This window comes from Halichoerus grypus, chromosome 14, assembly GCF_964656455.1.
Source record: "Halichoerus grypus chromosome 14, mHalGry1.hap1.1, whole genome shotgun sequence".
In the NCBI taxonomy this organism is placed as follows: Eukaryota; Metazoa; Chordata; class Mammalia; order Carnivora; family Phocidae; genus Halichoerus; species Halichoerus grypus.
Window position 1 is genome coordinate 7731416 of NC_135725.1, and position 576716 is coordinate 8308131.

The window sequence follows — 576716 nt, forward strand, 5'->3', positions numbered from 1 at the left end:
CAGGGGGAGTGGGAGAGGGAGAAGCAGGCTCCCCGCGGAGCAGGGAGCCCGATGCAGGGCCCGATCCCAGGACCCCGGGATCATGAGCTGAGCCGAAGGCAGACGCTTAACGACTGAGCTACCCAGGCACCCCTAGGGTAATCTTTTTAAAACTGAAGTTAAATCATATCACTGTTCTGCTTAAAATTCTACTCAATAAATAAAGCAAAATTTGCTCTTTACTGTGCTTACAAGGCCCCTTGTGATCTGTCTGATCCATTATAATTCTTTCCTATGGCCCTGTCTTCTTTATCATTTCATTTCAGACACACTCAGTGACTGCCTATTCCTCAAACCTAGGGATCTCTTTCCTCGGGGTCCTTTTTATGGGCTTTTCCCCTTGCCCAGAAAGTTCTCCATCTCCTCCGCATTTCACATCATTCGCTCCTTTTCTTGCTTCAAAATTCAGTTTTTAAATCTACCTCACAGGCATTCCCTGGTCGCTCCATCCAAATATATTTCTGCCAACCCCAACACCCACCCTGTTCCTCATGGTAGGCAGAGATTTTCTCTTCTGGTGGTCACAAAAGCTGAGTGAGTTGTCAGCAGCCACTCAAATATATTTTTCTCCTAAGGGAATACTCAGAAAAATACTGGGTTCATCACTAAGAGAATTAATCTCCCCTCCCCTCCTTACTTTGGTTTTGGAACCCAAAGGTTATAACATAATTCCAAATTAATTTCCTAAAGAAAAATCCTATCACTGAGAACTTCTCACTTCTTTTGAAATTTCATACAAGTGCCAGGAATACTTTAGAATTGTTAGCCATGTAGGAATTAATATATATATACAAGAACACTGATGTGAAGAAAAGGGGGAAGGGAGAAATTATATTTTTGATCAAGGTATCAACTACTTTAAAAATTAAAAAGAGTCCCTCCAAATGGCCTGCTGAGAAATATTATTTGGCAAGATATTTCTCAATCTGGCTTATGTTGCCTGCTGTAATTTTATTAAGCCCAGTACTTGAACATTTTTTTGAACATATTCCCAAGGATCTTTAATGATAGATACATCTTTAAAAAAGAAACCAATCACTAAAGTAAACATATAGCAGAAGCTGGCCACTGAAGGCAAGCTAGAAATTGGGTGAAGAAAATCAACACTGTGGGAAACAATGAAGAAATAAACCCTTGTGTCTTCACTAAGGAGGTGTGACAATTCCTTTGAAAAAGACTTCTTTTACCAATTTTAACATGAAGGTATTACCAAATGCAGTGATTACAATTGTCTCTCCCCACCATTTAAACTTTTTGAAAATAGAGCCCACCTGGATATCAGAATTTGAAAGAGAACTGTCAAGACCCAAATTAAGTAAGTGAATGTAAGATTCACTCAGGAGTCGTTCAGGAGTCCTGTTCGTGGACGTGCTTTATTAGTACATATAGCCCCTGCTGGCTTCTACCAACTAAATGTTAACGGGTTAAGGTTTTATGGGTGTGAGTCGTCAGGACTTTGATTGTGGCGTCCTTTTATTGTCCCCTCAGATCAGGCAATACTTTCCCTTTCAAAATGATGAAATTAGGTTCTCTGTGAACTTGAAAGGAGGAAAGAGCCATCCTGCAGCAGATGCTCTCTGGCTAACGCAGAATCATTCATGGGAATTGTCAATTTGTTCTTCCAAAAATATCAAGATGAGAAGAAAGCAAATGTTTTTGCTATCAAGGCATAGACATTTGGTCAGAGCAATAAAATAGCCTCACATGCCAAAAAAATAATAAAGAAAACGTGGAATGAGTAACTTCCAAAGTTATGGAAATAATCTGACTGTGTCTTACTACATGATAAAAATTGACACGATTCCTAAGTACCCACAGATGGAAGTTCTACTCGAACAGCACCTTCGAGCAGAGTCACGATTGCCGGCCTTATTATAATCATGGTGTCGCCAGGAATTCTGTCCGTTTCAAAACAATTATGTACGTATATAAAATGTGTATACATGTGCGCTCCACTCTCTAGTGGTGGTGATTAATTTCCTTTAAGCCAATACAAATTCTCTTATAGCAAATGTTCCATATTTAAAAGATACTTAAATGAATAGAGCCTCAAGTGGAATCCAGACGTATAACCGTTTCTAATCTGTTCATGGTTAACTGGCCTATCGGTAAAGGGATAAAACCCACATTTTAAACTCAAGTAATATTACCTATCAAATAGACATTCACAGTCTGCTTCTGCCACCAAATTAACCCTTATTTTCTTTGGCTCAGAATGGAAATTAGTAATGTTAAAAAAGATATGGATAGAAACCCCACAGAAGAGAGATTTAATTTTCCTTTATATGCAACTGAATCAATTTGAAAAGCATTATGATAAACTGGTTTGGATAGGACTGGAAATGCAAGGAAGGAAAAAAGGGGAAAAAATTCTGTAGCCTAATGCAATGTGATGGGAAGGTGGGGACTCCAGTCTGATAGACCTGGGTTTGAATCACAGCTCCTGAATTATGAGCTATGGACACGGAGCAAGTTCCTTAATCACTGGGGGTTTCCTGCTTTGTGAAGTTAGGATAATGAAACATCACAGGGATCTGATGAGCGTTTAGGGACATAATGAATACAGAATGCTAGTGCAGTAGACATTTGGTAAATGAGAGGGATTCTTATTTATTGAGTGCCTTCTACCTGCAAAGTGCCTTTTATATGTTGTCTCATTTAAACCTTGAAATCTGGCTCCTCAGCTTTGCTGTCAATTGGAATCATGTGGAGAGACTTAGAAATGACTGATGTCTAGCTACCACCCCCAAAATTCTGAGGCGTGATCTGCCATTTGGGAGATTAAAAATCTCACCTGGTGATTCCAATATGCAGCAGTTTAGGCACCACTGCCTTATGATAATGCAGTGAACTAAGTATTAGCATGCCCATTTCAGAGGGAAGAAATTAGAATTGGGGGATGGATTTCCTCTAGATTACATGGTTAATGTTTAACCGTGTGGTTATGGGGAAAATAGGCTTGATGTCTTATTTTGCAATAATACTAGGTCACCAAAATAAAGAGTTAAAAAATAGTATGTAGACTTCAATGTTAATTTCTTTTTACTAAAAAAAGTTAATCGGATAGTGGGTCCTGGGTGTCTCAATCGGTTGAGCATCTGACTCTTGATTTTGGCTCAGGTCATGATCTCAGGGTCGTGGGATTGAACCCCGCCTCAGGATCCGCACTCAGTGTGGAGTCTGCTTAGGATTCTCTTTCTCCCTCTGCCCCTCTCCTGGTTCTCCTTCTCTTTAAAAAAAAAAAAAAAAAAAAATCATATATATAAAAAGACTAGAAATATATTTGTCAAATATATTTGTCAAAAATATTTTGGGGGCAGGATGAAGACTAAGTTCTGTTTTGTTTTGCTTTAAAGATGTATTTATTTGTTCGAGAGAGAGGGAGCTGGGGAGGGGGAGAAGAAGAGGAAGAGAGTCCTTAAGCAGACTCCCTGCTGAGCATGGAGCCCAATGTAGGGCTTGATCCCGGGACCCTGAGATCATGACCTGAGCCAAAATCAAGAGCCTGATGCTTAACCAACTGAGCCACCCGGGTGCCCCTTGTTTTGGTTTTTTGCACTGCGATGATTTTCTTAAATGTTCAACAAAGAATATATTTTACTTGTTTAATAAGGGGGAAAAAAGCACATATGTTATTTCTTTAAGAATCAGAAAACTGGAGAATAAGTAGGTTTTAAGTTCAACAAAGACCATCTTTAACTTGAGGGGTCTGGAGAACTTTTCAATGACAATATATCCAAGAGGCAGAAGGATGCATGATTTGAACACCTGGACTCAAGGTGTGCACTGGATATCTAGCCCTCTTCTTGGAAACATCCTCAGAGAGGTCCACACTTCCTGTGAGTCTTCCATCATTGTAAGGTACTAACAACTTTCTTACTAGTCTGACAACAGGATTTGTATCCTCTTCTTTTTTTTTTTTTTTCTTTTCTTTTTCAGAAGGGAGGGGAGGGACAGAGGGAGAGGGAGAGAAAGAATCTTAAACAGACTCCACATCCAGCATGAGCCCAATGTGGGGCTCGATCTCACAACCCTGAGATCATGACCTGAGCCGAAATCAAGAGTCAGATGCTTAACCAACTGCGCCACTCAGGCATCCCCTATATCCTTTTCTTTTAATTTCCTCTGCCACCATCTTAGCTTACCCTGAGCAACTCATGGCTTGAAGATTTCTATAGCCTTTTAACTGGTCTCTTTCATTCCAATCTATCTGTATTTTAATATAATCTGTGTACCTCTGCAATAGTACTTATAAAGCTCCAGTGAGCCTTCTTCTTAAATTCATGATATCTTTCCATTGTCTAGTGAATGAAAATCAAATTTTTTAGGCAAGCATTTAAGACTCTCCATAATACGACCCCTTGCTGTTATTTATTTTCCATTCTGCTCTCCTGTCAAACCCGATTCTTTGCTCAAATACACCACTTCTTTGTACACTTCAGGCCCTTTATGTATGCCTCTTCCTCTGCTCCAAATGTCCTCGTATATCTGCACCTTTTCAAATTCTGCCCATTCTTTGAAACTCAGCTGCAATGCTATGTCCTTCATAAGAGCTTCCTCCTTTAGTCCGGTTGGAAATGATTACAACTCTATGCAAATTTCACACTGATAGGTAGCAGTCACATGACATTATCCCCCACCTGGAAGGAGGTTTACTATTTACAAATCACTTCACAATAGATACTCATTCAGTTCTTTTTAAAAAATTCTTTATTTAAATCCAATTTAGTTAACAGATACTGTAGTTCTAGTTTCAGGGGGTAGAATTTAATGATTCATCAGTTGCATATAACACCCAGTGCTCATTACATCACGTGCCCTCCTTAATATCCATCACCCAGTGACCCCACCCCCTTACCTACCTCCCCTCCAGCAACCCTCAGCTTGTTTCCTAAGTTAAGAGTCTCCTATGGTTTGTCTCCCTCTCAGTTTTCATCGTATTTTATTTTTCCTGCCCTGTGCATCAGTTTTGTTCCTTAAATTCTACATACGAGGGAAATCATACAATATTTGTTTTTCTCTGACTGACTTATTTTGCTTAGCATAATACCCTCTAGTTCCATCCCCATCATTGCAAATGGCAAGATTTCATTGTTTTTGATGGCTGAGTAGTAGATACCGATTTAATTCTCACAAACAATCCATGAATGTAGGTACTAGACTTTTTTAAATTGAGAGAATGTGTGGTCTGGTACCATACAACCAGTAAGCGGCAGAGTCGAGATGCAAATCCATTGCTTTTCAAGACGGAGATATAAATCTTGAGAGGATCTTTTGCATTTTTGAAAGTTGTGGTAAAGTACACATAACACAAAATTTAACATCTGTAACCATTTTTAGGTATAAAGTTCAGTGGCATTAGATACATTGATATTTTTGTGCAACTCTCACCACCATTCTTTTGTAGAGCTTTTTTCATCTTGCAAAACTGAAACTCTGTATCCATTAAACAATAAATCCATTCCCTCCCTTCCCCAGCCCCTGGCAACCATCACTCTACTTTCTGTTTCTACGAATTTGACCACTCTGCCCACTTCACATAAGTGGAATCATACAGTATTTGTGGGGATTTTTTGTGACTGCCTTATTTCACTCAGCGTAATGTCTTCAAGGTTCATCCATGTCATAGCATGTGCCAGAATTTCCTTCCTTTGGAAGGCTGAATAATAGTCCCTTGTATGTACACTGTGTTTATCCATTCATCTGTCAGTGGACACTTGGGTTGCTCCCACTTTTGGCTACTGTGAATGAGCTGTTAGGGATATGATTGTACAAATATCTGCTGGAGTCTTGTTGCAATTCTTCTGGGCATCTACCCAGATGTGAGGAACCACCATAATGTTTTCCAGAGTGGCCGCACCATGTCACGTTCCCGACGGCAGTGCCGAAGTGTTCCCTTTCCCGCGCATCCTCGCCAAGACCTGTTATTTACTTTTTTGGTTTGGTTTTTGACAGTAGCCATCCTCATGGGTGCAGAGTAGATCTTTTGCATCTTGAGGATTTAAAACAGGAGCTAGGAACTCAGACATCCACAGGGACCAAAGGGATCCCAAAACCCAAGTGAGGCAGGCCCATGAAGATGCTGAGTAGCGCCACGCCGCCTCAGGGTCCCAGAAGCAGGGATAGGATGGCGGCGTTCAGAGAGCCTACGGCTTCTTCATGGCAGCCGTCGTGACTCGGTGCAGCATGTTAGAGGTCTGGCAGATCTTCATGAAATCTTCTGATTTTTCAGCATTGAAAATGGATTTGAATTTAAAACCCTCTGCAAGCCAATTTTCTGAAGGAACTAGGTTTGGATGAATATAGGATCTCTGGTGTGAATAGAAGCCTTCCCACTTTTGAGGTGAGAATCACACTAGAAGGCAAGAGAGCAGAAATTCTGGGTCTGTGCTGGAGGGTGTGCACAGAAACCCAATGCCTAGAAGGTGGCCGATCTGGCGACAGAGGGCTGATGGCTAAGAGCTCCAAGACTTTGGGCTCCTGCTTCTCAGGGTCTAAAGGGGTCATGCGGGGGGTTTTCCGTCCCCCCAAACCTTGAAAAGCATGCCTTCACCTCATTTCCGTGCTTGAGACACTACCATTGGTCAGGGTTGCTATTCCCGTTCTTGCTGCACTAGGAGACAGTGCCGAGACAGATGGAAATTCTCTCTTAAGATATAACGAAACATATGTGACCCTTGGAAACACATCAGAGAGGAGGTTGGATAATGGGTGTGTACATGGGGACCATGAGAATGCTCTCTCGTATTTGCCTTTGGAGAAGGGCTGTATCCTGTTAGTAACATCCAGAACTGTGTAGAGCAGGGGTCAGCAAACTCTTTCCGGAAAGGGCCAGATGGTAAATATCTTAGGCTCCGTGGGCCACTTATAGACTATCACATAGTCTTCTTTGTTTTTGTTTTGTTTTGCTTTTTACAATCCCTTAAAAATATAAATAACCTTTCTTAGCTCGCAGGCTGTGAACCAGATTTGGCCCACGGGCTGTAGTTTGGGAACTCCTGGTGGTAGAGGAACACTCCCGTTACCTTGTGTGTACCTTGCCTTTCTAAGAGATTGTTAAGGGTCCTTCGGGGAAGAAAGGATTCTTTGTATTCACCACAGCTTCTGGCATGGTGCCTGGTAAACAGGCTCAACAAATATTGGTAAGTCAATGAACTGATGCGTAAGGGGGGAGTTTTCAAATATTTTAAGCAAGACGGTGCTCTCATCAATCAGTTCTCAGATCTAACCTTCTTAAAGTTTTCTCTAAATACGTAGTGTTAGTAATTCATCAGAAAGAGATAGTAGGACTCACCATTTATGGCCTGACAGGATGGGGAAGGAGTAGAAAGCCTGCCTCTCTGGATGACAGCCAAAAGGGGCACGCTGTGTTTTCTTCTCTATGTAAGAGGTGATGATAACAGCACCTTTATTTCATGGAAAGAACAAAGATGATAAGCATAAAAACCTGCGTGAACACCACAGGTTTGAGATGTTTTAACATCCCAAATTTAGGGCAGACACAACCATTGCACAGGGCTGATTTTTGTAAGAATAAACACAGTATGTTCCCAGTGCGCACATTACTGATATACTCCCTTTGTGAAATGTCTGTTTTAAAGGTTTCCAACATAAAATGTGTAACTCCAGTAAGGGTTTGAGGGCAGAATTTTATCTCGAGGTCAGTAAAATTACTTCCACCTAATAAATTTTCTTATTTGGCTTGTGCTGGTGATGCCCCGTGCCACCCCTTGGCGCTATGTAAAATGGGGATAAATTAACATTCTCAGGTCTCTAGGATACCGGTGTTTATACTGATCAGGGGATAGTATGTGTTGGCAGAGTAGACAGATCAGAGTATGATATGAGGGGCCCCCAAAGAGTGTCTAACCTCAAAATATTTCATTATTAGCACTCAAGAGTGACATCAGAACTGTAAAAAAAAAATATTCCTTTGGGATAAAGTGCAAAATCTACCAGAGTATCCTGTTAAAATGGAACACCTTGGAAGAAGTAATGACACACTAATTAGCTCATTATCACTAATGACGAACCCAAGAGGGATCCATTTTTCAGGCCACTAACCCTTTACTGGTCAGCAAAGGGGAAGGATCTGATAGTAAAAGAATTATGGTGGCCCATGACCTGCAATGGAAGTAGGTCTGGGTAGAGACTGAAGTGAGGACCCTAGGAAGTGAAAGGAGATTGTGAGTGGGGAAGAACGGAAAAGAAAAGCCTGCTGAGTGAAACAAGGGCATAAGAAATATACATGAACTTCTTTCATAAAGTTAACCTGACTCACTAAAGGGACGAGAAATTTCAGAAATGCAAACAAGCTAGTTTTTTAATAGAGCCTTAAGAACCTATTAGCAATATTGCAGTATTCTAGGGGTTATTAGAGATCGGGGGGGAGGGAGAAGAAACCAACATGTTGCGAGAATATACTAGGTGCTCGCTCATTATTTAATTGTTTCATTCCATCCTTACGACCACTCTGTGAAAGAGGCAGCAATTCCCTCATTTTACAGGTGAAACATTGAAGGTCAGATGCCCCATATGACTGGTACAAAGTGTAAAGTTTAAAGCTTAATAATACTTGCTTTTGTTTCCGTTGGTTTCCATGATGACATTTGTCCCACTCGACCATGAGGTACCAGATCGGCACCTCCCATTGAAGTAAGTCTGTGAGCTGTCCTTCCTTAGTGCTGGCTTCATTTGTCTTCACCCAGTCTGGTTCCTGTCTGTGATGGTGTGCAGCAACTGGTTCTATCATGGGGCACATCTGATGGGCACATACCACCACAGCCTCCAGACATGAGGGGTCTTTAAAGGTGCCGTCCTTGCATTCCCTTATCCCTGCTGGTAGCTTTCCCTAAAGGTTCTGCATGAGGTCCCCTTTCCCTGCTGGAAACTTTTTGGATGAGGGTGTGTAGGAGTGATAGGCACCAGTGAGCTGGTCCTTGGGTAGACTCTTTATGTGACCTCCTTAAAGCAAATGGAGATTCAAAAATCCTTGCCAAGCCAACACCAGCTCCAGTGGAAACTTGGGCATGATCTCCAGATTGGCTATGCAATCTGCCACTCCTAATTGGTTGGAGGAGGAGGGGAAAAGCTTCATATCAGATGCTGTGTCTCTCCGAAAAGGCATGAAACATACCTGTATGAGTTAAAAACTTAGGCCTATACAGAATCCTGCACACCAATGTTTATAGCAGCTTTATTAATAACTGCCCCAACCTAGAAGCAAACAAGATGTCCTTCAGTAGGTGAATGGATTGCAAACTGTGGTCCACCCATACAATGAAATATTACTTAGGGATAAAAAAAAAAAAGAGCTATCAAGCCATGAAAAGACAGGAGGATCTTAAGTACAAATTGCTAAGTAAAAGAAGCCAGTCTGAAAAGGCTATATAGTGTCAGATTCCAACAATATGACATTCTAGAAAAGGCAAAATATGGACACAGTAAAAAGATGAGTGGTTTCTAGGGCCTCAAGGGAAGGGAGGGATGAAGGTAGAATATAGGATCTTAAGGGCAGTGAAGCTATTCTGTATGGTGTGGTAACTCTGGATGCAAGTCATTAAACATTTGTCAAAACCTATAGAAAGTACAGCACAGTGAGTGAACCCTAATGTCCATGATGGACTTTAGTTAATATGTGCCAGTCCTGGCTCATCAATTGTAAAGAACATACCACAACAATGAAAGATATAAACAATAGGGAAAACTGTAGGGAAGGGTAAGAAGATATGAGTACTGTGCTTTCTACTCCATTTTTCTATAAACCTAAAACTGCTTTAAAAATCTATTAATGTTTATTTTAAAAAGTCATGGAACAAACCTCCATTGGGGCCCCCTTCAGTGTATTTTTTAAATCCATACCACCCTTTCCCAGGTTTCAGGCTTGAAGGCAAGAAAAGACTATGTCTGATCTCCTTTTCCAGCCCCCTCTCCAGAAACCTGAAGGGCTGTCTCTTACTTACCCCTACTGGCTGTCAGAAACTTACCCTATGCCACATTCTCCTCCTTCCTGGGGAGATATTTGCTCCCCTTTCCCCTCCTATGGGAGACAAGGGTGCAAGGCAACATTGAAAGGAACCATCCTAGAGTAAGGAAGCTATAGAGGGAAGTGTATTGAAAATCTTATTCCTAAATACACAAGTAGAACAAAATATTTGTGACATAGGGCAGATGCAAATAGTATACCTCCAAACACAACCATAAACTTTGATTTTCTAACATTGTGAAACATAAGACACATACAAAAAGTATATAAGGTGTATATGTACAGCTTGGTGAATAATTACAAAGCAAACAACTATGTAGCCACTAACTGGATAAATAAATAGAATACTTCCCCCCTAATCAAAGTCCCCACCCCTACCTCATATGCCTCTCCCTGATCAGAGCTATCTTCCTGCCCCTGGAGGAAAACAATATTCTGAGTGTTTTTTATTATCTCTTCCTTGGTTTTTTAATAATTATGAAATTTTAGAGCTAGGAATGACTTATCCATAAGCTTGTCCCACATATATTCCAGATTGGGACTTTAATGCCAAGAGACGTAATATATTTCCAAAAGTCACACAAACTGGTGGTAGAGGACCAGAAACCAATTCTTTTGACGTCCAGTGCTTTTTGGTGTATGTTATTCATATTTTAGGAACGTGCAGCAGAGGAGGGGAGGGGGGCGATGTGTGTTAGGGTTCCTAGTAGTAATGTTAATAGCTATACTTTGCTGTGTGCTCACTATGTGCCTTACAACAACCCTAGGTAGGCTATGCTAGATACTATCATCATTATTACTTTTGTTATTGATAGAAAATCGGTAAGGAAATTGAGACTCGGAAATAGTTAGTTGTCAAAAGCCAGACAATTAGTATGGGGAAAATCTGGATTCTAACTTAGCCCTCCCTGATCCAGAACTTGGGCTCTTGTGCACTTGATTTTTATTTAAAACCACTGTTATTTTATTATTGTTAAAAGTAATGCCTTATTACGGTTTAAAAAAAAATCTAAGTGTTGTGAGTCAGGAATGTGTTTGTCTTCAATAGCAGGAGAACCCCACAAATGGTGTGGAGAGAAGTTGATCTGACTCACACAGAGGACTGGGGGGTGGGGAGGAGGAGGGAGGCAGAACAAGGCCATTCATGGCCACTCAGTGGTAACATTAGGGGCCCAAGCGTTTTTCATTTTCCCACACCACCATCCTTAGCACATAGGTCTTTGTCCTCAGGGTTGTCATGTCAAGGTGGCAGAAGGCTACTGTACGTCCAGGTATGGTATCAACCTTCCTGGTGGAGAGAAGAAGGAGAAAGCAGGAAGGAGTTCCTTACAAAAAACCCGTAACTTCTGTCTCACTGTCCACAACTATGCCACCCTTAAGAGCAAGGGAGCCTGGAGAAGTATTCTTAGAAAAGCACCTGTGACCCTGACCAAAATTAGAATCCTGCTATTAAGGGTGAAGGGGGAATGGATTTGCGGAAGTCAACTAGCGTTGTCCTCCACAAACATCATAAAAGGTTTCCAGGTGAAACATAAAGGTCTTTCTACTACTTCTATCATCTTCCTCCCATGTAGTAACTACAGCTGCTGTTTGAGTCAAATTCAGAGGACAGAGTGGACATGGATGGAAGGAAAGAACGGAGTGACTTTAGTGATGCAAAAAAACCACCACCACCAACAAAAACCCCAAAAAACACATATGGGGGGGAGGGAGAGAGAGAGAGAGAGAATGAATCTGAGCCAGTAAATTGTGGGGTGTAAAATGTGAATTGACAAAGGGCCTTAAAGGTTAGGCAGGGGAGTTGAGCTGCTATATAAAAAGACTAAGTAAGCCACAGTAGATTTTGAACAGAAGAGTGAAATGTTTCTATAACAAGAAAATACATATTAGTTGTCATACTGAGATTCTTAATCTCTTTCCAAGTTGAGTCAATATAGTTATCAACACTTTCCTGCTTACCACCTCCAGAGCAGCCTGCCAGAGAATATGAATAGATCACTGGAGCATGATTCACCATTAATTAACAGTATTATTCTTGTTAGTGATTTATAAAAGACAAAGGAACAATTACTGTTTAACTATAAATCTGTGTTGATAGGAGTGTCCCTGGATTTCTAAGTTGGTTCTGCTTCTGGGGTCTTTTAGAAAGCCATATGGATATAATTTAAGCTTTAAAATGATGGGCTAATTCCATTCAGGTGCGCTGTAAAATTCATTGGAAAATACTTCCTTTCTTACCACTTAAATGCTTCAGAGAATATCAATTTTATATTTTTTAATTGCTTGAACTGTAAATGTCAGAAGTCGTAAAAAGGGAACTTTCTTCAGCTGTTCTAACAAAGAGTTTACGCTACTTTAAATGAAACATGTTGAGATGGTGCTTAGTGCTGTTGGGGGATTTTGGTACCCAAAGTCCAAAAATTCTTCAGAGAGGCAGGAACTTGTTCTTTCTAATCAGTAAGCAAGCTGATCTTTTAAAGGAATCTCCTGTTGTGATATTTAAGGAAGTAACTTTTCTGTGATTCTGCCTACACGTCTCTTCTCCTGTAACAACATGGGTTTGATACACTGTATTTTGGGACCACCTTAACATATGAAACGCTTAATTTGAAGACAGATTTTTTTCTGTAGTTTTTCATTTGTTTGTTTTTGGCTTTTTTGCTGTGGAAAGTCAAGATGAAAATTTATTTGTGGAAGTGTGTTCTCTCCTGGCTTTCTTTATGCTTCCATAATAATTTTGAGTGTGAAAGTTGATTCTCATTTACACATTTCACTTATTTTTACCAATTAACTTTCATATTGTTTACCGTAAAAAGATTCGTTTCTCAAATGTACTTGTCTATCTCCCTGATTTTTATTGCTAACTTTTGATAGCAGTAAGGGCAGTTTGTATCTCATCAATGTGGATTACATGGCAATTTGACCAACATTGATTTTAACTTTGAACTATGTACATAAAATTGTAAATATTTCAATGGAAATGAAATCCACTTAAGAAACCACATTTTTTTACCACTGTAAAATTACTATAATAGTAGCCATTTATATTTTAAAATATGCGTAGGGGCATACCTGATAAGATCTTGGTGAAAAAAAAAACAATATTTCTTAATAAAAATAAAACTTAAAGGAAACAACCACCCCCCCCAAACAAAACCCACATAAAATAAAAGCTAGAGTGTCCAGAGTTGGAACTCAGTGGGAAATCTCCTTTGGAACAGAGAACTGGACTACATGGTCCTGCCTTGTCCTTCAGATTTGTCTTTTCACTGATGTCTATCACTAATAAAGGCTGCTACCCCCAAAAATCTGTTCTCAGACATGAGCTGCTCCTCCTTAATCGTCTGGCCCACAGTTGACCTGTGGTCTTTCCTTTAATATCAGGAAACAGAGAGCCAGGATGGAGACATGCAAAAAACTTTTTATTAAAGATTGAAGGAGGGGTGCCTGAGTGGCTCAGTCGGTTAAGAGGCCGACTCTTGATTTCAGCACAGGTCAAGATCTCAGGTTCCTGGGATCGAGCCCCGAGCCCCATGTCAGGCTCTGCGTTCAGCGTAGAGTCTGCTTGAGCTTCTCTTTCTCTCCCTCTGCCCCTCCAGACCCCGCTCTCGCTTGCCTGCACGCTCTGTCCTTCTCTCTCTAAAATGAATAAATAAATCTTTTAAAAAGATTGAAGGAAAACAAAATGAAGACTAAATGATCTAAGAAAGCTTTTCCTCTAGGTTTGCAGGCCCATTGCAATTCTGGGGAAGCCTAGTTAGGTAAGGTAAAGCTAGTTGCTACATCAGATAAACTGTAACATCTCAGGAGTTTGACACAATCAATGACTATTTCTTGCTCACCCAGAGCTCTTTCCATTTGTACCTCAGCCATCTTGCACACATCTTCCGAGGTCTCAGCATCTGGCTATATCATGACAGATGAGGAAAAGATTTGGAGACTTATCCATGTGTGCCGGGGGGGTTCCGGGGGAAGTGATGGGCCATGGCGCAGCTGCCCTGCTGGAAAGCCCTGGAGACAAAGGCAGGGGCTCCAAGGCTGCCCTCCACTCTTGAAGGTGAAAGAGGTCTGTGATTGGAGGTGGGACCTACTCCACTCCACCTTCTCTTCACACCTCGAAACCTAGCAAGGTGTCTTAGTGAGATCTGTGGCCTTGACTGGACACCTGGTAATGTCTTTCTCTCCCTTCTTCTAATAGGAGTGCTATAATTAGCTCACAAAGGGTTAAGCCATTTCTTTGCTTCATTTTTGCACTGTGAAGTTGTTTGGGTGAATATTCATAGTTTGTCAGTCTGTACTCCCTGTTCTTCATATTTAAAAAGGAAAAAAAAAAAAAGAAAATACTGACTGATCTGGGCAGGATTAAATCTAGAAACAAATGAGATTAAATGTGTTCATGCTCCTTCTGACCATTTTGTGAGCACAGTAAAATCACTTTGCTGCCCCTCGAGGTGTGAGTGAAAGAACAGGAAGGGCGTGGAAGAGAGTATAGGCTGCTTTCTTGCACATAGATATGCTTCTCACTTCATTCCTCTGGGGCTAGGGGCACCTGTCTGAACAAGACTAATGGCTAATTTCCTCAAGCCTGGTTGGAACTGGACAATGTATATCCTTCCCAGTAGTGTGTTTTGAGGTTACCCCCTCTTCCAATTTTCCTTCCCTTAGAAGCCTGAGAGGTACTTATTGGTGGGCTGAAATAAAATCCTAGAACTTATAATTTGAAACAATTGGTTGAAAACATCTTTGATCAAACCATGGTTATTCTGAGTCTCATATAGTCACTCAGAATTAAAGTCAAGCGTCAACCATTCTCTTAGATTCCACTGAAACCCCAAAACACAAAAGTTAGATAAAGGATAAGACATCATAGTTCATGAAGGTCAAGCTGGATACAAAATAAGAATGAGTTGGGAAAGACATTTTACTTAAATATACTATATATGAGCAATTACCTTGAAAACTGTAGTATGATGATGATTACCTGAAACAAACAGATAGTTAATTTCGTAAAGTATAAAAGACAAAGAAAAATGATATTTTATCCATATCTAATACTGTCTAAGTGAGAGGACATTCTCATTCTAGCTGACTGACCCCAGATTTTATTAAAGAAATATCCTCAAAGGACAAAAAAATAACATAACAGTCTAGATTTAGTTGACATGAATTTTTTTTTGGTTCAATACCCAATGTCCTTAATTAAGCTCCCTAGTGACTTGATGGACAGTAATGATTAATTAATTAAACTAATGCTTATTGAAATTCTACTTTTGTCATAGGTATTTGACCCTTGATTTTTAGGAGCTTTTCAACCACTGGGAGAGACAGATAAATAAAAGATTATATTAGAGAGGAATGGGACCATGAGAGTGTAAACACACATGCATATGGAGAGGCTTCTCAAAGAAGTCTGGGGAATTGGTAAAGGCCAATGGTGGTTGAGAAGCCGAAACTCTAGAGTCAGACTGTCTGGGTTTAATTCCCTACTCTATAATGTCATTGTTGCATGACCTTGTGCATGTTGAGTTATCTCTCCAAATGTCAGTTCCTTAATCTGAAAAATTAAGAAAATAGAAGCACCTTTGCTAAGGAGGTTTAAGGGAGATTATATAATCAAATTTCTATTCTAAGATCATTCGAGGGGCACCTGAGTGGCTTGGTCAGTTAAGCCTCTGCCTTCGGCTCAGGTCATGATCTCGGGGTCCTGGAATCTAGTTCTGCATGGCGGCTCCATGCTCAGTGGGGAGTCTGCTTGTCCCTCTGCCCCTCTCCGGGCTCGTGCTCTCTCTCTCTCTCTCAGATTAACATAACATAAAAAAAAAAAAAAAAGACCATTCTAGTAGCAGTTTCTATATCAGATAAAAGTAAAACCATTGGGAGTGTCAGCTCAGGTAATCCCAGGGAGATGGACTGTTCTAAGACAGTGGCAGCGGGGAAGAAGGAACAACAGTGAGTGTAAAGAGATGAAGGAGGAAAGATAGAATGTCCTGGACTTGGTGACTCGCTGGCTACAGGAGGTAAGTAATAGAGAGGAGTCTAGGATGACTACTGGGTTTCTAGCTCAGACAACTGGAAGGATGGTGATGCCATTCATCAAGAAAAGGAATACAGGATAAACAAATTAAATTTTAGGATAAAAATAATAAGGTCAAATGTTGGATACTTTGAGTTGAAGGCATTTATGGGACTCTAAATAGAGATGCCCATCAGCAGAGAAGTCTGGGCTTCTTGAATATTCAGATTTTTAAATGAACATATGGAAAGGGATGTGCTTTATGAAGATGATGATTCTTGTTTTCAGATGAGGTATATACTACTAGAAACAAGTAATTTTTCTGTTCTAAAAATTAATGTCTGGTGGTTTGAGATGCATGATGGAATCCTAGAGCACCTGATTATCATTAGATTAATGATTGAACCAGACCAAAATTTCAGCAATCATATTCTTTACCTTTTGCTATATTAATAGGCATATCTTTTAAAGCATTTTTGAGAAGTCTGGATTCATCATTAATTCAGGCGGGCTTCCTCATTTATTGGGGAAAAATATGATTTGTGTTTAGTCAACTTGTATGATCATCAGTATCCTGGAGGGGCAGCATGGTGAATAGTAGGTCCTTAACTGGGTGTGTGTATCCTGACTCCGAAACATTGGAAAAATTATGACCTAGGAAAAATTACTGAAGCTCTCTGGGTCTCATTTTCTCAGTATTCAAAAATGGGAATTATAATAATACCTATCTGTTAGGGTTGTTGTGCGGAGGGGTGAATACACAGCTCAGTGACTGACACAAGGAGAATTCTCGGTAAATGTTAGCTATCATTATTGTCCAAGATAATACAGCAAAATTCCATTGGAAAGCATCTGCTCTCATGACTGCATCATTTTAGTTTCACCTAAGGTAAAATCATGTTCTTTTTTTTTTTTTTTTAAGATTTTATTTATTTATTTGAGAGAGAGAATGAGAGAGAGAGAGAGAGAGAGAGAGAGCATGAGAGGGGGAGGGTCAGAGGGAGAAGCAGACTCCCTGCCGAGCAGGGAGCCCGATGCGGGACTCGATCCCGGGACTCCAGGATCATGACCTGAGCCGAAGGCAGTCGCTTAACCAACTGAGCCACCCAGGCGCCCCTAAAATCATGTTCTTTGTGAACACAGGCATAAAACACTGCAAACGTATATGCTGCATTAATTTTTTTAAAATTATTTTTTAACTAATAATGAAGGATGGGTGGATATATATATACACACATATATCTCTCACATTAATAACAGTGTACATGTTGAGAGATATAAACATAAGAGAAACATAGATATAAGTGTGGTTAAAGTGAACATATGATAAGAATATTTAAACAGTACTTCGGATTTATATAGCACAGAGTCCAAAGTATTTTGTAAGTCTAAATTTTTTTTTCTAAACATTTGAAAAATTTCAGTGATATTTCAAAACCTTTCCCATAGCCTTTAGGAGGTAGTTTGTCACATCTAACTTTACAGAAAAAAAATATGGACCATCCAAACACATCTTGCCATGGTGAAAGACTATTACATTAATTAGATCAATAAAAGCCTATTGGTATGGAGAAAATTTGCTTCAATGAATAATTGTTTCATCAAAATTTTACTGTGTTAAAATTTTTATACAAGGTTAGAGTTAACAAAAATTCAAATTTTAGTATTTCAATTGCAGTATTCCTGTACTGAGTTTTACCGATAGGAAGTAGAACATAGGGGCTCCTGGGTGGCTCAGTCAGTTAAGTGTCTGACTTGGCTCAGGTCATGATCTCACGATCTTTAAAAAAAACATTTTATTGATTTGGGAGAGAGAGGGAATGAGAGCGCACAAGCAGGAGGAGTGGCAGGCAGACTCCCCGCTGAGCAGGGAGCCTGATGTGGGACTCATTCCCGGGACCCTGGGATCATGACCTGAGCCAAAGGCAGACGCTTAACTGACTAAGCCACACAGATTCCTCAATAAATAAAATTTTGAAAAAAAAAAAAAAGTAGAACGTAGCATTTTAAGCATGTTAAAATTATAAAAATTCAAAAACTAAACTGCACTCAAGTATGATTATATCTATTCAGCTTAAACACTATGATATTATTTCAGGTTATTTCACCAATAACCAAGTAACCTATCTTAAATCATAAATGTGAAACCACTGCATTGTTTACATTTCTGAGAGCAATCAACTTGAAAGTAGAGTATTCCTTGAAATTTAAAAATTGCTAATCCTTTTATAGATCATTATAGATCAAACACTGAAGCCCAGAGAGATGAAGTGATGTCCTCAAAAGAACACTGTAATAAAGCTAGTTCTAAAACCCAAATTCCATGTAAGTTGGGTAAACTCTTGTGATGCTATTCCCAAGAGAAAGTTGTCCAGATAATATGCAACTTTCTTTTTTTTTAAGTTTTTTTTTTTTTTTTAATATTTTATCCATTTATTTGACAGAGAGAGGCACAGTGAGAGAGGGAACACAAGCAGGGGGAGTGGGAGAGAGAGAAGCAGGCTTCCCGCTGATCAGGGAGCCCGATGCGGGGCTCCATCCCAGGACTCCGGGATCAGGACCTGAGCCGAAGGCAGACACTTAACCGATTGAGCCACTCAGGCGTCCCAATATGCAACTTTCTTAATAGGAAGTGCAACAGATTTTCAATCATTTTGGAGGCCACTGGGAGAAAGTTAAGTTTAGGATGGTCTAACACTAGTATCCCAGTAATGTGAGAAGGAAGGTGTGTTTGGATGAAGAGGAGACTGACTCTTCTTCCTTTAAAAGCACCATCTGCAGGCTTCAGAACTGGAAAAAGGAGGAAAAAAAAAGCCTAATTATATAGCCTCCAAGTTCATTTAAAAACCCACTTAGAATTCACAAAATTCCAAGCCTGTGAAGGAGAAACACTACAGCACAAATGGAAATTAGAAATCAAGAACATTTTTATATACTCTATGGAAGAAATTTATGAAACCAATAAATCAATTTGTGGGGAATTATAAAATTAAAAGGATTCCAAACTGTGAACATTAAGGAACAACATTTCCGAGGAGCAAAGGATAGAGTTTTGTGGCTTTTCAATAAAAATTATAGTTCTAGATTTTTGTTTTGTATTTTATTTTCTATAACCTTCCTAGTTTTTGACACAAACTCACTATTGCTAATATATTTGTCAAAGTGGTACTTAACTGTATTCTCCCTTTTTTCATACACATAAAAGTATATGAAGTGAGGTTTAAAGATTTTTTTTTTTTTTTAAGATTTTATTTATTTATTCATGAGAGACAGAGTGAGAGAGAGGCAGAGGGAGAAGCAGGCTCCCAAGGAGCAGGGAACCCGATGTGGGACTCGATCCCAGGACCCTGGGATCATGACCTGAGCCGAAGGCAGACGCTTAACCATCTGAGCCACCCAGGCGCCCTAAAGATTTTTTTTAAGGAAACAGTTTTCCAATATTTTTTTGTGTCTTAAAACTCCAGATTTGAATCTAGCAAAAAACCCCCCCAAAACACCAAAAAACAAAAAACAGTGGCATATTAATTACATTAGCAAGCATAAAAACATCTTAACAACTAAATTCAAATTCATTTTTATCAACCTTAAGCCCAAGACACCCAATGATATTTATTGTACATTGGCTGTCTGTGGATTAGCTGAAGTTTAGGGCTGAGAGTGAGGAGAGCTACTCTTCCTTCTTCTGTTCATAAATTCATCACTATCCAATAACCACAGGAAAGAAGGATTCAGAGACTAAGATGAACTGAAAAGTATAGAAAATATTGAAACCACACTCATCAATAATCTTTGAAAATAATGACTACATAAATAAAAATGAAGGAGGTTTTCTTGACTTTGCAAAGGATTTTATACCATAATCTCTTTTGTCCAAGACCCCTAGCCCTCCATGTCTTCTTTGCCCTCTCTCTTACATGACTGTTTTCTTCTACTTAATTCACATTGTCATTGAGGTGACTTTTACAATGTATCAGGATATAAGATCAATATAAACAGTTACATTCTCTACACTAGCAATGAACAAAAGGAATCTAAAAACATATCATTTACAATAGCATCAGAATTATGATATACTTAGGGATAAATCTGACAAAGATATGAAAGACCTGTATATAAAAAAAAAATTACTGAGAGAAATTAAAGAATATCTAAGTAAAAGGAGAGATATATCTTTTCCATGAGTCAGAAGACTCTATACTATTAAGATGTCGATTCTCACTGGATTGATTTATAGATTCAACACAATACTAACCCAAATCCCAGCAAATCTATTTGTAGAAACTGATAAGTTGATTCTAAAATTCATATGAACATGCAAAGGACCTAGAATATCCAAAACAACTTTGAAAAAGAACAGAAGAGAACAGGTTAATAGCGCCAAGTTTCAAATTTTATTATAAAATGACAGTAATCAAAATAATGTGGTATGGGGGTAGAGAGACAAACATACCAATGGAATAGAACAGCCCCAGATAGACCCACACATGTATGGACAACCGATTCTGACAAAGGTAGGAAGGCAATTCAGTGGAGAAAGACAGTCTTTTAAACAAATGGTACTGGAATAGTTGGATATCTGTACGAAAAGTTGTGAATGTCGGGGCACCTGGGTGGTGCGGTCAGTTAAGCATGTGATTCTTGGTTTGGGCTCAGGTCATGATCTCAGGGTCAAGATCAAGCCCTGCATCCAGCTCCATGCTCAGCACGGAGTCTGCTTTGGAATCTCTCTCCCTCTGCCCCTCCTGATTATGTGCTCCCTCTCTCGCTCTCTAAAATAAATAAATAAATCTTAAAAAAAAAAAAGAAAAGCTGTGAATCTCAACCCTTACCTTACATCCTACACAAAGACTAATTTGAAATGTCTCGTAGACCTAACCTTAAGAGCTAGAATAATAAAGTTTTGTTAAGAAAATAGGAGAAAAATCAAATGACTTTGGGTTAGGCAAAAATTCTTAGATAAAGCAAAGGCACAAACCATAAAAGACAATATTGATAGATGAGACTTTATCAAAATTAAACTCTTTTGCTCTTTGAAAGATAACTTTAAGGAAATGAAAAGGTAAGCCATCTCCTGGGAGAAATCCTTGCAAAATCTATATCTGACAAAGGACTTACATCCAAACTGTGTTAAGAACTCTTGTAACTCAGTAAGAAAAGAAGCAACTCAAAAGTAGACAAAACATTGTCTTTTTACAAAGAGGATATACAAATGGACAGTAAGCACATGAAAAGAAGCTCAATGTGAGTAGTTACTAGGGAAATACAAATTAAAACCACAATGAGATTATTACACATCCGTTAGATTAACTGAAATTGAAAAGATATTTTAATTCTTGCCAAAAGGGTTGGTAAGGATGTGGAGAACTAGAACCCTCACACATTTCTGCTGGGCATACAAATGATAAAAGCATTCTGGAAAGCATTCCAGCAATTTCTTATAAAGTAAAAACATACACTTGCCATGACACAGAAATTTCACTTCTAGGTGTCTACTGGAGTGAAATGAAAACATCTGTCCTCAAGAACACTTCTACACAAACGCTCATAGCAATGTTATTAATAATAACAAAAATCAGAAAACAAATTGGAATATATCCATACATTGGAACACTACTCAGCAGTAAAAATAAATGAATTACTGATACACGCAATATATGGATGAATCTCAGAAATATCCTGACAAGTAAAAGAAGCCAGACCAAAAAGAAAAAAAAAAAAAAAAAGAAACCCCCCCCCCCAAACTTTAAATATTGTATGTTTCTATTTATATGATATTCTAGTAAAGGGAAAAGATAGTAACAGCAGATCAAAGTTTTCCTGGGGTGAGGTATAGGGGGTGAGAGAAGATTGATTGCAAAGATCCACAAGGGAACTTTTGATGGTGATAGAAATGTTCAATAGCTTGATTATGACCGTGGTCAAATGACTGCAGGTGTTGCCAAAATGTATCTAATTGTACACTTAATACGGTTTAATTTTACTCTATGTGAATTATACTCCCATAAAGCTGTTTTAAAAAAGGAACATGCATTTATTTCCACCCTGAGATGGCATAATACTGAGTATGAATGTACTTTATAAATGTCTCTGTTACCTGGAAAAATTGGTTAGAAGGAATAGAAATTAAAAACCACAGTAGGTGCAGGGATGGATTCATTTCTAAATCCCATCCTAATAAAGCCATTCTTGAGGATCAGTACTATGGATAGCCTGAAAGCAAATTGTGTGAGAGACATCATAGGTCCTCTGCCTTCTGTGTTCTGCCTTCAGAACTTCTTACTGCAAGTGGATAAATGGTTCTCTTATTTATTGCATTATTTCTTTATGGAATTATAGTGTGTTAATATCCTCTGAGTAGATCCAATGGCCTTTCTGAAGCCTTTTATGTGGCCAGATGGGAAGGGAATAGAATAATCTCCACTGGTCCAGTTTTTTCCTCTTTCCAAACATTAAAAAAAATCAGGATGCCCTTAAAATCCTTTTTTCTCCAGTTTCTCTAAGAGCGGGGTTAACAAAGCCCAGTAACACTCTTAAAGCTCTCCTGCTGCTAAAGGGAGTGCAACAGAGACTGTCACCATAAGGATTGACTCCTGACTGAGAGCTGAGTCTTTCTCAAGAGGAATCTGACAATTAAGTGCAGAAGTTGCCCCTGGATCGCACCAAAGATTATCCCAGCTGGGGCCCTGAGAAGGGCTCCTGCAGAATATGGCCAAGGGGAAGCTCCTTTGTGGCACAGATCTGAAACACCTTCTTGCCCTATGGGGCTGATCACAGCCAGATAACTACAGAGCAAATGCATCTTAGATTTCTAGAGCTTCACAAGAGGCTCCAAAGTCAAGTTTTTAAAAATTAAGTTTAGAAAGAGACACGTTGTGGGTCAACAAAGCGGTGGCAAATTCTAGGAGAAAATAAGCAGCGAAAATAAGATTATAGGTGTGTACAGAAGTTTGCCAAAGTTGTGCATTTCATTTGCTTTCCCTCCTTTGATAGAACATATAGCACTGTTGCAAAATCAAATAGGATTCTCTTCTTTAGGCTGTAGCTTTCACAAATGACCATATTCCCCATCAACAGGATTATTGGGTGTAAGATCAGTCTAGAGAAAGGGGGCTCAATAGAGTGACCAGATTCTTAGTGTGGTTTAAGTCCTAAACTCTACAGGTATGTTATTTAGGGAAAATAACTTTAATCTCTGTTTCCTTATGGAGGATAATAATAGTATGTACATAAAGAATTGTTAACAGGATTAATTAAAATAATATATGTAAAAAACTGAGAAGGGTACCTAGCACCTAGAAAATGCTTGTACTGATTAGGATTCATTTTAACTGGGAGACCAAAAACAAGATGGCTATGATTTTTTTTTTTTTTTCTCCTGTAAACATAGATAATACAGGGCAGTCTAGGGGTCTCATAATCGGTAGGGACTTAGTCTCCGATTCTGTTATGGTCCGGTGCCTGGCTTGGTCCAAGTTTGTAGTACTCTAGCTCTGAGCAGCAGGGTGGAGAAGGAGATGAAAGGATTAAGGGGCAAAGCAAGCAAGGTGAAGATTTCTTTGAAGGGGGCCCATGAACAGTTCTGATTACGTCCCACTGATCAGAACTTAGTTACGAGTCCTCACCTAGCTTCAAGTAAGACTGGAAAAGGAGGTGCGAAAGGTCATTTTGTGGAAAGGGTCCAGTAAAAACAAGAGAAATTCTGTTATGATAGAGGAAAGGGAAAAGAGAACTAGCAGTCTGGTGCTTCCTAAATGTTAGCTAGGATTGTTACTTTGTTACCTAGAAGGCTCCTGGCTCAGTCTCCAGACTGGACGGTTCTTCCTAGCTCCTGTGGTTTCTGTATGGGTGTCTCCACTTCAATGTGTCACTGAGATTTGCAATTATACACCTGTGCTCATTTCCCTCCCCCCTGTCCCCCTTTTCAATGTTCTGCTCAGAGTAAGTTTTCTTATATTTATACTATACTCATAATCTTGAGATTATTTTCTTATTCCATATCTTTCTTTTTCAACAAGTCTGTTATGTAGTGAATTGTCTTCCCCCACCTTGCAGTTCATACATTGAACCCCTGACTCCCAGAGCCTCAGAATGCTACTGTATTTGGGGCTCTTTTGTTAAAATGAGTTCATTAGGGTGAGCCCTAATCCAATACCACTGGTATCCATATAAAGACAGGATTAGGACATAAACACACACGGAGGAAAGACCCCGTGAAGACACAGGGAGAAGGTGGCCATCTACAAGCCACGGAGTGGCTTCAGAAGAAACCAACCCCTCGGACACCTTGATCTTGAACTTCTAACCTCCAGAATTTTGAGAAAGTAAGTTTCTGTTAAAGCCAGTCAGTATGTGGTGCCTTGTTATGGCAGCTCTAGTGGAGGAATACATAGCCTGTGATCTTTTTTTTTTTTTTAAAGACTTTATTTGTTTATTTGAGGGAGAGAGACAGAGAGAGAGAGAACAAAGCGGGGAGGGGCAGAGGGAGAAGCAGGCTCCCCGCTGAACAGGGAGCCCAATCCCAGGACTCCAGGATCATGCATGACCTGAGCCAAAGGCAGATGCTTAACTGACTGGGCCACACAGGTGTCCCCATAGTCTGTGATCTTATTTGGTGGCATCAAAGTCCCAAGAAGAAACAGATCACACACGAGAAAGAAGGCAACTTTGAGGAGATTTAAAGTGCAGAGGGCCTAGTGGGTATAGGGGAGCCAACTGGATGATGCATCAACCTAGGGAACCATGGGCTGTTACCGCCCCTAAACCCAAAGGTACGAGGGGGAAGGAGCCTTTATCAGAATCTTCAGTCAAGGGATACAACTATTCTGAAGCAACAATGTAGGGAGGGAAACAGGGTAGCAATACCCAGACCTCACTCTCCTTCCTCCCTGACTCCAATCTCCTGTCAGTGCTGCCTGCTCGTGGAGACCAGAAAGCACGGGAATCCAATGAGGTGGTTCATGAAGGTCAGCCTTCTAGAAAGGAGAGCAAAGACAAGTAGAGAATGAGAGAATCTGGAAGAATAAAAGATACGTAGCACAGGGAGGAACTTTGACTTTTAGTTCTTTTGTATCTTGCTTTCTTCTTTGCTCTCTACCTGCTCTGTTCCCCCCCTCCAGCCCCCCAAAGTGCCTTTGGTAAACCCTGTAGCATATATAGGACATCCTCAATAAATATCTGGGAACTGGGTGTTTTTTATGCTCAGTAACGATCACATATTATTTCCTTTCTACCAGTTTTCAGAATGTGTCTCACTATTCCTAATTAGAGCGTTAATCCAAGTCTTAGCTACATTTGCCTTTACAACTATTACTTCCTTCATGGTTTCTTCTCCACAAATGAAAAAAGATGAGCAGAGCAAATCAACTCACAACCCACAACACTAAAAAACAAAACAAAACAACCCCCCCAAATCCAAAACACCTCAGTTGATTATATTTTCTGGTTACATTTTTTCCTTCTCTCACCTTTATATCAATTCATTATCGTTGGCATCAGATGAAGAGTGTTTGTGGGTTATTTAAGTTCGTGTTGACTTCCCTTCCGAAGGTGTTACAGCTCCCAGCCTATCTTACCTGTTTCTGACGGGTAAGCATTATATCTTTTGAAGTCTACAATAAACTTTTAGGATATTTCTTTCTCAAAGATGATTGCCCAATATAGTAGTGTGTTTGTTTTTTTCAAGAAATGCTAAGTTTTAATGTTTTGATTACACAACTAAATTAACTTAAAAACTTTCTTATAAGAATTATAAGAATTATTTATATTGGATACTTCTGTAGTTTACCAAGAAAGTACGCCTCAGCACTGTGAATGCCTACTCAGATAAAGCTGCATGCTAGATCTTCTTATTTCTTCATCATTCAGTTCTGCCTTCTCTATAGCTGCTTCCGTAGAAGCTAATGTATTTTCTGGCTTTTCCAGAAACACAGTGCTTTGTATTACATTGTTGGGTCACTGAATCAGTAGTGACTTGAAAGAAAATGACATGGTTATTTTATGTGATTTTTACTTTTTATCTTTTTGATTTGATTTGATTTCAGGGAGAATTTAATCTTAAAAAATTATTCACTTTCAAAAATAGGCATGTTTAACCCTATGAAAAATCCCTTGTCAGACTTTTATATATCGTTTTAAATTATTCACATTCATATTTCTTGTCTTTCATCGATCTTCAACCAAATTAGTGTTCTTTCTTTAAGGGTTACTTCTTGTGGGTGAAGGATGATATCACATTTAACAAGAAGTCTGTAATTATTGTGTCACACATTTGAAGCTACAAATAGGCTGTCCTGACAATGTAAATCCAATTGTCTTGATTTTTATGTGTAATTTTATAATGAAGTAAAGATTGTAGGGGCAAATTAGTGTACTGAGTTCAAATACACTTAAGTCATCTTAGAAAATAATTTTTCTATTTCTTGATTACATTAGTTTTTTCCCCCTCATCTTTATGAAACCAGTATTTGAAGCTTACTATAATTTTATCTCAGTGAATTCCCGTATCTTTTGGTTAATTAACACTCCCTCAACCCCCCCATTGGAAGAATGAAAAATAAATTAAGAGATAAATTATTTTAAATTCCATTGTCCTGCTGAATTTGGATTTCAGGGCCATTTTATTCATGAAGCTCTATATTCAGGAATTACACATTTTTCAAGCTTCTCTGAAAATGTTGATCTTAAAAAAAAGTTGACTTGAAAATATGCAAAGAAAGCTGCAGATCAAGATGAACAAATACTTGATTAGATGCCTACAAACTTACCATTATGTCATTTGTAACTCAGTTCTTAGTTACGTATATTTTATGTGTTATATGACTACATTTTACTATGTTTGATATGATGTGGGGCTGGAGATCTCCAAAACCAAATTCTAGTAAGTACATTGACACATTAAGCCAGATCTAGGAGTCTTAAAAATGACTTTAATCTCTTTTATGGAAGAAAATACTAGCTAAAATTTCAAACAGTGCTTGGAAGCAAGTGTTTTAAACATTCCACTGTACAATGTGTATTTTTGTGTTCCCTGTCCCTCAAAATGAAAATGTTTATAAGCAAAACAAAACAAAATTTTTGGAAAAAATATTCCATGCACGTAAATTCTCTTTTTAAAACAAAACAAACGGCATCCAAGAGACAAATTCATGTAATTTGAATTAAGTGATCTATTTTTTACTTATTAGTGGCTGAGGTAAGTTGGTAAAAAAAAATATAAGGGTGAAAAAAATTCAGTCACATGCTTTAACTGTTGACATAAGTATTAAAAAACTATTTAAATGTAGGCTTTATAATGTATTGTGATGTTGGTAGGGGGACGGTGAAATATTTGACATGTTCCAGTGGGAAGACACTTCTAGTATATTTAAATAGGAATAATGGCCCTACAGGAACTTGGGAGATGTTTTTTTCCAGACTGTACATTACATTAAAGGGGGGGGGGGGGGATAAAGGGAGAGAGAGAACCAATTTAAAAAGCATTTCTTTGCCAGTTAAAGACTGGATCAAATAAAATCACATTTTTTTTAAAGATTTTTTATTTTTTTATTTGACAGAGAGAGAGTGCAAGGGTGGGGGGGGCGTGGCAGGCAGAGGGAGAGGGAGAAGCGAGCCCAATGTGGGGCTTGATCCAGGACCCTGGGATCATGACCTGAGCCGAAGGCAGATGCTTAACCGTCTGAGCCACCCAGGCGCCCCATAAAATCACATTTTTGATAAAGAACCTTTGATAATAATTGAGTAAAAATGAAATACTTTTAGGCATACATTGCTGATTAAGTTATGAGAATTAATCCCTAAGTTATAAGAATTAATCTCTAACAGCTCAAACTCATTATCTTGTAAAAATATACCTGTGGTTCATAAAGTTAAGAAATATTGGTGGAAGTATCAACTAAATTTATAGGAAGTATTTCCTCCACCAAAAAAAATTTCCTAATTTCACAGAAGTATTACAAGAACATATATGTTTAGAATTTTGAACCAATTTACCTGGTGTGCCACGTGTGAAAATCCATGAAAATTAGAATTTTAGAATTGAGATCATTCACTATTTAATCCTTGATTTACCAGTCTTTTCTTGCACCTCCAAAAGCGTCGAGGCTTAACTGATACCTAGAGAGTTTACATGACTTTCTCAACCTGGTCAGAGTTAGCATCAACATCTCTCAAATACTCCTAATGTTACCTCAGAATAAGATTACAAGATATTTCCATTCCAACAGGGAAATAGGAAAAACAATCTCTTTAATTATCTAGCATTCACTTAAGCCCTCAAAAGCAATTCCTTTGGTTTCTAGATGTATTCAGGATCCAAACGTGGCAGAACTCACTTCTTTGGGCGGCAAATCAACATTATCTACCGTATGGTCACATTTAACACATTTTTGAAGATTTGCCAAGGATAATTTTACTATCTATTAATTATCCTTTTCTCTGCAGTGTTGAATGAAATATTAAGGAAAAAGCGGGTTCAGCTGGGTAGGTGATACCATAATAAATACGTCTATTAGTGATTTCTGAGGTTTGGGGGCAGGTATTATTGACATATAATGCATATATAATGTGCACTGTATACAGTTTTGACAATTGTAACCACACATGTAAATACTACCTAAAACAAAATCTAGAACAGCACTCTAACAGAAATTCTGCAATAGTAATGTTCTGTAACTGTAGTCTGATTTGGTAGCCACTAGGCAACTGTGTCTACAGAGCACTTAAAATGTTGCCAGTGTGAGGGACACCTGGGTGGCTCAGTCTGTTAAGCGTCTGACTCTTGATCTCGGCTCAGGTCATGATCTCAGGGTTGTGAGATGGAGCCCTGTGTTGGGTTCTGCACTGGGCGTGGAGCCTGCTTAAGATTCTCTCTCTCTCTCTGCCCACTATCCCCCCAAAATAAATTAAAAATGTCACCAGTGTGATTGCAGAACTTTTTAAAATTTTACTTAATTTTAATTTACAATTAGATTTTAATAGCCATATAGGCTAGTCACTACCAAGGTGGGCAGTGCAGAATACTCTATGTCATTTTAGATAATTCTCCTATGTGCTGTCCCAGTAAATCCCATCTAGAAATACTAAATACAGATTAGTTTTCCCTGTTCTTGGCCTTTTTGTAAATGGATTCATACAGTATGTACTCTTTGTGCCTGGCTTCTTTTGCTGAACATAATGTTTTTGAGATTCATCCACCCATGTTTCTTTATGTATCATTAGCCAGTTCCTTTTCATTGCTCAATAGTATTCCATTGTATGAATGTATCACAATTTGTTTTTCCATCCTCCTACTGATAGATGCTTAGGCTGTTTCCAATTATTTTATTTACTTAAAAAAAAATATTTTATTTATTTATTTATTTATTTATTTATTTTACTTATTTATTTATTGAGCATGCAAATGGGGAGAGGTGCAGAGGGAGAGAATCTCAAGCAGACTCCGTGCTGAGCATCGATCTTCATGCTGGGCTCGATCTCATAACCCTGAGATCATGACCTGAGCCAAAATCAAGAGCTGGATACTTAACTGACTGAGCCACCCAGGCACCCCTCCATTTATTTGATTTTAATGTTACAAATATTGTATTTGACATTCTGCATTAATTGAAGGGAAAAAGCTGCATGTGTGTATTCTGGTCTTGAGAAAATTTAGTCAACATAGGATTCTATTATTATCTTTCTGTGCTGGGGTAAAAATTCAATTCCTGGTTATATATATGGATGTAGGGATATAAGATATACCTCAGTACCGCTGAGTAAACACCTGGTTTGTATTACTTAAAACACAATTAGAAAGACCAATCCACCAGAAGAAAAAATATTGCAGTGTTTTTGTTTTTATTTATTTATTGCTATGTTTTTAAAACCAAAATATATTTTGGGTGAGGATGGGTAGATTTGGGGTTTCTCCAGAGAACAGTGGCAAATTATGTTTCTACGGCCTTTACCCGTCTCTATTTTTTTTTTTTTTTTTTTTTAAAGATTTTATTTATTTATCTGAGAGAGAGAATGGGAGACAGAGAGCATGAGAGGGGAAGGGTCAGAGGGAGAAGCAGACCCCCCGCTGAGCAGGGAGCCCGATGCGGGACTCGATCCTGGGACTCCAGAATCATGACCTGAGCTGAAGGCAGTTGCTTAACCAACTGAGCCACCCAGGTGCCCCCGTCTCTATTTTTTAAAAAAGATTTTATTTATTTGAGAGCTAGAGAGCGAGCACATGAGGGGGAGGGGCAGAAGAAGAGGGAGAAGCAGACTCTCCGCTGAGCAGGGAGCCAGATGTGGGACTCAATCCCAGGACCCCAGGATCATGACCTGAGCTGAAGGCAGATGCTTAACCAACTGAGCCACCCAGGCATCCCTCTATTATTATTGATAATTCATACATCCTCAGAACTTCAGATCTAGGAAAGGCAGTTAGTAATCTAGTTGTCTAATTCCCCAGTGCTCTGCATATCATAAGTACTCAATAAATACTGGTTGAAATGACACTATTCATTTCACATATGAGAATTAAAACTCTAGGTGTCCCTTAACTGAAGAAAATCAGATATTATAATCAAATGAAAAGTCTGAAACAGGAGCAGTTTCTGCTTCATACAAGGATTCACCACAAATTCAGTGGTAAGCTGTGACAGACCAATACGTTAATTTTCAAAACTCTCATACAAACAGTTTTTCAGAAGTAAACCTATCCTCATCAGTATTTTAGCTTTTCATAAGCAGCTTTTCCTTTTATGAGCATTAATGTTAATTTATTAGTTCTTGAATATGCAGCAGATATCAGTAAGAGGAAAAAACCTAATGACAATATTGAAAAGGAAATTTACCCTTAAGAGTGATTTATAAAGTATTCATCCATACATAATCCGGGCTTCGTAGTTTTCAAGTGGTGCAGATACAAACGCGTTAAACAATGTCTCTGCCAATCAGTCCAAGCTGAGAGCAGAAACAATCCAAGTTCAAAGGACACAGCATTTTAAATTCACAGATACTGACTTTGGGCATTTTACAGACAAGAACTATGGCCCATTTTTGGTACTCAACAAATAATTATTGCATTGGCAGTTTACTGCATTTGTCAAGGAATATAAAATATTTTTTGGTTAGGTGCCTTTTCTTATTGAGGCTAGTGTGTATTGTCTGTAACAGGTGGTAAATGCTAGACACTGCTGGGTCTTTTCTGTGACTTACGTAATTTATTCCTGAAATATATGTACAATATATGTGAAATTGCAATTATGCTTAAAAATGACTAAAAAGGAGATCCTATCAGAAGTGACTAGAAGTAAGGGGATTTCTGGGTCCTTTCATAACTAGTTATAGCACAAAACAATACATACATATATAACCCAGCATGTTTCTGAATCTAGAGCTTGAATTGGTAGCTTGGTTATCTGATTCAGTGTGGTGGTAACATTGAAAATTTCATATTGTAGTGACCTCACTATGGTGTTAGAAGTCCTACCATCAACTATCTTAAAACAGGGAAAACCAGTCTAAATCCTAACTTTTTAAGAACTCACTTAAAGAAATTTATCTATTCCTAACTCAGGAAAAGGCCAAATCAAGAAATAGGTTTAAAAAAAAAACACCCCAAAACCCCCAACCCCCCCCCCAAAACCAAACAGTCTCAAAGCAGCTTAAAGCTGGTGTTACAATGTCGTCACATAAAGGTCACACACTTTTTCTAAGAGTTCCTCAAAGTACCTATTTATACTCTTGGGACACAGTTGCGCACAAGCTTCATTAAGCGGTTTTCCTGCCCGCAGACTGAAAGCAGTCAATGACCTGCGCTCACGGACCGCGGTAAGAAGGGCCACAGCGAGGGAAGGGCAGGCAAACCGTAACAAGCAGCGCAACTGAAAGAGCAGAGCTCTTCAGTGCTGTGGGGTGTGCGCAAACCGCCCTGCACACCGTCGCAAGGACAGGGGGCTTTACATCTGTAAATGTGGCGAAATGAATGTTCAGCATGATTACCAGTTCTCAGCGGGGACGCATACCTTACTTTCCGCGCGTATGTCGGAACTATTACTCTAAATCTGGAGAGTTTAACAACTGTTGGTCACCGCATTGTCACCTGCCTCGGACTAAAAGGGTCTGGTACCCGTGAGTCCTGAAACCTTTCAGCTTTAGCGCTGGGCTCGCGGCGTTCACCCTTCCATTACAACACCCCAGTTGTAATGTCGTTAGACTACCTACGGCAACATCACTTTCCTCAATCTATTGTTTCAGTAGTTGCTTCCTAAAATACCCTTATCTAATACTCCATGTCACGGAGCAGTGAAACAAAACCACTGACTATTTAAAGACTCTGTGCCTGTTTTCCCTAAAATGAGAGTAGTTCGTACCTAACAGTGGGCGCTGCGAGGATTAAATGAGATAATGTATGTAAAACACTAAGCACAATGTCCGGGGCAGCGTAAGCGCTCAGTAATGGTCGCTGTTATTATTTTAGCACTGGGAATCTATGTCGGCCCAAATCCCTTATTTTGCAGGTGCAAAAATTAAGCCTCCCGAGAACTGACTTCCTTAGGCTCTACTTCTAGTGTTATTGTCTCGGATAAGCAGCTTAGCTGCCTGTGCTGGAGGTTCGGGGCACTGGCAGGGCCCGGGGATGTGCCTGCAGGACTCCTGCGTGCACAGCCCTGGACCAGTATGCGGGAACCCGGAGCTACGAGCGGCCGGGCTCCCGAGAGCCGGCTGTGTGCGAACAGCATCCATCACTGAGGAAGCCATTCGTCTACACAGCCGGAAGCACAAGACCCTCAGATACCGCAGGTTGTCAATGGGGCGAGGCAGGGAACAGGACAGCGGGCTGAGCTCAGATCCCCCGGTTCGGCCAACTTTCAAGAGGGGAGAGAGAGCAGCTTACTTCGGGGTGGGGGGCAGAAACGAACGGGGCGCTATCTCAGGCAGGTGTGAGTTACCCCACCCCTCAGCGCCTTCCGCCGAGGGGGACAGCCAGGCATTCTCTCGCCCTCCGGCGAGGACAGCCGCCCGCCCCGCAGGCAGGGAGGGAGCACCTCGCCTCTCGCTCCGCAGCCGGGGCCGGACGAGCTCGGCCCCCGCCGTCCGCGCGCCACGCCGCGGCGGGACAGCGGGACGCGGCGCGCGGCCCCCACACGCCCCCGGGCTCGCTTGCTCTAAGATGGCGGCGGAGGCAGCTCGCTCACACCCCGCCGCCCGCGCTCCTCCGAGTCCCGGCCGCAGAGGCGGGAGCCGGCCGGAGCGCCGCGAGCAGGAGGGCGCAGGCGGCTCGGACCCTCCAGTCCGGCGCGAGCTCCGGAGCTCTGAAGCGCCCAGGCATGCTAGAAGCCAGGAGGCGGAGGCAACTGCGAACACCGCGGGCGCCTCAGAAACGACGAAGAAAAAAAAAAAAAAAGGGAAAAAGGAAAAAAAAAAAAAGAAAAAAAAGCGAGCGAGCAGCGGCACATCCGGGACCCTCCGCCCGCCCCGCCCCGGAAATGATGTTTCAGGCCAGGAGCGGGGGAGGAGACCGCTCTTCAAAGTGATTCTTTCCCCGCCGTAGCTGGTCTCCCCACAAAGTGTCTGGAATCGCCCTCAACACCCCCTCTCCCGGGCTACTCGTTACCCTCTCGCGGCTCTGGGGTTTCTTTGCACAAAGCTGGCTGCCGGGACTGGCAGCTGTCGCCTCGCAGAGAGTCCCCCTCGCACCACGCCCCTGCACTCCCCCGGCTGCCTCGTTAGCGCGGGTAGTAAGCGTACCTCCGAGAGGACTCTTGGGTGACCTCAGCCCCCGCCAAACCTAAGCGCAGCTCCTCGGAGCCCTTCCTCGGAACCCCGCCTCGCACTCCCCGCGCCCCCGCCCCCCTCCGCCCCGGCCCGGGTTCGGGGCTGTCCGTCACGGTGCCGAGCCCGCCCCTTCCGGCGGCTCGCCGGGCCCGCCTCCTCCCCTCTTCCCTCCCCACCCCTCCCCGTGCGAGTGTCTCCCTCTCCCTCTCGCTCCCTCTCTCTCTCCCTCTCTCTCTCTTTTGTGAGTTATAGCAACCGTTGCCTTGTGAATCAAGCGCCATAGTCACCGTAGTCCTGGCGACTGTTACCCATCAACAACAACTACTCCTCTCCTCCTCCTCCTCCTCTTCCTCCTCCTCCTCCCCACCACCACCATCTCCATCACCCACCAACAACACCACAATAATCCACAGCCAAGGTGAATATTCTTCGGTCTCTACATGTGTGTGGGAGCGTGTGGCTGCGTGTGAACGCGTGTGTCCGTGCGTGTGTGTGTCCGTGTGCGCGAGCCGAGTGTGGCTGTGCGGGGGTCTCACTCCTGACACCGGGGGCTGCCGCTGCGGCGCCGCCGCCGAGGGGCTCCGTGCCCCGGCTTGTTTACAATGGACCGAGCGCGCCGCGGCTGGCTCGGGGGTGTGGGCGCCGCGCCGCCCCGGCCCTCGGCGGCCGCGCTTCAGGGATGGAGCGGGAGCGCTGGGGGCTGCGAGCCGAGCGGGAGAGGGAGCCACAGTTCCCCGACGCGGATGGTGGAGCTCTCCCCTAGGTCTGGCTCAGAGGAGGAGGGTCAGGTGAAGAGATAAGGCTTGCTTGCTTTCTTCCTTTAATTTTCTTCTTTTCCAAAGCTGCTGGTTTGCTGCTTCTCCCCAAACCGAAATAGACAGCAGCGTGCCGGGGGGACCCAAGAGGTGGTGTCTTGTTGTTGTTGTGCACTTGTGGGGCCTTGTTATGGGTTTTGTTATTTTTATCCTCGTACAACGGTGAACTTTTCCCACCGCCTATTCCCTTCATTTTTGCCCCTCTTTGCCTTGTGCTAAATGGGCTGCTCTGCTTTTGCCATCATCAGCTGCACGGTTTCTTTTTTCTTTTAAAACTGTGTTTTCTTTGTGCTGCAAACAGTCTTAATATCCATTCAGCACTCTCCCTCCCCCCCCTTCTTTTCCCCCCACACCCCTTGCACACACATTGAAACCAGGGGCCTCTTCGCTGAACTCTTTGCTGCAAAGGAAAAGAGATTTTTAAAACAAGTCTCTCTCCTCTCTCTTTCTTTTTTGGGGGGTGTGTGTGTGTGTGTTTGTGTGTGCGCGCGCGCGTGTGTGTGCTTGTGATTTAAACCAGATGCAGGGCATCTGTGATACTTGGGTTAGTAGTTATTGACAGTGCTTTATCCTTCATGTGGAGATGGGAGGGGTGGTAGTGAGGTTCCATTTCACTTTGATGAACCTCCTTCCCCACAGTGGAGTGTTCACAGTTTTCATTGTGGTTAGGAGACTTTGTGTGTGATAAATAGGGAAAGGGCATAGGGAAGCTTTGTGAGAACTCAGTTTACAATGTTATTTGTGACAGTTGTAGTACTTTAAAGAGTTTTTTTTTCTTCATCTTCTCTGTTCCTTTTCCTTTGAGAGTTGAAATTGAAGTCAAGTTGTTCATAAAGAATGTATGAAGCTTCTCAACTTGAAACGTGTGTATATTTCACTTTCTTTGTGGTTGTTAAGATCTGGGCATGTGTGTACTTAACATATTCCTTTTTGTTTACTTTCTGGTTTTCTTTGGACAGTGACTTAAACGTGCTGACGAGAGAGAACTTTTTTCTTCTTAAGTCTGTCTTTTAAAAATCTATTTTTCTCTGTAGATTTGAATACTTATCAGTCCTCAAGTAGTAGGGCTCTTGGCTAGAGGTAACCCAATTTTACAGATCCTGTAAATTTGTTCATTTTTCAGCCTAACGTTTAATTACTAGCTTATTGGTAAAGAGTTTGATAATGAACGTGTGCTAAAACAGATAATAGTGTGCTATTTTATTTGTACATATTGAAGTTTCCAATTTGGGATTTTAAAATACGTATTTAAACAGTCTTCTTTCTCACAGCAAACACATATTGATTTACCTAACAGAGAAGCCTGTGAATAATGTGACAGTATTAATTATTCTTGAGATTGTCAATGAGCAGGTTGGGTAATTGTAACACCATTAAGGCTAGTATTTTGTAAAATAAGAGTTGGGGTTTTCAAAAAACTTTTCCTCTTTCAATTCATTGCCTTGTGATTGCTGTTTTAACTGAGGATGAAAGAAGTCTTTCTCAGAGCACTCAAATTTCTTTATATTTATTCCCCAACCTGGGTTCCATGCAAATCTCTAATACTAACTTGTATTTTTTTTTTCTGTTCAGATGAGTGTCAAATGCCTGAACACTTTTGGATGGTGAAGCTCCTGGGTCCTATAAACTGTCTCTGAAGTTAATAGGAGTTTTGCTGTCTTGAGACAGTTTCAGACCTTATGCCATTTACATAATAGGTTTTCAGCTGAGTAGATTATATGCTTTAATGTTATGGTTTAATATTTTTATTTGCAGTGTCCAAGAACTTTTTTGAGGCATTTCACTCATTACAGTTATCCATAATTTAGATAATTTAGATTTTTCAGTCACAAGTTGATCTGAGAGCAGAACTTAAATTGAATTCTCTTACCCATTTTTAAAAGCACATAGGTGGTATAAAAGTTGCTGTATAAAAGAGGTGCTTTGGGCTCAAGTAAGTCAGTGTTATTCATATGGATTGAGGAAATAGTCACTAGAAATACTGACGTAATGATAAATTTTAAAATTTAACACGAGGGTGAATACTTAGCATTTAGTTTCTTCTTTCTGTGATATTTTTCCTAGGAAGAACTATATTATGTATTGGCATTCTCCTGTGTTCTCAGTTTTCAGACTAATTAAAATCTGTGAAAGTGACCATGCTTTAAAACAAAAAGTATTAAGTAGGAGTTACTTAAAACTTGTTTTGAATAGCTAAATATCTGTGATTCATTGTATGTCATAATGCCTATCTCAAGCTTTTGAGATTGTTTTGCCTATGAATTTCATTAAATGGTGTAGGCATATTTATGTAGTACATTTGTATGCATAAGATGGTACACTAAAATGCATTCCTAAAGTGCATCATTCCACAATGTTTTTATTATATGTGGTAGTTATGCCTAATTTTAAAAATAACAGTATTTCTCTAGTATTCAGATAATCCTGTATTCAGGTACTCAAAAGGTTTATAGTTTATAAATTTAACACCCTTTAACTCTAAACAAATATTGTGTACCCTAAACAAATTCAATGTGGTTAACTTTTTACCATTAAAAAATTAGCGGTTAAAAAATGAATAAATCATTAGTCAAGATAGATTCAATGTATTATGTAAATGATGATATGTTACTTTTTGGTAACATTGTTTATTCTTGAGAAAGCTGATGTGAGTGCTTTTCTCTAAACTTCCAACTGAAGAAATTAGTAGATGGAGTATGATTTTGCTGTTCAAATTTTTAAAGTGTAAGAGAGAGAGAGAGTGTGTGTGTGTGTGTGTGTGTGTGTGTTTAAAAGGGTGAATGTAGCATCATGTGTATGAGAAGAGTTAAAAAAAAAAAAAAAATCTTCCCTGCGCAGGCTAATGGGAGTGTTACTTTGTTCTTGGCATATGTAGTGCAACTGTGTTACAAGAAATGAGAATACCAAAGAAGTAAGCTTTTAAATTGTGAAGAGTCTTCAAGGAAGTAAACCTTTAAATTAAAATGAGTCGACTAGTTGTTTGTTTGTTTTGATGCTGAACATTAGACAAAAATGCTCTACTTCTAGTTACTTAAAAGAAAAAAACAAAACAACTTAGTTTCCCTAATGGAATCATTTGCCTTTAACTGTTGGGTGTAGATTCCCAGTGGCCATGGCAAAACAGATGTTACGTTCCTCTCTGTTCACAGGTGCATAGTGTTCCCATATTTTGGAAATCCAAGATTAAGTGGATTTGACTAAATCTAGCTTGTTAGGGACAGATGGTTGCTTTAAACAGGTGTCACTTTCATTTCTAGGGCTTTGTGTTGGGACTTCCAGTGGTTCACAAAAGGGCTGTCTGAAGCAGTTCTTTGCTTTTGTCCTTAGTAAAATATACTTTTGGAGTTAATTATTTTCCTAGGAAGTTTCTTTCTTTAAGTAGAAGTTTTGAACTATTCAAATTAAGATTCATAATTTGATTAACATACTTTTATTTCTGATTATCATTCTATTTTCAAGCTGTATAAGTTGTATAAGCACTTTACACAATCAAATCAAAATTATCTGAAGCAAAAAGCCAAGGAAGATTTAAATAAAGTGAAATTTGGTTAACATGACAACCTAACTTTTGCCATGCTATCCTTAAAGAATTTTTTTTGACAGCATTATTTTAATTTGAATAAGTATTGGAAACCAATATTGTTTTTGTTTATTATTTTAAATATTTTCAAACTAAAGCATTTTCCTGACCTTCAATTGTTACTAACATTTCTAGTGGTCTTTTTAAGTGAAAATTGTTTTTAAGCATTAATGTTTAAATATATGTACTGGAGTAAATAAAAGAGTATCAACCGATTGATTTCTAAGGTTCATTTTTACTTTGATTCTGTCCTTTTTTGTGGGCATTTTATACCATCTTAGAACAGATGCAGCAGAGGGTGCTGTGCTGTTTGCAACATGAGATTATCATCACTAGAAATGTGAACTGATTAGAACTTTTATTTAAAGAAAAAATGTTAATTATATATGCATTCAAGCATATAATAGCCTTATTTCTATTGAGTTTAAATTTAATACACTGTCTTAATTGGCAGTTTTGTACCAAAGCCTGTCTCTGTACTGGTATAATATATATTGGCACAACATAAAATAATATCAAGATTGATACTTTGGCATAGTTTGAATATCAGCATTAGTCCTTTAGGTATATACATTGATCATGTTCCTATGCAAGTATGTCGATCTCTGTTTCAAAAATTTAGGTTAACCTGAGAATCATACTATTTTGGCAGTATTGGTTCTGTACTCCATAGATTGGGTATTGTTGGCATATATGGATATATTGTAAATTCTTAAAACTTTTTTATATGGTATAATTGATGATAGGCTTTTACAGTATGATTTTTAAAAACTACCTCAAAAGTATAAGTGGTAATAATAGTTGTCAAGCTAATTAAATCAACAACAATAATAATATTAAAAATTTGTCTGGAGAATTCAGTCCCCACTTGAAGCTGTTGAAGTAGTCTTGTTTGACTATTTAATTTGGCTTTATTATCTGAAAAGTTTTAGATTCTTTGCCTTGCTCTGTGCCATATACTTCTAAACTACAGATGGTTGGATATTGTTTTCTGAATCTGAATATTTGTTTAGTGTGATTTTTTTTTTAGGAGAACCATTGAATTCAGTCTCTTGGGCTCTTCTTGCATCACTGACTTTCCTCCTTCAGCAGTATATACTCTAAAAGACAAATACTGAAACAGTGGTAGTCAGTGTCTTTTGCAAGGAAAATTAGAAAGATACAGTTATATAAGTTTTTTTCCTCCGGATAACAGATTTTTGGATTGATCTATACTATTATCCCACATTTAACTATAATCAGCAAAATGTGGTATTTTTTAAAAGTCCCTTTATAGGACATAGTACTTCATGTGTTGGAATGTCACAAAGAGTTAGAAACATCAGTAGAGAATAACTGTTTTTAAACACTAGTTTTGTTACATTAGGCATTTTTCTTTTACATTGTGGTCTTGCAGTTTACCAGTTAGTTTCTGCCATTAAGATTTTTAAAGTGTATGAGATTGTTTTAAAACCTTTGTATTTGAAGTTTTATATTTCATATCAAGGTACAGGATGTACTTAATGAAAACAAATCAGTTAAAAATGGAAATATATTTAGAGTACCAAATAGGTATATGTTTTGTCCTTTAAATGGAGTTATGGGTTAAGGATATTGGCTAAGAACACAGCCTTAGGGTCAGGTTTCAGATGATCTTATTAGCTGTGGGACTTTGGACAAGTTATTGAGCTTAACTTAGCCTCAGTTTTCTCATCTGAAAAATAGGATCTACGTTACCTGCCTTCCAGGGTTTTGTGAAGGTTGACAATAATTCACGTAATGTGCTTTGCTCAGTATTTGATAACAGAGTACATGCTTAATACATGTTGATCCTTACTATGAGAGACTACTGAGAAGATACTTTTTAAAATCTTTATGCCATCTAAGAGTTCTTTTAAAATGTTCCTGATCATCACCTCAGTGGGCCCTAAGTTTTGAAAGATTTTGCCCAGTAGTGTATACTCCTTAAGTAACTATTATCTCCTCCCCAAGACATGAATCAATTTGGATTACTGCTTGATAACCAGTCTTGTTATTACACTGGATTAATAGCATGTTAGCCCAAAGTTATGTTTTAGTTTTACTCTGCATCCTGATTATAATGGCATTCTTTTACTACATTTGGATAAATCTCCTGGTCCAGGGATCTCAGCCTGAGAACTCATAATGCAACATTTCATAAACTCTAACAATTCCCATTGTCCATTTCGTCATCCAATTTATATTTTCCTTTTCACATCTGTTATACATGAATTCATTTGAAAACACTTTGTGCCCTTTTTAATGGACTTTATATAAAATGTAGTCATTGATATGTAACGACAATAAATAGCTGTATAAAGATGAGTTCATTGAGGACTTATTCTACAATTTTAGAATGCACTGCTGAGAATCATCTTACTAAGGGTGGAAAAATGTGTGAGGTCACCACTTGTATACCTGTAGCCATAAGGAAATTTGGAATAATTTGCCAACCCCAATCTTGAGGTATAAAGTAACCTTGGAATGTTATGCAGTAAAACATAATGTGAAATTAGAGAGGAAAAATGTCATCTCTGGTGCTCTTTCCTTGGCTCTCAAGGATGTTTAAAGAAACAGTTGGCTGCTCAACTGTCTCTAACATTGCTATCTAGTAATTTGCTATATATCTTTTTTTCTAAGCATTTTGACTGAGAATGATTTTTTTTTTTCCATTTTAGAGTGATCTAAATTAGCTAGTCCTGATCTTTCTCAAACTGGAAATGTGATTTATACGACCCAGTTGAAAGTTGACGACTCAAAACCGCGTGTCATCTTTCTTGCTGAAGCCTTGTATAACGCACGGCTTTCCTGCCTGCCTCGCTCATCTTACCTGTTCTCGTTCTCCCCAGTCCTGCTAAGTGTTTAATTATATGACTCCTTTTACATTGTTTTTATAGACAGTTAGTCCCAATATATGAAGTAGCAGGCTCTCAGCTCAGCCATCTCCTCTGCTTTTTTTCCAGTGAATTTCACACCCATTTTTAAAAGGAACTTTTGGGAAAAAGCCAGGGAACGTGACTTAGATGGCCAGGTTATACCGTCGTTATTTTCTTACAGGTTCTATCTGTCTGACTGTCCTCTTGAACAAATACGTATCCTTGTTCCACTAATGATGTAACCTGAGCATGATTTTGCTCCAGGAGGCTCCCGTCCTAGTCCTGGCTAGCTAGGTACTGGCCTCTGGCTAAGCACTTTCGTTTAAATCTTCGTCTAGCCCCCAAACACTATGTTTGCACATCACATATGTCTGCCCATTGCTGACTCTTAATCCCTAGATACTTCTTTCTCACTACTTTTATTAGAGGCTGTAATACCCAGTCAGTACTGCTTGCCTTTGCTTTGCTCAGTCAGGACGACCAGAGGTTCTTGATCCTGTTGAGGCAAAAATGGGGAAGGGCTGGTAGGAGCTGAGCCCAGGAAAACGAAGAGTGAGGTGGCTCGTCTGAAAATGAAAGTGCCTTAGCTGGTGAGAGGAGACAGATCCATGGAGAAGGGGTGTGGACGGAGAGAGGAGAGAGGGGGATGACACTGAGAAGCAAAGGTCTTCAAAAGTGCCGGCCAAAGGACGGGACAGAAGAGAGAACCCAGGTCTATTGGGGGACTTGGTGTAACACTAACTGTAAAACCTTGGGCTGCTCACTTCAACCCTCCAGGTCTCAGTTTCTCTGTCTGTAAAATGAAACAGTAGGGCTGTGTGATCTCTCAAGCCCTCTAGTCTAGGATTCCATGGCAAGATTGGCACTGGGAAAAGGAAAACACGACAATAACAGGGAGCCAGGAATTGGTGTTTCCTTGTCCGATGGGCCGAGAGGCTGGCGTTTTGCTCGCCTGTTCTTTCTTCTGCTAAGAACGACAGAGAAGGAAAACCCAGAGCCTGGGTCAAGCATCATGGCCATACCTACGGCAAGTCTCAGAAGGTCCCACCATTTCAGTGGCCCCCACAGGGAGCTGTGGCCAAGTGCCCTGGTTTGCTCACCCACATAGGAATTAGCTGAGCCTCACAGCTTGAGCTCCTGCCGAGCCAGCTCCTCTATGTCTGTGTGCCAGACAAGTGGCTGGCATTTGGGGCTCCTGCCTGTTGCTCACCAATGAGATATTTAAAACGGGACATAATTTCCCAAGTCTGTGGATAAGCAGTTTGATGGAGGGAGAGAGAGGGAAGGAGGGAGGAGAGGGCATAGCGTGAGCTCTCTCATCAGAAGCAATAAAAATTTAGGTTTCTCTTTGTCTCATTTTTACCATTTCTCCCCCAGTTATTATAGCCTTGACTTTTTCTTCTCTTCATGCTATTCAGCTGCTTTTGAAAAGAGCTAAAGTCCTGTCAAGGAGTCTGGGCAAGTGCCTTTGGATTACTTTGGGGCTCTGCTCTGGGAAGCATTCCCCTCATCTACGCTCGTATTCTTTTCTATTTTTCCATCGGTGATCCTTACTGCTTTCTTCCCCTGAATATTGTTTATACTTAAATAATCGTTCTTCTTATTCAGGTTTGGTGGCAGAAAAAATATTGCGTCTTTTGGTCAAGAAGTATGCCTCTTCATAAAATTTTACTTTAATGTCCATTTGGCAACTAGACGTCAAGATTTTAGGGCATTGCAGACTGCGGAAAGAAGCATATTTTGCATTAGTTCAAGATAAGTCTTATGTTCTGCTGTATCTCACCTCTTTTACAAATCTAATAAGTGTATGGAAGAGTAATAGATTGTAATTATCTTTTACAACTTTTAAAACTATTTTGAACGATTGTTTTTTTATTGATTAATATAAACATATTCAAGTGTCTGAACTGTGTCCAGATTCCGACACTTTATAGCTTTTTGTAATTTCAAATGTAATAACTATCTCTCTTAAAAATGGATCTGGCCTTCTTTAGTCTCAGTCAACATAATTTACTTTAATATGCAAAACCATTTTAGAAAGTCCTTGCTTATCACTTGTTTCTTTCTTTCATGCTTTAGTTGCGGGTCGGTAGGTGAGGGAGGTTACTGGAGAGAGCCAGGAAGAAGAGATACATTTAGAAATCATATCCTGTTTTCATTGTTAAATACCAGTGCACTGCATGCTTACCCAGTCCTTTTCTTCTGTACTGGAAAGTTTTGGTGGGAGTGGGGTTTGATGTGGGAACTCTGGACATGGGGAGGGGGAGACAGAAGTGACTCAGGTCATCCAGTGTTTCTTCCACTTCTCTTTGCTTTTCAGCTGTAGTGTTGTACAGTACATGTACTTTTGTGAGAATAGGGTCTTACTACTTCCTATTTATCAGTGATCCTTTTCTCCTTAGAGACTGCCTCTATCTGGATATATCTACTTCCTAGTGCATTAGTAGATGTGCAGTAATATTCTTCTAAGGAGCCTATATTGTGATTTGGTCATGCACAAGTTTTTTAGAAAGGTAGGGATAAAAGAAAGGAGTATTGCGAAAATCTAGTTTGTGTGCCAGATAATGGAAATGGCGTTTCAGATCCACCTCTCTACATTTGCTTGGGTAGATTGTTTTGTGAATGTATTTTTTTGCAATAGAACCTAGGTTTTTCCCCCTGCTCCTATTTAGGCTGACATTTTAAAGAACCAAAGAGTATAATCTCTCATATCAGGCTTTCGCTGATTGGCATCTGATTATGTCTGATGACAGTCTCGGAGATGAGTTTTAATGAAGTGTCAGTGTAAAGGTCATTAATAAAAAAACACATGAAAAGATACTATTCTAGTGGTCTTAAAATCACCTTTACCATTTTAAATGTACAGAATGTGTTTTGATGTGGCATAATGAAAACCCACCAGGAAAAAACTAATACACAGTCACCAGATAAAGTTAGAATTCTTTGCTTTATAACAAGGTCATATTGCATGCTTCTAAATGACATTTTAAAACATTTTGTTTAAAAAGTCATTTAAAATTTTTAGGGTGTACATATATTAAGAAAAATAGAATGCAGCTTATATATTGTGTTTTGTGTATATGTGTGTTTGTGTGTGTGTAGGTCTTTAGAAAGTCATTTTAATGTATGTTTTGCTTGGTGTTTCAGAACTTTGGTCAGACATTTGCTCACTAGTTTTTGCATTATACATATCTTGTAACAGTATTAGGAACCACTCTAGTTCTGTTTTCTTGAGGCACAGAAAATTGAGGGAAATGTTTGACTTAAGTTCTTTGAATGACCTTTGCGATTTGGGGAACAACTTTTAATAGTGCTTCACATTTTATGATGATTTTTAGAGGCTACCTTTAGTTAACAAAGGCCATAAATGCTGAAGTTGAATTCATTGTAGTTAAAGACAAAAATTGTAATTCATTCCAATTATAGTAGATTAAGATATTATACTGCTGGATCAACATTTGATCTGTTCCTTTATTTTTAGAAGTCTGCCGAGTTTTGAAATTTAAAACCTTTTAAATAATGTTGAATGAGTAGTGCTCTATATTAGATGTGGATTTATATTTCAGTAAAGGTTTGAGAGCCATATGGCTTGGAAGTGAGGTGGGATTTTGTTTCTGAAATTGGAAGGTGATGCATTTTAATATTTTGATTGGGCTAGACTTGCTTGAGCATTTATTAGTTTTGATAGAAATGCAAGTGACCGTGCACTGGAGATGTAGATCAGAGTATTGCTGAGGAGGTCATTGTAGCCGTCCTGAAACTTCATTCACCTCCAGTTCTGGTGCCCTTGATAAATTTTGAAATAAAAGCTTCTTTCTTGGATAATATAAGTTTCTTCTGTTGTGTTCTTGTTAATTTTCATTGCTGTCTGGGCTTTGGAAGTTCCAGTTTACCTTTTGGTTTATAAACCTTAGAAAGAATGCCACGAGATGACACCCCATGCCCAGAACAACACCTTGATCTGAGGGAATGGGGTAAGAATGAGGGTGAATCAGGTAAATCTAAAATTTGATTCAAAAGCGTGCTAACAGAGGCCTCAGGTAATTGGGTAAATTTGTCTGTAAACTTGTAGTTCTATGTTATTGCCCTTTAGCTTTATTTTTGGATGAGGAATTAAAGGATTTATATCAAGTTGTATTTAGTGCCTATAATATTTTGGTTAATTTAGGAATCCTGAAGACTCAGGGTTTCATTGTTGGGGCTGCATGATGGGAATATTGTATTATTCTCTCCACTTTTGTGTGAGCTGAAAATTTCCACAATAAAAATTTTTTTCAAACTAAAAAAATAAAGAAAAGGGAGAAATAAGGTATTAGACCAAAATTACATATTCCCAGCTGTGTGAACATATTTCTTAAGGTTTCAAATTGTAGAGGGCTACAAAAATGACAGAGATGATATTTGGGAACCAAAAAGGACAAAAAGGGTAGAAGGAGATATTGAAAATGTAGTTAGTGAAATTAGTGGAGAATTCTGAAGTAGTGATAAAAATAAAGTGGATAAATCAGAGTTTGATTGGCGAGATAATTTGTTGGATGAACAGTTGTTGTTTTTGCCTTATTGTGATTTTGACTAATAGGGGGTGCTTGTACTTTGTTGAAAATATTTATAATATTTTGTTGAAAATATTTATAGTAAGGCTGTGGGACCTTTGTTATTGCTTGGGGTCTAACTTTTACTTAATGTTGTATATAGGAAAGCATTAAGTTGAGATGTTGCATCGGAGTTTCCTTGTAATTATTTTATTATTACAAAGTTATATAATAGTAGTATATGAAATATACAAAATTGATATATTCAACGGGGATCTTATTAGCTTATCTGGTATCTAAAGCAGTTTACAGTTGGGAGGCCAGTATATAGTGGAAAACTGTATACTAGGGGTGCCTGGGTGGCTCAGTCGGTTAAGCATCTGCCTTCAGCTCAAATCATGATTCCAGGGTCCTGGGATCGAGCTCTGCGTTGGGCTCCCTGCTCAGTGGAGAGCTTGCTTCTTCTCCCTCTGCCCCTCCCCCTGCTTGTGCGCACTCTCTCTCTCTCTCTCTCACTTGCTCTATCTCAAATAAATAAATAAAATCTTAAAAAAAAGAAAACTGTATACCATAAATGTATATATTCTTAAAATTTCCTTATTTTGGAATTTTTTAAAACTCACATTGAAGTAGAGAGAACAGGATAATGAACCCCCCCGCCCCGTGCCCAACACACGTATTTAACAATACCTTCTCTTGTTCTTATAGCTATATAATTTGAAATATTTGTTTATTGAAATAAACTTGAATCCCTCTTTATTCTGTGTTTCTCTGAAAAAAAATTAAATTTAACATTAAGAAAGACTCAGTGGAGGCTTGAAACAATGCTTACATTCTGTTTAAGACAGAATAGTTGAGAGTGATTGATCTTCATCAATCCTCATGTTGTTTCTTCTCAGAATAACATTTCTAAATCAGGAAGTTTGTTCTCAGTTATTTGTCAAGTGTTTTGCTTCATAATTCCAGGCTCTCCTACTTGAAATCTGACCTATCATTATAAAAGGGAGGAAGGGCAAGGACAGCAGCTTATGTTTGCAGGACAGAGGAAGACCGCTGTGTGAGATGCACCTCTCGGGGGTGAAATGGTGTTAATCTTTTGTATATCATTCTTGTAACCTGTGTGTAGGTAAATTTGGATGAGCTGTTACAGCCATTTTGTAAGTTGATCAGGGAAGAGAACCAACTACTAAGATACTCGGTTCAGAGTTAGCAGCTCTGTTATGGGACATAATGGAACATAAAGGAAGAGACATCCATTGGTGAGAGCTGATATACTGATAACTTAGGCCACCATTCAAAGCAGTTTAATATCTTCTGATTCACTGCCTCAGGGAATGAGGAGGGTTCCTTAGTTTTTTTATCTGACTGAGGTCAGGTATGAAAGAAGCTTATTTTCTAATGCTAGAGTCTATAGCAAAGAAAAAAAAATCCATTATTCATGTTGGAAATTATTCTGTAATGAGCAGACTAATATGTATAACAAACAATGATTAATGGCATTTTAATAAACAACACAAGATGTAGACCTAAATCTCTTTATTCGAAAGCTGATGTTTTCTTGTTGTTTAAATTTAATTAAATGAATAAGGCATGAAGAAGTAAAATCATTACATTAAATAAGGCCTGCATTTTTTGGTTATGTAACTTTAATTGCTAAACTTCTCTCTGATCCAAAAGGTGCCATAGAGGGGCACCTGGGTGGCTCAGTTGGTTAAGCATCCAACTCTTGATTTCAGCTCAGGTCACGGTGTCAGGGTCGTGAGATCGAGCCTGAGCCCCGAGTTGGGCTCTGCGCTGGGTGTGGAGTCTGCTTAAGGTTCTTTCCCTCGTCCCCTGCACAACCCCCCACCTTTTCTTCCCTCTCTTAAAAAAAAAAAAAGACAAACAGTTCCATAGAAATATGTATGACTTAATAAAATATATTTTCAGTCTTTTAAAATATTTCTGCTACAGGTGACTACGACCCAGACAGAATGGTAAAGTGACATAAAATATCCAAAGTCATGTGCTAATTAGATGATCTTATCCCATAACTAAACTACCATTTCTTTTCTCAAAGGGTTATAGTTAATTCTTTCTGCCATTAAGAAACATCTGAGTTATAGATTCTAATAACATTTAAATTATTAGATTCTCATATATCTAAGCTTTCCAAAAGTAGATAGAAGATGTGATGTATACAAGAGAATGCCAGTATAAAGCTTAATCAGCCGGTGTTTGAACAAAACATAAATGTAACCTTGCAAAACAAATGATGGAGTGCACGTTAATTTCACTCATACTTACACAGATTTTATTATGAATTTAATGCAACGTCAGCGTAAACATTTTTGTAATAACATTTTCTGTGCTTTTTAGATACCTCAGCATCAAAGTATAATTTTCTTTGGCATTTTATTATTTTACATTCAGTATAGTGTCAGTAAAAGCACTGGTAATTTTATTCTAGCGTTTAGAAGTTTTTTAAAAATGTGACTACTCCATTTATGTCCTAGAACGTAATTTAAAAACAAGCCCTTTCCAGTGTGAAAAATGTAATATTGGTCCACTTATTCTATACTGGAGTAACTTCCCAAGAGCAAACAACTTAATATTCTAATTTGGAAGAACACCGTGTACAGAAAAGCTTTATCCAAGAATTGTTATTTCAGAACTTGACCCTGTGTGCAGAGCAGTTAACCTTTTGGGTCTGGAGCTGGAACCTCAGACCCCCTGTGATAAGTGTCTTCCTCCCTCGGGCTCAACTTCAGCCTCTCTCCCTGTTTCTGCTTAACTGTTGTACCACCTTCTTCCATCGCCCCTTTAGTTTGTCTGGCTCTGCACAGCTGACCAAAGGGGGCATCCAGGGTGCTAGAATAGAGATTAAAGAGGTGAAACAATTTGTCACTAGAGCTACACACATGCTTCTAAATGGCACAAATATGTGGGATTCCAGTAGGCATAATTAGGATGTTTTATTTTAGAATCAGGATTTTTAAGTTAGAACAGACATTAGAGATTATATGGGCCAACCCCTCCCCCTCCCCACGCTTATTTTTTTTTTTTTTTTGGTAGAAAAAGTAAATTAAAGTTTTATAATCCTGTAAGGTTTGAATACATATCTTAATTTTTTATTATTTCCAACCGTAAGGTTTGGCATGCAGTTCATTCTTTAATTGCTTTGTTTTAGAATGACATAGAAATCACATTTTAAAATATTTTTCCAAATCATAAATAGGCTGTGTATTAAGGGGAAATATCATATTTGCTGGCTTTTCAAAAAACGGAATGTTACATATGTTTGGATTTCTCCTTGCTGGGTATTAGTGATGTATGTCGTAATCAACGTATTCGTGTAAATAATTCTCACACTGGGCTTGCACCTCTGCTTTCTTGATGAGGGTAACGGTGGTACTAATCATCCTAAAGAGCATTGTAAAAAACCAGGCAAATTACTAATTTTAAAAAACGGAAACATTTGTTCCTGTAGGTCACTCAGACAGAACAGAAGTAAAATGTTGGCAGCTGATGTCGGTGGTACAAGCTGAGACTTGCCCGCTGGGCTTTACAGGTGTCGCGGTGCTCAGTAGGGGAACCAACAGAATGAGAACGTGCAGGGACTGCCCTTTCTTCCACAGCAACCAGAAGCAGAACAGCAGTCATGCTATTGTATGACTTATTTCCTTAATCTGAATTTTTGGAAGGATACGTTGTTTACTGATTAATAGTAGGGGACTGGCAGGAATAAGTAATTACCAAGATTTTGTCTTATTTTATCGTGTGTGTGTGTGTGTGTGTGTGTGTGTGTGTGTGTGTTATGTAAGTAAATCTGTGAGGTCACACTTGAACTTTGTTTTGGTATCCTATTTTGTGCTAAAGATGCACAATCTGAGTGCTAGCCCTGTTGATTATTTGAAACCATCCGTCCAAGAGAGACCAAGAAAATGACAAATAACTGAACTTTCTAGCAGCAACCTGATGCTCTTACCAGCCTCATTTGTGGTACCAAATCTGAAAGGATACATTTATATAAAACAGGAGTCGGTTTCCTATAGGGGAAAACCATTTGTCATTTGCTCTTAACAAGGTAAGTCCCCATGGACAAACCTTTCTTGTAAAACTGTTCCCTTTGGATTTATCTTCACCTTCAACAAAAAGACATATGATAAACAAAGGTATGATGAAATATTAGTTAGCTCTTGCATTTTTGCCTAGAAGTTCCTCATTCTTAGTCTTTATGGTTTCTTTTTTTTTAATTTAATGCTGCGGTTTCATCTGAATTGAGAGACTCAGAATACAATGCATTAATTTGAATTTGCTTTCTATTAAATGAAGAAAAGTTTTTTTTTGGGGGGGGGTGGAGATCTAAATCATTTACTTTAGAGTGAACTGTATTCCTGATCTGCCAACGTACCTATTGGTTGGAAGGAAAAATACAAATATTAAGAGTGTAATTCAGATGAAAAGAGAGCGCTAGATTCTTGGAAGTCTTAAACTGAGATTTGAATATAGAAATTCAGTAACTGTAGTACCTAAATACTAGGCTGCTATATTTGTTGGATATAAAGGGGAAGAATCTAAAACATGGAATATATTCTTAATATTTTATGAATTTATAATCTGGATAAAATTTTACTGAAAGTGTCTCTAAATATGGATTAATGGAATCCTTTAAAACGAAGGTACTTGGGATGTTCTCAAGTAGCTCGGAGTTTTATGTTTCTTCGGGTCAGTGTATTTTAGAATTTCCACGTTGCCTACTCTGCAGAATCATTTAAGAAATATTCACCGAGTGCCTTAAAACCATGAGAGTGCTGTTAGGAAGCATACAGTCTCGTGTACATTTTCAAACTCACACTCACCACTCTGCTCTCTAGCTTCTCTTTCCTGGCCCGGGCTGGTGTGTGGGTGTTGCGGAATTGGTTAAGAGCATCAACTTCAGAGTGCACAGCCCTGGGTTTGAATTTCAGCTCTGCTACTGATTAGTAGTTTCACCTTAGGCAGATTACTCAAACTCTGTGAAATTTAGGCCTAATAAGATCTCCCTTCAAAAGATTGTTTTAAAGATTCCATCAGAGGACATCGGCAAACCACACTGTCTGACACATCAGGGCTCAGTACAATTCTGCCTGGTCATTTCTCTATAACTTAGCTCTCCTCCTTTATTCTGCTTAGAATATGTTTCCCACCCGAGTTAAATTCATCTTTCCTAAATTAGAGTGGTTCCTAACTTGAAGAGTTCACTTCTAATGAATGTCTTACCCTGCTACTGATTGGGAATTGTGATTTATATTGTTGTATATAAATATTTGATCTTTCCAAATTGTCTTTGAGCTTCCTGAAGGCAGAGGACTACATGATAGTTTAACTCAGCACAAAGCCCAGTGTCCTTTCCTGGTAGAAGTAATCAGTAATTATTAAACCTCAGATTATCTTCATTTCTGATCAAATTATAGAAAACAGCGTTAACCATTTAATGATTTTGTGTAGCCCTGATTTTATGATGACCAGAGCAATGCTTTTTTTTTTTCTCCAAATGGATTTGTTTCCTATTTTTTTAGAAATGGATTTAATGGCATAAATTCATGAATTTTGGATATTTCTTCACATACAGCATCATCTTATAGTAGATTTTGGCTGACCTTAAGTCTCTTTTTCTTTTACCTTTTCAGATGATATTTTGTTAACTAACTCTGTAGGTATATATGAATTTCATACTTGTACGTGTGTGTGTGTGTGTGTGTCTATGAAATTTTAGACTTGCCTGGGATTTCCTTAGTGTCTTAAAATTAATTTCTTAGTTTCAGAAGTTGGTGAGTGGCTTTTAGGATCCAGTACCTTCTTCCTTTTTTCTGGTTGTGGCAGGGTACAGGAATTCCTTTTTTTTTTTTTTTTATTATGTTATGTTAATCACCATACATTACATCATTAGTTTTTGATGTAGTGTTCCATGATTCATTGTTTGCGTATAACACCCAGTGCTCCATGCAGAACGTGCTCTCCTTAATACCCATCACCAGGCTAACCCATCCCCCCACCCCTCTCCCCTCTAGAACCCTCAGTTTGTTTCTCAGAGTCCATCGTCTCTCATGGTTCATCTCCCCTTCCGATTTCCCCCCCTTCATTCTTCCCCTCCTGCTATCTTCTTCTTCTTCTTCTTCTTTTTTTTTTTTTTAACATATAATGTATTATTTGTTTCAGAGGTACAGGTCTGTGATTCAACAGTCTGTAATTACACACTTCACAGCGCTCACCATAGCACATACCCTCCTCAATGTCTATCACCCAGGCACACCAACCATCCCACCCCCCACCACTCTAGCAACCCTCAGTTTGTTTCCTGAGATTAAGAATTCCTCATATCAGTGAGGTCATATGATACATGTCTTTCTCTGATTGACTTATTTCACTCAGCATAATACCCTCCAGTTCTATCCACGTCGTTGCAAATGGCACGATCTCATTCCTTTTGATGGCTGCATAATATTCCATTGTATATATATACCACATCTTCTTTATCCATTCATCTGTCAATAGACATCTTGGCTCTTTCCACAGTTTGGCTATTGTGGACATTGCTGCTATAAACATTGGGGTGCACGTACCCCTTCAGATCCCTACATTTGTATCTTTGGGGTAAATACCCAGTAGTGCAATTCCTGGATCATAGGGTAGCTCTATTTTCAACTTCTTGAGGAACCTCCATACTGTTTTCCAGAGTGGCTGCACCAGCTTGCATTCCCACCAACAGTGTAGGAGGGTTCCCCTTTCTCCGCATCCCCGCCAACATCTGTCGTTTCCTGACTTGTTAATTTTAGCCATTCTGACTGGTGTGGGTGATATCTCATTGAGGTTTTGATTTGGATTTCCCTGAGGCCGAGCGACGCTGAGCACTTTTTCATGTGTCTGTTGGCCATTTGGATGTCTTCTCTGGAAAAATGTCTGTTCATGTCTTCTGCCCATTTCTTGATTGGATCATTTGTTCTTTGGGTGTTGAGTTTAAGAAGTTCTTTATAGATTTTGGATACTAGTCCTTTATCTGATATGTCATTTGCAAATATCTTCTCCCATTCTGTCGGTTGTCTTTTGGTTTTGTTGACTGTTTCTTTCGCTGTGCTTTTTATCTTGATGAAGTCCCAATAGTTCATTTCTGCCCTTGCTTCCCTTGCCTTTGGCGATGTTTCTAGGAAGAAGTTGCTGTGGCCGACGTCGAAGAGGTTGCTGCCTGTGTTCTCCTTTAGGATTTTGATGGACTCCTGTCTCACATTTAGGTCTTTCAACCATTTTGAGTCTGTTTTTGTGTGTGGTATAAGGAAATGGTCCAGTTTCATTCTTCTGCACGTGGCTGCCCAATTTTCCCAACACCATTTGTTGAAGAGACTGTCTTTTTTCCATTGGACATTCTTTCCTGCTTTGTCGAAGATTAGTTGACCATAGAGTTGAGGGTCCATTTCTGGGCTCTCTATTCTGTTCCATTGATCTATGTGTCTGTTTTTGTGCCAGTACCATACTGTCTTGATGATTACAGCTTAGGGTACAGGAATTCCTGATACTGCTTATTATGGGAGAAACATGGTGGGGGCATTATGAGAACTTTGTTTTTTGGGGGGCTACTTGGAATACCCCAAACCTCTTGAGTTTCACCGTTTGCTGCCTAACTTCACTGTTTCTGTTGGAATGTCAAAAGTGCAGAATCAGGATTTGAGTTCCAAGCTCACCCCAAGGCAGCTGGTGGTGTCAGAATGGAATTATTACAGTAGTTAGATCTGTGGTTGCATTTGTGATATTCCACTAAGGGTTGTAGTATTGTAAGGTAGGGTTCTTTGCGTTAGTGTCTACTACAGAGACTTTCCCCTGGAAAATCTTTGTTTTTAAATATGAACTGTCATTGATAGATCTATCCAGTCCCTTTTTAATCTGTGTATTTTAATTCACTACTATCTCGAGTTGATGAGTTTGGTGAACTTACTACCAGTTGTGAAGTCATATCACCCTCTCTTCAGACTCAAGGGGTTCCCTTCAATTTCTAGAATCAGTTTAGGGGTACAAGCTCATTTTCACTTTTTGTATTCATCCATTTATTTATTGAGCAAATATTGGCAGATACAGTGTGGGCCAAGCAGTGAACCGCGGTGGAGGGTATAGCAGTGAACAAAACAGATCAGGTCTCTGCCCTTGAGGGGCTTGTATTCACATTACTGGTGATGAGGGAGAGGGGACATAAATGAGTATCATAGTAGGTGGTTGTAAATGCTATGGAGAAAAAGAAGGAAAGGAAGAGGGGTAGTAGGGTAGTTGATGAGGGCGTTGCAATTTCAAATAGGAAGCTTGGGAAGACCTTACAGAGAACAAAATCTGACAGAAGCAGATTTTGTGTATTTCTTCAAATATGGCTTTTATACATTTATAATATTGACGCCTGATGCTTGCCTTCCTTCTGTACTAAAGAGTCCTAATTGCTTATATTTGTCTTTGTATAGGACTTTTCCTTCTGTGTTTCTCTTTTTTTTTTGCCTTTTATCATTTTTATATGCCTTTCCCTGAACACATAGCCTTTTCACTTCTGCATTCTTTTGAGATATATTGACTAAAACTGTGGCTTTCTAGAAGGAAACAAGCAGATTAATAGACTTTCAAAAACTACATTTAGTTTGGTTTAGTTTTTTACTTGAGGGGTAGGGGATGTTAACCTGCTTCCAAGTTGGAGTCTTCGGAAGCACCTGTAACTTTCACCAAAGTATGTTCCTAAAGAACTGGAAAGAATTGATATGTGAACTATTAAAAGTAAAAAAATCGCAATTAATAGGCAACTAGAAATCAGAATTAGCTAGGTGGCTGGTTTTGTTGGTTATGCCCCCAGTTTGCCCGGATGGCTCATTGGGACCAGAGAAAGAAGCTGCATATGATGCTTCTGTGCTCAGACGCTCTTCCGTGTCTCCGAGCACGTGAAACTCGCATGTCACTGTTTGTATGGCATAGCCATCTATCATTATCTAGTCATCTTTAATCATGGATTTATGAATTGAATTTATTTGTAAAACTTTGTATATGCAAAAAGACATAAATGAGAGGTTATTTAGATAAATAAAAGTTACTAATGGAAGCAAGTTGTCTAGAATTCTGTTATTTTGACAAATAGATTGTCATGCTGATATTTTTAGAATGAGATTTTCAGTGTACTAATGTCAAAATCATATTTTCCATTTCAGTTCAGTGTCACATATTCAGCATTATGTGCCTGTCATCCATTATGAAATGTACAGTTTGACAGTATTTGAGGCGATTATACTGTATTGGAATACTTCAAAAATGGTACAAAATATATAAAATAATGTAATATAGGGGTGTTTTTTAACATATTTAGTTAAGGAAGTAGAAATTGCTGTGGAACCTTAAACAAAAACTACTTTTCTCTGTTTGAACTTACATAATTATGGATATAATATTTATTTTGAATCCTAGTTTCCGTCCTTAAAGGCTGGTTAAAAGATTATACTTGCAGATACACCCAGGCATTCGGGTCTGAAGTGAGCCAGATGTGCCCACATTTTAGCAACCCGTAGGCCAGAGTTGAACTTGTGTGCCTAGTATTTCTACCATTAAAAACACAAATACATAAAAAATTAAAGAAGCTAAATTTAGTATCACCCCTTGTCTGTACTGCCACCATGTCTATGAAAAAAATGTGTGAGCTATAAAAGATTTTGAAGAGCAAGTCTACTATCTATACCCCCCACTTTTTTATTAAGGAAAAATGTCAGTAGACAAACATAGAACAGTTTGATGAAATCACGAAATGAATTCACATGTGTCCATCACTCTGCTTTGATAGTTAACGAATCATGGTTAATCTCACCTTAGCTATACCTCATTACTCCCCAGCTACCCTGTTAGTATTTCCCTCACTTTTTACCTGTGGAGAGAGATGCAGAGCGGAAGGAGACTGAGGCGTCGCGCACCGATTGTCAGTCCCCTGCCCTGCTTTGCCACATCCTGTCATCCTGCCCTGGGGACGGAGGGATGGATGAAAAGAAGAAAGGTTACTTTCCAGACAAGTATCATTTAAAATTCTGAATTGTGACCTTTTATATTTCTGGTCTCAGATTTTGGGTTGGAATTAAATCTAAATCTTCCAAGTTTAGCATAGACCCCACGAAGACAATTTGCTAGGACTCTATGAGAGAGTAACATTTATCTCTTTAGTAAGATGATTTAGTTTCATTTTAGGTTTTCTAACGATTTTCTGTGTATTTGCTCCCCCCCCCCGCCCCGGCCCAAACTGTGAAACATGTGTCTTTGAAGTTTTTGGCATTTATAATGTGATACAACTGAAACTGTCCTTCGGATTTATGGAGTATACCTCAAGATAACCTTGTTTTCAGTATCCTCAGTTACGCATTTCAGAAATCACCCGATCCAGGACTGTGCCTTTTTTTCAGTTGGTCCAATATCTCTTTTCAAATTTCTAAATGTATAAAAGTGCGTAGTAGTAGGTAAAAACTGAAAGTGGTTTTTAAGAAGTTTTAAAATACGTTTTTAACTGATATCACTCTTCTAATCAGGTGTTTGTGTCACATTCCTTTTAGACATTTTAATATTAAAAAACTTCCTTTTGACCTTGGCTAAAGAAATTACAGAAATAATATGAAAAAATGCATTTTGGGAAATAGTCTGTCAGCAGGAAGGAGCAATAATATTATATTTATGGCTGTCATGATTTCTTTTTATAATTGGTAAGATATATGGACTGAAAAGAATAACCTATAATTCATTGGTTATCTACCCTAATTATGTGATTTATCAAAGAACCTACAATTCTTGACAAAAAGTTTATGAAATTTAAAATTCAGAATTCAATAAATATTCAACATTTATGGAGGATCTTTATTTTATTTTTTAAGGAAGGTGGTGGGTATGGGGAAATGAATCAAATATGATAGGGTGTTACAAATTGTAGAAAACTGGTATGTGCAAAAAAGAGGCTTAATTCTATGGATGCATACGTTGTTCTCTATAGTTACATACTCCTATGGTTTCTTTCAAGTATGCCACGCTTTCTAATTATTGCAGCTTTGTGATTTTAAAGACATAAAATACCAATAAATACCAGAAGGCTCTTTCCAATAACGCTTCCCCGATGGGACATCCATTCTCATCTTTTAAATTTTTATCCTTTATTTTGCCCCACTGCCTTTTAGTTAATAGTGCCTGACAGGACCCTGAGTATTAAGGTAGCCAGTTTAGAACTTTGATTCTTTCAGAGCAGATTCTTCCAGGATGATTTAAGTACCTTTGACTAGCAGCTGACCAAGTAGTAAACCGCTGCTTTAAAAATGTGCACATTTGCCCAACACAGACCCTGTGACCGATATAACTCCTAAGTAGGATGCGGCTGTAATAACTTCATTAACTGCTGTGTGTGTGTTTGTACGTGTGGTGTGTGTGTTTTCATGTTTTGTTCTTGTTTGGGAAAATCCATTTTTATTACTTTTAATAAGGTTTTCATATGTTAGGTCCTGCAGCTTTAGAATTAAGTTAAAATTTTCATATCCTAAATGAGAATTGGAAAGTATTCAAACGATTTCATTGTAAAACTGAGTCTTCAAGTTAACTGATCAGTTGGTTTTTACATCATAAATGTTACTGATATCACTGCATTTAAGAACGTTTTCTGAATTGTTGCATGCGCGCCTTTTTACGAAACAAGGATGGATCCAGGAAAAACACATTATTGGATATAAAATTCTCATGTTTGGTTTTTCTTTTTTTCCACATGTGTGAAATGAGTCCCTGTTTCTTTATGCAAATTTTCTTTCAGTTATCTCTTTCTAACACATTCTTGTCTCTGTCCTCCTTTCTGTCCCTTTCCTCCCATTTGCTCTGTTCTGCTCTGCTTGGCTTTACTTAGAGGCTGTTTCAATGCTCAACCTCGTTAGCCAACCCTTTCTCTTCCTGCTCCAGTCTGTTCCTCCGTCAGATGCTGCCTTTCCACCTCTTGGTCTGCGTCCGCTCTCCTTTATTATTGGAATTCTTTTCTTTCTTTTTTGGATAGTTGTTCTGCATTCCTCTGTTTGTTGTTTCTTGGTACTTTAGAAAAAAATAGTTAAATTCCTTTGCTCTGCTTCCTATGGTGTGTAACGAGAAGAAATAGAAACAACTATTGAAGGACAGGTGGCTCTTTAAAAAAGAATCTGGTAGTGCAGTTGACAGATTATTTTAAAAAGTGCTCCCAGTTCAGAGTAGTTAGATAGAGGGGCTAAATATTGTGACGGACATAGAGAAGATGTTGCCTGGCTTTTTAAAAAAATTTATTTTTAACTTGCAAAAGTTGCAGGCAGTGTTAGTATAGCCAAAATATCCTTCGACAGTTCTGGATAAATTTTCATAGTTAAGGTAATTATTGTAAAATCATATGTTATTCTTATTTATCTTTATGGTCTTCGGTATTTTATGGTAAACCAGCTTCATCTATTTTTGTCTTCAAATATTTTATGGGAAAGACCTATCTAATATCTAATATAAGTAAATAAAAGTCAACACAGTATTTTCTTTTGAAGTAGAGAGAAGCCCTCTCTTATCCTCTGCCCACTTTTCAACACTTTTTCACATAATTTGGTAGCGGTATGTTATTGATAGACTCTATCTTTTTTCTTCTCATTTACATTCAAGTAATGCCATCTAATTGTAGTGAATTTCTGTGAATAACTTCTTGTTAATCTTTAAAGTTCTAGAATATGCATATGATAGGGTAGAATAGATTTGGAATTAAAATCATTACTGACCAAAGGGGGTGAAAAGAAAAACAAAAAAAATTATCTGTTTTTATAATAAAATGAAATTTGGAATTTCTTCAGTTTCTCAATGGTTTTTTCTGTTGTTGTTTTTGTTTTTGTGTGTGTGTGTGTGTGTGTGTGTGTGTGGCCCAGGGATGTGGGGAGAATGCTATTTAGTTTTGCTGACTTCAGTACTTCTGGATTGCTAGTTTTAATTTATTTTTCTATTACTAGAGTTTTTATAAGTCCGATACACACACACACACACACACACACACACACACACACACACATATATTTTAATCAAAGTTGAAGGTACTTAGTACTGCTTTTTTTTTTTTTCCCTCCCATGAAACTTTCTCCATTCATTTATATCCATTATAACTTTTTAGGGGACTATATAGAAATAAAAACTTGGGGATGGTAGGTGGTATAATTGAAATGTAGATCATAATCTGTTCTTTGTTTGTTTTACCAAATTAGTTAGGGATTCTGAGGATACATTTTGAATATTTGTGTATGTTTAGCATTTTGTTCCTTTGTTAGAAATCTCTCAGTGTGACTTGTTTTTAATAGGATGTGTCTTGATTTGTGGGCCAATCACTCTTGAAAAGTATTAAGCCCTTTAAGCACACTGGTCAGACTCCTAGAGGGAAGCCTACAGGTTTATTAGCACTCCTTAGCCTGAAAGCACAGCATACCCTTCTATGTTGCTCAGCAACAGACTCCTAGCAACCATAATAGATTGAATTTCTAAGAGTGACCGGGCCGGATGTAATAATAAAGCAAGAGGTACAAACAGTTGTCATGGTTTTCTTTTCACAGTTAGCTAGTTTGATTTGGGGAAGCTTACCCTTTCAAAAATGGGCAAACTTCATATAAAACTACTACTGTTTGTGCAGAGGACTTCTGATATTAAAATAGCAATAATAGTACCAAATTGAAAACGATACTGGTTACAAAAAATAGTAGGCTCAAAAAAAAAAAAAAAGTAAAAAGATTATCATGTAAAGAAGTTTTCAGGGAATTCTTTTTTTTAGAGACTTTTAAATCATAAACTTAAAATTGAGCTCTGGTAAAATAGTTACAATGAATGTGCTTCTTAAAAATAAAAAACCATGTTTGTGTTTTCTCTCTGATTTGCTCCTTTAATTTTGCAGCAACTCCTTGGAGTTTTATGTTTGCAACTTACGTGCATGTGCATATAAAACTGATACTCGTGATAATTTACAATTTATTTTAAAAAAACACACTATTTGAACTATATGTAAACAATGTTTTTTGAAATTGGGAGCTAATAACTGATGGAGCAGAGGATTTATTGAAGAAGAATAAAGTAGTAAAATGTACAGTCCTCCACAGTGACAGTAAATGTGTCTGTGATATTCCTGAAGGTGTCATATTGTGCTATAACTTTGTCAACAATTCTCCCGGGTATTCTTTACTATGTGTTTGCTTATGTAGCCATGAAAAAGAGATTAATTCAGACGCATTCATAACCTGAAACAGGATGCCTCCATCAAAAGGAACGGATCCTCATGTAGCTGCTGGAGTTGGGAGTGGAGCTACAGCCTTTGACAGCAATGAGCTGTAAATACACACACATGCTAATACCCTTGATTTGTTCATCTTTTGTGTCAGCATTTGGAAAAGATTGTTAAAGTGGCAGTTATAGTAAAGACTGGCAATTACAGTAAAGAGCAGAAATTAGGTATTTGTGACCTATTATATTTCATTAAAAGACTTCCTTATTAAAATGGCACCGCTTACTCTGATTACTTGACAGCCGCCCTAAACATTAGAAAATACACAGCTTCAGCAAAAGGTAGAATCAACCTCTTAAGCAAGCACATGGCATAGAACAAGTAAATGGTATACAAACTTTTTTTTTTTTTTTTTTAACAATAAATCTGCTTTAGGTAGAGATGTTTATCAGTGATTGAGTGGTGTGCTCTTTTGCATTTCTGTGATAATAGTTTACCAGTGGTGGCATTTTCCCATTAAGATATTTTAATACCCCCACCTAATATTATACTAGCGTCCTACTAGAGGATCTGATCATGAAGCATCAGAGATCCAGGGATCAGCTTGGCATCCCCAGAGCGGCTCGTTTCTGCTAACCGATGAATTGTTATTCCGATCCAATGCAGATACTACCTTTACCAGGCAGAACTCAAACTTTTTGGAAGTTTTATCAACTAGATCATTACTTTCCGAAATATTTTTAATATTTTTTATCCCTTAATAAGCCAATAGAACACTTGAATTTAGGCATCCCTTTCACAAGATTGAATTGCTTGCTTTTCTAGAGAAAAAAATTGTGTTTGTGGTCGTTGTTACCTTCAATCATATTTCTGGAGTTGTACTGCTGCTTGACTTTGTTCCATCTGTATTTTGCAGAGCGATGGTAGCACTTTGTGGAACCATCCTATCAATGATTCTGAATTATAGTTGAGCAGTTAAGTAGCCTGACCTGCTACACGTTCTAGCCATTCATGACTTTGTCCCTGTCTTCTACCTTGTGAAGCCTGGACATGCACTGTGGTTCAGTCTGTGAGTGTGAGATCACAGCTCACTATTAAACACACAACATAGGTTCGGTACAAAGCAGATTTGTGGGAAGATTACCTCCCTCAGCTAATCTTGAATATAGATGTTTGTCAGGACTGTCACAATATTAGTAGAAGGCTGTTGTAGTACTTGCATGGAGAGTACTGATGGAACTTTGAAAGCACTTTGCATGGAACTATAAAATTTCCACAGAGACCCAAACTATACCATGGGAGACAATCATCTGCTTAGTCCACATACACAAATTTCCACGACTACTTAGGTCTTTACCTTAAAAAATATAAATACCTGAAGCATGTTGCATGTGGACTGTCAGCTTGCAACACTGTCAGGAAAAGGTGTGCGTCCTGGTCTTTTGAGTAGGAGAGACCTGAGTTCCAGTTCCGGTTTTGTCATTTGATAGCTAATTATCCTTGAACTTATTCCTTAACTACTTCGATCTCTGATTTTTTTATGTAAATATGGGGATAGTATCTGTTCAATTGGGTTATAATGAAAAAGTGAAAGCTAAAACGAGATAAGCATGTCTAGAGAAGTTGGCATGACAGTCTAGAATTAGCTCTCAGACTGTGGTAGCTGGTCTTGTCATCAGCTTAGCTCACTCTTGGGGGTAGTGTGTGAGGAAGGTTTTGCAGAAGAAGGTGGCTGCTGAAAATAGTAACATGGAACTGGATATAATTAGAAACAAAATTGTTTTCAAAGAGAGAGATTATACGCGATATATTTTGTTGAGTCATTGTCAGCATTGATCAGTGGGTAGGAATGTTTTAAGCTTTTATTCAGTGACCCCTCTTCACAGAATCGAATCTTGGGGCGGGATCTTTAAAGGTTGTAAGAGCAATAAATGATAGGAACAGTACACCCTGACAGATGAAAGAACTTACTCCCTGCACAAAGGGTAGAATTTAAAGACTAGAGCAAATTTATTTATTTTAGTGAGGGTGTACAGTAAGCCTTACATCATTTAAACATTTAGCCTCTCTTCAAATTCTTCTTCCATGTAAAAGAATTTTAAGAGCAGAAGTGAGTAAAGGGCCCAATCTTGTGTTAACACTACATTGTTGATATAGGAGAACTGAAAATGAGTTATCAGTAGCTTCTGCCAAGACATAAGGCAACAGTAGAGTCACATAAAAACCTGATTACCTTTGCTACCTTGTGGCCTACCCCTAAAAAATGTTCAACATGCTCACCATTGATTGATGAAACAGGGTTTACATTTTAATGTATTCTGTTGTTGCTAAAGAGACCATAAGGCACTTAATTTAATGAGAAGATAATATTTTCAAAAGAATAGAAGTGGTTTGAAATATGATGGTTTGAAGTCGCTAGTGGAATTAAACCGGTTTAGGCAATGGCTCTCCTATTTCAATTCTTTGAAGAAGGTAATTTCAGCTAAGCTTAAGGAGAGGAGGCGGTGCAGAACGTGCTTAATGCTTAGTGTTGCCTTGATATTTTAAGAGGGAGAATACCAGGCTACAGTGATACTTAGAGCCAGGGAAAAATAGCACTTAATGTCATGCAGATACAGTCTTTCAGATAAAACCACTAGCTGTTACCAGTAGTTCCGCTACTTTTAAATCAATGAATTTTCCCCCCCCGAGTATGATTTATGTGCTTATGTTGTTAAGCTGTTAAATGATACCAGTTTTGAAGAATTAAATATTGCCGAAAACATTAAGTTGAGAAGTTTTAAATTTCAGAATCAAGTGAAATAGGATTCTCTCCTGATAGAAGCCATTGTTTGACATCAGTGAATATGTAACTCTGACTTACCATCTGGTACATAAGGTACAATTGTCCACTTGTAAAAATGTAGAACATAATTGTACCTTTTATGTTTAATTGAATATTATGTCCAGCTCAGTGAAGATTCATGCATTAGCTTCATAAATATTCTCTCTGCATAGAATTTTTTTCTCCTACAAATGAAGAAGTTTTCAGTTGGTCTTTTTCACCTTATCTTTTTCTTCCTTGATATTCTTACCACTTTGAGTTGTTGAATTGAGGAGCTATGGTTTGTGTACATATATATACATGTATATATATGTGTCTGCAAATATATACACACATGCATATGAAATAGCATAAACTTGCTTTTCAGTGCAGTCTAAAGTTAGAATTATTCATATTGGGGTAATTGCTAGGTGAGAAAAACTAAATAAACTCACACTATTAGTAAGGTCTTTTCACACTGAAGTGTTTTATGCAAACTGGAGACTGTACATGAATGCTGCTCAAAGTGTGAATGGAGCATACTAGGGTCACCAGCCCTAAGAGGTCCTAAATGTCTACATGAGACTGCATTTTCTTAATATATTCAACCAAAACAGCAGCTTGACTGCGGAAGTCAATGGGAGAAGCCCGTTGTCTTCTATTAATACAAGACATTCAAAGAAGTTTGTGAAAATGTAAAACAATGCCACTCTTCTCATTAAATCTTTTGGAAAATTTAGATATACTTCATAAAAATAAGCTTATGTTAAGATGTAATGGTTTCATTGTAATTTTTAAATTAATAAGTAGTTATTACCTTTCCCCATTTTACTTTCTAATATGATGACTGGGGACACATACCTAGTGACAGACGGAAGCTGGTTAGTACCAGCTCGAGCGAGTCAGTGTTGCTCATCTCCTCCTAACACCACATTCCGATGTCACATTGCTAGCTTGAGACTAGCCATGTTGGGTATATTTACACTATGGAAATGAGCAGAAACTACAAATCTGGCTTTTGTAAGGGGATGGCAGGAGAGCTGACAAATACTTACCAGTGCCCAACTAGACGTAATACACAGAAACCAAAGTTCTTTGGGGTTCTCAAAAAATTTAAGGTCTAAGTGGGCTCCAGGACCAAAAATTCTGCTTATCATAAAGGAGCTGCTGCTAATTACTTTACTATGCAAACTTAACACCAAAGCCCATGCTAATAGAGGATCAAAGCAGATTTTCAGCCAGGCGCTCTGTTTTTAGAGGCACTTTACCAGTCTCTTCCATGCTGCCTTACGACAATATTAACTCCATGAAGGGATTTGAAGTCAAACTCTATATCCTATCCTTTGTGGCTCCCCCCCATGCTGAGCACACAGTTTAGTTACTTATTGATTGGTAGAGACCATCAGCACTTTGGGGGTTCACCAAATGGGGATTCACAGAAACTGGTCTGGAGTAGTTTTAGAGAAGTCTTCAGGAAGGAGGGAAGACGTGAGATGGATCTTGAAGGTGTATTGGAAGTTAAGTGTGTGCTGGAGGAAGAGGCAGGTATGATTGTGGTGTGAAGCGTTTATTCACACCACACATGTATATACATGTATATCTATGTACACAAACCATAGCTCCATTATTTCTTGGGAAATAATGAAGCAGATGGAGTGGAAAGGAAAATCAGGCTAAGGATTTGGAACTTAACTGGACAGAGCATAACCGACCAGTATTTATCTTTAAAGTGGATCAATGTGAAGGTAAAAATGGTGCTTTAGGGAAATGAATCCGGCAGATCTGTGTAGATGAGCAGGGAGTGGGTCTGAAGCCAGGTAAACTGCTCATAATCATCTGAAAGGAAGTATAAGGTGAAGAACCTGGGCTTTTAATTCAGAAAGACCTTGGTTCGAAATCTTCTGCCATCCTTTTACTTTCAGTTCATGGATAAGATGTAGATAACTAGCTGGGGCGGGTGGGAGTGGGGTTGTAAGTAACACAAAGGGTGTGAAAGAGTTTGGTATAGATTAGATGCCCTTGCTATGCTAGGATCTTCAGTGAGAGATATTGTTAATGATCCTTTTACTACTACTACTTCTGCACTACTGTTATAATAATCATCATTTGATAGGTCATAATGAAGATTGGAGCTGGGGAACTTTCAGTGGAAATAGGATGTGGAAACCTGTCCCATTCCTAACATTTATGGGCATAAGAATGCAAATAGAAGCTCACTCATTATATTTCCACGTACTTAAATGCTGCAGATCAGCTAACCATTAAATAAAATATGCTCTTACCTCCCAATTTGACCAATACAGCTTTATAAGGAGATGGATGACCATTTAGAATTCTCAGATTTTTTAGGAGTTCTGTTCTAGAATATAGCGGCAAAGAGAGAACTGGCTTTCTGTCACTTTGTCCCTGTCCTGCAGTCTGCCTCCTTTCCCCCATCTCCTAGGCTCTGCCAGAGCATGTCCACATGCCCTACTCCTTGCAAGCTATCTCTTGACCACCTTTTGGGCCTGGAGGTGGGAATGCCTGCATCTCCATCTGCCCTGGGGATGATCATCCAGGGCTCTGCAAGGGAATTCAAGTCCTGGGAATTTACTGAGGTAGAGTCCAGAGGAGTCAGAGAGCATGGCCCTGGGCCGAGCAGATTTCTCATTTTATGTGGAAGTATCTGGCCAGAGGTAAAAGTGCAAAGCCCAGGGCAATGGCCCTTTTCCCCTGGATCTCAGGGTAGTGCTGGGCTGGATTAGCTGACCTGAATGACAGATCAGCAGGACGTGTTTACTAATTAGTTGTGGGGTGTGAGAAAATGAGAGTGAGACAGGTCAAAGATCACTGGGTTGCAGGAGAGGGAATAAAGCCACTGAGAAAGTTCGGACAGTCTGTGGGAGCAGATGAGATGGGGCCTGAGTGCAAAGTAACTGGTTCACCATTGTGTCTAGCATGTCAGCAGGCGCACGGTAGCGACTCAATAGATGTTGAAGGACAAGATGAAGATATTTGAATAGCTGTGCCAGAGATGTGAGAAGAAAGATGTTATAGAATGTAGAAAGAACTAAGGAAAATAAGTTCTTGTGGGGTCAGTGTTAGAGCTTTGAGGGAGGAAGCATCTTGCTGTGATTGGCATGGTAGTGTGTTGGGACTATGTGCATTTAATATTTGTGTGGGTGGGACCTAGAATAGTTGCAATTCTTTCTCAAATGAATAATTGAACCATATTATATGAGAACAGTCTTTAAGAAACAAATTGGATTTTAAGTTTAAAATAATCAGTGGAGGGCACCTGGGTAGCTCAGTTGGTTAAGCATCTGCCTTCAGCTCAGGTCATGACCCCAGGGTCCTGGGATTGAGCCCCACATTGTCAGTGGGCTCCCTGCTCACAGGGGAGTCTGCTTCTCCCTCCCCCTCTGCTCCTTCCCCTGCTCGTGCTCGTTCTCTCTCTCTCAAGTAAATAAATAAAATCTTAAAAAAAATAAAACTATCAGTGGCAAACACAAATTTGCATCATCAGTGAACTGTGACAGGTGCCTGAGGAACTCATGAAAGGAAGAATCCTGAGCACTTTTGTCCAATCAGATGAGGGGGTAAAAGGTGTTCAGAGAGGACATTCTGCTTGTCACCTGTTTGCAGAGGAGTAGAGGACAGAGATGACTGTAGATGAGCTTGAATTTTCTAACCCGGTATTCACTTAACAAGTTACATATCAGGGAGGGTCGTTGGAAAAAATAAATAAATAAAAGAGCCAGTAGAGATCTTAGAAACATCTAATTATAGGTACATAAAACTCAGTCCTTGTGTTCAAAGTTGTTACGAAATATCGTTTGGTCACTTAGTTTATAGTAACTGTGTGTAATACATCATGTCAGAAAATATCCTGTTTCATAATGACAATAAAGTAACAGGAAAATCTGATAATAGGGTTAAAATTGCCAAGTTCTTTTTGAGAACTCTGGTGTGTTAATTAGTGTAGATTATTGCACTTTTGCTGTATCTGACTTGTAATCGACTAAATACACAGCAAACACCTGTGATTATTTTCGTGATCCTTGTCTTATTCAAGTAACCCCAAATATGTGTATTTAGACTGTTGCTTGTTCATATATACTCAGCTGTGCCTGTTTTCTGTGTTATTTTTCTAAGTTTAATTGACCAACATAAAAATTTATGGCAACTGTCACTTAATGTCATCTTTACCCTTAAAGAAAAAAAGAAAACAAACAAAACTACCTCATGCCAGGGAGCTATGATGCTGTTTATGGTTGACTAAGTGATCAGATATACTCTTTACTAAATTGAAATCTGATACCATGGGTCAAATTTAGGGCAAAAAGGTATGAACATATATAATAAGCAAATACACTTAAGTACATGTTTGTATTTCAGTGTTACCCTAAAGTTACTTTATTAGCAAATAAAAATCATTAGTTTAAAAGTAATCTTGCCTGTTCTCCCCTGAGCCAGAGATTTCTTTTTAAAATTTTCATGAAACTGAATAATCATGTATTTCTTATTAATTTCTTCATCTATGTGACCTTTTTATGCATTGTTTTTGCTTGTTTTTTTTTAAAGAAACAAATCTTAGTTAATTATTTTTCAGGAATGAGCAGAGGTATGTCAGCTGTTAATCCGTTCTTGCTTTTGCTTCATTCCGTATAATAAGTTAGCAAGCTGATTCTCAAACTGTTTGGTCTTTTGTCTTCACAATTTAGAAGTACAGATTCTTTCAAAGAATCCTTCTCTCCATTATTTCCCCTCACTTATATTTTTCCTGATTATTAATGTGTTTATTCTTTAAAAAATAAAAATTCTCTCTCCTTCCCCATCCTGTCAAAACAATTTCTTTTTTGGCTAAATAGGAAACTTAAACATGTAGATAACAGTCATGCAAAGAAATATTTAAAAAATAATTCAGTTATATGGCAGTTAACATTTATCCACAGATTCAGTAATTTGAAGTAATTACATAACTTGTAGATAGCAAAGAATTCATTTTTATTGTTAACCTAATTCTCTTTGCTTTTAATATTTTAGGCTACTTGGTCATTCTGGCATTTTATGGTAGAGAATACATTGAGTTTGGCTCATGGAAAGAATATGAGGTAATTGATCACATGTTCTCTATAAATTATGAATTATAGGTACACAAAGCACAGTATTTTAATGTGTCTAATATGGGGTCTCATGTCCAAATCTTTTCAAGAGCGGTTTTTATATATAAGATTTTGGGATAGGTTTTCGTCTCTTGATGATTGGCAATGGTTCATATGGTGAGGAACTTTATTTTCTTTCTCTGCTTATATATGTTTAAGACAAAACAGTATTAAACTGTTCTTCACATTGTTATGGGTTACTTTTTATTTTATTTATTTATTTTTTTAGTGAGCTCTACGCCCAACGTGGGGAACTCATGACCCTACGATCAAGAGTCGCACGCCCTATTGACTGGGTCAGCCAGGTGCCCTTGGTTACAGTTATTTGTAAACACTTTGGATAGCTTAGCTTTATGTGGGGCTATGGAAAGTGCAAGAGAAGCGCTCCCACCCAACTACCTCTCCAGCCTGCCCCAAGTAGGATTAAAGGCATGCTGCGTTGAAAATGATGCACTAACCCACACAGTTTATAGGGAAATAGTAAGACAGGACATTGAAGCTCCGGCAATGTGAAATTCTAGGTGCTTTGCTCAGGGTGGTTTACTGACAGCATAAATATGAGACTGTTAAGTTAGTCTTTTCCCACCCCTTTGTTACCCATGTGGCACCCTGCATGGTGTCTGGGTTTGGCATTCTAACATGGCAGTCAACAAAAGTGCAACTAAATGCCATGTGCATTTCCGTAGTTGTTTCATAGATTACCAAACATCTAGCCTGTATGAGAGTAAATTCACATTAAAGGTAGTAAAAGATAACAGCTATTCTTATGAAATCCAGCCCGGGACATGGTAGCATGTGGATCAGTGGATGTGGGCTAACGTGCTGCTGATGTCATAATTCTCCTACTCAATAATGGGTGGGTTATGTAGGAAGGCGCAGCCGTTTGGTGTGCGAACTTCCGCTTCCACTACAACAGTACTTTAAAGAGAGGCCTTCCACTGGCATTCAGAAAGGTGAAAAGAGCAGGGGTAGGGGTCAGGTGAGTGGTGGGGGCGGGCATCAGATGGGTAGCATAGAGTCTAACTACTTGTAAGCTTTTCTTCATCATTGGTCTTTGAGATTATGTTTGCACCCACGTTATTTCCTTAGATTTCCACATAGTTGAAATGCAATTGTCAGCCCATTCAATATGATAAAACATTGCTATTTTAATATTTCTTCAGTCTTCAGCTTCTGTGGGAAGATAATCACACAATCTGCTGGGTAGAGACTTAACCAAGATTCAAGAGAAGTAAGCTGGAGCTGTATCCTTCGTCTCAGTCCTGTGGTTTGATAAAAGTTTTCCACAGGGTGCACCCAGAAATTCTCCTATACATTTTCCAGTATTTTGTTATGGATATAAGGTTACAAGAAAGATACGTTGAATCGTTTTGTGTCTGAAGGCCTTCGTAACATGATTTATAATAAAAAAATTGTGCGTTTATGTATAGGAGTTATAATTCAAGGGCTATTGTAAGCTTTACCACAGATAGTGTATTTATTTATTTATTTATTATTAAAGATTTTATTTATTTATTTGACAGAGACACAGCGAGAGAGGGAACACAAGCAAGGGGAGTGGGAGAGGGAGAAGCAGACCTCCTGCTGAGCGGGGAGCCCGATGCGGGGCTCGATCCCAGGACCCTGGGACCATGACCTGAGCCGAAGGCAGACGCCCAATGACTGAACCACCCAGGCGCCCCCAGATAGTGTATTTAAAGAGAGTACCTACTCTCCCAAATAGTATCTCTAGGGAAGACTTACAACTCTATCATAAATCTCAAGCTGTTTGGGTTGTCTGTATTAAACAAGTGAATGTGATATTCTTTTTCCTTATTACTCAATTTTCATGGTTGAGGGCATCTGATGTGGACATTGATATCATACCTAATAATTGTGACAGTTAGTATGGGCCTGGAGAAAAGAGGTTTTTTTTTTTTGTATACTTCTACTAAAAGTGCTTACAAATAAGGTTTATTAAAAATATCTCAGAGGACATTTAAAATAACCAGTAGATGTGTCTGTGGAGTCCTTCCCTTGGAAAGTAGTGGGAGATGAACTTACCTTGAATTATGTTGAGAAGCAGTGGAGAACAATTCTGTATGTGTCTGTTCTTCCCATTCTTTTCCTTTTAATCCAATTTTTGGGCCTTCTTGCACTTTGGTAACACTGGATGTCTTTGTTGTATGTGAAATAAGGACGTTGCCTTGGAAGGGGGAGTGGTAGTGGTAGGGAAGAAAAGTGTTTGTTTTTACACATATAAGACAGTGATTATAATATACTTCCCATTTACATAGTAGATCACACCTTACGAGCTTGTTTTGTGTGTTTAGCATCTTGGTTAGCTTTTCTCAGCTGGTCAGTCGTATGGGACAGGGGTTGTCTCCATGTTATGGGTAGGGAACCTAGAACTGAGAGAGGTTACGAAACACCTTTGAAGCTCAGAGCTAGTAGATGGACGATCTAGGGTGTGAACCCAGGCCTTGGGAGTCTCCCTCTAGGATTCTTATCCACTGTATTGGTAATTTTCAAATTCTATTTTCCAATCAGAAAAGTTTTTCAGGAGCCACCCTTGGGGATGTTGGTGGCCTGAAGAGCATGTCCATTTGAAGATAGGATGCCCTTTGGGCATGGACTGTGCATCAGACTAGCAAACTCTACCTCTTATTTTGTTCTTACTTTCTGCTACAAGCTGGGATCATATGTCTTCCTTCTGGCGCTGTGAGTATAGAAACACGAATTAGGCTCTTGGCATTTTCCTTAACTTCTGTTCCTCTTCCACCAATATTTACTGAATTAACACAGTATACCCGATACACCTTTTTTTTTTTTTTTTTTTTTTTTTAAAGATTTTATTTATTTATTTGAGAGAGAGAGAATGAGAGAGACAGCACATGAGAGGGGGGAGGGCCAGAGGGAGAAGCAGACTCCCTGCCGAGCAGGGAGCCCGATGCGGGACTCGATCCGGGGACTCCAGGATCATGACCTGAGCCGAAGGCAGTCGCTTAACCAACTGAGCCACCCAGGCGCCCCCGGATACACCTTTTACCAGGGCCAATGATGATTGGTTTTAAAATAGTATAGTTTTAAAAATACATAAATTTATAAAAGCTAAAACATGAACTGTCCATTGTCCGTGAAATATATCCTGTGTTGGCCATAAAGTGACAGTAATAAGCATTATCATTTTTTATACAATTAAAAATATTGAATGTATTTATGATCCCAAGTCTGGTAGTTAAGCACATTGGTTCTTAAAAGTGATTTCCGTAAGCTCTTTGTGTGTTTAGAGCCTTGAAAATTCTAGGGTGGAGTAGCATTTATAGTGGTAGTAATGTTAAGCGTGGTTCCTTCATCATACAGAATTCTAGAGTCTTCGATAATAATAGATTCCAAAGTGTGTTTTCACCTTACTCAAGTATGTATTTAAGCCTTATTAGTATTGTAACAATCTATGAGATTACTTACCTACAAATTGAAGATAAATCCCCTCAGTGGTCCAACCGAAACATCATGAAATTTAATAATGGTTAAAAGTTAATCACACAAATTCAAGATGAGAATAATTGTCTGGACTGAAATCATAGCATTCTACAAATTGAATATGTGTCAACAGTTTTGTACTTTTAAAAATGAGCATGACTCTGGAGTACTCTTTTTCTTAAACTTAGGTCATTGAGCTCTTAGTTTAGAGTGCTAAACTAAACACTTTAAACTAATAATGTTCAATTATTTTCTCCATAGCTCGTTATGGACACAGAACAGTTGGAGAGGCACTGGGCAGCAAAATGGGCATTGACAGGAGTGAGGAACGACTCAAGTCATGGAAGTTATGTGTTTAGGGAAGGAAGGGGGAGAAAGACTTTGAAATCTATTTTCAAATTTATTTGTATTTGTCTTTATTTTTTGTTACAAACTTTCAGCTAAAAATAATAAAGCAGCAAAATGACAGGTACATTAGAGAGAGCCTTAAGTTATCTCCTTGAAAGTCAGACCTAAGTAGAATGAGCTTAACTTATAGAAGGGGAAATTTTATTTTTTTTTTATGAACTGACATCTTTTTTATTATTATGTTATGTTAATCACCATACATTACATCATTAGTTTTTGATGTAGTGTTCCATGATTCATTGTTTGCGTATAACAGCCAGTGCTCCATGTAGAATGTGCCCTCCTTAATACCCATCACCAGGCTAACCCATTCCCCCACCAGGCTAACCCTCTCCCCTCTAGAACCCTCAGTTTGTTTCTCAGAGTCCATAGTCTCTCATGGTTCTTCTCCCGCTCTGATTTCCCCCCCTTCATTTTTCTCTTCCTGCTATCTTCTTCTTCTTCTTCTTTTTTTTAACATATAATGTATTATTTGTTTCAGCGGTACGGGTCTGTGACTCAACAGTCTCACACAATTCACAGCGCTCACCATAGCACATACCCTCCCCAATGTCTATCACCCAGCCACCCCATCCCTCCCACCTCCCACCACTCCAGCAATGGGCAATTTTAATTTGTCATAAAGAAGACACTCTGAAGTGGCAATAGAGGGACATTTGGGAAGTCACACCCCATAAAAATCTTTATGACCAGAATGGTTAGTTATTCAACTAAATATATATTTTAGCCTTAAAATCTCTACCAACCTGAAGGTTCTTTGAGTATAATTGTGCTGCTTACTGGAAACACAATGCAATATATATATATATAAATATGCTCTTAAACTGAAGATGATGCATGTAATTTATGGAGATCCCCTTATTTTTTCAGAGACAAATTAAGATAAAATTATAAGTACATTTTCAGTTTGGGATCATAGAAACAACTAAAATGCCCTTACTCTCAGAGAGACTATAAATCCCGTATTATTATGTGCACTTAAAAAATATTCGAGAAAAAAATACAAAGGAAGACACCAGTCGAGAATGTGAGAAAAACGCCATATCCTCTGGCGAGGTGGTCTAGTGCAAATAGCCCGTGAGTTTTTGAATTAGTCAAACCTGAATCATGGTTCACCCACTTAGCAATTCAATATTCTTATTAATATGAGGAGAATAACTGTTGCCTTGTAGATTGTGAAAATAAATTAGGGATACATGGGAAGTACACAACCCAGTACCTGGCACTGAGTAGTGCTTAGCAAGTGATGGTTCTCTTCATTCTTCCTGTTAAATCTTAACAGTTTCTCTGGAGTTTGGGTCAGGAAAACCAATACAACAGAGAGAGCATAAAAGGGCAAATTGAACTTCGGTCATTTGGGAGATACGGTTCATTGAACATACTTTTTCCATTTACTATTGAACTTCTTAAATTTTGCTGTGATCCTGCCCTGCTCAACAAGAACTTCACTGCTTTTTTTACATTAAGAAGAAACCAGTTTTGGTCCTACCTGGAGCAAAATCTTCAATATCAGACCCACTTTCAGGAAGAAAACTGTTTAGAGTTCCAAGTAGGAAACCACATGTGAAGCAGAAGTTATTAAGTATCTTCAGATCTTAACTCCTGGAGAAACTCCCTGTTATTGAAAGGAAGTAAATGTTTACTTAAGAGTTCAGTGTGACACATGCATTATTTTCTTGCAATTTATGGGCAGTAAACTGTCATTTTGTTTTACTTTAATTAGCGTAATTGTCTTAGGTTCCCTTCTGACCTGTGCTTACCCCTATCCCACCTCCTCCCACCCCCAGCTAACACAAGTCAGCTGAATCCCTTAGCTAGCTTGCGGGATCTTGTGTCTCACTGAGTAACTGGTTAACATTTTGGAACAGTGACCAGCATTAAGTGCTACCTCCGTGTCAGGCACTGGGTTAAGTACCTTCTATGTAGAAGAACTTCGTTGTCACACCATCTCTCCAAGGGAAGTCGGTACTACAGATCCATGATCTCTTACATACGCTTCTGAATTTCAAAAGGCTTTGAAAATCACTAGTTTCCCGAAGTTTGGAGCAAAGCTAATGTAGCTGCAGGACCTGAACGGGATGAGATAAGGCTACTTAAGGGTCTTTATTTATTGCACAAATTGAACATTCATCCATTTAGCTGCAGAAATGTCAACGTGTATGATTGTATGATTAAGTGTTGCTGCCCTAGGTACACCTGGGGTGTTACATATATATGGTATTACTTTCCAAAATTAAGAAAAAATTCTGAGACATGTGACATATCAGGCCCAGGGGCTTAACATAGGGGGTTGTGAACCTGTTTCATTATGCCATTTTGTAGAAGAGAATTTAGAAGATATTGAGTAAATTGCCAAGGTTTGAATGGTATGTTATGATGTTAAATAAATTACTCAGGTAATGCACGGTAGAGCCAAATTTAAATGCAGCAGTCTTACTCTTAAGCCACATGCTGTTTTGCTACTCACTTGCTGAGGCAAGACTGAGCTTAGTTGGCAGCAGTCTTGAGTTGACACAATTGCTCATCTTTGCTAACAGAGGAAGACCTATATCTGGGTATCTATGATGGAAGATAATCCTCTTATAATTTGTATTTGGGTGTGGACTATTAGGCTTTTCTACATATTTTGGGTATAGATGTGTCTCATAGAATTTCCCTAAGTATAATGGAACCCAGCCACAAAGGTCTGTCTCAGGTCAAGGTATAAAACTGTCTGGTTCCTCCCTTGTCACTCTTCATTATTTTATATTATTTGTATCTCAGTGTGGGCAACTGCTTGTTTTGACTGCACTCAACACATAATTATTTAATGCCCGCTGTGTAGTAGGCTAGAAATATAACATTGAACAAGAAAAGCATGGTCCCTCACCAGGGACACTATTGTCCGTGTAGATGGGGTCGTTCTTGGTGGGGTACCCAGACACTTTAGTGTCTGTGGACCTAAATGACATTATAACCTCTCCCCCTCCCCAATCCTTGTGACGACCAAAATGGCCCCAAAGATTTCCGAAGTTCACAGGTGGAGGACAGGGAAGTGGTATATCTGGATGACATTCACACTCTCAGCCCTGAGGATAACAGCTGCCCACTTACCCATCCACTATCCAAGCTGAATAATTGATTTTAAGCATTTGTTTTTTCTAGACTCCTGGCTTCATGCAAAGTAAACAGAACTGAGAGATCTGCAAAGCAAATCACTAAACTGCTTACACTTTGGCACAATGGCCAAACTGAAAAGCAAGATTAGTTGTGGATAATCTTACCCATGGCTAATTGAGAATTCTCATTATACTGTGTAAATAATGAGGATAAGTTAATAAGCAACCAAGTTAACATACCACGTGATGCTGGATTTCTTTGAACTGTAGAATCAAATCAAGCCAGGACTTTACATATGCAAGTTATTTCTCAGACATATAGCACACTTATGTCAGGTGTATTCTCTAGCACTTAAACATTCCTGCTTCACTTTCTTTTTTAAGTGACATTTTAAACGAAATTACAATAATTTGTGAGTGAAGATAATCCTGTGAAGGGTTTCTGATTTTTAATTTGGCATTGGAAAGAGGAATAAATGTAAATTTTCATTCAGTATCCATATCAAGTGCTTTTTAATCAGTATTTTATAGTAAAAGTAATAATGTTTGAAAGTCAACAGAACCTCATGCTTATGATAGTTGAGATTATTTTAAATGAAAATTATTGTGTTATGATTATAAAAATTATACATGCTTAATGTAAAACATTCAGAAATTATAGAAAGGTACAGAGAGGAAAGTAAAAAAAAAAAAAATCATTCTGTTCAAAGATGACATCACATCTGCTCACAAGATCACTGTCCTATCTTAGGATTCGCCTCCTGATGGGTTCTCACTCTGGCATTCTTGGGTGTACTTCTGCTCACATACGTGCACGCCCTCTCTCCCTTCAAATACAAAAATATGTGCACTTCCTCTTAAAAACTGGGTCATACAATTTTTTTTAACTTTGACACTCACTGGCATTTTTTTCATAGTAGATAACATTTTAGTGCCATTGTATGAATATTTATTTAAACAGTTCTCTAGCTAGCATTTAGGTAGTATCCTAGAGTTTGGTGTTACAATTAATTATTGTGTATACTTTCTTGTTCAACATTCAGTTTCCTTTATATATGAGTTGTTAGGAATAGAATTACTGGGTAGAAGGCTGAGTATAGCTTGCATGTTTTTTTGAACTACCAGATTGCTGTCTAGAAAGCTCATGCCATTCTATACTCTCAAGAATAGTGTTTTTTTTAAGAATAGGGATTTATTTATTTATTTGTTTGTTTGAGAGTGCGTGTGCACACACATGTGTGAGTGTGAGGGCATGAGCAGGGAAGGGGAGGGGCAGAGGGAGAGGGAGGAAGAGAATCCTAAGCCAATTCCACACTGAGCATGGGGCCTGACCAGGGAGCCTGAACAGGGGGCGGGGGGCTCGATCTCTGACTGTGATAATGACCAGAACCAAAATCAAGAGTGAGATGCTTAATGGACTGAGCCATCCAGGTGCCCCAAGAATAGTGTTTTAATGTTTTGTTTCTTTGCATGCTCTCTGACACTGGGTGTGATTAATCTTTATAATTTTTTTTGTATTTTTGCCAGTTCTGTAGTTTAAAAAAATGTCTCACTTGAATTTGTGTTCCTTTGATTATTAATGACAAATTTTTTTCAAGTATATTTACTAGTCATTTGCATTTTTTCTGTTGATTGTCCATTTGTATTGTTAACCCATTTTCCTGTTGGTCATTGTCTTTTCTTCCTTTTTTTAAATTTCGAGATCTCTTCATAATATAAGGATATAGATTTTTACTTGTCATTCATACTGTCCATATTGTGCCATTTAAAAACTTTTGCTATTTTGAGGAGTTTGTTTTAGGGACATTTTGGTGTGTAAGTATATCACTTTTTTTTTTTTTTTTGGTACTCTCACATTAGAATATGACCATTATAACCCATAACGTCTCAGTAGATGGATTAAGGATTAGATGTTTAAGAAAAGGAAGGTACTTTTCAGATGGGAAACCATTTTGCAGGTGAGGAAGGTGATGGATTGCTCATGTTAATTAGATATGTTTGCTGTGATTACAGTTTCAGTAGCTGTGTATAAAAATAGAGATTGTGTGAGAGAGATACTTTGATATAGTTGAAAGACTCACTTTAAAGCCAGATAGCCCTGACTTTGTTTTTAATTTGACAACAAGTATTTGTCACATGCCTGTTATACTTTAAACATTCATAATAGATTTTCCACTTACTAGTTGTGTGACCATGAGCAAGTTACTTAAAGTATTGAATTTCTTGACTCATTTTATTTATTTGTAAAAGAGGGATGATACCTACCTTGTTGAATTATTATAGGGGTTAGTTATGGTTTACCTAGCAACACCTGACATATAATTAGGCAACAATAAACCATAGTTATTATTAGTGACGTTATTTTTCATAGTAAAACAATGCAATGTAATATCAGCCCATTATGGAAATATTATCATTGCTGTGGTAGTAATTTAGCATATGGGATAATTAACTATGATTATTATAATTTTATTAATAGGATGGAGCCTAGCTAGGTTGACTATACTTAGGATCCTGTCAGATAAATAATATATTTATATAGCATTTTAGTTTTCAAAGTTCCTTCTCATTTCTTGTCTTACTTGTCCTGTATGGTCTTACTATAGGATAGGCAGGGCCCATATAATTTTTCATTTTATAATTGAGGAGCTGAGGTTTTGAGAGAATGATTGAGTTGTCCCAGGTCATGTGGCTTGTAAGTGATTAATTAGGTTTATATTTTCCTTCTACCCATAATTAAGATTCTCCATGAACCCAGATTGACCCTCAGTGTGGGAAGGAACAGAGAATGGAATCTGACTGTAACTGCCCTGTTTTCCTTTAGCTTAGCCATTTTGTAGTTTCTTGTTGCTTCTCTTCCAGTCATCTGGACATTGGCCTTGACGTTTTAGGTGTCTGTTGCTTTGATGGCAGTTACAGTGAGCCACACCTCTGGACATTCACATGCTTGCAAAGTCCCTTCCTTTCAGTCTGGACGGAACCTGTAGCTTACTTTAAACCAAGAGAATGTGACAGAATTAAAGTTTTTCCAGGTCTGGATGCAAGCCTTAAGAAGGCCATGTAGCTTTTGCGTTTGGGTTTTTGGGACACCTGACCCATCATGGGATCTGTCTGGTTACCATCCTAGACAGACTGTGGGAAAGAGGCCAAGTGGAGAGAGAGAGAGGCCCAGAGATGACACAGAGAGAGAAGCCCAGTCCTGCCAGTATTCTAGCTGAGCCCAGTTCCTGCTTGCCAGCTGGAAGCCGTCCTGTGAGTGATCACCAGCAAGATGAGTAGAAGAACTGCCTCGCTGAGCCCAACCCAAATTGCAGAGTTATGAGCAAATAAAGTGGCTGTTTTTTTGAGCAGTAGGTTTTGGGGTGGTTTGTTAAACAGCAATAAAAAAAAACAAAAGAAAGGGTGCCTGGCTGGCTCAGTTGGTAGGGCAGGTGACTCTTTGACCTTGGGGTTGCAGGTTTGAGCCCCACGTTGGGTGTAGAGATTACTTAAATATGAAATCTGAAAGAAAAGCAAAAGAAATATAAAAATATTCTTGAAAATAAAAGTTTTTGCTAAAGTTTGTTTACTTTTTTTGACCGATTGTGATGGTTTTGGACTTTCCCTGGCTTGCCAATAGCAGTGCTAGAGATAATAGTGATGAGTAACTACTTCCTTTCAAGAAGCTCCTCTTACTCTATCTTTTTTTTTTTTTTAAGATTTTATTTATTCATTTGAGAGATAATGAGATAGAGAGAGAGCATGAGAGGGGGGAGGGTCAGAGGGAGAAGCAGACTCCCTGCCGAGCAGGGAGCCCGATGCGGGACTCGATCCCGGGACTCCAGGATCATGACCTGAGCTGAAGGCAGTCACTTAACCAACTGAGCCACCCAGGCGCCCCCTCTTACTCTATCTTAATGACGTGGGTCTGGCTGATACTCGATGATTCTCAGGTGAACCTGATTTCTGTGTGCTGAGTTCCTCCAGAGAAATCTCAGGAGATAAGGTTGCTTCCTGTGCTCAGGTCTCTGAGTCCTCTGAGTCCTCTTTGCTGTTGCATGTCCTACTCCCACTCTCTGGCACTTTTGATCCTTGTCGGAACCGAAATGGATTTGGCCTAGGTCAGTGGAGCAAGACAGGATGGAATAGCCTTTCTTCCTCCCTTGAACTTGTTCCTGTTCTTCAGAAAAGACTCAGGAGGCCTTTTGGGGCCAAGAGGGGCTAAGACCAGTAGCCACCTTTAGTTTCGATCCTGCACCTACTACTCAACCAGAGAAACATCCTACAGTGAGGTGCTGCTCATGCAGTTTATGTATCCCTCTCACACATCAGTTTCTCTCCTATTTATTGCAATATACATTTTTCCCCCAGAAGTTTCCACTAGATACAAGAATCAGTGACCTAAAACTGTATCATTTTTTAAACACATTTCTTTTTGGTTAAAATGCTTTTTTGTGTCTTACATAAAAATAGGTTTAAAATAATGCAGAGCTTGATTGGCTTCCAAATTGGTTGGAGTAAGGGCCTCTGCCCTTGCTCTCCCCCTACAACAGCAAAAACATGGGCAAAACACCTAAAATCAGCTATTTCAGAATTCTGGCAATTAACTAAAGCCAGCGAATGAACTGAAAATCATCTGCCCGAGAGAAAAAAATACGGAAACCTGGAAGACAGTGAGTGGGGCCTGAGACATTTTAGCTCGTGCTTGCTTCCATCTTTCCTCCTCCCCCAGCTTGGCAGTATAGCAAAAGCTGGTAGCCTTGCCCACCACGGAGAGGGATCCGACCACTTCTGGAGACCCATTGAAAGCACCATCCCCAGAGCACAGTTAATATTTGGTCCAAACTTGTGGCTCCCTGGGAGAACTCTATTCTCAGAGAGTGGTTGGCTATTTGATTTGACTCAGCGCTCCGCTCAGTTGGGGGAAGGAAAAGCCCCCAGGGCTTTGCTGAAACAACAGCGAATGTTGGCAGCATCTGCACTCCTTGAGGCTTTTGTTTCAATTGAGGCAAACCAGAGCCTGGCCAGGAATTCAAAAGGAAATCCTGGAGAATTAGCCAACCATAGGGAACTCTGAAAAAACCCCATCATATTCCTGGATCTCTAAAAGGCTGCGCTATGTGCAATGCTATGCACATTTCTAGGAGAGACCTGGGAGAGCAGGGGGTCCCCTCTGATTTTGAGGCTCTGAGGAAGCAGGAAGTGGAAGCGAGGGCTGTCTTATCTGCTCCCTGGAGTCTGAAGGTGTGACTTCTCACAAGGATGCCTTTGGTAAAGGGTTGAAGACGTTCAGGCAGGGCATTTAAGGAAATCTTCTGACTAACCGGTGGCCGACCATTAAATTATACAGATATAAGTGTGACTCCTAGGAAGACAGGCGTAAAAAATAAAAACAAGAACTTAAAAAAAAAAAGTCTAGCAGAAAACTCCATGGCCACGTGCTTTAGGGAATATAGAATCTGCAGAATTAGTTCATTAAAGTGCTCAACTAGCAGCACCCAAAAGAAGAAGAACAACAAAACCAGTGATAAAAAAAAAATCTTGGCAGGGGACGCCAGATTAACCTCAGTCGGTTAAGCGTCTGCCTTTGGCTCAGGTCATGATCCCGGGGTCCTGGATCGAGTCCCACATTGGGCTCCCTGCTCAGTGGGGAGCCTGCTTCTCCCTCTGTCCCTCCTCCCTCCTTGTGCTCTCTTTCTCTTTCTGTCAAGTAAAGAAATAAAATCTTAAAAAAAAAAAAAATCTTGGCAGGGCAATGTGGAGGATTCTGGTACCAGAGTTGTTAAAATATCTAAAATGTCCAGTTTTTAATAAATTATGAGACATGTAAGAAATGGGAAAGTGTGGCGTATATGCAGGGAAAAAAAAAAAAAGCAAAAACCAGCCATTAGAAAAATGTCCCTGTGGGAGCCCAGATATGGACTTCATAGACACCTACTTTCAGCTATTATAAATATGTTGAAAGAACTAAATGAAACCACGTCTGAAGAATTAGAGGAATGTATGAGAATGGTATCTTACCAAAAAGACTATCAGTAAACCTAAAAATTACTTAAAAAGAACCATATAGAAATTCTGGAGTTTAAAAGTATGATAACTGGAATGAGAAATTCACTGAAGGAGCTCAAGAGCAGATATGAGTTGGCAGAAGAATTAGTCACCTTAAAGGTGGCTCAATAAAGATTATCTCGTATGAGGAATAGAATGACAATAAAAATGAACAGAGCTTCAGGAGACCTGTGGGTCACCATCCAGGGTACCAATGTATGCATCATGGGAGGACCAGAAGGAGAAGAACAAAAGAAAGAGGCAGGAAGAATATATAAAGAAATAATGGGAGAAAACTTTCCAAGCTTGGTGAAAAATATTAATCTGCACATTGAAGAAATTCCATGTACTCCAAACCCAAAGTGATCCACACTTAGATACATTGTAGTCCCATTTACAAAAGTGAAAGAGAAATCTTGAAAGCAGCAAGAGAAAAGTAAAACTTGTCATAAAAGGGATCCTCAATAAGATGAGTAGCTGACTTCTTATCAGAAACCATGGAGGCTAGAAGACATTTTCAAAGTGTTGAAAGTAAGACTCAATAATTAGGAATTCTGTATCTAGTTAGTCTCCTTTAAAGATGGCAGGAGAAATGAAGACATTAAACCAACCACCACCACCAATAACAAAAACAACAAACCAAATCAAACAAAACAAAAACCTGGAGAATTTCTTGTCCTGGCAGACCTGTCCTACAAGAAATATTAAGGGGAGTTCCCCTTCAGGTTGAAATGGAAGAACAGACAGTAAACTAGAAACAACTAGACAGTAAACTATAGTCCACGTGAAGAAGTAAAGAGCATTGATAAAGGTAACTACATAGTTTTTATGAAAGACATATATAGGAAAATACACATAAATGCATTTGTCTTTATAATTTTTTCTCCTCTTTTAAAAGATAACTACACATGGCAATAATAATAAAACTGTATTGAGGGGCTTATAACATATAAAGAGGTGGTTTGCTTGGCAATAATAGTAAAAAGGAAGGGAAGAAAATGGAAGGATATCAGAGGAAAGTTTTTAATTATTCTTGAAATGAAGTTAGTGTTAATCCAGATTAGAATGTTTCAAGTTAAAATGATCCATGTATTTTCCAGGGCAACCACTAAGAAAATAACTCAAAAAGGATAGTGAAAGAAAGAACAAGGGGATGCAAAAGGCACACTAGAAAATATTTAACACCAAAGGAGGCAGGAATTGAGAGAGAGATTTACTGAGCTTCAATATACCCCTGTAGATTAGAGGTTATAGTGTAACTTCCATGTTAAATAATGTATTCACGTAATCTTTAAGGAAATGTTACCAACAGAGCATATCAGTTCATGGATCCTTTTATGGGGCTTGATTTTGTGATACCACCAGACATTTATCAATAGATTTTTAAAATATGGTGTAAGGAAAATGCACCAAAGTGAAGTCAGTGTGAAGTGATTCCATTAACCCTTGGTTCTCAAGTTGTAGCTTTGTTTCCCTGGAGATGAAACAGCAGTATATGGAAATGAGAGATACCCTTTATTTTGTTACTGAAAGCTTGGGTATGGAAAATTGTGTCCTCTTCCTTCCTCTAAATGTGGAAAAGAAAAGATGAGCAAAGGGCTCTGGAGAGCAGAGTAGATGCTGGGAAAAATGCATCTGGAGATAAATGCACATAGGAAAGCACTGTTGAATGGAGAAATGTTCTGAGCAGAATATTTCAGAAGCCTTGAGAGGTATTTCTATCTCCGTTTTCTGTATATTGTTGATTCTGTTCTCCATGGGTGCCCAGCTCTGTGGAGATCTGACCTCATCACAAGCATTGTTCATTGCAGTGTAGAGCTGCCACAATTCTATTACACATGCCTTCAGAAAATAAAACCGATGTTTAGCTTTATGGTATGAAGACAGTTTAATTATATCAAATAATACATGTAATTTCCTTATTATAGGAAAAGTGATGAAATTGAATTTTCTTACTGCTGGTTTAAACAATCATTTAAAAATGAAATTCTCAATCTGTTTTCAGTCCCAGCATAGTTGAAGAATATAGCACAGTGGCATCTGTAATAATGGCTCACTCAACTGGGAACATCTCCCTGGGTGAGAATAAGTAATATTTTTAAAGACCTCCCAGTAATTCCCATGTGGCATACCTCCTTTCCATTACAAATAACACATTTAAGTCATAGATTCCTTGAATCTTATAGAAATCAGTGTTACTAAGAGATTACAAGGATTAAAATCGAATCTACTCTTGTGAGACTCTTTTGTTTTTCTTAAGCAAGTTATATTGAACATTTCTAATACTTTTTTCTAGTACCGTTTTCGAGACATTTTTATTCTTAGTTTTTAAAAATCATATTAGCTGTTTTTAAGTGTGCAGTTCAGTAGTCTTAGCTGTATGCCCATTGTTGTACACCTGACCTCTAGAATTTTTCATCTTGTAAAACTGAAACTCTATACCCACTGAAGATTAACTCCCCCTTTTTTTTCTTCCCCTCAGCCTCTGATACCACTATTCTACTTTGTTTCTTTGAGTTTGACAATTTTAGATATCTCATATAAGTGGAATCATTCAGTATTTGTTTTTTTGTGACTGTCTTGTTTCACTTAGCATAATGTCCTCAGGGTTTATCCATGTTGTAGCATTTGACAGGATTTCTTTCTTTTTTAAGAGTGAATAATGTTTCATTGTATATGTATACCATGTTTTCTTTATCCATTCATCCATTGATGGGCACTTAGGTTGCTTCCACCTTTTGGCTATTGTGAATAAGGTTGCAATGAACATGGGGGAGCAACTATCTCTTTGAGATTCTGTTTTCAGCTTTCTTGGATCTATATCCAGAAGTGGGATTGCTTGATTGTATATATGCTAAGTCTGTTTTTAATTTTTTGAGGAACTTCCATACTGTTTTTCATAATGGCTACACTATTTTACATTCCTACAAACAGTTTACAAGCATTTCAATTTCTCTATATCCTAGCCAACACTTGTTACTTTCTGTTTTTGTATTTTTTGTTTTTCTCTCTCTTCTCTTCTCTTCTCTTCTCTTTTCTTTCTTTTCTTTTCTTTTTTCCTTCCTTCCTTCCTAACAATGGCCATTCTAATCATTCCTAGGTTCTTACTGCAAGTCCTCTTTACTTCTGGAATTCATATGATGAACCACATGAACATATTGCCACCTTATAAGACAGAGTTAAGCTGCCCCCCCCTTTTTTTTGTCTTTACCTCTAGTTTCTAAAATTATAAACTTGCTTTAAAGACATGTTTAGGGATTACTGTCACTGGATGGCTTTGGTCTTATTTCCAAGAAGTCCATAAATGTTACATCTGTAGATGCATTACTTTGATGTGTAACTAATGTGCTTCTTTGACTCTGAACATTGGTTGTCTCAATATCACTTGCCCTGCTGCATCTGCTTGTGAATCTTTCTGTCATCCATTCTCCACAGATTTCTTGCCTAAGTGGAGTTGTATTGCCAAAAGCTTTGCTTCAGTGCTGGTAGACCAGCTACCTTCCAGTGCCCTATATTTGATGATCCTGTCTAGACCTTTAATAGTAAGTACAGATTATAGATGATATCTATGATTATGTTCAAGGCAACAGATGTAATGCTTATAATCTTATCTAGTCCTTAGAGCTGTATCAGTGTGAGCATTTTATGTTTTACAGATGTTTAGATTGATTAGGACTCCAGTGTTGTTTCTAACCTGCCTTTGATTCTTCCAAAGATTATACTGTGTTGTTGTAAGATTGGGGGCGGGGGGGAGGGAAACACATTGAATTTGGGGGCAGATCTGTATTCAAGTCTTGACACTGCTGCTTGGCTGAATTACACCTTTGGATATGTTTCTTTTCCTCTCTCAGAAATCTCCTCTGTAAATTGGATTGTGATACTTAACCTTTTATTTTAAAGGTGTTAACCTTAAAAATAACACCACCAGTTATTTTACCAGCAAAAATGGGTTTATTTGGGACTAGCAGCGAATTGCAACCTGGAAGGTACAAGCTGTGGCAGAACCATTGGCAAGTCTGGAGAACAAAGGAGAGGTACGTTCTTTTATAGAGGAAAGGGGCAGTTGGGAGGGCTGTTACAAACAGAACGCCCACTGCAGTAAACTGGGACTTCCAGGTAACCTGGTTCCTCATTGGCTGGTCGTGGCTTCTCATTGGCTGGGTTGTGCATGTCCCTCATTGGCTCCACTCTTGCCAGGGCAGGAAGAAGCTTTCCTCCCACTAGAATAGTAGTTTGTCTGTAGGGTCTGGTCTCTTCCTGCTGGATTTGCAATTGAAGAGGAGTGGTAGGGCCTGATAGCTACCCCTGCTGACCTCCCAACTCCATTCTAAATGAGGTGTCCTTTAATTAATTTTCACAAAGGATTCATCGATACTGTGAGCTTGTGTTTTTAGGAAGTCTTAACCAAGGAGGCTATCATGTTAGGATTTCCCTCTTACAGCGAAGGTGAAAGCAATTTCATACTCCTGTGGCACTTAAATGGCCCATATCCGAATCAGACCCTAAGGGAGTGGTGCTCAGGCATCTGTTTTCATAAGGCCTCCACTCTGAAGTTTGAGAACCACCATTCTATATTTTAGAATTCCCCTATTTTTCTATTTCTTTTACCTATTTTAACAGCAATGTTTGTAGTGACTTGCCTTTAAGTTTTTCCTAAGCTTTTGATTTAGTTTTTGAGGATAGACTCCTGTTTATTTTTACTCTCATGGCTGATCTAATATTTAATTAGATTAGCTAATTACACTAACAATAAAACTCCCCTAATGAGGTTTTGGAACAAATACTACTGGTGTTGGGAGTACATACAACTCAACTCTTGGGAGCAGAACTATGAGGGACACTCCAGAGAGTAGTCTGTTTTCAGCATGCCCTGGGTATCTTTCATTGTGGCTGGCAAGGAAATGGAGAGCATGGTTTCATACAGCAAGTTGGGTCAATGAAGGTGGGTCAAGAGAGCTTCTCGTATATATTTTTCTATATAGGCTCATAGATTTCTCTGATCTATTTATCTTTATAGCCCTTAACGCAGTGTGCATGTTTTTGACTTTTGTTGGCTTGTAAGTAGTTCTTTTTGCTAGACATTGGAACTTGAAATTTGTTTTTAAAAACCTCCCACATGTTTTAGGTCAATATTATGGAGAAAATAGAGATCCCACTCAGCGGTTCATAGGGAAGATGTGCGCCTATTATGGTTTACACCAAATAGGGAACTGCGTAGCAGCTGATACTTGAGTTGAAAACAGATGGATATGTTCTTTCCTAGCCTGATACATATAGCTTTTGGTCCAGCTTAGAGTGCCTACTTTGATTATGGGGAAATAGTCATATGTGGGAATAAGTCAATTCAACACATCATGATGGCCATTTGTACTAAAGTGCAAGGGAAATATTTGCCCACCATGGAGATACTTTAGGGGTTACATAAATTGATCTGGAATCTGACCTGCTGAATTGAAAACATTGGTCTTTGGCAACATTCCTGATGGAAGTTTGATTGAGCTGCTTTTTTAAATATATGTTTAAATTATTTGTTCATCTCAGAAAGGGACAAGGCCTAAATAGCCTGTCTAAATCAACTCTGGATCATCTTGTTACTGCGATTTGTAGGGTCATAGTACGGCTATGAGACATTAATAGAGACTACCTAATCCAAAGAAAATAACTATTGTGTAACAGTATCAGGATACTCTAACAGGTGTCCAGTTCCACTGAATATGTTTATATATGGATTTGATATTGGTTAGCATTCATTTTTCAGTGACACAGCAGTCCAGTCGTTCCACCAAGAAAGTAGTAGCTGCTATAAACTTGATTTTAAAAAGTAATGAATATTGCTTAAATGCTTAAGATAGAGTGAAGTCTTTGTTAGGATTAGGATCTCAGTCCACATATCTGATACGCAGAGCATAAATTATGAGTCTGTCTTTAAATTCCACTTTGCTGTCTAGAGAAGCCTTTATAAAAGTAATGAAAATTATAATTTCATACAAAACCGAAGAAAAATGAGATAAAAAAATTACACAGAATAATAATTATTAAATAAGTTTTGAATGGTAACTACAAGCTAGGAATATATATGTAACATCATGTTACCATTTATATAACATTCCTTGATAGTGTTACTATCTAGATTTTATAGATGGGAAAAATGGATTAAGAAAGCTGATGACTTGCCCAAGGTCATTTGACTGGTGGGTGGTGGAGCTGGGATTTGAACTGTGGTCTGTTTAACGCCAAGGCCCAGGCTTTTAAATACTACTTTACACCTTAATATCCGGTGCTTTAATATTCCTGGCCTGCTTTCAAAAACTTCTCTCTTCCTGTCAATTCCAGAGATAACATTCAATAACCTGACAACAGTGACCTTTCTAAACAAATAAAGAGTGCTACAGAACCAGATGGCCCAAGATTATATTTTATTTTTCTGGCTCAAAATAAATTGCTTGCTCTAAGACTGATAAAGTCCAAAAAAGACCCTCTGTGTCCCAGGACTTCATCAGGCCACATGGCCAGCCAGTGCCCTTTATCATGAGCCAGTCACAAGTGCAGAGCTTATGTCTTCCTACTCTAATTTAGATTAGGGCCTAATGAAAGGGCAAGAAGCTGCTTTGCTAAATGAGATCATTCTGGCCTTCAGTATCGGCAGTGCGTTTTGGTAGAGAGATTCCGAGGACTTAAAGACAGAGGCATACCACTGTCTGTCCTATTAAGTGGATGTCCACCAAGAGAAGGCTGATTTCTAATTTAGCAAGCTCCCAAATTAGGCATCTTTTCTTCAAGTAGAATTTTTCTAATAATTAGAAGTCTTAATCTTGAACATTCAAAATCTGAGTGGGGATCTTTTTGACCATCTAAGACAAATATGTTAGAAAATAAAAATTCTGTACTGGAAACATAAGTTACTGTATCACACATAAACAGTGCCTTCACGAGCTCAATTATACTCTGTGAAGTTCAGGTTTAGAGAGACCAGAGTACACAGGGTGGTCATAGAAAGGCTTCAGGGATACATTTCAAAGAGCCAACAGTAACAGAAGAAACAGTGGACTCGGAGTCAGGAGGCCTGTGTTTTAGACTTGGCTTTTCCGTACTTTGTAAGGATCCTTGACCAAGTCATTTAAGTTCTCTGGGTCTCAGTTTTCTCCTTTGTAAAATGAGGCCAGAATTGTATTACCTGCCTTATTTCATTACAGGGTTGTTCTGAGAACCAAATGAGGGAGCATGTGACAAAGTCACGGTGATGTACAAGTGAATGCCGTGGTCATCTTGTACATGATGGTAGCTGTCCTGACTTGTGAGCAGGACACATCTGCACTTGGCATTGCTCTGTGATGGAGTAGTTTGCTGATTTGGGAATTATAATTTGAACAGATTTCAGAAAATTAGAAAAGATATAGCCAGAGGCTTCGTATCTGTTCCCAAATATCTTAGCAAGATAAATAACCCAAAGAATATTAGAATGTTAGTGCTAACAGGACCCTTGAAGATCATCTTACCCTCCTTATTTTAAGACAGAGGGCATCCTCCTAATCATATTTTTGTCATTTCTGCCATATTTATGTGCATACAGACTAGCACTGTCACCAGCATCATTAATTGTAAAGGATGTCAACCGTGTCTCAATCTTGATAGACACAGATTTCTAAAAATGTAAAGCGAGAGAAGAATTCTGCTTGGAGATAGTATCATGTAGTGAAAAGAGCCTGGGCTTTGGTGTCAAAAGTTGGGATGCAGTCTTGATTCTGTCCCTCACTAGTTTTGGGACAGTGGGAAGTGTACTTAGTGTTCGGTACGGTGTACCTACTTAACTGTACTTCTTTACCTGCCACGCAGGCCATGTCTATATCTACACCTTAACCGTTTTCACAGGTGGTTCTTGGGATCTGAGATGAGTTGGCTTTTTATATTTTTTATACTAACAGTTCTTAACCTTTTCTCCCCATCTCCAGCAAATAGTGATTCCTTAAGATTGCAGGGAGGAGTTGTGGCAAATCAGAATCTTGGAGTTGCGAGTCAGGTGTAGTTAGAAAAGGCTTCCCTTTGATGCTGGTTTAGGAACTTACATATGGAGTTGTTATTTTTAAAACTATAATTGTGTTGGGCCATTTGTCAAATTTTTGTCTCACATTACTGAGTTTCCATTTATCTGTGTTGGTTTTGCTTCTATTGGGATTACATGTGTTTAGAATGCATTAGAAAGCTAAATGGGCAGTTTTTTAAATATGAAATCATGAAATACTATTAAGTATACTCCTGTGAGAAGGTCTCTTCTAAAGAAAAGAGCAGAAAATAATGTTTTATCACGGAAAACTCAGTAAGAGCAAACGTGGAGGATATTTACATTCCTAATCAAGAATAATGACTGTTGTGTACTTTTCAGAGCACAATGTTAGATTATTCCATAGTTTATATATTGATGATAATAGATTTGTTTTTCTTTGACTTACTAAGAATATTCTTTGAGTTCTTATTTGGTATCCTAGAAATATACAAGTTCATCCTTAAATCTGAAAAGGGAAAATTCAAAACCAACTAGTTACTACTTCTAGATTCTAATGGGACTGGATCAGAGAAAGAAAGCTCAATAAATAAAGAGAATAATCTACAAACCAGAAGCCCATGATTCAGTGTGAATTTTCTGTCACTTATCAGCATTTCAACTGTGGACTGTGTTTCTCTCTCTCTCTTTCTCTCTCTCGTTAATTAAATAAACGGACAAAATTTCTCCCTTGATCCTCTGTGACATAATTTCATTGTAACCAGTAGTATGTGGGCTTTCATGAAGTAGAATTTTCTTCATATGAATTTGTGTGGAGAGGCTTTACATCTGTCTAAATTTGGACTATACTAATTAGAGAATGGGTATTACAAAAAACTGGCAGTCAGTTTTTTGAAATATTAATTTGGTTGTGAAAAGGCATGCCAGTGTGTGGCTTTACATTTTTTCCACTTGTTTTTACATTGTCCTTCAGAACGTTTAGTATTTTGTAATGAAATTATGTTTTTGTGCAAAAAGAAAACAGTCGGGCAAAAACATGAGAAATGTTTTCAGTTGTCCAAGGCTAATGTTTGATTTAAATAGGTCTGGGTCTTCATGGTTGACAGCTACAGATAATTAGCTTTTTCTTCCTTAACAAAGAAAGCAAATGGAGCTGCAAGACATTCATTGCCTCTTCTGTCATCATCATAATACTGTATGTATTTAACTTGTGCAGTTCCTTAAATTGATTTAGTGCTAAGCTGCCTACATTACATGTAATAGGAGTGACAGGTGAAAGCGGCAGCACATATTTGCGTGGCAAACGCGAACAATGATTGACAGCAAAGTTCCCCTCTACAAGAAATAGCAGTGTTTGGAGCTCAAAAAGGGCCAGATGCATATTTCTTAAAATTGTAGAGCAGGTTCACCAAATGAATTCTAAAAAAGTGGTTGCCACTTGGTGTATTTGAGTGTTTATGTTCTTGGCTTTGGGTCAGGGACACCAACGGACAGAATTTCACCTGACTGTCAGAGGAGGGGATTCCTTTTAAGCATATTAATATTTGTAATTTAAGACTGAGACTTTCAAATTGTAGATCAGATTACAACTTTGCACCCAGTAGCTGAAAATCTCCTTCAGCTGTAACCAAGTCACCTTATTTGAAGAAGCCAAATGATACATCTATTCGAAGGAGGATTTAAAGACTATAAATTGAGGTATGCTTAAGTGAAAATACCATTTTCACATCTCTGAAGTTTCATCTCTGGAAAGGTAGTCCTATAGGGCTTGATGGTTTCTTTTGGTCAGAGTGGCTAAGTGTGATCCTCTTTCAAAAGTGCTCAAAATACTCTGCATTTTCTTTGTTCCTCTGACACATGCCCAGAAACTGTGGTTGAAAAGACTCTTGGTGACTGCTCTATGATGAGCTCCAAATGCTGGTCTTCATCTTATATCAGGCAAATGCTTTTTTGTTTGGGTGACACCTCCTGCCGTGTCTGTGGGGGTCGAGGGGGAGCCCTACGTGTTCTTGTACATGGGCAGCCTCTACTGGCCATTGCAAAGAGTAGCACTGACCTCTGTGTTTTTCACTCAAGCCTGGATATGATTTTATTTGGGCTCACCTCTCCCTTCCTTGGTCCTAACCCTCTTTGTTATCCCCTTTTAGAGACTACTTTATCTGTTGGATATTGATTTATAGCTATTGAAGAGCTACTAGTCCAATGTCCTTGCCAATTAACTAATATCATAGATGAATTTGTTAGAATCTTGGGAGAAGTTAAAAAAGGAACCTTGCCCTGAGAAATAATTTCCATGTAAGTGGTAAGATGGATTTCATCTTTTAATAGATTTTAAAACACTTTCTTAGTTGCATACCTTTGGGCATTTACTTGTGATTGGCAAATAATCTCGATCCCCCGAAAGAAAGCCTTGATTCAATGATAGATTTAATTAAAGAGATATTTATTAAATCTTTAGATTTAGGTGTACCAACTATCTTAGAGGTTTCTAGAAAGTGGGTGGGTATAAACTCTTATTGGGCTTTATGAATATGGATACCTTTGGGGGTTGGTGGAGGGTCTAGATTTTTTTTAAGTATACACAATTAAAAATATCTGTAAATAAAATATCCAGGCAGTAAACCTTGGGTTATTTTGGTTTAAGGAGTTGAGACTCATATAGTATTTGACCTAATATCTTTGTTTGGGCATCATTTGACCACAGTAGTTAATTTCCACTACAAAATAGATCCACTTGTTGACATTTCAATTTTATCAATCACTCTACTGGCCTCCTAGTTATCATTGAGTCTGTTGGCATTTTCAAACAAGAAATGTAGTTGAATCTTTTTGTACAGTCCCATGAATTATGACTTTCATTCCTTTTGTTTCCACTGCCCCTGGATTATTATAGGACAGTACTGGTACATCTCCTTGTTTCCATGTTCTTTGCCTCCTAATTCAACCCGTATAGCATGACCGTGTGTATTTTGACTAAAACATTGCTTTTATCAAACCACATTTTTATTTATTTTATTTTTTTAAGTGGGCTCTATGCCCAGTGTGGGGCTCAAACTCACAACCCTGAGATTGAGAGTCGCATGCTCTACTGACTGAGCCAGCCAGGTGCCCCTCACATCACACTATTTAAAAAAAAAAAAAAAAAAGATTTATTGTTTTCTTGAGTAGAAGAGCTGAGTGGTATAGAGGATAGACAAAGAAAAGAACAGTGGGCTTTTTTGCCCTGGCTCTGCTTCTGGCTGTATGACCTTAAGCATAAAAATAGACCTTCCTAGGCCTCTGTTTCTCCATTCTATAAAATCATTTGTTGTGAAGATTGGTTGAGATAATGAATGTGAAGTTACCATTACTTTTACTACTACAGGGTAAAAAGACCAAATTCCTAAATCTAGAATTTCTTTCCAAACAGCTCCATTTCTATACTATGCCTGGTGTATAATAGGTGTTCTTAGATAATTGAATCCTATCTTTCCCAGCCTTATCTTGTACTTCTCTCTAATCTTCCAATTCAGGTAAGTAGTCTGTACTTTCTCCACTGAAAATGTTGTTCACATAGCCCAATCTCTTTCAGTCTCACACTCGTTCGTTTTTTTCAAGCTCTTTGTTCAGGAATGGTCAAGTCTCTTATATCTCATTCTCTCCACTTTGCTTTCTTTTCAACCATGGCAATCTTGCAGTCTTTACCCACTTATCACTCAACTTTGGTATATATAATATCTTGATTATTAATAAAAGTGTCCATTGGGTATGGCTTTTCTTCCATGGTGTATTGTTTTTTTTTTTTTAGTGAGAATAATTTATTTTTTTTAATGTTTTTTTTAAAAGTATTTTTTATTGTTATGTTAATCACCATACATTACATCATTAGTTTTAGATATAGTGTTCCATGATTCATTGTTTGTGCATAACACCCAGTGCTCCATGCAGAACGTGCCCTCTTTAATACCCATCACCAGGCTAACCCATCCTCCCACCTCCCTCCCCTCTAGAACACTCAGTTTGTTTTTCAGAGTCCATCGTCTCTCATGGTTCGTCTTCCCTGGTGTATTGTAAGCTCCTGGAATACGGGAACAATAGCTTTGATTTTGTAGTTACTCTTCGAGGATATATATTTTTTTAAGATATTTATTTATTTATTTATTTATTTATTTATTTATTTATTTGAGAGAGAGAGAGCATGAGCAGGGGGGAGGAGCAGAGGGAGAGGGATAAGCAGGGAGCCCGATGCTGGACTCAATCCCAGGACCCTGGGATCATGACCTGAGCCGAAGGCAGATGCTTAAGCGACTGAGCCACTCAGGCGCCGCCCCTCTTTAAGGATGTTTTAATGTGACTTGTAATATATCCAAGTTGACATATTGATAAGTAATGGTTTATATTGTATTTGCCAGGAGATAAAAGTTTAGAACAAGGATTGGCAGGTTGTTAGACATGAGATATTACGATTCTGACAGACCACTAATATTTTCTGATTTATAGGGTAAAGTCTCCAGACGATCAGGACTTTGGGGGATCTCCCTCTGGAAAAGAATGACCTACATGTTATTATCAGTTAAAGAGTCTTCTATTTTAATAAAGCATTCTTTAAAATATAGATACCTTCTTTAGTAAGCAGGTCTTCATATTGTAATATAGTTGCCTTGTGAGTATAAATGAAATTTAAAAAAAGGCATAGAAATTGTAACGTTGCGAGAGAGAGACTGGTTTTTTGGGGGTTTTTTTGTTTTGTTTTGTTTTTTGTTTTAGCACTGGCATTTTTATATATTCAAATCAAACAAAGTGCCGTTCTTTCTTGGATAGGTAAGGTATCAGAAATTTCCACCAATGTGTATCTTCCGTGTGTTTGATTGCTGTATTTTTTATTTGGCTGTATTGATGTGCAGTTTGCATACAATGTAATTCCCCAATATAAAGTGTACAGTTTGATGAGTTTTGACAATTGGGTTTAGTCCTATACCACTGTCACAATCAAGGAACAGAACATTTTCATCACTGCAAGAAATTTGTTCCTGTCCTTTTGTAGTTGATCCTCAACTCCATCCCCTGGCCTCTGGCGACCACAGATCTGCATTGTGTCCATTGTTGTCTTGTCTTTTCTAGAATTTCCTATACAAGGGATCACACAGTGTACAGCTTCTGTATCTGGCTTCATTTAGATTGTACCTAAATTCAGATTGTACATGAATCATACAGATTTGTACCTTCTCATTGCTGAGTAGTGGTTCCCTGTATGGCTCTACCACACTTTGTTGATTCTGTTTACCAATTGATGGGTATTTGGATTGTTTCTAGTTTTTGGCTATTCTGGAGAAAGCTGTTAAGTACGTTTAGGACAAGTGTTTGGGCATATGTTTTATTACACTCGGGTAAGTGAATAGGAGGCTGTGGAGTCCTATGATAAGGGTATGTTTAATTTTATAAGTAGTTGCCAATCTGTTTTCCAAAGTAGCTGTGCCATTTTGCATCCCCGTTGGTAGGGTATAAGGGTTCTAGCTGTCCGTGTCCTTGCAGGTACATGGGATTGACAGTGCTTTTAATTGCAGCTATTGTTCCAGTGACTATGTAGTGATAACTCATTGTAGTTTTAATTTGTATTTCTCTAAAATGACTAATGATGTTGAGCTTCTTTTCTTATGCTTATTGGCCATTTACATATTGTTTTTGTTAATGTCCAAACCATTTACCTATTTTTTAAAATCATGTTTGTTTGTTTTTTTTCTCCTTATTTAGTTCCTTTTAGATATATGCATATTCTGGGCATAAATCTCTTATCAGAAATAACGTTTTGCAAACTTTTTCCCCACGTCTGTGGGCTTGCACTTTCATTTTCTTAAATTTGTCCTTTCAGAGAACAAAAGTCTCACTATGATGAAGTTTGTTTATCAGTTTTTTTCTTGGGTTTCTTTTGTGGAAGATGAAAAATTTTTGTCTAACGTAATGTCACTTAAATTGTTTCATGTTATCTTCTAGGAGTTTGTAATCTTAGTTTTAGGTCTATAATACATTTTGAGTTAATTTTTATGTATGGTATGAGATAAGTTTCATGTCTTCCCATACGAGTATCCAGTTTTTCCAGCACCATTTGTTGAAAAGACTAATTTTTCCACTGAGTTAACTTGACATCTTTTATTGAAATGACCATATATGTATGGGTGTATTTCTGTTCCAGTTTTTTTTTTTTTTAAGATTTATTTATGTATTAGAGAGAGAGAGTGCACACGAGCAAGTACGGGGGGTGGCAGAGGGAGAGGGAGAGAATCCCAAGTAGACTCCGTGCTGAGTACAAAACCCAACATGGGGCTTGATCTCAAGACCCTGAGAGTTGGACGCTTAACTGACTGTGACACCCAGGCACCCTCCAGTTTTTTTAATTACTATCTTTATGCTAGTACCCTACTGTCCAGATTACTGTAGCCTTATAGTCTTAAAATGAAGTAATATATAATTTCTACCACTTTGTCTTGTGTTTCAAAGTTGTGGTTATTTTAGATCCTTTGCATTTGCATATAAACTTTAGAATTAGCTTGTCAAAATCCACAAAAGAACTTCCTGGAATTTTGATTGCAATTGTGTTGACTCTATAGATCCAAATTTCACAAAAATTAATATTTAGTTATATTGGGTATGACAATTCATAAACATGATATATCTCTTTATTAAGTCATTGTTAATTTCTCTTATGATTTCTAGTGTTCCAGTTCCCTTCATACAGTTTTTGTTAAGTTTATCACCAAGTATATCATATATTTGATACTATTGTAAATAATTTATGCTGTAAATTTCAGTAGTATTGAAATATGATATGGCTGGTATGAAAATATATTTGACTTTTTATATATTGACCTTATAACCTTGTAATGTTACTAAATGCACTTATTATTCCTAATAGCTTTTTAAAAAATGCCTTAGGATTTTTTGCAGAGACAATCAAGTTGTCTGCAAATAAAGATGGTTTTCCTTCTTCTTTTCTGATTTGTTTGCTCTTTATTCATCTTTCTTGCCTTATTGCATGGATTAGGACCTACAGTATTGGATAGAAATGGTAAGAGGATATCCTTGTCCTCTCCCTGATCTTAGAAATACAACATTCCGTCTTTCACCATTAAGTTTACTTTTAGCTGTAGGTTCTTTGTAGATGCCCTTGATCAAGTTGAGGAAATTCCTTTCTATCGCCAGTTTGCTGGTAGTTTTTATTTATGAGTAAATGTTAAATCCAGATGATCCTATGCTTTTTTTCTTTTAGTCTCTTAACCTGGTAAATTACCACGATTGATAATGATGCTTTAATGATAAAGCAACTTTGAATTCTGGGATAAATCCCATTTTGTCATGATTCATGACATATATTTAAATGTCACTAGGTTTGATTTGTTAGCATTTTGTTACAGATATTTTTGTGTCTGTTTTTCTGAGGAATATTGGTAGTAGTTAAATTTTCTTGTTTTTGTCATTTTAAAAAATCAGGGTAATCTTGGCCTCATAAAATGAGTTAGGGGATGTTTCCCCATCTTTTATTTTTGGGAAGAGTAAACACCAACTACCTTATGATTTGGGAAATACCGACATTCACTTTTGTGACTCTAACAACCTAATTCTTGCTACTGAAATAACAAATATTTAATATAGGATAAAGGGCCTGTTCTTCCTTTCAGATACTCTCCAACTGGTTGTTTGCAACTAAACCAAAATAAAGCATAAACTAAAATAGCAGGTATGCTCATACAGGTGTTTATAAAACTTGATATGCCATTAAAAATGTAATAACTTTGGATGTGAGCTTAATATCAATAAACCAGATATATGATATATGATAGTATATTTCATAGAGATGTTAATACTTGATAGAGATGTTAATACTTGCATTTGTTTTTGTTCATAAAACATTTTGTAAAGTCCCTTCTACATTCTCAGTAAGTCATGCTTTGTTTATACTTCTGCTTCCTAACAGATTTGTCAGTGGTAATTGTTATGTTACAGTGAATTGTTAAAAAACTTTGATCTAGCAGAATATTGTTCTAATTGTACTTCTTCCTAGCAAGAACCTATTCTTTGAAAGTGCAATAGTTCTTCCGTCATACCTTTTTAGATGAGAAGACTGGTAGATGTATTCCAGTTGCTTAGTCATCACTTTTACTGACTTTACTGAATGACTTTTTACATGCTGGTGTCAAAAACTATTCTGTCTTCACCCAATGCATGTTCTTTGAACTTTAGGATCAGGATGACAAATGCTTTTACTGACTAACACAGTATCTGTTAAAATTGTTTCAGAGGATTGGGAAATTGGATTAGATGAATAAAAATGAACTATAACATTTAATAAAGAAACACAAAACTCAATTTATGTTTTCATGCCATGAAAATAGTTATTCTCTAATATACTTTCAAGAATATCAAAATATAAACTTTGCTATAAGATTTAAAAACATTTGCTACATATGTCTTGCAATCCAACTCAGACTGTAACTGCCCCCCAGCCTCCAACTCAGGAGAAACTCTATGCCCTGTAAATCACCTAGCATATATATTTTTTTCCTTTAAAGATTTTATTTATTTATTTGACACAGAGAGAGCAACAGAGAGAGAGACAGAGAGACAGAGAGCAAGCACAAGCAGGGGGAAAAGTAGGCAGGGGAGAAGCAGGCTCCCCGCTGAGCAAGGAGCCTATGTGGGGCTCGATCCCAGGACCCTGGGATCATGACCTGAGCTGAAGGCAGACGCTTAACCCAATGAGCCACCCAGGCGCCCCTCACCTAGCATATTCTGGATTTTGTAACTATTTTACAACCTTTCATAGAATAATGGGATTTCAAAAAACTACCAGAAAATTTTAAATTATATGAAATAGAATTTCATAAGTTGCTTAAATAGATCCTTTTTTTCTTTTTCCTCTCCTAACAATCATGAACTTGAAATTTCTCTCCTGTGTAAATTTGCTAAATGCTTACCTGGCAGTAAATAACCACCAACATAATGACATAAGATATAAGAATCAGCAGCTATAAACTGAATCATTAAGCATATTGTTGATACTTTGCATGATTCTATTTTATGCAGTATTTCACCCCATGAGTTGTATTTACATTTATTTACTATATGGAGTGACATAAAAAGCCGAGTTACAAATGACTTTGTTAAAGGCAGCAGCGGGACTGTTGTTGTAACATGTATTTTAAGTGAATATTAGTGAAAGCAAGAAAACAAGAAAAAAAATAGTAAATCTCAGGGATGGGTGTCAGAACTCACTGGGAGATGTCCGATTTTGTAGATTACAATGACCTGTCATTATACAAGAGAAATCATTCTGTGGGAACGTTAGCTACATCAGAGTGAGAATGCAGTAGAAGCATTAGAAGGCATTTGTAGTTTCGTTCTCTCTTGCACATACCGTAAAAATATATTGCTAGTTAGGAAATTGGTTAAGTGATACCTAAGTATCATCCTTTCTCACTGTAGAAACAGAAGTGTGTATATTTGGAAATGACAACAAAATAGTGAGCAATGTCTTAGAGCTTTTTTGGGTAGTGGACTAGCTACTATTATATAGTAATGTAATTAGTGATACACTGTTTGAAGACTTTATTTTTTAAGCCCCTAATAATCCTCTTAAACTTGGGAGGGTGAGAGGTAAGGCACTAGCCCTGTGAAATCCTGCTTCAGTTAAGATGTACAGAGAAGGAGATGAATAAGTAACATGAATAAACAACAGCTTTGGTTTATTAGTTTCAAGCTTAATGCTAAGAAGAGTAAAATTGAACATTAAAAGTTGTAATGTTATGTTTTCAAAAGTTTTAAGTGTTTATCATCCTTGATGAATGCATAAGCTAGAGGAAAAATGGCTGGATGTAAGAGTGATAACTGTTTCATTGAACAAGGACTTTTTTTTCTAAAAGTATTACATTTATGATATGATACTATTAGATTATTTTGTTTCATGCATGTGTCTATTGAGGTATAAGAGTATTTGTGTTTATTTGAAACCACTTAGTCTTTAGTATAAATTGCTGAGATGCTGATTTCATGTGTCTCGTTGTAAGATAATTTGGCATTTTAGAATAATACAATTTCATTTTTAGAGCCCAGACTAGATTCAGTGTCTTTTCTGAGTACCTGATTGGTAACTTTGAGATTTGCTCAGCCCCTGCCTTCCACGGTCCTGTTTGTCATAGATCCTGTGACAGAACTCGTTTGTGCATTCGTATCTAAGTTGGGTTGTAAGCCAGAATAATGACAGAAGGCCAGAGGGATGTCCCGGACCAAGGTCCTTAGATACATAATCATCTTTTAAAAATGAGAACTTCTTATAATAAGGTCTCCTCCCTATTATGTCACTACATAGTTTAAAATCTTGATTATAAAAGCAAAAGATATTTTATAGAGAGGAAAGGAACTAATACCCGTATCTCACCACCCATGGAGAACATAGATTACCTTCTTTAGGTAATAATACTTAAAATATAAAATTGTTTTAGGGTCATTATTGGAAGATGCTCTCTTTTAAAGATGCTCTTCTATCAAAACGTACCTTATCTGAGTAGAATGGGTAAGAAGGTGGAAGGATGAGATGGTGAATAATTATCTGACCAGGGGCTGAAATGATACTTTAGGAGAAGATTCAGAGGGAAAAGAATCCTTGTTGCATTACTGAAGCAAAGACTGAGAAGGAAGACAAATGCCTGACCCTCATGAGCCCGTCTATGGAAACATAAGGTGCTATAAATAGTGTTCTTGACCATGTCACATATCATTTGAACATATCACTTATAATTTGAAAAATATATTTTGATTCTGGTTGCATTTTGGTTAGCTTTTTGCACCCAAATGAAAAACAGTGTCTTCAGAATAGAGGAAGATCCAGTAAGGACGCCAGTTTTGTGGCTTTAAGTTCTTTATTCTCCAAATTTAATCAGCAGGCTCTGGTCCTGGAACTTCCCAGGTGCGTTTTTCACTTTTCACAGATGTGATTGGGTTAGAAATCATTCCCGTTTATCTGAGTGAGAACCCTTTGGTAACATGCCTTTTGATTCTAAAATAAGTGGATGAAATGTGTTGCATAAATCATGTCACAGCAAACAATTGTCACCTGGCACTAGAACTTGATGAAATTTAAAAATGTTGGCGTATTGCCTGTAGTGTTCAGTTATAGTTCTATAGAAAGTCTGTCCTTACAGATGAAGCAGTAGTTGGTAATGCAAGATTCATCTCTCAAGTGATAGGGCTTGTATGACTTTATTACAGGGATCCCTGCTCTGAGCTCCCAAGACATACTCAGCGAGGCTTTGTTTTAATTTCTCATTGCTCTCCCTTTGGCGCATTCAGAAGAAAATGGAGCAGACCTTCAGCTTGCAAAACCCTTAGTCTTTATTTAGTCTACCATCTACTGCAGTGCAGGAATGTTTTCAAAAATATTCCTAGAAGATAGTAGCCCAAATTTGGGCCTTAAGATACTGCTTGTATTTTGCGGTGATTGATTCCTTGCCAGACCTTGTCTTCACTTTGACCTGTTACCGAAAGTTCTGCATCCATCCTTGCTTATTGTCAGTTTACTGATACCCAGCCTTTTCTTTCAGAGTGATAAAGTTCTGATCAGCATGTGCACAAAAGAGGCAATGAATCTATGCTCTTTGAATCTAGAAGAAATATAGCTACAGGGCTTTTCCTTCACACTGGGCTAAATTTTCTTTCTAAAAACCACCCACATTCGATTTTGCCATCCCCAGACTTGAAAACTTCTGTCACTTATAGGAAAACTATAAGTTTTTGATGTCTTTGGACTTCAGATGCATACACGCTTAAAAAAAAAAATCCTTTGCAGGGAGCTTGCATGGCTCAGTTGGTTAAGCGTCTGCCTTCGGCTCAGGTCATGATCCCAGAGTCCTGGGATCGAGTCCCTCATTGGGCTCCCTGCTCAGCGGGGAGTCGGCTTCTCCCTCTCCCACTCCCCCTGCTTGTGTTCCCTCTCTCCTCGCTGTCTCTCTCTCTGTCAAATAAATAAATAAAATCTTAAAAAAAAAAATCCTTTGCTTCCCATCTCCCATCCCCATTATGTTCCCTCTCCATAGATAACGATTTTCATATTTTTGATCTTTGTGTATGTCTTGTTAACCATGTAGATTTATTGTGTGTGCACACAAACACTGGATGCACATGCATTTTAATTTTGCTTTGCTGGTGTTATACTCTAGACATTATTTAGTTTGTCTTCAGCACTGTTTTAAAGATCTGCCATGTCATTGGGTAGATATCTTGATTTCTTCTAACTGCTGCCTAGGATTCTGTAGAAAGTATTTCCTTCATTTTATTTATCTTATGTGTTGGACACCTGGATTACAGGGCCTTTTTATAATTGACTCCGTATTTTTGGGCTATCTCTTGTACTCCATACAACTTAAATTCCAGCTACATTAATCAGTCTTGTATGAGGACAGAGTACTTTTTATATTTCCATGGTTTTGTGCATATTTCCAGGCTTTTAATGACTACTTCCTTACTCTGCAAGACTCGACTCCTATCCTCTCCTTGGTGAAGACTCAGCAGCTCCTTCACACTTGAGCTAGTTGCTGCGTACTCTGCTCATACAGTACTTCCTCTCATCTTGGTAATCTAGAAACCGATATTTCTGCCTAAAAGTCGATTTCTGCTCTGGATTTTTTGAAGGCAGGGACCAAATCTTAGGTATCTTTGTGTCCTTTGCTTTAGTGTGGTGAATTGCATCCATTTGGCAAGCAGTAAAACACTAATTGAATAAATGAAATGTGTGTAGGTTCTCTAAAGTGAAATACTTCCCATATGAGCACAGATGATTCTCATTACGTAAGGAGAGGTTGGAACACAAACACTAAAGCAGTATTAAAGGCAGTAGTGTTCAGGAGGCTGAATCTCGAAATGAGTTTGAGGCTTGGGAAGATGCTAAGGACCACAACATGTTACGTTCAGACCATGAAGTAAAAGCAAGAAAAAGCATAAACTGCTGCTCGGGACAGATAGTATAATACTGGATGATGGAACAAAGGCAGATTTGTGGAACTCCTGGGTTGGTTTCAACTTCTCTATCGAAAAAAAATGATATTCAAATTCAGTAAAGGGGACTGATAATGGTAGCAAGGGGATTAAAGTCCAAGGAAGGTGGGGCAGTGGGGAGAAAAGCACGTTGATGCTCCCCACCAGTTAATGCCTTGGGATTAAATGACCAGAAATGAATGGTTTGGTCATCTTTCAACAATTATGATCAGAACCAGAGGTGCCAAAAGACTAGCATGCAGATAACTTTTTATTTTCAGAAAAGGGGGGTAAAAGTAGATTTCTGCAACACTAAGATTATGGGTTTCCTACTTATCCTTGGGACAATTCTTTAATAGATTATTAGACAGACACTTTGTGAACACTCACTTAGAATAATAATCCTCTGGAGACCACGTGGGTTCACTTGAAATGTGTTACGTCAAGCTTGTGTAACCTTTTTACTGTCTGGGTGGAGTTAGCTGATTTTGCAGGGCTTCAGACAGTGTCTCATGATCGTGTTTAGGAGATAGATGGTCAAATTAGGGGCTGTTTTATGAGGACAGGCAGATTCATAGACGGTTGAAAAAATTGGATGAATGGATTGATGTCAGCTAGGAGAGAGGTACGGTATGGCTGTTGCTTTCACTTCGTCCTATTAATCATTTTTATCACCAATTTAGATGAAACAGTCCCATCATATTTGCATATCACATGAAGCTGAGAACGATAGCTAATAGTTTGGGTGAGGGAATCAGGACTGAAAAAAAGCTTAGCCATCTGAAATGACTGGCCGAAACTAAAGTGGTCTATAGTAGTGATTATGTAAAATTCTGCATGTAGGTTTGTCAAATTATCACACTGGTCAAGAATCGAGTAGACGTGTTTTAAAAGCATTTCATATGAAGAAAACCTGAGAATTTGTGATATAACTGTTACTTCCATGTCTCACATACAGACTGTTTTCATAAAAGTGCAGTCTCTGGAATGAAGAAGCTACAGTCTCCATTGGTGAGAAAATACCATTATATTCATTTATCGCTTCCAGGTTTTAGGAAGTATCTGGGCACTTTGTCATAAAAGGAATATTTCAAAGAATCAGCGTGGTTTCCTTATTAAAACATAACTTTTGTGTCTGTGTGTGTGGAGTGAGGAATCATCAGAATAGTAAGATAGTAGGTATTTTCAAATATTTAAGGACTGAAAGAGGAATTTGCCTCGTTCCTTGTTGGTTTGGCTTTTAAAAGAAAGTAATCAGGGACCTGCTGTGGGGCTGGAAATTGGGCCAGGCATCGGGGGTAATAGTAGTGACTAAGAACACGAAGGGACCTCATCTTTACCCTTCGTGTCACTAACATTCTGGGGGGAAAGTCAGACAGTGAGCGCACAATGACATGAGTAAATGTCAATTGCAGCTAGGTATGATGACAGCGATGAAGTCAAGGTACTGTCACCCTGAGAGAGCACAGCTGGGACACTTGATTTGGCCGGTGAGCTTGCTGCTCACTTGAGGAAGTGAGGCTGGAGAGGAGAAAGTGTGTACATGAGTTAGGTAAAAGGAGAAGAGGGATCCAGGACTAAGGAGCCTGTCCAGTGCGTACCCCAAACCTGAGAAGGAGGAAAGGTTCAGGACACTCAGCCTTTGAAGGCTTGGTAAGAAGTTTATTCTGTGTCTAGGAGCAGGGAAAAGCATTTGTTGGTCTTATCTAGAAGACCGATTTAAATTTGGGATGGTGTCTATGGCTCCAGTGTCGGGAGCTGACGGGCTTGTGGCCAGAGAAGGTGTGATAAACCACCTGAGGCAGGACTGCAGACCACAGATGTGCAGTCGTGTGTAGGAATCGGGACCTGTCCTGGAAGGGGAGTTCAGCGGTGGGATGCGGGGAGAGAGCGCTCTATTTGGGGATAGAAGACGTGGGTCCCGGTTTTGCCACTTACTAGTTTGGTGGCCTTCTGTCCCTAAAGTAACTGCACAACACTTTGCACACAGGTTTTGTCGGGATTAGATGATTCTTGTGAATGACTTACAACTGTGAAGTATTGCATAAAATGGAAGAATTGAGAAAAAAAAATCATCAATAATTGCCATTATTGGACAGGGTGATTTAGTAATGGAATGGAGTTTCTTTAAGTGGTTCCTAGTCTAATTATTTGGAAGTACTTAAGATTTTTATCATTGTTGGGGCACCTGGGTGGCGCAGTTATGTGCCCAACTCTTGATTTCCGCTCAGGTCATGATCTCAGCGTCATGCTCAGGGCTCTGTGCTCAGTAGGGAGTCTGTTGGAGATTCTCTCTCCCTCTTTCCCTCCACCCTCCCTGCTCATTCTTTCACTCCCTCTCTCAAATAAATCTTTATTTTTTTTTTTTTTAAAGATTTTTTATTTATTTATTTGAGAGAGAGAGAATGAGAGAGAGCAAGCACATGAGAGGGGGGAGGGTCAGAGGGAGAAGCAGACTCCCCGCCGAGCAGGGAGCCCGATGCGGGACTCGATCCAGGGACTCCAGGATCATGACCTGAGCCGAAGGCAGTCGCCTAACCAACTGAGCCACCCAGGCGCCCCCTCTCTCAAATAAATCTTTAAAAAAATATTTTTATCATTGTAGCTTCAGATCCCCATTCCTCTTCCCAGTTGTCTTGGAGTAATCCTTAACCTGTTAAGTCTGAAAATTTATAATGACTCCGTACTTTTCGACTTTTTAGTAGTAGCAGTCCAGTTGCTCGATGTGATTTTAAATCTGATCTACATGAGCTCTTTTCGTCATGTGTTACCTCAAAAGTAAGAAGCGGCTTTAGTGAATCTTATAGCAGAACCCTAAAACAAAAACTTAGAAAGTATAAAAAATTTTCAAAGATACCTTTTGGTAAGGTAGTACTTCCGTATCTTAAATTATATTCAAATACGTAGAGATACAGATATATTTCTGTGCTAGAGTGTTGCCTGTGTATACATATGTATGTGTGTGTTTCCATGCAGATACACAGATCTTGTGAGTGGAAATATACCATTAGTTTTTGAAGTGCTTCAATTTAAAACCCACGATAAAACAAATGAGGGTAAAATAGGTAGCTCTGTTTTGGAGACAGCTAGGAAGGGAATAATATTTCTAATAACTCACTGAAGGGAGTATGCATTGGTAACATGTTATTTATTCACATATTTATGCACACAAAGTCCACTCGACAAATATTCAGTGAGTACCTAAGATGTTTATATGCCTTGCTTTAACCTGCATTTTTATTAAGGTTATTTACATTTGTTACCACTAATCTCAAACATCTGTGTCTTGGTAAAATATGACATGCCCTTTTGCAGGAAACTAAGGCTAAAGGCCAGGATGCGAATATAACTTAAAATTTTAAACGTATGCAATCTTCTGGCATAATCCCAAAGACAACTTCAACTGTAGCATTCTGCACATTTAATCACGTGTTAAGTGTTATTGTCCTTGAGTATTTTGTTGCTTTGATGGTTATAAGAACTTCTCAGGGGCGCCTGGGTGGCTCCGTCGTTAAGCGTCTGCCTTCGGCTCAGGTCATGATCCCAGGGTCCTGGGATCAAGTCCCACATCAGGCTCCCTGCTCTGCGGGAAGCCTGCTTCTCCCTCTCCCACTCCCCCTGCTTGTGTTCCTGCTCTCGCTATGTCTCTCTCTGTCAAAAAAATAAATAAAATCTTTAAAAAAAAAAAAAAAAAAGAACTACTCAGTTCTACATATGTTACCCACAGTGTATGACTCCTGCTATTATTTGAGAAGTTTGTATGCAGGCAGGGAAATGCTGCTGTTGATTCTAGTTACCTAACACCTTTGCTTTAGGGAACTAGGAATAATAATAGCTGAAAACCAATTGCATTTTGGGGGGTGTTGAGCCTTGGAAGTTGCTTCTGGATCCATAGCTGAGTAGAAGACACATCTGAGTGAGAAATCAGATCTTCCCACAGACTTCCATTTATACTTATAATGACAGTAATAGATGGACCAGGCATTGTGCTAAGGATTTTACATGTACTTCTACTTAATCTTTCCAGCACCCCTGTGAAGTGTGGGTATTGTTATTCGAGTGTTACAGATGAAGACGCTGGGCTTTGGTGAGGTTCAGTCACGGGGCCAGGGCTCCATCCCAAGTCACTTCTGATTCCAAGACCGCTATGCTATTTTGAAACAGCTGATTTGTTACAAAAGAAGTTGATTGAAATCATTTTAGACTCATCTTCTGGAGCCACGCTTCTTGCCTTTGCTCTGGTACTGTATTCAAAGGAGATAACACACAGGTAGCAGATACAAAGGTAGAAATAAGAAAACGATAGCAATCCCTGAGTCATAGATTTCTTGTTGTTGCTTTTGACTTAAGTTTTTAAATAGCTAATGCATACACAGTGTAAAAAAATAACTCAGGTAGCCCAAGAGTGTATACAGTGCAAATCATGTCTCCCTCCCACTCCAGCCTCCTGTTCTCCTACAAAGAGGCAACCACTGTGTCTAATTTCTAGTTATTCTTCCAGAGATAGAGTTAGCATGAATTGATTTTTGGAAAAAAAAAATAGCATTTGAGCATCGTGTCTAAAGCAAACAAACAAGCTGGAAGCTGGCAGGACTGGCCCCAAGTGGGGCCGGGCTGGAGAACGCAGAGCTGGACCCAGATGAGGCAGTCTGTAATGGGAATGCGGCCAGGCCATCACGTTAGCCCCCTCCCCATAGGAGTCACACAGCCCTGCAAGCAGGTTGGTCCCATTTTATAGATGAAGAAATTGGTTATTTCCGTCCCAGGAAGAGTTGCATGGAGAGTAGTACTCAAATGCAGGGCTGTGCCTCTCATCCTTCCATTCCACTGCAGTGCAAACGACCTCTGGATTTGAGAGTCTTATGAACAGTTGTACAATTGCAGCGGTCTAAAATTGACTAGAGTTTCTACAAGTAAGCTAGGTGGCAAACTTCAGAAAGCCAAAGCAATGGCAGATTTTTCTTAACGTTTGAAATACATTTTTTATTTTAGAATAGATTCATATTTACAGAAAGCTTGCAAAGATAGTACAGAGAGTTCCCGTATACCTTGCACCCAGTTTCCCATATTATCAACAGCTTGCACCACTATGAGGCTGCTCTTTATTCCCCCTTTCCAGACTGTACTCTTTGGGTACTCTTTGGAAGGAAACCACTGGGCACAGCCCACATGTGTAAGGAGTGGGGAGTCATGTCCCGCTCCCTTGAGGGTGGAGTATCTTCATAAATTATTTGTAATTCTTCTGCATGCGATTTGTTTTTACTCCTCTGTTTGTTTGTTTATTTAGTCAGTCATTTTTTATGTAAGTATGGATTTGTGGATATTTATTTTATACTTTGGGTTATAAAGCAATACCATTTTACTTTATTGTTTAAATTGTTCCAGCTTTGGTCATTGGGAGCTTTTTAATTGGCCCCTCTATCCCTTTGACATATCCTCATCATTGTGGAGTTTTGTTTTTGTTTTTGTTTTGAGTACTTCCTTAGTGTCTGGTACTCTAGGATGCATTAGACTCACCCTAGTATTTTCTGCTCCACTCTTAGAAACATTTCTCTAAATAACCCTGGTTCCTTTTATTGGAAAATAGTATTAGAAACCAAGATCTGGTGCCAGTTGTGGTAGCTCTTTTAAAACCAAATATTTAGTAGAAAAGAAAGTTTTAGCTATTGTTTCAGGGAGTGCTGAATTAGGTTATTGCAATAAGTTATATGTTAATATTGCTGGAATATAAAATTTCCCTGAGTTGAATAGAATGATTGCGAGAATTTTTAAGTGAAATTGGAGGAAATAATTATTTTATTACTCTTTACTGTTACTTTAAAAAAGCCACCTGTCCTTGATGGCACTTTATCCCTGACCAGAACCTGAGGCAAAACTTCAAAACATGGTAATTTGAAGCAGGTTAGGATTAATTTGAGGATAGTGGAAAGACTTTATACTCCATTAGGAAAATTAACAAGCATGGAGTCTATGGAAAGACATGTAATTCATATTTATGTAAAGAATAATACTTTCTTTTGCATCACTAAGCATTTTAAATTTGTGTATCCAACAGAAGATTGGGAGAGAATATTAAGGGAAAGCAAAAAAAAAAAAAAAAAAAGAGCAAAAAATGTTGAGTATGATGAAAATATCTGGACAGTGGCGCTGATTTATGTCATTTCAGAGGAATATTCCTTATTAGATATCTGGCCCTTCTAACTCTAGAATTGAGATTTTCTTAATCTGAGATATTTGCCGATAAATCAGACAACTGTTTTGGGGGGCTTGAAAGGGATTTGTATGTATATATTTGCCATCGTAGTAGTACTGATAAACATGTCTTGAATGCTTATTTCTTAGTTTTATGTTTGGTGCTGTCTTGCTCTGCAAGCATTCCCTTTTACTCTTTAGCATCTACCATTTCAGTAAGAAGGTTGAATTGTTACAGCTCATCAAGCAACCAGGTCAGAAGAATCAGAGGATCTGATAGGCGCATGCATAAAATATATGTTGATTGAAATAAACAAACTCCTTTTCTAAGAATTAACCATATGTTTTTTTCTGGGCTAGAGTTATCCCTATTTGTCCTCATCGATTATATTTTAATTTTCTCTTAGTTTCACTGTGAAGAATAGTCTTCTAACTCAGTGTAAATGGAAAGGTGTCGAATTAAACAGGAGAGCATGCAATTGCAATTAGTAAGAAGCACAGCACTAATGAGGAAGAGAACCAGGCAGGTGAACGCCCAAGCAAAGGTAAAGGAAGCAGTCTCTGATGAATAAGCAATCGTCACGCAGGGCACAGGAAAACTGAGTGAGTTGGATGATGCCCAGGGAGCCCTAAAATGAAAATAGCTGGAAAGCCCCGAGAGGGATGGAGCGGAGTGTAGAGATGGGGAAATCACAAAAGAAAGGTTGTAGGTAAGGGTTGCTGGTGCGTCCTGAGGCTGGCTGAGATTGTCAGGGAGCACGTGAGAAGCAGAGTATCTTCTTCAGGGTTCGGTGGAAGTGACAGAGCCTGTGCCCGGAGAGCCTGGAAACACTAACGAGGACTTGATGGAGGGAAACTAAGGTGGATTAGGTGTATACCTGAGGGCTCGGTGTCCTAGGTCATTTAATTTTTAGATCAGCTCTTTCCTGTATCATATCATTGAATTCTCACATCAACTCTTTGAGGGAGAGTATTATTAGTTACAGTATTACAGATGAAGGAAATGAGGCACAGATGGGGTTGAGAGTAGGCTGCAAACCACACAGCAACTAATTGGAGGTAAACTCAGACCAGGGTTTAAACATTGGGATTTTTATTTTATTTTAATTTTTTTTAAGATTTTATGTTATTATTTGAGAGAGAGCGAGCATAAGCAGAGGGAGGGAGGGGCAGAGAGAGAGGGAAAACAGGTTCCCTGCTGAACAGGGAGCCTGATGTGGGGATGCGGGGCTCGATCCCAGGACCCTGAGATCATGACTTGAGCCAAAGGCAGATGCTTAACTGACTGAGCCACCAAGGTGCCCCCGAAATTGGAATTTTTAATTTCAAAGCAGTTTACGGGGGGTTGGGGATCAAGATAGACTAAAACCAATTCAGTGTAGCATAGGTGCAGACTTCCTAGGATCTGGGGCAACTAGCAATACTTTTTTGGAGTTTCTGGGTGGAATTGGTTAAGAGAAAGGCGTTTGAAATTGTGGCTATTAGGTTTAGATAGTTTAGAGCTGCTAAAAAGTGAGTGTTTATGGCAGGCTGCTATATAGGGAGAGCCTTAGAATGGACTGAAAAGTCATGGATACAGCTGATTTTGCAAGTCAGCTTGGGGATGGGGCTAAAGGTGGGGATGCGTTCTTTTAATTATCATTTCATATTCCCTTTGAACTTGTCAGGATTCCTGTTGTCTAGAGAGTGATTTCTGACTCTTCTTTTTTGGGGAGAATAAATTTTAGGGAGGCTATTCTTAGATTCTGGCAAACCAGTTGTTAGTACATTAGTCCATTTGTGAATGGGAAAGGAAAATAACAAAAACCACTGTGACTTGTAAGGATGTAATATTTTAAAAATGGTGTGTTTATGTTTACAGAATAAATCTCAAGAGCAAATTAATTATATGTCTGTAGTTCTTGAAGTTAAGTAGGCTAAGTGGGGAAAAAGCATGATTTAATCTTGCTTTATTGCTGGCCAAATCTCTAGGCTGGCCATTTTTTTCCTTTTAATAAAAATGCTTGCGGTTCCTTGTCTTCCCATTAGCTCATAGTTGAGAGCTCTTTAAGTTGTCTTTGAGACAGCATGCATTCGGCTTCCTGATTAAAATTGTTCATGAGAGATCAAGCAGACAAGGGACTTTTAACATAATTAAAAAAGCACTGCTAGCCTTTAAAGATGAGATTTCAGAGATTTTTGAATTTATATCCACCTGTAGGGAAGTGTGTTTATGTAATTAGATTCCGGTTCTCTCATGAACCCTTCTTAATTCACACATGGTGTCCTTTCCTTTTATAGAATATCATCTTCTCCTGCAGGAGACAAGAAAAGTTGAGAGGAGCCAGAACTTGAATGAACTGAGACATTTCCCTTGAAAGATCACAATGTGATAAGTGACACAATCAGTTGCTTCCTTATGTTAAGCTGTTTATTTATGAAAGGAAAGGCAGGAGCAAAGTTGAAGATAGTAAAAATCCAAACATATTGTGTATCCTGTGTTGTCAGGCTAATCCGAGAAAAATTCCACCAACTTTTGGAATATAGTCTCCCCTGTTTGGCGAATGGACATCTTAGTCCAAAGTTGTTTTTTCAAAACTTTTGTCTTTTCATATTGCAGTCCCAGACTTTCCAGTGCTGGGCTCTGAAATTGTTCAGTTCTTATTCTCATTTTACTATCATGTTTCAGAGATGAAAAACAAAAAGATGATTATACTTAATGTGGCTTAAAATGGCTTCTTCTTTTGTCCTTTTAAACCGAAGTCCACCACTGTGGACCGTTTAGTACTTTATAGAGCGCTTCAGTTTTTTTTTTTTTTTTTTTAATGTGTGTCTAAAATACATTTTGGTTCTTTGGGAAGGAACCCTTTCTAGCATAAACCAAAATGTTATTGCTATAATGAGGCAGCATTTTAGAAGAAAATTACCAAGGTGTGAACTGTTTTTTAAATCTACATGTATAAGGCATTAATTTCACAGACTAAGGGCTTCTGAACATGTGAACATTTTCTTAGGGAGAGCATTTTCCTCAACGAAGTAATGCTTTGTTTTCACCCAGAAGATTGCTTTAGAACATTTCTCATGTAATTAAAATAATTTTTCCATTAGCAGAAAGGAGTTCTCAAACCTTCTTGACTTTTCTTTTTAGTTCTATCTTATTTTGCATTTTTTTAAAAAAAGAATTCATTCTAGCCCGATTTTAAAATTAAACAGCAGTGTGCAGAAGGAACCCAAATTATTTTCATGTCAGCTCTGGGCAAGAGAATAAGATGATAAAAGGACCCCGCCAAACCAGAAGGTACCATAAATTATCCCAGTTATATTTTAAGACTAATTTCTAGGAACTTAATGAAACATACATTGGCCAGGCATAAAAATGCTTTAATTTAAAATCATAAAGAATCGAGGAAGAAAGGAGCCTGAAATTTTAAATGGTGGAATTTTTTTTTTTTTTTTTTTGATGTCTCCTGTTATCTGCAAGGAGGAGAGCACTAAACAAGGTTACATCTTGAAATGGTAAAATCTGTGAATAGTTTTGTTTGTAGGAGGAGGTCACAAAAAGGTTATTCCTCTGGCTTTCTTCTTCTTGACAAGTAATCAGAGTAGTTCACAGATTTCCTCGTTTCCAACCATTTTATAGTCTTGAGAATTAATTTTTTGCATCAAATTATATATTACCTTTACTTTTGATTAAATAAACTGTTTTAACAGGACCCCACAATCAAGTAAGCTAGCTAACAGTTGCTTTAATTAAGATATAATTTAGGTTGAAATCATAAAGAATTAACAAGGGGCAGTATATGTGATAATTGTAGCAACGATTATGTCTCTTTCATGGGCATTATGATTTCTTTTATATACCAAAAAAAAGGAAAACCTTAAGTTTTCATTATTCTTGTTTAATTTCAGACACTGGTTTTTATATCCATTTAATTGCTTATTCATCCACCTGTCCATCATCCATCCATTTATTCAGTAAACATGTATTGAACCTTTCCTGTTGCGCTTGGGTACCAGTGATACAGAGATGAATAACTCTTTGAGGAGATGTGGTTTTTTTTTTTTTTGCATGAAACAAATCCACAAGTAATTATCCATATGAATAGAGTGATGTGTGTGTAAAAGGAGGTATGTCTAATTGCTGATGGAATGTCAGAGAAAACTTCAGCAGGGGAGACAATATTTAAACTGAGTCTGGAGGGACAAAAGTTCCTTCACCAGGCTGAAAATCAGAGGAAGGGTGCACAGAAAAGTGAGAAGAGCAAGTACAAATGCATTGCAATTTTAGAAGGCTTGTAGAATATTTTGGTATATCTGGAATATACGGGAGAAACAGAGATGATGCTGGGCAAGTAGGCAGGTACGTCTCCCGTCACCATCTTGATGAGTCCAGACTTGTAAGGCACTGAAGGAAATGAAGCTGGGTAACATGAGAAAGTTTGTATTTTAGAAAAATAAATTGGGCAGGACTATGGAAAATATTTAGAGAGGGAAGAAAGAAACTGCGTGCAGCGTTAGTCAGATGGCCCCTATGTCTTCAGTGAACTAGGAGGCAATCTTCTATCCTTGGGTTTTGGGGTCAGACAGACTTAATTTCAGATCCTGAAACTGAAGATCCCCTTAACTTTGTCAACCTAAGATTTTTTATCCGTAAAATGGGAATAATAGCTATCTTGCAGTATGGGAAAGTCTATGTGTTCAAAATGCTTAGCCTGGGGTGCCAGGGTGGTTCAATAGGTTAAACGTCTGCCTTTGGCTTGGGTCATGATCCCAGGGTCCTGGGATTGAGTTCCGCATCAGGTTCCCTGCTCAGCGGGGAGTCTGCTTCTCCCTCTGCCTCCCCTCCCTACCACTTGTGCGTTCTCTCTCACTCACTCTCTCTCTCTCTCAAATAAATAAAATCTTCAAAAAAAATTGCTTAGCTTGAATTTCTAGGCCTATAATATATATTCAATAAAGAGTAGCTATTAATTGTTATTGACCTCCAAGTGCTTAGAATTGCAAAGCAAACATTATAGGGCGCTCCTTTCTCTCAAGAAATTTATAATAGTTTTACTAATGCAAGAAGAGGACAAATACACATTTTAGAAACTATGTTTAACTTTGACACTTTCTTTACTGCTTTCTCTATGTGAAAGCCCCTTTGAAGATTCACATTTGTGTTCATTAACCTTGCTCCTGAGCTCCTAAATACTTTATACCATTCAAAATATTTGGTGTTGATGGCTTTATGGTCCGATGAATGTGATTAAATAAATTTCTCCCCACATGGAAGCTATGGTTTTTTTTCCCTATCTAGTGCATTTACAGATCAAGAAATACTGTCTTGTGTCTCCAATGGGAATTTCTCCTCGTACTTCACTTAACAGGTGATGGGTTGAGTTTCTGCTTGAACTCTTTTTGTGACTGTTGAGAGTACTTTCCCTTACAAAGCAGTCCATTCCATGTTTGCATAGCTCCGGTTGTCAGAATATTCTTCATGTGTAGCTAATGCAGCTGCTTTTTATTTTCTACTCTGTGGGCTCTAGTTCCCTCCTGAAGCCACATACACCAAATCTAATCCATCTTTCATTGGCTGTACTATCAGCTATTTGCCAAAAGCCATTATTCCGTTTTTCAGGCTTCTCATTTCCAGGCTTAGTGTATTCTCATATTTTCTAGGTTTTATGGTGGTTGATTAAAAAACAAACAAACAAAAACCCGGTTTTTCTAAGTATATCTGACATGCAATAAACTGCACATATTTAAAGTATACAATTCGATATTTGTATATGTCTGCGAAACCGTCACTGCAGTCAAAATGGTGAATATGTTGTCACTCCAAGAGTTTCTTTGTGTGTCTTTATATTCTCTTGTTTCCACTTCTTCCTACCCCTTCAACTCAGATCCCACCCCCCCATCCCTGCAATTACTTACGTGCTTTCAGTCACTCTAAATTAGTTTACATTTCCTAGACATTTATATAAATGAAATCATTCAGTATGCTTTTTTTGTCTAGCTTTTCCCACTCAGCATGCTTATTTTCACATTCATCCATCCGTTCCATATAATAGTTCATTTCTTTGTATTGATGAGTAGTGTCCCATCCATCAGATGGGTATACCACAGTTAGTTTATCCATTCACCTCTCAATGGATAAATGGGTTATGTCCAGTTATTGAGTATTAGGATTAAGGCAGCTGTGACCATTGTTGTACAAGACTTTATATGGACATACGCTTTCTTTGTTGGGGTGTGGGTGGTAAGTACTTAGCAGTAGAATGGCTGGGTCATATGGTAGGTACATGTTTAAATTTTTAAGAAACTTCCAAGCTGTTTTTCAAACTAGTTGCACCACTTGACATTCCCCACGAGCATTGTATGAGAGTTCCAGTTCCTCTGCCTCCTTACCAACACTTGATATGGTCAGTCTTTGACATTTTAATCATTCTAATGGGTGTGTAATAGTTTCTCTTTGTGGCATTAATTTGCATCTTCCCAGGGTTATTGATTTTGAGCATCTTTTCATATATTTATTCACCATCTTTTTGACTTTTCTGGTATCTGTTCAACTCTTTTGCTCAATTTTAATTATTATTATTATTATTATTATTATTATTATTGAGTTTTGAGAGTTCTTTATGGATACAGGTCCTCTATTTTCTCCTAGTCAGCTGGTCTTTTTATTTCAGTTAGAGTGTCTTGAGGAGCAGAATTTTTTAATTTTGAGGAAGTCCTATTTACTAATTTTATCTTTTATGGATTGTGTTATTGGCATCATATGTAAAAAAACTTTGCCTAACTCAAGGTCCAAAAGATTTTCTCATTTATTTTTTCAAGGAGCTTTATGGTTTTTTACATTTAAATCTGTAATCCATTTTTGCAATAAACTTTTTATTTTGGAATAATTTTAGGCTTGCGGGAAAGTTGCAAAGGTAGTACAGAGAGTTCCTGTGTACCCCTCACCTACTTTCTCCTGTTACTAACATCTTACATAACCATGGTAGATTTGTCAAAACTAAGCAACCAGCTTGGTACCTTACTATTGACTACATTTCAGACTTCATTTCGATTTTATTGGTTTTTCGACTAATATCCGTTTTCTGTTCCAGAATTGAATCCAGGATTCCACATTGTGTGTCAACCACGTGTCTCCTTAGTCTTCTCTGATCCTTGATAGTTTCTTAGTCTCTCTTTCTTTTCTCCTGACCTTGACAGTTTTGGGCACTACTGGTCAGACATTTTGTAGAAGGTCCTGACATTTGGGTTTGTCTGATTTTTCTTTTCTTTTGGATGGTGCTGAGATAAAACTTATACAAAGTGCAGGAGATCAAGGAATGAGTTAAGCCCACAATAAGGAAACAATCAAATCCAGCAGGTGGCTTGTTCTACAAGACAACTGGCCTGGTTTCTTCAGTGTGTCAATGTCATAAAAAAAAACTAAGGGAGGAAAGGTGACAAGACTGTTTTAGAGCAAAAATAACTGAAGAAAACCGAACAACCAAATCCAATGAGGGAACCTTGACTAGATCCTAGTTTGAAAAAAAAGCCAGCTGCAAAAGACATTTTGGGGACAGTTGGGAAAAACTGAGTGTGAACTAGATATTAGATGATATTAGGGAATTACTATTTGAGTTTTGGTATAATATTGTTATTGTGGTTTTGTGGGAGGTCACCATTTTTAGGAATTTCATTCTGAAGTATTTAGGAGTATGTCCAATGTTTTTCTCTCAATTAGACTGAGGTGACTTTTTGGGAGAAGTACCCTTCTTATCACATCATATCAGGGACAGGTGAATACATGCTATCAAAATGTTTTATCACTGGTGTTGCTTAACCTTGATTACCTGACCAAGGTAATGTTTGCCAGGTTTCTCCACTCTAAAGTTAATCTTTTTTCACCTTTCCTGCACTCTGTTCTTGGAGAGCAAGTCACTAAGTACAGTCCATGCTCAAGGAAGGTGGGAGGAAAAATTATACCCTAAATCCTAGAGATGGATATCCACATAAATTATTTGGAATTTTTCTGTAAAATGATTATGTAAATCGTATTTAATTTTTGTCTTTTCTCCCCTATTTATTTCTTTAATCATTTATTATATCAATATGGATTCATGTATTTATTTTATACTTTAGGTTATAATCTAGTGCCTCATTACTTATTTTGTTACTCACCTTATTCTAGCATTGGCCATTGGGAGCTCTTTTAAGTTGGTTCCTGTGTCCCTTTGACTTGACTACCCCCGCTCATTTCTCCCAGACTTCCTTGTTTTCTGACACTACAAGATGCCTAAGGCTCATCTTATATTTTCAATGCCTAATCCCTAACATCAGCCATTTCTCAAAGGAGCCCAGGTTCCTTTTGTGGTGGTATATTATTTAGAAACAAAATCTGGGCACTGGGTTTGCTTGTTGCTGCTGCTGGGGTGTCACTATGTATAGATTCTCTCAGCAGGCAGAGCAAAGAAATATATTTATGCTAATCCTTGGATATACATATCTATACTTAAACATCTCACCATTTGTATATCTGTATTAAGCTAACTGTGAGTTCATACTGATATCTCTGATGCTTGTCCAGCACCATGTGGTTCATTCCTTATTCATGATGTCCCTCTCCCGAAACTGTGAGAAACATGGCTTCCACCATCTATTTACTTATTTGTTCACCCCCAGTATATACATAAAGCAGTTTCAAAGTTGTTAACCTGTGCCCTGCAGTCCCTTTTGAATGAATTTTTGTGTACGGTGTGAGATATGGATCAAAGTTCATTTTCTAAAAATATGAATATCCAATTCTTTTAGCAATATCTGTTTAAAAGGTTATCCTTTCTTCACGATTGTCTTTGCATCTTTGTTGTCCATTTATGTGTGGGACAGTTTTGGAACTCTCTATAACATTCTAGTGGTGTTTTTGTCTTTCCAACAAAAACATATTGTCTTGATTATTGTAGATTAATGAATGCAAATCTCAAAATCAGACAGTGTTGTTAGCCCTCCTCTAAAGTTATTTTAGCTGTTCTATGTCCTTTGCATTTCATGTGAATTTTAGAATCAGCTTGTCATATTAGGATATGGATTTAGATTGCATTGAATCTTTAGAACAATTTGGAAAGAATTGACATCTAAACAATATTGAGTCATGTAATCCATGAACAAGTAAAACCTCTCTATTTATTTATGTCTTTAATTTCTCTCAGAAGTGTCTTGTAGTTTTCAATGTCCAGGTCTTATATTACTTTTGTGAGGTTTATCCCTAAATATTCCCTATGTACTGATGCTATTGTAAATGGTATTGCTTTCTAATTGCAACTTCCAATGTTTAGTTGTTAGTAAATAGACATATGGCTGCTTTTTGAATATTGATTTTGTACCATGCACCCTTATTTTTTTTACTAGTTCTTATAGCTATTTTATAGATTCTCTTTGATTTTCTACGTAGAAGATCATGTTTGTGAATAAAGGAAATTTTACTTTTTCCTTTAAAATCTGGATACAGGGATACCTGGGTGGCTCAGTCAGTTAAGCATCCAACTCTCTCTCCCTCTGCCTCCCCCCACCCCATTTTTCTGTTTTCTGTGTTGCTGAATTCTGCTATGATCAGAGAGTGGTTACTTGTAGGGGAGGAAGGGCGTTGTGATTGGGGTGTGATACAAGGACAGAGTTCTGAGGGGGATGGAAAATTTCCATTTCTTGACCCGGCTGGTAGTTATAAGGATGTTTGCCTAATAATAATGCATTGAGGTATGCATCTGTTCTGTGTGGCTTTTCTGTACCTGTGTTTTACTTTATAATAAACAGTTAAAAATTAAAAAAAATATTCAACAATTCTATACATTACTAAGTGCTTATCACAATAAGTGTATTCGTAATCCTCTTTATCAGTTTCACCCATTTACCCACCCACCTCCCCTCTGTCAACCACCAGTTTGTTCGCTGTATTTAAGAGTATTTTTTTGTTTGTTTGTCTCTTTTTTCTTTGTTCATTTTTGTTTCTTAAATTCCACATATGAGTGAAATCATACAGTATTTGTCTTTGTCTGACTTATCTTACTTAACATTATACCCTCTAGATCCTTCCATGTTATTGCAAATGGCAGTATCTCATTCTTTTTTTATGTATGAGTAGTATTCCATTGTCTATATATACCACATCTTTTTTTAAAAATTTCTATTAACATACAATGTATTATTTGTTTCAGGGGTACAGGTCTGTGATTCATCAGTCTTACACAATTCACAGCACTCACCATAGTACCTACCCTCCCTAATGTCCATCACCTAGCGACCCCATCCCTCCCACCCCCCTCCATTCCAGCAACCCTCAGTTTGTTTCCTGAAATTAAGTCTCTTATGGTTTGTCTCCCTCTCCGGTTTCATCTTGTTTCAGTTTTCCCTCCCTTCCCCTATGATCCTCTGTCTTGTTTATCAAATTCCTCATATTAGTGAGATCATATTGTCTTTGTCTCATTGACTTATTTCACTGAGCATAGTACCCTCTAGTTCCATCCACGTTGTTGCAAATGGCAAGAGTTCATTTTTTGATGGCTGCATAATATTCCATTGTATATATACACCACATCTTCTTTATCCATTCATCTGTTGATGGACATCTAGGCTCTTTCCATAGGCTATTGTGGACATTGCTGCTATAAACATTGGGGTGCACGTGCCCCTTCGGATCACTACATTTGTATCTTTGGGGTAAATACCCAGTAGTGCAATTTCTGGGTTGTAGGGTAGCTCTATTTTCAACTTTTTGAGGGACCACCACACTGTTTTCCAGAGTGATTCCACCGGCTTGCATTCCCACCAACAGTGTAGGAGGGTTCCCCTTTCTCTGCATCCTCGCCAACATCTGTCATTTCCAGACTTGTTAATTTTAGCCATTCTGACTGGTGTGAGGTGGTATCTCATTGAAGTTTTGATTTGTATTTCCCTGATGCCAAGTGATGTGGAGCACTTTTTCATGTGTCTGTTGGCCATTTGGATGTCTTCTTTGCAGAAATGTCTGTTCGTGTCTTCTGCCCATTTCTTGATTGGATTATTTGTTCTTTGGGTGTTGAATTTGACAAGTTCTTTATAGATTTTGGATGCTAGCCCTTTATCTGATATGTCATTTGCAAATATCTTCTCCCATTCTGTCAGTTGTCTTTTGGTTTTGTTGACTGTTTCCTTTGCTGTGCAAAAGCTTTTTATCTTGATGAAGTCCCAATAGTTCATTTTTGCCCTTGCTTCCCTTGCCTTTGGCGATGTTTCTAGGAAGAAGTTGCTGCAGCCGAGGTCAAAGAGGTTGCTGCCTGTGTTCTCCTCTAGGGTTTTGATGGATTCCTGTCTCACACTTAGGTCTTTCATCCATTTTGAGTCTATTTTTGTGTGTGGTGTAAAGAAATGGTCCAGTTTCATTCTTCTGCATGTGGCTGTCCAATTTTCCCAACACCATTTGTTGAGGACACTGTCTTTTTTCCACTGGACGTTCTTTCCTGCTTTGGCGAAGGTAAGTTGACCATAGAGTTGAGGGTCCATTTCTGGGCTCTCTATTCTGTTCCATTGATCTATGTGTCTGTTTTTGTGCCAGTACCATACTGTCTTGATGATCACAGCTTTGTAATAGAGCTTGAAGTCAGGAATTGTGACGCCACCAGCTTTGCTTTTCTTTTTGAACATTCCTCTGGCTATTCGGGGTCTTTTCTGGTTCCATACAAATTTTAGGATTATTTGTTCCATTTCTTTGAAAAAAAGTTGATGGTATTTTGATATTTGATTGCATTAAATGTGTAGATTGCTCTAGGTAGCATAAACATTTTCACAATATTTGTTCTTCCAATCCATGAGCATGGAACATTTTTCCATTTCTTTGTGTCCTCCTCAATTTCTTTCATGAGGATTCTATAGTTTTCTGAGTACAGATTCTTTACCTCTTTGTTTAGATTTATTCCTAGGTATCTTATGATTTTGGGTGCAATTGTAAATGGGATCGATTCCTTCATTTTTATTTCTTCTGTCTGGTTGTTGGTGTATAGGAATGCCACTGATTTCTGTGCATTGATTTTATATCCTGCCACTTTACTGAATTCCTGTATGAGTTCTAGCAATTGTGGGGTGGAGTCTTTTGGGTTTTCCACATAAAGTATCATATCATCTGCAAAGAGTGAGAGTTTGACTTCTTCTTTGCCTATTCAGATGCCTTTGATTTCTTTTTGTTGTCTGATTGCTTTGGCTAGGACTTCCAGTACTATGTTGAATAGCAGTGGTGATAGTGGACATCCCTGCCGTGTTCCTGACCTTAGGGGGAAAGCTCTCAGTTTTTCCCCATTGAGTATGATATTCGCTGTGGGTTTTTCATAGATGGTTTTTATGATATTGAGGTATGTACCCTCTATCCCTATATTCTGAAGAGTTTTAATCAAGAAAGGATGCTGTACTTTGTCAGATGCTTTTTCTGCATCTATTGAGAGGATCTTATGGTTCTTTTTCTTTCTTTTATTAATGTAGTGTGTCACATTGATTGATTTGTGGGTGTTGAAGTAACCTTGCAGCCCAGGAATAAATCCCTCTTGGTCGTGGTGAATCATCTTTTTAATGTAGTGTTGGATCCTATTGGCTAGTATTTTGGTGAGAATTTTTGCATCCATGTTCATCAGGGATATTGGTATTTAGTTCTCCTTTTTGATGGGGTCTTTGTCTGGTTTTGGGATCAAAGTAATGCTGGCCTCATAAAATGAGTTTGGAAGTTTTCCTTCCATTTCTATTCTTTGAAACATCTTTAGAAGAATAGTTATTAATTTTTCTTTAAATATTTGGTAGATTTTCCCTGGGAAGCCATCTGGCCCTGGGCTCTTGTTTGTTGGGAGATTTTTGATTACTGCTTCAATTTCCTTCCTGGTATGGGTCTGTTCAGGTTTTCTATTTCTTCCTGGTTCAGTTTTGGTAGTTTATATGCCTCTAGGAATGCATCCATTTCTTCCAGATTATCTAATTTGCTGGTATCTAGTTGCTCATAATATGTCCTTATAATTGTTTGTATTTCTTTGATGTTCTCCTCTTTCATTCATGATTTTATTTATTTGTATCCTTTCTCTTTTCTTTTTGATAAGTCTTTCCAGGGGTTTATCAATCTTATTAATTCTTCTGAAGAACCAGCTCCTAGTTTCATTGATCTGTTCTACTGTTCTTTTGGTTTCTATTTCATTGATTTCTGCTCTGATCTTTATTATTTCTCTTCTCCTGCTGGGCTTAGGCTTTATTTGCTGTTCTTTCTCCAGCTCCTTTAGGTGTAGGTTTAGGTTGTGTATTTGAGACCTTTCTTCTTTCTTGAGAAAGGCTAGTATTGCTATATACTTTCCTCTTAGGACCACCTTTTCTGCATCCCAAAGATTTTGAACAGTTATGTTGTTATTTTCTTTTGTTTCCATGAATTTTTTAAATTCTTCTTTAATTTCCTGGTTGACCCATTCATTCTTTAGTAGGATGCTCTTTAGCCTCTCTGTATTTGAGTTCTTTCTGACTTTTCTCTTGTGATTGAGTTCTAATTTCAAAGCATTGTGGTCTGAAAATATGCAGGGAATGAGCCCAATGTTTTGGTAGTGGTTGAGACCTGATTTGTGACCCAGGATGTATATATACCACATCTTCTTTAACCATTCATCTATCAGTGGACACTTGGGTTGCTTCCATATCTTGGCTATTGTAAATAATGTTGGGATAAACATAGAGGCTCATATATCTTTTCAAATTAGTGTTTTCATGTTCTCTGGGTAAATATCCAGTAGTGGAACTACTTTATCATATGGTAATTCTATTTTTAATTTTTTGAGGAACCTCCTTACTGTTTAGTGTGGCTGCACTAATTTGCTTTCCCACCACTAGTGCATGAGGATTCCATTTTCTCCACATCCTTGCCAACACTTGTTATTTCTTGTATTTTTCATTCTAGACATTCTGAAAGGTGTAAAGTGACCTCTTATTATGATTTTGATTTACATTTCCCTGTTGATTAGTGATGTTGAGCATCTTGTCATGTGTCTGTTGGCCATCTATTTGTCTTCCTTGGAAAATTATCTATTCAGGTCCTCTGCCCAGTTTTAATCAGATTATTTGGGGGGTTTTTGTGTTGAGTGTATAAGTTCTTCATATATTTTGGATATTAAGTTCTTATCTGATATGTCATTTGCAAATATCTTCTATTTATTGGGTTGATTTATTTTGTTGAGTTTCCTTTGCTGTGCAAAAGCTTTTTATTTTGGTGTAGTCCTAATAGTTTATTTTTGCTTTCGTTTCCCTTGCCTGAGGAGACGTATCTAGAAAAATGTTAAGGCCCATGTCCAAGAAATTACTGCCTATGTTTTCTTTAAGGAGTTTTATGATTTCAGGTCTCACATTTAGGTCTTTAATCCATTTTGATTTTATTTTTATATGGTGTAAGAAAATGGTTCAGTTCCTTTTGAATGTAGCTGTCCAGTTTTTGTAGCCCAATTATTGAAGACACTGTCTTTTCCTCATTATGTATTCTTGCCTCCTTTGTCATAGATCAGTTAATTATATAAGCATGGGTATATTTCTTGGCGCTCTATTCTGTTCTACTGATATGTGCTATGTTTGTGCCAGTACCATACTTTCTTGATTACTATAGCTTTGTGTAGTGTACCTTGAAATCTGAGATTGTGATCCCTCCAGCTTTGTTCTTTCTCAAGATCGCTTTGGCTCTTTGGGGTCTTCTGTGAGTCCATATAAATTTTAGGATATTTGTTCTAGTTCCCTGGAAAATGCTATTGGTATTTTGATAAAGATTGATAAAAATTCCCTTAAATCTTGGGTAGTATGGACTTTTTAACAGTGTTGGTTCTTCCAGTCCATGAGCATGGAATATCTTTCCATTTGTGTCATCTTCAATTTCGTTCATGAATGTTTTATTGTCTTTGGAGTACAGGTCCTTCATCTCCTTGGTTAAGTTTATTCCTAGATATTTTATTATTTTTGGTGCAATTATAAATGGGATCATTTTCTTAATTTCTTTTCTGGTACTTCACTGTTAGGATATAGAGATGCAACAGATTTCTGTATGTTAATTTTGTACCTTGTGACATTACTGAAATCATTTATCAGTTTTGGTACTTTTTTGGTGGAGTCTTTAGGATTTTCTATATATAGTTTCATGTCATGTTTAAATAGTGAAAGATCAGGAATAATACAAGGATGTCTACTTTCATCACTTTTATGCAACACAGTGCTGAGGTCCTAGCTGCAACAGTGAGACAAGAAAAAGAAATAAAAGTCAACCAAATTGATAAGAAGTTGTAAAGCTTTCACTATTTGAATTCTGTTATGATCTTTATAATTTCCTCCCTTGTACCTTGGGCTTAATTTACTAATTTTTCCCCCTGGTTTTATAAGGTAAAAGCAGAGACCATTAGGTTGAAACATGTCTTCTGTTCTACAGATGTTTCTTAATTTCTCTCTACGTACTGCTTTAGTGGCATCCTACAAATTTTGATGTGGTATGCTTTCATTTTCATTCAGTTTAAAAACCTTTTTAACCCCACTTTTGGTTTCTTCTTTGATGCTTTGGTTATTTAGAAGTGTCTTATTTTGTTCTAAAACATTCAGGCCTTTCCAGAGATATTTGTTATTATTTTCTAATTTATATCAGTTGTGAGCGGAGAACATAGAACAAATCTTGATTCCTTTTACATTTGAGACCTGTTTTATGGCCAGGATATTGTGTACCTTGGTTTCTATCAATTTTTGCTACATGTATTTGGAAGCTCAATTATTAGGTACATATATTTAAGATTATTACATTCTCTTAATGAATTAATCACTTTATCATTATGAAATTATCCTCTGTGTCCCTGGTAATAGTTCTATTCTGAAATCAATTTCTTTCTAATATTAGCATAACCACTCTAGATTTTTTTCACTAGTTAGTATGGTACGTCTTTTTTATCCTTTTGTTTTAACCTATTTATGTCTATATTTGAATTACATTTCTTAAAGACAGCATATCATTGGATCTTGCTTTATTAGGAGTCTGATAATATCTGCCTTTTAATTGGAGTGTTTAGATCATTTACATTTATTATATGATCGTTGATCTGGTTTAAGTCTGTCATCTTGCTATTTGTTCTCTTTGTCTCATCTGTTCTTTGTTTCCCCCCTTTTTTTTTAAGATTTATTTATTTATGAGAGAGAGAGAGTGGGGGGGAGTGCAGATGGAGAGGGAGAGAGAGAATCTCCAGCAGACTCCCTGCTGAGTGTGGAGCCCTACTCAGGGCTTGACCCCAGGACTCCCAGATCATGACCTGAGCCGAAATCAAGAGTTTGATGCTTAACCACCTGAGTCACCCAGGCACCCCTCTTGGTTTCCTTTTTATCTTTTTTTTTTTTTTAAATCTTCTTTTGTTTGTTTATTTGTATACTGTTTCTCTCATGGTTTCTAGACTCTTTAAGTGTTCTGGTTGTCGTCTGGGTTAGCTTTAATTTATTTAAAAGTAAATATAGACTTACTATGTCAACCTCTCAAAGCCTGAATTTCTAATGTCTTCTAAGAGTCTTTGACTAGAGATTTATAAGGGTTATTTTGCTATCCTAAAAAATTGCTTGCTAATTTTACATGTGCCATAGTCCTTAAATATTAATATAGTTAAATATCGTAGTTGGTGTTAAATGACCTTTTTTGGGATCAGCCTTTGGCTTCTCATTCCTTGATGAAGGACTCTTGTGTGAGAGGGTGACACACTCCCAATAAGTCTTATAAGGACCATATGGAGAGCATCTAGGAGAAGGCAGCTTGCATTCCTAGGTTTACCAGTCTTTATCTGTCTGGATTCAGGGTGTTTTCTCCCATTTTATTTAGGGAGAAAGGCAAAAGAAGAGAGCTAAATCATTAATTATTTTTCTGTCTCCATCTCTCTTCTACCCATTCTTTACCAAATAAACAGATAGGTAGATTATGTTTTTCAAAAAGTTGAGAAACATTTTCCTATTTAGGTTTTTTTTTCATTTTGTTTTTCTCCCCCCACCCCCAACTCCATTCAGTTTTAAAGAAATGCTTCCAGTATACCATCCACATGGAGAGAGGGCATTCCAGGTTTTGTAATTCCTGTAGAGAAGGGAATGGCATGAAGAAGGGAGAAAGGGGAGATGTGGTTAGGCTGGAGTAATGCTATGGTTATTTTATCACATTTGGAAATGGGCAAATCAGTACTCCTCTATCTTGAATCCTAGGAAGTAGTGAGATATGAGCTCTATGTGTGGGCTCCCTAGAGGCCTTTACTTGAAATAGCTCCATTCACCCTGGCCTAGCCCTGAGGAAAAAGAATTCCAAATTCCTCCTTTCCCGAAGTTGCCTTGTTCCTAGAGGATTTCCTGGAAGCAGCTTTGTCACTAGAGGATTTTTGTCAAAGTAGCTCTAATTTCTAGAAGATATGTAAATCAGGGTATTCTTGTTCATTCTTTATTCTAAGTCTGGCTCTTAAAATTTCAAAGAAGCAGAATGTGGTACATCCCTATTAAATGCAGGTGCTTTCTGCCCTGTTTACTTCAGACAGTTGAGTGTCTATAGTGGTTTGGACTGATGGTTTGTAAGCTGATGAACGGATGCCAAAAACTAAATGTCTCTTGAATACAGTGGAGCCTATAGTCTAGTCTCCGTGAATATTAGGGCAGTGTGCCAACTTGAGCTGGCTTAATTCTGTAAGCAGGAGCCCTTTGCAGAAGGATTCATGGTAATTAACCAATTCAAAGTGCAATATTTTCCTTTCATTAATTTGGCAGAAAACAACTAAATATCTACAGCAAGAATGTTTTTGACATTTTCATTTGCCTGCTTGGAAAATAATGGATACTTTGGATTGTGCTATAAAAGAAAACTGTTAGGATTTTGTCATTTCCATTTTAACTTCTTAACAGAAATGTGGATTGCTCAATTAGAAATTATTTTTTAAAAAATTAAGTAAGGGGTGGGGGCATGGGTTAAATAGGTGATGGGGTTTAAGGAGTGCACTTACTGTGATAAGCACCGGGTGATGTATGGAAGTGTTAAATCACTATATCGTATGCCTGAAACTACTATTATACACTTTGTTAACTAACTGAGTAAAAAAAAAAAAAATTAAAAATGAAGTAGGAGGAGTGGGCTGCAGGGGTAACCAGAATTGATTCATATTTTGAGGTGATTGCTTGCAGGAGGTTCTTGGGGGTTTATTGGCTCAAACCCACTGCTTTTTACATCTTCTTCCCTGAGTGTTCCAGCTGGGTGTGATGATTTCCTATCCTTCCTCCCTGCTCAAGTTATTTTTCTAGTCCAACTATTACTTGGAATTTCTCTCTCTCCTTTTTCTTTTGGGTTAAAGAAATATTTGTTATCACAATCAGCTCATTCCAATAATTGTTAATTTTTTACTTTTAGAAGTGTATTAGGACCAGCCACCTAGAATGAAGTATTTTGAGAAATTTTGGAGCTAAAGGCTCAGTGATGGCAAATATTTCCCTGAAAGAATTATAGAATTATTTATTTTTTAAGGATATATTAGTCTTCATATTTAATACTGTTATCTGTTGATAGCATTTATCCTTTCACTAAAAATAGGTTTAGTAGTACTCATACCTTTGATTACTAGGCTCTGGTTATAAAACACTTGATTCCTCAATTTAATGTTTTCCTCTTGTGCCATCTTGACACATGTTTTGTGTATATTTTTGTTTTTATACAGTCTTTATAAACTGGATACATTTAGTTAGAAAGATACTATTTTATTTTTAATATTCTTTTCGTTTTAAGTATCGGAAATCCATTTTAATCCATCTAAAAACAGAATTGTGGAAGGTTATTGGGAGAACTCCTGCAATCCCAAAGAACAGCTTGGCCTCGTGAGCAACTGGAATGTGCCATTGGTAAAGCCATTAGGAACCTAGGTAGTCCGCTCCCTGTCTTTTATATTGCTTCTATCTGCATGTCTATCCCTTCTTCACACTCTATAAATTTAATTTCAGATGCACATGACCTAATACAGTCGCCCACCACCACCCTTTAGTTAATCTGAGTGACCAGCCTAGATGGAGGAGACCCTGGTTCCAAAAATCCCAGGAGAGAGAATGTGGACCAGCTTGGATCAGGTGCCTGGCTTTGATCTAATCACCTATTGCTGAGAGGGCAGCATCATAAAGTACAGAACTGCCTTCTCTGGCCCCACTCAAATGAAAGGCAGCTTTTTTACTCTAAGAGATAGCTGCATTCTAAAAATTGGACAACAAAAGAAAATCTCTGTGAACGTAAATAATCATCTGTCCTTTTTTTTTTTTTTTAAGATTTTATTTATTTATTTGACAGAATGAGAAAGCACACGTAGGGGGAACAGTAGAGAGAGAGGGAGAAGCAGGCTTCCCGCTGAGCAGGGAGCCCAATGCGGGGCTCAAACCCAGGACCCTGGGATCATGACCTGAGCCGAAGGCAGACGCTTAACCATCTGAGCCACCCAGGCGCCCCTGTCCTTTCAATCTATAAATATTTTTGTGCCCATTTGGATCAGAAACTGTGCTAATTAGCAGGGATTCAGTAGTTAATGAAATAAATGTAGATCTTGACCATGAGGAACTTACATTCTAATAGGGGAAATAGAATTTTTAAACGTCAGCAGACAAGTAATGATTATAAAATGTGGTAAGTGCTTTGAAGAAGATACACGGGACTGAGCTAGAGAACCAGATTTGGAGCCAGTGGAGAGTGGGGAAGTGGCAGGGAGAGTAAGGACATTGCCTCTTTGCCCTGTTTCCCAAAGGGATGACTTGTATGTTTAGACTTGATGGGTTAGGGGAGGATGTTTCTATCAGGGAAAGTCATATGAACAAAGGTGTTGAATTATAAGGAATGTTGAATCCTTAAGAGAAGAAAAGGTAACCATGTGGATGAAATCTAGGAGAGTTTGAAATGTATTTGTCAATAACAACTAGCTGTTGTACCATCTACATGGACCAAGACTGTGGCTTAGTGATTTAGTTCAGTGACATTTATTAGAAAATGTTAAAGAGACTGTTAGATTTGATAAGCTTAAAAGCTCGGATGAACGTAATGAAGATTGGATGACACACAGCAATGATATGAGGCAGAGAGTGACATTCTGTTAGAAGTTTATTCTTTGTTTATTCATGTGTTCCTTAAACTTTTGCTTTATTATGTGTCAGGTACTGTTCTAGGTACTGAGGCTTTACACAATAAAGAATTAGATAGATCCCTTCTTCTCATGGAGCTTATCAGAATGTTGCTATTCAAAAATATGATCCTTTGACTAGTATCATCATCAGTGGACTAGGAGAACATTAGAAATGCAAAATCTCAGACGCCGCACAGACCTACTGCATCAGAATCTGCATTAAGGTCCCATGTGAGTAGTATGTGTAGTAAAGATTGAGAAGCATGGTTCTCGAGTGGGGATTGGCAAACTATGGCCTTCAGGCCAAATCCAGCCAGTAGCCTGTTTTTGTAAACAATGTTTTGTTTTGTTTAATTTTTTAAAAAGATTTTATTTATTTATTTGACAGAGAGAGAGAGCACAAGCAGGGGGAGCAGCAGAGGGAGAAGGAGAAGCAGGCTCCCTGTTGAGCAGGAAGCCTGATGTGTGACTTGATCCCAGGACCCTGGGATCATGACCTGAGCCGAAGGCAGACGCTTAACTGACTGAGCCACCCAGGCATCCCTGTAAACAATGTTTTATTGGGACAGCAATGTCTGTGTGTTTATGTATTGTCTGTGGCTGCTTTCATACTGGAGGGACATGTTTGAGTAGTTGTGACAGAAACTCGATGGGTCTACAAAGCTTCAGCTACTCTTTGGCCCTTTAGAGACTAAATATGTTGCCCTTTTCTCTAGAATATAAAATTGCTTGGAATGCACAACGGAGATTGTTAAATTTTACTTGTTTGTGAAAAGCTTATGGAGTAGGTAGTATTTGAATTCTTCTGAAAAAGTGGTTTGACACATTTTAAGCCTGTAATCTGTAATTCAAATAGCATACATTGAAGTCTGATACGTAAAGAATATTTAAAAATTCAAAAGACTGATCAGACTTTGTGATTGATACCATTGTGAAAAATGGAGAACAGGCCTCGGAGATTGAAGAATGTTGGTGTCATGGTGACATAATAAAAATAATATAAGTTTGGGGCGCCTGGGTGGCTCAGTCAGTGAAGCATTTGCCTTTGGCTCAGGTCATGATCCCAGGGTCCTGGGATTGAGCCCCGCATCCGGCTCCCTGCTCCACGGGAAGCCTGTGTCTCCCTCTCCCACTCCCCCTGCTTGTGTTCCCTCTCTCACTGTCTCTCTCTCTGTCAAATAAATAAAAAATCTTAAAATAATAATAATAATATAAGTTTACTTAGTTTTTTTAAAAAATAAGTTTCCTTAGTTTAAAAAAAATTTAACAAGTGCTTTTGAAGCACAATTGTTTATATGATGCTAATGGTATTTCAGAGATTGCCAAGACATATGTTCAGATGTCTACCTGATTTATAAGAAAACTGAGACTACTAAAAAAGTCAAGCATTTAGCCAATGAGTACACCAGTACTGGAGCTGGAGCCTAGGATCTAGGTCTTCTGATGAACTGACCGAACTTCACTGAAGCAAAGGGGCCTAAGGAGATTCCATGTTTTAGCTCCTTGGACACTATCCATCTTTCATGCCAAGCTTCAGTACATAGCACTCTGCTTTTATGTATCCTAAGTGTTACATTACTTGTAGGATTTCCTTTGAATATTGTTGAAAACATCATTTTATGCTCTTAAATACCATTTTCTCTCACTGAAAATTATGTTGGTCACTCTGGACAGATAGATTATTTCTATTGTTATAAGATAGCCATGACTTGAATACAAAAGATCACTTACTTGGACAGCTCTGAGTGAGAAATGAAGAGAACCTGGAAGAGTGAGTGAAACTGGTGACCTAAGTCAGCTAAGGTGTGGGACTTCGAGGCTCCTCAGTGTGATTGTTATCTTAGCTTTGCAAATGGGCTGTGGGTTGACAGCACTGCTGAGACAGGAATTTGTGACTTCATGGGCTGCTCCAAAGAGATCAAGGGCTTTGAAATAGGGAGAGACAGGAAGTCCACTTCTCTGTTGTAGAAAGCAGATGTAAAGCAGCCATGAAGATACATGGTAGCTTAAAGGAGACCATGGGGGTATCTAGTGACCCAGAGTACTAGCCAGCCCCCAAATTATCCCATTATTTTGCAAGTGAATTCAGCTCAGGCAAACTAAAAAGATCTGAGGCTAATGGTTTAAGGATGAGATTAGCACCTCTAGGAACTTAAAGGGAAGAATGCCTGGAGGCCTCATATTCTAAGATCAGATGAGTCAGGTTCTGTGGAGAGATTGAGGTTCACAGCAGATCTGAAAACAATTGCCAATTTATGTCTGTCTCCACACACAGACACACACCCACACAATTATAACTACATTTTATGACTGTGTGGGTTTAAAGACAAACATATTAAGAAATGTTAAGCATTTTCTTTGTTCTAAATTTTCAGTTGTTCTGATTTTAAAAGAAATTAAAACTTTTTGTGGGCCCCCCAAAGTATTATGGGCCCCAGGCACTGTGCCTGATGAATAAGTCAGCCCTGTTTATCTTCAAGCATTTGTTTGAATTAGCATGTCAAGTGTCTAAATCAATCGAGAAACTCATGCTTGGGAAAAAATACGGTTCTTTTGTGGGACTAACCATTTCCTATAAATGGTTTAAAATTTTTAAAAACTTTATTGTGTTTATTTGCTTTCTCATTTAACTCTCTCATTTGGGGGAACAGGTAGGTGTTTCCACGGTCTTTAAATATAGCTAGGAAGACCATTATAATTGTTAAGGTTGAGATGGAAACAACTTGAGAAATTAGGAAATGAAGATAATTCTGATAACTTGAGGTTTTTCTTCTTCTGTTCTTTTTATTTTGACTTACAAAGAAATAAGGAAATGTACTTCAAAGGAAGGAATAGGAAAGGCAGTAGGGTAGCAGGGTTTTGTTGATGTTTTGCTTGTGCTATTTATATTCATGAAAAAAATAAGTATGGGAGGAAAGACTTTCCAAATTAAAACATTTTTGCTTAAACTTTAGAAACTCTGCAAAACTTATGGTAATATGAAGATTTTCAAAGTGTTCCATCATCATTATAAGGTCTTCCTAAGATATCTTTCTAAGATATCAAAATTATTTAAGAGTATATGTGCATTTAACCAGGACCATAAATTACAGAAATTGAGGGTGGGGAGAGAAGGAGACAAATACAGATTAAGAGAATGAGAGAGAACAACAATCATGAAAAATAATGTGGGCAAGAGCTCCTGCTACTGACCTTGATAGAGTAACTTCTACTGATCTAACCCTTCTTCCATAAACAGTGATAAAGCTGAAGAAAACATATGAGACAACTGTTCTCAGGCATTAGACAGCAGGACTGTGATTATTGAAAAAAGGCAAATTCATAAGAAGAGCTCCATGTTTGCCTTGGCTTTCTGCTGAGAGAGTTTCCTGACTGTGTCACAAGGATATGGAGTCTAAGCAGGAACAGTGGTGCCTTGAGCTAGGAAGGCAGAGATCAGAGTTTTGGGCTTTTGAGGCAGCTGGGATCTGGAGAAGGGCACCACAAAAGAGAAAGCTGTACAGAAGTGGGGGTCCAGAATTCTAAAGATGGGCTCCTCGTGAATCCTCAGCTGAAAGATGGACTACATATGGGCTGAAGAGCCCGTGAGCTTACAAAGGACCAAAGAGTGCAAAGACATATTAAAGATTACTGGTAGACATTAGCGCTCTGTCCTAGGCAAATAGAAAGATGTTACTAACAGCCTAGGCATCCACCTGTGAACCAAAAAGTCCACTCTAGAAAGACTCTTAGGGGGCATCTGATCTGCCATGCGATCTACTGCCCTCTCCAGGATGCCCGCCAGGAAGAGCTCAGTGTAAGAACGCAGTAACGACTTTCTCAGAAGGTTCACATGCCATTGTATATGGGACACAGTGACTATTCAACAAGTGAGATTTGATTTTTAGTTTGAACTTTAATCAGAGTAATTACTGTCTTCTATCTATTGAGGGCAAAATCTGTGTATTTCTAACTTCCACCCAGTAGGAGTCTATTTCTTCACCTTAGAAGGTAGCACTTCATACGTATGAGGGCATTTGTGTGTCCCTCTTTCATCTCTTGTCACCAGACTAAACATTCAGTCAATTCTCACAGGTGACAGCATTTCTAGATAGACTCACCATAAAACTTCCCTTCCTCCTCAATGTCTTTGATTTTCAGCTTTCTTTCAAATGTTTGTAGAAGTAGACACCACACCCTTAATGTGATCTGAACAGTGCAATTAGTATAGTGGGAATATTTACTTCACTCTTCGGAATATGTTACTTCCCAAATTTTGTTCTTGTTGTGTCTTAATCACCTCAACTGAAGTACATGTATTATATATAATACATACGTGAAAATATAGCATTTCACAGCATTCGGTTGAGTTTTAAAAATGTATATCCATTTAACCACCACCATAATTAAGATTAGAACATTTTCATACCCTGCGAAGCTTCCTTGAGCCCCTACTCGATGTCATGCCCACCTCTGATCCACAGCGCCAGGCAAACACTGATCTGCTTTCTAGAATTCCCCATAAATAGAATCATACGGTATGCACTCTTTTGTGCCTTTTTTTTTTTTTTTTTTTTTGCTTAACATAGTGTTACTGCAATTTGTCTCCATGCTGTTGTGTGTATGAATAGTTATTTTCTTTTTATGGCTGATTAGTCTTTCATTTTATGAATTTACCACAATTGACGGACATTTGGTTTTCAGTTTTTGCCTATTATGAACAAAGCTGCTATGGACATATGTGTTCAAGCCTTTATTCAGGCAAAAAAAAATTTTTTTTTATAAATACCTATGAATGGAAATGCTGGGTCATGTGGTTAGTGTATATTTAACTTTAGAAGAAGTTTCCCAAGTACTTTCTGGAGTGGTTGTACCATTTTACATTTCTGCTGCTGTGTACAACAATAATTCTAGTTCATACACATCCACTTGTTTTTTTTAAAAAACTGAAGAGAATTCTGGGCATATGTTGAGATAGTGTCAAACTGATGTCAGGAAAGCAGCTTTTAGTCATCAGAGGGTCCGTTTAGTCTGACTGTTCTGGTCGTATCGTCCTACAATAAGGAAATAGCTTCTGTTTTCAACTTTTATCCTCTCAGAATTATCATGTTTCTCGCAGATGTTTAGCTTTCTGACAAGAGTACTATTTTTGTAGAGTTTCTTTTATTTTTGTATGTTTTTAAAGACATTTCCATTGTTATAGTCTAGACAGGCATCAGACTGAAATTCTTGTAGAAATCACATTTCTGAAATACATCTCTCCTTTTGAAGCTATTCATTTTTATAAAACCCTTTGTCCCTTAATGTGTCATATCTAGCAGGTCCTTAAACATAGCAGGTGCACAGTTAGTGTCTCTTTGTTTCTTGAATATCTTATTTTCATTCTATAATAGGTACTATTTACTTCCTAAGCAAGTAAATAAATCTGACTTATTATGGAACCTTCTTAACTAGCATAATGAATGATTCAGGTTGTTGAATTTCATCTGTAAATCCCTTAGGAGATCTTTTATTCCCAATAGCATCAGAGGGTAGAGAAGAGGTGCTTCTGATAAGACAGTAGAAGGGTTTTTTTCTTCACTGACTAACAATTCAAAGTTCATTTCTATTGTGAACTCAGAATCCCGTAAGGTTGGACAGATCCACTCCACACCAGGACAGAAGAGTCATTGTGTTTTTGCCTTTGACTCCAGGTCATCTTTTAAAAAAAAATACAGGGGTGCCTGGGTGGCTCAGTTGGTTAAGCGACTGCCTTCGGCTCAGGTCATGATCCTGGAGTCCCGGGATCGAGTCCCACATCGGGCTCCCTGCTCGGCAGGGAGTCTGCTTCTCCCTCTGACCCTCTCATGCTCTCTCTATCTCATTCTCTCTCTCAAATAAATAAATAAAATCTTTAAAAAAAAAAAATACACACATACATGCAGCTCTACCATCGCGACCACCACCACCAGCAACACTGAAAACCCAAGTTTGTTTCAGGATCAGTTTACCAATGTAGAGAAAAGTCTACCGGGCTGAAGCAAGACCAGTCTTCCTCTCAGGGGAGGGGTACGCATGCCAGGATGGTCTAGCTGAACATGTTTCACCTGAGTAAAGCCCATGGGCTGACTTCTCCAACCTCCTGTGTTACTGGTCCTTTCTGTAGCTGCTTCTTGGCCCTTTCTTAGGCATCTTTTCTCTTCCAAAGAACAAATTAGATCTCCTTATACAAATTCTTCCTTCCTTTTCATTCATTCTTTTTTTTTTTTCTTTCCAGAAAAAAAGCACAGTTTTTTTTCGCTTTTGGAGCAAATAGTTCCCATCAACAGGACTGTAGATCCTATTAATGGGCTCAAGTTACCTGCTGGCGTTAACACTGTGATAGGCTCTCATGTGCGTTGTGCAAGGGGGGGAAGGGTGGGGGTTGTGTGGAAGAGCAGAGAAGCAGAGAAAGAGAAACTGTAGTAGAAGGGAATGTATAAAGAAGACAAATTTACCCTATCAGGGTTACTTTCTATATTTCGTTTGTGTCATATCGCACCTCTACAACTGTAGTCAACAAGTTTCATGCCTCGATTTCCCCATCTGTGAAATAGGGATAATAGTACTTACATCATTGGGTTAGTGGGGGATGATTAAATGATTTCGTACAAGGGAAGGACTTGGAACGCTAAGAGTTTTAACCTACTGCTATTCTGTCCAATAAAAAGCACTAGTATTTGCTTTAAAAATGCACACTCCTTCTGTCATAAATTTTCATAAAATAGACTAGAAAATGTTAACAGGGTTCTCTGTGGAGTTGGATGTCTGGCTGTTTAAATGTTCCCTTTTTTCTATATTAAAGTTTAAGTTTTAAATGAAAGGAGGATATTGAGCTCTTAAGCAAAAGTAATACTCTGTAAGCAAGTGCATTTGATGTGTAGGGGTTTCGTCTCCATTGTTTTTGCTAGCATCTTCCACATACTGGGTTTTGACATACTCCTCCAGACAACATAAGCCTCAAGTTCAGAACACACTGTAAACACTTCCCATGACAATCTGGATAGTTCTTCAGAGGTTCATTAATATCTTATTTTGGTGTTTCTTGTGACTGAGTTCATTATTCGGAGTGTTTGTTCCAACTCAGTCACTGGGTATGGCCAGCCAGCAGGGGCTGTCAGTCCAGGTGCAGGAGAGACTGCCTCAGTTATTCATTGCCTGCCTGCTTTTTATGCACATAGTCGAGACAGGTACCTCTGAGATATCCACAAATTTCTTTATACCTCCGGCCAGTTTCTGAAGTAGTCCCAGGACTTATAGAAGAGAAGGATCTATGTTTGCTGGTTTCAGGTTTGACCCCAGGTTGTCGTTGGTTGCGCAGAGCAGGATCTGAGGGATTTAAGTGGACAAAATGATTTCTGACGTCTTGGGTTATCTGAAGAAAAGAAGCAGGAATGAAAGAGGTAAGGGAGTAAAGGAAGGAATGGGACTGGGGATTAAAGGCAGTTAGGGAAAAATACCGTGGTTTGTAGGAATAATTGCTGACTTCGTGCAGTGCGGAAACCGCCTTGGTCAATGTGCCCCTCTGCCTTCATCTATATGTGATACAGCAATGTGGTTGAATGACTCCGGAATCAGCGGTTAGTTTGGAGGAAAATAGAGGCCACGTTCTTGCTCACTTACTGGTTAAAATAACCTTAGACAAGTCTTTTAAAGCTTCTTGCTTCAGTTTCTTCACCCATGAAGTACATAGTTATTAATAAAAATATCTATGCCATGTCTTCCTGGGACTGCTGTGAGGGTCAAATGAAATAACGTATGTAAAAATTTTGTAAGTGGTCAAGCTTAACTAAATAGGTGATGATGATGATAAATGATGACCACAACCAGCCTTCCAAGCCACGTTAGCTTTCTTATTTTGCCCTACGCTCCTGTTCTCAGGTATCCACCATCTTCTCAGTAGGCATTAGGCTTAGTGAACCACGAAATGCCCCATTAATACTGTACCCGTGCATGAGTGTTTTCCTGGCCTTGATCCTTCTCCCATTGGTGAAAGCTACTGGTCAGGAAAAGTCAAAGGAGGCAGCGCACATGCCGAGAGAGCTTTAATCTACCATTGGGTGACTGAACATGGATGGAGACAGAGAGCTCAGAGGAAGAAGTGTCTGGACATCCCCGTGCTTTCTGCCTTGTCCTGATAGTCTCACTCATTGCCTTGATGTGCCATCATGGCCCACTTCCTCATAATTTTGGGTATGAAGAAAAAGTGCCTGTATCGTCTGAGGAGAAGAGAGGGATGGTCTTACAAATGCTAAGGTTGTAGGTGAAATTATAGGTATGTTATTAAACGTAGAGAAAATCTACTCACCTACAGTAGTGCATCTCCGAACTGTAGAGTAGAGTCCATCAGGCTTATTTGATCTCTTGTTACCATATTGATTGCAGGCACATTCTCATTCAGCCCAGCTGAGGAGGCTTTGATGTCATTGTCAAAAGCATAGAGCGCGTGGTACAAATAGTCGTTTTTATTAAAATACGAAATTTTGGAGATAACTTAGTAAAAATATACTTGTTTTACCTTATTCTGTAGAGCACACAAGACATATGAAATTATTTTAATTAAAAAAAAACTTGTCCTTTTGAATTTGGAAGAAATTATAAAGTATAATTATATGAATTTGGTATTCTTTACAATTTGATAGTACAGCGTCTATTTTTGTGCTTTTAGTAATATATGCAGTGTTGAAAGCACTGAAGTTGCATAAAATAAAAATGTGAAATGTGTTCCACATTTATTTTGTTGTTTTCTTATACCAAATGGAATTCATTCAAATGATATACTGCTGAATGCTGCCTTTTATCTATTTAAAAACAAATTTAGAAATAAATGTTTTGTCTTTTAAAAATTATAATATTTAAATCCATAAATTCTGGTTGAATGGAACACATTGGAAAGAATAGTTGAAGGCAGCAGGATAGCCCTAACTTTAGTTTCCTCTCATTTGTGATAGTATTAAATTTGTTGGTTGATCCAAAAATACTTCACGTCATAGATAATTTTTCATTGGATCATTGTCTCTTTCTTTGAAAAGAAATTACCCCAGCTTTGTTTTGACACTGGCTTTCAAATAAGTTCTAAGCTTTTTTTTTTTTTTTCTTTTTAACACTTATGAATTGGAAACCACCCATTTTTCTCTGCCGATACCCTATTTTAATTGATGTCACCTAATTAAAAAAAGTTAAAGTCACTGTCTTGACTAATAAGCTTCAAGTTACTGTAAAACAGCGCTTTCTAATAGAGTTGTCATTTTTTGAGTTCTTGCTCTGTATCAGGCGCTGTTGTAAGCCCGCAGAACGCATTAATTTTAGTCCTTATAAACACCATAGGAGGAACTACTTATTCTCATTTTGCAGTTTATTTCTGTTTTTTACAGTGGAGAAAACTGAGTCACTGGCCGTGAATTGACTTGTCCAATGTCATGGCCACCAGTTATGGTAAAGCTGGAGTATGAATTTGGGCAATGTGGATCGAGAATTCAGTACTCTCAATTATTATATGTTCTGTGTTCAAATATAGAGAACTTACATGTAAAACACAAAATGCTCCCATTAGTCAGGCACAGGCCAACAGATGTCCACATCTGTTTTTACAAAACCTTTATCTGCTTTTATTAGGTGAAAATAGACATTTAAAGAACTCAGATATGTGCGTAATGTAGCTACTAGCAGAGACTGCTCATTTTTAAATATTTACAGTTATAAACCCTATTAAGCAAATCATATGTTCTTCCTGGAACAGTTTCCTCTGTAAAATTTGTGAGTTTACAAATTTTAGAAAGATTTCTAGGATTCTTCCAGATCTAATATTTTATGAATTCATGATCCTTTCTTTTATTCTTAAGTTCTTATTTTGCTTACTTGAAAATCTGTTGGTTGACTAAATCATTTAACTCTTTTTTCCTTCTCTCATATTCATTGGGGTCATAAGGCATCTCATAAATTATAATATGTTTTATTTTCATTCAGTTCCAGGTACTTTCTAATTTCCTTTTTTATTTTTTCTTGGACCGTTGGGTTATTTGGAAGTATATTATTCAGTTTCCAAGTATTTGGTGATTTTCATGATATTTTTCTGTTATTGATTCTAATTTAATTCTGCTGTGATCAGACAAATTACTTTATAAGATTTGAATCCTTTGAAATTCATTGAGACTTGTTTGGTGGTCAGAATGTGGTCTGTCCTGGTAAATGTTCAGTGTGTAGTTGGGAAGGATATGTATTCTGCAACTGTTGGGTAGAATGTTCCGTAACCGTTAATTAGGTCAGGTTGGTTGATGGTGCTGAAGTTTTCTATATCCTTTCTGATTTTTCTGTCTACTTGTTACATCAATTATTGAAAGGTGAATGTTAAAAATCTCCATCTATGATAGTGCATTTTTCCATATCTCTTTCAGTTCAGTCAGGTTTTGCTTTATGTATTTTGAAGTTCTGATAGTAGGTGCATAAAATTTGGGATTGCAGTTTCTCTTGATGAATTGGCTCCTTTTTCATTATGAAATGACCCTTCTTATTCCTGGTAATATTTTCTGCTTCAAAATTTACTTCATTTGGTATTAAAATATAGCATGGTGTATCTTCTTCAATCCTCTTAGTTTTCCTGTGACACCATATTTATAGTGGATTTCTTATAAACAACATTTAGCTTGGTCTTTGTTTTTTATATGATTTGACTGTCTCTGCTTTTTCATTGGTTTGTTTAAACTGCATTTTATGTGATTATTGATATGGTTAGGCTTGAATCTACCATGTTGCTGTTTGTTTTCTTATCTGTCGTACCTATTCTTTGGTTCTTTTTCCTCTTTTTTTTCTTTCAGATTACTTGAGTAATTTTATGATTCCATCTTATCCCCTTTATTGGCTTATTGTGATACCTCTTTGTTTTATTCTTTCAGGGGTTACTGTATGGCTTACAGTATGCTTCCTTAACTTATCACAATATACTTTTGTATAGTATTATACCTCTTCATGTATAGTATAAGAACAGCCAGTGAACCTTAGCAACAGTTGGGGCAATGGGATGGAGGACCATACTGGAATCATGTGCAGTGTATATGTGGGAACTTGGAAAAATGCCTCGCTTCAGATGCCTTCCTACTGGCTTATTGTTCCTCCCATAGGAACACTGATAGCATCCTTTCTTTTTCTGGATGAGTAAACTGAGGCTTAGGTTAAAGTGACTTTAGTAAATGGCAGAAACAGGCCAGACATAGCATCACATAAGGAATACTAGTGTGGAAGTCAGCTAGACTTAGATTCGAATTCTAGCACTAGTGCTTGCTCGATATGTGACCCTGGACAAGTTATTTAATGATTCTAATTTAAAAAAACATTTTTTTTAAAAGATTTTATTTATTTATTTGAGAGAGAGAGTGACAAGAGAGACAGAATGAGCAGGGAGAGCTGCAGAGGGAGGGAGAAGCAGACTCCCCACTGATCAGGGAGCCCAATGTGGGGCTTGATCCCAGAATGCTGGGATCCTGACCTGAGCAGAAGGCAGACACTTAACTGACTAAGCCACCCAGGTGCCCCAACGATTCTAATTTTTATGCCTAAAATGTGGGTAGTAATCATCAGTTGTTGTTCTCTGTGCTCACATAGTATCTATTTTCTCTTTTGGTTGTCAGCATTAAATGGAGTAGTATTTATAAAGCACCTAGTTAAATTGCTTGGCGCATTGTAGGACTTCAACAGTATTTGCCGTGGGAGGGTTGTGGAAGTTATGGCCTGACTCCCAAGTAAGTGCTTTTAGTTTACTTTCACAGTCAATTACCTGTTCAGATCTTATGCTGTCTTTTAGCCCTAGAAACATCTGTATATATGGAGGGAATAAATAGTTAACATAGATGAGGTTACTTACTGTGAGTGAGTCTGATAATTAAACCACATAGGTTCAGAGTTTAGAGGAGATCTAGACAGTGAATAAAGCTCCATGAAGGCTAGAGGCTGGAACAGTCAGGGACATCACTCACTATCTTCTAGGCATTGACACAGAGAGAGAGGTTGAGGGGTCAGAGAGGTTGGGGGGGGCTATGAACATGAATGTCACAGATCTCATTGTGTTGCATTTGCAAAGAGACAGTTCGTATTATGGGGCCAGAATTTAGGTCAATGAGAAGTAGGGGCTGGGAGAATAGATTTGAAGGTCATCATAATATACAAGTGAACCCTGAAGCTGCAAACTATTATTTGAGGGACAGTGTGTGCTGAGTGGAACGCGGAAGGACAAGGATATATCTTAGGGGAATAGTCTTTGTTAGGGGAAGATCAAAGAGGAGGCAGTCAGGGAATTTAATGATTTCCTCATCTTGCCATCTTTTCTAGCATCTAATGTTACTGGCATTTAGCAAGTGAATATTTATTGAATTTGGGTTGGACATAGGTTGTGAGCATAATTTATGAGTTTTATTCTTAAATAGATTGGGAACAGTTATTGAACCCATTAAAATCCTATCTAACGTAATGTGCTCTTTTGGGAAGATGACATATATCCTTGAGTCTTCCAAACTGGCGTGTGTATGAACACTGAAGAAGTCCCTGGTGTTTGTAAATTTCTCACTGATATTGCAGGACCATGATTTTACTCTTAAGAGTGTCATTTTATAACAGTTGCAGATTTCAAATTTGAAACCCAAATTTGTTTCCATTCACTTGGAAATATGGAAAACAAACAAAGACTTGTAAGCAGAGGAGCTATGACAAGAACATAGACTTTATAGTCAAATGCAATTCCATGTGGATCCTGGTGTTGTCTTTTGTGAGTGGTGGAATCTTTGGAAAATAGTTGGGTCTCTGTGGCTCTCAGTGTCCCATTTTTATGGAATAGAGAACAACACACATTTTACAAGGTTGTTGAGAATTGAAGTATTAAATTTAGTTGTAGGCATTCAATAAATGGTCACTTAAAAAATGGAATGTATCGGGTGCCTGGGTGGCTCAGTTGGTTAAGTGACTGCCTTCAGCTCAGGTCATGATCCTGGAGTCCCAGGATGGAGTCCCGCATCGGGCTCCTGAGTCTGCTTCTCCCTCTGACCCACCCCCCTCTCATGATCTCTCTCTCTCTCTCTCATTCTCTCTTTCTCAAATAAATAAATAAAATCTTTAAAAAAAATGGGATGTATGTATCTAAAGTAGCTGAAGATGGAACAAAACAATCCTGATTTATTGGGAGAATCTTTTGGGTACCAAACACCAGCCTTACCTTTCTTCATTTTCTCTAGGTAGAGGATGTAATTTTTTTCCGTTTCCTAATTTATTACTTAGTATTCATCCTCCCACACTGAGATACATGCAAAAAAGCATAAAAGGTTTTTCACTTGCAGCCTTACTCACAGTTGCCAAGAGAATTGCTATACAGTACTGCAGAGCTTAGCTTATATTTGTTCCAACTATCTTGACTCTGGAGGTGTTAAAGTAGTGAACTGTTAGGTTAAATCCATATTCAGGAAGCATTTGTTCCTTGTCTTCAAAGCAAGAAGAAAGGGAAGCAGGGATGAGTCCTTCAAAGAAATTGTGTCCAGAATCTACAGTACTTTTAGGTAATTTTCTCTATTGAGGTTTTTTTTTTTTTCCTCTCAAGTTAAATCTATACATGAAAAAGAGTATAATCTAAATATGTACAGAAGAGGAGCCATTTAAAAAAAAAATCAAAAGAGTTCACTCCTGAGCAACTCAAATCATCAACTATAATAGGTTAACCCTGAAATATAAATTTAACTCCCATGTAAAAAATAATTTGATTATCTATTCTTGGGAAGGAACATTATCACTTAAATTATGAATTGTTAATTATTGTTGAGTCTTCAAAATTTTCAGCAGAGTAATTTACTGGGTAAATTGAGTGCACTTAAAAAGTTCTGCTTGGTGTGTATTATGTTATACTTTAATAAAGATTTTAATAACATTCTAAGAAGATAGAGATGTTTCGTTTGGGGCAAGTTCTTTTTAGGAGAAAAGGTTGTGACTGAAAAAAAAGTTTAGATGTTGCTATAAAGTGACAGATTTTATAGAAATTTGTGCATTTTATGTATTTCCCAAGGAAAGGGTGTTTTGGATTTTGGGGTTTTCCTGTTAAACTGAGATAAATTTTCACATAAGCCTGTGTTTTAAGAGCCAACCTTAAGAAGTGCCATTTTTAGATTCATCAATATAAAACCGATTAGAATTTTATTTCTTAAAAATTGCCCTATTCTCTCTCTGTATTGATGTTTATTCAACTCACATTACATAATAAACACGGATTTTCAGCAGTGGTGGTAGCCTTATTAATACTCGATTTGAAAGAAAAAGGAATTTTATAGTAGAATTGCCAGCAACAATAATTTAATAAGTGAGAAATTTGTAGGTTTTTTTTCCTAGAAGTTCAAAGATAGTCATAAATTTCCCTCTGTTTCTAAAAATAACTTTGTAATGGGGTTGGTGTGCCTCAAAGACGGGTGGCCTCCTGTGTTTTGGAACCAGGCAAGAGCTTCTGTTGCAACTGCATTGCATCTCCAGAAGCAACCTCAGGGACGCACTGATTTCACTGACGTACATGGGTTTGGAGCAACAGCTGTTGACCTTCAGAAAAGCCAGCGTCACCCTTTGCACCTTTCTTTTATGGCTTTTTACTCAATATATTTACTTTAGGGAAATGATATTTTTGTGAGGAGCCCTCTCAAGAAGAAAAGACAGCAAAATACATTAATAAATCTGTCCTTATTAAGTTGTTTGCTTCTTTTGCGTTTCTACTGCTAATGGCTACTTATGTACTTAAAAATAGAGTTACCTTGGAGTCACGTTAAGAGCAAGATTCTGTAATTCATAATATCCCGGGTGCAGTGGTATGGTAAGTGCTTCATGATGGAGATTCAAACAGATAGGTCATGACCCGATCAGAGACTCAAGGTCATTACCTTGAAGGGCATGTCCAACCTTAGAATCCCTGAGCCTAAATTGCTCCGAACATAGCCACATAAAATAAAGTAATACAACATGACTAGTGTTTACCTTTAGTGGTCTTAGATAGCGTGGTTCTACTATAGTCAGGAAAGGACAAGCCAGGAATATTCAGCACTGGTGATCTGATTTCACAATACACTTTGTTTTGATACACCAAATACTTTGGCCATATAGCTTATCTGTAAGTATTGAAGAGTAGTATGCTTGTCCATTTTTGATGTCTGTAATGAAATGCTGTAGCTAAGGTCAAGCCTATGGTTCATGTCAAAATTAGTTGTTAAGATGCACAAAAGTCATCTCAAGGGAAAAAATGGCATAATTAAGCTACATTGCTAACTCAGCTTATATACTCAGCAGTTTGGAGGGGCTGTAGTGTGGCTATAATTTAACTGGGCCTCACTAGGTTCTTACTCTTAGGAAGGTGGAGCAGAGTGGGGAAAAGGGCAGGAGGCCAGGGAGAGAAGGCAGAAAGGGACAGAGAGCCAGGGAAAAGAGAGGGCGAGGAAGAACGATTTATTAAAATGCTCCTGTTACCTTAATTGAAAATAATATATCATTCAGTATTGAGTAAGGAATCCCGTAAGGAAATCTCAGAAGGAAAAGGAACAGTTTTCATATGTAAATAACCTTCTAGTTGCATTCAGAAAACACCCTCCTTGTAAATCTGGTTTGTGTGAAAAATGATGCCATGGAACCATGAGTAGTAATCATCTCATATTTGTATATGGTTTTGAATATAATATGTAAATGTTAGCTTACTATTTTGGTACAACAAGAAAATCATTTCTGTTACCTTCACAGGAGAGATTACAGAGAAGATACAGTTTTTGACTAGATTATATTGGGAGGTTGTTTGCTATTACCTTGCTTTAATATCCTCCAATATTGCAGAAGTACTACTTCTCTGTAAATTAGCTGTGGACAACTTGTGAGTTAATAAAAACCAACAGTGTGCATCAGATGAGTAAAAAAGTCAAGCAATATGGTTGTTTTCGGAGTTACAGTCGTACAAAACAATTTCAAAATCTTTTTAAAAGAAAGTGTGAACATAATACGGAAAGAGGTAATTGCAAAACATTTTAACATGGATAAATAGCACAAGTTGTGGAAAGCTTGTAAACCTGCCACCTAAAACTGATTACCCTTATGAGTATTTTATGCTGTTTGACAGTGAGAAGTGCACCTTATAAAAGCTGTTACCCAAACCATTACATTTAAAAGGTTTCTGTCTCACACCCCAAAATTACACGTATTTGCTGCAAGTGAAAATTCAGGATTTGTTCCCTGTTTATTTTAGTGGCAATTACTGTGGTGTTGAATTTTGCTTTTACCCCTTCTTCCTGGCAAACTAGAAATTAGTCTTTTTGGTTCATTTCAGCATAAACACAGTAGGTTTGTGTATTGTACGTTATATACAGAGATGATGTAATAATAAAACTGTGAGCCTGAAACACTCAGACACTCCATATAATAATAAAATACTGAACCTCTATCACCAAGATGCTCCATGTAGCTGAGAAAAAACAAAACAAACCAAACAGTTTTACAAGATGATCCAGAATTTCTACAGAATAGAAAATCCAGTGAACCATTTTAGTTGATATCTACACACACACACACACACACACACACACACACACACAAAGTTTGACTTACTTGAAATCTTGTTCAACACCCCAAAACAGTGCCTTATTCATTTATGTGAGAAAGAAACTTGGAAACGTCTAAGAGACCCTCTTATTCCAGGATTTCATTCTCCATGTTATGAGCATTTCTCTCATTGTATAATAAGCACTTTGAGATTCTGGCAGGCCTTGCTGCTATTTTTTTTTTTTTTCTTCTCTTATAAACCATAGTCTGTTAGAGCTATTGACTGGGCATTGGGAGTTCTGAGTTCTAATGCCAGCTCTGATACTAACAAATCCATTTGGTTTATTAGTCTCAGGTTTCCTGTGAAATGGGGCCTGAACTTGATGATCTCTGGATATTCTTTCAGTTTAAAATCTTTGATACTGGGAGATAGGCCAGTTATCTGAAAACCTATCACACCTTACCTTCCCCCCAAAATGTACCGAGTGATCAATGTACTGAATGAATAATTCTCCTACAGGCGGTTTGCTAAAATATAAACTGAATGGCAGTTTTGTTATATTTACCAAGTACTCTAATTTATCAATTTGCCTAGGAACCAATTTTCCAAATTATCAACTGCCTGAAATAGGTTTGTGTTAACTACATGTAAAGTTTATCACAAATCACACTGCATAGAATAGTTGCAAAAGCTTTTGAAATTTTTGGTGGGAAGCATTAATTAGTTTTAATTTGGTTTTAATTTTTCTATAGCAATTTCACTGCAGACTCTTGGCAACAGAAATATTTATCAGTCCAATTCAGCTGAGTGCCAAATTTATCATTGATATTTCATATACCGAAGGCCTTTCAGTTGCTTAAAACAGAAGCAACATATTTAGTTAAACTGCTTAGCAAATTTGTGAATTAAGAGAAGTGCAGAATGCATTTAATGGATGAAAAACGTGTTGCAAAAAATAAACCTTCCCTATTATCATTTGTAAACTCCACGGCATTCAAGACATGCACAACCCTTTGATTTAAATTAAACGAATTCTTATTCTCAAAAGTTACTGGCCCAGAAAATGGCAAAATTCCAGAATATAGTTCTCGGTAGGCCGTTGAGCTAGCTTGGAGCAGACTTTCAGACAAATTGAAACCTTGACTTCATCAGTGTGAGCATCAAAGAAATCTTCAAAAGGCTCTTTAAAACTGTACAAATTATGTCAACAGTATACGTAGTTAAAAGACACAAGTTTTGAGTGAACTCGTCAATTTCCCAAATTGACCGTTTGGCAAAACGATTCCTAGCAAGTTGATTTTTGGCAAAATAGACCCAGCGTTAGCATATTGCTACCACTGTCTAGGGGACAATGAAGCTATGGAATTGTCTTTAGAATTGGAGGTTTTTTCCCTCAAACACACCCTCTAGCCAGAGTTGGAGCCATTTGGAAGGTCTTCTGCCTCTGCCTGTATCTGCATGTGTGTTACTATGTATCCAGCCTAACTTTTGATTCTAATCACCCGTGTGCCTGTGTGCGCACGTGTGCGTGTGTGTGTGTGAGTGTGTGAGACGTGGCTGCACAACATAGACTTCCAAGACATTGAAGAAGTAGAATTAAAGGTCTGTGTGAGAATTGAGGAATTTTTACTTTGCTCTGCTCTTCTGATCACTGTAGCAGCGTATGTCCCGTGTGAGCGTTTGACTGAAGCAATGAAACAGGTCAGATCACTCGGCGTGTGTCAAGGAAAGGTCCTGTGCTCAAGCAGGAATAGGGATGATCGTTCTCCTCCAGGTCTGTTGTAGGGCATTGCTTTGCTGCTTGGTTTCCCTGAGCCCTGCCTTTGGCCGGCAACCTTCCTTAAAGTTCTGTCTGCTTCCCAGTTACTGCCTCTGATTGCAGTGCAAGGCCGTGAGGTAGGAGAGTTACATATATTTTCTTGGAGTTACTGAAGGCAGTTTGTAACTGTATGTACAGGTCAGGGAGCAACAGTTCCTGGCACCTGAGCCAAAGACCCTTTGGTTTCCCCCCAAATCAATTTTTTGTTGAATTAACTAGTTGAGACTATCCTTTCGTTTGGCATCTGAGAAGCTGCATCCAGTCATTCCTATTCCTTTAGAAGTGGAATTGATGGTGGGCATCAGACAACTCAACTCCAAGATTTTAGAAAGAGAAGATATCATACTTTTTTTTTTTTAAACGCTTTCTAACCTGTGATTCAAATTCTAAAAAGCCTACGTGTATCAATAGCTCGGCAGAGGTGGTATAGAACCTACATGATCCAGCATCGCTGTGATGTACAGAATAGAATAGACAGCCGTTTTGTCAGGTACTCCGTGTTGCTGGAAATGAAATTAAGATGATTTTAGAAATCATGGAAAACTAGTAACTGGGTTGAAAATTGCAGCATGTCCAGTTCCTGTAATGTAGAAGTATTAAAAGGTAGACAAGACTGCTACCTTCCACAGGATGACCCAATCGCTGGTCTGTAAAACCTTTAAGTTGTCACATCATAAGCCTATGGCTGGGTAAAAAAAAAAAAAAATCCAAATTTTTGCTCCTGGAACCTAATAGATGGTATAATACATTCAAGCCCTCACTCTGCCCATTCATAGCTGTGTGACCTTGGGGCTCACAGAGTTATTTAAGCTTTGAGCCTAGGTTTTCTCATCAATAAAAATGAGATAATAATAGCACCTACCTCATAGGATTTCTGGACAGATGAAGTAATGCATGTAGAATCCTTACATAAATGTGTTAACTGATTTGTAACTAGAGGCTTTTTGGAACACCTTTTTCTGTGAAAAGTTTCAATGATTGTTAAGAGACCATAGAAGAATGTCAGTTGAATGTTGCCAATCTCAAATAAATTTCAAGTGGTTAATTAATGATGAAGTTAGAACAATTACTATTAGGCTAATTACTTATTCTTAGCATTTCAGCTATGAAAATTAAAGATCTCTGAGTGCTTCTGTCTCATAAAAACAAAGGAAGCATACCAGGCCACCTTTTCTAAGATGACATGATTAGAGCATTGGATCTGAATCCTCAATTCAGCAAATCAGGTGTACTTATTAAAACAAAGTAAATGATGTGTCAGGAGGTTCAGAGCAATAGCTGAAGACTTAATTTGCTCATTTGAGTTTATTTAATCCTTATCTTGTTCATTTTTTAAGAAATTACACACAAAATCTGTTGAGGCTTACAAATCTCAGAAGAGGGGAGTTGTTACAAGATTCTGCCTTAATGAGAATTGAAAGCAAAGTCACATTGGAACATTAAGAGAAAACATTCTTAATGAATAACTTGATTGGAAATGGTTCTAATAGAAAATTATACAGAATTTGAAGTATGAAATGCCTCTGATACTAATAACTCTTAACAGTAATGTGTCAGCAAGGTCTTAAACTCAGTCCTGTCCCCCCTCTTTTAAAAAATTTATCTATCTATCTATCTATCTGTCTATCTATCTATCATCTATCTATCTATCTATCTATCTTTGAGAGAGAGAGCAGGGGAGGAGGGACAGAGGGAGAGGGAGCCTGACGCAGGGCCGGACCCACGACCCTGAGATCATGACCTGAGCCGCAATCAAGAGTCGGACATTTAACTGACTGAGCCATCCAGGCTCCCCAAACTCATTCCCTTTTTTTTTTTTTCAGGGTCTTCCTTCCCTAATAAATAAAATAATAGATTTAAACCTATATCTTAGATAATTCCAAGTTCTAAAATTCTTGGATTCCCATTATCTCCCATCACTTGGGTGAACACTGTCAGGACCCTGATTAAAACTCACGTATGTTTCCATTCTTCACTGAACAAGCAAAGTCGAAAAAGTTGCACATGCAATTACCAAATAGGTACACATGCAAACATAATATTATTTCACTATTATTTAAAGACCAATAATCAGCCAAACCGTGACCCTGAATCACTATCTTCCTGTCAGCCTAACAGAGTGCTAGGGATACAAATAGCTGCTGATTGATAAATAAGATTTTTAAACTCAAATATGCAATAACCATTCTGTCGGAGAGCTGAAAGGTGCTAAAGAGAAATACAATCTGCATCTATTGTGTGGCACTGTGGAATTAATTTATTAAGACTACTGTCCCTGCAAGTGTCATCTCATTCCCTTTTTCATCTGTTCATTCAACAAATTGAAGATCTGTGTGTATATTTGTAGGTGGAAAAGAGGCATGTGCTCGTGGCATTTATCATCTGGTTGGAGAGACAGTTACCCTGCAATATGATACCTGCAATGCACTGAGTAAAAATAAGGTGCTCTGGGAGCGCCCAGGAGGACACCAGTCCCACACTTGTTAAGAAGAAGGGAGCAGAGTAGTGGTGTTTTGGAAAGCTATCTGGGGGCAGTGGAATCCTGAGATGCAAAAGATGAAGTGAAGATGAGAGAAGGTGGTCAGGAAGCATTGCTTTGGTCAGAGGGAACTCCTTGTTCACAGACCCTGGGTTTGGGGAACTGAGAGTGGTTCCACATGCTTGGATCGTATGTGGTCTTAGGAAGATGGTAGGCAAGAGCTCTGTGCTAACGAGCCTTAGAAGCCCTGTTGGGGGTTTGCAGTTTATCCCGAGGGCCCTGGGGACCTATTGCCAGGAGTGGCCTGAACTCTGGAGAGATGAAGATATGTGAGGAGATTTTTGAGAGAGACAAATGAGGAAGCAGCATCATTGGGCTAGTTAGGTTTGGGAGGTGAAGGGAAACATACGGTGATCAAGAAAATGATTGGGATAGGACCGTTAGTATTAGTGTATTTTCAGGGACAAAGACGAGTTCCCTTGCCTTTTTTTTAGCCCCTTGGGAAGATGGTCCAAGTGTAAGAGGAGGAGGGAGGATGGAAAAGAACTCATTAGGTGAAATTTCACAACTTACATAAAACATTACAAAATGACAATTGCTTTTAAACATAAAGAGCTTATAGTTGATTTTAAGCATATTAATAACTCCAGTTAGGGGTGTTAACCGTAGATTTATGAGGTAGCCTAAGATAGTAGCCCACCATTGAAGAAACTTGTTTTTGGAGCCAAGAAAATGCTTTGGACTGAGTTGGAAGGACAGCCATACACAGGGTGCATCACCAATTCCCATAAAATAAATCCAAAGGAACATTGTCTTTAATTCAGTGTAATTGACTTATTTCAAGTAATACTGATTTTTAGAGAGAAGCAATTTTTCTGTTAAGTTTCTGAGTGTACAGAGTTGGCTGGGATCCTCAGTGTGTTTTACTTTTCATCCTTTGTCTGAGCCTTTATTCCAAGTGTATACACATGCATTTTATTAATGAAAATCTATGTAAAAATTTCATTTGATTTAATAGCATGTTTTTAAGTGTTTCCAGAATTTATGTGTGTGTGAATATATAGATTTTTTTCCAAGTCCACCCACACCCCTGTTCACATTTGCCAAAAAAAAAAAAAAAATGGCAGTAATGAGAATTCAGTTCTTTAAGATACTGTACATTTAAAGTGGGGTATATTATTTCCATTATTAGCAGTGTTATTACACAGTATTATTTTCCCCTTTTAGATGTGTTGATCTCTGTGAGCCTGTCATTAGGAGAGTTGGGAACTGCAAACGGCTCTATTCTCCACTTTTATAAAAAGAAAATGAGAGGAAAAAAAATAGAAAAGTGTCTTGTGTAGGCAAGAGAATCCAAGAAGAAAGTTGTTATTGGAACCCTCTCTGTTGTGAAGAAAATTAAGTATTCCTGTTCTTACCTTCATTCCCTGTAAAATCCTGTTCTGGGGCGACACTACCTGCTTGTTTTCTTTTGTGGCTTTTTATGTAATCCTGCGTTGTAGGCTTTTTATATAATCCTTCTCTGTCTCACCCCCTCTAATGTAAGATCACTGGGAAGCCCTCGTTGGCAAGCCTCTTCTTGTTTATCAGTCCCATAACATAAGGTAGGATGGTTACTTTCATGCATGTGGATGAAGCCACACTAGTGAGTGTAGGGAAAGAAAGACAAAAGTTCTGTGTGTGAAGTTCAGGGTTTATAGGAAGAAGGACCAGATGCCATTGAGGCTAGTTCCAAAAGGGAATACTTAAGTTTGTGTGGTGGGATTAAACATCTAGGTTCCCCACTTATATCCTCTTTTCAGTTTGAGGTCTTTGGAAGAAGCACTATAGCTCTTCTCAGTTTGTATGGAAGGGAGCATAATTAAAAGTCATGTCTCGATTCTGGATTGGACAATAGGCACTGGGTAGTGTCATAAGGAAGGGATCCTATTGGATATTAACATGCAAGAGTGTGTGTTACTAGATTTCCTTCTTTCAGGAGAGAATGACCAGTGTCTTGGAATTAGCAACGAATGGGTCTGTAGATATAACCTCCAGATATATTTTTTAAATAGGCTAATTCCAACAGAAACACTGTAGAAGTTGGTTTTTTTTTGAGCCACTTTAGTAGGAAGGGAGACAGAGCTCTTGCCCTGCTACTGAACAGATCAGAATCTACCTTTGCAGCTGTCTTTGAGCTTATAAGGTCTGTTTTAGGTTACAGAATCTAAGACTGACTTTTTTGGGGTGGCTTCAGGCTAAATGGGTCTCTGGAGCCTGTGTTGCTTTGGACCAGCAAGTCCAAGGTTAGCTTGAGACCACTCAGAGTTTACAGTCATTGGTTTGGGAAAGCCCATATTTCAAGAGTTGGAAGTTCCGTTGATGTTATTCTGTCTCCTCAAGCACTTTTCCAAAGCATGCATTTATGTATCTGTGAAGAAGAAGATTGCATTGTGGGCGGCATATTATTTGGCAACCTGCCTTTTCTACTTACATTATTATGAATATCTTTCCATGTTGGCTTTTATAGATCTGAATGGTATTCCACTAAAGGGATACAGAATAGAACAATTTGTAAGTTCCCCAATTATGGATATTTTGGTTGCTTATTATTCGCTACCCTATCATTTACAATACTTGAATGAGTATCCTTGTGTTTATATATGATATTGTATATACATACACATTCATTTAGTTGGGCCCTTGTTTGGCTGTTTTTTAGGACATTTTCTTAAATGCAAATGAGTCTACATTATAACCTCTTTCATCTATAAAATATTTTGTGAATACAAGGTTAGGGTAGATCTCTTAATCCATGGTATGCTTTTCCATATCATAAAAATTATAGGTTTGATAACTTCATAAAAGTATATTGATTATGTATTAGGTATAGTACATATTTGCAATTTATGTGAAATTGTGCAATTTGTGCATATTTGTGTCTCTTCAAATTTAGAAATCTTTCTCAGTGCCCAAAGTCTTCATAGACTACTTTATCTCTTTTAGAGTTGATTTTGCTAAAATAGCCTCAGTGCTGCTGCTGTGTGTGGCCACCTAGGGTCCAATGATAGCTTGCCATTATTGGAGTAAGACAGACCTGGACTTGAATCCTGACTTCATCCCTTAATAGCTCTGTGACCCTGGGCAAGTTAATCTCTAAACATTACTTTCCTCTGCTATAAAATGGGAATGTCTACTTGATGGGTGAAATTAAGGTTAAATGTGTGCAGAGTATCTATCACATGGTAAGTGCTCAGCAGAGGTAGCTATTCTTATTAATATCGCTAATAATGAAGACAATAGATTTATAATAAAGGGCTTGTTGCTCGTCATCTTTCAATGCTGAGCGTTAATACCATTAAATGCTCCATCCAGTAGGTTCTGGTCACTCTCAGGACTGGATGGACCAATAAGGAGAAACATTTATGGCTTTGTCTGGTACATTTTGGTAAGACTCTTTCTGTATATTACATCACTGTGTTCTCAGACTCTCCTTCCAGTAGGAAAGAGTGTAGGATACTATAGATGTTCTTGTTTCTTTGGTTTTCTTTTCCTTTTCTTTCAGCTGGTGTCTGTGCACCACCATTTTTAGCATATGTCATGCAGGTAAGACCCGATTTGCCTACTCATGAACATAAGTAGGAGAAAATGCTGGGATGGCACCAGCAGTAGACTGGACAAGCCGTTGGTTCTCTTTTCCCCAAAATGACCTCTGGGCCTGATGACAGCTTCTTTTGATAACTAGAAACAAATAACAAATAATAAAATAGTTTTTATATTATTTCAGTAGTTTGGCTTTACTAATATGTTAGTAGATGATTTTATTTTTTAAGTAATTGGTCCTTCAAGATAAAAGCTGTTAAAGTAATTTAATTTGATTTTATTCTTCTCCAAAGAAACAGTTTTTCATACTCTGAGTCAAGGGAAGAATTAGTTAAGGGAAAACCTTGGTTTGAAAAGTGAAAAAAGTTACCCAGGCAACCTGTATATGTTACCAGTGTGCTGATTAATCATCACCAACATTAATCACTGTCATCCGTTATCACGGGAAGATGACTGCCTAACAGTCTACACTATTATCATTCCATCATTGTCTACAGATCAATTTAGTACAAAAGATTAATTGGACATAGTCATGAGGATTACAATATTAAACCTAAATAAACAGGCAGAGCTTTTATAATACAGAAAATCATGAATTTTCCTTTTACATCCCTTCAGTTACTTGATTTATTAATTTGATAAAGCCCTGTGTTGTACAATGAATTAACTTTCACAGAGGTGTATTTTAAATAAAAAAGGTTGACTACAGTCGGTAGCTTAACCGGTTTCTTTCATTTGTACTAGACGAAGTGGGAAAAAAGCCAAGTCATAGTGTTTTATGTTTATAGTCAAATTAATCAGTTCAATATATTTTTGTCAGTTTCAAAACTACATTTATCACATGATTATTTACCTCTTTGTATAAACTTTCTAATATGGCCCGTTGTTTTATGTTATATTGTCTTCTTTGAAAATTGCTTAATATCCTTAGGATTTTTTTTTTTTTTTGAAGAATTGAAATCATCTTAATATTTTTCATCATCTACTCCAGAATAGTCCAGAAATGTGTATTTTTCATACTAATTTTATGTTCAGGAAAGCAAATAATGGCAATCCCCCTCACCCCCAAAAAGCACAGCTCATTTTAGTTGTCTAATTTTAATAGAGATTTTAATTGCTCTGGGCATTATATTTACTAATGTTTATTTTCTGACATTTATTCAGGAATCTGATGCTTAATCAGAACATTAGTAATAAAACTTTTATGCAGCAAAACATCAATTATGATTTGGGATTTTTCTGTGTAAAATCACACGGATGTTAAACTTCTTGTTCTGTATTTTAAAAGCAGTAATTCAAATTCTGACAATTTATTTTTCTGTAAATAGCATTCCTATACTCTTATGTTGAACCAGGTTTCTAAGTAAATAATTTATATTTGAATGTCACATTTTAGATGTGACTTATCTTTATTATACCCATTAAGTGACTATCATAATAACTTTGGTTAATTTGGTTCAAGTAGGAATTGGAAGTAGCATCTTTTGTTTTTCTACACTAAGGAAGAAGGAAGGCAATTCTCTGTTGCACTTGCAAATTAAATTCCAAGCCTTTATTTTCTATACTGAATTAGAACCTGTTACATTCCTCAGTGTAAAAAAAAAACAATACAGTCAGTGTAGTGAAGCCAAACTTTGTGGACTTTGCTTTTTTAGAGAGCAAATTATTTCAGGTTGAAGAACTCCAATAAAAATTAGATGGATACTACCTATTTTTAAGCTATCCCAGTTATATAGTTCTGTTTAAAAAGTAATTGATTAGGTCAGACTATTAAACCATTTAATTTGGCATGTACATTGTGTGTGATAAAAGGAATCCAACTGTGAATTTGAGTGTATTAAATAATCTTCAGGAAGTTCCATAAAGAACATCTGAATGCCTTGAAACTTGCAATAACGCATGTTTGTTCCAAACACATTTGCTTTGCCTAGGTTTTGCCCATCAGGTTGAAGAAATGCTAATCTTGTTGCATTCAGCAGCTGGGTTTTTGCAATATTCTTTTCCTTCTCCTAGGGGTTAATTAGCCTTCTTTCAAAATGTGGCCTATTTAGCTGTAGATTCGCATGATTCAGCCAGAGTTGGCTGTACAAGGCAGAACCGTTAACACGCGGGTGTGTCCAACTGCTTAATTAGCCAGAATAAAAAGGTCCTTTGTCAAACAAGCATCTGTTGCTCTTGACACACCTGACAGCCACATTAGGCAAGGATGACTAGACTGAAATTGTGCATGTCTCTCCTGCAAGAATATACAACTCATTTACATATGGGCTGCATCATGGACCAACTGCAGGGGTTTATTTAGCTTATCAAAATGGATTAATGTGACTGCATTTGGGCTGATAAACAAATATCACTTGAAAGGGGGCTGTGAAGGAACTGAACTAACCAAATTACTCCCAAACATAAACAAAGCACAGAAACCACTGCTAGTTGAATGGGAACACCTCAGATGTACACACAAACCTTATGTTGGGTCTAAAACAAAACCTACAAGTAAAGCCTGCTAAGACAGTACCCTCAGTGATGATTCTTGCTTTGCTGAAATGTTGGAAAGCTACCAGAACACTCTGAATGCGTCAGTGGGTTTAAATGATCTGTTTAGCAAAATTTGGCAGGAGGGTTCTACTCCTCAGACATGCTTTAACATTCTAATTGATCTGCTGTTAAGTCAGGTCTTCAGAATTAATCAGTTAAAATGCCTCTGGAAAAATACTTAGGAGTTAGGTTCTCTTATGGCCTCAGCAGAAAGAGAGAGAACACTTCCTAATTTCCATGTCGGAGAGAGAAGTGATGCCTGTCCATTGTTATTGGAAGGTGTAGATCAAATACAATGGATTGAGAATCCCAAAGACTTTGCCATTCAGACCCACAGTCTGTAGCTTTTCATCTGGAAGCCCTATCGTCATGATATTGCAAAGTAATACATACGTAGTGGTGACATCATGGGCTTTGGAGTCAGATAAACCTGGGTTTGAACTCAGACTCTTCCGCTTACCTGCTGTGTGGCTTTCAGCAAGTTACATAATCCATTTGTGCCTCAATTTCCTTGTTTGTTAAGTGGCAATAAGAGTGCTGCCATTAATGGGAGTCTTCTGAGGATTAAATGAGGTGTATTTTGAGCGCTTAGCGTATTACATGGCACCCGGGAAAGACTTGTCAGATGAGAGACCTAATTATGGTTGTGAGTTTTTGAGCCATTCTCTGCCAGGGATGGGACTGAGACCCTCTCAAGCCATGAGGCCTTGGCAAGGGAAGCCTCTTCCTCATAACTGAGGAAGGACAGTGAAATCATAGGAGGATGGAGTTGGGTCCCTCAAGGAGAGATGGAGAGACTAAGTTCTTATCCATTGGCACAACCCTGTGATCCAGGAGCTGGTGAGGTGGGAGGAGGAACAGTCACTGGGGAGGAAACAGAAGATGTTCTGGGGCAATTACTGGTTTTTCTGGATTGGGCTTTCTCTGCCAGTTTTGAGGTGGCATGGAGCCAGAGGCTGGATGGAAAGCTCTCCATGACTTTCTCACTTGAAGTTACAAAGCCGTAATTTTCCTTCCATCTCATTTTCCCCAGTCTCTCCTGCAAAGGTTGCTCCTCTAAAATAGTTGGGACTGCTTTCCTTCCTTTTCATTCCAAAAAGGCCCCCAGTTTGCTTTTCTTTACTCTCTTCTCTTCTATCTATGCAATGTCTATTCTGAAATTCAGGACTCCCCACTTACTTGATCTAGTTGTTTAGTGCATGAGCTTTGTTGGTATATCCAAACCCTCCTTTCCAACCTCCAGCTGTTTGATCTTGGCTAAGTGTGACCTAACATCTCTGGGTGTCCGTTGACTCATCTGCAAAATGAGGAAAATCATACTTCCAATCATCTGGTTACACATTTCTCTTAGTAAATTGTTCAAAACTTGGGTATTTCTCTTTTATATAAAAGAAGCGAATGAGTATAAATGTTATCAAGATTAAACCCAAAATGTAATTTTTCCATTTTCAATCTGGATGCATAAGACTAAATTTCTGGTTACCCCAAGAAGTGTCATGAACTCACATGCCTATAGAGGCTAGGCAAGTGAAGGAGTATTGCCATTTAAATAATTTGTCTATAAAACACATAATATAGGCTCACCTTTTCTAATTTTCATATTTTTTGTAAGAATCTGGAAATTGGTTTTTAACATGGAGATTTCCAATTTTTAAATATTGGTAATTAAGAATTTTAATTTGTAGTAACTCTGAGCCAAAGCCTGTCTGTGGAGTCTAAGATAGCCCATGAGAGGCCAGTTTTCAAATCTGTGCCTTTTATCTTCTGATAAGCTCTCTCAGGTAGCTTATTGAGAATTCTTAGGAATTGCTTTGAAAGTATGTTTAATTTTTCTTAAGAGATTTATTTATTTATTTTAGGGGGGAGGGGCAGAGAGAGAGTCTTAAGCAGATTCTGCGCTGAGCACGATGTGGAGCTCGATCTCATGACCCTGAGATCACGACCTGAGCTGAAACCAAGGGTCTGACACTTAACCGACTATGTCACCTAGGCCCTCCAAGTATATTTAATTTTTAAAGAGATCTTTATATTCTTGAATATGTTAGGTCTAAAATAGTAGATGTCAAGGCATGGGTCATATACCCAAAGGGGTGTGTAGACTGGTCTGCAGAACAATGTATGGACACATGACAAAGCCTCGATAAAATTCCCAGCCAGTGTTGGGAGAAATAGGAGGGAGTTTTAGGTGAGTGACTTCACTCTAAGAAACACCCACCCTCAAATGGCCATAATTGGCAACCCTGTCTTCGTTTATATACTAAGCAGATTTCAAGGCCTCCACCTATCTTGGAGTTGGGAAGAGAGGCTAAGAAAACCTCCCTGAAGATGGCATCCAACATCTGGTTCATTCTTCATTCTCTGCAGAAAGAGAGCTCACTAATCCCCTCACTTTCACTAATAGGTCCTCTGCGGGAGCACAGTAGGTATTGATGATCTGCAAGCATGTAATGAATCAAAGGGCGTTGGTTTTGCTTTCATTTTTGGGAGGGTGTATTTTTCCCTCTGGGATGGAATAAAGGAAGAGGCACAGATAGGGTTCCTAATGTGTATATCCCTTCCCCAAAGTTTGAGAACCAGGGGTCTTCCACTTAATCTTAACTAGGCAAGAATTTTATGTAGTGAATCCTGTCATTCTCAGACATTTTCAAGCATGTCCATGGTCTTAATGTTAGCCCAAAGGGGTGTGTGTGCATGCGTGTGTGTGTGTGTGTGTGTGTGTGTGTGTTCGCTTGGAGATTAATACTACAGTTTAAAAAAGGAACCATCATTTGGGAGATTTCACATAAAAATCTGAACTTTCAGCTTCGTTTGGAAAATTGGGAGACCTGGCACCTACAGCTTAGCCTTCCCACAAATTCTCAACTTCTTGGAGCTGAACGTTAGTAGCTGACCCAAATAAATGGGGTGGTAGCTACAGTCTCTGTCACTTCCCCCTTTGTTTTATAAGCTTCTAACCACCTTCAGTCTGTGTGCCCGGGGTCCCTCATCTGTAAGTGGAGGATTATAACCCTACCAATCACACCGGGTTGTTACATGGATTAATTTACTCATACGTTAACATGTAGAGCATTTGGAAGGGTCCTTAGCTCTTAGGACCAGGCCTAGTCCCATGACTGTTCCTGTCACTTTGAGTGAGTCTCCACCTCTCTGGGTTTTAATTTTCTCGTTTATAAAATAAGAAAAGTGGATGAGATATCTTCAGAGGTCCATTTCTAAAATCGAATGAGATGACAGAAAAGGTTTGGGGGGAAAATTGGAAGAGGGCACACTGTGACAAAGATGATGAGGGGCTTAATTTTCTACTTGAAAGAACTGGATACTCTTCCAGAATTTTCTTAGGGAAAATTAATATTCACCATTACTGTTCACAGATTTAAACCATAATGCAGTATTTTTCTTAAGCTACCAATTAAATATTGTGCCCCCAACCCCCCAGGAAAGAAAATTAGAATTCTGGGCCCTGTTCAATAACAAAGAAATTAATACTTATTCTATTGACCATGTAAGTAGCAGAAGGGAATGTTGAGACCAGGAGGTCTGAGAAACCAGACCTGTTAGAGCACATGCTACAGAATTTACCCCGTGTTAGCAGGTCACGCACATACGAACTAAAAAATGTGCCAGGTTGAACTCTGAATGGGAGAAGGTACAATTTCGTGGCTTTGCTTACAAGCCTCATTTCTCTAAGAGTAGTCCTCCCCATCTTCAAAATATTAACCGTTGTTGATCTTTGGCTACCTCTGTGTAAAACCAACGTTGATTTTAGTATGAATCATACCAAAGGCAGAGCAAATTAGTAAGCCTGATCCTTTGGTTAAATTTTTGGATATACATTGCTTTTTATTTTTAGATCACAGCATAGTAAGTTTGAAAGTTGGAAAGGATGTTAGAAATAATTTATTCTAAATTGTACGCCTTTGGTGACATCTTAATGGCCAAAAAAGTGTCTAGAAAATAACATTTTATGACACATTTACATCCAGTTAGGGTTTGTGGACTGAAAATTGAGCATCTGGAAATAATTTTGGACTGTAGTTTTTAATCCAATTGAACCAATTTATAAAGGATGAGACCTAAGGAAGGTAGATTTCAATGAAGTTCGGCTTTTATAGCCTCAAAACGAGAGGTGCTAAATGGGGATTTTTTTTTTTTTTAAATGCGACTTGGTCATTTTCTGTATTTATTTAAAAAGTGGTCAGAGTGACTCTACCCATGCATGGAAGATCATGGCGGGGTGTTGGCGTCAGAAGTACGCTTGAGAGTTGAAAGTTACTCTCTGTATAGGACTTGAAGAACAAATGTCACGCAGCCGGTCGCATGAGGCGCGCGTTTACAGCTCTATCTCTGTTGTGCTGCGTTTCAGAGACCATCATGCAGACGTCAGAGACCGGGTCGGACACAGGTTCGACAGTGACTTTACAAACGTCTGTGGCCAGTCAAGCAGCGGTGCCTACCCAGGTGGTGCAGCAAGTACCCGTGCAACAACAGGTAAGGAGCTGCTGTCGACCCTCAGGTGCGCTCTGGCCCGGTGGGCACTGACATGGATGGAGTTCAGCCCTGAGGTTAGCTCAGCCAGTGTTTCTCGAGCCCTTCCTGGATGTGGCGGATGCTGTCCGGGCCGGGCCGTAGGGATGCAAAGAAAAGTATCCAAACCGTAATGCCTGTTCTGGAAGAGCCTCTTGACTCCCGAAGAAGACGTTTGTTTCTGCCTTGACCATCCTCCTCCATAGGTTCTGTCCCTTCTCCTCTCCCCTCTCTTATTCTTTATCACAACTTCCCCTTTCTTTCATATTGAAATATCAGCAATCAGAGTTTCATAAATTGTTTCACAAGAAGTAGTACATAATAAGGGAGAGGTTGCATATACCCTCCAGGCAAGGATTTTGCCTTTGTGATGATTTAGAAAATGCCTGAGTATTTTGGGGACTAGAAAAATACTGTTGAATGAAAATTAAATTATCTTAAAGGTCTGGAGATCTGACTCATCCCATTTAGGAATGAATTCATCGTCACATGTTTACTACAGAGCTTATTCATACTCAGGACACTAGGCTTGTTTTGGAAAGATACTGACAAAATAATGCTCTTTGTGCCAGTTAATAGTTCTACAGTGTGGATTGGGAACACCTTGGTCTATCATTTCTTCCAAAGAGTGGTGAGAAAATAAATGAGAAAGATCATATAGAGCATTATCTTGAAACTTGGCAATTTGCCTGTAATTTCTTAGTATCAAGGAGAATCTTTAGCAAATGTCCCTCTTAACAATTACAGGAAAGTAGCTAGGGAAAGGGATAGCTTTTCCGAAATGGTAGACAGAGGCACTTAAGGTTAATTTCTTTTCAGGAGAGAGGAGGGGGATGGGCAGGGAGAGTGCTGGGATCAAGAAGCTTTTTTAAATTTTTCCTGTATGTTCCTTTTCGTAACATCATGTTTTATTTCCTGTTTATCTTATCTTTTTATTTCTCCTCGAAGATACTAATTTTTTTTAAATTGTTGAAATTTTTTTTCTTTACTGTATATAGTCTGTTTCCTTCAAGCTACTTTGTTCTTGGTTTTGGGGTTTGGTTTGTTTTTTGTTTTTTGTCTCCTTTTATTTTTGAAGCGTTTCTTTGATATCTCATAATCTGGGGTGTTTATCCATATTTAAAAGCATGAGGATAAACACCATGTGAATGCATGGGTGGGTCATTGACTTCAATGTAGGGTCATCTGACTGGGCTTTTTAACTGGGTTCCCTCGGGTGTTCAGTATCATTGTTTTTTCTCTTGGGCTGTCATAATTTTAAAGAAGACTTCTGCAGCTTCCTGTTTAGAGGGAGAATATTTGACTGCCTGAGAGCTGAGTAGGGGAAAAAGATTGGGTATTTCTTGTCCTAATTCACTTAATCCTTTTCTTCGTATGGTATCACCCATGGTTGGTCTTCTTCCGTGCAGAGATTAAACCAAAGAATAAATCCCCAAACTTTCACCGAAGTTCCAGAAGGCAGTTACCCATCTCACTGCAAGAAGTGGGTGGAGAGACTCTGATTCCTGCTTGAATAAAATCACTTTTTGTATTAAATACATAACCTTTTATAAAAAACAAAAATTGCTACCAGAAGTGGAAAATCAGTATCACCAGCATAAATAGAAAATCATACATATGCACACTCACCTTGTTCTTTGTCCTCATAAAAAGTAATCTCATGTACACGTGGACCCCGCGTTGGAAAACACTGTGCTGTGCCAAATGGCTCATTCCCAGCAGGCATATTTTTCAGCTCCTCGAGTTAGCTCTTTCCTCTAGGACATTCACGGCAGGTGATACTTTACATCCCCTTACACCAAGCAAAGAAGGTGAGAACTCCCGTTTTCTTTTTGTCAACAAAGTGTTTTATTTCACATCGTGGGTTAGTGTGATATTTGCCTGGAGTTGCCTGTAGTCCTTCCAGGCTTATTTGGAAGGAGTTTTTGCTCCTCTGTCTTTTTTTTCTTTTCTTTCTTCTTTTCCTTTTTTCCCCTTTTTTTTAAACTAGAAAAGTGTCGACATTTGATGCTTCCTAGTGCATTCTTTTTTTTTTTTTTCTGAGAGAGAGAGAGCACGCGTGCACACGTGTGAGAGCGTGTGCAAGAGCGCAGGGGAGGGGCAGAGGGCGAGAGAGAAAGAGAGAGAATCTTAAGCAGGCTCCATGCCCAGCGTGGAGCCTGTCGACTCGGGGCTCAATCTCATGACCCTGAGATCATGACCTGAGCCGAAACAAAGAGTCAAACACTTAACTGACTGAACCACCCAGGCTCCCCTCCCTAGTGCATTCTCACAGTGTCCCTGTAGATAAATTTTCTACAACCGATCAGATTATTGCTGAAGTAATTTCTTGTTGCTCTTCACTTGTCTATAATCTTTGTATCATTAATGTGCTGATGTCATCTTGAGTTTTCAAACTGTAGTGGGATACCTTTACAATCTTCTAGCCTTTGTCACTGACCCATGATGGATATTGAAATCATGGCATTGATGTCAAAGGTAATTAATTCTATTGATTCAACTTTTATTTGTGTCCTTGCTTTGGCCACTCTGATGTGAAGAGAAGGTCTATAGCTAAAATGTTTGAATGTTGAGGCATGTAATATTATATTGATTAGAAAGTTGAAAAAAAAAAAAAACAGAAAATTTTAAGATCTAATATATAGTTCTCTTTCTTCAAAGCATGAAGGTTCTGATCTCACTGACTAATAAGTACCCAGTAAAATGTTGATTCTAAAATTATTTCTATGCTTTTTCATTTATTCTGTATGAGCTCAACTTTCTACCTTTCCTTAGACAATCTGGTTCAGGAATAGAGAATTCTGAGCAATGATTATAAGGTCTTGTTATATAATACTTCATCAAATTTCCTGTCTTTTATAATTTTTCACCATTTCACAAAACACTGTAGAGTCTCAGCTTTCCAAATATAGATATGGTTGCCCAATTCAATAAAAATCTATAAGAATATTCAAATTCAGTATGTTGATTAGATATTAAAATTTTGATATTACTCATTATCGTCTTTATAAAAAGACTTTTTGGACTGATGGTCTCCATAGACAATGGCTAGAAATGAGCTGCTCCCCCCCACCCCCTGCCTTCCCCCTGCCTTGAGTGATTTGTTAAGAGTTTTTTGTAGATTATTCTTCAAGTTGGTCATTTTATGCCTAAATCTGAGAGGTCTTTGACCCTACTTGCCCTAAAACAGACTTAAAAAGCCAGGAGAGGGAAGGAGGAAAATGTCTTCCACTGTCCTGTTCTCTCCCATAGCCAGCAAATTTAGATTCTTTTCAAAGCAGAACCTAGACTAAAGTCAGAACTTTTACTCCTTGTTGTAATCTTGGGCTTCAGGTTCTGCTGACATTGAGGATAATTCCTTAACCACTTTAAACCAAGGCTCTAAGACTTTTTTTCTCCCTTTCATGTTTCCCAGTTTTAACTGCCCCTCCGAGTACAGTTCATATTTTCTCTACAGTCCCTGCCTGTCTTCTCCCTTCCTTAGAAAAAGGAACACATCTTTTCTGTCAAAGTGGGCAACTGTGTTATCCCTGTACCGCTTCTTGTAAACATAACATTCCAGGTACAGTGGCGCCCAGGGGTTGAGGGGCTTCTATTTGAATTCAAGGAAAAAAATCTTTTGTCAAGTTAGCTGTCAACTTTGTTTGAGTTCTTTTATTATCTGAGACTGTGGTCTTTACCTTTCCCTGAGCAGGGAGGGACTCACTTTCTTTCTAGTGGGTCTTTAGTATGTAACTGGGACATTGAAACCTCTTTTTACATGATTAAAAATTCATTTCAAGATTATATTCAGATAAGAACCTTAGTTTTTCCGTAAATCATCTATCTGGGCAGTCACTGTTATATATTATAATTTGAGGTATGAAAGTGAATAGAATAGAATTCTAGCTATATTATTTCTTTTTGGTTAGTATCAATCTATCTATTTAGCATTTTCACATAAGTTATGGTACATTCTGGCAAGTGAGCGTATTTTCCCTGTGGTCAAAGGGATAAATGATATTTTGTTTGGGAAACAGAGTCAATCAGAATTTCCAGTTAGGTTCTAGGCAAAGGGCAATCTTCAAGAAGATCACCCTTCAAGAAGGGTAAATTTTAAATGAATCCCAGTAGATCTCTTTTTTATGGGTATCTTTAAAATGATGCCTCAAATTTTCGGAAACAGATTTTAGGAAAGGAATTTTAACATGGGTGCTCCTGAGATCCTCACATGAGACCACAGTTTCAATGAGGGGTCATTTTTATGCTCATTTCTGTTTGCCATATTCCTGTGATATCTGTAGTATATCGTCACAACCAGAAAGAAACTGATAATTAGCAGTATACCCAAGAGAAAATTCTTGTGATGGAAGCAGTGAATATTGATTAAGGGGGAAAAAAGATTGCCTATAGTATGTTAAATCCATAAGAGACTATTGTATTGGCTTGAAATTTGATCTGTAATATTTTAAATGGGTTCCTTTGCTAGTTCGGAGAGCTAACCCTGAGGTAGTGTATTCCATCATTTATGTCTTTATCTTTCTTTTCTATTCAGGGTCAAGAGATTTGCTTTTTGTGCATCCTAGCTTTGATGGACATGAATAGAATTCTTTTCATTTGAGACCATTATCTCATATAATCAACAGAAACAAAGACATTTTTCTGTGGTTCGCTCTTATTTGGGACTTGATTCCCATTGGCTTGGTTCCCTAAGGGGACAGTATTCTAATTAAGATTGTGGCAGACATCCTAAAAGATGGGGTTACATTTTAAAATGAATTCCTGTTGAATGTGTTTTTGTAGAAAAACAAAAGAGAATGATTTTAGCTCTTGAAGAGCATATTTATTTTATTTTTTAGAGCCAGAATTGCTAATTTTTAGTATCTAATATGAAAAGGTGTTTCGAAGGAACATGCTGATTTACAATTGAAATAAATTTTGCTGTGCCAATCCAATATGTAGGCCTTTTAGTTGAACATCTCTACTGAATATTTGTAAAAAATAAGAGCTCTATTTAAATGGTTGCGTAGTCATATGCACTGGTTCTTTGTTAAGTGATTTTAAAAATACTTTCTTGTCTGGAGTTGGATCATTGTGATCAGTTTAGGATAAAGTAGTTGCAGAGGAATATGGGCATTGTGTTAAATGCTGGGGTCTCAAATGTGATTTCACATGGTCCCTTACTGTGGAATGCCAACTTTTGAGGGAGATAGATGTTATTATAGAATTGGATACCAAGTGCCTCAGGAGTAACAGTGGAGATTGTTCTTGGGAGTGAGGGTCAGTAATGTCTTCACCACGGGTGTGACCTTTGAGCCGTGTGCTGAAGGAAAAGTTGGAGGTCATAAGAAAAATAAACTGGAAGAGGGTATTTCTGGTAGGGAGAAGCATGGAGGAGCTCAAGGTAAATCAGGGAGTCTGTACTGGGTGGTGAGGGGCGAGAAGTGAGGGATGTGGAAGTGTTTCCCAAGAGCCTCTTGTGGGAGGTTGAGTCAGATGAGCCATTTGTGGTGTCTTTACATGTGTTCTCTCCCTTGTATTTTCGTTCTTTGCCCTCTTCAGTTGATTTCTTTCACGGTCTGGTCCCCCACTGCCAGTTTTCTTGAGAGAGACATCTGTACTTGTCTACTGTTTCCCTTTTGTCCAGCTGCTTCTTCACCCTGTGAGATTTGGGTGCTACCCATACAACTGTGGAAACTGTGCACTTTGGACAGAACCAAATCCAACAGTATTCTCTAGGATCTTTCTGGATTTTTCTTTGACACTTGATACTGTTAACTACGTATAGCTCTCTTGTTCTGTGACTTTTGGGCTGCTTCCCCTTTTATTTCTTAGAGGGCTACTTTGTCAAGGAAATCAGGTTTTATAGAGATGGAGAGACTGAGATTCATAGTTAGAAGGTATGGGTTCAAATCCTGGCTCTAGTTCTTTCTGGTTATATGCTCTTGGGCAAATTACTAACCTTGCCTGAGACTCAATTTCCTCATGTATAAAATAGGGATAATAATATCTGGCTTATGCTTAGCTACAAATACTAAATAATGTGTTCATTAATTCAAGGTACTACCTGGTATTATATAATAAGCCTTCAATAAATTTATTGTTATTTTTACTATTATTATTTTCCTTGTTCTTAGTAGTATTATCTGACTCCTCTAATTTGGGGATTGTTTTTTACCCCCTTTTCTAGAAGGTTTGGCCTTTGGCCTTCTCTTTTTTGCCCTCACTTTCAGGTAACTCTTCCTCTACAGCTTTAGTTTTAAAAACCAGTTGCTTTCATTTTCTTCAGTAAGAATGGACCTCTGGTCCTTCTTTGTATTACTGTGGCTTATGAGTTAGGGAGGCTCAGGCTCTAGATCAGAATGGAGACCACATGGTCTTACCTACAGGGGCAGTATTGGCATTCTCCACCCTGGATGGGTACCCATTACAGTCACCATAGTGATAGAGAAAATGCCAGAGGATTTCTCAGTAAATATCAGGAATACCTCCAGTGTTTTATTCTGTTCATGAAATATAACAATTTTGGATTAAGTGTGGTGTCGTGGTAGGATATAAGAGTTTAGGAAATGAAGGTGAGAATATTATATTAATATTTTAGCTAACCTGATTGGAATTTGGGTTTCCAGTTGGAAGAGACTTAAATTATTCATTTATTGCAACTATCCCAAAAGACCTTCCGGAGTTGAATAGCAGAAAATTTTCTCCTTCAATAAATCACTTAGTTGTATAGATGAATTTTAGTTGATTCCATAATTTTGTTCCTAGAGATATATAATGTTTCCTGTGAATATCTAATTTGCTTATCAAACCATCAGTTCCAACATCGGGATCTTTTTTTTTCTTTTTTTTTTTTGCTGGAAGAGTTCAGTTTGTTCTATAAAATTTTTCACATGAGTAGAAAGTTGAAAACTTTAAGATAACTGGCACTTCTGTTAACATATAATTTGCACAAGGTGGAACATAATTTAAACAGAGCACTGGCCCTTTTCACCAAAGCAAATCAGAGGAATTCTTTATCTGTGCTAAAAATGCACTTTTAGTGTAATAGATCTCAACATAGCTGAGCCTATCTGCCATCAGTATCTGAAATAAAGAGAAACTTTAAGGCCCAAATAAAAATTATTTATAGTCTGAGCTGGTCAAGGAAGTCTTTCCAGAGGAAGTGACCTTTAAGCTAAGATTGAATAGAGGTAACCAGTGAGGGAATAAAAGGAAGTGTTTTCTGAGGCTGGAGGAGAGAGGGGGACATAGACAAGTGGTGGGACAGGAGATGGGGTCCTAGGTGGCTCTTGGTCTGGCTATAAGTATAAGCTATTTAAGTTTTCAGTAATAACGCATTTTGATTTTTTTTTAAAGATTTATCTCTTTGAGAGAGAGAGTGAGCATGGATGTGAGAGCTCAGGGGGGAGGGGAAGAGGGAGAGAGAAACTCTAAGCAGATTCCACACTGAGCAGAGAGCCCAACACGGGGCTCAGTACCACGACCCTGGGATCATGACCTGAGCGGAAACCAAGAATCAGACGCTTAACCCGACTGCGCCATGCAGGGGCCCCAGTTAGCAATCATTTTGAAGTTGACCACCATTCAGCTTTGGAAACAACAAATCCAATAATAGTAACTGCCGTTTACTGAGCACCTGCTGTGGGCCCTTCCCTGTGCTTGGAGCTCAGCCCGTCATTTCTTAAGCCTTTAACGACCCTGTCCACTTAGGTTCTCCATGCCCCTGACAGCAGTTCCTGAGATGCCTTTGTGGAAGCTATAAGGATATATGGAACAGAGTTTGTGAGTCATCTCCTCTCCTGGACACTTTTGCAGAAAGATGAATTGTTCATCAAAATTCTTCAAGCTCCCTATCTGTACCAAACCAGCATGTCAGAAGGTTAATTTCCTGGAACACTTAACACCTATCTTTTCTATCCATGAAAAATGATAATTTTGCTCTTCCTTTGATCCAGGGCTGATTGTAGAAATAGACACCCATGGAATGCCTCTTTCTTTTCTTTAAAAGTTTGTGTTGACATCAGTCAAAGCCATTTCTGCAGAGAGACTCTGATGCTTCGTTTTCCTTGCACACAGCCCTGACGGACTGATGGATTTACCCTTTAAAGCAAACCAGAACTACGCTCTTGGTCCTGGCTGTCCCGTTGCTCAGTGCTAAGTTGGAAACCCGATGTTTAAAACTAATATACCTTCCTTCAGTCATGATTTTTTTTTTTTTAGCCAGGAGTCACATCCAAGTCATCTGACTTTAGATCCTGAGCTCCTAAGCTCTATCCTACAGAGATAAAGCAGTCAGATGAGTTATATCAAGATCAGCTGTTAAGTGGTATAAGCTCTCTGACATAACGGCACTGAACATGGCAGTCCTACGGCAAAGAACATAATATACTTTATGTCAAGAAGGATTGGGTTTAGCTTTATGAATCACTGTGCATTTTTCAGAAATCCCACAAGCAAAACTAGTGAAGCAAACAGGAGTATCTGGGGTATAAAGGGCTATTTGAGCAAAATAGCTAGCATATAAAAACATTATAAACCTTGAACTTCTGAAGCCCTCTCTAAACTCAGTCATAAGTATGAGCATCAGTAACTATAGAACCTTGGGAATAAAAGAGGGAAAATGATACAATCAATGTAGTAAAATGTTATTATTCAAGATAATCTGGGGAAGGGATACCTGGGAATATTGTTTATAATTCTGGCAGCTTTTTCAGAAGTCTGAAATCATATCAAAAGAAAAAGCACTTAAAAATCAATACCAATCCAAGTTTACCAATTGAAGTTTGTGAAGGGATTATTGAGCTACTAGTCCTAATACTGTTTTCAATAGACATGGGTACTTATTTAGCATTTTACCTTTAAATAAGTAAAACCTGAAATTTTGCCCAATACTTATACATATGCTAAGGTACAAGAGTTCTTCAAAAAAGTATCCCAAATTTAAAATACTTTTGTCTCACCTCAGCGAGTCAAAGTTTTAAATAAAAGAAAAGAAAAAAATGTAGAGGAAAATCAGTTTTGAGATTTTTGTCACACTGTCTCCACATTCCCCATCAACTCTCCAGTTTTGATAATTACTATCAAGAAAGTACATACATACATACATACGTACACATATACATATATAAGCAAGCAAGCAAGCAAGCCTGATCAACACATAAAGCAAAAGATCAGTTAAAATTGGTGATATTTTTAAGACTTGTAAAAACACAAATGTGTATAATGAATTGATGATACAATGGAGGACTGCTTAAAAACCTGGTTGCTAGAAAATGCAAACTAAATTATTCTCAAGAAAATAAACACAAGCATTAGAAATTAGAAATTAGGTCCTAAACTCAACAAAGATAATTAGCCCGTTTGCGGCTTTGATTTTTGTCTTAATTAGTATATATCCAGTTTTATAAAGGCCCAGACAACCATTCCCACCCCAACTGGGAGGAAAACTAGATTAATCAAATCAATTGATTAGCAAGCTTTAAAAAATTAAAGTCGCCCAAATTCTTATTACAATTGACATGTTAATTATTGGATGGGGAAGCAGGTACAATACCGGTTTTTTATTAAATGAAAAGGTATAGTTTTTCATCTTTTAATGCTCCTGATTTTTAAAGATTGCTTTAAAAGATTATCTTTTATTTCTATAAGGTATAATTTTAATGGGTGACAAGAAGGTAGGCCTCAAAACTGAAAGCAGTAATACGTAGGGCTTCTATTTCTGGTTTGCAAGTTGGTCAGGCTGTTTCTCATAAATCTACACAGCTATCCAAAGCCATAATTTTTTTTCTTTCTTCCTTTACTACTTGGGGTTTCGGGTTTATTAAGTCTTAATAGCTTGGGATCCTGTTCAATCTGTGCCTTCTTATTATTAGCAATTTTAGCTTTTTAAAAGTAGTAGGATTAAAGAGGAGAAGTGAAATAAGAAAAAATACATTAGAAAAGATAGCACTTGAAATATAAGAAGAAAGGTGATTCTCAAATAAAAGTGTTTATTAACATAATTAGGTTTAAAAAGGCACTGTCCCATTTGTGAATCTCAGGGTAACTTTGAATCTCATCACTAGCAGAGTTAAAACTATACAGACAAGCGAACATGAGTTGTTTTTGTTTTGTGAATGAAACTGTATCTGTAGGTTGAAATAATAGAGCAAAATTATTCTTGAAGTTTTTGGAAAGTGATACTAAGGAAGTTAATTTGGCTTTGAATGAACCTAAGCTTTAGTTCCCAGTGATAATAATTTTTCTGAATTTCTTATGAAACTGACCAAACCATTGATTACAGTCCCATTTATGACCCTTGATAACATAATTATTCTGTGCAAAGCAATTTTACCAATGATTTTTCCTTTTTGTTATTGTACTTATGTTCAAGGCTTTTTCTTTGACATTGAGGCTCACTAAGGTGTTTGTTGCCTGTGGTTCATTGATCTGGTAGGTGGTTATGCATTTAAAACTCATGATTACTCTTAATTTTCCCCAGCAATTTCATAAATACATTTCACAGAAATTGTTTCTTTAGCAACTTATTTTAAATAGATATTTTAAAATAACAAAGCAAAAAAGCATCAGAGATGCTGAGGAACTCCATCTAGGGGGGGAAAATGGCCCAGAGAAGCTAGTGTAATAAACAATACCCATCATCTTTAAATAGTCGGTATAAAGATAGAAAGTGCTGACAAAGCTAATAGATCTCAGTAGACAGTTTATTTCACACATGGAAAATTGATGTTTGAGCTTAAATTATATTCATACCTATGTTTTGGTTGGTGCTTCCTATGAAGCAGTAATAATGTCACCCTAAAGTATTAGAGATGGGGGCTAAAGGAACAGTGACTTGAATTTAATCTCAGGAGATCTCATTCCAACCGAGTGAGTTGGAATGCCCGGTCTGCCATCAGTAAGCTATGTGGTATTGAACAAGTTACTTCAGCCTGCCTGCCCTTGACTTGCCATCACGGTATCCCGGAGCTCATTTGGCAAACAGTGACTGAGCCTCTGTTCTGTGGCAGGAACTGCACTTGCTCCTGGGACAGGAAGAACTTTAAGGTTAGGCCAGAGAGACTGACAGGTAAACAGAAATGACACAGAGAATATCAGTGGCTGCAGCGTATCTGTGGCGCTTTGGGAGCAGAGTAGAACACTGTGTAATTTGGAGGTGAGTCAGTTGATGGGAGGGGCAATTGCGGAAGACTTTCTGGATGGGTCCCACCCCGCCTTAGTTTCTTTATCTCTGAAGTAGATAATGTGCCCGAATTGTCAGTAGAATCAAAGGAGAAAAGTCTTTGTAATGGTGCTTTGTTTTTTATTTTTTTTTAAGATTTTTATTTATTTATTTTACAGAGAGAGAGAGACAGCGAGAGAGGGAACACAGCAGGGGGAGTGGGAGAGGGAGAAGCAGGCCTCCCGCTGAGCAGGGAGCCCGATGCGGAGCTCCATCCCAGGACCCCGGGATCATGACCTGAGCTGAAGGCAGATGCTTAACAACTGAGCCCCCCAGGCACCCCTGTAATGGTGCTTTGTAACGTGCAAAGCATTTTGTAAATATGAGGGCAAAATTATTGATTCATCGGATCAGACACTCTGCTAGGAACTGTAGATGGGAAAATGATTGCAAAGAGCAGGGTTTCTCAAGACGTGATATATGGATATTTCCTCAGGAACCTACTGTGTGTGTGTGTGTGTGTGTGTGTGTGTGTGTGTGTGTGTATGTGTATGTATGTATTTAGATAATCCTTATAATGAAACTGAATTTATTCCAGATCATCTGAATTACTACATTATAACTGAGATTGCTATTCATTTTCAGTGTGTTCTCATAGATGTTTATGATCTTCTTGGTGTTAGGTTGAGCACTATAATTGTCTTGGGCTAATGAGGTGGAATAGAGCCAGCCCTAATATGAAAGTAATCAAGGCTAAATGATACCACAGATAGAGTGAGTACAAAAGAAGCTTCATCATACTAGTTGGCCCCGCAAGTATCATTATTTATGCCTTGGCTTATGTTTGTACAGGTTTAATAGTATTTTATTGAACACTAGAGGTCAGCAGTCATGGTCTCAGGGAAGCATGGCTGATCCCCAAATTAGACAGTCTTTCTGTTATACGTTCCTCTAGCCACATGTACCTTTCCCTCACAGTCTATTTCATCATTGTGATTTTTTAAAAAGATTTTTTTAAATTTGAGAGAGAGAGAGAGAGAGTGCACATGAGCAGGGGGAGGGCAGAGGATCAGGCGGAGAACGAGGGAGAGAGGTTGAGTCCCCGCTGAGTGCAGCGCCTTGACCTCATGATCTCACAACCCCGAGGTCATGACCTGAGCCCAAACCAAGAGTTGACACTTAAGCGACTGAGCCAACCAGCCAACCATGGTCCATCTTCTTTTGCTCCCACCATCGTACAACCTAATACACGCGATCTGTCTGGCACATGATAGGTGCTCAATAAGTGTTTATTGAATTGATGAGTGAAGTAGGTAATACTAAAGTGTCTAAATTAATACTTGGTTGAAAATATTTAACTATATGTTTAGTGTTAAATATGCACGTGCACACATGCCACTTTTAAACCTGTAATTTCTGAATAGTGTAAATTGTCACTCTCAGATGTCTCCAAAGTAGAACATCTACGTCCTAGGTTTGTGCAAGAAGATTGGAAGAAGGGGAAGAAATGTTAGAATTTCTATTAAATTTTTTTACCTAAAAATAAGAAATATAGCTAAAATGTAACAAATTACATATATCACATGTGTAACTGAGACATCCTGAGGGAAGAGGGGTTGATAACAACCCCCCTTCACTTGTTTGTTGCATTTTTTTTTATGTTTCCAGCAAGATGGATTAATAGGTTATATAGACTAATTTTGATTAAGCTAACTTCATAATATGGGTAGGCAGCTTAAAAACATTCCCACATATTGAAGATAGCGCACAGATTGCTGAGATAAAGAAGTTAGCAGAATGAATGCTTCCCTAATTCTCTGACAATCACATAGCAAATATCTGTTTAGATACTTCCTGCCTAAGTGATAACAAGTTGGGTCCATGTGTTCTAAGAACCAAGAAGATTTTCGACATACAGATTTATGTCCACTATCTTCAGTCATGAACCTCTCACCTAAGTATATATTATGCCATTAGATTAGCTAATGAAGTTGTCTTAATTAACAGGATACTTAAATATTTGATCTTTAGCATTTAATTTTATAATTCCTATTTTTCCATATGTTTTATAAAACGTATCCTATTAATACAATAGAACACGTATGTGATTTATAAATTGTTTTTTTAAGAGCAGAAAATTATTAAAAAAAGAAGTTTGGAAACTACCAAACTAAAATATTGCTACCATACTATAACTTTCCGGGAAGAAGATGTCATTTACAATAAGATTCACCATTTAAGTGTAGGGTTTGATGGATTTTGACAAATATGTGCTCTTGTATAAACATCATCACAACCAAAATATAGAACATTTTCATTACCCCAGATAGCTCCCTTGTGCCTCGTTCTGCTCAGTTCTTCCCCTCCCCCATTCCTAGTTCCATATAATACTGATCTTCTGTCATTTAGATCCTTTTGTCTTTTCTGGAATTTCAAATACACGAAATCACAAAACATCCACTCCCTTGTGTCTGGCTTCTTTCACTCACCATAGTGTTGGGGAGGTTCCTCCATGTTTTTGTGTCTGTTAGTGGTTTATTCCTTTTTATTGATGAATAACATTCCATTATAGTAAGGTATCACAGTTTGTTTATCCATTCACCTGTTATTGAACGTTTGGTTTGTTTCCAGTTTTGAACACTCATATATTAAGTCTTTGTGTGGATATATGTTTTTATTTCTCTTGGGTAAAGCCTGAGGAGTAGAGTGGTTGGGTCACACATGGTAAGTGTTTGTTTAACTTTGTGAGAAGTTGCCATACTGTTTTCCAAAGTGGTTATACCATTTTATATTCCCACCCACAGTTGTATAAGCGTTCTAGTTGCTGGACATCCTTATCAAACTTGGAACTATTACTGTCTTTAATATTAGCCGTGCTGGTGAGTTATGTAGTGGTTATCTTACTGTGGTTTTAATTTGCATTTCTCTGATGACTAATGATGTTGAGCATCTTCTTATGTGCTTCTTGGCCAGTTATATGTATTTTAATATTTTTGCTTACTGATAGTTTACTATTCTTCCATTTCTACTTTTATTTAAACCAGCAAATATCTAATTTGTGTCTAATTAAATAGATTTCTAAAATAAACTTAGGGGAGTTCAAATAATTTTTAAAAATTTTAAGTTAAAACCAAGAAGAATAAGAAAAGAAAATTTAATGATACATTAACTTAGGTTAGGTTCTATGTTTTCAGTAAGAAACAGAATTATACAAAAAATGACATGAAATGATTTATTTAATTTTAGAAAACCTCTCATCATCTTGCATGGAGAAATTTGAGAATTTATGAGTAGATGGTATGCTAATTCAAATCATTTTAAGAAACATGAAGTGATTGCAGTGTGTCATGGACAGGTAGACAAGATGGATAAGCTACAGCATGGTGAGGTCCTACTCACTGGGATGTAGAATCAAGGTATTGTTGCAGACATGTAGAACTCATCCTGACACAGGCTTGACCATGAGAGGGTTATGGTATTACACTGCCCTTCATTCTGGCTGGGAATCAATAGCCTTCAAAGTGGAGGTGACAGCTCTGCTGAGAGATTAATAGTAATCTTAAATCTGCAAACTTTCTATTTGGCCTTGAGATTTCCAACATTTAGGTAATATTTTAGTGAATCTCTGTAAAGAGCATGAGTTAAGTATTAGTCACTGAAGCTCATTCCTTGCATCATAGAGATTAATGGTTATAATACACCTCCTGCAAATATTGTGCATAATATTTATGGGATAAATAACTTTTTGTTCTAATTTTGCTCATGAATCTTGTGTCACGACCATGATAAATTACATAATTTTTATTAATACTAATTCAAAAACTGTGGACCTGAAAGAGATCTTAAACATCATATAGTCCTGTGGGTTTTTTTAACCTGGATTTTTTAAAATTTTAATTTGTGGAAAAATGAGCATAACATAAAATCTACCATCTTAAGCATATTTAAGTGTACAGTTCAATATTGCTAAGTTATTCACATTGTTGTGCATCAAGTCTCAAGAGCTCCTCTTGCAAAACTGAAACTCAGAACGCATTCAACAACTCCCCATTTCCCCTGGTAACCTGTGTTCCACTTTCTGTCCCTATGTATGTGACTACTCTATGGAGCCACATAAAGGGAATCCTATAGTATTTGTGTTTTTGCCATTGATTTATTTCACTTAGCATCAAGTCTTCAAGGTGATCCATGTTGTAGTCTATGTCAGAATTTCCTTTCCTTTTAGAGTCAAAAAATATTCCATTGCATGTTTATACCATATTTGGTTTATCTGTTCATCTGTTGAAAGACACTGGCTTGCTTCTACCTTTTGATTCTTGTGAATAGGCTGCTATGAACATGGGTGTACAAGCATTTATTTGAGACCCTGCTTTCAGTTCTTTTGGGTATATACCCAGAAGTGGAATTGTTGGGGGTGCCTGGCTGGCTCAGTCAGAGGAGCATGCGACTCTTGATCTCGGGTTCATGAGTTCGAGCCCCACATGGAATGTAGAGATCACTAAAATAAAACTTAAGTATATTCCATTTTTATATGGTATATTCTGTTTTTACGGTATCATATGGTATATTCTATTTTTAATTTTGGGGGGAATGACCGTCTGTTTTCCTTAGTGGCTGCACCATTTCACATAACTACCAACAGTACACAAGGGTGTTCAAATTTCTCTATGTCCTTATCAACATGTATTTTCTCCTTTTTTTGAGACCAGCCATCCTAATAAGTACAAGGTGGTACCAGTATTTTTTGAAGTCAGTTTTTATTTTTTTTAAAAGATTTTTAGTTATTTATTTGACAGAGACACAGCAAGAGAGGGAACACAAGCAGGGAGAGTTGGGGAGGGAGAAGCAGACTCCCCGCTGAGCAGGGAGCCCAACACAGGGCTCGATCCCAGGATCCTGGGATCATGACCTGAGCCGAAGGCAGACGCTTAACGACTGAGCCACGCAGGCATCCCTGAAGTCAGTTTTTAAAACTTTTTTTTTTCTTTTCTAGTCTTTGTCCTACCCCTTCCCTTCCTTCTTTCCTCTACCTATTTCCCTCTCTCCCTACCATATCTGTCTGTCTCTCTCCTCCTCTTCCTTCTAGCAAACAGGTCTATATGTCAAACTGATCTTCCTAGAACTCCTTTGGAGCACTGGGACTGGGAACCCTGCAGCTTCACTTTTGCTCATCCCTTTTATTCCTGCAGTGGTGAGGAGAACAGAAGAGAAAAACATGAATCGTTTTGAGTTTCTTATTTTAAGGTTGAGGAAGCTGAGGTCCAGAAAAATGAAGTGACTCGGCCACAACCACCCAGAAAATTAAGACTAGAATTCCTCACTCTTTATTTAATAGTTTCTGAGATTATCTAGGGGCCACAGAAACCTTGAGAGACCTCTAATAAGTTTCTCTGAGTAAGGTTGTGAATGAGCTTTCTCAGAGTTCTTTATTCTGTAGCTTAATATTTTCTCAAGTGTGGAATGCATATCCCATTGGAATGTGAAGTGATTTTAAGTGGTCTAAGATGATAAGATGGACTTCAGGTAGTTCTGTGAAAGAGATGTAAGAAAACATTGAATCACAGAGCTAGGAAGTTGTCCCCCCTTCCATTTCCTGCCATTCACTCGACGTAATCAACAAGGTCAGTTTAGTGCAGCGTATCTGTAATATCTCACCAATATTTGCTCACCTTCCCCCACTCCCGCATTCACACTTAAAAAACAACAAAAGACGGATACCTGGGTGGCTCAAGTCAGTTAGGTGTCTGCCTTGGGCTCAGGTCATGATCCCAGGGTCCTGGGATTGAGTCCCACGTTGGGCTCCCTGCTCAGTGGGGAGTCTGCTTCTCTGCCCCTCCCCTGGCTTGTGTTCTCTCTCTCTCTCAATCTCTCAAATAAATAAAATCGTAAAAACAACAACAACACAGTAGGATTCCAGCTCAGCAATAACGGGCAACAATAGCTGGCTGGTATTAAATAACTGTCTGGACATTATTCATTTTGGGTGTGCTATAATAATGAAAGCTGGAATATAGAAGGTTTCCATTTCTTGTGGTGCTATAAAAGTTTTTCAAAGAATTTTAAAATTGAGGAACTTAAATTATTAAGTATCTAAAAAGACGGTGGTACATTGAAATGGCATATATGTTGCCTTAGTTTGGGTGGTAAAGAAGCAAACTCTTGATGGAAAAATTTCAGTGCAAGTACCTTATTTGGAAGATGATTCCCAGAAATGTCAGTAGGATATTGGGAAAGTGAAACAAGGGAAGGATTGATCCAGTACAGATTTTATGATTATACACATTACAACTGTGGACCAAGTGGGGGATGGATCACACGGGGACAATCTGGGAGCCACCGTTGGGCCGCATCTCAGAGTTACCCCACCTGAGGGAAGAGACAGCCTAGAGTTTTCATACAGACTCCTCTTGGTTGGTGGTAGAGGCTACTCACAGCAGGGGTCAGTTTCCTGACATTTGATTGCAGCTGGGCAAAGAGGGTGCTGAGGGTCTGAGAAATCTCTCAGGCAAACAGGTGCTATGGTGTGCTTCTAGACCACTGTGCGTCCAAGCGGTAAGGCTGAGCATCCAGGCACATGGGGTCCACAACACTTACTACGTATGCTATGCATACATTGGAGAAAGGACTAGCTTTGGTCATCTCTGTTGTGCTAAACATTTTCAGAGTTTCAGATTTTATACCCGTATTTGTTACTAGACCCCAAAGTCTTGAAACGGCAAGGGAAAGTTTTCTTGGTACCTAATCATAGCCCTTCTAGTTGCTACTTGGGTTTATCTTAGATCCTTTTCTTACTGGGCAGAGAGCACGGAAGGTCTGTTTGCATAGTACTGCTTCATCCAGTTGAATAAAAGATGGTATTAATTCCCACCCCAGCCTTCTGTTCCCTACAAATCCAAATTATTTTAGGCTTTCTTTGTTAAGTCATTTTCCAATCACTTAGTAATTTATATTATTCGTTCCTGGACTTTCTCCAACTTCTCTTCATCTTGCTTAAGTTGATGAGCCTATTTTCCATAACTGCTTTTTCAAGATAATACATTTATTGAAGTCTTATATAATTTAAATTTCTGGCCACATGTAAAACCTCATAGTTTATTAATAATTTATCATCTTTTGAGTGGTAATTTAAATGATTTTAGTTATACAAATTACTGAAATTATCCCCAAAGTCATAGCATATCTATATCAATTATTTGATAGTTATTATAATGTATTTTAGAGTGGTGTTAGTGGAAACACTGATTTAATCCTAAGTACTCTGCTCTAATATAAGTAAAGTTAAAATTAAACAATTGGAATTAACTGATGCTAAAGAAATTGAATTGGTTACGTTATTTGTAAGTATCTAAATTTATTTGCTTTATCTTATTAGCTCCATTGGCAAAGAAAAAAAAAAGTACCGTATTGCTGGCATTATCAGCAGAAGCATCTGAAAAAACGAAAGCCACTGTACGTTGTGAGCAGACACCTCTGATGTTTAGAGAACTCATCCCTGGTAGCAATGAAAAATATCGCATTTCAGTGATGTGTATACCGTAACAAACAACTTGAATGATTTTGCCTGTAATCAGTTTTTTCCATAAGCCGAGTAAAATAATTCAGTAACTATTTTGCTTTGCTATAAATAGAATTCATTTTATGTTAAAATATAATAATTTGAAGAAGCTTTGTTTAATTATATTCTTGGTCATTATTCCCACAGATGTTTTATAATACTATTGTAGCCACATATCATTATGAGAAACTTAACAAATTACTGTTTGACTTTTCTGGGGAAAACACTCACCCGTCCCCCTGAATACACACACACACACACACACACACACAGCAGAATTACTTATCTGGACATTGTAAAAGAAAGCATCTATTCTCAGTTCGCAATTCATTGCGTTCCCTAAGTGTATTTCATATAAAATAGAGAAACGCGGAAGTTTTTTATATACATACATTTTTTTTGCCTTTTAGTTTTTAGTGAGCTACAATGTATTTACAGGGAGATACACAGACCTTAAGTGACAGTTCAGTATGCTGTGAGGGTGATTATCGAACCTACCCTTTGATCAAGATATAGGACATTTTTATCACCGCAGAAAGCTTCCTGTGCCTGTCCCCAGCACATCTCTGCCTTCCTCTCCCTGCCCCCACCCCCATCCAGGAAGCAAGCACTGTTCTAATTCACAGATTGCGCATTCATAAGTTTGGTTTCCTTTCTTAGAAATCATGTACCTCATAGAAGAATGTAAAGTCAACAAGCTGACAGTTTATTGAAGACTGTTTTAAACTACTGATTAGGTAAAGACTGAATATTGATCCTATGATTCTAAAATGCAATCATTAAAAATATGTGGTGAGTAATTTTTTAATACTCTTTTGACTTTGTAAATATTTTGTAATTTGGATTAACGTTGAGTTGACCGCTACATACAGCGTCCATGCACTCATTGGATAACTTTCTGGAGATCACTTAATATGCTTTTGACCATTTCAAGTGCCCTAACTGGCTATTAAACAAAAAACCGAAAAACCAAAACAACAACAACAAAAAAAACTTGTCTGTAAACCTAACTGGTCATGGATTCTGCCCCAAATTAGTCATCAGCCATTTTTGTGATCCATATCTTTAGTCATTTGTTCTTGGTGTCAAACTCTTTGCTTCTCCTAGTGTAACAGTGTTATCTGATCTAATGTGCTGTCAGTGCTTTCAAGGACCCATCTTTTTACTTCTTTAGAAGCAGCCCTTTCATGAAATTTTATTTTTTCTACCAATCCAATGAGTTTTATTCTTTAAAAGTAGCACATATGTGGAGCAATGTATTTTTTTATTATTATTTTTAAAGATTTATTTATTTGACAGAGAGAGAGACAGCAAGAGAGGGAACACAAGCAGGGGGAGTGGGGGAGGGAGAAGCAGGCTTCCCACTGAGCAGGGAGCCGGATGCGGGGCTCGATCCCAGGACCCTGGGAGCATGACCTGAGCCGAAGGCAGACGCTTAACGACTGAGCCACTCAGGCGCCCCTATTATTATTTTTAAAGATTTTATTTATTTATTTAAATGAGAGAGAGTGCATGGGAGTACATAGGGGCAGATGGAGAGGGAGAAGCAGACTCCCCTCTGAGCAGGGAGCCCGATGCGGGGCTCGATCCGGGGACCCTGAGATCATGACCTGAGCTGAAGGCAGATGCTTAACCTGCTGAACCACCCAGGTGCCCCTTTGTGGAGTGATTTAATATGAAAGTCATGAAGTAGGGAAAAATAAAACTGCTTTGGTTGGGAATAGTATGAGAACTGAAAGTTTCATGCTCCCTTCTCTACCACCTTCTTTTCTTTATGTTTCCTGCCCCATACCCCCCCTTGCCATTTGCCTGTGTGATTTTTTTGTTCTTGTTTTTCCTTGGTAGCTCAGAGTTATTTGCTGAATTGTGGTTTGTGCCTGCCTCCTTTCCTTCAACAAATCCTTCCTGAGGATTTGCCATGTACTCAGCCTTGTGATAGGTGATAAAGAAGGCAACAGACATTCTTCCTGCCTTCATGGGGTTTCCTTAAGGAACAAAATTGCCCCTCTCTCCTCTGGATCAGAACCAGCATTGTTTTTGCAGGGAAGTTAATTATATAAGATGCAAATGGATGACAAGGCACGGGATTTAAATTATAAACTACAGTGCTGAGGAGTGGGAAAAGGAAGAACTCAAAGGAATCATTCTCCATTGAGGGGTTCCGGGCAGTTTAGCTGGCAAGTGGGAAATAGAATTCACATGGCTGGCTTTCCCACTGATGATCAGATCCATTGCAAACCTGTTCCCCAAGGTTCAGGGACGCCTTGGTAGTTAGATCAATAATGCCTTTTGTTTCCTGACTTGAAAATCATCAAAATAAATCAGTTAAGTAAACAAGATCCGTGTCCATCCTCCTGATAAGACCATCTGTCAAAGCTTCAAGAAAGATACTGGTTCCTAAGTCTATCACTACAATTCTCTCACTTCTCTTTCATAGAAATTAGAATTTTAAGAAGAGCAAAATTGTACAAATCAATAATTTTAAAAACCAATTTTGACTAAGAGAATCAACTTCTAAAATTTATTTCAGCCAATGAATAGGAAAATGTTTTCTTTCAAATTCACTTTTATGACATTGTTTTAGCAGTTCTAACAAGTAGCTAATCATTATTCCATGTTAGAGTATTTTCTTATTTTTTTTTAAAGATTTTATTTATTTATTTCAGAGAGAGAGAGAGCACGAGCGGGGAGAGGGAAAAACAGGCTCCCTGCTGAGTAGGGAGCCCGATGCGGGGCTCCGTCCCAGGACCCTGGGATCATGACCCGAGCCCCAGGCAGACGCTTACTGACTGAGCCACCCAGGCACCCCAGAGTATTTTCTTATTTTTAAATATTTCTCCTCTTTCTATGTTTACTTTTCTCTATTTTTTTTAAATTCTAAAAATTAGGGTGTTGCTATCAATTCTCTGGAAATTGAAATCATCATCCTTCATATTCACTGCTTAACTTTTTCCTTGCTTTACCTTATTCATTCTTTTGTCTTAAACATTTTACACAAATGCTACATGCAACACATTTCACTAAAAAGGATTTAAATAGTATAGAAGCATGCAGACAAAAATAGGGAATCTTATTTTATATTCAGTCTAGCCATTGAGGACCATCGTAAATTTTCTTTTAAGATATCTTTTTTTAAATTATATAATTCAGCTTTATATCAGTTCAGGTTTTTCTAAGCTGATTTCAGTATTTCTTAGAGTATGAAGAATTTTAGAAATTTAATATATAATGTGAGAACTTGCATTTTCAGGGCGCCTGAGTGGCTCAGATGGAAAACTTGCATTTTCTTTTTTTTTTTTTTTTGAAGATTTTATTTATTTATTTGACAGAGAGAGAGCACAAGCAGGGAGAGTGGCAGGCAGAGGCAGAGGGAGAAGCAGGCTCTCCGCTGAGCAGAGAGCCTGACATGGGGCTCGATCCTAGGACCCTGGGATCATGACCTGAGCTGAAGGCAGACACTTAACTGACTGAGCCACCCAGGCACCCCAAAAACTTGCATTTTCACTTAAAGACAAAAGGTATAAACGCTGGAACAATTTATACTAGTGGAATCGAGACTGTTATCAATTACCGTTTTACCCAAATGTTGCATTCTCCTTTAAATATTATAGTCAACGCATATATGTAGATAAATACTGAAAGAACCCTGTTTATCGTATATATCCTGACCTCTTGTGAAATAGATTTTGGGTTCTAGGGTTTGACGATAGTTATTATTGTCCTAAAGTTTTATTACATGCTTTTTTTTTTTTTTGGTCCTTTGATAGTTTTGTTTCTGACTTACTCTGTATCTTAAATATTCGAGCTTTTTGACGAGGAATTAGCCTTTCATTTCCCGAAAGCCTTAAAATTAGCAGTAAATTAAAGATTTAGGTTAGTATCTATGTTGCTCCTAATTAGGGAGTATCGTGAGACTATCAGCGAAGAAGGGGGAGGTGATTCTCAGTGTATCTCGTTTCTCCCTGGGAATCCTGAAAACCCATGCAGGTGGAAGATGGTGGTAACAATTTCCTTGAAGTCTATCCTGGATTAGTTTTCTGTTGCTGTGTAACAAATTACAAATTTCGTGGCTTAAAGCAATTCCCATTTATTACGTCATAATTTTCTGTAGTCAGAAGTCTGAATGGACTCCCCTGGGTTCTCTGTTCTAGGTCTTACTGAAATGAAACTAAGGAGTGTGTCACCTTGGACTTTTTTACCTAGAGGTCCTGGGGAAGAATTCACGGCCATGCTTATAGAGGTTGCTGGCTGAATTCATTTCCTTCCTTTCAGTTGTAGGACTGAGCTCTCTGTTTTCTTGCTGGCTCTCAGCTGGGTGGGGTCCACTCTCTGCTCCCAGAGGTTGCCCGCATGACTCCTCTCCCTCCATCCGCCCAGCAATAATCACATGGCAAGGCCTTCTCGGCCTTGACTTTCTCACTCCCTCTCCTGCCATCAGCCATACAAGCCCTAAACTTATTTTAAGGGCTCCTGAGGCTGGATCAGTTTTACTTTATTTTGAGCTCAACAGTGCTATATAACATAGCAGAATCACTCATCATATTCATGGGCTTCATGGGTATGGGACTGAAATCTGAGGGTGGGGACATTTTGGGAATTGTCGCTGACCAGGTCACTTTGAAGTCTAGCATCAGTCTTTATAAAAGCTCACGCGTCACCAGCGACCTAGGGTGAAGCATGTAACTCACGTGTGAAAGGCCATTAAAATGAAGACCCTAAGTTCTAAAATGAGATATAATTTCAACATAATGCAAATAAAACACATAGCAAGGTTTTCTTGAAAGTCAAAAATCTGATTATAAAGTTAATGGCAAAGAATATATACCAGAATAGTCCAGAAAATTTTGCAAAAAGAAAAGCATTGGGGACAGAATTTGTTCTTTGTAATTTCAGAAAGCTTGATAAAGCAATAGTAATAAAAACTGAGTGATGACAGACCAAGAGTAAATAGGCAGATCTATGTATAAATAAAAACTTGGTTCATGATAAACATATAAACATCAAATAATAAACGGATAGTGGCATAAATGGTGTTGAGAAAAATTGGTATCTGTTTGGAAAAACAATGGCAACAACAAAGTGAGACCTTTGTCTTAATGCCCAAAATAGGTTATAGAGCTAATCAGTTTTAAAACTACAAAGCCAATACAAACAAAAGTGGGAAGTATTTTTTCATAATCTTAGGAAGGGGACGGTCATCTTACATAGAACATAAAGCATCACAGGCTTCTAGGAAAGAAGTTGACCTATTTCGCCACGTAATAGTTAATAAACACCATAAACAAATTTAAAGGAGAAAGAGGCATGAAATGTGTGGGAATAAAAATGTCATCATCTTTAACGAGTCCTGTAAATCATTAAGGGAAGACAAACAATGCAGTAGATAAATGGGCAAAGCATATGAATAGGCTATTCACAAAACATGAAAAACACATGGCCGGTAAACATATGGGGAGATCCACCCCCTAGAATGTTTGATAAAAAGCAGGTGCAGTCCTTCTCTATAGTGTTTTTAATGATAGAAGAAAAGTAACCTAAATGTTCATCACTTGTGGAATGGTTAAATAAGTTAAGCTTTATGTATACTATGGCGTACTTGTGAAACCAATACAAATAGTTGTGCTTGCGTGTCAATTCAGACACATCATGCACACGCACTTGGAAAGAGCTCTACGAGGTATTGTTCAGTGTAGAAAAGCAAGTAGCAGGAAAATGCATTACATCTCACCTGGTCCATACATGTACTCTCCAATAAAAAGATACTGTAGCAGAGACAGAATGTTCACCTAGGTGTTTCTCCTTACATTTAGGTTGGACCGTGTGTGTTTTCTGAGTATTGGGTTGTGAGCAAAAGTGACGTACTATTTGTCAGTCAAGGCATTCGGGAGCTGTGATGTCACCCCTACAATCTCTCACCTCCTCCAAGGCTGCATCAGGGTGACACATCTACACCATGAGAGAGCTTCTGTTAACGAGGGTCTCCAAGTGACCGGGGAGCTGGGCCTCCTACACCGTCCATTAGCTGGGTGATTTAGGTGTTGTCTGTTGTTACAGTTAGTGTTAACTATCCTGGTTAGTCCAGAGACCTATATACACATGAAGATGTATTTATTGTTAGAGGATTGGAGGGATGCACGCTGTCCCACAGTTATTCGTTATCTCCTAGAAGAGGAATACTGGGAAATGAGTGTGAGCGTAAAATAGGAGGCTGGGGCGCCTGGGTGGCTCAGTCAGTTAAGCATCTGCCTTCGGCTCAAGTCATGGTCCCAGGGTCCTGGGATCGAGCCCTGGCATTGGGCTCCCTACTCGGCGGGAAGCCTGCTTCTCCCTCTCCCACTCACCCTGCTTGTGTTTCTGCTCTTGCTATCTCTCTGTCAAATAAATAAATAAAATCTTAAAAAAAAAAAAAAAAAACAGGAGGCAATAATGTTTTACTGTGATTATTTCTGTATTGTATGAATCTTATGAAACTGTACTTATTTGTAATTTTGATTATAAAAATATTGGGATATATAAAATGCAACATTGCCCAAAAAGTAGGTGATATACCAACCATTTGCTTCAAAAGTAACTTGACCTCTGCTATGGTAGAATTATGACTGCTACCCGTTCTATTTCGGGATTTAGGGAGCTAGTAAGTGGATACAATGAAGTAACCAGTTCTGTTTTAATTCATGTATGAGATGTAAATCTCTCTAAAGTGGTAAGTCTTTTGATGTCGTCTTATTTATTAAGAGTATGATTTGTAGTGTGTGATATGCAGGGCAGTTTTTTGTCTTTTGCAAACAGCCTCATGATTTTTGCTTTATCCAGAGTCTACTATATTTTTTTTTACTTACTAGTTTTCTATAAAATTACTTAAATGAATTCATTTTTTTTGTTTTTAATTTTATTTCATTATGCTATGTCAATCACCATACATTACAAAAGAAGATCTTAAATTTCTATGTAAAATGAACTGGCTACTATCTCGACGTAAATGGAAGATACACATTAAGCTAAATACAGTAAAAATGAAATAATATTATGTGATTTGGCTTGCTGCTCTTTTTTTGACAAAGATCAACACTGAGGCTTACTGTCCTTTTAAAAAAGTGAGATTATTAAGTGTCAGAGGTGGTGAAGACTGAGACCTTTTCCTTATCAGAGTGATTTAAAGATAATTGAAAATGGATTATGTTCTTATATTTATAATTATTTAATGCCTTGCCTCTGTAACACCAGTGTCATTCCTCCCACATCTGGGGAAACACTGGTATTGTTGAAAGAATTATAGGATGGGAGCCAGAAGACCTGGAGTCATTGCTGTCTGTCATTTACCATGTCTTTGGGTTGTCACGATGTCTTTGTATTTATGTCACTATTTATAAAATGGGGATAAAGCTGCCTACCGTCTCCATTTCATCTCAGGATTTTGGTGAATGAAGCAATATTGCATATCACTCTAAATAGTAGTATTAGCACCAGTTTAACAATCCTGTATAACTAAGAGGGTCTGTTACTTGGGTCACAGTGCTTCAGCTACCAACGCATTCTCCTAATTCCCAGCACTCCACCCCAGGGGAGTCAACATCTCGATTCCTGCAAATATGCATCGTTACCATAGACACTCAGAGCAAGTATGAACCCATATCTATGTATTCTTACCAGGAGATGCATTTGAAGTGCATATTCTACTGGTCAGTCTAGACTTGATTTTATGCAGTTAGATCTTCTGATGTGCTGCTTACATTTATTGATATTTTATGTTTCTATATAGTTTCATTTATTACTAGAAAGACTAGAGGGAGCTTTCTGTTTCAAAGACCTCTCCTAATACTGCAGTAAATTTGGTGTACTTAGCTCATTTACTCTTTCTGGTCACCAGAGTATTATTTAATAAATTCCTTCCCCCAGAAATTATTACTTACTTTAGTTGAATCTTAGTATTGGTCAGTCCTGCTGGGCCCCAAGGGAAATAATGTTTAAGACAGTGTTATAATCATAAAAAAAAGTGTTCCTCAAGCAAAAAAACCCACAAGTCATAAATACAGAGAACAAACTGATGGTTGCCCCAGGGGAGGGGTTGGAGGATAGGCAAAATGGGTGAAGGGGAGTGGGAGACACAGGTTTCCAGTTATGGAGTGAATAAGTCATGGGGATGAAGGAAGCAGCGTAGGGAATATAGTAATGGTATCGTGGTAACATCGTATGGTGACAGATGGTCGCTCTGCTTGTGAGCATAGGATAACTAAAGACTCACCAAGTCACTATGTTGTACACCTGAAACTAATGTAATATTATGTATCAACTATACTTCAATAACAATTAATTAATTAACTAAAAAAAAGAAAGGCGCACCTGGGTGGCGCAGTCAGTTGAGTGTCCAACTCTTGATTTTGGCTCAGGTCATGATCTCAGGGTCGTGGGATCGAGCCCCGCGTCGGGCTCCGAGATCAATGCAGAGTCTGCTCGAGATTTTCTCTCTCCCTCTGTCCCTCTCTACTGTTCACCTGCTCTCTTGATCTCTCTCTCTCTAAATAAATACAATGTTAAAAAAAAAAAAGAAAAAAGAAGAAAGTGTTCTGTACTTGTACAAAGTAGTTGTTACCTTTTTCCTTTTGACTCACAAAAACAGGTTTATGTATTTTATGTAATATCCATCATTTTGTCATTGAGAAATCATTCTAAACTAAATTTGTTCTGAGCCACATCCCTCGTCCTAGAAACACTTCCTCTCTTTGGGAACTTGCTTCACCCCTTTAAAGTAGCTTCTACTCTTTGATACAAGTCAGATAACATGATTCTTTGGGAGACTCATGCTAGGCCGTTAGGGATGATTGAACTGATTCACTCCTGATTGAGTCCCCTATGTTCATATCATCAGATAGTGAGCCAAGACCTTACTTACCACTACTAAAGCATTCATATGATTCTACCTGAAGTCCAAGTATAATAATAATTCTTACATTTTCCTAACAACTTCTAGTTGCCTACAGCAACTATGTAGTTTTGGTAAATAAATCCTATAAAGCTAAAGTTCCAAGTTGTAACTCCAGCCCTGTTGAAGCAGTAGGCTTTGTGGTGTTTATGGGATTTGAATGTGCTAGAACGATCATTTGTTTACTGAAAGTCCTACTATGAGAAAACGATATCCAAAAATCTGAGTGTTTCTGAAAAAAAGGAAGCTACACAGTTTATAAGTGAGAGAATCGACTAACACAGGGCCAGTGAGTCAGTTTACAATAAGTGAACAAATTCATTTTTCTACATAAATGAATTCTGTCATTTAAATGAATAACACCCTGTTTTCCAAAAGCTCACATTCACCACATTCTTTGAAGTGGAAGGTCTTCCATTCCTAAAAGATTAAACAGGGATTTTGTGGTTATCATTGAGTATTCCAGGAAGAACTTTGTAAATTTTTTTTTAAGATCTTATTTATTTATTTGACAGAGAGCACAAACAGGGGGAGCGGGAGAGGGAGAAGCAGACTCCCTGCTGAGCAGGGATCCTGACACGGGGCTCGATCCCAGGACCCTTGGGATCGTGACCTGAGCCAAGGCAGACGCTTAACTGACTGAACCACCCAGGTGCCCCATGAATTTTGTAACTTGATGTTAAAGAGCTAGGGAAACCTCTTGTTTTTTCTCAATAAACCCAATGAGGGAGATTTAAGTAACATTTTTCCCCCCCAGCCTGTCCTGTCACTTAGCTGTGCTTTTGTTCACTGTGGTCCTGTCATAAACATCCTTTACCGCAAATTATTTTCAACATTCACAATATTTGTAGAATTCTTTCTTGACAAGATGTAGTCAATACCTTGTGACATGTCATTTATTTTACTTTTAACCAAGACTGAAAAAAATGGATTTAGGTTTATGGTTTCCATTTTCATAACCTGTGCCTGTTAAGGAAATTAGTTTTTCCCTTATGTTTTTTTGGTCCTCACGCCTTCCCTTCTAGCATACCCACATGGTGCACTCTCAACTTTTTGACTTATCTTTCCTCAATCCCTTCAGTTCCCTTCAGTTTTACCAGTCCAGAAATAGTGAATGAGTTCTGTTCCTTCCCTTTTCTCACATGGCTGCTTTTCTAATTAACTCTCCACCGCTGCTCTGGATGTCTCACTCTTCCCCACTGCCCTTTTATTAATAGCTGTTCCAATGTGGATTCTTTTCCTTCTGCCTCACTTTGGTCAGTCCACAGCAGTCTCTAATATAGCCACTCTAATATCCCATGTTTTTCATCTGCGAAGAGCTCTTCCACATCTCTTGTGGGTCTATTAAAGACATCTTAATGCAGTTTTTGACAGTTCTCAGTATAGATCTTCCTCGACTTACGATGGGGTTACATGTGGGTAAACGCCTCATAAGTTGAAAATATCCTAAGTCGAAAATGCTTTTAATACACCTCACTTACCAAACATCATAGCTGAGCCCAGCCTACCTGAAATGTGCTGAGGACACTTACATTAATCTACAGTTGAACAAAGTCATCTAACATAAAGCCTGTTTTATAATAAAGTATTGAATAAATATCTCATGTAACTATTGACTACACTTGAAGTGAAAAGCAGAATGGTTGTTTGGTACAGAATGGTTGTATAAGGGTATCTGTTATCTGTCAGTTGTTTACCCTCATGATCACATCAAGAGAATGTGATCATGAGAGAACATCGTAGCGTGTATCTTTAGCCTGGGAAAAGATTGAAATTCAAAATTCAAAGTCTGGTTTCTACTGAATGCCTATTGCTTAAAATTGTTAAGTTGAATCATCGTAAGTCAGGGACTGTCTGTACTAAGGTTTGAAATGTCTGATTCCAACCACAAGTGTAAGGAATGCTCTTATATAAGAAAGGCAGTGAAGATCTTGACATAATAAAGATGTTTTTACAAAGAAACTAATGTTCTTCGCTGACTAATAAGCTTAACAATTATAAATGACTTCATTCACTGTTGAAAAGGATTTGTTTTGAAGTGTGATTCATTTTATTTTTTTTTGAAGCACATCCAAAACAACATATTGTATAAATTTGTCCTCAAAATATACTGATGGATTCTGTTGAGCTAGCACATTTTCCTGTGGTATGTACTTTGTTTGGTATTCACTTCCTTTATAAATAATAAGAATTATAAAAGTGTACAAAAATAAGCAAATGCATTTGTAATACCACATTTGAATAGTAATAAGAGTAGCTTCGTTTAAATATGTATCAGTAAGACAGGGTTAAGTTGCTTAATTCATCTAGTGTCTATGAATGTAAATATATTGTTGAATATATTTATATTTTGGGGGATTTTTTTCCCTTCATTTGACAGAGAATGGATAAATTTCTGGTAGAGAACGTTATTATGCTCAGACCTCATTACTGCCAACATTCATTCATGTACTAGGTAACCTTTTAGAGATTAGCCCAAGGTCATTTTTATTCATTGAACAGTTCATTATAGAAATAGTTGGTTGTTCTTCTTAATTCTGCCTTTGTCCAACTCTTTTCAGTTCCCATTTTCACCACTTTATTGTTTATTAAAATTCAAAAATGGTGAAAAACTTTTGGGAAATGCAACTGAATTTATTTTGGGAAAGACAATGAAATTAAAAGAAAGTCAGTTTCCTACAGAATTTATTTAATCATCTTTTTCCTTTCCCCTAAGAGCTTTGATAGGGTGGGCAGTAAAATGTGACAGTTTATAGATTTCACGAAGATGGATGGAATATATAGTTCCTAGGAATGGTAATGAAATGCCTACATGGTGTAAGTTTCTCCATCTCTCTTAGTAATGCTGACCTGAATGGTTCCTGTGATGTGGAAATGTTGGGGTTTGGAGTGAATGGTCAAGAACGAATTCTTGAGACATCTTCAGTGCAAAAAGGTGGTTTTATTAAAGCCCGGGTCCAGGACCTGTGGGCAGAAAGGGCTGCACTGGGGTCCTGAGGAGTGGCTGATTATATACTTTCAAGTTGGAAGGGGGTTAGGGTTAGTGTAAGTCTCTAAGGAATTTGGAAGCAAGGTTTCCTGGACCTTGAGGGGGCTGTCTCTTGTTAGGAAAAGGTCATTTATTACTGTCTAATTAAACCTTAGTCATGAGACCCTTCAGATGTATATCAGTGGGCCATATGCTTGGAGGATGATTGCTAACATATATCTTGGGGGCAGGTAGAGATAAAGGAAGTTTCCAAAGGAATTTTTATATGTTAAAGGAGACTTACAGGATCCTGGAGGTCAGGATAATGTTAAGCTAAGAATGCCTTTTGCTCTTAGCAAACAAAGTAATAACTGTGAGGCAGTTGAGTTCCTAGAGGAAAGTCATTCCACCTGTCTCAAGGAAACTTGTCAATGGGCTGTAAGTTGTACAGAAATTTAATTTTTTTTGCCTTTGTTTCCAACATCACTGCACTAAAGTATGGCAAATAAAATAGAAAATAAACTTATAATAGATAACAATTCAGTAAATATTTGAATACAAACTAATGTTTAACGTAAGAACATTATCAAATATTTGAACAAATTTAAGTCACAGTTAATTGTTTTAGGAAAGAGAAAAGAGCATACACTTCCTCTTAGAATTTCACCTTTGGTTTTTAAAGATGCATTAAAGGGCATTCAAAGTGATCACATCAGTTCACTTTGGAATAATAAGCATTCCTTGGTGGTTTCATTATTAAAAAACAAATGCACTTATCCACATTTAGAAGATACTCTAAATTTAACAAATATTCACTGGGCGTTTTCTTTGCTGGGTACTGGGCATTATTTAATTATTGAATAATTATTAAATATTTACAGTGTATTTTTATTTTGTTGGGTCTTTGGGAATATACCAACAATATAAAAAAAAGTTCTCTGCTCTATATGTGGGAACTTGGGCCAAGGGTAAGGGTGGGCTGGAATTCTGCCATTGTCATTTTCCAGCCTGTGACTAGGTTTGTAAACTCTGCAAGACTGGTTCTATAGACGCAGATATCTTCCTGGGTCTGACTAATTTGAGGTGAAAGAGGGCGTTTCTGTGGCTCTCCAACCCACCTTTATTAATAATGGATCCCCATTGTCAAAACAGAAGAGGGAGGGAAGGAAGGAAGGAAGGAAGGAAGGAAGGAAAGAAAGAAGGGGAGGGGGAGGAAGAGGGAACAAAGAAAGAAGGGAAGAAAGGAGGAGAGAAAGAAAATCAAACAACCCCTCAAATAAAAACTAAATAAGAGACTCAAGGATCTTAACCTTCTTATTGGTGAAATGAGACATGCATACATAAATTAGTTATTTTCCATAAAATAGTTATTTTTCCTTTTTTTCTTCTCCTTTTCTTTCTCCGTCCATATTTCCCCATCTTTTTACTTCCTCCACCTTCATTACACCCTTGAAAGAATACCTTCTCAAACCACAAGCACGATGTGCAGTTCCATTTCTCATCATCACTAAATTGTTTTGAGGGTCTATTCAACACAGTTTCTAATGGTTGGTAGAAAAACCATTCATACTGGATAATAATAAATTATATTACCTCCAAAATATGCTGTAATTCAGTATTTTTACTGTTTAGTTTGGTCTTTATTTACTTTGTTGATTCCTTAACTTGGCAGGTAATGAAAAGAATGATGTCCTGTTTTTATGTAGTACTGTAAAGTCTCAGTGTGATCAAGGGACGTATTTATATTGCTGTCTTAGATGAGATAGCCAGCATCTATCCAGACTTCTTTCCCAAGGTTCTTGACATTCTCTGAGTTTCACTTCTACTTTGATTATGGAATCTCATGTTTTGAAGGAACCCTTGATGAACATTTATTGTGCATATTTATGGTTGAAACCAAGTGGGATATAAAGCTGAAATTTACACAGATATAGAAGACAAGACTCTTATTTTTGAAGTTTTTAATAATTTCACTAGTTTTTTGAGATGTATTTTAATTATCATATATGTCTATACCGTGCTTTGTATCTATATTTAATAGTTTTGGATACTCACAGAAATTCCTAATGATGGGGAAGATAGAATTTTTTACACACAAAGAAATTATTACTTAAATAAATTGACTATTCCAGTAGATGAACAGCAAATATCAGCACAAGGACTTAAAATCACTTCTCCTATTTTCAAATTAAATGATTTTGCCACCTCTCACCATAGTGGCTACTACGAAGGAAACCAATTTAGAACATAGGTTACTACTAAGCCACATGCTACCACCTATATTAAGAGTCCTAAGAGAGAAAAAAGAAAGGAACAGTTTCTCATGGGATAAAGTAAGTTACAGAAGGCTTTTTAGAGAAACTAAATTTTAAATCAGGCCTGGAAGGAAATGGAGGATTTGTGTTGGTTGGTGAGATAATTTATATAGAGAAAACAACCAGAACTTAGGAGAAGGTAGCAAGAATGTGCAAAATCTTAAAGGGTGATTATAAAGGAGCAGAGAGGCTATATTCAGAAATATCCATCAAGGTTTAGATTGTATTAATAAGATTATGTATCCTAGTCTGAGTTATTTTTCATCTAAAGTGTGATAGGGAGTTTATGTTAGATTGGCTTTTTTTTTTTTTCCCTTCCTGAAATATTTGCTAGAATTCACCTGTGAAGCCAACTGGATCTGGAGTTTCCTCTGGGGAGAGAAATTTGATTTCATATATATATATGGTGTTTTCTCTCTTTTTTTGCCTTTTTCAAGTGTTGGTTTTTTGTGTCTTTTAAGGATTTTCTCCATGTAACCTAAGTAGTTGAATTTGTTGACATTAAGCTGCCTTTATGCTCTATTTTCTGTCTTTAGGGTGCTTTTCCCCTTTCATCCTTAGTATTCATAATTTGTATCTTCTTTTTCTCCAAATCTACCTTAATGTTTAAAATTTCATAGATTTTTTTTCAGTTGTCTTTCAGATGTCTGTTTCATTGCTTTTTTGCTTGTTATTTCCTTTCTCCTACTTCAGTTTTAATTTGTTCTTCATTTTCTAACTTCTTAAAATTGAAACTTTAGATTTATTGCATTGGGGATTTTTTTTTTTTTAAGATTTTATTTATTTGACAGGGAGAGACACAGCGAGAGAGGGAAGGAACACAAGCAGGGGGAGTGGGAAAGGGAGAAGCAGGCTTCCCGTGGAGCAGGGAGCCCGATGTGGGGCTCGATCCCAGGACCCTGGGATCATGACCTGAGCCAAAGGCAGACGCTTAACGACTGAGCCACCCAGGCGCCCCTGCGTTGGGGATTTTTTGTCTTAATAAAAACATTTAAAACATAGATTTTATGCACAGCTCTACCTGCACTCCACAGATTTTGATGGATGGTATTTTCATCATCATTCAACTCAAAATATTTTTTAATTTCTCTTGTGGTTTCTCCTATGAATTATAGGTTAAATTAAAGTGTAGTTTGTGTTCATCATATAATGTTTGAATGTTTTCCAGATATCTTTTCATCTTTGACTTCAAATTGAATTCTTTTCTGGTCAGAGAATATACTCTGTTATTTTATTTATTTATTTATTCATTTATTTGACAGAGAGAGAGTGAGCACAAGCAGGGGGAGCGGCAGGCAGAGGGAGAGGGAAAAGCAGACTCCCCGCTGAGCAGGGAGCCCTACCTGGAGCTTGATCCCAGGACCCTGAGATCATGACCTGAGCTGAAGGCAGACGCTTAACCAACTGAGCCACCCAGGAGCCCCTGTTTTAATTATGTTAAATTTGTTAGGACTTGTTTTCATTTTCAACATTTGAGCTTTCATGCCTCATATCCACGAGCACTAGCAAGAGTGCATATCCTGTTGCTATTCTGCGGATTGTGGTGTGAAAGTCATTTAGGTCAAGTTGGTTGAGAATTTCTGTATCCTTCTGATTTTCTGTCTTTGTCGACAATGGAGAGAAGGATGTTGAAATGTCCAGTTGTGACTGTGGGTTTGCCTATTTATTTCTACTTTGAATTCTCTCAGGTTTTGCTTCATGTATTTTGAAACTCTGTTCTTAGATGCAAACACATACAGGATATTTCTTCTTGATAATTTTATTGATGAAATATTCCTCTTTATCCATGGTAATTTTCTTTGTCTGGAAGTCTACTTAGGCTGATACTAATAGAACTGCTCCGTCTTTCTTATGACTGGTGTTTGTAGAGTATCTTTCCCACATTTTTTTATTTTTAAACTTTGTGTCTCTGTATACTTAAAGTGTGTTCTGGGGTCCCCTGGGTGGCTCAGTTGGTTAAGCATCCCACTCTTGATTTCAGCTGAGGTCATGATCTCAGGGTCATGAAATCGAGCCCCATGCCCAGCGTGGAGTCTGCTCAAGATTCTCTCTGTCCCTCTTCCTCTGCTCCTACTCCCCCACCTCCGCTCTCTCTCTCTTAAAAAAATATAGGTAGATAGATAGATAGATAGATAGATAGATAGATAGATAAGTGTATTCTGGTTGAGAGTGTATAGTTGGGTCTCACATTTCTACCCATTCTGACAACCAAGTTTTAAAACTTGTGTATTGAATATAATTATGAAAATGGTTACATATAATACTAGCATCTTGTTATTTTTTTTCTATTTGCCCCATTTGTTGTTCTTCTCTTTCCTCTGCCTCTGCTTTCTATTGGATGTATTGAATGTTTTTAAGTATTACATTTTATCTCTGCTATTGGCTGTACTATTTTTATAATTTTGTGTATGTCTTAGGATTTTTAGCATATATCTTAATTTACCATAACCTCTGTTCATGTAACATTTTACCACTTAACATAAAGAATATTACGAAAGTGTATTTTCATTTATGTCTTCCATCTTCCCAGGACCCTGGGATCATGACCTGAGCCAAAGACAGACACTTAACCAACTGAGCCACCCAGGCGTCCCACAGCAGATAGTTTTTATTGCTAGGTTTTCAAATTGAGCAGTCTCTTCTTCTGCATTATATAGTCTGCTCTTAATCCCATTCAGTGAATTTTTCTTTTCAGGTATTGTATTTTTCAACTTGTATTTTTCAATATTCTACTTGGTTCCTTATAGCTTCTTTTTTTTTCATCATATTCATGTTTTCCTTTAAAATTTGTCTACTTATAGCTATTTAAAAGTCCCTGGCACTTCCTCTCTTTCATTTCTATATGTTTCTGTTGATTGGCTTTTTTCTCCTGGTTGTAGATCACATGTTCCTGCTTCTTCACACGTCTAATAATTTTTTACTGGGTACTGGACATTCTGATTCTTACATATATGTCTGTTCTATATCTCTAGGATTTTGCTGTCTTCCCTTTAAAGTGTCAAACTTTGTCTTGTATAGGCAATTAAGTGAATCAACTTGATCTTTTCGAAGCTTATTTTTTAGCTTTATGTTTTTATTATTTTTTTAAAATTTTGTTTATTTGAGAGAGAGAGAGAGTGCGAGAGAGAGAGAGCCCTTGAGCGGAGTGAGCGGCAGAGGGAGAAACAGAATCCTTGCTGAGCAAGGGAGCCCGATGCCGGGCTCCATCCCAGGACTCCAGGATCATGACCTGACCCAAAGGAGACACTTAACTGACTGAGCCACCCAGGCGCTCCCTTTTTTAGCTTTATTGAGATGGCTCTAAAGTAGTCTTAGTCTAGAGCTAGTTAAGCCCTTCTACTAAGGCTTAACACTTCTGATGTTTCTACAGAAATGCCCTGGATGTTCAATAAAGTCACATCACTGTATCTGGTTAGAACTTGAGTATCTCTGTGCCCCTACACGTGCAGATTAGTATTCAGCATCAGACTCAAGGGAATTACTGTTAATATTTCTGGATCTATTTCTCTGCTTAATGCCCTCTCTGACAGTGCTCCCAAATTTCAGCTGCCTCAGCCTCCCCAATTCCAGTGTCTGTCTTCTCACTTCAGTGAGATCACCATGCTCTGCTTGGTTATTCCCTTCCTGCTCAGCAGTCTCGGAAATGCCTCCATTTCAACAGCTGGGATCATTATGGGGTTACCTTGTCTGTTTCCCTACTCTTAAGAATCACACTGTTATGATGCCTTTTCTCAAATGACCGGAAACATTGTTTTTACATATTTTGTCCAGTTTTCTACTTGTTTAGTGTGGGGAGGGCATTTCTAGTATTTTTATTTCGTTGTGGCCAGAAGTGGAAGTCCTTCCACATATCAATTTTGTATTTTATGTATTATGTATGTAACAGATGAATTCATTTTCATGTTAAAAATCCAAGAGTAATATAAATATTCAGAATAATAGATGCTAGTCCCTTCACCTCTCCCATCCCATTTCATGTCACTCAATAGAGAAACCACTTTTAGAAGTTGTATGTGCATCCTTCTATTTTCCTTTATGTACTTATATCCATTTATATATACATGTTCATGCAAATGAGAGATATACATATTTTTAAACATAAATAAAGCAGTTCTATAAGTATTATTCTGCAACATATTTTTTCACTTGGTAACATCTTAGAGATAGAGATCTTGTTATTAAAGTACATATCAATTTTTATTTTTCTAACATTAGCCATATATCCTACAGAATGGTTTTCCTCTAATTTATTTAACACTCTGCTCTTTAGTCATTAAGGCTTTCCCTTCTAACTTTATGCTCTTATAAACTGTATTTTTTAATAATATGGTACAGCAACTTTTCCAGTGGTAAATATTTCTGTAGGAGAAATCACCAAGTTTTCAAAGAGTCTGTCTGTCTATAAATTGCCTTTCTAAACAGTTTTTACATGTTTATATTACTCCTAACTACTAGGAACCAGGCTCTTTGGAGAAATGGTTGATTCTAGATCTAGAAGAGGAAATGTGAGAGATAAGTTTAGAATATCTTATCACAACAGAAAGCAAGGGAGGTAAGAAAGATTACTGTGATGGTGTCAGAAGATACAGAATCCCCTTTGAAGGGACTGCTATTGGTCAGAGATGGGGCAGTTTACCAACCAAAAAACTGCTGGACTGAAAAACATCAAATGTGTTTAACAGCCAAGAATCATAAAAATGCCAACCAAACCAAACCCCAAACCACATTGCTCACCTTGGAAGGGAAATAGGGGATAACATTCTGAGTACTGGTAAGGAGAAGAATCATGTATTTATCTTCCTCTTCCTGTACGAACCTTATTTCAAAGTAACCAAATAATTAATGAGAGGAATTTCTTTTTATTTATTTATTTATTTGAGAGAGGGAGAAAGAGAGAGAGCACGAGCAGGGGGAGGGAGAGAGGGAGAAGCAGACTCCCTGCTGAGCAGGAAGCCCAACGTGGGGCTCGATCCCAGGACCCTGAGATCATGACCTGAGCTGAAGGCAGACGCTTAACCGACTGAGCCACCCAGGTGCCCCGAGGGGAGTTTCTTTATAGAAGTCTACTAATAAATGAAGAAGGAATAACAGAATCAGACTACCAGAGTTATAACCTTTATTAATTGAAATACAAGCCCTAGAAAATGATTGTCAGTGGCTACTAATGATCTCAGGGAAAGCATGAAGAGGAAGCATTATGGGAAGTGGATGTGGCGGACAACACTTGACCCCACCGATTATATGTTAACACTGAAGAAGGAGAGACAGTTAGCTGTCATATGGCAACTGATAACGGCAGCTTTTCAAAAATTGAACCTGTTCAAGGCCCTCAATCTAACTACCAGTTTATAGGACAAACAGGAGATAGAGGAACTTATTTAATGACCTCTCGGGATGCTGTCAACCAAGTCTAGAATTCCAGAAGTTCTACAAGATAAATAGTCCAGTTTCTTCAATAAGTGATAGTCAAGAAATAAAAAGGATGGGAAACTGTTAGAGAGTAAAAGAGAAAGATAGGAAATCTCACCCAAATGTAATATGCAGAGCCTGTTTGGATCCTGATTTGAACAAACCAACTGTAAGGACACATTGGAATAATTATATTTTAACAGTGCCTGGATTTTAGATGATATCCAGGAACTGTTAATGTTTGATATGTGATATTAGCATTGTGTTCATGTTAAAAAGAGTCCTTCTCTCTTAGAAACAAAATGAAACATTTACCAGTGAAGTGATAGAATCTCTGTACTTGCTTTAAATAATCCTGTAAGGGCTTAAAAGAGGAGAGCTGGTGGCAATTATTTATCTTGGATGATGAGTACAGGGGGTTTATTATAGTGTTTTTTCTACATTTGAGTGTGTAAAATTTTCCATCATTAATTTTTTATTTTATTTTTTTAAAAAGTCATCTCTATGCCCAACATGGGGCTCAAACTCATGACCCCGAGATCAAGAGTCACATGCTGTCCTGATCAAGCCAGCCAGGTGCCCCATGAATTTCTTAAATTGGAAAATAAACTTAGCTGTAACAGACCAGGTGAGGAGCGTTTCGTAAATCATCAGCATAAGTGAGGAGCTTTCCGGAGCTTCACCCGAAATATTTGGAGTGTGTGGATACCTACACATCTGCAGAAGAGGTATCCGCAAACGGCAGAGAATTTATTCAGCGTGCTTGCTGCGGTGGATCTGGACCCCCCACGGGCTTGTCTTGAAATTAGCATGAGTCTCGCAGTTTTCAACACCTAGAGAAGTCTTCGCGGCAAAGCTAACGCTGTGCACTCGGTCAGGTCGGCTTCTCACGCGGTCCTAATATTTGTCTTTCAGGTCCAGCAGGTGCCCAGTGTGCAGCAGGTCCAACACGTGTACCCAGCTCAGGTGCAGTATGTGGAAGGAAGTGACACTGTCTACACCAACGGAGCGATGTAAGTCGATGTGCTGGAGTGGTTTTCATTCTCCCGCGTAGTCACAGAAAAATGATGGACTCGCCGGCACATCCCGCTATTCCCAAATTGTTTCCTTGTTTTCATGGTTTTTTTGTTTTTTTGTTTTTTTGTTTTTACCAGATCAGAGTTACTGGAATGAGCCTCCTGTGTAGAGATTTGTCTAGGTTTGTGAGGAACGTGAGCTGATTTTCTTCTCAACCTCAATGGATTATTTTATTTATTTATTTATTTTTAAAGATTTTATTTATTTATTTGACAAAGGGAGAGACAGCTAGAGAGGGAACACAAGCAGGGGGAGTGGGAAAGGGAGAAGCAGGCTTCCCGCCGAGCAGGGAGCCCGATGCGGGGCTCGATCTCAGGACCCTGGGATCATGACCTGAGCCGAAGGCAGCCGCTTAACTGACTGAGCCACCCAGGTGCCCCCTCAATGGATTATTTTAAATTATGAAAACTGTTATGCCTTTTAATGGTTTTCACTAGGTTGAGAAAAATGTATACCCCTCGTTGGTGATTTCTATATCTTACTGATACCTTATAAACCCTGTGCTTTTTGTTTTTATAAATAAGGTGAATTTGTGTGTGTGTGTGTTTGTCTGTAAACTAACACCAAACTAGTACATTTGTTTCTTTTGGCATTTATTAAATGAAGTACTTAGCCTCCATAAGAGTACCTGATCCTCCAATCTTATTTTCCTGTCTGAACTTGCCCCCCCCAACCCCTGCCACGCAACTTACCACCTTTGCAGGAACAATAATGCAAATTTGTAAGTTTATACCAATTGTGTTTTTCAGCCACTTTGGAGTAAGATTCAGGATATTGTAAGAGACTAAGAACTATTACAGGTCACCAGGATTGTTTTCATTTAACCACTTGAGGTTTTGTTTGCAATCTGTTGGATCTTTGGGTTTACCTGAAATAAATTCAAATTCTCTCATCCTCCTCTGCCCACCTCCCTTCAACGTTGGTGTGCCCCAGGTCGATAACCTCTGCTTGCTTTTTTCTTACTGCACCTTCTCTTTCCTTGGGTGGTTTCATCGAGCCCCATGATCTCAACCTGTAACCTCCATGAGGGCAGGGATTTTTGTCTCTTGCAATAAATCTAACACCACAAGAGTGCATGACACATAGTCAAAGTTCACTTATTGTTACCTATTGTTATTGTAACTAAACACCTTGGAATCCTACTTTAACTCTGCATGAATTTTATTATCATGATTAAGATAGTTAAGTATTTTGAGCTTTTTATGATTCTTTCCTGGGAAGTGGGGGGATGATGATCTCATATTTGAGGAAATATCTTTTCAGCAACTAATACAGGGCCTGGAAGACAGTAGCTGATACCAAACTGAAAGCTCTTCCCTGATCCTGATTCTTCTCTCTTTTCTCATTGCTTTTGGTCACTGAATCTATCCACATTCCCACCGCCTTAAAACCTCCATTACCTATAAAATACAAGTCGCCTCTCTACCTTGACATTCACCCCATTCCTACCTCTCCAGCTTCATTTTCCACCTGTTCTAGAAACAACCAACTTCGTGCAGATTTCCCCAAATACTACCCTTTCGTGCCTATTTTTGGGCATGTGGTTTCCTCTGCCTTCTGTCCTGTCTTTCCAGTTCCCTACACCGAGCCTCGTATGATCTTTATAAACTGCTTCCTCATTCCCCCCCGCCTCTTGTGACGTGGACCCTGGCTCTCCCCTGCAGTTAATTTATCCTTCCCCTGTAGGGTAAGGACAGCACTGAACCCTGACTTTCACTTCCAGCACAGTGCTATGAATGCTTATTCATGTTTCTCATACTAGGAAGAATTCTCTCTGAACGGAAAATGTCATTTTGTTGTTTTATTTACAGCTAGTTAGGAGACTGGCACATAATATAGGGTCAATGAATTTCTGTCGCTCTAGTGAATCCATAACTCTTTACATATGTTTGACATTCTCTGAATATTTTTTTACCTGTTTGTTGTGTAGGACTGGGGGGTGCCTCCTGGAGTGAGCTTTTAGAATCTCTACCATAAACCCACACTACGGTTGGCATTTACACCAAAAAAATAGATACACCTGCCACTTGGACTTGCATACTATCAGGGAAAATATAATGGGTTTCTAGATGCTGCTAGAGATCACTCAGTTATATTGTCATTTCATCCTTGTCTGTGTCACAAGAGCCCCGGAGTAAAGGCATTGTATACTCTGCCTCTGCTCAAGCCTGTGCCATCTCCTACCTGGTTTGTTCTTCTCGTTTAAAGGCATCCTAGGCAATGCCTGAACAAGCCAGCCCCCTGCAGCAGAGGGCTGAGTTACCACTCTCCTGTCTATTCCTGTAGCATTTTCTCTCACATGTATTACAGCATTCTATCAGCAGAGCATCCCAGAAAATCTGACAAATAGAAGTTTGAACAAACTAGGGCTTTTATTTTTGTCAGGTTATAAGAAGTCCAGAAGTAGCATATTGTGCAAATCACTAGCACTCCATGGCGCAAATATAAAGTCAGCCTTACCGGAGAAAATCTTATAAGCTGACATATAGCAGAGGGAGGATAACTGGACGGGCTACACCATGGAAATTGCTCCAGTAGAGAATGTCTGTCCTCACAGAGTGCTGCATATTTCTCGGGAGCAGGGGCAGTGAGCATTAGTTGGCTCTGTAGTAGGGAAATTGGCTTTCTTAGAAAGGGAGGAGTGGGTGCCTCTCAAGCTCAGTTCCATCAGCCTCTCCTTACACCAGGATTAATCAGATGTGTTGAGCCAGCTTGGAGCTAAACTACTAAAAGATGATAGGAAATGAGCTCTAGAAACATCCAGAACTGTGCTTCCTTTTGGTCTCTTGCTGACATTGGTTTTGCAGCTCAGGGATATTAGGGCCAAGATTTTCTGATAGGTTTGCAGGATGTCTGCTTCAGTTGCGACCATCATATCTACATTCCGGACAGGACGAAGAGGATATGTGTATACATGCAGATATGTGTATACATATGTGTACGTGGGGCCACGCACATGCACACAGAGGCTTTCCCAGAAACCCCCAGCTCCCTTTTGCTTCTCTCTCTTGGCTATAACCACGTCACAAGGCAGGGGTTAGCTGCGGGGAACCTGGGAACACTGGTCTATAGCTTTCGTGTGTATGTTAGAAAGCGGCAGGGGACGAAGGGATTGGAATGGGTGTTGAGACGGTGTCTGTCGTCATCCTTCATCACTGGTCCAGGGTTGGGCAGAGAGATGACTATTGTATGACTTTGTCGAAGACGTGCAGCCGCTTCACTTTTGTTCATCTATGAAATGGAGGTGGTTAGCTTTTCAAAAGTGCTTTCTGTAGCATCTTATAAATAGTAAACAGTCAACTTTAGCTATTTCTGTAAAATCAAGTACTATAGTTATTCTTTTTTTATTTCTGGCTCCTATTTAGGACTCTGAATTCTGCCTATTGCCTCGTGCCTTTTTAAACTCCTCCGCCACGGCCCTTAGGGTCTTCCACACCATAGGTAAATGTGAGATCAGTGAACTCATTCATTTGCAAAACCTTAGAAAAACAACATTGCCAAAGTTGATGCTTTAAAATGGGAAAGCCCATTTAAGTCCAGAAATGATTCCAGGTAAATATCTCACGTCGACATGTATTTGCTGTGGCTCACAGTCTCCTTGTGTTAGATCATGACTAATGAGTTCTAGGTCGTGAGTTCATTTGCCACGAAGTCCAATTAGCTTTGATCCGGTCTCTGTGGGCCCAGATTGTATCCGCACCTCCAGCCGCTGGGGCCACACGCATGCGGAGAGAAGATGCATCTTTAAAAACCTTTCATTAAAATTTCCATTCCAGTGCAATTTTTGACCAAAGATCCTGTAACAGCACTTTCATATTTACTAAAGAAACATCGTCTTGTTGTGAATTATCCTCAAAATTGTAGTAGCTAGAGGACTATGAATATTTATTCTCAAATATAACACACTTTTTTTTTTCTCAGCTTAAGCTATTTTGATCTTTCTGTGATTTTGGAAAGCTGTTATTTGACTCTGTGCAATGTTTGTCTCTCAGGTTGACTTGAGAGTTTCTGTATTCCCTCTTTTTATTTGATGCACGTCCGTGTGTGTTGGGAAAGAGTCCCCCTTTTTCTTCCGTTCTGCCACACTGAATTCATAGCTAGCTAGTGTTTGATCCCTGACTTGGGTCTCAGTGAGATTCCGACTTCTGTGCGATCATCAAGGCGTTTTTGCTAATGACACTCCCAGAACACAGGCATGCCAGTCTTTATCATGAACCTTCGAGCACCCAGCACCTGGCCTTACAACCTGCACCTGCTTAGTAAGTGCCAATGTGCGGATGCTCCTGTTCCCGGTGTCCCCGTGCCGTGTGGCCAGGATGCACAGGGTCTCCCTCGAGAGGCGGTGATAGCCCTCCCAGAGATGTGTCATCACTTGGGAATATGTGTGATCATTATAATTCGACGATACCAGAGTGTTTCCTTGGTTCTCATCGTGAGGACGGACGACTACTGCAGCCTCCCGGGCTCGGCAGCGCGAGTTAGTGAGCGAGCCTGTGTCGTAGACTCGCAGGCTGAGGCTGCTTTCTGGTGCTCGGTGTTCGAGAGCAGCTTTCTGCTCAAGGAAGAAGGTAACAGAATTGGCTGTTCCTTCCAGTAGCTTTCCCACGAATATTTTTTTGAAGTCTGGATCATAGTGTTGTCTTTTTCTACAGATTCTTAGAATTTATGATCGCTGGTAATGTAGAATGCTGTAATTAAACCAGCTGGGAAGCACTACACACCATGTAGACACAGCCCAACGCAATTGATACTTCTTGGTGTAGCTCAAAAATCCATTTTCTTTAATAGAATGATTTTTTTTTCCCTTTCCCTACCCCTTTTTTGACTCATTCTTCCCCCGCCTCCCATAATCAGTCCTCCATCATGCCAGTCAAAATGGAAATAAAGACATCCTACTCTATCATGGCCAAGTTAAGAAATCTTTTTTTTTTTTGAAAAATGATTTTAATTTTAAAGGACTGTCATGTATCAACCACTCTTTGAAGCTCGTCTCCTGTTCAGAGATGATCAATATTTTGAAATGCCAGTGTGCTGACTACATGCGTATCTGTTGCAGTAAGACTGGCCTGGGTGGAGGCCTTCTCATAATCTTCCTCTTTAGCTTATAGATTTCTCATCAACCCTGATACAGAATTTTATAAAGTATGTTTCACAGAATGTTAGTCTCATAAAAGTATTCTGTGGTTATGTAAGCGGGAAAACACTGTGCCAAAATCCTTTTGAGGATTCTAAATTTCTATTAGTCTTCTGAAGGCTCCGAGAAGTCCCCCAGAGAAGAAATGTAGTGTGTTAAAAAGTGAACCTCAGAATTCTTTTACCTTGAATAATATGGAGTCCTACCACATGGTGTACTTTGGGAGGTGGTATGCTATTAATATCTGGACATTGAACAGATTTATTAAAAATCCATAAGCATGCATAGAGGACTCACACTTTATTTTTTTAAAAGATTTTCTTTATTTATTTTAGAGAGAGAGAGCATGAGTGGGAGGGGCAGAGGGAGAGGAAGAATCCCAAGCAGACTCAGTGCTAAGCGCGGAGCCCAATGCGGGGCTCAATCCCGTGATGCTGGGATCACGACCTGAGCCGAAACCAAGAGTCAGACACTTAACTGACTGTGTCACCCAGGTGCCCTGAGGACTTACATTTTAAAAAGTCATTTCTTGAAAATCCTACAGTTAGTGCGTTTTCTGAAGCTACTAATTATTCTTTTCATATACTTTTTATTTTTTTAGAAAGAAATTTAGTAGCAAGGAATGCATTGTTTATTTTATTATAATTATTGTTTTTAGACAGAAAGAGAGAGAGAGCGTGCGAGTGGCAGATGGGGGGTAGTGGGCAGGCAGAGGGAGAGGTAGAGAGAGAATCTTAAGCAGGCTCCATGCTCTGTGTGGAGCCCCACATGGGGCTCGATCTCATGACCCTAAGATCCTGATCTGAGCTGAAATCAAGAGTCAGATGCTTAAACCGACTGAGCCACCCAGGCACCCCTTTTACATATACTTTTTAAATGCTTAATAAGAAATGTTAAAAGGGGTACTCTTCAAGTTCCTTTTTTGTCTGTTAGTGAAGTAGTAAATTCAGGATTTGCAGATAAGATTATACTTTCTTATTAACATTTAAGTGCCATTTATTTGAAGAAATGGGGCGTAGAATTTCTGTAATTGAGATTGAGAGGGTGTTTTCTGCATTTATGCTTCTACTGATAAGCACGTTCAAATTGGTATAGGATCTGGTTTGCCATTTGGGTTTCAGGAAGTATGGAGCTGGTTATGTAGGAAGCTCTTGGAGAGAGAACTGCCCTTTTCGGTGGAAAAGCACACTGAGGTCTCTGCAATTAGAGACGTGTCCATTTCTTTAATAACATAAAAATTCCCATGGGACACCTGGGTGGCTCAGTCGGTTGAGCATCTGACTCTTAATTTTGGCTCAGGTAATGATCTCAGGGTCCTGGAATCAAGCCCCGCGTCGGACTCCGAGTTCAGCAGGAGTCTGCTTCTGCCCCACTCTCTCTGCCCTTACCCCCATTCATGTGCACTCACATGCGTTCTCTCTGTCAAATGAATTAATAAATCTTAAAAAAAAAAAAAGAAAGAAATTCCCCTCTCTCCAAAAATGGAAGACTTTCAAATATGGCTTCTCAGAATGTCATAGTTGGGAAGGTTGTGGAGATCATATATTCCAATCCTTACACCTCACAGATGAGTAAATGGAAGCCCAGAGAGGTACAATGATTTGCCCAGCTAGTTAACGTCTAGAATTCATATTTTCTGACCTTTAATGCATGGTCCTTTCCAATGACCTGCAAGTAAAGGTATTTTGATCCTGAGTTATTTGGGGGATTGGAGGGAAGGTCAGTTACAAGAAAACATTTTTAGTAAATTTTATACTTTAGACTATTGCATAATTATAGGTCTTATTATAGGTTGATAATTGAACTTATGATTTTTTTTATTCTTTAAAACTAAGAATGTTTTTATTCATATGAATCTCTTTTCATGTTTTTAAAAAAGTCCTCTTTTATAGTTAAAGTTATTTCATGAATATATAATGTTCTTTGGATATTCATAAAATGTATGGAAAAGTCCATATGTAATAATTTTTCAACATTGAATATTGTAGTTAAAGAGCTTCCAAGAGAAAGGCTATTATCTGTCTGTCCTGTCTATATAGCTTTTTATTATTTTTCACTAGTAGAATGAAATGATGCACATTAAGGGTAATTTGCTCCATGATATTTTCATATCCAGTAGCTTGTTGTCTAGAATAGTTCTCTACGATAATACTTGGAAGAGTTGAGACACTTAATTTTTCTCTTCCTCTCCTCTTCCCCCCTTTTATTAAAAAGGGAAGAAATGAAAGAAATCCACATATCCTTTTTTAGCTGTAGAACCAAGTTGTGTTACTAGCTTTCTTTTCTTTTTTTTTTTAAGATTTTATTTATTTATTTGACAGAGAGAGAGACACAGGGAGAGAGGGAACACAAGCAGGGGGAGTGGGAGAGGGAGAAGCAGGCTTCTCGCGGAGCAGGGAGCCCGATGTGGGGCTCGATCCCAGGACCCTGGGATCATGACCTGAGCTGAAGGCAGACGCTTAACCAACTGAGCCACCCAGGCGCCCCATGTTACTAGTTTTCTTAAATGAACTGCTGATACCCCTGTTCAGGTATCGTGTCTCCTACTGACTACAGTGTAACCTCAGAGAAACAGCATTTTTGCATCAAGATTTCCTAATCTGTGGAATGGAATTAATAGTTAAAAGCATTACTTAATAACCAGGTCAGGTACAGAGAGGGTAGGGAATGGAAAGTGGGGTAATTAGTATTGTCTGAAAAAGCATATTCACTTTTGGTATAGGTACTCTTCTAAAACTAACTGCAAAAGTAAAACTTGATAAAAAATCTCCACTTGAACAGTATTTGGAAGCTGGAGTGAGAAATCTTTGCTGAAGGCCTGTATTTGTAAAGGGTATGTATTTCGAATCATGATATTGTGCCTCACAAAGAGGCTGATGTCTCTTAGGATACGAGTATAATCCCTCAACTATCTAAAGTCTGAGGTTGGTTCACAAAGGCTGAACTCTGTCATGACCAGAAAGTTCTAGGAAGGACAGCACTGACAAATCTTAGTCCAGCCCTCAGCAGGAGTCAAACCTCCCACGGAGTGCTCTGAAGCCCCAGTGTGCCTGACTTAGGGTGTGGGACGTGCCACCTGTTTGCCTGGCCTTAGCACTCTGTTTGGCCTCAACAACACACATATGCGTGTTAGCTGCTTTTGTCCGTTTTTGAAAGTATCCATCTCTGACAAATGCCTGGTTTCTCTATTCCTCTTCATAGTAAAACCTCTCTGATTGACCACATATTCCTCAGCCTCTTCAAGCCGGCTTTCTTCTCCACATTACAATGAAATTGCTCTTGTCAAGGTCATTGGTGACCTCCAACGGTTTAAGTCTAATAGACATTCTTCTAGATTAAATTTTCTTAATCTCAAACAGCCACCCTGCCAGCTACTCTCTCCTTGCTTGAATCACCATCTCCCCTTGGCTTTTCTGACTATATTCTTCTGTTTTCTTCCTATCTTGTTGGGTCTTACTCATTCTTATTATTGGCCATGTAATTTTTCTATGGCCGAAGTTCTGTGTACTTTTCCCTACTGTTCTCTAACAGAGACCACTTTTCTTTCACAATACCTAATGACTATCAGTCATTGCCATGACTATTTTTAACTTACCTAACATTTGTCTTTCCCCCACCAGAATGTAAGTTTCATGTAGTCAGGTACCTGGTTTTTGCTCCCCATTCTCTAATAGCTAGAACAGTCATTGATAATAGGTGCTCAATCTGTGTTTGCTGAAGGAATTAAATAAAAGATAGCATTTAATGACATGTGAGACAAGAGCAGGCTACTTGGTTGGTCTATCTTATTTATTTTCTCTTGTATTTATTTTTATTGTGAATTTTTTCTTTCTTTAAATTTTTTTTATTGGAGTATAGTTGATGCACAATGTTCCATTAGTTTCAGGTATACAACATAGTGATTCAACAAGTCCATATGTTGTATTATGCTCATCACAAGAGTGGCTACCATCTGTCACCATATAATGCTATTATAATACTACTGACTATATTCTCTATGCTGTACCTTTTATCCTCATGACTTAACTTATTTCATAATTGGAAGCCTGTATCTCCTACTCCCCTTTACCCCCACCCTTCCTTCTGGCTACCATCAGTTTGTTCTCCATATTTATGGGTCTGTTTTTGCTTCTTGTTTGTTTGTTTTGTATTTTAGATTCCATGTATAAATGAAATTATGTGATATTTGTCTTTCTCTGTCTAACTTACTTCACTTAGCATAATACCCTCTAGATCCATCCGTGTTGTTGCAGATGGGAAGATCTCATTCTTTTTTTATGGCTGAGTAATATACCATTGTGTATGTATACCACATCTTCTTTATTTATTCATCTATGGATAGACACTTGGGTTGCTTCCATAACTTGGCTATTGTGAATAATGCTGCAGTAAACATAAGGGTGCATATATCTTATCGAATTAGTATTTTTATTTTCTTTGGGTAAATACCCAGTAGTGGAATTATTGGATCATATGATATTGCTAGTTTTTAGGAACCTCCATGCTGTTTTCCATAGTGGCCGCACCAACTTACATTCCCACCAACAGTGCATGAGGGTTCCTTTTTCCCCACATCCTCACCACACTTACTTCTTCCTCTTCTTTTTTTTTTTTACTCTAGCTATTCTGACTTGTGTGAGGTGATATCTCATTGTGGTTTTGATTTGCATTTTCCTGATGATGAGTGATGTTGAGCATCTTTTCGTGTGTGTTGGCCATCTGGATGTCTTCTTTGGAAAAATGTCTACTTAGGTCCTCTTTCCATTTTTAATGGGATTATTTGTTCTTTTAGGTGTTGAGTTGCAAAAGTTTTTTATATATTTTAGATATTAACCCCTTATCAGATATATCATTTGCAAATAAGTCAGTTGACTTACTGTTTTGTTGAAAGTTACCTATGCTGTGCAATTTTGATGTAGTCCTAATAATTTATTTTTGCTTTTGTTTCCTTTGCTTGAGAGACATATCTAGAAAAATGTTGCCAAGGCCAATGTCAAAGAAATTACTACCTATGATTTCTGAAATGAGTTTTATGGTTTCAGTGCTTATAGTTAGGTCTTTAATCCTTTTTGAATTTATTTTTGTGGCGTATGGTGTAAGGAAGTGGTCCAGTATCATTCTCTTGCATGTAGCTGTCCAATTTTCCCAGCATCATTTTTTGAAAAGACTGTCTCTTCTCCTTTGTATATTCTCTAACTTTGTCATAGATTAATTGACCATGTAAATGTAGATTTATTTCTGGGCTCTTCTATTCCATTGACCTGTATGTCTGTTTTTGTGCCAGTACCATACTGTTTTGATTACCACAGCTTTGTAATAGAGCTTGAAATCTGGGATTGTGATTCCTCCAGCTTGTTGTTTTTTTCTCAAGATTGCTTTGGCTTTTCAGGATCTTTTGTGGTTCCAGACAAATTTTAGTTTTATTTGTTCTAGTTCTATGAAAAATACTATTGCTATATGGGTAGAGATTGCATTGAATTTGTAGATTGCTTAGGATAGTATGGACATTAAACAATATTAATTCCTTCCATCCATGAGCATGGAATGCGTTTCCATTTGTTTGTGCATTCTTCAATTTCTTTACTCAGTGTTTTAGAGTTTGCAGATCATGGGTCTTTCACCTCCTTGGTCAAGTTTTTTCCTAACTATTTCATTCTTTTTGGTGCAACTGTAAATGGAATCGTTAAATTCTCTTTCTGCTACTTCGTTATTAGTGTATGGAAATGAAGCTGATTTCTGTGCATTAATTTTGTGTCCTGCAACTTTACTGACATGTTAGTTGGTTGTTTTAAATACCTAAGGGAAAATGATTGGAACTGAATTGAGATGCTGTTAACATAGTATTAACACAGCTTTTTTGGCGGTGGGTAGGGGGAGGTTCTTTTTTTTCCACTGCAAAACATTTTTGGGCTTATGTGCATGTATGTGGTTGCTCAGTTTTTGTTATTGTTTTCAAATCTATAAGACAGTATTATTAGCTGTAGTTACAGTGCTGTACGTTAAATCCTCAGAACTTACTCTTTAACTGAAAGTTGATGTCCTTTGGTCATTATCTCCCATTTCTCCCAGCTCCAGCCCCTGGCAACCACCATTCTACTCCCTGTTCTTATGAGTTTAATTTTTTATATTCCACATTGAAAGGAGATTATATAGTACTTGTCTTTGTCTGACTTATTTCACTTAGCATTATGTTCTCAAAGTGTATCTATGTTTTTGTAATGGCTGAATAATATTCCACTGTATATATGTATACCACATTTTCTTCATCCATTCATCTATTGATGGACACTTAGGTTGTGTCCATGTCTTGGCTCTTATGAATAATGCTGCAGTGAACAGGGAATGCAGATACCTCTTTGAGACACTGATTTCACTTTCTTCAGATATTTACCCAGAAGTGGGATTGCTGGATTATATGGTCGCTCTGAAATAGACACATGGGCCAGTGGAACAGAATAGAATGCCCAGAAATAAGCCATAAACTCAAGCATATGCAGCCAACTAATTTTTGACAAGGGCGCAAGAATATACAATGGGAAAAGGACAGTCTCTTCAATAAATGATATTGAGAAAAACTAGATCTTCACTTGCAAAAAAAAAAAAAAAATGAAATCGGACCACTATGTTACAGCACTCATAAATTGAAATAGATTACAGATTTAAGTATAAGATCCGAAACTATAAAACTCCTAAAAGAAAACATAGGGTATGTGCTCCTTGACATCAGTCTTGGAAATGATGTTTTAGATAGGACACCAAAAGCACAGACAACAGAGGCAAAAATAAACAAGTGAACTTATCAAACGAAAAGGCGAAGGAAACCATCAGCAAAATGAAAAGGCCACCTACCAAATGGGAGAAAATATTTGTATGCCATGTATCTGAAAGGGGTTGATATCTAAAATATTTAAGGGACTGACACAACTTTTTATTTGCAAAAAAAGCAAATAATCCAATTAAAGAAAGGGCTAAGGACCTGAATAGACATTTTTTTTTAAATACATACAAATGGCCCACAGGTACATGGAAAAATTCTCAGCATCACTAATCATCAGGGAAATGCTGTTATCAAAAAGACAAGAAATAACATGTGTTGATGAGGATATGGAGAAAAAGGAACCCTTGTGTGCTGTTGGTGAGAACATAAATTGGTACAGCCGTTACGGAAAACAGTATGAAATTTCCTCAAAAAAATTAAAAATAGAACTACCATTCGATCTAGCTCAGTTTTTCTTATTTATAAATTTAAACCAGGGACTGTGGATCAAAATCTTATACGCTCCATTTCTGCCAACGTTGATTTAAGTCCGTATGAACTTCCCTGACTTACGTTGTCAGGACAAATGGCCTGTCTGTGTACCTCTTATGTGTAGCTCACTGGTGTACTTAAAAACCATTCTAGCAATGAACATTTCGGTAATGCTCTCAGGGATAGCTGCAACAGAGTGTAAAACTCCTTTATAATAGCAGACTTTAGACTTTTTAAAACACTCAGACTAAAAGAACTAATAGTTGTGAGATTGTACTTTTTTCCTTCATACCTGTGAACTCTGGTTGCACATTTTTAGTATCTTCCAGTACGGTGTTTCTCAAAGTTTCTCAGACCAGCAGCACTGACATCATCTGAGAACTTTTTAGAAGCACCAACCTGGTTCAGAAATTTTGGGCATGGGGTCCGGCCATTGGTGTTTCAACAAGCCCTCCCAGTGATTCTTATGAATGCTGAAGTGTGAGAACCACATTTCTTTATTAGAAATAAAGAATTTAAATACAAAGTATAAATGTCCAGTTATGTTGATGTAATGATAATAGGATGATAAAAAGTTACAGTTCCATTACTTTGGACATTATCAACATATATAGTAATGAAAATACTACATATGAATGAGAAATCCCAATTAGTTGTTGCAAGAATTCTTACTGACTTTTACCATTCATTCTTGCATTTCCTCCCTAGTTGTTTTGGCAACAATTCAGTAGATGCTTTTAGTTTTTACTTATTGTTATAGCAGTTGAAATGAGTAGAAATAAGTCTGTCTTCTGAATTTAAATCAAGCCAAGGGTTTTATTCGTGATATTGAGTAGTATTTCTTTCTTTATATTCAGTCTATTGTTTTTTATTCTTAGGTAATAATAGGAGGTTAAATGTCATGTCACTTGAATTCCCTTCTGAATTACTATTTTCCCTTTGATGTCTTTCACAAAATGGACATATCCCCACTCCGTTGCATCTTCTGGCTTCAGTCTGACTGGGAGCATTCGAGAGAAGATGTTTCAAAACTCAAATAAGTCATGCATGCCGGCCAGCCAGAGATTATAGCCCGTATGAACACAATTTGTTGAAGATTCCAAATAATGTAGCTACTTCTGTGCAGGACTTTTGTGATGCACATAAAAACTTCATAGTGGAAAACTGTTTAAGGGAAGGTTCTTGATTTCAAGCAATAGAAACCAACTCTGGCTTATGTAAGCAGAACACAGGATGTATCTAAAGGTATTTGTGACTCAGAGCATTTCAGGGGAGTCTGGAGAATGCAGCTGAACAAGGGTGGGCATGAGTGATGTTAGGCAGCAGCCAGACTGTAGACAAAACCACATCACAGAAGAAGTCCAGTGAGGACACCACAAATCATGACCTCAAACCATGCACCTGTGTCACCACGAGATTCTGATCGTGGCTGCATAAGCGGGGTAACACTTCCCAACCTGTGTGATTCCCCTAATGCCAATAAATGAGACAGTATATCCCCCATCTTTAAAAATAATTCCCTCTAGTTCCCAAATTCTCCAGGTTCCCTCTTGTGCTCTCAGATTTTTGGAAAATATTTAAAAAGACATTCTGGCTACACTTATTTACCTATTTCTTCGATCTGGTTCGATAAAATGAATATTGCTATCAGGACACTGAAACACTTTTCAGTAAGATCACCTCCTATCCTATCTCATGGACATGTTCCAGAATCATCTCACATGACCCGTCTGCAGCATTGGGCCCTCCCTTTCTCATGGTTTCCAGTTCCCTCTCTGGCCTCAGGATTTTGTTCCGGTTATTTCTCTAGCAGGGACATTCCCCTACCCACGCCTCCTTGCTCCTACCCCAGCTTAAAACAAAATTCAAAGTTCTTGCCATAGTTCATAACAGTGTCTTTCAAACTTTGTGAACTACCATCCACAGTGACAAGGTTAGATGTACATTTTATACTCAGGCAAATACACACATACACCCATAGCATATGCACACCCACGCGAGCACACACACACACATCATGTATTTAAATGATAGAAATAAATGTTTCTCAAAAGAATGCTTATCCTTACAAGGTGTAATATGCTTGAATGTTGGCTGGCCTAGGCTAGTCTCTTTTTTTAATAGTTGTTGTGACCTATTAAAATTGTGAATGTGACCCACAGTTTAAAAAAAAATATTTACATAGTTTGGATGTTTAATTTTTACCTACTTTTTCAACCCCATTTCTTTCTAATATCCTCATTCATTATATCCAGCCATTCTAGACTTGTGATTTCTTCCTAAATATCAGGATCTTTCTTGTGTTGTAGCTTTTCACACACAGTGCTCTCTTCCTGATATGTTTTTCTTTCTGCTTTCCATAGGGCTGACTCCTTTTCATCTTTTAGTTGTAAGCTAAATATCTCCCCTTTGGGTAACATTACTTGACTCCTCTAATAACCCCACTTCCACTTATTATGCTTTCATATTTGATTTTTCTTCCATAGACTTAAGAAAATTTCTAATTATCATATTGCATTTCTTATTTATTTTATTTTTATTTATTTATTTATTAATTAATTTATTTATTTTTGAGAGAGAGAGACAGAGAATGAACAAGCAAGGAGGAGGGTCAGAGACAGCGGGAGAAGCAGACTCTCTGCTGAGCAGGGAGCCCAATGCGGGGCTTGATCCCAGGACCCTGAGATCACGACCTGAGCCGAAGGCAGATGCTTAACCGGCTGAGCCACCCAGGAGCCCCTGAATTTCTTATTTTTGACCACCTACTCCTCATCTAGTCCTTATGACCGTAGATGTCATGTCTCTTTTGTTCCTTTTATTCTAGGTACCAGAGTAGATGCTCAGTAAATATTTGTTAAAAGAATGTGTACAGAGTAGCCTGCAAAGAATAAAACATTCTCCCTGTGTAAGGTATTACAATGATCCGCATTATTCTATTCTATCTTCATAATACATTTTATGGTATAAAACTTGCAAGATACTCTATTTCCTTAATTTACCATTTTCATGCCATTGCTTAATCTTCTAGTTGACTAGCTTATTGGTGGGAGTCTATTCAAAACCTGGGTAAAATACAAAACACATAGTTCGGAGATATTATGTATTTGGAGTTGTGGATAAGACACTTGAAGCTAAAGAAAACAGAAAATTGGTTATAGCTAAGGTAAATTGACATAATCATCCTAGTGAATAAGCAAGCAGGGAATATTCAGGGTCATGCTTAGCCAAGGTATATGCTGAGGCATGATGGGATGCAAACAGCACTAATTTACTGAATTCAATGGATCAGTCCTGACATTTACATAGAACCTTATAAAAGAGTCAGCTATGAAGAAGCTTTTGTCAGCAAGTATGCACATATCTACGTATTTACATTCATTACTGGATACATATGCGGAACAATGGAAAGTCTTCTCTTCTGCTATAGAAATAATATGACACATTATTTTCATAACAGTCTGTGGCAATCAATAAAGAACAAGCGAAAGGAACACAGTAGCACTTTTCAAATGTGCACAGAACTGCTTGGGAATTTAGCTGTTTCAGGAGTGTACAGTCCAGAAGTAGTAAGCTGCTTTCAGTCTGATATGCCAAATATTGAGTAATTTTCTGGAACATATGTTTTGGAAATTGGGGGGGGAAATAGTGTTCAAGCAATAACTCGTATGTATTTATTACACAATATGGAAAACAGGCTGATCTGAGGTATCAGAATTAAAGAGTCATTACTTCCAGTACCTAAGAAAGAACTTTGTGCTGTTGGTGCTTCTTTTTTTTTTTTAACGTAAAATTTTCAGTATTTATCCAGGACCTTAAATCATTTACACACGGCAGAGATCTTTCAGAGTTATCTGTGCATGACTTTGGCTCTGCCTCTGGAGACAGGACTCCAACAATGGGTTAATGCTTACCATCTTAACCTTTAAAGGACAGGGACTAAGGATATTGTGGTCTGCCTCTATTACCCCATTTAAAAGTCTCCGCCATTCCCACTGCAAGGGTACATTTGTCACAAGACAAATTCAAAAACCCTTCTCGACACTTCACTTCCTAATAAATTTTGTCCTCCCCTCCCAAAATTGTCAGTCTTTACCCCAATATGTGTCTGTGCAGTAGCCCAGTCTTCTCCCCTGTCCCATGGGTCATGATTGAGTGATGAGGATAGTTTGTGAGTCAGCCACACTCTTCAGTGTTCTTTTCTCCTGTTCTTTTCTCACGTTATAGCTCACAAATGATCTCTACCTACCAGAAGGAAGTATGAAAATAAAAGTGGGTTGCCATGTTTTCATACTGACTTGACGGCTATAGAGATTTTATGTATCTGTGATGCATTGGGTGGTATTACCGTTGTTCACCGAGAATTCCGGAGGCATGCCCAACAGATGGAGCGATTTAAATCCCTTGGAATGTTTCTCTTATGGTAGAGTAGTGACTTCCATGATCATAGAACCCCTAAAAGCCAAGCGTGTGGTGAGTAAGTATCCTCTGAAATAATCCCGCCTTCTCCATCTCTCCTGCTTTACCATTGCGAGGACATCTCCCACAGTTTCTATGCTGAGTAAGAGAAGAGGGGAGTGTGGTTCTAGTAAACAGTGAGCGCAGGTGTAAGCAAATCCCAGATAGCAACAGGAAGCTCGTGCCTTCCCCGTAGCACCTGTAGAGGTGTCTCCCACAGTCGTTCACAAATAATGACATACACAAAAAGTTCTTTTTATGTGATGAAACGATTGAGAACATGGGCTAAGTGCAGACTCCCAAATCTATTTTTTTTTAAAGATTTTATTTACTTCAAAGAGAGGGAGGGAGGGAAAGAGAGAGAGAGCAAGAGAGCACAAGCAGGGGGAAGGGCAGAGGGAGAGGGAGAAGCAGATTCCCTGCTGAGCAGGGAGGCCAACCTGAGCCAAAGGCAGACATCTAACCACTTAACCGACTGAGCCACCCAGGTGCCCCCCAAATCTACTTCTTTTTTTTTTTTTTTTACTAGCTGTTTGCTTTGGACAAACCTATGTAATCTCTCTAACCTTTTCTAAACAATTACCTTGTCTGTGAAAGAGAAATTATAATAGTACCTATCTCATAGAGTTGTAGTGAAGATTAAATGAGTCAATACCTGAAAAGCACATTAAATAGTGCCTGTTGCATAGGAAATGGTCAGTAAATATTAGCGATCATTAACTATTGTATGTTTCACTTGTGAAATCAGCTTCGTGTTGAGAGCATGCTTAATCATTTTGTTCAGACTGTGAAAAGGAAAGCCAGCACCATGCCCAGCTTTGTGGAAGTATTTATTGTCATATATGTATTTCTACACTTTACTTAGCTTTACTTAAATATCATCATCAGATTGTGTTATTTAAGCACAGTGAAATAGGGTCACTATCATATTTAGTGGGCATAAATTAAAATGAGCACATTTCTCTTTTTACCTAAATTTGAAAGCAACATGGCTGGTTTTTCTTATATAAATGTGTAATGAAAGAAATATATAAATGGACTTCCAGCTGGGAAATAGAGCAATGATGATGTGTGTGTATTTTAAATGGCCTTTTTCTATCTGTAAAAAAAAAAAAAAATGTTCTCTATGGGGTTATTTCACTCATCACTCCAAACTAAAATTTATACCTGGATCTGGGGAAAGTGGTAACTTTACCCAGTGGAGAATACTTTTGGAGCATCTTTATTATTTTACTAAAATTTACACTATGGATTATATTACAAGTATAATTTGTAATGGGTTTGAATGATCTGCTTTAAGTGATACCAAAACATCTTAGAATTCTCACATAAATTCTCACATTTTAACAAAACAAAAAAGGATTTATGTTTTAGAAATTTATGAAAGTGGCTATTATGTCAAATATACTTTTAAATAGAATCATATTTTTATTTCTTGACTAGTGTGCCTGTAGCATACCAGCAACAGTTTAAATGTTGAGGGTACAGATGGGAATAGAACGTAATGGCCCAGGAGTATGAAGACACGAGGAAATTAATAAGTGTATTGAGAGCTGTTTCAGGGATGCACAGGGTGTTGGGAAAGTACAGAGAACAAAATATAACAGCCCTACGGGGATTGGCCACAGAGGGCAAGCTGTACAAAAAAATAACTCTGGGAGGAACCAGTGAAAAGGTCAGTGTGGTGTAAGTGAGGAAAGCATTTGAGGACATAGCTAGTCACCTGTCCAGAGATCACGTAGGCACCAGCCCTGCTGCATCTTGTAAGGCAGGCCAAGGGTTTTGAATTTCTTCTGCAGGCCACGGAGAATCATGGAGAAGTTTTTAAGAAAAGTTTGTGTTTCATATTTGAATTTTGGGGAAGTTCCCCTGGCTGCAAAGGTGAAGATAGATTGGAAAAGAACCAAATTAGAGGAAGGAAAACCGATAAGGGGGCAATTATAGTAGAGAATCTTGTGAGAGAAGGAAGTGAGTATGAGAATGGAAAGGAGGATTGGAGAATTATTTAGAAGGTAAAACTAGTTAAGACTTAGTGACTGATGTCAGTCCAGATGAGGAAAGAGTGAGCTGAGGATAGTTGTGCTGCCTTCCGCCGAGAGGGGGAGTATAGGAAAAGGAGCAAGAGAGAAAGGGAATTTCTTTTTAGCCATAAGTTAAAGTTTACATATGGGGACTTCCCATTTATCATGGGGTTTCCTAGTGGAGATAACCAGGGGGCTGTTAGAAACCCAGGTTTTAATTCTTCAAGTATAACCACAAGGTAGAGAAAGAGAGATTAACTCATGTATGAGCATGCCTATGGTAAAAATAAGTGGTCTCAATAAAAATGAGAAAAAAATAAGAGCTAAAAATGGAGACCTCAGAAAATACTAGTATTTAAAGTACCAGAAAACTAGAGCCTCCAAAAGGTCCTTTTAGGTAGTGGTGAAAAAAAAGAAGCAAAGAATGGACAAGAAATGCCATAGAAACGAAGGAGCAAGAGAAGTTAGGACCGAGAGACTCCATATATACGATAGAAAATGTCTGAGAACATACACACCAAATTGTCAGTAGTGACTGGCTGTGGGATGTGGGGTTGAAGAGAATGATGTTAGAACTGGGAATTTCCATTGGATATTTGAATTTGTTTTAAATGAAAGTATTTTATACCTCTCTGTACCATTTTTGCAACTTGTGAGCTTATAATTATTTCAGAATGAGAAGTGAAAACCAAAGTCAGGTTAAAATGTAAGGGATAGTCCATTGGAAATGAAAAATAAATCAAGCAAATAAGCTGCTTAATCAGAACAGGAGAAGGAAGGAAAGGGCAACATGAGGTGGTCAACAATGTCGTGCTGCAGATAGGTCAAAAAAGATAAGGACTGACAGCAGCCTTTTACCTTGGTATTTAGATTTGGTCACAAGCAACCTTATTAGAAGCAACTGCAGTGAAAAACTAAGGGCAGAACCTTTACTACATTTGTTGCTAAGTTGAAAGGTAAGGACTTGAAGGGTGGCCTAGTCATCTCCTCAGGGAGGAACCTGAGTGTGAAGGAAGAGAAGGAGGTAGAGATAGGGATTGAGGGTCCAACAAGAGTGAACTGTTTGCTCAAGGTCCTGATGGTGGCAAGAAAGAGATCCATGCACACTCCCTTGGTCACGGAGGTTTATTGAAGTCACCCAGGAATGGGAAGTAGCACGGGGAGTTGACTTGTCAGCCCCTTTTCCTAAAACTGGGTTCTGCAGGAAGCATTATACTGAATTGGAGAAGTCGCTCAGCAAGATTTCTTGGCGGGATGAGACCTGAGCTTATTTACGTGCTGGAGGCAGGCACGAGTCAAGGGCGAAAGTTCTCAAGTACAGAGGAGTGTTGAGGTACTTACTAAAGGAATGTACCCTTCATTTCCGGAGTGAAGTTTCATACAAAAATGCAAAACTCTCCTTGTTCCAAAGGCTAAGCTAACATTTTAAACATATATTCATGCTAGAAAAAAATTAATTAAGATGATATAAATAAGCTACTAAATTGCTTCCTTTTTCCTTCTTCTTCTAAAGCCGGACAACAACTTACCCTTACACGGAAACGCAGATGTACAGCCAAAACACTGGAGGGAATTACTTTGATACTCAAGGGAGTTCTGCGCAGGTGACTACCGTGGTTTCGTCCCACAGCATGGTGGGCACTGGTGGGATTCAGATGGGCGTCACGGGAGGACAACTCATCAGCAGCTCTGGAGGAACCTATCTCATCGGCAATTCAATGGAGAACTCCGGTCACTCAGTGACACATACCACTCGGGCCTCTCCAGCGACAGTAAGTATTTGAGTTTTTATTTGTTTAATTTAGCTTCTAGGTAGCCTCTATGGTACATTTTCCTCTCTCGAGGGAAAAAAAACAACACAGACTGGGCTGGGCACAAATGTATTGAGCAGTTTTAGTACTTTGGTATTATCCAGAATGTGGTCCATGTGGAATTATGCAGAATGATACTGATATGTCCCCCACAATTATGTGAGTTGGGAAGTTTTTATGAATAATGGGAAGAGAGGTGAGTCTTACTCATTAATGCTGATTTTCATAGGCTTCCTTCAGTGATATTCAGTAAAATACTGTGAATTTCTACTGAAAGAACTTACTTTTATCTTATGCTGATTTACCCTGGCTTATGAAGAGTAGAATACAATTGAGTTTAAATTTTCACATCTTTCAACAATAGTCTTTACATTAACTCATCACCAGAGAAGTTACCATATGGGCAGCATTTCCCAAACCTTAGACATTTAGTTTGGCCATATTCACTTATGTCACCTGTACTATTATTTACTTAATGTATTTTTTGAAATTGATTCACTTCTAAAATAGAAAACCATGTGTAATTTTTTCTAAAGTATATAAAAACCCATACTTAAATAGTAAGGTTGGAAGTGTTTACCCATGTGCCATAGTATGAAGTCCCTCTGTTCAACCACAGAGACACTTTGGGAAGGACTGATCTAGGTGATTTCCAATGAAAAAAACATGTATGTTGTCTCTGATGATAGGCATGAGTAAGTATCTGAGGAACATGCCTATGTATTTGAGTTTCCAAGTTTTTAAAATTTAATACAAATAGTTATTTTGACACAGATTTTAATGTATTAGAATGCTTTCCTAGAAATAGTAATAACAAGCTGTGTAGAATTTGATATCATCAAACTCTGTGTCCTGAGCTTTCCAGTCTCACCTCAGCTAAGTATAAGGAGAATAATCACTTAGAAACCCCCCAGCTAAAGTAGCAATGGAATTGGTGATGTAGGTGCTTCATGTAAAAGGGGGCTGGGGATTTGAATTAAGTGCATTTCATAATCTTGCTGTATATTTTGTTCTTATAATGAAATAGAGGTAGAAACAAATTGGGTAGGAAATAATTATGAGAGGCTTTGTATTTCTCATTTTATGGATTTTCCTCAAGATATAATATGTACTTGGTAAGTATTTTGTATATAATTTTTATGTTTGTAATCATTATATGTGTTCAAACTTTCATCACTTAGTACCTTTTCCCTGATCCATTTCTGAAAGCTCATTATATTTAATTTACTGTTTCCTACTAACATCAGAAAAGAAGACTAGCCATTCTGAGGGAGAGCTCTCTTTTGTACTTTTTTTCTTTGTGTTTTTGAAGCATTTCTTATGTGTGTTTGTCTCTTGCTTTTAATAACACTAAATATGACATTTCTAAACTTCTTAGTCACGCTGGTATATTTATGTAGATTAGAAACGAAATCATAGCTTCTCTGAACCTCATTTCCCCTGGCAGTAAAATAAGGGCTTAGTTAAACTAAATGATATCTTAATTTCCTCCCGGCTTCAAAATCATAATATTTACAAAGGAATTGTAAAATGTTCTAGATGTAAAAATAACTATATCTTTACCGTAAAAGGAAAAGAGGTAGATCAGGTGCCGGTACTTTATAGTGCTCCTCATAAAGGCCACTCAGAAAGTCATTTTCAGTGAAAAGGGGAACACTTGCTGCTTATCAGGGCCTTAGGAAAACTGAAAAATGGGGAGAAAGAGTTCTTTCCCACTAATCTTTTAGTGGCATACCATCTGCCCATTGCCAACCCTTTCTCCAGACATTGCTGTCTTCACAGACTGAGGGCTGTCTGCTTAACATCCTCATCCACTGGATATGGGTTTACTAAATTTATTAGTGTTATTACTGAGTTAATAAAATTGATTATTTGGGGTCATGGCAATATGGGTGCAAGTATAACAGAGTAAGTTTTATAGTTTGTTTTTTTGTTTTGTTTTGTTTTCTATGTAGAGTATGAAAAGTGGCATTACTCTTTAAGTTATCCATTACACAGATTTGATGTGTGATTTTTATTATGTTAATTGGTAAATTAAACTAACACTTAAAATAACTGAGTTATAATAACTGGGAATAGTGGAAACCTATTAAAAACAATCAATTCATAGTATCAACTATATATATTAATTTACACTTTTTAAAAAAGCGTTAATACTTAAGGTTATCTTGTTAAGGTTGGTAGCTTGTTTTCTTTTTTTACAAGAAAATTTCCTTGTTAGCAAAAGGAGTAAAAAAGTTAAATAAAAAGATAACTTTGCATGGAAAAATCGTGAGGTCAAAGCACAAATGATAGTGTCCTATGATAGATATATACAATCTAAATATACATCTGCTTGTGTTATATTATCCTCCATTATTATCAAAATTTATATTTGATTTAGATCCCCCTCTCAATAGTGCAAAAGAGCTTCATCTCCTTCATTCACAATGAAGTGTTGATTCTGTGTACAATTTCACGTCTGTTATTCTAGTAAAGTTAACAAAGTTTAAGTGCCGTGCAACCTATTTACAATTCTCTACCATTCTCCTTTTGCCAAATGTTAGAAAATTTGTAGCTTCTGGTTGTTTAGACTCCTAGAACTCAAGATTTTTTTTGGTGGGTACCGTATCATTAAAGGGAATTTGCTTATTTTCATGTATCTTTTTCATTCTCTGTAGAACCGTATGAGCATAATCTTGAGCAACTTGTTGGTCAAGACTTAAGCTGTTTCTTTCAAACACTGAGCCAGGCTGTGCCACTGAAGTTCATTTCTCTGGCTGTTCTTTAGGGTTCAGCCTATACCTATAGCATGCTTAACACGACTGACCGGGTAGCGGTAGCCTATACTGTGGCCAGAATTCCTGCCTGGAAAATAGTCAGTTGGGCTATTGCTTACGAGGCTATAATAAGTGGAATGTACAGTCAATTAATTCAGTTGATGTGAAGCTAGTTAAGTTTTGAGTTCTTGGGTACTTAGTTCGTGGGTAGCAAGGTTTCCGGAATACAGGAATACTTCTATCTAAATTTAGTAGGAATAACTTCTGGCTCAAAGAAAAGTTTATCCCAGTGTGCAAACCCAGTTGCCAAGATATGCCAATAGAAACAAAAAGATAATTTCAGATTGAAGCCATTACTAAGAAAAATAAATAGCGCTTGAAATATTTTCTTACCTAGTCTAATATTCTGTATACGACCATCTTTCTTATACTAGAAGGATCTCTGAGTGATTAATGGAGGATTTGCATTTGAGCATATGATTTCCTTTAGTTTTATAACTTTAAATGACAAAAATTTTACGTAACTTGTTTTAGTATTTGATCCTTGCATGGTAAAAGTTTTCAGATTTCAAGTTATATAGAAATATCAGAATTTTCTGAAAGATTATGATGGTAACATTATAATTTTATTTTATGAATATATATTCTGGTATAAACTACTGATATTCAGATTTGGTCAAAATACTATTTCCCCTTTTATTTACTGTACTTTTTAATTCGGCCAGTGGAGTCCATGTGTATAATTATACACACACACACACGTTTTTATTTATATAAATATGTATACACACATTAATAGGCATTTCCTGCTGATAGTATTAAATAAGTTTCAAAAAGATTAATATTTTTAATGGAACATCACTGGACATGAGTTCAGCCAAGTTACTACTTGAATAAATGTTTTATGTTTTATTAAATTAATAATGCTAGGAATCTATTTATTGTTAATATTTCAGTGGCACATGGATATTAAGGTGGAGGAGTTAAATGCTCCAGTCACAACTCTGAGCTCATCATACTTTGATCTTTCTCCTAACTGCATCACCATGATATTTCCTTGTGTATCTTCATTCATTTAAAACTCTTACTTTTCTGGGGCACCTGGGTGGCTCAATCAGTTAAGCGTCTGCCTTCAGCTCAGGTCATGATCTCAGGGTCCTGGGATTGAGCCCTGTGTCGGGCTCCCTGCTCAGCGGGGAGTCTGCTTCTCCCTATGCCTGCCCCCATCTCTCTCAAATAAATGAATAAAAAAATCTTTAAAAAAATCTCTTATTTTTCTTCATTATTGTTCTGTAGAACCACATCATTTGTAGAATTTTAGAATTTTGGAACCTGAACCCAATTTGCATTTGAGGATCAAAACCTTGTGATTGTAGTTAGTGATGTTTTTGTGCTCATCACAACATAGTTTATTTTATACCAGACTTTATAATAATTAGCAATTTAAGAAGCTTTATTTACTCACTTCTCCATAAAATAACATTTGTGTTCTTATAATTAGATGATTATTTATGGAGTTCTTTTTTCTTCTTGTTAACCAAGTAAGATTACATTAATCATTTTTTAGACTGTGATATGAAAGCTAATTTTTATACCTTTCTATATATACATTTAGTAATTATATATTTTAAATGGCTCTCACTAAAAGTAGATCTCACCAAGAGGCACAAGGGAAATGTGTTGAAACATTGTTCATCTCTCTCCCTCTTTTGATTAATGTAAAACACCGTAATTTCTTTCAGTTACCTGGAAGGAAATTTGAATGTCCATCTGCTGCTATAGAAGTCAAAGTCTGGCCTAGCTTATGTAATTATAGAAAGTTAAGATTTGTTTAAGACTTAGAGATGCTTTTATTTCTTTATTCTTGGGTTTACGTGTTTATGGATTCAGTGTAAGGGAATTTCTTTTTTCTGAAAAGATGAATGGTTGGGGAGCCTGGCTGTCTCAGTCGGTAGAGCATATACTCTTGATCTCGGGGTTATAAGTTCAAGCCCCATGTTGGGTGTAGAGATTACTTAAGAAAAAAAAATAGATGAATGAATGTGTTTAGTGCCTCCAGAAAATGCTTTTGCCCTTCTTATTCCTTTGCTGGAAAGGTACCAGTGGCCATTTATTCTGTTTTTATTAATTTGTGTATACGCATTAGTTACACCTTCTTAAGTAGCACAAGTGAAAAGATCTAGGAGTGTGCATGATGCAGTGTCCTCTTGACCCTGTTCTTCACGCTTTTCCTTAGAGACAGCCAGTGTGTCAAGTTCTTCGACTATCATGCTAGAGATATTCGGTGAATATACGAGCAGAATGTCTCTCTCTCTGTCTACTACTGCTCATTACATTTTTAAAAATACAAATAGTAACTAAACAATACTGCATCTCGTTTTTTTGTTTTTTTTTTTTCACCTAACGGTGTGTCTCAGAAATTCTTTTTCACATCAGTCCTGGAAGGGTTTCCTTATATTTATGGGAAATGACTCTTACAGAAGGAGCCGACCTACCCGTCTCTCTTACCAGAGGGAAAAAAAAAAAAAGTTAAAATAACGTTGGATTCTGGGTTATGGCTATATAGAGGTAGAGAAGCAAAATAGTCCCATGAGATGAAAATTTCTGTTTAATTATCATATATAAAGATATGCTTGGAAGAAAATCTTTTAATTTAAGTGTGCATAAATCAATTATTTTATATATTTCATATATTACAAAAATAATCATTTCTCTTTTAAATAACTTTCGTAGTCTTCCAGTTAGTCTCAGTGATAAAAACACAAAACAAAACACTTCTCCACTTATTTTGGCAGAAGTATGAATGTCCGTTACAATCTTAGCATGTTCTGTTTCCCTGTGCCCTGTTTTCTCTAGGCCAACTTGAGCCCTCACATGAATCTCCCCAGAGAGTACCCCGAATCTTCTGCTTCCTGTACTAAATCCTAAATTGACTGAAGGTTCTGGGACCTCATTTTCCAAGCACTTAATAAAATGGGACTTTGAGCGACTGGTGGTCTCCATCGGTTCATCTATGTTCCATTCAGCCATCACTCAGTTCCACTCTGCTGCAGCCTTGAAGCTGATAAGATCTAGAGGCAGTAATTTTATGGTTAAGGCTGTAAGACATTCGACTCCTAGAAATCCTGATAAACTAGAAGGTTAAGACAAACAGAATGACAGGGGCCTTCGGCCTCTCCTGAGCATAGCTGATGGGTTCCCCTGAGTTTCTAAAGCCAAGTATGAGTTATTTTAATTTTTAACCATTTCCTAGTGAAACAGGATTTCAGAACTGTACAGGGGTGTTGTAAACATGCCAGAAAGGGCTAGATTCTATTTCCTGTGAAATCTAGATTAGGAAGGTTTCATGTTTGTAAATTCTACTTAATGAATATGGAAATAAGCTATGTTCCAGGTGACCTCTTGTATAACTTTTGCTTGATCCTTGTATTTATACGTCACATTTCCAATTAATTTACTAGTTTGAAACTACTCTAGATTTTGAAGGAGGAAAAAATCACTCATGTTTCACTCCTGGAGACCAGGTAATCCAGATAAAATATGAAATGGATTGGTGACAAATTAAAATACACCGTAGTCCGTGAGTTACATGTGAGTCATTATTAGACCCATACAATTTTAATTCCGGTAGAGTTAACCTACAGTGTTGTATTAGTTTCAGGTGTACAATATTGTGATTCACCAAGTTCATACCTCACCGGGTGCTCATCACAGCAAGTGCCCTCCTTCATCCCCATCACCTATTTCCCCCATGCCCCCACCCACCTCCCCTCTGGTAACTGTCAGTTTGCTCTCTATAGTTAAGAGTCTGTTTCTTGGTTTGTTTCTCTCTTTCTTTTTTTCCTCTTTGCTTGTTTGTTTCGTTTCTTAAATTCCGCATATGAGTGGAATCATATGGTATGCGTCTTTCTGTCTGACTTATTTTGCTTAGTATTATACTCTCTAGCTCCATCCATGTTGTTGCAAATGGCAAGATTTCATTCTTTTTTGTGGCTGAGTAATATTCCAATGCTTATATATATATATCTTTTTAATCCATTCATCTATCAAAGGACACTACAAGCCATTATCTTTGCTATTGCAAATAATGCTGCAATAAACAGGGGTGCATGTATCCCTTTGAATTAGTGTTGTTGTTTTTTTTTTTTTTTCTGTATATTTGGGATAAATACCCAGTATTGTGATTACTGCATCATAGGGTAGTTAGGCCCATAAAATTTTAATACTGACTGTTCCACTGGCCTATGTCTTTTCGTTTAATGAGGGAAAATACAGCACAGTGCCTATGACCAATTACCAGTTTTCAAATGAGAGAAAATTTCTCCATGTTCCCATGTTTATCAGTTCATCCTCCAAAAGCATGTGATTTGATTACCAACCTCCTCAGCATGCATAACTACAGTAGTGTTTATTGGCCACATAATTATCTGGTTTCTTTTAAAACCTAGCTATTGTGTTTGATTAAAACTATTGGTACCCATAAATTTTACTGGCTAGGACTTTTGTAATCTAACTGTAGAATGTTAGAAATAATTTTACACATTTATTTTAAATTTACTACTTGTAAGTTTTAGTACCTTTCCCATCTGCCTTATAGGAAAGGAAGATGTGAGGTTTTTAATCATGCTTTCAAAATTACAAGAAAGATGTAGTTAGATACAAAAAAAATATGAAAATAGAAAGGAGATAAAGAGGTCAGCATTGGGGCGCCTGGGTGGCTCAGTTGGTTAAGCGGCTGCCTTCGGCTCAGGTCATGATCCTGGGGTCCTGGGATCGAGCCCACGTCCGGCTCCCTGCTCAGCAGAGAGCCTGCCTCTCCCTCTCCCTCTGCCTGCCACTCTGCCTACTTGTGCTCTCTCTTTCTCTGTCAAATAAATAAATAAAATCTTTAAAAAAAAAGAGGTCAGCATTGCAGACGATGTAATTGTATACCTGGTGAGAACCATGAGCATCAAATGAAAAACTATAACAAATAATAAGAATTCAGTAAAATTAATATTCAGTGAAATCAGTAGCTTTTCTAGATACAAACAACAGTAGTTAGAAAATATTATGGAAGCAAATATTTCATTTATTATAAATTTAAAGTACACCATGTGTTAAACTAACAATATATGTGCAAGACCCAGCTACTAAATAAAACTTTAAAGTTCTTAAGGGACACAAAAAAAAGTTTGTATAATTGAAAAAGTTTCAGTGTCAAACATTTTGAATCTTCTTAAATTAACTTTAATATTTCATTGTGAACCCAATCAAAATACCAATAGATTTTCTTCTTTTTACAAGAAAGGCTGTTATATAAATAAACGTGCAAGAATAGTGAAAGAAATTTTGCAAAAAGAGAAATAATGGAGAGTGGAGTAGGGTATTAACAGCCCTACAGTTTGATTCAAACATATTATAAAATTATAATAATTCAAACAGGATTGTTGGCACGTGAATAGATCCGTATAGACCAGTGGTGGACTAAAGACCATAAACAGGCTGAAAGAGTGTAGGAATACAGTGTGTGGTCAAGGTAGCATTGCCTGTAAGTGGAGAAAGGGTGTATGTATCAATGATGTTTGGGACAACTGGATAACTATTTAGGAAAGAAAAGTAGATTGGTTCCATCCATTGACTCCTTATACAAAAATTAATTTCACTTGGATGGGAAAATGCATTTTATCGTTATCCTTTCATAGTGGTGAAGCATGATGTAAAATCCAGAAGCTACCAAGAATATCTCGAAAAAAGCAACTACATAAAGGGGCAGCATTCCCTATGACAAAAACCACAGTAAATAAAGGCAACAGTGAAACAACCTGGCATAAAGTTTTGAGACATTGTATCTGAAGAATTAAGTTGTTTAACATATAGAGCACTCTTATAAATCCAGGAGAGAAAAGGAAAAGACCAAAAAATGGCGAAAGTATATGAATGAGCAGCCCACTGAAAAGGAAATGAAAAATGAACTGCAAAGAGAGACTGTTGTTTATCTCTCACACAGGTGAAGCTGGAAAAGTGAGTCAGGCTTGCCAAGGGTGTAAAGAAACCAGCCCTCTGGCTTGCTGTGGAGAGGAGTCTAAATTAGCACAGACAGGATTGGAGAGCGCTGTAGAAATTTTTATAAAAATTGAAAATGCACGTATCCTTTGACCCTGAGAGTTTACGTCTGGTAATTTATCCTACTGATGATACACTTACATATGTGAAATGCTGCGTGAACAACCATATTCACTGAGGAGTTATTTATAACAGGAAAATTGGGGAAAGGCTAATTGTCCATCAGCAGGGAAATAGTTAAATAAATTTTGGTGCATTTGTTCATTCAGTGGGATTTTATACAGCCGGTCAGGAATGAGGCAGTGTGTGTATGGATGCATCTTTACATAGAGGAGACATACATACATAGAGATCTAGAGAGATGGATAGATCTCCATATTGTTAAGTGAAAAAACAAGAGGTAGTATGTATGTGCTTAAATAGAAGCATACATTTGCATATGCTTATATAAGCACAAAGATATCTCCAGAAGAATGCATGAAGAAAAAAAAAAAACGTGGAGACATGTGAATACATTATCTATTTGAAAAAAGTGATTTATTATTTGCAAAAATCTCAAGCAAGCCCTTGATGATTATAAAGTGTATCTATCTGGTCATGTTCCCTGAATGCATGCAGCTGACACACCCTTTTCTTTAGGAGCCCAGTATAAAGACTGTCGATGAGGTGTCACAATTCAAACGAAATCAATCTTGTTCCTGGAAAAAGTCCTCTTTTATTAGACTGTGGGAAGTTCAGAGAACAGAAACTGGCATTAAATTTAGTAAAGATACTTGGATCTACTCTTATTCAGTATTTTGGAGTAGAAGTGAATGTTTTGTGTTTGTATTCACGTACTTGGAATCTGGATTATTTTCTTTAATCACTCACTCAGACATTCATTGAGCCAGCAGTGTGGACCAGGCATGTGCTTCTGGGAGTATAAAGGTTTACAGTATGGGTACTGGAGCCAGTTCTGGCCTACCAGAAAGCTGCCTAATCCTCGAAGGCAAAAATGGAAATCCACAAATAGCCTCCAGATTTCTCTAAAGTGGTTCCTTTCACTTTTCTCTCTTACCACATTAATTTTTTAAATCACAAATGTTAATGTGTTATACGTTGATTAATTTTAGATTCACCAAAATTTTCTTTATCTTCTGATTATGTTGCTAAGATAAATTGCAAAATTGCCTAAAGTTAGGATGGGATTGGGTAGGAAGAGAGTGAAAGAGAAGCAAAAAATCCAAATAATGCTTAGACTTCAAAATCGCTCTTTAAGTAGGGTTACCTGGCACCATTGTAATGGATGCCCATCCTCTCCCTGCTTACTCTCCCTGAAGTAGTAATTGCAATCTGACCCTGACAAAGAAGAAAATTTTTGAGAATATTTTACTGCAGTGTTCCTCCAACTTGAGTGTGCCTTCTCTGGGGGCGTTGACTAAATACATCACTGGAGCCCTCCCCCGGGGCTTTTGATTCAGTGTGCGGAAGGGTCCAAGATTTGCATTTCGTACAAGTGCCCAGGTGACTCCCCTAATACTGATCCAGGACCACACTTGGAGAAACCCTCCATTTTAGTGATTATGTAGACTAAATACAAAGTGAACATGTGCTTTAGTACTCAGAAGAATCTGCGAAAGGCAGATTTGAAATCTTACACATTTGAAAATGTAAACTTGGCCTTAAATCTTATCACTTAATTCTAACCCAGCAGGTTCCCAAAGGGTAATTCTAGCCCTGAGTGCTTATGGAATCGATGTCTCAGAAAATAGTTTCATTGTCACACGCTGATAATGCCAGTCTTTCAGGTCCCAGTGAGGGAGGGCGGAGGGATGTGGGCCGCACAGACGGATCAGAGGAACCAAACCAGCAGTCTTGGTTTCAATCCACCAACTTAAGTCAAATATTCTCAGAACACATTCAATTTATGCAAGGTTTTTTATCCAAATGTTTTTTTTTTCTTTTCCTCATAAATATTTCAGAATAGCTTCAGGTGGTACAAAACTGCCAAAACTTCATGTTGAAAGCATAACAATTTAAATTTTTTCTCTAAATGTCATAAAATTATGTGAATGGAGAAGATTTTATATAGACACTTGCAAGACCTAAAACTTCTTTGCTCTAAATGCTTAGGCATGTAAGATTAAGATTTCCTCATTAGCTACTTTCTGGTTCAAGAGGAGACAGAAACCAAAGCTGGCTAGGGGGGGTTTCATCTGGAGATCTTTAATTTTTTTTTAAGACTTAAAGGAACAACGTGTCCTGACTCTGTCAGCGTTAAGCTTCTTTTCAACATCACTGTGGTGTAATGTATTTCCATCTTGATTTCTGTATCATCTGAACGTACAAAAAGAGCAGTGCCATATTCAGAGCCTTAGCTTCAGGGGGAGTGTTACCATCTGCGTTGTCAGGCCTCCTGGGCCCAAGAGACATCCTCAGTAGAGCCTTAGAAGAAGGGATCCAGTGACCTGCAGGGAACTGATTTAACTGCTTAGTGCAGAGCATTCAAAGTTTTGGGGTCACAACCCACAATAAGAAATATCTTCGCACTGTGGCCCCATGCTCACACACACACACACATACGTACATTCATGAGCATGAGTACACATCTAGATGTATACACATATGTGATTGTGTATATACATGTGTCATTCATATATAGGTGTCTGAAACCAGAGTTCCACAGAATATTTACGCATACGCTGTGCAGGGACATCTGATTATTTTCTACTCTATTTGATTTCACTGATTTTCTAAAAAATGCCCGTCAGGACCCACATAATTAATGTCATAACCCGCTAACGGGTTGCACCTTACATTCTGAAAAGCACAGCTTTGGGCAAATTGAAGAGGAGAGTGGAGCTTTAGCTTTGTTTTGTGTTCTTGTTTGTTGTTGTTGTGCGCTCAAAGACACACACTTTGAAAAACGCTGTGTTAGAGTGATTAAAGAGACTAAATACAAAATGAAAGTGTTCTTTCCTCTGATGTTCCTGGTTGGAGTCCTTCCTGTAGGAAGTCCCTCCCACCCACCCCGCCTGTGCCCCATACATACACCAGGAGGCTGTCATTTCTAGCAGTATAAGTGTGGTGGCTACGTGTTCATGTTGGTCATCACAGATACTTTTTCTGAACAAAAGCCACCAAGTAGAAACATCTCTGCCTTACTTGATCTCAATGCAAACAAAATGTGAAGTCTTAAGAGTTCAGGGGAGCAATTACCCCAAAGGAAATTTCCAGTCTTAAGTGTATTCTCTTGATTGAGTTTCTCTAAAGAATTTACCATTCTTTCACAAAGAAAAAAAAAATGCTGTGTTAATTGGTGAGGTTAATACAGTAACATGTATGAACAAGAAAATGCAATTATTATACATTAAAGATAACTATTTTTGTGATGATTAAAATGTGACTATCCATTTAAAACTTTTTGTTGCCTTTAACTTGATCACTTTGAAATCATTTTCAAGTAATACTTAATCAATCATATTTAAACCCTTTTCTATTAGGAAGTAATTTTATTGTTTGTTAACAGTAAACCATTTAGCAAATGTTAATTTTGCAAGCCACTCCCCAGAAGAGTTTCATTTGATATATTTGATATTTTGATTTGAAATATTCCATGATTTGTATTTATGTTGTATTTGCATAAAATGAAAATGATATTGAACTTCAAGGGATAAGTCTTGTATTCCAGTCTCATATTTAATACATGTGTAATCTCAAGAAAATCCCTCAATCCCAGAGATCCTCAATTTTCTAATCTGTGAAAAGGAGATAATATTGCTTGCCTTTCCCACTTCACAAAGTTGCTGTGAAGATCGCAAGAGAATTAATGTAAAAAAGGCTTTATAAACCATAAAGCATTATAATATTACTTCTATTTTTAAATCACTTTCTTTAACGGTTCTAGAAAGGAAATAGCTTCTACCAAGAGACCAATTTTAATTATAGTGGTAGTTGAATATATCAATCTTGACCTTTAATCTTTAAAATAGATTAAAAAGCCATTTCAGAGTCAAGAGAATGTGCCTTGACCTATAAAGCCAGTGAATAAGGTGATATAATTATTCTTTTTCCTTCTGCCTTATTAGCATGTAATGGAATGACTGGTTGATATTTACATTAAGAGAGAGCCCTAATTGTCCACAATGTGATACTCTATTTGAGTCATTGTATAGGCATACATAAATGGATATATAAATCACATGTCCAAGGGGGCCTCTTTTTTATCCTGTCTAACTCATGCAAAAGACTCGGCACCTCTTCACATTTCCCTGCATTTCAAACTGCAGTTTACCTTTTAGACATTACCCACTGCCCCTAAATGAACCCTGTGCCCCAGCCAGCCTTGATGACTCGTACCTGGAGTATCTGGGAGCGGTAGAGCTTTTACTGAAGATTTTGTAGGGGAAAAAGCTGAGACTTTAGCATCACACTCTCCAGAGCACAGTCACTCAAAGCCTCTTTGTACTTCTCTTTTCTCACCAGTCTGCCCATTCTTTGCACGGGTGAGGTGGACGCTGACCTCCGTCTTCCCAGATCCCCACCTCCTGTAAACCTCCCGATCCACCAGCAGAGCACCTAAGCCTGAGAGCAACTCGGCAAAACAAGGGGCCATCCTATAGTAATAAAAGGGCCATCCATAATGTTATGGGGAACGATAGATACCAATTGTAAATAATAATGGGGAATTATAAATGATGGGGAAAATGGGTTTTTTCTTATTTCATCTTTGTCTTTAAAAGCATTTGCTGCCTTAGAAAAAGTACAATATTGTTCCCTTCTTTGAGCTTGGGAGGACATCCAGATACCATCGGACCCCTCTTCTCCTCTTCCCATCCTCTTTTCCTAAGGGCTTGGGTGGGACTTTCCTCTGAAGTCCTTTTTGGGACACTGATTCTTGGTTGGATATTGTACAAGCCTCAGGGTTACCCTGGGTGGTTGGAGACTCTCCCCCTGTCCTCGGTTCCAACAAGGCAGCATTAGCATTGTAGTGACTTTAAAAGAGTTTGGAACCTGGGTTTGAGGCCACATGTTTGTCATACTGTGTATCTATCCCCCATCAGATCATAGGTACCCTGTCCCCTTTAAGGCCTTCTTAGAGGGTTTGCTCTTTTTGTAGGAGCTCCACTGAGTTTTGTTATTGTTGTTTGTTTGTTTGTTTTTTCCTCCTGGATATGAAATATAGCACCTCCCTGGCCTCTTCTGAATTTCTGATCCTAATTGCTGAGAAATCAGGAAAGACTTCCTTCACTAATGCAATCTGCCACAGATGTACATACTTGCTATACTCTCAGAATAACAGGGGTTTCTTCTGCCTTAGAGTCCATGGTTTCTTTTCTTTCTTAAATCTACCGTGCACACACACACACACACACACACACGCATACACACACACAATCTGCCACCCAAGAACTAAGGTTTGCTTGTTGTCATGTGGTCAGATTTTTAGCACAGTTGTAATCATGCTACTTTCTGTACCAGAAGTGGAGTAGCTGGTATGGTCTCTAACTAGCACTTCCGCCTTAGTATGGGGTGTCTTTTGCCCAAGTGAAGGAAACCCACTTACACCATTCCCTGGCTTTCAGTCTTTTGAGAACTCAATGTTTGGTTGGGGAAGCTGAGTGTTACACCTGTATTCATTTTAATCCTCTAGTGACTAACTGGTGACACAATCCCAAACATTTTTTTTTTTAATATAGCGGCTGGTGTCCCTTTACTCTTTCTTCACCCAAATTAAGCTTCACTGGCAGCAAAACTCCCAGGGGTCCCTGCTCTCTGATGAAGCGTGATTTCTCTGAATCGTCTTCAGGTCAATGGTCAGTGACTCTCTCAGCGAGGTTCTCCACGCAGTCCCCATTTTTCACATGGTGCTCAGTAGTACCTTGTCATACAACACACTGCAAAGAGGTCTTTGCATCTTCCTGCTACCGTGTGGTCAGAAAGAAATCTGGCGTATGAGTGGAGGAAGTTCTCATTACCTGCGTGTTGACTCTTCGGACTTGGCTAGGCATTCTGTGGGGACTGTCTCTGAGGTTTGGAGACCACATGTGACTCCCAGAGCTGGAGAACATCTCATTTATCTTTCTTGCTTTTTCCTGCCACTCCAGTGAGATGCAGCAGCCTGCCTAAACCCAGTGCAAAATCCTCTTCTCCCATTGCTGAAAATATGTCTGCAGGAGGATGGAAGCAAGGTTTCCTGTCTTTGGCGGAGAACCGCCCCCAGAGTCAATTCCCATTCTCACGGGAGCCCTGTGTTAAGTTGGTGAATCTGGAGGGTTTTAAAATCGTCCCTAGTATAGTGATGAGGATCTTCTTTTATCTTCCAGAAAGACTGATTTTTCTAGGAAGTCGTGTGCCCAGATTGTCGGGAATGGACAGCAGTTTCTTACCTGCTCTTTCACACGGGGAGTTTCTTGGTGTCATTCACCCCAGTAATCCTACTTAATGCTCTGAAAACCTGTCTCTCCAGGCCGGACATCTCATTTCAGATGGAGCATCCCACCATTTGATCTCAGAAGAGTTGCTATAGCTTCTTATCTGATTATGAGGCAATAGTCCAGGGTCACCTGAACCAGCCTCAACTCCCAAGCACCACATATCCTAGCAGCAGATAATTGCAGAGAGGATGTGTACACTCCTGGTGACTCAGTTTCAGGATGATTATTCAGAAAGAGGTACAACTGGGCACTGAACCTTAGTTCAGAGCATTGACTTTTCAAAAAATAACCTCCTGTATAATCATCGTCTAAAGCCTCACTGGTTTAAGGAAGAAATGGAAAATATCTACCATGCCCACTTTTTAATGATAAAAAACAGCAACCACGAATCCTTTTAGTCCTAAAGAAATTAAAATTGCTGATTAATAAACACACACAGACCTGGATTTCACCATCACCACTGCAGTGACACCTCTGATCATTTTCACCTTTCATCTCAACATGGAGAATCATGTGACGCAGGTCGTTTTATTTTTGTTTAGTAGACTGAAATCGAACTTCAAATTCTCCACACTCAAACTTGAAAGAAAATGTGGGCATTGTAGCAAATTAGACTTCTGAGCGAATTCTTCATAGAAGTGATCTAAAGTCACATAAGGGGGAGGCTTTTCAGCTCTTTTTTTTGATATATGTGTTCTCTTTGAAAACAAGAACACTTATGGATGCCCTTTTAAGAGACCCACTACCGAGGTCCTTTATAGTTTTGCAGTTTAACATTTTAGTAAAATGCTTGTTTACTCATTACTCTTTACATTTACGTTGCTCTTTCTGTAATGTGTCTTTTTTCACTAGTATGATATCACCTTCTTCAGTTGATTTTCAAATAGGATGGTTAACTATGTGACCATTCCACCCGGCAGGGAGAGTGTTTTAGAAGCCAGCTTACTTAATTTTGTGATCTAAAAGAAATTAACAGTGAAACAAATTGTATTACATCATCTTATGAATTACTATAATCTTTATTTTAAGACTCTTTTTTTCTATAATTTCTAGCCTCACATTTTTGTCAGTATTCTATCTTATTAACTCTAGGGAGGAAGAACCAGTAACTTGTGGAAATAACATAAAATAGAATGGAAGCTATTTAAGTTCCCAAGTTGCTTGGAAGAAAATTGGATTTAATGCTGATATAATTGCGACTGGACAGTCTGTGGATAGAATTCCACCAGAGAGCAATTGGGAAGTTGATGGGGAAAAAAAACTTTGCTATGGACATTGCCGTCCACCGTTTTTGTGTTGGTAGGGAGACACGGTATGTGAGAATTTCAAGGCATCATTAATTTCCATAGCCACTGTAAAATAGAAGTAAGTTAACTACATTTGAAAACACTAAGTATTCTTTATAGCTCCTTCTACTGATATGTAGATTTGATCACACGGTAGAAATAAAAGTAATGAAATCAATTTTCTCTCTTACATAATGTGATTTTTAAATTTAACTTTAGTTAATATTGTTAATATAACCCAGTAACCAAATAGAGTGTGTTCAGAACCTGATTTTATAGTACGTGCCCTAGCACTAGGAGCCAAGACATAGACATCTTCCAATATGAGGTTATCAAGAGGGCATCCCATTTATTACTGGCACCTGCTGTTTAATTACGGTGCTATGATTGCTCATGGTATGCTGAGATTACATGGCGTAAAACTGTTTCTGTGGTTGTCTTTTTCTTTGTTCATTCTGAATTATTTTCTCTTTTATGTTCCATTTCTGCTGTCATTTCTAATAGCTCTGCCTCACCACCACTTCCTAAAATATAATGTAGGGGCCATGATTACATCGTAGTGTTTGTTCATACTAATGACCCTCCACTTCCAAATTTTAATACAAGGTTAAGAGAGGAATGGGTAGAGTTAGTAGCTTTTGAACATTAATGAAGGGGTCTTTGTACATTTGCATTAAAATACTAATGCATTTTAAACACAAAATCTGCAGGGTAATTTTTCTTTCATGACAAAATAGAGCAAATATTAAATACCCTTTAGGTGGGAGACTATTTTAGAGTGGTTACCATCCCACATCTTGAACTCTGAAAGTCAAGAACATTTTCTCATAACTAGAAAGAATCCACTGGGGTTCCTGCTCTTCAGGCCTCCATTCTGATCATCATTACAGAATGTTTAAAAAAAGGGTGTACTTTTTGCGATCGGGCTTATCATTAGTGTGCCTATTTTTATTTTATTCTCTGGGGGGTGGGGCGGGAAGATGGGGGAAAGACACAGTTAGTTGAGAGCTGTTCATTAGCCACCATTGAAGAAGAAATTGAACTTTAGAGAATCTATCAAAAATTCTCTGGTGAGCCTTTTATTACTATCTTGTCTTGAGCCCTTTTTTTAATGACATCTATTATCAGATTGAAATGGCGATTGAGACGCTGCAAAAGTCTGACGGTCTGTCCACTCACAGAAGCTCTCTCCTCAACAGCCATGTAAGTTGCCTCTTCTTCATGTAAACTAATCTCTTGCTTGTTCTGCATGTGTTGCTTGCTTCTAAATGCTTGTTTTATTTATTTATTTATTTTGCTTCTTAACCTTCCTTTCTCAGCCCCCTATGATCTCTGTATCCCTTAATGGCTATTTTATACAGTGGAATATCTAAAAAAAAAAAACAAAAAAAACCCAAAAAAACAAAAATGCAAAAATGGAGGTCCCGATATACTGCTTTACTAGGTTTTTGTGCTGTTTTGGTACAGATGTAACATTTCCAAGTTAATACCAAGCTGCCATTTACTTGTGAAAATTAATTAATGGGAATTTTCAATATTTAAAGTTTTCTGGTTTGATATTAATTGTGAAGCAAATGCTTGTGATCCGCATCTCTGTGTCCGAAGCAGGGAAACAGTCGTGTCTACTTGTATGACCAGTAGTATTCTTTAAGTGGAAAAAGATGATTAATACCCAACGCAATGGTAAACTGTCTGAAAATGATTTATTTACCAGTAAGACTATATAAGGTAGGCAGGAAACTGACCTAGGTGAGCTCAGGTCCTGAGACCTCCAGAAAAATGAAGCTGGGCCAAGAGAAGAAATGAGACTCTAGATAAGCCATAAATTGCTAATAATTGAGATTAAACAGGATCATTGTTACTATTTCTTGATGCTTTTAACTGTTACCAGATGCAGCCATCACTGTAACCCTGGTAAGTCTGAGAAGAACAATGACAGTTTTGTGAAACTATAAACATTTTCAAATTTCAAATTTTGGGGAACCAATGGAAATGATTAAAAATTATTTTGTTGCAGTGATTTCTGAATATATGGGAAAAGTAAAAAGAACTATGACTTACCTGTTTTAGACAGATCTTCTGCTAAATTAATATCAATGACAATACACTAAGAGTTAGTTTGTCCTCCCAACTGACAATGTATTCTTAAACTGAGAGATAAGTTATTATGATTTTTAAATTCTTCCCCATATTTTGTGAGTGAAAAGTCTAAAATTGGATCACCCAACTGAAATATTATTATTTTTTCAATAAACCTAAAACCTTAGTTCACAGATAATATTTTCACTGTGCTTTTTAAATAATTGACTTTTCAAAGATTTAAATTTTATATTCCCACATAACACTAAATACTTCCATGTGTTTTACACATTTGTTTTTAGATGAATATTGTGTGTTCTTTCTTGTTCAAGGGGAAGTATCATGGCAAATAAAAACAGGTTAGCCAATTTGGAGAATGTCTGCAATTCTGGTGAAAATTATAGATTGTAAATTTCAAAATAATATATGTTTTGGCCTTTCTTTTTGAAACAGTTTAAGGAATGTGATTTTTTTCCCCCCTGTCTGAAAATTTGTATGCAATATGTCACTCTTTTATATGTTTCATCAGTATATCCTTGCTGTGTTAGCATGAATTTGTAGATGTGAATAAAGGCTGGTTTAATGTACACTATTAGGGTGTATGTTTTTAGGGGGTGGGTAATGACTAACTGGTGTTTGTGTTTTGAAAATGGCAAGTAAAAATGTTGTTCACTTTTAGTCAAAAATGTACAGGGACATAAGGGAAAAAAAACACCTGAAGTTTACAGTTACCTTTTTGAACTATCAGACTTCTAAGAAATTGTGTTTTGTTATTCAATTCATATTTCATTTTCACTTGAATTATGCAGTTTAGTAAAATATATGATATGTTTAATTTTAACTTGAATTCGTATATTTATTAGTATTCCATGAACAATAATGCAGGCATAAGAACATGTTTTTTTTGTATATTTTTGTTGATTTGTTGGAAACTCTTCAGATAATGTTGGGGTTCCTTTGAGATTATTATTCTCTTGTAAAACTCACGAAATAATATTTAATGTTAATGAATGTTTGGCTTAAGCTGCACAAACAACAAATAAATGTGTTACTCTGTGGCTTCATATTTTTTATTACATAGCACGGCAACTCTTCCATAGTGTTTTCCAACTGCCAGAGACCTTTCAGTATATACAGTGGGCATAAAGGCATAAATGTTGCGAATGCAGTGATAATCTCTCTCTAGATGTCCTGATTTGTTTTTATTACACCTTCGAGGTAGTTAAATTCATTAAACGCACATTTATGGTCAAGTCTTTAGAAATACCAATGATTCTGCAGACGGTATAGAAACAGTAAAGGAAGGATCGTGTCTATGCTGACCAGTCAGGTTTCTCCCTGAACACATAACAAGAATCCTGTTGTTTTTCTGTCCTTGGAAAGTTAGTGATGCTCCTAATTTTTGTTAGATTAAGCCAAACAACTGGAATAAGCTACTGCATGTGTTCTAGTTGATAACCACCTGCTAAGGGCATTTTAAAAAATTCTGTTGATTTAATTGGTGATGTTCACCTGTAAAGAAAAATTTTAGTGGAGAAGTTCTTAAAAAATATATCCTTAATATCTTAAATGTCAGTAAACCATAAGTTACCTTTATCCCTCACTATATAGGACATAATATAGACTCATTTGAGGTTTGTGGGATTCTTTAAAGTGGACATGAATCCAACCTTATGATGATACTTCCCTGACTTACCAGTTACTACAGAGGATCGATTTCAGTAGGGAAAAAGTTAGGAGAACTGATTAATAATTTGTGTCCTATAGTTAGTTTCAAAAGAGGCATCTTAATCATGATTTTTGAGCAGGAAGTCTATTGTCATTCTATTTTGGAATATGGGATAGAATGGGTTTCCTATTTTCCCTTTAGACATCTGATTATTCACAGTAATTCAGAAAATTCTTATTAGGGTTAAACCAGATTATTATTTATTTATTATTTATAATTAATAATCTCCTGTCAGTAGAATCCAACATGATTGCTTTGTTTTTCACCTTTCTTTCTACATATTAGAAGACAGAGTGGGGTGGAGTGGGGTGTTGAATTTTGTGTCCCCTTTTCATACCCTTCAGAGTACTTAGTACTGCTACTCCGTTTTTATCATTATTTTGCTATTATCCTCCAAGTTGAAATGCATATATACTTCTCAGTTTCATACCCTATATAGCGCCGCACTCAGAAATTGAGTATAATTACACTGAGTGCCATGTTTTTTTTCTATTATTGTCAATATTCACATAATGGCAATTATTTCAGTAGTAACACCATGCAGGCAGACAGTAAATACATACTGACAAGTTAAAGTCCCAAGAGAGTAAGGACTTTATATGTTTTGTCCACTGACGCATCCTTGGTACCTAGAGCAGTATCTGGTACATGGTAGAAGTTTCCTAAATATTTGCTCAATGGATGAACCTAAGAAACAAGTAATAGAAGGGAACAGACCTTATCTTACCTTCAGTATTCTCAGTACCTTTCCTGTCATGTATACATTTATTGGGGGACTCATGCATGCGTTGTTTTGTTATCAAGCATGCTTCTATCGGTTTGTTTATGAACATCGTTGGCATAGAGTGGCCTTCTCCCTGCATACCATTTGAGTGAAAGAGTATATGATCACTCTATCACTGCCCCACGGGCAACCTTCAGTTTAAGAGTAGACAACTTTGTTTCTCTCCAAATAATCTAATCCTTCAAAAAAATTATAGGCAAGGGTGATATCACTCATCTCCTTGTATTTTAGAATGGTACTTTTGATTTAGCTTTACAGAATTCACTCTATTAGTATAATAATTTTTACTTAAATATTTTTATTTCCAAATCTTTTGTATGTGAAGATGCATTGGGGCTAAATGATGTATATCGTCTGCCTAAAACAGACTATCATTGCAGACTTAAGTTTATTTTATACTCCTTCTCAATGGTAATTAATATAAATTGGCACTTAATGATTATTTTGTATCCAGTGTGAGGTATTTTAGATTGCAAATTTGAACACAGAAATGTTCTTAAACTGATTGTTCCCAATTTCTACATAATGTTCTTGAACTTGTGCATTTTTAAAAAATTCCATCTAAAGTATATAAAAAGCATTAGGTATTTGTTTTTTATACCTTTTACAATGTAGCAAGTAGTTGTTTTATGATTTTTGCTGATTTTAGCTACTGAAATATATTCAGCTCAAAGCAAACCCTTGTTTTATACTCACTTTCCCTTGACTTTGGTGTATTGTAAATATAAGTTATGACAGAAATAAGACCTGTCAAAATGCATATCATCAGTGAACTGAACTTCAAATGAATCCTAATGGATAATAATCCATCTGGGAAAAAATGCCAAATGTTACATTTAGATGTTAATTGGGGAATGCAGTATGTATTTTTTTTAATTTGTCAATCAGTATTTCCCTTTGGGAAAAATAGGAACTGTTCATCTTCCTTAATCTACCCTGATTAATATAGATTAAATGCAAAGGTTGAAAGATGCAATTATCTTGGTTTCCACCCTTACATGAATTTGTGTTAGTTCATTAGTAGAATAATCAAGTTTTAAAGATAAAGGTTAAAAGTTCCTATGGTATTTTATGGGCTTTTAAAAACCATAAATGTAAACAAATATTTTATGGCATTTTATAACAGAGTAAAAGAAACAGTAATAGTTTAGCTCCAAATTGCTAAATGTTAAGGATATTGAATTTTAGTGTCCAAAGGGATTTTATTAAAAACAAAACCCAAGGAAACTATACCTTGTAACAAGCCTTAACTCCCCTTGGGCAGTGCAAGAGGTGTATGCCTTTAGGTTACACTTAGCCCAGGTTTCTCTCACAACAAAATTAATCCTTTCATATACTGTGTTTCAGACTCAAATATCTGATTTACAATTTCATCACTGTGTCAAAACTTGAAGGTGAAATAACTGGCATGTAGAATGCACATGATAATCCCCTGCTGAATCTCAGAATCTAACCGATAGCTCCTAAACCAATGTCCACTTATACAATGAGCTAAGGAGCACTACACTTAGGTGGTAGAGTTGTCCCCAGGTTTCCTAGCTGGAGCCTCCAGCCTTCAGGGCTTTTTACCTCCACTCAGTCTCCTTCTGCTCTTCCAAGCGATCTCCAGCCTTCTGGCAAGAAATAAATGTTCTTCCTCCTGCAAATAAGGGGCAGGGAATGAAATGTACCTTTGCTACTGTCAAAGTTACGGTCATCCGAACACCCACTCTTCCAGAGTTTTTCAAATCAACTGATGTTGTAGACACGTACATACACACACATATTGCAAATAAACTCAGATTTTTTTTAAGAACTGGCTTGGAAATGAAGAGTCTATAAGAATATAAAACTATATACAATAAAAGAGGTTTGCAAAGTAGTCAGTCCAGATTTTTTTGACTTGCTGAGCATTTCAGAGGACCATGTAGCCATTCCAGTAAAAACTTCATTTTCTCTATTCATTTGGGGCTTGAGTAATATTATCCAGGCTTTGAAGTGTTTTAAGACAACTTTGCTGTCATTATCTCACTATTTCTGTGGAAAGTTTTCTTTAATTAAGAATGGTCTGATTAACTCTTTTATATATGTAAACATACCTTTGGACTCAAAATACTTTCTGTTGAACTTCAGTATTTGCACTAGTTTTCACTTTTATAAAAGACATCTTAAGATCATACCCTTCAAATATTTTATTATTAGATTTGCTTTTCAGGTTTTTTTTAATCTACAAGACAATTTTCTTTATCATGAGAAAATAGTAAACTGTCATTTTTAGATACCTGTCTTTACATTTAAGTAATTAAATATTGCAAGAAAACTAGTAAACATTTGAGGCAGTTTACGGAAATTTTCTATTTGTATCTCATTAAACAAAGTATTTTTATTTGCTTTATAGCTTACTGAAAGTATTTTGCATCAGATCTATTTTTACCAGTTGCATACTTTGGGTTATAAAGTTCATGTTATAAAATCATTTTCCATTTCTGAAAAAAGAATATCCTTTCAATTAACATTTCCTATATAGATCTGTGTTCTGTTCATTAGCAAAGAAAGAAATATTTTATTTTTATTTATTTTTGTTAAAAAATCATATTACTTTGACTTTGACAGTATGCCTTATATGAGGAAGCAAAGACAATATATATACAAACATATTTTTGGTATTTTTGACTTACACGTGTTGTGTGTTCCATGCTTGTGGATGTGAACACTTCATTAGTTCAGCTGCAAAGTACTGTTTTCCCAAAAATATATAGAGTTTTTTATACGTTTGCCTTTCTGAGGATTCTTTTTTGGTGTTTCCTTTATATTCCCTCATCTCAAGAAACTGAACTTCTCAGAGAATATTCCTTTCTATGTTTCTAGAGTCTCTGCCCTATATTTCTAGATTCTCTATATATTTAGAATACCAGTGGAAGGCTTCATCTAGTATATGCTCACAAAAAAAGAGCTAGCATTTCTGGGAGATATGGTTCACTAGAGCTTCCCCAACACCATTCAAGTGAGGAAGCAATGCCTTCAGATGCCAGTCATCTTACTGCTACACGTGGATGAATTGTACGAGGCAGGTTTGTAGGGCCATATTTTGTGTGTCATCGACTTCAGTTGCCTTCATAATCTACAGACTCTGAATCTGAAAATTTATGAAGAAATGCTAGAGACATCCTGACCCACTGTGGTAGGCAGAATACTAATCTGAACCTTAATAACTGGATTTTTCAATCATTTTTCCCCCTCTCTTTTATACGAAATGAATATGGATAAGTGAACTTAACTCTGTGTGTTATTTAGAATACTCAGAAATCCCATGTCTCTGGAAAATGCCTTTACTGACAGTCAGGTTACAGATAATTCATCTCTAAAGAATTCTTTTGACCTTTAATTTTTCTGTCGTTATGTAAATGAACGTTTATTTTGTATAACCTTTTTAAAAGGGAGGGTTGTATATGTTATAGAGGCAATGGGTATGTTTAAACGCACATATTCATATGCATAAGTGTTCACGGAGAACTTCAAGACTCCCTGACCAGAACATGAACTTTATTTGTAAAAGTACTCTGCTCTGGGGGCGCCTGGGTGCTCAGTCGGTTAAGCGTCCCACTCTTGATCTCAGCTCAGGTCTTGATCTCAGGCTTGTGAATTCAAGCCCCTTGTTGGGCTCCACACTGGGTGTGGAGCCTACTTAAAACAAACAAACAAACAAAAAAGTACTCCGCCCTAACTTGTAGACTTGGTGCCCATATTTTCTGAGCCAACATCAGTATGAGTTTAGTGACATAAGTTTAATTAAATGAAGTTTAATGCTTAAATATAAGCATCATGTAGGAATATTTGAAATTAAAATGGTTCTGGGCAATTCAGCTGTCATAGTTAAAGGCAATAGTTCTAAAATATTTTTAATGAATTTTCTTACTAAGAGTCTGAAAGTTCAGGTTCTGAGTTTGTTCACGAATCTTAAAATATATAAGCAAATGCTTTAATATATTTGAGTGTCCGTATTGTCTTTTTTGGAATATGATCGTAAATTCCTAGAGGACAGGGGTGAGATCATATTCATTTCTACATCACTAGGTGCCTAGCACGTTGACTGGCTCGTAGTTGATGCGCCAGGAATTCTTGGGCTCTCATGACTTAAGTTTAATTTAAATTGCATGTAAAAATATCACTTCTTTATCACACCTCTTATATATGGCATGGAAATTTTGTTGAGACAAGTTATGTGAAGTATTTGCTGCTTTATGGAAATAACAACCAGTATGCAAGTAACCAGCAAACGTGTGCTGGGAACCCAATCAGGCTCTGAGACAATCTGTGACCTTAAGAAAGTCATTTAAATCTATTTCATTTCTCTTTTATAAATAAATGAATGAACGAGTTAATAATTTCATTTTCCTACTGTTGATATTCAGTAATACATACCTACGTTATATTTTCTAAAGTTTTTTTGCACTTGCTATACTTTAAAGATTATTTTTAAAAAATACAGGACGACATAAACCTTTAAAATGTCAACTACAGACCGAGAAAATGTTGCTTTACCAACTACCATTGTAATGTGTCTTCCAAAATTATGAAGAAACATAGCAGGGAGGTAGCAAAACTCCAATGTAATAAAAGATTGCTTTTTGAAAGTTACATAATTTTTTTTTTTAAATCAGTGTCTAATGAATTTCTTTCCTTCTGGGGAAGAAATGACTGGATTTTTTCCTTTCTGCTTACAGAATTGGACACAGTAGATAATACCATTGTTGTCCTGTTTGAGTAAATTAGATAGGTAAATTAAAATTCTATGTAAATGAATAGAAACTTAATACAAAAACTCATACCAGGCAGCCTGCTGTTCATGTGTTAAAACAAACTAACACTAAAGCCATATTATGTGCCACGCTGCCAGGCTTACAAACATGTCTTGTACTGTAGCAATTATAAATTTTATTTACAACCGGTTAATGGGATTATCTGAATTCCCCAAAGAGGTGTTTGTCTACAAAATTGCAATCAATACAGGGAATATTAGTGTTCTTTACATGTGCTTGAATGTTTGAAGGAGTGGACATGGTCCGAGGTCATAAATTATGTTCAGCAATGCACACTTCCGAGAGTTTTCAAGGTCAGATTATATCAGCCTGTGAATTACAACAGTTTACCGTATTACAAGGCTTGGTGAAGATCTTCTAAGTGTTTCTGTGTATTGTATTTATAGTGGCTTATGGACATTTTGGTAAATTATCTGGTTTCTCTGTGTTTACCCTGTCTTATTTATACTAGCTCCAGTGGCTATTGGACAATTACGAGACCGCAGAAGGAGTGAGCCTTCCCAGAAGCACGTTGTACAACCACTACCTACGACATTGTCAGGAACACAAACTGGACCCAGTCAATGCTGCTTCTTTTGGAAAACTAATAAGGTCAATTTTTATGGGATTACGAACCAGGAGATTGGGAACTAGGTTAGTACGAAAAAATAAGATCACAAACTAATCCCTCTCTTTCAAACTAAAGCAGTTCAATATATCGTTGGTGCAAAAGTGCTTGATTACGGATAACATATAAAGAAAAAATAAGGAAATAGCTCAATTTATACAGTGTCTCATGAAGAGGTCGTTATCCAGGGAATACTGCGAAGCCAGAACGATGCACTGTCTTAAACGTAACTGAGCACAGCTTTGAGAAGAGTTGATTCTCAAATCATCCAGAAATCAACAAGTCAAACTGTTAGTGGAATATTTACACATGGTGCCTTAAAAATTAATATATATCACTATTTTCTCTTTTTAAAAATAATCAGACTAGAGATGAGTAAGGGATGTAGTCAATGGAAAACTATGTATCTCTTGACTCTGGCAAAATTATATTGAAATGTCTTTATAAATAACTCTTCTATTTGAATAGAGTGAGAAATTAAAGCTGAGTTTTTCTTTTCATTTCTGGAGATCAGTTAAAAATCATTTGGTGAACTTGAAAAATTGGGGAGTTTGAAGCCCTCAGTAATGACATGGTCCTATTTAACCTCTTTATTAGCCTTTTTTAAACTCTTGACTGTGAAACCATACATGTGTAGAAGTAAAAATATAGTATGCTTCTGTTGCACAGAAACCAATAATGTGAAAGAGATTCTTAGTTTATCATTTCTTTCCTTTGGAAAGAGATATGAGTGTTTTTACTAATCAAAATATCATGAACATAATACTTGGAACTGTAGAGTTTCATTTTGGGCCTTTCTCTAATTTTTACAAATTATCATAACATAATTATTTTAAGAAGCTGGGCAGAAGGATATGGATGTTTTCGATTTCCTAAATCCTACAGCAATCCATATTAAAAAGTATAAAAATAAAGATGCTACGCTGTATAACATTAGATGATACACCCCTCATTGGTTTTTAAGTCACAGCTTCCTAGTATTCTAGTGAAGAGTATTTAATATTGTTAATGAAACAAAGAGACCCTTGGTAATTGACTTCATTGTAAATGTATGCTAAAAAAAAAGGGGGGGATGTCTCAGATTTATGGCATTGACGAGGTCTATATGTATTCAGAGTGTGAATACTCCTTTCTGTTGCATTTCAAATGATTGTATCTTCAGGTTGCTGGAGGTTCAGTTCTCTCATAAATATATTTTCTTCTACCTGTACTTGAAAAGATAGTATACTTTAAACTGGAGAATATGATTGTCTATTACGGCTGAAGGAACTAAAGCTTTCAGTCCCTTGAAAAAAGCTCTTTGTCTCTCTCATATTTTTCCCCCCAGAGCCACAAAAATCATTATTTGGGGATCTAACCTACTATCCCCTCGCCAAAGGCTCAGTAGTTATGCATACCGTGCCAATATTTTCAGACTCTGGGCTTTATTCAGCATTCTAATAGTGGTATTGTTGTGCTCCTTTTGTTGCTGAGAGGGATTTCAGTGGGTCCTATTTTGAGGCTCCATTCAAACCTTGAAATACATCTTTAAAATAGAAAGGGACAAAATTGGGGTTGTTTGGGTTTGTGAATGAGTGGAATCCATACTCTATAAGTACATATTGCAATATTGCAGCTTTTACTTTCTGATGTTCTGTTTTTCCCCCTTACTATGTAACAATTATGTCTCCTATTCCTTTTACAATTGTATGTAGTGTTTGCAATTAGAGATGGAAAGGAAAGCCTAGAAGAATAAGGAGAAAAGAAACCCTATGGGGAAAGTTTAAGCAAATGCTTATGTTACGAAGACAGCAGAACTCTAATGTAGAATCACTGACAACGATGAGGGTAAAGCACCATAGATTCTATCATGGAAAGTGGTTTCTCATTCATTTACTACTTCTAACCCAGGGAAGAGAAAGAAAATCAGCATTATAAACCATGAAGCAAACTAATTCAGATACTACTTTTTCTTTCTTATTCTTTCTTTCTTTCCTTCTTTCTTTCTTTCTTTTTTCTTTCTTTTTGATGAACTATATGCAGAACTGTTACTTGTTCATCAATAAAATAACCTAGTGAATTAATTCAAACCAAAACTAGACCTTTTCTCAACTTTATGGAGCTAAGTGAAACAATAAATAAAATCACCATGTTTCTAAACAAAGGCAAATCAAAAGTTTCCTTTTGTTAGAATCCATCTGAAAATTAAATTTAAGCAAAGAAGACCATGGAACATGGCTGATCTCCCCCAACCATCTCCCCACCAACCCAATGAAAATGCTGATTTGTAGGAAATGGAGAAGAAACTAGACACTTTATCTATTTTGGTCTACATAAGAGAGACACCATTTTACTCTGTAGCTGTCATTGGCTACCTCCCCTGGGGAATGTCTCCTGCTTCCCACCCCTACTCTACTCCCTACCCTTCTCCTGTTTGTAAGGGAGAACACTACAAATTGGTGTTTTTTTGTTTTGTTTTTTGTTATGTTCTGCAGTGGATTTTGGAGACAAGATCTAATCTCTGCAAGTAGAAGGCCTTAAGTTTTCATACTGTTTTATTTTACCAAAACAAGGTAGATATTAAATGCCCTACTTTTTAAAAAAAATAGCAATATTATTTATATAATAAGATTTTAATGTCTTTGAATATATAGGCTTCATCTGATATATGTTCTTTAATTTTGGAAGTAAAATTCTGTTCTATTTTTATATAAAATATTTAATCCACACTCTTCTTGCATTTCTTTTTGTAAATGAAAGAAAAAAATGGAAAAAGCAGCTGATGTCTTGCTATATATAGACTTGTGAAAAACTATTTTCCCTTTGCAAAAATTTACATATTTAAAATGTTATTTTTGCAAGAATTTGCAAATTTCATTCAGAGCAAAACTTTGTCATTTCTAATAGCAAACATGGTCTTTCTCATGAACATGGGGAAATTGTGACAATTTTTATCCAGGTGGAGATTTGCCATTTTCACAGAGAAATTTCCCCATGTCTGTTGTGACACATCTTATTCAGCCTGCAAAACCGATACGAATTCGTTAGAACAGAGACTAATAAAATAGATTTCAAAATCAATAGATTAAATACCTGCTTCCTTTTATGTTTCAAAATAGTAAGTAATAGACTTCACCACAACATTCTGTATCGGTGAAGTTACCTTCATCACCCCTGCAGTAAAAGAACTTGCAGAAATGGAGAACGTATCTAAGACAGTAGAATCAAGATTTCTTTTCTTCGTTTTGTATAACCACTTTATAATAAATTCCCATCTAGTGTGCAACCCTTTATCCTCTTGATGCATTTTTATTGGCCTGACCTTTTTTTCCACCATTACCCCTTCTAAATTAAATTTAGAATACAAATTTGAAAAGAAAAGTGTAACTTACATGGACTCAGTGGGCTCTCGTACTAATATTTAAGTTTATAAGGAAAGATTTTTTTGCAGGGCCCTGAGCCAACTGATTCAGAATCTTATTTTGATTCTTCAGATGTAGCTGCCATAAAAATGTACAGGTGACCCAGAACAGGCAGATCGTAAATATACAACATAAATATGCTTCTTTTACCTAATCTTACCCAGTGTGTAGCTAAGTGAACATCCTATATGATTAATATTGGTTCGACTGACTTTCTGTGTCTCTAATGTTTGTTGTTCTTTTATGAAGAGGAAACTCCAAGTACCATTACTATGGGATTCGTGTCAAGCCAGATTCCCCTCTGAATCGTCTGCAAGAAGACATGCAGTATATGGCTATGAGGCAACAGCCCATGCAACAGAAACAAAGGTAGACTCTGGAATGATCCCTGACCTGTCCAAGCTACGTATTTCTTTAGATGTGCAGTCTCCTTTTTTCTAGAGCAAATACCTAGGTGTGCAAGAATGTGGCTGTTGTCTGCATGCGTTTACTTGACAGTTCTCAAATATGATTTAGTAGAATTTCATCCACCCTGTCTGTTTTCCAAATCTTTTTAAAATTACTTATCAGACAACCTGTTTGGCCCCTTGTATGTTAAAATGTGACATCCCAAACTATGCAGCCAAGGAAACCCAACACAACATGTAAGGAGCAAACCCAAGCAAATGCCACCTGGAGACACTTGCTTCAGTGTTGGTGAGTTCCTTCCTTGCCATTGGCAACCTCCCTCAGTCACTCTTCTTGATGTGGTAGGAGTATTGGCAACATGTTCAAGACTTCTTATATTTTCTTTGAATCCAACTTTCAAAGATGAAGAATTATAGATATTAGAGCTGTAAGAGGTCTCAAGCACATGGATGGATGGATGGATGGATGGAATCATAGATCTTAGAATTAAAAATGTCTTAGTCTAGTCTGGCCCCTCAGCTTTGTGATGACCAAAGACTTAATGGCTCTGTTTTTCAGTGAAGTCCCAGAGAGGATAAATGATTTGCACAAACCCACAGTGCTGTTACATAGCCAAGGGCCTTCTAGTCTCATGTGCCTTATATCACAGTTTAGAGTAAATAAAATGAAAAATCCCTTCCTTTTTACCAGTATAGCTCAGCCATGATAGTAGTTATAATTTTTCTTTTCAATTGAGCATGCAAATTAAGTAGGGGAAGGGAGACCTGTACATAGGTCATCAGATGATCTGCCTCAGTCTTCCTAATTTATTGATCTGGGATGATTAGCCAGGTCCCCTCCCCATCCACACTAGCTTAGTCGGGAGCATTAGCTCCAAGTCACTGCCAGAGAAAGAATCTATCACCCAGTGGCCCTTCCCTTCCTTAGTCAGCAAGTACTGATGGTGTCTCTGCCACCTGCTAGACCCCCGTGTGCCCAGAGAAGACACAGTCTCTAACTTTGAGGAGTTAAGAAATTAGAAAGCGGAGGCACGGGAAACTTTTTTCTTAAGTAATGCTGTGTGAGAAGTGCTGAAGTAAAGCTTTGATCCAGGAACTACTGAAATACAGAGGAATTTTCAGTTAAGCCCAGGAGAATTGAGAAGTGTCCTAGAGAAAGTGCTGTTTGAGGGGGACTCAGAGGTATCAGGAAGAGGAGGGTCTGGCAGAGGGACTCAGGCAAACAAGAGCACCAGGGTGGTATGAAGTCCAGGATGTCCTTGGTAAGTACTGTGTGCGTCGGTGAGGCTGACCCAGCAGGAGCAGACCTGAGAAGAGGGTTGAGTCGTTCGGCAGGAGATGAGATTGAAAACATACTTAGGGGACTCGGTTGTATATGCAGCTAATAAGTTTGTTCGTTGTGCACAGCGTAGCTTTGAGGCTGTGTAGGGCTTTGGAGCAAAACAATGGAACTTACAGATTTTTTTTTAGAGATGACTTATTTGGGACAAGACCTATTTCATGGGAGCAGACTGGAGGTAAAGACGCTTGTTAAATAGTTTAATGTGATCATAATTTCTGGCGCTAGTGTTCCAGACTGGAGTCCGTCCATTCAGGATTGGCTGTTAAATGAAGGTTATCTCAGGGGTTTTAGATTTTTGATTCACAGGTTCTCGATCTTATTTTTTTAACTGCTAACTTCTGAGTTTTTTGAGGTATAGTCATTAAAATATATTAAAAGGCCTTGGAAAAATACAATAAAATAAATCATAGAACAGTTCTTTATAGGTGGAGTTTGTGTGAATTGTAATAAATTATTATTGTCTTGGGTTATGATTATCTTGTCCACCTGTTAGCGGCGACACTTAGAGCCTTTAGTTTCTGGTGTGTTCTCTGCACTCATGCATCGCAGCGCTGCACAGTGGAGCTGATGGTGAGGTCAAGACCAAAACAAAGTTCGATTCAAAAATAACATATATTCAAACTTAAATATGAACAAAAACTCGATAAATTGCACTTAAGACAGCTGAAACTCACCTCTCCCTGTGATTTACCTGCAAAGAATCCGAGCAAGTTCTCGTGAAAATGGAAGCCTTCAAGGAACATTCTTTGTAAAAAAAAAAAAAAAAAAGGCCTGGGTTAGGGAAGCAAGACCTAGGACTTAGAAAGGTCTCCTTATGAAACAGATTCCAGAGCTCTAAAGGTTAATAAGCCATGAACACTCTCCCTCTCAGTCTAGTTGTAATTGCTTTTAGAATCAGACATAATGTGGATGTATTTAAGAAGGGATATAAAATTTTCAGTGATGTTAATGAATTGTACCAACCTTAGTTCCTTATAGTGTTTGCTTTCTTGTGAAATAAGGATGTGAGAGAACCAAAGAAGTACAGTTGACCCTTGAGCAACAGGGAATTAGGGGCACTGAGCCCCCTCACAGTCCAAAATCTGGGTATAACTTCTGACTCCCCGAAAAACTTAACTACTAACAGCTTAATGTTGACCAGAAGGCTTACCAATAATAAAAAGTCGATTAACACATATTTTGTATGTTATATGTATTATATAGCGTATTCTTACAATAAAGTAAGCTAGAAAAGGAAAATGTTACTAAGAAAATTGTGAGGAAAATACATTTACTGTATTGTATTTATCGAAAAAATTTTGCATGTAAGTGGATCTGTGCAGTTCAAACACATGTTGCTCAAGGGCCAGTGGTACTGAAATTTTCTTTTTGTTGCTGTTGTTGTTTTGTTTTTAATGATACAAGTTTTGGATTCTGGACAGTTGCTCTTGGAATGGTGTCTTGCTAACTGACTGCAATGTTAGTGTTGTCGACCTCACAGGCCCCTCATGGGATTAGCAGGACAGAGGGAGGTTTCTGTTTTCTCTCTGAAGGATTCTACCAACTGGCCACATTAATAGGCCTTCAGTGAAGCCAATTATCCCATTGTGCAAAAACACTTGGACAGAAGAGGGAGAATTTCTCTCCCTAAGTCTGGATGTCGGAGTTAAGAGTATTTGTTGAAAAACCATGGAAAAAGAAAAGTATTGTATCATTTGTCTTATGGCTTATAAAACTCAAGTGATTCTATTGAATATATTAAATTTCACATAAGAAGAGCCTGCCATTCTTGTTAAAACATAAGTGACATGTGAAAGGTTTAAAATATTTTATAGCAGCTACTTGTATTTAATATTTTAGAATATTCAAATTGTCTCAACGCCTCGAGCATTAGTGTATGCATCTACACGTGCACATCTTCCACAGTATAAATTTACATGTTTTATGTGTTCTTATGGGATGAAAATTCAAGTATATGCAGTGATCATTTGATCAAGTAGAAGTGAAGTTTTGCAGCTCAGTTTGTATGTTTTTCTGTGGAGTTTGGAATCATAGTAGTTGGAGAAGTACTAATGATTGTTGTTCCGTATAACTTTATAGTTGTTAGAACCCCTTTCCGTTTGGTATCTCATTGGAAGATTTGATAGGTAGTAGAGGAAATTTCCACTTGTCTACAAATCCCAGCAACACCACCATATGGAACATAGCCACGAGTCTGGAAATAAATGGAAACAGCTTCTGATTGAAAAAACAGATGTCACAGAGCCCATAGTTTAGCTTAATTGAAAAGATGAAGCCATTCTCAAGCCATGTACCTAAACTAAAGGAGCAGATTAGAGCCCACTCGATTCATAGGCAATCATGAGATAGAACAGTTGGCAAGAGGAAATATGAGTGACAAGGTGACAAGGGTCTTCCGTTTGCTTTTGGGTTAATCAACACAGAAGTGGGTGCACATTCAGTGGGGGGACAAGTAGACCCAGGTACTCGGGTAGTTTTGAGTATCATCAGTCTAGCGACTGGAATCTAGTCTAACACAGTGTAATAACTTTGGCTTATTGATGACATTATGCATAATCAAAAAGAGGTAAAGTATCCTGGGTAAGAAAGCAGGAGAATGTGTAGTCGCCTTTTTTTTTTTTTTTAATATCTTCTGTTGAAAATATTTCATATGAAAATAACTTCTACATTTAAATGTCATCTTCAGTTTCGAGGAAATTCACTCATGGATAATTTGCTTGCCCTAATTTAGACAATAAATAACTTAGGTTATAGAACAAAAATGAGAGCAGGACTTCTCAGGTCTACAAGTAAAAATGTTTGCTGCAGTTTATTTTTAATATTTAAAAGAAGCACCTATGTTGGCATACATATTTGAGTTGTTCTTCTGAATCCTCGTAGCAAAAGTGGGGGAATGGAGCCACGTGCTTTTGACAGTGTGCTGGGCTGTGTTTGATCCCAGTAGCCGTTCTCAAAATACTAAGGTGCATTTATCATTCCTTCAACAAACATCTAACCACCAGCAATTGCATACAGAATATGTCCATCACACCTAAAAGAGACCCTACAGAATCATAGAATGTTACAGCTGGAAGGAAGAGATCCCCCAGTCCAGTGCATCCTCTTGATGAGAAAACTGAAGTCCATCAGGGTTGATAACTTATCCACAGTCATAGAGCAACCAGGGCAAAGACCCAGTCCTCTTGTCTTTGTTCTTACACGAATGCCCCCTTTAAAGAGGGAAGATAACCCAAACAGAAACATACACATGTAATAGATTTGTGCACATGAAATAAAAGGAAAAGTCACACTTCAGTGAGTATGTCCCAACTAGGGAGGACAGGTGTCACCTCCTGCCTCTTTGAATGGTCTCTTCATAGGAAATGGATTCTGTGAAAGAAGGAAGCTTTGTGGCATGAGAGGAGGGAAGCAGAGGCCAGTTGGAAACATGGCACAGCAAGGCAGCTTTGCTTTGCTGCAGACAGATGTGAAAGCATGCATGTTCCTAAGGAGTGAGAGAGGACACGAACCCTTGTCATTAAAAGACCTTCCCTAAGGGGCGCCTGAGTGGCTCAGTCGTTGGGCATCCGACTCTTGGTTTCAGCTCTGGTCATGATCTCGGGGTTGTGAGAGCGCTTGGCGGGGAGTCTACTTGAGATTCTCCCTCTCCCTCTCCTTCTGCCCCTTCCCTCTCAGTCATGTTCATTCTCTCCCTCTCTCTCTCAAATAAATAAATAAATCTTTTAAGAGAAAAACACAGAAAAGACCTTCCTTAATATAGACTTCCCAGGCTGGTGGAAAGCACTCCATATTTAAGATTGGGAAATAGGGGTGTGAGGATAGGCTGCTCTGGCAGTTCTGTGGGTGTGTGACTGAACTTCACTGACCCTTGGTTTCTCCATCTGCAAAATGGGCATTCATAGTAGTCTATGTCACAGATTGTTCTGAAGTTCAGGTGGAAAAAAGTATATAAAGGTTTTTGTTTTTTTTTTTTTAAATAACTGGGAACATTCAAGTGTTAGGTAAATTATTATTATTCATACTATTATTACTACGTGTGCTAGAGAACAGTATTTCTTTAAGAATAAGGCCGTTTCAGAGAAGAATGAACCCTAGCAATTGGGCAACTTTCGACTTCCATTTCTTTACACCTCCTGGCCAGTGGTTTTCAGCTCTGTTAATAGTTTACCCTCCCTTCCCTGGAACAGGAATCCCCGGGGGTCATTGCAGACCTAAGCATCTAGGGCTGATCGCTTGCCCTGAGGCCGCTAAGGCTGGCAGGGGTCTCGGTGGGAAGATGATCACGTGCCTGCCCCTTTGGCTTTTGGAGACAAATAAGAAATCTTGGCACCGAAGGATCTGATGTTCACAGTGCTACTGCAGTGGTCCCTGGCATAGAGATAGTTTCCACTGAAGATCAGAGAATCAAAACTCATCACAATTCAGTAACTATTAACTATAGTAATTCGTGTAAAGTTTGTGAATGGTAACAGTCACCACTTACCCTCCAGATAAACATTTATTGAACATTTTAAATGTCCTTCAATAAGCACTTTCTATGCAAGATCTCATTTGGCAATTACATGGGCTATTTACTGATAAGGAAATGGAGGCCCATTTAATTTTGCTGTATGCGAGAAGCTCGCTAATTTGTTTTTCCTTAGACAGAGCCCCAGGTTGTTCCCTTTTGTGGTTGTTGCCCTCTTGGCATCTGGTGGAGTCAGGTTGTTATTTTCCAAAGAAAGGGTGGGGAGGGGCATCCCTGTAGAATCAGTTCAAGGGGAAGGGCCAGCTGTAGATCAAAGAAGTGTCGTGCATATTTATTAAGAAGACCACACCAGTTCAACACATGACTCCCAAGTTGCCTTTGTGATGAGGACCCCTTGAACAAATTCATGAGAAGAGAATAGCGTCTGCCTTTTTCAACATTACATCCTCAGCATCGAGCACATTGTCAGCGCTCTGTAAATATTTGTTAAGTGAATGAATGATCCACAGCTTTTATTTCAGCAAACAGCTTCCACCACCTCCTTTCCCTACCTCTCCCACATTTTCGACTAAAACTGCTGCAATTAATACAACTACCCCCTCAGAATTTAGTTTTTCCCTCCTCTCCTTGCCCAATTATAGATGTAGAGCTAATGAAGAGTCAAGTACTTCAAGAGCCACCAATAAGGATTGAAGAGATGGAGTAACTGTCATTAACCAGCAGGGCTGATGTTTGAAGTCATTTAGACACAGACATATTTAGTGTGGCATCAAGGAGTCAGTTCGCATTCTGAAAGAAAGGCGCTCCCAGCATTCTGTATTTTCCTTTGATCTATTCATATTTTACCTGGCTTCAGACCTCAAGTCATCTCAAGATTTTCTGGGACAGTTGTTCTAAAGAGAATCTCAAGATACCAATAGAAAATTTTAGCCTCTTGCTCCAATTAGGAGCTCAACGTTTAGATTGGTTCACGCAGATCAAATGATTGTGTACCTTCTAGAATTCTAAAGACTCGGTTGGCCCATGCAGTCGAGATGTTGAGTTTTGCCTCTGCATTTTTCACCTGCTTCAAGAGGGACTTTTCCAAATGTTTCATTTAGTCCATTGAAAACCGTGGTACTGCTAAATATAATAGAGTAAATATAATAGAGTAAATATAGGCCATTCTTTGCCTCTCGGTGGATTCCTTCAGTGTCTGTACATGTGAGATTATTGACAGAATTAGATATTATTTTACAGTAGAGTTCCAGCTGTCCAAGTTCTAAATAACAGCTATGACTAACCCCATGGGGGAAGATTCCTAAAAATTTTCCATGTTTTCTGTGTTAGTGACAGGTTTCATGCGTACACTCCGCTATTAAAGCATTAGACTTTCTTTGATTTCTTAATCATTAACAACTTTAGCTTTGATTGCCCATGGAGCTGCAAGCTGTTAAAATGATCATTTGCCTCTTACTAATTTGGAAACCAAGAGCTGTTTCTTCATTTGATGAAGCACAGGTCTTTCTCAGAGCATGTACAGCTCAGAAGCACTAAGAATCTGCTGTCAGAAAATAATCGTCTAAAAATACTGAATTTGTAAAATAAATGGGATGAAGAGAGAAGATACTATTAAATACTAAAAAGTTCAGTTCTTTAAAGGATTCAACAAGGAACTTTTTTCAGTAGGAAGTGTCTCTGGTTTTTACAGTTTAGTGTTTAAATGGTTCTTTATGAAGAAGGCAGAGAGGCAGGAAGTCTGAAAGCTGTGTTTCAATATCAAAAGGTCAGTTGAAATTCAACCAGGGTTAACATAATGTTGAATGTCTCATGTGAGTCAATAGAAACATGTAAGAAACATCCTGGAGAAATTTTGTTTATACACGGCCTTTTTGAAACCATGCCCCTGCCGTGCTTTCCCCATAGTAAATGCTTAATAATATTTGTTAAATCGATTTGATAGATGTTACGATCAGTTGGTGGTAGGATAAAATGAAATATGTTCCCTTGAGCATTCATTCATTCATTAGCCACTCAGTGACATTTATTTATATTCCAAGTGTAGTTTATTGGAAATAAATAAAAAATTGAGGACTTAGTTTATAAAAAATTACTTTTCTGTAATGTGATGGTTGTACTTGCACAACATTGGGCTGAAGGAACTTATTTTGGGCCAAGAGGCTCCCACAGACTAGTTCTGGGCAGGCTACTCAAGAACTATCTGGGAGGCTTGTTAAGGTCATCAATTCCTAAGCCCCATGTTAAAGATTTTGCTGGGTAGGTCTAGGGTGAGCCTAGCATTTGAGCTTTCTGAAAAGCTACCCAGATACTGATCTACATTTAGGTTTCAGGAGCTAATGTATAACATAAAGATGATATCATCTTTAACTGTTTCTTCCAAGAAGAATCAGTTACCACAGATACTGTCCAGTCTATTTTTGATGTGGCTCTTCTTGCCTTCCCGTTAAACTTTCTCCTCAGGGAAGACCCAACCCTGAGGTGATGGTGGTGATAGGATGTTTTCCTTAGACAGACCATCAGGAAAGTGAACATCCAGCTTTCCTCTGTCCAGTGTTTCTGATTTCTAGGGCTTCTAAGTGCCAGTCCTATGTAAGGCAATACACTGAGGATATGGCAGTATGTGACTTATTACTTAAGACAGGAAATGCAAAAATCAGCATTACCGAGGAGCTCTGTCAGAGGCTCGTAGAAATACTACTCGTGTATGTGAGCCATATTCCTGCCCTTCCTGATATCATTATGGCCCACACTGCTCCCAGACTTGGACCCCAACCTTTCTCTGGGGAGATACAACATAAGGTTCTGGCTTATAGAGGTCCTACTGACAAGGCAACCAAAGTGAACCAAAGGGTTCAGTCCACTGTTCACCTGGCTGCTCTTATGGTTAGAATAAATCCTCTCATTTCTCAGTTCTGACTATATTTCCTTTTCTTTTCTTTTTTTTATCCTTTACCTTTCCTACATAAGATTTGTTCTTGAGTATTGACTGACCTGCACGGTTTCTCCAGAATTTACCAAGTTCCTTTTCATCTGCAAGCTAATCTTGATGTATTTTCCATCTCCTGTATAATATAGTGTACCTCTAATCAGCACTTCCCACTCAATATCATTATTATGAATCATACATTAATTATAATGTGTTCTGATTTTGAGTGCTTATTAAAAATATCGTTTCTTTCCCTTAGGAATTTCCTCCATCTTCATCTTTCTGAGGAAGCAGATAATTTTGCTTGCGGGCTGCAGGCTTGATAAGTACTGTGTGCAAGTAGCTTGCGGCATAGCATCTGTCCTCTGAAAACTTACACTCTAAAAGGAATGCACATCATTTCCTTTTATGGTTAAATTTTACTTGTCTTCGACATTCGACATTTCTGCCTAGGAAGCATGCGTGGTATAGTAGATGCTGTGCAGGACAAAGGAAGGTTGATTAAGCATAGCCTGGCAAAGTCTCATAATTACTCTCTAACCCCATAGTAAAATTTAATAGAATTGAAGTCTATAGGAAATCTTTCCATTTTCCCTTCTGCAGTGTAAATAACCATTTCTGTTTATTAACTCCACAAATCCCAAACTCCATTTAGTTAAATGAAAAAACACATTTAAACTGTTTTAGCCTGTTCTATTAGTGGTATACAATTTCATAGCTGAAAAAAGGGGGCTAAAATCAAATGAAGCCTGGAATGGGTCAATGAGGATGAGGAACTTCCCCAAGGATAAAATCATTCAAGTCTTCTAGAACAGAATGGTTGGCAACTGCTTCCCCACACAAGTACTCAAAGTACTTGCCTCACCGAGTCTTTTTTGCCTCTCTGGGATGATTCTTTAAGGAGGAAAAAAATTTTAAAAATTCAGTTTTTCATAAAAGACACTTACAGCACAGGATGATAGTACTAACCCTTCTGTCATCGCCTGGTATGGCCCCAGCAGAAAAGTCCTTTCAGATTTTTTTTTTCCCCAGTAAATAAAAGGATAGGTTTGAGTTGTTCGGTGTCATTAGAAAAATAACAATCCACATTTGGGTGGCTCGGGGCCATCACAAAGATGATAACACAGATGAAGTGTGTTGTCCTCTTTGCCCACCCTGTTCACCTTCTGACTTTATGTTTGCTTTTCATAGTTCTCTGTTAGATCCTGTCACAGAAGCAGTGAATGTAAATGTCATTATGAGAGACGGCAGTTTTTCTTGGAAGTTTTGTTTATCTAAGTTCTAGATTCAAGATGGAGTCATTTCCTAACGCAACCTGCGCATTGGTTTGCACGATGTCTCATCAGGTCGATTCATTTCATATCTGTCGTCAGAGTGCAGGTGCCTTTGGGCGCACCCTGTTCATGTGTCAGGGACATTGTTATTCATAGTAATTTCATATCAGTGACGCAGTTGACTTATGGTATTAACGTTAGAGTCAAGTGTCTGGGTGGAGAGAATATTAGGTGGTCTTGTTTATAAATATAATGAGAAATGGGGTGGGAGGAATGGGAGAATAAACATAGAGTGAATGCTATCTCTAGGTCCTAAGCTTATTGTAGATTTTAATCTTTTCTTATGTTCATCTGTTTTTTTTTTCACTAAATTTCTAACATGAAGGAAAAGAAATGAAATCTTAGAAAAAGAAGAAATTAGAATTGCTACTTATTTCTTATTTTGTATTCGCTCATCTTAGGAGACTTGCCCAGGCTTTTTTTCATATGTGCTGTTTCTCTCCCAAGCAGCCTTTCTTTCTCGCCTGAAGCCTGTTTTCTGTGTCTTAGCAGGAAAGTTCATGAGTTTGTATGACTAGGACCTAAGGATAAATGCATTACTGTAGCTGACTTTGATTCTCTTTATTTTTTAAATTTGGTAACCTCGGTTCGTAGGTGGATTCTTGCATGTATTTTGCTGCAAGCTGATGCATATGGTCTTTGTATTTGCAGACGAGGTTGGGGTCAATGGAGATGAGGTGCATGGGAGGCTTTAGGAAATATGAAAAAGAGTATGGTAGAGTTTGTAGGCTGAATCATGTACAAGAGATATTAATCAATCAAAAGCCATTCATTAACACTTCTCAGGCCACAGCTCCTAGATCTTATTGCAGATTAAAGTCCCAATGTATTTAAAATGTTTTCCATTGATCCATTGGCCATTAAAATTTATGTTCACACTGTGCCATCATGGACATCTTAGCCACACTGTCCGAAGAAATACCTCGTAACTCTTTTGTTCTTAGACAGATTTCTGAATTTTCAAAAATTGGTCCCCTTCCCAAATCCCTCTCCCCTTTTTCTTTTCACAATTGAAAAAGTTTCTTCATCCTAACTTTATAAGACTATCAGGGGAAAAAATCCTCCAACTATCATGAGATATTAAAGAAGATAGGGTAAAATCAAATGCCTTGGGAGTTTTGTGTAGTGTGAGAAAACAAGGAATAATTTTGTTTGTTTGTTTTTTCCAATCTAATATTTTTAGGTACAAGCCTATGCAGAAGGTGGATGGGGTTGCAGATGGTTTCACAGGAAGTGGTCAACAGACCGGCACATCTGTTGAGCAAACTGTAATAGCCCAAAGTCAACATCATCAACAGTTTTTAGGTATGTTAAGGTGTAATGCATAGTTTAGTTGCTATTAGGATGTTGAAAACAAGAGAACAACAGTAGTGTTTTCTCCAAGTGCTATGTCTATTACAGATGTGAATTACACAGAAACATTTGTGTGTGTGCGTGTGTGTGTGTGTGTTTGTGTGCTGAAACTCTGCATACCATGGGCTAGTTCTAGACCATTTCTACTTCCTCATGTTCACCAGAGCTTCTTTCAAAAAATCTCAAGCTGTGTAAGAGTTCTAAAGGCATAGACATAGGAATTGAAGGCTCATAGCTATGAAATTGTCTTGCGGAATTTGAATTAATTGGGCTTTCGTGATCAAAGTTGTGTTGTGTTTACTTTCAGTAGTTACCTTCACGTGCCCACAAGAATTCTCATTTCCTTTGTATAAAGTTGCAAATGCGTAGTCTCAGGTTAGAAAAAAAGAAATTCCTATGAGCTTTTAGAAAGTAAGTTATTCCTTTAAATTGATCATGGTATATCCTATTTTTGTAATTTTGTAGATGGTATACATGTTGGCTTGTCATTTAAAGAGTGAGGAGTGGAATTTGAACATTCTGCATATTCTGGTCATAGCTACCAGTGCAAAAAATAGCACTGTAATGGACAACTCTTCTAAAGATGAACATGCGCGGCTTCCGCACAACAGATCAAGACAAATAGAAGCTATCAAAGAGTGTGCATGTGTCTGTGTTGTGTGTGCACATATTTGTCTATGTACACTTTCTGAGAAACAACTAAAAAGGACTCTCAAGTCACAATAGCTTAAAAACATGATGGCAGCGTTTCCCAAACTGGAGTCCTCATGTATACTCTTTAGAGCCTTGAGCTCCCAAGGAGAGTTTTAATTTTTTTATTTTGTGTTTTTATTTCAATTCGAATTTATAAAGCGATAATAAAAGCCTATTCTGGATTATCTAGAAGAGGAGAATGAATACTGTTCTGCGGGTTGACACATTTGTATTTGAATTTATGGTAAACCAGGCATCAAAGTGTGTTGCACTGATGGTCCTGAGCTCACGAGAAAAGAACAGGGAGAGACTTACTATGTAAATTACATAAATGATGTAATTCATCCCAAGGGAAGGCTAAATGATGTCCCGGTGCTCTGTGTGGAGGAAAGTTCCACAGCTCGTTTGAATACAGAAGAGTAATGGAACCAGCCACCAAAAAGTACAAGTTGGTATAGGCGTGCCAGGCTCAGAAGATCTGGGCCACGGCAGTCAGTACCATATTCATGTTGCAAGAGGTAATTTAGTTACAGGACATCAGCATCATCCATCGTATCAAATTCATGTTGTTAAGTTTAATGTGATTTTTGTAGTTTTATTTGGATTCATTCCGTAGCTTTTTTGGTTTATGATGATACGAGAAGTATGAGCATAACGAGTGTAAAGCTAGGTTTATTTTTTTCTATTCTTAAGTAATGTAATAATAAAATAACTAAAATTGATAGCGGCAGCTCGAGATATTTTCCTTTTAATAGGGGCCCTATGTTGAGAGACATTACGGTTTGTTACTTCCAGTATAATTGTAGTGAAAATTTAGTTCCTCCACAGTTTTTACATTCCTCCTCTATTCTTTTGTACTGGGGATGTTGCTACATTTTGTTTGAAAAATACTACTATGAAAAGTTCTTAACTGTTGGACCTCTGGCCTTTACATTTTTTTCCTTTCTTAGTCTGTCTTAAATTTCCCCTCATTAATCTGTAATTGGCACAATCCACAATATTTTTTTTTTTTCTGTTGTGTTGTCATGGCAACAGATGCATCTCGAGCACTTCCAGAGTTTGGAGAAGTTGAAATCTCTTCTCTGCCAGATGGTACTACCTTTGAGGATATCAAGTCACTGCAGAGTCTTTATCGAGAGCACTGTGAGGTAAGTTTTTTCAAATACAGTAGGAACGCATGCTAAGTTTTGCCAGACAACTTGCTACAACAAAATAATCCAACTTATTCCTAGAGGACAGGGGAAGTCAGTTCATATATCTTTGAACACTGAGAAGTTCATCGTTCTTCTTGTCTCAGACCAAAGATAGGAGGGATGCAGGAAAGGGAGAAAACATTTTACTGCCCATCTTCTTAGAGTCTCCTAACCAGAATCCTTAGACACGGCAGTTCCACTTCTAGGTACATACGGGTGAAGACATTACGTGTATAAGCGAACTTGTTGCGTTGTTGTCTTTAGTGCAAAAGATTGGTTGTAGCTTCCACATCTAAAAGAGAACGGAGTAAATAAAGCATGGTCCAATCTCTAGAGTGGAATACTATGCAGCCATTAAAAAGACCAAACCCTTCTAGATGTACTCATGTGGAATACATTACAGGATTTATTTTTAAGGGAAAAGCAAGGCATGAGACAGCGTGTATCATATACTATCATTTGAGTGAAAAAGAACATGTATACAAATCTCTCCAGCAGAAAGAACAAAATGTCAGTGTGTAAATGGTGGTTGTCTTTGTGAAGGAAACTGGATGACTGGGAGTCGGTGGAAGAGAACTTATTTTTCAATATCCCTTTTAACCTTTTGAATTTTACACCGTAACTGTGTATTTCTATCAAAAATATTTTCTGGAGGGGTGCCTTGCTGGGTCAGAAGAGCATGCAACTTTTGAGCTCACGGTCATGAATTCAAGCCCCACATTGCGTGTGGTGATAAATAAATAAGTAAACTTTTAAAAAGAGGAAAAAGAAAAAGATAATGTTCTAGAAATGTTTAATGAAGGATTTTAGATGTTCCTTCCAGGGATTATTGAGGCTCTAGTTTTGTTTTGTTTTTGTGGTTAATTAAAGTTTCTCTTGGTATTTTCCACCCCTGCTTCTACTCCTTTTTCTGAGTATTCCCCACCAGAATTGGCTCATTGTCTCTAAGAGGTGAACTCTCTCCAAGCCAGTGTTTTAATATACCTGCAGCTCACCTGGCGGAAAGGGCATAACAGATTGCAGTAAGAATTTTCTTAAGTGCCTCTCCTTTTGAAAGAGGAGTCGGTTTAGAATTTAAGTAGCTTTATTCCAGGGCTATTTGTGATCTGCTTAGGAGTAAAAGATATTCCTTGGGGTTTCATGGGCAGTCGTCCTGACTGCTGACAATGCAGTATGCAGTGAGAAGTCTCAGCTCATAGCATTCACAGATTTTTTTTCCCACTCCAGAAATACAAACTGCTTGAGTGAATCTGAGTGCTTGTCAAGGGTGCTGGATTATTAACAACCAAGGGCAAGTTCTCTCTTTATTAACAAACCATGTGCCAAAAGTGTTTTTCAACATGTCCTGCCAGTTCATTCCCAACATTTCTTGGAATGATGAAAGACCCTTAATACTCAGCTCTCTTTGATTACTGTGCTTCTCCCAACATTAGAGATTTTCTGGATGAGCCTTATGTATCTCGAAAAAAATTCTTTCTTTGCACATGAATATCATGTATATTCAATAAAGATTTATATAAAGATTCTCTAAGCAACTTCTCATGTCTCTGTGTTCAGGTAAATCTTGCTTTAAGCAAACCAACCTACACAGACATAATTTGGCTTTGTTTAAGTTTCTTTTATTTGTTAAAAATATAGATAGGAGCAGGGTTTATTTATATTACTAAAGAATGTCCAGTAAGCTTATTCTAAGTGGAAAACTCTACCAATAAGATGAAAGATAAAATTATCTTTTGGATTACAAAAATTTCATTAGCATACCAACATTCAGGAAGTCTATATGAAGAGATACGGATGTGTATGGTAATCAGTCTTTGTGGGAAATGGCGGTCCACAGAGACCATAGAATGATCCCCACTTATGTCAGAGTTACCAGCATTCATGCCATCTCTTGTGAGGCATGAAAAAGAAATTCCAATTATATGAAAAAGAAGAATTCCAATTATTTTTTTTCATGTCAAACTATCAAACTTTTGAAGTACAGGTGTTTAGTCTCATATCCCGTCCTGTAAATAAGCCAGTACAATAAGGATTATTTAAAAATACATTTGCCTATATATTTTAGTCTGAACATATTTGAAAGTAGGTGGACAAATGGTAAAATGTTTTATTCATTTGTAAAAATGTCTCAAGTGAGGCTGATGTGAATGTCCTTTTCAAAAGAATTATTTGAGATTGTTTAATTTAGAGACATACCGAATATAAGATGCACTGAATTCTTTCCTTGCCTTATTTTGCCATATTCTGTACAGTTTATGTTTTTAAGAAAGATTGATCTACCTATTTTGCCTGTTTTTTGGAATTCTCACAATTTGCTTATCAAAGCTGTTTTATGAGTATCACTAGTTTTTTTATGGAAAGCACAAGTAGAAATTTCTACACAAGTTGCTGCAAGAGTAATTGGTTTTATTTTTCAAAAAGCATAGCTTTCTTATGGCAATCTCATAGATAGAGATATGTAGGTATTATATATGATATTAATAGTTGTTTTATTAATAGATATCTCTTGGAATGTGCCTAAGGTACAACTGAGAAACCAATATAATAATTTGCCTCTTGGCACCTGGGTGGTGCAGTCGGTTGAGCATCCGACTCTTGGTTTTGGCTCAGGTTGTGGTCTCAGGGTCCTGAGGATCCAGCCCTGCGTCTGACTCCATGCTCAGCACGGAGTCTGCCAAAGTTTCTCTCTCACTCATGCTCTCTCTCTCTCCCTCAAAATAAATAAATAAATCTTTAAAAAAATAATAATTTGCCCCTTGAGAATGTTTTTGCCTGGGAGGAGGGACATCTATCAGCCTTTTACTTTCAAGGCTTACACTTGCATCTCTTTTGTTCCTAATATCAAAGGGTGAGGAGTGTGTTAATTAACATGCCCCCAAACATATTTTGCTTAATGTTTGACTTGGTCTCAGAGTGTGTTTATACAGAAGATCAGTTATTCTCTGTATCATACAGAGGGCCAGAGACCTACACGGGTTTCACACTCTAGAATTATGAAGTTACAGTTTCCTCTTTTTGCCTCAAATACCCAGATTGACTCTCTTGATTGCCCCCTGTGGTCTCCTTGCTTCTAGGAATTTTGTAGATCTTGCTGGGGCTGTTTTACCTGTCCTCATTCCCAGTGCTGACGACACCAAACACATTATGCTGATGACTTCTGTCTTTTATGCTCAAAATAATCACAGAATCACATGTTCTTTGCACAAACAAGTTATTCTTTGGTTTTCTGACTGCTTTTATCTGAAGGCGAATTTATAAACTAATTGCGATGGCAGGGTGAAATTAAATATGATCATCAAAATTTAATGAAGGGGGCAAATTTTAGCATCACCAAAAAAAGTGTCTTTGATGCAGCTGGGAAATGGTTCTAGGAGATAAAATGAAGGAGAAGGAGGAGATGAGGGCCCTGCCCCCAAGGTTAGAAGAAGGGATAGTCTTAAAGCTGCTCTCTAAAGGGAAGGAGCAGCGGTAGGATTGAAGCGAAGGCATCGCTTGACCAAAGAGGTACCTTTGTTCTGCCCAGACGGACACTGTCCTCTGAAGGCCAGCCCCATCGTGGTTCCTGCCCCAGCCTCTGGTTGCCTGGGAACACTCCGAATCATGGTCAGCAGCCCCAGGACAGGCTCAGTTAGTCTTGACTCTTGTCTGCCCTACACAGCCAGCTCCACACGCTTCACTTCTGCCCTCTTTGACGGCCATGGGCTCACCTGGCCCCCTGTATCCTTTTGGGTCTAAGAAGGCGAAGAGTGGCCACAGTCGTGGAGGCAGAAGGGAGCAGTGTGGGAAGGAGTGGAAGAAAAGTAAGAGAAGACAATAAATGGAGAGGAAGGGAAGTAAGCGAGAAAAAAAAAAGAGAGGGGTAATGCAAGGATATGAGGCCATGATGGGGAGAATACAGGTCATCCTGTTAGTCTTTCCGGAGTTACGCTCTCCCTGCCTGAGCTCTTTGGTTTGCTGACTTCCATCGGCAAAATGTCCTCCGGTTTTACCGTATAACTTCCGCACCCCCAGGCGTCCTCACCATTCTCCTCCCGATGCGTGACGCGCGCCTCACACCTCCCCGTCAGGAGCACTGTAAGGTAACACTGATGACTGTTTTGGTTTTTTAGGCAATATTGGACGTTGTTGTGAATCTTCAGTTTAGCCTGATAGAAAAACTGTGGCAAACATTCTGGCGCTATTCTCCCTCGACTCCGACTGACGGCACTACCATCACCGAATCAAGGTCAGAATCAATATGCTTTTCCAATTCATTTTCATGGCTGAGTAGATGTCACAGCTAATAAATTAGAGATATGTATACCAGTTGTGAACCTTACCTGATAACATTAAATGAATAGATTGAGATGAACCACAAACCGCTCTCTTGAGGTTTCAGTGTGTGTGTTGTGGCTCCCATTTTTATTGATTCGGGGGACTGTGGTAGAGTTGTTTCATCCTCATGGAATGAGTATCATATCTGCCTTTCATACCGTCAGAAAGTATTAACGTGCATAGGCAGCTCTGGGGGAGTGTTATATATATCCAGCCGTATGGCACCAATGCAATGGTGGTATAGTTCTAACCTCAGTGATATTTGATAAACTAAAACTATTTTTAAAGTCCATTTTCTTTTTTATCCTCATTTGCCATCTATTCATTTGCTACATTTATTCACACCAGCAATCTGAGTGAAATAGAAAGTCGACTTCCGAAAGCAAAGCTGATAACTCTGTGCAAACATGAGTCTATCCTGAAATGGATGTGTAACTGTGACCATGGGATGTACCAGGCTTTGGTGGAGATTCTCATCCCCGACGTGCTTAGACCTATTCCTAGTAAGTTAAATGCAGACAAGTACGGATGCTTTTGTTCTCATACATTCCACCCAAGTAGTTTGGGAAAGTGACGTTGCAATCTAGGGTGATTCTAATCTCATTTAGATTTGCCAATAAAAAAACAAAAAACAAAAACCATGCAACACAAGAGTATTGCATGAAAGCAGCCTAGAGCAAAACTGTAGGGAACGGGGTAAAAAAAAAAAAGGATCTGTTCTCCAATCGTTCATTTTCTTTTCGTTAGAAAAGACAACCTATAGGTGTGACAATAACGAATTGCAAGAACACTCCCAGGCCAGGCAACCTTGTAAAGATTATTCTACCCAAGGACACAGTTTCCTTCATAAAGCCAAAAGTTTTTGAAATCTGTAATTGCTAGACCAGCCTCTTTCATGGTTGCTTTTGATTTGAAAGGAATTTATCTTGGTTTCCACTAAAGTTGAATTTCTATATAAAAGCATTTACTTTGTCCCGTCCATCATGTTGCGAACCACAAATGCGGTTTCCATTAACAGTAATGGTTAACTGGCATTGTGAGTGAAAAATCTATATATAACTACACGAGCATTGTATTCCCACCGTGAAGCAAATAGGAATTACATAGATAAGTTAGATGACTTTTTTTCAGCGATGGTGTTGATTAAGCTACCTTGTAGCCAACAAAGCTATTTTCTGCAAGTGTCAATATAAACGCTATTATGAATGCTTGTGTCCGAGGCAGTTGAAAGGATTTTATGCCAACATCTTTATGAGCACATACTAGTGACCTTAACTTTTAAAGAAGTGGGACAGAATTTCCACTCTGCAGTGACATTAATAAGGTAAAAGCAGTCTCGTAGCTCGTGAAATTGGCAACCGTGTACTTCAAGTGCACCATCCACCGGTGATTTATGTTAAATCCTAACAAAATATGAAGGAAGGGAGTTAGTAGAAGAAAAGGTGAAGAAACCAGCGTTTGTATGTTTATGCTTTCTTTTTTCTCAATATGATAAACAACAGTGGAAGATATGAGTGCTTTCATATGTTTCCCACCATCTTGAAATATATGCTTAGCCACTCATTTACATATAATATCAATGAGCACGCGTACACGTCTCTAGAAATAAGTTTAAAAGAAAAAGAAATCCACTGTCACTGTCTCACATTTTTATAAGTTGGCGATATTTTCCACTCTCTCTACACCATGTTTCCTGACTGACAATTGATTAAAAGTGATGTTGTCATGGAAAATTTCCATGTGTAAATTCTCTACCGATGTATGTTCCAGAATCTCGAATTTCCTTGTTTTTGTCTTGCTCCCTCTGCTCTGAGTGATAAGAGAAGTTGCATAGGGCTGTCTCCTTAGCCTGTGACATCTTTGCCCCCCCAAGTACCACTTCTCTCATGAGATACAAGAAGAGAGGTCGGTGAGCTCTTTCTTGTTTGAGGCGAATCAACAACATCAACAATCATTAAACAATTCTGAAGTCTTTTGCTTCTGTTAGCACCACAGGACTTGTGAGGTCAACAGTTCCCTAACCTAAATCATGTATCCATTTTAGCCGACTCGCAGCCTCATAATTTTAAGCGCACAATACCCTTGACCTTTCTTTTTTTTTTTTTTTCAAGTTTTGATTCGAAAACCAATTTGTTCTGTCAAGAAGTCTGTCTCTACATTTAGCAGACAACTCAACTTCAGGAATTTTCAGATGACCATAGTTTTAGAGTTCCTATGAAATTACAAGGGACATTAACGTGCTAGCCTACAAAGTACATTTGGAAATTTAATTCTGATTCTATAACAAGACCTAACCAAACAAAGCTTAAAATATAGCTTAAATAGCTATCTTCTGATTGTGTGCATTTTAATATTAATCACAAGCAGGTTGAGACAAGTTAGCTGTGGAATAGTTTTAAATTTTAAACCATCCATTCATGAGAAAAAGTTGTCAGAGTCAATCTGCACAATTTGATCCGACACGAATCCCTATAGGGAGAGCAAACTTAATTTTATTTTTAAAAATTATATTTTCCTGGCCACTAGTACTTCACTCTACCATTTACTGTCCAGATGGGATTCCTTTTTTTAGCCAAAAAAAGTCTGCATATCACACTAATTTGAAGTCAGCTTGAAGCTACTATATTCTAAAATACATTTATCTGAAAATGAAAAACAGTTAAGTGTAAGAATTGTATAAAAACTCAACTGGTAACACTTATGTACAATTATGAGTATACGTAAAGGTGGCCCCAAATGTCATTTAGTACAAGAAAGTACAGTCATTTGATATAAAAAAAAATCTTTTTAGCTTATAATCTTCCCAGCATCAAATTTGTCTAGATAAAACAAGACCCATACTCAATATTTTTTTAAAGTAACTTCTCCTAGTTCTTGGTCTTTTTATGCAGATCATATAATTATTATATATTAATAGTAGAAAACATGCAAAATACAGATAGCCAAGTTGAATTTTGAGCAGAATTTTCCTGAGTTTCAAAAAGGGTCGTTAAATTTTTTTTCACTCTTTTTCATTTCCATTCATGCCTGCCCTCCATGGTTCTAGTACATAAGACAGCAGAAAAATATTTTTCTTTCTTTTTTTCTTTTTTGGCTCAAGTGGGAAGCTTTGGAAATTTCACAAGATTAGTTCTCAAGAAATTTCCAACTCAGCGTTTCCAGTAGATGATTGTCATGGTTAAGAGTCGATACTTCTTGAGTGTTTTTCCTAATCAAAACTTTTAGTCATTTCAACCTCTCTTCTGTCATTTGACCAGTTAAAGAAATGATTAAAAAAGCAGTTGTTTTTATGATTGGGTTAGTAAAATTTGTATCTTGCGCAAGCAACTTGAGCAAGCTCAATTATTTCTAACCCTGTGTTACCAAAAGTAATAGAGAAGCACGTCAGACTCATTGGAGCACAGGAAGAAAAACCAAGAAATTTAATCCCGGCATCAACATTAATATTCTTGGGAGCTTTGGAGAAAAATGTAACTTCCGGGTTTCTTGTAGGAGACTCCAAATTATAATGCCTACCACGTTAGAGGGAACCCACAGAGCTTGATTTCATGTTGTGGGTGTTTCAAACACTTACCTATTAAATGTCTGAAACTGCTCCCTACACTGTGGAGCCTTGGGTACAGATGAAGTAAAATACTGTTGACTGAATTACTTGTTGAACAAGCAAAGAATTCTGTTTTTATTATACAGCCATCTCAGGAAGCAGGTCCCTTCTTGGAAAATAATTGTAGTCATTCCTGATAACTGTTGATGCTTCTAGTCATTTTCTGACCACCATAAAAGCTACTCTCGTGGGACCTAGTCCTCTTTCAGATCTTAACAGATAGGTGAAGAATATGGAATGGACTATTATAGGAATATCTTCAGAATATTGGTCTCTGGGACAGCAATTTTATCACACTGATCTTTTATCTCTACCTACCAAGTGAAACGGAGAATAGTCCAAAATTTTCAAGTCAGGCAATTTTAATTTTTACCTTACTTTTTAATAAGAGTAAGAGATAACTACCCTAATTAATATGTTCTAGCACAAATAGGTGTGTAGAGAAAGGGAGAAAGCTTTGCATTGTTTTCTTTTTAACTAAAGAAAGGAAAATAGATTTAGAGCTTGAAAAAGCAGGATGAAGAATTCATAAAGAAAATACTTAGCCCTTGAGCATAAAGCTGCTAAGGAAAAGAGTGTTTTGTCTAAGGTAGAAAAATCCCATAAGTATATTCACAACTGGTATATGTTGCTATAAGCAAAAATGTTTGAATGTTTTCATTTCCCAACAAAGTGTCATAAATATCTGGGAACAAAACAACTTTAAAAGAAAAAAAAAAAAAAAGCCCAAAATACAATTCTTGGATGCTTTCAAAGTTAGGAATTATGTTAAAAAAAAAAGTCTCATCAATGAGGACAGTATAAGATCTGTGCTATTTCAGATGTCATGTATGCATGTTTTCTCTTCTCCTGGAATAAAGATTAATGTCCTTTGGTGTCTTTTTCGTTCTGCTTTTATTCTTCAACATTTAGGTGCCTTGACCCAAGCCATTCGAAATTTTGCAAAAAGCCTTGAAGGTTGGCTTTCCAATGCCATGAACAATATCCCACAGAGAATGATACAAACCAAGGTAAGTTTGTATGTGTTTGATTTTTCTTCTGTTTTTAGGAAACTGTTCTGAGCTGTGAATTTTAGATCTGTCCTATTAAATGGTATCTTGTACAATGTTGGTATCAGAATATATTGAACTTTTCAAACCGATTTTTTTATTTGTGCTTTATAACCATGTAATCAAGAACTTGCACAAGAGATGTTATTTGATAATGCTCCTTTTGAAGAAACTAGAGAAGCATTTTAAGTGTGGTGTATTTATAAACCCTTTTCCAAAGTATATATTTCAGATTGCTTAATTTCAAAAATGAAAAAGAATAGCCCAGAATGTTCAAATAGTTTTCACTTGAGGGAGTTTTAGATTTCTTTTTAAGTCCTGAACTATACTTATTATAATGTGAAACGTTCATATAAATTAATATCCTTTTGATTTTCAGGATTTTTTTTTTTAAACACTGGAGAATGCTTTTGTGAATCAAGGAATCATTTCTTAAAGTGAGCAATTATCTCATAATTGATCAGTGTTTATCAGGAATGTGGATTGTTTAGGTATAGATATGAATTGTGATCTCCACTTTGTCCCCTGCTCACCTTGTCACTTTAGGTTAATTTGTGAACATATCCTATGGCAAGATCGGATTGATTCTGTGTAAACTTTGTACCAAAAATTACATTCCTGGCTTTTAATCAATGACTATGTCCACTGTCAGACTTTAGCCATACACCTTGTCTTTCAGTTTAGGGACACCGTTGATAGATTAAAGTTCTTGTAGCTGACAAGTCTCTTTGGGAACACAAGTCGCTCCCAGTTCCTTCACTTTGACTTAAGATTTGCAATAACACTTTCCAAAACATACAGAGAAAAACAAACAAACAAAGAAATAAAACATACAGAAGGAACATTTCATTGATATGCCCACCTTAGATTGATGCTCCAAAACTAAGCTGTCAATGCCGTAAGGAGAGCCACAGTGGCTATTTAAATTTGAATTTGAAATTTAAATTAAATTAAAATTTTAGTTCTTCAGCCACACTAGCTAGCTCTGTTTCAAGTGTACCACAGCTCCATGTGGCCAGTGGCTACCGTATTTGGCAGCACATATATAGAGTAGGACCATCATTGCAGAAAGTTCTAGAGTGTCACATTGAGGTGGGCAAAGAAAGGAGGTACTATATGATTATGATGGTTATAGGAATTCCTTACCAATTTGCAGTCAGTCATATTCACATTAATACTTCAAACAGCTAAAAGCACCTTCCTTCCCAGTATTATTGAAGTGAATGTAGTAGCAATCTAACTGCAATATTGGCCAATTTCACTGGTCCCCAGAGTTGATTTGGATGATCTACTTTGGGGGAAGGTGTCTCCTGCTTTTCTCCTGTCACTGATGTGCAGCCTACTTTCAGCTGAGCACTCAATCAGTGAAAATAATCTACCCCAACAGAGGAAAGAGCCTAATTAGGTTATGACTGACCCTTGCTATCAAACATATCCCGCCACCATAACATAGTTTCTGTGTAACCTTGAGCCAGCTACTTAACCCGTTTATGTCACGATGTGTGTCTCGTGTGACGGTTATGAGAATTCAGGTAATATATGTGAGGCAGTGAACATGGTGTCTGGCACATAGTATGTCCTCAGTTAATATAAACCACAGAAATGGGGGGAAAAAAGTGTAAGACCTCTTCCAACTTCCACGTAGTCCCAAAACATCTCACTATTAAGACAGAGCATCCTTTGACCTTCGAACACCCTGTATGGGACTGTTGAATCAGCTGCTTCTTACATAGCCATCGTGATTTAATGGCATCCCATACATTCCTATAAATATGTTAAAATGCTCATTAGATTTACTGTGCATGTGACAGATTTCCATGAGATCATAGACTTTTTTTTTTTTTACATTATCTTTGCTATCTTTCATTGTAACCTGTTTCATTGAGGGTCTCAGCAGGAAGCGAATGGTATATCCAAAGGGAGAAAAATTGAAAAGAATTTAAGAAGGGTCTATTCCCCAAGATGTGAGCAGAGTTAAGAAAACCTGGAGGAATGGTAAAGCACCCTGGGACTAGCAACACCAGGGAGACCTGAGTCTCCCTAGATCTGAAGAGGAAAGAGGTAAAAGCTATGGCTTTAGGAGATTATCTCCTTCCCTCGAGGACTGTGGCCTTAGTCCAAGAAAGCAAGCTTTGCCGAAACAGGGAGAGAGCAGAGGTTGTAGGGCAATCAATACTTTGAACACTCTTTTTTCCCCCATCCGTCTCCTCCCACTGCCTGTCATTGGTCAAACCCAACTGGAAGCCAGAATATAAGGGAAGTGGTTAACGTAGTCCACTCAGGGTAGTCTTCCTGGGCAGAGCAGCATGGAGAAGGATGGGAAGTAGATGTTGAGGAGCAAATGGAGAAATCCTGCATGGCTCTTGTACCTAAATTCAGATCATGAGGAAGAGTTCTTGTTGCTGACGTTTGTAAGTTTATTGGCTGTGTATTTGCTAATACTAACACCTCCTATAAAATAAAGGCAGTAAGAGTGAATCTGAATGACAGTGCTCTGAAGAGTATATATATTTTTTATCCATTTCACAAAGTGAGACGGTACATTTTGGTTTTCCAAATAAAAAGAAAAAAAATTGTATTCACCGAGTTTGTATCAACTGTCCTACAGAGAGTAAAAAAGAAATGAAAATCAACACTTTTCCTGCTTCCCTAGACAAAGTCATTTCTTGCAAGACTGGTTTAATTAATGCTGCACTCAGATGTGGAAGAACATGGGAGTTTGTTTTAGTCTTGACCTCTACCTACTCAAAAGGAAAATAATACTTGGTTTCGAGATTTAAAAGCTGTAATTTACAAGTAAGCTCTCACACGAAATGAGTTCAAAATAAGTATCAGAGGGAAGCATTTACAATTTGGCAAGGGAATAGAGATTTGAAGATTGCAGTGGGGTTTTTTTGCTGGAGGAAAGCTACCCGGTTTTGATGGGATTTCTTTCTAGGTTGCAGCTGTAAGTGCCTTTGCCCAGACGCTGCGAAGATACACATCGCTCAATCACCTGGCCCAGGCAGCTCGTGCAGTGCTCCAGAACACGTCCCAGATCAACCAGATGCTCAATGACCTCAACCGCGTCGACTTTGCCAACGTCCAGGTACTCTGCTTTCTTTCAAAATGTGTCTTGTAAGGAAAGATGCCCCATTTTTTTCATGTTCATGAGGATCATCCTATTTCCTTCCTAAGTTTCATCAGTGCACAGATAGCGTCTATGTTCCTGGTGTCCTGAAAGAGGAGAGTCGGACTCCCCCGGGACTTCACTGAGCCTGTTTCATGGTTAAAGTCCGCTAAGATGTATTGTATTCGATGCAACATTATGTCTTCAGGGTTTGCTAGTTAATGGAGTCGGGACAGTCACAGTCATGGAAGTTAGGTAGGCAAGAGATTAAACTCTTACGTTTGCTAGCTATGCAATCTTGGACAAGTTGCTTAACTGCTCTGGGCTTTCCTCTTCTCACCTTCTAACACCTAGCTTAGATTATTGTTGACATATTTAGGAATACATAAAGTTCTTTGCACTATAACACACAAGAGATATATGTTTTTAATAGTGCCCTACCTTGGGGCGCCTGAGTGGCTCAGTCGTTTAAGCATCTGCTTTTGGCTCAGGTCACGATCCCAGCCCCTCACTGGGCTCCTTGCTCAGCGGAGAGTCTGCTTCTCCCTCTCCCTCTGACCCTCCTCCGTGCTTGGGCTCTCTCTCTCTCTCTCTGTCTCAAATAAATAAATAAAATCTTTAAAAAAAAGCGCCCCACCTTGAAAGAATGAAGAACACTTAGAAACTCTATTTCAGAGTGCCTGGTAAATATTTGTTCATTTGAAAAGAATTAGGAGCAATATATTTGGCTATTTTATTCATCCAAATGAAAAAAAGGTATTTTAACCTTGAGATCAAACTATTTACTTGTATTTTAAAGTACACTTAGAAAGACAGCCAACTTAGGAATATTATTATGAAATCCCACAAATATTTTATTTCAGATACTAAAGTAATGAAACTAGTTGTTACCATATAAAAATAGTACACTGCTCAAAGTACAAGCAACAAAAGAAGGAAAAAGTACATAAACTGAACATGATCAAAATGAAAAACTTTTGTGCTTCAAGAGACCAGCAAGAAAGTGAAATGACAACTAATAGAATTGAGAAAATTTTTACAAATCATCTATTTGATAAAAATTTATATCTGGAATATATAAAGAACTCCTACAAACCAATAATAAAAAGACAACCCAGTTTGAAAAGAGGAAAGATCTGCATAGCCATTTTTCCAAAGAAGATAGACAAATAGCCAATAAGCCCCTGAAAAGATAATGAAAGTAATTAGCCACCAGGGAAATGCAGCTCAAAACCACAGTGGGATATTACTTCACACACGATAAAATGTGTATAATCAGACAGATAATCGCAGAAAGAAGGGAGTTAAAGGTGGAATATGCTACCTTAAGAAAGAGATTACTGATTAAAATGAATAGTATGAGAAGTAAGACCAAGACATAGGGGGAAATGAAGGGCACTCCACTGAACCCGCACATACTGCTGATTAGAATGTAAAATGCAGCCACTTTGGAAAACAGTCTGGTAGTTTCTCAAGAGGTTCAACATAGAGTTACCCTATGACTCAGCAACTTCACTCCTAGGTGCATACCAAGAGAAATGAAATCATGTCCATATAAAACTTGTACATGGACGTTCATAGCAGCATTATTCGTATTTGCTGCATGAAAATGGAAACAACGCAAATGGCCCTTAACTGATGAGTACATAAACACATCCACAGAGTGGAATATTATGAAGCAATAAAAAGAAATGAAGGTTTGACACCTGCTACATTGTGAATGAACCTTGAAAACACTATGCTATGCTAAAGAAGGCAGACACAAAGGGCCACATAGTGCATGATTCCTTTTATATGGAATGTGCAGCATAGGTAAGTCTATAAGAGACAGAAAATAGGTTCGTGATTGCCTGGGTTCTGGGGACTGGGAATTGAAAAGTGACAGATGTGGGGGGGGGTCCTTTTGGGGGACATGAAAACATTCTAAAATTGTGATAGATGCACAACTCTGAATGTTCTACAAGAAGCCATTGAATGATATATTTTAAACAAGTTAATTGTATGATATGAGAATTTTATCTCAATAAAACTTAAAAGAAATCAATGCCTTTGCTTTAAAACAAACCACTAATTACTCCTGTTTCCTAGAAATTTTAATCTGTAGTTCTAGTCTAGTTTTGTCATTTAATTATATCAAAAAATAATATTGGGGCCTGATTCATTTTGGGGTATAGTAATTAGTTAAGTTCATTCTGACTTTTATGGATTGGGCTCAAACTCCTGGTTATGTGAAGTCTTAAAAAATCTGCCTCTCTGTGTATCTATTTGTCTATGTACAAACACGTATAAATACACAGATGCAAGCACAAAACGTTTGTAAGAACAAACTGTCTCAGGTTTGCAAAGCCATTAGTTTTACATAGTTCAATGAAATTTACATTAACTGATTTTAGTGAGAATATTAGAAGTTCATATTGCCTGTAATTTATCCTGTAATGTTTCTTTCATATCTTCATTCGAAAGAGATACTTTGAAAAGCACCTTTAGTGCAACCTGTGATTTCAAATGTACCGTAAGTTCCATAACAGAAAATATAGAGAATAATTCCTAATACTGCCTGAGAAAGGTTTTCTGTTGTGTTTGTGTACACGTGTATCTGGGACCCTGTGAAGTATTTATGCAAATGAGTTCCTCCAGGTTATAACCGCTGACCTTGAGAACATCTTTGCATTTAAATGGTGGATTATACCTCTGCTCTTCTCATCCTCCCCCCACCAACTGAGGCTCCCTTTTCCCTTCCTCTGGAGTTTTCCTGGGTGTGCATGACAGTTATCAGTGCTGAAACCTGTATGATTCACCACCTGTCCTCCGAGACCCTTTCCTTTCCGCAGAGATCCAGAAGCACAGTGGTGTGCCCTCTGTTTCCCCCCGACACCTTCCTTCTCACACTGTGTTCATTTCAATCAGTAATTAATCTCTTTCTTTAGGGTATAGCATGTTCTACCTTTGACTCCCTTCTTTCCTTACTTTTCTGTTTGGAGCTTTGCTCGGTTTTTGTAGAGTCCTCTGGAGTTCTCCATCTTCTTCTTCCTCTCCTTCCACTTCTGTCACCCTCTCCTGTGCATCTGGAAGTTGTCCATTTTGAAAAAGGGACCTCAGTAACAGGGACACGTGTGAGGGTGGTGCTCTTGCAATAAGGAGACTTTAATGTAAAACAATGAGATGACACTTCATTGTCAATAGTATAATGTTCTTCAGAGCTTGAAAGTACTAAAAGGTTTCCTTCAGGATATCCATAAATCTTTTTCACCACTTCATTCTTCTCTACTTAACTCTTCTTTTGCTCATGCATTCAAGATACCCTATCTAGGGTGGCTCAATCCATTAAGCGTTAAGCATCCGATTCTTGATTTCAGCTGGGGTCATGATCTCAAGTTGTGAAATTGAGCCCCATGTCCAGTTCTGTGCTCAGCGGGGAGTCTGCTTGAGATTCTCTCCCTCTCCCTCTGCCTGTGCTCTCTCACTCTCTCTCTCTCAAATACATAAACAAATCTTTTTTTTAAAAAAGATCATCTTTCTACTGCAGTATAATTGGTTTTCTGTTTTATTTAATTGATAGCTTTGCCGTGGTATTGTTTTTGTGTGTAAATGGATAGTTTCTCATCAACATTAAGGGCAAATAGGTTTGGTGGGTTGACCTGATAACTTACCCATTGTGTGTACTTGTGTTTGCTTATTTAAAGCAAAGTTGGTAGCATCATTCCAATGATGATGCTACCAACTCCTTATCATTTTGGATATAATTTATTTGTAAGTTAAGAACATCTTCAATGTTCATCTTAGCTTTTTCCATTTATAGAGCTGAAATGTCCAAATTCCTTTCATAAGGGAATATTTATAGTGTACTCTTAATGACTGAGCCACCCAGGCGCCCTATAGTGTACTCTATTGTTAGTATATTTTCAATCTCCAGAGTAGGTAAAATGATGTATAATGTAAAGTAATTTGAAAAGCCAGAATAATGTCCTTTGGTTTTATTTCTCTAAGTTAGTTTTCAGTCCCAATCACCCTCTCTTTCCTAAAACTAACTTCCAAGTAAATAGTGAGTTTGAATTTATGGTAAGAAGGGAAATTAAATTCCTCTAAGGATACCAGTGAGCTCCTCTTCCCCATCCCCTCCCTAGTTATCAATGCACAAACAAACAAAAAGCAACCCTCCCTACAATGAGTATAGAGTTTCAGTTTTGCAAGATGTAAGAGTTCTAAGGATCGATTGCATTATAAGGAGCATATAGGTAACACCCCTATACTGTACTCTTAAAAATGGTTAAGATGATAAATTTATGTTATTTGTTTTTTACCACAATTTTCAAAATGGTTAGATATTAATGAAGAAAAACAAAAACAACCTTCCCTATCCTTTCCTTGATGCCTGAATTCTTCCCTGGGTACTCTCCTGGACTCTTAATATAAAATTCCGGAGTCATTTGACAGTGTATCTTGAAAGAGTTTAACTATTCTTCTTATATAATTCTATCACAAAGGAGCAAGTGCAGAATTTGCAAAGATGTAGCTTCAAGATAGCTAATTCCAGCATTCTTCCTAATAGTAAAACATCGTAATGAACATGAATGTCTAACTGTATGGAATTGGTTATGAAAATCATGGTATATTCATACATTAAAGCAAATTTGGTCATTCAACAATAAATATAGCTCTACATTTGCCTACATGGAAATTCAGTTATCATATATAGGTTAAGAGAAACTAAGCAGAATTTCTACTCGAATGTATAATATGATGCTTTTTTATTTTAAATATTTATATATGCATAAGCACATAGTACATGTGAACAGTTTGAAAGGTTTATGCATCAGCATGTTTTAGTTATCTCTTAGTGTTGACATCTTAGATATTTATAATATTTTGTTCCTTTGTGCTTATTTGTATTTTCAATTTTTTCTATAATTCTATTTTAGTGTACTTAAAACTTTGAAAGTGATACTTAAGAGGTAAATCTGAAAGACTTTATGGTTAATTAGATCAGAGAAGGATAGTGGATGGTGTCATCTGTTGAAAATTGAGAAGAAACTGTAGGTTTCCCTGGGGAAATAAAATAAATTCAGTTTGGGCATTTTGTATTTGAAATGCCTCCCAGTTGAAATGTCTCTTGAATAGGTAATGTCTATACCATCAGAAGAGACGCTGAAACCAGAGAATGAAGATGAGGGGTTTATTCAGCTGAAACTGTCTGTGTGAATGGACTTGTCCTCTGAGAGCTCATGGCATGGAAGCTATACATACTCTTTCCAGAAAAATACACACATAATCACGATGTTTTCGAGGTAGAATTAGGACCTTCACAGACACCCCTCCACAGGAGCTTATCTTGAAAACATTATCTGGATGCAGTGATCCCAGTTTAAAAATTCTTGTCACATCACATATTCTCTATTTTATACCTCAGGAAAATAAGGCCCACATCGATCATGTGAGTTGCCTGAGGTGGGTTTAGCTGATGAGCGCCCTGTATTAAAATCCATGTCCTCTGACTCTCAAACATTATATTCCCAAATAATTATATTTTGACCCTGAGAGTGTATATTTTTTAATTTTTAAATTAAAGCTCGTGCTCGTGCTCCCTCTCTCTCTCTGACAAATAAATAGATAAAAATCTTAAAAAATAAAAAAATACAACACAGCCCTGGAAAATGTCACAAAGCTTATAGCATCTACTGAAAAGTAGCTTTAAAAGTTTCTGTTCCCATTGCTGTTACTGAACTGAAACTTCCCAGTGAGACGCAGAAGGAAAACTGTCCTAATTGAATTCCTAGGCAGGTGGATGCCTACCTTTTCTCGAAAGTAGTTTTGTGGTCGTCGTGACTGTTGTTTTCAGTTCTGTGAATTAATTTGCATTCATACCCTTGCCTTGATAGCCCTTGAGATTTCAGTTCCCAATCCATAAAACTCATACAGCATATGCTCCTACCTAGTACCACTCAGGGCTTATTTCTCTTTTAATCCTAGGGGACCACTTTTGGCCAATTGAATCTGTTTCTCCATCTGACTTACCCTAAATCTTCTCAAATGGATTGGCCTTAAAGTTTTATCTGATTGAGGGGTCTGGGGTGGGGAGAAAAAGAGAGAGAGCGAACTTTTGAAGGCCGTATAAAAACAAAAGAAGAAAGACCCTGCATAGTATGAGTTCAGCTTCTCTTTTTTCTTAGATAATCATGTATTTGAGTCCTTCACACGGACTAGCTAATGTAGAAAAACCAAGTCACGCTTCCTTGCTGCCTCTCATTTTCAGGCACAGAGGGGATGCTGGTTTTCTTAACGACCAGCAAGCCGTCCTTCGTTTTCTTAATCCATGTCATTGTTGGAAGCTGTCATTATAATTTCCCTTTCCTGCCTAGGGTCTGTGTGCCGACATTCAAGGGAAAGATGCTGAGTTGAAGTTTCCCTTTGCTTTCTGTGTCCCGTCCCAGGAGCAGGCTTCTTGGGTTTGCCAATGTGATGACAACATGGTTCAGAGACTAGAGACAGACTTCAAGATGACCCTCCAGCAGCAGAGCACGCTGGAGCAGTGGGCCGCGTGGCTTGACAACGTGATGATGCAGGCGCTGAAGCCCTACGAGGGAAGGCCCAGCTTTCCTAAAGCTGCCAGGCAATTCCTGCTAAAATGGTCTTTCTACAGGTACGGTCTCGCGCTTTCCTAAGCTCTATTTATTGCTCGTGTTCTGCAGATAGGTGTGCGTGCCTCTCAGACAGAAGGAAAAGAAAAGAGTGGAGACTTTGTTTGGAAACTCCCCGTTGCGATTAGCTGCAGCCCACCTCGGTCATTCCAGCATCCTGGAATCGTACCAGGAGGTTTATGGGAATAAACTCTCCGTTAGGCAAACAGAGCCTCTTGCCCGAAGCCCTGGAGCTTTCAGGTGGGAGCCTTTCAGGTGCCAGTCTAGGTGATGTGTTCTGCAACAGTCAGAAAAGAGCCCAGCGCCCTCCGTCTTGCAAATGTACATTATTTGGGCTTCTTTCGTGAAGACTTAACCCCGCTCTCCTCTTGATTCGCTAGTGCGGGTGATTTGCAAACTGTGGTCGCTAGACCAGGAGCATCACTTTCACTTGGAAACCGTATTACAAAAGGGAATTGTCAGGCCCCTCCCCCAAATCTACCAGAATCAGAAACTGCAGGGGTTGAGCCCAGCGATCTGTGCTTTTAAAGAAGCCTTTTAGGTGATGGTGACGCATGCTCAGAACCATCTAGTTCATTTCTTAATTTTATCAGCTACAACTGTTTTCAAACCTAGCTGTACATTAGAATTAGTGTAAAAACAATAAAAATCATAGGAACCTCCCCAAACCCTATGGATTCAAAGTCTTGGTGGGTGGGCAGCAGTGATTAGGAATAGAGGTAATCAGAAATTTTGTCTTCAGAAAGCTTCCTTATGGTGATTCTAACGCATAGCCAGTTTAAGAACCAATAATCTAGTAGACAGTACAATATGAATCCCTAATTGACTAAAATAATATAGATATAAGTATATGTTTTTATCAACATGGAACCTGGAAGAGAAAGCCTTTCAGGTGACATGATAGATGATATCAAAGGTCAGGATGAGTTGTTGACCAAAGGTCTGCCCCAAGGGTTAAAAACAGAGCCTGTGTACCTAGGCTTATATACCATATATATATAGGATGAAATTGAGAGATGGGGTTTCATTTCATAATATGAATTAGGTAAGTTATATTTTTGACCCTGCAATTTTTTCTTGTGGTGAGTATTCGGTTTTTTTGCTTCTTTGGATGAAGGCGTCCCCACTGACTCAGGCGTAAAGGCTGTATGTATTTTGGGGTGTAGGTAGTTCCTAATTTAGATCCTGTGCAGCCATGCACCTATCAGAAAGTAGTGACCACAGGACATTCAGCACGGCGGCTGTAGGCACATTATGGTCATCTAGACCTCAGTGAGTCCAGAGCTAGTTGTGTGGAGAGAAGGTCTATGAATAAGTCATAGAGTTTAGGAACTTGTTAACCCAGAAACCCAAACTGTAAGATTTCCGTCTTCTTTTGACCGCCTTATGAAGATGGAACCAGAGATCTTTTAATTATGATGATAGCTGCTTTGGTTTTTATTGTGATTTCTTTCTTTCCGCTGATTTTACTTGATTTCATCCAATTCTTATTTCTTAAGCTGAAGGAGAGCTCCAGCTCCACTCTATAAGCTTAGAGTTAATTTCATCTTACATAATAGTTTTCTGATGTCTCGCCCAGGGTCAGATACGGTGAAGGAAAGCCTGCCTGCTTTGTGTTACTGTTGTTGTGTTTTTGTTTTTGGGCTGGAGTACTTCCACAGTTCTGTCTCTCCTATATTTGATACTTCTAGCCCACGGGATTTGAGAAGGGCCTTACTGAAATGCCGCCTGACTCAGTGACCCCCCTCGTATGCTGCAGTTAAGCCAGTGCTAGGTTTAGATTTGGGTGTAAGCGAGGAAGATGTTAACGAGAGATGTAGGTTTTCCCTGGATGTGTGGGGAAGATTTGGAAAACATTGTCACAGTGTCTCAAAGAAGCCAAAGCAACAGTAGGGGTAATAGTAAGAATTCAGAATTTTAATTTGGGAACATTTCTTAAGAAGATTTCAGATATTTTCCCATTTGCTTCTCAGCAAGTCATACAGATGGTATATGTATTTCATGAATGATCAACGAAACCAAAGTTATACAAGCTGCTTGTTCCAAAACCTATATGGCCAAAAGCAGCGCTCATTCTCTATATCCGAAAATGCAAGGTGTTGTTTTTTTTTTTTTCCTTCTTAGTGCTTTCTTATGTTGCTATGTCAGACTTGCCCTTACTCCTTCCTGTGGGTTTTTTTTTTCTATATTTAGTTGATATCGTTTTAGAAATATACCCCTAGAGCCTCCATCTCCGCAGAGATCTGTTGCAAGTATCTTGAAAGGAGAGAAAATTACTTACTTGTATTTCTTGTTCTCTGCAGATATACAAACCCGGTGGATCATCACTTGTCTGCCCTCTGTCCTCCCTGAGTCGGGGATAATTGGCTTGTTATTATTAGATGCTATTATGGTTATTATTTTCATTTCAAAAAGACTCAAAGGCAGATCATTCAGGACCACAGAAGGAAAGGCATATTCAGACAGATGCATACCTCCTGCTGGTAGGAAAAGTCCAGAGCTTAGAAACGGAAGAGGCTTTTAAAATCTGAACTGTTTTTTACTGAGGCATAAGAACATTTTGGGTAATGAAAACTGCATTCACAAACTATCAGAGAGGCAGAACTACAGAGGTGTTGTTTTTGTTTTTTTTTTTTCACGGTTCTGGCATTGTAATAAGAATTTGGCGGTCACATACACAGACCCTTCGTGTTCTGAAGCCAGGTGATCTCATAATTTCTAAAATTCTGTGTACATATTTACATGCATAGAAAAGAGAAATGGGCTGGCAGAGAATTGTGACAGTAGTTGACACCCTGTTGCAGACACGCTCCGCTCCAAACGGGGGTCTCTCCTGGCCTAACCTGGCTTTGAATGACTCCGGTTGGCTCCCCGGGAGGTGGGAAAAAATATTACCACCTTTCTTGGGCAGACATGGAGAAGTTATGTGGGCCACTTCTCAGCTTGTGTGTTTTGTGGTTAACAGAACAGAACATTCCTCAGAGCCACCCTGAGGGTCACCCAAATATCCCATTTTTAAAGAACAAGACTTACAGCTTTGATACAGTGAATTGAAAAGGGGTACAGGGAATGTAGTTTTCCTACAACTGGATGATTTATAAATCTTCCAGAAAGTAATGTTCTTTTGGAGTAGACCGTAAGCACTGTTTGAAAAGAGTTTGCGTGGGGGTCACAGGTGTGACCTGTGACAGCTCCCCTTTCTTCTTAGGAAGGGTGTGACATATCCCCAGATGCACATAGAGGTGGACTGAGTATCATTTGTTAGGGTACATGTTTCAGCTTCCAGACCCTAGCTGTAAAGATGAATACACAAAGGGTCTCTCATCTGTTATAAAATCATTAACTTGAGAACTCTGATTTTAAAAGAAGTTGAATTTATGGTAACTTAGCAACATGAAATCCAGTGGAGTCTGTTTTGCAACATATCTTACAGAACTTGAATTAGACAAAAAGTTTCCAATTAAACCGTTAATTGTGTCATTTAATACTTGGCTTGTAGGGCAAAGGCCCAACATAGAGAAGATACTAAAGGGGACATCGCATTAATCATGCAATTCAACTGATGCTTTTCTAAACCTACAACAGTCATTTCATGGCATGCTTATCAGTATTTTGTAAAAAATAACTAGGGATTATAACGGAAGGTCAGCAGATTTTTGTTTTGTTTTCCAACAGATTTTGGTATTATGTGTGTGTTTTATGCTGAAATAAGATGATTGCCTAACTGTCTAAAAGTTTCCAAAACACTCAGAATAAAAACCAAGGCTTTGTCATGGCCTACAAGACCCGAGCCCGTTGTGTCTTCTTCTCTTTGCTCCCTGGTCTTCCAGCCGCACAAGCCTCCTGGCTGTTCTTTGAACATATCAAGGGTGGTTCTGCCTCAGAGTCCTTGCGTTTGCTCTCGCTTCTGCCGGGAAAGCTCCCATGTTCACATGGCTCACTTCAACCCAGTTTCCACTCCGTTATATTCCCTTTTCAGAAAGAGTTTACCTGACAGCCTCACTTAAATTGCCTGCCCCCATCACTCTCTGACCGCTTTCCCTGATTTATTTTTTTCCATAGGATTTATCACGACCTCACTTTATATTTTATATCTACTTGTGTTTTTTTCTCAACCGTTTCTCTTACTACAGTGTGAGTTCTGTTGATACCAGAATTTCCTCTGACTTGTTCTGGAACAAGACCCTGGCACAGAGTAGGAATGCAGTAAACCTCTATTGAGTGGATGAATGTAAATTCTCTTGGAAAAAAACAATGGGCTCTGCATATGTCTATAGTAAATGTCAGAAAGCTACTCAGTATGAATACTTTCCTTAGTCATTAACACGATTTCAGAGTTTTTCTATCTTAGGGGAAATATAAAGACCTAAAACTTGAACTTAAAAAAATATATATGTAATTCATCCTATATCTGTGGTATTTATCTCTGCAAAGATTTATTGACATTCAACTGACCCAGAATTGTTTCTTTATATTTATAATGTCATCTATTCAAATAAACATATTTTAGGGGCGCCTGGGTGGCTCAGTTGGTTAAGCGTCTGCCTTCGGCTCAGGTCATGATCCAGGGTCCTGGGATCGAGCCCTGTATCGGGCTCCCTGCTCAGCGGGGAGTCGGCTTCTCCCTCTGCCCCTCCCCTCTGCTGTTGCTCTCTCTGTGGCTCTCTCCCTTTCTCTCTCAAATAAATAAATAAAATCTTTAAAAATTTTTAAAAAAAATAAACATTTTTTAAATGAAATCAGTATGTGCTCACTTTAGAAAATCTGCAAAATATTACAAATAACCAGGAAGGGCACCTGGCTGGCTCAGTCGGTAAAGCCTGCTACTCTTGATCTGGGGGTGGTAAGTTTGAGCCCCACGTTGGGTGTAGAAATTACTTAAAAATAAAATCTTTTTTTATTTTATTTTTTTAAAAGATTTTATTTATTTGAGAGAGAGAGAGAACATGAGTGAGGGGAGGGGCAGAGGGAGAGAACATCCAAGCAGACTCCCGCTGAGCATGGAGCCCAACGTGGGGCTTGATCCCACAACCCATGAGATCAGGACCTCAGCCGAAACCAAGAGTTGAACGCTTAACTAACTGAACCACCCAGGCGCTCCAAAAATGAAATCTTTTTTTTTTTTTAAGATCTTATCTATTTATTTGATAGAGACACAGCGAGAGAGGGAACACAAGCAGGGGGAGTGGGAGAGGGAGAAGCAGGATTCCCAATGGGGGGCTCAATCCCAGGACCCTGGGATCATGACCTGAGCCGAAGGCGGATGCTTAACTGACTGAGCCACCCAGGTGCCCCCCAAAATGAAATCTTTAAAAAAAATATTAAGGAGGGGCGCCTGGGTGGCTCAGTCATTAACCGTCTGCCTTCGGCTCAGGTCATGATCCCAGGGTCCTGGGATCGAGTCCCACATCGGGCTCCCTGCTCGGCAGGAAGCCCGCTTCTCCCTCTCCCCCCTCTCCCACTCCCCCTGCTTGTGTTCCTGCTCTCGCTGTCTCGCTCTGTCAAATAAATAAATAAAATCTTTAAAAAAATAAAAAATAAAAAAAAATAGAAAAATATTAAGGAATAAACTTAGAGCGTTCATAATTTTAATACCCGGAAATAACCACTGGTAAATTGTTGGCTTTTTTTTTTTTATGTGATATAAAATTGGAATCCAGTTGTTTACCATAGTTTATCATCTGTATCTTTCTTTCCCTTAGCATTTTTCACTTAACATTATATCTTAAGCATTTCTTGTCATTAAACATCTTCAGAAACATAACTTTCAATGTCCTCACAAGATTCAATATTACGTGTGTATCTTACACATTATTTAAACATTACCTTTTCCCCTTATTCTTAAGCATTTAGGTGGTTTTTGGCATTGTGATACAATGATAAAAATTACTGTAATCTTTGCATGAAATTACCCCTGTATCTTCAGACACATTCTGGTAAAAATGTTTGAACTTTTTAAAGTGACTAACACTGTATTAATGAAGTGTGCTATCTCAGTGCTAATACTAATAAATTCCCATTTACTTAAGGGTAGGATTTTCTTTTTAAACTACAAGACAGTTGTTCTATTAAAGAGACTCCTATATATCTTACTTCTTTAACTTGACATAGTATCAAAGACAACTTTCTGTGTTACTACCTTTATGTCCGGTTTTCCTCATTTCTCTAAACTGCTGCATACAGTTCATATATGAATGAGCCATAATTTGTAATTTGTTTAATTACCATTGACTGATGGATATTTGGCTTTCCCTCCTAGTTTCTCACGGGTATAAATATTGCTACAATTAAAACTTATCTTTGTTCATTTGTGTAAATTTATAGAATTAGAATTGCTAGGTCAAAGGTTTTCTGCATTTTTAATTTTGATAAATATTGCCAAATTTCCCTTCACAACAAAAGTTTCATGAATTTACACTTGTAGAAATAGTAAATGAGAGTTATTTTCCCATCTTCTCTGTAACACTGGACCTCCTCATCTCTTACAGTATGATAAATGATATATGGTGTTTTACTTCAACTTGCAATTTTTAAAATTTTGAATAGTATTACTCATATTTTTGGCTGTTTGTTAGCCATTTGTCTTCTCTGGACTATATTATAAATATTTGCTGTCTTCAACAGAGATGCAATTAGGAGCAAATATTCTGGTTCTGTCTGACTTGATTTTTCAAAATTATTTACTTCATATGATCAAGTTTGGATCAGTATAGGTAAAAATGTTATGCAACATATTATTATTTTCATGTTGTGTTTGCTTTTGCTCTTTTAAGTAGAGTTTCTCTTTTAAGATTTTTCCATAGAAAAATAATTGTTTAATTTCAGATATATAGAATTTTATATCTGTTTATAGAATTATAAACAGAATTTTACATGTGTGGCATATGAATGAAAGAATCTGTTTTTAATAATTCACTTATAGAGTTCTACACTAAGGTGTTTGAGTCTAAGGAATTATTCACTAGAACTACTGTGTATGATAATGAATATATTATTAACTCTAATATATGTAGTACTGTGGTAATGGATAATTTTTTAAATACCAGTATAATTAACATACAGTGTTATATTAGTTTCAGGTGTACAATATAGTAATTCAGTAATTCTATACATTACTCAGTGCTCATCATGATGAGTGTGCTCTTAATCCCCATTACCTATTTCACCCATCCTCCCCGCTCATCTCCCCTCCAAAAAACCATCAGTTTGTTCTCTATAATTAAGAGTCTGTTTTTTGGTTTGTCTCTTTTTTTTTTCCTTTGTTTTGTTTCTTAAATTCCACATATGAGTGAAATCATATGGTATTTGTCTTTCTCTGACTGACATTTCACTTAGCATTATAGTCTCTAGATTAGACATGTCATTGCAAATGGCAAGATTGCATTCTTTTTATGACTGAATAACATTCCAATGTGTGTATATAGATAGATAGATAGATAGATAGATGTAGATATATAGATATATATATCACATCTTCTTTATCCATTCCTTTATCGATGGATGGACACTTGGTGCTTCCATAATTGAGCTATTGTAAATAATGTAATAAACATAGGGGTGCATATATCTTTTCAAGTTAGTATTTTTATATTCTTTGGGTAAATACCCAGTAGTGGGATTACTGGATCATCTAGTAATTCTATTTGTAATTTTTTGAGGAACCTCCGTACTGTTTTCCACAGTGGCTGCGCCAGTTTGCATTCCCACCAACAGTGCACGAGGGTTCCTTTTTCTCCACATCTTTGCCAACACTTGTTATTTCTTGTGTTTTGATTTTAGCCATTCTGATAGATGTGAGGTGATATCTCATTGTGGATTTGATTTGTATTTCCCTGATGATGAGTGATGTTGAGCATCTTTTCATGTGTCCGTTGGCCATCTGGATGTCTTCTTTGCAGAAATGTCTGTTTGTGTCTTCTGCCTATGTTTTAATTGGATTGTTGTGTTTTGTGTGTGTGTGTGTGTGTGTCTGTGTGTGTGTGTGTTGAATTGTATAAGTTCTTTATATATTTTGGATACTAACCCTTTATTGGATATGTCATTTGCAAATATCTTCTCCCATTCAGTAGGTTGTCTTTCAGTTTTTTTTTTTTTTATTGTTTCCTTTACTGTGCAGAAGCTTTTTATTTTGATATAGTCCCAATAGTTTATTTTTGCTTTTGTTTCCCTTGCCTCAGGAGACATATAGAAAAATGTTACTATGGCCAATGTCAAAGTAATTAGTAATGGGTAGTTTTCTTTTTTGTTGTTGTTGGTTTTTTTTAATTTTTTATTGTTATGTTAATCACCATACATTACATCATTAGTTTTTGATGTAGTGTTCCATGATTCATTGTTTGTGCATAACACCCAGTGCTCCATGCAGAACGTGCCCTCTTTAATACCTATCACTGGGCTAACCCATCCTCCCACCACCCCCCCCCCAGAACCGTCAGTTTGTTTTTCAGAGTCCATTGTCTCTCATGGTTCGTCTCCCCCTCCAATTCCCCCCCTTCATTCTTCCCCTCCTGCTATCTTCTTTTTTTTTTTTTCTTAACATATATTGCATTATTTGTTTCAGAGGTACAGATCTGTGATTCAACAGTCTTGCACAATTCACAGCGCTCACCATAGCACACACCCTCCCCCGTGTCTATCACCCAGCCACCCCATCCCTCCCACCTCACCCCCCACTCCAGCAACCCTCAGTTTGTTTCCTGAGATTAAGAATTCCTCATATCAGTGAGGTCATATGATATATGTCTTTCTCTGTTTGACTTATTTCACTCAGCATAATACCCTCCAGTTCCATCCACATCATTGCAAATGGCAAGATCTCATTCCTTTTGATGGCTGCATAATATTCCATTGTATATATATACCACATCTTCTTTATCCATTCATCTGTCAATGGACATCTTGGCTCTTTCCACAGTTTGGCTATTGTGGATGTTGCTGCTATAAACATTGGGGTGCATGTACCCCTTTGGATCCCTACATTTGTATCTTTGGGGTAAATACCCAGTAGTGCAATTGCAGGATCGTATGGTAGCTCTATTTTCAACTTTTTGAGGAACCTCCATACTGTTTTCCAGAGTGGTTGTACCAGCTTGCATTCCCACCAACAGTGTAGGAGGGTTCCCCTTTCTCCGCATCCCCGCCAACATCTGTCTTTCCTGACTTGTTAATTTTAGCCATTCTGACTGGTGTGAGGTGGTATCTCATTGGGGTTTTGATTTGGATTTCCCTGATGCTGAGCGACATTGAGCACTTTTTCATGTGTCTGTTGGCCATTTGGATGTCTTCTTTGGAAAAATGTCTGTTCATGTCTTCTGCCCATTTCTTGATTGGATTCTTTGTTCTTTGGGTGTTGAGTTTGATAAGTTCTTTATAGATTTTGGATAATAGGCAAGGGAAGCAAGGGCAAAAATGAACTATTGGGACTTCATCAAGATAAAAAGCTTTTGCACAGCAAAAGAAACAGTCAACAAAACCAAAAGACAACCGACAGAATGGGAGAAGATATTTGCAAGTAATGTGTAGTTTTCTTAAGAGCTCACATACGTTATCTCATTTGACCCCCATACTAACCTTGAACCTTAAAATGTTGAATGGCATGCTTACAACTAAGATCACATTGTGGTTACATGAGTCTGTCTCACTCTAAACTCCTGCTTTTTCTTTTTCTTTTTAATAAATAAATCCACAAATGAGAGGTCCCCTGCCATCATCATATAATAACCTCCTGTTGTTGCTGCTATAACCAACTGAGAAGGAGAAGCTCATCTTCTCCTGTTCTGTATGTTATAATTATAACCACTTATATTTAAGTAATGGTCTGTTCATTCATAAGTTTATTTCATATCCTTGAAATAATCATGTAAGTTAGGTAAGACCAAAAAATGTAGCTTTTATTTTCACCCAAGAAGAAAAACAATCTCAGGGAAATGATTTGTTTGAACTCGACAGTGAATTAACAAAGAGCCAGAATCAGAATGTAGGGTTTAGAGTTTCAGATGTACCATGATCATCTGCTGCTTGCCAAACCAAATGTATAGAATTTGATATATTAATAGCCTCTACATAAATAAAGTTGACAATGAAACAGACAACAGAAGTACAGTCTTTTTCCATCTGCCTGACATTTTATAATTCTTCATTGCGAAACAGGCTTTAGGAATGTCAGCCTATCCATTTATGAGATCCTATCTCTTCCACCTATCTGAGACTATAATGGCTGTTCTGGTTCTCCTAGGCCAGAAATCTCTAGAAAAGACCACGAAATGAGAATGATAAGAAACACACATATACACACACACACACACACACCCCCATCCACTCTGACTCTACAAGTTAGAAACATTAAGGAGGTTTGAAGTACGTGGACAAGCTCCAAGACCGGCACATCTTCAGTGAGAAAAGAATTTTATTTAGGACTGCTTTCCATTTTAAATATAATAGAGTATATTGTTAGTATTAATAATATCATTCATATTTTGGTATCATATTTTATAAATTCACATTTTTTCAAAGATATGCATTTCTTAGTTTAGTTTATTGTACTTATTTCTAATGGAAAATCACCTTAATTTAAATGGACATCAGTAAGAAACTGGAATCACTTAATAAAGTTGCCTTCTAATAGGATTTGCAGGGATCCCTGTATATACTCACCTACATTCTCTATTTCCACATCTGGGAACATTACTGAGTATGTTTTGTAATCTTTGTATGGCACAAATACCTATTTTTTCCGAAGTGTACATCCAAAGTTATTATCACTGGGAGGTGGTGACACATTGTTTACCCATCAATAAGATTTTCACTTTGAGTTTTTCTTATGATGGTGATGAATTGCCAGTCTTTCAAAAATCTTTTTTATTTAGTTCTGGTCCCATCGGTGAGAGTAATAGAATCAGAAGACTCACCTGTGACAATAAAATGGTTTTTCCCGGTGAAGACCTGTCTGGATCTGATCAGAATCTAACAAAAACTCACTAAGGGGTACCTCTTTACCACCCTGTTTAAATGAGTTGAGCCGACTGCTTTCAGTAATGAAATTATTCCTTGGCAAGTTGTGTGGTACAGCAGCCTTTTAGACCCTCTGACCTAACTTCTTTTAGGAGGAAAAGTAGGTTGAACTCTCGTCCTGGTCACTAATATTGGCTGCATATATGTCTTCTCTCTTGAAACAGCTCAATGGTTATTCGGGACTTAACCTTACGCAGCGCCGCCAGCTTTGGCTCCTTCCACCTGATCCGTCTGCTCTACGATGAGTATATGTTCTACTTGGTAGAACATCGTGTTGCTCAGGCAACGGGAGAGACACCCATAGCAGTCATGGGCGAGGTAAGAGAGGCCAAAAGAGTTGTGACTCACGGGGCTTTGAAAAAAGAACCTGAATTTCATTTTAATTTAAATATATTGTTTATTGATTAAAGCAGTGGTTCCTAACCAGTGAAGACCCTGAGGGGCTGTGGAGTTACTGCAGGGGGTCCTTAAATCCCTCTGCTTGTATGTATTCTCTTAATTAAAAGATTCTAAAATTATAAATTATATCATGTGAAAATTCATGGCATGTTCCAATATATTATAAAGGTGTCTACTTGAAAGAAAAGTTTGAGCATCCTCGGACTGGAAAAACCCTGCCTTATTGAACAGAAAGTAAGAAAGACGGATGTCGCTGATAAGGCGAAGGGCTAGGACTACAGAGGAGAGAGTTAAATATGTATTTTTATAGACTCTTTGTCCAAGTGCCCGGGGCCAAAAGAAATGATTCTATTTCAGAAGGATAATAACGATGATGATGGTGCTGATAGGTAACGTTTCGAGGGCACTTAACTATGTGCCAGGCACAGCTCGAAGCCCTTTCTATGTCACAAAGCACTGGAGCTTTCTGAGACAGGTACAACTCTATCCTGTTTTACAGATGAATATCTGAGGTTGATGTAGAAAGCTAAGGACACAGATGAAATGTTTACGTAGCTCTGGTGGCTGGTAGGGACCTGTTTCAAATACTCAGACTCTGATTTTCAAATCAGGCTTCTCATTGCTGAAGATATGAAGAAGAAAACATTCTCGTCACAGTTTTTAGATAGAAAATAAAACTGTCTTGTTTTCAACGCATGTCAGAAAGCTAACACTCTGAAGTAAATTTACACAAGGAGTGGTTAATATGATGAGGGATAGATGCAGATGCTCAAGTGAATCCTCTCCAGCTCATTCTGTTGTCCTGAATTGGGGGTCCTTCATGATCTTGCTAGATTATACCAAATCAGGCAATATTACAAATTACCCAAAGCAGTAAAGAAGACAGGTTCATTTTGAAGCTGTGGGTATGTGCTTATTTAAATGTAAAAAGTCGAAGTAAATATTAGATGCTTTTCCTAGTTTAATAAATATGATAATAAAGGTATAAATTAAAAATATTAAAATACCTCAAGGAGCTTTATGAGTATTCTAATATAAAGAAAATCCATGTCAAACTTCTTCAGTAGGTTGGGCAAAAGATTCCTCGTTCCCTCTTCTTTAAAATCCCTCGCTGTGTGCTGATCTGTTTGTGTGTGTGTGACGTTCCTTAATAGTGATTGCGCCTAAATCATGTCAGTTATATATACATATATTACATGTGCAAGATGAAGCAAGGATTGCTGTAGCTTTTAGACAATAGGCAGGACCGAAACAATCTGGACTTTTCTTAGATTTGACCTTCCTTTAGTGCCTCTTGCAGTACTTGTCTTACAAATGCCTGGCTGCAAAATGCCCAGTTGGCATGTAGATTAAGTACTGCAAAATTTCTCAAGTCAGGACTCCCAACTTCTGAAACAGACATGCCTTTCGGTATATTTAACCCATTTGCCAAGCTCACCTCGTATATTCTGGGACTTCTTTAACAAGATGGTCAGCATAATGGTAACAGGGATTCTAATGAACACCATGTGGCTAATCCTGATGTGTGGTCATGGCTTCCCTTGCATCTTGAGGGAACAAAGGCAGAGAGCAGGAGCCGGTCACACAGCGTGAGGGCTCAGCAAGGCCCTCGTATGCTGGTGTGGACAGTGCTGGTTCGCCAGGGTTAAGATGGTCTCATATAGTCAATACTGCCGATTAACCATGCCCATAGGCATTCTTTTGTTTTGTATTTTTTTTTTAAAGATTTTATTTATTTGACAGAGAGAGACACAGTGAGAGAGGGAACACAAGCAGGGGGAGTGGGAGAGGGAGAAGCAGGCCTCCCGCAGAGCAGGGAGCCTGACGCGGGGCCTGATCCCAGGACCCTGGGATCACAACCCGAGCTGAAGGCAGACACTCAACGACTGAGCCACCCAGGTGCCCCAGTATTTTTTTTTTTTTTTTTTACTTTATGTAGACAATGTATATGAGTAGGACACATTCCCACAGAGGTAAAGATATGATAGGAATAAAATCTAGATCAGAAAATAGGTATAAAATACCTTCTGTAAGATTAAAGATCTAAGCATGCCTCTTGATTTCTTTGCTTACTCTCTCCTTACCCAATTTATAGGGCAATCCTTTGAGCTGTCTCTACTCATCCATTATTCAGCCCATGCCAATCAAGGCTAATTTTATAGGTTTGTTCTCCCCATCAACAACGTTGATGGCCTCATATATCTGTTGGCCATTGTAGACCTGGAGGTGGTGGTCATATTATCGTGTCTAAAATTTCTTGATTCTTGGGAAGAGAAAAAGGAAATTCAAGAAAACAGAAGGCTGTTTTCTCATGTGTCGCTCCCGTGTTATCCTACACCTACCCTAGAAATCAGATTGGAGGTAAAAAAGGCTTTTGCATGTTGAGGCTCAGTTGCCTTCACCCCTTAGGTGATCCCCCCCTTCCAAACACCAAGTCCAGAAGTGCCCGTGTACATGGTGGGAGCGACAGCTCAGGCCCAAATCCATTGAAATCTGTAAAAGTCACCATTACCCTCAGTTGGAGCAACTGGTTTTCAATCATCAGTAACAGTAGCAAACAAACACAATAATAGTTCTCACTCTTTATTGAGAGTTTGTTATATTCATTAAGTATGAAATCAAACTCTTGATCTGTCTGCTAATGGGTCTTTCTCAGTAAACGGTACCACAATTCTCCTTGTTGGTTGTGCTGGATACCTGAGCATCATCTTTTACATGTCTTTCTGTCTTGACCCCGATGTCCCCCCCAATTACTAAGTCTGCTCTTTCCCAAACCTCCCAGAGTGCAGTCAGTATCATCTTATGAAAGTGCAGAGTTGGTTATGTTATCTCTACTTAAAAACCCATCCGTGGTATTCTCTCCTGTTAGTGAAGGAACAAAATTCTTTCCTTGGTACATGAGGTAATGCTCGATCTGGCCCTGCCCCTCAGATTAACCTCAGCCTCCGTCTTCCTATTCCATTTGCTGCAATCACAGTGGTCTTTTCTCTGTTCTTATTCACCAAACTCTGCTTGTCATTGGACCACTGTGTAAATGTTTGTTTCTAGCAGGAACTTTCTGCCCAGCTCCCCTTGCTCATTCTAACTCCTACTTCACGTCTTAAACATCAGCTTCTCAGGGGGCCCCAATTCCTCCAAACTACCTTAGATACACCCACATTCTCTCTGATCTGTACTTTTACTTTTCATTCTAGAACCTGCACTATACTAATCACGTGGTTCTTTGTATGATATGTATAAGTAAAGATTTAATGCCCTGGAAATAATAGAGGACTTCGAGTCAGGAGAATTCAATTCTCCTGATAGTTCTGTCATTTATAGTGGTATAATCTTGGGCAAATCATGTTCACTGATGTTGAGTCTCAGACTTATCTCTGAAATTAATTTATTTGTTTTATGACTGATATTTCTTACACACCTACTGTAGACCAAATGCTGTAGTAATTAGGTTATAGTGATGAACCGAATGGATCTTGACCTGCATTCAGGAAGCTTGCATTTTAGTAGGGGATTCATGTGTACTAAATATTCACAAAGCTATGTAGCTACAAAATCTGAGAAATAGGAATACTCAAAGCACGATGCCTTAAGCTAGCCTGGGCGGGTCAGGGGAGGTTCCCCCCAGCAGGGATGTTTGAAATGAGATTGAAAGGGCAAAAGGAGTTAATTATATGAATTGTGAGAATTTGGGGGTAAGGGGGGCACGGAGACATGCACACAGGTCCTGCCTACAATGGAAGGGACCATGGCTAAGGGGAAGTTTCCATAGAAAATCTGAGGGTCAAGCACCAGAGAGACCAAATACGCACCATCAGATTCAGTAGACAGGAGATAGAAATGGATGAGGAAAGAAAGCCAAAAACTTCAAGGGAAGCCTACACTCACATACTACTCAAGTACCGGGCACTGTTCTAAGTGCTTTATGTATATTGACTTAATAATTCATAACAACCCTATGAATGAATACTATTATCCCCGTGTAAAATAATATATATCTTACAGATGATGACATGAGACACAGAGTCATCAAGTAGCTTGCTGAGGTCACACAACCACTAAAGTTATGAAATCAGGCTCCAAACCCAAGCAGGCTGGCCCCAAAGTTCTTACTGTTAATCCACCATGCTTATCACCTACTGCAGGATGGGGGGCTGGGAGCAGAACTGTTGGGAAGTCAGACACAGACTTGGCCAGACCTTGGTTTTGCCTTATGGGCGCTTTATTTGGGAGAGGTGGCAGACAGCCAACCAGATGCAGAAAGCAAGGGGAAAGGTTTTCCTTTTAAAGTGACTTAGGGACAGTGAATGTATCTTCATTAATGAGAAGTCAACAAACAAATTTTAATTTTACCATTGTAAAATTTATATTATTTGAGCAGGCAGGAGAGACCAGTCCCTGTTTTACATATAAACACAGTATGCAAGTGTACAAAACTACTATTTTTGCATTCCCTGTTACACTACAGTATCAGTTGTTGGCATGAAGACCACCATGTAACAGCGCCCCCAAAAGAAACAGAAACAGCATCCCACCCCGACACGTTTTCTTCTAAATGTCAGTCTGCTGCCACAGTAATGCTGACTAGTAAGTTATTTAAAGCACATGCAATTCCAGAGTTTCGTGATTATATTTTTTGCCTGGATGATAAAAAGGAAACAGAATTTATTTGCTGCTAAAATTATGCAATTTTTTGAACTTTAATATTATAAATACACCCAGAGACTCTCTGGGAGTGGGGAAATTTTAAGAGTAGGAATAAAATAAACAAGTTGCATCTGTTTGCACACCTGTTAAGTAAAAATTTTTAAAAATCAGGGCTTTCTGTGCAGCTCTGACAAGAAAAATTGAGCAGGAAACTATCCTGTTATTTGAGTTTTATGAATTCAATTTGGAATCTCTTTGGATGTTTATTTCCTTAAAATATACATAGTCCATTAATATATTCACTGAGTCTATAAATTTTGATTGCTGCATAAAATGATTTTCTGCGATAAATATTTTTGTGTTTAACTTATTAAATATATTTAAATTCTCTGCCATAATTTAATTGTACTTATTTAATACTACATCTAAGCCATCTATATAACCAATTTTTTTGAAATAAAAAATAGGAACCGAAAGATACTTCAGTTGTTCAAATATGAATGTCAATATAAAAAATATGATATTTTAGTCACATTTTTGGTGGGAAAAAATGGAAGAACCCTTAAGAATATACCATCAAAAGAAAAATGTCTTGAATTTATCAAAGTTGATGTCCTCAAAGTAAACGGGGAAGAAAAAAAAAAGATCTTCAAAACCTAAAAATTGGACCAGAGCAATAATAATTCAAAAGGCAAGCTTTTAGGATAAAAGTTGAGTGAAAAAGTTCCATTTGGTAGAAGTATAATCATGGTAAATAAGCCTGGATTCTTAAGGTAAAATCAAACTAATGAAAAATAGATTTCAGTGAGTACTACTCTAGTGCAACTAGGGAATACCTGAGAATGGACCCGTGGAAGAATAGATTTGTTATAGGATATTTTAAAACGAATGAATCGTATCTCAAGTTAAAATCATCTGCAGAAAAAAGCCATCTTGGAACAGCAATGGCTTAGAAAATGTAATGAATACTTCTTGAAAATTATACCGTTTATTGTTATAATAAAGCTTATTAATATTTCCTAATATTTTTCAAATTAATTAACATTGAGGGATTGCCTTGTGATAATCACGATGCTAGGTGTTTTGCATTCTTATTTAATATTCACTAAAACCTTTCAAAAGATGTGTTAGTGTCCCCATTTCACCCATGAGAAAAACAGGTTGAAAATTTCCCCAAAGCCAGAATTAGGAAGCAGTAGAAAGTAGGACTGTGTTGTTCCAAGGCGCCAAATGGGTTCAGTCCACGCTTTAATTTTTCACCGTATAAATTGTTTGTAGACAGATTCAAATAGGGACGAATTTATTTCCGTCCGTACTGTTCAGCTCCCCCAAACACACGCACACTCACAATCACACACACACACACACCAGATGCCTAGCATGTAAGCTTTCATTATTTTGTTCCAGGGTCTCTTTCCTCAGCGTTACATGATGCTTCTTGATTGTCCTACCACCCTTTCCCTTCCCACTTTTTGTTCCTAGACGTCTAGAATATGCAAACTAACTGGAATATTAGTCTAAGCGAATTGCAATTGGAAAGCTAAATGTGCGGGGAAACAACACCAACAACAAATTACACCCTTTAGCTCCTCTGTACCCACCCACACACCAGACCTAAGTCAAAATCATTATTTTGGAATTTGTAGTTTGCTTTTAGCTGTAGATCTGCCCTCTATATGAGCACAATTCTGACAACTTGAAAATAAATTCTAAAAGTGACCTCCTGGAGGAGAGACATGGGAGGCCCTTCTTCTATACCTTCATCCTCCAAGTTCCTAAGAACTGGCTTTGTAGAAACTCTGCCACTTTTCTTCCTCTTCCCTGGTTTGTCTTTCTGTTCCTTTCTCTTTTTGTGTTAGAGAAAAGCACCTATGGACTCAGTGCCCAGGGCCACAACCCTTTCCAACTCTGGGATCCCTGCTCATTAGCAAGCTCTCCTTGGTTTCCTTCCTGCTAACTCTGTGCTAGAACCTCTTCTCTTTTGTTCTTCAGGGACTGGACTTTTGCTTATAACTGTGGTGTAAACACAATCGTCCTATAGGTGCTCAAAAAATACTCATTCCAGAAAGGAAGTAGAAAAGAATGATGGAAAGACTACCAATTTGTAGGCCCTTTCATTGGATTTCATGATCGACATGCTGGATTCTTTTATCAGGAAAATAAAACTCATAGACCCAGAAGTGCTCCTTCTCCCCAGGATGTGTCTGTCCACATTTCAGAGACCTCTATGAAGTTGGGCATTCATAGGTGCTTTCAACTTGAGATTAGTTTTCCTAAAGAGTTTGGCAGTGGGAAAAGAGTATAAAATAGTTGAAAAATTCTTAACATACTTCAAGAACTAAAATGGTCACTGGACACATCGGGAAAGAAATCTCAGCACACTGTTCTCTTCAGCAAAGTCCACCCCTGGGCTCTTTGCTTAGGAGGGAGTCTGGTATCCCCACCCGCAGAGCGGAGCTACAAGATTCTGTGGCAGAGATTAAGCATGACAGCTCCCTCTGCTGGCCTCTTCACCACACTGTCATCCCGTGCCCTGCCCAGGTCTAGCCTTGCCATTCTATTTCTGGTAGTTTTGCTCACAAACAGGGGGACTGGTGGTTACTGGTCCTTCCATAAAGAAGTAGCTCTTGTTGGAGACCACAAGTTCCTCAATTCCCAGGAGCTGTTTTCTGCTTTTCACCATCGCTGTATAAAATAAATACACTTTCATAAATGGGAGAGATTCTCTGTGAGTATGTGGGTCGGGTGTTTTGATACTACAAACACTTCAAACCTGATTCGCACTACTTGGTCTAAAGAGAACATGTTCCTATACCCCCACCCCCACTGTCGGTCCAGTTAATAATTTCTGGAAAAGCGAGACGGTATAATTAAGATCAAGAAGTGCGCCTCTCACATAATAAACCAATGCCAAGATTTCCGCTTAGACAATGAACGTGGCCTCGAATGAAGCCTGTCTTAAGTTAGGTGCACCAAGGTTCTTTCTTTTTAACCCGTGGTTTTATCTGCGTAAAGGAGATGCTGCCAGGCTGAACCCTAACATTTGCAGGGCCTATGGTACCCCATGTCTAAACGTTTCAAAAGTGATGAGTCAAGCTATGAGTAAAATCTATTCCATCCATCTAGGTTGATAAATATGTCTTGATCACAACTTAGAAGGCTGGGTTTAAACGTAAAATTCTCAGGCTCCTCCTAGACCCATGCCAGAAAATAATGACATAGACATAGCCAGCCCCTTGCCCAGCCCCCGGCCCCAGACCACTTGTCTTATTTATCACTCCCCGTCCTATGCTGTGAATAGTCCTGAACACCTCAACCCAGTGTTCAGGTTTTGTCCACCCTTGGCAAACCACTGCTCCTCGTTGGCTTTCCCTTCTTTCTTCTGAAGGGTGGACTTGGAGAAGAAATCTGCACAGGCCTGGAAGAGGACTCAGGGAGTTCTGACAGTTTAGATAGCAAGAGTGTGGCCTGCAGGGTGGGAGGGACACAGAAGCTCCAAGAAGACACATCCACTTGTCCCAGTGATGTCCTTATCCTGGAGGGAGGGCCACAGCCACAGGAAAACCAGGGCAGGGCTCTCCATAGTGTGGGGCTCAGGACAGAGGCCCTTCTCAGCGTGGCCTGATACTGTAAATGTTCCTGTTGTTGAAATGACTTTTTCCTTCAAAAGGAACTAAGGCTTAGATTCTTACTTCATTACCTGCCTGCTCACTCATGAGCACTTCTTAGAGATTTCGAAACAATATAAAGGTAACTGCTTTGCTGTGTTCCTAGGGGGCATGGGGACAAAAAAGCCTGAACGCTTAGACGTGTGATGGAAATGGACGGTCTGTGTGGAGGGCGGCCAGCAGCACACGTGGCCATTCCGAAGGAGCGGGACCATCAGAAGCTGTAGGGCACAATTTGCTTTGGTTTGCAGCAAACTGGCAGAAATCTCAGCCATCTTAGCAGGCTTTGATAAAACTAGTTGGAAATACATGGGAAAATACACTTACAGAAAGAAAAATCACCAAGGAACACAGGATTTTACCAAATGGAACATTAGCATTCCTTGCAAATTTTATAAAATTGGAAATCACTTCAAAATCAGCAACTGTTTGTCCTCAGTTGTGAAACCCTGTACCAAAGCTAAATGCAAAATGCTTTGATTAATTTGGTTCTCATTTGGAAGACATTTCAAGAAAATTAACTAATTCTCTGAAATCCCTTGTGATTGAAATTTGAAGACCTTTCTCTCCGCCATCCCAAACATCCAGAATAGTTGCCACTAACTAATCCTTTTGTGATTAAGTTCTACTAACTTCAGTTCATAGAACTGAAATCACAGGAGACTGCCCATCTATATAAGATTTGTAAAAATCAGGACTTTACAAAGTTCCAGTTAAGTATCGAATGTTGAAAGATTTGAGTTGGGTCAGGAGGCTCCAAATCTGCATGGGAACCATCTTGCTGCTTCTATGTAGGGAAAGCCCTAAAGCTCTCTGTTCATTCGTTGACTTCTCGGAAGACCAGAGAGAGAAGCAACTGCTTAGGCTGGGATTTACATGCTGATATTCATCTGAGCTCATCAGCTATTTCTCATGATGTGATCATCCCCATTCTGCCAAACACACACACACACACACCATCCATGTTTAGGACAGCCCTTCTCATGGTATTTGCGTGAGTCGTAAGTGCCTTGGTCAGCACATAACTGACTTCAACTTCAGCCCTAGGTTGAGTTCACAGTGTCAGACCCTCACGTCAGGGCCTAAAGAACACTTCCATTCTCAGTCAGCATACCTGGTAGCCCCACTCAGCTGGAGGCATTTTATTTGAAGTCACCATCTTATGGCCTTACAGTTGCGCGGAATTCTAAGGCTCTATCACTAGTATTTGAAAATTGAGTTTGAAGACAGTAGACCTTGTCTATTTCATAAAAAGGAAATCTAAGATTAGATGAGCAACATGTCTAGAATCCCATACTGGATAGCGGTAGAGTTGTGATTCAAATGCAGGTCATACTGGCCCCAGATCCTGTGTTGTTTGTCCTGCTGCATATTTTCCATTTAATACCTGTGCAACCTGGGCAAGTTATATATATCCTTGCTTTAGTCTTAGTTTTCTCATCAACAAAATAAGCATGAGGACCATTCCTTCACAAGGCTGTTGTGAGGATAAAATTAGGTGGGTATGCAGTTAGGCATGGTAAGTAAGTGGAGGTAGGTAGAGTGGATGGGCAGACTGGCACGTAATAGGTGCCTGATTTTTGTTAGTTCCATTTCCTTTCCACAAGGATAGATAGATGATCGATCGATCGATCAATTGATTGATAGATCTGAAGCTATGTGTATTACTCAAGAGAGATTATATTTGATTGCCTTCTACTCCAGATTAGATTTTTAAATATTAATTTGGCACCGACAATCCAAGTAACAATGTGTACAATTAGACCATCCTGTTTTTGATATGATGAGCTTAGAAGTTGAAATTCATAAGACAGATAACATAAAGGCATGTGAAGGCTTTAAAAAAACTATATTGCAAGGGGGAAAAATAGCCTGTAGACAGTTTTTGAATGTTGAGTCCAATGATTCATGGAATTACAAAGAATCCAACAGCATTCTTTGGGATGGAGCCCAAGTGGTAATCAGAGACAAACTAATTCAATGCTTTGTAAAACACAGCCAACAAAATAGAATGCAGAAATAAGTCAATTAGGAAAAAAATGGCAATATTGGGGAAGAAGTATAAACAGAATTAGACAATCATAGCTAGACTTGTATCGAATTTTAACTCGTAGGACTGACTAGTAGGAAAGGTCTTGTGACATGGGGAGAAAGCATTATATATACAGTTCCTATATATGTGCAATTTATTCACGTTAAAGTGTAAAAGTAGCTCCCAAAGAGGCATCTTATTCCAACTGTGAGATAGAAACCACTTCAGAAAAATTTTACAGTTATCTGTTCTTAGTGCCTTTGACGGCTTAAAGATCTTCTTTCCTAGAGCAAACGATTCATTGGCAGAAACTGGAAAAATGCACACATATACACACATACACACATACGTAATTTCTTCCTGACATGCATATATCAGAAGTTACCATTGCTGGCAGGACTGGTCTGCAGTGTGAGATCAGAGCATCACTTTATTCTGAATCTATGTAAAGACTACTCCTAAGAGTAGGTGAGGCCCCCAAATGAGTGGTCTTTTCTAGTTAAAACTTCCAACTGTTTGGCCTGTCAGCTGCTAATGACCATAGCCCCCAGGTCAGCAGGAATGCCATGGTAACGTTTACATGCTTTCAGATGCTGCCTGGGGTCTCTGCCTGCAGCAAGCACCTGCCCCCACCTTGGCATCTGGCCCTGACTGCCAGGGTCTGCACACCATAGACCCTACAGAACCATCGGGCAGTGCTGATACAAGAGGGCTTTCTGAGGGCTTCGGGCTGCTGGGTGGCACCAGTTAATCCTCATGAAATTATCCAAAGACCAGTATATACCCTATCTCTTAGCGTCTAACTTTAACATTAGAGTTAGGCCTCCATTTGGACTTGAGGTTTAGGGCTGTTCTGGCCCCACTACCCAGTAGCTTTTGGTTTCCTCAATTTCAATGTCCATTTTTGCCCGGATTGACTTCCATATACATGTCATTCACAGCTTCCAGCTCTGCGATCCTGGTAAACTTTTTGTATCCACGTAGGATTTCAACAGGCTTCGAACTGGAACTGCATGCTGGAAAAACCTTTCAGACTGGTAGAAAGTTGTACATAAAATTCGAAGTCTGTAAGTGAAAAGTACAGCACAAATGCAGATTTGAGTAATTGCAACAGGACCATAAAGACTACAGTAGTTACTGTCTGCCCCTTGGCTGAAAAAAAAATTTGCCAACCTCTGTTCTAGACCATACACAGTCCTATTTTGATGCCACCAGGAATATCAGTTAGGCATTTTTGTGTGTGGTAGCTTAGTGAACATGGTGATTCTAGACTTGGACAGCTAATATCTCAATGAGCAAATAGAACGTGGGTGCATCACACGCGTGCATATGTGATTGTATCTGTCCACCTGTAAATCAGGAGGCACTCACAGATCTTCTAGTAGGACACAGGTTCTAGAGGGGGCGATTACCTGGCTGCCCAAGATGATGTGGTTATGACGACTCCCTAATGCTTTCTCCCTAGGATGGGGTAAACTCGTCCAGCAGGGAAAGTGTCCCCAAGGGTGCAGTCTTCATCCCAGCCCCTGAATGCTTTCCTTCTGTCCCTGACTCCTGTCCCCAGCCTCTGCGGTGTGGGCCCCCACGGATTCCCACCTGTTTGCTGTCTGCACCCTGACTTCCTCTTCATGGTCCCAGTTCCCAAGGATCGGAGTACAAGCCTTGCCTCCCTCCCTGTGAAAAGTTCGCTGCTGCTGGATCTAGCATGCAGTGGTCTCTTGGGGGCACCTGGGGTGTGCATCTCCCGAGCAGCGCCCAGTTCCTTTCCAGCAGCCAGTGCTTAAAGGCGGGTGGGAGACCTGGCGGGCTTGTAAGGAGCCACTCCTCAGCTGCTTGGCCACATGTCGGCGTTGCACCGGGGCTCTCTCAAGGGTCCTGCCTGTCGCTGTGTATGCCATACTGTCCAGTTGCCCACTTGCACTTCCCAGCCATTACTGGTCTCCTTGTGAGGTTGTGGTCTCCCACACTCCCGCCACATTTGTTGGTCTGCTTTTGTCCAGGAGGGTGCGCATCATTAAGACCCTTGTTGGGACCTGGAGGAAATGGTTTCTGGGAAACGAGGTTTTTCTTCCTGAAACAGCAGACATGCTTCCTCTGTGTTCCGTTTTGTTTCTATTCAGAACATCCCCGATTTATCTATAGAATATTGATTCCCACCTACATCAAGAGGCCGTATGCTTTCTAACCCCAGAGCACATTTTAAATCCCTTAATTTATATTCTTTCCTCCGTGTATGGAACATACATCCTCTCTGTCTCTCCCTTTCTGTCTGTCTCTCTCCCTCCTCACCCCCTCTCTTTCCCTCCCCCACCTTAAATTTCTAAGGTGAGGGTAAGAATATCTGGTCTCAAATCTCCCACCACCACATTTCCTACAAATGTTAGACAAATCAATTGTTTTTAATAGCCTTAAGATTAAATATCAGCTCTCTACCTTGCCAAATTCTTAAGTTTTTCTGAGGCTGAAATGAGGAAGCAAATTCATTCATCTGCTATGCAGTCAGCCTTTACTGTCTACCAGGTGCTGTAGTAGATTCTGGGATACGTTTATGAGGAGGACAGACAAGGCCTCTGCCCCCCACGGCCCCGGCATCAGGCTTGGGAAGTCAGATGTTAGAAGAGGAAACAAAGTTAAGTGTTGGATGTGGTGGCAAATGCTTTGAGCGAAATGAGTAAGCCTGACAGGGAAGTAGATGCTCAGATAGGGCTGTCAGGAAAAGCCATTCTGAGGAACTGATACTCGAGGTCGTAATATTTGAAAGAAAGCCTCGCATACATGGAACCGTGAAAGTACTTTATAAGCTCTCAGATGTCCCCTCAACAAACAGTTGTCCCTCCAGGCCCCCGGGGGGGCAAGCGAAGTTAGTCAGTTTCCCCAGTTGCTGGAGCTAAAACTTCACGGTTATTTCTGTACTTTCTCCTGAGCCTCCATTTTGTTCATCCAGATGGTTGATCTCTTCCGCCTCTTTTGTCCGTTTTGTGCTGGTCCTAATCTCGGCGCTTGTCATCTGTCCCCTGTCCATGACACGGTCTTCCTTATGCCTGCTCGCAGTCTTCGCTGCCACCATTCGTGTCCTTCCCTCTTGCTGCCCCCTCCAAAACCGCCGCAGTTGACTTCCCTTTCTCATATGCCCATGCTTCCAAAACCTTCTCAAAGCTAGCCTCATTTTTTGCTAAACTACCTGTCCTTCATAATATAAGCAACTTCTGCTACTCACCTCCAGAAACAGGGAGTATTTCCAAATTGACTGGAACTGACTGGCACAATGGTTGGCATATAGTAAACTCCCAATAAATGTTGGTTGAATAATGAGGGAATGAACAGACTCTCCTAATCTTAGCCTACCTATGGGAGTAAAGTGGTTTTTCCTTAATCACATGTGTATTCTTTCCTCCCATGTGAAATGCACATAAAAGCCTTCACCTTCTGCTATGTAGGATATCAGAATCTTACCTTATTCACAAGATTTTTATTTTAAATCTACTCTCTTTGCTGTACACGTGCAGCTTTGTTATCGATCCCAGAGACACTTAGAGACGTTGAGAGTGTCTCTGAGATTACTCGTACCGTGTCCAGCATAGTGCGAGCCATGAGCACAAAGCGTTGAGTATGCAAATGTTTATTTACTCACGATAATAGCAGTCACTCATATGTTGATCATTGTGGGTTTTTTTATTTTTAGCATCCCAAATAATCAAATGTATTCGTTCAGATTAAGCAGAAACGTTCAAAGGAAAACCTTTGTATTAAGGAAGTTGCCACATTTGCAGTTAAATAGCAGCCAAAATCAGTTTCTTTTGGAGAAAATTTCCAAGTAGGTCCAGAGTTTGGTTTTAGCTCCTTTGTGTGACATTATTGATTACTAATGGCAATAACAATTTAGTCTCAAACAACTTCTTGAGATTTTTCAAAAACAAATGGAATGTTCACTTTTTCTAGGTATAGAGGAATGTTGAAGACTCATCACTGCCACCTTGTTTCTAGAATTGGATCTTAAGTGTTACTAAGTATTCATTTAAAAGAAACATAAATCTTATTGTGTTACATCAATTAGAAATAACTTATAAAGGATCCTTCAGCTTTGGGCATTCTCTGTTTATAGTTCTAAAATATTTAAATAATACCAAAAATAGATAAAGGGTCCCATTGATTTTTTTTGTTGTTGCTTGTATTCTTTAATTCAAGAAATTTTACATAATTCAAACTGTGATTTTTATTTGGATTAACACAAGGTTCTGACCCATGTGATCAGGAACAACTACAAAACAACAGATCAGTATTTATGATTTTATATTTGTTGCCCAGTGGGATGTAACTATAAAGTACTGGGACAATTTTTCCAAAAACCGTTCTGGAAATTATGGACCCAGGAGGCCCTTGTCCCCTCGAAAGCAGTCACCTGGGGAAGGCTACACATTTGTTCCAGTCATGCTGCTATAGCTTAAAATATTGTGGCATGCCTCTTTTTAAACCTCTTCTGAACTGCTGAGAAATAATAGAGTAAAATGACATAGTATTTTGAATATCCTGAATTGTGGCAGAGATGAATTTGATTTTGATGAGTAGTCAGAAATCATCTCAGGATCAAGGGCAATCAGTACAATTTGGAGTGTTATTTGCAGGCACAACTGGGTATAAAAAACCAAAATGGGCTTTCTTGAATGATACATAAACTAACTCTTGAAATTGATTGGTAAAGAGGAATTCCAGAACCTTGGACCTTGGAATAAATGTCTAAGCTCCCAAGGTAGCTACTAGGAAGAACAATACATGTGTAGGTTAAAAAAAAAAAAAAAAAAATGTGTGTGTATGTTTGCAAAATAAGATCAGTTTTATTACTTTATAGACATACCTTGTAGATGAAAAAAATACTCCTATCATGGAACTCTTTATAAGCAAACTTCTGAATGTAAGTAGAATTTCTGTCTCACCCTTTCTAAGCCTCTTGAGAACTCTGAATTTCTATAATGACTTATTCTGAATCTTCAGCTTTTCAAAAAGTAATGTTCGTTTAAAAAGTGGATGCTTTGAGGTTTCTCTTTACCTTTTTCTGATCAACTTGGTTACCTCTGCTATTCCTTTTTTTTTTTTTTTGAGAGTATCCATCTTTGTTCACTCTGAGACTCTCAAAATCCATTTCCTCCTGGTAAAAATATCATTAAGCTTTTGAACCAAGATAGAAAACAGAATCTAAGCTGAAGGTTATTAACTGTTCCATATTGTTTTAAGCTCTTTGTTGCATTAGTAACAAGCAGATGCCTTTCTTTTTTAAAATGGGACCCTGGTATTTTAGTAAATAAGAACATCAAATTACAAGCCGAGAAGTCTCAAAGATTTTTAAAACATAAATACTCTGAACTTTGGGGTTCCCACTATGTTTTTCATTTCTCCTAGTGAAAGCTTTAAAGAGAGAGTTCAGCCAAGCGGCTGGACCAAGTTTCTGTCAAGTCCCCACCCGGCCCCAGGCAGGGACTTTCAGACTGCCCATGAGTGGTGGAGCTGACATGTCCTGCTTCACCAAATTTCCAAATTTATCCCACCACATCCAACCTCTCAAGGCCAGCCAGGCCCCCATTTCTTCACTGCTAAGTTGAAATAATAATAAAAAGTAAAATGGAGCGTGGAAAGCAGAGAAAATTGTTATCCTTTGCAAAAGAGGCCAAGACAGCTAAATTGTGACACAATTTAAACTGTTCAAATTCGACAAGTTTGATTGGAAAATTAGGTGACCCGGGTAGTTAGAGATCAAAACGGGCACTGGTTTACAGTTTTAAAAAAGTCGTCCTTGTGTTTTTACCACAGACTGATAGAATATTATTTTATTCTACCTGGTAGTAACTGTTGCCCAAATGACTATTGTTTTACAGTTTGGTGATTTAAATGCTGTTTCTCCTGGAAATCTGGATAAAGGTAAGAAGTGAAAATAATGTACATTTTTAAGGACTTCTTTGAGAAATTCCCGTAGGGGAAAATGTGGTGTGTGCCTACGGTATTGTTATTCTGCGGAATAACCACATTCCTACAGGAATAGGACAGTTACGTCTCTTGGAATCCTCATTGTTTATTTCTCCATTTCTGTGCCTTCTTTATGTGAGGGATATTAAATGCAAGAATTGAATTTAAATGCAATTGCAAACTCTGCACGACTTTCGCTTGCAGTTCATTACAGGTAACAAGAAATTATTTCTGACCGTCACCAGAGTCCTGGAGAAAAGTGATAAAATTTTATTGAAGGCCCACTCGGCAGGAGGAAAGATTTCTCAGCCTTCCCCTTCTCACCAATTCATACTTTTCACTGGAAAAATAGCTCAGAGATAGCAAGGAAGTTTACAGTAAAAAGCAAGATCAGCAGTGGGACAGATGAAAAGGATCAGCCGCAGACTTCTCAGATTTTAAAGTCAGAATTACCACTCAGCTAAGATGCCATTCAGATGTGTATTCCTGAAGGAACTTAGGATCTACAAAACCACACAGGAAAAGGAACAGGGCTGTGGGGAAATGAGGTTGGGATAGAGCACATGCAAAGAAAAACCATCCTAATAAACGTACCAGCTCAGTTAAAAAAAAAAAAAAGTAAAATGTTTAATAAGCAAACACTGCAGAAAATATAGGCCTTTCTTAAAAAAAAAAATGACAACAAAAAAACAAAAAAAACCCCAAAAAACAACAAAAAAGAAAAACCACCAAAAACAGAAACAAAAAAGTAAAGATATCCTGAGGTTTTAAGGAACTGAGTTCTGGAGTGAAGGACAGAATGCCCAGATGGAGGAAAACTGCACAATAAGCCCTTCCAGGACAGAGCCAGAGCTAGTGGGGAAACAGGCCGGAGGAAGGGCTTGGGGAGCGGGGTTCTCTGGAGCCTCCTGCCCCGGGGTACTTGTGGCCAGCCTCCATGCCTCCTCGGTGGTGGAAAACGTGAACGTGCTGGCGGAAGTCCTAAGGAATCAGCCTCACTCCCAGGTTAAGCTCCTGTCAGCCTCTGTGACCAGTGGGCATGCATGAATTCCCGTTTTAGTAATAGGCATCATAGCCAAGCAGGGCGGGTAGGAAATAACAGCCCAAAGACATTCCTGCTGCAAATACATAGTCTCTGCGATTAACCCAGTGACAGTCAGGAAGGTGAATTAGTGATACTAGTTTGTCATTTCAGAGCAAGGAAGGTGAGTGTTGAAAGCCATGGCCAGCATAAGGCAACCTTGCCGATGCACCGACCAAAGCCTGAGGGGTCACACTTGAGGATTCCATCCCGTGTGCAAAGTGCGCAAGCGCGTTCTCCTTGGCCATGAATGGCCGCCAGGCTTCTCTGTGAAGTGCTGGACCAAAACCAAGTCTTGAGTCAACTCCAATAGCACCTCATATTAGTTTCTGTGTGCCAAATTTCTGTAACCTTGAGGATGTTTCTAGAAAATGTCTTTGAGTCTTTATGAAGGCATAAAATATCTATGGAATGGCATTAATTTGCCCTTAGATGTGGAGAGAGGGCTTGCTTTTTTGTGGATTGCTTTGTAGCCTATCCATAGGAACCCCATCACCCACAAGTGGACCCAGAGAGAAGTGGCCTTGGGGCACTTAGGTTTGTTCAGCCCATTATCCCATTGCCATTTCTACCCATGGCACGTAGTCTCTCCACTCTCTTCACTCACTACCTGCTTGAAAGGATTTTTTTTTTTCTTTCAGTGCTACTTCTTTTATTAATTTCACACTATTTCTCAGGCACAGAAATGTTGGCAGAGAGGGAACCATGAAGCAGTGTGATTTATCGCACATTGGGGTGGCCTCGCTGGTCCCATTCACCCCCCGACCCGGTGCTTCTTGAGATACGGCCAAACTGGCCTAGTCAGGGCCTGAGGCTTGAATGTGAAATCTTCAAGAGTTCTGGTGGGCTTTTTCCACAGAATGAGAATTTTCATTTTTTTTTTCCTGATAATAAAAGTCATTAATTTCGCTCTATATAAAAATTTCAAATTAATACAGAGATTTAGAAACTATGACAAGTAAATTTCATAGTCACAACCCTAGGAGAGAACCATCATTAAGAATTTAATGTGAGGATTTTTCCAGGTTTTCATTTGTTTGTTTGTTTATATATAAGCAAATACAAAAACAGACCCAAAATGTGTCATACAAACGTGTTTCAATTATACCGTCTTCATGAAGCAAATGTCTACCCAACGCACCCCTTTCCCTGAATCAGCCCACATTCCTTCTGGATGTGCTTCTTCTGACAAACCCTGTTATTATAAAGTCCATTCTCCAGAGAGGCAAAAACGTAACAGGATAAAGTAGGTGAGCCTCAGCTAAGAGCACTTCTGTGTTTACCTCTCAGTAATGCGGCACGTCCTTTCTGGTCAAGAAACCTCATGTCAACCTTTTCAGTCACACGTCCCACTTCTCAGGAGATACTGTTGCCGGTGACCGCATGCCGCACAACATGTGCAACTGTGTGTGGAGGCCCCGTTCCTCCTCATCACTCTCCTCTGGAACCAGCTTTGCCCCAATAGTAAGATAGTATTAATGAGGGAAGACAAGTCAAGGGGCCCATTTGTTAGCAGGGACTTCTGGAGGTGTGTGCTCCAAATGGTACAACTCCATTCAACAGCCCTTAGAAAGAGTCCAGCCTAATCGGACTGAAGAGATAGTGGTTGAACATTCACTGCATGCTCATAAAGTCAAAAGTTTCATAGTGAAGTATAGATATATTTTAGTTACAGATGAAGTATTCGATGCAGTTAAACAATTTTCGATTCAAACGGGAATTTGAAACAATGATCTTTTTTTTTAACAGTAAAACATGGGGAAGGTGAAGTAAAAACTCTTTAGATTTTTTTTTTTTAAAGATTTAATTTATTTATTTGACAGAGAGAGAGACACAGCGAGAGAGGGAACACAAGCAGGGGGAGTGGGAGAGGGAGAAGCAGGCTTCCCGCCGAGCAGGGAGCCCGATGCGGGGCTCGATCCCGGGACCCTGAGATCATGACCTGAGCCCAAGGCAGACGCCTAACGACTGAGCCACCCAGGCGCCCAACTCTTTAGATTTTTAAGGCAGAAATCTAGTGCCCACTGTTTAAAAATTATCGCTGATGGGGAGGTGTTCTCTACAGTCTTTTGAGGAGAACCTTGCATAGTGGTAAAGTTGTGTATGAGCATTTTCTCTCTCTACAGTACTTTTGAATTTTAACAGTACGTGCTGGAAAAAAATGAAGTGGGAGTCCATTATAATGATGTCTTGGTTAACATAAAATCTGTTAAAATGTGGAGGTGACAACGACTACTTAATACATTTAATTTCCAGAAGTGAATATCGGCTATTAACAGTGAATGTCAGTGTTGCCAGGAACGGAAATCCATCGCGCATTTTTAATCTGATAGTGCTGCCTCAGTGTATTTTTAAGGGCCTATTTGATATTGTCATCTACAACATTCAAGGGCATCGAAAACTCTATACACTAGCCCTTGCTTAAGCGTGTTGTTATTTTGTGAATCAACATAAGCCTCACCTATAGAAACATGGGCACAGGTGAAATTTATATCTAGTGTAGATTTCAAAGGAGACTGAGAATTTCCCTCCCTCCCTTACCATGTTTCAGCTCATCCCCAAAGCAGCATAGCCTACCCAAGTGACTACGTTAGGATGACTCAAATGATGCCAACTCCTTAATGCAAAAACTTCAGGGAGTCCCAAAGGTCTTCTTAAGAGAACTCTTAGAAGTGTCACTCACAGACTAGCCACGACTCAGTCACTGTTGCCGCGTTGGAAAGGATTGTGGGCGCGCGAGGAGCGCGCTGACACCAGTGCGATGCACGGGGCCGAGACTCGCCAGCCCTGTGCCCGGCCGAGCCGACGCGTCGCTCGCTGTCAGCCGCGGTGTCTTCCGGTAATACGGTCTTGGTGTCGTTTGTGCAGACGAAGGCAGCGAAGTGGAAAGCGAAATGGATGAAGAACTGGATGACTCTTCGGAACCGCAAGCCAAAAGAGAGAAGACGGAGCTGAACCCGGCGTTTCCGGTGGGCTGCATGGCGCCGGCGCTGGACAGCGGCGTGCAGCCCAGCCTGCTGAGCCCCCTGCACGGCGAGCACATCGTCACGAGCACTCAGACTATCCGGCAGTGCAGCGCCACCGGAAACACCTACACTGCGGTCTAAGGAACATTAAAGCGTATTTTCCCAGCTAACATTACCCCTGTTGATAGATTGGGCTTAAGTTGAAAATTGAATAAGCCTGAAGGTCGACTGTTGTCAAATTCTATCTGTGCTGAACATTACCTTTTTGGAGTTGTGAAATGGAATGGGTGTATGTATTTTGCCAGGTCTCTCTCTCTTTCTCTCTCTCTCTCTCTCTTTTTTTTTAACGTAAAAAAAAAAAATCATTTGCCTCTAAATAATAAGTTTTTTTTTTTTTCCTTTAGTTTCAGGTGTCAAGAAGGATTTTTACCACACTTAATGCCAATGTTTTTGGTTTCTTATAATTAAAAAGTAATTTACATTTTTTTTGTAGCTTAAAATATTTTATTGTTGATTGTTAGTCTTGGTGTATGATTTCATGTGTAAGTTTTTAATTAGATGCACTTCTGTGAAATATCAAAAGAAATGAATTTCTTTGATTTACACTGGAGGCATGCCCATTTGGCAGCAGATGCATCACATTTGCTTTTGAAAGGTGCTTTTCATTGGACAGAACCACAAGACAGGATTTTGATAACACTTTGGTACAGAGAGAGAATACAGAGCATTTTTATTACAGTGCTAGAGGGTTGGGAAGGTCATCTATTTTTCTCTGGAGAAAAATTGAGCTGTGCATTTATCAGTTCAGAGTAAATGACAGAACTGCAAGAGATTATGCTAATATGTACATAATTTGTGTACATAATTATTAAACCATATTAATGCAAGCTTCCGTTAAACATTGAATTTTAACCGTTATTTGCATACCAATTCCTCTGTTTAAAGACTACTGATTCTGTATTTGGGACCACTGCACAGATGCATTCTGCTGTTGAGTGGGGCTGTTATAGTTAGATACTGAAGCTGAAAAAAAAAATGACTTGACTTTGTTTTGTTTTGTTTTGTTTTTTTTTAAGTGTACATGCTACTTATGCTGAGCTGGACATACAGGAAACCATTCCATTTGGATGACTTTCTTTTATTCCAGGTCTTTTTCCTAATAGTAGTTCAATATGCTGCTATTATAGAAGAAAATTTATAGAATGCAAGGAATGTAGCAACCTGCATATCGTGATTTCCTTCAAAAATATTTCCTGGTTTCTAAAGTATGTGGATTTAAATTTTAAACAGAACCTGAAGGCAGTGTACCTGGCACACCACACTGTTGCTTATCCCCAATTCGGTAGGATTTGGATAGGTGGCTGGATGGACCAGTGCCATTGAAGAATGTACATCAGGGATCATCGTACCTCGGCTATTACATGGTGCCTTAAAACAGAACTGAAGCTACGGTTTAGTAAGGCTTATTTTGTTCATGTGAATTCCTCTTCAATCCATTTGACAAGGTGTGCCTGTCACGTTCAGATTCCCGAAGTGAGGACAGGTCACATGTTCTTCAAAGGAAATTTAGGGCAAGCAGAGCAAAACAAAAAGACAAAAAAAAAAAAAAATCAATTCCCCTCTCCGAGTGACCACGGATGGACTTTTTGTTCATAGAGCTGAACATTACTTGATTACAAATCAGATTGCTTAAGGGTGTGGAATAGCAGACTAGTTTTAATTACCAACTTGTCACATAAAATTGTATATGTTTTAGGCCATTTTTTATCTAGTTATCATTTAAGAAAGTTAACAAAATAAGCAGGTACTTACCGAAGTGCATCTTTTCAGTCTCAGTGTTTTGTTTTGTTTTGTTTTGTCTGTGTCTTGGTGTCTGTGTGTCCACAGCGCACACGAGTGCCCGTGGGCAGGGGTCAGCTGCAAAGTCAGGTGAGGTCCTAGACAGGATACACCCATCCCCATATGAATTTACACGAAAAGCCAAGGTTCTTTTAAGCACTCAAGTTATTAACAGCAACAAAAAAACAGGCACATCGATTCATTTAAGTAGTTTTTAAAAAGCTGATCAGCAAAAATAAATGAATACATAAACACATAAAGCCAAAAAAAAAAAAAACACAAAAAAAACAAAAGGGAAAGCACAAAATGATTTACAGATGATTAATGAGGCCTATATTAAACTCAAGATGTTTATCTTTACAGTTTCACTGGGGTGGGGGTGGGGGATTGGAAAGCAGAGGGTGAGCCAATCTGTAAAGTTAAAAATACCAAATGGCTCATTGGGTAGCGTGCTGTTGCTCAATTGCCTTAGGCCATTCACAAAGCTAAGATCAACAAAGTTTCTTAAGTAAACTTTAAAGGTTCTAGATGTTATTTTTTAAATGGATTCAAATTTCATATGACTCATCTCATGTATTTGGAAGTCTTCACTTGCATTCTCCCATCACCTCATCCAAATATCATTGAAATGACCATTCCCCTTTTTTCTCCCCCAAAAAGGCGACAAATTTGCACCATCATGCACACAAAAAGGCAAACAAACAAACAAACAAACAAAACACCTTCACTCGGAAGACTGCATATCTATTTCATTGTGCATTAGGGAACGTTTACAGGTAAAATTAAAATCACAAAATGACAAAGACACTCTTATTTCGACTCTCCTTTCTGAAAAGCTTTTTCGCTTTCCTCTCCATGTCCACCAGCCCCAGAACCCACTCTATCTGTATCGGACCAAATGTATTTGCTGGTTTCACCTCGTTTATGGAACGATTTTCAATGTATTTATTATCATTGTTTACTGTTGGATATATTTGTGTCATTAGAGGAATCTGATAATAATGGGCAAATTTAGGGTGATGAAAGGTAGGGATTAGGGACCCTCCAGGATTCAACATTTCTTCCAGTTGTTCATGGTTTGTTCTCCATCAGGACAGATTAGAAATGAATAAATATTACTGCATTTCAGCTTGACTCAGTAGAAACCTCCTGATCTCCTTTACGAACACAGGAGCGTTCATCTGTGACGAGGGCAGATAGTTCCAAACCAACAGACAAAAAGAGCATCTATAGTCTATAGTCTGTGCTATTTCTGGTGATCTGTAGTCTACAGTAAGACAAGAACACCTCTACAATCAGACACAGACATCTCAACCAATCTCGAATTTGAACTGTGAGATAGAATTCAAACCTCATAATTTGTACATTTGAGGCAATTGGAACAATCCCCTTTATTGCATTTATTTGATGTTTGGTTTTCATTTGTTTCATTCATTGAAACTGTGACTTTTCTAAGGAAGACAGACACTAATACTCTCAGAGTAGATTTATTGACAAGTGACAAGTATACATGGTAAGGACTTCTTAATATTTCTTGACATTGTAACCAAACCCACTAGTCATGAAAAGTATCTACATAGACCAAGTGCTACACTTTCAGCAAGGAAGATGTAAGGAAGGCATGTTGGCTATTTGTAAGTTTCAGAAAAGATACTTCCATAAAATAGGATTGAGTGTCGTGGGTATGGTTTGATCTTCACATACATACTTTTGAGAATCGTACCCAGAAGATTCGCATTCATAAAGCCAGTGAACAATGGGGTGAAATAGGGGAAACACCTCCTTGGAAACACAGGGCCCAGTTTTGAAATTTTTCTTTGGCTCTCAAATGGCTGGTCACTTTTTCAGGATTCTCATCCAAACCATGTTTGGACTGACTATTTAAGTCTTACTGCCTTTTCAGAAATCTGCTTTCCTTTTTGTGCTTTTTCTTGTACTGTATAGCACGGTTCATGCACCTCTCTTTAGATGGTGTCCTTTAAAAACAAAAGTAATTTTAGAAAATGGTTTTAACACTGCATACCTGAAATTAGTAGTGTGCAACATTGACTGCCTTCGATTTGTAGTAGATGAGTCAAAATGAACACGTCCTTGTGGCATATGCTGTCGAAGTCATTCAGGAATGACTCTGATTTCATTGCTGTCATCATGAACCTTTTTTACGTGAACGCACTTCCCTAGAAGTGCTGAACGTGATGCATTTTCAAATTAAAAAACAAATTATTCAGATGATATATTTGAAATGTCTAAAATGATGCTGTGCTTGAAACATTAGTGTAAAAGAAAAAAAAAATGTGTGTCACTGTGATGTTGGTCCTCCCTGTGTGGACACAAGTAGAAAGTCAAAAAAAAAAAAAAAAAAAAAACTCTGGCAAGTCACCTTTCCGTACAATTTGAGGCAGTGGTTATAGACAACAAATTGACCTTTGGTAGAATCTTCCCTCCCCCCCTTCCCCCCCCGTTCTTGGTGAGAAAACACCAACTATCAAAACATGGAAATCAGGACAAATCAGAACTTCTGATTTCGATGAATCACACCAGAACGATGGGGAGAGGGGCGGACATGCAGTGCTATGAAAATTGGGCTTGTCACTAGATCAGATCAACCTCCATGTATATGGTTAGAACAAATCAATGAATGGAATCCTAGTATTTCTGCAAGTTTGGTGATTTTTTTTAAAAACTGGAATAGAAGCATTAATTCAGTGCTTAGTTCTAGTATTAGAAAACCCCTTTGATGTAATGCCTTGTATTAACCCTTTGAGCATTGTAAGATATACAATGGGGGACAAAAGCCTTTCAGATCATTTATTTAGACTTAGACCGGTAAAATATACTCTATATCCAAATGTCTAATTATGCTGTTTTTTTAAAGGGGGGGGTAGGAAAAGAAAGTGTTTCCATGCTGAACACTTGCATTTTATATACAACTCTTAATTTTCTTCTTCAAGAGGGCTTGATATATTTATTCCCAAATATTCACTGCCATCTAAGTAAGTGTACTGTTTACAGAAAAAAATCAACTTTTCTAGCATCACATCATGACTCTAGAAAAGGAGGACAGATACATGGGCCTGTTGACCTATGTCATAACTGATCTCTGCACATTGAAAGTACCTAGATTGCCTTTAAAAGGTATGATAAAGAAAGGGTTACATTTCTTCTTCTTCTTTTTTTTTTTTTTTACCTTTCCCAAAACAAAACAAAAGATCTCGTTTATTTAGCTTTAGAAAAGTACAATTGTAAGTGAAGCCTTAGGAAGAAATGAGTTCGAGTGGATAAAGAAAAGCTGAACTCTTTGGGGGCAGGTAAGCTATTTGGAGTTAGATCGCTCATAAAATAATATTGTTTGGGAATTTCATACAGGGCATAATTTTACCCATGCTCCAAAACTTTAGAACACTTGGTCAAAAAAATTAGACGTAGATAGAATGGAGAGCAAAGCACTCGATTCTCAGCTCATCTGTCAGGAGATGCCATGACGACTGCTTCTGATATGGGTAAATGCCAGTCCGCTTACACAGTTGCCGAGTTGGTTCAAGGGACGCTCTGCGTGCCCTCGATCCCCCTTTTGTCCCCCGCGTGACGGAACGTGTGTCGTCTGCAGATGCGCTTGCGCAGCCCTCGCCGGGCGCCGCCGAAGAGTGTAACCTATTCCGATGTCTGATGAAGGGACATCCATAGCATAGTGCAAGTTTGCCGTAAAAACATTGCTTTTTAGACAGTGTAGGAAGTCAAACCATGCAAATTACTCATGTGTTAACATGCAATACTCAAAGGGTTTTAATTTGACTCTCTTCTTTTGAATTCTTCATGATGATTTTACTGTAAATGCTTCTCAGTTTGCATGCTCTGATCATTGCTGCTAGTGATTTTATGTGCCAGTAGACCTGAGTTTAGTTTACCAATTTTACTTAAATAGTAAAAGCCACTTACAAAGTGACTGCCTAGGATTTTTTTTCTTTTGTTTGAAGTAATTGGTAATACGTCTTATTTTCAAAAAAATGTGTTTCGTCTCTTCTTTTATTTGGTTCCGGTATTTGATTCTTTATTTTTCCCCCCTCTTTCCTTTCTTTTTTAAATAAATTATGATGTTGGGATTGGAAGCCCTGAGTAATGAAATCTTTTGGTAAGAATTGTTACGTAGCTCGATAATGAGGACAACAAATCTCTGTTAGAAGAATTCTGATTCTGGGGGAGGAAGGAAAAAATTAAAACTCCCATTGACTGTTAATAACCGAGTAAATTTTTCCTTCAATGAATTAATAGTTTTGAACGAACGATTGTCTTGTTTTAACCTGCTAACCACAATTTTAAATGACCCAATAAAGGAGGTATTGAATTTTATTCGTTTAAAAAGCATCTTTTGTACCAAAGCAAATTTTTTTCGCTACTCATCTCCATCATCAATTGGGACCTATGGTGGTGACCAATGCGTTGGTTACAGAAACTTTAAGTGAGTGCCTTGAGAAAACTTGGAAATTTGTGCCTGGGGTGGTAAACTTTTAATTAGGTTAATTGTAGTGCTTACCAATCAGTAATTCCGCTATCACTCAGGGCTTTCGTACCTTCTAGGTAAAACTTCTTTCATTGTGTTTTTTTAAAATACTGTATTTTTTTTTAAGTGCCATCATTTAAATTTCACTTAGTAAGTGGCAGATTACATTATTCAGTCCCACAAGCACAGAAACATAGTAACACTAGGAGATATTTGAACATTTATTTTACAATCGACTGAATATATTATGTAAATGAGGTAAGCAACTTTTGTAGAGATTGTATGTGTGAGATAATGTAATGTTCTTTTCCAGTTTTTGGACTACAGTTGAATAAACTTTTTAATTATTTAAAAACATCTTTACCGAATAACATGTGATGGTTTTTTGTATAATGTATTTGATTTTGTAAATACGTATTTCCTGATGTGATTTTTGTGAGAAATGCTAAATCTTTTAGTATATCATGTCCTCTCAAAATTGGCAGGAGCTAAATAATAGTTTGTGGGCGATTTGTATTGTGTACTGTACAATAACTGGGGAACTTTTATAATTATAAAAATATATATTAACTTTTAGTGTGTTGTTTAAACAAATGACTGGAACATACTAAAGATATTAGTAGGATTTTTCTGAATATTTCAGACTTGAACTCAGGCTAGCTTTCTTGTGTTTTTCAAAACAAAATGGTGTCTTGTCTTTTAAAATCAATAAATTTGTTTCCTTGTTACAAATACATTTGAAATGCCTTGATTTTTTACCCCCCCTCAAATCGTTGCCAGGAAGCTCAGAATGCACTGCCTGCCTCATCTAGAGGGTAGTCTCTGTGTCATTGACTAGCTTCGAAACAAAATTGTTTTCCGTTTTTGTGTCAAATGAAATTAGCAATATTTACACATGAACAGCACAAAAAGAGAAAACAGAATTATAAGCCCAGCAGGGTACAAATCTTACCCTCAAAGAAAATTAGTGATTGAATGCTGTTTAATTTCAGAAGCTGTCAACGGTTCCCGTTGTAAGTCCAGATTTTTGGATGTTTGTAATGTGTTTGTTTTATGTCACTTGACATTGATATTTGGCACCCAAGTTCCTTGCTTAGATTGAAATAGCTTATTAAAATTCATTTTAATACACTTAAGGAGATGCCCTGCCCCCATTTAATTCTTCTTCGAATTATATAGTTACATACAGAAAAATTTATCATTTTCAGTATGCATTACTGAGTTTTGACAAACACACACAGGCATGTAACCACCACCACAATCAAATTTAAAACATTTTTTTTACCTTGCAAACATTTTTTTAAATGATTGTGTGTGGGGGGGGCCTCCTCCTAGAATATGGAATAGCCAGTTTATTTTGATTTCTTTAAAAGATAGAAATGCAAGACAGAAAATATCCTTTTGGGAATCCCCAGCATGGTGCTTTCAAGTCATAGTACAAAGTTACTTCTGAAGCAAAAATATTGACATCTTAGCCCACAGAAACACCAAAATCATTCTAACTTATGTGGACATTTAATCCAGTAACACAGAAATGTACCAAAACAATGTTAGTTAATAAACAAATGAAAGAAAAGGCAGACAGAATTAGGGTCAATAGAAGAGGCAGTACTATGCTAGGAAGAAAACGAATCTAACCAATCTGAGCATTTTTATGCTGCATAAACACTTGTGAAATATTTGGAACTTCCGTACAAAAAAATGGAGTTCCCAGTTTCCAGCCTTATTTTTGTACTTGGTTTCTTTTAAAAATCTGAAGTCTTTCAAATATATCCTGTAATTAGTGCACTTTGGTTATACTGTTCTTCCCACCAAAGGTCCTTAATAGCATTTCCTTCTCTTTTGGAACTTGGACATTTCAAGACATGAACTCAGCCTGAGAAATATTACCGGTTTTCATTAACTGATTCAATTCAATCCACCACATACTTTCCTTCCATTATGGTCTAAAAGTAATGTGTGTAAAATCTGCCATTCATCATTTGGCTGAAGCACAGATTGTTTTTTGTGGAACACCATAATCAATGGTATGGCTGCCATATTGTTTAGGATACTGTATCTGAAATCAGGGGAAGGGAGCAGAAGGGCACTCCAGTCTGATTCTGTTCTGCTTCTCTCTGAAGCAACATCTGGACCGGGAGGAGGGGTCAGCTCGCTCTCACAGGGGCTGGATGTCAGAGTAGTTAGGCTGAGGGACCTTAGACATAGTAGCTTCCCAATGCTGATGAGACCCATTTTTCATCAGTTTGTTGTTGGCTCTAAGATTGGAAAGTATCCCATGTGTGCCCGGGAACATGGGAAGTTGGGCCCAAGTTGTCTGAACACAAAAATATTAGTATTAAAGTAAATAATAAGTGCACTATTATTGCAATTAAAAGGGAAAGATTGTCAAACAGCATTTTTGAAAGAGAACAGATCTCTATACTGGGTACAAGGAAAAGCGCTCCAAGAGGTTGAAAGCAAAAAAATAAAGAAAAAGTAGAAACATTATGAAATAATTAATGATAAATCTGGTTAAAAAAAATGTGAAAGGTCTGTACACTGAAAACTATAAAACATTGCATGGGGGAATTAAAGACTTACATGGAGAGACCCGCTGTGTTCATGGAGAAGACCCAATATTGCTGAGATATTAATTCTCCCCAATTTAATCTATGGAGTCACCATAATCCATCAGAATTCCAGCAAGCTTTAATAGACAATGACAAGCTGACTTCATAATTTATATGGGAATGCAAAGAATCTAGGTTAGCTAAAACAGCTTTGGAAAGAAGAACCAAGTTGGAGAGCTACCAACACCTAAATTCAAGGTTCTTATAAAGCTACACTACCCAAGATAGTGTGGTATTGGAATCAAGATAGATCAACTGGATTTGTCAAATAGATGAATGGAAAAGAATAAAGAGTACAGGAATGGACCCACACATTTATGGGCCACTGGTTTTTGACAAATGTGTAAAGGCAATTCGATGGAGAATCTTTCAAAAAGGCACCCGTAAGTTTAAAAAAAAGTTTTGATCACACCCTACACAAAAAAGAACTCAAAAGGATCATAAACCGAAAGATATAAAACCTAAAACTATAAAACTTTTTACTTTTTAAAGATTTATTTATTAGAGAGAGAGTGTGTGTGTGAGAGTTGGGGGGGGTACAGAGGGAGAGAAAAAGAGAAGGAGAGAAGTAGACTCCTCGCTGAGCACGATGCCCTCCACAGGGCTCGATCCCAGGACCCTGAATCCATGACCTGAGGTGAAATCAAGAGCGGGATGCTCAACCAACTGCACCAGCCAGACACCCAGAACTATAAAACTTTTAGAAGAAAATGTAGAGAAAATCTTTGAGATCTTGGCTAAGGCAGATCTATCTTAGCCATGACTCCAAGGATGATCCATAAAAAAAATCAAACTGATAAATTAGACTTCATAAAAAATAAACGTTCTGCTCTCCAAAAGATGCAGCTAAGAGAATGAAAAAATCAGTCCTACATTGGGGAGGAGGTTTTCCTCAGTTCTCTCATTTTTCTGCATGTGTTTTGAGCAAATGGATTAGATAGATTTAGCAAAAAGCCTTGGAAGATAGAAAAGCTCCCTCCGGGGCAGAGGGCATGTTTGTTTCCTGACAGTATGATAAAGATAGTTGTCTTCTCCCGGGCAAAGGTTGGGCAAGCTTGCTAGCAGCCCACTTTAAAAATGACTGGGGTTTCTCAGCTGTGACACAAACCCCCCTACCTGTGCAGGACCCACCTGGGTCTTTCCATATCCCTCCTGGGTCTTTGGGGGGGGGGTGGGGGGGTTTGTAAACATGAAGCTCCAAAGTCCTTTCTCTCTAACCGGGGAGCCTTGTGTGCCCTGCTGGTATCTTCCAAGGGGAAGCCTCCCCTGTTAGTTTGCCAGCAGGTTAAAATATCAGACCCTTCGCAGCTCTTGACACCATAGACTGGGGGAAAATATTTACAAATCATATATCTGACAGAGGACTTGTATGCAAAGCTATAAAGAGGTCTCCAAACTCAAGGTGTTGAAAGTGTATGCACAGAGCACTAACCACTTTTAACACTAAATACATATTTTTGATGAATATTTACTTAAAGTCTGTCTCCCTTTATAATTCCAAACCTCAGGATTTCAGGGACCTCTGTGTCTTTAATGAGATGCCTGCTCCCCAGGCTGCAGCTATGATGATAAGCAAATAGGCCTTTTTCACGGAGACTGAGATCCTGGGTCTGGCGCCTCTTGCTGTGCCCTGGGGGGTGGTAGCTGTTTAAAAACTTTCTCCGCTGGTTACAGTCCCGCGGGGGCCTCCTGAGCGGAAGTCCTGCTGGCCACCAGAGCCATGCCTTGTAGACGTGCCACAAAACTCAGGGTGACAGACAAGGGTACAGGCTCCTTTCTGGGTGAGACTGGCAAGCTGGAGCCCCGCCACAGATCCCTAAAAGTGAGCCAACCCAGAAGCACGCCTCCCCAGGCCAAAGCTCCTGGACAAGCAAATAGGCTTCCTTCCCCAGAAGACTGGGGTGTGTTTTAGTCCGCTGTCTGTGCAGTGCCCCGGGGGTGGTGGCCTGCCCAGAGCTGTCTCTCTGATTGTCACAGCCCCTCCGACCTAGGAGGGCAAGCCGTCCTGGCCTCCAGAGCCAGGCGATCAAGGGCATCCCCTGAGCAGCCGCGGCAGAAGCCGCCGCACAGGTGCAGCCCACGGTGCGGGCGGAAGCGGAAAGGCAGGTGGGGGTTAAAAACCAAGATGGCGCCCGCCAGCCCCGGCCCTGGACGTGCTGCGCACGCGCGGGTGTGAGATGAGGTGCTGCTCCTCGGGCCAACGCTCTACTACGAGCAAAGGAACCCTTTTCACTTCAGTCTGCACAGGACGGGCGGCTGTCGCTGACCCCGGGGTGGTAAGTCCCTGCGCGCGAGTCCTTCAGGAGCGGCTCTGTTTGGCTTCAGCCTGTGGCTCTCGGAGAGTGAGTCCCATCGGTTTCCAAATGTTTTAGCTCTTTTGGGGGCTCGGCTCTCAGGTGCGGGTCTCAAAGGTCCGGGTTGCAGATGTGGGGTGTGACCCTTTGGCTCCTCAGGGAGACGTGCTGGCTTTCGAATTCCCTTCTGGTGCTCGTTGCTGGGCCGGGGGTGAGGTTCGTGGCAGGACTGTGTCCCAGCCTCTCCTCCCTGCTTCCATGTGCTTTCCCTCCCGCTTACCCAAACTGTAGGAGTTGCTCGGCCAGCCTTCAGGGTTTTTTTGTTTTTTTTTGTTTTTTTTTCAGAGGAAGCTTCCATATGTAGCTATAGCTTCCCTGTGTCTGTGGGAGGAGGTGACTTCTGCATCTTCCTGGGCCGCCATCTTGACCTGACCCCAGGAGACCGCTCAGTGTGGATCACTGCAGACTTCCCACTAGCTCGGCCTTCATATGTAATTCAGCCGACAGATATTTGTTGCATGAATTAAGAGAACAGTTGTCTTGTGATTATGCCTAATGACTATACTATTTAAGGTCGATTGTTTCTGCTATTGCAAATAATTCTTAATGACTCATCTTGAACATTTTATCTGTGCATTCATCCTCTTTTTCCCATACACGTGTATTCTCTACACACACTTCTAGAAGTCAAATTTGGGGGCTAATACATTGTAAAATTTAGTCGAGTTGCTAAAGTCTACTGTGAAAGCTTAAATCAATTTACAATTCCTTCAGTAGCTCTGAATCAAATCATTAGAAGCCAATTAACTGAAAGAAAAAAAAAAAAGTTGTAAAAGGGATGCAGGCAGGGCGGGGTCCAAGGACCCAGAGGGGCTCCCACAGGGCCAGCCAGGTGGGTCCTTGGCTTCATGCAGGGTGGAAATCAACATGAGCCCGCAGGAGGTGAAAGCAGAGTTTATAGGAGATACATAGAGAGATAGAGATGGAGCCTCTGGGAGACTCGGAAAGGAAAAGAGAGTCTCGTCTTGGTGTAGGGCCTGAGGGTTTTTATTGAGGATTGTGGTATGGTGCACGTGGCCTCTCAGGCATCCAGGAACCAGTCAGAACGAGGACAGGGTCCAGGTGTCCATCATAAGTCACTTATCCCCCGAAGCCAGGGGTCTTGGTGTCACGAGGTCTAACACCTGTGGTCTGGAATATGCGTATAACTTTGGTCATTCTCAACTGGTCCTTCATTAAATGTTACCTTTTTGAGACAAATCATTAACTCCTTGTCCCTTATGAGGAGGATATATGCTATTTGCATTTCCTGAGGCCTGTGTAGGGTGGGGTGGGGGTGCAGGTCCTAGCAAGAATAGAAGCTGGGTACGAAGCCAAGGGGGAAAAAAAACAGCTTTTTCTCTCATGGGGTCCCTTTGATTTCCCTGTCTCAAAAGCAATTTATATTTGGAGGCACCTGGGTGGCTCAGTCGGTTAAGCCTCCGACTCTTGGTTAAGCTCAGGTCATGATCTCAGGGTCCTGGGATTGAGCCCTGAGTTGGGTTGTTCTAGCTCAGTGGGGAGTCCGCTGGAGATTCTCTCTCTTCCTCTCTCTCTCCCTCTGCCCCTCCCCACTGTGTGCACGTGTGCTTTTTCTCTCTCTCTCAAATAAATAAATCTTTTTTAAAAAAGCAACTTATATTTGATCTAGGACTTATATTTGATCATTTTACAGGCAGAGAAATCAATACTTCAAAAAATCCTCAATAATCTGGCAAATGATTACTCAGCAAAATATTATTTGATTATCTGGAACCCTTCCCTCAGCAATTGCCATGTTAAGTGTAGAAGCACTTTGGGCAAATAAGTATTTATATCCCAAATGATTACTCCGAAGTTAACCTTTGAATATGAATTGCAATACAACACTAAGAGGTTATGTTAGCATGTTATTACAACTCTGTCATTTTAATTGTAGCCCATTAAACATACCTACATACTCTCAGAACAGTTCATTATGTCTATTAAGTGAGGGAACTGTTCTTTAAAGTATAAAAAAATTTTTTTAATCCTTCTGATATAAAATATGACTCATAATCTCACCAAATTGCAAACAACCCATTTCCTTCGAATGTAGAAGGAATAAGGAAATTATGGGCTATTTAACGGAATACCAGACATTAGTAAATTAAAGCAAGTACAAGCAACAACATGGTAAATCTCACAAACATTACATGGATAAAAGATGCCAAATATGGAGGAAAATATGTTACATTATTCCATTTAAGTTCAAAAACAGGAAGAAGCATACTATAGTATATTATTTACCTTTGGAGAGGAGAAAACATTTGCAATTGAGAAAGAACTCAAGGCTTTTGGGTGCTAGCAACATTCTATTTCTTGATCTGTGTAGTGATTTTATCTCCACTTTTGCTTTGAGAGAATTTACTTAGCTGATTAAAACAAACAAATATGTTAAAACTAGACTGAGTCCAGATTCACCTGTCTAGCAGACATTTCCTAGCTTAAAATCCCAGACCGACCCAATGGTTTTCTAAAGCCCGGGAAGAATTTAGCTTACGCATTCGTATTGAAAGGCACCCCAAATACAGCTTTACTTTCAGCACACTATTTAATGATGTCTTGAACCAGAAGCAGCCATGAAATGTTCATGCTTCAGTAATCACAAATGAATACTGCCAACCTGATTTCTTACATCTTATTACTAAAGGATATATTTGTTGAAGTTGATTGGAGTTAACAAATAAATACTAAGAATATTTAAAAAAAAAAATCTCTGAGTGCCTGGGGCGCCTGGGTGGCTCAGTCAGTTAAGCATCCGACTCTTGGTTTAGACTCAGGTCATGATTTTGGGGTCGTGAGATGGGGTCCCTGCAGCGGGCTCTGTGCTCAGCAGGGAGTCTGCCTGAAGATTTTTGCTCTCTGCTCCTCCCCCCACTCTCCCTTTCTCAAAAAAAATAAATAAATCTTAAAAAAAAAAAATCTCTGAGTGCCTGGTAAGTTAAGAGTAAAGGATACAATCTATAACAACATTTTGGAAACTCTCCCAAATTTACAAGCTGTCCCTACTCTGCAGAAATGTTTCTCAATGGTCTGGAGTGCCCAGTGGTTTTCTGCTTTGCCCGAATGGCTATTCAGACAATTAGCTTCAGTGGGCTGTATGCATTAGAGGAGTAGCTCTGTGATCTTTAGAATACAGAGCCCTCAGTGTGACACTTGGCAGCAAACCAAGACCACAGAATATGTCTAGGGGAAACCCTAAGAAACAGCAGATATTATGGGCAGGAAATCACACTGTTTGCATTTCAGAAATAGGATGGTTTACTTGCTTGATAGGTGCGCTATCACTGCAATATGGCCAATCCCAGACAGACATAGGATGCCATATGGCCATCCTGAATGATTGGCAGAATCCAAAATGCCACACAGCTTAGGACCAGTGAAACAGCAACAGTCACACTCCTGCATAGAAATGTTTTGCTGGGGCACCTGGGTGGCTCAGTCAGTTAAGCGTCTGCCTTCGTCATGATTCCAGGAGCCTGGGATTGAGCCTTGCGTGGCATTGGGCTTCCTGCTCAGCAGGGAGTCTGCTTCTCCCTCTCCCCCTCTCCCTGCTCGTGTTCCCTCTCTCTCTCAAATAAATAAATAAAATCTTAAAAAAAAAAAAAAGTTTTGCTAAGCAGTGTCATACAAATGAAGAGAGCCAGAGAGGGACATTCCCAGGACTTGTCCTCCCCACTCCTCTAGATAGCCCTGTCTTTGCTGGTTCTCAATTATGTAGCTGGTAGGGATGTCCATACTCACTGTCTGCGCACCCCTTTGATCCCACCACTTGACTTCCAGCTTTTATTGAACTCTGTAGAGTTCATTTCTATATGTTTTTAGAGGCACAATTTCTTTTTTTTTTAAAGATTTTATTTATTTATTTTATTTTATTTATTTGAGAGAGAAAGAGTGAGACAGAGAGAGAGCATGAGGGAGAAGCAGACTCCCTGCTCAGCAGGGAGCCTGATGCAGGACCCGATCCTGGGACTCTAGGATCATGACCTGAGCCAAAGGCAGTCGCTTAACCAACTGAGCCACCCAGGCGCCCCTAGAGGCTCAATTTCTTGATAATACTCTATAGATACATCCGTCCTGACATCTGGTTTTACAGGGTGGCTTCTGGGAGAGACTATATCTGCATGCCATGGTCTGCTGGGGGAGCCTAGAATATTCTAAAACACCACTGTAAACCATCTGCTTTTCCATGGAGTAACAGAGGTCATTGGGGTCTGGTCCAAGGAGGATTCATTAGGAGTTAGGGAGACAGGACCCTTTTTCATAAAATAATAAAGTAAGATCAAACAGAAGTCTATAAAGAAAAAACAGTTCCTCCTCCCAATCCATTTCTTCTTTACAAAGGTAACAGCTATTAAGTTTACTGCTGACTGCAGAGCCGGAGCTGGCAATAGAGATTTTTAAAAATACTTTTGTATCAGAGTGGAGTTTATGGACTGTGAAATGTGTGCCCCCTACACTGAAATTCCTGGGTCAGAGAGGTGGCCCGATGCTCCTGTAACTGGCACATCCTCTCTCTCACATTCAGCACACTTCAAAGTTTCCATTCTTTCTACATTTGGATGTCAGATTTATTAGGAGACATTATTTTGTCTGCGGCATCAAGACCAGTGCATGCCAGGGACCCCGGTCCTCTGGGGTTCTCGCGCAGGACGGAAGGACCAGCAGAAGGTGCCGGCGGGGAAGTGGCTATCACGGTCCTGCCACCGCGGTGCCCTGGTGCCCTGGTTTCTCTCTCTGCTCGCTGGCAGCAGCTGCTTAGTCACGGGTTTATGAGAAGGCTGTTCTTTCAATTTGACTTTCTAATTCTTTTCTTTCAAGCTACGAATCAATTTGAATACAAAGGTTCAAGAAAACCAACATCTGTTTTAAAACCCCACAACACACAAGCAAAGATAAAAGTAGGAAATGTGTGTAACGCATGACTCATGGTTCCTTAGCCTCGGTGTTACACACCGGACTGACCCACGCAAGCACATCTCTGGGCAATTAAAGTACTGAACCCGCTACAGCTTTCAGAGGAGTGAGAGTAATGTGTCTGGATGGGAAATTTAGTCCCGAAGGGAGATGGCGGCTCCTTCACTCCGGGTGATGAAGCTAAGAGCACGGGGCTAAGGTTGTACGCTTGGTAATTGAATTGAATCAACCAACCTCCAATACTCCTTCAGAAGTTGGATGTTTCTTCTCTGAAAGGAGCAAACATCATGGAATTTGGGTGTTCTTTGTAACTGGTAGTGGATCCTTGTGAGAATGGAATGCAGTTGGGGCTGGACAGACACAGAATCCCACATCGACAATCCAGACAAAGAATACTCAGGGCTTGGTTGGCCATGATAGAATGGTGGAAGGTATTTTGTGAAGATGTCAGCTGCTTGCTTCTTGGTCAGTCATGTAAAGGACTTATATGTTGACTCAAATAAGGATTCTCCAGAACTCTATAGGATAGTTTCCATTATTAGTCCCTGGTTTATGGAGATAATAAATATTTGTCAAGTGCAATTTTAAACACCTGTTGTGGATAACTGCCGACCGCCTGGTGTCGCATGGTGGCACAAACCTCATAATGTCGGCATTCTGTAAACAGCTATTAAAGGTCAGTCCTCAGCACCATATGCTTCTTTGAAATAGTCAGCGCTGGTTTATCTGTGCCAGGGAAGGGGAGTGTTGTGGGAAAGCAAACATTCCTCACTGGTGCTGGGAGGCTCAGTGGCGCCGTTCAGAATATAGTTACGGAAGAGCTGAAGGGTGTGAGTTTTCCAGTTTCCTTGTCTTCCATTCTAGCCCTGCCATCTGCTAACTATGTGACCATGAAAATCACTTTCCTGAAATTTAGTTTCATCATCTGTAAAATCAAGCTAAGAATAGGACCCACAACATAGGGACGTGGTGTGAAGATTAAATGAGATAACACGTGAGTTTAGCCAGGGGCCCAATGAGCCATGTGGGCGGCGGGGGTGCGCTGTGGGAGGGTCTGCAGCCCCCACCCACAGTCCCCTGGGCAGCTCGGGGGAAGGGCTAGGTCCGTCCTTGCTATAGGTGTGCCGGAGGGGGATGATTTTTTCTGGGATTCTGGTCTTTCCTTTTTAACTGCTAGTAAAGCTAAAAATTAACTCTTTTGGAGTGCTTACGAGGTGCAGAAACAAGAACTTATATATTAACTTAGGTCTTTCTTCTCGGTCTGTATTTCTCAGATATGTTTTCTTTTAATAATGCTGCTCTGCATTCCCTCCATCCTATTTTTTTGTTTGTTTCTTGAATGTTTGGTGGGATCAACCAGTGAAGCCACTTGGACCTAGAGTTTCCTTTTGGGGAAGATTTTAAATGACTGGTTCCATTTGTTTGATGGTTATGCTCTGACTCAGGTTTTTGGTTCTTTCATAAGTCAGTTTTAGTAAGTTATATATATTTTTTTTTTCAGGAAATTTTCCATTTTCTGTTAAAGTCTTTCACTCTATTGGCATAAAGAGTTTCAGGGACATTTCGGTATGTGTTTGTAATCATTCCTTTCTAAACCTTGTGTAGTTTACTGTCATTTCATTTTTAACCCATGGACAACTTGGAAGTCTGGGCCTTACTTTCCAAACAAATGAGTGTTTTCTAGTTGTCATGGTGTAATTGATTTGTCACTTAATTATGTTGCTGTCAGTGAATACTTCTGTATGATTTCAATCCTTTGAGATTTGTGTAGGTTTACCTTATGATCTAGTATACAGTCAGTCTCCCTAAATATTTAGTGCATGCCATAAAAGAATGTGTGTTATTGTCAACCAGAGAAATACAATTATCATATGATCTCACTGATATGAAGAATTTGAGAAACAAGACAGAGGATCATAGGAGAAGGGAGGGAAAAATGAAACAAGACTAAACCAGAGAGGGAGACAAACCATAAGAGACTCTTAATCTCAGGAAACAAACTGAGGGTTCCTGGAGTGGATGGGGGTGGGAGGGATGGGGTGACTGGGTGATGGACATTGGGGAGGGTATGTGCTATGGTGAGCACTGTGAATTGTGTAAGAATGATGAATCACAGACCTGTACCCCTGAAACAAATAATACATTATATGTTATTAAAAAAAAAAAAAAAGAATGTGTGTTATTCAGTATTGTGCACAGATTTTGCTCAAATTTGTAATTATGTTCATATTTTCAATATTCATACTGGTATATTTTGTCTGCTTGTTCTATAATTTATGTAAGTCAGTTTTAATCTCTCACACTGATTGTGGGTCTGTCTTTCCTTATAGTTATTCTATGATTGATTAATTAATTAATTTGAAGGCCATGTCATTCTGAGTACAAGTTTAAAATTATTTTCTCCTCTTTGGGACCATTGTGAAGTAACTGAGTGTCTCTCATGTGCTGTTTTGCCTGGAAGTCTTTCTTGTCTGATATTAATACAGATACACCAGTGCTCTTTTGGTTTATCCTTTTCTCATAATTTTACTTTCTACTTTTACATATTTTAATGACTTACATGTTTTTCTTGTAAATGGATTAAAGTTGGAGTTTTCAGATAAAGCGTTGCTGCTAGCTGGAGCATTTAGCCTATTTACAGTTGACACAACTGTTGACATAATTAGGTTTCATCCACCAACTTTTTTTTAAAAGATTTATTTTAGAGAGAGCGAGCGAGCAGGGGAAGGGGCAGAGGGAGAGGGAGAGAGAGAATCTCAAGCAGATTCTACGCTGAGGAGGGAGCCTGATGCTGCAGAGCTCAATCTCATGACCCTGAAATCATGACCTGAGCCAAAATCAGCAGTCGGCCACTTAACTGACTGAGCCACCTAGGTGCCTCAGTCTCATCTATCATCTTATTTAACCCTTTATTTGTCTTGCCCATCCTGTGTTTTCTGTCTGTCCCTTCTATTTACTAGGTAATTTCTTTCATCCCATTTTCCTTTCTGCTGGTTAAGAAGTCATATACTCTTTTACTGGTGAACTTGAAAGAAATAATATATATTATAGTATATGATATTATATATAATATATTATTAAAAATTATATACATATAATCAAGATAAAAAAGTATCAATACTTTTACTTTCTTCCTAGAAAATACATAGGTCTTAGAACAATATAACTCCATTTATTACCTTCAAAATTATATGTTAAAGTGATATATTAGTGTGTTTTAATTTTGCTTATAAAAATGTGATTCATAATTATATTGCTTAGGCAGTGTTGGTTTAAATTTATTTGTATATTTACTTTCTGTTTTTTACAAAGTTTTGGTTCACCTCTCTCAGTGATCCCAAAATCATTCTCAATCTGTAAGACATAGTCAACTGCGGTGAAAACCTTGGGTCCATGCAGCTCTGCATATATTTATTATCAAACACCCAGGTCAGGGGTAGAGAATCATCAAGCTGATTCCTGGACTATATGTGTCAGGGGAGGAACAAAAACTCATATCCGACAGGTAGTTTCCTTAGATGTAGAATTTGCATCATAGTACATCCTGAATTTACAGGGTTAGTGTGGTGGAATAAAGAAGACAATGTATGCCAGTGTGCCTTGTGAAGTGGCACACAAATGTGAAGTCATCTCCCTCAGTTGGCCACGTACACATTATGTGATCCTGGGCAGGATCTGGCCTTCCTGTCTTCCTCACTTGTAGGGAGGGCTTTGAACTGCTGGACCTTTAAGACCCCCGTTTTTGAAGGGTCTCTAATTCTGTGACTTCTGATTCATTCTATGTTTCTCCACGTACAAGCCTTTGGAGTGAGAATGGTATCTTTGGTTAGAACTTCCTCCAACTACATCCCCCTGTTATCACAATCTTTTTTTTTAACCTCTTTTAATTTTTTTTAAGATTTTATTTATTTATTTGACAGAGACACAACGAGAGAGGGAACACAAGCAGGGGGAGTGGGAGAGGGAGAAGCAGGCTTCCCGCTGAGCGGGGAGCCGGATGTGAGGCTGGATCCCAGGACCCTGGGATCATGACCTGAGCCGAAGGCAGGCGCTTAACGACTGAGCCACCCAGGCGCCCCCTTTTTTTAACCTCTTTATTAGGTACAGCTTTGCCTACTTTCTCCTCTAAGTGTTTGGCACATCGCCTTTTCACCGTCTTCACTCCTACCATGTGAAGGGCTGACCAGCCCATGGCTGAGTGAGCAACATTGATTTCGAGAACCCAATGGAAACATTTAGGAGCTGTCACCACTGAGATGGGATGCATGGCCACAGGCCAACTGCTGGATTGACTGTGCTAAGATTCTGGGTCTCAGCAGCCAGCAGCCCTCCCTCTCAGGGAAGGGCATGTGCAGCTGAGTGCTGGGTGGAACCAGGGCAGACCCCAGGCTGGTGCTCCCCCAACTGCTAAGGCCAACTTGGAAAACAGTCCTGCACAGGTGCTTTGAACCAGCTGACAGAGGAAGCAAAACCAAAGGGAGGCAGGTGATCAAGTAGTTTGCTTGATTGTTTGCATAACAGTCAGTTCATTTCCATATCCATACGTTCACTCATTCACTCCATGACCGTTAAATATAAAGAGACTTCCAAGGATGTTCTTTGAATTCGTGGAATCCGTGGGTTTGTCTTACCCAAGCACATATTCCTTTTCCTCCCATGTCCTTGGATTATTTAGCAAGTAGAAAATTAGACAGCTAACTTTCGTTAGCTTAATTCACCATAATTTAGCTACCAGAAATGATGGAGATGGAACCAAGATGTACAGACTCATACCTAGCGTGGAAACAGGAAGCGTATGGAATTAGAAATAGGAGTCCCCCATAAATAAGAGGTCACATTAAATTATAAGGAAACTGAAACAATTTCACAGAACTTTTATTTGCCCATGTTCCATATATAATAACTTGTTCGGAAAATGTATGAATACCTTGTGAGCTCTAGAGGTTGGCTAGCTAGATTTGTTTAGACTAAATGGCCTAATTACCAAAGACTAGCTTACTTTTAAGTTGTTATGGTTCTTTGTTTTTCTCACCTTAAGTTATACTAAGGTTTAAACTCGTTCTCAAAGGCGTATCATGTTGTCTTTAACTCCTATAAAAGAAATCCTGACTTTATGTTTTGTGGTGATGTCTCCCTCAAATGTGGCCAAAACAGTCTTTTTCTCTCTCAGTTTTACTGACTTGAAAGGAGTACTTACAGCAAATTTTAAATGTATCTCTTTTCACTCCTGTGGTCCCTCTGTCCTTCGTAAGCGATGCCACCAAAGTTATGTGTTGCAGTCGCTCTGATAACCCCTCCCAAGGTAAATGCAGTTGTTGCCCAGATTTGGGTTCCAATTTGTTTTTATGCACACACATTTGATGTTATGGCTGTTTCCTACAGCTACTGTTTGTTTTAGATTTACCCACAGATTAGCCATATCTTGTATCTCAGACTTTCTATCTGGAGTGTTTTCCTCTGCCTGAAGTAAATCCTTTTGAATTTCTGTTAGTGGATAAATTTAATGTTTTGAAACACTTTTAAATGGCAACTCACACAAACTAATGTATCTTCACTGTGGATACTTGGAAAATACAGGACACTCCAAAGAGAAAGCAAAACATCACCCATAATGCTGTTACTGGGAGAGAACCATTAAAAAAAAATTTAAGTATATTTTGGGGCACCTGGGCGGCACAGTCAGGTAAGCGTCTGACTTTTGGTTTTGGTTTAGGTTGTGATCTCAGGGTCTAGATTGAGCCCCGCGTCGGGCTCCACACTCAGCGCAGAATCTGCTTAAGACTCTCTCTCTCCCTCTCCCTCTGCCCCTCCCCCCTGCTTGCTCTCTCTCTAAAATAAATAAATCTTAAAATAAATTAAGTGTATTTCTACATTCTGTACATACACAAAGAGTTGTGCACATTAGTATATTTTGGCTATTGTATTACTATTATGTGTCTGTTATCGTTATGCAAATGGAAAAATATTTTAAAGGCTGTGTAGGGGAGGACAAAATTTTCCTCTACCCTCTTAGGGTTTCTGGCTGGGTCTGAAAATTAAACTGATAAAGACAGATCATAGGGGAAAAGTACACAAATTTTATTGAATTTTTACATGTACTTGGAGCCTTCACAAAAGAATGAAAACCCACAGAAGTGACCAGAGCTGGAAGCTTTTATATCCTTTAGACAAAGAAATCATACATTTGTGAAGAATTGACAAGACAAAGGATTTTGGGCTAGGAGTAGTAAACAATGTAGCCATACCTAGGAAGATAAAGGTTAGTTTAACAAGGTTTGTTTGTATGGATTTCTTGGCCCCAAATTCACCATCTTTGGTAGTAAGAATTTCTTCCCACCTCCTGGTACTGGTAGGGTACCTTTCATTTGGGAGGTTTAGGACCTGTTTCCGGGAAGAAGGGTGATTGTGGTGGGGTGGGGGAGATATCCAGAGTGACCTTCCTGCTTCTGCTGTTCTTTTTTTTTTTCTAATTCTTTCAGTTTAAGATATCTTGTATGCCAATGTGCTATATTTTGGGGTAGTGCGTCCTGAACCCTCATCAGCTGTTGTGCTCTTTTTCAAAGACAAAATAAGCATTTCAATTCAGTTTCAGAAAAAGACATCTCATGAATTTGGATTACAAAATATGACATTAAGAGGCTTATTTTTTCTGGAAATTCAAGGAAAAGGAATAACCCTTACTATGTTCAGTGGTAATTTTCTAGATCTTCCTCTTGCATCAAAGGCTACATACCTTCTTCACAAAGCACCTGCTCTAAGTGTCGACTTCGCCCCACCCCTTCTTCTCCCTTTAGGTGGGACAAGTTAATCTCCCTCTACCCCCACCTCTTTGTGTCAGTGCCAAAGACCGTGGGCTCTGAAGTGAACAGAATTGCCCTTTAAGCCAGCAGCCCATAGGCAGTGGCACTCAAGGCCCCACCCCCAGGCCCCACCCCCAGCCCCCAGGGCAGACCACATAGCTGGGATTATTTCCACTGTCTCAGGAAGAAGGAGCCAAACACGCATCCTTAGCACAAGTCAAAGCCTGATACGGAGAGAGAATAAGGACTCCGAGGCCCAGAGTAGGCTGCAAGCTGGAGGCAGATTTTGGGGAGGTTTTGCAACTACTCCATTGTAAGGGAGAAAAATAACTTTTTCCTCTGCCCTTCCAAATCCTTAGCTGGGACCCCATTGACAAGAGAAAAGCATACAAATTTATTTATATGTTTTAAGTGACACAGGAGCCTTCGCAAAGAAATGAAGAACCAAAGAAATGTTAAACGTAAGTGTTTCTATGCTAGGTTTGATGAGAAGTACGAAGTCGTGGAAAAATATGACAAGACAAAGAGTTTCAGGTAAGTGTAGTTAGCTGGGGGACAGTTGGCAAGGCCCGTTTGTCCAGATCCCTCTCTGTGTCCTTTCCTCTTTGGAGGGAAGAATACTCCTTTCTTCCAGGAGTAGGGAGGAAGGCACCTCTCCCAAGAGGGTTTCACAGCCTGCTGCGGGAGGAGGTCAGAAAGTCCTTTCTGTACCTGCTGTTTCTCACATTCCTTCAGCTGAAAATATTCAGTATGTCAAAGTGCCTTTTTTGGGGGTAGCATGTCCTGAACCCCATCACCATCTTTAGAAACAAGAGGAAACAAGGGTCTGCACAAATCAGGAGAAGTTTGCCCTGGGTGGCGAGGAGAGTGACAAGCAGGAGACAGGTCAATGTCATGATCTGTAGGGAGAAGATGTTAGAAACTTCAGCTCTTTACATAGCTGCCAGTCCTGCAGAGCAAAACGCAGTAATCAAGACAGCCATTGCAGACTGGTATAGCTGGGGTATCTTAGGTCTTCGTCTGAGTCCCTCTTCGAGTGTCCGATCTCACTGCAGGTGTGATACATGAGAGGAAAAATGGGTGCAAACTGAGCTCTGTGGATCAGTGCTGCCCCAGATGCAGGGATTTCACGAGTTCCAAATGAGCTTCATAATTCCTGGGAGCAACAGGGCTGACAAGCCAAGGAGAGACCCCTGTGAACAAGACCCTTCTGGTGCCGCTGTGACAGGTGGGCATCACCCTGGGAAGAGACCGGCTGTATATAGTGATATGGGGAGACTTTAAAGGGCTGTTTGAGCCTGTGTTCTGACTCCAGAACCACCCCGTCTCTTTTTTTGGCTGTGGTTCCCGAAGGAACAGCATTTCGGATACAGAGCCATGGACTAAGGCAGAGTGACAGCCAGTGTGTCCCAACAAGAGTGTGGCCGTCTTGGGCTCTGGCCTGGACAGAAGTTGCAAAGGCTGTTTTTCACCTGTCTCTTTCATTTTAGCAATATAACTTGACTATCTCCTGGCCCTTAACATTCTGCAAAATTCCTTTTAAAAATAATTTAAAAATTGAACATTGGTATGAGGGCTCTCATAGTAAACATTTTTTAATATCCTGGGTAGTGAGGGTGTCGACCTTTGTTTTATTTTAGTATTATTTATACTTTATTCCTGTATAGTAAACATGCGTATGTGTATTCTTAGTGTTTTTTAAACTGTAAGGGCTAACCTTGTGGGCATTAAGATTTGTCGCGGAAGCTGTTCCCCTGACACCGTGTGGTTCACTGTCACACACCTTCCGCCTCTGCTCAGATGTCATTAGAGAAGCCATCTCTGGTCACCTGCCCAGCACGTGGCATTCCCCAACTCCCTCACCCTGTTTTATTGATCCCACAGCACTTCCTACACCCTACATCCATATTCTGTATGTGCTCGTTCGTTTGTTTATTGACTGCTTCCTCCCCTGTAAGCATCAATGGGGCAAGGAATTTGGGCTTTTTAAAATGACCGTATGTCAACACAGAGCAGTGTGTGGCACGTCGTAGGCCATCAGTAAATATCTAGTAAATGAATGAGCGGGTGAATGATCGGCATCGTTATGAAACCTAACTAGTCCTAGAGTTAGTAACAATTCACATTTTTACCTCTCGTGAGTCACTTAGGATGCTGCGACGTGCTCATGGTGAACCGTCTCGGGTGTACGGGGGGCGGGGGCGGGACGTGTGGCTCCGTTGGCTGCCCCCGCTGGTGGGGGTAGTAAAAGCGTTTCTAACATGTTCACCTCAACACAATGTAAAGATTGTGTCTCTTCAGCACCAGCGATTGTGGCAGCCTTGCAGAGTTAAAACGAAGCCTGGATGTGCTTTGGTCTAACTCCCTTGTTTCCGTCATTGTAGGAACTGAGGGCCAGGTAGAATCAACACTTACCAAGAAGACGAAGGAAATCCATGAACAAATTGGGGCCATGCTAAGTGCTAAACTCCATTTGAGAGATGAGGAAACTAAAGCTTATTTAGTGCTGCTAATTTCTGTCATGTCAACAGACATCGATAATTATTGTGCAGCACCCCAGGGGCCTGCTCAGCACCGGAGGCAAGTCAACAGCCCCAGGCCTTGGCTCAGCACGCAGAGTACCGCATCTGTCTGCCGGAGAATTCTGGCTCAAAGAGCCACAGTAATATTCCCAAGATAGCACCCAGGAGGTGCAGTTGGGATTTGCATTCAGGCGGCTCCGATCCAGAGCTCTGCCCCGTGGTCTCTCGTGCCCTGAACCCATAGTCAGCATCCAGCACATTCCCAGGTGCTGAGGGGTTTGTGGAGGATAAATTCTGCTCTTTTCCTCTACAGCCACACACTGCTGTTTCTACCTGACAGTGATAGGTGGGAGGAACCCCCACCAATTTTGTGAGGAGCTTTCTGCCCACTCTCAAGGCCACCAGACAAGTTAACGTTATCCCTCAAGGGCTGGTTGGTCTTAAGTGACACCATCAGGTAGATATGCACTCTTCTGGACTGGATGTTTGTGTCTGCCTCCGAGTATGGCTATATGTGGAGGTGAGTCCTCTAAGGAGGTGATTCAGGTTAAATGAAGTCATACGAGTGGGGCCCTAATCTGTTAGGGTTAATGTCCTTATAAGATATAACTGGGGTTCAGGGCTTCAAGAGCATCCGGCTCTGGGGGTCCCAAACAAACCAGATACGGCCACTCGCTGCTGACAAAATCCAAAGGCAGAGAAACAAGAGGTAGAGAAACAAGAAAGGAATTTATTTCAGTGAGGCCACCCCTGGGAAGACAGCGGACTAACGTCTCAAAGACTGGCTCCAAACTGCCGAAAATACTTGCAGCGTTATGTAAGGAAAATGTAGGACAGAGGTGGATGGGTGCTTGCAGGTGGGCAGTGAAGGTCAAATCGATCACTGTCTTGGAGTCCATCAGGGGCTGGTCTTGCTGGCTCTGGCTCAGGGCAATCCTTGTTGCTTGAGGGGATATTTTCTGTTCCTATCAGGGGATGCTTTGCCCTCAGGGTCTTCTGCCTAAGCCAAGAGACTAGCTGGAAAGAAGAACCCGGGGTGCCTGGGTGGCTCAGTCAGTTGAGCATCTGACTTTTGATTTCAGCTCAGCTCATGATCTTAGGGTTCTGAGATCAAGCCCCGTTCTGGGCTCCCGACTCTGTGGTGTCTGTTTAAGATTCTCTCACTTCCTCTCCCTCTGCCCTCCCCCCCACCCCATAAATAAATAAATCTTTAAAAAGAAGAAAGAAAAATCCAACTAAAAAGTTTCAGGTCAAATGGAGGCAACCGAAGGTCTCTTTCAAAGATACCAAGAGAGCTGGCTTGCTATCTCTGCCCATGTGTAGACACTGAAGAAAAGCCATGTGAGGACATGGCCAGAAGGAGGTGGCCATCTATGAGCCAGGAAGGGAGGCCTCACCAGAAACCAAATCAGCTGGAACCTTGATCTTGGACTTCTCACCTCCAGAACTGTGAGAAAATACATTTCTGTCATCCATCCAGTTTGTGGTGTTTGATTATGGCGGCGTGAGCAGATGAATATATGCACCCTTCAGACTGAAGCTTTATTTGGTAGGACAAACTTTGCCTCTTCCTAGAACAGTCTAGCTAAAGCTACCATGGAATGTAAAATGCTTAACTAGGTGCTTGCCTTGTTCAAGTCTGCAGCACCCATATTCAGAATTGAAGGTACCTCAGTTCAAAGGAGAAACACGGTAGCTCTTGTTTTCCTTTGGGGTCACGGGAGGGCTGATATTGATGATATTCCCAAGACAAAAGGGGACTCGTTCAAAAGTCATCAGATTCCACTTTCGGAAGCAGAGATAGCCATTCACACTCCTGCCTGTGTTACAGCGACAACCACAGAACTCCTCCATCACTGGGCACTGTAAAAAGAGATTTCGAAACGGAGCCAGCAAACCTAGCTGAGAGAGTCTCTTCTAAAATTGGGTCTGGAGGCCCTAAGGGAGGAGAGACTTAGGCACATCCTTGTGGGAGAAATTATGAACTTTTTGCACTTTACAGCTGGCCACATGGCCTTCAACCTGGACTGAACATCCTCCTCACCATGGCAGTTGGATCACCTGCATTCTTCACTTCAAAAGAAGCCAATCCAGTTTAACAGGCTTCAGTCCCTCATTTGCATATGGACCCAACCAATCCCAGTTAACCTGATTTCAGTCCCTGTTTGGCATAGCAGACCTAAATGAGCAGCACTATGATCTTTTGACTTATAACTTTGCCCCCTCTTTGTCTTCTTGGGAACAACTATTCAAGTTTCTACCTGAGTCCATGTCTCCCGAATTGTAATTCTAATCACCCAAATGAATGTCTGTTTGCTTCAATTTTCAGTGAATTCTTCCTTGGTTGAAAGCACCCAACCACAGAAAATGGGTGTAATGAGCTAGCTAAATGTAAATGAAGTAGCTGGATGGCAAACCACATGTCCAACATTAGATGAAATGCATACACTGAACAATTCTTTGCTATGACTAAGAACAAAATTGTGAAAAATGCTTAATGTTTATAATATATCATTGAATCCCAATGTAAATTTAAAAAGCAAATTTAAACATCTGTAGATATATACAGAAAAACATCTAGAATATGTCTAATGTTCACAATAATTGTTCCTGAATGCATGGATTCTAACTTGTACTTGCTTCATTTTGCTTGTATGTAGTTTCTGCTTTTTCTTTTTTAAAGATTTATTTATTTGAGAGAGAGAAAGAGAGGGAGAGTGGGGGAGGGGCAGAGGGAGAGGGAGAATCCCAAGCAGACTCCCTATGGATTGTGGAACCCATCGAGGGGCTCCATCCCACAACCCCAAGATCATGACCTGAGCGGAAATCAGGAGTCAGAGGCTTAACCAACTGAGCCACCCAGGCGCCCCAGTTTCTGCTTTTTCACAGTGTCCATGGTGTACCTGTGTAACTGTTGAAAGCTAAATAAAAATACATAAATCCACCTACTTAACCCACCCGCCCCCATCCAACAGGAAGAACACCCAGCGGTGTGAATATTTTGTTCTGGTAACACCTTCAGCTGGCTGACCTCAGGTCCTGTTCATAGCATCCTGCCAGTGGTAGGTACCCCCTTCTCACTCCCCCAGCCGCCCCTCACCAAATGCCAGCCACGGGAGAAATTTCAGTCATTTGACAGGACTTTGTTCCTGCTCCAGTTTATTTTGCATTCGTGAGTTCTCTTGTCGCTGTAGTCAACTGCAGTGTGGCTCTCTGGAGGCTGCACCCGCCTGGCTGTGTTTAGTTCTGAGCCTCTCGAATGTGTGCAGGAGGCTGGCAGGGTTTGAGAGAAGATTGCTGGGAGTCCTTCAGGGGCCCTGGAGGCACTGAATTAGGAGGCGGTTGAAAGACATACATGCGAATATGTCAACCCTGCACTGACTAAATAGGGAACATGGAGAAAACAGGCTTCCGGTGTAGGGAGAATGTAAACACCAGGAGCATCCCACAGGATGAGCAGGTAAGACCCCTGGGGGAGGGGGGCAGCAGTAGGTGGCCAGGAAAGCGTGTGGCACAGACATCTCCAGGCAGGACAGTCCAGCCTCAGGATGAGCTCTAAGATGGGTGTTCACCCCCGGTTTGCCAAACCATGAGAAAATGTTCAAGAAAGCAAATAGGAATGAATAAAGAGGAGAGGGATTTTGGCTGACAGTGTTAGGTGATAGGCTCCCAGAGACATTTTATGGACTATGTTGGGGGTGCTCTTATGCAGGCAATCAGAACAATCACATGGAAGAGAGGAGTTTGGCAGGGCAGTGTGGAAAGAGAATGGCATTTGGAGTCCCAAGATTTCTGGTTTTTGAATGCTGACTTTCTGATGAAAAGGTCTCCACTCTTCCCACCCCAAGACTCCCAGATTCTCTTTCTTTTTTTTTTAAATTTTTTTTTAAATTTTATTTTATTATATTATGTTTGTCAACATACATTACATCATTAGTTTTTGATGTAGTGTTCCATGATTCATTGTTTGTGTATAACACCCAGTGCTCCATGCAATAGGTGCCATCCTTAATACCCATCACCGGGCTAACCCATCCCCCCATCGGATTATCTTTCTTGCCGTAAATACTTTTTATCAGTTTCTTTCTTATCATTCCAGATAGTTCTATGTAAACAGTAAGAACCTATTATGAGCTTTGCGTTTTTCACTCACCACCACATCATGGAGATTGTTGGACATCAGTACATCTTCTTTCCTTCCTTAAAGAAACAGTGATTTTGTATTCCACAGTAAGAATTACCGAATTATTTAATCACCTCGAGGATTCAAGTTGTTTGCAGGGAATATCCTTGTCTACACACCTGCACTTGTGTGATTATGAAACAGGGTTGCAGCAAAAGACAGTTGCGTGAGCTCAACTAGTAAGAATGAAAATACTCCCACGAATTTTGGAAAAGGCGGATTGTTCTGTGGCCCTGATAATCAGGAGCCATCCGAACTCATTTTAAACCAATGGATCAACTTCGTGAACTGTTTTTACAAGCCAACCAGTCAATGTCAACCCCGCCTTCTGAAAGCCAGCCAATCAGGACAAGACTCACTCCAGTAAAGTCGCCTCAGTATCCGACCAACCAGCAGTCGCACCAAGTCACCGTGCCCGCACAGGTGCGGTCAGAAGCCACGTACATCCCTGAAAAGCTGCCAACTCCTGAACCCCGTGCTTTCTGCAACAAACAACAAAAATGACCCATGTGAACTCAGCAGTCTGGCCTATGCAAAAACAATGTGCCTGAGCAGAACTCCCCTTTATTTATTTTACTCTAATCATCAATAAATTCACCTTTGTCTTTTTAATTCAGATGCTGAGTGATGGTCTCATCGTCCTTTGTTGCTGGGCGTACTGTAAAATTACATTGTACATATGTATCTCTACATATTTATGTATTTCTTACATGTAGATTATAACTCTCTAGGGTAGGTTGTATTTTGAGGTGGATTGAAGGCATTTTAGAGGAAATTTGTAAATTTTGCTTAGGTTTAGACCTTAAAATCTGGTCTCCTCATAAGCTTTGACTCTGTAGTCCATTTTTAGAAGTGGAATTGCTGAGGGATGCCTGGGTGGCTCAGTCGGTTAAGCATCAGACTCTTGATTTTGGCTCAGGTCATGATCTCAGGGTCCCAGGATGGAGCCCAGAGCCCCGAGTTCTGGGGGGCTCTGTGCTCAGAGAGGAGACTGCCTAAGGATTTTTGTCCCTCTACCCCTCCTCCAGCTCACACATGCTCACTCTCTTTCTCTCTCTCTCTCTAAAATAAATAAATTTTTACCAAAAAAAGGAAGTGGAATTTTTCTGAGTAATGAGACAGATATTTTGAAATTTGACAGATGTTATCCTCTAGCGATATTTCTCAAGGTACATAACAATCATCAATGAACAGAATGTTTCACCAATACAATTTTGAAATCTTTTGTGATTCTACAAAGAAAAGAAAGATTTTCTTTAGATTTTTATTTCACATATTCCAAATTGAGCTTGAACATCTGATCTTATTTGTAAAAAACATTTGCATTTCCTTTGTTTTTGGTGAGTTGGTGGTTTATAGCTTGTGAAATAAATGATGTTTGAAAATTGAAAAATCAAATTATCCTCAAGGCTGATTAAATATGCATAAAAAACTAGGAAGTGATACTTCATTAGTGTTTATAGTTGGTTTACCAATTAAATGTCCTCTTTCACCAATTCGTTTCTGATTTTCAGAGAAACAATTTATCACTTGTAGAAAAAACAGATTGTTTTAAGATACAAAGGAGGAAAACTCTCCGAGCGTACTAAGGTTGAGCTAGTTCTCTGTCCCCACTTGTGTTAAGCCTACACAAGTTAAAGTGGTTTTCTATTTTTAAAGAGCAAGATTGCAGCTCTTATAGAGTACAGCCCTTCTTAGCTGGTACCTGGGGAAGATAATTGGCAGGTACCACTGAAGGTCGATGCAAAGTACTGAGCGTTGCCCACTTTGAAAGACCTGAGGAGGTGTGGGCTCAGCAAACCTGTGGGCGGCTGGGCTCACAAGTGGCCATTTGGGGCTGTTTCTACCAATGGCCAGCATTCGTGTTCCTACTTACTTGGGAAGGTATATAAAATAACATTAATAAAATTCTTTGTGTAATTCTTAGTATTACTAAGCACTTTTGCATACATAATTCCTATTGCCAGACCTGATGCTTATGCTATGGAACTGTTGCTATTTGGGGAATAGAAATGCATTTCAAATCTGCGCATGTAAATAAAAATTAAGAAGATAATCCTGGCCATTATTCTGTGAGGGTAACTTTATTATTATCCCCTTCTTGTAAGGTGGAGACCCTTGAGGCAGAGAGAGGTTAAGAGGTGTGAGAGTGAGTTGGAAGGACACATCTGCTGACTTAGAGCCCTGTCTCTGCACCATAATAAACTGAAACCTGTATACATAAATATCCAAAACTCTTATCTCTTCAGCCTTTTCTTAATAGCGACACAACTTCCCAAGTATAATAATTAGTGGTGGAAGAAGGAGAGTAGACCCTTAATGCCAAACTACAGAAGATCTGAATTTATTTTGAAAGATTTCCAAATGAACGCTGTATTTGACAAACAGCACAAGCACTGCGGGTTTAGATCTGATTGCAAAGCTTGGGAAAGCTGTCTAAAATGAGCTGCTTTGCATTTATGTGTATATAAAAATTGTTTTAAGATTTATTTTTATTGTCCGCAATTAGTTGGTATATGTTGTCTCCTTGTGCCACTTCTGCCTCAGGAACTGAGCTGTTTATTTCTCTTTCTCCCCAGAACACACACGCTGCAGTGCTCCTCAGCGAAGAGCTCAATGATAGAGTGTCTCTGTCCTATTATGCAATTCCTATTTTTAACTTGTACAGTAAAACTGTCATCCTAATAATGTCCTCATACCAAAAATTAATTTTGATCCTTGAAAGGTAAAAATTTATGTGTTCTGTGTGTGTCAGTGTTCTCGGTAATCTAATTGAGCAGTTTCCCCCCCAGACCATCATTATAAATTTGACAAATTTGGCAGACCTATAGGAGCTACTGAGCTGCAAATCTGCATTGCGCTTGTAAATTTGGAAGATTCTTTGCTTATCGCTGATTTAAATTTTCCATTAAGAAGGAGAGCTCAGAAGGAACAGGCAATTCATTTGAAGGAATCAGAGACAAAGTAGATTCTTAAACAAACAAGGGGGACCCAAGAGACCAGTCGCTCAGCCAGTTTTTCCTAGTAAGTAATGACCCAACTCTTAAACACCAGCCTTGTCAGTGTTTGCTTTGGTTGCAGTGAGAAACCTCAGAGTCCCCTGCAAATGCTGTGTTAGCTTTGCAGCCCGTTCCTGTGTCAGATTCAGATTCTTAATGATTAAGAATGCCTTCCTTCTCTACATTTCTCATTTTGATGGCACCGAATATTTTGCATATATCCGTTTTTAAATTGACGTTCACCGAGTTTTTACCATGGGCCACCTACTGTCTTTCATTCAGTAAATACTGTCTGAGTGCCCGCCGAAAACCAGGAGCTGGGTTAAGCATTGTGGATTCAATGGTGAGCAAAACCAACGCTGGTGGGGTTTACCATGGCGTGGGGGAAAGAGATGTCAATTAAATCATCACACACACTAACCCCCTACACATGCAGTTATAATCTAAGATGACTGCTCCAAAAGAAGAGAATGAGGTGCCCTCAGAGAATGGGGAGTTCAGGGGTGATCTGGGCAGTGTTCTTGCTTTCATATGCATTATTCATTTAATCTTTGCATCGAGTCTTTGATATTGGAGTTACCATCCTCACTTTGCAGAAGCGCAGGAGGAAGTTCAAGAGCTCCTTGTATCCTACTTCCCAGGCTCATGCAGGAATTACTGAGGGATGAAAGGGAAGTGCTGATAGGTTGGTTTACAAGCATAGAGTTATGGCTCTTTAAGATAATCCCACTCTCCTTCATTTGCCCCTTCCAGAAATTTTGTGTCAACATGTCCCTGAAAAGACAAGCAATTATTACAGCTTTGAAAGGATGTGGAAATAGTTCAAAATATCTGTGGCAAAACCAACCACCGGCAAATACTATTCACTTGTAATTGAATGCAGCGGTTACCCTGCATTATCTATATGCAGTTCCCCAGCTTCCTGGAGGAGCTGCTGCACGTTTTAACACGTGGCTCATCTTTGGATGCCACTCCTCCCACGGTTAGAACGGAGTTGCAGTAAGTGTGGTCCGCCGGCTGCAGAGCGGCAGCATTGTCAGCCCCTGAGATCTTGGGAGAACTAGAATTACTACGCACGACGAAGTTCGACCAGCCTTGCCCTTCGAATGTGGACTCGTGCTAATAATAGCCTAAAGGTACATCTGCAACCACATGATATGTACAGTGAGGATGCATGTGGACAGCTGTTCTTCTAAATATACAGATAACATGACAACTGGATGGAAGAAGCAACTTTCTTCTATGTATGGAAGAATTGAAAAGAATATGAGTGTGTTAGTGAAATATATACTGGTGCATTTTTTTTGGTATCATCCCTTTTATTCTTTCTACAACACCATCTAATAAATCAGATAATCAAGTGTATTCTGGCTTCTGGTGAGTTGCTAGGAGAATAAGAGGTGGGTCAGTAAGCTTACTACGTCTGCCTTGTAATTACTGGTTGAAGATCAAGAAAAGAACCTCGTGAGAAATCATGCATAGATCTCATCCAAACACATCACCTCTCTGGGGAGAACTCCAAGCTGACGATCAGCAAAGTAATTTCTTTGTAACTGACTATTGCAGGGGGTCTGACCCTGGATTTAAACGTGGATTGGCAGATTAATAATAATTATGTTAGTTTTTCAAAATGTACCTCCCACCCACCAATCCTCTTCTCAATCCAGCTTGTTTTCCCTAATCTATTTTTTATGTTTGCTTTCACCTCCATACAAATGGATCTGGAATATAGCTGTTTATTTGGTAGTTTACAAAACATGCCAATGTGCCTCTGGGCATGAGTACAATATAAATCACAAGCCATAAATAAATGACAGAACAACAAAAACAAAAATAAGTACAAGCTGAAACTCACATGTCTTGTAACTAATCAGTCTTTTTCTCTCTTATCAGAGGAAAATGGAGTCAATCCTACATATATTTCTCATACTTGTGGGTAGTCACTGTTTAGGTTTTTTTTTTTTCCTCTTCCAATAAAAAAAGCTGACTTAATGCCAAGATTAGCTGGCCAATAGGAAAAAAAAAAAAGAGATAACTTGTAAAATAATTCTGATGGTTGCCTTCAGGTGAGGGAATATGGTTTATTTCAGCTTTTGTCTTTTTACTTTTACTTTTTCATATTTCCTTCCAGGAATGATGATATTGATGACAGCCCTGCAGAGTCAGTGCTTGCTGTGCAGTCTCATCTGATCTTCACAATAAGCTGATCGGGTCATGGTGGCTTTATCGTAAAAGCCTCTGTAAGTTCAGGGCATCTGAGTAAGTCACCTGGGTTGTTCAGGTAATAAGGAATGCGCCTGGGACTGGCCCCAAATCTACTTCCTCCCAGGCTCCCTAGCCTCCTTTTCAGCATGACTGCACCGTCTTTGCATTCCCAACCCTTTCACTTCTCCCTAGTCACTACCAGTAACCCTGGACACGGTGTTTGTGTTTTATTTAAAGTAATCTCTACGCCCAATATGGGGCTTGAACTCACGACCCCAAGATCAAGAGTTGCACGCTCCACCTACTGAACTAGGCAGGTGCCCCTGGACAGGGTCTTCTAGAGAAAGTGCTGCTTTCCCCCCGACCATGGGGTCGGCAGAGGCACAACTGCGCATGAAGCTGGGGAACGTTAAGCATCGGGCTCTTACTTCGTGGCCTTCTTGATTGCTGGGAGTTGCCAGAAGTCAGATAGTAATCTATCATCAAAAATTATGTGTAATGATCTGTCAGTTGACAGCTCAATTAGGTCTCCCTCAGTTTCATTAAAAACAAAGAATTGGATATTACCTGACTTTTAAAAATACTGTAGTCATATGCTTTCTGTATACCTAGAGTAACATTTTATTTATTTATTTATTTATTTATTTATTTTTAAAGATTTTATTTATTTATTTGACAGAGACACAGTGAGAGAGGGAACACAAGCAGGGGGAGTGGGAGAGGGAGAAGCAGGCTTCCGGCAGAGCAGGGAGCCCAATGCGGGGCTCGATCCCAGGACCCTGGGATCATGACCTGAGCCGAAGGCAGACGCTTAACGACTGAGCCACCCAGGCACCCCTAGAGTAACATTTTATATTGTCTCTTTATTTGGTGCTCTGGATGTGTTATACTCCATGGCAATTAGCCATAGTAAAATTAGGATAAGGGAGAGATGCCTTTCCTTAATAGAGTGAGCATCTCCACTATGTATATTCCTCAGGAAGATCAATTTTTAAAAAAGCACTTGTGGAAATAGATCTGGAAATTCATTCCCTTAAAATCCTCCTGGTGTAGAGAGTAATTGTCGGATCATTCTCTCTTGCTCTTTTCCTCATTCCCTCTCTCTCATGAGAATATAGTTTGTTTTCCAAGGAAGAAGATAAACATTCTTCTTGTTTTCCTCCATAATGTTCACCATCTTTCATAATGAAGTTAGTCTTTCCTGTATTATACAGGACATTTAGTTCCTCCAGTAACTTGAGGCTAGTAACTGTGCCTAGTGTGCCCCCCCCCACCCTGTCCCCTCTCTCAGACTACCTCATTCTCCACCTGCAGGGATAGGAAGTGTGCCCTTCACCAAGTCATATACACAAAGGCTGGGCCTAAGCTTTGAAGTGGTATCTTGCATAGTCTGGTAGTTACAGAGGTCTCTTTGCCAAGCACTATCAAAAATGAATTATTGTTGTAAAATTCAGTCAATTCCTGTCATTCATGGTAGTTATGTTCTGTAAAGCTGCTGCTAACACTGAATTAGCAAATACTGAGCCCTTGCTCCTAGGGGAAATACAGTGTTACGTTCCTACAAGCCCCTGGTTACACTTTTGTCAGTCAGTATATAACCTTGTGTTAGGTGTTTATCTGTTTCAAGACACATTATTTAATATATATTATTTACTCATTAACATTGAGTTCACAGCCAACAGCACCATAACTCATGCCTAAACAAAGATGATCTAAATCATGTATTTTCTCTGTAAGATACATCACAGCCATACAGATCTGTGATTCAACAGTCTTGCACAATTCACAGCGCTCACCATAGCACATACCCTCCCCAATGTCTATCACCCAGCCACCCTATCCCTCCCACCCCCCTCCACTCCAGCAACCCTCAGTTTGTTTCCTGAGATTAAGAATTCCTCATATCAGTGAGGTCATAAGATACATGTCTTTCTCTGATTGACTTATTTCGCTCAGCATAATACCCTCCAGTTCTATCCACGTCATTGCAAATGGCAAGATTTCATTCCTTTTGATGGCTGCATAATATTCCATTGTATATATATACCACATCTTCTTTATCCATTCATCTGTCGATGGACATCTTGGCTCTTTCCATAATTTGGCTATTGTGGACATTGCTGCTATAAACATATGCGTGCATGTACCCCTTCGGATCCCTACATTTGTATCTTTGGGGTAAATACCCAGTAGTGCAATTGCTGGGTCGTATGGTAGCTCTATTTGCAACTTTTTGAGGAACCTCCATACTGTTTCCCAGAGTGGCTGCACCAGCTTGCATTCCCACCAACAGGGTAGGAGGGTTCCCCCTTCTCTGCATCCCTGCCAATATCTGTCGTTTCCTGACTTGTTAATTTTAGCCATTCTGACTGGTGTGAGGTGGTATCTCATTGAGGTTTTGATTTGGATTTCTCTGATGCCGAGTGACATTGAGCACTTTTTCATGTGTCTGTTGGCCATTTGGATGTCTTCTTTGGAAAAATGTCTGTTCATGTCTTCTGCCCATTTCTTGATTGGATTCTTTGTTCTTTGGGTGTTGAGTTTGATAAGTTCTTTGTAGATTTTGGATACTAGCCCTTTATCTGATATGTGCTATGGTGAGCGCTGTGAATTGTGCAAGACTGTTGAATCATAGATCTGTACCTCTGAAACAAATAGTGCAATATATGTTAAGGAAAAAAAAAAGATAGCAAGAGGGGAAGAATGAAGGGGGAAATCAAAGGGGGAGACGAGCCATGAGAGACTATGGACTCTGAAAAACAAACTGACGGTTCTAGAGGGGAGGGGGGTGGGAGGATGGGTTAGCTTGGTGATGGGTATTAAAGAGGGCACGTTCTGCATGGAGCACTGGGTGTTATACACAAACAATGAATCATGGAACACTACATCAAAAACTAATGATGTAATGTATGGTGATTAACATAACAATAAAAATTTAAAAAAAAAGAAAAAAAGATACATCACAGCCATCTTGTGCTTAGGAGCAGGAGACAACACTGTGCTTGGGGACTATTTTAAACAGCACAGTCACCAACAAATTGCACATGAAATGTGAAAAATAGGAGACTAATAGACTGCAGTTTAAGAGCTGAAACAAGACGATAGAACATCACTTTGTTCACTCTCAGCTGGGAATGTGCTCATCAGGTGACTCAAACTTTTCACCACCCAGCACATGTCTGCAAATAATCACGAAGGCATTGCTAATATTGATTTGAGGGTTACAAATAAATTTTGGTGACTAGGTGAAATCACAAATATGGGAAACTCAAATAAGAGTTTTGACTCCAACTGTTTAATAGGCTAGATCACGTGCATATTATTATATTCTGTTTTAATTACTTATGAGTGACATCAGAAGCTTTGTGACATGTAGAAATTTATTTCTAAAATATTTGGCCGAGGTGCAGGTTTTTTTTTTGTGGAACATCATAATAAGTAGTCTGGCTGCCATTTTGCTGAGGATAATATATTTTGAGATCAGGGGACGGGGGCGGGGGGCACTCTGGTCTGAGTTTCTTTGAAGTAATGTCTGGACCATGAAGTGGGATCTGCTAATAGGTATAAGGAAGAGCTCATCAGGGGTTGAAGAACCTAGTCTAGGCTTTAAGCTGTTGAATTACGGCCCATGAACAGATTGGGCTACTCCTTGTGGAAGGCAGGAGATAGACAAAGGGGCATACGCTCACCCAGTGATCCTCTGATCTCCAGGTGTGCACCCAGTTGTGGACTTCTGTTCTCTCTCTGAACCCAGCACATGTCCATTGATGACCCTTTGGATGCTGAGCTTGCATCCAGGCCCCTGCAGATGAGGTTGGCAAGAGGTCCTTTTCCTAGTGTTATTTGGGGAATGAAAGCTTTGGACAGATTATACTCGTGAAAAACATCAGTGCTTTTGATGCTATACTGAGAACAGAGTCAGTCAGGAGGTGGAAATGGGCAGGAGGGTCCTCAGGGAAGTCGTGTACCAGGGGTCTTCCTCTTACTTCTGAGAGGACTTATTCCTTCTAGAGGATACACAAGAGGAAGAATCTGGATCATGGCTTTGGCGTTCCCAGTTTGATCCTCTGACCTCCCTTCAGTCTCTGCAAATAGCTGGCAAAGCACAGTCTCCTCCAGCACACGTGGAGCCTGAGGACCAGAGATGGGCACTCCACAGGTAGGTCTGCCCAGCTCGTCTCAGTTAATGCTCCATTGCAGGCTGGAGCTCCTCTGTCTTCGCAGTAACTCTCCTGAATTGGTTAAAAAAAAGAAAAGAAAAGAAAAAAAAAAAAGTTTGGTGGCCCTGAAAAGAAATTTGGAATAAACTAAAGATAGAAAGTGGAATGCAGTGGTGGTTCACATAGATGGTATGAGTGAATCTGCCTTATATTCAAAACAGGAGTCAGAAAAACTGATTCATGGAACTTTCTGCCAGTGCTTGGCCCAGGGTAAATACTGCTCAGGTGTACATACAACTACTTGAAGGCAAAACATTCGAGGGAGGGGAAGCCTAAGGAATTCTTGCCCACCTTCGAGGGGGTGGGAGGACTAGAGGGAAGAAAGTAGGAACATGTTACGTGTTTCTGTGCTTACAATTCTGGGGTCTTGAGCTGTATCCATTTGGAATACTAAGAAATTAGTCTAGTAGCTTCTAACTTTGGAAAGTGGTTAAGGGCTATTCAAGACTTTTGTGTCTGGACCGTTGTAGAGGACTTCTGCTACTTCTCAGCTATGACTCTGGGCGAGTTAGTTACTCCTTATGCCTATTTCCTGATCAGTAAAAATGAGGGTAATAACAGTATCTGTTTCCCAGGGTGGTAGGGAGGAGTAAGTGAATTAGTGTACACGATATGCTTAGGACAGTGGTAGGCATGTAGTAAGCACTGTGAGGCGCTATGGTTAGTCCCTGCTTTGTCCTTCAGCTGCCTCCTTCCTTTGGGTGTCTGCTCATCCCTCATTCAGATGATGCGAATTTGGTAAGGCTACTAGTCTCCCTGGTCCAAGTCACAGTTGAGTAGACCCATCACAGCACACTAGTCCTTTTCCAATGACCCAAGCTGATTTGGAGAGGAGAAGGGGCCTTGCCTTTGCTGAAATGATGTAAATTGGTGGCAGCTTCCAGCGTTTGACTAAGACCTTTCTGTAAAATGGAGGCGAGACCATATGGTAACCTTAACTGAGTCCCTAAGTCTAGTCAGGACCAAAGCTTAGACTTCCCAGCTTCTTAGTGAATCATAATATTTTGATTTTTTGCTCAAGTTAGCTGAAGTTGAGTTTCTTCCCCCTGCATTAATGTGGAGAAAAGACTACTGTTATGTTTGTTTGTTTTATGTAACAGAACTCCAGGTTTCTTGAGGGTATGGTGGGAATTCTACTAAGGTCAAGATACTGCCCTTTTAGAGGTGCTTTTTTTTTTTAAGCAATCTTTACACCCAGTGTGGGGATCAGACTCACAACCTGAAGATCAGAGTCACATGCTCCACCAACTAAGTCACCCAGGCACCCCTAGAGATGCTTTATGAGTCATTTTCATCCACCATTCACTTTTAGTGTAAATCAGACATCCTACCCTCCCAGATTTACTTTCCAGTTACCAGCTGATAACATATGAAGGCTGAACAAACTTTTTTGACAGAAGGACAAAGAGGTCCAAGAGCTACTTTGGAGGGTCTTCAGTAGCACGGAAGTACTTAGTGCCATCAAGGCAGCAATTGACAAGGGGAAAGGACTAGAGAAAGCAGGAGAGTGCTTTGAGGAGGCTGGACGCAGGACAGGCAGAAGTACATAGTGAGGGCTGGGGTGGGGCAGAATGCAGGTGTTCTGCGGTCCTTACACTAGAAACCCTTTCCACAGCTCCAGCTTATTAAAGGACATCTGATTCCTGGAGGCTTCCGGGACACAAATCAAAACCATGAGGCAGTCGGAAGTGAGAACGAGATAAGAAGGAAGAGCATGGTACGTAGTTGATAGAGACAAGAGAGAAGGAAGGAGGAAAAGTCCTCAGGAGGGAGGAAGGTGAGGAGCCAGAGAGATCACATCAGGAAGAGGACAACAGTGGGAGGTGGAGTGGGGGCGGGGGCGGGGGAGACCCATGAGACCAGGGCTTTCATAGAGCCTGGCTGGGTTTACCAGTCCCCCAGGGGGGGAGGGGGGCACTCTGAAGTTACAGACCCCAGGGCCTCTAGGGAAGCTCATTCTTATAAAGTCAGCCTGCTTCCTTAAGGACATTATCTTCATGGAATCCCAGTGGATTTACCATCCTTGCTTCCTTCCTGTAATCCATTCTGCCTGGGGGTCACAGACCAAGGACACACAGAAATGGGTTCAAAAAGTGAAGAGAAGTTCCCTTTATGGCACTTGAGTCTATGACTCTGGGGGACTCTGGTCAAAAGACTGCTTCCCTTTCTTAATCCCCTGCAGCAGGAGACCAACTTCAATGGACACAAGACTCACGTGTGATGTGGCTTCCCAGGGTTTTGAGCCCCTATTCTTCGACGCTGGAGCCAACTGGCTAGGTTGGGTAGCTGCTGGAGTCAGGCGACCACTTGGGCACGAGAGTCCCTGGTTCTCCTGACCCACAGCTAGGAAAATGGTTCACCATCCAGCAACGAGCAAGTTTGCAGTTCCAAGTGATGGGAGACGACTGTGGTCATTTGAGCCCAGACAGTTGCACGAGGGTCTCAGGGCTCCCCCACCGCCTCGCTGCCGCTGCTGTTGGGACCCTGTCAGTGAAGCGGCGCTCAGCACTTGGGACGGTCGCTCCCACGTGGCCGTGAGCACCTTAGAACCACCTGGACGAGGCGAGGGCCCACGCAGCACTGAGCCCGGGCCAAGGCCGGTTCTAAACCAACGCCCACGCCCGCAGAGTGGTCCCCGTGAACAGCAGGTGTCACCCTTCTGCTTCCAAACCCCCGGTGCCTCCAGGTGCCTCGCGCGTGCTCCCCAAACTTGAGCGCGTTGGAGCTGCGGCTGGGCGGGGTGGCCGCACGCACCTGCGTGGCGCCTGCGAGGCGGGGGGGGGGAGGGGGTGTCGCCGCGTTCCCGCGCGCTCCCGGTGGTGGGGTGGGGGTGCGGGTGGGGGTGCGGCGACGCGGGCCAGCAGGTGCCGCGGGAGCCAGCCCGCTGGCAGAGGTCGACGCTCGGACTTGCGCGGAGGTGAGGAAGGTGGCTCACGCTGCCAAGTCCCTCCCCTTCCCCCGGCACTTTGTCGGGGCGCCGAGAGCAGCGCGGAGGAGGTGCCGCCAGGGCTCGGGGCAGAGGCGCTCGCACCATGGCCCGGCTCCCGGCGCGCCTGCAGTTCCGCGTGCAACTGCGCTTCGTGACCGAGGAGCAGCTTTTCGGGGCCGGACCGCTCTCGCCCCCGAGCCCGAAGTCTCTGCGGCTGGAGGTGCACCCGGCGGGGGAGGAGGCGGACGCGACGGTGACTGACGGTGAAGTACCGAGTCCTGCTCGAAAGTTGGGGCCGGGGGCGCGCGAGCGCGGTGTGAGCGCCCGCAGCGCGTGTGCGGGGGCGCGGCTGCGTGTCCGGGATGTGTGCGGAGAGCGCGGCTGCTTTGGGGCGCGGGGACGCGGGGGTTGCGCCGTCTCCGTCGCTGCCAGCAGGTGTGCAGCCCGCGGCTCGCCCGTGGGGAAGGCAGGGCTACGTCCCTGACTCCAGCTGGCCCAGATTGCATCTGTACTGCGCTTAGAGAACTTGGGAGCTGCGGGCAGCCGGACCCTGAGAACTTGGCTTGGCCAGAACTTAGAGGTGTCAGAGGCGAGGGCCGGACAAGACAGGCGCGCAACGCCCTCGCCGGCCACCTAATCAGGAGCAGAACAGAACAGGGAACCCGTCTCCTTACTTCCAGGCCTGCTCGGCTCTTGTTCCCTCCCCCGGCCGCCCGCCACCCTCCGGCCACACCTGCCGCTTTCTGCGGACCGAGTTCTGAAGCGCGTGTTCGCCGGTCTGAGTGGCGGTTGCGGCCAGTGTGGTTCCACTAGGCGTTACTTTTTGGTTCAGAAAGGGACCTTTACAGCGACGTGCGACCCCTGGCTTCCTGGAGCTGTGGGTATGTTGAGGGAGTGCTTCTAATCCTTACAGTAGGATCCTGGACTTTTTTGAGAATCTAAGGAAACCTATAGAACCTGGCCCCAGAAAATATGCATTCCGGAGCACGAAACTTTGCATATAAATAAGAGGAGGTAACAGCTCCTCCCCGCAGCTCATACTAAATACCGCATTCTAGTAAGTGGAGGGAACAGAGCCCCAGACAGCTGTAAGCCTCCAAACACTCCTGGAGTTTCTTTCTTCTGACCCTAACTTCTAAGATTCTGAGTATTGTTTAAAGTGCTCTGCATTGGTTCCAGTGGCGATTTCAAATAACTCAAGTACTGACCTGCTTCTCTGTGATAAGGAGAATACAAGTTCACGGCTCCATCTCCAAGGCCTTAGAACAGACTCAGGCACACAGTCGACACTCAGTACAGGCTTGCTGTGGAATGAAAGAAAACCTTTGGATGTGTTTTCTCCCTTCACTCTGGGCTGGGATGAGAAAGTCTGGGTCTTTAAAAAAGAAATACTAAATACTATTTGACTAGTGTCTTAGCTGGAGTCTTGGCAAGGGATCAAAAGCCTTACTCAGCAACTCTTAGATTTCTCTTTTGGTTGCAAGAGGGAAAAAGAAGTAGCTTTCAGTATTTTTCTCCTAGGAATTTTAAAACTCAGGGTGCCAGAAAAGAGTTCAGTTTGTCCATGATGGTCATTTGATTTAATCTGTAGCCATGCACGTGGAGAAACAAAGGCACAGATTTGAGATTGACATGTTATTTGGTGTCCTATGAATTTCTTTCCCACAAATATGTGTTAAGAGAAGAAATACCTGAGGTTCAAGGTGATTGTAGTTGCAGACTCTCCAGCAAGTTACCGAATGCCTGGCCTATGTGGACATAATTCTCTTGCAGAGAGCAATATGCTTTCCCTTAATGCAGTAAATAGAGTCCAGAGGTGACCTCTGTGGTATGGATTAGACCAGACTAATGGAAATGGAAGGAATAATTAAAGCTGAGGCAGGCAGTCATTGTCACCTGATTTTGACAATTCCTTGGGAAAGAATCACAAGAAAGTGGAGAACTCACTCTCTTATTAGCTTAAATCCTAAAATGCAATTGTTGAAGCATGCTATTGAGGGTTTTGGGAGAGAAGCTATTCTGGAGTTGTTTTTTCGTAGCTCATTTTACTGTATGACCAACTAGACCACTGTGGATGATGAGCAGGCAGAGCAAGTTTAAAAACAGATTCTCATGAACTCTTAGAAGAAAGATTTTGGTGTGTTCAAATATAGCAGCAGAATTTCGAATGGCTAGGATTTCTCCTGGGATAAAGTCTTTTGGATGGGTCCAGGGTCTTTAAGAATGGTTCTAAGCAATGTACCTTTAGAAAATCATACAGTTTCTTAGCTCCCATATGGAATCAGTTATTAAACAAGTATGCTCTGGAGTAACTGGGCCTGGATTCAAATCCCAGTGCTACCTTTTATAAGCTATGCTGCATTTAACAAATTATTCACCCTGTGTAAGCTTCAGTTTCTTCATCTGTAAAATAAGGATGGCAATACACATGTTACACCATTAAATAAAATAATGCATACACCATGCTTGGTGTAATGCCTGGCATATATTAAGAGCTCAATAACTGTTCACTATTGTTATCAATGTTATATTTATATTCTGTCCCCAAAACAACAGGTTTCTCAGGCTGTTCTGAGGGATAGCTGGGCTGTATTTCTGTGAAGATGTTGCAAAGGAAACTTAATTAAGTCTGATAGATAATAACTGGGAGGAACAGAACAATCTTTTAGATTCCCAATGTCAATAGCTTGTCAGGTAAAAAAGGGAATAGAACAAGAGAAACCAGTTTGTTCTTATTTCAATTCCTCCAAAATGGACAATGATTTTTATGAAGGGAACGCACCAGGAGATCCAGCACCCCGGCCTATGAACTCTGAGAAGACAGCCAGTCATTCCTTCCTTTTTTTTCTTACTTTTTTTTTTGAGTCCCTGTCCTACCACAAGCCTGTCTGAGAGCATGCCTGATTCATCCTTTTATCCCCAGAGCCTTCCACAATACCCAGTACACACAAGACATCAATAAAAGTTTCTTGAGTGCATCAGTGATTTAAATCAAGCATTTTTAAATGTTACAAAAATAAAACTTGAAATACTGAGCACTGAGTGCAGAATCTGAGTTGCCACCAAATGATTAAGACACTGATTTGATGTACAGTCTAGAGGGATGTTTTAAAGTATAGTATATTTATAGAAAATTTGAGGTGTACTAAGATCAACAAACCAGGTGATGAGTGCCACTGGAAAGTTAGTTACTCATAGTTCCCAAGAGAGGGGGGCACACCACGCCATGGTGGTGGGCACATGGAGAAGCAATAGGTGGGCTGGGGGGCCGATGGAGTAAGGGGAATTGTGGGTAAGAGCCTTCACTGTGGTCTCTGTGGGAAGGAATGGGGGAGGCAGGATCAGCAGGCTTAGGTTGGCAGGTTTGAATAATTTCAGTGGGCTCTTGGGGGACTGCGGCTGTCCCAAGTTGTCTGGCACCTGGTCCTGGGTTGATTATGGCAGGTGGATAGTGGCCTGGAGTGTGAAAGCCCAATCCAGGTGGTGTTGGGGATGTGGGTTCTGGATTGGTTGGCTTGTATTTGAAAAGTGTGCTTGCAGGTGAGTTGTTTACTATCTCTAGGAATTGGCTAACCTAGGAGGGGCAGTCTCCCTAGGGTCAGCAAGACTCCAAATGTCAAAGCATCAGAATACAAAAATAAAAGACATGGTTAATATAAGGGAGAATCAGAATGTAAGGGAATTGGTAAATAAGTATATAGGGTGGGGGTGTCTGTCTGCTGGGTTTGGAGGGGTGGCTGCAAGTAGGAAGGGCCTGTGGATAAGGTCTTGAGTTGAGGTGATGGGGGGAAAATGTTATCTTCATACCTCAAGTATGTGAAAGGACTGGAAGATGGAGAGAAAGCAGACAACAGGTGGGAGATGGGTCTGCTTCTTCTCCACCCCTTCCTCCAAGGTCAGTGCCATGATGGGGGGCTGGAGGAGAAAGGAATTTAAGAACCGAGACTGTATCGCACAAAGGTTAATGGTAGACTGGATCTCTAGGAGAGAGGAGAGAACATTTCTTCCCTTGCTCAGTTAAGAGCTATCTTTTAATTAATCTGGAAGATTTAGGGAAATATATAAATAAGCCACATAGATAATCAAGTAAAAAATGCAGTGATTTTGTCTCTGAGGTATTTTAAAAGGATGCTAGGTTTTTTGTTCCCTCGCGGTTGCTCATCTCATTAGAGGGGAAAAAAGAGCAGAAGAAAAGTCAGAGAAAGACATCCTTTGTATCACATGGGAGTATTAATCTCCCTTCATTAAATTCTGTGATAACAGACTCAGTAAGTTGAAGCCTATGATCAGAATCCTGAAGTCAGTCCCTACAAACGATATAGGCATTCATTTACTTTTCATTCAACAAATATTTATTGAACACATGTTCTGTGCTAATCACTGGGTGAGCAATACGTGAGCTGAATAAAAGCCCATCTGTATGGAGCTAATATTTTAATTGGGGAAGATAATACCAATGACATAGCAAGACAATTTCAGAGTGAGATAAATGTTTTGAAGAAAATGAACCCAATGGAAGAAAAAAAAATAGAGACAAAGAAAGGGAGGGAAGCCAATTTAGAGAGTGATCAGGGAAGGTCTCTCTGAGGAAGTAATATTTGATCTGAGGCAGGAAGAATGGAAGGAGGCAGCTAAGCAAAGAACTAGAGGAAGAAGACGACAGGCAGAAGGAATGGTGGGCTGAAAGGCTCTGAGGCTGGAAGGAGTTGGTGGGTTTGGGATGGCCCGTGGAGCTGATGCTCATCAAGAGAGATGGGGAGTAATGTGAATTCAAGTTAGTGTTCCAGTTATTCTTAGAGTAGAACAAGCTATCTTTAAACTCAGTGACTTACAAATAACTATTTTATAATGCTTCCAGATTCTGTGGGTTAGGAACCAGGCAGGGCTTGGTTGGGTGATTCTTTTGCTCCTTGTGGCATTGACTGAGGCTACTCATTGGGACTCAGCTGGTGGCCAGCCTGGTCTGGGGGATGCAAGAAGGCCTTATTTACCTGGGCTGGTATCTGGGCTGGTATGATGGTTAATTTTTTGTGTCAGTTTGGGTGGGCTGTGTACCCAGATATTTGTTCATACATTATCTGGATGATTCTGTGAGGGTGTTTTTGGATGAGACTAACATGTAAATTGGTGACTTTGGGTAAAGCAGATTGCTCCCCTGAATGTGGGTGGGCCTCATCCAATCAGCTGAAGCCTTAACAAAACAAAGACTGATCTTCCCCAAGCAAGAAAGAATTCTGTCAGCAGATGGCCTTTGGACTTGAAGAGCAACACTGGCTCTTCCCTGGGTACTCACTCTGCTAGCCTACCCTGCAGATTTTAGATTTGCCAGATATATGTACACACACACACACACACACACACCCTATGGATACTGTTTCTCTGGAGAACCCTGACTAATAAAATGGAGATGACTCAAAGATTAGGACCATCAATGGGGAGCCTACCTGTGGCCTCTCCACATGGTTTCCTCACACCATGGGCTTCTTTCCTGGAGACTCATGGTTCCAAGAGAGAGTTTCCCTGCAGACAAAACAGAAGGCACGTTACTTTTTGTGAGGCACACCATGGAAATCAGTCGACATCACCTACGTCATACTCTATTGATCAAAACAGTTGTAAGGCTACCCGGGTTCAAGGAGAGAGCGTGTAGACTCCACCTCTTTATGGGAGGAGTGTCAAAGAATTTGGAGACAATGTTTTAAAACTGCTGTTATACCAACCAGGTCATGTGGGATGTAATATATGCACACACACGCTCACTCACTCACTAATGGTTTTTTTTTCTTCTTTTTTTTTTTAAATTTTATTTTAATTTGTTATGTTAATCACCATACATCATTAGTTTTTGATGTGGTGATCCACGATTCATTGCTTTTGTATAACACCCAGTGCTCCATGCTGTATGTGCCCTCCTTAATACCCATCACCGGGCTAACCCATCCCCCACCCCCCTCCCCTCTAAAACCCTCAGTTTGTTTCTCAGAGTCCATAGTCTCTCATGGTTCATCTCTCCCTCCAGTTTCCCCCCCTTCATTTTTCCCTTCTTTCTCTTAATGTCCTTCATACTATTCCTTATGTTCCACAAATAAGTGAAACCATATGATAATTGACTTTCTCTGCTTGACTTATTTCACTTAGCATAATCTCCTCCAGTCCCATCCATGTTGATGTAAAAGTTGGGTATTCATCCTTTCTGATGGCTGAGTAATATTCCATTGTATATATGGACCACATCTTCTTTATCCATTCATCTGTTGAAGGGCATCTCATCTCTTTCCAAAGTTTGGCTATTGCGGACATTGCTGCTATGAACATTGGGGTGCATATGGCCCTTCTTTTCACTACATCTGTGTCTTTGGGGTAAATACCCAGGAGTGCAATTGCTGGGTCATAGGGTAGCTCTATTTTTAATTTTCTGAGGCACCTCCACACTGTTTTCCAAAGTGGCTGTACCAACTTGCATTCCCACCAACAGTGTAAGAGGGCTCCCCTTTGTCCACAACCTCTCCAATATTTGTTGTCTCATGCCCTGTCAAATTTTGCCATTCTAACTGGTGTAAGGTGGTATCTCAGTGTGGTTTTGATTTGAATTTCCCTGATGGCTAATGATGATGAATATTTTTTCATGTGTCTGTTAGCCATTTGTATGTCTTCTTCAGAGAAGTGTCTGTTCATGTCTTCTGCCCATTTTTTGACTTGATTATTTGTTTTTTGGGTGTTGAGTTTGACAAGTTCTTTATAGATCTTGGATACAAGTGCTTTATCTGTAGTGTCATTTGCAAATATCTTCTCCCATTCTGTGGGTTGCCTCTTTGTTTTGTTGACTGTTTCCTTTGCTGTACAGAAGCTTTTTATATTGATGAAGTCCCAAAAGTTCATTTTTGCTTTTGTTTCACTAACTTTTGGAGATGTATCTTGAAAGAAGTTGCTGTGGCCGATGTCAAAGAGGTTACTGCCTATGTTCTCCTCTAGGAGTTTGATGGATTCCTGTCTCACATTGAGGTCTTTCATCCATTTTGAGTTTATCTTTGTGTATGGTGTTAGAGAATGGTCGAGTTTCATTCTTCTGCATGTGGCTGTCCAATTTTCCCAACACCATTTATTGAAGGGACTGTCTTTTTTCCATTGCATATTTTTTCCTACTTTGTCGAAGATTATTAGACCATAGATTGAGGGTCCATATCTGGGCTCTCTATTCTGTTCCATTGGTCTGTATGTCTGTTTTTGTGCCAGTACCATGCTGTCTTGGTGATCACTGCTTTGTAATATAGCTTGAAATCAGGCAACGTGGTGCCCCCGACTTTGTTTTTCTTTTTCAACATTTCCTTGGCAATTCGGGGTCTTTTCTAATTCCATACAAATTTTAGGATTGTTTGTTCCAGCACTTTGAAAAATGTCATTGGAATTTTGATCAGGATGGCATTGAAGGTATAGATTGCTCTGGGTAGCATAGACATTTTAACAGTGTTTATTCTTCCGATCCATGAGCATGGAATGTTTTTCCATCTTTTTGTGTCTTCTTCAATTTCTTTCATGAGTGTTCTGTAGTTCCTAGAGTATAGATCTTTTACCTCTCTGGTTAGGTTTATTCTGAGGTATCTTATGGTTTTTGGTGCTATTGTAAATGGAATCGTTTCTCTAATTTCTCTTTCTACAGTTGCATTGTTAGTGTATAAGAAAGCAACTGATTTCTGTGCATTGATTTTGTATCCTGCCACATTACTGAATTGCTGTATGAGTTCTAGTAATTTGGGGGTGGAGTCTTTTGGGTTTTCCACATAAAGTATCATGTCATCTGTGAAAAGAGAGAGTTTGACTTCTTCTTTGCCAATTTGAATACCTTTTATTCCTTTTTGTTGCTGATTGCTGTTGCTAGGACTTCTAGTACTATGTCGAACAATAGTGGCAAGAGTGGGCATCCTTGACATGTTCCTGATCTTAAGGGAAAGGCTCTCATCTTTTCCCCATTGAGGATGATATTCGCTGTGGGTTTATCATAGATGGATTTTATGAACTTGAGGAATGTTCCCTCTATTCCTATACTTTGAAGAGTTTTAATCAGGAAAGGATGCTGTATTTTGTCAAATGCTTTTTCTGCATCAATTGAGAGGACCATATGGTTCTTCTCTCTCCTCTTGTTAATGTGTTCTATCACATTGATTGATTTGCGAATGTTGAACCACCCTTGCATCCCGGGGATAAATCCCACTTGGTCGTGGTAGATGATCCTTCTAATGTACTGTTGGATCCTATTAGCTAGGATTTTGTTGAGGATTTTGGAATCCATATTCATCAGGGATATCGGTCTGAAATTCTCCTTTTTGATGGGGTCTTTGCCTGGTTTGGGGATTAAGGTAATGCTGGCCCCATAGAATGAGTCTGGAAGCTTTCCTTCTGTTTCTATTTTTTGAAACAGCTTCAGTAGAATAGGTATTATTTCTTCTTTGAATGTTTGGTAGAATTCCCCAGGGAATCCATCAGGCCCTGGACTCTTGTTTTTTGGGAGGTTTTTGATCACTGCTTCAATCTCGTTACTGGTTATTGGCCTATTCAGGTTGTCAGTTTCTTCCTGTTTCAGTCTTGGCAGCTTATAGGTTTCCAGGAAGGCCTCCATTTCATCCAGATTGCTCAGTTTATTGGCATATAGTTGTTGATAATAATTTCTAATTGTTGTTTCTATTTCCTTGGTGTTAGTCGTGATCTCTCCCCTTTCATTCATAATTTTATTAATTTGGGTCCTTTCTCTTTTCTTTTGAATAAGTCTGGTCAGTGGTTTATCGATCTTATTAATTCTTTCAAAGAACCAACTTCTAGTTTCGTTAATCTGATCTACTGTATTTCTGGTTTCTAATTCATTGATCTCTGCTCTAACCTTAATTATTTCTCTTCTAATGCATGGCTTAGGCATCGTTTGTTGCTTTTTCTCTAGTTCTTTAAGGTGTAGTGTTGCTGAGTTCGGGATTTTTCTATTTTTTTGAGTGAGGCTTGGATGGCTATGTATTTCCCCCTTAGGACTGCCTTTGCAGTATCCCATAGGTTTTGGACCCTTGTGTTTTTGTTCTTTTTGGTTTCCATGAATTGTTTAAGTTCTTCTTTGATTTCCTGGTTGACCCAAACATTCTTGAGCAGAGTGGCCTTTAGCTTCCAAGTGTTTGAATTTCTGCCAAATTTTTTCTTGTGATTGAGTTCCAGTTTTAGAGCATTGTGGTCTGAGAATATGCATGGAATAATCTCAATCTTTTGATATCGGTTGAGACCTGATTTGTGACCCAGTATATGGTCTATTCTGGAGAAAGTTCCATGTGCGCTTGAGAAGAATGAGTATTCTGTTGTTTTAGGGTGGAATGTTCTGTATATATCTATGAGGTCCATCTGGTCCAGTGTGTCATTCAAAGCTCTTGTTTCTTTGTTGATTTTCTGCTTAGATGATCTGTCTGTTGCTGAGAGTGGAGTATTGAGGTCTCCTACAATTAACGTATTGTTATCAGTGTGACTCTTTATTTTGGTTAACAGTTGGCTTATGTAGATGGCTGCTCCCATGTTGGGGGCATAGATATTTACAATTGTTTGATCTTCTTGTTGGATAGACCCTTTAAGAATCATATAGTGTCCTTCTGTGTCTCTAACTACAGTCTTTAGTTTAAAATCTAATTTGTCTGATATAAGAATTGCTACTCCAGCTTTCTTTTGAGGTCCGTTGGCATAGAAGATGGATCTCCATCCCTTCACTTTCAGTCTGGATGTATCTTTAGGTTCAAAATGAGTCTCTTGTAGATGGCATATGGATGGGTCCTGTCTTTTTATCGAATCTGCAACCCTGTGCCGTTTTATGGGAGCATTTAGGCCATTCACGTTTAGAGTGATTATTGAAAGATATGAATTTATTGTTGTCATGTTGCCTGTGAAGACCGTGTTTTTATAGATTGTCCCTGTAAATTTCTGTTGTAGATCACTCTTGGGGTCTTTCTCCCTTTATAGAACCCCCCCTTAATATTTCTTGCAGGGCCATCTTAGTGGTCACATATTCTTTCAGCTTCTGCCGGTCTTGGAAGCTCTGCATCTCTCCATCCATTCTAAATGACAGCCTTGCCGGATAAAGTATTCTTGGCTGCATGTTCTTCTCGTTTAGTACCCTGAATATGTCTTGCCAGGCCTTTCTGGCTTGCCTGGTCTCTGTGGATAGGTCTGACGTTATTCTGATGTTCCTCCCTCTGTATGTAAGGAATCTCTTCCCCCTAACTGCCCTTAAGATGGTTTCCTTGGTTCTAAGATTTGCAAGTTTTACTATTACATGCCGGGGTGTTGATCTTGGGAGGGGTCCTCTCTGCCTCTAGGACAGGAATATTTGTTTCATTCCCCAGATTAGGGAAGTTCTCAGCTATGATTTGCTCAAATATATCTTCTAGTCCTCTCTCTCTCTCTCTCCACCCCCTCAGGGATTTCAATAATTCTGACATTGGAACGTTTCATGGTGTCACTTATTTCTCTGATTCTATTTTCATGGATTCTGAGTCGTTTTTCCCTGACCTCCTCGTTTCCCTTTTTCTCTATTAAGTTATCTTCCAGGTCACTGATTCGTTCTTTTGCCTCACTTACCCTAGCTGTTAGATTATGTAGATTAGATTGGATCTCATTGATAGCATTTTTAAGTTCTGCCAATTCACTTTTATTTCTGCCCTTAGAGACTCTTTGTTGCCATTAGTTGATTTCTCCATTCTAGCTATTATCTTCACAATTGCTAACCTGAATTCCATCTCCAACATCTTGATTATATCTGAATCCATTTGTAAATCTGTGGCATAAGTCATAATCTCTGAGTCTTTCCTATTTTGGGGGTTCCTCCTCTTAGTTATTCTGTTGAGGGGTGGTTGAGGGAATGTACAGAGTCCAAATTATTGACCACAACCCAAGCAAGATGCACCTGTTTTCTAGGGACCTTAGGGTTGTTGGCCTCTTGTTCTCCCATCCTGTCTTCCAGGTGAGGGGCCTGCTGCACTGGTACTCAGGCAACCCTGTTTGGGCAGAGTTGCCCTGCCCCCTGTGGCGGGGGATGAGCTCAGTGGGAACCGGTTTTGGGTGGCTTTTTTTCTCTGGCGGCTTTCTCTGGTGGCTTTCCGTGTCTCTTCCGAGAGTCAGAGCAGAAGAGACCATTTCCAACTCTCTGCCTCAGAGCAGAGAGTTTGCAGTCTGTTCTTCAGTGAGCTATCCAGGCCACACTCTCTCCATTTCTGTCTATGCTGCTATAAACTGCAGCGTCCTGGGTTGTGCGCCCCTCCGCAGCGCTCCCAGTCCTCGCCTCCAGGTCGGGACATGTCTCTGCCCTTTGTGCTTCTAGAACCGCCAGCCGCCCCCAGTTTGCACGTGAGGCCCCGCCGCTCAGGGTTTCCATCTTGGGGGCTGCCCTAAAGTCCTTTCCCCACTGCTCCCGGTCTGCAAGTCTGTGCCCCGTCCCCAGCAGGGTAGGCTGTCGCTCACCAGCAGTGTAGGATCTGCATGGCCAGGCTCCCTCCCACTGCCGTTTATCCTCTGATATCTGCCTGCGGAATCATGGCTCTCTGCTTCTTACCTCGAAACCAACCGCCTGCGATATTGTGTTTCACTAATGGGGTTTTGGAAGAGCCATGAAAACAACCCTCATTGTGACAGTTGCTGAAAAAGCTGATCAGAGAGCATGAGTTTTGATGTGTACCACAGTGGACTTCCTAATTCTCTCCTGAATTGAACTTGCTCCTCCTCACTCCCCCCTGACCACTGGGTGAGCAGCCCCGAAAACACCATCTTTGCAGAAAGGAAGCAGGTAGGAGGGGGCTGGGATGGGCAGGCTCCTGTCCTTCTCCCAAAGGCATGAGAGAACCCCGAGGGGAGAGGGCGTACAGAGAGGCTAGAACTGCCTCTGGGGCTCAGTGTTTCTTAATGGGGCATGGATAGCACATGTGCTGGGGAAGTTCTCCACCATCAGAGACATTGCAGAGTGTTTAGAGTCCCTGGCCCCTTGGCAGTAAATGCGAGCAACCCCCCTCTAGGACCTCAGTTTCTGTTACAGTGAAGAAAACCTTCACGCAAACACATGAGGAGGGAGAAATGCAGAATTCCCTCCCCTGCTCACCCCCAGTAATCACAAACTCGGAATACTCTAACACTTCTCCATCTAGATTGAGAAACACTATGCATATCCTTGGCATGGTAGTCCCTCTCCCAAACAGTACACTACTCCTTGCATTCAAGGTCAAATCTGACCTTGCTACATTTACTCACTGCAACTATTTGACATTATGGTTGCACTGAAAGGTTTGTTAAAGAAATCCTGCCAAGTAACTTTCTTGTTATATTACCAAGAGCAACACTTGCATGATTTCATTATATCTTTCCAAGAAAGACATTTAATGCAACTAACTGGAGACTTCCGGCTAGACCTGGTTTCAGGTTCCGGCATTATGGGATGTGCATCCATGAAGAGAAAGCATTTCTGTCCTCTGTCAGGCAGCAGTGGTACCTCAAATGGATGACAAATATGAAGCCATTCAAAGCCCTTCTGTGTTTGAGTCTAAAGACCCTGAGGTGAAAATATGGGAAAAGACTCGTTTTCCAGGCTGAATAAAGACCCTTTAAAATTCCTTTCTTCCCCCATTTTCAATAATTATACCAAGTTGTGGTCTGTATTGATTACCCATGAATACACCAGTTCAAGGACAGGCAATCCATTGATAAATACTTGAGTCAGTGCCCTGAGGAAGGGAAAACAGGCATGGGAATCTTGTGAGTAAACAGCATAGTTGTCCCTTGGTTTGATGAGTTGCTACTTGAAACAATGAAGCTATCGAGGCAGGAAATTTGCATATATCACTGACGTCCTGTTTGTGATAATACGACTTTGTGTTGTGGCCACAGGATATTTGAACTAATCAACTGTTTTCACAGATGAGGCTTACAAAAATTTAGCAGGAGGTTTGAAGTGGCAGCACAGAGTGAGCAACGTTCTGTCATTAGCATCCTCCTCCTCACAGGGTTGCCCCCCCGATAAGCCCCCAGTGCCTGGGAGCACCCACCACACCCCTCACTTCCCTTCCCCCTGCAGCTGGGTTTTCACACTGAAGACCTGCAGATCTAACCTTGCTGAAGGGTTAGATGTTTCCAGTACATTTGCATTTCATCCCGGACTGCCTCACTCAGAGGAACCACTTTTCCTTCTTTGATAAGTTCTTGTTTTGGGTCTGTGAGATTTCTGAGTATCCTAAGTCATTGTCCAATTATTATATTTACCTCCATGTAGCTCAGCTGTGCCCTTGTGGTAGATGCTAGACACATTATGTCTGGCCTCACTGTAAGCAGTTATATTGACCTTATTTTATATTGACCTTATTTTATTGGTTCATTCTGTCCCAGGTGTATCATCCTCAAAACCTGACTCTTTCCCCCTTTCCATGATACTGTCTTGTGTTCAATTACCCAGTCTTTAGCCTGTGGTCAAGTTGGACTTCCAGCCACAGATCCAAAGTCACATTAGCCCAAAGGGTGAGAAAACTCTTTGCTTGTGGCTTGGAGGGAGCTAGATCTATCAGTAAGCTTAGAAACCTGAGTGAGAGAGTAGAGTGACTGATGGTTCACCTTTTGGCATATTTCAGGCAGAATTAAGGTTTTCTAACTCTGGGCCAGTCATCTAAATAGAATTGTGTGACCTTCTTTTGTTCATGGCTTCTCACTCTTTTAACCCTGTTTTATAATTAGGGTGGGGAGGTAGTTGGATTAACCAGATTAGATTCCCCATTTATTGGCTTCATGACCTTGGGTTTACAGAACCTGCCTGAACCTTTCTTAGTTTTCTCTTCTAGAGCTGAGATAATTTTTACCTCATAAAGTTATGGAAAAAATAAACAGAATAATGAAATGTGAAAAAAATGCAAAGTGACTTCTATTACTTTTCAAAGTAAATAGGGTCAAAATTATCAAATAGAAATAGTGCAAAGATATTTGGCAAGCAGTTGTAAAGCAAAGCTACCACTTTTATGGAGCTTACACTCTAGAACCATTTGGAAAGCATCAGGATACTTTGTCCATGCTGGACTTCCTGCAAGACTGGTTTTTTTTTTTTAGATTTTATTTATTTATTTGACAGAGAGAGAGAGAGAGTACAAGCAGAGGGAAAGGGAGAAGCAGGCTCCCCGCAGAGCAGGGGGAGCCCGATGTGGGACTCGATCCCAGGACCCCGGGATCACGACCGGAGCCGAAGGCAACTGCCCAACCAACTGAGCCACCCAGGCGCCCCCTGCAAGACTGTTTGAGAAAAATATATTTTGTGGTCCTAGTAGATTTACTGTGTGTATAGTTGTCTTCCACTGAGTCCGTAATGTCAGCCTCTCTGCTGTGGAATCGTTTCTCAGGCCTTTTTATGTGCTTTTCCTTCTGCTTAAAATGCTTTTCCAAATCCAGATCTCCACTCTATCTGGCCTTTGGAATATTTGGGTCTTGCCCATCCTTTAGTTCAAAGTTGGAAAGTACTGTTTTGAGAAGGGACTTCTCATCATGCTGGGTACCCACTGTTCCCACTGTGTCCACCGCCATATTTCTTAGCCGTTTGCTTTCATGGCAATTACCACAACTTGTAATGAGAAATAAAAGAATTTTATGATTTACCTTTGGTTAAAATTGAAGTTGGAATCACAGGCCACAAATCACAAGAGTGTTTAACGAGAAACCTTGAGAGACAGGGAAGAGGTTGACCCAAATGCTTCTGAGAGTGTGGGTAAGAAGGTTGAAGTGTATTTTCCAATTAGGAGCCATAAGGGCATCAAGAATGGTGAGCACTAGCCAGGCCAGGGGGAAGGACTGTCTTGGTCAGAGCTGGGCATATTCTGGGTCTTGTCATTATGAACTGAGTTCCTGGCCAGTGTTTTTACTAAGAAGGGCAAAAAGGTCTCCAGTCATATTTTGTTTTTACTATAGAAAGCTTATGGTGATCTCCTGGGAACTAGAAGTCAACCTTGAGGCTATTACGACTGCTGAAAAGCTTGTTTAACATGTTTATTATGGGAAACTGTATTTACTTACTATATATGTATTTTAGAAAATTGCATTCTTTAGCATATTTGTTTTTTTTTTTTTTTTTTAAAAGATTTTATTTATTTATTTGAGAGAGAGAGAGAATGAGAGACAGAGAGCATGAGAGGGAGGAGGGTCAGAGGGAGAAGCAGACTCCCTGCTGAGCAGGGAGCCCGATGCGGGACTCGATCCCGGGACTCCAGGATCATGACCTGAGCCGAAGGCAGTCGCTTAACCAACTGAGCCACCCAGGCGCCCTCTTTAGCATATTTGTTGTAGAAAATTGAGTCTATTCGCCATGTTGTGTTGTACACCACAGCACTGTGATGGATAGCTTACTAACTGTCTTCAGTAACTCTCCCTATACCAGTGACAGGGATTCATTTCATTTATTGATTCATGCAATTCGTATTTATTCATATTTATTGAGTACCCACCATGAGCCAGATACTGTTCACGGCCCTGGAGAAATGGCAGTGTTTTAGTTATCTGTTGGCAAGTAACAATAACTACAGACTTAGTGGCTCCAATTGATACACATTGATTACCTGCTCAATTCTGTGGTCAGGAGTCTGGGCATGGCTTCAGTGGGTCCTCTGCTCAGAGTCTCTCAGGACCTGCAGTCAGTGGCTGGTACTGAGATTTCACATAAAAATCTGACTGGGGCAGGATCATTTGTATGGTTCTTGGCTGAATTGGGCTCATTAAGTTCTGTTCACTGAGGGCCTCGGCTTCTTGCTGCCCCTTTGCTGGAAGCCACCTCCAGTACCTTGGTACATGGGCCTGCCCAACACGGCAACATCCCAACGTGGCAACAGGTGTCTTCAAACCCAGCAAGCGAGGGAGCGGTCTGATAGCAAGATGAAAGTCCCAATCAGATATAACCTAATCATGGAGTGACATCCCTGACCTTCGTCAGATTCTGTTGGTTAGTCCCCAGGCCAGTCCGTGCTTGAGGAGAGAGGATTACGTCATGGCATGAATACCAGGAGACAAGGATCATTGAGGGCCTTCTTGGAGTCTGCCTGCCATAAGGAGTGAGCAAAAAAGTCACCACTTTCACAGAGCATACATTCTAGTACCATTTGGAAAGGATCAGGGTTTTTGTGCTGGACTTCCGACAGGCCTGTTTGAGAAAAAGATATTTGGGGTTCTAACACGAATTGCTGAACACCATGGAAAAAATCCTTTTTCTTTAAATTAGTTATCAGGTATAGTCCTGCCCTGAATCTCTCAGGGAGTTTGCAGTTAAATTGCAGAACCAGAGCATGTCTCTAAAAGTATACAAAATCTCCGAGCAGAGCTATACTCTCGATGGAACAAAAAATCAGCTCCAACGTGCTTCTGGCTTCCTGGTCCTTTGTTCTACTTTGGAGAGCCGGATGGAGGACGCCTCTCTTTAGGATTAAGACAAATCCTGTCGTGGTGACTTATGTGTAGTTTTTAGTCAGCATGACTTCATCCTGACTTCATTTCTTTGTGTGGAGGGTTCAGCCAGCTTTTCTTTGTGGGGAAGAGATGTATTGAAGATAAATTTGTGTTTAGGTTCAGACACTGAAGCATGTTCTGGTCACTCATAGGGGAGACAGTGAGCTGTTGTTTCAAATACTAGAAATTACAGTGATGTTTTATAGAGTGAAACAGTGACTTTTTTGATACAATATGGGAAAGGAGAAAGAGATGAGGAAGGAAGGAAAGAAGGAAGGGAGGCAGGGAGGGAAGAAGAAAGGAAGCTGGAGCCGTTACTGTATTTACTGCGTCCTAGGGGATAAACAAGTGGCACACTCTATGGATACTGCTGTTTTCTGGGACAGTCATGTTTTATGACTTTAAGTCATAATCCAAAACGCGTTTCACAAACCTTGACATTTACACAGTCGTGGGTTTAGAATTTGTGTTTTAAAAAACACGGAGCTAGATTCTGGACAGGCTTGAGAGAACCGCTATGCCTTGGAACTTGAATATCAGAAAATAAAAGATTAAGGAAAATGCATCAGTCAGAACAGGGGAGAGGAAGGTGGGTCTGAATGGTGTGCCTGGCTCTTAGCCTAACCAAGCACACCTAATGACAGCACAGATCCCAAGGCGAGCGTCGCAGGTGAATGTGAGATGCAGTGCTTGGAAAACAAGCAGGTTCTGGAAGTGGCCTAAGACTTTCAGAGAGAACAGACCTGAGATGCGCACCCAGCTGTCAGGGCTGGAGTCTGAGCCCTCAGAGTGCTTCCCTGTGCTTGGAAAACAAAAGGTCTGTATCATTGCTTTGTGAATTTCCTTTGGATGAAGCTTATTTTTTCCTTACAGGGAGACTTTTTTCTGATTTCATATTTTTCTTCCTCAGAGAAGGAAGTTTTTTTTTAATCCCATTTCTACAGATGACAAATGCTTCAGGGTGTGAATGCTGTTTCCTTAGATTTTTAGGAATATCAGATCAGAAGAGCAGTGAACATGTCAGCTAGAGGCAATGAATATTAATTTTCTAATCTGCAGAATAATAATAGCATTAGAAGAGACTGTGGTTCAGAGACATGGAATAAATGTACAGGTTCAGCCAGCTCGTACATAAAAGAGCCAGCCTGGAGCTCAGCCCCACTGTCCACTTCAGCTCTCCTGGTCTCCTTGGAGAATATTTAGAATGTGCTTTCTTTACCAACTTAAATGAGTTTTCTCCCCTGACTCACAGGAATAGTTGTGATTTTTCTGTCCCTCTCTCTTTTTTTCATAAAGCATTTGATTCCTTGATATTCCAGTTAGACTGGGAAAACATTATCTGGTGTCGAAGCATTTCACAAATACCACTTTATTTGCATTTCCCCGTATTCTGACGCAGCCCTTCACTTTCAGCTTCTTGAGGTCAGGGCTGTGTCATAATCATTTCTGTGTTTCTGGGGAGATATGCAGTAGGACCTGATTCTAGTGGGTATAGTTATGTAGCTTCCAGGGCAGAAAGTGTAATTTTTCCTTGGAAAATATGGACTTAGAATCCACATCGGCTTTATTGTGCCATTATTACAGTGAGCTCAGTTTTCTGTAACCTTTCTAATAAATTAACCAAGTTTCTCTGCTCTTATTGGCTAATTTTGTTACTCTTCGAGCAAATCCTTCCTAATCAGAACACGTGCTGAACTTGAATAATCCAACAAATGAGGGGGAGCAATTGAGCTAATTTGCATTATCCGCCTCAACAAAGCATCATTTAGTGTCTTGGGAATCATCTTCCCAATCATCTTGGCTTCCCCGCTCTGTTTTCCCTGATTCTTTCTTAAATGTGTTGTTACGCTTTTAATTAGCTTAGTTCACACAGGGCCGAACATATTTGCAATGTGTAGATAACAGCCACCTTTCCAAAGGTCCTGGAATGGCTAAGAAATCAAGTTCCCCAGAAAGCTCAAGAAGACACTTTTCCCCCTGGGGCGTAGGGCTCAGGAGATAGGGACTTCACATCGTTTGAAGCAGCACTGCTGCCTTTATGTAAACTTCTTCCAAAGCAGTATATTCTGTCATTGGCAAGTAGCAAGATTATGAAATGTCATAGTCATTTCATTGTTTCTGATAATTATTCATTCATTTATAATTATTTATTAAATACCTCTCTTTGCCTGCACCATTATAAGACCTAACCAGTAATCAAGAATAACAAGGTTTTCTGTATAGTTCTTACTCTTGATAATTTTACTTACTAGACACATAGACTGTTGTCAGCAGTGGGTGGACTCAGAGTCCCACTACTTGTGAAAAGCACATGTTGGCCCTTACCTTTCTTGATGTGGTCCCCCTGAGTATACCTGTGGAATCCACCAGCTCTTAAGTTCATAGGATGAAATTTCTATTATAAATACCCAAAACCACAATATTAACAGAATGAGAGAAAAGAGACGTGTAACCCAAGGGAACTGAGGCATGAGAGGTGTAAACAAGGCTAGAAAGAGCCATAAACCCACGTCCATCTTTTTATGGTAGCCCCAGAGAGTAATTACCAAATACCATCACATTTTCTATGCAGCAAACATCTCTTACTGGATACTTGCATACCATGTAACTGCTCCCCAACATTCTGCCTTCCTTTTTGTCTCATATTTTTCACTTTCAGCTAGTTAGCTACAGTGGTGGGGGTGTCTTCTTTTTGCACAGACCCTCAAATACACAAAAGTCTCTTGTGCAGTCTTCCTACATCATTGCAGGCATAATAGTGCACACCAACAGTTTACTAGAGAATTAGTAAACCTGTTTTGTAGTATGTATTTCTGCAAGAGTGGAAAACTAGGGCTCTCATAGCTGTAATTAGAAGTATTTTATGTGGTGGGACAATATTATTAAACATGAATTTCCTGGGTAGTTGAGCTAATGGTCATGGTGTAAATCCCAATCTCCCAGCATACCTTCCCCTAAAACAGAATAACAAGAAGGAGGACTAAAACTCATGCTGTCAGCATCACAAGAAGATAAAATACTGTCCAAACTTCAAAATACCTGCAACTATAAAAATAAGCACAGAATCCTGGTGAGTTATCTCTCACTGTCCTGCTGTAAGCCTTTGTGAATTGCAAGGGCAATCCCTGATCACTTTTGTAGACTAGAGAAGGACAGCTACTAGCAGCGGACTGGTTATTGATCTAGAGTCATCACTGTAAAGTCCACCATAAGAGTGAAAAAAATAGGGAACAAAAAAGTGATCTTGGAGATCAGGAAACTGACAACAGGGAAGAAACTTAACATTGCAAATAAAAGAGGCAGTTTTGGAAAGGTGACATTTCAGGAGAAGAGAAGGAGTTTAAAATGGAGAGGCACCTTTTGAAAAACCACAGATAGTGTAAAGGAAAGCACATTTGTGATCCTACAAGGCAAAAGAAAAAAGCAAAGAACAAACATCCCACCCAAAAAGCTATCCAGTAAATCTACCACATGTCACTGTCGATAGAAAAATGCACTCTTGAACCTCTTAAAACACTCCAAACGATGCATATCCAGAAATGCAGAGGCATAACCAGCCATCATTTGTATATACCTACCATGAAAATACAGCAGTAAGTGAGAATTAAATTGATTCAGTGTGTGACAATTCCACCCACTAAATGAAATAGAATAAAATATTCTCAAATAAGCATTTGGGATTTGAAAAACAAACCATTTCAAGACAAATTTAAAATCCAAGAACATAAATGGACAGAAAATAAAAAAGACTAAAATAAGGGTTGATTAAATTCAGGAAAAGCATTGAATAGTCTAAATTATATAAGAAATGAGGACTAATTTAAAAATTCCCTAAGAAATAAGAGACTCAAATGAAAACTTAATAAGAGCATTGAAGAAAATTAGGAATATATCAAGAGAATAAAAACAAGATTAAAAAAGAAAAAAGAGTAAGGAAGTGTTTGAAATGAAATGTAGGTGAAGATGATCCAATTAGGTATAATTGGAGTCCCTGAAAAAAAGATATAAAAAACAATGGAAGAGAATTAAATTTTGAAACTGTACCTTAAAAAACCCCTTATTTCTTGTAAATAAAAAGTTAGAATCTAAATATTGAAAGGGCTTACTAGGTACCAGGAACTCTTGGCCTATAACAACCAACTCTGAGACCTATCTGAGTAACACGATTAAACTTTATAAAGATGTCCTTTAAAGTCTTCAGAGTTACATGGTAAAAAGATAAAATATCTTACAAAGGCAAAAGTGCTATGCTGGCTTTAGATGTTCAAAAACATGTTTGTTGTTCAAAAACAATATACAAAGGGCATCACCAGTAGAACATCATTGTTGTGTGTGTGTTTTTAAAGATTTATTTATTTATTTGAGAGTGAGAGCACGAGCGAGTAGGGGGGAGGGCAGAGGGAGAGAATCTCAAGCGGTCTCTCTGCTGAGTGCAGAGCCTGATGCTGAGCTCTATCTCACCATCCTGAGGTCATGACCTGAGTTGAAATCACAAGTCAGATGTTCAACCAACTGAGCCACCTAGGCGCCCCACATTGTATTTTTTTTAAAATGCAGGAGCTCAGGAATTTGTATCCAGGAACCTCCTTGAGATTCTATTGGAATCCCACTAAGATAGAAGTGGATGAGTTACAGCAGAAGGACTGATGATGAGAATTTGAGGTATTTAATTATACATCTAACATTAAATAAAAGCACAAGGATAGAAAACTGTATATGATATATGTTAACATAGTGATTAAAGGAAGATTCACAGCCTTAAACACTCTTATCAATGAAAAGGAAGGGATGAAAGTTAACAAATTAAATTCCAAACTCAAGAACCTAGAAAATGTTAAAAAAAAAAAAAAAAAAAAGGAAAAGGAGGGAAATAATAAAGAAACATAGATTTAATTAATAAGTCAAAATCATGGGGCGCCTGGGTGGCTCAGTTGGTTAAGCAACTGCCTTCGGCTCAGGTCATGATCCTGGAGTCCCGGGATCGAGTCCCACATCGGGCTCCCTGCTCAGCAGGGAGTCTGCTTCTCCCTCTGACCCTCCTCCCTCTCATGCTCTCTGTCTCTCATTCTCTCTCTCGCAAATAAATAAAATCTTAAAAAAAAAAAAAATAAGTCAAAATCATGGTTTTTGAAAACATTAGCAAAATATACAAACCACTAACTAACCTAATAAGAAAGCATAAATATTCAAAATAAGAACTGGCAAGGAGGAAATAATCATTAAAACAGAAGAATTACAAAAAAAAAAATAGAGATTCTTTTGCCAGTATCCATGCAAATAAATTTGAAAACCTGTACAGAATGGGCAATTTCCTAAAGAAATTGACTCTCTTATAAATAGAAGCTTACGTATACCTATTTTCATCAAAGAAATAGAAACAGTTATAAGGTAGTTGTTCCATAAGGGAGCACCAAACCCCAATGGTTTCACAGGGGAGTTCCACCAAACCTTCAGAGACCAGATAGACCCAGTGTTTCATACCTTATTCTAGAGTATTGAAATTATTTTTAAGAAGTAAAGCTAGTGACAATATAATTAGAAAATTATTACCAGGATCCCTTATGAATATTGATGCAAACATACTTAATATAACCTTTGCCAACAGAATCCAACATCACAATAGAAAACTGATAAACCATGATTAAATGACATTTATTCCAGGAATGCAAGCTTAGTTCACTATTAGGAACTCTCCAGTAAAGTAATACACTATGTTAACAGATCAAAGGAGGAAAAAAGGTCATAGGAATATCTCCAGAGATGGTAAAAAATCTTTCGACAAAATCTGAAAAAATATATAACTCACTCTTAAAGCTGCCTCTTAATAGGAAAACACTAGAGGCACTTCCGCTAAGATTAAGAACAAGGAAAATATACCTACTGTCTCCACTACTACTCAGTCTTGTCCTGGAAGTAATAGCCAAGGCAGTTAGAGGATAGGATTGGAAAAGAAGTAAAACTATTTGGGTTTGCCGGTAATATGATGATGTACTTGGAAAACCCTAGAGAAACAAGGGTAAAACTTCCCTCAATATAAAAAGAATTCAGTAAAGTAGCAAAATAGAAAATTAACATAAGGAAACTGAAATTGCTAGTCTTCAGATACAGAAACAATAACCAATTCATGGACATAATGGTGGAAAAACCCTATTTAAATAGCAACAAAGGATGAGTGTACTTCTTAATCCCCATCACCAATTTTACCCATCCTCCCACCCACTCCCCTCTGGTAACTATGTTAACTGTACTGGAATTAAAATAAAAAACTTAATAAATATTTCAAAAATAGCAACAAGGGAGATTATATTCTTAAAATTAATTTAACACTAAATTTGGAAAAAGACTCCTGAAAGACACAAAAGTATGTGAATACGTTAGACTCCCTCCCCTGTTGGAAAGGATGACTCACATCATAAAGATGTCAGTTCTCCCTAAGTTAATTTATAAATTTAACACAATCCCAATAAAATATCAGCAAGCTTTTTGTTTAAATGAAATTGGATGAGTTGATAACTAGAGTTTATGTGGAACAATAAGTAGCCAGGAAAACACTAAAAAAGAAAAGCTATGCAGAAAAAGTAGCCCTACGGTGCATTAAAACATATCTCAGAGCCTCTACAATGAAACCATGAAGAGAAAGACAGGTCAGTGGAATACAATAAAAAGTCCAGAAACAGACCCAAGAATATCTGGAAATATAAAGAAGTCATTTTAAATAATCAGAGCAAAGATGGACTTTTTAGTATGTTATGCTGGGGCAACTTGTTAGCCATTTAGAAAAAGATAAAATGAGGTCCATAACTCACATTATACACAAGCATAAACTCTAGGTGGATCAGAAATCTCAATATAAACAATAAAATCATATAAGTACCAGAAGAAAACATACATGATTCTTCTTTTATCTGTAGGAAGGAAGGCTTTTTAACTGGATTCAAAATATTGTGTAATAAAATAAATGATTAATCAAATTTACTACAGAGAAACACAAAAGCTTGCATTCAAAACATAAAACTGAAAATTTTTACAAAAGATATCACAAAGTATTAATATCCAGTGTAAGTGAAAAAGGTAGAATGGAAAAGAGTATCTATAATGCACCATGTTTTGTGTAAGAAAGAAGAAGAAATAAGAAACTGTGCACCTGAAATTCATGCCAACAAGAAGGAAAAGAAGGATGCATGAAAGACTGGTGATACTGGTTACCTAAAGGGGGTGGGTGGGAATTGAGTACAAAATGTAGAAGGAATTGGAGAGAAAGGATTGACACTTCTTAAAATATATGTTTTTGGATAGCTCTCACTTACTGAACTATGCTAATGTTTTATAGACTCAGTATAAATAAAATTTAAAAATCAACATGTATGGGGGGGACTTTAAGCTGGTGTACAGGCAGAGAAATAAACTGAACCGTATTTCAAACAAATAACCACACTAAAGACTCTGTGAGAGATAAATTGAGAAAACAAAAATTCTCTGATGTTTGATCATTGTAAGCTTGAAAAGTACTTTACTCTCATCTTCATCACCTTCTTGTTAGAAAGTTGTTTGTACTAAAGGAGAAAGATGCAGTGGTTTCAAGAGGAAAAAAAAAAAAAAAAAAGCCCTATGTACCAAGAGCATGGGAGTCTGATAAAATGATAGATGAGGGGTGAAAATGGCATTCTAAACTTAGACCCAGGCAAGTTTGGCTGATTCAGACATTCTGAGCTTGTGGCATAGCTGATCGATGCAGTATCTTCTTAGATTATCGCGCTTTGTTATTTATGCTTTTAATTCTGGTTTAAAGACAGTAATAAATACCTAAAATAATAACGATAACAATATTGGATAAACATATAGCATTTAAAAGATTTAAAGTTCCATTCTGAGCTCTGCCTTAAGGAAGTAGCTTCATATATCATTTCTTTAGATGAGATCAGAATATTTGGAAATAAAAATGAATTCAGAGTGTGTGAAAATAGATTAAATTTAACATGCTTTGTGTTATGTTGGTATAATATGATTTTCAGAAGTTAAAAAAATCATCAGTGGAATCTGGAAAAATATTAAAATCTTTTTTTATTAGGCCTGTGGGAGACTTAGAAGTAAATAACATGGTCTATAGGAACAATGATCAAGCAGGCATGTGCAGAAAAAGAATATCTTTATGATTTAGTCTTAAAATATGAATGTTGATTTTCATTAAACACCAACTAATAAAAATCACCCTCAATAAAGACATATATTGTAGACAACAATAATTTTCTATTAGGTAATAACCCAGTTTCTTAAAAATTATGTTAGTTGTTCTCTTATAAAAAAATCTACCCTATTCATGGATTATATAAGTCAAAATGTAGTAGGCTAAGTAGTGATTTCCCTGTCCTAATTCCCAGACCCTGTGAATATTACCTTATATGGTGAAAGTATTACCTTGTATAACAAAAGATGTGATTAAGTTAAGGGTCTTGGGAGGAGGAGCTCATCCTAGATTTTCTGGGTAGGCCCTAAATCTAATGCCAAATGTCCTTATAAGAGAGAGACAGAGGGAGATTCCACAGAGAAGAGGAGGCATTGTGACCACTGGCCCAGAGATTGGTGTCGTGTGGCTGCCTTGTAGTAGTGGAGTCTGTGCCCCATAATCTCAGTCAAATTGTATTACTTTGATATTGAGTAAAAATACAGCTCAACATTGCTCTGGACTTTGGAGTTAATTATAGGTCACCTAATGACCATTGCTAACCACACAGAATTTGAAATCTAAAAAATACTTGCTCAGATAAGGATATATCATAGTAACGACGATATTTTTTTCTTGATATAGACACTTTTGAAAAACTCGAGTGTGAAAAAAAAAAAAAACTCCTAAATATTTTATAGTACGAAAGAGTCAACTGAACAGTTTGAGACCATAGGAGCTGAATCCATTCTTTTAGATAAGACAACATGACATATAGGGAAGATTGCAGATTGAGAGTCAGCTTATTCCGTTGTATTACATTTTCTAGATTCTTTCCCAGAAATTTGTAAAGTATCAGTTTTTGTATTAATGGTTATAATGGGTTGGCAGGGTATCTCTTGTCCCAAGGAAAATAAGCTCTTCAAAAGGAAGTGGGCATATTCTGAGTATCAATCATAGGAACATATAAACCCATGAATACTTTGGACTGAGAAATAGGGGAGCTGGAATGATGTCAAGATGGGAGTGTGTAGTAGAATTCCTGACCTAGTGGAAGGCATGGATGGATGCTACATGCCTGGCAGCAATCACCACTTAGGCTTAGGCGAGGTACAGGAATGGTTAGAGATTTCACTTATCTGGATATCCACTGGTGAGGAACCTGAATTACCTACTATGTGGTAACAGATACTGTACTGAATAAGTGTTTGAGTTTTTTGGTTGACAATTTCTTCTTTTAGGAAGCAAAATAATTGGTCCATCCTACACGTCAGGGAAAAATTGTTTAGAGATGTGAAAATGTTGGGAACCTTGGATAAAAGTGGCCCCATTATAATAGGGAGAACTCTGGGCATTTGGAGATATGTACTCTAGACTTTAGGAAATGTATATATCTTTGTTCAGTACTCAAAATGTGAAGATTGTTCATTATGATTGAGATATTAAAATTGAAATTCTCATAAGAATAATTGTGTATAGGGGCGCCTGGGTGGCTCAGTCATTAGGCGTCTCCCTTCGGCTCTGGTCACAATCCTGGGATCGAGTCCCACGTCGGGCTCCCTGCTCGGCAGGAAGCCTGCTTCTCCCTCTCCCACTCCCCCTGCTTGTGTTCCTGCTCTCGCTATCTTTCTCTCTGTCAAATAAATAAATAAAATCTTTAAAAAAAAAAAAAGAATTGTGTATAATTCCAATGAGGAACAAAGGGCTGACACTGTTAGGAGACTTCATGACTATATGAGGAACTTGAGAACAGATTTTAATTGCCTATGAAAAGTATGAAGTAAAGATATATAACTGGGGATAAATAATTGCATAATACACAGAACAGTAAGAAATTAATCAGAAAACCTACAATTTAGCATGGTATGAGACTGGTTGAAAGAAAAATAAAACTAAAAGGATTCTTAAATGCTTTCGTGATATGCACCACCATCTTGGGGTAGATGATGCGATGTTAATTGGTAACAGAAAGCAGCCTCTACTTTGCCTCTCTCGTCTTTAATAAGGTGGACCAGAATTCCAATTCAGGTGGAAGGATGGAAAAAGTTAAACACTCAGAGGTTCTTAACTTGGGATCCATAGACTCCCAAGCAAACCATAGATAGAATTCAGTCTATGAACTTGAATGGGGGAAAATACATCTTTATTTTCACTGACTTCTAGCTTAAATTTAATATTTCCTTCAATTTTGAACGTAGACAACAGACCACAGTAATCTAGCATTATACTTCATCACTAATAAAATCACAGATATTTTCATATCATATTACAATACTTGCAGCAGCCTCAAAATATCATTTATGCACATCTCTGCTTTAAAATTACAATAGTTAATTAGAACTACACTAGATCTTGTTATTTAATTTCTTAATAAAGCATGTATATTATTATATTTTGAAAGCTGTATTTCAAAATTAGTTTTCTTAGTAATCTTACACATTTTATGCATTTAAAAATATTGTTCTGAGAAAGGACCCATAGACTTCTTCAAACTGCCAAAGGGATTTACAGAATGAAAATTTTAAGAACTCCTGAATTAGCTCCTCTGAGTATGTCTCCCAGTTTGAATATCCCATGTACTAGGAGAACGGGGAGAATTCTGAACTGAACTTCGTCGTCAGGGAAATTGGAGAGTCAGTGAGGTAATGAATGATTAGAAATGGCTAAATGTCATAATTTAATCTAGATCAGTTACCTTGGCCTTAATATTCAGTAGACTCTTTCTTATATTAGGCCATTAAAAGGATAGATTAGGAAGATAGGGAATAGTGGTTCCCATAGGACTGTACATAGCATTCCTGTGATCTTTTGGAACCTGGATCAAAGCTCCCCAGCAATCTCTGTGGTCAAGAACAGGACTTCACACCATGGCCCCATATTTCACCTTGAGGTCAGTTAAACATCGACCAGAACTTGCTGTGCCCACCTTCAGCAACCCCGCCTAGTGAAGCCTCTATGGCCATTCAACCTCTTCCTTAAGGACTGTGGCACCTGTTCACAGTTTTCCTCTCCAGTTCATCTCCTCTCATGATCCTTGGTAGTTTTGTGGTCTTTGGGTCACCTCTGTGACCTTAAGCTTTTAGTTTCATTTTGACCATGCACCACCTTGGCCACACTCCAGAATTTGTTATCTACCAGAAATCCTCCATCTCTGAAACCTAAACTTCAATATCTATGGTCTAGTTCCAACAGGATGGTCTATCTGTTAAGCACATGTTTAAAAATGATAATTGAATTAATAGCCATCATTTAGGAATGGAGAGATTTTGTATGAAAATCTGGATTTTTCAGCTTCTTTTTATAAATTGGAGGATTTACAACATTGACCCGGAAATCCTATGTGGGTAGGGTAGAATAGGGCTGCCACATTTTCATTATAGTTCTTTATCTATTCAAGAACTTACGCCTTTTGGTTCTTTTTCTTCCCATTTTATACATCCACTCATTGCTTTGCTTCTTTTCTGTCTTGTGGGATCCAAAGGCTCATTACTCTGAAAACTTCACCACTCTCAACTCCTCTAAATGTCATTAGCATAAAGTAGAAATTGAGAACAAAAAATTTTAAAACAGACTCCTTTCCCTGGAAATTTAAAAATAAACAAAACAAAAAAACAAGCTATTAAACATTTTGACATCTCATAGTCCATGGGATATAGCTAAAACAATGGTTATAGGGAATTTATGGCATTGAACTACATCAATAAAAAATGAAAAGAAATACCCAACATTCAAACAAACCAAAAGACAGTGAAAGGAACTAAAATTAAAAGTAGGAATTCGTGAACTAGAAAGCTAAAAAACAGAATAAGCTTTAAATAGCTTGTTCTTTGAGAAAATCAACAAAAGGGAAACCATGAACTAACCTAATCTGAGGAAAAAGGAGAAAGCACAAATACACAAAGTTAGAATTGACAAGGAGAAGTAGATGTTAGAAAAGAGGAAATTATAAAACATCATGAGGCTACTTTGTACTACTTTGTGGAAAAAAAACGGAAAGAGTAAATGCCATGAATATATTTTTTTAAATGCAGCTTATAGAACTGATGCTATTCTGAACAGAACAATTACTGTAAAAGAAAATTGAAGAAATATTTAAAGACCTCCCCTAGTAAAAGCACCAGGCCCAGATGGTGTCACAGGGGAAGCCTATCAAACTTCTTAAAGGTCAGTTATACTAAGAATACTTAAGCTATTCCAGAGCAGAGTAAGGGACATCTTTCAGATTGTTTTATGAAACATTTATCATTGATCTCAAAACTAAGAGAGATTGCATAAAAATTTATTGGTTCTAAAAATTTATTACTAATCTCATTTAGGGCTACTGATGCAAAAATCTTAAGTAAAAGTTAGTAAATGACACCCAGAGAATATTCTTTAAATAACAAATAAAGTGTCACTCTAAAAAGAGTAGAAAATTCATTAATTTATTATTTTAATAATGCTAAGGAGGGAAAAACGTACGTGATTTCCATAGATGTAGGGAAGACACGTGACTTCTCTAGGTAGCCCTGCTTCTCTCTCACACCTGTCGGGCTCTGCACCCCCTGCCATCAGGCGTGACCCTCAGGATTCCTGTCCTGCCTTCAGTCCTTCTCATCACCCCTAGGGGAGGCTCCAAGGAAGGGGCTGGTAAGTGGGTTAGGACTCCACTTGAGTCTGGGGCTCCCAGGGATTCTAAACTCTCACACTAGTCTACTTTCAGTCTTTACAAGTTCATTAGTCTTCCAGTTGATTTTTCTTTCCTGCTTTTCAGTTTACCACCTCTTTCTCCCCCAGTCTGCCAAGAGTGGAGCAATTTGTCTCCCATTTCTCCTCCAAGGGATTTGGCGCATTTTGGATTTAGTTTGCTTGTTTGCCTTGTAACTTCAACTTTAGTTAGGGTTCTCTAGAGAAACAGAACCAACATTTACCAATAGGTCAATGAAGAATTTATTCTAAGGAATTGACTTGTGCAATTATGGAGGCTGAGAAGTGCCATGATCTGGTCTCTGCAAGCTGGAGACCCAGGAAGGGCAGTGGTGTAATTCAGTCCATGTCTGAATGCCTGAAAACCAGGAGCACCGAGGGCAGGCAAGATCAGTGTCTTAGCTCAAGCCATCAGGCAGGAGAGGTTGAATTCTTCCTTACTCTACCTTTTGTTTAATTGGATTGCCCTCAACCAATTGGATGATGCCTACCCACCCACATGGAGGAGGCAGACTACTTTTTTGATCCCACTAATTCAAACGCTAATTTCATCCAGACACATCCAGAAATAATGTTTAGACAAATATCTGGGCACCTCCTAAACCAGTCAGGTTGACACATGAAATTAAGCATTACATATATAAAATTAGGGGCAGGGTAATGTTCTTTTGTGGCTTTATATATCCTAAATGTAGGAATTATGGCTTATTCATCAATATATCCCTGTAACTAAACACACATTCCTCTCCTCTTTACATCCTCATTATTGGCATAAACTAGACATGTTAAGTTACATTAATTGAAAGATTCTCAATTTTTTTCCTTCTGTGTCTAAAGAATCTTCATATTTACTCTTGGTTATTCCCTAGTGGTAGCATTTTTAAAACAACTGACAGTATTTATTAGTAAATTATCTGACAGCATTTCAGGAATGAAGAGGAAGCTGTAACTAATAAGCCAGGACCCAGAAGGACTGAAAAAAAAATCCTTTTAGAGACAAACAAATGAATATTGACATATTAAAGAAAGGTGAAGAAATAAACAACCCTTTTCTTAGATAGGATACATTTCTGAGAGAAGCTACCAACCTCTGATTTTCATCCCAAAGACTTTGTAAAGGCAACCCGGGCTTTCTTTTGTGTTGTCAGACTTGCTGCCTCTAAAGAATATTGAGTTCAGGGAGAAGAACAGGAACACAAACCAAATAGATGCAAAATGAAATACTTAGCTGGGAGAATGAAAAGTGCAGCTTTTTCAAACTGTGCATAGCCAGCAAGATGGTTGAAATTAATTGGGCATTTCCTTCATTCTTCATCTTTCTTAGGTTCTTCTCTAATTTGTTTCTCTTGGTTTCCAATTTTTGTCATTTATTTATTTATCTATCTTACTATTAAAAAAATCCCTCTGATTCCGGTTTTGGTTCCGCTAGCCATCGTTCTCATGCCTAATTTTGGCATCAGCCTCACTACTTACCTCAGTTCTAGCTTTTGGAATGGATCTGGCAGCCAAGTGCTTCTGCAGGTGCACATCCCTAGGATGATCAAGCCCCAGGCTGTGGCCAGCGTTCCTCTTTAGATTAGCACTTCACCGTGTCTACCCTTTCCTTTGATAGTCCACATCGCTTTCACGTTTTGTGTAGTGTCTTCCCAGTAACACGTTTTTCATCAGTTTGCCTTCATCCAAATCCGTCTGCACCGTGTACTTCCTTCTTCACTCAAACGGATTTGTGTGTTAATGTATCTAAATTATATGTATATTTTACATACGTATGTATATGTATAAATGTGTATTTTCATATTTTCCTTGTGCCAATTGGATCTGCATATGTCTCTGGTGAGCCATCGGTGGGTTATTTGTGGTATCCTCTCTGTCTATTCTGCTTTCTCCGTAGCTTGTAAATTCCGCATAGTCAAGATCGAAACTTAGCCCATCCTTAAATTTTAAAACACATCTCAATTTCATGCTTCTTGGGAGGATGCAGTAAAGCCTTTTATGATTCTGGTGCCCTCCTTGTAAGCTGTAATTAACGTAGTGCCCTTTAGTAGTTGTTTGGAAATATTGGAGTATGGATGTGCTAGGAATGATAATGGGTTGTATAAAGTCTTATTAAATATTTATAAAGAACTTATATAAAGACCGATCTTACAGTGTTTTTGGAAGATAACATACATAGTAAGCATCCATATTCACTATTCTTGTTCTTACTACATTTTGTACCATTTTTCTTTGGGGACTAAGAAAAGCATATCCGTAATTATGTAACCACTGAGGACTCTTTGATTATCCACATTTATCACTGACAATATGGGTAACCAATTCTTTTTTTAATTTTAACTAGAATATATTAATTGTGACAGTTGACAGACTTTTGAAAATGCTGCCCCATCCTTTGCTCTCAAATCTGCTGGTTCAGGCTATCTTCAGAGTGGATCATATCTGACAAACATATATCCTACCTCCATCTTCTTCCTCCTTCTCTTTCCCAGCTAACTCTTCCCCCCCCCTTGGTTGTTTTTCAAGTTTTCTCTTTCCCTCAAATTTCCTGAATGATGAGTATCTTAGTTCAGGCTGCTGTAACAAAATCTCATAGACTGGGTGGCTTATAATTAACAGAAATTTATTTTTCGCCGTTCTGGAGGCTGGAAGTTGTGATTAGGGTGCCAACATGGGCAGCTGGCACCAGGTTGCAGACCGCTGGTTTATTGTCTCCTCACATGGTGGAGAGAGGGAGAGAGAGCTTTGGGGGGGGCGCGCTCTTTGACGAGCCACTAATCCTATTCAGGAGAGCTCTACCCTCATGACCTCAGCACCTCCGAGAGCCTCTGCCAGCAACACCATCGTGTTGGATTTCAGTGTATAGATTTTGAAGGGACACAAACATTCACAAATGGCAATGTTATATTTTGTCACAGCTAGATTTGGGTTACGTGACATCTTCATCTCTGTATAACACACTAAACTTCAAATGTCTTTGCCTCAAAAATTGGTTTTGGTTAGTCAACACTGGCCATTTTCTTGTATAATTTAATTTTTAAAATCCTGGTGTTTTGTTTCTCTCAATCATGTCATACCAATTTTTACTTTAAAAAGTTTGCTGTGTGAATTAAGAACAGTGTTATTTAGCAAAGGCAATTATTTGATTACCTCGCCTGTGCTAGTTGCAGCCTGGCATTTAATCTGGCTGAGGCCCACAGACCGCGATTTGGACAGTCAGGGTAGTTTCTGTAATTGCAATAAATCATACTATTAACCATGACAGACTTTTCCTCCCACATATTTTTTTTTTCAGTAACAGTTAACTCCTGAACTCCTTATGAAAGCCAGATTTCACTACAGTCAAGTGAATTTCATAGTCAGCTGGCAGAATATAAAGACGGAGCCTGTGTTGGAAAAACACTGATGTCCCAAGAGCGGAATCTAAAGAGGTTACTCTAACTTTAAGAGATGTAAAGCTCAAATGAATATGCCACACACAGAGGCCACCTGAAAGAATAATTTGTGGATTATCTGCGGCAAGCCTGTTTAATTTTCTAACAGGGAGACAGATGGAGATCAAGTTGTGAGGCATACTTATATTGTTACATTTGGTCATTTATATAAAATACACCTGCTACTGTACTGAGGCTTCCTGGGATAAAAAATATGAAAAGAGAAAATATTTTAAAAGGAACATTTATTGCCACCTTTTGTAAGCTCATTTTACAATATGTCCCCTTTAAATAGGAATTTTAAAAGTGGTCTGTGTTCGAGGCCCTACCGTCTTAGAAACTTTACCTTCACATTCACCTTGTCTGGTGCCTGATACGTGGCCACCTTTAATAGTTCATAATTTCAAACGATATACTTTTCTCTCTTATCCAGTTGGTGTTCATACCGTTGGCTCTCGCTGTGGAAGCTGAGATATTTAGGGTATTTTTACTCTAACATTACTGATTTTGTCATGCACCTATTTTTTCTTATTATTGATATTTTGGCCATTTATACCTTGTTCCAGATCTCTTAGTCGACTTTGCTTTTTTACATGTTCAATATGATAGCTTAATGTTATGATTATCTAAACTGTACTTACAACAGCATCAAGTAATGACCAGGATTTCTAGAAAAAGAAGTTAATGCCATATCTTCAAACCTTTGCTAACCAATGAAGAATGTCCCGATGTCAAGGACCCTTTGTTTCTCTTTAATTTCCTTTGAACTTTCTCTCTACTTTTAAGTCATTTCTGAACTTAACTTACTGGGGGCCAGGGAGGAAATTATCCGAGTCTTGCATGACTTCACATTGTCCTTATTTGGCCCTCAAATTAATTTCTCTCTGTTGCCTATGCAATTATAGCTTCAAGATTTTTTTCTCAGATATTTGAAAACATTTCCACATAGTCTTCCAGTATTCATTATTCTATTGAGAAGTCTGTTCTCAGTTTGATCTAGTATTTTAAAGGTAATCTAATTTTTTTCTCTTCAGTAGTTTTATTTTTCTCTTTATACTTGGTGTTCTGAAACTTCAAAATAATGAATCTGAAATTTTTAAAGTTTATCGTTTAAAGTTTATCTTCTAAAGTTTATCTTCCTCAGCATTTCGTGGTCTTTTACCTTCTTGGGTTTTAGACCTATTCATTTTATTTTATTTTATTTTATTTAGAGATTTTATTTATTAACTTGAGAGAGGGAGTGAGTGAGAGAAAGAGAGAGAGAGTGCACAAGCTGGGGGAGAGGCAGAAGGAGAGGGAGAAGCAGGCTCCCTGCTCAGCAGGGAGCCTGACGTGGGGCTCAATGTGGGGCTCGATCCCAGGACCCTGAGATCATGATCTGAGCAGAAGGCAGACGCTTAACTGACCGAGCCACCCAGATGCCCCTAGACCTATTCATTTTAATAATCCATTTCATTTCAGAATTCTTTCTTGTTTTTCATTTTTAAGTTTTAGTAGCTTGGCTTTATCCTTCTTTTATATATACAATATCATTTTTCCTGTTAACTTCTAAAAAAAGTTCTGAACATAGAGAAATATTGAGAAATGGGCAATATGAATACCTAATACCTTCCAACTAGATCCAACCATTGCTAATCATTGATAAGCCACAGCAATCAAACAATAAAAGAAATATAAAAGGCATCCAAATCAGCAAGGAAGAAGTCAAACTTTCACTATTTGCAGGTGACATGATATTCTCTATAGGAAACCTGAAAGACTCCACCAAAAACCCTGTTAGAACTGGTGAACAAATTCAGTAAGGTCACAGGATACAAAATCAACATACAGAAATCTGTTGCATTCTGATATACCAATAATGAAGCAGCAGAAAGAGCAAATAAGGAATTGCACCAAAAACAATAAGACACATAGGAGTAAACCTAACCACAGAGGTAAAAGATCTGTACTCTGAAAACACGATGAAAGACATTGAAGATGACACAAAGAAATGGAAAAACATTCCATGCTCATGGATTAGAATAACAATACTATTAAAATGTCTATATTACCCAAATCAATCTACACATTTAATACAATCTCTATCAAAATACCAACAGTGTTTTTCATAGAGCTGGAACAAACAATCCTGAAATTTTTATGGAACCACAAAAGACCCCAAATAGCCAGAGCAACCTTTAAAGAAAAAGCAAAGCTGGAGGCATCACAATTCTGGACTTCAAGTTATATTACAAAGCTGTAGTAATCAAAACAGTATGGTACTGGCATAAAAACAGACACATAGATCAGTGGAACAGAATAGAGAACCCAGATGTGAACCCAAACTATATGGTCAGTTTTCGACAATGAGGAAAAGACAGTCTCTTCAACAAATGGTGTTGGGAAAACTGAACAGCAACATGCAAAAAAATGAAACTGGACCACTTTCTTATACCATATACAAAAATAAATTCAAATGGATTAAAGACCTAAATGTGAGACCTGAAACCATAAAAATCCTAGAAGAGAACACAGGCAGTTACCTCCTTGACATTGGCTGTAGCAACTTCCCTCTAGATGTGTCTCCTGAGGCCAGGGAAACAGAAGCAAAAATAAACTACTGGGACTTCATCAAAATAAAAAGCTTCTGCACAGCAAAGGAAACAATCAACAAGACTAAAAGGCAACCTTTGGAATGGGAGAAGATATTCACAAATGACCTATCTGATAAAGGATTAGTATCCAAAATATATAGAGAACTTTAAGTTCTTTATAAAAAAAATTCTGAACACAGAAGAGTAGGTACTACAGCTAGGTTCAGCCATTGCTAACATTTGATGCAATACCCTTTGGAATCTCCCTGTGGATATCAAACCTCCTAAAATGTCCTTCTGTTTACTAAATTATTTCTATTTCTTCTGGTGTCAATTGCTCTAATTATTTCTCTTGGTTATTCTCATTCATGCCATTGACTTTTTAAAGTTGTTTATATTAGTTTTCTATATTTCTTTAAAAGACTAGATTGATTAGTGTATGGGCTTGGTAGGAGTTTCCTAAGCAATTGTGTATTGATTATTCTATAAACTGGCATGAGTTTTTACTGGCATTGCATTTTTAAGTGTCTGTTTCCCTATCACATTTTGCTCTTCAGTGAGAAGGCTGATGGGAGGCTCTGCGTAAGAAGGCAGGTGTGTTGGTCATCAGACTTCACTTTACGGGGTGGGTATGGAGCGGAGAGTCAGCCTGGGGACTTCCGCTCCTATTGCCAAAGATACAGATGACTTCAGGACTTTAGTGTATTTGTTACCGGACAGAGTGATCTTGTTTCTTTTTCCTCCTATATTATCTATTGTGTGATTTAAGAGTTATATTCAACTTTGCTTGTCTATTAGACGTCTACATACAGGCCCATTGTTGAGTTAGAAAAAGGCGCCTCCCTCTGCACAGATACAAAGGATGTGGTTAGCAAGAGGATGTTTAACCCCTCCCTGGGAATGTGCAGTATACAAGCTACACACCTGTGTGTGGTGGCCTTACCTTAATCCAAGACCTAAGAGTTTTCCTCAGAGTGTAGTTCACTTTAAAGCGGTCTATGGGGTGAAGGGAGATGGAGGGAAGGGTGTAGTAGCCTTTCTAGTGCCCACCCCAATTCCCACCTCAATACAATTTCCACTTGGCTACCAGCAAGATCTTTCTAATATTCATAAACCTAATTTTCTCACTTGTCCAAGAAGAGAGGGAGATGTGAGTGTGAGGCTTCAGTCCTGAGTGAAATTGTATTAATAGATACAGGAAAGTCATGATGGAGAGCTGTTGGAGGGTTGGGACAAGGGAAGGCTAAAATTAAGATAAAATGCCCAGACTGGGGGAAGAGGTTCCCTGACACAGTGGAAGAGAGAGAAGCCATGAGAGTCTGAAAGCAGAGAGGACAGAGAGCCTTGCCCCACACACCAAGGGCGGGAGAGGCAGGAAGAATTTGTGAAGTTAAGAGAAGAACATTTATATCATGTTTTTCGAACTTTTATATCATGTTTTTCCTACATTTATAACTATTCAGTTTCCTTACCAGCCACAGAAGAAGTCAGAACTGTTGTGCATGATATGCAGCTTCCTCCAGGACCTGGCACTGTGCACTTCTGCATTTTTAAGCCCTTTGTGGCACCTTGAATGCTGTGTTCTCTCAGGTGTCTGTAACTTCGAACATAAGATTTTATCTAATTATTTTTCATCAACCCGAAAAATACATTCGCTTCCTCCTAGACTTAGCTAGAGATCTCTTTGCCACTGAAATATTCCTAATGGTAGACTGTGCTGAGCTGTTTAGTTCCTCTGTCCCCCTCCCCATGTATGTCGCCCTTAAATCATGCTGCATTTGTTTAATTACTCAAAGCAAAATGATTTCCTTCGTGAACTGTCTTCATTATGACGTGGATATAATTTGATACTTAACGGGAAGGTGCTTGGTGATTGTCAGCTAAGTAGATGAATGAGGTCCCTACACCACTCTCTCTCCGACTCTTTGTTCTCTGACACCTCTCTCATTTTGGCCCTCATTTAGACTTTAACAACTTTCATTCTTCAAATTCAGAAAAACCTGTCTCAAAGACTTACCTGCTTAGCAGTTCATTTATTCCTTCATATACCCTTCAGTACGCATTATGTACTGGGCACTGACAGAAATGCTGGAGATGATCAAAAGCAGACCCAGTCCCCACCTTCTTAGGGCTGACTGTTAAGTGGGAGAAAGTGACATTAATTCCATGATTATTCAGACTAGTGTAATCTTGTTCTCTAAAGGAGAAATATGTAGTGCTGGGAGAACCTCTAATGGGGCAATAGGTAGTTAGGGAAGTCATGGACGGCTGCCTCCAGGGAAGTGACAGATGAGCTGAGATCGAAAAGGAGAGGGAAGAGTGGTCCAGCGAGTGTGAACAGTACGTGCAAAGACCCAGTGGCTGCCCCAGGGAATAAATTGCACTAAAACAGGCCAGCGTGCTAGTAGTGAGCCAAGGTGAGTGTATTGAAGAAGTTGGAGAGCAGTAGACATTAGTACACACAGTGTCCTCAGGGCTATGCTAAGTGGCTTTTGCCTTTTATGTGTAGATCCAGGGACCAGGCTTGCTGCGTTTGTATCCTGACTGTGTGCCTTGGGAAAGTCTGTATGCCTTAGTTTGCTCATCTATAACATGACGATTATATATTAGTACCTACCTTATGAAAATCATATGTATATATTATATATATACCCACAATGATATATGTACACGTATGTACGAGATAAAGTCTATACCGATGACCATATAGGTATATGTACGTATATACATATATTTATATCATCAGTATGTATTTTACATGTGTGTATGTATATCTGTATCATTATAGGTGTGTGTATATATATGATTTCCATGACTTAGTGTAAATACTTCCTTGTATGTAATCTTGCTCATATTTATTTTGATAACATGCCTGGGAAAGACATTTTATATCAGAAAGTAGAGAGGGAAGGGAAATTAAGCAATTGTTTCCCTAATTTTCCCTTTCCAAACTGTAATTTTGAGACTTATGAAGACTTTGATGCAGTTAAAAACCTCTGTGTGTAAAGGCTTGTGTTTTTCTTTCCATTTCTTGTCACTATTTAAGAGTGGGAGGACCCTGTAGGTAGCATTTCTCTCTAAGAAACAGCATGCTTCAAACACCAAAATACATTGATCCAACACCTCTTGACCCCTGAAGTCGAGGTGGACGTGCAATAGCAGAACTCTTGCTGATAAAAACCCCTTTTTGAAGCTGCTAACTACTACTAAGACATTCTCGCATAAAGGGTATAAAGGGATTTCATTTCAAGCATCATTGAGTTGTGAAGGTAAGAATTACGCATAATTTGCTTCCTTGGAACTGGTATTTGAGAGGCCTTATTGATTTTCATTGGTGACCATATCTAACTTATAACATTTCCGTCAATGATCATTCTGATTGCAATTGTGTTAAAATAGCATCCAAAGCGCAAATAGGGGGGAAGAGAGATTTCATTTAGAACTCCCTTTTTATTGAGTCCCTGCTTTGTGCTATTTGTCGAAAGTGGAGCCTGGTGAGTGTGTGTGTGTGTGTGTGTGTGTGTGTTTCACAAATATCACCAAGTGTAGTGTCTCAGAAGATATTAGCTTCTGAATACATTTAGGCCATGAAACAGTATTTCCCTTTGTCTCCCTTTGTCACTGTTAATTAGGATAAATTGCCAGACTTCCCGGTGGTAACATGTCTAACTTAATAACCTGAGAATCTGATGCTTGAAAATATAATGAAATGAACTAAATACCATGGCTGTTTTATAATTACTAATACAAAACATATTGTAACTCATCTTTACTGATTAGAAAAGACTTTTATAAAGCACAAAATACAGTCAGATGAGAACTACAGCTCTATCTGCATAATCTAATATAATTATCAATCAGGAAATTGTTTTTGAACATAGGCTGACAGGCCAGAATTTGTTAGAAGATGAAGAACATCAGTCAACAAATCCCCTGCCAGATTTGCTTCTTTAGTCTGTAAAAATCCCACAGAAATAAATGTAGTGGAAGCCTACCTTTCTCTTTTTCTTGGGACAAGTTTCTATCATTTGGTTGTCATCAGGAGCCCAAGTGATCATCCCAACAGAACTGGGGATTTTGCTTGAGGCTTCCGTATCTTGTATATATTGCCTGAGCCAGTATTTCTCCATGCTTTAGAAAACCTAGGCTCTTTCAGTATTTTTATTTAAAAGAATTATATAGGGGCGCTTGGGTGGCTCAATCAGTTAAGCATCTGCCTTTGGCTCAGGTCATGATCCCAGGGTCCTGGGATGGAGTCCCGCATCGGGCTCCCTGCTCAGCAAGGAGTCTGTTTTTCCCTCTCCCTCTGCCTCTCCCCGCAATTTGTGTGCTCAGTCTGCTCTCTTTCTCTCTCAAATAAATAAATAAAAAATCTTAAAAAAACATAAAAGACTTATATAGGTGGCAGTGTGGAAGAATGGAACTTATTTGCACTGAATCCCAGATTGGGTCTTTCCTAGTTGCCTGACCGCAGAGGAAGATGAAATGTGGGAGGTAACTTAGCCTCCGAGTCTCATTGTCCTTATTGGAAAACACACATACCTTTTCTTATGGGGATTACATGAGATTTCACTAGGAAGCACATGGCCCGATGCATCGTACATATAAAAAAATGTTTTCCTTTCTTTTCTACCTCTTTCTCCTGAAAAGGCAGCCATGGCACGGGTGACACTTAAAGACTTAGTGCCATGTGTGACTTTGAAGCAGTGGCACAATGTATTTATTTATGTTTAAGTGCCTTTGGTTTTGTGGGGAGAGTCTAGCCCCATATGCTTGGGGGATGGTTGAGCGTGGCGATTCTGAGCTTGGAGGCAAATGAATTCAAGCTTGGATGAGCTTGAATCCTGGCTCTGCTACATATGAGTTCTGTGACTCTGTGGAGGTTACTTAATCTCTGGGAATCTTATTTTCCAGATCTGTAAAATGGGGATGGTAACAGTATCATTTGCTAAGGGATTAAATGGAAAGGTTAAATTGAAACATATGGAAACCTCATACAATAAGGGACCTATGGATGCTTTCCTATGTCCTAGCATTTTAGGTCTTATCCATTATATGTATTATAATGTTTGTGTTTCTTATAATTCATACACTCTGATGAGGTCTTTTTTTCTTTAAATATTGTTATTTATTTATTTGAAAGAGACAGAGAGAGAACATGAGCAGGGGGAGGGGCAGAGGGAGAGGGAGAAGCAGACTCCCCGCTGAGCAGGGAGCCTGACATGGGCTCAATCCCAGGACCCTAGATCATGACCTGAGCCGAAGGCAGATGTTTATTTCTTTTTTATTTTATTTATTTATTATGATTTTTTTATTATGTTATGATAGTCACCATTCACTACATCATTAGTTTTTGATGTAGTGTTCCATGACTAATTGTTTGCATATAACACCCAGTGTTTCACGCTATACGTGCCCTCCTTAATACCCATCACTGGGCTAACCCATCCCCCCTCCCCTCCTCCCCTCTCAAACCCTCAGTTTGTTTCCTGGAGTCCATAGTCTCTCATGGTTCATCTCCCCCTCTGATTTCTCCCCCTTCATTTTTCCCTTCCTTCTCCTAATGTCCTGCATGCTATTCCTTATGTTCCACAAATAAGTAAAACCATATGATAATTGTCTTTCTCTGTCTGACTTATTTCACTTAGCATAATCTCCTCCAGTTCCATCCGTGTCGATGCACATGGTGGGTATTCATCCTTTCTGATGGCTGAGTAATATTCCATTGTATGTATGGACCACATCTTCTTTATCCATTCATCTGTTGAAGGGCATCTCGGCTCTTTCCACAGTTTGGCTATTGCGGACATTGCTGCTATGAACATTGGGGTGCATGTGGCCCTTCTTTCCACTACATCTGTATCTTTGGGGTAAGTACCCAGTAGTGCAATTGCTGGGTCATAGGTTAGCTCTGTTTTTAACTTTTTGAGGAACCGCCACACTGTTTTCCAAAGTGGCTGTACCAACTTGCATTCCCACCAACAGTGTAAGAGGGTTCCCCTTTCTCCACAGCCTCTCCGACATTTGTTGTGTCTTGCCTGGTCAATTTTTGCAAAGGCAGATGTTTAACCGACTGAGCCACCCAGGTGCCTCACAGTCTGATAAGGTCTTTTGCTTCACTGATCTACCCCTTTATTTCTAATGTTGGTATCTGAAATTCCCTTAAAGTAAAACAGGGTTTTATTCCCCATTTAGCAACCAACTTGACTATGCAAATTTTGCAAGGATAGTTCAACTAGTTAGTTTGAATGGATTTGTGAATAGTGGTGGCATCAGGTTTTTTTCCTATTAGTGGTAGCAAGGAGGTTCAAAAACAGGGGAAAACTAATAATACAGGTTCCTCCAAAGAATAAAAATGTCTCCACATAATTTCTCCAAAATTATAAAATTAGTTTCAGGGAGTTGAGAAGATAGAAGCTCCAACATTTTGCATATTTCATAATGTATTTCCATTTTTTCCTTAGCATAGACCAAATTCCTGTATATGTCGTTCATTTATTTCATCCATTTTTTTTCCAGTGAACATTTATTGAGCATTTATAGGATACAAAGTTTTTGGTATGATCCCTGCCATGAAGATAGTCATAGACAGAGGCAGGAAGCAGTGGGGACAGGTGCACGAATGGATAGCTCTGTTATATACTTTATTGGAACAGTGCTGGAGAACTGGAAAGATGTTATAAGGACATCAGAAGGGACAGGAAGGGAAAAATGGAGCAGGTGATGGATTGGGATTGGTGCCCAGTCAGAGGATGGCTCTACACTTCTTGGAGGTGTTTAGAATGTATAGGGGTATTTTTGGTTGTCACAGTGATTGGGATGTGGCATTAATGAGTGAGGGCCTTCGATGTACAGGATAATCTCACATAGCAAAAACTGCTGTTTGACAGATGTTAATGGCATTCTGGTTGATAGATTGAAGAGGGGAAATAAAGGGAGTCACATTTATATTCTGGGTGCACTATAGGCTGGGGGAAAGATTTGCTTTGAGTTTATAGCATTTGTGAAAAAGAGAAAGCAATTAGGAAGAAAGAATATTCTTTTCCTGTTTATTGCTTTTTGTCAGAATGTCTTGAACTGGCTTTTCAATCTTATGACTTCCCCAAAGCTTAATGTAATGTTGCATGTTGGCTTGAACATGCCTATTGGAGGAGCCTGGGCTTCTCAAGCCCCTGAGATCACTCTCAGAATGATGAAATCCCAGGGAAAAACATTTCCCTTTTTTTTTTCTTTCCAACAGACTGCCAACTTAAGAAGGGGCCAACTATAAAACAGTAGTGACATTCTGAACCAGAAAATCTGTTTTTCTTTGCTTTGATACACTTTAAAATAAAATAGATTTGCTCAGACATCCAGAGCACTTAATAGAGTTGTCCCTGGCTCTGGCCTAAATGGAGAGAAGACATCAGGAGAAATAATTAAGTTGTGCGCATGCAGGAGCAGAAGGAAAGGAAGGGGAATAGGGGTTCGAGTCTAGGAGCCTCTGGCCCCAGGACTGCACCTGCTGATCACAGAGGAGATGGTCCAGTAGTGGAGGCAAGGAGTCCCAGCAAATCAGCAGAAACAGAAATCCCGTGATGATATATGCCAAGGCTTAGACTGTACTCCGTTAAATCCCAGAGTTTTGCAGAGGCGTCTGCAGGGCAGAGGTGGGGATGGGTGGAGGAGATAAGACAAATGGAAAGAGCGGCAAGGAGAGGCTGGCTCAGACCTTCCCTCCCCTGACCTTTAGCAGGCATCTCTGACTATTATATGTACTGGAGTTCTGTGTAGGTTTTCATTTTAAAATAGTGAAAAGTGTTTTCCCTTAAAAACAATCTGAAAACAACTAGTATTTAAAAAAGCATCAAAGTGCGGGTACCTGGGTGGCTCAGTCGTTAAGCGTCTGCCTTCAGCTCAGGTCATGATCCCAGGGTCCTGGGATCGAGTCCCACATCGGGCTCCCTGCTCGGCGGGAAGCCTGCTTCTCCCTCTCCCACTCCCCCTGTTTGTGTTCCTGCTCTTGCTCTCTCTCTCTGTCAAATAAATAAATAAAATCTTTAAAAAAAAAAAAAAAGCATCAAAGTGTTCATTCTTGTGTCAGCTGTTCATTTAGAAATTAGTCTGCTGTGCAGTTTAGGTCAAGTGCCTGGACCTCTCTGTGCCACTGTTTTTTTCTCCTCTGGGTAATAAGGGATTCAGTCTAGAATTTCTAAGGACCTTTCAGCCTTAACATTTTGTGAATTTTTAAATATATTAATCAATTTATTGCACTGTTGTGAGAGAGGAGGATTTGGTACCCTAAGTACGGATTGCTTCATGGCTGCTAACAGATGAACCCCACAGAAGACCTAGGAGAATCTAGGTTTTTGATCTGAAAGTTTTAAGAGGTGGGAAATGAAAATGAAGTTATTTATGGAAATTCACAGCTTCCGGCACTCACAGTTGCTAGTGGTTTCATCAAGGCAGAACATCTTGACAAAGAACAAGGGCCCTAATTCACCCATTTACTCAGTGTTCTAGTTCGGGCTTTGAGCTGGAATGATGAGTGGGCCAGCCTTCCACCGGGTAGATGTGTTTTGAGTTTTATGGAATAACTGAAATTTTTACAGTGGGATGGTCTGAAAAGAGTCCTTTCAGCTCGTGATAAATATTTTTATTTAGTTAGATACAGGTGTATGGGGTATACATTTATTGGTCTAAGAATCCTTTGATCAAACCATACTGTCTGGCTGGCTGTGCTTCAGGGAAATGCAAGGATTTGCAAGCCATGCACAGCCTGTCTATTCTGACAGTTCTGACAATTCTGACATGTGCTTCCCATTTTCCTATTAGCATTTTTTAACTTGTGTTACTTACTTGACCTGCATTCATATGCAGCATCTTATATGGCTGAAGGGTCATGCTGTTTGTTACGGGGCAGCACCCCTGGGTTCTGCTACCATCTCCTCCATGTGCCTGGGTAGGTCCCTTGGCCATTTGCCAGTCATTTAAAATGGATTTGCAGGGTTGCTGAAGTTCACCTGGCTCTCTGCTTGTTTTGAAATGGACTGTCTGGCGTGGTAGTCATCTGTTGAGAACAATCTACGTGTTAAAGAGAGCCATGAAATCAAAGGGGAAGAGTAGAGCCAGCCCATCTTCATGCAGTGATCACAAATCCACATGTTAGCAGTTTACTTAAGCCCCCCAACAACCCCACAGGGAAGGCATAATTATTACTACTGCCACCATCACCATCATCATCATCTCCTAATCATAGTTGGGGAAATTGAAGCTTGGAGACGTAGAATCACTTATCCAAAGTTTCTCAAGCCAACATTGCTTGCTTTGTAAACTTCCTTAGCTAACTACCTCTTGGTGGCTGTTTGTAGAAATTATAAAGACATGGCCTTAGACAGCAACCTCTTCGACCTCAGCCGCAGCAACTTCTTCCTAGAAACATCGCCAAAGGCAAGGGAAGCAAGGGCAAAAATGAACTATTGGGACTTCATCAAGATAAAAAGCTTTTGCAAAGCAAAGGAAACAGTCAACAAAACCAAAAGACAACTGACAGAATGGGAGAAGATATTTGCAAATGACATATCAGATAAAGGGCTAGTATCCAAAATCTATAAAGAACTCATCAAACTCAACACCAAAAGAACAAAGAATCCCATCAAGAAATGGGCAGAAGGTGGCGCCTGGGTGGCTCAGATGGTTAAGCGTCTGCCTTCGGCTCAGGTCATGATCCCAGGGTCCTGGGATCGAGCCCCACATCGGGCTCCCTGCTCTGCAGGAAGCCTGCTTCTCCCTCTCCCACTCCCCCTGCTTGTGTTCTCTCTCTCGCTGTGTATCTCTGTCAAATAAATAAACAAAATCTTTAAAAAAAAAAAAAAAAAAAAAGAAATGGGCAGAAGACATGAACAGACATTTTTCCAAAGAAGACATCCAAACGGCCAACAGACACATGAAAAAGTGTTCAATATCGCTCGGCATCAGGGAAATCCAAATCAAAACCTCAATGAGATACCACCTCACACCAGTCAGAATGGCTAAAATTAACAAGTCAGGAAATGACAGATGTTGGCGGGGATGCGGAGAAAGGGGAACCCTCCTACACTGTTGGTGGGAATGCAAGCTGGTGCAGCCACTCTGGAAAACAGTATGGAGGTTCCTCAAAAAGTTGAAAATAGAGCTACCATATGATCCAGCAATTGCACTACTGGGTATTTACCCCAAAGATACAAAAGTAGGGACCCGAAAGGCTACGTGCACCCCGATGTTTATAGCAGCAATGTCCACAATAGCCAAACTGTGGAAAGAGCCAAGATATCCATCAACAGATGAATGGATAAAGAAGATGTGGTATATATATACAATGGAATATTATGCAGCCATCAAAAGGAATAAGATCTTGCCATTTGCAACGACGTGGATGGAACTGGAGGGTATTATGCTGAGCGAAATAAGTCAAACAGAGAAAGACATGTATCATATGACCTCACTGATATGAGGAATTCTTAATCTCAGGAAACAAACTGAGGGTTGCTGGAGTGGGGGGTGGGGTGGGAGGGATGGGGTGACTGGGTGATGGACACTGGGGAGGGTATGTGTTCTGGTAAGCGCTGTGAATTGTGCAAGACTGTTGAATCTCAGATCTGTACCTCTGAAACAAATAATGCAATATATGTTAAGAAAGAAAAAAAGAAGAAGAAGAATGTAGCAGGAGGGGAAGAATGAAGGGGGGGAAGTCGGAGGGGGAGAAGAACCATGAGAGACGATGGACTCTGAAAAACAAACTGAGGGTTCTAGAGGGGAGGGGGGTGGGAGGATGGGTTAGCCTGGTGATGGGTATTGAGGAGGGCACGTTCTGCATGGAGCACTGGGTGTTATGCACAAACAATGAATCATGGAACACTATATCTAAAACTAATGATGTAATGTATGGGGATTAACATAACAATAAAAAAAAAAAAAAAAAAGACATGGCCTTAGAGTCCTTAGTCACGCATACGCTTTTGTAGTCTAATATCCCAGACTTCTGTACTAATTTAAATTTAAAAGCATACCGCTTTTACTAGATTAATTCACACTCAGGTCTGATGAAAGGTCATGGACACCAGGTGAAGTTTGCTTGTTATCTTGTAAGAGCTTTTGGTTTGGGGCTGGCATTTTCGTGGTCTGTTGCTAACGCATCCATCCTCATGGTGTGTCCAAGTAATGCAGTGCAGCCCGGCCCATAACCCCCGTAACTACCAAACGCATGGCCTCGTGTGTCTCTCAGTTATGTTTTGTGATCCTGCAGTGGTCAATACTTCAGCCCCTTTCCTTTTGTTTTACCAAAGCAGCTTGGAAGCCTGAAGTCTTTGTTTCTTTCCGTGTAGGCTTGCAGATCAACAGGGAGAGAAAAGGCTTCACTAGACATTGTTTTTCAGCCTTTCTAAGAAAAGAGAATGGAGAGGTGGGGTCAGGTGATGTCAAGTCAGTGCTGTTTTGCTTTGATTGTCCAGCACAATTCCTCCTTTCCGAATGCCCTAAGTACTTAGCAGTGCCTTGACTCAGACCACTCCGCGGTTCTCAGAGTTGCTGGTACACACAGGGACCCGGTCAAACAGCACAGCATAACAGTGCCGTGGCCAATGAATGCCAAGTTCACTGGTCCTCTCCAAGGAGTTTTTGTCACAAGTTTTTCCAATTTTGACTTCACCACATCTTAGGAACAGCCCAAGATTCTTATCGGAAGTAGGTAAGGATGTAAGTCATAAATGGATAATTTCCTCTGTGTACTCTGCCCACTACCTCCTTGGTGTACTGTACTGTACTTCAACGTACGCTAATGTATTGCCCCCTCCCACTTTTTCATGTTGTTTGACCTTTATTTTCATTTCATGTATGTGCAGATTGTTTCTTGAAGTTTTTGAGAACACTGAACTATATTCATTTTTCCACATGAAGGATATTTTCCCCGTCAGTGTAGAAGTACTGCGAAGTCATTATGTAAAGAAAAAAGAGGAAACTGTATAAGGGTGGAAAGCAGAAAACCCAAAACTATCCCATAAGACAATCATCCCTAATACTTTGTGTTTCGAAATCTCTTTGTTCCAAGTATTTTTTTTACATATTTGTTTTTACAATGTATGTAAAATTGGTACTCTTTAAATGTCATTCTAAGTAAATCTATGGTATTTGCCTTAAGAAATTCATTTTTTCATTGTGGTTTTGATTTGTATTTCCCTGATGGCTAGTGATATTGAACGTTTTTTTATGTGTCTGTTAGACATTTGTGTGTCTTCTTTGGAGAAGTGTCTGTGCATGTCTTCTGCCCATTTCTTGACTGGATTATTTGTTCTTTGGGTGTTGAGTTTGTTAAGTTCTTTACAGATCTTAGATATCAGCCCTTTATCTGTAATGTCATTTGCAAATACCTTCTCCCATTCCATGGCTTGCCTCTTAGTTTTATTGCCTGTTTCCTTTGCTGTGCAAAAGCTTTTTATCTTGATGAAGTCCCAATAGTTCATTTTTGCTTTTGTTTCCCTTGCCTTTGGAGATGTGTCATGAAAGAAGTTGCTGTGTCCAATGTCAAAGAGGTTACTGCCTATGTTCTCCTCTAGGATTTTGCTGGATTCCTGTCTCACATTGAGGCCTTTCATCCATTTTGAGTTTATCTTTGTGTATGGTGTAAGAGAATGGTCTAGTTGGTCTGCATGTGGCTGCCCAGTTTTCCCAGCGCCATTTATTGACGAGACTGTCTTTTTCCCATTGGATGTTCTTTCCTGCTTTGTCGAAGATTAGTTGACCATAGAGTTGAGGGTCCATTTCTGGGTTCTCTGTTCTGTTCCATTGATCTGTGTGTCTGTTTTTGTGCCACTACCATACTGTCTTGATGACTGTGGCTTTGTAATATAGCTTGAAGTCGGGCATTGTGATGCCCCCAGCTTTGGTTTTCTTTTTCAACATTCCCTTGGCAATTCAGGGTCTTTTCTGGTTCCATACAAACTTTAGGATTTTTTTGTTCCAGCTCTGTGAAAAATGTCAATGGTATTTTGATAGGGATTGCATTGAAAGTGTAAATTGCTCTGGGCAGCATAGACAATTTAACGATGTTTATTCTTCCAATCCATGAGCATGGAATGTTTTTCCATCTCTTCGTGTCTTCCTCAATTTCTTTCATAAGTGTTCTGTAGTTTCTAGAGTATAGATCCTTTACCTCCTTGGTTAGGTTTATTCCTAGGTATCTTATGGTTTTTGGAGCTGTTGTAAATAGAATTGATTCCTTAATTTCTCTTTGTTCAGTTACATTGTTAGTGTATAGAAATGCAACTGATTTCTGTGCATTGACAGCCACGTTGCTGAATTGCTGTATGAGTTCTAATAGCTTGGGGGTGGAGTCTTTTGGGTTTTCTACATAAAGTATCATGTCATCTGCAAAGAGAGAGAGTTTGACTTCTTCTTTGCCAATTATGAATGCTTTTTATTTCTTTTTGTTGTCTGATTGCTGAGGCTAGGACTTCTACTACTATTTTGAACAGGAGTGGAGAGAGTGGGCACCCTTGTCGTGTTCCTGACCTTAAGGGAAGAGCTCTCAGTTTTTTCCCATTGAGAGTGATATTAACTGTGGGCTTTTCATAGATGGCTTTTATGATATTGAGGTATATACCCTCTATCTCTACACTGTGAAGAGTTTTAATCAGGAAAGGATGCTGTATTTTGTCAAATGCTTATTCTGCGTCAGTTGAGAGGATCATATGGTTCTTGTCTTTTCTCTTACTGATATTCTCTGTCACATTGATTGATTTGCGAATGTTGAACCACCCGTGCATCCCAGGAATAAATCCCATCTGGTCATGGTCAATAATCCTTTTTATGTACTGTTGGATCCTATTGGCTAGAATGTTGTTGAGTATTTTGGCATCCATGTTCATCAGGGATATTGGTCTGCAGTTCTCCTTTTTGGTGGGGTCTTTGTTGGGTTTTGGGATCAGCGTAATGCTGGCCTCATAAAACGAGTTTGGAAGTTTTCCTTCTATTTCTATTTTTTGAAACAGCTTCAGTAGAATAGGTATTATTTCTTCCTAAAATGTTTGGTAGAATTCTCCTGGGAAGCCATCTGGCCCTGGACTCTTGCACCAGCTAGAATGGCCAAAATTAACAAGACAGGAAACAACAAGTGTTGGCGAGGATGTGGAGAAGGGGGAACCCTCTTGCACTGTTGGTGTGAATGCAAGCTGGTACAGCCACTCTGGAAAACAGTATGGAGTTTCCTCAAGACATTAAAAATAGAGCTACCCTACAGCCCAGCAATTGCACTACTGGGTATTTACCCCAAAGATACAGGTGTAGTAAAAAGAAGGGACACATGCACCCCAATGTTCATAGCAGCAATGTCCACAATAGCCCAACTGTGGAAGGAACCAAGATGCCCTTCAACAGACGAATGGATAAAGATGTGGTACATGTATACAATGGAATATTACTCAGCCATCAGAAAGAATGAATACCCACCATGTGCACTGACATGGTTGGAACTGGAGGGGATTATGCTAAGTGAAATAAGCCAAGCAGAGAAAGACAATTACCATATGGTTTCACTCATATATGGAACATAAGGAATAGAACAGAGGACCACAGGGGAAGGGAGGAAAAACTGAATGGGAAGAAATCAGAGAGGGAGACAAACCGTGAGAGACTCTGGACTCCAGGAAACAGTGCCATCTGATTTTCTATCACCTCGAATACTTACAATTAAGAATATTCTCCTACACATACCATAAGAGACTCTTAATCATAGGCAACAAACTGAGGGTTACAGAAGGGAGGGTGTTGGGGGATGGGATGACTGGCTGATGGGTATTAAGGAGGGCACATGCTGGAATGAGCACTGGGTGTTATACACAACTAATGAATCGTTGAACACTACAACAAAAACTTATGATGCGTTGGCTAACTGAACATAATGAAAAATAAAAAAATAAAAATTACTATATATTTAAAAAAAAGAAATTCTTAAATTTTTTTAATTTAAATTCAGTTAGCCAACATATAATGATTAGCCATCATTAGTTTCAGATGTAGTGTTCAGTGATTCATCAGTTGCTTGTAACACCCAGTGCTCATCACATCATGTGCCTTCCTTAATTCTACCATAATTTTCTGCTATTAAACTAAGGACAGGAAGTATTCTTAATATTTTTGAGGCTCCAGATCTGTATCCAGTAGTCTAGTTCATAATGATGGTGTGGGAGAAGCTCCAGCCACTGGTGAGCACAGTGCAGGTACCCCCAGACATGGTGGCTGGGAACCTTTGACCTGGACCAGTGTCCTCTGAAGGCCCCTGCTGTGCGAGACATTAACTTTTCTGGGCAGGGAGCTGGGGTTGTTCTGTGGGTGTCAAGACAGCAGCTCTTTACCAGCCTGTAAATCCATATCAGTGGGATGGCTAAAAATTGGTTCTGGCTTCCCTTAGAGAGTCAGGACCAGGACGAGGGCACCTGCTATAACAATGATAATTTTGGGAAATTCTAACCAATTTAATGACAAGTGTCAAAAATAGGGGAAAAAGGAGAAGAAAACATATACATGATTTAATTGTCTATCTAGAAAAATTTAAGGAGGATCAATGGAAAAATTATGATTATCAAGAGTTAAGTGACCCAGTTCAAGATAAATACACAAAAATAATCAGCATTACCACAGATGAGAGGAAAAACGATTGAGCCTGTAATGGAATAGATTCCGCTTAGACAGTTGCCTAAATATAAAATCTCCAGAAATAACCTTAAAAAATGTCTAGGGATCTACAGAAAGAGACTTTAAAGCTTTACTGAGAGCTGTGTAAACTTGGATAAATGAAGATGTATGCCATGTTTCACACTGGAAAAATTCATCATTATTAATACTTATATTAAAATTTACTCCCAACTGTAATCAACAGATTGATCATTGGGAGAGAGATGGTATTCCTGAAACAAGCCTAAGTATCCAGTTTTACCAACATGAGTATTATGGGATGTGATTGTGCAAGGGAGTATATATGGAGGTTAAGATAATACCAGATGGAATCTGACAGGCACAGACTGCAATCCCAAATCTGCTCATTTCTGGGTTAGCTGTTGTGTTCCCCAGAGCTGTAATATGAGGACAGTAACTTTTATTACCTGAGGATTAAGTGGTACATAATATGCACACAATAAATGGTAATGTTAATTATACTATTTCATCTTCCAAGATTTGGAAAAATAGGCATCCTGATTCTTTTCCTAACATATTATCCTTAAAATTTTTTTTTTTTAAATTTATTTATTTGTCAGAGAGTGAGAGAGAGAAAGCATAGCAGGGGAAGCTGCAGGCAGAGGGAGAAGCAGGCTCCCCGCTGAGCAAGGAGCCCGATGTGGGACTCGATCCCAGGACCCCGGGATCATGACCTGAGCCGAAGGCAGACGCTTAACCGACTGAGCCACCCAGGCATCCCATCCTTAAAATTTTTAAATGTATTCCTAAATCTGTATTTGTATAATCACTTTTTAAAACGATTTTATTTATTTATTCAACACACACACAGAGAAAACTCAAACAGGGGAGCAGCAGAGGGAGAGGAAGAAGCAGACTCTCCTCTCAGCAGGAAGCCTGATGCAGGGCTGGATCCTGGGACCCTGGGATCATGACATGAGCCAAAGACAGATGCTTAACCAACTGAGCCACCCAGGAGCCCCTGTATTTAGTTATTAAAGGTAAAAAAATATAATAAAGTTTGACTTCTATGGAATATAAGGAAATTACTATAATATTTTTCCCGTCTCCACAATTCATCCTTTCACTGATTATCGCGAACTCGATCTGTGTTCTGAGAGCATCTTTGAAATGAGTCATGTATTTCCATGATTCAATTATATGCAGTGTTATATATGTCAGCGATCCTTGGTTATAGTAGTGATTGTCTATTGTAGAAAGTTTGAAAAACACAGAAATGTATGAAGAAGAAATTGAGAATGACTGATCTTTCCATCACTTGAAAGTAATCGTTATTAATATTTTCATGTCTTCCCTTTTGGGATTTTTTTCCCACTTAGATGTGCTTTTGGGTTTCAGAATTAATAAATACATTTAATCTAATTTCAATAAAAATCTAAGCTGAACTTGCTGGAAGGTTCTATTTAGCTTAACATGATTCCACAATTTATATGGAAGAATTAATAATTAGAATAATTTGAACAAAGTGTTTAAAGAATATTTAGGAGAGACTCTCCCTTGTCAGGTGTGAAGCTATTGCAAAACTCCCCATATTAAAATTGTGTTGTACTGCTGCAAGATTGGATAGTAGATTTGTGGTGTCATAGATATCCCAGAAACAGAATTTAGTGCTTAGAAGAATTTAGTATATGATAAGAATTGCCATCATTATCAGTGGGATGAAACATTACATAGCTCATATTTTGCTGGACTAATAAATTAGATCCTCACCTCCTATCATAAAACAAAACAACTTTCAAACTAATCTAAGGTTAAACATTACAGTTTTTAAGTCAGGGGCTACCATGTTTATAATTTTAATGCAGGTTTTCTTGAACTTAGCCTGTGCCCTTCTAATAATAGTCTGCTTTATTTTAAAAAGGGAATTATACAATTATTTTTTTTCTTGCAGTAAAACTGTTTTACAAAAGTGACTTTTATTTGAGAGCATTACCATTATTTACCATGCTTTTTTCTTTTTGTTTCAGAGTAATTTCATAGACCCAGGGCAATCTTATCCTTACAGAGAATAGTAATTATTTTGTTGTGGCAGAGTGAGATTTCTTGCTTTGTAGGCGGTGTTTAGGATTTTGTAAGGCGAATTCAGAAGGCACTGTTTATGTCACACACTCGAGCGCCCATTCTGACTTGTGTCTGACTTATTTTGCTTCATTTCTCTGACTCTTTATGTTGTACAAAGTTTCTCTCACTTCATGAGTCATCCTAATATGGAGAGGATTGTAGTAGTTTGGATTTCTGTGGCTCTCCAAATTAGGACTTTGATTTCTGTAACTCCTATAATTTTTTCATCAAATAACAGTTGGAAATGCATGCAAAGTTGAATTTAATTAACCTCTAGCATTTTAATTGTTGAAGGTCAAGGGATTATTCCAGGATCACCCCAGAACTCCGTGGGTGAATAATGGCCCCATCCAGAATGCTCTGTTCACTTTGGACCATGTAACTTGCCATGACAGAGTAGCTCTGTCATGAACCTCAACATTTGTTGATCAGGACAATTCCCATGTTTGGCTTATGATACGCTGAGTATATTCAGTGACTATGCAGTGTTAGAAAGTTCCAGAAAGAATTCTCCAGGTAAAAGTCATTGTGACTTACTATAAATAAGGATGTCAGATGGTGTGATGTGGTGAGCACTGGGTGTTATATGCAACTGATGAATTACTGAACTCTACATCTGAAACTAATGCACTGATAATGATGTCAATACACTGAAATTTCAAGCTTTTCCTGTTATGTGGACCCTTTTTTTTTTTTTTTTTTTTTGCTTTTTTGTATCCCCCATTTTTGGAAAAAATAAAGCCTGTGGCAAAGTTATTGTTTGCTTTCCCTCTTTTCCTTGGAGTTACTAGGAGGGTTCAGTTGCTAGTGAAAATGCCTTTGTTTTTAAACTGTGTGAGAATGTACTTTAGAGAAATGAGTATTTTTTTTTCCTTCTTCAAATACTCTTGTAATAATCTTTATTGATGTACTAATCTTCTTTCTGTATTTCCAACACCTTTGTAAGAATGGTCATATTACAGGAGTGTTCTGCCTTAGACCAGAGGCGAGAAAAGTTATACCACACTTCCAGGTTTTTCTTATTAGCTGTTGAGAAAAATTGGTGATTGTATTTGACTTAATGGACTTGGTGTATTTATTTGAACAATACGAGGTATTGAACGAAGTTTCTTTTTTAAGGAAATAAAATGCATCATAGCATTGTATCACCAATGCACACGCCTGACGGTTTTTTAAGATAAGAATTTAGATCCATTTGTTACCAAAGGTCTTATTTCAGAGTTCCGTAATGTTGGAGATTTATTTAGCCTGGAAAACCTATAGCAGCCCATTCATATATTCTGAGATGGAAAATAGGTCAGGGAGATTTTTGTCATGTAATGTCTAATAGAGAAGAATTAATTAAGATGGCTGTTGGTTTGTTAGTCTGTGAGAATGTGCAAATTTCCATGTTTCATGTTTCCAATTCCAAGTTGGGATGGATGGGACCAGAATAATTTTAGAAAACATTCTCTTGAAATGAGAAGGAACTTTTCATTGTGAGTCTTCAATTTCAGCTAGCATGTTGTGGCTATTGAATATCTGAGATGCCCCATAAGTTTATATTTGAAAGACTGCCACTGGATAAAGTTTTCTGAAGCCTTTGATGCTCATGAAGCAATATTGTTTGAATATCTGTGTGGTTCTCTCCAGATTTGTGCAAATCCCATAAGCAGAGGAAATAAGCTCTATCCTCGCTCTACAGAGAGAGGACCAGGTTTAGGGAGAATTGCCTTGCCCAGAGTTACTCAGCCCAGTGGCACAGCTAAGGGTAGAATCTGTTCATACAGTTACATGATGCAAGTCATGCTGGTTTTTTTATCACTAATTTCTACCCCAAATGAGTTAGCTCATGAGTTAGCCATCATTCTAATGTGGTTAGCATAGACTGAAAATCCAAGACTCACCATTTGGGTGTTCTGAGCTCTTTTGGCCTGTATACAAGATCTTATAAATAACATATGGTACAAGTGTCACACATTGTGTCAAATATTACCCTTCCCCCACCAGTTGTAACTGATGATTCATCCCTTATGTAGAGCCACCAATAACAACACTCCAAATATAACCTCAGAAAATTTTGAATCAACAGATTTTTTTTTAAATGAAATTAAATCAAAGTGAGGCAGAGAGTGGGAACACAGAGCATTGTGTGGTTAGAGCTGAGCCCAGCTGGGTGGAGAACCAGGGATTCATAGAGTAAGTCCAGTAGTTATGCCGGGCTCCTGCATGGACCCCTTTTCAGAAAACCACCTTATCCCTCTCTTTCCATGTCTTTTTTTTTTTTTTAAGATTTTATTTATTTGACAGAGAGAGACACAGCGAGAGAGGGAACACAAGCAGGGGGAGTGGGAGAGGGAGAAGCAGGCTTTCCGCCGAGCAGGGAGCCCGATGCGGGGCTCGATCCCAGGACCCTGGGATCATGACCTGAGCCGAAGGCAGGCGCTTAACGACTGAGCCACCCAGGCGCCCCTCTTTCCATGTCTTTATCAAATGTTTATATTTCCATTCAGGACTGATCCCCTCCAACCCCCATCTAGAGATACATAATCCACATAACTAGTCATCTAAAATGACTACCTTGAAATGTTACACGATTGAGTACCTGTGATGGTTAATTCTGTGTGTCAACTTGCTTAGGTTAGAGGCACCAGTTGTTTGGCCAAACGCTAGTCTAGATGTTGCTGTGAATGCATTTTTTAGAAGTGAATAACATTTAAAATTAGTTGACTTTCAGTAAAACAGATTACCCTTTATGGTGTAAGTGAGCTTCATCCAATCAGTTGAAGCCCTTAAGAGCAAAGACTGAGGTCTCCCTAAGAAAGAAGGAATTCTGCCTCCACACAGCCTTTGGACTTCAGACTGCAACATCAGATTTTTCCTGGGTTTCCAGCTCACTGGCTGGTCCTACAGATTTAGGGCCTGCCAGCCCCCAGAATTGTGTGAACCAGTTCCTTAACATCTCACCCTCTACTGTTCTCTTTCTCTGGTGGAACATTGACTGTTACAGCACCCAAGAATTTTCCTTTGTGTTAACAAAATACATTTTAATTGAGTATATGTTACATACTGGACGTTATGCTAGATCTTATTCAAATTAACAATAACCCTATGGAGCGGTATTATTATCTTCACGTTAGAAGTAGAGAAACCAAAGCTCAGAGAATCTAAGCAACATACCTAGTTTCACATCCAGTTGGTTGGCATCTTGGACGCCATTTTGAAATTTTAAATCAAGCCATTTTTTTTTTAATTCAATCATCTTTGCAGAGGAATGGCTATTGCTTGGCTGTTTGTCAGGTAATTGCTTAGATGAGTGGGAAAGCAACCTTACCTTTTTTCCCCGAGGTTAATTGTGGCTAATAACCTGGTTACTAGGGCAGTGAGGTTTTTTTTAAAATTATTTTTTTATTATTTTTTTTCTTTGTTTCATCTGTGTGCATTTTATTTATTTATTTTTTAAGGTTATTTATTTATTTATTTATTTATTATTATGTTATGTTAATCACCATACATTACATCATTAGTTTTTGATGGTAGTGTTCCATGATTCATTATTTGCGTATAACACCCAGTGTTCCATGCAGGATGTGTCCTCTTTAATACCCATCACCAGGCTAACCCATCCTCCCACCCCCCTCCCCTCTAGAACCCTCAGTTTGTTTTTCAGAGTCCATCGTCTCTCATGGTTCGTCTCCCCCTCTGATTTCCCCCCCTTCATTCTTCCCCTCCTGCTATCTTCTTTTTTTTTTCCTTGACATATATTGCATTATTTGTTTCAGAGGTACAGATCTGTGATTCAACAGTCTTGCACAATTCACAGCGCTCACCATAGCACATACCCTCCCCAGTGAGTTTAATGGAACTCAGGAGTGGCCACCTAGCTTGTTAATCCTTTTAGATCTCATTCTAAACTTGTTGTTGTCCGAGGGAGTCTCAAGGGGAACAGCCCTTACTTAGGAAGGGAGAACCCAGGCCGAATGGTGAGAAGCAGCAGTCAATTAAATGTTGGTTTGGTTTCCTGCTGGGATGCATCTCAGGTGTGAGAGTTTGGGTGCCCATATTCCACCTGACCCCAAGAGAGATACTTTGATCAGCTTTGTAAACCAAGGGTAACTGGCCAGCTTGAGTTTCCTAGGATTTAGGCTCCCTTCAGTTGGGCACAATTAGTGTCTTCTCTGTAGATAGATGAATCAGCCAGTGCAAATGTCCCACCTCTGAAATTCTTCATACTCTGCTCTGATCTCTTGTAATTTATCTGTTTAATTTGACAGGTAAAGTAGTGCCCGGATGGAATGAAACCATTGTAGATTCTGTTAATTTAAAAATAATTTTTTATTGTGTTAAAATATACATAAGATAAAATTTACCATTAAAAACGTTTTTTAAAAGATTTTATTTATTTGAGAGAGAGAGAGAGAGTGAGAGAGAGCAAGCATCAGTGGTGGGGGGGAGGAGCAGAGGGAGAAGCAGACTCCCCACCTAGCAGGGAGCCCAACACAGGGCTCGATCCCAGGACCCTGAGATCATGACCTGAGCTGAAGAGAGAGACTTAACCAACTGAGTCACCCAGGCACCCCCCTCCATTTAAAATATTTTTAAGTATACAATTGGGTAGCATTAAGTACAATTACAATGTGTGCGATCATCACCACCATCCATCTCCAGCAGTTTTTCATTATCCCAAACAGAAACTCTGTGCCCACTAAATAATAACTCTTCACTCTTTCCTCACCTCATCCCTGGTAACCTCTATTCTACTTTCTGTCTCAGTGAATTTGCTATTCTAGGTATCTGTTATAAGTTAAATCATGTAATATTTGTCTGTGTCTGGCTTATTTCACTTAGCTTGATGTTTTCATGTTTCATCCATGTTGTAGCAGGTGTCAGAATTTTTTTTTTTTTAACCTACCCTGGTCCCACCTCTCTGCATGTATCAGAATTTTATTTAAGTCCCTGCTTTAAATTCTTTGGGCTATATATCTATAAGGGAATTGCTGGTTCATATTGTAATTCAATGTTTAACTTTTAGAGGAACCACGAAACTTTTCCATCATGACTACACCATTTTACATTCTCATCAGTAATGTCAGCAAGGTTCCATTTTGTCCACACCCTCACCAACACTTTTTTTTTTCTATTTGTTTGTTTTTATAGTAACCATCCTGGTGGGCATGAAATGGTATCTCACTGTGGTTTTGATTTGCATTTCTCCAATGGCTAGTGATGTTGAATATCTTTCATGTGCTTCTTGACAATTTGTATACCTTCTTTGGAGAAATGTCTGTTCAAGTCCTTTGCCCATTTTTGAATTGAGCTGTTTTGTTGTGGACGAGCTATAGAAATTCTTTATATATTCTGGATATTAATCCTTTACCACATATATGGAAGAAAATATTTTCTTCCATTCTTTGGGCTGTCTTTTGACTCTCTTGATGTTGTCCTTTGATGCCCCAAAAGTTTTTAATTTTGATGAAGTCAAATTTACCTATTTTGTTGTTGTTATTGCCTTTGCTTTTGGTTTCATTTGTTCTTTTTTATTTAAAGGATGATCTTATATAACTATCCTCTCTCCACATTGTAGATCCATTAACTTCTTGGACATCCAAAATGTGTTCTAGGCCTCCTTGAAAAACCGAATTTGTGCTTCTCGTGTCAAAAGAGTATGGCATAGTACAGTGATTAGAGCATGACTCTGAAGTTAGACTGTCTGCGTTTGAAATCTTTCCAGCCTCCCTCTTGTGTGAGTTTGGACAGATTCATTCATATTTCTGTGCCTCACTTTCATCATCTGTAAATTTGAGTTATAACAGTACCTAATTTATAGGGTTGTTGCGAGGATTCAATGAGGCAATAACATTAGTGTCTAGAATGTTGTTTATCAAATTGTATGAATCAGTGTATATTGGCTGTTATTATTATACCTTAGAAAGCAAGTGGAATTAGGTAGAACTGGTATAAAATACAGCACTAATATATTCTTTACAACCTCATGGAGAAACCTGTCAAAAGTTATATATTTTTTTCCAGATTTTTTTATTGCTCTTTCTTCTATCTTTGACCCTGTGTACCAGAGCTAGCTAACTTGCTTAACTTCAATAAAAACTTTGTCTATAGATGTTTACATAGAGCTTAAAACTTAATACCCCTAAAAAAATCAGAATGAGTAGGCACAGATCTCCTGACACAGAAAATAATAATTCCTCATGCTGTAAAACTGGAAAAAGTTTGACCATTTTTTCTTTTATTTTTAACTTGATCTTAAAAGATGTCAGACAATTTTCAGATCACATTTCTTTAGATAGAGAAGTGAAATATAAGATATATGATTTTATTACCACAAATTAGGATTGAACTCAATTGCCAGCTGGTTCTGCTAGATAACTAATTACTGTCAGAACACACGGTGGCCCACAATCAACTCCTTCTCAGCCAAAATCATTATTTTTTAACAGATGTTTTAATGATGTTTAATTGGTTTATATCTAGTTCCTATATGAAAGGTCAGCTCAAGGTGTTGCCTAGGGGTTAATTTTGCAATTAATTCATCTTAGAGGGTTCACCAGGAGGTTACATTGCTTAAAACTGATAATGCCAATTTTGAAATTTTTCCAGGAAAAAACTATCATAGCCATGCTCTTTCTGAAAGAAGTGTGGGCAGCCATTCTTTTCCCCTGTTTTGTTGGCTCTATTCACTCGTCCTCCTTCAGCTCCTTTGGCTCATCTCTTGTGAAGGTGGGCTGTCTAATTCTTTGGACAAGGATCTTGTTTTGACTCCTCAGTTTTTTTATATCAAGACATGTAACTTTTTTGTTTTTTGGGCAACAGTGAACGTGGGCACTCTAGTATCTTAAGAGAGACTTAAACACAACCATCTGCTGCTCAGAGTTTTTGAAACTCAACAATGTAAATTAATATGCATGGAGGTAGATGTCCAAAACCATTAAGCTAATCCCTTCCTGTAGATAGACTGAACTTTATCTTGGATAAAACTAGGCTATTTATGACTGAAGAACATTATTTTGATCCCTAGTAGAATAACTTTTAATTTAATTACAATTTCTCCAGAAATTCTCAACTTCAACCAAAAACTGTTAAGTAGCAGCTATATGAAACTTAATCTGATATATTTTATTGGCATGTTGAGAGCGTTGTCTGTCACACCACTGTTATGTTTTTATGAAAATTCAGGGGAGGAATTTATTTTGGTATCTCTGATTTCCATGAATAATTGATACATACTTAATATTCTGTATACTGTGGGCCATTGTCTGGTTGTGTTCATCTCTTTATGTAACAACCTATTAATCAAATAGGGAGGTCTGAGACAGATGGACAGCCCATTTCTAGCAAATATGTAAGACTGTGGGTTGTATCTCTGTGCTCATTCTGCCTTTAAGTGGAGAGATGGAATAGCCTATCGATTAAGAGGATAGTCTCTGAAACTGAATGGCTTTGGTTCAATTCCTAGTGCCCATATTTACTAACTTTGTGACTTTGCATAAATTAATTTCTCAGTTTTTGTGTGTTTCAATTCCCTTATCTGTAGAAAGGAGATAATAGTAGTATCTTTCTCATTGGTTTGTTGTAAGAATTAAATGAGTATCACATAGGGTGCCTGATGGCTCAGTCAGTTAAGCGTCTGTCTGCCTTTGGCTCAGGTCATGATCTCAGGGTCCTGGGATCGAGCCCCACATGGGGCTTCCCGCTCGGTGGGGAGCTTGCTTCTCCCTCTCCCTCTGCTGCTTCCCCTGCTTGTGCTCTCTCTCTCTCTCGCTCTGTCTCTCAAATAAATAAATAAAATCTTTTAAAAAATGAGTATCACATATAAAGCAGTTAGAACAGCTTATGATACATAAGATTTTCTATACATAAGTTTCATATTATTTTTGCTCTCTCACCATTGTTGCCAGTTCTTTTTTGTTTTTATTTTTATTACATTATACAAACACACACATAATCATTATTATTAGAATAGCACTACTTCTGAGAACTCTTTGGTGTAGGTGTCAGAATCACATCTTAGACTGCAGTAAGTAAAAAAATGACTAATGTAACAAAATTTCAAGAATGAACCTGCTTTAGGCATAGCAAGATCCAGGAGCTCAAATAATATTATTGTTTTTCACATTTGACTAATTCTGGTCCATTTTTAATGGAGTCAAAGATCACTTCTTGCCCTTTTATCACAGTTACTCTGTCCTGTGGGTTTATATAGACGCAAATTGGATTAAAATAACTTGACCCCACACTCTTTAACCAGAAGTTCCTCATTAAAAACCACACGAAGGGGAATGAACAAACTAATAAAATCTATTTCTACTAAAGATTTTTTCAAGACATTCAGAACCTTCAGAATGAGATAGTTAAATATGATACTAGTATCTTCAAGTTTTTACTCCTCTAATGAATACTACTTTTATTGGTACACAAATTTGTTTTGCTAAAACGGTAAGCATTATTTTGCCTCTACCATCAGAGAGTTTTCCAGCCTCATAATTTGAAAATTCCTTAACAACCCAGCCTGTGTTTCCAAAGAGAATAATTCTCCACAGTTAGCAGAGTTCACTTATGTAACTATCAAGTCATGTTTGTAGTTAACAGTAATCTGACTACTACATCCATGACCTAAAGACATATAGGCAAGGGGCCAAGATCACTAAATTTCTTCTTCTGTGTCAACTCTGATCAGTTAGTAATGCCTGATTGGCACTGTGTTGAGAAGGATTCTGTGACTGTATCGGCCAGGTGGGAAGGAGTGCCCTGGTGGATTAGTATGATCTGCCTTGAATCGGGAAGTTATCATATATTTGTCATCTCTATTTTACACTCTCAGTTTGAAAGAGCTACTGATTATTGTTAAGGAGCCCATGGAGTTCTTATATACCTACGTAAAATAATTCCAAGATGTTCATCATCTGTGTTACATGTAAAAATCTGAAGAGTTAGAAATACTGCAGTCTTCTTGATAGAATTATTAGTAATTAGAATTGCCACTTAGAAATTCCACTTTAACACAACTGTTACTATTAAAATGTATTCTCTTTGCTTTCCTATTTAGAAAACAGTTGAATAAAAAATGATTGCTTTATTCAAAACAATTCAAAACAATTCAAAATAGAAAGTCATTAGGTTTCCCAGATGATTAGAATTTGACACATATGGATATTAAAAAGAAGTTTGGGTAGAGGTAAATAATTATCTCTTTTGAAGATAATTATTAAAAACCAATTCATAACTTGCTTTCAAAATACTGCTTTCAAAATTACATTCTATCTGTAGATACAGATTGGGTGTTCTGATGCAGTTTTAATAAAAATATCAGATAAGATACACGTGGCTATTTCAAAATTTATATTTTAAGTTGTATTCCGGATTAATATGCTTTGACTTTATAAAAATAGTTATCGCCACAGATCCTCAATTTTTAAAGATAATACCACTTACAGATATTTTCACCTAAATTTCCATAATTATTATCAAACTTCCTTTTGTCCCCAAATATTTGAAAATAAAAATTTTATATTGAGTGAACATCCATATACCCAAACTCTAGATTCTATCATTAACATTTTGTTATACTTGCTCTATCACATCTATTTATGTATTTATTTATTTTTTAAGATTTTATTTATTTATTTGACAGAGAGGGAGAGAGAGAGGCAGAGGGAGAGGCAGGCTTCCAGCTGAGCAAGGAGCCCAGTTCTGGACTCGATCCCAGGACCCTGAGATCATGACCTGAGCCGAAGGCAGACGCTTAACCGACTGAGCTACGCAGGCGTCCCTGTCACATCTGTTTATTAATCCATTCCTCTATCCATTGATAAATGCACCGTTTTGTTTTTCACACATTTTAAAATCAGCTGTATGCATCAGTACATTTCACCCTAAGTACTTCAGCACATATACTATAAAGTTTGATATTTGTTTACTGATTATTTTTCTTTTGGTAAAATTTACATGAAACAATGTATAAATCTTATGTGTACCATTTGATGAATTCTGATAAATGCTTCTGTCCATGTAACACAAACCCTATCAAGATAGAGAACATGACTGTCACCCAAGAAAGTTTCTCAGTCTTGTACTGCTCCCCCCTCCCCTGCAGAGGCAACCACTATTCTGACATTTTCCCCCTTGAATTCAAGTTTTGCCTGTCTTCTATGTAGAATTGCACAGTACGTACTCTTCTGTGTGAAGTCTGTATTACTCAACATAATAGTTCTGAGATTTATCCATGCTGTTTTGAGTATTAGTACTTTGTCCTTTCTTAGCTGGGTTGTAGTCCATTAAACTGATAAGAACAGATACTACGCTTGATCTTAGCCAAAAGGCCGAGAAGCGATGGGTTGTAGTCCATTATGTTAATATACGTCAGTTTGTTTATACATTTTTATTGATGGACACATAGGCTCTTTCAAGTTTCTGGCTATTATAAATAAAGCTGCTGTAAGTATTCTTGTACATAAAATGCCTTTTTAATGGACCTATATTTTCAGTTCTCATGCAGAAATACCTAGGATTGGAAATTCTGGGTCAGAGGATAGATATATGCTGAGTTTTTAAAGAAAATTTTCTGTTTATCTCAGTGATTCTGGAAAATTGGACAATATTTTAGGGTTTGATAAATCAACTAATGTTTAAAAATACAAAAAACAAATATTCCTTGCTCTATACCTCACAGTGAACAACTAATCAGTCTGCTGTCATTATTTCAAGATATGCTCATGCCTTTTGCTGATGACATAAATTGACACATTAACTCCATTTGTTCTTAATGAAAGCCCAAATAAAACTCTATCCTTCTCAGAGCTTAATGAAGGTGTTTAATTCTGACATGGAGTAATTGTGTCTTTTCCCAATCAGCAGAAAATAAATGAATATAATTTTCTTAACATTTTGATATTTGTAACTATTTCTCTGTGGTGTTGAGAGATAACAAAAGAAATTTCCAGAAATATATATTAATAGGAAAATCTTGAAGCATCCAGTCATGCCTTATCCAAGCATACTGGTGCTTTCATAGGCAGGTTTTCTTCATGGTTATGATTTTTTTGGCCTTTTCTAATTATTGAAGTAAATGTATATGAAGTGTATGTATTCACATACAGTGTTATATTAGTTTCAAGTGTACAGTATAATGATTCAAAAATTCTATACATTATTCAGTGCTCATCATGATAAGTGTATTCTTAATCCCCTTTTCTACCCATCCTCCCACCCACCTGCCTTCTGGCAATCACTAGTTTGTTCTCTGTATTTAAGAGTGTGTTTTTTTGTTTGTTTGTTCGTCTCTTTTTTCTTCTCTTTTTTTAAATTTCATATATGAGTGAAATTATATGGTATTTGTCTTTCTCTGCCTGACTTGTTTTACTCAGCTTTTTACACTCTAGGTCCATCCATGTTGCAAATGTCAGGATCTCATTCATGTTTATGGATGAATGATTTATATTTTATATATATATGTATATATAATACATCCCCCCCACATCTTTCTTTTTATTCATCTATCATTGGACAAGGGTTGCTTCCATATTTGGGCTGTTGTAAATAATGCTGCAATAAATATAGGGGTGCATGTATCTTTTTGAATTAGTGTTCTTGTATTCTTATGTGAATACCCAGCAGTGAAATTACTGAATCATATGGTAATTCTGTTTTTTTATTTTTTAAGGAATGTCCATACTGTTTTCCACAGTGGATGCAACAGTTTGCATTCCCACCAACAGTGCATGAGGGTTCCTTTTTCTCCACATCCTCACCAATACTTGTTATTCCTTGTCATTTTTATTGTTGGCATTCTGACAGGTGTAAGGTGATATCTCATTGTGGTTCTGATTTGCATTTCCCTGATGATGAGTGATGTTGAGCATCTTTTCATGTATCTATTGGCTGTCTGTATGTATACTTTGGAAAAAAATGTCTATTCAGGTCTTCTGCCCATTTTTTAATTGGATTATTTGTGGTTTCTTGGTGATGAGTTATATAAGTTCTTTATATATTTTGGATATTAACCCCTTTTCAGATTTATCATTTGCAAATATCTTCTCCCATTCTGTAGGTTGCCTTTTTGTTTTATTGATGGTTTCCTTCACTGTGCAAAAGCTTTTTATTTTGGTATAGTCCCAATAGTTCATTTTTGCTTTTGTTTCCCTTGCCAAAGGAGACATATCCAGAAAAAAGTTGCTGTGTCGATGTCAGAGAAATTACTACCTACACTCTCTTATCAGTTTTATGGTTTCAGGTCTCACATTTAGGTCTTTAATCCATTTTGAGTTTATTTTTGCATATGGTGTAAGAAAGTAGTCCAGTTTCATTCTTTTGCATGCAGCTGTCCAGTTTTCCCAACCCAATTTGTTAAAGAGACTGTCTTTCCCCCATTGTATATTCTTGCCTCCTTTGTCATAGATTAATTGACCATATAATCATGGGTTTATTTCTGTATTCTCTCCTCTGTTCCATTGATCTATGTGTCTATTTTTGTGCCAGGGTATATGTTGAGTTTTATAAGAAACTGCCAGACCGTTTCTATAGTGATTATACTGTTTTGCATTCCAACCAATGATGCAGGAGAGTTCCAGTGCTTGACATGCTCACCACTAGTGTTATCAGCCTTCTTTTTTTTTTATTATGTTATGTTAATCACCATACATTACATCATTAGTTTTTGATGTAGTGTTCCATGATTCATTGTTTGCGTATAACACCCGGTGCTCCATTCAGTATGTGCCCTCTTTAATACCCATCACCCGGCTAACCCATCCCCCCACCCCCTCCCCTCTAGAGCCATCAGTTTGTTTCTCAGAGTCCATAGTCTCTCATGGTTTGTCTCTCTCTCTGAATCCCCCCCTTCATTTTTCCCTTCCTACTATCTTCTTCTTTATTTTTAAACATACAATGTATTATTTATTTCAGAGGTATAGGTCTCTGATTCAACATTCTTACACAGTTCACAACGCTCACCATTGCACATACCCTCCCCAATGTCTATCACCCAGCCACCCCATCCCTCCCACCCCAACCACTCCAGCAACCCTCAGTTTGTTTCCTGAGATGAAGAATTCCTCATATCAGTGAGATCATATGATACATGTCTTTCTCTGATTGACTTATTTTGCTCAGCATAACACCCTCCAGTTCTATCCACGTCGTTGCAAATGGCAAGATCTCATTCCTTTTGATGGCTGCATAATATTCCATTGTATATATATATAGCACATCTTCTTTATCCATTCATCTGTTGATGGACATCTTGGCTCTTTCCATAATTTGGCTATTGTGGACATTGCTGCTATAAACATCGGGGTGCACATACCCCTTCGGATCACTACATTTGTATCTTTGGGGTAAATGCCCAGTAGTGCAATTGCTGGGTCGTAGGGTAGCTCTATTTTCAACTTTTTGAGGAACCTCCATACTGTTTTCCAGAGTGGCTGCACCAGCTTGCATTCCCACCAACAGTGTAGGAGGGTTCCCCTTTCTCTGCATCCCTGCCAACATCTGTGGTTTCCTGACTTGTTAATTTTAGACATTCTGACTGGTGTGAGGTGGTATCTCACTGAGGTTTTGATTTGAATTTCCCTGATGCCGAGTGATGTTGAGCACTTTTTCATGTGTCTGTTGGCCGTTTGGATGTCTTCTTTGGAAAAATGTCTGTTCATGTCTTCTGCCCATTTCTTGATTGGATCATTTGTTCTTTGGGTGTTGAGTTTGATAAGTTCCTTATAGATTTTGGATACTAGTCCTTTATCTGATAAGGCATTTGCAAATATCTTCTCCCATTCTGTCGGTTGTCTTTTGGTTTTGTGGACTGTTTCTTTTGCTGTGCAAAAGCTTTTTATCTTGATGAAGTCCCAATAGTTCATTTTTGCCCTTGCTTCCCTTGCCTTTGGTGATGTTTCTAGGAAGAAGTTGCTGCGGCTGAGGTCGAAGAGGTTGCTGCCTGTGTTCTCCTTTAAGATTTTGATGGACTCCTGTCTCACATTGAGGTCTTTCAACCATTTGGAGTCTATTTTTGTGTGTGGTGTAAGGAAATGGTCCAGTTTCATTCTTCTGCATGTGGCTGTCCATTTTTCCCAACACCATTTGTTGAGGACACTGTCTTTTTTCCACTGGACGTTCTTTCCTGCTTTGTCGAAGATGAGTTAACCATAGAGTTGAGGGTCCATTTCTGGGCTCTCTATTCTGTTCCATTGATCTATGTGTCTGTTTTTGTGCCAGTACCATACTGTCTTGATGATGACAGCTTTGTAATAGAGCTGGAAGTCCGGAATTGTGATGCCACCAGCTTTGATTTTCTTTTTCAACATTCCTCTGGCTATTTGGGGTCTTTTCTGGTTCCATACAAATTTTAGGATTATTTGTTCCATTTCTTTGAAAAAAGTGGATGGTATTTTGATGGGGATTGCATTGAATGTGTAGATTGCTCTAGGTAGCATTGACATATTCACAATATTTGTTCTTCCAACCCATGAGCATGGAACGTTTTTCCATTTCTTTGTGTCTTCCTCAATTTGTTTCATGAGTATTTTATAGTTTTCTGAGTACAGATCCTTTGCCTCTTTGGTTAGATTTATTCCTAGGTATCTTATGGTTTTGGGTGCAATTGTTAACAGGATCGAATCCTTAATTTCTCTTTCTTCTGTCTTGTTGTTGGTGTATAGGAATGCCACTGATTTCTGTACATTGATTTTATGTCCTGCCACTTTACTGAATTCCTGTATGAGTTCTAGCAGTTTTGGGGTGGAGTGTTTTGGGTTTTCCACATAAAGTATCATATCATCTGCAAAGAGTGAGAGTTTGACTTCTTCTTTGCCGATTCGGATGCCTTTGATTTCTTTCTGTTGTCTGATTGCTGAGGCTAGGACTTCTAGTACTATGTTGAAATGCAGTGGTGATAGTGGACATCCCTGCCATGTTCCTGACCTTAGGGGGAAAGCTCTCAGTTTTTCCCCATTGAGAATGATATTTGCTGTAGGTTTTTCATAGATGGCTTTTATGATATTGAAGTATGTACCCTCTATGGCTATACTCTGAAGAGTTTTGATCAAGAAAGAATGCTGTACTTTGTCAAATGCTTTTTCTGCATCTATTGAGAGGATCATATGGTTCTTGTTCTTTCTTTTATTAGTGTATTGTATCATGTTGATTGATTTGCAGATGTTGAACCAACCTTGCAGCCCAGGGATAAATCCCACTTGGTCGTGGTAATTAATCCTTTTACTGTACTGTTGGATCCTATTGGCTAGTATTTTGGTGAGAATTTTTGCATCCGTGTTCATCAGGCATATTGGTCTGTAATTCTCCTTTTTGATGGGGTCTTTGTCTGGCTTGGGGATCAAGGTAATGGTGGCCTCATAAAACGAGTTTGGAAGTTTTCCTTCCATTTCTATTTTTTTGGAACAGTTTCAGAAGAATAGGTATTACTTCTTCTTTAAATGTTTGGTAGAATTCCCCTGGGAAGCCATCTGGCCCTGGGCTTTTGTGTTTTGGGAGATTTTTGATGACTGCTTCAATTTCCTTAGTGGTTATAGGTCTGTTCAGGTTTTCTATTTCTTCCTGGTTCAGTTTTGGTAGTTGATACATCTCTAGGAATGCATCCATTTCTTCCAGGTTATCGAATTTGCTGGCATAGAGTTGCTCATAATATGTTCTTATAATTGTTTGTATTTCTTTGGTGTTGGTTGTGATCTCTCCTCTTTCATTCATGATTTTGTTGATTTGGGTCATTTCTCTTTTCTTTTTGATGAGTCTGGCCAGGGGTTTATCAATCTTGTTAATTCTTTCAGAGAACCAGCTCCTAGTCTCGTTGATCTGTTCCACTGTTCTTTTGGTTTCTATTTCATTGATTTCTGCTCTGATCTTTATTATTTCTCTTCTCCTGCTGGGTTTAGGCTTTATTTGCTGTTCTTTCTCCAGCTCCTTTAGATGTAGGGTTAGTTTGTGTATTTGAGACCTTTCTTGTTTCTTGAGAAAGGCTTGTATTGCTATATACTTTCCTCTTAGGACTGCCTTTGCTGCATCCCAAAGATTTTGAACAGTTGTGTTTTCATTTTCGTTTGTTTCCATGAATTTTTTAAATTCTTCTTTAATTTCCTGGTTGACCCATTCATTCTTTAGTAGGATGCTCTTTAGCCTCCATGTATTTGAGTCCTTTCCGAATTTCCTCTTGTGATTGAGTTCTAGTTTCAAAGCATTGTGGTCTGAAAATATTCAGGGAATGATCCCAATCTTTTGGTAGCGGTTGAGACCTGATTTGTGACCTAGGATGTGATCTGTTCTGGAGAATGTTCCATGGGCACTAGAGAAGAATGTGTATTCTGTTGCTTTGGGATGGAATGTTCTGAATGTATCTGTGAAGTCCATTTGGTCCAGTGTGTCACGTAAAGTCTTTATTTCCTTGTTGATCTTTTGCTTAGATGATCTGTCCATTTCAGTGAGGGGGGTGTCAAAGTCCCCCACTATTATTGTATTGTTGTAGATGTGTTTCTTTGCTTTTTTTATTAATTGGCTCATATAATTGGCTGCTCCCATGTTAGGGGCATAGATATTTACAATTGTTAGATCTTCTTGTTGGATAGACCCTTTAAGTATGATATAGTGTCCTTCCTCATCTCTTATTATAGTCTTTGGTTTAAAATCTAATTTGTCTGATATAAGGATTGCCACCCCAGCTTTCTTTTGATGTCCATTAGCATGGTAAACGGTTTTCCACCCCTTCACTTTCAATCTGGGGGTGTCTTTGGGTCTAAAATGAGTCTCTTGCAGACAGCATATCAATGGGTCTTGTTTTTTTTATCCAGTCTGACAGCCTGTGTCTTTTGATTGGGGCGTTTAGCCCATTTACATTCAGGGTAACTATTGAAAGATATGAATTTAGTGTCATTGTATTGCCTGTAAGGTGACTGTTACTGTATTTTATCTGTGTTCCTTTCTGGTCTCTGTTCCTTTTAGGCTCTCTCTTTGCTTAGAGGACCCCTTTCAATATTTCTTGTAGGGCTGGTTTCTTGTTTGCAAATTCATTTAGTTTTTGTTTGTCCTGGAACCTTTTTATCTCTCCTTCTATTTTCAATGACAGCCTAGCTGGATATGGTATTCTTGGCTGCATATTTTTCTCATTTAGTGCTCTGAATATATCATGCCAGTCCTTTCTGGCCTGCCAGGTTCTGTGGATAGGTCTGTTGCCAGTCTAATGTTTCTACCATTGTAGGTTACAGATCTCTTGTCCCAAGCTGCTTTCAGGATTTTCTTTTTGTCTCTGAGACTCGTAACTTTTACTATTAGATGTCGGGGTGTTGACCTTTTTTTATTGATTTTGAGGGGGGTTCTCTGTGCCTCCTGGATTTTGATGCCTGTTTCCTTCCCCAAATTAGGGAAGTTCTCTGCTATAATTTGCTCCAATATACCTTCTGCCCCCCTCTTTCTTTCTTCTTCTGGGATCCCAATTATTGTAATATTGTTTTGTCTTATGATATCACTTATCTCTCAAATTCTGCCCTTGTGATCCAGTAGTTGTTTATCTCTCTTTTTCTCAGCTTCTTTATTTTCCATCATTTGGTCTTCTTTATCACAAATTCTTTCTTCTGCCTTATTTATCCTAGCAGTGAGAGCCTCCATTTTTGATTGCACCTCATTAATAGCCTTTTTGATTTTGACTTGGTTAGATTTTAGTTCTTTTATTTCTCCAGTAAGGGTTTCTCTAATATCTTCCATGCTTTTTTCAAGCCCAGCTAGTTTCTTTAAAATCATCAATCTGAACTCTTAATTCCGACATCTTACTAATGTCCATATTGATTAGATCCCTGGCAGTCGGTACTGCCTCCTGTTCTTTTTTTTGAGGTGATTTTTTCTATCTTGTCATTTTGTCCAGAGGAGAATAGATGAATGAGAAAACAAAATGCTAACAGGGTAACAACGACCCCAGAAAAATATACACTAAACAAATCAGAAGAGACCTGAAACTGGGGGAAAAGAAAGGGAAAGAAGAGAAAAAAAAAAGGAAAAGTAAAAGATAAAAACGAACAAAAAAAACCAGAATATGATCAAATATGATCAGGCTGGTGCATAGATCAGTGCCACACACTAGATTTTGGTCATATTTTGGTCTGTTAGAGGAAATTGTCTCCCAAAATTTTAAAGAAAGAAAAACTTGTATTTGTACAAAAATAAGGGTAAATATGATGAAGGGATGGAATATGACTGTAAAAATGAAAATTATAAAAGATTTTAGAAAAGGAATTGATAAGATAAGAAGATGGTTGAAAAAAGAAAGAAGAGAATTTAAAAAAAAGGCAGGGGAGAGAATGTGATCAGGTAGGAGACTTTTACAAAGCCATACACTAGAGATTTAGGGTGTATTTTGGTCTGTTAGAAGAAACTGTATCCCAAAATTTTAAAGAGAGAACAACTTACATATATATATATATGTATATATATATATATATATATATATATATATATATACCAAAAATAAGGTTAACTACTATGAAGGGATAGAATATGACTCTAAAAATGAAAAATAAAAAAGATTTTTTTAAAAAAGGGTTTGATAAGATGTTGCTTGAAAAAGGGAAAAAGAAATATTTAAAAAAAAAGTTAAAAAAATTAACTTTGAAAGACTAAAGAATCATGGTAAAAAAGCCATGAATTCCATGTGCAGTATTCCCCTAGCGCTGGAGTTCTGCCGTTCTCATTGATCGGTATACTTGGTCTTGGCTGGCTGTTCTCGCTGATCTTCTGGGGGAGGGGCCTGTTGCCGTGGTTCCCAAATGTCTTTGCCGGAGGCGGAATTGCCCCGCCCTTGCCGGTCCGGGCTAAGTAATCTGCTCGGGTTTGCTCTCGGGAGCTTTTGTTCCCTGCAAGCTTTCCGTACAGCTTTGGAGGCGGAGAGTGAAAATGGCGGCCTCCCAGTCTCCGCCCCGGAGGAGCCGAGAACTCGGGGTCCCGCTCCTCAGCGAGCCCCCAGAGAAAAGCAGTCAGTCACTCCCGTCTCCCCGGTCTCCGGCCACACTCCGTGCTCACCCGGCCTGTGACCGCGCCTTTCTATCTGGCACCCGACCCCGGGTGGAGTCTCCAAACCCAGCAGATCCCCGCGGTGCGCTCCCGCGCCTCTCCTCCCGGGGGAAGAAGGTGAGTCTCCCCGGATCTGCCGCTTGTTGGGTCCCTGCTGGAGGAGCAGTGGCCCGACTGTGCCGCGGATCACGGTCTATGACAACCCCGAGCTGAGAGCCCGCGCCTCGGCTCCGTCTCTGCAGCCGGCTTCCCCGCTCCGATCCCTGGGAGCTCTGCCGCACTCAGGCACCCCCGGTCTTTCTGTGACCCCGAGGGTCCTGAGACCACACTGTCCCGCGAGGGTTCCACCCCCCACTTCGCCACCAGAGTGAAGTCCCTCAGCGGAGCCCACTTCTAAAAGTTCCGATTTTGTGCTCCGCGGCTCTATCACTTGCCAGAAGCGGCGGACGGAGGCCCCTCCCCGCCGTCTATCCTCCCGAATATCGCCTCGGATTCACTTCTCCGCACGTCCTACCTTCCAGAAAGTGGTCGCTTTTCTGTTCAGAGAGTTGTTGCTCTTCTTTTCTTCGATCTCTTGTTGAGTTCGTAGGTGTTCAGAATGGTTTGATCCGTATCCAGCTGAATTCCTGGGACCAAACAAAATTTAGGTCTCCTACTCCTCTGCCATCTTGCTCCTTAGTCTTCTTAATTTTATATCTTCTGGCAGATTTTAGTAGTGTTTTCTTGGAGTTTTAATTTAATTCTGATGACTAGTGATGTGGAGCACTTTTTCAGGGGCTGATTTGCTGTGCATATTTTCTTTAGTGAAGAATCATTTTAAGTCTTTTGACTATTTTGAGGGGAGGGTTATTTGTCTGTTTATGATTGAATTGTGGAAGCATTTTATAAATCCTAGGTATGAGTAAATTGCCAATTGTGTGTTCTGAGCATATTTTCTTATAGTCTGTGGCTTGCCTACTCACATTTTTAAGCCATTAAGTATGATGTTTGTTGAAATTTTTTTTTTTTTGTAGGTCCCTTTTCTCAGATTGAGAGACTTCCTATTCTTAGTTTTCTAAGGGTCTTTATAATCAGTAATTATTAAATTATGTGGAATGTGTTTTCTTTGTTAATTGAAACTTTACAGTGTTCATATGGAAATTGCAGTGATTGAGTCTTGAATGTTAAATTGGCCTTACATTCCTGAGAAATCCTACTTGGTCATGATATATCATCTTTTTTATATACTATGATGCAGTTTACTTTTATTTGGTTAAGTAATTTTGTGTCCGGGGGTGCCTGGGTGGCTCAGTTGGTTAAGTGTCTGACTCTTGATTTTGGCTCAGGCCATGATCTCAGGGTCAAGAGATTGAGACCCGTGTCAGGCCCTATGCTGACTCAGGCCATGGAAGCCTGCTTAAGATTCTCTCTCTCCCTCTGCCCCTCTCCCTCTCTCTCTCTCTCTCTCTCACAAAGAAAAAAGAAAGGAAGAAATATTGTGTGTGTTCATGAGGGAAATTGGTATGTAATTTTCTATTTTTGTTGCTTGTCAGAAGTTATCCTGAATAAATATTACAGTTATATCAGCCTCAAAAATGACTCAGGAAGTATTCTCTGTATTATTAAGCAGTTTTATGAGATTGGTGTTATTTTTTCTTTAAATGTTCAGCATCCAATTTACCAGGAAAACTATCTGAGCATATATAAGAGAAAAAAGTTCTTTTTGTGGTCAAGTTTTTGATGACAAAAGTTTATTATTTATATAGGACTTTCAGATTTTTTATTTCCTCTTGTGTCAGATTTGGTAAGTTGTGTTTTTAAAAATATTTATCCATTTTATCTAAATATTGAATTTAGGGTTTTGAAAAATAGATATATTATTGTTATTGATTTCTACTTTAATTCTGTGTGGGCAGAGAACATACTCAATATGATTTCATACTTTTCAGAATATTTAAGACTTCACTTACAGCCCATGATATTATCTGTCTTGGAAACTACATTTTGTATTCTTGAAAAAAATATGCACTCAGCAGTTTGGGGGTGAGTGTTCTATAAATATCAGTCTGTCAAGGTGGTCTATAGTGTTGTTCAAATTATGTATGTATGTTTACTTTTTTGTCTATTTCTGTCAATTTTTGCTTTGTGTATTTGGAAATTTTATTGCTAGGCACATACATTTTTATGATTATGTTTCTTCCTGATGAAATAACCCTATTACATTATCAAATGACTCTCTTGATCTCTGGTAATATCTTTTTTCTTGAAAGATACTTTATCTGATATCAGTACACCTGCTCTAGACTTATGCTTACTGATTGCATGTATATATAAATACATTTATATACATGGATATAAATTTATCCCAACGTATCTGTATCTTTATATTTAAAATGCTGTAAACATCATGTAGTTGGGTTTTGGTTTTCTTTTTTTTTTTTTTAAAGATTTTATTTATTTATTTGACAGAGACACAGTGAGAGAAGGAACACAAGCAGGGGGAGTGGGAGAGGGAGAAGCAGGCTTCCCGTGGAGCAGGGAGCCCAATGCGGGGCTCGATCCCAGGACCCTGGGATCATGACCTGAGCTGAAGGCAGATGCTTAAAGACTGAGCCACCTAGGCAGCCCCGGGTTTTGGTTTTCAATCAATTCTGATAGTCTCTATCTTTTAATTAGTGCTTAGTGCATCAACGTTTAATGTAATGGTTGATATGGTTGGATTTAGGTCTGTCATTTTATTTGTTTGTCTCCTCTGTAGTTGGTTCCTCTGTTCCTTCTTCCTTGCCTTCTTTTGGATTATTTGAATATTTTTGAGAAATCCATTTAAATTTATCTACTGACTTTTTGGCTATGCCTCTGCAGTTTTAAGGATTTCTTTAGGAATTATAACATACACTCTAACTTTTCACAGTCTAAGAGTTATTATTGTACCATTATGTAAAATGTAGAAAATTTGCAGCCATGCAGTTTCATTTACTTTCTTATTGTTTATTTTATATTTGTCATATGTGTTACATATCCATATGTTATAAACCTCAGAACAAAATGTTTAAAATTTTATTTTAAACTATTAATATTTTAAAACATTGAGAGAAGAGGTGGGTGGGCGGATATAGTAACTGGGGGATGGACATTAAGGAGGGCACATGATGTAATGAGCACTGGGTATTATTTGCAACTGATGAATCACTGAACCCTACATCTGAAACTAATGATACACTATATGTTAAATAATTGAATTTAAACAAAATAAGTTAAATTAAAAAAATAAAAAATAAAACATATACTTACTGTTTCTGATGTTTTTCATTCTTTCCTGAAGATCTAAGTTTCCATCTGGTATAATTTCCCTCAGCCTTTATAACTTCTTTGACATTTTTTATCATGCAAGTCTGCTAGCAACCAATTCTTTCAGTTTTCCATTATCTGAAAATATCTTAATTTTGCTTTCATTTTTTAAGGATATTTCCTTTGGATATGAGATTTTGGGTTATTGACTGTTTTTCTTCTTTTAGTATTTTGAAGATGTTCTACTCTTTTTGAACTCTATTGTTAGAGGTGGTAGTCACTGATAACTCAAATTGCTCTTCCTTGTATGTTATGTGTTATTTTTCTCTGGCTATTTTAAGATTTCTATATTTGTTTTTCAGAAGGTTAACTAGGCATGACTTTCTTTGTATTTATGTTGCTTAGGATTTGCTGAGCTTCTTGTATTTCCAGATTTGGGAAACATTCAGCCATTATTTCTTTAAATATCTTCCTTTTTGTATTCTATCCCTTCTCCTTCTGAGACTCAGATTACCTGTATGCTAGATCTTTTCATATTTTAAGACAATTCATTGGGGCTTTTTTTATAATTTGTAAAATATTTTTCTCCATATTGGATAATTTTTATTCATTTACAGATTCACTGACTGTTTTTCTTGTCATCTCATTCTATTATTTCCATTTTGTAGATTTGTAATTTCAGATATTTTATTTTTTATTTTTAGAATTTCTTTTTATTCTTTTGATAGTTTCTATTTCTCTGAATTTTTCCTTTTAATCCATTGCAATTATTTTTACTTTATGTCCTTAAGCATATATAAGCAGCTGCTTTAAAATTCTTGCCTGCTAATTCCTCATCTGGATCATCTTTGGGGCATTTTCTGCCAATTGTCTTTTCTTTGAGAATCTGGTTACTTTTTCCTGTTTGTTTATAAGTCAAATAATTTTGGATTGTATCCTGAATATTGTGAATGGTATTATCGTGGAGCCTCTAATTTTTGTAACATCTTTCCAAAGATGATTTTCTCTTTTATAAGCAGGGAAGTAACTTTGTTGGACTCCAACTTTTGTTTCTTTTTTTTTTTTTTAAGATTTATTTGAGAGAGAGAGAGTGAGAGTGGAGGGAGGAGCAGAGAGAGAATCCTCAAGCAGACTCCACACTGAGCGTGGAGCCTGACATGGGGCTTGATCCCAGGACCTTAAGGTTAGAACCTGAGTTGAAACCAAGAGTGGGCTGGTTAACCAACTGAGCCGGCCAGCCAGGCACCTCTAAACTTTTGTTTCTTGATTGGAAGCCTCTATCTCATTTGTTTCAACTAAACAGTTTTGTGTGTCTCATTCAATGTGTGTGTTTTAGTTGTCAGCAGGTATTTGTAGAGTGCATCCACAGAATTGCCTCCCCTTCTCTGTCTGCCTTCTTTCTGGGATTATCCCCTTTCTGTCTGGCAGCTGTGGTTATCCTAAATTGTGTCTTCTTGTTCTTCAAGCCAGAAAGACTACTTTTTGTTTGCTTTCAAAGTGTTGCCCACCCTGAATGGCACACTGGGGTCTTACTGTCAGCCAAGAAGCTTTGGAAAAGAGAGAATCAGCACAGTGCCATTCCTTTCTTCCCATGGTTCAACTCATCTCTGGTGTTTTCCTGCTTTTGATGGATGGTTTTTATATTTTGTTCAGAATTACACTTATTTTCAGTAAGAAGGTTGATTCTATAGGAGCTTAATCAACCATATCAGGAGTACAATTCAGTCTTTTTTTAGGTTGTATTGTTGATGGGACAGTATCATCACATGTGCTGTTTTTTAATCCATTGAATTATTTTTACTGATCTTCTGTCTAATTTATTCAATACTCCTCTAAACATGGATGCCTAAAAGAAGTACTATTCTAGTAATGGTGGAAAAGAGTGATGCATACTTCTCGGACTTTCATTGTCATGCTCCTTGTAGTAATATATTATTCCCGATACATTCACATATTTGATAGGTCTTGTTTGCAGAATTTTCATGCAATACAGAAATACATGTTTTATGTCTTATTTACTCTTAATCTCACACAGGTCTTTGTGAAGTGGTATAAGCACTTATATGGCAGTTAGCAAGAATGAAAGCATATGACAGTGAAAAGGAATGAGAAGCCATTCACTCATTGAGGGTTCAGATACCTGACCTGGGTATCAAAAATATTATGTTGTAGCTAACTGGGCTTCTTTGCCATGGAAATCCCACTCTCATTCCAGTTTTTCATGTGTAGCATAACACTCATAGTAAGGATAATCATAATGGTAGCTAACATTGTTTGAATGCTTATAATATACCAGACCGTGTGCAAGGGCTTTATATTTATTATTTCATGCAATCCCGATAACCGTCATTCTCAGAGAGGCTAAGTAATGTACCAAAGGGCACTCAGAAAGGGCTAGAGCTGAATCCTGGGCACAGAAAATTTGCCTTTAAAGCCAATGATCTGGACACGGTTGGTGGTTGCCGGCAGTGTGGGGTTTCTTAAAACTGTTCCCTGCGGAGCCAATCAGCAGCCAGCATGTCTAACAGAAACAATAACAAGCTGCCCAGCAACCTGCCGCAGTTACAGAATCTGATCAAGCGGGATCCGCCAGCCTACATCGAGGAGTTTCTACAGCAGTATAATCACTACAAATCCAATGTGGAGATTTTCAAATTACAACCAAACAAACCTAGCAAAGAACTGGCAGAGCTGGTGATGTTTATGGCACAGATTGGTCACTGCTATCCAGAACATTTAAGTAATTTTCCTCAAGAGCTGAAAGATCTTCTCTCCTACAATCATACTGTCTTGGATCCAGATCTTCGAATGACATTTTGCAAAGCTTTGATCTTGCTGAGAAATAAGAATCTCATCAACCCATCAAGTTTGCTAGAACTCTTCTTTGAACTTCTGCGTTGCCATGATAAGCTTCTGCGAAAGACTTTATACACACATATTGTCACTGATATCAAGAATATAAATGCAAAATACAAGAACAATAAAGTGAATATAGTGTTGCAGAATTTCATGTACACCATGTTAAGAGACAGCAATGCAACTGCAGCCAAGATATCTTTGGATGTGATGATTGAACTCTACAGAAGAAACATCTGGAATGATGCCAAAACTGTCAATGTGATCACAACTGCATGTTTCTCTAAGGTCACCAAGATATTAGTTGCTGCTTTGACATTTTTCCTTGGGAAAGATGAAGAGGAGAAACAGGACAGTGACTCAGAATCTGAGGATGAAGGACCAACAGCAAGAGATCTTCTAGTGCAATATGCCACAGGGAAGAAAAGTTTCAAACACAAGAAAAGGTTGGAAAAGGCTATGAAAGTGCTCAAGAAACAAAAAAAGAAGAAAAAACCAGAGGTCTTTAACTTTTCAGCTATTCATTTGATTCATGATCCCCAAGATTTTGCAGAAAAACTACTAAAGCAGCTAGAGAGCTCTACAGCGAGGTTTGAGGTGAAAATGATGCTCATGAACCTCATCTCCAGATTGGTGGGAATTCACGAGCTTTTTCTCTTTAACTTCTATCCATTTGTGCAAAGGTTTCTGCAGCCCCACCAAAGAGAAGTAACAAAGATCCTTCTGTTTGCTGCCCAAGCATCTCATCACTTAGTACCCCCAGAGATCATTCAATCAGTGCTCATGACTGTGGCCAACAATTTTGTCACCGACAAGAACTCTGGGGAGGTCATGACAGTAGGAATCAATGCTATAAAAGAGATAACAGCTCGATGTCCTCTAGCCATGACTGAAGAACTTCTCCAAGACCTGGCTCAGTATAAAACACACAGAGATAAGAATGTGATGATGTCTGCTAGAACTTTGATTCAGCTCTCCCGAACACTGAATCCTAAGATGTTGCAGAAGAAATTCCGGGGTAAGCCTACAGAGGCCTCCATAGAAGCAAGAGTGCAAGAATATGGAGAATTAGATGCTAAAGATTACATTCCAGGAGCAGAAGTTCTAGAAGTTGAAAAAGAAGAGGATGCTGAAAACGCTGAAGATGGGTGGGAAAGTACCAGTCTCAGTGAGGAGGCAGATGCCGATGGTGAGTGGGTTGATGTGCACCACTCTTCTGATGAAGAACAGCAAGAAATATCCAAGAAGCTCAACAGCATGCCCATGGAGGAGCGGAAAGCCAAAGCTGCAGCCGTTAGCACGAGCCGAGTTTTAACTCAGGAAGACTTCCAGAAAATCCGCATGGCCCAAATGAGGAAAGAACTCGACGCTGCCCCAGGGAAAGCCCAAAAGAGGAAATATATTGAAATCGATAGTGATGAGGAGCCCAGGGGTGAGTTACTTTCTCTTCGGGACATTGAACGCCTTCATAAGAAGCCAAAGTCTGACAAGGAGACAAGACTCGCAACGGCAATGGCTGGAAAGACAGACCGAAAAGAATTTGTGAGGAAGAAAACCAAAATGAACCCATTTTCCAGTTCCACAAATAAAGAGAAGAAAAAACAGAAGAACTTTATGATGCGATATAGCCATAATGTCCAGGCAAAAAACAAGCGTTCCTTCCGAGAAAAGCAGCTGGCACTACGAGATGCACTTTTGAAAAAGAGAAAAAGAATGAAGTAATCTCCAAGCAAATTTTCCATTCCAAGAACATAGTAAACTTGGTAGCAATTTAGTGATTTTGTTTTGGAGATGGGTAATGGTGGGAATGTTTGAAATTAACCAGTAGTGGTGTTGTAAAATCATTTTCATTTAGCATTCATGCAAAAAAAAAAAAAAAATGTTGGGTGCCTAAAAAAAAAAAAGCCAATGATCCTATTTACTAATCATAGTCAACATTTGTTCTGCTGTGACTCTCTAATCCCTCTCAAATGTGTCATCTGTCTGTACGATTCATTATTGTAGCTCTCCTGAAAGCAGCATTTTTGTCTTTTTCATATTTGCCTTCTGTTTAAGTCAGATAACAGTGTCTTGCACAGAGTAGGTGGTCAATAAATGTGTGCTGAGTTGAATTGTGTGTTCTGTCATTGTACTCTATCAGGACTGTTGTAATCTCTCACTGCACTTTTATTTTTTAATAATATATTTCTAACAGATTGTATTATTATTTATTTATTTATGAGACTGCTTTTTCTCTCCAGTTATATCACATGAATTTGTAAGCCACTTCATTCCCAGGACTTAGCCCAATACCTGATATGTAAGACATAAACAATAAATATGTATTCAGTGAATGATTGTGGAGGACATTATGTTATAGCATAGGATAATGCAAGATTATGTCCTAATATGACGTAAAATGTTTATTCATGTTAGATTTTAAACCTTGTCCACTGGCATAAGCATTTCTACCCAGTGGGAGTCCTTTTCAGAAAGATTTTTTTTTTTTTTTTTTAAAGATTTTATTTATTTATTTGAGACAGAGAGAATGAGAGAGAGAGAGAGAGCACATGAGAGGGGGGAGGGTCAGAGGGAGAAGCAGACTCCCTGCCGAGCAGGGAGCCCGATGCGGGACTCGATCCAGGGACTCCAGGATCATGACCTGAGCCGAAGGCAGTCGCTTAACCAACTGAGCCACCCAGGCGCCCAAAAGCCTTTTTTTTTTTTTTTTTTTTAAGATTTTATTTATTTATTCATGAGAGACAGAGAGAGAGAGAGAGAGAGACAGAGGCAGAGGGAGAAGCAGGCTCCCCGCGGAGCAGGGAGCCCGATGCGGGACTCGATCCCAGGACCCTGGGATCACGACCTGAGCCGAAGGCAGACGCTTAACCGACTGAGCCACCCAGGCGTCCCCAGAAAGATTTTATTAGAAGTGATTAAACCCCCCAAAAGATTTAGTTCTTAGAAGGATCCTTCACTTTCATAAAACATTGATTTACATGGGACATATTTTCAGATACCAGGTATTTAACACCTTTTAACATGTTGCATTGTTTATTTGTTCATTAGTTTATTCACTCATTCAAAAATATTTTATGCCAGATCTGTGCTAGACTCTGGGGATACAAGTGGAAAAAAGGCAAATTCCCAAACTAATAACTAGGCCTCCTAACTCGCTGTATTTCCTATGGACCATTTCTCCGATTTTGTCTTTCCTCTTGAGTTCAATATCTTTTGTTTAGGCTATTATCTATTCTATAAAAATCAAACCTAAAAAAACCCTGTTATTCAATTCTTTGAAGTCATTTATAAAAGTCATTACCAAACTACAGTGCTCTGTCTTCAAGCACTGTTCTCACTGAATTCAGGTGAATACACTCACAGCGTCCAGCTGGTGGTCATTGGCGCATATACTGAGCATCAAGAAACAGGTACCAGAACTTTTGATGTAATCTTCAGACTTCAGGACTGCTCAGTCAGCCATGCTGAGTCTTTAGATGACAACTAGTTGTTATTAATAGAGTGGACTCTAATGGGAAACAACACTCTGCCTGACTGGCTAGTTTTTATATGCACCTACACATCAAGTGACTAATAATCTCTGCTTGTAGCTTGTGATGGAGTTTTACAGAAGGGAGAATGTAAGACCTTGCTAGTGAGCACTCTGCAGTCTATAGACGTGTTTGCGTGGCACACACATTTAAGACCTTCTATTGGAGGAGATTATGCTAAGTGAAATAAGTCAAGCAGAGAAAGTCAATTATCATATGGTTTCACTTATTTGTGGAACATAAGGAATAGCATGGAGGACACTAGGAGAAGGAAGGGAAAAATGAAGGGGGGGAAATCGGAGGGAGAGATGAACCATGAGAGACTATGGACTCTGAGAAACAAACAGGGTTCTAGAGGGGAGGGGGATGGGGGGATGGGTTAGCCTGGTGATGGGTATTAAGGAGGGCACGTACTGCATGGAGCACTGGGTGTTACACGAAAACAATGGATTGTGGATCACTACATCAAAAACTAATGATGTTGGGGTGCCTGGGTGGCTCAGATGGTTAAGCGTCTGCCTTCGGCTCAGGTCATGATCCTAGGGTCCTGGGATCGAGCCCTGCATCGGGCTCCCTGCTCAGTGGGGAGCCTGCTTCTCCCCCTCCCTCTGCTTCTCCCCCTGCTCATGTTCTCTCTCTCTCTCTGTATCTCTGTGTCTCGAATAAATAAATTTAAAAAAAATCTTTAAAAAAAAAAACTAATGATGTATTGTATGGTGACTAACATAACATAATAAAATTTAAAAGAGTTCAAAAAAAAAAAAAAAAGACCTTCTATTCCAAATAGTTCAACCTACATTTCTGTTGGCAAGGGTTGGGTTTTTGCTATGGAAGTATTGGTGGGTCTCCACTTTTTGAGAGAATGCTCCTAAGGGCATTAACTCTCTGGCACTCCTAACCTACCCTGAACATCGGCTAAGCCTATTTCTGAGCCAGAAGCTTTTGAGTAAAGAGACAGAGAAGTTCATGGTAAAAAGTTACTGGCATGAATGGGAAGCATCCAACCAAACAGCAGGTAATTACTAAGCATACTGACAGGGACTGACAGCATGCAGTATGGAGGGTGTTTGATATATATATATATATATATATATATATATATATATATATATATATATATATATATATATATATAAGCCATCCTATTTTGAATATGTAAAGAACTCCTACAAATCAATACAGAAAAGGCAGATGTATCAAAGGACAAATATACGAAAGCTTAAGTAGGGTTTTCACAAGAGGATATCTGGATGGCTAATAAACATGAGAAAAAGCCCTGAATCTCACTAGTTTTTAGGGGAATGGAAAATAAAACTACAGTAATATATCATTATGCACACACCAGAATGGGTAAAATTTTAAAAGCTGATGACACCAAGTGTTGGTGAGAATTCTGAGCAGCTGAACCTCACATATACTGAATTGTTACAACCACTTTGGAAACCTGCTTGGAGGTAGCTCCTAAACATGTACATACTCACACCCAGAAGTTCTAGCACGTATATTATAGAAATGCCGATAGATGTGTATTAAAGACATGTACAAATGTTTGTAGTGGCACTCTTTGTAATAGCCCAAACTGGAACCAACCCAGTGCCCATCCACGTAGAATGGGTAACTTAATGGTGAACTTCTCATAAAATGGAATATTTTACAGCAGTAAGATGGAACTAAGTATTTTACTCTTCCTCAGCAAACTTGCATGCCTCAATCCAGAAAAATCAAATAAATAAATAAGTGTATAATGAAATTCTGATTAAGGTTATTTCATATTGTGATAATCAGTAATCTCTAAATGATCTGGATTTTCTTGTACTAACTTAGGACAGGCACTTAGCTTGATTCAGCCAAGAAAGTGAATATGGCCATCTGATTCAGTTTCTGTGTGTGTGTGTGTGTGTGTGTGTGTGTGTGTGTGTGTGTGTGTGTCTGCCTGCCTTCCTTCCTTCCTAGCATGTGCTTTTGAGGGACTTCTTGTTTTTTTAATTGAATAGGTAAGGCTTTGTTTTATTGACATATGTTGCAGTGGACCTGTTGAAGGAGAAGTTTTATGAAAATACATTGGCTAGACTGTAAAGAGCTCATGATCATATATTTCTGGATCAAACAATGATCTTGATGGGTCCTTGGCCATAGGTAATATGTGTAGCTTCCAAGAACCCCCTTGAAGACACCTTGAGGCAGACGAAGGGAAAGGATATTTATGTGACTGAGGATAAAACCAAGGTGGCCATATCACACTGAGGGCTGCAATAATATAAATCTTCTATGAAGAAGGGTTCCTTTTATATAATTAACCATAATATTTTCCCATGGGAACATTTCCTCATCTTTTTGAACTTGCAGTTTTGAGTAGCTTTCAAGGAACTAACAGTATATGCAGGGCTCTTATAATGTGTACAATCTATAGAGATACACATTTAATTTACTTAGAAGCAGGCACTTACCCAGTAAGGGGCACTTCTCCATTTAGAACTGCACCGCCTTTAAAACGAAATGTACATGGTTATCTATTTGCTCTTCATTAAATCTCAGCATATTTTTGTACTGCTTGCTAAAACACAGTCTCCTCTGTGTCCCCCACCATTATTCATTATTCCCTTTTATTCTTTTCTTGAATTCTTTCTTTTGCTTACATTATTTATACCTATCAGAGTACCATCATTCATTCAGTTGCTCATTCATTTATTCATAGTTTATCAAATCGTTACTGAGAGCTTACTCTGTTCTAGACACAGTGCAGAGTCCTGGAGATGAAATTGTAATTAGCCTTCACGAGTTCCCCATCCTATAAGAGAGGCTGATAGATAAATATATATTTGAAATTCAGTGAGCTAGGTGCTCCACGAAGTATACTGGGAAGAGTAAAAGTTGTTCAGTTCACGTTCCCAGTTTGGGGAGGTTGGGTTGGGTGGAAGAATTAGGAAGAATAGTTTGTCTACCATTTGCAGAGGTTAGATACTTGGGTTGGGTTTGGCAAAAGAATGTTATAGGAAGTATTTAATGTAGAGGGAACAATAGGTAACTCCAAGTAATTTGTTATGAACAGATCACAATTAATGGCAAAGGGAGTAAAGACACATGACAATAGCTAATATGCTTTAACCATTTACTAAGTCTCAGAAACTGTTGTTAATATTTTATGTATAACAATTCTTTTTACCTTCTCAGCAACCTGTATGGTAGTTGCCCTTATCATTTTTTCATAGGTGAGAAAACTGAGCCCAGAAGGGTTAGATAATTTGTCCAGTTACCCGTATATGGTCATTGGTGAAGCCAGGATTTGAACTCTTAACTCCTCTGCCAGGTTGCCTCCTAAATAGGAAATGTGAGTTTGGAGAAAGAGATCTTGGAGGGCCTATGCAAGTCATTTGGAATCAGTTCTGTATATTATGGAGACCCTTTGAAGAGTTTTAAGGAGGGCAGTGGCATGATAAAGAGTATGCTAGAAAATTCACTCAACAGCCATGGGGGAGGGTAAATATTAGGGAGAGCAATTTTAGAGGCAGGGAGATCTGCTATTTATCTGTTTCCAGTTTTATTCCAAAACTAAATCAAGGAGACTTAAAAAGGTTGAGATAAGGCACAGTAAGAAAACCAAATTACAAGTAGGAAAATAAAGAGAAAAAAAGGGCACGGATATGAGATGGTGCCAGTGTTAAGACAAGGGCAGCAAACGTGGTGCTGTGCTGTGTGCTTTTTAAGGATCAGCTGCAAGCTTGGTCCTAAGCCACCAATGCAAAGATGGGAAAATAATTCATAGTCTCCATAAAACTTAGGGGGTAAGTGGGGGGAAGAAGAGGAGAGGTATAGAAGGAAGGATGGATGTGTGATGCATGTCTTTTTAATGTAGGGGTAGGCATTAGAATGTCAAGCCTGGAAGACAGGATTTTATAAATAATATTACTGTTAGCCCATATTTTAGTAGATATTGGGTAATAGAGAGTTCAAAATTATGTTTCTGAATAAGCTCCTTCTGTGCAGACATTGGTGTAGCCAGTTGAGTGGAGAGTCATATGCTTTCCTGTTAATTGAGCTAGGTGCACAACTGATGTTCTTTTATAAAAATGGTGATGGGGGAGAAGGTTGCATGCCTGAATAGAACTAGTTTCTGTGCCCTAACCTGTTCCCCTGCTTACCCCTGCACTCATGAACACGTATTCTGCTTGGAAGTGTGAACACTGTAGGTCAGGATGGAGAGTAAAGACCCAAAGGCAGGATCAATATTATCATAAGGAAAAAATTTCCATCTGTGCTAACACAGAGTGAATATGTGCAGACAAGACCAAAAGTTCTACGCCATATAGCATGACCACATAAATTTTCATCTGGAAAAATTATTGAAGCAGGTGCAACCAAATACGCACCACAGTCATAACTCATTAAAATATACAGAAGGCTGGGTTCAAGCAGGACAACCTCCTGGTGTGTCTTCTAAGATTAATCATTTGTGAAATGCAAACCAAAGTGACGAAGTAATGTGCTATATGGAATTATTTGCCATAAAACAATTAAGAGTTCCTCTGAAGTTCTTCTTGGTGGCACTATTTAGGCAATAGGGTCTATTTCTTAAGGCCTGCCTTCATCTTAATTAGAAAAGAAACCATAAAGCAAAAGGTCCATCTACTTCAGAACCGGTATCTGATTATTAAGAGACAAGTTTAAAAGATCATGATATAAAAAATTTAAAAAGAAATAGGTTAAAATAAGCATTTTGATTTATGGGAAAGTATTAATGGAGTTAGTGCCTCAGGACGCTGATTCTCCCAGTCACAGGATAATGGGAACTTGATGAACATCAGAAACCAGGGGTTTCTACAATGAGAGTAAGTAGCTTTTAAGCCTTAATCAGTTCCTGCCTTTGGACTTAATGGACAAGGACAAGGAAGAAGCAAAAGTCACAGATAATCTTGCATCTATCCTTTTAGACTCCTCTAGAGGTAATAAAGATAATATAGTTCAAAGTGGGATGACCCAGCACTTAACTTTCCCTCCTGCCCTTCCTTCCTCTGCCTTGTTTTTAGGCAGCTTGACCAGAGAAGTCCTGGTGTGCAGTTTTATCAAGCCAGAAACCAGCCAATAATTTGGAAAGCATTTCCAAAAGTGAAGAGAGAGTACAGTTTTGGAGAATTTTTTTAAACGCCATTTTTTACTGGATTCAGATAGTTAATTGGGAGACTTTTATCAATCCTTAAGAAACAGATACTCTAGTCTTATTAAAACTGATTCAGAGTTAGAGTATTTGGGTCAATTTTCTAAGGCACAGTATTCATTCCCATGAGGTTAGTATGCCACTGATGGCCAAATACGGTGGAAAGCAAAGCAACCATACATTAATCTCCCATAAAAGTAAAGAAGTGAAAAATACTAAACTCTTAACAATTTAAGTATACTAGCTTATTAGAACAATATTTACCAATATCCAAGTCAGTTTAACAAAGAAATGCAGGGATAGTTTAACAGAATACCCATGAATAAAATTTTTCACTTAATACATTAACAGACTAAAGAAGATGCCGAAAATTAATTTAATAAATTCAAGCTTCATTTGTGATAAAAAATATTAGTAAACAGTGTTAAAAACTCTCTTAATATGGTAAGTTATTTGTGTCACAAATCTATAGCAAACATCACACTAAATGGTCACACAATAGAGATATTAATCTAATTTTTTTAAAGTAAGCCCTATGTCAAATGGGCTTGAACTCGCAACCGCAAGATCAAGAGTCCCATGTTCCATTGATTGAGCCAGCTAGGCACCCCAATATTAATCTAATACTAAAAAATAAGACATAGATGCCTACTCTCACTGCTATTTATTCCATGGTGTGATGGAAGTGTTAGACAATAAAATAAGCTTTTAAAAAGTACCAGAAAGGGGGGAAATCGGAGGAGGAGATGAACCATGAGAGATGATGGACTCTGAAACTGAGGGTTCAAGAGGGGAAGGGGGTGGGAGGATGGGTTAGGCTGGTGATGGGTATTAAAGAGGGCACATTCTGCATGGAGCACTGGGTGTTATGCACAAACAATGAATCATGGAACACTACATCAAAAACTAATGATGTAATGTATGGTGATTAACATAACAATAAAAAATTTAAAAAAAAGTACCAGAAAGGAAATCACAAAATGGTCATTGTTTTCAAATGTTTGATTATCTACGTAGAATCCACTGAGAGTACTCTTAGGTATAATAATGAAGTTTGGTAAAGTTGCCAGATAAAGGGGAGAAAAATCTCCAAGTAAATATTTTAGTGGAGAGCTTGTAATATACTAAGACATAAATACTAAACGAAAATATTAGACAATGAAACAGCTACGTGGAGAATGAAAATGGGGTTATGTGGGAGGAAGTCACTGGGAGGCTAAAGATGGAATGGTGGGGGCAGCTTTATCAGGAAGTGATTTTAAACTGATATTTGAATGTGAAAAAGGAGCCAGTCATGAAGAAAAGAACTGCCCACCCACAGAACTATGAGCCAATAAATTTGTGTTGATTGAAACTGCTAAGGTGATGATAATTTGTTATTAGCGGTAGATACATAAGAAGTATCATAAAAAAATGACATTCAGTTGAGAGGCCTGCAGAAGTGGGCTCATTAAGTGTAGCCAGATTTCTGATATAAAAGAGGATGAGGGGAACTTGATACAAGATCAAGGCATTGGAGGGAAAGACTAGGTATATAGCACAGGGATGTTGGAGGTCAAGGAATTATGGGATGCTGGGTCAGATCAACGAATGACTTGGGGGGCTTGACATTCTAGCAGTGTGTGAGGTTAACAGAAGTGTGAAGCATGATGGGATAAATCCTGAATATGAGGAAAGTGGACAACTAGCTAGAAAGTGTGGGACCACTGGGTCATTATTCTCTTCTGTGCTTCTTGGTGGTTTGACAGCAACGTGGTGAGTAAAGTTCTCTTGGAAACTGTTCTCTTGGTGATGAGGAATTGCTTTTGTCTTTCTACAGAGGTGGTATAGAGGGCTGGGAGATAAGTGATCTCATTGGAAACAGGAAGCTAGGAACTGCCTCTTCCTTGTAGAGAGTATAAAGTGTGGAGAGACACAACATACCAAAAAACTTAGCAGACACTAAATATAATGATAATGTAATTGACCTTAGTTTATAAAGCAGAGAAAGTAAATCTCTCAGTTATTAACCTGCATCTCCATGTCTTCCAATCTTTTAATGCTTCAGTCTACTACTTAAAATCCTTGGTGACCACAATTAACATCATACTTAATGGGAAAACACTGAAAACTTTCCCCCTAGGATCAAGGATGAGACAGAAGTGTTTGCTCTCACTAGTTCTATTCAACATAGTATTGGAGGTGCTATCCAAAGGATTTATGAAGAAAATATGAAATAAAAGGCATCCAGATTGAAAAGGAAGAAGTAAAAATACTTACATCTGTATATGAAAGATCCGAAGGATCCCATCCACACACATAACAAACTATTAGAGCTAATAAAGAAGTTCAGCAAGTTTGCAATATACAAGATCAACACACAAAACTCAGTTGCATTTCTAAACAGTGAACAATCCAAGAATAATATTTTAAAATTCCTAATTGTTCAAATACAACAATAAAACACTTAGGAATCAATTGAACAAAAGAGGCACAAGAAAGACAAAACTCTAAAACATTTTTGAAAGAAATTAAATAAGACCTAAGTAAATGGAGAGACATCTTGTGTTAATGGATGGGAAGACTTAATGCTATCAGGTAGCAAGCCTTAATGCATGCTAGATGCTGGAGAGTTTCCGTCAAGCAGGTGGACCAGGGAATGCATTTGAAAGCCAGAATGATCCAGAGGTATCACTTCTGATCCTTCTGTCATGAATGCATTTGGATTTTTAAATTCATTATTATTTCTTTTTAATGACAGAGGCATCAGAGTTCCCAGGGACTGGTCCATAGTTTCATGGGTATTGAGAGCTAGGACTGAAACACCCATTTAGAGGAAAGTGTGTGGCCCCGGAGCCAGCAGCTGCAGCAGTAGCTTCCAGATTCCCCACCTTCTGATCATGAAAGAGATGGTGGCTTCAGTGGAGGGTCATTGGGAGGGGTTGTTTTGGGGATCACTCCTTAAAGATCAGCCTGGAGGGCGCCTGGGTGGCTCAGATGGTTAAGCGTCTGCCTTCGGCTCAGGTCATGATCTCAGGGTCCTGGGATCGAGTCCCGCATCGGGCTCCCTGCTCCTTGGGAGCCTGCTTCTCCCTCTGCCTCTCTCTCTCTGTCTCTAATGAATAAATAAATAAAATCTTTAAAAAAAAAAAAAAAAAAAAAGATCAGCCTGGAAGCTGCTTACAAAGCCCTTTCAATGATTTCCTAAGCCCTTGTTTCTCTAAATTAAATGTCTTTTTGTTTAGCTAGAATGATTTCATCTCCTTCAATAAAGCCTGATGGACGAGGCTCCTGCTCACTTCTGTCCTTCCTGGCGCCACACTTCATGTTCCAGCTCTATCAAACTAGTGTCATCTCCCCCACATACCCTGCTTTTTTTTGCCTCTGTGTCTTTGTACCTGTTGTTATGCCTGCCTGGATCATTTCAATCTTACTTCTCTGCCTACTTCTTTTTCTTTTTCTTTTTTTAAAAGATTTTATTTATTTATTTGACAGAGAGAGAGACAGCGAGAGAGGGAATACAAGCAGGGGGAGAGGGAGAGGGAGAAGCAGGTTTCCCGCTGAGCAGGGAGCCCGATGCGGGGCTCGATCCCAGGACCCTGGAATCATGACCTGAGCCGAAGGCAGAAGCTTAACGACTGAACCACCCAGGCGCCCTTGCCTACTTACTTTTCTAAGCCTCCATTTGAATCATCTCCTGGAAGTCTCTTGGAACAGCTCCCCTCCCCTCCAAGTCTGGGCAGGTGCTCTTCCTCCCTACCCATTGTCATCATAACCCCATGTTCTGTTTGCAACACTCTGCTTATAAGTTGAGACTGTGAGCACCTTGAGGGCAGAACCTCTTTCTGCTTTTCTTTGTTACCCTCTAACTTCGCAGAGCCTGGAACATTGTAACACTCATCAGTGCTTGCTTTTCTGAATTGAACTTGTGACTTTTAGTATTCCTACTAATTTTTTGTGTGTAATTTTATATAAGGACTAAAGACCAGCTTGAGAAAGTAAATTAAAATACCAGAATATATATATACACACACAGACACACACACATATATGTATGTATATGTATATATGAAAAGATATCTATGTAAATAGAGTTAGGAAATATATATGAAAAGATAATAAATTTGGGCTCTATATGTAGGTCCATGATGGAGAACAATTATTTTTTAATTTAAGCTAACTTTCCAGGGTGATTTAAGGGCTTATTACAATGAGAAATATTTCACACAGAACTGTGAATATAGAGAAATTAGGGCATGCTTTAATCTGCTAATACAAACAGTAGTGTCTAATATGTTAAGTAGACCTAATTGGATAGTAATCACATTCCAAATTCCATTATTTTTCTTTATTGTCAACTACTTTAAGCCCACAGATATATATATTGTATACTTAATGAGTATAAATATATGTATCTACACATATAGTTCAGGCAAATATTTCAAGTGTTGCAGATCTACAGTCTGAAGACTGGTCCTCACCATGTGTCACACTGATGGGAACTTTAGATTAGAAATAGGGCAGAGGAGAGAAAGAAGGAGAGAGAAATTTTTGGCCTGTAATATTTCAGAGGGTGGCCTCAGTCTGAATGGCTGACAGAGTCTCTCGTCTGTACACAGTATCAAATTCTGGATTTATCAGAAAAATTAAACAGATACAGATCGAGTTAGGAAAAAGAAAGGCAGATGGTCAAGTTAGGAAAGCTTACTACTCAACATACAGCATGGTATTTTAAAATAATAGTGAGTTAGGAAGATATGCATAAATTACTATTTATGAACTTACACTTACTTCTTTGGAAACCATTTTAGGGAAATGTGGGAAGACAAACACACTCAGCCTTGATGCTTTCCTTCTTTATGGTGCATTTACTGAGTTCAGTGTCAAATGCATTCCGGTAACTCCCTAGAGTACAATTTCAGCACACTGAAATATACATGCTCATGATTCATTTTCTGTGCCTTTCAATTCAATATAATACTAAGTGATTATTACCACTTCAAGGCATATGAGATATATACTATGTTTCTCTTTCTTTGTAAAAATAAATTTTATTTTCTTATTAAAAAGCTATACATATTACTGAAAGGTTTAAAAAGTGGAGCCAAGCAAGAAGATAAACCATAATTCTACCTACCAAATTAAAAAAAAAAAAAACACTATTAAAACTTCAGTGCCTATGCTTGCAGACACTTCTAGGTATATAATTTTTTTCCTTATAAAAATCAGAGTTATGAAAAACATTTTATTTAAAAATTTCATTTAAAATACATAAGGAACAACCATCCACATTAACCTTAGTTTTGGCAATTTCATGGTGTTCCCATGTGGATTACCGTGATCTACTTAATTACTACCCCATTACTTGACATTTAAATTTTTCCAGTTTCTCAAAAATACAAGCGGGCACTACAATGGAGAGAATTGTAATTAAATCTTTCCACATAATCTTTATTATATCCTAAGGGTAAACTCATCAAACTGAAATTACTGGGTCAGAGGGCATGATTATTCTAAAAACTTTTGATATACATTACCAAATTGCCCTTCCAAAATATTCTGTCATTCACACTGTCATCATATGAGTATTCTCTCTATACATAAACTCACATTCACTAAAGACATAGAAAAATATCTTTACAAATTTGATAGACAAAAATGTTAGTTATCTCTTTTTGGATCTTTAAAGATATTATCCTTTTGTTAAATATTGTAGCATATTTCCAGTTTGTAATGTGTCTTAAATTTGCATGCCTTCAGAACATAGATTCAGAACATGCCTTCAGAACATAGAACAAATACAAACATGTATTTTTTTTTTATGGCTCCTGTCATTGGTATAATGCCTGAAAAATGTATCCAAATATTCTGCAGCCCAAGGTTATATAGCAATTTACCTATATTTTCTTCTATTGTTTTTATGCTTTCATGTTTTTGTAAATAAATATTTAACCTATTAATATTTGTAGAGGGAGAATAAGAGGTAAATATATAACAATTTTTATCCCTTAAATGTTTATCCAGTTGTCTCAAAACAATTACTGAACAAACCATTTTGTCCTCACTTGTGTTTTCTAAAGATACAAAGTAATTCAAATTATTTGAAGACTTTATGTTCTATAAAAACATGCTGATCTAAACATTAAAGAATCTTTCTGTGACTGCAGTAAAAATGCAAGTGCTGTATCAGATCAGGTCTCTTAAAGGAATTCTTGATTTCTTTATAAAGTGAAGGTGGGGGGTGGCAAGATTATCATTTGACTGCCTGTGAGGGTTCTAGTCCCCATCTTGTCATCCTTTGTTTAAACCTAGCATTTCTTGGAAAATTCCGAGGCAAGATCACCTGCATTAAATGGCACTAGAAAAACATTTCTTAGTTGCTCCCTAATTGTAAGAGAATATAGAAAATATTCTACATTTTAAAATTCTATATGGCTTATTATACCACATAGGAAAATAAAACAACTGCTTTTACGCTTAGAAGAAAATTAATAGCATTAAGGAAAACTGGAAATCCTTCCTAAATCATTGATTTTTATGAAAACTGGTGGAACACAGAGCTGAATTCACTGAATAACTGATTAGATCGGTTCTCTGTTTTACCTTTATGTACACAAAGGAGCAAAAACATTAAATTATATCTTTCTCAAAGGTAAATGAAGTAGTCATTAGAAATTCCTTCTGAATGGGAAAAAGATGTAGTCAGATGCCTAATCATCTTAATGGTATTTTGAGGTCTACTACTCACATCTTGGAATTTTAGTTTTCAACTAGTGAAGGTTCTGAGAATATAGGCACATGTGCTATAAAGGAATGAACGAATAGAAAGGAATAAGAAAAAGAAGTATGTGGTGTGACATAAAAATAAGTTGGGGAATCCTCACTTTTGGATTAGACTGGTTAGACCAGTCCCTTTCAAACTTTCTTGGTCATGAGTTGTCCTGGGATCTTGGTAAGATACATACTCTGGTCCAGAATCTGGGTGTAGGCCTGAGGGTCTATGTTTCTGACAAGCTTGAGGTGATGCTAAGGCCGCTGGTCCATCCATGGAGCACACTTTGAGCGGCAACGATAGAGAAGAACTTGAGTTCTTTTTAGTTCTACAATTCTGTGCTTAACTAACAGAGATCCTTTGTTTACTTGGTAAAGAGATACTTCGGGCTTCATTTTTCCAAGTATACATCTGTTTCAATGTGTGAATCATCCACACATCCAGAATCTGGACCCTCAAATAATTTACTTACCACCTGAAGATAATAAGGAAGGTGATAGAGTGTTCTCAGATTTCTCCAGGCAGAAAAGCCGACAGAACTTCGGCAGTGCTGAGCAATGAAAATGCCATTTGAGTGCGTGCAGGGGAGTCTGGTGCAGTCTCATGCACTGGGTAGCAAAGACCAGTCACCATGGAATCTGCAGCCACCTATCTAAACTCCATAAGAGCTGCTTCTGATTTACCAAGAGTTTCAGAAGCCATGACCAGTTTTTGGTATGTTTTCTAATCTATGGTAATATTATTAGTATGTGCAAGAGGGTGTATGGGTATGAATGTGCCTGTGTATGAACTGGCAGATAATTTAAGGTTTTTGGAATAAGTGTTGTAAGGCAAATATAATGGACTTAAAGATAATCCCAACTTTGCAGATTTCCACTTGCAGGGAGGTTAATGGAAGATAAAGTTCTAGTACCAGATCTGCTGTGAACTGTCTATAAGTTCTCCTTTACAACCTGGGCTTCAGGTCCTCACTTATTAAGTGAGTGAGTTGGGTGGAATGACCTCAAGTGTCCCTCAAGTCAGTAATTTCATAAAAAGAGCTTCGTTTAAAACTTAAACTTAGTTTTGAGCCAGAGTGTCACCTTAAAAAAATATGGTTTGATTTCTGATTCTGAAAATTGTTTGTGATAGGAACACAAAAGGAACCTCTTTCCTTTTGGAAATTGTCAGTATAATTTTCAGTCCTATGTAGTCGACTTGTTTTTTACTCTCTGGCTTTTTTCATGATTTTTCTCCTTGTTTTGGTATACTGACAGTATTTACCACAGTGTATCTAAATATATAATTTATTTCCCTTTATCCATCCTGATGGTAACTCTTGCTTCTTGTATATGGTAATGCATATTTTCCATAAGTCTCAGCACATGGTCATCCATTATATTCCCAAGTATTATTCTTTCCCTAGTCATTCTATTCCCTTCTCACAGAATTCCTAAGTGTAAATTAGATCTCCTTGTTATGGTCTCAGTCTCTTAACTGATTTCATGTTTTCTGTCTCTTTGTATTTCTCTGAGGCAATCTAGAAGTTTGCCCAATATGTGTTTTCTCTTCAGCTGTATCTAATCTGTTTTTAAACTCCTCTATTGTTTTAGTTTTTTAATTTAATTTCTAAAATTTCTATTTGGTTGCATTCCAGTTCACTCATGTACCTCTTTCATCATTTTAAAGACACTTATTATATTAACAGTAAATTATCTGAAAAATAAATAAATAAAATGATCCTGTTTGCAATAACATCAAAAACAATAAAATACTTAGGAATAAATTTAACCAGGAAGGGGAAAGATCTCTACCATGAAAACTACAAAACACTGATGAAAGAAATTGAGTAAGACACAAATAAATAGAAAGGTATTCAGTGTTCATTTGTTCAAATGTGCATGGTGCCCAAAGCCATCTATAGATTGAGTATAATCCCTATCAAGATTCCAGTGGCATTTTTACAGAAGTAGAAAAAACAACTCTTTTTTTTCTTTTTTTTTTTAGAGAGGGGGGAGCACATGCATGCATGCACCCACTTCCAAGGGAAGGGGGGAGGGAGAGAAAGAATCCTAAGCAGGCTCCACTCCCAGCGCGGAGCTGACATGGGGCTTGATCTCAGGACCCCAAGATCATGACCTGAGCCGAAATCAAGAGTCAGACGCTTAAACGACTGACCACCCAGATGCCCCAGAGAAAACAATTCTAAAACTTATATGGAATCATAAAAAACCCAAATAACTGAACCAGTCCTGACAAAAAGAACAAAAAGGCATCATACTTCCTATTTCCAAGCTATGTTATAAAACTGCAGTAATCCAAGCAGTATGGTACTGGCATAAAAGCGGACACCTTGGCCAGTGGAACAGACTGAGAGCCCAGAAATAAATGCATGCCTACATCAATTTATGACCGCTCGAGTTTGAAGTAGGCTTCTAAGAGTAGCTAAGATTAAGTAGTAGAAACAGGGAATATTTACACCTTCATTGCTTTGGAAAACAGGATCTCAGAGCTCATGTATTGGGAAATTTTGAAATGCCTTTATCTGTCTTTTTCCTCTTTCTTTTTACTTGTCATAGGGAGCTGCCTCATGTGGAACAATGAGAGTAGACGGTAGCAATCCAGACTGAGGGGAGCTTAAGCAAAAAACCTAGGAACTCTGAGCCTCAGGATTGCTGTTTAGAGAATAGGCATAAGGAGCCCTATCTCATGACCAGCAGTGAGGAACAGGTGAGGTAAAGGATGTGAAAGTGCCCAACAAAGGATGGCTAGCTGCTCCATTTTTCCTTCCGTTACTGTGAGCAACTGTTGTCAATCAAAATGGTGACATTAATTGCAGCAGATGAAAACATTAAAAGATCCCTGTCCCAATGTTCCAATGCAGACTGATGTACTAACACTTACTAGTCCACCTGAAAACCATGCAGAACCACATCTTATTTCCAGATCTGCCGTGTTTATTCATGGCGTGTCCATTCAGCAGCCTTTACCAAGGTCTCTTCCCCCTGCCTGGAATAACCTTTCTCGCCTTTATCCCTTTCTCCTTGGCAAGCTCTTAGTTTTTCTCCTGAGGCTCAGGTCTAGGATAATGTCTCCTATGAAGAATCTCCCAGGCAAAATTAGTTGCTTGTTTCTCTGGGGTACTGTAGCATTTGAACAGACCTCTTCTTGCACTGTGAGCTATCTCAAGGCTGTGGATACAGTTTATTTATCTTTCTTTGCATCTTCCTGTAGTGCCAGTCAACAGTGACTGGCTTCTAGCAGATGCTCATAAATGTTAGCTGCGTGTGTGAGCGAATCCCCTAACCAAGGCTTGCAGACATCTGGTTCCACAACATCTGCCGTACGGTGAAAACGAAAATGAGTCCCGAGAATAGCTCTTGACAGCAAAGTTGTTATTTTATACCCTTTCATTGGAAGCTCCCACTTTTTTGTTGTTATAGCTGGTAAATCCACATTGGAGCAATTATCCCCAATTGAATGACTACAAGAAGACAGTTTATAGTCTTTAGAAACCGCAAGGAGAAAGCTAGTAATCTGAGAAAATGCTGCCCAGACAGAATGTAGACTCTATGATATTTAGTTACTCTAAAGAGACATTCACAGTGAAATTAAATTTAAATCTAAGAGAAGAGGCTTCTCCAGGAAGACTAGGAGGATTTCACATTTTTATGGAGAAATGAGGAAGTCAACTTTTTCTTTTGATCTCATATCATAACTGGAAAAACATTTCATAAACCAAAAATCCCAACCATTTGCCAGAGCTGAAAAAAAAAAAAAAGTCAACTAAAAATATCAGGTGTTCAGTTGACACTTTGATATCTGTAATGCTCTGAGGTTTCATCTTCTTTTTTTTTTTTTTTTTTATGTGGTTTAGGAAGCTACTTATGTGATTGTATTGATTTACTTGTTTAATTCAATATGTATGTATCAATTCTATTCTGTATGCTGAGTGGTGTGCTGGATGGAAAGAGGAGACTTGTATATGGTCGGAAAAGTTGAGATTAAAAAAAGAACAAGATCTGCTGCAATTTTCCTAGAATTCCTAGGGCTTCCTGGCACCCAGTCACTTTCCCACCTTGAGAAATAGCAGGGGGAGCTCAGACAAGCATTGTAAATAAATTTGAGGGAGTAGTAGGCTCCTAGGGAAGCTGTTAGGGAAGTGGCATACTATTTCATTAAAGACAGAATGAAAAGTTACTTCCTCCTGATTTGAAAATATTGGTCACAGAGGTGTTTAATATTTCATTATGGAGTTAGTTTCAGTGTTTATTTGTTCTGTCTGCCGTGGTCGTCTGTGGAGAGAAGGATACAGAAGAAAAGAGGGAATGGTGAAAAAAATATTTTAAAGCTCATTCAGAGGCCAGAAAGATTAGAAAGATGAGCTAAGTTTGTCTTTTTACTTTGTTTTTATTTTTATGTATGTATTTATTTTTTATTATGTTACGTTAATCACCATACATTACATCATTAGTTTTTGATGTAGTGTTCCATGATTCATTGTTTGTGTATAACACCCAGTGCTCCATGCAGTACGTGCCCTCTTTAATACCCATCACCCGGCTAACCCATCCCCTCACCCCAGTCCCTCTAGAACCCTCAGTTTGTTTCTCAGAGTCCATAGTCTCTCATGGTTCATCTCCCCCTCAGAATTCCTCCCCTTCATTTTTCCCTTCCTACTATCTTCTTTTTTTTTAACATATAATGTATTATTTGTTTCAGAGGTATAGGTCTCTGATTCAACAGTCTTACACAGTTCACAATGCTCACCATTGCACATACCCTCCCCAATGTCTATCACCCAGCCACCCCATCCCTCCCACCCCAACCACTCCAGCAACCCTCAGTTTGTTTCCTGAGATGAAGAATTCCTCATATCAGTGAGATCATATGATACATGTCTTTCTCTGATTGACTTATTTCGCTCAGCATAACACCCTCCAGTTCCATCCACGTCATTGCAAATGGCAAGATTTCATTCCTTTTGATGGCTGCATAATATTCCACTGTATATATATACCACATTTTTATCCATTCACCTGTCGATGGACATCTTGGCTCTTTCCATAATTTGGCTATTGTGGACATTGCTGCTATAAACATTGGGGTGCACGTACCCCTTGGGATCACTACATTTGTGTCTTTGGGGTAAATACCCAGTAGTGCAGTTGCTGGGTCGTAGGGTAGCTCTATTTGCAACTTTTTGAGGAACCTCCATACTGTTTTCCAGAGTGGTTGCACCAGCTTGCATTCCCACCAACAGGGTAGGAGGGTTCCCCTTTCTCCGCATCCCCGCCAACATCTGTCGTTTCCTGACTTGTTAATTTTAGCCATTCTAACTGGTATGAGGTGGTATCTCACTGAGGTTTTGATTTGGATTTCCCTGATGCCGAGCGATGTTGAGCACTTTTTCATGTGTCTGTTGGCCATTTGGATGTCTTCTTTGCAGAAATGTCTGTTCATGTCTTCTGCCCATTTCTTGATTGGATCATTAGTTCTTTGACTGTTGAGTTTGATAAGTTCCTTATAGATTTTGGATATTAGCCCTTTATCTGATATGTCATTTGCAAATATCTTCTCCCATTCCGTCGGTTGTCTTTTGGTTTTGTGGACTGTTTCTTTTGCTGTGCAAAAGCTTTTTATCTTGATGAAGTCCCAATAGTTCATTTTTGCCCTTGCTTCCCTTGCCTTTGGTGATGTTTCTAGGAAGAAGCTGCTGCAGCTGAGGTCGAAGAGGTTGTTGCCTGTGTTCTCCTTTAGGATTTTGACGGACTCCTGTCTCACATTGAGGTCTTTCAACCCTTTTAAGTCTATTTTTGTGTGTGGTGTAAGGAAATGGTCCAGTTTCATTCTTCTGCATGTGGCTGTCCAATTTTCCCAACACCATTTGTTGAAGAGACTGTCTTTTTTCCATTGGACATTCTTTCCTGCTTTGTCGAAGATGAGTTGACCATAGAGTTGAGGGTCCATTTCTGGGCTCTCTATTCTGTTCCATTGATCTATGTGTCTGTTTTTGTGCCAGTACCATACTGTCTTGATGATCACAGCTTTGTAATAGAGCTTGAAGTCTGGAATTGTGATGCCACCAGCTTTGCTTTTCTTTTTTTTTTTTTTTTAAAAGATTTTATTTATTTATTAGAGAGAATGAGAGAGAGAGCACGTGAGAGGGGGGAGGGTCAGAGGGAGAAGCAGACTCCCTGCTGAGCAGGGAGCCCGATGCGGGACTCGATCCCAGGACTCCAGGATCATGACCTGAGCCGAAGGCAGTCGCTTAACCAACTGAGCCACCCAGGCGCCCCCAGCTTTGCTTTTCTTTTTGAACATTCCTCTGGCTATTCGGGGTCTTTTCTGGTTCCATACAAATTTTAGGATTATTTATTCCATTTCTTTGAAAAAAGTTGATGGTATTTTGATAGGGATTGGATTGAATGTGTAGATTGCTCTAGGTAGCATTGACATCTTCATGATATTTGTTCTTCCAATCCATAAGCATGGAATGTTTTTCCATTTCTTTGTGTCTTCCTCAATTTCATTCATGAGTTATTTTATAGTTTTCTGAGTACAGATTCTTTGCCTCTTTGGTTAGATTTATTCCTAGGTACCTTATGGTTTTGGGTGCAATTGTTAACGGGATCGAATCCTTAATTTCTCTTTCTTCTGTCTTGTTGTTGGTGTATAGGAATGCCACGGATTTCTGTACATTGATTTTATGTCCTGCCACTTTACTGAATTCCTGTATGAGTTCTAGCAGTTTTGGGGTGGAGTGTTTTGGGTTTTCCACATAAAGTATCATATCATCTGCAAAGAGTGAGAGTTTGACTTCTTCTTTGCCGATTTGGATGCCTTTGATTTCTTTCTGTTGTCTGATTGCTGTGGCTAGGACTTGTAGTACTATGTTGTATAGCAGTGGTGATAGTGGACATCCCTGCCATGTTCCTGACCTTAGGGGGAAAGCTCTCAGTTTTTCCACATTGAGAATGATATTCGCTGTGGGTTTTTCGTAGATGGCTTTTATGATATTGAGGTATGTACCCTCTATCCCTATATTCTGAAGAGTTTTGATCAAGAAAGGATGCTGTACTTTGTCAAATGCTTTTTCTGCATTTATTGAGAGGATCATATGGTTATTGTTCTTTCTTTTATTAATGTAGTGTATCACATTGATTGATTTGCGGATGTTGACCCAACCTTGCAGCCCAGGGATAAATCTCACTTGTTCGTGGTGAATAATCCTTTTAATGTACTGTTGGATCCTATTGGCTAGTATTTTGATGAGAATTTTTGCATCCATGTTCATCAGGGATATTGGTCTGTAATTCTCCTTTTTGGTGGGGTCTTTGTCTGGTTTTGGGATCAAGGTAATGGTGGCCTCATAAAACGAGTTTGGAAGTTTTCCTTCCATTTCGATTTTTTGGAACAGTTTCAGAAGAATGGGTATTAATTCTTCCTTAAATGTTTGGTAGAATTTCCCTGAGAAGCCCTCTGGCCCTGGGCTCTTGTTGGGTGATTTTTGATAACTGCTTCAATTTCCTTAGTGGTTATAGCTCTGTCCAGGTTTTCTCTTTCTTCCTGGTTCAGTTTTGGTAGTTGATACATCTCTAGGAATGCATCCATTTCTTCCAGATTATCTAATTTGCTGGCATATAGTTGCTCATAATATGTTCTTATAATTGTTTGTATTTCTTTGGTGTTGGTTGTGATCTCTCCTCTTTCATTCATGATTTTATTTATTTGGGTCATTTCTCTTTTCTTTTTGCTAAGTCTGGCCAGGGGTTTATCAATCTTATTAATTTTTTCAAAGAACCAGCTCCTAGTCTTGTTGATCTGTTCTACTGTTCTTTTGGTTTCTATTTCATTGGTTTCTGCTCTGATCTTTATTATTTCTCTTCTCCTGCTGGGTTTAGGCTTTATTTGCTGTTCTTTCTCCAGCTCCTTTAGGGGTAGGGTTAGGTTGTGTACTTGAGACCTTTCTTGTTTCTTGAGACAGGCTTGTATTGCTATATACTTTCCTCTTAGGACTGCCTCTGCTGAATCCCAAAGATTTTGAACAGTTGTGTTTTCATTTTCATTGGTTTCCATGAATTTTTTAAATTCTTCTTTAATTTCCTGGTTGACCCGTTCATTCTTTAGTAGGATGCTCTTTAGCCTCCATGTATTTGAGTTCTTTCCGACTTTCCTCTTGTGATTGAGTTCTAGTTTCAAAGCATTGTGGTCTGAAAATATTCAGGGAATGATCCCAGTCTTTTGGTAGCGGTTGAGACCTGATTTGTGACCTAGGATGTGATCTGTTCTGGAGAATGTTCCATGGGCACTAGAGAAGAATGTGTATTCTGTTGCTTTGGGATGGAATGTTCTGAATATATCTGTGAAGTCCCTTTGGTCCAGTGTGTCATGTAAAGTCTTTATTTCCTTGTTGATCTTTTGCTTAGATGATCTGTCCATTTCAGTGAGGGGGGTGTCAAAGTCCCCCACTATTATTGTATTGTTGTAGATGTGTTTCTTTGCTTTTTTTATTAATTGGCTCATATAATTGGCTGCTTCCATGTTAGGGGCATAGATATTTACAATTGTTAGATCTTCTTGTTGGATAGACCCTTTAAGTAAGATATAGTGTCCTTCCTCATCTCTTATTATAGTCTTTGGTTTAAAATCTAATTTGTCTGATATAAGGATTGCCACCCCAGCTTTCTTTTGGTGTCCATTAGCATGGTAAATGGTTTTCCACCCCCTCACTTTCAATCTGGGGGTGTCTTTGGGTCTAAAATGAGTCTCTTGCAGACAGCATATTGATAGGTCTTATTTTTTTATCCAGTCTGATTCCCTGTGTCTTTTGATTGGGGCATTTAGCCCATTTACATTCGGGGTAACTATTGAAAGATATGAATTTAGTGCCATTGTATTGCCTGTAAGGTGACTGTTACTGTATATTGTCTGTGTTCCTTTCTGGTCTCTGTACCTTTAGGCTCTCTCTTTGCTTAGAGGACCCCTTTCAATATTTCTTGTAGGGCTGGTTTCGTGTTTGCAAATTCTTTTACTTTTTGTTTGTCCTGGAAGCTTTTTATCTCTCCTTCCATTTTCAATGACAGCCTAGCTGGATATAGTATTCTTGGCTGCGTATTTTTCTCATTTAGTGTTCTGAATATATCCTGCCAGTCCTTTCTGGCCTGCCAGGTCTCTGTGGATAGGTCTGTTGCCAATCTAATGTTTCTACCATTGTAGGTTACAGATCTCTTGTCCCAAGCTGCTTTCAGGATTTTCTTTTTGTCTCTGAGACTCGTAACTTTTACTATTAGATGTCGGGGTGTTGACCTTTTTTTATTGATTTTGAGGGGGGTTCTCTGTGCCTCCTGGATTTTGATGCCTGTTTCCTTCCCCAAATTAGGGAAGTTCTCTGCTATAATTTGCTCCAATATACCTTCTGCCCCCCTCTTTCTTTCTTCTTCTGGGATCCCAATTATTGTAATATTGTTTCATCTTATGATATCACTTATCTCTCAAATTCTGCCCTTGTGATCCAGTAGTTGTTTATCTCTCTTTTTCTCAGCTTCTTTATTTTCCATCATTTGGTATTCTTTATCACAAATTCTCTCTTCTGCCTCATTTATCCTAGCAGTGAGAGCGTCCATTTTTGATTGCACCTCATTAATAGCCTTTTTGATTTCGACTTGGTCAGATTTTAGTTCTTTTATTACTCCAGAAAGGGTTTCTCTAATATCTTCCATGCTTTTTTCAAGCCCAGCTAGTATCTTTAAAATCATCATTCTGAACTCTAGTTCTTTCATCTTACTAATGTCTGTATTGATTAGGTCCCTGACAGTTGGTACTGCCTCTTGGTTTTTTTTTTTTTTTTTTTTGAGGTGATTTTTTTCCGTCTTGTCATTTTGTCCAGAGGAGAATAGATGAATGAGAGAACAAAATGGTAAAAGGGTAACAACTACCCCAGAAAAATATACACTAAACAAGTCAGAAGAGACCTGAAACCAGGGAAAAAGAAACGGAAAGAAAGAAAAAAGGAAAAAAAGGGAAAAAGGAAAAGATAAAAGAAAACAGAATATGATCAAATATGATCAGGCTGGTGCATAGATCAGTGCCACACACTAGATTTTGGGTGTAATTTGGCCTGTTAAAAGAAAGTGCCTCCCAAAATTTTAAAGAAAAAAAACTTATGTATGTACAAAAATAAGGGTAAATACGATGAAGGGATGGAATATGACTGTAAAGATGAAAATTATAAAAGATTGTATAAAAGGAATTGATAAGAAGTTGGTGGAAAAAAGAAAGAAGAGGAATTAAAAAAAAAGGGAGAGAATGTGATCAGGCAGGAGACTAGAACAAAGCCATACACTAGAGATTTAGGGTATATTTTGGTCTGTTAGAAGAAACTGTATCCCCAAATTTTAAAGAGAGTACAATTTATATATATACCAAAAATAAGGTTAACTACTATGAAGGGATAGAATGACTCTAAAATTGAAAAATAAAAAAGATTTTTAAAAAGGGATTGATAATATGTTGGTTGAAAAAGGGAAAAAGAAAAATTCAAAAAAAAAAAGAAAGTTAAAAAAAAAGAAAGATTAACTTTGAAAGTCTAAAGAATCATGGTAAAAAAGCCATGGATTCTATGTGCAGTATTCCCCTAGCGCTGGAGTTCTGCCGTTCTCATTGATCGGTATACTTGGTCTTGGCTGGCTGTTCTCGCTGATCTCCTGGGGGAGGGGCCTGTTGCCGTGGTTCCCAAATGTCTTTGCCGGAGGCGGAATTGCCCCGCCCTTGCCGGTCCGGGCTAAGTAATCTGCTTGGGTTTGCTCTCCGGAGCTTTTGTTCCCTGCAAGCTTTCCGTACAGCTTTGGAGGCGGAGAGTGAAAATGGCGGCCTCCCAGTCTCCGCCCCGGAGGAGCCGAGAAATCGGGGCCCGCTCCTCAGTGCGCCCCCAGAGAAAAGCAGTCAGTCACTCCCGTCTCCCCGGTCTCCGGCCGCACTCCGTGCTCACCCGGCCTGTGACCGCGCCTTTCTATCTGTCACCCGACCCCGTGCGGAGTCTCCAAACCCAGCAGATCCCTGCAGTGAGCTCCCGCGCCGCTCCTCTCGGGGGAGGAAGGGGAGTCTCCCCGGATCTGCCTCTTGTTGGGTCCCTGCTGGAGGAGCAGTGGCCTGACTGTGCCGCGGATCACGGTTTATGGCAACCCCGAGCTGAGAGCCCGCGCCTGGGCTCCGTCTCTGCAGCCGGCTTCCCCGCTCCGATCCCTGGGAGCTCTGCCGCACTCAGGCACCCCCGGTCTTTCTGTGACCCCGAGGGTCCTGAGACCACACTGTCCCGCGAGGGTTCCACCCCCCGCTTAGCCACTGGATTGACGTCCCTCAGCAGTGCCAGCTTCTAGAAGTTCCGCGTTTGTGCTTCCCTGCTCTATCACTTGCCAGAAGCGGCCGATGGAGGCCCCTCCCCCGCCGTCTATCCTCCCGAATATCGCCTCGGATTCACTTCTCCGCACGTCCTACCTTCCAGAAAGTGGTTGCTTTTCTGTTTAGAGAGTTGCTGCTATTCTTCGATCTCTTGTTGAGTTCGTAGGTGTTCAGAATGGTTTGATCCCTATCCAGCTGAATTATTGGGACCGGATGAAATTTAGGTCTCCTACTCCTCCGCCATCTTGCTCCTCCTCTCCTTTACTTTGTTTTTAACAGCGGACATGGCCAATAGGCCATGAGCTTGGACTGAGTGAACTTGAATCTGAACTTGAGTGATGCTCACGGTGGTTCCAGTCATTTTTAGCAGTTGTGATCCCTGCTGTGTACCAGGTCCTCCAGGGGAATCAAAGATGAAGAGGTCACAATTCCTGCTCATGAATGGTGTGACATCTTGCAAAATGAGTAAGACGGAGGTACAAAGTAGAGAAGAAGCTAAGGGCTGTAAGAGAGGTACAAAGTGCTTTTGGGGTAGTAAAGTAAGGGAGATACATATGCCAGTTGGGGTCAATCAGGGAAGGTACCATGAAGGTGGTGGCATTATGGACATTATAAATTAGATAATATTTTCAGTAGCCAGAAGGGGAACTGTATCACTTCAGAAGTCCCACTCTTGAACTTTACATCCCTACTGCCACCATAATTATAAACCCTTGTTGGAGATAAGCCAGTAGTTAGTTTGGCTATATGGTATATGTTTAGGGATTAGGGGGTTGTTTGGGGAGAAGCGGGAAAGGGGTTTGAGGGTTTTACAGTTCTTGGCAGGAGAGTCTGTGCTTTAACATTCAGTGCGGGGGTTGGGGGGATCTGTGAAGGTTTGAGCAGAGCTTTGCAGTGATTGCACATGTGCTTCATTAGTTGTAATCTGGAAGCTTGGAGTGATGTGAACTCATTTTCAGTTGCAAGAGAGATTACAGTGGAGAGACTATCACAGTTATCCAGTTAAGATGTAATGAAACCAGGGGCACCTGGGTGGCTCAGTCGGTTAAGTGTCCGACTCTTGATTTTGGCTCAGGTCATGATCTCAGGATCCTGCGATCGAGCCCTGTTTTGGGCTCTGCACTGGGCATGGAGCCTGCTTAATAGGAGTCTTTTTCTCCCTCTTTCTCTGCCCCTCCCCACCCCACTTGCACATGTTCTCTCTCTTTCTCAATCTCTCTTTAAAAAAAAAGAGATGTAATGAAACCATAGAATGAGCAAAGTCAAGGGAGTCAGTCAAAGAGTTCTTAGACTTGACACAGAAAGATAATCCATAAAAAGGAAACTTAATAAATTGGGTCCCATCAAAATTCAAAACTTTTGCTCTGTAGAAGATCCTGTTAAGAGGATGAAAAGTCAAACTACAGGAATGGAGAAAACACTTGCAAACCACACATATATAACAAAGGACCAGTATCTAGAATATAGAGGACTCTTGAAGCCCCACAGTTAAAAAAATAATTGGAAAATGGGTAAAACACATGAACGGAAGAGGATATACAGATGGTAAATAAGCACATGAAAAATACTCAGCATCATTAGTCATCAGGGAAGTGCAAATTAAACCCACATGAGATAACACTACACAACTATAAAAATGTGTATGCAAAAAATAGTTACAACACCAAGTGTTGCCAAGGATGTGGAGAAGCTAGATCATTCGTCCATTTCTGATGGGGATGTGAAATGGCAGTCACTCTGGAAAACAATTTGGTAGCGTCTTACAGAATAGTATGTGCAATTACCATCTTTCTAAAAGTTTAGGAAAATGATATTCACATAAAAATGAACAATAGAAAAGTATTGAAGTCAAATGCCATACAGAGAAAAAAGGCAGGAAGGGGTAAAATAACAACCCCACCAATAATGAAAACATGCTAGAAAGATAAATGCTCCAAAATGTGTCTGTAAGGTTAAATTAAAAAAAAAAAATCAGAGAAATTAAAATTACACAAGACATGCAAGAGTAACATAAAGAAGAATTAAACTCATAAATGAAATGATAGAATTCAAGATTATACTTAGGAATAAAATAAATAATTAAAAGTAAAATAATTTTAGAAATGAAGATTAAATTAGAAGCAACAAGAAATACATCAAATAAAGAAGAAAAGATGGAAAAATATTTAAATATAAAAGGAAATTTACAAGAGGTAAAAAGGAGTCAAAAGAAAGTTACAAATATCAATGATCAGCAAAGATGATCCAACACATACACAAGAGTCTGGGAAAAAGATAACAGAGCAAAGAAATAAATACAAAAATTATAATTGAGAAAATTTTGCCAACATAAAAAATTTGAAAATACCTATTGAAAGAATAACTTCATACCTGAAAATATTGACCTAGAATGGCTAGTGTAAGACACATTCTGGCAAAAATTACTGACCTTTAAAGAAAGAGAGAAAATCCTTTGGGTATCTGGGCAACATCAATATATTACCAACAAGTGACAGAAAAGTAGATTATCATTAGTCTTTTTGATGGTAATGCTATTCCCTAGAAGAAAATGGATGAACATACCAGAGATCCACAGAGAAAGAAAATGTGAACCAGAGATTATATATCCAGAAAAACTGACCTTCAAAAATGTAAAAGACAAAGACAACTGTTGGCGTGCAAGAGTTCAGGAAATATTGTTCCCATGACCCTTCCTAAGGAATCTACTGAAGAACTTGTTTCCCTGAGCCCTTATGATTTTACTAGAGAATGACTTTGGACAACCACAGCTGGAGAGGCATCTATAGGGAACTGATGGGGAGCACTGAATTGTTGCTGAATGGTGGCTCAAGGGAGACATGGTACTATGTGCTGGATGTCAAATGCCAGAGTGCAGATTTAGTATAACTAGAAAACAACATGTAGAGGAGGGGGATAGCATTTGCAAAAAAACCCCACACAAAACCCCCCAAAACCCAACCCAAACCAAACCAACAACCAGACAACCGTTTCAGTAATCACAGTCAGTATCATAGTGTTGGCCTCCTGAGACTGATGTCTTAAAAGCCACGCTTCCATTTTTTTGTCTCTCTCTCAACCTATGGATGCTACCCCATTCTCAACTCTGAAACCTCCTCCAAAGCCCTGTCTTGCATTTCCCATGTACCTTCCCATTCTCTTCATTTCTTTTCTGCTGTTAACACTTGACCTCTTTCAACCTGAATCAATCAATCCATTTTCAGTTTTTACTCAGCAAGCAAGAGCCTAGGATCGACTCTTTCAAACACAAAATTCTCCAGAGGGGAGAGAGAAGCCGTGATGTATCATTTATTACTATTTTGTCGTATCTCACAGGAAATTGTGTGGTTAATAGGATCAGCATGGATTCCTAGTTTTAATATTAGGTTTTTTGGAGTTTCATAATCCTGTCCTTTTTCCTTTACACTCCTTTTCTCTGGTTAAAGTTGTTAGAAATAATAACTGCACAGTTATCTATATACTTTATTCCACCTATAGAGGTGCTGCTTATACAATCATTGTTTAGCTATTTCTAGAAAACATATTCCTTAGGTAGGCTAACTTCATATTTCTAGAACGGAAAATACTAAAAGTGTCACTTAGCAAAGAGTTGGCATCAATGCCATATTATTAATTGACACAAATGCCATGAGTACTCTTCTTTCCAGGACTTTATATATAAAAATCTATTTTAGAAACTCTGTTCTAGACCATGCCTGCTATCTGATGTTCTTGGTCAACTAGCACTGTAGCTTTCATATGGAAGTTGGACTTTTGCATTTGCAAGGGCTGAAAGAGGGGGGTGCCTATGTGGAGCAGAAGAGAAATATTGCTTAATAGAGCCAAGAGCAATTCTCTTGATCTTACCCTGTGGCATTTTCCATGTTTACCCATAAAATGGATAGAACATGGATTTCTTTGTGTGTCTCTGGGAGTCTTGTCAGATGAGGCTAGGTGGAAGATAAAACAGGCATCTGGATCACCACCATCATGATTTTCTTTGAGAAGCTTCTGGGAGAGCAAGTGGCTTTTTCTCAGGGAGGGAGCACCAAGGCTCTGGGCTTTTCTAAAACTGCCTAAATTTTGTGCACATGGACTTAACGCTACTTGTGACTTTGCTGCTACCAGCAGATCAGGCCTTGCCCTTTGACGAAGTAAGCAAAGATGTCCCTGATGAAAGCAAAGTTCAAAAGCAGAATGACAGTAAGTATACAGAAGCACCCAGCCTTCTGTACGACTGAAAAGATTAAAGGAGGTGTTTGCAAAGAGTCAGAATGTTCTGCAAATGTACTTCTTATTAATGGTAATAATAACTTGATAGGGAGACATAGCCCCTGAACCTTAGTACAGTGTATGTTGGATATGATCTCCACGTCACCCCTACTTGTCATCAGTGTGATTGTACTTCACGATCTTGGATTATTTATATGTGTTCCCAGCAGTTCTTCATTGTATTCCTTAATTTTTCTGATACAGATTCTTTAAATTTAAAAAGACACATTTCTCAGTTGATAAAATACTTTACCATAAGATAGCTGCACTTCAATACGGCTCACATTAGTTAACAGAAGCCAACTAGAATGTTTGTTTTATGAACTAACATGGTCTAAGATAGGAAAGGAAATGGGTACAAGTTGTAAGATTAGCAAACAGAATACACGAGAAAAGCTTCATTTCTATGAATGATCTTAAAAATGAGAATTGAGATAATACTTGGATACATTTACTCCTAAATCAGTATTTTTGAATGAATAAACTACCAGTTAATATCTAATACATGAGAGAATTAAAAGAATGGTAATACCCACCAAGAATGAGATTGTGGTAAAATACACTAGTGATGGTAGAGTGTCTTTTATTGGATTGCTTGTATTTTCTTTTTTTTTTTAATTAACATATAATGTATTATTTGTTTCAGGGGTACAGGTCTGTGATTCATCAGTCTTACTCAATTCACAGCACTCACCATAGTACATACCCCTCCCCAATGTCCATCACCCAGACACCCCATTCCTCCCACCCCTCTCCACTCCAGCAACTCTCAGTTTGTTTCCTGAGATTAAGAGTCTCTTATGGTTTATATCCCTCTCTGGTTTCATCTTGTTTCATTTTTTCCTCCCTTCCCCTATGATCCTCTGTCTTGTTTATTAAATCCTCATATCAGTGAGATCATATGATACTTGTCTTTCTCTCATTGACTTATTTTGCTTAGCATAATACCCTCTAGTTCCATCCACATTGTTACAAATGGCAAGATTTCAGTTTTTTGACGACTGCATAATAATACACACACACGCACACACACACCACATTTTCTTTATCCTTTCATTTGTTGATGGACATCTAGGCTCTTTCCATAGTTTGACTATTGTGGACATTGTTGCTATAAACATTGGGGTGCAGGTGCCCCTTTGGATCACTACATTTGTATCTTTGGGGTAAATACCCACTTGTACAATTCCTGGGTCATAGGGTAGCTCTATTTTCAACTTTTTGAGGGACCGCCATACTGTTTTCCAGAGTGGCTGCACCAGCTTGCATATCCACCAACAGTGTAGGAGGGTTCCCCTTTCTACATATCTTCACCAACGTCTGTCATTTCCTGACTTGTTAATTTTAACCATTCTGACTGTTGTGAGGTGGTATTTCATTGAAGTTTTGATTTGTATTTCCCTGATGCCGAGTGATGTGGAGCACTTTTTCATGTGTCTGTTGGCCATTTGGATGTCTTCTTTGCAGAAATGTCTGTTCATGTCTTCTGCCCATTTCTTGATTGGATCATTGGTTCTTTGACTGTTGAGTTTGATAAGTTCTTTATAGATTTTGGATATTAGCCCTTTATCTGATATGTCATTTGCAAATATCTTCTCCCATTCCGTCGGTTGTCTTTTGGTTTTGTGGACTGTTTCTTTTGCTGTGCAAAAGCTTTTTATCTTGATGAAGTCCCAATAGTTCATTTTTGCCCTTGCTTCCCTTGCCTTTGGTGATGTTTCTGGGAAGAAGCTGCTGCAGCTGAGGTCGAAGAGGTTGTTGCCTGTGTTCTCCTTTAGGATTTTGACGGACTCCTGTCTCACACTGAGTTCTTTCAACCCTTTTGAGTCTATTTTTGTGTGTGGTGTAAGGAAATGGTCCAGTTTCATTCTTCTGCATGTGGCTGTCCAATTTTCCCAACACCATTTGTTGAAGAGACTTTTTTCCATTGGACATTCTTTCCTGCTTTGTCAAAGATTAGTTGACCATAGAGTTGAGGGTCCATTTCTGGGCTCTCTATTCTGTTCCATTGATCTATGTGTCTGTTTTTGTGCCAGTACCACACTGTCTTGATGATCACAGCTTTGTAATAGAGCTTGAAGTCTGGAATTGTGATGCCACCAGCTTTGCTTTTCTTTTTTTTTTTTTAAAGATTTTATTTATTTATTAGAGAGAATGAGAGAGAGAGCACGTGAGAGGGGGGAGGGTCAGAGGGAGAAGCAGACTCCCTGCTGAGCAGGGAGCCCGATGTGGGACTCGATCCCAGGACTCCAGGATCATGACCTGAGCCGAAGGCAGTCGCTTAACCAACTGAGCCACCCAGGCGCCCCCAGCTTTGCTTTTCTCTTTGAACATTCCTCTGGCTATTCGGGGTCTTTTCTGGTTCCATACAAATTTTAGGATTATTTGTTCCATTTCTTTGAAAAAAGTAGATGGTATTTTGATAGGGATTGCATTAAATGTGTAGATTGCTCTAGGTAGCATAGACATTTTCACAATATTTTTTCTTCCAATCCATGAGCATGGAACGTTTTTCCATTTCTTTGTGTCTTCCTCAATTTCTTCTTGAGTATTTTATAGTTTTCTGAGTACAGATCCTTTGCCTCTTTGGTTAGATTTATTCCTAGGTATCTTTTGGTTTTGGGTGCAGTTGTTAATGGGATTGACTCCTTAATTTCTCTTTCTTCTGTCTTGTTGGCGTATAGAAATGCAACTGATTTCTGTGCATTGATTTTATATCCTGCCACTTTACTGAATTCCTGTATGAGTTCTGGCAGTTTTGGGGTGGAGTCTTTTGGGTTTTTCACATAAAGTATCATATCATCTGCAAAAAGTGAGAGTTTCACTTCTTCTTTACCAATTCGGATGCCTTTAATTTCTTTCTGTTGTCTGACTGCTGTGGCTAGTACTTCTAGGACTATGTTGAATAGCAGTGGTGATAGTGGACATCCCTGCTGTGTTCTTGACCTTAGGGGAAAAGCTCTCAGTTTTTCCCCATTGAGAATGATATTCCCTGTGCATTTTTCATAGATGGATTTTATGATATTGAGGTGTGTATCCTCTATCCCTACACTGTGAAGAGTTTTAATCAAGAAAGGATGCTGTACTTTGTCAAATGCTTTTTCTGCATCTATTGAGAGGATCATATGGTTCTTGTTCGTTCTTTTGTTAATGTATTGTATCACGTTGATTGATTTGCGGATGTTGAACCAACCTTGCAGCACAGGGATAAATCCCACTTGGTCGTGGTGAATAATCCTTTTAATGTACTGTTGGATCCTATTGGCTAGTATTTTGGTGAGAATTTTTGCATCCATGTTCATCAGGGATATTGGTCTGTAATTCTCCTTTTTGATGGGGTCTTTGTCTGGTTTTGGGATCAAGGTAATGGTGATCCCAAACTCATAAAATGAGTTTGGAAGTTTTCCTTCCATTTCTATTTTTTGGAACAGTTTCAGAATAATAGGTATTAATTCTTCTTTAAATGTTTGGTAGAATTCCCCTGGGAAGCCATCTGGCCCTGGGCTTTTGTGTTTTGGGAGATTTTTGATGACTGCTTCAATTTCCTTAGTGGTTATAGGTCTGTTCAGGTTTTCTATTTCTTCCTGGTTCAGTTTTGGTAGTTGCTACATCTCTAGGAATGCATCCATTTCTTCCAGGTTATCGAATTTGCTGGCATAGAGTTGCTCATAATATGTTCTTATAATTGTTTGTATTTCTTTGGTGTTGGTTGTGATCTCTCCTCTTTCATTCATGATTTTATTTATTTGGGTCCTTTCTCTTTGTTTTTGATAAGTCTGGCCAGGGTTTTATCAATCTTATTAATTCTTTCAAAGAACCAGCTCCTAGTCTCGTTGATCTGTTCTACTGTTCTTTTGGTTTCTATTTCATTGGTTTCTGCTCTGATCTTTATTATTTCTCTTCTCCTGCTGGGTTTAGGCTTTATTTGCTGTTCTTTCTCCAGCTCCTTTAGGTGTAGGGTTAGGTTGTGTATTTGAGGTCTTTCTTGTTTTTTGAGAAAGGCTTTATTGCTAAATACTTTCCTCTTAGGACTGCCTTTTCTGCATCCCGAAGATTTTGAACAGTTGTGTTGTCATTTTCATTTGTTGCCATGCATTTTTTAAAGTCTTCTTTAATATCCTGGTTGACACATTTATTCTTTAGTAGGATGCTCTTTAGCCTCCATGTATTTGAGTTCTTTCCGACTTTCCTCTTGTGACTGAGTTGTAGTTTCAAAGCATTGTGGTCTAAAAGTATTCAAGAAATGATCTCAATCTTTTGGTACCAGTTGAGACCTGATTTGTGACCCAGGATGTGATCTATTCTGTTCCATGTGCACTAGAGAAGAATGTGTATTCTGTTGCTTTGATCTTCTGCTTAGATGATCTGTCCATTGCAGTGGGTGGGGTGTTAAAGTTCCCTACTATTATTGTTATTGTTGATGTGTTTCTTTGATTTTGTTATTAATTGGCTCATATAAATCGCTGCTCCCATGTTAGGGCCATAGATATTTACAATTGTTAGATCTTCTTGTTGGATAGACCCTTTAAGTATGATGTAGTGTCCTTCCTCATCTCTTATTATAGTCTTTGGTTTAAAATCTAATTTGTCTGATATAAAGATTGCCGCCCCAGCTTTTTTTTTTTTTTTTTCCAAGATTTATTTATTTGACAGAGAGAGACACAGCGGGGAACAGAAGCAGGGGAAGTGAGAGAGGGAGAAGCAGGCTTCCTGCTGAGCAGGAAGTCCGATGCGGGGCTTGATCCCAGGACCCTGGGATCATGACCTGAGCTGAAGGCAGACACTTGACGACTGAGCCACCCAGGCGCCCCCCAGCTTTCTTTTGATATCCATTAGCATGGTAAATTGTTTTCCACCCCCTCACTTTAAACCTGGAGATGTCTTTGGGTTTAAAATGAGTTTCTTGCAGACAGCATATCAATGGGTCTTATTTTTTTATCTAATCTGATATCCTGTGTCTTTTGATTGGGCATTTAGCCCATTTACATTCAGAGTAACTATTGAAAGATATGAATTTAGTACCATTGTATTTCCTGTAAAGTGACTGTTACTGTATATTGTCTCTGTTCTTTCTGGTCTATGTTACTTTTAGACTCTCTCTTTGCTTAGAGGACCCCTTTCAATATTTCTTGTAGGGCTGGTTTGCTGTTTGCAAATTCTTTTAGTTTTTGTTTGTCCTGGAACCTTTTTATCTCTCCTTCTATTTTCAATGGCAGCCTACCTGGATATAGTATTCTTGGCTGCGTATTTTTCTCATTTATTGCTCTGAATATATCATGTCATTCCTTTCTGGTCTGCCAGGTCTCTGTGGATAGGTCTGCTGCCAGTCTAATGTTTCTACCATTGTAGGTTACAGATCTCTTGTCCCAAGCTGCTTTCAGGATTTTCTCTTTGTCTCTGAGACTTGTGAGTTTTACTATTAGATGTCAGGGTGTTGACCTATTTTTATTGATTTTGAGGAGGGTTCTCTGTGCCTCCTGGATTTTGATACCTGTTTCCTTCCCTAAATTAGGGAAGTTCTCTGCTATAATTTGCTCCAATATACCTTCTGCCCCTCTCTCTCTTCTTCTGGGGTCCCAATTATTCTAATGTTGTTTTCTTTATGGTATCACTTATCTCTCAAATTCTGCCCTTGTGATCCAGTAGTTGTTTATCTCTCTTTTTCCTCATCTTCCTTTTTCTCCATCATTTTGTCTTCTATATCTGTAATTCTCTCTTTTGTCTCATTTATCCTAGCAGTTAGAGCCTCCATTTTTGATTGCACCTCATTAATAGCCTTTTTATTTCGACTTGGTTAGATTTTAGTTCTTTTATTTCTCCAGAAAGGGATTCTCTAGTATCTTCTATGCTTTTTTTCAAGCCCAGCTAGTATCTTTATAATCATCATTCTGAATTCTAGTTCCGACATTTTACTAATGTCTGTATTGATTAGATCCTTGGCAGTCGGTACCACCTCTTTTTCTTTTTTTGAGGTGAGTTTTTCCATCTTGTCATTTTGTCCAGAGTAGAATAGATGAATGAGAGAACAAAATGGTAAAAGGGTAACAACTACCCCAGAAAAATATACACTAAACAAATCAGCAGAGACCCGAAACTTGGGGGGAAAGAAACGAAAAAAAAAAAGAATATGACTAGGCTGGTGAATAGAATAGAGCCACACTAGATTTTGGGTGTATTTTGGTCTTTTAGAAGAAATTGCCTCCCAAAATTTTCAAGAAAGAAAAACTTATATTTGTACAGAAATAAGGGTAAATACAACAAAGGGATGGAATATGACTGTAAAGATGAAAATTAAAAAATATTTTTTTTGAAGATTTTATTCATTTGACAGAGAGACAGTGAGAGAGGGAACACAAGCAGGGGGAGTGGAAGAGGGAAATGTAGGCTTCCCACTGACCATGGAGCCCAATGCGAGGCTCGATCCCAGGACCCTGGGATCATGACCTGAGCCGGAGGCAGCCGCTTGACCAACTTAGCCACCCAGGCACCCCGAAAATTAAAAATTATTTTAAAAAAGGAATTGATATAGTGATCCATGATTCACTGTTTTTATATAACACCCAGTTTTCCAAGCATTACGTGCCCTCCTTAATACCTGTCACTGAAAAACTAATGATGTATTGTATGGTGACTAACATAACATAGTAAAATTAAATTAAATTAAACAAACAAAAAGGAATTCATAACATATGAAGTTGGTTGAAGAAAGAATGAAAAAAATAAAAAAAGAGAATGTGATCAGGCAGGAGACGAGGACAAAGTCATACACTAGATTTAGGGTATATTTTGGTCTGTCAGAAGAAACTGTATCCTTAAATTTTAAAGAAAGAAAAATTTATATGTATACAAAAATAAGGTTAAATACAATGAAGGGATAGAATATGACTGGAAAAATGAAAATTAAAAAAGATTTTCAAAAAAAGAATTGATAGATGTTGGTTGAAGAAGGAAAGAAGAAAAATTCAACTAAAAAAATAGAAAAAAATATAAAGAAAATTTAAAAAAATTAACTTTGAAAGACTAAAGAATCATGGTAAAAAAGCCATGAATTCCATGTGCAGTATTCCCCTAGCGCTGGAGTTCTGCTGTTCTCATTGATCGGTAAACTTGGTCTTGGTAGGCTGTTCTCGCTGATCTTCTGGGGGAGGAGCCTGTTGCTGCTGTTCCCAAATGTCTTTGCCGGAGGCGGAATTGCCCCACCCTTGCCGGTTAGGGCTAAGTAATCTGCTCGGGTTTGCTCTCAGGAGCTTTTGTTCCCTGCAAGCTTTCTGTACAGCTTTGGAGGAGGAGAGTGAAAATGGCGGCCTCCCAATCTCCACCCCGGAGGAGCCGAGAACTCGGGCCCCACTCCTCAGTGCGCCCCCAGAGAAAAACAGTCAGTCACTCCCATCTCCCCGGTCTCCGGCCGCACTCCGTGCTCACCTGGCCTGTGACCGTGCGTTTCTATCTCTGGCGCACAACCCTGTGTGGAGTCTCCAAACCCAGCAGATCCCTGCGGTGCGCTCCCACACCACTCCTCCTAGGGGAGGAAGGGGAGTCTCCCTGGATCTGCCGCTTGTGGGGTACCTGCTGGAGGAGCGGTGGCCTGACTGTGCCCCAGATCACGGTTTATGGCAACCCCAAGCTGCGAGCCCGCGCCTCTGTGCTGTCTCTGCAGCTGGCTTCCCCGCTCCGATCCCTGGGAGCTCTGCCGCACTCAGGCACCCCCGGTCTTTCTGTGACCCCGAGGGTCCTGAGACCACACTGTCCCGCGAGGGTTCCACCCCCCACCCCCCCCCGCTTAGCCACTGGAGCGACGTCCCTCAGTGGAGCACACTTCTAAAAGTTCTGATTTTGTGCTCCGCGGCTCTATCACTTGCCAGTAGGGGCTGATGGAGGCCCCCTTCCCCACCGTCTATTCCCCCGAATATCGCCTCAGATTCACTTCCCACTCGTCCTACCTTCCAGAAAGTGGCCGCTTTTCTGTTCAGAGAGTTGTTGCTATTCTTTTCTTTGATCTCCTGTTGAGTTTGTAGGTGTTCAGAATGTTTTGATAACTATCTAGCTGAATTCCTGGGACCAGACGAATATTGGTCTCCTACTTCTCAGCCATCTTGCTCCTCCCCTCCTGGATTGGGTGTATTTTCTGATTGTTAAAAATAGTGTCATAGAAAATTCAAAAAAGGCAGATCGTCATAAAGGGAAAAATAAAAATGATCCCAGGTCTCTCCATGCAGAGGAAACCACTGATGACATCTTGGTGTGTATCTTTTTCAACAGCTCTCTATGAAGATAAACACATTTAATTGCTACATTAACATTATACATGCTGTTTCGCCACCTGAACATGGAAGCATCATGTTCCATTTAACCAACCATGTACACAGTGGTAGACTCAGCTTCTTTGCATTTTCTCGCAATAGTAAACAACTCTAAGATGAACGTCCTTGACGATACACTCATCCACACTTGATAAAGTACATCCTGAAGGAAACGATTATGAACAGAATGTCTAGTAAAGAATATATAGACTTTACATTTTGAACCCTATGGGCAGAATACCTCCCAGAAATACAGAAATTTATGCTTCCAATAATTGCTCTTCACCGTTGTCTCATACCCTGTCCAGTATTTGATATTGTTAGTATATATTTTTAAACTGTTGACATTGAGAGAGAAAAATTTAGACCTCATTCTTTTATTACACATTTCTTTGAATATTACGGCAATTCATTATTTGCATTCTTTTTGCTATTGGCATTTTTCTAGTTGTCAACTACCTACTGATCCCTCTACTAACTTTTCAATAAGGATGCTTGTTTTTTCTTATTTTTTAGAGTTAATTGTATCTTGGGGATATTCAGTCTTGGTTGGGTGTGCTGAAAATATTTTCCCAGCTTATCATTGCTTTTCAATTTTGTTTTTAAAGTAATTAAAAAAAATTTTTTTTTGCCAAAGGTAGATTTAAAAAAAATTAAGTAGTTACCAATACTTACTGGATTTTATGGCATGCTTAAAAAGACCTGCTCCACCTATATTTAAACAGAGGGTCAGAGAGGATGAAGAAAAGAGGATATATGGGCAAGGCATTTTGCAATGTCTGAAAACAGCAACTCACTTCATACCCTAATCAAATCACAACTGAACAAACAAATAATAGCAAAACAAAGAATTATGACCATATCTGGTTTAGGAGAACTGAACCAGATAAAGTTTGAAGCTTTTTATCTATTCTGGGATGGCATCCAATCAATATATGGAGAAATGCTTTCACCAATTCAAAAAATATTTATTAAGTACCAGGTACTGTGCTGGGCTTTGATTCAGAGAAAAAAAGATAGTGATTTAAAAAAAGAAAGTAAAATCGCCCCTGCCTGCAAAGAGTTCACAGACTGCAAGGTACTGTGGAAGACTAACATTCATCCCTCATCCTACTTCAAAACCATAAGAAAACAATTGGTAAATGCAGAAAATCTTGATTTCTTGGGGGGGGGGGACCATTTCTTGTGATTTAAAGAAAATATATTGTATGAAAGAGCCCCAAGCTCCCTTCTTCTGCATCTATTCACGGCTGCCTCTCTGCAAGGAGACACTGATGCCTTTGAGACACTGACTAGGCTGTAATAGTTAAACCTGTAATCATGCTTTATGCCAGGAAAATGTTTTCAAAACATCTGCACTATTTAACCAGCCAAGATGTTTTGTGAAAAATATCTGTGAAAGTTTCCATCAGGAAGTATTCATTCATTTGAAGTAATGGATGAAAATATTTGAAAATATTTGGTCATCTTAACTCTGTGTGTGTGTGTTTTGAATGTGTGTGTATGAATGTGCCACATACTCATATAATAGTAGAATTTTATATATAACTATGTTTTAAAGTTAAAACACTTCCTGTATTTGATTTCATAAAGGAGAATGGAAAACATTAAGTATGGGAACTAAGATCTCCTTTATAATGAGAGAAATGACCATAGTCCCTTATCATTTTAATAGGATTTTAGAAATTATTTTTACCTTTATTATTCATTCTTCACAAAAAGCTTGGGAAATAAATATCAATATTTTCATTTTGCATAATGCAATAATGTGGCTGAGTGTGAATAGGTGATTGAAGTCCCTACGTTAGTAAATATCAGAGATGAAAACCAAACCCCGAGTTTATTACTTTTGCCACCACTCTACAGCTGCCCCAGTGCTCAAGGCCTGCTTAACTTGTAAAAGGAGGAATAGCGAGTTACTTCCCAATTATCTACATATGAACCTGATGAGAGCCTAGCCACTCACTGCAGGCCCTGCTTGTGGAAACCAAGCACCCTCTTTATTGTGCTTGCCTTGGCATAATGTGGTAAGAGCAAGAGTGGGCTTTGGAGTCAAATTTAATCTTGGGTTTTAATTCTGGTTCTGCCACTTACTAGCCGTGCATATTTGGACCTAAACTCTCTGCCTAGTCTTTACCTAAAAACACTGGCAGTGACAGTATTTACAATGAAGACTGTGTGAGATCTCTGGCATGTAGTAGGTGCTCAAGAATCACACCCAGAGGGACATTACCTGGACTCTCCTGGGATGCCGTCAAGAGATACAAAATGCTATGGGGAATACAGGGTTTAAAGGGAGTGGGGCCCTGGACATAAAGGCAAGAGCCAGTAAGAGTTAGTTTTGCTCTCTGTGCTAACCCACTTGCAAAGAATCAGTATAGGGCCATAGTTAAATTCCTCTTTTATCTCAGATCCTCATATTCCCTTATGTCTCACAAGGCATCATATTAAGAAGAAAGAAATGGGGAGCCTTGAAAAAAGGAGAGAAATGTAGGGATGGCATTACTGAACCTTTTTACAATGCTCAAAAATGGATTTTCCTAATCCTTTTTAATTTTTTTCGCCCTTTATAGCCGATGGCGTCTGTGTCTTTAAATGCTTACTCAACAGAGACACTGAATGTTGCCGTGTGGGCAAGGAATCCATCTTGATTACTCTGGGATATAACAGTGCTTTGCTGAAGTTTGAGTCTCCCACTGGTAAGTTTTGTGCCTGTCCTGACCCCTTCCTTGAGGACAAGTCTCCTGATTGGTTGACTTTGCTGTTACTGATTGGTTGGCTTTTGGCAGTGTGTTTCCTGATGTGAGCTCTCCTGGATTGATAGAATGATTTGAACCTGGTGCTGGCACTTACTTGATCCCATGGCTAGGGAATAACCACCGTTTTCCTAGACTATGAGCGTGTTTTTATTCTTAACAACCCCCCCCCCCACTTTGGTCGCAGCTGGCCACCAAGGATGGTCCCAGTCTTCATCGCTCTTGTTGTTTCTCCTTGACGATGAGATTGTTTGCAGAAATGTGATTTTTCAACTTGAGTGTCATTCAGAATGATTCCATTTTGTTTTTTACCTTTGAATCATTGGTTGATCATTTTTAGACTCTAGACAACAAATGTCAAGCAAGCAGGGAGGTAAACTAAAGTATAACCAGAAGTGTTTTAAGAAAGGAAAAAAAGGCACTTTGGAAGAGATCAAATCTGATAAAGAAATTAAGGCTAACAGTAACAATGCCTTGGGTCTACCTTAGATGGGGTATGTCATTTCTTTAACTTGATTATAAATTGATTCTTTGTACTTATGGTGTTAATCCAGACAATGTGAAGTATTAGCAATGGGACATGTTCTCCTCTGGTTAGCTAAAATATCATAAGCTTATGTTTCATTATCGATAACTACTTGGGATAAAGAAATTAACCTGGTTACTTGTTTTGAAATTCCACTCAGACAGGCATCACAGAGTGAGGAATTTGTTTAGGACATGTCTGTCCATCTATCCATCCTCTGTTTATCCATCAGTCCATCTTATGTTTATGCTGCATTTTGGAGTAAATTATAATAACCAATACATTTTCCACGATGTACGTCCAGCTGCATATCATTAACTAGAATTCAAAATTTGTTTCTAATTTTTTTCTGTTAAGGTTAAATTGATGTACATTGAAATGCACAAATCTCCTAAAAGTTACCTCATGCCGTTTCCCAGTCACTCCTTACTCTTTTCCTTCCAGGGGCAGTCACTGCTCTGGTTTTCTTCTAACCATAGATTAGATTTGCCTTTCCTAGAACTTCCTATAAGTGGGATCATTCAGTGCATACTCTCTTTAATAAGGTCACTGAGCATATTTTGAGACATCTGTGTTGTTGCTAGTATTATAGTTTGTTCACTTTTATTACTAAGTAATAGTCACAATTTGTGTATCCATTCTCATTTTGGTGGATATTCAGACTGTCTCCAGGTCTTGGCTATCATGAGTAAGGTTGTGATAAATATTCTCATACCAATCATTTTGCATCCATATATTTTTTTCATTTCTTTTAGATCAATACCTGTGGGTAAAATTTCTGGGTCATAGAATAAGTGCATGCTTAGTTCTATAATAAATAGCCAGAATTTTTTCTAAAGCAGTTGTACCATCCGTATACTTCCACCAATAATGGATGAGAGTTGTTCTACGTCCTTATCAACATTTGGTCTTTCAGTTTATTAAATTTGTTTTCCATTTTGTAAAAAATAAATAATTAAATAAAACTTTCTCCATTTTGGTAGGTGTATGGTTGAATCTCACTGTGGTTTTAATTTACATTTTCCTGATGCTTAATGATATTAAGCAGTTTTTCATGGGCTTATGAATTCAAATCATTTACTTGTTACTAACTGGTTGTTTATCTATGGAGTTGTTCTTTATGTATCCAGGACACCAGGCATCTGTCAGACACATAATTCATGCATGTTATCTCCTAGCTTGGAACCTGCTTACTCATTTGCATAATGATGTCTTTCGTTGAGAAGAAGTTTTCAAATTTGGTGAAGTCATTTTTTCCTTATTGCATTCTGTATCCTAAGAACCTTTCCTACCCTCAGATAGTGAATGATTTCTCCTGTATTTCCTTCTAGAAGTTTTAAAGCTTTAGCTTTTGTATTTTATTATTTTTTTGTATTTATTATTATTTTCTAATCTCTTTTAATTACTTTTTATATGGTGTGAGGTATGAGGCCAAGGATTACTTTTAGAGCATATGGATATCCATTTATTCTAGCACTGTGTATTAAAAAGGCATTTGCAAGTCAAATGACTGTGTACAGACTTGATCTATTCTAGAGCTCTCTATTCTGCTCCACTTATTATCCTTAGGCCAGTATCACATTGTCTGGATTACCTTTAAAGTAACACTTGAAGTCTGATGGTTTAAGTCCTCTAACTTTCTTTTTTGTCAAGGTTGTTCTGGATATTCTTACTCCTTTACATTCCCATATACATTTTATAATTAAGTTGTCAATTTCTATACAAATGCTTGCTCCAGTTAAGATTGAGATTGATCAATTTGGTGAGAATTGTCATTTTAACAATATTAAGTCAGTCATTGGCAAGCTGAAGACAGCTCATACTAAATCACAACAGACGATTATTAAATTTTCAGAAATTTGATAACTTGACATTGGCTAGGGTGGAAGAAATTAGTAAAGTCCCATGATGTTTTGTGGGGAGGGAGTTCGTTGTTAAATGATTACCAGCATGCCATTATTTTCAGTCCAGGAATATGGTATTTCTCTCCATTTATTTAGGTCTTTAATTTTTCCCCAGAAGGGGAACATTTTGTAGTTTTTAGTGTTGAGGTCACACACAACTTTGACAAATTTATCCCTGAATATTTTATGTTTTTGAATGTATTATAAATAAAATTTTGTAAACTCACAACTGTTTGCTGCTGGTATATAATAAATAAAATAAAATAAGTAAATTTATTTTAAAAAAATTCTGTATGATTAATATACAGTGTAATATTAGTACAATATAGTGATTCAACAATTCTGTACATTGTTGAGTGCTCATCATGACAAGTGTGCTTTTAATCCCCTTCACCTGTTTCACCCATCCCCCCACCCACCTCACCTCTGATAATACTCAAGTTTGTTCTCTATAGTTAAGAGTCTGTTTTTTGGTTTGTGTTTTTTTTCCTTTGTTCATGTGTTCTGTTTCTTAAATTTCACATATGAGTGAAATCATATGGTATTTGTTTTGACTGACTTACTTCACTTAGCATTATACCCTCTAGATCCATCCATGTTGTTGCAAATGGCAAGATTTCATTCTTTTTTATGGCTGAGTAATATTCCATTATATATATATATATTTATATATATATATATATATATATGTATGTATGTATGTATATGTATATATATATCTCACGTTTTCTTTATCCATTCATCTATAGATGGACACTTGGGCTGCTTCCATAATTTGCTATTGTAAATAATGTTGCAATAAACATAGAGGTGCATGTATCTTTTGAAATTAGTGTTTTCATATTCTTTGGGTAAATATCCAGTAGTGAAATTAGTGGATCATCTGGTAATTCTATTTGTAATTTTTTGAGGAATGTCCCTACTGTTTCCCACAGTGGCTACACCAGTTTGCATTCCCATCAGCAGTGCATGAGGGTTCCATTTTCTCCACATTCTTGCCAACACTTGTTGTTCCTTGTATTTTTTATTTTAGCTCTTCTGACAAATGTGAGATGATACCTCTTTGTGGTTTTGATTTGCATTTCCCTGTTGATGAGTGATGTTGAGCATCTTTTCATGTGTCTGTTGGCCATCTGTATCTTTTCTTTGGAGAAATGTCTATTTGTGTCTTCTACCCACCTTTTACTTATTTATTTATTTATTTATTTTTAAATTTCTTTTAAAGATTATTTATTTTGACAGGGAGGGGGTGAGCGTGCAAATCAGGGTGGGAAGGACCAGAGGGAGAAAAATCTTCAAGCAGACTCTCTGCTGAGTGCAGAGCCCAACGTGGGGTTCGATCTCATGACCCATGAGATCATGACCTGAGCCGAAACCAAGAGTCAGAAGCTTCACTGACTGAGCCACCTAGGCACCCTTGCCCACCTTTTAATTGGATTATTTGAGTTCTGTGTTGAGTTGTAGAAGTTCTTTATATATTTTGGGTAGTAAACTGTTATTGGACATGTCATTTGCAAATATCTTCTCCCATTCAGTAGGTTGTCTTTTAGCTATGTTATTTCTTTTGCTGTGCAGAAGCTTTTTATTTTGATGTAGTCCCAGTAGTTTGTTTTTGCTTTTGTTTCCCTTGCCAAAGGAGACATATCTAGAAAAATGTTACTACAGCTGATGTCAGAGAAATTACTGCCTATGCTGTCTTCTAGCAGTTTTATGGTTTCAGGTCTCACATTTAGGTCTTTAATAGACCTAATAAATTTAATTTCTTTTTGTGTATGGTGTAAGAAAGTGGTCCAGTTTCATCCTTTTGCATGTTGCTCTCCAGTTTTCCCAACACCACTTGTTGAAGAGACTGTCCTTTACCCATTGGATATTCTTCCTTGCTTTGTTGAAGATTAATTGACCATATAGTTGTGGATTCATTTCTGGGCTTTCTATTCTGTTCTTGTGTCTATCTATGTGTTTTTGTGCCAGTACCATACGGTTTTGATCACTACAGCCTTGTAATATAACTCGAAGTCTGGAATTGTGATACCTCCAGCTTTGCTTTTCATTTTTAAGGTTGCTTTGTCTATTCGGGGTCTTTTGTAATTCCATACAAATTTTAGGATTATTTGTTCTAGGTCTGTGAAAAATGCTGTTGGTATTTTGATAGGGATTCCATTAAATATACAGATTTCTTTGGGTAGTATGGACATTTTAGCAATATTTGTTACTCCAATCCATAAGCATGGAATATCTTTCCATTTGTTGGTGTCATCTTCAATTTCTTTCATCAGTGTTTTAAAGTTTTCAGAATACAGGTCTTTCAGCTCTTTGGTTAAATTTATTCCTGGGTACTTTATTATTTTTGGTGCAATTGTAGGTGGGATTGTTTACTTAATTTCTCTTTTTGCTCCATTATTACAGAAATGCAGTGGATTTCTGTATTATATTGATTTCGTATCCTGCGACCATACTGAATTCATGTATTGGTTCTAATAGGTTTTGGGGGAGTCTTTAGGATTTTCTGTGTAGAGTATCATGTCATCTGCAAATAGTGAAGGTTTTACTTCCCAATTTGGATGCCTTTAATTCCTTTTTCATGTCTGATCGCTGTGGCTAGGACTTCCAGTACTAAGTTGAAAAAAAGTGGTGAGAGTGGACATCCTTGTCTTTTTCCTGACTTTTGGAGATAAGCTCTCGGTTTTTGCCCCTTAAGAACAATGTTACCTGTGGGTTTTTCATATGTGACCTTTATTATATTGAGGTATATTCCCTCTAAACCTGCTTTGTTGATGATTTTATCATGAATGGGTGTTGTACTTTGTCAAATGCTTTCTCTGCATCTATTGAAATGATTATATGGTTTTTATCCTTTCTCTTGTTGATGTGATGTATCATGTTGATTGATTTGCAAATATTGAACCACCCTTCCATTCCAGGAATAAATCCCACTTGATTGTGGTGAATGATTTTTTTAATGTATTGTTGGATTCAGTTTGTTAATATTTTGTTGGGGATTTTTGCATCTGTGTTCATCAGAAATAGTGGGCTTTTTAAATGGTGTCTTTATCTCGTTTTGGTATAGCATAATGCTGGCCTCATAAAATGAATTGGAAGCTTTCCTTCCTCTCATATTTTTTGGAATAGTTTGAGAAAAAGAGGTATTTACTCTTCTTTAAATGTTTGGTGGAATTTACCTGTGAAGCTTTCTGGCCCTGGACGTTTTGTTGGGAGGTTTTTCATTACTGCTTTAATTTCATTGCTGGTACTTGGTCTGTTCAAATTTTCTATTTCTTCCAGATTCAGTTTTGGGAGGCTATATATTTCTTGAAATTTATCCACTTCTTCTAGGTTGTCCAGTTTGTTGGCATATAATTTTTCATAATATTCTCTTATAATCCTTTGTATTTTTGTGGTTTTTGTTGTTATTTCTTGTCTTTCATTTCTGATTTTGTTTGAGTCCTCTCTCTCTTTTTTTGATGAGTCTGACTAAAGGTTTATCATTTCTGTTGATCTTTTAAAAGAACTAGCTCCTGATTTCATTGATCTCTTCAATTTTTTTTAAAGTTTATATTTCATTTATTTCTGCTCTAATTTTATCATTTCCTTCCTTCTCCTGGTTTTGGATTTTGTTTGTTCTTTTTCTAGCTCCTTTAGGTGTAAGGTTAAATTATTTAATTGAGATTTTTCTTGTTTCTTGAGGTAGGTCTGTATTGCTATAAACTTTCCTCTTAGAACAGTTTTGTTGCATCCCAAAGATTTTGGATGGCTGTGTTTTCATTTTTCATTTGTCTCCATGTAATTTTTTATTTCCTCTTTGATTTCGTGGTTGACCCATTCACTGTTTAGTAGCATGTTATTTATCCTCCGTGTATTTGTGTTCTTTCCAGATTTTTTATTGTGGTTGATTTCTAGTTTCATGGCATTGTGGTCAGAAAAGATGTATGGTATGACTTCAGTGTTTTTGAATTTGTTGAGACTTGTTTTGTGGTTTAATATGTGCTCTCTTCTGGAGAATATTCCATGTGCACTTGACAGAATGTGTATTTTGCTGTTTATGATGGAATGTTGTGAATATATCTGGTAAATCCATCTGGTCCAGTGTGTCATTAAAAGCCATTGTTTCCTTGTTGACTTTATGTTTGGATGATCTATCCATTGATGCAAGTGGGGTGTTAAAGTCCCCTACTACTACTGTATTACTATCAGTTACCCCCTTTATGTTTGTTATTAGCTGCTTTATATATTTGGGTGCTTCGATGTTGCGGGCCTAAATATTTACAATTCTTACATCTTGTTGGATTATTCTGTTTATGATTATGTAGAGTTTTTCTTCATCTGTTGTTACAACCTTTGTTTTAAAGTCTGTTTTGTCTGATATAAGTATTGCTACCGAGGCTTTCTTTTCACTTCCATCTGCATGATAAATTCTTTTTCATCCCTTCACTTTGAATCTGCCTGTGTTTTTAGGTCTGAAATGAGTCTTTTGTAGGCAGTCTTGCTTTTTTATCCATTCAGTCACCCCTTGTCTTTTGAATGGAGTGTTTAGTCCATTTATATTCAGAGTAATTTGATAGATATGTACTTATTGCCATTTGGTTACTTATTTTATGGTTGTTTTTGTATTTCTCTGTTAACTATCTTCGTTTGCTTTCTTCTCTCTTCTCTTGCTGGCTTTCTTTAGTGATATAGTTGGATTCTTTTCTCTTTATTTTTTGCATATCACCGGTTTTTGAATTGTGGTTACCATTAGGTTTATAAATGACATCTTAGGCATATAGCAGTCTATTAAGTTGATGGTTGCTTACCCATTCTAAAAGCACTAAATTTTTACTCCTCTTGCCCCCACATTTTAGGTATATGGTGTCATACTTTACATTCTTTTATTTTTTTGAATCTCTTGACTGATTTTTATATATATAATTAATTTTACTGCTTTTATGCTTCATATTTTACTCTGCTTATAGTCTTTCCTTTCCACTCCAGAGTCTCCTTTGACATTTGTTGTAGGGCTGGTTTAATCGTGATGAATTCCTTTAACTTTTGTTTGTCTGGGAAGCTTTATATCTCTTTCTATTCTGAATGATAGCCTTGCTGGGTGGAGTATTCTTGGTTGTAGGTTTTTTTTCTTTCAGCACTTCAAATATATCATGCCACTCTCTTCTGGCCTGCAAAGTTTCTGCTGCAAAATCAGCTGATAGCCTTATTGGGCTTTGCTTGTATGAAAATGTTTTCTTTTCTCTCGATGCTCTTAAAATTCTCTCTTTATCAATACTTTTTGCCATATTAATTATTATGTGTTTTGGTGTGGACCTCATTGGGTTGATTTTGCTCGGGGCTATCTGTGCCTCCTGGATCTGGATTTCTGTTTCCTTTCCCAGATTAGGGAAGTTTTCAGCTTCTATTTCTTCAAATACATCTTCTGCCCCCACCCCCTTCTCTTTATTCTCCTTTTGGGACCCCTGTAATGCAAATGTTACTATGCTTGATGAGTTCCCTTAATCTATTTTCATTTTTTTTCCTCTCTCTTCTTAAGCTTGATTGCTTTCCATTACTCTGTCCTCCAGGTCACTGATCTGTTCTTCTTGCCTTAGTCTACTATTTATTCCCTCTAGTGTATTTTTAATGTCAGTTATTGAGTTCTTCATCTCTGATTGGTTCCTTTTTATGTTTTTTATCTCTTTGTTAAGGGTCTCACTGAGGTCCTCTGCTCTTTTCTCAAGTCCAGTGCGTATCTTTTTGACCATTTCTTTAAATTCTCTATCAGCCATATTACTTATCTCTGTTTCATTTAGGTCTCTTTCTTTGATGTTTGTCGTTTTGTTTCATTTGGGACATATTCCTCTGTTGCCTCATTATGTCTAACTCCCTGTGTCTGTTTCTGTATGTTAGGAAAGTCAGCCATGTTTCCTGCTCTTAAAAGTAGTAGCCTTATGAAGAAGAGGTCCTGTAGTGCCCTGCAGTGCAGTGTCTCCTGTTCACCAGAACCTGGCACTTCAGGGATGTCTTGTATATGTGTTGCATGTACCCCACTTTTGTGGCTGAGCCCCTTTTTCCTTCATTCCAGTAATGTGCAGTGGCTTTCTTTGCTGTTGTGGGAGTACCTTGTTAGTGAGCCAGTCTGGGGTGCATTGGTCTTGAGTTGAGTCAGATCAAGGTGTTTGCCAGAGATGCAGTAGCACCAAACTGCAGGGGCGCTTTCCCTGTGTTGTTCCCTGAGATGATCTTGTTGGTAGGTGGGACCTGTAGTCATACCAGGTGTCTGCCCCCAGCCCAGTGCAGGGGCCTGAGTTGGACTGGTGTGTGTGGTTATCTTCCCCTCTCCCTGGGGCAGAAGTCAGTTTGGAGTGGTGCTGGCCCCTATTAGGGCTGCTTGCACACTGCCACATTTGTGGCACCACTTTGAATGGACTCCCATCGAGGGTATGATTGAGGGAGCAAATCTTCAGGAGAATGTGGAGGTGGGGCATGTGTCTGCTATGGGAGGAGGCTGAGTTGGAGGGAGCAGTTCCACAGGAGAGCACTGGGGTGGGGTGCACGGTGTTAGCAAGGTTTGCATGGAAGGACATCAGCAACCTCCCAGGAAAACTGCTGAGGCCAGGTTGGAGGGGTCAGACCTGAAAAAGCACATTGGAAATTGTTAGCAAGCTAGGTGGAGAGTATTCCCACTGTGTTCATTCCTGCAGGTGTCCCTGTATCTAGACTATGGGGTGGGGGAGGAAAATGGCACCCGCCAGCTCCTTAGTTCTTGGAGAAGTCTCCCAAAGATCCCTGCCCCTTAAGCACAGGCCCTGAGATTAGCAAACAAATCTCTCTCCTGTACACCCCAGGTGTCTTACAAACTGCTGCTTCTGTACTGTATCTCAGCAGGGTTGTTTGTTGTGCTCTCTCTTTAAGGGCAGGGACTCAGTTTTCTATCACCTTCAGGCTCTCCCAGAGCTGAACCTGCTGATTTATAAATTTCCAGGTGTTAAGACCCACTGATTTTAAGAACTTGAGAAGTTAAGCCCCTCTGATTTTCAAAGCCAAGTGTTATGGGGATTCATACAGATCTCTTGTGCCCAGGGTGCCTGGTGTGATCTGTTTCTCTCCCTTCTCCATGCCTGCAGTGTCCCTCTCTCCTGCAAACAGTCCTATGGGTCTGTTTGGTTCCTGACCTTGTCTCCACATTTCCTACCCTCTTCAATGTGGTCTCTTCTCTACATTTAGCTGTGTAGAGTCTGTTCTGCCAGTCTTCAAGTCATTTTCTGGGTTATTTACCCTGATGTGGTTGTTACCTAGTTATACCCATGGGACAAGTTAAATCCAGGATCATCCTACTCCACCATCTTCTTTGGATGTCTCTGATTAATTTTTAATATTAATGTTGGATACCACAACCTTTTATATTCACTTGCTAGTTCTAGTATATTTAGATTCCTTAGAATTTTTTCTTTAATCTGTCATCTGCACAAAGAGATAGCTTTACCTGTTTTCTGATCTTTATGCCTTTTGTGTTTTTTCTTGAGTGTTTGAAATTCTTATGACTTCCAGTACAATTTTGACTGGACCTGGGAAAGCAGTTGTCCTTGACATTCTCCTAATTGTAGGGGAAAGTCCAGTTATCACCATTTAGTATAATGTTTGTGGTATATCTTTTGTGGCTGCCATTTATCACCCTGGGGCAGTTTACTTCTTGCTGGAAGTTTTTATCATAGCTAAGCATTAGGTTTTGTCAAATATTTTTCTGGATCTGTTGAGATTATCACATTCTATAAATTTAGTGAATTACTTAGAATGAAATAGTTTGTACAGAATTGGTATTATTTCTTTGTCAAATTTTTGGTAGAATGCACCTGTGAAAGTCACTGGGGCTTAAGGTTCTATTAATGGAAATAAAATTTATGTAATAGACATAGGACTCTTCAGATTTTCTTCTTGTGTCAGTTTGACATTTTGTATTCTTTTATGGAATTGTTCCATTTCATCTAAGATGTCGGATTTACTGGAAAATTTCTTCATAGTTTACATGTTATCCTTTTAATTTAAAATATCTATAATAATTTCTCCTATTTTTTCCTGATATTGTTTATCAATCTCTTTTTTTAATCAGCCTAGCTAGAGGTTTATCAGTTTTGTCAGTCTTTTCAGCAAATCAGTTTGGTTGCATTATTTTCTCTGTTGTTTACTTATTTCCTATTTTGTTGATTTCTGCTCTTTATAATTTTCTTTCCTCTCGATGCTTTGAGTTTACTTTGCCCTTTTGTTTTAACTTCTTATAGTGAAACTTTAAGTCATTCATTTTACTTCTTTATTCATTTCTAATATAATTTCTTGAAATCATTAATCTTTCACTAATTACGACTTTACTTATATAACCAAACTTTGATATGTTGCATCTTCATTATCATTCAGTTCAATTACATTATAATTTTTCTCTGATTACTTTTTTGGTCCCTGAGCTATTGAGAAGTATTTTAATTTTCATGTACATGGGAATTTTGTAGATATTTCTCTGTCATTGAAGCTGGACATTATAAACGTTGTGCTATCGAGTGTCTGGATTCCATTGCCTTCCTTTAAGGAGTATTGAGGTTTGTTCAGACAGGCGGATTAGCTAATTTTAGGTCAGGTTGATTCTTCTGAGACTTGTTTTTTAGCTTTGCCCTGGCTGGCATAGGGAAGTCTTTACTCTAGGTCTAGTTTAGACATGTTACTAAGGTGTGTCCAATCCTTGGTTTCTACTCTTACATCTCAAGTATTCAGCAAGGTCTCTCCACTCTGGCTGAACTATAAACTCTCCTCACCCTGTGTTATCTCTGGGAATTGTTCAGCTTAGAGCTCTTTCATAGTTATTCTTTGCCTACTGTGGTTTTGACTATCTTGTGGAAATCTACCCTCCACATGTTTTACTTAGGATTTGTTCAGCTAGAAACTCAAGGGGAGCCCTATGCAAAAATTTTTTAGTTCTTTCTTCGTATGAGAAGAGCTTTCTCTCGAGTAATCTGCTTTACAAATTCCAGCAGCTTGTCTTCCTGCATGTCAATCTCTGTATCTTCAACTCAGCAAGACTACTGTGTTCTGTTTGGCTTTCCATACCATGTGCTGCAGTGTAGATAGAGTCTCTCAACAGAAAACAAGGCTAATTGTAGCAGTTTCATTTGTTTCCCTTCTTCTTTCAGGGATCATAGTTTTGCATTGCTTGTTTGTTCTGCAGTGTCTGACAAGACTGTTTCAGATATTTTTCCAGTTTTCTTGTTTCAGTGGAAGGTAAAGTATGATACCAGTTAATCTGTCATGATTGTGAGTAGAAGTGCTCCCTATTTCTTTCAAAAGAAAGTAATTCACAAACTCTGAACGCTCCAGATTCTTGGGCAGTAGTAATGGGTATTCATGAAAAGCCAGAAGCAATCAACATCTTCATTACTTTGGTATACATTCTAGCTCATGCATACAGTTGTTGTACAACCCGTAAGTCAGAGACTTCTGTTCTGCAAGTCAAGCAAAACGAGTTTCAACTCATAAAATATTTGCAAACGTTTCCTGCCTTTCTTTTTTTTTTTTAAGATTTTATTTATTTATTTGAGGGAGAGAGAGAGCACAAGCAGGGGAAGCAGCAGAGGTAGAGGTAGAAGCAGGCTCCTGGCTGAGCAGGGAGCCCGACTTGGGGCTCAGTCCCAGGACCCCGGGATCGTGATCTGAGCCGAAGGCAGATGCTTAACCAACTGAGCCACCCAGGAGCCTCCATTTCCTTCCTTTCAATGGTAATCTTTTTGACTTTGATATTTCTATAACATATGCAAATGACATATTTCCATGATCTTCATGTATCTTCCTGTGATCTTCAAGGGTATTTCAAAAGATTGGCCACAGACACAAAGAGTTACCGTTACAGACCATATTACAAAGCCATCTGTTTCTGCCAAGAATGGTGAAGAGTGATATTTTATCTGACTTGCAAGCTAACAAGTTAGTTTGCCACTGTTTCATGAGTGCTAACAGAAGACACAAGATTCTTGCCTCAGAAGTAAAGACTTTATGACTCAGAGAAAGAACAGTAGCCAGAATGTCAGCATACTGTTGGTTCTCTGAACTCCAATAGCCACAGGCAGATGCAGAGGATCAGATGGGCATCTGTACATGCCGTGGTATGCATTACAAGAGAGGAACACTAAGCTGGGAGAACCCACTATTTTATAGCAAGCGGTAAGCAAGCTAGCTCTTTGTTCCAGAGGAAGATACTGCTTCCTACCCTAGGGTTGCTTGGTGAATACACAACCCTGAGAAATAGCCCAGGCAGAGAGTAGTCAGTGCCTTGCATGCTTGGCATACCCAGTAGCACATGTATGAGTCCCAGCAAGAGACCCGTGGAGGAGTATCTCCCAACACCTTTTCTCTGTGAGAAGGAGGGAGATTTTCTGTTATAAACACCCAGAGAATGACCGTACAGGAAATTTCATTCATGGGTCACCTTAAAGTGTACAAATGCATATGTGAAAACCAGGCACAGACAAGGCAATTTAGAATGTCTTCTACAGCAAAAAGAAAACGTCAGTAGTGCAGGATGCTCCACCAGGCAAGTCTCTTAACAATTCAGTTGAGATAGGCCCCTGGTCTTGGTCAACTATACACCTGGGGGCTTCGGTCACTCAAGAGGTCCCTGAAAGTATAAACCGACAACACCACGTGAAGATAAACACCAGCCTCTAGGTACTTTTCGTTTGTTCTAGGAGACCAGGCATCCATTAGATAGAATTAATTCACGTAGGCTTGAGGCAGAAACAAAACCAGCTAGGCAGATAGCAGTAACGAAAAATAGTTTAGAAACAGACTCAGTAAGTACAGAATCACCACCTTAGCACAGTTAGACTCACCTTGGAAGCCAAGCAAGATAGACCTGGACCCGCAAGGCTCATAAAGTGCACTTCTTAGGCAACGCAGCTTGGAAGCTCTGGGGCATGAGTCTGTGTGGGTATCTTGGTGAGACCTCCATGTTAAAAGTCCAACAAGAAAGTCAAACTTAATAAACGTGTTTTGAGTACTGACTGGAGTTTTATCTGCGATAATAAAAATACATGGGGGCGTCCTGCTTTCCCAACAATAGGCTCCCAGATAAAGAGAGAAGGCGATATTTCTAGGTCAAACTGCAGTTCGGATGGGATTACATCTGAGCCAGATTTTGTTTTTGTTTTTGTTTTTATTTATTTATTTTTTTGGACATAGCTTTTAGAAGCTGTTTATTTCCTATGGACTTTATTTCCATTTTCTGGCTGAGCAGCTTAAGACCCCTCAGTGGTCATTGCCGTCATTCAGTTCCCTGAGCGGCGGGCACTGTGGTCCAGTCCTCCGTGGCAGGCCGAGCGAGGGCACCTGTGCCTTCGGACCAGCCTGTGACCTTGGTTGAATAGCAGTAAACTTGGGAGCTGGAGCCGTCCTTTAACTGTGAAATTCCTGCTCGGTTGCAGCCTTTTCAGCAGCAACCTACTCTTCCTTTTCCATCCCTTCAGGATCTCTGTAGAAGTGGAGACCAGGTATGACCTTGCCTGAGTGTTCACGGGAGACGGCCCCACGCATGAGCAAAATGTCCCAGACCACCTGCCACCACATCACGCACATTCAGTGAGCTGCCTCAGTGTTGCACGGCGGGGCAGTGTCCACACAGTACAGAGACGAGTCTGTGTCACAGAGAGCGATGGTGGGCAGGCTAGCATAAGCTGTCGCTGTGGGAGGCTGGTAGTCATCCTTGGGATCAGCGCTCTCGCAGGCTCCCCGGATCTGTTTCGTGAAGATTCCAGGAGTCATGTGGCCAGCAATGGGCGTGGCTCCAGTGGCAGCAGCAAACCAGGGCACAGCTCGTGGGCCACTGTTCCTGGACGTGAGGACACTGACATCAGCTGTGGTTTGGAGGCCAACAATGGCTCACGCTGCCAGCAGAAGCTTCTCTCAGGCTCTCTTCAGATTTATGATGTTAGTGCCATTGCTTTTACTTTTGTAGATGCCCTGTTCCATTTGGAAGTGAAGGGTGTGCCACATAATGTGGGTTCTTGCTGCAAGGGGCTTGAGGACATCCTCCTCTGTTTTCAGGACATCAAGGGCTCTGGACATGGTGGACGTTTCCCTCTAAGTCACGGTGGGAACCCAGAGCCACGCTGTATGGACCCCTCTCTGGGTAGTGCAGAAAAGCTGTCAGTTTTAATAAAGACAAGTCATTCCTGTCTTTGATAATGAACATCAGGATGTGGCTTCTCTCCGGATGCAAATGTTTTAGAGTGTTTTTTGTAGTTCATGGCTTTCAGGAATACAGGCCTTTAAGAAATAGAAAATTCTTCTGGTTATATAATGGAACTAGGCTAAGAACAAAATGTCATTTTTACTTTTTATACTATAAATTTGACCTATCATCTCATCTAAGACACCATCCACTTGAGGTCAGAGAAGAAAATCACTTTCTTTAGGTACTATGAGTAATAGTTAACTGACCAAGGATTCGAATCCAGAGCTCCCTGACTCCACGGTCCACATCCTCTTCCTACACCACTGCACATCCTCCCTGATGACTCATGTGTAGTTTTAAGAAAGCAAGAAGCCAGTGAACAAATAAAGAACAATCATGCCACGAGAAGACTACACGGAAAGCCTTTCTTCCAATGTCTTCACATTTCGAACACTCAGTGCTTGAGGAAACCGTGCTTATAAACCCTGCATGCAAGGTGCATTTCTACCGTATCCATGTTTCATTTGGGGTACTGTTCAGAGTTGGTACCAAAAGTCTGACCGGGCCCTGGGAACTTGATGTTTCAGGGACTCTCAAAATTGAGGCTGCCTTCAGTTGCTGTACAAAAACTTTTTTTTTTTTTTAAGATTTTTATTTATTTATTTATTTATTTATTTATTAGAGAGCGAGCGAGAGAGAAACAGCATGAGAGAGGAGAGGGTCAGAGGGAGAAGCAGGCTCCCCGCTGAGCCGGGAGCCCGATGTGGGACTCGATCCCAGGACCCTGGGATCATGACCTGAGCCGAAGGCAGTCGCTTAACCAGCTGAGCCACCCAGGCGCCCTGTACAAAAACTTTTAAGTCTTTACATTGCAGTGGGGTGGAAATTTTATGATTCCAATAGAAACAGTCCCAAAAATTTGGGATGCATCTTACTCCCTATCATCTCCAATGGCCAGATATTTTCCATGTACTACCTGCACACTGCTTCCAGCGTCTGCCTAAAGGAGAGAATCTTAAATAGCTTGTATAGTCATGAGGCCCAGAAGCAACCTGTCTCACTCAGTGTTGGGGGCCAATGACAGGAGTCTATCACCTGATCCTACACCAAGGCCTCTGTATGTATTTTCTAGTGACTAATCTGACAGGGGCAGGGAGAGTCAGCTGAATATTTTCATTACATTCTCTGAGACGGGGATTTGGGGCTCAGGAATGAAATCCAGATTCAATTTGCTTTTGCCTGATTTGGAACACAAATGATCCAGGTTCTCCTTAATCCATTCACACCAGTCAAAAAAGCAAGAGGGAACGTTTCTAAATAAGAAGCCCATAAGTGGGACTAATTCTGATAGGAATTTTTCTTCGGTTTGGTGTGTCACTTATATTTCAGGAATGAGCACAAGGGCCTTGGCCTACCACATTTAGAATACTGGCTATAGTCTGTTAGTCTCCTTGGTTCTACAAGAAGGAAAACTAATTGCTACCAGGAGCTTCAGACCTGACTTGAGAATTTTTCCAAGGATGCCTCACAGAACACCTTCCCATCCTGTGGTTTATGCATCCCTTGACTGCTCTCAGTGAATCCCTGTGCCAAACGGATTGCAAATGCAGCTATTTACAGATGGATGGTCCTCCTTGGTTTAATCTCATCATAGTTTTCAAAATCAGTGGAAGCCCCAGGGGAGTGGGTTGCCTGTCTGATTTTCCTGGCCCTGGAAACAGTCGATTCCTCATGCTGGGTTTGTCAGTGCAGACCTTGGAGCAAAAGCCAGAGTCCGCAGCTGCAGGAAGTAGTGGCAAGTGAGGGACAAGCTGGCTGTGACTCACAGGGTCCCAGATGGCCCAGATCCCAGGTGGCAGTGGGATCGTGATTGTCATTTGTCGGCCTGGGTGTTGACAGTAAGCTGTCTGCTGGTGTCACTGCCCATCAGACACAATTGCTGAATTTGTGAGATGTGCTCAGCTTCTCTGGAGGAAGAGGATGTGGCATTTGAAATGGGAGCCTGCTCTTTTATATTTAGAAGTGATTGAACAGCTGCCAATGATCTGTAACTCGGGTAAGAAAGAAAATCCAACGTTATTGTGGAGTTGACCTGTATTGATAATTAGGTGGCACCTCTGGGAAAGGAATGATCAAATATTCAAATACGTCTGTGCGAGGAATATTTTTCCCCCCTTCTCCTTTACTTCTTCAGACTTGTGACTCCGTGATCTCCGAGCCTGGTTTTGTCACATGTCAAATAATCTACCAGTAATCTCAAAGACCACTGTGAAATCCAATACATTTAAATTCATTGCATTTTAGAGGCAGTGGAGATATTTAATGACAGATGTCAACAGAGAAAAGAATTTTAATTAAATGGACTTAAGGTAATATCTGTGAAGCAGGGACTATATTTGCACTAGATGTGTGTGAGGTTGACTTCCCGTTCCTTCATGTATTCATTTGGCAAATATTTATTGAGAGTCTCTTCAGTGCCAAGCACTTATTTATGTGCTCAAGATACAGTGCCGAGTAAGTAGAAGTCCTTACAATTAAATGGCTGACATTTGAAGAGAAGGACACAGACAATAAATAAATGGACAGTTGTAGTGAAGTTGTGTGTGGTAAGGGCTGAAAAGAAAAATAAACCAGGGACAGAGGCAGAGAAGGAGTGAGGACTGAGTGTGCGTACCATCTGTATTGTGGGGTGGGGAGCCTCACAGATAAGTGACATTTGAGTAGAGGTCTGCGAGGCAGGAGGGGAGGAGCCCTGTGCGGGTCCGGGCTAAGGGGGGCAGGGTGGTTGGGACCAGGGAACAGAATCACACAGACCCCAAGGCAGGGTGTGTCTGAAGAGTGACACTAAGAACAGGGGTGTCGATGGAATCAGGGACATGGAGAGTGGTGATATCAGAGGACAGAAGCCAGATCAGGTGGGATGTTGGAGGCATGGGGTGGGTGGATCCTGGTCTCATCCCAGGCGAGAGTGAAAGCGTCGGAGGTCTTGAAGCAGGTGCTGGCTATTTTTAGGTGCCTGTTAAGGAGATGGATCTGTGCTTTCTCTCATTGTAATTCTCACAATAGCTCCGTGAGGTTGGTATATTATTCGTTTATTTCCGTTTTTAAGCAAAGACATGGAGGCTCAGAGATAGGAAGGAAATTGTCCAAGTGACAAAAAGAAGAGGCAAGACCTGTGTCCTTGCAACAGCTTCCAAGGTGCCCCTTGAGTCTTCACTGGTTGACACTGAATCTAGAAAACTCGCATCTTGAATTGGGATGCTAACCTAAACATGGGATAGCCAACCTGTATCAGCATGTCACTCACTGAGAAAAAGAAATAAAGACACTCCTAGAAGAAGGTGGACCTTCTTCTAGGGGTGTATGAATCATGGGAAAGTGTCTCCATTCTTTTTTATTCAGAAAAAAATTTCCAACTTACAGAGAGTTATGTAAACATGACAGGGAACTTCTGAATACCCTTTAAACAGATTCATTAATTTACACTATTTTGTCACATTTGATTAATCTCTTTATCTGTGTATGTGTATACATATACACATACTATCATTTTATTAATGAGCCATTTGAGCGCTTTAGGACTTTATTAGACTTTACTGACTGTGACACCATGTCCTTCTACGGATATCCCATTAGGGAGCACTGAGGTCTCTCTGCCTCTTTTTGGTAACAGGAATTTTGGTCACCAGGTGAAGATATTTTCCAGTTTCTTTACTGTAAAGTCACTATGCTTTCCCCATTCATTGTGACTAATAAGAAGTTGGGGCAAAAGTACTTTAAAATCACACAAATATCCTGCTCCTCATCAAACAGCCTAAATTTAGTGTATATTGATTATCCATTGCTTTGGAAACACAGTTGATTTTTTGGTACTTTAGCTTCCTATCCTGCAATCTTGCTAAGTCACTTAGTTCTTGTAGGTTTCTTTTGTAGACTCCTAGGATTTTCTATATAAATGATTATGTCATCTGTGATTAGAGACACAGTTTTACTTCTTCCTTTCCTATCTGTAGGCTTTTTATTTCTTTTTTCTTGCCTGCTACACCAGCTAGGACCTGTAGAACAATGTTGCATAGAAAAAGTGAGCTGGACATCCTTACCTTGTTCATGATCTCAAGGAAGAGATGAAGACATTCCGTTTTCACCATTAGCTATAGGTTTGTTGGGTAGACATCCTTCATCAGGCTGAGGAAAGTCCATTCTATTCCTAATTTGCTAACAGTGTCTATCTTGAATTGTGTATTGTAAAATGTGTTTCTGAATCTATGAAGTTGAAGGTATCATTTTTATTTTTAGCCTGTTAATATGGTAAATTTGATTTTCGAATGTTACAATGATCTTGAATTTTTGAGTTAAACCTCATTGTCATGATGTATGATTCTTTTTATAAATTAAATTTGCTAGAATTTCATAAATGGTTTTTGTGCCAGTGTTCTTTGGATATTGCTTTATAGTTCTTTTAAAATGTCTTTATTTGGTTCAGATATCAGATTAATACTAGTCTTGTAAAATTGGGGCATGTTCCCTAAACTAGTTTGTGAACTCTTTGTATAGAATTTGGCATCACTTCTTCCTCAAAGATTCATCAGAATTAACAGCTGAAGCCAAATGGACCTTGAGTTCTTTTTACAAGAAGATTTTTTAACTACAGAGGCAATTTATTTAATACGTAGAGATCTATTTAATATATCTGCTGTTAATTGAATGAGCTTTAATTGTTTATGTTTTCCATGGCATTTGTCCATTTCATTCAGGTTGTTAAATTACTTGCCATTATGTTCTTCGTAATACTCCTTTGTATTGGTAATATCTGCAATGATATCCTTTCTCTCATTCTCATGTTGGTAATGGGTCATTTTTTCCCCCTTGATTAGTCTAGCTAGAGACTTATCAATTTTATTCATTCTTCCAGTGAAAGAACTTCTGGTTTCACTCATTTTTCTCTATTTTGTTCATTTTCCCTCTTTTTTAAAAAGATTTATTTATCTATTTGAGAGAGCGAGAGAGCGCGCACCTGTGAGCAGGGGAGGGGCAGAGGGAGAGGAAGAGAGAGAATCTCAAGCAGACTCCCCACCAAGCACAGAGCTGGACCCAGAGCTCAATCCCACCACCCTGAGATCACAACCAGAGCCAAAATCAAGAGTTGGAAGCTCAACTGACTAAGCCATTCTGGCACCCCATTTTCCATCTTGTTGACTCTTGTTCTTATCTTTATTACTTTCTTCCTTCTGATTATTTTGATTCTCTGATTACTCTTCTCCCTCTAACTTCTTAAGGTAGATGCTTAGATTGTTAATTTGAGTACTTTCTGTTTTTCTAATAAACACATTTAATGCTGCACTTTTTTTTTTTTTTTTTTACACACTGTTCTACCTGCATCCCATACATTTTGGTATGTTGTGTTTGCCTTGCCGTACAGTTCAAAATAATTTGTTTTTTGCCCTTTGTTTTTTTTTTTTTTTTTGATCCATGTATTATCTGAAAATATATTGTTTAATTTTTAAACACTTGGAGATTTTCCATATATCTTTCAATATGCTAGTTGAATTCTTTCGTGGTCTGAGAACATGTTTTATATGATATCAGTGGTTTCAGATTTGTTGGAGTTTGTCCATCTTAGTGAATGTTCCATGTGCATCTAAAAAAGAGTATGTGTTGTTATTGTCAGATGGGATTTTCTCTAAATATCAGTTCAAGTTTATTGATCTTTAGTGATTCTTGGTCTACTTGTCTATCAATTATTGAGAAAGGAGAGTTACAATTACCAACTATAACTGGACTTCTCTAGGTTATAGTTGTATATGCATCTTTGCTATATGAAAGTTGATATTCTATTGAGTATATGTGAGGTTATGCTTCAGATAATGACTCAAGGAAGCAAAAAATAAAGACTCCAAGCTCCTAGCAGCTGTTTTTCAATTTTTTTGTCTTATGGAGGACAACTCAAATTCACTTGAACCCAGCTGGAGCCTGGCTGCTCCTTGCCTCCCTACTCTCAGGATTTATTACAGTAATGTATTCTCTGGTCCCTGTTTCCTGCTGAACATGTGCACAAAATATCTGCATACTACTAAAATATTTATGGATGAAATGACATTATGTCTGGGATTTGCTTTAAAATGTCCAGCCAAGAAAACACAAAATACATGGCAGTAGAAATGAATGAAGACTGACAAAATTCAAAGCTAATCAGCTTTGAATCTTGATGATGGAAATCTTTATATTAATCTATGTACTTTATGTGCATTTAAAACTCATAATAAAAATTTAAAAACCATACATGGAAAAGTCCATTAAATATGATTTGGGGTATCAAGACCTACAAACATTTCTCCAGGACACCAGTGTCATTTACTCCCAAGTCATTCCACGTGCTGGTCGTCCCAGGTGCATTGATCAAGAGTTTTGGAGCTGCATTGAAATACCCTCTTAAGATTATAAAAGCAATGGCAGGAATCTGAGTTGGCTGAGCAGTAGATTTCAGAATCTTTATAATATGGGTTTTATTGCATTTGGCCAATAGCTCCTGGAAAAGCAGAACAAGGTCGTTTAATATAGGGTAGTCTGTGCTTAGCATTGCTCTTTGCATCCTAGCTTCCTCTCCCATTCTTTCAAGTGCTTTCAAATGATTTAGCTCTCTTGAAACTTCTGTTGTATAATAGGTTAATACAAAAGAAAATGCTAAAATATTTTCTAAATATTTACATTTATTTATTCATAAAAATTGTTAATGCCCACGTTGGTGATAATGTGGGGAAATAGGCATTGTCATACATTCCTGTGGAGTGTAAATTATAACAGCTTATGTAGAGAGAAATTTGGCTATGTATTTCAAAATTAAAATGGGCCCATCTTTTGCTTTCACTTCTAATAATTTCATCTATAAATATAGTCATAAATGAGAGAAATGAAATTTCAGAAAATATTAACATTAACCCATTGTAATAACAAAATACTGAAAACAACAGAAATATCCATCATTAGCTATCTATGATTTGGAATACTGTGCAGCTGTTAAAAATCTCTGCATATCTATGAAAAGAACTTCTAGATTTACTGTTAAATTAGAAGCTTTTAAATGAGACATTAATACCATTTATCATTCATTAAAAAATATTGGTGTTTGATGCTCTTAGCCATTCAGGCAGTATACTGGGTGCTGGGGATATAATATTTCCTTTCATTGATTTTCTATATTTTGAGCACTTTGTTACCAGGTAAGTGCTTCACCCTACTCTCCCACCTTCTCTTCCTAAGAGACTCCCCATGGGTCCCAGGTAAAGTGGTTATGCCCCCAAATCAATTTGGTTCTTGTCATCTTAGGACATTTTAGTGTATCCTGATGGGGTCGTGGACCATATAGGAAGAGGCAGTATGCTCTCTCAAACCCATCTCAGGGAAGGAAACTCTGTATCACGATATTATGGATGAGAGAGCATGTTGGTTTGCCCATTTAAAGAACTGTCAGATCTCCTGGGATGTGTAGTCAGTGGCGGTCTTATATTAGAATGGAGTTAAAATCTGCTTCTGGTAGTTTGAAATTCAGAAGTCATTTTTCTACTGAAGTGATTGGCAGGAGGTGTTCAGGCCAGTTTGTAGATTTCACAGTCTACCTGAAGCATAGTACTCAACCTCTTGACAAACAAGTAGCGGCACAGGGTATAACGTGCATATTCTGCAGCAAGAGTATATAACATGAATAAGTGTTTCTCTGAGGAAAGAATTTAAGATGCTAAAACATTTCCAATGGTTCATGTGCTAATGAAACATTACTGGCAAGTCACAGACATGATAATGGTCCCTGAAGTCTGTACATGGACAGAGGACATCACACCTACATGTGAACAAGGAGCAAAGTGGTGCTTCCAGGGGTCCCCAGAACGAGGAGCTGGAACAGCAGCTATAAGACCTTTGCCTACAAAGGTCTGCAGTTCTCTGGCAATATCTCAGTCACCCGTTTCACTGCGCCACGTCCAGAAGCTGGCTAATCCTTTTTTATTTCTACCATCCACACCTGTAGATACTGCTTAGGATTTAAGGATTCTCTTCATATCAAGCTAAAAGTCTTTTTGTTTCTACTTTTGATTGTCACACAACTACTCTGACCAGAGCTTTTCAACAGTGACACAATTGACATTTGAGGCTGGATAATTAATTTTCTGCTGGGGGCCGTCCTGTGCACCGCAGAAGGCTGAGTAGCATCCCTAGCTTCTCCCCCACTCGATGCCGACAGCACAGCCCTCTCCAGTTGGGACAACCAAACGTCTCCAGACATTGCCCAGTGTTCCTTGGGGGAGAAAAATACCCCTTGTTGAGAACCGCTAACTTGGAAACATTTTGAAATTTCTGTGGGTTTGACTGCTGGCAATAAGGAAGATTAAATTTCAACAAATAAGCTGCTTTCTGTCCCTTTTTCCCATCACTGATTTGACCAAGAACCAGAAATTGTGAACTGTTGACCGGACAGATGAGTTTACCAGATGAGTTATATTTAGCCTACCGGATGACTGTTTTAAATTAAACTTGAAGGCATTTACCCTAGGTCTCTACTCTCCATTCCAGTTTCTTAACCACCAGTACTTTCTAAAGATGCACACATGTGGTCTGCTTCACCTATTTACGTAACCTGTCTGACCCATGAAGTATTTGAGTGTGCCACCCCTTTTGCAGGTAGGCTGTGGAGGAAAAGGCAGGGACTAATGTTTGTGCTCATTGAGCAGACTTCAGAGCCACCATAGTCCACAAAACACTTTGTCTAAGCTAGGGGAATATAAGCTCCTTCCTTAAGACAATTTTTCTTTCATCTGCTGGAAAGTGATCATGATATACTGATTTTATTAGAAAACAAGACAATTTACTGTCCTTGGCTAAAGAATTGTAGTAAATAAATAAGTCTATGATTTTCTTTTAAAAGATTTTATTTATTTATTTGACAGAGAGAGAGAGAGAGAGAGCACATGTAGGGGGAGCAGCAGAGGGAGAGGGAGAAGCAGGCTCCCTGCTCTGCAGAGCTCCATCCCAGGACCCTGGGATCATGATTTGAGCAGAAGGCAGATGTTAACGACTGAGCCACCCAGACGCCCCAAGTCTATGATGTTTTTGATAAATAATATAGCTCCTGGGTTGTGCACTGCATATCCAGTGCAACCATATATGGCAGTCTTGCATAATTAAGTAAGGTCCATATTCCATAGGGAAACCTAGAATTAGGCTTTCCTGGGAATTTCATTAAATAATAAGAGTTTACAGAGGATGTCTGAAATGAAAGAGCAGGGCAGATCACAGAGTGAAGGTAAGATCACTATTATATTTTCTGTGACTGAAGAAAAATATCTTCTTTTTATAACAAGCAGGTGTTCCAACTTATACTTTTTCCTAGACCAGTCCTGGGGGTGTGAGAGTAACTCCCAAGGACGGAGTGGTTGAGGGGGAGAAGGAAGGAACAGTAAAGGAGACTCCTGAGTGGTGACATCAAGGAAGAAATAAGAGTTTCCATGGCTGCTAGAACCTTCTTGCCCTCGCAGAACTGATCCTGGGAGATTGTTCTTTCTGGGCTGGAAAACCATTTCTATTATTAGTGCTTAATGTGACCTAGCCAGGGTTCTCAAGAGAAATGATCCCTTCCTCTTCGTGTTCTCAATTTGACATTCATTTATTGCTTTTTCTCTCTTTTCTTGAGTCATCTTTATGACTCTGTTTATTTATACATGTTTTTGAGCACCTAGTGTGAACTTGCACTATTATAGACCCCTGCTCTCATGGAGAGACCATTTTCCAAATGTAACTTCTGTCCAAGCAGCCACTTCCCAGAACCCCTCTGAACTGAAGATAATTTTTGTTTGCTCAGATTCCACTTTAAAGTTTATTTTTCATTATTATGCCGTTAGCATCTTGGCTTATTTATTTGCAGCATTTTTGTTTTGTATCCATTTCTAAATGATTGTGATTATTATTTCCATATTATTTTGTACCCTGCGATTTTCATGTCACACTGTCATAAATATATTTCCATGTTTGTTAGACTTTATAAGCATCGTTGAAAATATATAAATAATATTCCACAAATGAGTTCCTATAAGCTATTTAAGTGGTTTTCTACAGTAGGACATTTAAATTATTTCTGTTTTTTGAATTATAGATAATTTTGCTATTCTAATTAGTAGTAGCAACATTTTTCGTATTATAAACAAATGTCTTTGGGCCTATAGCTTTTGAATGGTTTCGTTCAGCTCAATCTCCAGAAGTTGAACAAATGTGCCAGAGGATATGAATTTTTGTTTCTTGCTCTGATACTATCCAAAACACACCTTGTGGTTTATGGTGACTCCAGTGGTGTTTCAGCGTATCGTTTCACTGAAACCTTAAGAACATTGAATGCTGTGCATTTTAGTAATTCAGCTGTCCTAAAAAATAGTGCATCAGGAGACTGTTGAATCTCAGATCTGTACCTCTGAAACAAATAATGCAATATATGTTAAGAAAGAAAAAAAGAAGAAGAAGAATGTAGCAGGAGGGGAAGAGTGAAGGGGGGGAAATCGGAGGGGGAGAAGAACCATGAGAGACGATGGACTCTGAAAAACAAACTGAGGGTTCTAGAGGGGAGGGGGGTGGGAGGATGGGTTAGCCTGGCGATGGGTATTGAGGAGGGCACGTTCTGCATGGAGCACTGGGTGTTATGCACAAACAATGAATCATGGAACACTACATCTAAAACTAATGATGTAATGTATGGGGATTAACATAACAATAAAAAATTAAAAAAAAAAAAAGTGCATCAGGGGTGCCTGGCTGGCTCAGTCAGTAGAGCAGGTGACTCTTGACTTCCGGGTCATGAGTTCGAGCCCCACGTTGGTCACAGAGATTACTTAATAAAAAAAATTTTTTTTTTTTTTATTTACGACAGAGAGAGACACAGCGAGAAAGGGAACACAAGCAAGGGGAGAAGGAGAGGGAGAAGCAGGCTTCCCGCTGAGCAGGGGGCCCAATGCGGGGCTCGATCCCAGGACCCCAGGATCATGACCTGAGCCGAAGGCAGACGCTTAACAACTGAGCCACCCAGGCGCCCCAATAAAAAAAATTTTTTTTTAATAGTACATCATTTCAGTTTGCATTTCATTGCTTTGTGTTGATATGAAATGGAGGGGGATTTTGTTAGAATCCCAGAGTTTGATTTTGGGGCGCTGGGGGGCATCGTATACATCTCTGCCATTGGAAGACCACCTCCTCAGGCAGTGGCCGTCCGCAGGATTCACGCTGCCCTCACTCCTCAGGCCGCGGGGCAGGATCCCGCTGCCGCGCTCCCTTCACGTGCGGCATGGACACGTGACTCGCGTCCGCCAGCGCTCCCTTCACGTGCGGCATGGACACGTGACTCGCGTCCGCCAGCGCTCCCTTCACGTGCGGCATGGACACGTGACTCGCGTCCGCCAGCGCTCCCTTCACGTGCGGCATGGACACGTGACTCGCGTCCGCCAGCGCTCCCTTCACGTGCGGCATGGACACGTGACTCGCGTCCGCCAGCGCATGTGCGCAAAAGAGGCGTCGTTTCTGTCTTCTGTGTGGGAATCGTTATTTCCTGTTTTTTGCGCCCACGATCTTGGGCACTTTCTCACCTGGGCCCTTGAGTGGGAGTAACCTGAAGGAAAGGCCCTGCACTGACCGCAGACGGATGTGTAGCGTAGCTGCGAAGCCGATGCTGTCCTGAGGCCCTGCGATTTGACAAGGGAGCGTTGAAAGTGTACCGTGTCCTGTGGATTCAGCGGGCGTGGCGGGTCGCCTGCCTGCGCTCCTGGCCCCCGGGGGTGGGGGGGGTGGGGCCGCCGTGGGACCACGGACCGCAGAGCAGGTCTTGCAGTCAGGTGCTTTCCCAAGTGAGGTGAGAGTTTGGTATTTATGTATAATCCATTCAAGTCCAAGCACCAAAGTGCGCGACAACACTACGCCATCTGCCAGCTCAAATTATTTTTGTCATCTCGGATTAAAAATTGTTCTAATATTCAGCAGGGAAATGACTTAATGCGGGTTGGCTTCGGGCAACTTTTAAAAAATTGCTTTTCCTTCACGACAGGCCCGTAAAAGCTCCTAAAAAAAAAAAAAAATCTAACATTTATTGATCGTTCATTACGCTTCAGGGACGGTGCCAACCAAATCCCTTTATTTCTGCTTGCGACATGGTGAGGCGGGTGCTCTCATCATCCCTGTTTGCAGATGAAGAAACTGAGGCTCAGGGTGATGGTCATTTGTCAGGGTCGTTCACTGGTTAGTAACAGCTTCCTAGGATTTGAACCCAGGTCCATGGGGCTATGTACCAGCCCGTTCACAACAGGGGCCACCTTGTTTCTTCCTAGACTTTTCTCAAAGCTCCATACGGGGCACATTTTGGTGCTGCCAGGCCCTCATCCTGTCGTCTGCCTTTGCCATCTTGTGATCAGATATGTTAGCCCAGGGGCGCCTGGGTGGCTCAGTCGTTAAGCATCTGCCTTCAGCTCAGGTCATGATCTCAGGGTCCTGGGGTCGAGCCCCGCATCAGGCTCCCTGCTCAGTGGGAAGCCTGCTTCTCCCTCTCCCTCTCCCACTCCCCCTGCCTGTGTTCCCTCTCTCGCTGTCTCTCTGTCAAATAAATAAATAAGATCTTTAAATAAAAATATATATGTTAGCTCATGTATGAGTTTGTCCAACCAACACTTAGCAAACAGGCACCCTGCAGCCTCAAGACACAAAAATCAATGAGATCTGGTTGCTTCCTTCCAGAAGCTTCTACCCTAGAGCAGTTCCCACCAATAGAAATAGAACATGAGCCAGAAAAGCGAGCCAAATATGTAATTTTTTAAACATATTTTTTCCAACGTGATGGGATGAGCACTGGGTGTTACATGCAACTGATAAATTATTGAACACTACATCTGAAACTAATGATGTACTGTATGTTGGCTAATTCAATTTAAATTAAAATATACATTTTTCCATATCTTATTAGAAATATAGATAATGTAAAATTTACCAACTTCACCATTTTTAAGTGTAGTTTGGTGGTATTAAGTACATTCATATTGTGCCACATTACCAACATCTATCTCCAGAATTCTTTCCACTTTTGGAATTTTAAATGTTCTAGTAAACACATTTTTAAAGCCAAAGAAACAGGTAAAATTACCTTTAATAATATAGTTTAACCCAGGAAATCTAAAACGTTATAATTTAAACATGAAACCAGTACAGAAAATTGTTAATGAGATACTTCACATTCTTTTTCTTTTGTATTTTTTTTTTTTTACAATCTCGTAGATTTTACTTCACGCTTAAACAGCACATATGAATTTGAACTGGCCACATGTGAAGGGCTCTGTTGCTGCATGTGGCTACTGCCTGTTGTATTGCTCAGTGCAGGCCTAGAGGGAAGAATGAAGGCAGAGACTGATTATTTCAGGGTAATGAGGAGGAAGATGGGATAGAATATCCATGGAGATGAAGTTGTTGGATTAGGTTTTGGGGAAATCTTCTTAACATGGGCTGTTTCATACAGGGAGGATGCCATTTATCCATTGCCCCTTTCTGCTTCTTGCTGCCTGGAATGTAAACATGATTGCTGGAACTGCAGCAGTCACTTTGTACAGTGAGGCACCCTCAAGATGGAAAGTGTGTTTTAAGTGCATCATAGGAGGATACGTGGTGCCTGTGTATGAATGACAATGCACCTGCTACAGCAACCCTGAACTGCTGAATTCTGGACTTCTTTTATGTGATAAATAAATCACTGCCTCATTTAAATCGTTATTATTTGTTTGATGGGGTTTTTTTTTTTTTTTTTGGTTATATGCAGATAAACCTAATACTGACTCACACAGGATACATAACCCATAAATGAACTCTGTTAGTTCATTTTACAAAGGGATTTGCCAAGGATCTGGAAAATTAAGTGACCTGATAAGGATCATGTGGGAAGGAGTCGTGTCAGAGAGAAAATGGAAACCTGGGGATTCTGTCCCCAAAGCCTATGCTTTGTTTTTTGTAACACTCTGTTTTCTAAGGATGTGGTTTCTGCTGCCTCCCTCCTCTTATTGCACATTTTCAGGGTAGCCGTCCTGCAGAGGAGTGACTATGAAGTCCCAGGGCACAGCTACTGCCATTGGTATGGGGTAGCTCCTAAGAACTGGTGTGGTGACCACTTTGTTCCAGCTCCTACTTGGGCAGGGGTGTCGTTTGCCTTGACCGTCTGGCAGGAGACCCGTCAAACATAGGGGCTTCCCTTCTCTTGAGCCCCCTGCCCCTGGGCTGGCTTCTTGCTTTTAGTGCTTCCTGGCTGCTTCAGCTGGGTTCTCCTGGCTGTGCGTAGAGAAGGCTCACCCAGGCCCCTCTTGTCCTGCAGGTACAGGATTGTGTGGGCATCTGGCTTGCCACTCTTCCTTCCTGCTGTTTGCCTCCTGGCTCTGTCAGTAGTCAATTAGCATCCCTAGCAGAGGGTGGTGATACTCAAATCTGTCAGTTCTGCAACTTGTTGGCATCTCTGCAGAAAGCTCAGCAGGAGAGGGGGTTGCTGACTCAAGGCTAAATGTGATTTTCATATCATCTGCAGAGCTCTGTCATCCGTAATATCCTTATTACTTGCAAGGTGGCCAAATCAATCAGTGGTTTATCGAGCATCCTCATTGACCTTCAGAATGACCATTAGCAGCAGCTCCTCTGCTAGCAGACGGAGCTGAGCCAGGCGCTTTGTACCTGCCTCACTGGTTCCAGGTGTGGCCAGGTTGTAGGCACAACCTTCAGATGGGATGGTGGGGCTTCCTAGCTGACCCGATACTCATCACTCTGATTTCTCTGACCTTTTGTGCCAATCTGCCTGCGCAGCTGGGCACAGAAGCATGTCTGCTTCTTAGCTGTGTATCGAGAGATGGGATGAGTACACTTTTTCCATAAAGGGCCGTCCGGTAAATATTTCAGGTTCCACGGGCCATGTGGCCTTTGTCACAGCCACTCCACTCTGACCTTCTAGGCACAGCCATAAAGAATGGGTGTGAGCTCTGCGCAGTGGCAGTATCGTAGCCAATGAGGTTTATCCGAGGTGCGATTATTGCTAAAAGAATGGGTGTGGCTGTACTCCAATAAAATTTAATTTATGGACACTGAAATTTGAATTTTATATAATTTTCATTTGTCGCAAACTATTCTTGCTTTGATTTAAAAAAAAATGTGTGAAAATATAAAAAATATTCTTAGCTTGTGGGCTATACAGAACCATGCCAGAGGCCGGATTTGGCCTGTGGGTCATCGTTTGCCCAACCCTGATCTAGAGACAGGGCAGTGTGGTAAATAAAAGTATGATTTTTTGTTTGTTTGTTTTGGCTCAAAGCCTATCACCAATCAGCTATATAATTTGAGAGTGGTTCCTTCATCTCCTAAGGTTCGGAGATAATCCCAGTATGTGCTGCAGAGGAATGGTGGTTGATTAGATGAGGTTAGTGGATGTATGTAGCCCCGTGCACTGTAAGCATCCACGATGCGCCCACGGCTGGGCTAGTCACCACGGGAGATCTGAAAGTGAACCAGACAGGGCTGCACTCTCCAGGGGCTGCGAGTCCAGCAGGGAGGTGGCTGGGTGCCTCAGTCACTGTCACACACATGACAGAGTGATCATAGCTGTAACAGAGACACAGCAGGGACAGTCTGTCATCCCCAGGTTCACAGTGTTGCTTCTGGAGGTTTTGGAATGCTCTGTGTGTTTGCTCAAAGAAAGAGCTGACCGGCCTTGGACCACCATGGTGAGGCCAATCCACCCACCTCTGGGATCCCCTGTGGCATTGCAGCCCAGCTCCCCTGTCACCTTTGCCGGCACCACCGCTCTTCCATCTGCTCACACTCCCCCTGAAGCCACAGAGGTGGAGATTCCACTTTCCATCCTTTGTCATGTTGCGCAGTTGAGCTTCTGGCAGAGATCACCTTGACATTGGTGAATTTCTATTAACTGGAAGTCATTATAATGAAATGTGCAAATTTGTGAGAAGTCATTTGCAAGCAAGGTGAGCTGTATAGTAATCGATGCTTTCACGTTGTTTGTATTATTTTAACTTCCACTTAAAAACCAATCATACCTTTACCTCTTTGTAAAATTACTTGTTCTGCCCAATCTGGCCATGAGCTAGAATCCTAACTGGGCTTATTACTTGGATACGACCTCTCAGTCAATTGCTTTAACTCAGCCTTTAAAGACAAAAGATAGCAAAGTGACTTGTGAAAGATTAGAACCTCCATATGGTTTTAATGACATACAGTTTCTAAATGGTTTTCTTTTATGTAATGTGTATATCACAGGCACACTTTTGAGACTAGAATAGTAAGTAGTGATACTAATAGTCCATCTTACCTTCAGAAAGCATAGGTAAGTCCCTTAGCAACAGTCCTGGCTCTTCCCAGTTTGCTTCCTGAAGTTTTCCTGAATCTACATCACTCATGAGTCCTTTTGTGTCCTGTATCCTGTGCTGTTCTGTTCCATACAAGCTGACCTCTTAGACTCTTGAATCAGGTATTTTATACCAGTTGCAAAGCTTTCTCTCTGTCTTCAACTGCAGTTACTTAAGTTCAAGCGTTTAAAGTAGTGATCTTCCCATTCTTTCTTTTTGCAAACTCTTTTCTTCTGCTATACTTAAAAATGCTTGCTGCAGCTGCCAGTTACCTTGGGGATTTCTTCTCTCATTTTTGCACTGTTATGATTTCTTTCTGCACTGTCCACTCTTTGATCTGCCTTCTGCTGTGACAGTGGGAAGGGTTTTTGAGGTTATTCTAGAATTTTCAAGTATGAAAGGAACTTCCAAGTTGGGTATGACATGGAAAGCTTGCCTGTGCAGGGCTGCTGTATAAAACAATTCCATACAACACTATTCTCTTCATAGTCTCTGTGAATATTTTGTGCAGTGCACAACCTGCATGGTGATACTTGGCTACCCTGGCCCAGTGGACAGGACTCCCTGAGGCTATGATGTATACTCTGGATGATGCTGCCATACTCATAAAGAAGGAGGGGGATGAAGTGGAAGAGCAGGAGGGGAGAAGAACAGTAGAGCTGCTTTTGTGCTACGCACTCTTCTAAGACTTTACATATATTAAGTCATTTAATTCCTAAATAGGTGAATTTTATTTTAGTAGTGACTGGTCCCAACAGTGTGCCAGTTCCTGTGCTGGTCAATGGTGAAAGACCAGAAGCAGACTTCTTTCTTTCATGCAGGTTAGGGGCAAGCTAACGAATTTCAATGGAACTGATCAAGAAGTCAGCTCTGATATCCACAGCAGGACCAAAGCTCAATGCAAAGAAAATTGCTAACATTGTCACCAGACATGTGGCAAAGATGACAGGCTCCGTTGCAAACATGACAAATCCAACTTCGCATTGAACATTACATCACCAAGTGGCCCTTCTGTTCAGCTTTACTTTTCTCTGTAACTCCATGTCTTGGCCTTTCTACTCAGGAAAACCAGGCCACTTCCCCACCTGCATGTCCACTCAAAGACTGACCCGCTGTGAGCTTTGCTCCAGGCTATTACCCTCCTCCTTCCTCTTTACCGGTTCACATAGCTCCTACCTTGGCTCACCTGTCACCTCCGCTAAGCAGCCTTCCCTGATGGAAGGAATACGTAGCAATCCGCCTTCTGGGATCTTTGAATACAAATTATCCTGCATCATTTTGTGTGTAACAATGCATTGCTTTGTAGTAGTTTTCATGCCACTTGGATAAAATTCACACCTGTGTCCACTCATTTTCCTTTTGCAGAATAAAATAATCTCCAGCCTGATCTAACACTGCAAACCATGAGTTTTACTTTTTCCTTTCTGATTTGGATCTTTTTTTCCCCTTAATTGCTCTGGCTAGGACATCCAGTACCATGTTGAATAAGTGGTGAGACTGGACGCCACGTCTTGTTACTGATCTTATAGGAAAACTTTCAAACTTTCACCTTTGAGTATGATGTAACCTTTGGGCTTGTTATATATAGTCTTTATTAAGTTGAGATATGGTCTTTCTAGATCCAATTTGTTGAAAGCTTTCACCATGAAAGGATGTTGTATTTTGTTAAATGCTTTTTCAGCATCTGCTGAGATGACCATCTGACCTTTATCTTTCATTCTGTTCACATGGTGTATCACATTTATTGATTTGCATATGTCAAGCTATCTTTGAGTCCCAGCGATGTATCATCATAATGTGTTGTTAAATTTAGTTTTGGTAATATTGTGTTGAAGATTTTTGCATCTGTGTTTATCAAAGATAACAGACTATAGTTTTCTTGTAGTGTCCTTACCTGGCCTTGGTGTCAGGGTAAGGCTAAACTTGCGGAATGAGTTTGGCGTTTTCCCTCTTCTTTAACATTTTGGAAGGGTTTGGGAAGGATTGGTATTAATTTTTCTTTAAATGTTTGGTAGCATTCACCAGAGGAACCATCTGGTCTTGGGCTTTTCTTTTTTAGGGAGTTTTAATTTTTTTAATTTTATTTATTTTTTTTGTCAGAAAATATTTTTTTTGTTATGTTAATCACCATACATTACATCATTAGTTTTTGATGTAGCGTTCCATGATTCATTGTTTGCATATAACACCCAGTGCTCCATTCAGTATGTGCCCTCCTTAATACGCATCACCAGGCTAACCCATCCCCCCACCCCCCTCCCCTCTAGAACCCCCAGTTTGTTTCTCAGAGGCCATAGTCTCTCATTGTTCATCTCCCTCTCTGATTTCCCCCCCTTCATTTTTCCCTTGCTCCTATCTTCTTCTTCTTTTTTTTTTTTTTTAACATGTAATGTATTATTATTTGCTTCAGAGGAACAGGTCTGTGATTCAACAGTCTTACACAATTCACAGTGCTCACCATAGCACATACCCTCCCCAATGTCTATCACCCAGCCACCCCATCCCTCTTGGGGAGTTTTTAAATACTAATTCAATCTCTTTAGTCATTATTGGTCTTTTCAGATTTTCTAATTAATTCTCTTGATTCAGTTTTGGTAGTTTGTAATGTTTCTAGAAATTTCTTCTAGGCTATCCATTTTGTTGGCATATAAAATCGCTAATAGTATTCTCTTTTTTTATGTTTTCAGATTTTAATTAAAGGAAATAGTAATAGGACTGAATGATAGACACACAAAAAATTATATGGAGTTGCACATTCCATCTTAACCAAATATGCTACTTCTTTAAACCACAAACTTAAAATCCCTTTCAAATTATTGTTATATGATTTCAAAAAGTCTCCTGCATATTTTCCTGTGCATGAAAATGGAAAAGATCTTTGGTAAGGAAATACATACTCAAAATGATTATTATAATTTGTTCCCCTCCTTTCATATATGCAAGAGACTTCTAAGAAAGATACAACCTAAAATATAATAACAACTAAGTATGCTACAATTTCATGTCTTGGGAAACTATCATTTTCCTTAATTATGAATAACATTCTTATTAACAAAACATTCAGAGAAGTTGTAAAGGACAAGTATACACCCTTGCTTTGTAGTCAACATAAGGTACAAGAATGACAAAGTAGAAAAAGCACAGTGCAGAGCATAATCTCTTAATCTTTTGCTTTTCTGTGGTATTGGTTTTAATGTCTCCTCTTTCATTTTTTTTTTTTTTAATTTCAGGTTTTTATTTAAACTCTAATTAGTTAACATGTAGTGTAATATTAGTTTCAGGAGTAGAAATTAGTGATTCATCACTTACATATAACATATAACAGTGACCATCACAAGTGCCCTCCTTAATACTCGTCACCCATTTGGCCCATCTCCCTCCATCAACCCTCAGTTTGTTCTCTATTGTTAAAAGAGTCTGTTTTATGGTTTGCTTCTCTCTCTTTTTCCTGCCTATATTCATCTGTTTCATTTCTTCAATTCCAATATGAGTGAAATCACATGGTTTTTCTCTTTCTCTGATTTATTTTGCTTAGCATAATACACCCCGGCTCCATCCACATCATTGCAAATGGCAAGATTTCATTCTTTTTTATGGTTGAGTAATATTCCATTGCATATATATATCACATGTTCTTTATCCATTCATCAGTTGTTGGACATTGGGGCTCTTTCCATAATTTGGCTATTCTTGATAATGCTGCTCTAAACATCAGGGTGCATGTGTTCCTTTAAATTGGTATTTTTGTATCCTTTGGGTAAATACCTAGTAGTGCAACAGCTGGATCATAGGGTAACTCTATTTTTAACCTTTTGAGGAACCTCCATACTGTTTTCCAGAGTGGCTGCATTGGTTGCATTCTCACCAACAGGGTAAGCAGGTTTCTCTTTTTCTGCATCCTCACCAGCATCTGTTGCTTCCTCTCTTGTTCAGTTTAGTCATTCTGAGAGGTGTGAGGTACTATCTCATCGTGGTTTTGATTTGTATTTCCCTGATGATGAGTGATGTTGAGCATCTTTTCATGTGTCTGTATGTCTCCTTTGGAAAAATGTCTGTTGGCCATCTGTATGTCTCCTTTGGAAAAATGTCTGTTCATGTCTTCTACCCATTTCTTAACTGGATTATTTGTTTTTTGGGTGTTGAGTTTGATAAGCTCTTTATAGATTTTGGATACTAACCCTTATTGGATATGTCATTTGCAAATATCTTCTCCCATTCTGAAGGTTGACTTTAGTTTTGCCCTGTCAGCTCTTCCTGCAAAACCACAGAACACTGGGACAACAACAAGCCGGGCCTCTCGGGGTATGAGGTGATGGGCCACCCAAGGTACAGTCCAACATCCCCCATGTATGGATCTATGTGAATAACAAAAAACTTCGCAGGTGTAGATTTAAAGTGCAACCCCAAATGACTTTCTTTGGAGGTACCCAAACAAGACACCAGAATAGAGTCTGTAAAAAATCAAATCTATCATGATCAGCGTCCCTCCCCTGAATGAAGTTAACCTCCTAAGCCAGCTGACCTTCTTATGTTTTTATTTATTTATTTTAAAAGCAAACCAAGTGCATACAGCGTCTTTTAAAAAGTCTTGTAAATGTTGCAAAGTTTTTAGGTGTTATTTATAATCTGAAGAGATTCATAAAAAACTACTGGACTTGTTAAGACTACAAATACTAGCCCCTTTGTCCCCCCATGAAAAAAGCAATTGTTACAAAAATATAAAAAATAGACTAGCTTCTACTATGTAACCTTTCCTTCCTCGTCTTTCATATCTGACAATACTTATTTGAGTCATATTTTTTAAAGCTAATCTAGCTAAAGTTTTGCCGATTTTTTTTTGTTGTTGTTGTTGTTTTAAAAAATCCAACTCTTAGTTTCATTAATGTATTCTTTTTTTTTTTTTCTTGTCTCTATTTCACTTATATCTGCTCAGATCTTTGTTATTTTTTTGTTGTTGTTCTAACTTTGGACTTATTTTGGTCTTCCTTGAGATATAAAATTAGGTTATTTGAGATCTTTCCTTTGTGTCATTTAACATTAGAATTTCCCTCTTAGAACTGCTTTTTCTATATCCCATAGGTTTTGGTATGTTTTATTTCTATTTTCATATGTATCAATTCATTTTATTTCTTCTTTGACCTATTGGTTGTTTAGGAGGGTGTTGTTTAATTTCCATGTATTTGTGAATTTTCCACCTTTCCTCCTGTTACTGGTTTTGTTTCCTACTGTTGTGTTCAGAAAAGATACTGGTATGATTTGAGACTTTTTAAATATGCCAAGACTTGTTTTATGACATATCATATGCTCTATTGTGGAGAATGTTCCATAGGTATTTGAGAAGCATGTATATTCTGCTGCTATTGGATAAGATGTTCTGTAGATCTCTATTATGTCCATTTGATCTGAAGTATAGTTTAAGTCCAGTGTTTCCTTATTGATTATCTGGGTGGGTATCGAAGTAGGGAATTAAAGTCCCCTACCATCATTGTATTTTTGTCTATTTCTCCCCTCAGATCTGCTAGTATTTGCTTAATATATTTAGGTGCTCCAATGTTGGGTGCATATATTTTTATGATTTTTATATCTTCTTGATGAATTGACCTCTTTATCATTATATAATGACCTTCTTTGTCTGTTGTAACAGTTTTGGGCTTAAAGTTTACTTTTTCTGATATAACTATAGATACCCTGCTCTCTTGGTTTCCATTTGCATGGAATGTCTTTTTATGTCCCTTCACTCTGAGCCTGTTTGTGTCCTTAAAGCTGAAGTGAGTCTCTTATAATCAGCATATATTTGGGTCTTGTGTTTGTGTGTGTGTGTACATGCACATGCTTATCCATTCAGCCATTCTCTGCCTTTTAATTGAAAATTAATTAGAAATTAATCCATTTATGAAACTAATATTACATTATATGTTAACTAATTGGAATTTAAATAAAAACTTGAAACCTTAAAAAAGAAATTAATCCATTTACATTTAGGGTAATTATTGATAGAGTAATTATTGATAGGTAAGGACTTACTAATGCCATCTTATTAACCATTTTCTGGCTGTTTTATAGTTCCCTTGTTCCTTTCTTCCTCTCTTGATGTCTTTCTTCATAAATTGATGATTTTTTATAGTGGTATACTTTGATTCCCCTCTCTTTATCTTTTATGAATCTACTGCAAGTTTTGGCTTTATGATTACCATGAGGCTTACATAAAGCATCTTATAAAGATAACGTCTATTTTACATTAACAACTTCAGTAGCACAAAAACTGTACCCTATAACCTCCCTTTCCCCATGTTTTGGTTTTGATATCTCAATTTTCCTATTTTATATTGTGTATTCATTAACAAATTATTATAGCTATAGTTATTTTTAATACTCCTATCCTTAAAAAAATACTCTTATCCTTTAACACTTAAACTAGAGTTAAGTTGTTAACATAGCCCCATATTACAGAAACACAGTATTTCTGAATTAGTGTGTTGTATATTTTCATATGTTTTCATGTACTAATTAGTGTCTTTTTAGTTCATCTTAAAGAAATCCTTCCAACAGTTCTTATAAGGCAGGTCTAGTAGTGGTGATGAACTTCCTCAGCTTTTCTCTGTCTGGAACAGTATTTCTCTCTTTATTTCTGAAGGATAACTTTGCCAGTTAGGGTATTCTTGGTTGGTAATTTTTTCTTTCAGCACCTTAAATATATCATCCCACTCTCTCCTGGCTTGTAAGCTTTGTGCTGAGAGAACCACTGATACTCTAATTGGGGTTCCCTTGCAAGTTACAAGCTTATTTTCTCTTCCTGTTTTTAAAATTCTCTTTGATTTTTGACAGTTTTATTATAATGTTTTGGGGAAGGATTTTGTCTCTTTCTTTCTTTTTTTCTTTTTTTTTTTAGAGAGAGAGAATGTGTGCACACATGAGTTGAGGGGGTCAGGTAGGAGGGAGAGGAAGAGAGAAAACCTTAATCAGGCTCCACACCCAGCACAGAGCCCAGTACAGGGCTCAATCTCGTGATCCTAAGATCATGACCTGAGCCAAAATCAAGAGTCAGCTGCTTAACCAACTGAGCCATCTGGGCACCCCTGGGCAGGATTTTTTCAAGTTGAGTTTGTTTGGTACCTATTAACATCATAGGTACCAATCTTTCTCGAGATTTGGGAAATTCCCACCATTATTCCTTTAAAGAAGCTTTCTGCCCCCTTTTCCCTCTCTTTTCCTTCCAGACCTCCAACAATTTGCAAATTGTTTCTTTTTATGGTATCTCATAGATCGCATATGATTTGTTTACTCTTTGTTTTTTAACTAATCAAACATATAAATTTATGTAGTGCTCCTCCATTCTGTATATTATCTTGTTCACTCTTTTTAATTCTTTTTTTCTTTGTTTTCCTTTGACTGGACATTTTTATTTTTTTTTTATTTTTTATTTTTTATTTTTTTTAAAGATTTTTTATTTATTTATTCATTAGAGACAGAGAGAGAGAAGCAGAGGGAGAAGCAGGCTCCCAAGGAGCAGGGAGCCCGATGTGGGACTCGATCCCAGGACCCTGAGATCATGACCTGAGCCGAAGGCAGACGCTTAACCATCTGAGCCACCCAGGCGCCCTTGACTGGACATTTTTAAAGTTCTGTTTTCTAACTCACAGATTCTTTCTTCTGTTTGGTCCAGTTTGCTGTTGATATTCTCCATTGCATTATTTTTTTTTTTTTTACTCATTGTATTCTTTAGCTCCAGAATTTCTATGATTCTTTTTTATGATTTCTGTCTCTTTGTAAAACTTCTCATTTTGTTCATGTATTATTTTCCTGATTTCATTGAATTGCCTTTCTGTGTTTTTTATATCTCATTAAGTTTCCTTAAAACAGCTGTTTTGAATTATTTACTGGGTAAATCACAGTCTTTATAATGGGTTACCAGAAGATTATTGTGATCCTTTGGTGATGTCACTTTGCCTTGATTTTTCATGTTCCTTGAAATTTGTATAGCTGTCTTCACATTTGAAGTAGTATCATCTCCTCCAGTCTTTACTAACTGGAAGAGAAATCCCTTCCATCAGCCCTGCTAAGGATTCTGAGACTGTCTCAGACCTATGGATACACCTGCTTCATATTTCTTGCTCCCTCATGTGGCAGAGTTCTTAAGCCTTAATGCCTTCTTTCAATCTTGCAATGCCCCAGACCAAATGCTGACAGTTTCTCTTTGTTTCCCCAAAGGTGATGCTCAAGGTTAAGTTGGCGGTCTCTCCCTGGCCCACAGTTTTAGGCTTTCTATACATGCTCACTAACCATCTGCCAAAGGTTGCTCTCACTGCCACCATCAGGAGCTCACACAAAGAGCTGGCCATAGAGGGGAGGTGTGTATGAGGGAGGTGTGCAGAGCACTGGGGATGCCTGTGGGCCAGCTGGGCAGATCTATGGGCAAGGTGTCTCCAGTAGCTTGTTAGTGAGCTTTTTGATGGAGTCCACACACAGTTAGTAGGATTCTCATCCCTTAAATGCCCTCTGTGAGTCCTATCTGCTGCTTTCCCAGTCTCTTCCCATCCCTAGTCATGCTTCTCATGATTCAGTACTCTGGATGGGGTGGAAAAGAAATGAGCATTTTGGCAGCATTCCACACAGCTGGGGAAGCTGGAAACTTACAGACTCTCCCTTTTCCCCATGGTAGAAATCATGGACAAGAAGATCTCTCTCAGCCCTAAGCTGGGCTTCTTTGGAAGAGAGGTGATGTGGGTAAAGTCAGACTTTTCCTCTTACCCTCTCCAATGTGTCCAAATGCATTTTTTTTCTCTAACATATGTTGGCACTCATCCATTGAAAACCTGGATGTCCACAAAATTGCTCTCATCCATGGATGATTATCTAAGATAATATTTTCTGGGGGCTGTCAGACCATGGCTGAGAAGGGCTGGAGCTAGTTCATGTGTCCCTGTGGTGTCCACAGCTGGGATCAAGATCTGTGTACCTAGCACCTGACACATGGCGGGGTTAGACTTCTCCTCGGTCTTTTCATATATGGTGCTGAATTCCACAGCTCCCACAAAGACACTTTTGTCCATGGATGGATACCAAATTGTTGTTGGGGGTTAGGGTGGGGGGTAGGAATAAGGGATGTCTTATTCAGCTATGATGCTGATATCACTCTAAACTTGGCGTTCTTGTTGCTTTACTGTGATAAATCGTACATTGTGTCATTGATAGTCACCTGGTTTATAGGGATAGTGAGAGATCAGCTAGAGTATTTTAAATAAATATTTGGTGTAATTTTGCCAATATAGAATAATGGATAACTAGTTTTCAATGAAACATCTCCAAAGAAGGAAATTCTGCACTTACACACATAGAAGCCATTGCTGTCATGGTTTTGTGATGCTTGGAATAAAAATCATTTCCCTGTCTAGCCAGTCTCTTTGACTATAGCTGATGTCATTTCCCTATTATTTATGTTACCTCAATGTAGTACATCTTAATTCTGTCTTTGTTCCTTTTTTCTTCCAATGTAGAACATGCCCCTTAAGAATGTCCTGTGTTTTAGAATTTCCCACTTTCTATAATGCAGATGCTGGTATTGGATAAACGTTGGCCTCACTAATTTGACTCTGAAAAAACCGTGTCTGTATCTCTCCTTCATCTGTACAGTGGAGATAATACCTCTTGGCAGCGAGGATTGAATTAAATAACACCATAAATGTGAAAATATCAAATGGAGCAGTTCATAAATATGTGCTTGCTTTTTAACCATGGCTGAGACTGGTAGCAGGAAGTATCTCTCTTCTCCACTCCTGATTGCTCTTTTGTGTTTCTCTCCCCTCCTGCTCTTTCCCTCAGCCTCCTCCTCTTCACTTTGGTTCCTGGGCAGATGCTACTGTGAAGACAGTGCAGCTCCCATCTGCTTTCAGCATATGGGACCAACACTGTTGCTTCCAAAGTCCTTGTATTTGCTGTTCAGAGCAGGGGGGGTTATTATGTGGAAAGTGAGGCAGAAAGTTGCAGATTGGTTTCACCAGTCTGTTAAATCTTCATATAGTGACGATGGAATCAGTAGATGAATCTTTCTGTCCATCATCCATCCATGCATCCATCTCCCAATTTCTTCCGCTGCAAAGTTGTGTTTCCACAAACGTTTATGTAATAACATAAAAATACAAAAATTTCAAGATCAGGCAAAATATAGAAAGCACAGAAGACTAAGGCCAAGAGGAAATTAAAACACCAATCTGCATATTATGGGACCCAGAAATACTACTGCTGACCCATGATTTTGGCTGAGCATCCTGGCACCCAAGCAAAAGAGGAAATATTATCAATTTACAAGATTACCAGTGTCCTTAAGGGGCAGAGCAGTGGCAGATGGGCAGACTGTATTAAGCAAAGCTTCTTTGGGCATTTAGATCTGAAAAAAAATTTTCAGGTGGGTCCGTAATCTTATGTGGAACATCCTTCATGTGAGAGTATCCAGGGTTCTAAACTCAACACTCATTCTAGAGCTGGTGTGCAGTTAAAGCTTCAGGTAAGTCATACATGGAAACAAAACAAACAAAACAAAAAAACCTCCTGGTTGTAGCCATGAAAACACTGACTGATAACCAGTATTCCTGGATTTAATCCTCCTGGCTTTGGGTCCGTATTATGTACCATTCCATATGAGCAAAGTGTAGATGGATGTCAACCAGGGAACATTTGTTCAACTATTGCTAAACCCGTTCGTTGCTTATCACAGAAGTGGATGGTTGGGTCAGTTTGTTAGGGGGTGATGATAATGCAGTGCGCGCTGTGGGCATCCTTCCTGAGTGGAACTGATCTTCAACTATAGATGTCACACTCCTAAGTCCCCTAGATCATCTCTAACTATAGGGAAAGGCTAGGGGAGGTGGATGATCTAATAAAAACTCACCTTCACAGCTTAAATCACACTGAGGGCAGTCAGCAGCACCATGTTCCTGTGCAAGTGGGTTGTTTGGGGATGATCGTGACTCATGATGAAAGCTTATCAAAGAGCTCTGCACTTAGAGTTTGAATCTGCTCTCATGAGTATCTGCCCAGAATAGCCAAATAAAGTCATTGCCAAGAAGGTCAACAACTTCTACCACAAGCTCAAAGTGAAACTAACAATTGGTTGAAAAGATAGCATGATAAAGTGTGTTTGACTGTCATTTTCTGTAGCTTTTATGATTTCATGGTGCTTAGAAATAGAAGGGGAGTAGTTGATATTTTAAGTTGCAGACTTGTTGTCCACTTAGTGCTGTAGCAGATCCTGGAGGATATGGGAGCCCAGACTCAAATGCCAACAGGGCCCAGGCGGGTCGTGGAAGTGTAAGAGGTGGGCTGGCTGCAAAGAGAATGGTGGGAGCCGTGGTGAACTGGAGATCTCATGTGCCTTCAAAAGATAGCAGCAGCTACTCCCCTTGTGCTGATTGTGGCCACAGAGAAATTCAGACCCAGGGATATCCTGCTGCACAATTTTAGCCAGAAACTCACATTTCCTGTGAAATTTTCCTGATTTTGAAGACACATGATAGCCAAATTTAAAAATGCCTGAGGGCTGGATTTAGCCTGTGATCAGTCATTTTGCACCCAGTGGACCAGCTATAAAAATGTGAAAGAGAAAACAGAGCAGCAGAGATTGAGCTAAGAAGGCATGTGCATATCCGTGCTTTCAGCCAAGTACAGATTCACGTCATTGAGAAAACAATAGGAGGTGCATTTTGCTCTCCCCTAAAAATGAACACAAGATGAATTTCTTGTAAGGTAGCCCAACTGTGTCGTATTATTGTTAAATCCATGTTTGAGTGGGAAGAGAGCTAGATCTTAAAAGTTGTATTGCAAAACCAAAAGATGCTCTTTGTCATCTGAACTGGTCTTTTTATGTGACTTGAAGTCTCAAGTCTGCCAGGTACAAAGTACCTTCTTCCCTTTGCCTTGTAACAGGGGCAGATGTTCCCAACCAAGTTCAGGGGGTTTCTATCTCATTCATTTACAGATAATACATAAAGAGAAGCCAGAGGGATTTTTTTTTTTTTTTTGGTCTACCTATTATGTTTTCACTTAGCTAAATGAAATACCCCAAACATGATGTTCTCAAAGTACAGGCTGCTGTTTCAATTTTTTAAATGTTATGTTGGGCTATATTAAATGCTTACCCAGAGTTAGTTGTTTGGGGAATGTAGGGAATATGGCATTAGCAACCATAAAAATGTTGATTTAAGTTGCTAAACATCATTTTAAAAACTGTGTAAATCTACTCAAATCGGAAATGTACCTTTATAACCCTTGTTTGGTGTCCACCTGCCTTGCTTTGCTTGCTGGGAGGCATGCACAGGCCATGGGACCCCATTGAATAATGGCTCATGCTGCCACATAAGAAAAAATCAGCGCCTCTGTGAATATATGTTAAATGCTCCAGAAGGTGCATTCTGGCCTCAATGAACCTTTTGTTTCTCTACAAGTCTGCTGACCTTCGCATGACTAGGTGGTTTTGTGGAATTCAAAGAGAAAAGTATGGTGCAGTTTATGACTACAATGTGAAATATTATATAAAATTGTTGGTAAAACCCAAAGCTAACCCAAACTCAAAGCAAGAAAACTCTTAGTAAACTTGGGTGAACTGGCAATGAATCAGGAGGAAAAAAAAACCAACATTGTTGGAAAGTGGGGGAATTTCTGTTCTAGTTAAGGCTACCTAAAAATCAGTTCAAAAAGAGAACTTACTGTAAGGAACTGTGTCGTGGCCTTTAAGGCTGAGGAGCAGAGTGTCCCCGGACTATAGTGAGGACCTAGGTATTCTCTGCCTTGACTCTCCCATCTGCATCTTTTTGTGTCATCATCTCTCTCAGCTGCCTTTTCCTCTTGCACTTGACCCAGCGTGGACACCTCCCTTGAAACTACAGCATCTTCTAGCTGTGATGACTCAATAATTTATTATCCAAATCAGGATTCTTTTTTTTTCCACTTCATCCTTTTGAAATTTTTATTTATTTATTTCATCATGATAAACATACTCTAATCCCCATCATCCATTTCACCCACCCCCTCACCCACCTCCCCTCTGGTAATCATCAATTACCAGAACTCTTTTGAGTGTGAAAGGAAATGGGATCAGTAATTTCTCCGGGACAGGTGAGTGAGGATGTAGGATTGCCCCTGCCTTTAGAGCCCCAGAGCCCAGCCACTTGATCCTGGTGTCTCTGAGTCTCCTGGTTCAGGTTGTGTGACCCTATGTTCAGCAGCTCTTTCTTAGCTAAGGTGGGATGTGGTATCCAATGCTCAATGGGATCGAGGGGTATGAACAGAGTATCAGGAGCTTTGAGCAGGGCCAGATCGTCTTAGGGAGGGTGGACAGGAACAGGAAGCTGGTGACGGTTACAGGGACAGGGACACAATGTGTTACAGGACCAGAAGTGTTGGCTCAGTTGCTCTGAAGTGATCTCTCACAACGGCACCCTTGGCTGGGAGCACAGCCTGGGTTGAGGCTAGCCCAAGCTCAAAGATTTCAGAAGCCAAGTAGGTGAATGTCCGTTTTTCATGGCTCACCTCCCTCCAGTTTGCCCCCTGAAGCACACAGATTTTCTCACTTCTCCTTGCCCTGTTTCCCCCTAGTCTATAATGTTTGTACTTCTCTCTTAGCAGTGGTCAGCTGTGGTTTGGCCTGTCTTTACTCTCCTTTCTTCTACTCACAAAAGCCCAATTTTCCTTTGGGTTTAGATAGGGCTGACTCAAGTCTGGCATGGACCCCTGGCTGGAACAATTGATTCAAAAATGGGTCTTTAATTTAACAAGGTTCAGTGGAGCTCAGTCTGGGGCTTTTGTTGGAACATTTTGGGAAGACAGGATTTGCTGAGGTGGTAGCCCTGTAGTTGTGGAGATGCTGGTGGTCATCGTGTCCTTCTGAGCATGAAGCCAAAACAGAGAAATACGGAGTAAGAAAGAGAGAAAGAGACAGAGAGAGAAAGAGCGAGACAGAGACAGAGTTAAGAAATAGAGGAAGAGAGAGAGAGAGGATGTGTCTTAAAAATATCATTTGAGTATCCAGGCACAGCCATTCTTGAAAATAGAGTTTTAATCCTTGATTTTTCAGTTTTGTGAGCCATAATGTTTCTATTTCAGTTAAACCTAGATGAATTTCCACCACTTGCCAACAAAAGTTTTCACTGATGTCCTTGCTTTAGAATCTTTTTCCTGCTCGGGCTCAGTTAATTATCCCTCCGTCCAAGGCTGACCCCTGTTCCTTCTGCTTACTGGAAATCACACAGTCCTTAGATCGTGGGCTTTCCCTGTTGTGGGTGGAGTGTCAGGGCCAGAAGACTGGGATCCCACAGGGTTGAGGGACTTGGCTCAACATTCAAACAAACGAACAAACTTCCCTCTACAACCTACCTTCTTCACAAATTGTGAAGCTCACTTTTTTACTAATGTTTAGGTCAGTGCTGATCATCTCAGTAAGCGTTTAATTGGTTTTTAAGATATGCATGAAGATTGCCTCTGAAATTTGACAAAATGTGTGACCCAATTGTTTTTGGATAAGACTCTTAACATTTAGAGATGTGACAAGTACACAAAATACTCCTCAGGAGCTCTCCCCAGTGCTTTGTACTAATGTTTCGGTAGGACAAAAGTAGTGTTAGGTAAGTGTTATATGGATTATGAATTAGAGGTTTGCTTGCAAATTGCAAGGCTTTGAAAGAAGAGCAAAGCCAAATAATACATTCAGTTTCTCAGAGTACATAAGTCCTTTTGTTTTAAGAGAGGTTGATTTGGCAATTGCTTTCATGGAATGCTGACAAGTTTGTTTTGTTTTGTTTTTTTCCCCAAAAGGAGACAGAAACACTATAAGGGAGAAATTAACTTCAAGTTTGGTGAAGCTGTCTGTTTTTCTAGTTTTCTCATGTACGCAATAGAAATATCCAGTGCCTCATAATAATGCTCTGTTGACCACTCAAACAGTCTACTTTATATCTAAGTCCTTTTGCTACTTTACTAAGAAAACCTGCTTGTATGAGACATAAAAAGGGCCATCCTTATGTTGAATTTTACTCAGCAGCAGAGTCCCCTGTATTCAGAGAGAAGACCAGCATTGCAGCTCTTGGCAGCATGTTCATGCTGCTCAACTGATGCCCTGATACGCAGTTCTGCTTCTCCAGCTCTGACCAGATAGGAGGAATCAATGCAGTGTGTCCTCAGTGATTGTAAGCCATTTCCATCCTGAGGGCGAAAACACCCAGACCATGAAGCTAGGGGAAGGAGAATTAAATGGGGGCAAGTGGTCAGCACTGCTGTCTTCTCCTGACAGCAGGAAAAGAAATTGCTTCCTTAGGTGCCCAGTAAAATGAGCTCAATTTGGCAAACTTGAGCTGATGGGCTAGAGAAAATTAAAACAGGCTGTATGTAAATTCGTCAGGAGAGCCAAAAGCAGTTCTGCAACCATGTTTAGAGTTTGACATATTATTGTTGTTTTTTTTTAAATCCACACCATGATTATCATACTGTCAGTTGTGTGTTTTCTGGTATAATTTTGGGACATGTGGCCTGAACAGCTGATGCAGTCAGGCAGGTAGTACCCTTTCCTGCAGAGAAAGATGTTAGTATCTTGGTAAATAAACTGTATGGAAAGTACTACAGACAGTATCGCTTGTAAATAGCAGCTATTTAAGAGAAGCGAGCAAACAAAAACAGATGCCTTCAATCTGGTCCTTTTCGAAGCAACAACGATAAGGAAATGGTGCATCTCCATGGTCTATTGATCCACGAGTATAGTTGCATGCTAAAATGGAAAAGTAAGGGCTTGTTAAGAAGAAACTGAAATCAAGCTTGAGAATCAAAGGAAAGTAAATCATGGCGGTAGCATGGTTAATATCTGTATAATAGAGAAAATTACATCTTTGTATTTGTGGTGAAAAATGACAAAACATGGTGGTTGAGGCCAGCATGTCTACAGTACCTGTTCCACCAGGCCAGCCTCTTCCCAAACAGTGTGGACAAGTGTGTCCTTTGAAAGGAGTTCCCATTTTACCCATAAGCCATGCTGTGTCGGAGGGACTTGGCTTGTATTTGTCATTGAGGGCATGTCCCCATCCTTATACACTCTGCCCTTGGCTTCAGACTTCCAGGCTATACCCCACAGGGACCTCTTTCTTCCACAACAGTGGTTCTGACCCCTATCTTCCCACCTTTTCTACCCTGAGCCGCCAAAAGAGCCAATATGCCAACGTGAACGTCCATTTAGACTTGATTATGTCCTAAAGCGGGCCTGTCTTTTCTCTTCTCTGGGAGCCAAGGATGGCGACTTTTAAACAGGTGGTGCCTGTAGATCGAAAGGCTTTTCCATCCGAAAAAATAATAAATGTACTTTTTGCTAAAATGTTCTCCAAAGGCAAAGTTACCTGCTGGATTTAAAGATTCCTTCACTCTAATCAAAAGTCCCTCCCCCTAGTTTGGAGAACAAGGAAGAGAAGGTGGCTTCTTCGTGCTGCGTCTCATCTTGGATTCGCCACTGAGCATTGCCATAGATGGAATGTTTGTGTCTCCTCCAAAGCTCGTATTTTGAAACCTAATCCTATAGGTGGTGGTATTTGCAGGCAGGGCCTTTGGGATATGATTATAAAAGAGACCCCAGAGAGGTCCCTTGCCACTTCCATCATGTGAGGACATAGCCGGAAGCTAGCAGCCCGCAACCAAGAAAAGGGTTCTCACCAGAACCAGACCATGCTGGCACCTTGATCTTGGACTTCCAGCCTCCAGACCTGTGAGGAATGGATTTCTATTGTTTATAAATCACCTGGTCTATCGTACTTTGTTAGAGCAGCCCGAATGGATTAAGACAGTGTCCTCCAGAGTCCTTTCTTCTGGAGACTGAGGGGAGGGAGAAATCAACAATTAAATTTCTTTTCCTTTTGAAAGTGCGTTTTTTAAAAAAAAATCTTTATATATCATATGGAAACACAGACATTTCCTTTATTTGCACACATTTATTTAACCATTAAAATAAAGGCAAGGGAGGCTTGCAAAGAGATATTCTCCTAGGAGCCATTGTGACAGAAATCACCATAGGCAGGAGTTCACTGATTGCTGATTCCTGGACTTTCCTGGATTGGATGCTCCTTATTTCCTAAATCCCATAAATACATCTTAAACTTGTCAAACAAGAGATTACGATAGAGTTGTGACTAAAGTGTCTATAATGTAAGAATATAATATTTTTTAATCGAAACATAGTAGAGCTGGTATATCCAATTAGTGTTTATTTTGGAAGGCTGTCTATATATTGCACGGATGCTGGTGTAACCTAAAACTCTGTTAGAACTTCTCTTTTACATTTCCCTTTGGAGACCGTTGGTGAGTGACACAAGACTATCCATGTTAGTTGATAGTCATAATCTTGTTTGTTAACTAAAAACGATACTTTTCAACTTGTCACACATCCTGTTTACTAAATTAGGCACCCATTATATTTGGCTGTATTAAAAAGTCAGATGTCCCCCAAAGTATGGAGACTTGCAACTGTTGAGAATATTCAAAAGACTATTTGTTGGACAAATGAATTTACTGTAGGCTTTGAAAGCCCAAACAGCGTAGATGCCCAGGATTCGAAGAACTCACAGATGGGTGACACCACTGCTGGGCGGTCTCTGAAAGCTCAGAGGGAATTGGAGAGGAGCCAAGAGACTAGAGCTGAGTCAATATTATCTAATACCTTCTGGGGTGTTTTAGTATGTCTGAGAAATTTTATTTTATTTTTTGGTGAGAACATTTCAGTTCTCTCAACAAATTTCAATTATACAGTCCATCGTTAGCAACTATAGTCACCATGTTATCTATTAGGTCCTCAGATCTTATACTCCTTATAGCTGAACATTTATATCCCTTTACCAACCTCTCCCTGTTCTTTTCTGCCCACCCCCCCCAGCTCCAGGCAACCACTTTTCTACTCTATCTTTCTATGAATTTGACTTTTTAAAAGAAGATTATACATACAAGTGATAACATACTCTATTTTTCTTCCCCTGTCTTATTTAATTTAATGCCACAAGTTTTATCCATGTTGTCCCAAATGGCAGAATTTCCTTCTGTCTCATGGCTGAATAATATTTCATTGGGGGAAGTAGATAGATATGATATAATATGTCATTTTTATATCATGTCTTTATCCATTCATCTGTTGACAGAGATTTAGGCTACTTTCATGTCTTAGCTATTATGAATAATGTTGCAATGCACATGGGAGTGCAGACATCTCTTTGAGATAATGATTTCACTTCCTTTGGATATATACCCAGAAGTGGGACTGCTGGATCATATGGTAGGTCTATTTTAATTTTTTGAGGAACGTCCATACTGTTTTCCACAGGGGCTGCACCAATTTACATTCCCGCCAACAGTGCATGAGGATTCCCTTTTCTCCACATCCTCACTGACACATGTTACCTTTTGTCGTTTTGATGACAGCCACACCAACAGGTGTGAGGTGATGTCTCATTGTGGTTTTGATTGCATTTACCTGATGATTAGTGATATGAAGCATCTTTCGTTATCTGTTGGCCATCTATGTTTTTGGGAAAATGTCTACTCAGTCCCTTAGCCTATTTTTTAAATCAGATTGATTCTTTTTTTCTGCTATGAGTTGTGCGAGTTCTCTATATATTTTGGATATTAACCCCTTATCAGATATGTGATTTGCAAATATTTTCTCCCATTTAATAGTTGCCTTTTTGTTTTGTTGATGGTTTCCTTTTCTGTGCAGAAGCTTTTTAGTTTGATGTATTCCCACTTATTTATTTTTCCTTTTGTTGCCTTTGCTTTTGGTGTCAAATTCAAAAAATCATTGCCAAGACCAATGTTGAGGTGTTTACCCTGTTTTCTTCTAGAAGTTTTATGGCTTTAGATCTTATGTTCAACTATTTAATCCATTTTGAGTTGATTATTGTGTATGTTGTAAGATAGAGTTCCAGTTACATTGTTCTGTATGTGGATATCCAGTTTTCCCAGCATCATTTATTAAAAAGACTGTCCTTTCCCCATTATATATTCTTGGCTTCTTTGTTGTAAATTGATTGAGTATATAAGCATGAGGCTCTCTATTCTCTTCCATTAATCTTTGTGTCTGTTTTTAGGACAATACCATGCTGGTTTAATTACTGCAGCTTTGCAATGTAGTTTGCAGTCAGAAAGTGTGATGCCTCCAGCTTTGTTCTTCTTTCTCAAGATTTCTTTGGCTCTTAGGGGTTTTACAGTTCCATACAAACTTCAGGATTGTTTTTCTTTTTCTGTGAAAAATGCCATTGGAATTTTGATAGGGATGGCATTAAAACTGTAGATTGCTTTGGGCATATGGACAGTTTAACAACATTAATTCTTCTAATCCATGAACACAGGATATACTTACACTTATTTGTCTCATCCTCAATTTTTTTTCATCAATGTCTTACAGTTTTTAGAATACAGATAACTGGTATCACCTCCTTGATTCAGTTTATTCCTAAGTATTTTGTTCTTTTTGATTCAATTTTAAATGGGATTGCTTTCTTAATTTCTCTTTCTAGTAGTTCATTGTTGGTGTTTAGAAACAGAACTGATTTTTGTATATTGATATTGTATCTTGCAACTCTACTGAATTTGTTGGTTTTAACAGTTTTTTGGTGGAGTCCTTTGGGGTTTCTATATATAATATCATGTTGTCTGCAAATAGAGACAGTTTTGCTTCTTCCTTTCCAAGTTGGATGCCTTCTGTTTCTTTTTATTGCCTGATTGCTCTGAGTAGGACTTCCAATACTATGTTGAATAGGAGTGGTGAGAGTGGGCACCCTTGTCTCATTTCTGGTCTTAGAGGAAAAGCTTTCAGCGTTTTACTGTTGAGTATGATGTCAGCTGCAGGATTGTCATGTATGGTCTTTGCAGTGTTGAGGTGTGTTCCCTTTATACCAAGTTTGTTGCAAGTTTTTATCTAACAAAGTTTTCAAACATTTTAAAGTTTTAAAATATTATCCAATATCATTTAAAGGGAATAAAATGCAAATATAGAAAATTATAGTTCTATAGGGTTGGTACTTTTGACCCCCAGTAGAACTTGATAAGCAAATAAGCAGGTCCAAAATTTGAAGGAACATATCTAAAAACCTTGTTGAAATTAAGATCTACTAAGGCTCTGATGTTGCCTCTGAGAACAAATAGGAGAAACAGGAACAAAAGGACATTGTAGTTAGTGGGCTTTGTAGCTTTAAGTGTGGATGAGAGATTCTATATGAGAAGTATTGACAGTAGAGTATGATACTATTATTATAAATAATGTAGAGATAGATAAAAACACAACGAAGAAAAATTACTGGGAGATTTTATCCCAAAATACTCTTAGTGGGTATATCTAGCAATCATTTTTTGTTCCTGGCTTTCTTTTCTGAGTTTTAAAATTTCCTATGATTAAATTATTTACAAATTTTTTTTTTTGATTGACTTAACAGGTGTGGGATGAGGGTTCAACATCCATAGTCTAAAAAATCTTTTCAGGTGATTCTGATCAAGTGTTGAGGCCCACCATGCCTTTGGGTGTTCCAGAACATAGCAATGAGAAAAGGCTGGTTGAGCTGAATCTTGGGGGATGAATAGGAATTTGATGTCAAAAGTGAATTTAAAGAGAAGAGCTGGGGGGTTTCAAGTCAAGAAGCCAGGCCAGGGCCAAGTTGATGTGGGAATTCATAAGTACTTCCACATGGCGGAAGCATGGAGGATGTAGGGCGCAAGGAGAAGGTGTATAGGGTAGCATGTGAGGGCAGACAAAGCGTGAGGGGCTGGAGCTCATGGTGAACTGAGAGTGTGTGGCCATCAGGAATCCAGCACAGGCTGTAGGGGAGAGACTTGGGCACATCAGAGGTGCAGAGGGAGAAGGCCACAGGTGATGAGGACTACTGGGCAAGGATGTAAGAGACAATTCTAAGGCAGAAGTCACAAAACTTGACCACTGTGTATGCTGTGTTATCTCTAAGTAATAACACTTCTGGGATTTTTTGAGCCGTCATCTATGTATTTCTTTTCCTCAAATAATAGAAAGCATTTCCTTGTATTCACATCTCTTTGGTTATTTTACTTCTCTCCACGCCTAGAGAATATTCAATGTGAAAAAAAAAAAACCCTGTCGTGACAATAGAATGAGATTTTTATGTATATAGAAATATGTATATCTATTCATTGTATGTATATTTTGTATTCACATATATATATTTTTTCCTTATCATCAGCAATCACCTTCCCCAGAGCACATACTGAGAATAAGCCTGTAAGCTTTGTGAGCACAGGACCGGCAGAAGTCCCTGAGCCCAGTCTCCGCGTGTCCCATTATGCTGTGTCACGTGACACTGGTGAATGCAAATATGGCTGACAAGTGTAAGGAGAGCTGTCACATCCCAGAGTGGTGCCTGTTTCCACCTTGCCATTCCTTATCCTGTGTGTGTCTGGGGATGAACTTGCCCTTTGAATCTTCCAGTAGTTTCTCAGAATTGTGAGAAAGTGCAGCGGTCAGTTCTGTGGTTCCCTCAGTGTAGAAACGGGTCTGCCTTTTGTCCTTGCAGATCTCAGCTCATTTTCAAATACCTTGAAAAGATGCCGGAATGAGAAAAAGGAATCCTCAGTGTTCAGCCAGCGGACAGAAGAGGCTTCTGCTGTGCAGTACTTCCAGGTCAGGAAAGTTGCCCCCGGGCGGAAAGAAGTTGTTTCCAGGTGACGCAGGCCTGCGAACACTCCTGTGGACACACCTGGGCAGGCCGGTCTTGTGGACACACCTGGGCAGGCCGGTGGGCGGAGAGGAGGCAGTGGGCGTGGCCCTGCAGCTTCCCACCATGCGGTCCCCTGAGCGCAGCTGCAGCAGCCCCTGGCTTGGGATCCTCATACCATCACTTCTCAACTTGTCAGGACTTGGGGGCAAGTGGCTGTATCTCTCTGAGCCTCAGTTTTGTCATTTGGGGAATGAAATTCGTCTGATTTTTGTAATGATTTAATTTGATTAGAGGATGTATGTGAATCATTTAGCATGGTGCCCGTAACATAGCAAACTCTACTAAAGGGGGGCAGTTACAGTGCTGATATTTGTGACCCAGTGTTCATGGATTTGTACGCACCACGTCACCCAGCTGGCTTGCCTGATCAGGATTGCCATCGCCCCTACCTTCTGCCCCACTCCTGCCCTCACTCAGCATTTCTGTCCAAGTCCCGTTTTTCTCTCCTGGCTCAGGAGACTCATTAGGGATGTCCCTTTTGGCTCTGGCCTCTTTCTCTCTCTTACCCCTGTTAGTCTTGATCTGTGTTCTCTTATAACCTCTGCTTTGAGAAGGGACCCTGGGCACCTCTCTGGCCAGTATCTAGGCCTGAATCTATTGCATGGAGCAGCCTTCAGAAGTCTGGAGTCGACTTATAGTTCTAGACCTTACAAATGAGGCGAATGTGGGCAGGTCACTGCATCTTTCCGAGCCTCGGCTAGCCTGCGCATTAGGCTCAGCCTACCTTGACCAAGGTGGCTGTAAGAACCAGATGCTCATGAAGGTGATGCCTTGTGGGTTGTTGACTCTCCCTATCCTTCTCTTTTCCTTACAGTTTTATGGCTGCATTTCCCAGCAGCAGAACATGATGCAGGATTTTGTGAGGACAGCCACTTACCACAGAGCCATCCTCCAGAACCACATTGACTTTAGAGACAAGGTAATGCTGGCAGCATGTTATTGATCTCAAACCATTTTAAGAAGCCTTGTCAAAAACTAGAATCCAGATTAAGCTTTGATAGAATTACGATATGACCCAGCAATTCCACTCCTGATTATATACACCAAAGAATTGAAAAGAGGTATTCAAACCACTATTTGTACACAAATGTTTATAGCAGCACTATTCATGATAGCCAGAAAGTGGAAAGAACACAAATGCCCGTCAACTGATGAATGGATAAACAAAATGTGGTCTATCCATACAATGGAATATTGTGGGTGTCATTCGTATTTATCTGATCCATAAAAATAATGCAGTGCTGGTACATGCTTCAACATGGATGAACCTCAAAAATGTGCCAAGTAAAAGAAGTTAGAAAAGCTCATGCATATGATTCCACTTACCTGAAACATCCCAAATAGGCAAATCCGTAGAAAGGAAGCAGACCCGTGGTGGCCAGGGGCAGGGGGAGGGAGAAATGGGGAGTGGCGCTTCATGGGTGCAGGGTTTCCTTTTGGGGTGATAGAAATGTCTGGAAACTTGATACAGATAACAGTTACATGACCTAGTGAACGTGCCAAATGACACTGAATTTTATAATGTAAAATGAGTAATAGTTAATTTTACATTATGTGAATTCTGCCTCAATGGAGAAATTAAGCTTTGAGTGCCAGGAACGCAAGAGACTGAATGCACCAGGTCTTGGAGCACTGAATGGGTTAGGACCTCTATTGCTACATAATGAATAGCTCTTACTGAGTCTCTTCGCTTCAGTTTTTTTCATAGACTCCACAAGTGCCTGCACTGATTTCCTTCACAAATGGATCTGAATGATAAATGACTGCTAACACATTATACAAGTGTTGCCCATTATTCTCCCACCTGTTAAATAGCCAGTGTTCAAAATACCACGTGGCCCCTCTCAGGGACGTGAGGACTGGTCAGTGGAATCAGCAGTCCTGGGATTTAGTTTTTATGTTTTCTCCAAACGAGCTGTGTGATCTTAGGCAAAGCACTAAACCTCTCTGAATCTCTGTCTATTCTACTGTCATAGCAATTGTAGACCATGGCCTTTGATACTTGTAGCACTAATTCCCTTGGAAGGGTATGGTGTAACATTGAAATAATGATGCTAAAGAGTCGTGGCTCCCTGTGTTCACACCCATTTGCAAAGTCTTAATAGCTTCTCTTTCATCAAGAGATAGTCTAATTTTTTTACCTTTATCTCTGTGCTGTTCTTGTGATATGCTTTCACCAAAACACTATGACAGAGATTAACATTGTATGGATTTCAGAGCCAAGGGCTTAAGGGGCCTTGTGGCTCCAGACCTCACCCTCTTGGAACCCTGAGATTACCATACCATGAAGAAGCCCAGTCTAGCCTATTAGAGGTTGAAAGTTCGCTTAAAGAGAACTAGTTGAGACACGCCAGTCAAAGGCTAGCACCACCTGCCACTCCTATGCGTGGGGCCATCTTGGACCGCCAGTCCAGCCACCCCTCCAGCTGAATGCAGAAACATGAATGTATGTAGGCAAGACCAGCAGAGAAGCTGCCCAGCCCTCCCGTGGAAGTGAGAGAAATTATAAATTGTTTCCAGGTTCAGCCACTAAATTTTGATGTGGCTTGTTATGCCTCAGTAGTTAATTAAAAGAGAGAGAAATGCATGAAAAAGTAGTGATAAATGGTCACCCAGCTAGAAGATGATTTGCTGCTGGCTTTCTTTCCTCTGTCATCCCCATTGTGCTCTTGAGCCCATCAGAGGTGGTGTGGGTTTTTTTGTTCGTTTGTTTGTTTTTTGGGGTTTTTTTGTTATTGTATTGTTCAGTTCCAAAATTTCAACCTGACTCTTATTTATGTCACCTGTTTCTTGCCTGAGACTTTCTCTTTTACCCATTGGTTTCTGCAGTGTTCATGATTGCTGGTTGGAGATTTTTATCATAGTTTTTGTCAGATAATTCTAACGTCTGTGTTATTGCTGTGTTAGCTTTAGTTAATTGTCTTTTCCAAGGGAATTAAAATTTTCCTGATTCTTCATATGGCAAGGAATTTTGGATTGTATTCTGTACATTTTGACTATTATGTTCTGAAATTCTGGGTCTTTTTTAAAGCCTAGGGAGAATGTTGATATTTTTGTTGTAGTTTTCATTCAACTTGGTTAGGTTCCGGCTGCAAGTTCCATGCCCCCGGGTGGGCTTCCAAGAGCTCTGGTTCTTATGTCAGCTCAGTTTTTCAAAGCCTTTGGCAGCGCTATTTGGATCTGCATGTGTGTGTCACCCAGTGCTCATTCTGGAACCTGGGCAGAGTTCTCAAAGGACTGATATGCAAATTAAGATCAGATTCATGCATGTACAGAAACACAGTGAGCCCAGGAATTTATTTAAAAAAAAGAAAACTTGGGCGCCTGGGTGGCTCAGTTGGTTAAGCAACTGCCTTCGGCTCAGGTCATGATCCTGGAGTCCCGGGATCGAGTCCCGCATTGGGCTCCCTGCTCGGCAGGGAGTCTGCTTCTCCCTCTGACCCTCCTCCCTCTCATACTCTCTGTCTCTCATTCTCTCTCTCTCAAGTAAATTAAAAAAAAAAAAAAAATCTTTTAAAAATAAAAAAAAAAATAAAAAAAAGAAAACTTTATGGAGTTGCTTTGCCAAGCTCCTTCCTCTCCATGATTTCCCTGGTACCTTGTAATTCCCTGGGACCATTTGTCAGTCTCTGGCCACAAAGTTCACACTGTCATGCACTTCCGTGACTTGGCCTACATTGGACAACCAGAGAGAGGACAAAGAAAGAAAAAAGGCAGCGGGGGATGGTCTCAGCCTTTGGAAATGACAGCGCCACTGAATGCAGAGGTGGGTTCCCCTCCCTCGCAGTTTTGGCTCCTATAGACGGATGCTGTCACTACCATTAGATCACTGGGGGCTGGAGCACAGAAGAGAAGAAAGGGGACACCCAGTGCTCCATTCAATACATGCCCTCTTTAATACCCATCACCAGGCTAACCCATCTCCCCATTCCCTCCCCTCTAGAACCCTCAGTTGGTTTCTCAGAGTCCATAGTCTCTCATGGTTCATCTCCCCCTCCGATTTCCCCCCCTTCATTTTTCCCTTCCTACTATCTTCTTTTTTTTTTAACATATAATGTATTATTTGTTTCAGAGGTACAGGTCTGTGATTCAACAGTCTTACACAATTCACAGCACTCACCATAGCACATACTCTCCCAAATGTCTATGACCCAGCCACCCCATGCCTCCCACCCCCCACCACTCCAGCAACCCTCAGTTTGTTTCCTGAGATTAAGAATTCCTCATATCAGTGAGATCATATGATACATGTCTTTCTCTGATTGACTTATTTCGCTCAGCATAACACCCTCCAGTTCCATCCACGTCATTGCAAATGGCAAGATTTCATTCCTTTTGATGGCTCCATAATATTCCATTGTATATATATACCACATCTTCTTTATCCATTCATCTGTCGGTGGACATCTTGGCTCTTTCCATAGTTTGGCTATTGTGGACATTGCTGCTATAAACACTGGGGAGCACATACCCCTTTGGATCACTACATTTGTATCTTTCGGGTAAATACCTAGTAGTGCAATTGCTGGGTCATAGGGTAGCTCTATTTTCAACTTTTTGAGGAACCTCCGTACTGTTTTCCAGAGTGGCTGCACCAGCTTGCATTCCCACCAACAGTGTAGGAGGGTTCCCCTTTCTCCGCATCCCCACCAACATCTGTCGTTTCCTGAGTTATTAATTTTAGCCATTCTGACTGGTGTGAGGTGGTATCTCATTGAGGTTTTGATTTGGATTTCCCTGATGCCGAGCGATGTGGAGAACTTTTTCATGTGTCTGTTGGCCATTTGGATGTCTTCTTTGGAAAAATGTCTGTTCATGTCTTCTGCCCATTTCTTGATTGGATCATTTGTTCTTTGGGTGTTGAGCTTAATAAGTTCTTTATAGATTTTGGATACTAGCCCTTTATCTGATATGTCATTTGCAAATATCTTCTCCCATTCTGTCGGTTGTCTTTTGGTTTTGTGGACTGTTTCTTTTGTTGTGCAAAAAGAACAACAAAATCTTATCTTGATGAGGTCCCAATAGTTCATTTCTGCCCTTGCTTCCCTTGCCTTTGGCGATGTTTCTAGGAAGAAGTTGCTGCGGCTGAGGTCGAAGAGGTTGCTGCCTGTGTTCTCCTTTAGGATTTTGACGGACTCCTGTCTCACACTGAGGTCTTTCAACCCTTTTGAGTCTATTTTTGTGTGTGGTGTAAGGAAATGGTCCAGTTTCATTCTTCTGCATGTGGCTGTCCAATTTTCCCAACACCATTTGTTGAAGAGACTGTCTTTTTTCCATTGGACATTCTTTCCTGCTTTGTCGAAGATGAGTTGACCATAGAGTTGAGGGTCCATTTCTGGGCTTTCTATTCTGTTCCATTGATCTATGTGTCTGTTTTTGTGCCAGGACCATACTGTCTTGATGATGACAGCTTTGTAATAGAGCTTGAAGTCCGGAATTGTGATGCCACCAGCTTTGCTTTTCTTTTTGAACATTCCTCTGGCTATTCGGGGTCTTTTCTGGTTCCATACAAATTTTAGGATTATTTGTTCCATTTCTTTGAAAAAAGTTGATGGTATTTTGATAGGGATTGCATTAAATGTGTAGATTGCTCTAGGTAGCATTGACATCTTCACGATATTTGTTCTTCCATTCCATGAGCATGGAAGGTTTTCCCATTTCTTTGTGTCTTTCATGAGTATTTTATAGTTTTCTGAGTACAGATCCTTTGCCTCTTTGGTTAGATTTATTCCTAGGTATCTTTTGGTTTTGGGTGCAATTGTAAATGGGATCGACTCCTTAATTTCTCTTTCTTCTGTCTTGTTGGTGTATAGGAATGCCACTGATTTCTGTGCATTGATTTTATATCCTGCCACTTTACTGAATTCCTGTATGAGTTCTAGCAGTTTTGGGGTGGAGTCTTTTGGGTTTTCCATATAAAGTATCATGTCATCTGCAAAGAGTGAGAGTTTGACTTCTTCTTTGCCGATTCGGATGCCTTTGATTTCTTTTCGTTGTCTGATTGCTGTGGCTAGGACTTGTAGTACTATGTTGAATAGCAGTGGTGATAGTGGACATCTCTACATCCCTACCGTGTTCCTGACTTAGGGGGAAAGCTCTCAGTTTTTCTCCACTGAGAATGATATTCACTGTGGGTTTTTCATAGATGGATTTTATGATATTGAGGCATGTACCTTCTATCCCTATACTCTGAAGAGTTTTGATCAAGAAAGGATGCTGTACTTTGTCAAACGCTTTTTCTGCATCTATTGAGAGGATCATATGGTTCTTGTTCTTTCTTTTATTAATATATTGTATCATGTTGATTGATTTGCGGATGTTGAACCAACCTTGCAGCCCAGGGATCAATCCCACTTGGTCGTGGTGAATAATCCTTTTAGTGTACTGTTGGATCCTATTGGCTAGTATTTTGGTGAGAATTTTTGCATCCATGTTCATCAGGGATATTGGTCTGTAATTCTCCTTTTTGATGGGGTCTTTGTCTGGTTTTGGGATCAAGGTAATGGTGGCCTCATAAAACGAGTTTGGAAGTTTTCCTTCCATTTCTATTTTTTTGGAACAGTTTCAGAAGAATAGGTATTAATTCTTCTTTAAAGATTTGGTAGAATTCCCCTGGGAAGCCATCTGGCCCTGGGATCTTGTTTGTTGGGAGATTTTTGATGACTGCTTCAATTTCCTTAGTGGTTATATGTCTGTTCAGGTTTTCTATTTCTTCCCGGTTCAGTTTTGGTACTTTATGCATCTCTAGGAATGCATCCATGTCTTCCAGATTATCTAATCTGCTGGCATATAGTTGCTCATAATATGTTCTTATAGTTCTTTGTATTTCTTTGGTGTTGGTTGTGATCTCTCCTCTTTCAGTCATGATTTTATTTATTTGGGTCATTTCTCTTTTCTTTTTGATAAGTCTGGCCAGAGGTTTATCAATCTTGTTAATTCTTTCAAAGAACCAGCTCCTAGTTTTATTGATCTGTTCCACTGTTCTTTTGGTTTCTATGTCATTGATTTCTGCTCTGATCTTTATTATTTCTCTTCTCCTGCCGGGTTTAGGCTTTATTTGCTGTTCTTTCTCCAGCTCCTTTAGGTGTAGGGTTAGCTTGTGTATTTGAGACCTTTCTTGTTTCTTGAGAAAGGCTTGTAATGCTACATACTTTCCTCTTAGGACAGCCTTTGCTGCATCTCAAAGATTTTGAACAGCTGTGTTTTCATTTTCGTCTGTTTCCATGAATTTTTTAAATTCTTCTTTAATTTCCTGGTTGACCCATTCATTCTTCAGTAGGATGCTCTTTAGCCTCCATGTATTTGAGTTCTTTCCGACTTTCCTCATGTGATTGAGTTCTAGTTTCAAAGCACTGTGGTCCGAAAATATGCAGGGAATGATCCCAATCTTTTGGTACCGGTTGAGACCTGATTTGTGACCCAGGATGTGATCTGTTCTGGAGAATGTTCCATGGGCACTAGAGAAGAATGTGTATTCCATTGCTTTGGGATGGAATGTTCTGAATATATCTGTGAAGTCCATTTGGTCCAGTGTGTCATTTAAAGTCTTTATTTCCTTGTTGATCTTTTGCTTAGATGATCTGTCCATTTCAGTGAGGGGGGTGTTAAAGTCCCCTACTATTATTGTATTGTTGTCGATGTGTTTCTTTGCTTTTTTTATTAATTGGCTTATCTAATTGGCTACTCCCATGTTAGGGGCATAGATATTTACAATTGTTAGATCTTCTTGTTGGATAGACCCTTTAAGTATGATATAGTGTCCTTCCTCATCTCTTATTATAGTCTTCGGTTTAAAATCTAATTTGTCTGATATAAGGATTGCCACCCTAGCAATCCAGTGGTTTTCCTCCCATGTCTTGTATTATGTCTTGAGGTGCCCAGGACCCTTGCCTTGCCAGTGGGGCCTGCCTGGTTAACAGATAGGAGGGAACATTCCTAATGAGGAGAACCTTATTATGGCAGGTGGGTAGGATTAGGATAGAGGGGAAATGCTTGTTTCTTTTGACACTTTAGCTGGTATTCAAGATTGTGGGTAAGTAGTCTTATTGACCAAAGGTAGGCATTTTTTGCTAATTTAAAAAAAAACAACCTCCAAAATATTGATCCATTCTTCATGGTTTGAATGTGTTTTCCGGAGGTAATACTTTTGTTGAGGGAAACTTCTCTCTCTCTAAAGTTGCTTTGTTTTAATCTGTAATCTATTTTCTATTATTTATAATCTGTTTTCTGTATTTCTATAATCTGTTTTTATTTCTGGGGTTATGGCTTCTAAAGACTGCTTCCCAAACTACCAATCATAGGAATAATTTGCATTATAAGCTTTCACAGAATTTCACGTGGATTATGTCACTTGACCATTTCATTTGTGTATCTTTTCATCTATAAAAATGAAGATATTGGACCGGATCATCTTTAAGGTCACTCATAGCTGTAACCTCATTTGATTTTGCAAAATAGCCTTTTCCTGACAGCCTGAAAGGGGTTTTTCTGCCAATGAAATAAAATAGACTTCTATCTGTTGGGGTTTATGAAGGTGATAATTAATCACATGGTTGATAATTAATTATATCTCTCTCCCCGTCTGAGTTCTGAACCAATTTAGAAATAGACACAGATGTCAGGTAAAAATAATAGCTGCTTTATGGTTGTTAATGCTGATTGGAGAACAGGGCTTGGACGTGTGGCCAAATAAGCCTTCCTATTTCTTTCCCCCACAGACTGAATTTTTCCACCCATTTGTATGCTGAACAACTAGTCTCCCTGGATAAGCTTAGAGCCTGCCCGGCAAGCTCCTATGTAGGGAACTGAAGAGCACGTGCTTGAGCAGGGGGTGAGCAGGCTGGCCCCTTCCAAGCTCCAGGCTGTGCATGCTCAGTAGTGTTTCCCAGTGTTAGCAGGCATATGGGTCACTCCTACTATGAAGGAAAAAGAGAAGGTCAGTACACTTTTTCCAGTACTGACCTCTCCTGGTAGTAAATATCCCCTCCCCTCTGAAAACTGAAATAGCTAACTATCCCAGTTTTAATGTCTGAAGAATCCCCTCATTCCTAGACAGTCTAGAATGGTTGCTCACCACAACTCTGAATCTACCAAATCCCCCACAAATCCAAAATTTTTTTTAGTTCTTTTTTTGTTTGCTTTATCATTCTGAAGACCGGTCTGGAATAATCCCTGTGAGTCCATGGAGGATGCTACCTTTTCATTAAACCCTTGTATTCTTTCTTGGTGAAATTAATTCTCTAAGAAGGGCATGGGTTTAGGATGATCAATCTAATGGCTATTATTTATTGAGCAACATAGTATATGCAAGCACCATGCCAAGAGCTTTCCATATACTGTTTCTGTCTTGGTTCAGGCTGCTATAGCAAACTATGATAGACTGGGTGGTTTAAACAACACGCATTTGTTTCTTCTAGTTCTAGAGGCTAGGAAGTCCGAAGACCAGTGTGTCAGCAGAGCCGGTGTCTGGTGAGGACTCATTTCCTGGCTTATAGATAGTGGCTTTCCTGTTATATTCTCACACGGCCCAGAACGAGAGGAAGCAAGTCATGTCTCTTCTTACAAGGGCACTAATCCCCATCATGAGGGCTCTGCACTTGTGACCTCATTATTTCCCAAAGGCCCATCTTCAAGTACCATCACATTGAACTTTACAAAATGGCGGAGGAGTAGGAGACCTTAGTTTTGTCTGGTCCCAGAAATGCAGCTAGATAGCTATCAAATCATTCTGAACACCTGTGAACTCAACCAGAGATCTAAGAGAAGAATTGCTGCAATTCTACAAAATAGAAAATCGAGCAACTTCTGCAAGGTAGGAGGTGTGGAGAAGTGAAAACAAGGCAATATATCAGGAAGATAAACTGGGGGGGGAGAGAGCCTCCATAAGCCGGGTACTGGAAAGTGATATAGCAGCAGAGTGCAAAATCGGAACTTTTAGTAGTCTCCTCCAGTGAGGGACATCCCTGCCTGAAAGGAACTCAGGTGGTGAAGCGGGGCAGAATCCTAGGTGGGACAGTGTGGCCTCAGGACCCCTGGAGTCACAGGAAGACGGGGTGCCTGACTGCGGCACAGTGGTCAGGCATCAGCAGGGAAGCCGGCTGCAGTCAGTGAGCCCAGTCAGCTCAGGGTGCCCTAAACCCAGAACCCTGGCATGGCTGGGCGACCACTCTCAATAAGGGGCCCAACAAGCAGCAGAACTGGCAAGAACCCCCTTCCTCCCCCCGGGTGGAGCGGTGCGGGTACACGCTGCAGGAGTCTACAGGGTTTGGAGATCGAAGTGGGGTCATGTGCCCAAGAAAGAAATGCTTGGTCACAGGCCAGGTGAACACAAAGTGCAGAGGGAGACCACGGGGACAGGACTGATTGACTGCTTTGCCCTGAGGGCACACTAAGGAGTGGGGCCCTGAGCTTCAGGCTCCCATGCTGGAGATCAGGGCGCTGCCATTTTTATCTCCATTCTCCAAAGTGGCACGGAAAGACTTCAGGAAATGAAAGCCACAAAGAGCAATCCGGAGCTGCTTATTCAGCCTGGCCCCCTGGCAAGGGTGGTGCAATTCTGCCTGGGGCAATGACGCCTGAGAATCAGCGCAACGGGCCCCTCCCCCAGGATATCAGCAAGAACATTGGCTAAGACCAAGTTTACCCATCACACAGAACTACTAAACTACAACACTAGGGGAAAATAGTATATAGATTTCATGGTTTTTTTCCTCATGATTCTTTACTCTTTCAATTTTAATTTTTTTCTCTTTCCTTTTCAACCAATTTCTTATTTTATCAACTCTTTTTAAGTCTTTTTTAATTTTTATTTTTACAGTTATATCCTATCCTTCCATTGTATTTAATTTTATTTTTGTGTGTATATATATATATGTATATCCCCTCCCCTCTGAGGGCAGTGCAGTGCTTCCTGAGAGGTCACAGTTCCCAGGCATCAGAGCAGGGAAGCCAGCTGCAATCATTGAAGTTGAAGCAGCAATCAAAAATCTCCCAACAAACAGTCCAGGGCCAAATGGCTACCCAGGGGAATTCTACCAAACATTTAAAGAAGAATTAATACCTATTCTTCTGAAGCTGTTTCAAAAAAGAGAAATGGAAGGAAATCTTCCAAACTCGTTCTATGAGGCCAGCATTACCTTGATCCTAAAACCAGACAAAGACCCCACCAAAAAGGAGAATTACAGACCAATATCCCTGATGAACATGGATGCAAAAATTCTCACCAAGATACTAGCCAATAGGATCAAATAGTACATTAAAAGGATTATTCACCATGACCAAGTGGGATTTATCCCTGGGCTACAAGGTTGGTTCAACATCTACAAATCAATCAATGTGATACACTACATTAATAAAAGAAAGGACAAGAACCATATGATCCTCTCAATAGATGCAGAAAAAACATTTGACAAAGCACAGCATCCTTTCTTGATTAAAACTCTTCACAGTGTAGAGATAGAGGGAATATACCCCAATATCATAAAAGGCATATGCAAAAAGCCCACAGCGAATATCATTCTCAGTGGGGAAAAACTGAGAGCTTTTCACCTTAACTAAGGTCAGGAACACGACAGGGATGTCCACTATCACCACTGTTCTTCAACATAGTATTGGAAGTCCTAGCCTTAGCAGTCAGACAACAACAACAACAACAAAAAATAAAAGGCATCTGAATCAGCAAAGAATTAAACTGTCATCAGGTGACATGATACTCTACATGGAAAACCGAAAAGACTTCACCCCCAAATTGCTAGAACTCATACAGGAATTCAGCAAAATGGCAGGTATAAAATCAATGCACAGAAATCAGTTGCATTTCTATACACTAACAATGAGACAGAAAAAAGAGAAATTAAGGAGTCAATCCCATTTACAATTGCACCCCAAACTGTAAGATACTTAGTAATAAACCAAAGAGGTAAAGGATCTGTACTCAGAAAACTATAGAACTCATGAAAGAAACTGAGGAAGACACAAAGAAATGGAAAAATGTTCCCCGCTCATGGATTGGAAAAATAAATATTGTTAAAATGTCTGTGCTACCTAGAGCAATCTATACATTCAGTGCAATCCCTATCAAACTACCATCAACTTTTTTTTTTTAAAGATTTTTATTTATTTATTTGAGAGAGAAAGAATGAGAGACAGAGAGCGTGAGAGGGAAGAGGATCAGAGGGAGAAGCAGACTCCCCGCTGAGCAGGGAGCCTGATGCGGGACTCGATCCTGGGACTCCAGGATCATGACCTGAGCCGAAGGCAGTTGCTTAACCAACTGAGCCACCCAGGCGCCCCCAAACTACCATCAACTTTTTTCACAGAGCTGGTACAAATAATCCTAAAATTTATATGGAACCAGGAAAGACCCCAAATAGCCAAAGGAATGTTGAAAAAGAAAACCAAAGCTGGTGGCATCACAATTCTGGACTTCGAACTCTGTTACAAAGCTGTGATTATCAAGACAGCATGGTACTGGCACAAAAACAGACCCATCAATCAATGGAACAGAATAGAGAGCCCAGAAATGGACCCTCAACTCTATGGTCAAGTCATTTTCGACAAAGCAAGAAAGAAGATCCAATGGAAAAAAGACAACAAATGGTGCTGGGAAAATTGGACAGCCACATGCAGAAGAATGAAACTGGACCATTTCCTTACACCATACACAAAAATAGACTCAAAATGCATGAAAGGCATAAATGTGAGACTGGAATCCATCAAAATCCTAAAGGAGAACACAGGCAGCACCTCTGTGACCTCGGCTGCAGCAGCTTCTTCCCAGAAACATCGCCAAAGGCAAGGGAAGCAAGGGCAGAAATGAACTATTGGGACTTTATCAAGATAAAAACTTTTGCACAGCAAAGGAAACAGTCAACAAAACCAAAAGACAACTGACAGAATGGGAGAAGATATTTGCAAATGCCTTATCAGATAAGGGGCTAGTATCCAAAATCTATAAAGAACTTATCAAACTCAACACCCAAAGAACAAATGATCCAATCAAGAAATGGGCAGAAGACATGAACAGACATTTCTGCGAAGAAGACATACAGAGGGCCAACGGACACATGAAAAAATGCTCCATATCATTTGGCATCAGGAAAATACAAATCAAAACCACAATGAGAAACCACCTCACACCAGTCAGAATGGCTAAAATTAACAAGTCAGGAAAGCACAGATGTTCACAAGGATGCAGAAAAAGGGGAATTCTCCTACACTGTTGGAATGGAAGCTGGTGCTGCCACTCTGGAAAACAGTATAGAGGTTCCTCAAAAGGTTGAAAATAGAGCTACTGTACGACCTAGTAATTGCACCATGAGGTATTTCCCCTAATGATACAAATGTAGTGATCCGAAGGGGCACCTGCACCCCAGTGTTTATAGCAGCAATGTCCACAATAGCCAAACTATGGAAAGAGCCCAGATGTCCATTGACAGATGAATGGATAAGGAAGATGTGGCATATATATACAACGAAATATTACTTAGCCATCAAAAAATGAAATCTTGCCATTTGCGATGACATGGATGGAGTAGAGGGTATTATGCTAAGCGAAATAAGTCAGTCTGAGAAAGATAGTTATGATTTCACTTATACGTGGAATTTAAGAAACAAAACAGAGGATCATAGATGAAGGGAGGGAAAAATAAAATAAGATGAAAAGAGAGAGGGAGACAAACCATAAGAGACTCTTAACTTTAGGAAACAAACTTAGGGTTGCTGGAGGGGAGGTGAGTGGGGGATGGGGTAACTGGGTGATAGACATTAAGGAGGGCACGTGATGTAATGAGCACTGGGTGTTATGTAAGACTGGTGAATCACTGAACTCTACCTCTGAAACTAATAATACACTATATGTTTATTAATTGAAATAAAAAAATACCATCACGTTGGGGATTGGAGTTTCAACATTTAAATTTTACGGGTATAGAGATATTCAGTCTATAGCAGCTTCCTTTGATCTTCATTATAATTTTGTGAGATAAATGCTAGCGTCATTGCCATTTTATTTTATTTTTTAAAGATTTTATTTTTTTATATGAGGGAGAGCGTGAGAGAGAGAGCATGAGCAGGGAGAGGGGCCGAGGGAGAGGGAGAAGCAGGCTCCCCACTGAGCAGGGAGCCTGATGCAGGGTTGGATCCCAGGACCTCATGACCTGAGCCAAAGGCAGATGCTTAACTGACTGAGCCACCCCGGCGCCCCTCATGGCCATTTTAGAGCTAAAAAAACTGAGGCCTAAGGATGCTGTTAATTTCCCTGCTTTAGTAAATGAAAAGGTCAATCTTACTTTAGAGTCCGCCACCTCCACAACCCCTGAGAGGTACTACTGAAATTGCCAAGGGAGAATTTTGTTTCTCTGGGCTAAAGGGTGGTGTGGAAACATTTGGTCACTTAAGATTCCCCATTCCCTGTGCATGAATGAGGCAGCCTGGCACATGGGTTACGGTGGAGCTCCAGAGCCGGAAAACCGCGTTTGAACTGCAGCCTGGCCATTCACCATGCACCTGCCATAGACCTTTATCCTGTTGGTCTTGAGCTCTTGGGCGAGTTGTCTACCGGCTCTGGGCTTTAATGTCCTCATCTGTTAGAGTAGTGACTAATTTTTGGAGTCCTTGCAAGGTCAAGATGACAAATTGCGTAGGGAGTGCTCAGTGACCCATGATAGGAACTCAGTACCTAGTAGCAAGTATGATGGTCGTCACTCATGGTGTTGGGGATGATGCTGTAGTTTCTACCTCTGCTATAATTTTCAGTCTTTCAAATCTTGATTTTTTTTTTTCATTCTGCCTCCTCCATGTAGTTTTAATGAAAATCTTTTCTTGGCCAGAGCACTGCTGGCTGAGAACTCCATTTGGAATCCATCCAGGAAACTGACCCTGCTGGAACCCACCCCATTCCCTTCCTCAGAGTTTCTGTTAATTGCCATCTGGCTATTTTTAGTTTCTTCAAGTGTGTGCTGGGTCCAAGCAGGGGAAGTCCATCCTGCTGAGGGTGTGGGGCTGTGTGAACCGTAGGGTTTTAATTTGGAAATGTTTTGACACTTCATTTGTCAGGGCACCGGTTGCTGGAAACAGGAGAATAAGCACGAGCCGGGAGCTTATTACTTTTTTTTTTTTAAATCAGCGTTTTCACAGAGGAGAGAATCCCCCATCGCAACAGCTGCTTCGTGCCTTCAAATATGCAGTTGGCTTAGGCAGAAGGGATTTGGGGATTTGAAGACTTAAAAAAAAAAAAAACCCATAAATAACAACAACAAACATGCAAAGCAACCTGCCCGGATTGTCAGCTGCTATTCAGATTTGCAGAGCCTGAGCTCCAGGCCCTTCCAGTGTGAGTTTTCTTCACTGTGAGCTTATCATCAGCTTGGTCAAAGGTCCTTGCGTCTGTCTCTCATCCTCCTCTAAAATTTTCCTCCCGCCTTGAAACACTGCACACCCTTGGTTAACCTGGCGCACTAATGAGGCCTGACCTTCATCATCAGTGAGAATAAAGGCTCCAGCACGGGCCCGCTCAGTAGTCCTGTCTGCGTGTGATGAAACAGCTCTTGCCTCCTTACTTTTTTTCCAAAAGCCTCTTTAATGAGGTATGAATCACATAAAAAAATTATGCATATTTAACATGTACAACTGGATGACTTTGGTGGTGTCGGTATACACCACAGTTTATGCCATAAACAAATCCAGAAGTTTCCTCCTACCATCTTTACTTACTGTTATTATTTTGTGATAAGAACACTTAAAAGTAAGATCTGTCCTCTTAGCAAATTCGTTAAGTATGTGATAAGATATTGTTAGCTGCAGACATTAGGCTGTGTGGTAGATGTCTAGGAATAAGAATTGAATTATTCATCCCGCATAACTGAAACTTCATACCCTTTGACTAATACTTTGCTGTTTCTCCTTCACCCCGGCCCCTGAAGCATTTACTCTCTGCTTCAACACATTGGACTATTTTTGATACTTGACATAATTGAAATCATGTAGTATTGGTCCTTCCATGTCTGGCTTATTTCATTTAGCGAATGCTCTCCAGATGTATCCATGGTGTTGCATATGGCAGGATCTCCTTTTTAAGGAAGAATAATATTCATTGTGTATAGATGCCACATTTAAAGAAATCCGTTCTTTAAATCCTCCACTTCCTGCCCCTGAGCATAGTCTTTGACCTGTTGACAGCAAAATCCTTGCTCAGTACTGCGTAGGGAGGTGGGAAGAAAGGAAATAACTCCGGATTCCTGCTAGATGTTTTGCACATCTCATCTCACTTAGTACTTGCGTGTTAGGGTTGTTAGCTGCCAACATCAGAAACCAGCTCTGCTGACTTAAGGAGAGAAAGAGAGAAAAGAATTGCCTTAAAAGGTACAGGATCATTGGACACTAGGTGTGGAGGCCACATGACCAAGAATCATTTCCAAAATCATGCTGCAGAATTGAACTCAAAGAGACAGAGGTGCAGCCAGAGATGGGCACTGCAGGGGCGCAGCCTTCACCCGGGGCTGCCCTTGAGTGCTGTCCTTAGAACGTCCCTCTGACGTGCTCGAATCTGGAGGCACCTGAACGGATTCTGTGGCATCCCCGAATCTTCACGTTCTGAGCTTCGTGTGCAAAGCACGTCGTCTTGGCAGAACATCAGTCATGCCTGTGATTTAGCTTCAAGCGTGCTGGAAAAGAGTATTGGACACCTCCCGCTTCCCTACTGGGAAGTTGGTGCTGCCTCAGAAGTGGGGCGCTGTCCAAACCCAGGAAGGGGTTCAGATGCTGAGAGGCACAAAAGAATGGCAAGTACCCCGTACCATAGAGCAAACAAATACGATACAGCTTGTTAGTCTAATAGTATGGATGAAGGGACCCGAGATACATATATTTGAGTAACTGGCTTTAGGGTGCACAGCTACTAAGTGGTAGTTACATGCAAACTCAGGTCTATGTATCTGTGTCTATACATCTTTAGAGAGACCTGAGTAATGCATTTTTTTTTCCTATGGCTTGGACTTTGGAGGCTGTTTTAGTTTCCTAGGGCTGCCATGGCAAATTATCGTAAACTAGGTAGCTTAGAACAACAGAAGTTTATTCTCCTACTGTCCTGGAGGCCAGAAGTTCAAAATTAAGGTGTTGGCAGGGCCATGCTCCTTCTTAAGGCTCTGGGGGAGGATCCTTCCTTGCCTCTTCTTAGCTTCTTGTGGTTGCTGGCAATCCTTGGTGCTCCTTGACGTGCAGATGCATCATTCCAATCTCTGTTGTCATGTGGCATTTCTCCCCATGCATCTGTGTCTCTGTGTGTAAGTTTCTCTCTTCCTGTAATGACATCTGTCATATTGGATTTAGGGCCCTCCATAATCCAATATGTTGTTATCTTAATATATCTATAAAAACCCTATTTCCAAACAAGGTCACATTCACAGGTTCTAGGTGGACATGAATTCTGGGAGACACTTTTCAACCCAGTATAAAGGCCAAGGTTCATGTTGGGTCATATATCACAAGAACTTCTCCCAGGGATTAATTTTGTGAGGTAGAGGTGAACAGAAAGACATAGAAATGGGCCTCAGTCTTAACTGATTTCTTTGGCCCCTGAAGCCTTAAGGGAGCCTCTGTGTAGATTTCCTGAATGTGAGCATGAAGGCAGATGGTGTGTCTGTGCCCGGATTCTCCCGAGCTTCAATAGAGTCTGCTCCTGAAGGAGTACGGGAGAAAGATACCAGAGTCAGCAGAGGAAAATGCTTTCATTTGGTATGAAAGCAAAGTGCAGCTTTCAGGGAGAGCCAAAAAGACTGAATAAATAATGGTCTCAGACTGTTTGACTGTTTTTTAGGGCATTTGGGAATGAGAGAGCTGGGGGCTTTAATGCAATAGACAGACTTCTGGCCAAGGTATGTGTGCTTAAAGCCTATCTCTGCATCTTTCAAGATGGTGACATGTGCCCTTAATTTTTTTGAGGTTAATTTTAAATTGGGGTAAGAACACTTATATAGTGGCTGTAAGAATTTCGCGAGCTACATAGGGCAGCTACATAGTCTCAGCACAGCATCAGAATGCTGCGGACGGGCCTCACTGGGGTATCTGAATCCGAGATCATCGATCAAGGATATGACTTACCCAGACTTGTTAGGGTGACTGGGTTCTGTTACTGTAACAGTCAACCCCCAAACCTCGTAAACGACCAGAGCTTTATGTCTCATTTAATCCATTAGGGGTCAGCTGAGGGCTGTGCTTTGTCTCATTCACACCCTGGGACCCAGACTGAAGGAGCAGCGTCTACATGCAACATGCAGAGAAGAGAGAGTGGCAGACCACACCCCTGGTTCTTAAACCTTCTGCCTGAAAGTGACCTGTGGTGTTTCTGACCACATTACATGGGCCAAAGCAAGTCATGTGGTCACTCCTAATTTTAAAGGGCAAGGGAGCGAGATTCTACCATGTGCACATAAGGAGAACCAGGAATAGTTGGTAAATGGCACTAATGACCATCATACCAGATGCCACTTTTGCAAAATCATTAAAGAAGGGACAGATTGCTAAGGTGAGATTGTCAGTGCATCAGCTGTGCATGTGAGGGAACTAGGGAAGAAAAAGAGGGGTTTGAAGGATTAATATTTCACTACTGTGGTTTTATTGGTTATCTTACTATTAATTTCGGCCTGATGGATCGCCTGCTCACTGGATGCAAGCCAGTTTAGAAAGTTCCTAGGGTTGAATTTCTAAGCCTTCATGTTCCCTCTAGGGCAGTGCCATGAAGGACCAATCTGGAGCAGCTACTGACTTTGCTAAAGAATTAGATAGAACACTCTATGCAACAATAATTTCTAAAGTAGGTGACTTGGTTTTAATATCTGCTTTCCAGGATAAGAATGTAAGTAGACAAGATAAAAATCAATAAGAAGCAGTTACAAAGGACCCAACAATCTATTAATAAGCAGTTGTAAGTACTGTACTAGAACCTGATCTTTTCTAGCACTAGACCAGGAATTGGGCTCCGATGAACTTAGAACTTGGGCTCTGCTTTTCACTTAATTTCCTAAATCTGAGCTATTGACAGCCACTCAGATTCAGTGGTGGTTTGGGTTTAGAATGGAATTGCCAGTAAATGTTGAATTTCATATAACTTCCATAATTTTCTTAGCCTCAGTTCCCTAAATCACAGATGCTAGGGCAGAGGCTTAGGCGCTAGTACTTTATTAGGGAGGGCAATCTCAGGAAAGCACAAGTAACGGGGAGTGAGGCCAGGAAGAAAGGAGAGAGAGAAAGAGAGAATAAGAGAGCATATTACTGAGCTCACCACAGCTCTATGAAAAACTGATTGCTTGGTGTCTTTCAAAGAGGCGTGTGAAGCCACTTTATCTCCAAGTAGTTCATCTAAGGGGAGGAGAGGAGAATGATTTGTCCATTGGCCGCCATCTTGCATTGGTCAAAGTTTGCCTCCAGGGGGTGTCAGCTCCCTTGCACTTAAGGGCACACATGCATGAGGGCTGAGCAGGTGCTGTAGTGCTTGCCTCCCGCCTCACACACAACAGGGGAACTAGGCAGGAGGCAAGGAACAGAATGCATGGGGCATGAGTGGGGAGAGCGGTTTTGTCCCGCCCCTGACCAGTCTGAGGAATGAAAGGAGCCCCCGCAGCAGACTCCTTAGGCAGCAGGGGCTGCAGCAGCAGGAGCAATGAAACTCAGGTCCTGGTTTTGAAGATCAGCACACCCGCCTTCTAGGGCCACTCCAGCCAAACAGCGAGGCAAATGTTCCATCCTGGCATGACGCAGAACCCGAATGGATTATAAACACCACCCCAGCCAGGGACCTGGGAGTCAGTCTAGACCTTTTCTTTTCCTCTCCAGTCTCCAAATCCTTTAGCTTCTATTAACTTAGCATTTTTGCAACTCTTCCATTCCCCTCTGTCCCCCAGCTCATTCTCAGTTTTCCTTCTTAGTGTACCTTTCCTGGAATGTTGCCAGTCTTCCAGTTAGTTTCCCTACTTGGACCAGAGTGAAACTATCTTTGGCTTTACACAGGAGAAGCTCCCCACTCAAGTTGGCTAGAACAGTTGAAGGTGGTATGACTCCAAGGTGTTTTAACCCAGTTACTCTGAACATCACACCCTAGTTTAACCATGTCCAAAAAGGAAGAGGCATCTTTTCTGTGTGTCTGTCTTAGGGGGGAGAAACTACTTCCCAAAAGCCCCCAGCAGACGTCCCCTCAGGTCTCATTAATAACATTATATCACACACCCAAGCCTCAAGCCATCGTTGGCAAGAGGAAGGGAACTAGCTAAGTTTGTGCTAGATGGTTCAGGATCCCTCCCTGAGACTGGGGGATGGTAAACCACATGCAGGAGAATAAATACTCACTAATACTGAGGTCCTGAGAGGAAGGAAAAAGGGACTGATATTGGTTAGGAACCACCTGGATTTGCTCTGCTTCCTCCGAGCTCTGCTTACTCCGAGTTTGTGCCCTCCAACCCATGCCACCAGTGTGATGCTATTAAAATGCAACAGTGACCTGAAACTAAGATAACATTGTATGTTAGCTATATGTAAATTAAAAATTTTTAAATAAAAAATAAAATATTTAAAAAATGCAACAGTGAAAGAATTCTCCTGTTGAAACATTTTATGATCCTTCTTTGCTTAAGATTCCAGTCCAAGCTCTTGGTCTTGTATGTAAGACTGTCATGATCAAGTATCTGCCAGTTTCTCCAGCTTCTGGTCGTGCCATGTTCATATTTCACGTGTCAGCCTACTTCTACCTCTAGCATACAGATCGTGCTCCTGAGGAAATTTACTGTCTCCTAAATGTGACTGGCTCTGTTATTCACAGGTGCTCCAGCCACTCCCTCAATGCCAAGAGCACAACATTGACTCAACTTTCAATTTTCATTGCTCTGTTTACCTCACTGAAGTCTTTCCAGACTCCTTGATGGAATATTCTTCCTTCATATTCTTGCTGTGCCCTTTATATCCTTCGATCATTGCCACTGTAACATATTGTCATGCTTCTTTCTTAGACATCTCTTTCTCTGTATTCATCTCTGCATTCCCAGTCCCTAGTAGTGCTTGGCAGTGGGTAACCTGAGGCATTTAATAGATGTCCAATGGAGTGTCTAAAGCTTTAGAGCTAGGTGCACTCGTCCAAGACCATTGGCAGCATATGAAGGGGGTTAATCATCAGAAGATAAACTAAGAGTGATCAACATACTCTGTGTTTTCCATAATCATGGGAGAACTGGGGGAAAGGTGGTTAAAAGATTGGTGATGGGTTTATCTATCCTCTTCCAGAAGACCAGGCAGGATGAAGCAAGGTTTCCTAAGCACTAATTATGCATTATTTAAATACAGACAGCTCTTTGGTTGAAACCAAGTTTCACTGCACAGCAGATGTAGAATCCTGTCTTCTGAGGAGCTATCATGTCAGGATTCTTACGCCGTAACGAAAGCGCTAATTATCTGTACAAGATTTAAGTCTTCTTTAGGGATGTCTTCTGCAGGCCTTGAGATTATTTGGAATTTTTCTTCTCTGACCACAAAAGGCCGTGCAATTCCTTCATTCTGTTACCACCTAGAAGCTTTTTAGTCCATCTGTCAGTCAAGAGTTGGGACAGTGGCAGAGTCAGGTGCAGTCCATGGAGGAAGGCAGTCCATGGCAGGTAATGGTGGTAGTGTGCACAGTGCTGCAGGAGCGTGGGGCGTGTGTCACTGTGGGTGGTTTGGTGGGGGTGTCTGCAGTTTTAGTAAGAGGATGGCCGGAAGAAGCACTGCTGGCCATGGAAGTGGACAGGTGGGTTGGGCACAGAATTTAGGCATACAGGGCAAAGAAAAATTGCAGTTGGGGGATTGTAATTCAGATCAGCAATTGATATGCTCAAGCAAAGAAAGAAAGAATGCATAAATAATAAATAATAACTGGCATAACTCAAGGAATGGATTGTGGGATGATCGGGACCTCACTCTTGGAAGGCAATTACAAAAATCCAGGGGCAAAAAGAAGGCTACATGTGGCCAGTATTACTGTAGCCTGAACAGTACAAGGAATAACGTAGCTGGAAGATGAAAGGAGTGGTTAAGAGAGCAGGGTTTGAATTAGGTGTGTTGTTTTTTTTTAATTTCATCTCTGCCATTTATTAAGTACACAGCTTGAACTTCATCAGATTCTCAGCCTCTACAACGTGGAGAAAATAATAGTGCTCTGATTATAGAGCTGTCCTTGCAAGTAAATAAGGTGATGCCTACACAGGCCTAACAACATAATAAGTATAAAACAAATGGTACATATTTACTTTATTTTTACTCCATTTTTCAAGAATAATTTTATTTCACACTTCCATAAAGACCCAGATATTCCTCATTAGTTCTAATCTAGTAAATCCAGATAAAGAGCTTTGAACCCACTTGGAGCTTTTTTAGCCCTGTCCAAACATTTTGCAGGATTTCTTTGCCCAGGAAAACCACTAAAGCATGTAATTAAAGTCATCTGTATAAGCAAAAGGATGACCCTATCTTTTTAATATTTTTCAAACTTACTTTATTTACAAATAAATTCTCAGAATTTTTGGCCACTATTACATGGACCAATTGTTGACTTTTCCCTATTTGTTCTGGCAGGATTTCACACCATTTTCTTATGCTCCCCATATAAGCCCCAAATTAGCCGTGTCTTCAGTTACGGCCTGTGTATCCACGGGCAGCTGAGGATGTATTCTGTCTCCAGAGGAGCATTGTATACAAGAGCCAGCTGGATCATAGTGTAATGATAATATGGCAATATAAAAAGTATCATCCTTTGAAGGATGCTTAGGATCGCTAGATTGGAGAGGATGTGTTATGCTGGTAGAAGGTGCTTTTTTAGGAGGTAATATTTTCTGGGTGATGGATTGGTTCCCAATTTGTGGTGGTGAGACACATTTTTATGTATTTAGTTTGTTCAACAGAGATTTAGTGAGTGTCTCTACTATGTGCCAGACCCTGTGCTATTATCAGGGATTCAGTGGTGGGTGAGAAGCAGATGGAAGTCTCTCCCTTAATCAACCTTACAGTCCAGGGGAGCAGACATTAATCAAATAATCATTCATTGGATAGAAAACTATAACTGTGATGAGTGTTATAAAGGAAGGGCATGAGGAGGTGATGATAAGAAAGCATACAACAGGAGGACTTTACTTCGCTTGGGAGGGGAGCAAAGAGTAGGGATGTCTTCTCTCATGGAGAGCCATTTGGAATCTGAAGGATGAGTTGGTGTATCAGCCAAGGACTGTGCCAGAGAGAGATGGCACAGCCGACACAGTGCTTAGGAGAGTTAAATAACGGGACTGTACACCAAGATATGGGCATAGTTAAGGGAACCAGCATAGGGAAGTGAAGCAGCCTGGCACTAGCAAGAGTGGAGACTGGACAGGATGGTCATAGCTGTAAAGATGGAAGCCCAGTAGGAACTGTGGCTTTGGGTAGCGAGGACATCCAATCCATGGAGACCCAGGAAGGAGGAAACCAGGAGAATAAGTCATCTGACCTCACTGTCCTCACTTTGACTTCCTGTTGTCCTTTCTCTTGACTGCTGCCACCTGGAGTCCAATGGCAAGGAAGCCATTGGTGCAGTCCACATAGGTTAGCCTCCTGACAAAGAGCAGGTGGAGGATAGTGGAGCACAGATCTAGAGACGCAAATAGAAAAGATCCAGCACAATTAGCACTGAGTAGGTTAAAAAAAAAAAATTTGCCATAGACTGGTATCATAGAGTGTGCAGCGGGGAGCACCCCACACAAAGGGAGCAGCATATACTAAGGCCCCGGGGCAGAAAGGAACATGGAACCTTCCAAGAAGCCTGCCTCAGATGGTCACAAGAGTGACCCAAGGGACATGTTGGGATCAAAGTCAAGGAGGAAGGACAGAGATCATGAAGAGAAACAGTATAAATGTCAGGTCTGTGAGGTGGCTTGGAGGCCAAGAAATAAGAAATAGGCCAGGAAGCAGAAGGTAAGGTTGGGGGAAACAGTTCAGGATATAAGTCTTTAATAAGGCAAGGGCATCCTGGGCTTAGCCTCTTTGGTTGCTAGCTTTGCATGCAAGGACACTCCCAGAGTTCAAATGGCTGGAAAAAGTCGTAAGCCTTTTCCAGAGATAGTTCAAGACAAAGTTGGAATGAGGAGACTGCCCTATTAAGTCATTGCGTTCAGCCATTTAGTTAACAAATATTTATTAATGGTTTTTGTTTTCCTGTTGTACTAGGGGCTGAAAGATAAATGATGTGATTTTTGTCTCTGGGGAGCTCATGGGCTCAGCAGGGAAGGCAAACACATGAAGAAGTACTTGCAGTATCCTGTAGTAAGCTCTCCTGGAGAGCCATGTACCAGGCACACAGAGCCCAGCCTAGACTGACTGTGTGGGGAGGTGAGAGAAAGCATCCCAAAGATGTGATCTCTGGGCTTGGTCTTCACTTCCCCAGGTAGAAAAATGAGATGAGGGATTTCACCCAGCTGTAAGCCACCTGCTAAAGCAAACTGTCTCTAAATCTCAGTGGTTTAACGTAATGAAATCTTTCTTTCTCCTGCCATGCCCAGTGTGTTCTGAGTGGCTCTTCCCAAAGGGGTGACCCAGGGGTTTGGGCTCCTTTTAGCTCCAGGAGCTGGTTTCCAGTGCCGCTTCATAAGGAGCAGAGAGCGTGGGGAAGGCACAGTGTACCTTCGGCCACCCTCCCCCAGAAGGGACCCTGATTATTCCCCTCACACTCCATTGGGCCGAAGTGGTCCTATGGCCACACAGAGCTGTGGACTCTGAGAGAGCATGAACCTCTGGGGGACTGTCAGCTGCCTCTGTGGCAGAGGATGGCACACGAGTGAGCCTAGAATCAGGGAAAGGCATGCAGTTGCTGAGCCTGGGAGGGGTGGGGAGGACAAGAGGAGAATTAGAGAAAAAGAGGCCAGGAAAGTCACTCAGGGCTGGATTTCTGAGGCCCAAGGACAACACTCCAAGGAGACGGGGACCTTCCCCTTAGCTGCATAGCACCATTGGTGGTGTCTGCTTAGGGTGTGATGTGATCAGATTTTCATCTCTACACGGTACACCCTTTCCTCTCATCTTTTGATACACAGAAGAAGGCCACAGTGGTGTGGAGGCCAAGCACTGTCTGGCCCTGCTACTTACCGGCCATGTTACCTTGAGCTGGAAGCGGTGTCTCCAAGCCTCAGTTACCTTATCAATAAAACGGGGATAAACTATGTACTTCCCATCCCAAGGAGGCTTGATGATCAAATAGTGTCGGGAGAACGTCCTTTAGAAACCCTATCTGTGTTAGCGTCCTCTCTTCTCCCAGATTTGGAAACCCCAGCTGGAAAGGATAGTATATTTCCATTAGAGCCTAAATATTTGCTTCAGCCTTTTTTTTTTTTTTTCCACCAGAGAATTTATTCTAAGCCCGCCAAAGCTTTTTTTCCAATGTTGCGTGGCTTACATAGACAAGGCAAAATGTTCCTTTCACTCCCCACCATCTCCTATCAGCCCCAGACTGAAAATCGCTTTATTAATTTTTTAAATACACAAGTGGAAAGCAGATGACATTATCTGTTTTTCCAAGGCCTACGCTCTGTTTTGAAATAACCAAATGAATAAGGTTATTTTGGCCTGAAATTAGCTATTGAAATAAGGTATTTGGAAAATTGCCTTAGTTTGTAATTTTTCTTCTCTTCTCTAGGTATGGTCTGGGTCTGTTAGAGCATCTTCTACCAAATGGACTGATTTGGCAGAGGTTGAACCACATACATCAGGCTCCCTCCCATCTCTGACCTTTTTCTCTTTCTCCCCATCACCTCTCTCCTCTCTCTCCTAGTGGCAAACATTGCTTTGGTTTTAATCTGCAGGGTCAAGGAACTGAAAAACACTGTTCTAAGATGTGCTTCAAGCACCCTAATAAAAGAGAAAAAGAACACCATTCACTCATTTCTAGGGCACCTGTCGCCAGCCAGAGCAAGCAGGTGCAATTTCCATTGTTTCCTAATTTTGCATCCATATTTTGGACTGAACATGGAATCTAAAGTTTTATATTTTTATTGAATAAGACTCCAAAAAGGTTCTTTTGGATCTGGTGTATCTTTTTTGGGGGGCGGGGGGCTGTGGATTGTACCGTCTACCTTAATGGCCTTCCGTCCCTAAACCATGGTCGTAGGTGTTCTTGGAATGGAGCGGGACCCATGTGAAGATGTATTTCCAAGGGAGGATGAGGGGAAGGGAATGTTGGTATTTCTAAAGGTATAGACAGCCTGACAGCAAATTCCAGAGCCTGGGTGACATTTTAAATTGGTAATGCTCCTAATTACCAAAACCCTAGGAAACCATATGGAATACAGCCGCAGTTCTAGCATTAACGTAAGTGAGCACTGTGAACCCGTCACTAACAGCATGCTCTCTTAGGAGTCACGGCACAGTATCTGGTCAGCACAGTGTGGTACTGCGGTTAAAACCCACAGACACGCACGCACACACCGTCTTGATATTTCCTTTTTTTTTTTTGGAAAAATTTTCCTGCTATCAAGTAAAAAAAGAATCTTTTCTAAATTTCCTACAAAAAGTAATACTAAGTAATACTTTGTTTCCTTGTCGAACATCGCCTATTGGTATCGTTGTATTAAAATGTCAGATTTATATCGGGTGCCTGGGTGGCTCAGATGGTTAAGCGTCTACCTTCGGCTCAGGTCATGATCTCAGGGTCCTGGGATCGAGTCCCGCATCGGGCTCCCTGCTCCTTGGGAGCCTGCTTCTCCCTCTGCCTCTCTCTCTCTCTGTCTCTCATGAATAAATAAATAAATAAAATCTTTAAAAAAAAAAATGTCAGATTTATAAAGATGAATTTAAGTAAACAGTGTATGGTTTCATGGAACATGAGCTTGGGTGAAGGCAGAAATACCCAGAGTCAAGTCCTAACTCCCCTATCTGCTGCTAAGTGAAGTTGGGCTGGTTGGTCAATCTGCACTTCAATTTGGTCATCTCTGAAGTAGACAAAATAATGCTATTTACTCAAATGTTTATTGTAAGCATTTGGAGCCAATCAAAATGTCTTGCTCAAAGCTAGTGCTGAAAGATGCTAAGAGTCAAAGTCATTGATGTGGCAGGAACCCCGTAGCCTGAAATTTCAGTGATCAGATTGAGATTTGGGCCTTGGCTTCGGCAGTGTTTGGGGAGGGGACCCAATACATGCCATCCACTGCTTGCTCTTAGCGTTTTGGCCCAAGTCTTGGGCCCTTGTGCTTGTGAGTGCATAAGTGAATGGTGATTTTCTTGATTTAGGTCCCAGGTCTGAACACAGAGAAAAGAAGAAAAGTGTCTGTAGATTCCATGTGTCCACTGTCTTAATACCCTCCTACCTTCCACTTATAAACCTCCCCAACTTTGTGGAGGGGCCTGGATGAAAAACAAGCACATATCTCACTTTTGGATTTTTAAAGGCTTTATCTTCAGTTATTTCTGAATAAATAAAAAATACATTTATTTATATAAAATTATATATATAAAACATACAAAACATATAAAAACTGGTGACAGTTTTCATTTTGTTCATGCTAACAGATTTGATAAGCAAGCTCATTCATGACACTTTACTTTTCTTGGCCCTAAACATCCTAAAAGCAATCCATGCTACAAAGAAACTATAATAATAAGAGCAATGATTTGAAAAACACCAATTAGGTGCCAAGTGATTTGTATACATTTTATGTTCATTAATCCCTATAGCAAACCTTAAAAAGTGGATATTATTAACCCGATTAAACATCTGAGAAAAAGGAGTCTCACAGAGATTCATAACTTGGCCAAGGTAAGACCACTTACAAATAGCAAAGCTCGTACTTTAAGTCTGATGGCAAGGCTCAAAGTTGGCATGGGGCCAGGATACCTGCGCGTGTTCTCACCTCTTTGTTGGCTTTGCTCTCTCCTCCAGGTTGTTCTAGATGTTGGCTGCGGATCAGGGATACTGTCATTCTTTGCGGTACAGGCGGGAGCTAGGAGAGTGTATGCCGTTGAAGCCAGTTCAGTCGCACAATATGCTGAGGTAAGTGGTAGTATTTTTACAGCAGCTACTAAGTAGGTCTTCGGTAAACTTCAGGGGTCTGGGTGATAGGCTTTTCCAGGTAGGTCATTTAGAAGAATTTTTTTACCAGTCTGATTTTTTTTCCTGTTGGGATTTTACTGCTGCAAGAAGCCAGACTTCACTGTAGTCATTGATAGGAAAACAAGTTTTTAAAACATTTCATGATACTGAAAATAGAGCAAAACTTTCTTCATCCCCATCCACTGGGTGGCAGGTGGGCCTGGGGGAGATGAATGTTTTCTTATCTTTAATGACCTACCGAGGTGAGGAGTCGGACTTCCCTGGAGCTAGATTTATTTTGTTCTTAAGTGCTGTGTGGACAATAGCTGTACCACTCACTTTAAATTTTACTTTGGGCTTAAGGAGCTATTGCTACATGGTTGTATTTGGAACATAGATGTCTGTGTTCCAGGGAGCTTTTTCAGATTTCAGGCTCCGATTGGAGGATAGGGAGATGCTTTGTTTTAATATAGCGCTCTATTACCATTATGAAATGTATACAAATATTAGAGAATTAAGTCAAAGTCAAGAGTCAGGTAACAATCGCTTTCAGTAATACTTGGATATAATAATAACACAATCAAGCTGCAGAGAATGGATGTATGTGTGCACGTGCATGAACAGGGTAATGTGCTTGTCATTCACAGCTGGAGGAGGCCTGAGTTTTAATGAGGGATAGGATGACAGAGAGGGAAGCTTGGCCGTTCCTTCTGATGAACTTCGCATAATATTCTCCCAGCCCTGGACAACCAGTAGCTCAGGGTGATGGTTGGCTTTGGATTGAGTGAGCAAAGAGGGACCAGAGACAAGTAGACCAGTGTGGCATGTTTGGAAAGGAAGAGTGCAAGAGCCTAATGGCTGGCATGTTGTTATATGCTTTTTCCCTTCCAACAAATGTTGGATAAAATATTTTTGGTCATTTGCTACTCCACAAGTTCTTAAAAGTTTTTACTGAAAATTAGATACATGCAAAAGAATATTTGTAAAATGTGTAAGTGTAAAGGATCATGATACAATGAATGTGGGCCCTGTACCTCTCTTCAGAAATAGGCCATTAGCATTTCCATTAAAGGTCCATGTATCTTGTCCCGATTGCTTTTCCTTTCTGCTCTAAACAGAGGTAACCACTATCTTGAATTTTTGTTTGTCATTCCCTTGTTCTATAGTTTTACCACATGTATTTCTGTCCCTAAAAACAAATCCCTTATGAACTTTCCATAAATAGAATCATAATGTATGCAATCTTCTATAATTTGCTTTTTTCATCCCACATTATGTTCCTGATGATCATTTTGTGGATGCAAACAACTGTTGTTTCTTTATCTTCAGTGCTGGAGAGTGTTCCCTTGTATGAAATGCCTCAAGTTGTTTGCTCACTGTTCTGTTGGCAGACTTTGGATGGCCTCCATTATAAAAGTGTTGTTAGGAATATTCTTGCATAGCACTCCCCACTACATCTTTGCTAGAGTTCCTCAACATATACCCATCAGTAGAATTGTTGGGTCAGAGGACAGGCCTACCTTCAACTCTGCTCTGTAATGCTCACTTGTTTTCCAAAGTGGCTCTTCCAGTTTTCACTCTCTCCAGTAGTAACCAAGAATGCCATTGTTCTGCAATTCTGTCAGCACTTGATATTGTCAGGCTTTGGAATTTTTGCCCATCTGGTATTTATGACTTGATGTTTGCAGTTTTAATTTGCATTTTCCACTTAATAATGACTTTGAGCATCTTTGCAGTGTTTTGGCCATTCTCTTCTATGGAATACCTGTTCATTTTTTTTTTTTTGGACAATTTTTATTTTGAATTATTTTTCTAATTCTAATTCATTTGTAGGAATGATTTCTATATTCTGGGATATTAATCCTATTTGGTTCTATGTGTGGAAAATAACTTTTTACAGTTCATACCTCCCCTTTTCTTTTTCTTTATGGTCCTAGTAGACTTTAAGTATGGAATTCTAAAAAAGGAGAAGAGAATATAAGCTTATGAGGAGAGAACCCTATAGTTAAAGGTGCCTCCTCTTAGATTTTCATAGATCTTAAAATGCATTCCTAAGGATAAGGGGGTGAGCATAGAACTTTGTCTCAGGTGCTGCTCATTTCATCATACTTACATTCAATTGCATCCCACAATTCTGTTTAAGAGTAACAGTACTGATTAGGGTCTACACCTATCTTCAGAGAGGTTCTGTTCTGATAAGAGATTGATCCTGTTGTCTCTTGTATCAGACACCACCCCACAAAAAGAGTGGCATAAATAATTCGGGGATCTTCTTTTTCTCATACAGTTTTTTTTTGCATATATTTTAAGATGATTCGAGACATATCAGTTCTTTTTAAAACCTTGAAAACCTAATACCCATGGTTATAGTATTTTAAAGAAAAACAAGAAGAAATTAGCTAGAGACATCCTTGCATTTCCTAGCCATAATCCTGTCTCCAACCCCAGCATAAGCTCTCAGTAATCATCAGTACACCATGGGAGGAGCCATTCTAGAACCGTCTGTGTGACTGGTTTCCCCAAGAGAATCCTCATCCTGATTAGACATATCAGCAGGATTGTTGTCCTTCTCACAGAGTGGGGCTGCCCTTGTGGGCACTTTTACCTGGGGTGTGGCTGCTGTATAATTATAAGGGTCTCTAGCAAGAAGCTCATCCACAGGAGAAGAAAAGAGAAAGAATTTAAAATTTTAAAACTTTTTAAAGATTTTTTTTTTAATTTATTCATTCAAGACACAGAGATACAGGGAGAGAGAGAGAGAGCATGAGCAGGGGCAGAGGCAGAGGGAGGGGGAGAAGCAGGCTCCCCGCTGAGCTGGGAGCCTGATGCAGGGCTCGATCCCAGGACCCTGGCATCATGACCTGAGCTGAAGGCAGACGCTTAACCATCTGAGCCACCCACATGCCCCTAAAATTTTAAAACTTTTTAAACTATTTAAAACTTTTTATACAATTTGAAACTTGGAATAATTTCAAACTTATAGGTAAGTTGTAAAAATAAGAATATTTCAAAGGCTACCCAAATTCTGTTTACCTAGATTCAACAGTTGTTCACCGTTTTACCCCATGTGCTTTATCATTGACTCTTTTCTCTCATCCCCTCCACACGGATATGTATACACGTGTGTATAAATGTTTACATCTATGTGGGTAAGAGATAGAGATGGATGTACACATGCACTTTTTTTTCTTTTTTTTTAGAGAGGGAGCGCACACACAAGTAGGGGGTGGAGGGGCAGGGGGAGAGGGAGAGAGACAGAATCTTAATCAGGCTCTGCACGCATGGGGCTTGATCTCATGACCCTGAGATCATGACCTGAGCCAAAATCAAGTCGGTCACTTGAACCGACTGAGCCACCCAGGTGCCCATACATACACTTTTATCTCTGGGCCAGTGATATACATCATAGCTTTTTGTCCTTAAACATTTCAGTGTATATTTCCTAGGAATGATGCTATTCTCTTATGTAACCAAAGAAGAACTTAATTTAAAGGTGAAAATGACTTGTCCATTGAGTCTTTCGATGTTACGGATCAAAAGGTTTTGGACAGGCCCCAGCATGAGCCGAGAGACCGTCACTGTGGGTGTTGAGGCGAGGAGAGTCTATACTGAGCTGCCTCTTTGCTTGTATATCATTTCCAGTGAGACTTGATTTTTTTAAAGCTTTAAAACCATTGTTCAAATGAATCCCAAAAGCCATGGTTTTATGTTATCTTTGGTTTTGGCTTCTGTAGAGGATTTTTGTGTTTCTGTAATCTTCCTTTTCCGTGAATAGTTGGGGCAGGTTGGAAGCAGGGGTGGCTTTTCAAATGCTGTGGGGACTGCACAGAGTCCTTGAAATCCTTGATGGCAGGTCTCTTTGGCCCTCGAGACCTTCCCTGCATGTGGCCCTAAGGACAGGCTAGTTATAGTGCATTCAGGGCCAAGTATGATTAGAACCTTCTCAAAGGATGGATTTAATGCCAACCCGGTCCCTCCTGATGAAGACTCTGGCCTCCGCCGTGCCTCCACCTGCTGCCATGGGCATCATGAGACGCTCCTGTGGGCCAGGCCTTTTCACCCTGGTGCAGGGCGACCCATACCAGCTCTTGATTTCTGCTTCTTATACTGACACTCGTCTGCACAATTTGTGCGTGGCAAAATGCAAGTGTGAACAGCCCACAAAAGATTTTCCCTCTAAGAATAGGCTTTTATAGCAGCTCAGCACACAGCGCATGGTGCTCCTTTCGACCTTTTCATTATTTGGTAATTGAACCAGCAGACATTTAATTCTTTCCTCTGGAGTCTTCATTAAATTGCTCGGAAAAGATAAAGTTGCAACAAGAAAGAAAAATGAACAAATTTAACTACCATCGCCTGTGCCTGGATACTTCTTCTCATACCGGGCTTCTGGGCTTTAAGTAAACAGAATATTTTCAAATTGCAGTGAATTCAATTTCAGTTGTTTTCAGTGGCTCAAACTGATTTTGTAAGGGCTGACCCTCAGCCGACAGGATGATGTGAGTGACTCCTTGTCTGGAGGGCACGTACATGGAGTCATTTTTTGCAGGATGGTCATGAACTTGCCCAGGTGCAGCCATGTGCTCTCACCCTGGGCCCCATTTGACATTTCTGGGTCAGTAATAAGAGATCATCCTTTTCCACAGAACAGGGAAGGACTAAAGGTCTCCCATGGGTTTCCAGCCTGTCTACCTCAAAAGGGCAGCTCTGTCTTGCTCTCTTTTTCCTGTCTTACGTATGAAACATAGAGCTGAAGCTCTGGGATCCTACAGACCAAATGAAAAAGAAAAAGGCATTAATCAAATGCATACACATATATGATCCAGGGAAGGGGGTATTCCTTCATTTAAACTGTACACAAACACAGGTCATGTCTCTCCATCTAATTCCTCGGGGGGCCAGGAGAATAAAAGACTATGAGGGTAAGCATTCATGGATAGATTTATGTGTTATAAACAACTCGAACTTACAACAAAGCTCTCTGGCACCGAGATTTAACAATGTCCATAATCATTATTGGGCCACTTAATGATTAGACTTTACTGGGACATCATTCCTACATATGCCTCCTGAGGATGACTTTTAAGGAGTCAGACCAGCTGTTTCTAGGTGATGGGGCAGTGGACGTAAAGGCAGGTGGAATCAGAGCCCTTGTGACACTGCCCTTCTAGACCTGCTGGGTTCGTGATCTAGGGCTGGGCTGCTCTCTTCAAAATGGAAGCCATGGCACATCTGTGGTTGTTTATATTTCAATGTAAATTAGTTTTTAAAACTTAAATTCCTTCGTCACACTAGTTGCATTCCAAGGACTCCACAGCCACGGGGACTAATGGCTCTGGAATGGGACAGTGCACAGAGGGAGCGTGTCCATCACTGCAGAAAGTCCACGGGGACTAATGGCTCTGGAATGGGACAGTGCACAGAGGGAGCATGTCCATCACTGCAGAAAGTCCCAGAGGGAGGCAATGGAGAGGAGAGGACACGAGTGGCCAGACTTCACTCTGTTGGCATGTGGCGGCCGGGCCGATGGCTGTGCTCACTGCCAGGTATTGGGGGCCCTGGCCAGATGGGACTGGCTCAGCGGTAGGTGAGGCGCTCTCCCCAGTCCCTCGTACTGTGGGCATTGTTCATTCCCTTATTTATGTGTGAGATCTGTCATAGAGCGGGTTCCCTAGGAAACGGACTGCTGCAGAGAGCTGCGTGCAGGAACTTTGTCACAGGGGGCTCTTGGGAGCCTGATGTGTAGGGAAACCAAAGAGGCAGGATAGTACTGGGCAGAGGAGGTGTTAAGCTGCAGCATGGTCACAATAAGGTGCACATCTAATTGCACAGGAGTCCCCATGCTGACACTACCCATCGGGCTTGAAGGATGGAAAGGCCTTTGCCTTTCCATCCCACACCTTTTTTATGTACACTCCCTCAGGAAGGGCTGTGGCTTTGGCTCAGGTGGCTCTCTGGGCCGAGGGCATTTGGTAAGACCAGACCCAGCTGAGAGCCACCGTTGCCAACCTTCCAGCAGCTGGGGAGACGAGTCCCATGGTCCCAAAGCAAGGATCGGTAACATATGCCCCAGCAGGTGCTACAAGATCGAGATGCAGGATCCTGACTTGGGGCTACAGACAGGAAGCTAGAGGAGAATGGAGATGAAGATGGAACAGGAACTCCAGGAAGTGATGGATCAAGTCAGATGACACTACTTAGGCCACAGGGCAATTGGTCATGTGTGCTTTAGGTACGACAAAGACTTTCTAGAAACAGACTGCACTACCGGACGTGATGTGCCTTCTACTATCCGAATATCCGAAGCCCCGTGAGGACACAGAGTACACGTAGGACATGATCTCTCCCCTCAGGTAGACGACAATCCATTTGGATTTCAAACAAGTGAAATTCGCGACACAAGACCTTGAGTGCACGTGAATGCATGTGAGTGGCAGCGATGAGAAACGCCAGGGCCAGGACCAATTCCCCTCTGCCGGGCGGGTCGGGGAGGCTGTCAGAGAAGAGATGGGATTTGAATGGAATCCTAAAGGGCAAAAGAAATGAATTGCTGTCTTTTCACGCTTCACCTCACTGCCAACAATGACCTTTTTGGAAACCCTTAGGTTCTTAGGCTATTCCTCATCTTAAATGGGTGGATAATCTCCTCACAAAATGCTTCGAAGGCCAGTTATTGAAAAGTGCTTCTAATGTTTAATCTTGAACACTAGGAAGAACATATACTTTGAAGTTTTCTGAGTTTATCCTGATTTCAACTCTTTGAGCTGGCTTTTTTTTCTCCAGTATTTTTAGTGTCTCCTGCAGCTTACTTCTTTCTTCTCATTCTCCGGACACCAAATGCCTGAGTCATGAAGTTCTATCCAGCCCATCAACACTTTTTATTTTTGCACTGACAATAAGGTTAAGAAGTGGCAATAAGGAATCTCTGAAGGAAATAATACTAATAAGCATTTTGCACAGCTGAACATTTAGAATTTAGGATGCATTTCTACATCTATAAACATGTAGCTCTTCAGGAAGAATCTGTGAGGGGCTTGGGGCAGATAATATCATCCGTGCATGCAGTGCACACTCTCTCTCTCTCAAATAAATAAATACATCCTAAGGGGAAAAAAAAGTCCATGTGGAATGCCACCCCATTTGCCACAAGACCCTACCCAGGAAATAAGAACCCTTCTTTTTTATTTTATTTTATTTTATTATGTTAATCACCATACATTACATCATTAGTTTTTGATGTAGTGTTCCATGATTCATTGTTTGTGCATAACACCCAGTGCTCCATGTAGAACGTGCCCTCTTTAATACCCATCACCAGGCTAACCCATCCCCCCACCGCCCTCCCCTCTAGAACCCTCAGTTTGTTTCTCATAGTCCATAGTCTCTCATGGTTCGTCTCCCCCTCCGATTTCCCCCCCTTCATTCTTCCCTTCCTGCTATCTTCTTTTTTTTTTTTTTAACATATAATGTATTATTTGTTTCAGAGGTACAGGTCTGTGATTCATCAGTCTTGCACAATTCACAGTGCTCACCATAGCACATACCCTCCCCAATGTCTATCACCCAGCCACCCCATCCCTCCCACCCCCCACCACTCCAGCAACCCTCAGTTTGTTTCCTGAGATTAAGAATTCCTCATATCGGTGAGATCATATGATACTTGTCTTAACAAGAACCCTTCTTATAGCTGGATTGGTGATTGACAAGGCAAGAAGGCATATGGGAGAAAACATCTATGCCTCCTTGTCTTGGTCAGCATTCTGTTCCTTATAAGGTAGGCCGAAACACCTTTGCCAGGATTAGAATTGATGATTCTGGAATCAGACAGTGTGGGGTTGTGTCCTTGATCCACAGCGTAATGGCCATGTGATCTTGACAAGTGTCCATGTGACCTTGGCAAGTATTAGTTTCTTATTGCTGCTATAAAAAATTAACATGAACTTAATGGCTTTAAACAGTACACATTTACTACCTTACGGTTCTGAAGGTCAGAAATACAAAGTGGATCTTGTGGGGCTAAAATCAAGGTGTCACAGGACTGTCCTTTTCAGGAGGCTCTAGGGGGGTATCTATCCTTTGCCTTTGCCAGGGTTTAGAGGCTGCCCACATTACTTGCCTCGTGACTTTGGTTTTCACCATCATCTTCTTCTCTCCCTTCTGCCTCCCTCATGAAAAGATCCTTATGTTTATATTGGGCCCATGAAGACCACCCAGTATACTCACCCCATCCCAAGATCCCTAATTGAGTCATATCTGCGAGGCCCCTTTGCCCCGTAAGGTCACGTACTCAAAAGTTTTCAGGGAGTAGGGTGTATACTTTTTTTTGGGGGGGGGCACATCATTCGGCCTACCATATTAAGTTACCTGACCTTTCCCTACCTCATTTTCTTCATCTATAAATTTGTAGATAGTAATAGTCCCTTGTGAAGATATTTATGAGGATCACCTGAGAAAATCAATATAGAACTTAGCACAGTGCCTGACATTCTCTAGCTTTTGTTATCCTTGTCGCCATGGCGATTATCAATACTATTATAGGGCCTCATTTCATCCATGTCTCTGTACAAATCAACCCAACAGAGATCATGGGAGGGGGACCACCAGGCAACAATGGGAGTTGTGGGGCCGGGCAGGGCACATTTTTTAAAAAGCGTGTGTTTAAATTGCATTTTGAAATTTCCTTTTATGACTCCTTTTTAAAACCCAGGCAATTACAAGATGCGGGGGCTGTGCGTTGTGCCCAGCCCTTCTCAGAGCTTCTGCAGACTGGCCGGAGCAGTGTGTTAAACAGCTCGGTAACATCTGGGTCTCAGGAGAAATTCATAGCTGTTTCTAAATCCTTTCCGCAGTAGAAACTGTGCTTGCTGACCCAAATCTACTAAATTCTCCGATGGCCTCAGGTTTGGTGACTATTGAGAGGGAACACAACTACTTTGGCATCAGGGAATAAATAACACGGTGGCTCCAGACGAGGATGCATCAGGATCCCTGCAGGATTTCTGTAACACGGATTGCTGGGCTCTACCCGCAGAGTTTCTGAGTCAGCAGGTACAGGGATGTGGTCCAAGACTTTGCATTTCTTCAAGTTCTGTTGATGCTGCTGCTTAGTCAGGAGCCCACACTTTGAGGATTGCTGGGATTATATAACATCAGAGACGTAACCGCCCCCACAGGGTCTGAGTTGGGGAAGTAAGGGAGCAGGCATAGCGGCTGGAGTCTCCCTGCCCCAAGCTCCCTGCCGCGGCAGCAGCACCCCCTTTGGTGATGGATAAATTTTATTACATCCACTTTAGTAAACAGCCAGAAAGGCTGGAAGCCTGATACTAAATGTATTGTGCACATCACTGAGACTTGGTTAAAAACAACTGGATTGACTTCAGTTTCTTTTTTTTTTTTACTTTTAAAAAGTTTGCTTTTATGTTTAACCTCAATTTCCTTATTTTCCCAGTTGTATTGAGAAATAACTAACATTCGTCACTGTGTAAGTTTCAGGTATGCAGCATGGTAGTTTCACTTATGAATTTTGTGAAATGATGACCACAGTGGGTTTAGTTAACATCTGTCAACTCATACAGATACAATAAAAAGAAAAGAAGAAATTTTTCCTAGTGGTGAAAATTCTTAGGGATCTGGTCTCTGGACTCTTCTGCATCGTACAACGGCTTAGCCGTAGTCTGCACGCTCTGTATTCCATCCCCAGTACTTACTTCTAAGTGGACGTGTGTACCCTCTGACCTCTGTCCTCCATTTCCCCGTCTCCCCACCTCCACCGCTGGTAACCACAAATCTGATCTCTTTTTTCTGTGAGTTTGGTGGGATTTTTCGTTGTGGTTGTGTTGTCTTTATTTCTTTAGGATTCCACACATAAGTAAAATCATACAGTATTTGTCTTTCTCTGTCTGACTTATTTCACTTAGCATAATCCTTTCAACGTCCTTTCATGTCATCACAAATGGTAGGATTCCCTCATTTTTGTGGCTGTATAATATTCCTGTGTGTGTGTGTGTGTGTACCACAACTCCTTTATCCACTCATCCATTGATGGACACTTAGATTGTTTCCATGTCTTGGCTATTGTAAACAATGCTGCTGTGAACAGGGGAGTATAGATATATTTTCAAGTTAGCATTTTAGCTTCCTTTACACCTCACCCCCCCTTTTTTTTGATTGATTGAGGTATAACTGATATTTTATTTATTTATTTAGTTTTTTAAAAGATTTTATTTATTTATTTGACAGATAGAGACATAGCGAGAGAGGGAACACAAGCAGGGGGAGTGGGAGAGGGAGAAGCAGGCTTCCCGCAGAGCCCTTCCCGATGCGGGGCTCGATCCCAGGACCCCAAGATCATGACCTGAGCCGAAGGCAGACGCTTAACGACTGAGCCACCCAGGCACCCTGAGGTATAACTGATATTTTAAAATTGCAATATAGTTAATGTATACATCTTGAAAAGTTTGGACATATACATATGTCCATCACTGTAGTCAAGGTACTAAGCATGTCCATCACCTCTAAATATTTCCCTGTGTTCTGTTTTTATTTGCATGCTTGTGTTCGTGGGTTTTTTTTTTATATGAACACTTAACATGAGATGTACTCTTTTAACATATTTAAAAATATACAATACCACATTGCTAATTATAGGTGATATGTTTCTAGAATGTACTCATTTTTCATAACACAAACTTTATTTTTTTAAGTTTATTTAACTAATCTACACACCCAACGTGGAGCTTGAACCCACGACCCCAAGATCAAGTCATATGCTCTTCCAGCTGAGTCCTGCATAGCACAAACTTTACATCCGTTAAAGAACAATTCTTCATTTCCCCCTTTCCTGGCCCCTGGCAACCACAATTCTATTCTCAGCTTCTATAAGTTGGACTATTTTAGATACTTCATATAAATGGCATCATGCATTGTTTGTCTTTCTGTGATTGGCTTATTTCATTTAGCATAATGCCCTCAAGGTTCATCCCTATTAGTTGTTGCCAACGGCAGGATTTCCTTCTTTTTTTTAAGGCCGAATAATATTCCATTGTATGTGTATAGACCACATTTTCTTCATTCATGTGTTGGTGGACATTTGGACTATTTCCACATCTTGGCTTTTGTGAATAAAGCTGCAGTGAGGGTGCAAATATCTCTTCAAGAGGCCAATTTAACATCTTTTGGATACATACTCAGAAGTGAGGTTAATAGATCATATGGTAATTCTATTTTAATGTTGTGTGGGAACTCCACAGTTTCCCATAGTAGCTACGTCTTCCACATTCCCACCAACAGTGTGTAAGGGTTCCAGTTTCTCTATGGAGAAATAGCCTCACCAACACTTGTCTTTTTGCTGTTTTTTGGAAATAGCCCTTCTAACAGGTGTGAGGTCATCTCTCACTGTGTTTTTTTTTTTTATTGTTATGTTAATCCCCATACATTACATCATTAGTTTTAGATATAGTGTTCCATGATTCATTGTTTGTGCATAACACCCAGTGCTCCATGCAGAACGTGCCCTCCTCAATACCCATCACCAGGCTAACCCATCCTCCCAACCCCCTCCCCTCTAGAACCCTCAGTTTGTTTTTCAGAGTCCATCGTCTCTCATGGTTCTTCTCCCCCTCCGATTTCCCCCCCTTCATTCTTCCCCTCCTGCTACATTCTTCTTCTTCTTTTTTTCTTTCTTAACATATATTGCATTATTTGTTTCACAGGTACAGATCTGAGATTCAACAGTCTTGCACAATTCACAGCGCTTACCAGAATACATACCCTCCCCAGTGTCCATCACCCAGTCACCCCATCCCTCCCACCCCACCCCCCACTCCAGCAACCCTCAGTTTGTTTCCTGAGATTAAGAATTCCTCATATCAGTGAGGTCATATGATACATGTCTTTCTCTGTTTGACTTATTTCGCTCAGCATAATACCCTCCAGTTCCATCCATGTCGTTGCAAATGGCAAGATCTCATTCCTTTTGATGGCTGCATAATATTCCATTGTGTATATATACCACATCTTCTTTATCCATTCATCTGTTGATGGACATCTTGGCTCTTTCCACAGTTTGGCTATTGTGGACATTGCTGCTATAAACATCGGGGTGCACGTACCCTTTCGGGTCCCTACTTTTGTATCTTTGGGGTAAATACCCAGTAGTGCAATTGCTGGATCATATGGTAGCTCTATTTTCAACTTTTTGAGGAACCTCCATACTGTTTTCCAGAGTCTCACTGTGGTTTTGATCTGCATTTCTCTGGTGCTTAGGAGAGCAACACCAGTTTCATCTGTTTCACTTATTGGGCTTCTGGATCAACTTTTATTTGAGTAATGGTCTGGAGGCCAAAAAGAACTTTTGAAATTGATGTCCAATTTCCTCAATTTACAGAGGAGGGGCTGGAGAAGATGTTTGCCTAAATCCCCAGCTGTCCTTCCTCGGCCGTGGAAAGTTATGCTCACTGCTCACACCGGCACGTTGGTCATCTCGATATTTAAACCGCAATTCAAACAACTCCTGAGCTCACTTTGCAATGTCAGAAATATACTTTCTTTAATCCAAAGTCTTAACTCATGGCCCCTTGCCTCCTCGTTCCTCCCTTTACCCCGAAGCAGCCCCCGTTGTACGCCGCTGTTCTCGGCCCCTGTGTGAGGCTCCGTTTGATTCCTGATGTTAGAGGAGAGAAGCAACATGTTTGTCCACCTAAAGCATTTTTCTGCATGGCCGCTACACGTTTTCGGAGAGTTGTGATTAGGCTGCACATTTTCTTGGCAAGCTGAGCAGGGAAGGTGGGACAGACTGTAATTTAAATTCGTCCAAATAAGAAAGGCATCATTTGAGCCCTCCCGGGGAGTGAAACTAAAAAGCATTCCGATGGTTGATTACTTATCATTCCTAAAAAGGTTTTGATGTCTTAGAACTCCCTTCAGCCCTAGCACTGAATTCGCTTCTCGCTCACACCCTCCCCCTCCTACCCCCCAACCCCAACTGTACTTTTTCCAGCCAGTTCCAGGCAGCTCAGAGAGTTTCACCCTGTGGGAAGTGCCACAAGAGAGGAAAACAAACAAACAAACAAAACCATGATCCCTGTTGGCTGTGTGACACTCTTGGAGGCCAGGCCAACGTCTGAAGAGCAAAATATGCAGTCAGATCAACAGGTTGGCTTCCCCGCACAATGCTAAGTAATCACTGTGACTCCTTATTTTTCGCAGGACTGATGAATCCTCCTCTGCTCTGGGCTGACGGTTTGGCCGTCGTGTAGCCTCAGATTGCTGTCCAGTCTTGCTCTTTTCATCTACTGTAGCTGAGGAAATGATAACTGGTTTGGCCACCTGGGTAACTTTTTAATGATCTGAAAGACCACAAGGAGCCAACGTTTCTTTTGTGAGTCCCCCATTCAACAACCTAATAGCTAGCTGAAGAGAGCTTTCTTGAAAAGAAGAAAGTCTGCTCCTCCCAGGCAGAAGCAATAGGACCGCACGATTCTCTGATTAAACTGTCACACCGCGCATATTATGGGGCATCGGACCTGCCGGAGACGGGCTGACTGCTGAGGTTCCTTGGTATTTGCACTGATGTTTTTCTGCCAGCAAGCCGTGAAATGACAGATGAGTGTCCCTCAACTTGAGTGTGAATGGCAAGTAAAGTGCCCAAGAAACTGTTGGGACCCAGCCACCCCCTGGGGCAGTGCTGGAAGGGAAACGTGTTTTTCTTTAGGGTTACCCTCTGTGCAAATGAACTTCAGTCAGGAGTGAAACCAAAGTGAGCACCACAGGGGAGGCAAGAACAGAGCAAAACCACGGTCTCTCCTCTGCCCCAGCGGACAAGCAGCCTCTGCTAACAGGTGCCAAACTTAGAACGGAAAGCCGGAAAGGGTTTTCTCTCCTCCCTAAACTCGTTTTCACAGTAGAACATTGAAAACCTCAACACCTCTCCCGCGTTGTATTTAAAAAAAGCAACTGCTTCGGGGTTGGAGTGACCAGCGCTCAAGGCAGGAGCCTGGTCATTGCTCTGTATAATGTGTCTGCAAAGTTCTGTTGGTGTCTCATGACTGGCATACATTCTCAGCTCTCCTGTCAACAGATGCATAGTGATTTATTTTGAAAACTTCGTATGTACGACCATATTAACATATTACGTGCATTATAAACATACTCCAAAGTTAAAATGATGAGATACCACTATGCACGTACCAATAGCTAAAATTCCAAAGCCTGACAATAAAGCCAGTGGGACCCACTGTGTGTAGGAATGGAAAATGACACAAGAACTTTCAAAAACCATCGGGCGATTTCTCTTAAAGTTACACATGTACTGCCCCTAGGACCCAGCAGTTTCACTCCTTGGCATTTACCTAAGGGAAATGAAAATATGTGTTTACACAGAGATTTGTACACAGAGACCTGGAAGCAACCCAAATGTCCCTCAACAGATGAAAAGACAAATTATAGTCTATCTAAACAGTGAAATACTATTGAGCAATGTAAATGAATGAACTGTTTTTCCACACCACAGTATGGACTAGTCTCAAAAATATTATGCCGAGTAAAAGAAGCCAGACACAGAAAAGCATATTAATCTATTCATGTGAAGTTCTAAAATAGGCAAAACTAATCAGTAGTGACAGCAGATCAGCGGTGAGGGGGTAAAGCGGGGTCAGGATTGACTGCAAACAGGCATGAAGGCAATTTTGGGGGAGATGAATATTTTCCATATCTTGATTGTGGTGCTAGTTTCGTTACATGGGTATATATATTTATTAAAACACATTAAACTGCACACTTAATGTGAGTATGTTACATTACTTGTAAATTATTCAACAAATATGCCCTGAACATGTTTTTTGTTTTATTTGTTTTATTTTTTGAGAGAGAGAGCGCAAACATGAGCGGGGAGGGAGAGGGAGAGAGAGAATCTCCAGCAGACTCTCCCCCCAACAGCTGAGTGCAGAGCCCGATATGGGGCTCAATCTCACGAGCCTGAGATCATGACCTGAGCTGAAACCCAAGAGTAGGATGCTTAACTGACTGAGCCACCCAGGTGCCCCTGAACATGCTGTTTAAAAGCAAAAGTAGACATCTGTTCACTTTTGTCCTGGAAATCTTAGTCCATGCAATAATATAAGAACCAGAAATAAAATGATTGAAAGGAAGGAAAAGACGAGATAAAGATGAAAATCCATGTGACTTTTTTAAAATTTAAATTTATTTAAATTCAATTAATTAACATAAAGTGTATTATTAATTTCAGAGGTAGAGTCCAGTGAAAATCCACCTGATTTTTAAGTGTGTTTACCTAACTAATGACACCAAAAACCTATAGAGTTAATGTGATTTAAAATATTGATTTAATATTTGGTAAGAATATGATTTAAAGGTCTGGTTCTATGTTAAATTTATTTTGATACTTTTTTATGAGGGCTCTTGCCACTGGGTAGAAAACATGCAGAAATATGTAAATTCAAATGGAAGAAAGGCAAAATGAGTGGAACTAAATGAATCACAATATTCATTTTTCAGCCCATTATGCAACACACTTGAAATTCAGTTAATACATTTCTCTGATGTCAATCAGAAGGTCTTACAAACCTAATCAGAGGGTGCTACAATTTTACATTTTTAAGAAACAGATTTCAAATTACTAAAATTCTTCTTTTGGAAGATCTTTGAACATAAGAGAAAATTATGTTCCCCAGTCTTTACAACTTTGGGAGCTATGAGACTTTTTATCATTTTCCGAAACAAAATCAGCTAACAATGAAATATCCCCCAACAACCACTTTCAAAATGTTCTTTCCATAGTACGAGTTTCTTCTCAAGACTGGCTCCTTCTTCATTCATTGTGAACAGCCATCTTTTTAAAACTGTTTTTATTATTTCAAATGTATAGAAAATCTGAAAAAAATCATTTGAAGACTTTAAGATGATTTTAAGAAGATTCATTAATTATTTACATTTTTCTCTTCCTCCCACATGCAGACCCTTTAGTGTATATTTCCTAAGAACAAAGGAATTTAACCACACAACAGTGATCAAAATCAGAAAATTTAAGTGATATAGTTCTATCCCAAAAATTTCCTTTATATTATTTTAGAAGGGCCACTTGTTTATTTTTTCAAAAATGTCTGCCAGGAGCATAATTCTGACAACTACTTGTCATCACAGAAAATTTCAGCAAATGACAACTCTTGCCTTTAACAAGAAAATTCCGTGACTCATCTATACATGGAGTAGATCTTCTATACTCTGCTGTGAAATAACGGGTAGAGGCTCATTGCTGTAAGGATTTTCAGGGACATCCCCATGTTCTTACAAAGTACTGTAAGGTCCTTTTCTAAATATATAAAATTATCCACATTGATGAAATCCTGTAGCCCCATGTGAACTTATTACTTAAAAGATGTGTCTCTAATAACTTGCTGGTGTATGATGTGTGTTAGTGAGCATTAATATTAGCTGCTCTTATTATTAATCATTGTCAGTGTTTATGTCAGTCATGCTGGTACTGGCTACCGTTTGGGAGCATGTTTTTTTGTTTTGTTTTGTTTTTTGATTATACGGTTTTTATTTTGGAGAGATGCTCTGGAAAAAAATTTAAAAAAACACAAAGAGAGATGCTCTGGAAAACTTGGAGAGATTAGGTTTGCTAGAACCAACCTGGAACAGTGTAAATAAGAACTGTAGAATTTGGAATCCAACAAACTTAATATTTGAGCTGTGGTAGCACTTAATTAATATAGGTTTGTCTTTCTATATATATATGTCATATATCATCGTATATATCATATCATATATATATATATATCAGGATAAGTGAAATTTTTTACCAAGGTTCTGCTAAAGTAACAGAAGACTAACATCTCAGGCTAATAGCAACAAAAGTTTATATTTTTGCTCACATACATGTTCATGGTTATGGCTTTTTTATTGACTAAAACAAGTCACATGACCAAGGCTGATGTGAATGGGGCAGAAAAGTATGATTTTACCAAGCAGAAGGGAAGAGAGTATTTGTGAACAATATGAAAACAGCTTCGTTTTTCATCTTCAAAAATCAGTCTAATTTTGTAAAATCTGTTGGTCAGGCTTTTTGTTTGAAATCACAGAAGGATAAGTCACATTGGCTTAAGAGAAAAGAGAATGTATTTATTGGCCCATATAATCAGGCAGTCCAGAGGGCCTCTGAGTAATATAATCAGGCCTCCAGAGTAGCTAGTGACGCAGATAAGGTTCTTCCTCTCTGTCTCTCTCTCTCTCCCATTCTCTCTGTCTCTGTCTCTGTTTCTCTCTCTCCCTCTCTCCGTCTCCTCCACCTGCTTCTCCACTGGAGCTTTGCTTCCTTCTATGTGGGGTTCCTTCTCTTACTCTAGACAGTCCATCTTCATGTCAGGGGAAGACAACTGGAAGCTCCTGAATAACATCTTTTCTGACCCAAGACTCAGAAAACAAGTAATCTCTAGGTCTACGCTGAAAAAAAATCTTAGGGAAGTATTTGATTAGTCTAGCTGCCTGTTCTTCTGATCATCACTCTCAGATGAATGGAGTGCTCTGATTGCCTGGACCTGGTTCCTATGCCAACTTCTGTGGCTGGGGCTGGGGAGGCTGGCTGCACTCGGCTGCCTTAGAACATCACAGGATCAGAAGAGGGGAGTAAGAATTTCCCAGACAGAGGGGGTGGTCCTGCGCAGGTGAACTCAAGCGAGGGGCCACACACATACCCGCCTCACTCTCTCTAAGATAAAGCTTGTGAAAGTCTTTTGTAAATTGGAAAGCATTGTCCAAATGCTAATTGCTGTTATTATTCCTTCTGAGTTGAGTAAAAAGCTCCATTATTTACTGGGGTAAATGAATGCTGGTGGCAGGCGAGCATTGTCCCCCATGCTTACTTAGGTGAAAGTAAAGTTGCAATAAATAGGCAGGAGGTTAGCAGCCAATTGAGTAAGTCAGTGACAAAAACAGTTTAGTATTAAACCCAGAAGTGGTGCTTGTTACTGCGGAATGAGATTGCACCTGCAAGGCCACTATATGATGACAACGTCAAGAGTTGGGCAAGATGCATTTTCTGCGTGCTCCTGTGTCCCCCGCGCGGTGGTAGGGGATATTCTGGAAGAATAGGACACAACCCCTCTCTTGAATTAATGCTTCACTCCAACCACATCCCATAGCTCCAAATATGCAGATGATGTCAAGGAAGGATCAGGGCAAATTGACTGAATTTTTCACTTTTCCTCCTGATGTCTTGACAGCCTGTTTCTCATGCTTACTGGGTGGTGTTTAATTTAATTCATGTGCTTGAGGCAGCATGCTCTGCGTTGCAGCTGTGCACAGTTCGTTTGAAAGGGCTTTCTCGGCGAGGCCAAAGGCAGGAAGCTCACTGCCGTGATACCTTGATGAATGGATCCCTTGGGGAAGAAGCGCCTTTATAATGAAGTCACAAAAGAAATCTTCATAAATCCTTGGAAGCCCAGCAGCGCGCATGTGTGAGCGCAACCAAAATACTTCCCAAAAGACGCTGTTGAAGGTAAATAAGACCAATACTAAGCAGATTTTTTTAAAAAAATCTAACTGCTCTTGCCCAGGCATCTTTCCTGTAGTCACCTCCTGGTGCGCGCGCACGCACACTCTGCGTCCGTCTCTGTTGAGCACGCTGCTTCTGCCTCCAGCACCCAGCATCACTTGCTTTTCCAGTCAGAACAGAGAAGAGAAATACTTGTCACTCTCCCGTGTTGATTGATCAGTCGGGTTACTCTTGGGCTAATGAATTTCACCCTCTAGACCAGCATTGCATGTTGGGCCTTGAACTCTAACTTCAGTTAGATGACAGCTTTTGAGAAGAGGAGTATGTGTGTGTGTGGAGGGGGCGATGTCTGGAATCACACTTAACCTTATCATGACAACCGTGCTGAAGGTGAATCTGAATCAGTCTCTATAGCAAGAGTGGGAGACAGTGATAGGGGATCCACTGCTTTGTGAGCCTCCCGCTTCCCAGAGCCTTACTTGGCTGGGGCCCTTATCCCATAGCTGGCATCCAGAAAGGCCCCGTCTCCATCTTGACTCCATTCCAGGAAGCAGAGCTGCCTCGGAGGAGGTGAGGATTCACGGACAAATGTTCTTTCCCTTTCCTTTCCCACCTGTGTAGCATTTTGCTAGGGCTCGTAACAAAGTACCACACACTGGGTGGTTGACACAGTAGGAGTTTATTTTTACACGTGCTGGAAGCTAGACGTCCGAGATGAAGGTGTCCACAAGGTTGGTTTCTTCTGAGGTTCTCCTCTCGCCTTGTAGATGGCTATCTTTTCCCTCTGTCTTCACATGGCCTTTTTTCTGTGTGGGTCTTTGTCCTCCACTCTTCTTCAAGGACACCAGTCATATTGGATTAGGGCCCACTCTAATGACTTCATTGTAGTTTAAAGACCCTATCTCCAAATATAGCACATTCTGAGGTACTGGGGGTTAGGACTCCATCATATGAATTTTGGGTGGACACAATTAGCCCATAACAACTCCTCTTCCTCCCCTTATCCTGACTGCTGGCCTGGCCTCTTCCCCTCCCTTAACTGCTGAATCCAGGGCAGGCTTGGCTGGCCCAGGTCCCTAGTTGCCAGATGGGTGGAGCCAGAGAGAGGAACTAAGTGATCTCCCCCCAAAAAGCCAAGAGACAAAGCCAAGAAGTCCTTGAAACAGGTGGTGAAAAGCTTGGCAGACTTGAATTGGTCATCAGAAACTGAGGCTTAGATCTGAGGAGTCAGTTGTCATTAGAGTCTGAGGACGCAAATGAGGAATAATAAATCAAAATGGTGACAGGAGGGTAGTCTGGGCCAACACCAGAGTTAGCACACTCAG

General features: G+C 39.2%; 2 protein-coding genes, 1 non-coding gene and 3 pseudogenes across 8 annotated transcripts in view; 4 read left to right on the forward strand and 2 right to left on the reverse strand.

Moving 5' to 3' along the window:
• Positions 1 to 33964: 33964 nt before the first annotated feature.
• RFX3 (regulatory factor X3) lies at positions 33965 to 320745 on the forward strand. 3 transcript variants are annotated; one of them, XM_036076096.2, is made up of 17 exons: positions 33965 to 34203; positions 159368 to 159492; positions 198754 to 198851; positions 219288 to 219546; positions 237220 to 237294; positions 245934 to 246115; positions 249740 to 249859; positions 261151 to 261272; positions 263049 to 263161; positions 267316 to 267431; positions 267869 to 268023; positions 272037 to 272134; positions 275112 to 275261; positions 281711 to 281919; positions 293092 to 293245; positions 309538 to 309580; positions 313575 to 320745. In XM_036076096.2, the coding sequence occupies exons 2-17, from the start codon at positions 159376 to 159378 to the stop codon at positions 313811 to 313813; spliced, it is 2250 nt and encodes a 749-aa protein (XP_035931989.1). In that variant the 5' UTR covers positions 33965 to 34203; positions 159368 to 159375; the 3' UTR covers positions 313814 to 320745. The 3 variants fall into 3 exon arrangements, with proteins under 3 accessions (XP_035931989.1, XP_077918361.1, XP_077918360.1); XM_078062234.1 differs by lacking the exon at positions 33965 to 34203 and adding an exon at positions 35276 to 35463; XM_078062235.1 differs by lacking the exons at positions 33965 to 34203; positions 237220 to 237294 and adding an exon at positions 35275 to 35463.
• Positions 320746 to 337624: 16879 nt separating this feature from the next.
• On the reverse strand, positions 337625 to 339071 carry LOC144380134 (succinate dehydrogenase cytochrome b560 subunit, mitochondrial pseudogene; annotated as a pseudogene).
• A 16608-nt stretch (positions 339072 to 355679) lies between these two features.
• The window catches only part of LOC118525368 (histone-arginine methyltransferase CARM1-like), a 283358-nt gene continuing 62321 nt past the window's right edge, over positions 355680 to 576716 (forward strand). For 3 of the 4 annotated variants that reach the window (XM_036076085.2, XM_036076086.2, XM_036076087.2), the window contains exons 1-5: positions 355680 to 356013; positions 475896 to 476021; positions 528620 to 528726; positions 529638 to 529742; positions 556731 to 556841. In XM_036076085.2, the coding sequence (XP_035931978.1) occupies positions 355854 to 356013; positions 475896 to 476021; positions 528620 to 528726; positions 529638 to 529742; positions 556731 to 556841 (609 nt within the window). In that variant the 5' untranslated portion in view covers positions 355680 to 355853. The remainder of the gene's footprint in view (positions 356014 to 475895; positions 476022 to 528619; positions 528727 to 529637; positions 529743 to 556730; positions 556842 to 576716) is intronic. The other variant, XM_036076089.2, reaches the window with a different exon arrangement.
• On the reverse strand, positions 419002 to 419153 carry LOC118525374 (U2 spliceosomal RNA; annotated as a pseudogene).
• Positions 433537 to 435837, forward strand: LOC118525364 (protein SDA1 homolog pseudogene; annotated as a pseudogene).
• LOC118525375 (U4 spliceosomal RNA) lies at positions 505697 to 505841 on the forward strand. The gene has a single exon (XR_013444016.1). It is a non-coding gene; the product is annotated as a U4 spliceosomal RNA (small nuclear RNA).

Bases quoted from the DNA above. Each gene is read 5' to 3' on its own strand.
- RFX3 (XM_078062234.1), top strand. From the start codon at position 35,442: ATGAAGCTTCTCAACTTGAAAC. The intron at 159,493-198,753 runs GTAAGGAGCTGC...TTTGTCTTTCAG, and splicing joins AAGTACCCGTGCAACAACAG to GTCCAGCAGGTGCCCAGTGT. The intron at 275,262-281,710 runs GTACTCTGCTTT...GTCCCGTCCCAG, and splicing joins TCGACTTTGCCAACGTCCAG to GAGCAGGCTTCTTGGGTTTG.